This window comes from Phalangium opilio, unplaced genomic scaffold (genome assembly GCF_054372755.1).
Source record: "Phalangium opilio isolate 3A_F unplaced genomic scaffold, DU_Popi_V2 ptg000011l_1, whole genome shotgun sequence".
Taxonomy (NCBI): domain Eukaryota; kingdom Metazoa; phylum Arthropoda; class Arachnida; order Opiliones; family Phalangiidae; genus Phalangium; species Phalangium opilio.
In genome coordinates this window covers 7,188,938-7,611,300 of record NW_028324147.1, presented here as the reverse complement: position 1 = coordinate 7,611,300, position 422,363 = coordinate 7,188,938, and the positions used below count along the sequence as shown (strand labels likewise).

The 422,363-nt window shown below is 36.6% G+C and overlaps 13 protein-coding genes and 6 long non-coding RNA genes across 25 annotated transcripts; 12 read left to right on the top strand and 7 right to left on the bottom strand.

The window, feature by feature from the left end:
• Window positions 1–25,196: 25,196 nt before the first annotated feature.
• On the top strand, window positions 25,197–26,538 carry LOC149710186 (putative glutamate receptor). Its single transcript, XM_089860768.1, has 5 exons — window positions 25,197–25,241; window positions 25,354–25,457; window positions 25,553–25,643; window positions 26,092–26,256; window positions 26,320–26,538. The coding sequence occupies exons 1-5, from the start codon at window positions 25,197–25,199 to the stop codon at window positions 26,536–26,538; spliced, it is 624 nt and encodes a 207-aa protein (XP_089716894.1).
• Window positions 26,539–41,399: 14,861 nt separating this feature from the next.
• On the top strand, window positions 41,400–42,088 carry LOC149710185 (uncharacterized). Its single transcript, XR_016375669.1, has 3 exons — window positions 41,400–41,558; window positions 41,686–41,789; window positions 41,888–42,088. It is a non-coding gene; the product is annotated as an uncharacterized LOC149710185 (long non-coding RNA).
• A 2,966-nt stretch (window positions 42,089–45,054) lies between these two features.
• On the top strand, window positions 45,055–46,649 carry LOC149710184 (uncharacterized). The gene is made up of 3 exons (XR_016375666.1): window positions 45,055–45,774; window positions 45,881–45,971; window positions 46,419–46,649. It is a non-coding gene; the product is annotated as an uncharacterized LOC149710184 (long non-coding RNA).
• Window positions 46,650–46,660: 11 nt separating this feature from the next.
• Window positions 46,661–48,581, top strand: LOC149710183 (uncharacterized). Its single transcript, XM_089860767.1, has 5 exons — window positions 46,661–46,790; window positions 47,684–47,913; window positions 47,983–48,248; window positions 48,342–48,486; window positions 48,567–48,581. Exons 1-5 carry the CDS (start codon window positions 46,673–46,675, stop codon window positions 48,579–48,581), a joined length of 774 nt encoding a protein of 257 aa, XP_089716893.1. The 5' UTR covers window positions 46,661–46,672.
• Window positions 48,582–61,528: 12,947 nt separating this feature from the next.
• On the bottom strand, window positions 61,529–152,532 carry LOC149710181 (uncharacterized). The gene is made up of 4 exons (XR_016376916.1): window positions 152,347–152,532; window positions 124,496–124,610; window positions 124,356–124,399; window positions 61,529–61,690 (listed from the first exon to the last, which is right to left on the bottom strand). It is a non-coding gene; the product is annotated as an uncharacterized LOC149710181 (long non-coding RNA).
• On the top strand, window positions 85,158–87,951 carry LOC149710182 (uncharacterized). Its single transcript, XR_016376880.1, has 2 exons — window positions 85,158–85,514; window positions 86,545–87,951. It is a non-coding gene; the product is annotated as an uncharacterized LOC149710182 (long non-coding RNA).
• On the top strand, window positions 131,542–191,685 carry LOC149710180 (uncharacterized). The gene is made up of 6 exons (XM_089859984.1): window positions 131,542–132,127; window positions 154,631–154,899; window positions 154,981–155,129; window positions 167,782–168,988; window positions 175,936–176,914; window positions 189,729–191,685. Exons 2-6 carry the CDS (start codon window positions 154,772–154,774, stop codon window positions 190,047–190,049), a joined length of 2,784 nt encoding a protein of 927 aa, XP_089716110.1. The 5' UTR covers window positions 131,542–132,127; window positions 154,631–154,771; the 3' UTR covers window positions 190,050–191,685.
• Window positions 191,686–192,299: 614 nt separating this feature from the next.
• Window positions 192,300–369,555, top strand: LOC149710176 (uncharacterized). 2 transcript variants are annotated; one of them, XM_089860023.1, is made up of 10 exons: window positions 192,300–192,608; window positions 295,225–295,337; window positions 354,136–354,229; window positions 354,293–354,393; window positions 366,062–366,164; window positions 366,222–366,395; window positions 366,460–366,607; window positions 366,789–367,009; window positions 367,377–367,675; window positions 368,068–369,555. In XM_089860023.1, the coding sequence occupies exons 3-10, from the start codon at window positions 354,197–354,199 to the stop codon at window positions 368,324–368,326; spliced, it is 1,338 nt and encodes a 445-aa protein (XP_089716149.1). In that variant the 5' UTR covers window positions 192,300–192,608; window positions 295,225–295,337; window positions 354,136–354,196; the 3' UTR covers window positions 368,327–369,555. The 2 variants fall into 2 exon arrangements, with proteins under 2 accessions (XP_089716149.1, XP_089716157.1); XM_089860031.1 differs by lacking the exons at window positions 192,300–192,608; window positions 295,225–295,337 and adding an exon at window positions 338,604–338,643.
• Window positions 216,812–217,902, top strand: LOC149710179 (uncharacterized). Its single transcript, XM_089860766.1, has 3 exons — window positions 216,812–216,952; window positions 217,091–217,353; window positions 217,442–217,902. The coding sequence occupies exons 1-3, from the start codon at window positions 216,812–216,814 to the stop codon at window positions 217,755–217,757; spliced, it is 720 nt and encodes a 239-aa protein (XP_089716892.1). The 3' UTR covers window positions 217,758–217,902.
• LOC149710178 (uncharacterized) lies at window positions 230,974–233,445 on the top strand. 3 transcript variants are annotated; one of them, XM_089859812.1, is made up of 4 exons: window positions 230,974–231,136; window positions 231,205–231,558; window positions 231,657–231,878; window positions 232,792–233,445. In XM_089859812.1, the coding sequence occupies exons 2-4, from the start codon at window positions 231,403–231,405 to the stop codon at window positions 233,383–233,385; spliced, it is 972 nt and encodes a 323-aa protein (XP_089715938.1). In that variant the 5' UTR covers window positions 230,974–231,136; window positions 231,205–231,402; the 3' UTR covers window positions 233,386–233,445. The 3 variants fall into 3 exon arrangements, with proteins under 3 accessions (XP_089715938.1, XP_089715945.1, XP_089715932.1); XM_089859819.1 differs by having other exon boundaries at window positions 231,202–231,558; XM_089859806.1 differs by having other exon boundaries at window positions 230,974–231,558.
• Window positions 314,023–351,925, bottom strand: Nplp1 (Neuropeptide-like precursor 1). Its single transcript, XM_089859987.1, has 3 exons — window positions 351,806–351,925; window positions 315,559–317,489; window positions 314,023–315,253 (listed from the first exon to the last, which is right to left on the bottom strand). Exons 1-3 carry the CDS (start codon window positions 351,851–351,853, stop codon window positions 314,770–314,772), a joined length of 2,463 nt encoding a protein of 820 aa, XP_089716113.1. The 5' UTR covers window positions 351,854–351,925; the 3' UTR covers window positions 314,023–314,769.
• Window positions 369,556–369,598: 43 nt separating the features above from the next.
• LOC149710175 (putative serine hydrolase) lies at window positions 369,599–372,194 on the bottom strand. 2 transcript variants are annotated; one of them, XM_089860053.1, is made up of 3 exons: window positions 371,989–372,194; window positions 371,095–371,646; window positions 369,599–370,199 (listed from the first exon to the last, which is right to left on the bottom strand). In XM_089860053.1, the coding sequence occupies exons 2-3, from the start codon at window positions 371,562–371,564 to the stop codon at window positions 369,764–369,766; spliced, it is 906 nt and encodes a 301-aa protein (XP_089716179.1). In that variant the 5' UTR covers window positions 371,565–371,646; window positions 371,989–372,194; the 3' UTR covers window positions 369,599–369,763. The 2 variants fall into 2 exon arrangements, with proteins under 2 accessions (XP_089716179.1, XP_089716169.1); XM_089860043.1 differs by lacking the exon at window positions 371,989–372,194 and having other exon boundaries at window positions 371,095–371,853.
• Window positions 372,195–373,322: 1,128 nt separating this feature from the next.
• On the top strand, window positions 373,323–379,367 carry Rrp6 (exosome component Rrp6). Of its 2 annotated transcripts, none has more exons than XM_089860011.1 (15): window positions 373,323–373,467; window positions 373,550–373,686; window positions 373,769–373,880; window positions 373,949–374,235; window positions 375,391–375,577; window positions 375,664–375,998; window positions 376,778–376,934; window positions 377,010–377,158; window positions 377,333–377,495; window positions 377,562–377,703; window positions 377,801–377,964; window positions 378,043–378,270; window positions 378,844–378,946; window positions 379,026–379,120; window positions 379,186–379,367. In XM_089860011.1, the coding sequence occupies exons 1-15, from the start codon at window positions 373,381–373,383 to the stop codon at window positions 379,291–379,293; spliced, it is 2,454 nt and encodes an 817-aa protein (XP_089716137.1). In that variant the 5' UTR covers window positions 373,323–373,380; the 3' UTR covers window positions 379,294–379,367. The 2 variants fall into 2 exon arrangements, with proteins under 2 accessions (XP_089716137.1, XP_089716127.1); XM_089860001.1 differs by having other exon boundaries at window positions 379,023–379,120.
• A 1,860-nt stretch (window positions 379,368–381,227) lies between these two features.
• Window positions 381,228–398,149, top strand: LOC149710173 (high affinity cationic amino acid transporter 1-like). 2 transcript variants are annotated; one of them, XM_089859779.1, is made up of 14 exons: window positions 381,228–381,386; window positions 385,688–385,908; window positions 389,955–390,074; window positions 390,147–390,275; window positions 390,371–390,526; window positions 392,871–393,004; window positions 393,392–393,509; window positions 393,580–393,704; window positions 394,170–394,314; window positions 394,386–394,617; window positions 394,678–394,865; window positions 395,232–395,398; window positions 396,519–396,627; window positions 397,246–398,149. In XM_089859779.1, the coding sequence occupies exons 2-14, from the start codon at window positions 385,791–385,793 to the stop codon at window positions 397,422–397,424; spliced, it is 1,920 nt and encodes a 639-aa protein (XP_089715905.1). In that variant the 5' UTR covers window positions 381,228–381,386; window positions 385,688–385,790; the 3' UTR covers window positions 397,425–398,149. The 2 variants fall into 2 exon arrangements, with proteins under 2 accessions (XP_089715905.1, XP_089715898.1); XM_089859772.1 differs by lacking the exon at window positions 381,228–381,386 and adding an exon at window positions 385,178–385,581.
• Window positions 398,150–404,909: 6,760 nt separating this feature from the next.
• On the bottom strand, window positions 404,910–409,321 carry LOC149710172 (uncharacterized). The gene is made up of 3 exons (XR_016376863.1): window positions 408,722–409,321; window positions 408,450–408,637; window positions 404,910–405,976 (listed from the first exon to the last, which is right to left on the bottom strand). It is a non-coding gene; the product is annotated as an uncharacterized LOC149710172 (long non-coding RNA).
• A 773-nt stretch (window positions 409,322–410,094) lies between these two features.
• LOC149710171 (uncharacterized) lies at window positions 410,095–412,848 on the bottom strand. The gene is made up of 2 exons (XR_016375664.1): window positions 412,716–412,848; window positions 410,095–410,574 (listed from the first exon to the last, which is right to left on the bottom strand). It is a non-coding gene; the product is annotated as an uncharacterized LOC149710171 (long non-coding RNA).
• Window positions 412,849–413,141: 293 nt separating this feature from the next.
• LOC149710170 (uncharacterized) lies at window positions 413,142–414,838 on the bottom strand. The gene is made up of 2 exons (XM_089856004.1): window positions 414,716–414,838; window positions 413,142–414,039 (listed from the first exon to the last, which is right to left on the bottom strand). Exons 1-2 carry the CDS (start codon window positions 414,725–414,727, stop codon window positions 413,236–413,238), a joined length of 816 nt encoding a protein of 271 aa, XP_089712130.1. The 5' UTR covers window positions 414,728–414,838; the 3' UTR covers window positions 413,142–413,235.
• A 2,846-nt stretch (window positions 414,839–417,684) lies between these two features.
• Window positions 417,685–419,418, top strand: LOC149710169 (uncharacterized). The gene is made up of 2 exons (XM_089856002.1): window positions 417,685–417,930; window positions 418,689–419,418. Exons 1-2 carry the CDS (start codon window positions 417,919–417,921, stop codon window positions 419,145–419,147), a joined length of 471 nt encoding a protein of 156 aa, XP_089712128.1. The 5' UTR covers window positions 417,685–417,918; the 3' UTR covers window positions 419,148–419,418.
• Window positions 419,419–419,461: 43 nt separating this feature from the next.
• On the bottom strand, window positions 419,462–421,120 carry LOC149710168 (uncharacterized). Its single transcript, XM_089859736.1, has 2 exons — window positions 420,846–421,120; window positions 419,462–420,010 (listed from the first exon to the last, which is right to left on the bottom strand). The coding sequence occupies exons 1-2, from the start codon at window positions 420,858–420,860 to the stop codon at window positions 419,555–419,557; spliced, it is 471 nt and encodes a 156-aa protein (XP_089715862.1). The 5' UTR covers window positions 420,861–421,120; the 3' UTR covers window positions 419,462–419,554.
• Between the last annotated feature and the right edge of the window lie 1,243 nt (window positions 421,121–422,363).

Sequence of the window (422,363 nt, the reverse complement as noted above, 5' to 3'; positions counted from 1 at the left end):
GAGCGTCGAACCCAAATGTAAACAAGTTCTCTTTGCGTGTTCTGAACGAGTAGAAGGTTGTAGTATATATTTGAACAGCCAATGGAATGCTGGGAAGGAGCCGAGGGCGGTAGAACATAGTTTTAAGTCCTTCCCTTATCTTCAATAAGGATGGGGTCTATGGCCTCTTATAGACTCCAATTAGAAGAAATCTACTAGTTCATAACATCATGGTGATACAAATGAGATTAATTCTGATATTTATCGATTTTATGAAGGAAGCGGATTTTGCGATTTCTTGTAGCTTAGTTACAGCCCAACGCCAAAAAGTCATCGATTATTCTCCAGTTTGCAAACATGACGTTTTAACCTTCTTCACGAGAAAACCTGATGTTCTTCGAGACAATGAAGACTTGTTCTTCGTGGCACCTTTTCAGGAACAAGTAATTCGTAAAAAATTTACGCTAAAAACGGTTGCAAAACCCTTTACGTTGGCTGCTTATTTTAGCTCTGGTATCTGACTTTGGCGTGCCTATGCTTTCTGCCATTCATAATCAAAATGTTTCGCTTAGCTGTTCCGTCAATTGTACCGTCTCTTCAAGATATTTCACTGTGGAGCGTCATTGCGCATTATATTGGTTTAAGTGAGTATACCACAAAGCGGGGTAATTGTAACATGATTCTTTCGAACATCAGAACAATCAGAGCACGGTTACTAAACCGAATTAATACGCGATAAATGGTCACCTCATCGTTACTCTATTAGCGCTTAACTATTTGCCAAGGCGCGCTTGTGGGTTTTTGTCCAACGTCAAGACCAGGTTTGTGGGTTGACTGCTGAGGATTTAGTACCAAACAGAAATAGAATTCACCCTACCACGTTGCGATGCCCATCTGAAGTTTGATGAGCATAAGAGAAAACAAAATGGGTAATCCTGGGAAGAATCACGTTACAGAACCAAACTACTAAGAGCATAATCCTTGTTCTATTATCCCCTTCTGGTATTACTGATTGTTTTAATTGATTCCTCTAGAACAATTACATGGGAAGCATAAATCAGCGTTTCGTATTTTTATGGTCACCATGACAGTTTCTTTGGGTTGCTTGTTTAAAATCTACAGTTCAATGTTATCTTCTTCGGTTAGCACAATACCAGCGGTTGCAACCATCGATACTGCAAAGCAACTAGTAGACGCCATTAGAGACGAGAATTACTCCATAGGACTCTTGAAAAGGTTTGACATGAACGAAGATTTGTTAAAAGTAAGTCGTACCATGCACAGACCGAGTAACATTCCGATCACGCTTGACAACAGGATGTTATTGATTTACATTCAGAAATCATTGAAGCCTGATTTATGGTTTTTGGGGAAACATTTGGAGAAATTTAAACCTAAAAACAGGAAAACGTTTACGGAAGCTGTCAATGATATCGTCAATTCAAAATTCGCCCTTATATCTCACGAGGGATATATCTTTCGAAAGCTGCAACAGTATGGTATTTCTTTAAAGGAACGTCCAATTCACGTTGCGAAAGAACAATTGCAGAAATTATACATTACGTTTCCCTTCGGCAAGACATTTCAGCATAAGGATATTTTCTATCGAAGGTATTTTCCCAGACAGTAGATTCAATATCTCTTTTTCTTCTGTTAATTATTTAACATGGAAACCATATTTCTAATTTAAACATTCTAGTATCGGAAGAATAATATCACACGGTTTTTGGATAAAATGGGAAAGGCGTGAGAAGTTCGTCATCGAAAAACAACTGAGGGCGAACGAGGAGAGATCTAAGGAAATTGTTTATATCGAATTCAGTGATTTCGATGACATTTTCAAGGCATTCTTAATCGTCATTTTCATTTCTTTTGTTCTCCTCATTGTCGAACGTCTCTATTGGTATCGAGTACTTAGTCGTAGTTACAAGTTGCGCTATCTTAGCCCTAAGCAGTTAAATTGGATGCATGATTTTCAAGAACCTTAACAAGCAAACACAAAAATGTATTGTCTTCTGATACATTTTTATCTCGCGAGAATGGACCGCAGTCAATTTAGAATATAAACGGTATTTGCGAACAAGAAGCCATACATCCCATGCTAATATCTGATTGAAGATAAGGGGAAGGGCTTAAATCTTTGTTAAACCGCCATCATCTCCTTCCTCGCGCTTCATTGGCTATTGACATACCTAGGACAACCGTCCACCCTAGGTTTACTCTATCAGAACACGCAAAGATAACTTGTTGACATTCGCGTTCGACGCTTATAGATCGCGGACGTGGTTTCTAAGTTGAAATACATTATGCATGACGTCAATGGTGACAGTTTTTACACCTCCCCTTTAATTCAAGCAGAAAACGACCCGTGAAATATTCCAAGCAAAAGAAATCTATGTATTCCTGGTGTGATATAAAATGCTCTCTGAGAATATTTCTGTGGCTTTATTCAGCTAAAAGAAGATTAATCTTGATGTAGCAAATATATTTTCGACCCATTCTTATGTAGAGAGTAATATAGGGTTATGTTAAATTAAAAATTTTAACATTGAGTATCAGTAAAACAAGTTGGGAAAACCAAAATATTACCTCTCCGAGTCAAGAGGTCTACTACTACAAACTTATTTACCTAGATATGGAATTATTTCTCTTTTTTGAAGTAAAAATTTACGAAATATTGAAGCAGTATTCCAAACATAGCGAATAATACAGTAAAGCAGACGACATTTTACATCCAATAAGGATAAATCTTGGACACATGGATATCAGTCAATGGGGAAAAGATCAGGAAATGAAGTCTTCGCTTCAGCTGTTTACCGTATATTCTGATAGCTACATTCACAACTGGTTTGCAGTGTAAACACTATCGTCTCGTCTCACCTCAACAATATTCTTAGTTTGCCAACATGAATGTTAACGTTAAATAACACCAAAGCTAAATTGTAGCTAGACGCACTAATAGTCAATGCGCACTATAAAGAGAATAAAAAGTCTGTAGCTACTACCCGTTTACCATTAACCCTTTTACTATTCTAATTGCCACCATGATATTTTCTTCTATTATAAAATCTTAACCTGATTATTTAATAGTGTATTTAACTTTCGGCTCACTCTGATCCGTTGATGCCTCTTCATTTCAGACACGAAAATAAAGCCCAAAGTTTACTTCACCTCACGCCTCATTTATTTATTCTTTGTTTCACTAAGCCTATTACGGATGATGCTTAATATACCCGCCGGAGTCTAGGTCTTAGTTTTCTTCATGAAATCACTAAACCAAGGATTATTCTATATACAGATGTAGTATAGCTTAAGTAATATATAAACAGCCATTTCAAATAACAATATTAAAAAAATCTTTGGAATATCAAAATGAAACAGAGCTTTAAAGCTACAAAAGTACTAAATGCATCATAATTACGAAAAATACTTCCACATATTCACTTTATATTATGGAAAAAGGGAATATTAAGGTTCTCTATGATTTCTTAACACATCAACACAAGGCTAACTGCTAACGCGACGCACTAGTGTAACAATGGACGGACACACACAGACAAAAACATAGACTGCTTTTTAACTCTTTCCGTATTAATTTTGAGTTGAGAAACAAGATTATCTTTAATATTTAAATAAATATAATTATTTTTAATTATTTTAATCTTCAATAATTAACATTAATAATAGTTAAATCGTTTAAAATAAAGTTATACCTATTATCATCTCAAACTTTGCTAATATTGACGTTTAAAGTGAAGGGTACCCCTCTTGCCCGCTTTCTTCAAATTTTGGGGTATATATACGATTCGTTTCCATTATAATAGTAAGGAAAAAGCGCAATTGCGAAAACCTTTGGTGGCGATCCCACCTTAGGGAGGCTAGACGTTTCTCGTAACCCTAGCTGATCGCCGCGTATATCCTAAAACCAAACGATGATAATGGAGTAGAAGCCAGTGAGACAGATTGGTGTCTATGTGGAATAGACGGAAGACCAGTAAATGGTGGTGTTTAGAAGCCAGAATGTACAGACTGGTGTCCAAGTGGGATGGAAAAAGACCAGAAGATGGTGGAGATTAGAAGACAGTATGTACACTGTACAGACTGGTGTCCAAGTGGAATGGACGAAGACCAGAAGATGGTGGTGATTAGAAGCCAGTATGTACAGACTGGTGTCCATGTGGGATGGACGAAGATCAAAAGATGGTGGTGATTAGAAGCCAGTAAGTAGAGACTGGTGTCCGTGTGGGATGGACAAAGACCAGAAGATGGTGGTGTGAGAACTCAAGTAGAGGAGCCATTTCCGTGACTGTGAAAGCAGTTCGGAAATGGCGAACACGTTTGCTCCGATTTGGAAACTGCGAACGCGGTCACGTGGGTGTAACAACAGACAGACAGACAGACAGACAGACACGATCGTTACAGAACCTCTCCGTGACATACGTCACTCGGAGAGGTAAAAATTGAAACTCATCCGAAAGTATGGATTAGAAAACCTATGTAGAGAAATAGTAGTTCAAGAATGTACACAATAAAAAATAAACTTACCGAAATCAATTGATAGCATTGCGCAAACCTGACGTAACCTTAAGCACAATAAAAACTTTCCTATTGTGAAGGAAAACATACAACCCCATTCTTCATACCATTGTTCTCAAAATAATTATAAATATTTTTCCAACACGTCCAGTTGCTTAAGTTAAAAGTGTTTCTTGAGATTTCAGAGTATAACATTAGGTAAGTAAATCGAACGATAAGTAAAATAGCATGTTCGGGATTTTATAGATTCATTAGAACTTTACAGCAAATATTTCAACACATCTCATGAGAGCCATAGCTTGATGGTAGTGCAGTTAATATTTGTTGAGTTATGAAGTGGACACATTTACTAATTTCTAAGTTTATCTGGGAGCACGGCAGTGCTCCCAGCCAAGTCGAGCACTGACATCCTTTTCTCGAAGCAACTCGTGGCACTTTTAAGCCCACTGTAACTTCGTGATGGGTACAGGTAAAAGCCTGAAATTTTGCTTGCCGCGAGGACTGTCAATTGTAGCTATAGTTTCCAAGTTTCAAGTTCCTACCCTATATACTTTTCGAAATATCGCAGGTGAAATTTACCTTATTTTGTCACTCACTCACTCACTCACCGATCATCAAAATTCTAAGGTACTTCTAGAGGAGATAGAAACTTAAAATTCAGGATTTAATTTTCATTTATTTTATAAAGCACAGAAAAATTAAAACATCCCGAAATTTTTATAAAATTGTTCTTTAGTTCTTTATTTTAAAACTAGATGGCGCTGCCGTCTTTTCAACAGAAATAGTGTGTGTTCTTGGTGAAAGGACGTAATGGTCCAAAGTTAACCGAAAGTTAAATATATATTAAAGCTAGTAGGAGTAGTAGTTTAAAAGAAATGTGTCTTAACTGATGCTACATTCTTTTATTAGGATATCGCATACAATCTTTATTGCATATTCTCTGCGGGTCGAAAGGGGTAATTCAGCGTAAATATGGACAAACGTTAGCCATTATATTGGCAAACGAAGTACCACGAGAGGGTCTTGTTTTAATATGACTACCGAAGTATAACTAGAGGGTCTACAAAAAGAAGTGAGATCCTATGAAAAACATTAACATGTACAAAAATGGGCCAAGCCTCGCTTCGTGCCCTCTCCGCCGTAAAACGTTCTGAGATCCCATGTAGAGCCAAGTCTGTCTTTTGTTCTCATTCAATCGCCAATTGAACAATTATGTTATAAATTAAATCCTTTTCCTAATTAATAACCAATATTCTTTGACTCTATCATTATTATACATCTTTGTTCGTATCAAAAATATCGTGACTTGGCAATCGCAGATAAGTAATATTAAAAGGAAGTCGAGGGGATATTCACTAAATCGTTGCCGATTTTAAAATAATCGAAGGGATATTCACTAAATCGTTTATGGTCGAGGGGATATGTACAAGTTTATAAGATGAGTCATGCACAACCCTATGTACAAATTATATGGTGAGTTATGCATAACCTTATGTACACCTGCGCTTGCCAAGTCACGATATTTTTGATACGAACAAAGATGTATAATAATGATAGAGTCAAAGAATATTGGTTATTAATTAGGAAAAGGATTTAATTTATAACATAATTGTTCAATTGGCGATTGAATGAGAACAAAAGACAGACTTGGCTCTACATGGGATCTCAGAACGTTTTACGGCGGAGAGGGCACGAAGCGAGGCTTGGCCCATTTTTGTACATGTTAATGTTTTTCATAGGATTTAAGTTACATTGAATACATGATAAGATAATCTCTAGTCAGCCTTATCGGCTCACGCGTCGTAGTACTCTGCCCCGTTATTATCGCAGTGGGTTCTATTTATAGGTCGTTATCGGCATATGGGTTAAAGTTCACTATATTAGAATACATAGTCACATACTAGGAATACTTATCCCCCAACATCACTTTCCCCCTTTTTTTTTTTTTTTTTTTTATAAACCTAATCTATCTGGTGGTTTGTGTGGTCTTGTACTTCTTCGTAGCCGTTGTCGAACGATGGGTGAGTGTTGATGTGATAGCTGGTTTGAATCGTGTGTGTTGTCCTCAGTCGTGGTGACATCCGGTAGTGTCAGCTGTATGGGCGCTGCTGTTGGGCATCCTTCGACTGGCTTAGGTGACAATGTTTGTTGTTGAGGGCTTGCCGATGATGTTGCATGTTGCGGAGTGGTTGTGGGCGATAAGTTGTTGTGTTGGCCAAGGCTTGGCGTGACTGATGTTTGCTTTCGGTTTTGCCTAGTATGTTGTTGACCCTGACTGGCCGGAGCTGTTATCGATCGTCTGAAGTTAATCGTCGGGTAGAAGGTGATGGTTCGATGTGGGCGGACCGCTTGAGGAACTCCTGCGTGAACTCCTGCGTTTTCTCGTCCTCTGTTCGCATTAAAAGTTTGATTATTCGGCTGCGTATGTTCTGAAGTTCTAGGCATAGCATCGGTTTGAAATCGAATTTGGTTTTTGTGTCTTCTAATAATTCCGTCCGTCGTTTCGATCTCGTACATCGTTTTTCCCAGTTCTTTAACAATCGTGCCATCAATCCATTTATGACCTCGTCCGTAATTTCTTGCTGTGACTGTCCGTCTCTTCAATACATTCTTGTCCTGGTTTGAAGCGTGCTTGGGGTGGAATAGATCCAATCTGGTCCTGAGTGTCCTGTTTAACATGTTTTCTGCCGGGGATTTTCCACCATTGACGGGCGTTCTGCGGTAATTTAGCAAAAATCGTGACATCCTTAGCATAAGTGATCCTTCTTTGTATTTGTCGAGTCCTTGCCCAACCAGCTCCGTTTCTGCTGATGATCCGCCGGTTATCTTACGTAACGTTGTTTTAACAGTTCTTACGGATCTTTCTGCTTGGCCATTGGATGCTGGATGATAAGGGGCAATAGTTAAATGTTCAATTCCGTTCGCTCTCGTGAATTCTTGAAATTCGGCGCTTGTAAAACAGGTTGCGTTGTCGCTTATTAGCTTTGGCATGATCCCGAATCTTGTCATATGTTGCCGGAGGCAAGTGATTACGGTAGATGATGTTGTATCCTTCGTAATATCCACTTCTATCCATTTTGAGAAGGCGTCCACCGTAATAAGTAAGTATTTGCCTTCAACTGGACCGGCGAAGTCGATGTGGACTCTTTGCCAAGGTTGAGTTTCAGATGGCCACGGTGAGTACTTTTTGGGTGGCATCGGTGCTTGTTCCCGACATGTTTTGCAGTGCCGGGATATGTTCTCCAAGTCTCCGTCTATTCCCGGCCACCATACTTTGGAACGTGCTAATTCTTTCATTGATCTCACTCCCTGATGAGTGCTGTGTAATTCCTTCATGATATCGTCTCTCAAACCTTCCGGCACAATTACTTTGTTTCCAATCAGTAGAACATCGTCCGCTATCGAAATCTCGTATCTTCGTTGATAGTATCTCCGTGTTTTCAGCCTGATATTGGACTTGTTTGTGGGCCAACCGTCTCTAGTATACGACATGACTTCCTGCAGGATGTTGTCTTTAAGAGTTGCTTCTTTCATCTTGATGATATCTATGGGACCGTCTTGTCCGGCTCGTAAGAGTAGTACTAACTCCGTTGGAATGGGTGGTTCAAATTCTGGTTGTTTTACTGGCAGGCGACTAAGAGCGTCGGCATTATTGTGCATGGATCCTTGCTTGTACTTGATATTGTAATTGTATCCGGACAAGAGTAATGCCCACCTCTGGATCCTAGCGGCTGCCATGGGCGGTACTTGTCGGTCCTCCGAGAATATCACCACTAAAGGTTTGTGGTCGGTGATAAGCGTAAATTTCTTTCCAAGTAGATAGTCTCTGAATCGGACGACTCCGTATACAATGGCCAGGGCTTCTCTTTCTATTTGTGGATATTTTCGTTCGGCTGCAGATAAAGACCTCGAAGCGAAGGCTATTGGACGTTCCTCGTTGTCAATTACATGTGAAATTACGGCTCCGAGACCCACAGGTGAAGCGTCGCAGGCCAATATTACTTCTTTTTCTGGATCGAAGTGTACTAACATGTCAGACGCTTGGATCGCTTCTTTGGCGCTGTTGAAAGTGTCTTGATGAATTTTCTTCCATTCCCACTTTGTAGATTTGTTCAGTAACTCGTATAAGGGTGCCAGAAGTGTCGATGAATCCGGTATAAATCTTGAGTAATAGTTTATCAGGCCCAAGAAAGATCGTAGTCCATGTAGTGATACCGGTGCGGGTGCCTTTTTTATAGCGTCTAATTTTCCTTCTTGGGGATGGAGGCCCGTTGAATCCAGTCGATAACCCAGGAAGTCGATAGTGGTCTTTAGGAACTGGCATTTATCCTTGTTAAGTTTCACCCCGGCTTCCTGAAGAGTTGTCAATATCTTGTCTAGCTTCCGGTTGTGATCGTCCACGTCTTTTCCTCCCACGATGTTGTCGTCTTGGAAGGGTAGACAGGATGGATGATCCTGTAGTATGGTCTCCATATGTCGTTGGAATATCGCGGACGCCGACGATATGCCAAAGGGTAGTCGATTATACTGGAAGAGCCCTTTGGTGGTGTTTATTACGACGTGTTTCTTTGATTCCTCGGCCAGTTCCAGTTGGTTATAGGCGTTGCGTAAGTCCAATCTTGAGAAGACGGTGCATCCCGCTAGTTTAGCGAAAATGTCCTCTATTCTCGGTAAGGGGTACTTTTCCGTGTCAATCATTTTGTTCGTGGTTATTTTAAAATCTCCGCATATCCGGATCTCCTTGTTGGGCTTCATGATTGGTACGATGGGCGTCGCCGATTCTGCGTAAGGTATAGGCGAAATTATGCCGTTATCGCGTAGTTTTAGTAGTTCAGCTTCTACTCCGTCTTTCAAGTGGTACGGTAGTGAGCGCGCTTTAAAGAATCGAGGTCTTGAGTCCTTTCTGATATGGAGTTTGACTTTGACATCCTTGATGCATCCCATGCCTGGGGAGAAAAGAGCTTCATGTTTTCGTAAGACCTCCGGTAATCCTGGGCTGGGGTCGGATATGTGTCTGATGTGATGTTCCGGTCTTGGGATTATATTAAAGCTGGAGAATATCCATTGTCTGCCTATGAGTGTTGGTCCGCGGCCTACGTAGACAAGTACTGGCAGTTGTAAGATGTTCTCTTCGTAAGTGACTGGAACCACTGCTTGTCCTTTTATTTTCACCGAGTGCCCAGTGAATGAGGAAAGGCTTGCTGATGGTGGTTGTAGATTGGTTAATTGTGGTATTCTTGACTGTATTTCCTCGGATATGAGGGTGTACGCAGAGCCTGTGTCCAGTTCAAAACTGACGTTGGTGTCGTATATCTTGCACGATATCATTATAGGGCGTATTATGGCGTCCTTGTCGAGAGGGTTATTTGTGGCGATTTGTCCAACGTAAAAAACGTCATATTCGGGTGATCTATCGGCCATGCGGTTTTCTGCCCGGTTGGCGATGTCGTGGTCGATCTCTGGCTGAATGTGATGAGTGAGTGCCTGATCATAACGTTGCTTGTTGGAATTGTTAGCATTAGGTCTGGCGTATTGTCGGCATGCTGACGCTATGTGGCCTCTTTTGCCACAAGTATAACACTCGGCATCCATAAATGGGCAATCTCCGTCTAAGTGTCTTGTAGTGTTGCAGCGACTGCAGAACTTGTTTCTTGATTGGGCAAGGTCTTTCCGTGACTGGCGCGATGTTGATGTCGGGTAAGACCTTTCAGATGTGTAATTACCATTCCTTGGCCGTTGATATGTTTTAGCGAGCGATGTTGACTGGTTAGGTCGTCTTTGAAGACTGGATAGTCGATGAACTTGATCTGTATCCATACGGCTATGACTGTTGATGGCCTGTGATTCCCGTTCGATTGTTTCGATGGACAACGCTTTGTCGACGGCTTTTTCAAACGTAACGTTGGGTATCTCCAATAATTGACGCTGAACAGGATCATTGTTAATGCCCGCGATGAACTTGTCCCTCAGCATTAGGTCCAGGGTTGCTCCGAAATTACAAAACTCTGTCATTTTACGTATGGCTGCAACGAACGACGACACCGATTCCCCTATCATGCGATCTCGTCGATAGAACTCGACCCGCTCCACTATTTCCAGCGGCGCCGGATCGTAATGTTTGGCTAGAACTTGCTTCAGTTGCACATATGACTTGTCCGTGAGCTTTTCTGGTGCTATCAGATTTCTCAGTAGAATATATGTGTCTGAGCCTACTACCGTTAACAGGGTGGCTCGCTGTAACTCTAAGACCTCTGTGTTGTCATCTTCAGGGTTCGTTGATGTTTTGATTTTATGAGCGAGAAAGTACTGGTCCAGACGTTCGGCGTAAATGGTCCATTGATCAATCGACGGATTGAAAGGTGGGAATTGGCCAGCTTGGGCGGACATGTTGACTGTCGAACGTAGTAGAGTGACTGGGCGGGTATTGCACTGCGGTATGAGTCTCGTCTGTTTATGTTTTCCTTGAGATGCTGATCATCTCGCCTCCGTCGCCATTTGTTGAGTTATGAAGTGGACACATTTACTAATTTCTAAGTTTATTTAAGTTACATTGAATACATGATAAGATAATCTCTAGTCAGCCTTATCGGCTCACGCGTCGTAGTACTCTGCCCCGTTATTATCGCAGTGGGTTCTATTTATAGGTCGTTATCGGCATATGGGTTAAAGTTCACTATATTAGAATACATAGTCACATACTAGGAATACTTATCCCCCAACAATATTGTATGAAAGTAGTCTTATTAGATTTTTACGAGGAATTCAAAATATCAGTCGGGAAACGTGACGTTACAAAGACGACATTGGTTCGGTATTTGTCCATTGATAAAAGCGATATCCATTTGATTCCTTTACGATTCCTTAGTTTTAAATAATCAAAAGGTGAATGTTTTAATAACGTCGCAAGTATTAACAACTGCGTATCGTTGGTTCTGAAAGGCACGTTGTAAACGAAAAAATTAGATAAATTACAATTCATATTTTAACAAGGCAATAATTTCTTTGCGTTCTGAGTTACATCAAACCAACGAGGATCACTACTTTTCTTCAACAGGCTTTCACGAATAACACAGTGTTACGTCAGAAATAGAATGCCGTTGTTTGAAAATGAGACGTTCACCATTGCGGCAATAAACGTAAGTTTTTAACAAAATGCACTGGGAAATTCCCAAGATAATATTAATGAAGCTTCCTTGGATTTTGTGGAACTTACTAAAAAACACAATAAAATATTTTCAGACAAGTTCATTACTTCTTGATATTCTGCACGATGGGTCCATTGTTCCTCGATGGGGTTCGGATTTCAACTTTTTCGAAACGCTAGTGCGTCTATTGGGTTTCAAGTAATAAATTCATAAAAAGGTTCTAGGAGCGACTTAGTTTTCCCCAAATTGACATGAGAAAACCGTACTCAATATAAATTTTGGGCGAAACCAAGGTGCTCAACAATATACATTATAAAGTAAGATCCCATAAATTTAATTAGATATCGATTTGTGGTACCGAAGGACAAAACCTACGGAATGCCTAAATCTGACGGAAATTACACTGGAATATATGGAATGCTACAAAGAGGGGTATAATTTTCTAATAACGCAACATGGAAGAGTTCCCCAAATGTCGTAAAACATCAATTGTTTCAAGAAATACCTAATATACCATTTATCAAATTTATAGGAAGCGGATTTTGCCATTTGCTCCAGCTTAGTTACAGCCCAACGCCAAAAAGTCATCGATTACTCGCCAGTTTCCAAACATGACGTTTTAAACTTCTTCACGAGAAAACCCAATAACCTTCGTGAAAATCAAGGCTTGTTCTTCGTGTCACCTTTTCGCGAACTGGTAAAATAACAAACAGGCCGATAAAACAGCTACAAAAATAACCCCACCCACCTTATTTTAGCTATGGTATCTCGTTTTGACGTGCGTTTGTGCCCTACCAATCATATTGTAACCACGCTTGCGAGATTACTAAACTCGCCCCACGTGGCCATAAAAGCCTTGGCTAATACTAAGAATAAACCACACTTGTTCGGTTGTTCCTTGGGTTCAAACATACTTTATTTACTAACTAAATAATAATTAAATGCCGACTTGCATTTATTACAACTAAAGAACTTTACTACTACGATATTAAACATAATTACAAATAACGGATGAAGTCCAATCCTAGGGCAAAGCCCTTCGCTCGAGCGAACTACTACATCTTAGTAGTGAAGAAGAACTGACCTAATAGGATAAGCAGTCGACGCTTATATAGTACGGGGAAAGGTCAGAGGTAACGCTGTGTGTTAATCCTCTATGTAACCGCACACCCCTGGAGTAGAAACCCAGGAGGTCCCTTGATTATTTCGGGAGGTTACAATATTCAAAATGGTTCGCTTAGCACTTCCGGAAATTGTACCGTTTCTTCAAGATTTTTCACTGTGGAGCGTCATTTCGCATTACACAGGTTTAAGGGAGTATAATTGAGAAGATGAATTATACAAATGAGTAGAGCCATAGAGGAAATAGCCACTGTACAAATTCATTTAACTAATGGAAAATTTACTCGTTATATGTTACTTTCTATAGCATATTTCAGTGGAAAGCGTAATTCAGGCTTTCGCCTTTTTATGGTCACCATGACAATTTCTTTGGGTTGCTTGTTTAAAATCTACAGTTCAATGTTATCTTCTTCGATGAGCACGATACCAGCGGGTGCAACCATCGATACTGCTAAGCAACTAGTGCACGCCGTTAGATACATGAATTACTCAATTGGAATTATCCATAAGTTCGACGTAAACGAAGATTTGTTGAAAGCAAGTCGTACCACAGACAGCCTAACATTTTGACGGCGCTTGACAACAGGATGTTATTTATATATTGGCAGAAATCCTACAGGAATGATTTGTGGATTTTGGGCCAAAATTTCTGAAAGTACAAAAACAAAAACAGGAAAACGTTTTTGGAAGCTGTCAATGATATCGTCAATTCAAAATTCGCCCTCATATCTAGCAGGGATTTTTTCTTTCAAATGTTCCAAATATATGGTTTTCGTTTCAATGAATTTCCAATTCACGTAGCGAAGGAGCAATTGCAAAAATTATACATAGCGTTTCCCTTTGGCAAGACATTCCAGCATAAGCATGTTTTCTATCAAAGGTATTTGTGGAGATATAGCTTGAATTATCGTGATGTTTAGTAATTTTAATAATTCATTGCGAGTCAACAGAGAAAAGTCTGGACAGACTTGATGTTTCAAGGGACAATGAAGAAGGCAGTGGCGGGTTGGCAAATATTATTTGAAATGCGTCAGAGACACGTGACCGAGAAAAGGCTTGGTTCAAAGAAAATTGGTTCATTTTATATAAAAATCTAGCACTTTAGGGAAATAGCGCTCCTATCTCGGGAAACCGACTAAGTGTCCTGTTGCACTCCGCACGGACACATTGGATCTTGGCGTCACGTGGTGCCTGTGACGTGTTTCAAACATTTTTTACCCACCCGCCGCTGTCCCCTTTGGAGTCCCTTTTATGTATTTTCAAACAGCAGTAAATTGAAAAAGGAAACCATTAATGATTCTACTTCTTTAAATATTTTAGAATAGGAAGACTTATATCACACGGTTTTTGGATAAAATGGGAAATGTACGAAAGATTCGTCATGCATAGTCGATTTAATGCGAACAAGGCTTCTAAGGAAATTGTTTACATTCAATTCAGCGATTTAGAAGATATTTTCAGGGCATTATTAATCATCAATCTTATTTCTTTTGTTTTAGTTAATGCTGAGCGTCTTTATCGGGTCCTTTGTCGCTATTATAAGATACACAGGTTTAGACAAAATCGGAAACACGCTTCTCTTTTGAAAACACATGTCTGAATCTTAACGGTGGGTCCCATGTTAACTTTTTTTGCTAAAAGTGTCTCAAAATAATAAAGTAAAAAAAAAAAAGCTAGCAGACGACGTTGTCGCGGAGAAAGACGGTACAATGTAAAACAAATAAAATGGCCTCTGGGTCTCATTTCGTTTAGCCTTGAGCTTAATTTTAATTTTTTGCACATCTTTAACAGTCCAGTTTAAATAAGTAATTAATAAAAAAGTTAAGATTGCCAATTGTGAAAGTGATTCATGGAAATTAAAATGAAAAGAAAACACGTTTTGTACCCTTGGTCCCTTCCCTCGGTCCCTTCCCAAAACCGTAATAAATAAACTGGTCCCGATGACCAGTAACCCCTGGTTCAATCAATTAATAAAGTTGTTTTGGACCAAACGAAGTGTGCTATTTCCAAGGGTAATTACGCGTTACTGCCATTTTGTCAAAAATTCCCACGTATTCTACCACGAACGTACTTGCGGAAAAGCGACCAATCGTTAGGTTGCTTTTAAAATAGAAAGTAAACAAGTACTGGTATACAATTCACCTTTAGAAGGGATAAATGTTCCCTATTAAAACGAGCTTTTTTTCTACTCCTAATGGTGTGCTTCATTACTGTTGTTACCCACAACAGAAACAACATTAACCAGACTTCCCGTGTTTCAGGCGTCACGTGAAATCCATAGTAATAATCATATAACACGCATTTACATCTATATCGAGTCAAGCTGTAATTTTCCCCATTTCGGTCCCTTTTCTTTTAAACTCAGTTTAACGTTCGGGAGAGAGTGGTGAGGGCAATTGGGATAATGACTCATTGTCAAATTCGATTTGGAAATATATCTGATTTTAACCTTCCAAAGGCGAGAGAGTACAGTTGAGTTCTTCTTTCTGAATTCACGTGAAATTAATTATCACTTATCAAATCGAGAGCGTCGATAGTGCGCAATTATGGCAAAGAACGCATTAAGCTATCACAGTAAGCTATCATGGGCTTAGTTTAACATAAATACTCTTCTAATACCAATAACATTGAAGAATATTGAAGAAGGTTACTTAAAATCAATAGCTCGCTTTGTGCAATGTAATCAGGGCACTCAGGAACGTTTGCTTTTAGAAGAGAAACTAAAACACCATTATCCATACCATTATATTCTAAAAATGTAAAAATATTTGCATAACCCGTTAAGGTACATGCTGTACTTCAATTCCAACACAGAGATCATGAGATAAATATCAAGAAAGCTTAACTTAAGTTTCAGGTCATTAAATAGAACGAAAGGTTCAGTGAGGTTGGTTTAAGTATTTGCGAAAATGTTCGAAAATAGAGGCTGGTTTTTCAGCAAATGTAAATTTACTGTGGTTCACTAAAACCAACTTTTGCTGGTTTTTCAGCAAATGTAAATTTACTGCGTTTCACTAAAACCAACTTTTGCTGGTTTTTCAGCAAATGTAAATTTACTGCGTTTCACTAAATCCAACTTTTTTAATATTATAGGTAAGTACTATTTTATCGATGAATTCAAAATTACAATTGGGAAACGCGACGCAGCAGTGCTAGGAATTCGTCCATTTAATTCATTAACCGATAATCCTCCATTTGGAATAGTGACGTCACAAATATTACGAACGTTCAGTATTTTGCTGGGTCTAATAAAGCCATGTTGTAAACGAAAAACTGCGAGATAAACTTTATAATTCCGAGCCTAGAGTTAAGAGATAAATCTAACCTGGGAGAATTAGTGATGCTTTAACTATTTCGATTCAAATTACGACAAAAAATGTTAGTTTTTTGGGAAATGAGTACTCGTGTTGTCTACTATAGATTTTTCATATTTTTAGTCTTTAAGTCAATAATACCTTTAGGTTCCTTTTCTATTTTGCGTCTAAATGTGTTTACTAATCCCAGTGTTATTCTAACTGCCAACCAGAATGTTGTTGTTTGAGAATGAGACTTTCACCATTGTGGCAATAAACGTAAGTTTTGACCAATCAGCTTAAATCTATACATCGTACACCTTACTTAAATTAAGTGGGATATTCTATGGGAAATTTTGAGTCGAAAATGTTCTATGACATTGTTTTCGAGTTAAGATTGGAGTATTTTACGGAAGACCCGTTACATTTAATTAAGAAACTGAAAGACATTGATTTCTAATGAAATTAATTAAAGGGTCATCCCTAAATCACTCAAATTATAACTCGAAAACAATGGCCCGGACGGAAAAATGGAGATAGAAGTCACATTTTCGACTCAAAATCGCCCAAAGAACATCCCCTGAGTATATGCCAGACTTATCAGAAACACTGAAACACACTGTATAGTGTCAACATGTTTTTCGAAGAATTTGGTTTCAATTGGTTATTTAAAAAAGAATAAGATGGAAACTAAATCGAAAATAGTACAAAAATATTCGTTACAAAACGCATGGTTTACTTACTGCCTCACTTTCGGTTATTTGCATTTGTTAAAACGCAATAAAATGTTTTCAGACCACTTATTTACTTCTTGATATTCTGGACGATGGGTCCATTGTTCCTCGATCGGGACCGGATTTTCAATTTTTCCAAACGTTAGTCCGTCTTCTGGGATTCAAGTAAGGTTTTACCAGGGTGTATAGGAATGTTTTTAGAATTGGTTCAACCATGGATATGTATAAATACTAATTATTAATTATTAGTTATTATTTATGCATATCCATGGTTCAATCAGCCGGTTCGGCCATTTTCAACTGAAAAATGGTTTTGCAGTTTCTTAAAGTCTTTTTCTTAAAACGGCCAAAAATATTTTAAAATTTGTCTTTTAGCATGGGAATGAAATGTAGCAACCATGAATTTTGGAGGTTTCCTTCGATTTAAACCCGTTAGGAGATTCACAATTATTCGAAGCATGGCTTTTATTTTTTGATTGTAAACTATTAAATATTAGGACAGGAATTGAGATGAAGGATATAATGGATACTTAAGTACTTTTAAGGCTGCAACTACATATATTTTTGCACGTTCGGACCTCATTTGAATATATTGATTGTTACTGTTTTATGTATTTTTAATTAATGCATATTTTCTGAGACTTTGGTCGGGGTAAACCGAAAGTTTTGCAAAGGGAGGGGCAAGATCGACATGACAACATTACATGGGGGCAATGTCCTCATGTGCTCCACCTGCCTATTTTCCCAAAAATTAAAATTGAAAACTTATAATATAAAGATTTTGGGACAAACCAAAGCGCTCAAGACGATATAAATATAAGTAAGATCCCTTTATAATAACTAGGTATCGTATTGTGACACCGAAGGATAAAACATTCGGAATGCCTAAAGCTGACGGAAATTACACTGGACTTTATGGAATGCTACAAAGACAGGTACAATGTTGCGAAATAGCTAAGCAGTTTTAGATAGTTCGGAAGGTTTTTCAACAAACTTGAAGGGTAACTTTATGAAAAGAGTCCGATTTGGTAACATCTCAAGTGCTAATTCATAATATCATGCATGGTGATACAACAGAAATTAATTCTGATACTTATCGAATTTACAGGAAGCGGATTTTGCGATTTCTTGTAGCTTAGTTACAGTCCAACGTCAGAAAGTCATAGATTACTCTCCAGTTTGCAAACATGACGTTTTAACCTTTGTCACGAGGAAGCCCGATGTTCTTCGTGACAATCAAGAATTGTTCTTCGTCGCACCTTTTCAGGAACAAGTAATTCGCATAATTTACGCTAAAAACGGTTGCCAAATCCTTTACGTTGGCTTCTTATTTTAGCTCTGGTATCTGGCTTTGGCGTGCCTTTGTGCTTTGGCGTTCATAATGAAAATGGTTCGGTTAGCTGTTCCGCCAATTGTACCGTCTCTTCAAGATTTTTCACTGTGGAACGTCATTGCGCATTACATTGGTTTAAGTGAGTAAAAACAGAAGTATTTAGTATTTCTCTTCAAGCTAAGTGTACCACAAAGCGGGGTTTTTGTAATATGATTCTTCTCAACATAAGAACATAGGCGATAAAAAGTTCTCGAATCATTAACTATTTGCCAATAAGCGCTTGTGGAGTTTTGTCCTACGTCAAGATGAGGTTTGTAGGTTGATTTATGAGGATTTGGAACCTAACAGTTATAGAATTCACTCGACGGTGCTATGCCCGTCTGAGGTTTGATGAGCAGGAAAACAAACAAAAAGGCTAAGCCTGGGACGAATCATGTTACATAAATAAGAGCATACAGAGCGTCATCCTTCTTCCAATATCCCCTTCTTGTATTACTGATTGTTTTAATTGATTCCTGCAGAACAGTTAAATGGAAAGCATAATTCATTATTTCGCCTTTTTATGGCCACCATGACAATATCTTTGGGTTGCTTGTTTAAAATCTACGGTTCTATGTTATCTTCTTCGGTGAGCACAATACCAGCGGGTGCAACCATCGACACTGCAAAACAACTAGTGGACGCCATTAGATACATGAATTACACAGCTGGAATTATCCATAAGTTTGACGTACACGCAGATTTGTTAAAAGTATGTCGTCGTACCATGCACAGACCGCGTAACATTTAATTCAACAGGATGTTATTGATTTACATTCAGAAATCATTGAAGCCTGATTTATTGTTTTTGGGGAAACATTTGGAGAAATTTAAACCTAAAAACAGGAAAACGTTTTCGGGAGCTCTCAATGATATCGTCAATTCAAAATTCGCCCTCATATCTCACTCGGGGTATATCTTTCGAAAGCTGCAACAATATGGTATTTTGCTAAAGGATATTCCAATTCACGTTGCGAAAGAACGTTTGCAGAAATTATACATTACGTTTCCCTTCGACAAGGCATTCCAGCATAAGCATGTTTTCTATCAAAGGTATTTGCTATTTCATCTCAATATTTACTTCAGGGTAAAGCAGTATACAAAAAAGCAGACAGTCGATTCAATATATATGGTTTTCTTCTGTTAATTGTTGAAAGAGGCAACGATATTTCTAATTTAAACATTAGTGTGGGAAGAATGATTTCACACGGTTTTTGGATTAAATGGGACATGCGCGAAAAGTTCGAAATCCAAAAACAACTGAGGGCGAACGAGGAGGTGTCGAAGGAAATTGCTTATATCGAATTCAGCGATTTGGATGATATTTTCAAGGCATTCTTAATCGTCATTTTCATTTCTTTTGTTCTCGTCAATGTCGAACGTCTCTATCGGTATCGGGTACTTTGTCGTCGTTACAAGTTACGCTAAATTGGAAACACGGTTTTCTAGAACCTTCAAAGGGATACTCCGGACTAGAATTTTTCTCTTTTCTCTTTTTTAATGAAAAGAGCGTATAAAATATTGCATATATCAATCGGAACTATGTTTCTATTTACAACATTAAAGAATATTCAAATACAACTGAGTTTCCGTAAAAGCGGGTAATGGCCACTACGAGCTAGGTTTATCCGCGAAGGATATTTTTTAAACTAGTCCTTGGGACCAGTGACCCCCTAGTTCCCGAAATAATTAACTGGTCTCCGGACTGGTCCCAGCCTTTGTTATCCTATAGATTTGCAATTAATAAACTGGTCCTGAGGACCAGTAACCCCCACTTCTTGAATTAAAAAACTAGTCCAAACAATTAATAATCTGGTTTTGGACCAGAGGAAGTGTGCTATTTCCCAGACTGCTGCGAAGTACACTTATTGAAAGTTTAGTACCACCTGGTAGGATTTTACTTTACCTACCTAACCCAACCAACACTTGATTCTGACTAATTAGGCCACGGGGAGTTCGGAAAAAATAGTGAAAAAATTCTTAACCCGCCGCAAGTTGGTTAAAAAAATTTTTGAAAATTTGAAAATTGCATGTACTTACCGCCATTAAGACCGCTACGCGCCTAAACGCATTCTGCCCTCGATCTTGAAAAACTACCCGGGGGGGTAAATATAATAATAAGGACTCGCGACGGAATTCAAGGAGCACATACTGCGGAAATATAGCTATGAAATTTTAAACACCCACTGAAACATTTAGAATTCTCATACCAGGATAGAAAAATATTTGAAGCGAGCTCCAATTTTAAAAATAAACAACGATATTTTGCTAAATTGCGTAGATTATTTCGGAAGTAAATAAAGATAAACAATAATATTTTGGAAAAGGCATAATATTATTTGGGAAGTAAATGAAGATAAACCACAATATTTTGGAAAAGGCGTAACATTATTTGGGAAATAAATGAAGATAAACAATAATATTTTGGAAAAGGCGTAACTTTATTTGGGAAGTAAATGAAGATAAACCACAATATTTTGGAAAAGGCGTAACATTATTTGGGAAGTAAATGAAGATAAACCACAATATTTTGGAAAAGGCGTAACATTATTTGGGAAGTAAATGAAGATAAACCACAATATTTTGGGAAAGGCGTAACATTATTTGGGAAGTAAATGAAGATAAACCACAATATTTTGGAAAAGGCGTAACATTATTTGGGATGATAAACAACATATTTTGGAAAGGCGGTCACTTATTTGGAAAATTATATACAATTTGCTTAAAATGTGGCAATTAGCGTTACCCGAGAAACACCACATGGAGGTGGCCACACGTCGTTTCTCATGGGGAGTTTTGTTTAGGCAGGTCCCCTTGCCTACTGCCGTATATATTTACTGAAATTCCACCAAATCTCGTAAAAATAGGTAAATAATAAATTAATTAAGATGACTCAATTCGAGAACCAAAATATCTAGTAGCCCCATCCAAATATTTTATAAGTCCTGAATGAATATCATATGAATAAAATCTACCCTGATTTTCCGGTTTTTTCATGTAAATGAAAAGATCTGCAACCTTACGTTCGTCCTGCCTTGAACAATCTTTCCAACGAATGATTCGCCAAAAATTGTATTTCGATATTCCATTCAATATGCAGAATGCTACAACTTGCATTCTTTTTACATATGTGCATTCGTCAAAAAATGCACACACAATATGTTCAGGAACGCTGCTAAAATCAGATACATCCTTTCCATTTAGCAACCTTCGCATCGCTGCAACGCGATTACTTTTGAAAGCCATAATTATCAACTTTAACTCGATAATTTTTATTTTTACAAACCGTTAATCCTTTTCGATAAATGGTTTGAAAAAAAAAAAAAAGATCTAGATCTACCTTTTATTGTGGGCAGAAGCAGGTTCGGTTAGGTTTTTGGTTTGGATAGCTTAGGATTTCACTTCACGTGGAGAAAATGAATTTTTGTTCTAGAATTAAAACATCCAAACCCACCGCCGGCACAATGGTTGTCATGGTAACGTGGCAACCTTCTTCTTTGCCATGGCAACCGTTCGCGCATGCGCGAACCGTTTTTTAGTAACAGGTGACTTTTTAAGACAGTTGTGGATTATTTTTCCATGTGTCGTGAGGTAACGGAGATTGTCATTTCTAATAGGGCCGACAAAGTTCAGATTGGAGGACCAGGACTGTTTGTGGAGGTGGACGAAACCTACCTTCATACTCGCAAATACAACCGAGGGGCGGAGTTAGCCGGGGAAACCATTTGTATCTTTGGAATTTATTGCCGGGATACAAAAGATGGTCTATTTTTGAAAGTGAAAAATAAGTCCCGTGCTGTTCTGTGGAGGCAAATGGCAAAATATATAGCCCCTGGGTCCATCATCGTGTCTGACGGAGCCCCTATGTACATGAATTGTACGTTAATGGGCTTTCGGGAGCACCTTACCGTGCTTCATAAGTACGAGTTTGTCAACTCGGAAGATTCTCGCGCCCATACCAACAACATCGAGAACCGAAATAGACACGTGAAGGATGCCATTAAGTCCCACAGAACAGACAGGTCATTAAGTAGCTATATGGCTTCTTATTGGTACCGATGCCTATTTTTCAAGGACCAGGATGGAAACTGGCTTCCTCCTGGAACCAATTTTGCTCGGTTCTTGGAAGACGTAAAGTCTTGCTACCCTGGACCGGGCAAAAAAGGCCTTGAATTAATTGAAATCGGGGTCTCGGAGGAAGAGCTGGCTACTCTCGATCCCGAGACAGAACCAGCATTTTTAATTGCTGGCCAAAACGAAGAAAACACTGCCGAATTCACTGACGAATAAGGCAACGTTTTCTTAGTTTTTGGCAGTAGGCAAGGGGCCTGCCTTATCAAAACTCCCCGGTTGGATTATAGCGGCAGTAGGCAAGGGGCCTGCCTTATCAAAACTCCCGGTTGGATTATAGCGGCAGTAGGCAAGGGGCCTGCCTTATCAAAACTCCCGGTTGGATTATAGCGGCAGTAGGCAAGGGGCCTGCCTTATCAAAACTCCCGGTTGGATTATAGCGGCAGTAGGCAAGGGGCCTGCCTTATCAAAACTCCCGGTTGGATTATAGCGGCAGTAGGCAAGGGGCCTGTCTTATCAAAACTCCCGGTTGGATTGTAGCGGCAGTAGGCAAGGGGGCCTGCCTTATCAAAACTCCTCATGAGAAACGACGTGTGGCCACCTCCAAGTGGTGTTTCTCGGGTAACGCTAAGTGCCACACTTTACTGCATAGCCATCGGTATAAACAGTTTTGCAGTTAATAGTGTATAATTTTTAATATACACTTCCTTCCAACATATTGAAGCCTTTTTAAAATATTGTTGTTCACCATCATTTGCTTCCCAATAATTGGCCGCCTTTTCAAAAATATTGCTAATTATCTTCATTTACTTAACAAACAATATTATGCCTTTTCCAAAATATTGTGCTTTACCTTCATTTACTTAACAAACAATATTATGCCTTTTCCAAAATATTGTGCTTTACCTTCATTTACTTCCTAAATAATGTTACGCCTTTTCCAAAATATTATTGTTTATCTTCATTTACTTCCCAAATAATATTATGCCTTTTCCAAAATACTATTGTTTATCTTCATTTACTTCCCAAATAATGTTACGCCTTTTCCAAAATATTGTGGTTTATCTTCATTTACTTCCCAAATAATGTTACGCCTTTCCCAAAATATTGTGGTTTATCTTCATTTACTTCCCAAATAATGTTACGCCTTTTCCAAAATATTGTGGTTTATCTTCATTTACTTCCCAAATAATGTTACGCCTTTTCCAAAGTATTATTGTTTATCTTCATTTATTTCCCAAATAATGTTACGCCTTTTCCAAAATATTGTGGTTTATCTTCATTTACTTCCCAAATAATATTATGCCTTTTCCAAAATATTATTGTTTATCTTTATTTACTTCCGAAATAATCTACGCAATTTAGCAAAATATCGTTGTTTATTTTTAAAATTGGAGCTCGCTTCAAATATTTTTCTATCCTGGTATGAGAATTCTAAATGTTTCAGTGGGTGTTTAAAATTTCATAGCTATATTTCCGCAGTATGTGCTCCTTGAATTCCGTCGCGAGTCCTTATTATTATATTTACCCCCCCGGGTAGTTTTTCAAGATCGAGGGCAGAATGCGTTTAGGCGCGTAGCGGTCTTAATGGCGGTAAGTACATGCAATTTTCAAATTTTCAAAAATTTTTTTAACCAACTTGCGGCGGGTTAAGAATTTTTTCACTATTTTTTCCGAACTCCCCGTGGCCTAATTAGTCAGAATCAAGTGTTGGTTGGGTTAGGTAGGTAAAGTAAAATCCTACCTACCACCTGATGGAGAGTGCTTCCCAGTGCCTCCCGTGAAACCCTAAAGCGTAGTGTCAATTACGCGCCATTACGGAAACTTAATTGCTCACATCATCTTTAATATTTTAGATAGAAATATGTAGGGTTCCAATTGATGCAAATATACCTATCACTGTTATCAATGTGATATAAAATGTTCTCTATGCATAATTCTGTGGCTTTATTCTGCTTAGAAACAATCTAAAAAGCGTTATTTAGCAATTACGAGTGATGTATGAAGTTTAATGATTCAAAAAATTAGTAATTCTAACTTAGTTTTAAGATGAACCATACGCACATTACTGCGATGACCAGAAATAAAAAACAATTAAATCACAGCGTGTATCGGTGTGAATTGCCAGTGTAATAAGTCGATCAATTTCATACGTACTTTATTTAAGTGAAAAATTAAATAAAATATTTAATAATAAAAATAAACTTACTAAAAAAATCAATTCATGGCATTGCACAAACCTGACGTAATATTAAGCACGAAAAACTGTTTGCTACTCTGAAGGAAAACATGCAACCCATTCTTCATACCATTGTTCTCAAAATAAGTACAAATATTGCCCAACGCGTCTAGTTGCGTAAGTTAAAAGTGTTTGTTAGGATTCCTGTGTATAACTTTAGGTAAGTAAATCGAACGATAAGTATAATAGCATGTTCGGGATTTTATAACCCTAGGTTCATTAGAATTTTTCAGCAAACATTTCTAGCCTTCGTAAGAGTCATAGCTTGAAGGTAATACGTTTCACAATGGTAGTGTTTTCAATATTATATGAAAGTATTAGACTTTTTCGATGAATTCGGGAAACGCGACGTCACAAAGACCATGTTGGTTCGGTATTTGTCCATCCGCATTACTAAACGCGTTTACCATTTGATTATTTTACGTAAAGTGTCCTCTAAGTTATGAATAATGAAAAAATGAATGCATTAATGACGTCGCAAATATTAACAACTGCGTATCGTTGGTTCTGAAAGACACGTTGTAAACGAAAAACGGGAAATATTATAATACAGAGATTGACAAAGCAATCACTTCTTCGTGTTCTGAGTTACATCAAACCAACGAGGATTACTGCTGACGCCATAAATATTTATTCTTAAAGTCAACAAAGATTTTAAGTTACCACAAATTTTGCTTCCCCGGCTTTCAGGCTTTCACAAATAGAATGGCCTTGTTTGAAAATGAGACGTTCACTATTGCGGCAATAAACGTAAGTTTTGAACAAAAGTGAAAATGCACTAGGAAATTACCGAAATAATAATAACGAAGCTACATGCCTTGGATTTTGTGGCTCTGATTAAAACACAATAAAATGTTTTCAGACAAGCTCTTTACTTCTTAATATTTTGGAAGATGGGTCCATTGTTCCTAGATTGGGTCCGGATTTTCACTTTTTCCAAACGCTAGTGCTTCTACTGGGTTTCAAGTAATAAAGGCTATAATGCGTTTTTCCCGAATGAACTTAAGAAAACAGTACTGAGGGATTTTTGGGCGAAAGTAATGCCTCATTTTGTTAATTAGATATCGTTTTGTGGTGCCGAAGGATAAAACCTACGGAATGCGTAAATCTGACGGAAATTACACTGGAATTTATGGAATGCTACAAAGAGGGGTATAGCGTTATTCATTTTCTATTAACAGCTTTAGTTAATAATAGAGTGTCGGTTTGGGGACAAATTCCAGGCGTAAATTGTAATGTTTTTCAACAAAATTGTATTAATTTATCTTAAAGATATATCAAACTAGTCAGATTTTGTAACACAAGAGAACCAAACACCACAGGGGTCTTCTTGGGTCATTTCTCTCACGCCAAGAAGCACCGCTAAAGGCAGTGCGAGTTGGCTAGCCTCCAGCGTGTAGTGAACTCGGGCTCCGTCTGGCGTTGCCTCTTGGCGCGAGGGAAATAACCCAAGAGGGCGGCCTCCTTTCTTGTTTGATGCTTTCACTGCAAGTAGTTAATGCAATGGTCTATTCTTCCTAAACATGGAAAAAATCTTAAAATGTCGTAATACATCAATTGTTTCAAAAGATATTTAATATATTATTTATCAAATTTATAGGAAGCGGATTTTGCTATTTGCTCTAGCATAGCTACAGCCCAACGCCAAAAAGTTATCGATTACTCGCCAATTTATAAACAAGACGTTTTAACCTTCTTCACAAGAAAGCCCGATAACCTTCGTGAAAATCAAGACTTGTTCTTCGTGGCACCTTTTCGCAAACAAGTAAAAAACAAACAGGACGATGAAAACAGCTACAAAACTCTAACCCCAAACACCTTATTTTAGCTATGGTATCTGGTGCTGACGTGTGTTTGCACCCTGCCAATCATAATGAAAATGGTTCGCTTAGCATTTCCGGAAATTGTACCGTCTCTTCAAGATTTTTCACTGTGGAGCGTCATTTCGCATTACATAGGTTTAAGTGAGAAGATGAATAATACAAATGAGTACAGCCATAGAGGAAATACCCAATGTACAAATTCATTTAAGTATGGGAAATTATAGGTTTACTGGTTATGTTACTTTCTATAGCACATTTCAGTGGAAAGCGTAATTCAGCCTTTCGCCTTTTTATGGCCACCATGACAATTTCTTTGGGTTGCTTATTTAAAATCTACAGTTCAATGGTATCTTCTACGGTGAGCGCGACACCAGCAGGTGCAACCCTCGATACTGCTAAGCAATTAGGACGAGCCATTAGACACCAGAATTACTCTATTGGACTTCTTAGTAAGCATGACGCATTCGAGGAATTGTTAAAAGTAAGTTGAGGCAGCTTCACCTTGGTGGGGTTCAATCGCAATTAACATCAGAATGTTATTGAATGACTTTCAGAAATCGTTCAAGAATGAATTATTTATTTTGGGGAAACATTTGGAGAAATTTAAACATAAAAACAGGAAAACGTTTTTGGAAGCTGTCAATGATATCGTCAATTCAAAATTCGCCCTCATATCAAGCCGGGATTATTTCTTTCAAATGTTCCAAATTAATGATTTTACTTTAAATGAATTTCCAATTCACGTAGCAAAGGAGGAATTGCAAAAATTATACATAGCGTTTCCCTTCGGCAAGAAATTCCAGCATAAGAATGTTTTCTATCAAATGTACTTGCTATTTCATCTCCATTCTTAATTTCTTACATTAGAGTAATGCAGTGTATGATAAATGGTAAAATCGAGATGTATTTTGACTTATCGTGATGTTTAGTAATTTTAAAATTTCATTGCGAATCAAGTTAAAGGTTTTCACAGTTGATGTTTAAAGTGACAACGAAGAGGGCAGCGGGGGATGGGTAAAAAGGATTTAAAATACGTCAGAGACACGTGACCGAGGAAAGGCGTGTCTCTAAGAAAACTAGTTCGTTCCATACCTAGTTTCGAAATCTAGCACTTAGTGGAATTGGCGCTGCTATCTTGGAAAATGTCCAGTCGCTCTCCATCTTGGCGACACGTGGTACCTGTGACGTATTTCAAATATTTTTACTCATCCGCCGAGCGCTGCCTTCACTAGAATTCCTTTAATGGTTTTTTCTAACTGCAGTAGGCATTTCAAAATATCGAATTTTCTTCCGTTGTGGAAAAAGGAAACCATTAATGATTCTTTTTCCTTAAATATTTTAGAATAGGAAGAATTTTATCACATGGATTTTGGATAAAATGGGAAATGTACGAGAGATTCGTCATGCTAAGTCGATATAATGCGTACAAGGCATCTAAGGAAATTGTTTACATTGAATTCAGCGATTTGGAAGATATTTTCAGGACATTATTAATCACCAATCTTATTTCCTTTGTTCTCGTTAATGCTGAGCGTCTTTACCGGGTCCTTTGTCGCTTTTATAAGATACACAGGTTTAAACTAAATCGGAAGCACCCTTCTCTGTTTAAACTTGACAAATCCATGATAAATTAAAAAATAGGCCTAGAAAACAGGCAAGTTTTTCCTTTAAAAACTGAAAACTTTCCATTCCTTGAAAAGAAATAGTAAAGTTTTCATTGAAATATAGGAATATTTAAAATAAGGTTATCCACTTTTAACTTAATATTTTTGTTTGTTATCTGTAATTACCCCTTTCCCAATAAAATCAAGTCTTGCTTATTTTTAATCATTTCTTATGTCAGTAGTCTAGTATAGCGATAATAAATGGAACTAACATTTTTTAGACCTCAGTCGGCTATGAAAAGATTGTCGGTGTCCATTTTTTTCCCAAAATGCAACAAGGTTGCAATTAGGATAATGGAATCGGTGAATTATTGTCTACATAGAACTCGTCATTTCATCCTCTCGAGGGTTAGCTGTTTTACATTAATATTTATACTTAACAAAAAAGAAAATTATATTACTCTCAGTTTACATCTCATATGAAATGGACCACTCTTTAACTTTGAAAAAAATAAATAAAAAATATTTCGAATACAAAAATTCTACAAGTGCAAAGAAAGATATATATCAGATAAAATTATCATTAAGCCTATTTTAAGTCTAATTCTGAGGCTTTATACAGCAAAAACAAGACAAATAACGATGTAGACCCGGGTCATTCTTAAGTAGATGGGAATATACAGTTATGTTAAATTGGAAAACACAATCAGTCAATATACCAATAATAAACTGCACCTGAGCCAAAATTACGCGTACCTTAATAAATTAGCATTGAATTAATTAAGTATTTTGTCTTTACTATATTTCCCAGAAATAAGCGCGTACTGAATTCACGGGGTCAGTGGCCATCTCGAAACATGGCGCGTATAATGGACGGAAGCTAATGGCTATTTAACGATTGGCGCTTAACTTAGGTATAGATAACGTAATGAAATACAATTTTCCGACTTTCTGTGACCCGCAAATGCGGTCCGGAAATTACGAACACGTTTGCTTCGATTTGCAAAGTGCCGGTGTAAAGGCAAAGCAATTTCGTACTTAGCAGACTATGCATTTCTTTAATTCCAGGACCATAACACAAGAAAATATTATATAACGAAAACAAACCAAGATACAAAATAGAAAAAATCAATTCCTCGCGTTGCGTAACCTGGGCAAATGCAAAAAGGTTCGCTTTAATCTTGAAGTCGACTTCATTATTCTCAAAAGGAGTGCTAAAGTTCACGCGAAGGTTCAAATATTTGCACAAAACGTTGCTTCTGTTGCATGCTGTTCTAAGGTCATTCTTTCGAACGAAAAAATATTCAAGATAAATATCCGGTAATGGAGGTCGAATAACAGTTTCAGCAAATGTTTTTAATGAATCGTGCAAGTCATACTGCTAAATAGTATCTCATTAATTTTTAATACTATACGTAACAGGAAAACATAGATATCTTCGACTTGGAATCTTTAACTATTTTCTGAGCCCTTCTGCTTTAATTAAAGGGGAGGAGGCATGGAACCCGCCACCCCTGACGTCATACATCGATTATTTAAACTTAGAAATCACGTGACATCGACCTGCACCGTAATTCCCGCGACCAACGCGCTCCAAACCCAAATGTCAATCAACATCCCCAGAGTTACCCAAAACATTAGAATACGTGTGAAAAGGCTTAAGGTTGGGAAAAAATGCCACGTTTTCTTGAAATTATTAGAACATTTGTTTTCGATATTGAATTACGTCTAAGCCATTGACATGTTTAACAATTGGAGAAATTGCAGTTTCTAAAACGGCAAAACCTCAGTTGTTCTCCTCAGTGCATAAACCGATGTAGCAGACAGCGAAAAAGGTCATGAACTCGACGGTTGTCCAATGCACTCGAAGACCAAATTAAACGCGAAGAAGGCGGAGCTGTCGGCTATCGCGGTTTAAGGCCCATCCCCTTACCTTCAATCAGATATTAGTATGGACAGAAGTGAGATGAGACCAGAAGTACTGAGCTAACCAAATTCTTCACTCGGCGAAAGTGAATATTCTTGATAACACACCAACGGTTGGCCCTCTGGTGGCGGTTTCAGAATTTCCCCTCCAAAACGTGAGACGCTCGCGGCGGTAGACGGCCGAACTAGATTCTAGCACAGGCGTCCGTGTTCCGCGGCTTTAGGTTGAGGGGAAGGGGGTAGGAAATGTTTTTGGAACTCGACCAATTTTTTTCTCTCTAGTTTTAGCGCGTGGGAAGCGGCATAAAATCCTCAAATTTGTTCACTAGTGCCAGGATCTACTATCAATGCTAGAGCCCTTCACTTCTAGTCTCATCTCACTTCTGGTATGGAGTAATGGAGTCTATGGCTCTAAAAGATTCCTAGTAGAAGAAATCTATTTATTCCTGTAACAAAACATTAGGTGTTTTTCCATGAATACAAAATTAAGTATAGATTGGAACGTTTGCGAAAATGTTTGTACCGAATCGTGCGAGTAATTGGTTCGATGGCAGTACGTTTCGTATGCTACTATGATAGCTTTTAATATTACAGGAGAGTTGGTTGCGCGTTCAATTTTTAATATAATAGAAAAATGTTAGGTGTCTTTTCATAAAAACAAAATAACAATCGGAAAACGCGACGTAAGTCAAGCAGTCAAGGGTTTTAGGTAAACGCCTATAGTTAATGGTAAAGTAAGGGAGACATAATATTACCTTAAATATAGTACTAGGACTGGTTTCGAATTTTCCATTGCTAAGTGAACGCGTTAGCCATTTAATTCGTTTGTGAAAAGCGCTTTTCTGGATTACGGTTTTGAAAGATTGAAAAGGTGAATATAATTATGTCGTCGCAAATATTAATAGACCATTATATATTATTAAGTACAAATAAAAGCACCAGTGCAAGTACGAATACAAGCACCAGTGCAAGTACGAATACAAGCACCAGTGCAAGTACGAATACAAGCACCAGTGCAAGTACGAATACAAGCACCAGTGCAAGTACGAATACAAGCACCAGTGCAAGTACGAATACAAGCACCAGTGCAAGTACGAATACAAGCACCAGTGCAAGTACGAATACAAGCACCAGTGCAAGTACGAATACAAGCACCAGTGCAAGTACGAATACAAGCACCAGTGCAAGTACGAATACAAGCACCAGTGCAAGTACGAATACAAGCACCAGTGCAAGTACGAATACAAGCACCAGTGCAAGTACGAATACAAGCACCAGTGCAAGTACGAATACAAGCACCAGTGCAAGTACGAATACAAGCACCAGTGCAAGTACGAATACAAGCACCAGTGCAAGTACGAATACAAGCACCAGTGCAAGCGCGAATACAAGGATGCCAAACACTACAAAGTATACTGTAGTGATATCAACCCTATAAGAATTATTGACGACTTATAAATTTAGATTAAAATTATACGAAATGAACAATAGTAGTAGTAATGGTTGCACATGTGGCAAATCGCATGACGGGTTTAATTCTAGAGGGCCGGTAGGCCCTTCTAGATAAGATCCCACACCCTCCCGTAATGTTAAATGAAAATTCACAGATTTTCGCCGATTTTCCCATAGGAATAACATGGGGTTTATGGTGCTCCTGTACATCGAATCATTTAAAAACTAAAGCGAAGTTACGTTTCGGAATACTTTCAAATTAACAAGTAACTATTCAAGGTGTGCCTTTTTCAAGTTTCATCAAAATTAATTAAGTCTAAGTATGTTAATTTAATTAAAAATGTAAGTACCTCAAAAGATTATTCTACAGCAGACGACGCTAGTTGTTCAATACTCTACAGTAGACGACGCTAATTTGCCATTTCACCGCCTTGAAACTTTAACTTGATATATTTCAATAAATATAATACTATATTTATTAAAAATTTCTCTGGCGGGTCTATTTTTCGTTTAATTATGTGTCTCGGTTGAAATTCTATACTTAAGATACCTTTTTAATTTATATTTTAGATGTTAGTTTCGACCAAGGCTTAAGTTGCCTTACTTAGGCCATGGATTTATAATAGAAGCTTACGCTTCATGGATATTTCACTGTAGCCTTCAGTAAGGCATAAGGATAGATGGATCAGTGTTGGAAATAAGGATTTTTTTTAAAACTGGACCTGTGGCCTAGGTATTTTAATTAAAATAACTGGCCACGGTGCCACTCACTGTAAACGTACAAGGGCAACGAACGCAATGTCATGGATAATTGTAATCGTAGAGTGGACTGTAAAAGATACGGATTTGATAGTTTAAAAATCGTGGCAGGATGTTGGTTTTGAAGTTGACTATTAAGCTCGGGTTCTAAAACGAATTGTGAGCCGTATCTTATAAGAATATGTAGAAGTGTAGAACCATTTTTAACCTCGTCCTAGAAGTGAAAAATTTCGCATTTCAGGCAAAAAATTATTTTATAATAGATTAATACAAATGCAGACTGAAGGAACAGATATTATATAAAAAAGGACTTGGTTTGCCCAAGCCTGAAAAACAAAACGATAAGAGTTTTTTCCAGTTGACTGAAGCGCGGATATTTTATTTTTCTATATAATTTTAAAGACAATCCGTATTTTACTACTCTTTAGAATTTAATTCAATCTCCTGATTTTACTGCTAATGGATTTATTTCCTATAAATTAATTGAAATAAAAAATTACTTATCTCAGATTTTTCAACAATTCCATTTTCGTAAAATTTTATCATGAAAAATCTGAGATAAATAACTTTTTATTTCAATTAATTTATAGGAAATAAATCCATTAGCAGTAAAATCAGGAGATTGAATTAAATTCTAAAGAGTAGTAAAATACGGATTGTCTTTAAAATTATATAGAAAAATAAAATATCCGCGCTTCAGTCAACTGGAAAAAACTCTTATCGTTTTGTTTTTCAGGCTTGGGCAAACCAAGTCCTTTTTTATATAATATTTAAAAGCGTTGAGTGTGTGTTTAGGGTGGTTTCTTATTTTGTTACTAAATTCATTCCCACAGTGTTATTGCCAAATACTCCGTCGCCTGAAATAGAATGCCGTTGTTTGAGAATGAGACGTTCAACATTGCAGCAATAAACGTAAGTTTTTAACTAAAACGGTAAAAGTGGCGCTGTGAAATTCCATTTCGTTGGATTCTTTATCTGCATTAATGGGATTTACCCTAAGATGGAGCGGTACTAAGTCACTGAGTGACTTAATGTAAAACCAGAAATTTCCAAAACAATAATAAAAATTGTTTGAACTAAGACAGGAGCTCAAAATGCTCCCATAACCTTACGCACCATATTCCTGTTTAATACGCGATAAAAATGTTTCAGACAAGTACTTTACTTCTTGATACTCTTTACGATGGATCCGTTGTTCCTCGTTGGGGTCCGGATTTTCACTTTTTCCAAACGCTAGTGCGTCTACTGGGATTCAAGTAATGAAGGCCTACTGAAGTGTATGAGCGGCTTAGGTTTCCCCAATGGAGTTTTTGGGGGAACCAAGGCGCTCAAGACCATATGAAAATCAGTAAGATCCCTTTGAACGTTAATTAGATATCGCTTTGTGGTACCGAAGGATAAAACCTATGGAATACGTAAACCTGACAAAAACTACACTGGAATTTATGGAATGCTACAAAGAGGGGTATATAGCCTTACACATTTTCTAGTTACAGTTTCAGCTAATTTTTCGTGAAGCGTATGAACAGCAAAATGACCATGCATCATGAAACGAAACCTAGTCTGAACAGACCATAAACTATGATGGGTCAGTTTGCGGTTCAATACCTGGCGTAAATGAAGGTTTCAAAAAAATAATTAGGTGACTTGATCACAACAAGATATCAAAGTTGTTAGATAGGTCTACCACTTCAAGCACGAGTTCATGACATGTCATTATCGAATTTATAGGAAGCGGATTTTGCGATTTGCTCAAGTTTAATTACAGCCCAACGCCAGCAAGTTGTCGATTACTGTCCAGTTTGCAAACATGATGTTTTAACCTTCTTCACGAGAAAACCAGACAATCAACGTCACAATCAAAGCATGTTCTTCCTGGCACCTTTTCAGGAACAAGTAAAATAACGAACTGGACTATGAAAACAGATACAAAACTCTAACCCATCAGCTGTTTAATCCAGGTCTGGTATTTGGTTTTGATGTGCGTTTGTGCCCTGCCATTCATAATGAAAACGGTTCGATTAGCAATTCCGGAAATTGTACCGTTTCTTCAACAGTTTTCATTATGGAGCATCATTTCGCATTACATCGGTTTAAGTGAGTATATTAATCCCAAAGTTGAAGAAGTATATAATACTTCTCTCAATTCTCTTCGAGAGAAGTGTACCACAAAGCGGGGTAAAATTTGTAACATGATTCTTCCCAACATCACTCCCTACATTTGGAGCAAGGTTAATAAACCCATTCACGTTCGCGATAAATTGTTCCCTCATCCTTACTCTATAAGCGCTTAACTATTTGCCAAGGTGCATGCGCTTGTGGATTTTGGCCCCACGTCAAGACAATCAAGGTTTGTGTAGAGTTGATTGCTGAAGATTTAGTACCATGCAAACAGTTAAAGAATTCACCCCATGGTGCGATGCCCATCTGAAGTTTGATGAGCAGGAGAGCAAACAAGAGAATCATATTACATATCTAAAGTATTAAGAGATTGCAGAGTGTCATCCTTCTTCTATTATCCCCTTCTGGTTTTACTAATTATGTTACTTCCTCCAGAACAGTTAAATGGAAAGCATAATTCAGTATATCGCCATCTTACGGTCATCATGATGATTTCTTTCGGTTGCTTGTTTAAAATCTACAGTTCAATGTTATCTTCTTCGGTGAGCACAAAACCAGCGGGCGCAACCATCGACACTGCTAAGCAACTAGTGGACGCCATTAAATACGAGAATTACTCCATCGGACTTGTGAAAAGGTTCGACGTATATGAAGATATTTTGAAAGTAAGTCGACGCTGAACGATATGTCGCTTTCGTTCGCAATTAACAACGGGATGTTATTGATTTACTGTCAGAAATCGTTGAAGATGGAATTGATTATTTTGGGAACAAACTTGGAAAAGTACAAGGACAAAAACAGAAAAACATTTAAGGAGGCTGTCAATGATATGGTCAATTCAAAATTCGCCCTGATAGCTAACCCGGATTACGTCTTTCACACTTTGCTAAAACAAAATTTGTCTTCAGAGAAATTTCAAATTTACGTAGCAAATGAATATTTGCAGAAAATGTATATAACATTCCCCTTCGGAAAGACATTCAAGCATAAGGATGTCTTCTACCAAAGGTATTTGATGTTTCATCCCAATCCAAGGTTATCTCGAAGAGATTAGATCAACACTACTTTCGGATATAGCGAAACCGCCGACGGAAGAAATAAGTATACTAAACTGTAGACCTATGAAACTGGGAGTAAAATTGTGATTTCCAGACAAAGTTAGTGTTGGTCTGATTTCGTATGACATTATATTCGAAACGAATGTAAGCAAGTTACTTTTAATCGGGATGATATTATTAATATCTTAAGGTTTAGTAACTCTAAAGGCCCATTTAGACTAGTGAAAAATATTACGTTCCAGTCGGTCGCCTCGTTAGTTTCGTTTCGGTGGCGTCGGTACGTTCAGAGCAGAAGACTTAAAACGAGTCACGTACATGACGATTTTTGAACCAAGACTTTTGAATACTAAAATAGCCGAATCCAAAATTTACAAATACCACCAAAAATCACGTCAATAATCAGAGAAGTTTTCTTATATCGTCTGCTAAAGCATAACGCACTCGATCATGCGTTCCTGCGCCAGTAAGGCATGATCGAGTGAGCTATGCTTAAAGAAAAGGTCCTAAGGTGGTGCCATCTCGACACTGTCCAACAAAATTGAAGATTTGCAACCTAACACGCGAATCTTTACTTATAGTCGTTGACACGTGTGAACAGTCTAATTAAGCGAGCAAAATGACTTCACCGACGTGAACATAAGATTTTAGTTTAGTCTGAATGGACTTTAATAATTAATTGTAAGGCAACTGTTATTGTTTAAAACTTTAAATGCCTAAAGTACTAAGTTCTTAGAGTTCTGCGCGATTCAAAGTAAACTTTTCTTAAGTTGTTGAAACAATTAATGATTTTCGTTTAAATATTTTAGAATTGGGAGAATAATATCACACGGTTTTTGGATAAAATGGGAAATGTACAAGAGATTCCAGATCCAAAGATATCAGCTAGCGAACGAGGCATTTAAGGAAATTGTTTATATTCAATTCAGCGATTTGGATGATATTTTCAAGACAGTATTAATTATCGCTATTATTTCTTTTGTTCTCGTTAATGTGGAACGCCTCCATCGGGTTCTTTGTCGCCATTACAAGTTAAGCCGGCTTAAAGAAAATCGGAAACACAGTTCATTACGAAACATAAACAAGCGAACGCAAATCCCTTTGAAAATTGAAATCCATGATAAATGAAATTAGAAAATAACACTAGTTTTATCTTTATAATTGTTTGAAAGCTTAAAGAACTGAAAATTTTCCTTTCCTTGAAATGATATATATGATTTGTTATTATGTTTGATAATTTTGTATTATCTGTTACCATTCATTATCCAATTACATGATAATTGTGGTAAAAAAACCAAGGACCGCCATCCGCAACTGTCTTATTTTTAATTACTTCCTTTGGTCAGCAGTTTAGTGTACAGAATTTCTTCCGAAATAAATGAAATTGACATGAATTACCTAAATGCGCTTCCCAGAATCCCAGCAAAAAATACTTTAGCCACTTTTCCATTTATACCTCGTGGAAAGTCAATAAACGGCGTCTAAGCCAAAACTATGGATTGCAGGCCTAAACCTTCGTGAAGTAGTTCAAGAATAAAGCGATTTATACTGAAACAATTAACTTCGAGTTAAGACTGAAGTTTTCTTTCTCCGACAACTTAGCATTTATAACTTAGTTCTAGGCATAGTATTTTTTTTTTTCAAGTTAAATAACAAGGGCAAAAATAATTTTGCTATACTCCGTGTGGTTTACAATGTGCCAAGGCTGTACAGCATTTCTAGTTTAGCTTAAATTTTTTCTCTTTCCGTAAATCGCAGAAAATCAACACAATCACAAATAAACCCTTGTAGTAACAAATATCACATATAAAAAAAATTCACTTAAAAGATACGTTTCACAACTCCATTTAGAACCGTAGCTTTATACAGAACTTAAAAGCCGTCCTCGTGCCACGATTTTTGCACTATTAAAGTTGTCACTTTTACCAGTCCCCTTTACCATAGCAATATCCATGAAATCGCGTCCACTGCCTTTCAATGTGCATCAAAGGTCTACCAAGCATCGGCGTATAACCCCGTTGGTTTTTACGTAACCACACGGAGTAATAATCTTTATGCGTATTGCTACAACGGTAAGAAATAAGCGCGGACTGAACATACTGGGTCAGTGCATGGCAATTTCAAAATAAAAATTAAATCACTGCACGTCCAGTGCTATTTGTCGGTGTAACAGCAAAGCACTTTCACGCTTAGCTGGTAATGCTTTCTTTAAATTACGCTAGGCCTACTAATGGAAGAAAAGTAGCTCATTTGGTCCTGTTTTGTTTAAGCACGCGAAAGTGTTTAAATTTTCCTAAAGAAAGTAGTGTTTGTTCCCAATGGAAGTAGAAATAAAGAAGGTTCCAATATTTGCACAACCCATTCCGTTGCGTACTGTTCTTAAATTCTGGCATAGGAACCATCAGTAAGAAAATAATAGAGTTCAGTAAATCGAACGACGGTGTTACTGACAAATATTGCCTGCCAAATAGAAATAATGAAGTTGTTTGAGAATGAGACGTTCACCATTGCGGCAATAAAGGTAAGTTTTTCGTTATAATAATACTTATAAGGATTTTTGTGGTCCTCACGCCTTTAATTAACTGTCTCTGAGTAAAACATAATTAAATGCTTGCAGACAACTACATTAATTCTTGATATTCTGAATGATGGGTCCGTTGTTCCTCGATCGGGTGCGAATTTTTACTTTTTCGAAACGCTAGTCCATCTACTGGGTTTCAAGTAATTAACGCTACACTATGAGCGGTTTGGTTTTTCCCAAATTTGTGGAAAAACTAAGACGATATGACAAATAAATAAGAACCCCTTACGGTAATTAGATATCATTTTGTGGTTCCGAAGGATCAAACCTACGGAATACGTAAACCTGACGGAAATTACACTGGAATTTATGGAATGCTACAAAGAGGGGTATATAGCGTTACACATTTTCTAGTAAAAGCTTTAGATAATTAGATGTATAACACGTGAAATAGTGAAAGAAAAATTGTTTAATTTAGTGATAAAGTCAAAATAAAGTTGAACTAACGCAACGGAAAGTCACCTACACTCAACTATCGCAGACGATTTAAATTTAAAGACGAGTAACTCAAATTGCAAACTGACTCTTCATTGCAGCATATCGGCAACCTATATTTTAAGTGTTTTCACAAAGTTGCGTGACTTTATCACTACATTAATGAAGTCAATCAGAATTTGTAACTGTGCTTTTCCAACACAAGAAAAAAATTATAACATGTCACAAAACGTGCGGTGAATCAAATGAAACTAACTGTATCATTTATCGAATTTAAAGGAAGCGGACTTTGCTATTTGCTCAAGCTTAATTACAGTCCAACGATATGAAGTGGTCGATTATTGCCCAGTCTGCAAAAATGACATTTTAAACTTCTTCACGAGAAAACCCGATCACCTTCGTGACAATCAAAGCCTGTTCTTCCTGGCACCTTTTCATGAACAAGTAATTAACAAAAGTTTCAAACTAATGCGAAAACCACTGGACGTTGAAAATAAGCTACAAAATTATAACCCTTCACGCTGCGTCTTATTTTAGCTCTGGTATCTGGTGCTGACGTGTGTTTGTGCTCTGCCAATCATAATCAAAATGGTTCGCACAGCAGTTCCGGAAATTGTACCGTTTCTTCAAGAGTTTTCACTGTGGAGCGTAATTTCGCATCATATAGGGTTAAGTGAGTAAAATTGTTTACCTATCTTAAAAGACCAATAATACAGCAATAGCGTCATCACGTGACCAAGAAACGTCGGTGACGAATAAATCGCCAAATCCCGTAAAACGTCACAGTTCAAAAAAAACCGCAATGGCGCCTTATATCTTTCCATTTTTAAATTGGTTTTAAATATTTAGATTACAAAAATTATTTCAGAAACACAAACTACAAGCAAATTTTTAGACCCTCATATCATGGTCTTTGATTATAAAAAATAAACAAAAGTGGTGGTCATTTCCTCCAAACTACAAATGCATGAAGAAAAGCACACCCCCAAAGAAAATCCCCCTTTTTCCTAAAAAAATTGCATTAATGATAATTTTAATTGGTTTCTCCAGGACAGTTCAATGGAAAGAATAATTCAGCATTTCGCCATCTTACGGTCATCATGACAATTTCTTTGGGTTGCTTGTTTAAAATCTACGGTTCAATGTTATCTTCTTCGGTGAGCACAATACCAGAGGGTGCAACCATCGACACTGCAAAGCAACTAGTAGACGCCATTAAATACGAGAATTACTCCATAGGACTTGTGAAAAGGTTTGATGTATTCCAAGATTTGTTGAAAGTAAGTCGAGGCAAACCAAGACGAGCATCGTTCGCCAATAACAACAGGACGTTATTGAATTACTTGCAGAAATCGTACAAGAATGAATTGATTATTTTGGGCGAAAATTTGGAAAAGTTCAAACTCAAAAACAGGAAAACCTTTTTGGAAGCTGTCAATGATATCGCCCATTCAAAATTCGCCCTCATATCTAGCCGGAATTATTTCTTTGAAATGTTACATAATTTATCTTTGAAGAAATGCTCAATTCATGTTGCAAACGAATATTTACAGAAAATGTATATAACATTCCCCTTCGGAAAGACATTCCAGCATAAAGATGTTTTCTATCAAAGGTATATATGATTTATCTTGCAAATTCATGCTTGAAAGGTTATACATCTTTTGTGAAATCAGACAACACGGTTGAAACTATGTTTTTCGTTGAAAAAAAAAATATAGAATTGGAAGAATCATTTCACACGGTTTTTGGATAAAATGGGAAATGTGGAAGCAGTTTCAGATTCAAATCGAACAGACGGCGAACGAGGAGGCATCAAATGAAATTGTTTACATCAAATTCAGCGACTTGGAAGATATTTTCAAGGCATTATTAGCGTTATTCATTATTTCTTCTGTTTTTCTTAATTTTGAACGTCTGTACCGGGTCCTTTGTCGCTATTATAGGCTACGCAGGCTTACACAAAATCAGAAACGCGTAAATAACCAAAATACAAAACATAGCTTTGGAACTTGATAAAAAATAATCCATGAGAACATGAATAACTAAGTCTAGCATTATTCTGTAATCCACTGTCAAAAAGCGATAGGAGAAGCCATAATTTATTTGCATGATTTACATTAATATACTTTCCAGTAAAAAATATCATTAGCTTCTTTTACATTTATACCTCGTGGAAAGTCGATAAGAATAATAAACAGCGTCTTTAGCCATAAATATGGCTTGTAGGCCTAAACCTTCGTAAAGTAGTTCAAGAAGGTAATTATAAGCAGAAACAATTAACTTGTAGTTTTCTTAAGCACTTTAACATCTTAGCATTTCTAATTTTTTTCGTAAGATAAATAATATTTTTACGCGTATTTCTCCAACGGTAAAAATATGCGTGGCCTGAACATACTGTGTCAGTGGCCATTGCAAAAACAAAACAAAAAATCAAACCACCGCTCGACCAGTGCTAATTGTCGGTGTAATAGCAAAGCAATTTCACACTTAGCTGATAATGCGTTACCTTAATTACGCTACTAATGGAAGAAAAGTTTTAATAATAAAAGAAAAGCAAATCAATTGCTTCTGTTACGTAACGGTGGCCTATGAAAACTTAAGCACGCGAAAGTGTTTTTCTTTTTCGCAAAAGAAAATAGTTGTTGTTCTCAAAGGCAGTAGAAAAAAAGAATATTTGTACAACGCATCCCGTTGCGTGCTGTTGTTCTTCAACTCGGGCTTAAGAACCATCAGGTAAGAAAATATTTTTGTGATATTCTTTACACTTGAAATTGGAGTAGTCAACTTTTGACTCTGTTACCTTAGTCTTTTTAATACGTCGGTTTAATATCTAACCCTGAAAATACCTCGACTACATTTTACATCCTATAGGTACCGGGGTCGTGGTTGGGGTCCCCTTACGAAGTGCAATATTTGGTTCTAGTGAGGCTGGTAAGTCAAAGTCCTGACTGGTAGTGCTAGAACTTTAGTAAGATCAATGCTCTTAATAGAGGTCGATTAGAACTTTCATAAAAGATTTCCAAATAGTTAAAGGAACGTATATTGTTTTATCCAATGAATACATAATTAAGATCGATTAGAATTTCTCAGCAAATGTTTCTACCGAAGCGTGCGGGTCATGCATGGCTAGATGTTAATGCTACCTTTTAATATTATCGGAAATTACGAGGTTCTTTTGAAAATTGAGGGAGCCTTTCAGTTTCGCTTCTAAATGTGTTCACGAATCACACCGTGTTACTGACAAATATTGCCCGTCAAATATAATGAAGTTGTTTGAGAATGAGACGTTCACTATTGCTGCAATAAACGTAAGTTTTTTCAAATATAATAATAATAGTTAGCAGGGTTTTTGTGGTTCTCTAAAAACCCCTACACGTCAAACCTCTCACGCCTTTTAATTAACTGTCCCTGATTAAAACAATTAAATACTTGCAGACAAGTACTTTTATTATTGATATTCTGAACGATGGGTCTGTTGTTCCTCGATCGGGTGCGGATTTTAACTTTTTCAAAACACTAGTCCGTCTACTAGGCTTCAAGTAATTAACTATGAACGGCTTAGTTTTCCCAAATTTGTGGCAAAACTAAGGCGTTTAAGATGATATCACAAGAAGTAAGATCCCTTTATGTTAATTAGATATCGTTTTGTGGTACCAAAGGATAAAACATACGGAATGCGTAAACCAGACAAAAACTACACTGGAATTTATGGATTGCTACAAAGAGGAGTATAACGTTATACATTTTCTAGTAACAGCTTTAGTTCATTGGATGTACAGCGCTTGAAATAGTGAAAGATGAATTACTTAGTATAGTGATAAAGTCAATTCACGGAAACGGAAATTCACATACACTCAACCATCGCAGATGATTTAAATTTAAAGACAAGTAATTCTAAAAAATAAATGGAAAAGGACTATTCATTGCAGCATATCGCCATCGTACATTTTAAGTGTTTTCACAAAATTCCGTGACTTTATCATTAATTAAATCAGTCAGAATTTGTAACAGTGCTTTGAACGTGCGGAGAATCAAATGAAATTAACTGTATAATTTATCGAATATATAGGAAGTGGACTTCGCGATTTGCTCAAGCTTAATTACAGCCCAACGCCAGCAAATTGTCGATTACTGTCCAGTTTGCAAACATGACGTTATAACATTTTTCACGAGAAAACCCGATCAGCTTCGTGACAATCAAAACCTGTTCTTCTTAGCACCTTTTCAGGATCAAGTAATTTATAAAAGTTTTTTTTAAGTAATGCGAAAAAGACTGGACGTTGAAACAGCGGTTTATTTTAGCTTTGGTATCTGTTCTTGATGTGTCTTTGTGCCCTGCCAATCATAATGAAAATGGTTCGCTTAGCAGTTCCTGAAATTGTGCCGTCTCTTCAAGATTTTTCACTATGGAACGTCATTTCGCATCATATAGGGTTAAGTGAGTAAAACTGTGTAGATGGACTAGGTCTTGATTTTAATTGGCACGGATGTTAAAGTAATCATCCAAATTACAAATGCATTAAGCCAGCTAGGCCTGAAGAAAATTGCTGAGTCAAAGCAAAACCCTTATTCCAATAATATTTGTATTACTGATTATTTTAATTGGTTCCTCCAGAACAGTTCAATAGAAAGAATAGTTCAGTATTTCGCCATCTTACGGTCATCATGACAATTTCTTTGGGTTGCTTGTTTAAAATCTACAGTTCAATGTTATCTTCGTCGGTGAGCACAATACTATCGGGTGCGACTATCGACACTGCAAAGCAACTAGTGGACGCCATTAAATACCAGAATTACTCTATTGGACTCGTACATAACTTTGACGCATTCGAAGAATTATTAAAAGTAAGTCGAGGCAGACCGAGGTGGCGTTCGTTCGAGTAAAATTTCGTTCTTGAATTACTGGCAGACATCGTACAAGAATGAATTGTATATCTTGGGCGAAAATTTGCGAAAGTTCAAAGACAAAAATAGGAAAACGTTTCTGGAGGCCGTCAATGATATCGCCAGTTCAAAATTCGCCCTCGTATTTACACCAGGATTTTTCTTTCAAATGTTACATGATTTATCTTGGAAGAAATGCCCAATTCACGTTGCAAACGAATATTTACAGAAAATATACATAACATTTCCCTTCGGAAAGACATTCCAGCATAAAGATATTTTTTATCAAAGGTATATTTGACATTTCGCCTAAATTCATACAGTTTTTGTTAAATCAGACAACATTGTTGAATCAATGATTTTTCTTGGAAAAAAAAATTAGAATTGGAAGAATCATATCACACGGTTTTTGGATAAAATGGGAAATGCAGTCGAAGTTTCAGATTCAAATCCAACAGAGAGCGAATGAGGCAACAAAAGAAATTGTTTACATCGAATTCAGCGATTTCGAAGATATTTTCAAGGCCTTATTTGCATTCTTTATTTTTTCTTCAGTTTTTGTTAATTTTGAGCGTCTCTACCGCGTTCTTTGTCGCTATTATAGGTTACACAGACTTAGACAAAATCAGAAAAACGAAAACTAAATAAGCAAAATACAAAACATGAATAACTAAGATTAGAATTATTCTGTAGTCTACTGTCAAAAGGCGATAGGAGACATAAATTTGCATTAATTATTTGCATTAATATTCTTTCAGCAAAATATATCATTAGCTTCTTTTACATTTGTACCTCGTGGAAAGTCAATATCAATAATAAACAGCGTCTTTAACCAAAAATATGGCTTGTAGGCCTTAACCTTCGTGAAGTAGTCTAGTTCAATAAGCTAAACAATTAACTTCGAGTTAAAAATGGAGTTTTCTGAAGCACTTTTAGTATTTAAAACTTAGATCTAGTATTTATTTCTCAAGATTAATAATAACCTCTAGGTATATTGTTCCGACGGTAAGAAATAAGTTCGAACTGAACATACTGGAACAGTGGCCATTACAAAAACAAAAAGAAATCACCGCTTGTCCAGTGCGAACTATCGGTGTAACAGCAAAGCAATTTCACACTTAGCTGATAATGCGTTACTTAAATCACGATACTAATGGAAGAAAAGTTTTAATAATAAAAGAAAAGAAAATCAATTGCTCCTGTAACGTAACGGTGGCCTATGAAATCTTAAGCACGCAAAAACGTTTTCCTTTTCTCGAAAAGAAAATAGTTGTTGTTCTCAAAAGCAGCAGAAAAAAAAGAAGGTTCAGATAATTGCACAACGCATCCCGTTGCGTGCTGTTGTTCTTCAACTCTGGCATAAGAGCCATTAAGTAAGAAAATATTTTTTTTTATTATTCTACACTTGAAATAGAGTAGAATTAGTACAGGGTAAAATATTAATCCAGGTCGGGGTTGGGGTCAAGGTACCCCCGAAAAAAAACAAAAAAACAAGTAGAGTTAACACACGTCGGGGTAAGACAATACGGGTTCCAGAATTGTAGACAAAATTATCAAAAATCATAAAATTTCTTGGTATTTTGAAATTAGCTTATTTATTAATAATGAGGATTAAAATATACCTTTGCTACTAATCAGGTTAGTAACTATAAAAATCACACTTAATTCCGAGATATGCAGACTTCGCGATTCCCATAAAGGGCCATTGCCATTATAAAAGAAAGGGAATTAGGGACACCGATCAGCGAAAAGGATGATGGTAAACTTTGGTCTCTGTTACCTTAGTATGTTTAATTGTTCCCCTTCTCTTCTTTTCATAAAGGAGATCTTATTTGAGACGAATCAGACGATTGTTTTTGGAACAGGTCGGAAAAAAAAAAAAATCCCAGTACCAAAATCTAACCCTGAAAAAAACCGACTACAATTTACATCTAGGTACCAGGGTCGTGGTTGGGGTACCTGTACGAAGTACAATATTGGTTCATGTGGAATGGAGTATTCCAATGACTGATAGTGATAGTACGTCAATAAGATCAATGCTCCTAATAGAGGTCGATTAGAACTTTCATAAAAGATTTCCACACTTGATGGTGGCGTGTTTCCCAAATAGTTGAAGGAAACTATATTGTTTTATCCAATGAATACATAATCAAGGTCGATTAGAATTTCTCAGCAAATGTTTCTACCGAAGCGTGCCGGGTCATGCATGGCTCGATGTTAATGCTAACTTTTAATATTATCGCAAAGTACGAGGTTTTTTCCATGAATAGCAAATTAAAAAAATTGAGGTTGCCTTTCGCTTTCGCTTCTAAATGTGTTCGAGAATCACACCGTGTTACTGACATATATTGTCCGTCAAATATAATGAAGTTGTTTGGGAATGAGACGTTCACCATTGCTGCAATAAACGTAAGTTTTTCCGAATAGTAATAATAGTTAGCAGGGTTTTTGAAGTCCTCTGAATACACCAACACTTCAAACTTCTCACTCTTTTTAATTAGCTGTCCCTGATTAAAACATAATTAAATGGTTGCAGACAACAACTATTATTCTCGATATTCTGAACGATGGGTCCGTTGTTCCTCGATCGGGTCCGGATTTTAACTTTTTCAAAACGCTAGTCCATCTACTGGGTTTCAAGTAATTAAGGCTACACCATAAGCTTCTTGGCTTTTCCCAAATTTTTGGCAAAACTGAGGTGTTTAAGACGATATCACAATAAGTAAGATCCCTTTATGTAAATTAGATATCGTTTTGTGGTACCGAAGGATAAAACCTATGGAATACAAAAACCTGACAAAAACTTTACTGGAATTTATGGAATGCTACAAAGAGGGGTATAGCGTTATACATTTCCTAGATGTATTAATTAAATTAATTCACTAGATTAATTAGGTGTACAACACGTGAAATGGTGAAAGAAAAATTGTTAATTTAGTGATAAAGCCAAAAAAGGTTGAACTAACGCAACTGAAATTCACCTTCTTTATATTAAGTTCTAAGAATGATAAAGTAGATATGAATGAAACTTGAACCATCGCAGGTGATTTAAATTTAAAGACTATTGATTCTAATTAACTAAATGCAACCTTAATCTGGTTTGCGGCATATCAGCAGCCTATATTCTAAGGGTTTTCTCAAATTTGAATTACCTTATCACTAAATTAATAAAATCAGTCAAAATTTGCAACTGTGCTTTTCCAATAGAAGAAAAATTTCATAATATGACACAAAACGTGCGGTAAATCAAACCAAGTTAATTGTATTATTTATCGAATTAATAGGAAGCGGACTTTGCAATTTGCTCAAGCTTAATTACAGCCCAACGCCAGCAAGTTGTCGATTATTGTCCAGTTTGCAAACATGACGTGTTAACCTTCTTCACGAGAAAACCCGATAATCTTCGTGACAATCAAAATTGGTTCTTCATGGCACCTTTTCAGGAACAAGTAAAAGAACTAACTGGACGTTGAAAACAGAACTACAAAATTATAACCCTTGACGTTGCAACTTATTTCAGCTTTGGTATCTGTTTCTAATGTGTGTTTGTGCCCTGCCAATCGTAATGAAAGTGGTTCGCTTATCAGTACCTGAAATTGTACCGTCTCTTCAAGATTTTTCACTATGGAACGTCATTTCGCATCATATAGGGTTAAGTAAGTAAAATTGAGTAGATGAGTTATAGCAGAAGTGAGATGAGACCAGAAGTACTGAGCTGACCAAATTCTTCACTCGGCGAAAGTGAATATTCTTGATAACACACGAACGGTTGGCCCTCTGGTAGCGGTTTCTTAATTTTCCCTCCAAAACGTGAGACGCTCGTGGCGGTAGACGGCCGAACTAGATTCCAGCACCCCGTCCGTGTTCCGCGGCTTTATGTTGAGGGGAAGGGGGTAGGAAATGTTTTTGGAACACGACCAATATTTTTCTCTCTAGTTTTAGCGCGTGGGAAGCGGCATAAAATCCTCAAATTTGTTCACTAGTGCCAGGATCTACTATCAATGCTTGAGCCCTTCACTTCTAGTCTCATCTCACTTCTGGTTATAGAAATTTATATAGACTGGGTCTTGAATTTACTCGGCACGGACGTTAAAGCAGGGAGGAGAGGCCAGAAGGAGTAATAATGTGAATTGGCGGATTGGTTCGCTTCGTGGCTGAACTCGTCTCTCTCAGTCGCGGGCTCAGTCACTCGCTGCGGTGTCCGCGCGCATGAGTCAAATTTAAAAAACGGCTTTGAACTGGAAGTTGGAGCTGGCGGTGGTGTAGTAACCGATGCCAATCGCGCGTGCGCGTTAGCTAGAATCGAGGGAGAGAGAGAGAGAGATAAAAATTCGTACCCTCCCTTTTTCCCCCCTTCCATTTATATTACTGCTTCTTTAACATTAGATTAACACTCCCTCACTCCTCCCTGGTTAAAGGAACCGTCCAAATTACAAATGCACATAACCACTGGCTTGGAGAAAAGTGCACTACATTGTCAAAGAAAACCCCCCCCTTTTTTCAGGACTATAAAACTTGTGTTACTGATTATTTTAATTGGTTTCTCTAGAACAGTTCAACGGGAAGCATAAATCAGTATTTCGCCATCTTACGGTCATCATGACAATTTCTTTGGGTTGCTTGTTTAAAATCTACAGTTCTATGTTGTCTTCTTCAGTGAGCACAATACCAGAGGGTGGTACCCTCGACACGGCTAAGCAACTAGTGGACGCCATTAAATACATGAATTACTCAGTTGGAATTATCCATAAGCATGACTCAATCGAAGTTTTGTTAAAAGTATGTCAACCCAGACTGCGTTACGTTTCGACCGCGCTTGACAACTGGATGTTTTTAAATTACTGGCAGAAATCCTGGAACCAAGATTTGTGGATTTTGGGCCATAATTTGCGAAAGTTCAAAGACAAAAACAGGAAAACGTTTCCGGAGGCTATCAATGACATCCTCAATTCAAAATTCGCATTGATAGTTAGCCGGGACCATTTCTTTCAAATGTTACATGGATTATCTTTGAAGAAATGGCCAATTCATGTTGCAAACGAATATTTACAGAAAATGCATCTAACATTCCCCTTCGGAAAGACATTCCAGCATAAGGATGTTTTCTATCAAAGGTATATTTGATATTTCGTTCAATTTTTTTTTGTGAAATCAGACTACACTGTTGAAATATATGATTTTCGTTGAAAAAAAATATATATATATAGAATTGGAAGAATCATATCACACGGTTTTTGGATAAAATGGGAAATGCGGAAGCAGTTTCAGATTCAAATCCAACAGATAGCCAACGAGGAGGCATCAAATGAAATTGCTTACATCGAATTCAGCGATTTGGAAGACATTTTCAAGGCATTATTAGCATTCTTTATTATTTCTTTTGTTTTAGTTAATTTTGAACGTCTCTACCGGGTTCATTGTCACTATTATAGGTTACTCAGGCTTAGACAGAATCAGAAACACGTAAACTAAACAAGCAAAATACAAAACACAACATAAATAACTAAGTCTAGCATTACCCTGTACTCCACTCGCACTGTCAAAAAGCGATAATTGTTTTACGTCACTTAATTTTACAACCATCAAACCTCGGTATATACGTGTGCCTTTCGGCTTCTCATAGCAGACGGCATAGCCCACTCGATACTCAAATAGTGCGCCCACGTACGCAAACGGCTACTACTGTATGTAGGCTGGGAATCTTGTGTTCGCGAGCGCACTATTCGAGTTGGCTATGCTACCACTAAATAGGGTCGTACGGTATGGAAAAGTCGAGAATGCCCTCTGTGTCTTAAAAAAGAACTAGTTCTCATACTAATACAATGGCGCTACGCGGCAGCACTTGACAATCGCCTACCGAAGGGTAGGGGCGTGCGCAAGGTACACTGGGAGACTTTCATTGCCGCTCTATGTAACATAATTTTTCCTTGTTCCTATCGTCAATTAAGAGGCGACCTAGGTTAAGCCTGTTAGTTAGTCACGTAAGTGAATAAATTCATGATGAGAAATTATACTTCCCAGCCAAATATTATTATCTTCTGATAAATTTATAAAGCGTGGGAACTGGACCACCCTAGAAATTACTTTCACGATAAAAAAAATTCAATTTAGAATACAAACATTATATAACCGTATTGAAATATACCTATATCAGTATGAGTGAGATAAAATGTTCTCTAAGCCTATTTTAAGCCTATTTCTGTGGCTTTATGGAACTAAAACAAGACGACTCTCAATACATAACATCAATCAAGCGAGTTTGACGTTGCATTAGCCACAAAGTATACACGGACAAAGATACATAAGGACTTGGACCAGGTGCTGCTGGCCAACTAAAATTTCCATCAATCGTCCCCTTTAAAAAATATATATCCTTCCCATTATTATTACGAGTCCCCGTAAAAATACATCAAATTTTTCTATCAAGCTATAGAAGAGATAGAATTTTTCCAAGAGTAATATTGAAATATTGAATACATCCTTGGTTCTCGCGGATTCGACGCAAAAATATAGTGGGATTGTTAAATACATAGAAACGGCCCCAAAAAGAAGAGCGTATTTTTTATTTTTTTTTCGTGATTCAAACCGTCATTTCAACTCATTGTTCGTTAGGAGTCATTGTGCCGCACTATATCACTCGTTCTTTAAAATATATTATTTTTTATTTTTTTTTCTCCCAAGATATAGGAGAAGACTATAATTTGAAGTTTAAAATTATAAATTGTAAATAGCATAATTTTTTATTTGTGACAATGTATTTTTGTTGTATGCTGTCGTACGAAGTATTGAATTTACTAAAACATTCATGAAATCATCTTTTCTTTTTGAATTAAAGTCGAAAGTTTAAAACTAAATATTAATTTTTCAAAGGAAAGGATATTAAATTATCGTAATGTTTTAAATAAAATTAATTTTTCAATCAGTAAGGTATTAATAAAGTTGTGCTCGTTTATTTAGCGGTAAAATATGACATAAATTATGATGGTAAAATCACTTTTTTTTGCTAAAATTCTGTAAATTACCATGGTAAAATTACTCTGCTGAAATTCTGTAAATTTTGATGGTAAAATTACTGTACCCTAAAATTCTGCAAATTTTGATGGTAAAATTACTGTACCCTATAATTCTGCAAATTTTGATTGTAAAAATTACTGTACGCTAAAATTCTAGAAATTTTGATGGTACAATTACTCTATGCTAAAATTCGATAAATTAAGACGGTACAATTACTGTACGCTAAAATTCGGTAAACTATAATAGTAAAATTGCTGTGTGCTAAAACTCAGTTAATTGTAACGTTAAATTACTCTTTGGTAAAATTCGGTATATTATGATGGTAAAATTACTGCACCCTAAAGTTCGATATATTATGATGGTAAAATTACTGCACCCTAAAATTCGCTAAATTACGATGGTAAAATTACTGCACCCTAAAATTCGCTAAATTACGATGGTAAAATTACTGCACCCTAAAATTCGCTAAATTACGATGGTAAAATTACTGCACCCTAAAATTCGCTAAATTACGATGGTAAAATTACTGCACCCTAAAATTCGCTAAATTACGATGGTAAAATTACTGCACCCTAAAATTCGCTAAATTACGATGGTAAAATTACTGCACCCTAAAATTCGCTAAATTATGATGGTAAAATTACTGCACGTTAAAATTTTGCAAATAAGTTTATAATTTAAGACGTTCAGAACAAAAATACTTCTTAACCGTCAAATGACACTGAAGGTATTTAATTATTTGAAAACTTCGCGATACTAACTTCTGTCTCTAAGTCAGTTTATAAAATGGAAGATTTTCAAAAGACGCTAAAACTTAAAATATGACTTTTGTGGCTTGGAGATTTATATCTTTACGCACAAAAAATAAAAGGTATTTCATAGTTTTTGAGTCGGTTTTCCTCGTAAGAAATATCTTCTTAGTGAAAGATATGTATGGCAATAATTGCCGAGTTAAAAAAAAAAAAAATCCAAATATGTGGCTTCAAAATTATAAAGTAGATCCACTTTTATAGTCCATAAAAATTCCAGTTTCAATAAAAAAAATTTATATTTTTTTGCGTAGGATTTCAACATTACTGGAAATTTTTATTCTTACATATTTCTATAGCAGGGTGGTTCTAACGCTTCGTAACAAGTACCTGGAGGGCAAAAATTGCAGAGATTAATTTGTAATCCGAGAAACCCCAGTTTTGATTTAGTTGGACCACACGAAATAATATCATTTATAAAATGAATAGTACGTTTTACATCCAGATCCAAGGGGGGGGGGGAGGAATATTTTATCCAAAAAAAGAGAAGAAAGAAAAAAGAATTTCGAAATAAAAACGGTTGACCCTCGTATTTTAAGGGTCATACCTTCAAAGCAATGTTTAAAGCTCACTATATGGAGTAATAGAATTAAAATTATTCCCGATATTCAAAGCGTTAAGCGTATACTTTTAAAATGGTTAAAATGTACGGATGTAATTACTCTTTCGGGCCGCCATTTTCCAATATGGCCGCGGATTGAAACCAAAAACCGTCATCAATTGTGTAGATCGTTAAAGGGATACTCTGGGCTAGAATTTTTTTTTAATCGAAAGAGCGTATAAAATAATGAACATACGAATTGGAACCATGTTTCTATTTACAATATTAAAGAAGATATGAGCAATTAAGTGTTATTCTTCTTCGCGACGTACTGGGGACTACCCCTATTGGACAAATAGTACCACCTGATGGATTATTATAGATAGAAACATGGTTCCAATTGATATATTCATTATTTTTTACCCTCTTTTAATTAACAAAGAAAATATTTTAGTCCGGACAATTTACTTAAATTGATGTAAGATTACTTGAACTTTAACGTCGTCATGTAGAAAAATCTTATAAAATATAATAAATTGGATTTTACTTTGAAAAGAGGAATTTAATTAGATGCGTACATGAAAATAATTAGCTTATAATTTTACTTCTAAACATAAACTTCCAAAGGAATTATTTTGCCTAGAAAATATGATATCGTTGAAAAAGGAAATTCTCGTGTACGAGAACTATAATTACGTCGAATTTCTTTTAGTTCGGAGCAAAAAATATACGATTCCAGAATTTTTATTTTTTCAAAAACTTTTAATAATAGAGCCACGGAGTTTATTTGGTTTGGGAGAAATATGGAAAAATATGATTTAAAGTGATAGAGTCACTGCTTTTTTAATTTAATAAAATTCCCTAAAATTCAAATGAAATTAGATCAGTAGAGAAAAGAGAGTCTAAATATACACCTGGGGTGTTTCTGATAAGTCTGGCATAAATTAAGGGGAATGTTTAATGATATTGCTTTAGAGTTATGATTTGAGTGTTTTAGGGATGACCCTTTAATTAAATTAGAAATCAATATCTTTCAGTTTCTTAATTAAATTTAAGGGCTCATCCTTAAAATACTCCAAAATATAAAGCTCATGTATACGTCATAACTAAAGTCACGTGATTCAAATAGATTCTACGTGTGAATTCACGTACGCGCTTTCTTGCATGTAAAATATTCATTTTGGCACACACTACCAAGTGAAATTAACCAGAGCTTTTGATTTTGAACAGATTGTCCTATTATTTTATAATAACTTCCTACGTCACAGAATTTATATAATAAACCTTAAATGAAAAAAAAAAAAATAAGACTTAATTTGGACATTTCAATTTAATTAATCAACTAGTGATTTTGTTTGTAAAACCATTTCTAATAAAGATCCTAAGCTAAACATTTACATTAAAAACCTAACAAACAACCATGTCACCATTTTTTTAAAAACAGCTTTGAGGATGGTATATAAAAGTGGGCAGTCTACGGCCGGTAAATATTAATAATAAAAAAATAAAATAAATAAAAAACCATACTGGGCTGAACGGCGTTAAAATAGATTTTGTTGATCGATGATCCGAAAAAACGGAAAACTAATATTTGTGGGAGCGTAGGCAGAGAGAGAGCTCACACCCACTCTGCCAACTTCTTTCAACGCGTCACTTCCGGGGTTTGCCTTGGATCAAGTACCGGCACCCTAAGACATCCCCGTTGAAAACCAACAACGTTCAAAGGCCGAAAGCGCTGACCTTACAGGAATTTATCACTCTCAAAATATGATCAACAAGATCTCAGGCTATCCAGTATATGAAAATATTATATCAATATCCATATGATGATATTTTGACCCAGATTTTTTTTTTTGGCTTTGCACGTAAATCGTCTATGTCCACATCAACTGGTCAAATATAAGTGTGTGGAATATTTTTGGCTATATTTCATAAGTTTGTGGTCTCAAGTTTTTTTTTGCGTATTGATACCCGCGGTATCAAGTTAAGTAGCCAATATCGCGGTTTAGTTTCATCCCGTAATGTGTGCAAATGGAATATATTGTAATGATTCTTGTTGAATGAAATTGTGGAGTTTTTGTCAAATTGAAACTTTCACCACCCTCAGTTTTGTGGCGTATAGGAGGAAAGGATGATACTACATAGCTTCACTCTAAAATTCTGTTGATGTGAAAGACTAGATAAAATGGACTAACAAGGTAATGTTACGGTATGGTCTTTGTAATAAAGAAAGATTCAAGATTTGAATATAAAAATATTTTCGTCAAAATAAAACTTTCGCACTTAGTTTTTGGACGTACAGGAGGAAAGGATGATACTACATAGCTTCACTCTAAAATTCTGTTGATGTGAAAGACTAGATACAATGGACTGACAAGGTAATGTTACTGTATGGTCTTTGTAATAAAAAAAGATTCAAGATTTGAATATAAAAATATTACAAAGTGGATGATTATAATAAATAAGAAAGACCCAATTGTCTCTTTGTTCGTACGCACTAACAGAATTCAGCTAATTTGCAAAATCTGGTTAATAACTTTAGAATTAGTAATTGTAACTACAAATATTAACGAAGCTACCTTCATTCGCATTGTTAGGGTTCGAACCCAGAGTCGGTGCTCATCAGCATCGACAGCTGATCGCTTACCACCTGATACGTAATCAAAATTAAAAGCAAGAAGGATTAACCATGGAGTATGTAATTAAGGATAGAATAGTGTGGGATTTACACTCTCAGGTTCATATTACACGTGTACTAAAACCAAGATCCATAATATGCCTAACTATCTATCTAAAGCCATGTTCACACTTCACACTTTAAAACCGTTTAGGAAAAGTCATATCATTTTTTTTTTTTTCAAAATAATAATTGCATTTTCCCCTGAAAGATTTCTATGGCTAAAATCCAAATTTTACATTTTGACCTATCAAAACCTGCTGAAAACGGTTTCAAAGTGTCAGTGCGAACATGACTTTACTAGCATCAAAAACATCGCTTTACATTCAAATATTTTCAAAGTAAACCCTACATACTACAGATAATCAAACTTGTTTTTCATGCAGTTATATATTTTTAAAACCCATATCGCTTATGCTAGGAGTAGTACTAGTACATTTATATTCCCCGAAAAAACTCTCATAATATTTCATATAAAAAGTATATAAAGATTTTCGTGGTAAAAAAAATTGATATTTGCAAAGGGTGTTCGCGGCAAAGCAAGCGAAATAATATAATATATATCTTCAATACTGGAAGCAATACGAGGGACAAAAATAAAAAAAACCGCGCGGAAACACAATGGGAGTCGCGACCGTCGCCACCACCACCGTCGCGCGCTTTCTTGACTTTTGAATATTTTAATATCAAAATTACATTTTTCAACCCTCGATATTTCGGTAATATTATTATTATTGGTTTTTGGTTCGAGCAACGGGCGCGCCCTCTATCTCAATGTATGTATATATATAAAGAACTCAAAGCGAATAAATAGACCTAATCCAATGATCCCACGAGATTTAATGCCAAAGGGGGTACGAGGGATACGGTAAATATTGAAAATAATATCATCTATGTCCCAAATTGAGAATATTTTATGAGCAAACAGATTTTGCGACTCAAAATACGATTTTTCCGACTCGGAACAGTTCCGGAGTTTCGAGATTAAAAAATATAAAACGACGACCGCTAGCTAGGAGACCCAGTTATTTCCCTTTACGCAAACTCCTCGGAATATGATCATAATAAAAGTACCATGAATAAATTTTCCCTGGATTTGATTTTCAATACAAATTTTTGAATCTACAAACGCCTAAGATTATTACTTTAAGTCTCCATTCAGCATAACGGTAACGTGCAAAACGGACCCTCTCTAGCTCAGGAAAAACTTAGTTTAGTATTCACCTCACATTGGAGGGGAGAGAGATGAGATGTAGTAGAAATCTCCATACCTATAACCAAGGATGATTAGGGGGATGCGCAATCTGAGATAAATAGGCGCCGCTAACTGTGGAACCGTTCAGGAGGTCGGACGCTTAAAAATAGATAAGGAATACTCGGAAAAAATGGCGGGAGGTCTACGTGGTTAGTCTGACCAGAAGTGAGATGAGACCAGAAGTACTGAGCTAACCAAATTTTTCACTTGGCGAGAGTGAATATTCTTGATAACACACCAACGGTTGGCCCTCTGTTAGCAGTTTCTGAATTTTCCCTCCAAAACGTGAGACGCTCGCGGCCGCTTTAGGTTGAGGGGAAGGGGGTAGGAAATGTTTTTGGAACTCGACCAATTTTTTTCTCTCTAGTGTAGGCGCGTGGGAAGCGGCATAAAATCCTCAAATATGTTCACTAGTGCCAGGATCTACTATCAATGCTAGAGCCCTTCACTTCTAGTCTCATGATCTCTCATCTCACTTCTGGTCTGACGTAGAGTCGTAGACGCGTCCTTAGATGCCGATTTCTGTGAGACTACGGACATTAACAAATTATTATAGTCAAGTATTTAGTGCTTAAACTAGTGCAAGCGTTGCAGACTTATTTTCATTAACTTATGACTAAAGGAATGGAATCTATACGATATTTCATTACCAAAGCCGTGTTTTTTCGAATATAATTCAGATTAAATCTCGATTTAATGTTCTTTAAAATACGAAAAGTAAATACTATTTATTTTTAACTAATCAAAGCGCAATGTCGTCTATAATTAATATTTGTTAGTCTATAGGAAAATTGAATTTTGCATGGAAAAAACTCAAATCGTATTTAAACAAATGAGCAATACAAATACTTCCGTTTTAAAAACCCATGTAACTGGATTTTAATTCGATATAACGAAAAAGGGGTTTTCGTTCGTATAATCAATTACGATAAAAATAAAATAATTCGGTTACATACGTGAAGAACAAATATACTTATTTAATAGGTCACTAGGAGACGCATCTCTACGAGAAAAACGCCGCCGCTCCTCAACCCTTTCATAAAGAATGCGTTCTCGTAGCAAATATTCTTTATATATTAAATAGAGTAATAACTTAGCTGAAACTTTGCTGCCAGGCATTAACTATTAAAAATAAAGAGGGTTAGCGACCAACAGATGGCGAAGTCAATATTTGGTGTTTCGCAAATAAAGCCACGCCCTACAGTAGACACAAAGCATCGCCGCCAACAATGAGAGAAAATATTTCTCTATAGCTATTACATGGAACAAATTATTTCTGAGCTATTAAAATATACGATAATGGAATCTATCATTAAGAAATTTCGTGAAAATAAGCAATTTTTCAATTAATTGATATTTTATAATCATGTCTCTATATTGAAAATTTTTAATATCTGGTACTTCACTCATTCCATTTTGTTAACTAATATTTTACTTTTTATAGTCTTTGCCCACAAAGACAGTTTTTATTAATATATTAAAGGGTCTGTAAATAAGGTATGGCACGTGACTAAGCTAGGGAAGGCATTGTTCAAAGAAGCTTAGTTCGTTTCATTTCTTAAACTACCACTTCGAATAATTGGCGCTGCAATCTCGCCTAAATACAAGGACTAATTGTCCAGTCCCACTCCACCATGTCTTTGTATCTTGACGACACGTGGTGCCTGTGACGTATTTCAAATAATTTTTAGCAGTCTCTTTAAACCTTGTTTTTGTAACCCAAACTATACAAGCTAAAATATCTTTGTCGTTAACCTAATTCTATTTACTCATCCTATATCTAAACAATCGCATTAGGGGGATCAAGATTGAAGAAAACATTTATAAATTTCAAATTCATTTTTCTCAAACATTTGTCAGTCATGAATCATAACGTGTCCTTGGAAATTATGTTAGGACGCGGAGAAACGAAAACTTACGATTGCAATCTGAAATTTTTTTATACATAATTTTTTTTCGTAAAAAACTCCCGGGCAGTTTCTAAATTACAATTTTCATCCCCGCCATCATTGTTATTGAAAATATATTTCGGTAGCTGAAAAAAGACGAATTTCGCTCCCCCATATGACGTTCCCATGCGTTGATTAAATTGATAAATTTAGAAATTATCATCCGTAGATCAACAAAAAAAGAAAATTCAAAAACTTAATAACCCGTAAAGCAGACGACAGGAAATGATACTGACCTAAAAACCCTTATTAAAACTAACAACTTGAGTCCTTGCTAGACGATGTTATAATTTAAAAGAAAATCCACGTGTTTTGCTATTCTGAAATATACTTAAATTGTTATAAATGAAAGCAGATGAAAGCTAATAACCACAAATGAAGCTATTGGACTCTTTGAAAGATTATTATCATAATTAATTTTTTCCTTCCATATTTAGAAAAAGACCGTTCTTCTAAGGTATAATATTATGTTACCTTAACTTTTCCTCTAAAGGAAAATATGAATAAATTTTGTATGAGATTTAATATAATGAATATTTTAACTGAAAATATTGAGAAACGTGCCTATGCGTTAGACCCTAGCCGTCTTCGAAAATGACGACAGAAATATATAATATGTGAAATTACCGTAATTTTTAAATAAATTACCGATTCAAATTTTATGTCGGTAATTAATTATTTCATGTTTATAGTCTATAAAACCACGTTGATTTGTGATCACTTTATACCTAGTTTAGGTACTTTAAAAAGTAAAGCGAACTAATGGGAAATTGAGGAAACACTGGGCTCCGAAGAAAAATGGCTAATTTTATAGTCTCTGCCAGTCGAGTACTCTCAGTTTTACTCAAAAAGGTTTTGGAACATGAGCGGCAAAATTTGGAAACCGTTTTGTAATTTATCGGTAAATTACCATTGCGGTACTTGGTAAATCACTGGCAATTTACCGACGGTAAGTTACCAGCTCACATCTCTATCCTGAAGGCTATAAAATTCTTTTGGACGATTAGTACCACCTGATGGATTCTTCCAATAGGGTTTTAAAGCTCTCTGTATATCATTCTTGCTGACAGGCCTAACACATACAAAAGATTAATTTACTGCTTTTATCTCCAATTCCTTCATTGTGGTTCCAATTTAAATATACATTTTAATAATTTTATATTATCTTTCTAATTTAAAAATTAACTAGTGCACAGATTTTCTTTAAATATCAAGTTATCACTGAAAGTACCTAGAAATCCCCAACCCATCTCAATTCATGAACAGTTCACAATAAACCGACTTAACCTGAGGCTTAATATAAACTATTTAAACATATGCAGTCGTAATAAGGCTGCGAATTAACAAACAAGCTACGATATTCTCGAGTTTACCACTTCAATTTTTATAAAGTATAACCTGACCCTAAACTTGGCGATCGAATTTCCTGACTTCCTAAAAACGAGGATATATCTAAAAAGTAACTTCCTAACAACGGTTGCAGCTAGTTCTCACCATAAAAAAATTATAATAATAAAGATTATAGATCGAGGAGTTATAGTGGGAATTTTGTTAACATATCTCCTCTCTCTCGCTCTCTCTAGGCGCGTAGTCTGGGTTATACCGCGTAGGCCTAGAGTATTTTGTAATTGGGCTTTGCGCCCAAAGAGTGAAAAGCGCGCGTGATTCACGAAACGCGGGAAATTTCATTTTTTATTCCGGAATATTTTTTTTCTATTATTCGGGGCTGGAAGGGTGAAGTTATATTACGTAAAGGGGGATGTTGTGAGGGGAGGGGAGGGATGCAGCCCTCTGGATGGATAGATCGATTCCCCTGCCCCGCGTTGAACAAAGAATGTCCTTGAATTTGGCTTTCCCCGAGCGCATAAATATTATCTGATGTCACCCTTTTTCGCCCAATTCCGACCAATATGTATAGATATATTTTTTTTCATCACTTTTACTCCTAGACTAGCTTTATTGCAATAGAGGGGCTAATCACTGTTGAGTCTTACCGTTCACAGATTTTACGTATTGTGGGACTATGCGAAGATTAATCGGAACACTATTAAGAGGGGTACAAGTCGGGATAACGGTAAAACAATGATGCAGAGTACAAGTCGGGATAACGGTAAAACAATGATGCAGAGTACAAGTCGAGATGACGGTAAAATAATGATGCAGAGTACAAGTCGAGATGACGGTAAAATAATGATGCAGAGTACAAGTCGAGATGACGGTAAAATAATGATGCAGTGTACAAGTCGAGATGACGGTAAAATACTGATGCAGAGTACAAGTCGAGATGACGGTAAAATAATGATGCAGAGTACAAGTCGAGATGACGGTAAAATAATGATGCAGAGTACAAGTCGAGATGACGGTAAAGTAATGATGCTGAGTACAAGTCGAGATGACGGTAAAGTAATGATGCAGAGTACAAGTCGAGATGACGGTAAAATAATGATGCAGAGTACAAGTCGAGATGACGGTAAAATAATGATGCAGAGTACAAGTCGAGATGACGGTAAAATAATGATGCATAGTACAAGTCGAGATGACGGTAAAATAATGATGCAGAGTACAAGTCGAGATTGCGCTATAATAATGCAGAGTACAAGTCGAGATTGCGCTATAATAATGCGGAGTACAAGTCGAGATTGCGCTATAATAATGCAGAGTACGTCGAGATTGCGTTATAATAATGCAGAGTACGTCGAGATTGCGCTATAATAATGCAGAGTACGTCGAGATTGCGCTATAATAATGGAGAGTACGTCGAGATTACGCTATAATAATGCAGAGTACGTCGAGATTGCGCTATAATAATGCAGAGTACGTCGAGACTACGCTAAAATAATGCAGAGTACGTCGAGATTACGCTAAAATAATGCAGAGTACGTCGAGATTACGCTAAAATAATGCAGAGTACGTCGAGATTACGCTAAAATAATGCAGAGTACGTCGAGATTACGCTAAAATAATGCAGAGTACGTCGAGATTACGCTAAAATAATGCAGAGTACGTCGAGATTACGCTAAAATAATGCAGAGTACGTCGAGATTACGCTAAAACAATGCAGAGTACGTCGAGATTACGCTAAAACAATGCAGAGTACGTCGAGATTACGCTAAAATAATGCAGAGTACGTGCAAAATACGACAATATTATGCAGAATCCGTTGATATTACGGCGAAGAAATGAGGAGTACGTGCAAAATATGCCAAGATTATGCAAAATGGGTCAAAATTACGCCAAAATAATACGGAATACGTGCAATATACGCCAAAATTATTAGAATGCGTCGAGAATACGCTAAAATAATGCAGAGTGCGTCGAGAATACGCTAAAATAATGCAGAGTGCGTCGAGAATACGCTAAAATAATGCAGAGTGCGTCGAGAATACGCTAAAATAATGCAGAGTGCGTCGAGAATACGCTAAAATAATGCAGAGTGCGTCGAGAATACGCTAAAATAATGCAGAGTACGTCGAGAATGCGCTAAAATAATGCAGAGTACGTCGAGAATACGCTAAAATAATGCAGAGTACGTCGAGAATACGCTAAAATAATGCAGAGTACGTCGGGAATACGCTAAAATAATGCAGAGTACGTCGAGAATACGCTAAAATAATGCAGAGTACGTCGAGGATAAGCTAAAATAATGCAGAGTACGTCGAGGATACGCTAAAATAATGCAGAGTACGTCGAGGATACGCTAAAATAATGCAGAGTACGTCGAGAATACGCTAAAATAATGCAGAGTACGTCGAGAATACGCTAAAATAATGCAGAGTACGTCGAGGATACGCTAAAATAATGCAGAGTACGTCGAGAATACGCTAAAATAATGCAGAGTACGTCGAGAATACGCTAAAATAATGCAGAGTACGTCGAGAATACGCTAAAATAATGCCGAAAAATACGTCAAGGTTAGGAAGAATAAGCCGAATGTTAAGATTCTATGCTTGCAGAACGCGTTAGATTACACCAAGACCAAGGGGATCAATTCGAGGTGCGTCTGCACCGATTACGCAGAGTGATCAGACCCTCGATTTTCAGGGCACCCAAAAAACTGTATTACACTATACGGACTTCAGAGACTGAGACTCTGAGAGAAAGGGGTTTTATAAACAAGCTGAATTGGTGCGGGATATATAACGGAATTCTCCAAGAACCCAGCACGTCCATTGAGACGTTAAAAACATTGCAAACCACGATTCAACGCGTCTAGAGCGTAAATAAAATTTAAAATAAATACCTCAAAACGACGCAACAGCCAAGCTGAGTGTGTCCGGTTTATTACGATTGTACGCACCCCAATTTCGATCTCTGAAATGAAATAGAATTATTGAGGAATTAGATAAATGAATTATTATTTCTATTTTTAATTAGCGAGTTAATGAGGGGTTTCAATACACATTGGGTTCGTACAAAGTTTGGAAAACCTATTTCCCTGAGTTTTCCAGGTTTTTTTCCCTGAGTTTTCCTGATTTTTATTTTTCCCCATAGGTGGAGCAGGGTGACCACTCAAAATTGTAAATTCCTTTAAAAGAAATATAGTAAATTTATCCTGGAAATATAGGAAAATATAGGAGGAAATTGGTGTAAAATATAGGAAAATATAGGAGGAAATTACTGAAAAATATAAGATAAATGGGGTGCATTTCTTTTAGAAAAATGATATTCATATATTAAAAAGTAGGAACCATATTTTTATTGCAAACAGAACATATCACCTCACATATATGAGCGATAAATTATCACATACTGTTACTATCACAACTATTTATTTTTGGTTTTTTTAGGAGCTGGTTCAACACCTTTAGGGCTGGTTAAATTTAGGAGCATATGGTGTTTATTGTTTTCAATTTTGAGTAGCTGCCTATTAAAACGCCGATAGTCTCGTCGTATGCATTAGAATTTTCCAATTATAGGAGAATATAGGAATTATCATAAAATTATAGGAGAAAATAGGAAGGACTTAAAAATATAGGAAAAAATAGGAAATATAGAAAGAGTGGTCACCCTGGTGAAGTAATAACAACGGGAGTGGTTTTAAAATAGTTGAAGCAAACTTTAATATTCAACTCTCACAAATTTCCCTAATTTCCCTGAATAGGCTGAATTTAACCAAAATTTCTAAGTTTTTTTTTTGTCAACTTCTTTTTCCCTGAGTTTTCAAGGTTTTCCTTGTTTTCTAGTTTTGTATGAACCCTGATGCAATGTCTATAACCTCATAGACAAAATTACTTTACAAATTATAGTTAAAATATTTGTACAATTTGATTTCAAACTAATATATTTCTTGATAAATCCATATAAATAATTACAACAACGACAACAGAACTAAACAATCTTCCGAATCTGTCCCTGACAATATTTGGGATGGGTATAAAATGAAGACCGGGTGAAGGGGTACTACGGGGAAATATTGTTAATGAGGATGCCCCAACCCCCCAACCCTTTCCCGGGTTTGGCGGGCTTTTCCAGCAACGATAGCGCGTAATTTATACACGACGCCGAAAAACGACAAGTCCCGCCATCCGAGTCGAAGATTAGCGATCCCCCGTTATAGTCATCCAGTTACTCCTTTTACTACCAAATATACTTCGCCATCTTGACATCGAACGGGATGGGAATTACCCATAAAAATATGCTACGCAACATCGTACTATACCACCAGTCATCGCAGTTAAAATTATCCCAAAAAATCGAAATCCAGAGAAAATGACAAATAGTCAAATCTATAAAATCGAGTCTCGCGCACATTGTTAATTGGTGTATGTTGCTAAAGCTCGTGAAAAACACACTGTCCACACCTTTAACATAATATCTTACGTCAAAAATAAATTAATTTTAAAATGACAAAAAGAAATTACATTTCTATGCTAGTACGATAACATCTAAATTTAAAGGACCCTTTTTGTAAATTAGACGTTTTCTTAAAATAATGACCAATATCAATATTAAAGCATTTCTCTATTTATTTATTAATGGCTATCTCTGATTGGTTATTCTTTGTGACGCCATACCCGGAAATGGAGAAAGAACACTTTTGTTCAAATAGGGATTGTACCTTCTCATACATTACCAAGATACTTTTACATATTGTGTATATATGTGAAATTACAGTAATTTTTAAAAACAGTAAATTGCCGATTAAAATTTTGGGGAAAAACTAAATTACCATTCTAAAGTCCCAATTTAGGTAATAAATTTTTTAACGTGTACATAGTCTACTAGCCGTTACCCGCGACGTCGCTCGCGTGTAATAAGAACTTCCATCTAAAATGATATAAAGAATGTGTAGATTTTACTGATGACTAATATTTTTGTAGCACCCTAGGAGCGAAGGCACTCGGCACAGTCCGTCAGCCCGTCGGGATATTTTTTATTACTTTTCACGCGGACATTATTCCATAAAGAAGGGTTTTTAAGTTTTTGGCCGCCATTTAAAAAGATGGCAACAAATCGAACCCAAAATACCATTCAGCCCGTCTATAGGTTAAAGGAAACCATTGTACTAAATATTTGTGAAATCGGTTGAAACGCGCGGACTTTATTGCTTAGAGAATATTTTCTTACATTTCTGGGCGCCATTTTAAAAGATGGCGAAAAATCGAACCCGAAAGACCATTCAGCCCGTCTTAAGGTTAAAGCAAACCAGTGTACTAAATATTTGTGAAATCGGTTGAAACGCGTGTACTTAATTGCATAGAGAATATTTTTAACATTTCTGGGCGCCATTTTTTAAGATGGCGGCGGATTGGAAAAATCTTTCTTAGTACGCGCCTACTACTTATAAGTAACGTTCCTGCAAATTTTCAGCCTTCTAGGGCAAGCGGTTTGGGCTGGGCGTTGATTATCAGTCAGTCTGTCAGTCAGTCAGTCAGGACTTTATATAGATATAGATTAAACCACGTTGAATTGTGAGAAATTCATGCCTAGTTTAGCTGCTAAATTAATGGGAAATTGGGGTAAACTGGGCTTCGAAGAAAAATTGGCAAATTTACGCTTAGTTTTACTGAAAAAAAATGAAAAATTGACTCTGAGCCCCAAAATTTGGAAACTATTTGGCAATTTACAGCGATAATTTATCGTTAAATTACCATTGTAAAATTACGGTATGGCATAAACCGGTAATTTACAACGGTATTTAGTAAATTACCAGTAAGTTGCGGACGGTAAATTACCGACACATCTCTAATATTGCATATATATTTATATTTAGTATAACTATAAATAGCAATTATCAGTATCTCAATATTTGCTAGTTGTGTATTAAAACGCACTAAAAACCTTGAAATTACTTAAAGTTCTATGGAATTCAATTCAAGTTCTTTTCGTAGCAATACCGAGCAAACACAATGACAGTATTTTAGTAAAACTATAGGACATAGTCGAGTTAGATTCTAACAACGTGACGTAACCATTGAAATTGAGAGAGATTGTCTCGAATCACCCCCAAAATGAACGGGGTATAAAACCAATCTCAATTCCAAAATACTACGTAGAAAAATAACCCTAGTTATAATCCTGCACCTTTGCTAGACGAGCCCATGACACTACTACCTTCGAACTACACTATGTCCCCCCTACTCTAGAGTACTCTAGGGTACTCCGAGTAATACCATGAGTGGAATAAAAGGGGTAGCAAAAGGACGTCAAGCGCAGTCAGCTCTGGAAATCACAAATTATGTATATTTTCGAGCATGTATAACTTGTACTAAATGAATAGTAATATTCCCTAGCTTTAAGGCGTTGATAACACTGTTAGGTGACATTGGTCAAGTATAAGCTTACTACTGTTGTGTAAAAGTGTGGCGGGGTTTTTTATACAATATGTAAGTCAGAAAGGAGGGGGGCATAGAAAAGGGGAAATATCTTTATATAAAAAAAAATTATAAAAAAAATGTGAGAGATTTTAATCTGGACTTGGCGCTGGTCATCCATCTACGTCAAACGAATCTCTCTCTCTCTCTCTCCCGCACAGCTCTTACTCTATCTAAGCCTACATCATGCTTTTAGAACTTATACAGGTTCTTTTTCGGAATCTTCTCATTTCAAGTCCATACTTTCAATGTTTTAAGGAAAAAAATGACGAATAAAAATAAATTAAAAATGGTTTTACCATTATTTTTTTTCATTTCTAAGTAATTTAGATTTTTTCCGAGAAATTTTTAAATACTTTCTTAGATAATTAAGTGAAAACTGAAAGAAGTCAAATGACTACGTGGTTAAAGCATAAAATTAGCGAATTTTATTTTAAATGGTGATAGTAAATTTAATTGCTGATTAAAAATTTTCGGGAAATTAAACTATCGGTTCATATTCAGGAAAAACTAACTAGTCGTATTGTAATTTAAGTACAGTAACAATTGAACTCCATACGAAAGGTTCTGAATGTTCCAAAGCACTAAAATGATTGGTAATTTATCATGTCATATTACGGAATTAAATGAATCGGTACCTGACAGCGGTAGTTGATAAATTGCTGGAAATTTACGTAAGGTAATTTACCGACTCACAATGTTTTCATCAATTACATTATGTTAGGATGAAGAATATCAATGTAACCTAGGTAAGTGAATGGCGCGAGTTTTTTCCCCTCAAACTCTAACTGCTCTGAAGAATGATTTAAATTTAATACATCAATTGTGTCAATTGGTAAAAAACAATCCACATGACAGTTATTAATTTAGAAAAATAAACAAAAGCATTAGTTTTCAATATTAAGAGTAAGACATAGTGTTATCGCTTTTTAGTGAGTACGTTTTCAGATAAACTAAAATAAACTGCAACGCCTTTAATAAGAATACTAAGCCAGAAAAATTAAGTGAAAGACAGAAGAGAACAAATGTTGAAAACCCAGTACGTGATTTTTCTTAAAATCTTCAACTCTCATTTCGTACGCGACCTTACAACAATTAAATTGCGGATTCAACAAAACGGTTAAATTCAAAATCTACCTTATATTTAATTGTGACGAGTCTTGGTGAAAACGTTTGGGGAACAAAGAAATTACGATTAAAAGTAAAAAAACATTAAAACCCAACCAACCGCGTTAGTGTGATAAATTGAAGTGTTTTCGCTTCTGGCATCAAGCAAGCTGATCCTACAATGACAGTGGCTTTTCGGGTGTTGATTCAACAACTTACAAAATGGGTTTTCGTTGAAAAGGAGATTGGAATCAAAACGGGAAGGAACTCGAGGAGTCCTTTTGGGCCAAAAACGCTCTTCCTACACTTCCAGAAACACGGAGAGAGAGAGTCCGCAATCGTTTTATTAAGTACTAGCAAGAAGTGATATCTAGTTTATTAGGGAGAAGGTATAAGATGCCTAAGTATTCGCGCGCCATAGTCCCAGTCCCCCTTTCAAAATACAAGAGGGGAAGTAAAAGATAGCCCGGCGGCTATTTCGCCTCTCCTCAGTCGGAAAATAAGACTGTAATTTTCGTGATTCGCGCCGCGCTGACGTGAGTTTCCAAGAACCAATGAGATGCTGGTTGTAATTTAAAGGCGGGGATTAACTCCGGACCTACTATACGTTTGGACTGGAGATAAAGAGCTGGAAATGTGGCGCAAATTTATACCTTCTCCCTAGATATCACTTCTTGGTACTAGGAGGAATTGAAACACGGCGTCACCTTCCGGGACGAAGATTTCAAACACTCGAGCACGAACTGAGAATCCCTCCACTGCTCCCAACTCAACTCGGCTCGTTTTGAGAAGAGTTGGCACTTTTTTCCAGCGTTATTTTACAATGGTTTAGCTCGCTTTTCGAGTAGCTACCTCGACCACTTGATTTTTCTCCAAGCCCGTTATACAAAACTCTTAACTTTCGTTTTCACCTCGAAATCAAAACGAACGTGCACTTTTTAAACCTGAAAATATACAGGGCTTTTGATTCTGAAAGGTTTATCAGAAATTATGGGGGTTGTTCTTTAGGCGAATTGGAGTCGAAAATGTAACATCTATGACATTTTGCCCAAAGGGACACCGTTTTCAAGTTAGTTATGTTTAATTAAATTAGAATGTTGTCTTACAGTTTATTAATTTAACTAAGGGGTCGTCCGTAAAATCAGGGATAGATAGACTTTTTTAAGACGGAATAAACAATGTTTGGCCTTTACTGCAGTCCGACTCATAGACGAGTATATAGTCCCTTCCTTCAACACGTAACCAAAAAATTAAATTATCTTACTGGCTCACAAAAACTACGTATTGGTGACGTTGCTGACAAGGAGGGCCAAAAATACGTAATTCCTGTTTACCTCTGTCGCCATGACTACGACCCCTCTTGCGTTGTACCATAGCCCACTCGATCACGCGCGTCACGACGCAAGCTGCTCGCACTATAGCTATAGAGCGCGGATCGAGTGGGCTATGGTTGTACAGATAAGCGCCTTCACAGGGGTTCAAAATGGAGCCGTCTAAATGCGAGGGTCCGGTAATTATTCGGGAATTGTTTTCAATAGCAATTAAGAAGGTAGTTAGTGAATTTGGTGCCGGTGTTTTGGATTTGGAGTACATCTGTAAGGGTGAAAATTCTTTCTTAAGCCAATCATTTCTACTATCCTCATGATTTTGTAAACGAATTTGATGAAGTTAACCAAGGCTTAGTGAATGGTCAGGAGTTTTGTGAGCTTAGTGTTTGGTTAAAACCTGTTCGTGCTGTAATATCTATGAAGACTTTTACTCAATTCTAACTCCCTTTTAATTTTCTTGGGTCTTCCCCGTTTTTTTTCAGTTGCAAGCCCTATGTCTTGTGTAACTTCCATTTTTAAACAATGTTATTTCAAAAATTACAATCCGAGCCCATTCCAACTTGGCAGACGAAGGGGCAGACGACGTTTATTTGACCCGGATATCCATACAACGCCATAACAAAAATAAGACCCGCCTCTTCTTTCATACCCCTCCGTCACGGGTAAGGGGGTCGTGGACTTGGACGCGCACCCGAATAACCCTGTTACTCATTCCGTCTTAAAAAAGTCTATCTATCCCTGGTAAAATACTAAAATCTTAACTTGAAACGGTGTCACTTAGAGCAAAATGTCATAGATGTTAAATTTTCGACTCGAAATATCCCATAGAGCATCTTCCTTAATTTCTGACAGACCTTCTAGAAACACCCTGTATACGAGATCCATCCAAGAATAGCGTTTCAAACATTGGGATAAAAGTAAGATGAAATTATTACATGTTTGATGCGGCTAACTCTAATTCAACAGAACTCTTCTTATTATTTAGTAAATTGGTTCCCTATACCCTAAAGACGAGCTTTGTGGGTTTTGGGTTACGATTTGCCGCCATCTTAAAATATGGCGGCCAAAATCGTAAGCTAAACCTTCTTAATGGAATAACGTTGATTGAACGTTTCAAGCGATTTCACTAATATTTAGTGTACTGGTTAACTATAGCCTATAGACGATCATAAAATTATGGCTTTTGGGTTTCCATTTTCCGCCATCTTTAAAAAACTAATAAAAATGTTCTGACGGGCAATGCGTAATGCCTTGCTACTAATTCATCTATAAAAAATATAGTTATATATTTGTTTAAAATTATCACGAACAAAACAGATTTCCAATGAAACAGCAAAGAGTTTTGCGTAACATTATTCTACCCAATAACGCATAAAAATTAAAACACTTTAAGTAGTATTAAATCTTCATGATTTCATTTGACACTAAAAAGGGCCAAAAATCTGAAGCACGCTATTTAGGTAAAGTACCTCCAAAAAGACATATGGTTCTGACTCTATTAGTTAACAGCAGCATAAACTGACAGGGGTCAATTGCCAGACATTCAATTAACTATTCACGGAAAGGAATACGTGCTACCGAGCCAAAGATAATCGTTGTCCATTTGTTGGGCGCAATTAACTTGATTAATTTAATTATTTATGGTGACAACTTTTTTATCCCACATAAAGCGAACGACGCCAGCGGAATACAAATATATATAGATATAGATAAAGCCCTAAATTGGCTTCGACCTACACTTAATTCATTTATGCCGTATCTCCTCCAGTGGAGTGTTCAGAAAAATAGGTAAAACAGTATTTCTACTGAACTCGTCTTTAATAATCCTAATTGCACCTTAATTCATAAATAATAAAAGGAACGTCTCGTTATATCTTTAAATTTAATGGGATATTGATAGGTTATTGGTAAAAGATTAGGTATATTTCTGTACTAATGATATTTGGGTTTGATAGAAATTTAGTGAAATTATTGAACGTGGTTCATATACAGGGTGTTTCTGATAAGTCTGGCATAAATTAAGGGGGGATGTTCTTTGAGCGATTTTGAGTCGAAAATGTAACTTACATGACATTTTGCCGTCCGGGTCACTGCTTTGAAGTTATAAATGGAGTATTTTATGGATGACCCTTTAAATTTAATTAAGAAACTTAAAGATAATGGTCTTTAATTTAATTAAGGGGTCATCCCTAAAATACTTAAATCATAATTCGAAAACAGTGGTCCGGACGGCAAAATGGAGATAAAAGTTACATTTTCGACTCAAAATCGCAGAAAATAACATTCCCCTTAATTTATGCCAGACTTATCAGAACACCCTGTATATTTCGCAGTGTTCTTCGCAAGATATTCCGCGTTCTTAAGAAAGATAATAATAGCTCGCTGTGTGTATTAAAATTATACAGAGAAATAGATGCAGTTGGGACTGTTACCGCCATCTAGAGACAAATCGTGGAACGATTATAAAGGTCCATTTTCAAACACGAACTACCAACAACTTTTTAAATATAAAAGATCTGTAAGTTTCTTATTTAAAATCACAATTCTTATAAATTTTTAGTGATATGCCGATACCGATAATGGCGTTTAGTTTCACCAGAAGTTACAAAAGCATAGACACAGGAATACATATAGCTAATAGGAATAACAGTGTAACCATTTTCTCAACAAATCTAGACGGATTTTGTGTTAAGATCTTGACTAACAATAAACGTAAGACGAATTTTACCTCGCGAATAATTTTTCTCGCCACCTGTTGCACCTTGCGCCCACCTTGGACCTAGCGTTGCTACCAACCAATGAAATCACAGATAGAAAGACGTCAAAATTGTGAGGCGAACGCAAGCCCGGCCCACAAAAACCGCATAGAAGTTAACATGGAATATAATGGGGGCACAACGATTCCTATAGTAGCTGTATACATTCCTGATAGAAAGCCTTCAAAAACTAAAAACAAATTGATTTTAAACGGGACTTAACTTCATTAAAATCGGTTAACGTTAAGAAAAAAAAATTAAGAATGGATTTTTTCACACCTAAAAATAATTCAATTTCATAATCATAAAATGAATTTGATAAAATTTAAGAAACGACATATTAAATGAACCATTTTACTCTGAAATGATCTCGATTTCTCTTATTTGAACGACGCTTTTTACGATGTCTAAATGATTCTAAAGATTTATTCTCACATTTTCAAACTATACAATCTCCATTCCATCAATTCTCGGCAGCGGCGGCAGAGATGGCTTGCACGATTTCTAAAACTAATAACGACCAACCCGTATAATTAAATGAAGAAAAAGGATAGAAGATAATGTGGGAAAATTCAATTAAAACAATAGAAATAGAAATGGAGAAAAAACGTTCCGACTTTTTAGACTTAAGTATCAAAAGTTAAAAGCGTGACCGCAGACTGATTCTCATTTCTTTTTTTCTTATTTAATTCCAACTTTCTCAAGATGATGGAAAAAAATATATGGGGGTTGATGTTACAATTATGGTGCAAAAAAAAAGAGTAGAATTGTTAAAAGTGGCAACGCTTCGAAGCGAACGCCCTTTATGGTAACCAGGGGTCGGTTGGCGTTGAAAAAAAAAAATATCAATGTTGAATGTGACTGGAATTTCATAATAAAAGTAAGTAAAAAAACTTTTTGGGTTATGTATTCTGTGGAAGAAGTAAAAATATGAGAGAATTTTGAGAGAAAAGTTTAATACAGACAAGATCCGCTTTCGGATTCAAATTATACAGGGTGTTTCAAAAAGGGTGGTAGGACCACCGAGGTTCAGTGAATTTGAGTCAGAATATTCTATGACATTTTGCAATAAGGGTCGCCGTTTCAAGTTATGAATTATGATATGAGTGATTTCCAATGACCTCTTAAAGCTATTGTGAATAGGAAAATTGAGTGATTTTTTATCGATTCTTCTATTAATAATTATAAGACCTATCTGCATCGTGAAACATCCGGGAAATACAGTCTCCGAATGATTTTAAAATTCAATTTAGTTTCAGATCCCATAGGTAATTTGAAAATTGCACCTCCGACCAATCGCGTAACGCTCTGCCTTCTTGTGTAACAAAATTCCCACGGCATGTTCAATTACGAATGAAATTTATAGAGAGATATTTGATTAAAATTGCGGGCGATGTGACAATCATGGCGCGATATACATATCACGGGAATTTTGTTAACAAGAAGGCAGGGCGTTACGCGATTGGTCGGAGGTACTAATTTCAAAATAGTCCTGGAATCTAAAAATGATTTGAATTTTAAAATCATTCGGAGGTACTTTCTGGATGTTTCACTATGCAGATAATTTTTATAATTAGTTAAATCATCGATTAAAAAAAACACTTTATTTTCATAATCCCATTAATTAAATTACAATTGTCAGTCAGTTTCTACTTAATTTTTAAACGATGAACCAGAGGGCAAAAGGTCATAGGAGATTTCGCACATGGAATTCACTGTACTTTCGGGTAATAACATTTTAAATTAAAACTCTGTAATTTTGGTCCTATGTTCTAATTAGCTTAAATCAGTTCTTGATAAACGTCATAGCTGTTTTCGTTCCTTATCGATAAGATTAGCGACTCGAAAATATTGGAAAAGTGAGCATTCAAACGACAGAAGAAAAACTTAATATTGTTCCAAAGTGGTAAGAAGTATATAAAGCTATCATGGATGATTTAAAAAGTCAAGACAAACAGAGTGAAAATATTTTTTCCATCACATAAAAATTCCTTATGGGGTTTTCGTTTTTTCTTAATTTTAAATGCAAAATAAAAAAATTAATTTAAAGATAAAAACTCGAATAAGAGAAGAAAAAAACCAAATATATAAATTATCCTTTTTTCATTTAATTTAGTTTTTTTCTCTCTCTTGATTTTCTTAATTACCTTCCCATCCCCAAATTTTAATTACCTAACAAGAAGGGAAAAAGGTCAAATTTACCTTCGCTTCAATCATTTAATTTTTTTTTTTCATTTTGGGGAATGTAATGAAAATTTGAATACATATTTGATCGTTTTCTGAGTCAGAGATGCTATTTTTTCGTACATTTAACTGAAATACCTCATTTCTCCATTAAGAAGAAAATTTAGAAAAAACGTTTCAGGTCTTAACGATATTTGAATTATTTTTTCATATAAATTTGTGTCTTTTTTCCTTTTGGTCCGAGGCTAATTTGCATTCAGAAGTCATTATTAAATGAAGTTAAATTAAAACATATTTTTTTAAAAAAAAAAATAACCGGTGAAATTATTTGATTCCTTTATAGATGGATAATTATAACATGGGCCGCGTTCCAAAGGCTAGATAGGCCCAAAGGCCGTTTATACCAACATCTGCCTAAATTTAATTGAACATTTAGGATAAAATTTGAGGTCTAACTTACTAGTCGTGACTCGATTATGGATCGATTCAGGCGTTTATTCAATATTTTAAATATCTTTCGAATCGTGGGAAACTTCGCCCAAATTCACATTTTCAAGTTTTTTGGACCCAAAAAAAAAAATTTAAGAAAAAATTACGCCGAGAGCCTTACTGCAAGAAGCGTGCCATCATGAAGTTTATTATCGGGTGTTGGCTTAAGCTTCTCTATTAACCCCAGTACATGGAGGAAAAACAGGAGTGGAAAAGGGGGTGCTCTATCTTTTCCCATCCCACAGTCTTTCCACCCAAAAGTGGGAGAGTATCCTCGTAAACATTCGAGGGCGCTACAATACATTTCAAACCCAACGCATTCTCCCGCTGTTGGAGGTTTGGTATCAAAACACTGGTAGATACGTCCAGGATGATGGGTGGAGGATGCGAAATCTGAGATAAATAGGGGCGCTAACTACGGGACGGCTCAGGTTGGGTGGGACGACAAAAATGGGGGTGGAATAGTTGGACGCATTGGTTATTGGTCAAGAAGGGCTACAGACGAACCAATTACAATTGAGTCCGACTATTCTTCCCCCATTTTTGGTGTCCCACCCAACCCAAGCTGTTCCACAGTTAGCGAGCCTATTTGTCTCAGATTTCGCAATATCATTGGATACACGAGTCTGCCTTTCGTAATTTCCTCTATTGCCAGTCCTTGTTTTACGCAACTTTTTGCTACTAATAAGAAATATTGACAACTCAGAATGATTCGGTCCTTACGTAAACACTACCGCGCAACGTCGGGTAGCTTAGCTAGTCTTGTATGTTTAAGAGAACATGGTATTTTGTGGATACACAACAACGGGACGAGCAAGGATCTTAGGGAAGATAAGGATTTTAGTACATCAAATTCATTCTAAACTTGACAGCACTTTTTAAACCCTTGGTGTGGTGCTAAGAATAAGTATTTTTCTGGTGAATAAAAGTCACTTGAAGTTTCAAAGAACGGTTTCCAAACAAAATATTAACTGGTCTGGCTGTCACTTCCAACAATGGGGACATAGTTTCAAAGAACGGTTTCCAAACAAATATTAACTGGTCTGGCTGTCACTTCCACCAATGGGGACATAGTTTCAAAGAACGGTTTCCAAACAAAATATTTACTGGTCTGACCTTTTCCAAACTAGAGTAGGGTCTCACTTACACCAATGGGGACATAGATGCATTGAGCAATAATAAGTAAACGCATATCTTTGTGTATAAAATGATCGAGTAGATTTTATAATTAAGATTAACATTAAATACTTGAAATATCAAAAAATTTTAGCAATCATTAAAGGTATGATAGAATTAAATTCGAGGACAGACGAGTAACTGGGTGGGAAAATCATCTCTGAAAAGACGATGCGTGCCAGACATTACCAGGAGAGGGGGGGGGGAGGAATATGGGGAGCTCCAACCTTAAGGATAAAATGGATAAAAACGAGGTTTAATTTGAGTTTTAACAAATTTCACTCTAAATGTAACAGTTAGTCATTTTCTTCACGTTTTGCTAGCACTTTCTTGGACGGGAGTGTAATTACCGTACATGGATGGAGTCAGTCTGTAGTCTCGCGTCTAAGTTTTGGTTCGCGAGCGAGCGAGCGTGGACTGACGGAGTTTCTACAATTCCGTTCACGTCCGATTCGGTTTTTGGGGGGATTTAATTCGTACATGCGAAATGCTCGAAACTTCTTTTTTTCCTCTTTCTCATTGCGTTTATGTCAGAAGAAGAAATTCATTCCCCATTTTTCATTTTTTTCCCCGAAATTCGCATATTATATTTTTCTTAAAGTAGATACGTAAGGTAATTTCATTTTAGAGTTTAAAAGGAGCAGGTGTTGACCGTCCGGACATTTTTCAGCCCGCCATTTTAAAAGATGGTGGAAAATTGAGGTCCCTAAAGGTCATAAAGTTCGTCTCTAGGATACAGCGCAATGAACTTTTCTCCATGAAGAAGGTTTTCACTTTTCAGCCCGCCATTTTAAAAGATGGGGGAAATTGACTACCCTAAAGGTCATAAAGTTCGTCTCTAGGATACAGCGCAATGAACTTTTCTCCATGAAGAAGGTTTTCACTTTTCAGCCTGCCATTTTAAAAGATGGTGGAAATTGAGTACCCTAAAGGTAATAAAGTTCGTCTGTAGGATATAGGGAACCAGTATACTAAATTTTAGTGAAATAGGTTGAAACGTGAAATAAACGTTATTCCATAAAGGTTTTTTTTACATTTCTGGCGGCCATTTTTCGAGACGGCGGAAAATCGAAACCGAAAAGCCATAAAAATCGTCTATGTGATATAAAGTACCACCGTATTAAATATTAGTGAATTCGGTTGAAATGCGCGGACCCTATTTCATAAGGAAGGGATTTTACAATTCTGGTCGCCATTTTAAAATGGAGGCGGACTGAAAAAAAATCCTCCTGACTGCGTGCTTACTACTTGAGAAGTTGAGAGTAACATCAATGCAAAATGTATTTTCTTGATTTTTCTTTTTTAATCCAAAGAGCTTATAAAATAATGAATACATCAATTGGAACCGTGTTTCTATTAAAATACTAAAGAAGATACGAGCAATTAAGTTTCCGTAAAGGACACTACTCGTTGGGCTTTCACGTGAAGGTAGTAGCCCTATAAGAGGCCTAGTACCACCTGACGTAATAGTCCAATAGGGGTACTCCCAGTACAGTAGTACTTCGCCTAACGCGTAGTGTCCGTCCATTATGCGCCTTAACGGAAACTTAATCGCTCGTATCTTCTTTAATATTATAGATAGAAACATGGTTCCAATTGATAAATTCATTATTTTATACTCTCTTTCAATTAAAAAAGAAAACATTCTAGCCCAGGGTATCTCTTTGAAGAAGATCCTTCATTTCTCATTACAGTTCTACTTTGAGGTGCTTTTTTTAGTGGAAAAGATAAAACTATGAGTCTGCTGTCTATTTAGCCCTGGGCCATTGAATTTACTTTTTATTCTTTGGGCTATCGTGCGCCGCTTAGAGCACCGAGAGGTGGGGAGGGAAATGGGACTGTACAATTTCTAGTATTTCGAAACATTACGAAAAAATGATGACGAATTAGGCTTGGGCCCAAAAGAACGTGGCCATATATTTTTATCTCTTCAGTCTAAATCGTGAGAATTTTTCGAGTTTAATTTCAGTAAATGTTAAATATATCAATAATAAGGCTACTTACTTTCACTTTTTTTAGTCGACCGTGGTTTACTACGGATATAAAAAAAAATCCTATTGGATTTTAGTAAAATATATGAGAGTAGAAATTACTCTTAATTAAATGAAAAATTCGAGGTTAAAATATTTTGGGCTTAGGTCATTCATTACCGCTGAAAATGCTACAATCGATTCATTAATAATTCTCAAAATTGCATGGTAATTAAGTGTTAGCTTTTAATTAACAAACCCTGGTACTGAGGCTAGTAGAGTATATCCCTGTTAACAAGTCTTGTAATTGTAGGAAGGCAACCATGCTTGCTAAACAGGGATGTAATCTTCCAGGAGTAATGTCTGCGCCCATTGTTTATTAATTAAATTATCTAATAGTTAATTACCCATGCAGATTTGACAATTGTTAGTCATAGATTCTAGAATTTTCAGCAGTAATAAATAATCTAAGCCCAAGAAAATTAAGGTAAGAGTCTATCATTGTTAGACAAGGAAGGCTGTAAGTAGATCCCTTGTAGAAAGGCAGCGGTAATATCTGCGCCCAAGGCTTGTTTAATTAAAATCTAACAGTTAATTACTCATGCAATTTGAGAATTATTAGCAATAATTAATGATCTAAGCCCAAGAAAATTACCCCTGCAAATTTGATTAAATTATATATTATCGATTCTAGAATTTTCAGAAGTAATGAATGATTTATTCCGAAGAAAGTTTTGCCCCAAATCTTCCAAGAAAAATTCTTCAAGAAAACTACCATAGTTTTCGACTTGGATATTACCAAGAAGTGATATCTAGTTTACTAGGGAGAAGGTTTAAGATGCCTAAGTATTCGCGCGCCATAGTCCCAGTACCCCTTTCAAAATACAAGGGGGGACGTAAAAGGATTCCGAGCTATTTTCGCCTCTCCTCAGTCGGAAAATACGTAATTTTCGTCATTCGCGTCGCACTGACGTGAGTTTTCAAGAACCAATGAGATGCTGGTTGTAATTTAGAGGCGGGGATTAACTCCGGACCTAAGTTTGGACTGGAGATAAAGCTGGAAATATGGCGAATTTATACCTTCTCTAGATATCACTTCTTGATATTACCAATCTTTTCAAATCAAAACCCTACATATTAGAGAGTTTAAGCATCCCCTAAACGCGTACGTGTAGCTACCTTCCACAGTGCATTAGACCAATGCATTGTCAAAGGTGGCTACACGTACGCGTATAGGGGATGCTTAAACTCTCTATTGTAATTAGATGTCGAATTTATAAGTTACTCGAATCTCAAAACCGTGGTGCATTTATAATAAATTTTACTATATTATAAAATTTATGTTGGGTCAATCGATCTAATTTAAATAATTTTGAAATAACATTATAAACTGGCAAACATTACTCGAGGCTTTTCTTTGGTGCGATATTAGTAAATATTGCTAAACCACGTTTAGTCCTTCATCTGCTTAGCCTTGGGCTTTGTAAAAATGATATGCTAATTTCATTTTGGGTGAATATTAAGAAATGAACTCGAAAATCAACCGATCTAATGGCGCAAATTTATACGAAATGACGATAAAAATCGTGCTGCGGCCGTTTCACAAACTAGAATATCCAAGAAAAAATTCCGATATTAAAACAAAAAAATAAAATGCTTAAAATTGCTCGATCGGTGAATATCTAAAGAATTATTTTGGCCGCATGGAAAAGAAGGGGCACCCATTTCAACAAAATACCAAGTAAGCTTTTCCCACTTATGCCTGCACAGTGTGGAAAAGGTCAGTGCAGCGAAACTGCCGACGGAAAAAACGGGTATAAGAAATTTCAGACACACAAAACTGAATTAAAAATTACAAATTGGCTAAACACACATTTGATTACATTTTCCAGGGAGACCAACCAAAAATTTAAATTACTTATAGGGAAAATATAATTTATTTCCGGAATTATAGGATTTTATAGGAGAAAAAAACGTGTTTTTTCAGGGAATTATAGGATTTTATAGGAGAGAAAAACGTGTTTTTTCAGGGAATTATAGGATTTTATAGGAGAAAAAAACGTGTTTTTTTTCAGGGAATTATAGGATTTTATAGGAGAAAAAAACGTGTTTTTTCAGGGAATTATAGGATTTTATAGGAGAAAAAAACGTGTTTTTTCAGGGAATTATAGGATTTTATAGGAGAAAAAAACGTGTTTTTTCAGGGAATTATAGGATTTTATAGGAGAAAAAATCGTGTTTTTTCAGGGAATTATAGGATTTTATAGGAGAAAAAAACGTGTTTTTACAGGGAATTATAGGATTTTATAGGAGAAAAAAACGTGTTTTTTCAGGGAATTATAGGTTTTTATAGGAGAAAAAAACGTGTTTTTTCAGGGAATTATAGGACTTTATAGGAGAAAAAACGTGTTTTTATAGGAAAATAGGACTAAAAATACTTATAATACTATTTTGGCTTAAACTATGTATAAAAATCTCAAAAAAATAAATAAATAACAAATTGGATGTAACTTTGAAAAGAGAAACTTAACAAAAACATAATATATAAAATATGATCGGTGTCTAGTCAAATATGATCTCGATAAAAGAGCTAAATTTTGATAAATTTGATTCTAAACTATACGAAAACTTCGACTAAGTGAAAAATATAGGGTATAATAGGAACTTTCATGAAACTATAGTATAATATAGGAAAAATTAAAAATAAGGGATTTTATAGGAATTATAGGACCGCTGGGCTCCCTGCATGATTTGTGTGACTCAAAAGGTACGCCTTATGGGTTGATCTGTTCCACACTGTATATGAAATAAATAAATCGGCAGTGCCCGGATAATCACGGTATGTAGTTCACCAATATACATTTTCAGCAGAAAAAAGTTAGTGGTCCCGATTTTAGGGGAGACTTTTGTTTTTAAATTGCCATTTCGGACCAATTGATAGGAATGACAAATAGCCCTGAGATTATTTCCCTGGGCCAAACTCGTGGAGCACGCTTCTGCCAGTTTAGTTAGCACCCCCTTCTCATTACTGACCAAGAATAAAATCTTCTAGAACTGGATTCAAATCATGGTTTTACGGTTTGCTTCCTGATGGAGAATTTATCGTGAACATTAAATTTAGTTACGACGACGTAATGTGAATAGACTCGGGTGATGCTCCGAATGGTGTATTTTTACTAATATATGAAAAATGTGATGGAATTTGCAATATAGAGGGAAAGATGGGAAGACATTTAATACAATTAAATTTTATGCAAATTATAGGAAAAATTAAATTTAATGCAAATTATACTAAAAATTAAATTTAATGCAAATTATACTAAAAATTAAATTTAATGAAAATTATACTAAAAATTAAATTTAATGAAAATTATACTAAAAATTAAATTTAATGAAAATTATACTAAAAATTAAATTTAATGAAAATTATACTAAAAATTAAATTTAATGAAAATTATACTAAAAATTAAATTTAATGCAAATTATACTAAAAATTAAATTTAATGAAAATTATACTAAAAATTAAATTTAATGAAAATTATACTAAAAATTAAATTTAATGCAAATTATACTAAAAATTAAATTTAATGCAAATTATACTAAAAATTAAATTTAATGCAAATTATATTAAGAAGAAATTTAATGCAAATTATATTAAGAAGAAATTTAATGCAAATTAAATTAAGAAGAAATTTAATGCAAAATATAGGGAAAAATTAGAAAGAAATGTAATGAAAAATACAAGAAAAATTAGAAGAAGAAAATATGGGAAGAGGGCTGACTTACGGAGAATAATATGAAGATCAATATCACAAATTTTCCAAATTAAAAACTAATATCACGAATTTTTCTAGATGGTGCAATTTTTACCTCACTCTGTGGAGCAAAAGAAACAAAAACAATAGGTGAGTGCAGCAGACTAATACACAAACGAACGACCATTTTGTTTCAATATAGGATTTTACTCGCCAAAAAGGGAATCATGTCTTCGGATCGCTAATTTGGCGCAATTCGAGAAAAACAGTTTTTGGGGGAGAATTTTTCTTTTTTCTTTTGCTCAATAAGAAAATCACGTAGAAATGAAACAAACGTGGATTATTTTTTGGGAAAAGGCAGACTGAAACAGCGGAGGCCGGAGGTCAATTAGAAATAGAAGAAGAAGAAAAAAAAAATTGAAGAAAATGCGTGGAAAGGGATCTAAGCGATGAACCTATAATTTGGACGTTTCTCGAATTCATTCGCGATCGAGATTTTATTTTTCAGACGTACGAACCATTCTGTAATATATATATAGGGCTGCCATGCAGTACCACCCCGAAAGAGGAAACCACCCTACACACACCCTCTTAATGGTCGCTCCTCCAAAAACCACCACGTATTAAAAGCGGCGCCCACTAAAAAAAAAAATATAGCCCCATAATTTATTGCGGTTTTCATTTTATAGATTTATAAAATTATACTTTAAAAGGCATAAAGTTTAGTAAAGTGTTCTCTCTGTGGGTTAACTGATTAAATGTAGAATCATTTTTAAAACAAGGTATCGCCCCGTTGTTAATCTTATTGAAGTCATACTAATTCAATCTTTTTTAGATATGGTGTTGAATCACGAAATTTTGAGTATTATTAGTTATTGATTATAGCACTTTTAGCAGTAATTTAAATCATTAGCTATCGATTCTATCATTTTTAGTAATAATTAAAATCATTAGCTATCCATTCTGAAATTTTTTAGTAGTAATTAAAATCATAAGCCATCGACTCTAGCATTTATTAGTAGTAATTAAAATCATTAGCCATCGATTCTAGCAATTTTTAGTAGTAATTAAAATCATTAGCCATCGATTCTAGCAATTTTTAGTAGTAATTAAAATCATTAGCCATCGATTCTAGCAATTTTTAGTAGTAATTAAAATACACTAGCCATCGATTCTGGCATTATTTAGTAGTAATTAAAATCATTAGCCATCGATTCTAGCAATTTTTAGTAGTAATTAAAGTCATTAGCTATCGATTATGGAATTTTTTAGTTTATCCATCGATTCTAGAATTTTTTAGAAGTAATTAAAATTATTAACTATCGATTCTAGCATTTTTAAGTAGTAATTAAAGTCATTAGCTATCGATTCTAGCACTTTTTACCAGTAATAAATAATTTAAATCTAAGAAAGGTTCAGCTTGAATATTTCCTTTAACAATTTCCCGTAAAAACAGTTTCGCAAACAGTTCCTAAAGCGTTTCCCTAAGTAAGTTTTGCCTTATTAATTAGCAAATATTTAAGGTAAAATTTGACGTCTAAAGTGTCTCCAACTAAAATCAATTATAAACCACGTTTGCTGACATAATCACATTTGAGTCGACCACAAACTGTTAAAGGAGAGAGGGATGGAGTAGTAACCTCCACACTTATAACGTTGCAATCCGTACTCCCACCTACGGCATGCAACGAAGTCCTCCCAGAATCCTTAGCGTTTCGGTAGGGTCGTACGGTACGAGGGCGCCCCCTGTGTCTTAAAAAAAGAAGCTAGTTCTCATAATACAAATAAAATGGCGCTATGCCGCAGCACTTAACAGTTGCCTCTTCCGAAGGATAGAGGGCGTGCGCATGGTACATTGGGAGACTTTCATTGCCGCAGATCACCCATCATCATTACCGCTCCATCTTATTTCTTCTCTCCCTGACAAAATCGCTTATTTTTTTAATAATTTTTAAAATTTCCTAAATTTCTTTTAATGAAAAACTAAGAATTTTCTTAGAAATTCCTTGCCATTTCAACGCAAATCATAAAAAAGGGAAGAAAATGTGAATAAAAATTCCCCAAGACGATATTAAAAGTCATCATTCCCATTTGTTTTTGGAAAGCCTAGCAATTTCGCCTGGAGAAATAAATTATTCGGTATCTACAATTTCCCCCATCTTGATGGTATAAAAAGAAAAAATATTCAAAAGAGTTTTTCATAAAAATGCACCTCGAAATTCATCGTCCATTTTCGAATCATCCGCCGTCAAAATAGTTTTTGGGGTAAGAAAAACATTGTAGTAGTTATTACGGAATAATAATAACACCATGAACACTGCATCTCTAAAGGGACTGGTAAACGGGATAGATTTATCTCTATTGAACGTTTGCTTTGTAAAAAAAAAGTAAAAAAGTGAAACAATAGGGGCTAAAAAAGAAAGCAAGAGATAAAAATTTCTTTACTAGACGCCATACCTAACTAATAAATATTAACTTAACAGTAGAACTCGCAGCAGACAGCTTAAGTCTTTAAAAGGAAAGTTATCCTCTAGCACCATGCCTAAACCACCGCGGGCCAACATAGAAGCTCCGCGGCGCCACCATCCCTAAACCACCGCACCATCGTTAAACCAGGGCACCATCGCACGCTTCGGAGGATACGGAGTCTATTTATCCTTTTTTGTGGCTTCAACTAGAGTTCAGTCTGGTGGAGTCACCAAATAAGTGTTTACTTTAAAAAATGGAAATCGGAATGATGGGGATGAAAAGCCCCGAACACACGGTATTCCTCTCCGCATACATTACCAAAGCTAGAGTACGAGAGACCTTGAAAAGTCGGAGCAATACTCGTGCGAGGGGGATTCTCCCCCACACGAGTAAAAAGGGTACGGCCAAGGTCGTTAAATGTTTTTTCAATAGGTTTATGAAGAGTTACAAAAGACCGAATGGCCTTGAGTGTTCCCAAATTCACAGCCCCCATTCCTTCACCCTATGCTATGCTAGAGAGGATTCGGTTTGTACAATGAGAGGAGGGCGTTTTTCAGTCCCTTTAGAGATGCAGCGTTCATGATAACACCTGAATCAGCAACAGCCAATGCAAAACATTTTTCTCTCCATTCCAAAGAAATATCTGCGGGCGCAAACAGATTGGCTGCGAAATAATTTTATCATAAAAGCGAAGCAAAAAAACAAAAAAAAAACTATTAAACCGACCGCGAAATAAAATGACTCCGGGTTACAAATATATGATATTTCTCCATTTTCTTAAATGAATTTTTTTCTGGTTTTTGTTTTCGGTTTTCTCCCGCATTCCCTTTGAAAATAACCTAGCTTTACTGCGATTTGAAGCAATTTCAATACTCCGCCAAGTGTGGGCCCTATCTCGAAAAGGAACTAACCTTGGAACTTAAGGTTTGGAAATGTTATTATATTTCGAGGTATTCATTTTGCAGAGAAATAACAAAAAAGATGATACCGTTGGAATATAAAAATCTTCGCCATCAATCCCAAGAATTTCGTCTTTAACTCCGCGCCCTTAAAAAGCCCTAAGGGTCCTTTTCTATTTCCCGGCCCGCGTGTTACGATTGTTTTAACAAAACGAATTCTAAATACCTAAATATCTATCATTCAAACTTGAAGATTCACTGAATTTTTTCAATCGTATTTTCCACCCATTTTGATAGTTAAACTAAATTGATTTTCAATTAGATTTTCTGAATTGTAAATCAATTATTATATTTTATAATTAATTTTCATTATAGAATTACAAAAGTGATTCGACCCTTTGAAAAATATTGTCTTGTTCTCAATTAATTAGTTCATAAGTTTATGAGTTTCATAAGTCTACAAGCTTAAATGTACAATACAGTATCTCGGGTATTGTCACTGGCACAGACAACAATACCTCAGCGGAGATCAATCAACTTGGATAAAATCTACGATCTGCTTCAGGGTACTTGGAAAACGTAACTTAATTCTAAACAAGCACGACAAAAACGTCACCCGCTAAAACAAAACTTCCAAATATAATTCCACTCGATCTATTGTCGAGGGGTCGGTCAGTCGTTCTGCATAATCAGTGTACACGTTGTACAGACGACTGCATTATGCATGGGATAAACCGAGTCTTTTAAAGTGGCATGTTATTTGTCAGGAATAAAATGTTTATGTGTACTTCGTACAGTACAGAGATTCTGAAAGATGTTATTCACTAGGCTACTGCTCGTGTATATTTTACATAATTATGTTTTTCGTGCTGTTACGGCAAAAACCATTCATTGGTGCGTTTGCCAACAATGTTAGTCGCCATGATGGACGATTTTGATACTAAAACAATACCTTAAACAAACGTCGCAAATAGACAAGGAAATAGGGTGGCGTTATTCTTTGTAAATTTCACTTTTATCAAATGATAAGTGCACGGTATTGGCAAAACTCCAAACAAAGTAAATGCATAAGCCTATAATGCATAAGTATAGATCTCGGGGTAGGGCTAATCTGCATTATCCATGCGATACAAATTCAAGAAATTCCTGAGTCATTTTCAATTAATGGTTTCACCTCCAAACGGGAACAAAATTGAAGAGAAGCAAGGCCCACAGTGATTTCCATCCTTGTGGGAAGAGATAGAGATCACAGTAAACGATTGTTTCTGTTTCCAGAAAATTTTACACCAAGAAACTAAGAGAAATACAACACGAGAAACACCTCTCTACCTTTTTATAAAATATCCTTTCGACTCATATTTATGGATAGTATGATTGACTTATGATGATAGCGAGTTATATAAAGACACGTTGACGTTAGTAACAATTATATTTCGACCGTTACTGATTATCTCTAACATGAGGTGAGGTTTGAATTGATAAGCGCATTGGAAAAGTTCCGGGAAAAACACTTCAGTATCATAATTCATAGATAAGCCTCACTCCATAGTGTAAGTAGTAAAGAGAGTGGAAAGTGTCTCGAGATGGACAGTAAAGTACCCTAACTGAGACACAAGGAGGATTGTGGTGCCATGACCTCAAATACCCCCCTAACTATTGAGGTTACCGTAGAATAAGGCCATTTAAGCAAGCGAATAGACCAAACTATTAATTCCAGTCTAAGAGAAGCAAACACCACATCTTGGGTTATTTCACTCTCACCAAGAAGCACCGCTAGATGCAGTGCGAGTTAGCTAGCCTCACGCGTATAGTAGTTAAATCGGGCTCCCTCTGGTGTTGCTTTGTGGCGAGAGGAAAATAACCTTGGAGGACGGCCTTTCGCCTGCGAGTTGGTTTAATCAGTTGGGAAGTCTAACCACTCTAGTTACTAAGTACTCTATGATAAGATAAGTCAATGTCACCTTGAGATTAAGGGCCATATTGTAATAATTTTGTACAAATCACTTGAGAACCGCCCTATGTTTTCCGGTGATAAAAGCTGGTTCACGTCGCAGAGACGCGTTAGAACACTCAAACCTAAGGTGGAGGAGGAGACGCATCAACAAACGAGCTTTTGAACAAAATTTTTCAAAATTAATCTCTTTACTTCGCTACTATTAGACAAAATGGCGTCGTTTATTTAAGTTTGGTAAATATATTTTTTTATTCTCGTCTATTAATTAGTGTGAGGTAGTATTTTAACATGCGCAAGGGGCCACTCAAAAATTAGTTTCTGATGTATAAAGATTTATAGGTTAAAAAGGTACGGTTACATTTGTATTAGTTTTTGAGGCTGCGATTTTTAAAAATTACGTAAAATCGAAGCTCAAAAGCCACAAGGCTCTTCTATAGGTTATATGGGACCAGAATAGTAGATAGAATATTGTAGGAACTATTTTTGAATTCTACAGGGCCGGTAAACACTTTTAGATATGACTTGACACCCGTTTTTTAATGTTAAATGAAAAATTAAACTACGACGTTTACGGTTGCCCTTTTTTAAATACAGTGTTTCTGATAAATCTGCCATAAATAAAGGAGGATGTTCTTTGAGCGATTTTGAGTCGAAAATGTTCTATGCCATTTTGCAGTCTGGGTCACCGTTTTAAAGTTAAGATTTTATTTGAATATGTTACCGTTATTCGCTACCAAGCAAAGAAAATTAATAGAATATCTCAAGAAACTATAGGTCAAAATGGGATAGGTTTAAAAATAAAGGATTTCAACCACTGGGATCCTGTATAAGACCACTACTGTACCACAGACAGTTCGGCGCGCGGTTGTTGCGCTTGGAAAGGGGTTGCAAACCCAAAACAGGACGGTCCGTGGTACTGATGGGCTAGTAGTTGGGGTGGGTTATGGCATTGTCCACGCAACATAAGGAGCGTCTCATCCACAATAGACCTTTTCGATGTAAAAAAGGCGGTAGGCAAGCCTAAGTATCGGAACCTACAAGAGGGTTGATACATTGCCAGCCGTCTCTGCGTACTCTCATGTTATACAAAAAGACTACAGCGCAGGCACCAAAAAGCGAAATGGAAGGCAAAGTTTTACCCCCGTGTCTTTCCCTCTTAGTAAAATCGAAATGGTCTATAAGCTAGGACGTTACAATCATAAAAATATAATTCATACAAATAGTTGCAACAGTCTAAATAATTATTTTCTATTTTGTTTTACAGGACTCCACGGTTAATGTCCAACTTAACTTTAACCTTATCATGACCCTGACATCGATTGATTTGTCTGAGACATTGGCTATTTGAAGAAAATACAGATGGGAAGACCCCAACAAGAGAGATCGTCCAGGATGGCTGGACACCGTTATTGGCTTCCCAAAATGGACATATGGAAGTGCTCCATAAGGGAAGCTTAGTTGAACAGTTGAATTATAATAACCTGGCAACCTGAAACTTGAGTTCCCTTTTCTTCGATCACCGCGATCACTTTGATCACTATGATGTTGTTGATTGAAAAGGGAGCTCAAATAGAACAGGCGAATAATGATGGCTAGACACCTTTAATTCGGGAAACTGACATCCAAGGGAAGGTCACTTGGACGTCGTCAGATTGTTTCCCGAAAAAGGCGCCTCAGGTTGACCAGTCAAATAATAGTCTAGCCAGAACCCTTATTTTGATCAATTGTCTGATCACTTGGACGTCGTCACTCACTTGATTAAGTGACTGATCACTTGAATGTCGTCACTCACTTGATTAAGTGACTGATCACTTGAGCAAGTGACTGGTCACTTGAATGTCGTCAGTCAGTTGAGCAAGTGACTGGTCACTTGGACGTCGTCACTCACTTGATTAAGTGACTGGTCACTTGAATGTCGTCAGTCACTTAAGCAAATGTTTGATCACTCGGATGTCGTCAGTCTCTTGATTAAAATAAGGCTTAAGTTGATAACTCGATTAAGTGACCCTTATGGAAGCACGGTCATTTGGAAGTTGACGGGTTGCTGCTCAGAACGGTGTTCAACCGTTCAAACGTCTCCATCCCTCATTCATAAGTTGGAGAATTAATCTTTCCAAAACATGAGACGTTGAAGACCAACCTCCCCCCTGAAGAACTTAGGGGGTGAAAACATCAGAGGCTAACCTAACCTAACCTAACATTATAAGAACTCGAAGAGTGTAATTCACGTTGCCTCTGCGCTAATGAAAAACTATTAACAGTGTTAATACATTGAAATTTATAATTGATATTTAATATTTTTCAACAAAGACACATCTCTTGTGAGAGACCTAAGCGTAACGCTAATGTAAAAGGCGTTTTGTAAATATATATAAAGAAATAACGAAATTGTTAAAACACAATTAACAATTTCATAAATTTTAATTTTAACAATTTTTCTATAATGGTTTCTTATTGAATATATATATATATATATATTTAACCATTAATGCTTATGTAATTAATTTAAGCAAAAGTCCGATTTTTTTTATTGTATATACAACCAACACAGTTTGTAATTCAAGATTGAAGTAATTATTTGTCTTGAAATTAATAAAATAATTGTCTATTTAGCTATTAATTCCAATATGAACTAAATAAAAATCATATTATTAGTCTATATATAGAAAAATTTTGTTTCTTTATTTTCGTTCTACTTCAGTATTGAATTCAAAAATTCAACTTTTAATGCTGAAGCTTATTTGAATTATTGAAAGCGCGGTCACGTTATTCGAATTTGGCGCTTGTTTGTCTTCGAAGAAAACAGAATCAAATCAAAACTGGTAGCGCCATCTACACGTAACATAAATATATATAGAACTTCAATTTAACTGAGTTAAATAACTTCAAAAATATCAAACCACCTACAAGTTATTTAAATTTTAATCCTAATAACAAAGAAATCTGAAAAGTTTAAGGTTCCAGAAACTTAAAATACACCGTTCTCCTTACAGATGTCGCCTCAACAGTAACTGGCGTTAAAAATCGAAAACGAGTTTTAAAAAATACACCCGCTTTTCCTTTGGATTAAGAATCTGACATTTGACCTTACCAAAAGACGTCAGAAAACGAGTAAACCAATGAAATTTCAACAATCACGCAACCAATCAAAACCCATTTAATCCCCCTAACTCTGATCCCCCTCATTTAAAAACTCGTTAACGTTTAAATTTTAAAAGATTCGTAATTAAAGTTTTGCTTTTTTTTCTTTAAAAAAAAACGAAAAAGTCAAAATGGGTTGGGGAAATTTGTAAGCGAGGTCTCCGGGTAGCCGTGACCTTTCGCTAGAGGGTTCGCGCCAACGAGCTAGTTTTTAAAACATTTCAAATAACCGGGTACCGTAGAGGGTAGGGTAAAAATTGGTATTTGGAAATTACGAAAAAAAGGTTCTAAATAAGTATAGTTAAAGATCAAACTGAGCTCCACCCAGATTGCGGTCCGTGTCAAGGCGATTTTGCTACCTACGTGAAGGTCAACTCGTGCCACTTATTTGCCAAACCCGCGTAATATTTAGGAGTCAAACGACATTTAACTTTAACCAACTAGTTTTTGGAATAAGTAACCAGTCGGGAATCGTTAATTAAGGGGAAATTATTATAGTGCAATTTAAAACCACGTAAAGTAACGTTGAGTAATAAGGGAATATTTAAATTTAAATATAATTTAAAAAGTGGAAAATCCCAATTGCCACGTAAATTCAATGTAAAAAGCCAACCGATGTTTAAGACCAACGCGGATTACACTTGTTGATTTACTAGAGAAAAAAGAGAAAGTTAGCATTTATCAAGGCATTATAAATGGGCAATTTTGGTTTCAGGGTTTCAGAGAACCACATCTGCATGTCTTCTTGGTTAAAATGTGTTGTCTCTATAAGTATAAAGTCTTACCAAACTTAATAGGTAAATAATTAGAGATGACTAATGGAGTCGAAAATGTGCTGAAAATATCTTTCAGTATATCATATAATCAATCAATAAGTTGGATCCAATATTATAATCAATCAATAAGTTTGATCCAATATTACAATCAAAGCAACCCTGCAAAGTTGAACGACATACCCAATCAAAGTATTTACGGGCTTGCAAGTCACATTGTGACTTAGCCCCGTGGTCCACTATACGTGTAATGAAAACCATAATAAACAGTTTGAATTGAATTGATTTCGACTTTGACAAACAATGTTGCATCAGTTGGACTTGGACCTCCAATTATATTGTATCATTTTTGACCTACGAAAGTTCTGGAGCGCGTCTTTTGTAAAATAGCCGTTCATTCTTTAAAACTTAACCATCATTTCCACAATGAAAGAGGTACGTTTTTCGGGGTCAAGTCCGTTAATGACCCTGAGACCAATTAAACCTTCCAGCGGGCTTAGCATTGAAAAAAAAAAAAAAAAGAGCGGCAGCTGATTCTTGTCTAATGTTAAAAAATAGAAAAGATCGTAGAATTGAGTGAGTATGTGTGAGTGAGTGAGGCGAACGAACATTTTGGATGTGTTTTCTGAAAAGGAAATCTTCTGCCTTCACATCTCTCTCTCATCTTCGCTTCGACGGTTGGCTGGCTACCCCTTATCACGAGGGGGCCGTCGCTTAGTGTTTTGGATGATTTTTAAATCCATTTCGTAGTAAATAAGTGGATTTGAAATCCAGCTGGCAGTGAATTGGAGGATTTGAAATCCAGCTGGCAGTGAATTGGAGGATTTGAAATCCAGCTGGCAGTGAATTGGAGGATTTGAAATCCAGCTGGCAGTGAATTGGAGGATTTGAAATCCAGCTGGCAGTGAATTGGAGGATTTGAAATCCAGCTGGCAGTGAATTGGAGGATTTGAAATCCAGCTGGCAGTGAATTGGAGGATTTGAAATCCAGCTGGCAGTGAATTGGAGGATTTGAAATCCAGCTGGCAGTAAATTGGAGGATTTGAAATCCAGCTGGCAGTAAATTGGAGGATTTGAAATCCAGCTAGCAGTGAATTGGAGGATTTGAAATCCAGCTGGCAGTGAATTGGAGGATTTGAAATCCAGCTGGCAGTGAATTGGAGGATTTGAAATCCAGCTGGCAGTGAATTGGAGGATTTGAAATCCAGCTGGCAGTAAATTGGAGGATTTGAAATCCAGCTGGCAGTGAATTGGAGGATTTGAAATCCAGCTGGCAGTAAATTGGAGGATTTGAAATCCAACTGGCAGTAAATTGGAGGATTTGAAATCCAGCTGGCAGTAAATTGGAGGATTTGAAATCCAGCTGGCAGTAAATCGGAGGATTTGAAATCCAGCTGGCAGTAAATCGGAGGATTTGAAATCCAGCTGGCAGTAAATCGGAGGATTTGAAATCCAGCTGGCAGTAAATCGGAGGATTTGAAATCCAGCTGGCAGTAAATCGGAGGATTTGAAATCCAGCTGGCAGTAAATCGGAGGATTTGAAATCCAGCTGGCAGTAAATCGGAGGATTTGAAATCCAGCTGGCAGTAAATCGGAGGATTTGAAATCCAGCTGGCAGTGAATCGGAGGATTTGAAATCCAGCTGGCAGTGAATCGGAGGATTTGAAATCCAGCTGGCAGTGAATCGGAGGATTTGAAATCCAGCTGGCAGTGAATCGGAGGATTTGAAATCCAGTTGGCAGTGAATCGGAGGATTTGAAATCCAGCTGGCAGTGAATCGGAGGATTTGAAATCCATTTGGCAGTGAATCGGAGGATTTGGAATCCATTTGGCAGTGAATCGGAGGATTTGAAATCCAGTTGGCAGTGAATCGGAGGATTTGAAATCCAGTTGGCAGTGAATCGGAGGATTTGAAATCCAGTTGGCAGTGAATCGGAGGATTTGAAATCCAGTTGGCAGTGAATCGGAGGATTTCAAATCCAGTTGGCAGTGAATCGGAGGATTTCAAATCCAGTTGGCAGTGAATCGGAGGATTTCAAATCCAGTTGGCAGTGAATTGGAGGATTTCAAATCCAGTTGGCAGTGAATTGGAGAATTTCAAATCCAGTTGGCAGTGAATTGGAGGATTTCAAATCCAGTTGGCAGTGAATTGGAGGATTTCAAATCCAGTTGGCAGTGAATTGGAGGATTTCAAATCCAGTTGGCAGTGAATTGGAGGATTTGAATGCCTGGATTGGTTGATTTAGATGATTTGGTTGACTTTGATGATTTGCATGATGTGTTTGATTTGAATGGATTAGGAAATAATTTATTTCTAAGGATTTGAATCAATTCAGATATTTTCAAATGATTTGCGTGATTTAGGTGATTTCATTGATTTATATGAGGAAGCGGCGGCTCCCTCGCCTTATCCCCTCGTCTCGCAGCCAGGATGAAGTTGAAGTTCAAATCCGCGAGTTTTACAGGTAAAAAGCGATTCTCCGCTACCGTAAGCACGTTTGCCCTCGGTTTTTGGCATATAGCGTTGGCATCAAGCATGAAGGAGGCCAGGTGTCACGGCCATCTTTCCCCTCCCCCCCTCGGTAAGACTAAGAGCGCCACACCCCGACGCGCCCTCCGACGGTCGATAGACCAACTAGCCTAAGGGCAGATATCAGATAAAAACTAGTTTTCCCCTACAGGTTACGAAATTTTTTCCTCATCAAATGCTTCATCAACTATACCTCAGCAGAGGGATTTCATTTTATACAAGACACAACTTATTTTCTTTGTAATTTCTAAAATATTTAAACTTTGACCTGAAAGATATTTGGAAAAAAGGACTATTAAAGCCAGGTTATAAAGGAAATAGCCACGATCTGGAAAATTAGAAGAAATCAACTGCTAATGCAGTAACCTTGACTTCCCATTATTAAAGGAAATAATAGACCCTTAAATTTTGGACTGCAAAATTACTTTTTGCGTATAATATTAAAACTTAAACCTTTCTTATATATAGATGTCCTTCAGATCTGTTTTGGAACGTGTCAAAGATCACGGGGTCTATGACGTTTAGTTACAACAGTGATCCCAGACAGAAATCTCAAAAAATAACAAATGGGATTTTACTTTGAAAACAGAACCTTAATTAAAGTATAATATGTCTAGTAAAATGTGATTTCAATAAAAGAGCTAAATGTTGATCGATTTAATGCTAAACTATAAGAAACCTTCGACTTAGTCAAATACATAGGTATAATAGGACCTTTCATGAATATAGAGGATAATATAGTGCTGATTCAAAACTGTATAATTTTATAGGAATTATAGGACCGCTAGACTCCATGTTACGATGATAAAACAAGGAAATAGACATAGTTATGGAGTAAGAAATATCAGTCTTCAATCTAAGAAAGTTATTGAACCTTTATGTAGCCAAAGTGTATGTATTATTAAATGTTTACGCTGATAAAGTAAAGCTAATGACTCGACATGTGTTCTTACAATTTCATTGTTTTACGGGCCAATCAACGTTTTGGCGTTCATATCTCAGAAAATAAATGTTGTAGACCCCATGAACGTTCTTTCATGACCTTTCCACTCAGTTTGACCCTAAGAACACACCCTTTAATTGATAACAGACTTATCAGAAACACCAATGTAATAGAAAAAGTCCATTGTCATTTTAAGAAAATTGAGAAAAGAAAACCCTTCTAAAGTCAAGGGATTTTAAACGCAAACACGTACAGGACTGGCATGAAATTAAACAGAGATTAGCGGTGCTCTAGAACTCTAGATATCGAGAAAGGTGTTGAATTCATTTATATCTAAAAGACCAATAATAAAAAAAGCGTTGAAGGAGATCCAGCGTATTAAGAAACCAGTAGGGGATCGATTCTAAGACTACTTACTACCTTGCTGGTGACTCAACAATCCGAATCCCTCCGTTACATACGCTACAATACTATACGAACGGAAGACAAATACCAATGCAGCTTAAACATAAATTTTCCCTTGTTTTTCCTTGTACGATAAATAAAAGGAAAATCCTTAACAATCCTTATTCGATCGCGTTTCAAATTCATGTTTAGTCGTAAATTATTCTAATCCCCCGATATTGGCAGATTATATCCCGGTTAGGAATACATATGATTCGTCTACTTGGAATATTTAAGAGACCATAGATCCCATCTGATTGAAGGTAAGGGGAGGGGCTTAAAACTTTGGGAAGCTTTTCATTGGCTATAGCACAATCGTCGATCCTAGATTTACTCGCAGTCTGGGAAATAGCACACTTCATCTGTTCCAAAACCAGTTTATTAATTGTTCGGACTAGTTTCTAAATTCAAGAAGTTGGGGTTGCTAGTCCTCGGCACCAGTTTATTAATTCCAAATCTATAGGAGAACAAAGGCTGGGACCAGTCCGGAGACCAGTTTATTATTTCAAACCCAGGCTAGGGGGGGGTCATTGGTCCCAAGGACTAGTTTAAAAAATTGTTTATTTCCCAGACTGTTTAATCGTTCAGAATGTACACGCAAAGATAACTTATTTACATTAAAATTCGACGCTCATAGGTCGCGGAAATCTCGGCAGAGGTCGCTACCTACGTCAGTATCACGTGGTTTCAAAGTTCAAATAAATTATGCATGACATCAAGGATGACCGTTTCTATGCCTCCTCCTATTTAATTCAAACAGAAAGGTCCATAAAATTACAGTATGCTAAACATTCCAAGTAGAAGAAGTCTACGTATTACTATCCCGGTATATATTTGTCTAAATAGAGGCAGTTAAAGGTACTTCTTGTTCTTACGTAACTTATGTTCTCATCCATAACAACCGGGGGTATTACCACATGACTATCGTTGAAATAAATTAAACGAAGAAATCCAATAAGAGCAATAATTTCTCGATTTATCGGATGAAATGGGATAATAGGTTCAATATGGCTAATAAATTGACAATTTACCCGCTTAACTCTTTCCTTTATCGTACAGTTAGGTTGCGTGAAAATGTTCAACTACGGACCACCCAAAATGTTTTCGTCCAGGGCGTCGACTACAGTTCATTGTATTCGAATCTCTTTTCCGATTCCATCCAGTAACAATTCCACTTTTTACCTCTCCGTGTGACGTAGTCCAGGAGAGGTTCTGTAACGGCCGTGTCTGTCTGTCTGTCTGTGTGTGTGTCTGTGTGTCTGTCTGTGTGTCTGTCTGTCCGTTGTTACACCCACGTGACCGCGTTCGCAGTTTGCGTATCGGAGCAAACGTGTTCGCCATTTCCGAACTGCTTTCACAGTCACGGAAATGGCTCCTCTACTTGAGTTCTCACACCACCATCTTCTGGTCTTTGTCCATCCCACACGAACACCAGTCTGTACTTACTGGCTTCTAATCACCCCACCATCTTCTGGTCTTCGTCCATTCCACTTGGACACCAGTCTGTACATACTGGCTTCTAATCACCACCATCTTCTGCTGGTCTTTGTCCATCCCACTTGGACACCAGTCTGTACATACTGGCTCCTAAACACCACCATCCACTGGTCTTCCGTCTACTCCACATAGACACCAATCTGTATCATTGGCTTCTAACACCACCATCCACTGGTCTTCCGTCTATTCCACATAGACACCAATCTGTATCATTGGCTTCTACTCCATTATCATCGTTTGGTTTTAGGATATACGCGGCGATCAGCTAGGGTTACGAGAAACGTCTAGCCTCCCTAAGGTGGGATCGGCCACCAAAGGTTTTCGCAATCGCGCTTTTTCCTTACTATTATAATGGAAACGAATCGTATATATACCCCAAAAATCTGAAGAAAGCGGGCAAGAGGGGTACCCTTCCCTTTAAACGTCAATATTAGCAAAGTTTGAGATGATAATAGGTATAACTTTATTTTAAACGATTTAACTATTATTAATGTTAATTATTGAAGATTAAAATAATTAGAAATAATTATATTTATTTAATTATTAAAGATAAACCTCTCGTGCAAAGAGAGAGATTATCATTGCCTCCTATATCTACCAAGGCCCGTGCATGCGATATATTTCCTTCATTGCCTCCTATATCTTTCAAGGCCCGTGCATTGTGATATATTTCATTCATTGCCTCCTTTATCTATCAAGGCCCGTGCATTGCGATATATTTTTCAAAACAACAACAAAAATGGGAAGCTCCTCTCAGAAACATAATAATTTCTTTTCTCTGTATATGAAATGAAAATATGGATAATATTGCGCTCCTTCTTTAACGGTATGAATCCTTGCCTGTCTATTAATATTTTACGTAGGAGTAATACGTTTTTAGCGAAGTCTAGAGAGGATAAACATAAGCGAAATTGTTTCGAAAAAAATACTGCTTCCACTAATGGGTTTATATTCCTTGTTACTGTTGTATAGAGTAATCATGATAAAAGCTTAAAAAATACGAGAGGACAGACCTTTTTTATCCTCTTGTTTTATTCTTAATAAGAATATAAAACATTTATTTTTTGATGCTAAGATTGCTTTAAAAAAATCCAAACGGTTAGGCATTGGTAAAAAAGACAAATGATATTTTTCAAATCTAATGAGATAACGCCCACCTAGTTGAAAATTGGCCTTTTTTATCCGCGGGAGCCATTCTTAATGAGAATTTCGATGCTAGTAGGTTGTCAATTAAACTACCGGTATATTATTGTTGTTGGAAATTGGATATTAAGTCAAATTAAGTGGTTGTAAAGAGCCAGCAGGTTTTTGCCACTTCTTTTTGTGAGTATTTGATTTTTGTATGTAAAATGGAGGAAGATAATGTTGAGAGTAAGGATGAAATGCGGAAGCGCAAAGCGCGGGAAAGGATGAGGGCAAAAAGGTCGACGTTTTCATTGGATACTTAAGTTTATATAATCTTCTCGACACGGAGAGGTAATATTTTGGTTTTCCCAACTTGTTACCTCTCCGTGTGACGTAGTCCAGGAGAGGTTCTGTAACGGCCGTGTCTGTGTGTCTGTCTGTCTGTGTGTCTGTCCGTTGTTACACCCACGTGACCGCCTTCGCAGTTTGCGTATCGGAGCAAACGTGTTCGCCATTTCCGAACTGCTTTCACAGTCACGGAAATGGCTCCTCTACTTGAGTTCTCACACCACCATCTTCTGGTCTTTGTCCATCCCACACGGACACCAGTCTGTACATACTGGCTTCTAATCACCACCATCTTCTGGTCTATGTCCATCCCACACGGACACCAGTCTGTACATACTGGCTTCTAACCACCACCATCTTCTGTTTTTTGTCAATCCCACATTGACACCAGTCTGCACTTACACTGGCTTCTAACACCACCATCCACTGGTCTTCCGTCTATTCCACATAGACACCAATCTGTATCATTGGCTTCTACTCCATTATCATCGTTTGGTTTTAGGATATATACGCGGCGATCAGCTAGGGTTACGAGAAACGTCTAGCCTCCCTAAGGTGGGATCGCCACCAAAGGTTTTCGCAATTGCGCTTTTTCCTTACTATTATAATGGAAACGAATCGTATATATACCCCAAAATTTGAATAAAGCGGGCAAGAGGGGTACCCTTCACTTTAAACGTCAATATTAGCAAAGTTTGAGATGATAATAGGTATAACTTTATTTTAAACGATTTAACTATTATTAATGTTAATTATTGAAGATTAAAATAATTAAAAATAATTATATTTATTTAAATATTAAAGATAAACCTCTCGTGCAAAGAGAGAGATTACCATTGCCTCCTATATCTACCAAGGCCCGTGCATGCGATATATTTCCTTCATTGCCTCCTATATCTATCAAGGCGCGTGCATTGTGATATATTTCATTCATTGCCTCCTATATCTATCAAGGCCCGTGCATTGCGATATATTTTTCAAAACAACAACAAAAATGGGAAGCTCCTCTCAGAAACATAATAATTTCTTTTCTCTGTATATGAAATGAAAATATGGATAATATTGCGCTCCTTCTTTAATGGTATGAATCCTTGCCTGTCTATTAATATTTTACGTAGGAGTAATACGTTTTTAGCGAAGTCTAGAGAGGATAAACATAAGCGATATTGTTTCGGAAAAAAAATACTGCTTCCACTAATGGGTTTATACTCCTTGTTACTGTTGTATAAAGTAATCATGATAAAAGCTTAAAAAATTACGAGAGGACAGACCTTTTTATCCTCTTGTTTTATTCTTAATAAGAATATAAAACATTTATTTTGTATCAAAAAATATTTTTTGGTGCTAAGATTGCTTTAAAAAAATCCAAACGGTTAGGCATTGGTAAAAAAGACAAATGATATTTTTCAAATCTAAAAAGATAACACCCACCTAGTTGAAAATTGCCCTTTTTTATCCGCGGGAGCCATTCTTAATGAGAATTTCGATGCTAGTAGGTTGTCAATTAAACTACCGGTATATTATTGTTGTTGGAAATTGGACATTAAGTCAAATTTAGTGGTTGTATAGGGCCAGCAGGTTTTTGCCGCTTCTTTTTGTGAGTATTTGATTTTTGTATGTAAAATGTAGGAAGATAATGTTGAGAGTAAGGATGAAATGAGGAAGCGCAAAGCGCGGGAAAGGATGAGGGCAAAAAGGTCGACGTTTTCATTGGATACTTAAGTTTATATAATCTTCTCGACACGGAGAGGTAATATTTTGGTTTTCCCAACTTGTTTATTCTATTATTAATTCTTTTAGTTATAAAGAGTTCTAAATTCAACTCCCTCTACATACCACCACCCTTCATTTCATTTTTCAGTCATCTATAGAAACCGTAACTATTATTCTTATAAAGTTCAAAAACTTGAAACGTTCTTCTTTATCATCACCAGGGAGCAACGAGTTCAAACACGTAATAATAACTTTTTTTTTGAATAGACAGAAAACAAGCGAGAGTGGATGGAAAACCTTTCGGTCAAATTAAACCGCATGGATTGTGAATCTCTAGCAGCAGAGGCAAACAGTAACATTATCCTACACCCTGGTAGATTACCCTGAAAACTATAATATAACATGTAAATTATCCGATAACCCGACAGATTAATGTGTAAACTATCCAATTATCTGATAGATTAACTTGAAAATAACCCTATACCTTGATTAACTTAAAAATTACCCTATACTCTGTAAGAATACCTTGATTACCTTAAAAATTACCCTATACTCTGTAAGAATACCTTGATTACCTTAAAAATTACCCTATACTCTGCAACAATACCTTGATTATCTTAAAAATTACCCTATACTCTGCAACAATACCTTGATTATCTTAAAAATTACCCTATACTCTGTGAGAATACCTTGATTATCTTAAAAATTACCCTATACTCTGCGAGAATACCTTGATTACCTTGAAAATTACCCTATACCCCCGTAGATTACCCGTACCGTGTAAATTACCCTATACGCTGAAGGATTACCGAGTTCATTACCCTATACCCTGGTAGATTACAGTGTAAATTACCCTATACTTGAAGGATTACCGACTTAATTACCCTATACTCTGGTAGATTACAGTGTACATTACCAGAGTAAATTATTGATTACAGCAATAATTTGTCTATTACTTCTTGTCCTTAATCTATTTTGCAAGTTTTAAGACAGGTATCAAAAAACTCGTTGATTAATTTTAGCATATGCATTCCTTTTAGGGTTAAAAACCTTCAATAATAATGAAAGTTGGCAAAAAAGAGCAGCAATGTATGATAATACCCACTCTATACTGTTTTCTATATTATATGAATAGCAAAAGCATTTGAAAAAGCTACCCTAGGCGCAAGATTACAAATATAAAATAAATTTTTTGGCTGTCGACTTGATCTATACGGGGTTATTGAGGGTATTCAAATAATCCGGTAATACATAACACTATTTTACTCGATCTAAACATAACAAGATGACGGTTTAAGAAGCGCCTTTGTTAAAACATGGACCTTATAAACACTATAGGGGAAGGGACAACAGGGTGCTTTTGTCGATACAAAAAGTTTGAAAACGCTACAGCGGGTTCTATGGGCGTTTTTGAGTCGAAAATGTTCTACGACAATTTGCCCAAAGGGACACCCCAAAGCATTAGTGTTTTACTGATGACCCCTTAACTAAAATAGAAATTGTCTTTCAGTTTCTTAAGTAAATTTAAGGGGTCATTCGTAAAATACTGAAATCATAACTTGAAAACGGTGCTCTTAGGGCCAAAGGTCATAGAATCAAAGAGAATATACCAAGAGGAGCAGAAACTTTGTAAATAGGGACCGGCTCTGAATTCGGAGAAACTAGTTCCGGTTGTTCACATGACCGTGTCGTCTACTTAAAAATTACCTTTTGTACGTCAACGGTCAACCCAGAGATCAACCCTTTGCCACCACCAAAATTAAGCAGACGACAGAATTTAACCAATAAAAGGCGTCGCTGCTTAGCCAATCAATAAAAACCGGATGTAGTTACTTCAGAACCGTGGCCGGGCTTTTCAAAAGCCTTGTGAAAGGCTAAACTTTCTGCTCTTCATGGCATATTCTATTTGATAGTTCCATGAGGATACGCACTCTCTGTTATATCAAGGTCAAGAGGTTAAAGGTCGGTATACATGGGAAAGTAAATGTTACGTATTCCCCAAAACGTTTCTCGTCCCATTTAGAATTACAGAGTCCCTGGTTATAATACAACAAACATGAGGACGAGGTTTATTTCGAGTTACTTGCGTACGTGCAAAGTCCATGTACAACAATTCCTAAGTTACGGGGGAACGTGTACGAGATAACAAATGAGCTCATTTAAATGCAATCTACGACGGGTACAATCCCTCTCGATTTCCTAAACTCTTAAAGGCCGGGTTGTTTTTATCTCTGAAGATGTTTGGGAAATCGAACAAATTCAATATATGATAACATTCGTAAAACAATGTCAACCAAAGGCCCATTCATACTAGAGTAAACTCTTACGTCCAGTCGCGTCGGTTTTGAATACTTAAGTAGCTGAATTCATAATTACAAATACCGCCAAGAATCTTAAAACTTTTCATATATCGTTTGCTAATTAATGCATAGCTCACTCTATCATGCGTCAGTAAGATATGATCGAGTGGGATATGGCTAAAGAAAAGGCGCTAACGATGTGGTGCCATCTAGACACTGCGCGACAAAATTTCAAACTAAACCCGCGATTTTTTTTTATGTAGTCGTTGACACGTTTGAACAGTCTAATTGAGCGTGCAAAGCGACTTCACCGACGTGAACGTCTGAATACAAGCTAATTAATGACAACTAACGCCTATTGTTTTTAGCCACATCGTTTGATGTACATCTAACGATGGGGTTATTAGTTTGACTTGGTCTGAAGATGTTGGTGTAGATACCGTAGATGTCGAAGAAGTATCGTTCGATTTTTTTAAATAGCGCTAGGCTGTAGCGCTTAACAATCCCCTAACAAAGGTAGGAAAGTGCGGTAAGTTACTTTCGGAGACTTTCATTGCCGAACATGGCCCACCAACAAAACACTCCATCCTCCAAGCTATTATTACAACTCCATAATGTCGCTTTCCATTGAATGCCAGCAATCTGCCAATATGGGAAGTACTAAAAGATACGGTTGAGTTTAAACCATAATTTAGCATCGAATAAAATTTAGAGCAATATTCCAATGAACCCCCTTGAAATTATAATGCGGTTAAAAAAATCATCAAATAAACAAAACAAAACCGAGAAAAAAAATTGCATATTGTTTACGCAAGCTTAATGGTTGGATCTCGCGACAATAGTCCATAAATATTCTTAAAGAAAAATAAAGAAAATAAAAGCGAGGCCAAGTCGAGTGATAAGACGAGCGGGTTTAAAAGGGGTTTACTAAAATGTCTCGCCAAAATAAACGATCACGTAACTACGTACCTAACATTAATACGAACCGTTTCGAACACGAAGCTATTTCAATTAATTTCCGTTTCAAGTGAACTTTAGGCAGCTGTACTGTTATTATTTATGAAATCGCGCGACTAAACAAGTTTAAAAAAAATAAAAACTATGAAGGAAATTCTTGAATCGGGGCGTTTTCAAGCCGGTCCCAACGTACACTGAGAATATATTTATTATATACCAAGAAATGTTCAAATAAAGATGATGAGTTGGTGACACTGCACGTGTGTTCACATCTTCTGCCATATAGTATCGGTCACTTGTCCAAGCGCAATAATGCGGCGTTCAGGAACTTCAGGAAAATAGCATTACCACTGGTTACTATAAGTCCCACTGAACCCAACAATGAGGACCCCAATTAGTCAACTTCTCTCCTCCGTGGTATCAACGATAGAGGGGTATGGACAAGGATAAGATTTTGAACGCCCTGATTTCAGGTTTCAAATGAGTTCAACTGAATTCTCAAAGACTTAATAGTAATTTCAAAGGGACTTCATTCTTTATTGGAATTTTAGAAGAGACTTCATAGGGATTTTAAAGGAGACTTCGTATGACTTTCAATTGTTCTTTATTGGAATTTCAAAGGGACTTTAAAGGTGACTTCGTAGGACTTTCAATTGATCATTATTGGAATTTCGAAGTGACTTCGTATGACTTTCAATTGATCTTTATTGGAATTTCGAAGTGACTTCGTATGACTTTCAATTGATCTTTATTGGAATTTCGAAGTGACTTCGTATGACTTTCAATTGATCTTTATTGGAATTTCGAAGGAACTACGTATGATTCTCAATTGTTCTTTATGGGAATTTCGAAGGAACTACGTATGATTTTCAATTGTTCTTTATGGGAATTTCAAAGGGACTTCGTATGACTCTCAATTGTTCTTTATGGGAATTTCGAAGGAACTTCGTATGACTCGCAATTATTCTTTATTGGAATTTCAAAGGAACTTCGTATGACTTTCAATTATTCTTTATTGGAATTTCAAAGGGACTTCGTGTGACTTTCAATTTTTCTTTATTGGAATGTGAAAGGGACTTCGTATGACTATCAAAGGGACTTCATAAAGAATGATCGTACAATTAACAAGCTTAAAACTCTTGAGTATTTTTCTCTTTTGCGGAGATTCAATATTCTTTGCGTAATTGAATAAATTCAAGGGTGAATCTGTTATTACAAGGAAAAGAAGAACTTGTAAGATATCATCGGTAGGAAAGAGAGCGAAATATTATAGCGGCGATAAGGCGCATCTTACGAAATTTTGAAGAAGAAATAAAAAAAGAAGTGTGCGGCTTGCATCGTCGTCACTTAGCCCCTTGCGGGTAGCGCCAAACTAATGGCTTATTATGGAAAAACGAAACTTGATAAAAATGAATCCCACCACTGTGCATTCTTAAAATTAAATAATATCGGATGTCTTACGCGAGCGACAGCAACGTCAGTCAGACTTACGGATAATTCAATCCAATTCGCAGTGCTTTGTTTGTTTTTATGTTTGCTCTTTATACACAACAATTCGTTATTTTAATGAATATTGGAACCATGTTTCTATCTACAATATTAAACAGTTAAGATACAAGCAATGAAGTTTCCATAATGGCATGTAACGTAATGGACACTTCTCGTTATTCTTCTCCGCGAAACACTGGGGCGTACGCCTATTGGACCATTAATACCACCTGATGGATTCTTCCAACAAATGAAGTCCCTGGACAGTGGGTACAAAGCCAGTATCTACATAGGAAGCTCTTCAGTTCGACCCACTCTTCTTTAGCTGCTGTATCTGAGATGTCAACAAAAGACCATATGATGGTGGTGTTTAGAAGACAGTAAGTACAGACTGGTGTCCATGTGGTATGGACAAAAGACCAGAGGATGTTGGTGTTAGACCTACAATGTAGTAATAGCTAGTGTAAGTGCGATACACTTTTCCAAATTTCCGGGAACTGTAAATGCGGTCCGGAAATTGAGAACACGTTTGCTCTGATTTGCAAACTGCGAACGCGGTCCCTTGGAGTGTAACAACAGACAGATAGACACGTCCAAATTAGAACCTCTCCGTGACATACGTCACTCGGACAGGTAAAAACAATCCCGACTACCTTCCTTTTTAAGAGGAAAGTTTTTATGGGAGCAAGTAACTAAAGATGTATTCCACCTCTAATACTGGGTACAACTTGTTTCGAGGAGATCATTTTCCGCAATCTCGGATTTGATATTCGAAAAAAAAGTAAAAAATAAAATTCCCTCAATGCGCCGTCAGTTATAGGAATTAGAGAATCTTCAGTTTCTGTAACCCGTGTTAAAAAAAGGGCTAACGCGCCTCGAGGCGTTAATGCGAGGGTTGGTGCTAATCACGGGCGTTGGCATCGAGGTCCGTGCAGGCAACGAACCATCCAGAGGAGAAAACGAAGCTCTAGGGTCAAACCCCAAACGCCCCATCCTTCTCTCCCTACCTGCCCGACCCAACCCAACCCAACTACGCCATGCAACAAATCCCAAAAAGCAGTTTCTAAAAGAGAGATCAAGCTTAGATTATAACGATGCCGAGTTCAAATTGGCGGTTTAAGAGTTTTTTTTTCAAAAATGATCTTAACTTCACCGGGTGACGCTCTTCGACGTCTACCAGTCTTTTTGCTACCCCGCAACACGTAGTTTTGGGTGGTATTATATTTCAGCAAAACCCTATAATTCTATCCATAAATAATGGTCGAAAGGTCGGGTTCATACAACTTTTGGAAAACAAATTTCCCTGAGATTTCCAGGTTTTTCCCCATATACTTCCCTGAGTTATCCAGGTTTCTCCCGTATATGGAGTATCCTATGGAGTAAATGTTAACTAAGGAGGGGGCAAATAGGACTATTACATAATCAAAGGAGATCCCCGTATCTCTAGTAAAACCACAGTTATGAGCCTCCAAAGTTTAGTGTAATGTTAATCCTATGCAGGGGATGTTTATGAACATTTTGCTTAATTACTCCGCCCCTTTTTGACGCAAATTTCCCTGATTTCCCTGAATTTTAGTAAAAATTCTTAATTTCCCTGAGTTTTCCCCGAGGTTTTTTTCAACTATTTATTTCCCTGATTTTTCCAGGTTTTCCCTGTTTTCCAGGTTTGTATGAACCCTGAACTGTCCCAACTCATTCAGCTTCTATTCACACGATCCAACTAGTTGATTCAACTCGAGTTAACCCATCAAGCGGAGTAAAACAGTTGGATCGTCTGAAAGAGCCTTAAATCCAAATGTTTGACTATTCCTTGATTTTCGGGCCAATCAATGCTTGGGAGCCCATCTCCGTAACAAATGTGTGTACACCCCATATTCTTTGACACAATTCAATCAGCTTGACCTTTAGAACACTGCCCTTAAGTTACGGTAGATTTATCATAAACACCTATGCATTAGGATTGAATGAGAAACTTAGATGGCGTTGCAGTCTCTGTAATTCTGTCTCGCATGGACAATGCCCTACGAGAGACTCATACTTACGAAGAATATTATTTTTATTATTATTATTTGAAAGAGAATAAAAAATAATGAATTGTATTACTGAAAGAAAAGCAAAACCAGGTATAGGGCAGCCTCAAACTGAACCTTCGTTCAATAAGCTAACTGAACATTATTCAAATTTTAGAAACGTTAATATTTTATCACCATGCAGATTCAGTAGTTCATGGTATAGGTTGATAAATATATTCCAATAATTTTCAAATTCAAATATATTTTTTCTTGCCCCTGAAGGGGTAAGTGAACTACAAGACGAACTGCTCTCGAAACCAAGATGAGATGAGAAAGAGAGAGATGAATGACACGACCGTCATTTTTCTTGGTGGACGCGATTTAAGATTTTCAAATATAAATAAAACTCCTTGTCAAAATAAACGGAATATATTGAACTCTCTCTCTCTCTCTTCGCGTCAAGTTGACATAACTTAGAGGAAGAAAATACCGCGCGTATTTAAGATGCTCTCATTATGATAAAGTTCCAAAATGTCAAAGGGTTTTTGAAAAATGATATAACCCCAGTTCATGGGTATGAAATGGCACCAAAAAAATGTAATCGTTTGTAAATATGGGTATATACATCTATAAAATTTCAAACATTCTCTACAGTGTTTTCACTGCTTCGAGTGACGATGACGTCAAGGATAGGTATTACACTGGACATGTTTCTGTGTTCGTTTTTGTGTCTGTCACCGCGTTAGCAGTTGGCAAATCGGAGCAAACGTGTTCCCAGAAAGCAATTCTTGGTTTCTACTCCCCTACCCCCATCGTTAGGATATTAATTAAAATGATTGATCCCAATTATATTTATTTAATTTTTTGAGAAAAACCTCTTAATTGCGTCTCGACTCGGAGAGGTTTATTTTGGTTTCCCAACTTGTTTTTATTATTATATTATGAATGTTTTGGACCGATATCATAATGCTAGAGACTTACAGCTCGAGCTGGTTCGAGAACGACAAGCGAGAATTCACTACACTCGGAAAATTTTGCAGTCCATCTCGTCCTATTTAGTCTGTACTAAGCCTTTGACAGCGCCTCACCAGACGTCACTTGACCTCGAATCTATGACCTACCTCACTTCATGACAAGCTCTCAGCTAGTAACCAGTTACAAACTTACGGAGCATATCTTATGAACTTATGCACACAATCAATGATTAATATTTCAAATTACATATTCGTATATCGAGGGGTCGGACGTTTGTCAAAATCCCGTACAGTTCGTTTGAAATCTATTAAAATCTCTCTCGAAAATCTCGAAATCCCGAAATCTTACCCTTAAAATATCAAAATCCTGAAATCTCACGTCAAAATCTAGAAATCCCAAAATCTCACGTCAAAATCTGAAAATCCCAAAATCTCACGACAAAATCTGAAAATCCCAAAATCTCACGTCAAAATCTGAAAATCCCAAAATCTCACGTCAAAATCTGAAAATCCCAAAATCTCACGTCAAAATCTGAAAATCCCAAAATCCCTACCTCAAAATCTGAAAATCCCAAAATCCCTACCTCAAAATCTGAAAATCCCGAAATCCCTACCTTAAAATCTGAAAATCCCGAAATCTTCACCTAAAATCCCGAAATCCCACATTAAAATCTAGAAATCCCGAAATCTTAACGTACAATCCCGAAATCTCACCCTAAAATATCAAAATCTGAAAATCCCCACGCTTACAATACACGTTTTGAATCTATTTAAGAGGGGAAGACACGAGGGTAAAACTCAGCCTTCCATCTCTCTTTTTGGCACCTGCGCTATGTAAGAGTTCTGTATTACAAACTAGACTATTTTTCTTGATTTTTCTCCAGTATTCATTACGGTAATTTAAAACAAATTTAAAGTCTAAAACCTAAACCTCGAACTATCCTTTGAACACCGGAGGTTAATAGTAAATCTTGATATCCCCTGAAAATACCCAAAATTTCATCAAAAATCCGAAAATCTCCTTCAAAATCTGAAAATCTCCTTCAAAATCTGAAAATCTCCTTCAAAATCTGAAAATCTCCTTCAAAATCTGAAAATCTCCTTCAAAATCTGAAAATCTCCTTCAAAATCCCGAAATCTCCTTCAAAATCTGAAAATCTCATTAAAAATCCCGAAATCTTAAAATCTTGGAGTAGATTTCAAGATTTCTAAAATCTCAGTCAGAATCTCAAAATCTGGGGAAAATCTCAAAATCTTGGTCAAAATCTTGAAATCTCTAAATCCCGTACACTAAAATGCCGAACGTCCGACCCCTCGTCGTATATACAAATAATATTAAAATAATAAATGATTTCACATTTCCCTATATAGGTAGGAGTGTCGGCGAAAATTTGACGCGCTCACGGATGTCCACGCGATACTCTGAATGAACTTAAAATTACTTTAAATGAAATCTTTCCTGGTAGGAATAATTGGGAGTGTAATGATGTAATTCAGTGACCTCCCTGGCTTTATATTAACTCATGGTTAGTCCTAAATATCCCTTCGATCTATCTAGTTCCGCGCTTCTCAAAAATATGTAACTGACGTGGTAGAATTTGGCCTTTGACCTTTCGTTATAGACGGAACCAACGCCATCCAAATCGAATAAAGAAGACGTATTCTAAAGACAGGGAAGTAATAGGCTAATTCGAACCTTCAAACTAATTCGTAGAAAAATCCACCTCGCGCTGCTAGGCCTACAAGTTAAAGTTGAAAAATGAATGAATTTATAGATGGCGCTTCTTCATCAATTTTATCCTTTACAAAGATGTCCAAAATTTAAAGGAAATGTGAATTAAACGACTAAAACTTGCTATCAAATTTTAAAATTAATTTGCTCTCAGCGAGATAAATGGAGAATTAAATGGACACGAAATTTTCAGATTCAAATTCCCCGACTTTTCCAGGTTTTCCCTGACCATTTCAATGACTTTTTAGGCCCCATTGCCATTTTTCTATATATAACTAAACAAATGCGTTTAAATCGTATTAAACGTGATCTCGCTAAAGCGGCGTTTAAAATTAGTCATTTTGAAACTGCATGACTTTTCCAGGTTTTCCTTGACCTGTGGCAACCCTGCATACATCAACATAGGAAAACACCAAATCAGCTATCGCCAGAATGTCACAGAGTGTACTGTCGCAAATTGGTTAGAATTCACTCTGACGTTGGTATTTTTATAATTAGAGTTTCTCCATTTAAGCGTAAATTAAAATTAAAAAATTAAATAATTAAATCAACCATAATTAACAGTTTTGATAATTACAACGGGTGAAGGTTAATTCTATAAATGATTCGTTAAGTTCATTTTAAATCATTTACATAAATCAAGAAGTGTTATCTAGTTTATTAGGTAGAAAGAAGGTAAAAGATGCCTAAGTATTCGCGCGCCATAGTTCCAGTCCCCCTTTCAAAATACAAAGGGGGACGTAAAAGGAGGCCGGGCTATTTCGCCTCTCCTCAGTCGGAAAGTACGTAATTTTCGTCATTCGCGTTGCGCTGACGTGAGTTTTCAAGAACCAATGAAATTCTGGTTGTAATTTAGAGGCGGGGATTAACTCCGGACCTACTATACGTTTGGACTGGAGATAAAGCTGGAAGTATGGCGAATTTATACCTTCTTCCTAATAAACTAGATATCACTAAACCTTAATTGTTTTGAGAATAAAGTTTAACTAAACCTTAATTGTTTTCAGAATAAAGTTTAACTAAACTTTAATTCAGTTCAAAAATCACGTTTAACTAAACCTTAATCGTTACTTAATTCGTTTCACTCTCCCTTTAGAAAACGAAATAGGCATAAAATATAAAAGGACGATAATAAAGAACATAGTTTAATAAATCTATCACGAGCGAGCGAGCACAATAGGCGCGCATGCGTCAAATTATCTATTCTTTCTAAATCAAACCCAAGTTTAGTTCTCCCCGGGTTGAATTTGTTTTTAATAGATCAGATTCTGTCGGCTACTCGGCTCCCCACTATTAATAATATGTTCAAAACATAATTACTATGCGAACGAGATAGACGATCATAGCCAAAAATTCAAAAAAGAAAAAAAAATCAAGTACCCTTACGTGGTTTTATTCCAAATAAACATAACAAATGGGTGATCACTATTAAAAATTACTAATAAATCTCAATAGTAGAGAGAAAATGGGTTGTTGGGAAAACATTTTTTTTTTCTTCTTAATTTTAGCATAAGTTCATAAGATATGTTCACCATAAGTTTGTCACTAGTTACAAACTGGAGCTTGTCATGAAGTGATTGACGTAGGTCATAGATTCGAGGTAAAGCGACGCCTGGTGAGGCGCTGTCAAAGGCTTAGTAAATACAGACTAAATAGGAGGATGGAAGTCCTGCAAAACTAATTAACCGAGTGTAACGATCTTTTTACGTATCGTTGACATTCACTACTACTGCTAAAAGTACTAAGGGTATTTTAAATTTAGAAAGCAATACTCAAATGGTTCGCCATACCAATCATAAGTTTATTTCAATTCTCTAATGAATTTAATTATATTGTAAGTGTTTCACTATTGAGCTCTTATTGAATTAAATGCGTACTATCTAATTTCGCATTAAGACCTTAAAACTATACATTGCTACTATATCCTAACATCACTGTGAAGCTAAATTACCCCCGACAGTTACTTTATATTCCCTCCAAAATAATCATGCACGCGAACTCGACCAATGCCATTTAAATATTAAATATTAATTATATTTCGCGCACGGTAAAGTTATTTCGCGTTAGGCCTTTAGCGGTTTAAGAGGGTACTCAACACTATACGGTGAAACGTTCCTTTCCATCGGCGATAGTCGTTCAGGAACGGGTGATGGTCATCTAGCGGTTATGACGTTCATCGTGACCCAAGGGCTATACGGCGACAGCTCGGCTTGGACGGACGGCTATCAAGTGGCTCGGTTCCGGCAGGGTTCGGTCAAGTTGCGGCCAGCGCAGGTATTTAGAACTCCATTCGGGAACGTAGTGGCTCGTGGCAATTCCTTGGTTTAGACTACTTCGGGTGATCAGCTCGTGGTAGTTCGTCAGCAAAGGTATCGACTCGTCTGATTAAGTTTCATTCCAACTCTGTCCAAGACTGCTTATCTTCTCTCGATGTAGCCGAGTTTTATCAAGTGGTTAACCTCTGAATGAGAGGGGGGCCAATAAAAGTCGTCCCTTAGGTCGTGAACTTCACCCAGTCAGGTGTTTTCTATTTGTTGTTCTCTCTACTTTCTTTATGCCCCAAACCGGTAGCGTTCGGGGTCATCCGATGGTGGAAAGATTTTCGAGTCCCATGACGTAGGCATCCAGGTGTTTTTCAAGCGACGATGTTGGGACCGGCGTGGAAACCCATGACGTAGGCGCGCGCGTTGTTTCTTATTATATCTAGGCATTGGCCGTTTACAAAGGCATGGTTCGAGTTTCAAATAAAAGAAGCATGCACACTCGCGAATTTCTAGCAATGATATACAATAGAATCTAAATTCTGTTTTCAAAGAATATTTTCGGTATGGTCATATGTATTATGTTACTTTTGGCATGGCGAAGTGTTTTTTGTTAAAAATATAAAAAAGGTAAAAGGGGTTAGAGGTCAGGTCCAAGCTGAGGTCAGGCTATGACAACTATAGTGGGGCATTTCCAAACTCTATTCAAAGCTATCCCAGGAATAAAACTAAAAACCCAATAAACATACTAAATATAAAGGGATACTGAAACTCCGAAAATATTTCGCTACACGAGTGTAGTACTTCAATTCTCAAAGTATACGTTTATATATACTGAATTATTTTAATTGAAATAATTTATTTTGTTGTCATCAATACAATCTAACCAAAAGATTCAATAAAAAGTGAATAGCCCCAAAAACATTTATGTTAATTTTAGGATGAAACTTTTCTCTATCATAGAAATTTTATGACTGACCCCTAAAATATCAACGATAATTTAAGGAAGACCCCTGTCACAACGGTAATATAAGCGCCATCTCGAACACATATATGGTGAAAATATTTTCCTTAACAAACTGGATATTTCCCCACATAAAATTTGACATGCATGGGCCTAGTTCATTTCGGAGGCTCCGACTCACTTATGGAACATATCTTATAAACTTATGATTTTAGGAAAGTTGTTTTTATTTACGAAAGTACGGGGCGGTCAAGAAAACAAAGGCTTAAATACGTGATTTCTTATCAAACTATAAAGATGTCATCTATACTACACCCCCGACATTAAATATAATAATTTAGTTATTAGAGGTTGGTCTAAGAAACATAGGTCGTTTATTAAACCATTTAGTCAAACTTGTAATCAAATTTCATCTGTCTGCTTCTCCTCGAAACACTTTACGAATCTGTCATGTGGAACTAGTCGTCCAATGGGCGTACTCCTCGGTGTTTTGCGATGAAGCCTAACGCGTAGTGTCCAATACGCGCCGCCATTATGGAAACTTAATGGCTCGTATCAGGGATAGATTTAATTTTAGAAGTAGGAATGGAGAACAGAGTAATGTGAGCGCGCGTCAAAGTCCCGGACGCCCTTCCACGGGACGGAGGGGGTATGAAAGAAGAGGCGGGTCATAGCGACAGAGGTAAAAAGGAATTACGTATTTTTCGCCGTTCCCGTCAGCAACGTCATCAAAACGTAGTTTAAGTGAGCCAATAAAATAATTTAAACTTTTCGTTACGTGTTGGAGGGAGGGGCTCTTCACTGGGCTATGAGTCGTAAATACTAACCGTTCTCCATTCCTACTTCTAAAATTAAATCTATCCCTGCTCGTATCTTTTATAATAATGCAGTTAGAAACATGTTTCCAATTGATATATTCATTATTTTATACGCTCTTTCAATTAAAAAAGAAAATATTCCATCTCGGAGTGTCCCATTAACACGGGCTATAAAACCACATTTTCACCAAACAAATTGATCGAAGTTATTTGGACCATTCTGTAAGATACCGTCTATTGTTTCTGGAGAGGAGATGGAGGTAGGTTGTGGAAGTCGGGCGGTATGATTGGAGTTTGACCTCTAAAATACCCCTTGTATTTACGAGCCAATCTAGATGGAATTCGGGGGTCTATATATTTTAGTTATTTTAACATCGCGTGTAAATATTTACCCATAAAGAATGCTGGCCGAGCTCGTAAAAATATTTGGTAAACGCACGATTCCAAAAGGGTAGTTACGTCGGAGTAAATTTACCCGTACCAATTTGCCCACTAAACAAAACGCCCCCTTGACTAATAGAGTAATTTCCAGTTTAAAGGGAGTATAAATATATACTTGGAATTGAAGGAAAAACAATTGTATATGATGTCGATATTTTTTCCAGATAATTGTCAGAAGAAACTACTAAACTATACAAAGGTACTTTCAGAAGATTAAACTGAATGACTGAACTAGATGAGTCAAAAAGTTGTATCAACTTGCCCAACTTTTGAAGCGAAAAGTTGAATATAAATCCTGCTTTTTTAGACGGCTAAACTTTTACCGCCAAATAGAACTTTTTAAGCGCCACCTACTTTGACCAGCGAAAATTTTTTTTAAATCAAAAAGTTGATCCAATTATTTTGATGACTCAACTCATACAGCTTCTATTTACACGATCCAACTAGTTGATACAAATGGAGTTGACCCATCAAGCTGAGTCAAAAAGTTTTATCGTCTGCAAGAGCCTTTAGATATACAAAAGATAATCTTTGTGCAAAGGGATGATGAAATCCTCTCAAATAACCCAAGTAAAGGGTTAATGAAAGGCTATACAATTTGTCTAAACCTAAACCGTTCCGTTTAATATCGTAACCTACAAAATAAAAAAAAACCTGAATAAAGATAGTGGGCAGATAAATGAGTAGCAGAACTCATCCTGACCCAGCTGGACCATTAAAAGAAGTCTGGGTCAAAATCACCGAAGAGTAACTTTACCGAAATTCGAGGAGATTTTTCTTATAAAATAAAAGATCCGATTCCCAAACAGAGCGGAACGTTAAATAAAAAAGATTATTTTGAGGAAAGAAATTACTCTGGACTGTTTACGTACGATTCAATTTAAGCCGTAGCTAGAAATACATCCCTTAATTCTACAAATTACGATGGGGCCTCTCCTTAATGTCTAATGATGTTCCTAATAACTATTAATTCCATAGAAAACATATAGTCTTCCTTAAACAATAATGCGTTGCTCCAATAAACAACCCACAGCGAACGCCTAAACCAGAAGGGGATAATAGACGAAGGATGACACTCTGTATCCTCTTAATACTTTAGTTATGTATAACATGATAATTCCCAGACGAGGGATCCCTTTTTGTTTGCTCTCCCTCTTATCAAACTTAAGATGGGTAAGGTGAATTCTATAATTGTTTGGTAATAAATCCCCAGCAAATCAACCTGCACAAACATTGATTGTCTTGACGTGGGACAAAAACGCAAAAGCGCATGCGCCTTGGCAAATAGTTACGTGCTAATAGAGGGAACTATTTGCTATAATAAATGTTTGGAATGATGTTTGGAATGATGTTGGGAAGGATCTTGTTACACTTTGTGGTACAGTTCTCTCGAAGAGAAATATTATATACTTCTTGCTAAACCTAGTAAATGCCTGTAATTTAAGTAACAATACGAATTTATTTCATCTTGAATGCTATCAAAGCAATATTCAAATGATATCGCGTAGAAATTCTATAAGGGAACCTCCTTTGTGAAAACCCGTGTTTTATATCTTTCATTGACATTGTAATAATTATTATCTTCTTTAAATTTATCGTATATTAAAATCTAGACAACTATTAAGCAAACATTTTAATTAAAATAAATGACCTAGCACTAAAATTAACTGTAAAGTTTAACTTAAAAAATCTCAATACTAAACCTTAAAAAAAAAAAACACCTTAAATAGAACTAGAAAAATAAGATTGACAAAATATCGGTAAACAAAAAAAACCCAACCCGGGGTACCGAGAAATGTTTTTTAAAAAAGGTGCACTCTGCAGCCCGGAAAATAACCACTGCAGTAGGCACGCTTCTGATTGGTTAAAATGTAAAAAAAATACTATTGTAAAATGTTTTTCTAAAAAAATTGTAACTTAACAGAAAATCACTCTTGTTAAAATTCTCGGCGAGAAGGGTCAGCTCCAAGTTTAGCGAGCAAAATAAAATAAAGAACGGAAATTTTAAAATAGATTCTTGTGGTGGATTTTTCAGTCGGTCAACCGCGAGAATAAAATAAATAGTCTCTCCCAAGGGTAATTAAGGAATTATAACGCAAATTAACGCTTCTCCAGAAATTATATTAGTGCGGAGCGATTAAAAAAAAAAAAAAATAAAATAATAGAAATAAAGTTATTCGACATGGTGCCGAAACCCGGGATCTTTGGATAAAATTACGCGTGTGTAAAAACTCTATCGCGTATCGGTTCAAATAAAGGAACAGTCTCACAATGGATATAAATAAACAGTGCGGTAACCAAGTACTCATTTAATCCAGAAACAGTGATTAAATAAATTGTGAAATGGAAGGCAACGTGGGTTCACCTGATGGAGGATCCTTGCAGTCAGAGAAGGAAGCGGCGGAATTAAAAAAGGCAAAATCGCTAAGGAAATCAGTGCGTGGAACAGTCACGACCATAGTGAACAATTTAAACAAACTTAAAGACGCGCGGGAGCCTAAATACGATGACATAGAGGACCAATTAAACCTCCTGACAATAAAACAAATCGTGTTGGAAAAACTAGACACCCAGATTTACGGGTTACTGGACAATGCTACCGAAGATGAATTAAAAACTGAATTCGATTCGGTGGAACACTACCAAAACGGCATCAAGCAGATCCAAGGGCAAGTGAAAAGAACTCTTAAAAAAGCCGGAATAGTGCTAGAAGCAGAGGAGTCGTCGACCAGATCTACAGCGTCAGTGGAGTCCCATAAAGAACTAGCGTCAATCCTTTCGGCCGCGAGTGAAGCAAGACTACCACCGTTAATCATACCAAAGTTCGACGGAGATATAACGGAGTGGCCGGGATTTTGGAGCCAATTCAACGCCCTCATGGATAGAAAGAAGCTGCTCAAGGTAGAAAGATTTGCTTATTTAAAATCTTATTTGTCGGGATCCGCGTTTAAAAGTATAAAAAATATGAAACCCTCGGACGAAAATTATGACGAGGTGGTTGAAATGTTAAAAAATAGATTTGGTAAAAATGAAGTAATATCTCAAACTCATATAAGAAATTTGTCAAAATTAGAACCTGTAAACAGTTCAAATGATTTGGTCGGTCTGAGAAGGCTATATGACGAGTGCGATGCTAATATTAGGAGCCTTAGGTCATTAGGACATAGTACGGCCGAACACGGCCTCTTTTTGTGTCCAAAATTGATAGGATGTTTGCCCAAAGATATCCGGCTAGAATATACCAAGCAGCTGGGAAGGCAAGGAGAATGGGATTTAGATGCTTTGCTAGAATTTCTACAAATTGAGTTAGAAAATAGGGAAACATGCGAACTACTGGCGGACTGTCAGAGCAGCTCAAGAAATAATCACGAGTCTAGAGACAGAAATAAGTACAGATCTCATAAATTCGGAAAAGGGTTAAAGAACAATTTCCCTCAACAAGCCTCCGCGGCAGTATTGTCTACCCAAATTGCCCCTAGAAACACTTTTTGCATATTCTGTAAAGTTAACGGCCATACTACCACAAACTGCACCCATTTCACGCTCGAGGAAAAGAAACAAATGGTCGCGGAAGCCGAGCGATGCACCATCTGTTTGCGATACGGGCATAGAGGCGCACAATGCAACTCAAGATACAATTTTTGCAAAATTTGTAAGAATGACCATAATGCCGCGATTTGTGACAAAAATCAGGTTAACAAGAAAAAAGAAGGTCCGCCAAACGCTCAACCTCGCGATTCGCTAGAAATTAGCAGTCAAATAGTAGCTTGCAAAAACACCCTCCCAGAAAAAGTGGAGATAAGCACCCAAATGGTGACTTTTAAGAACGCAGTACTACTACAAACAGCTAAGGCAGTCGCGAAGAATCCGTGTAGTGGCGCGAGAGCCCAAGTCAGCTGTCTCCTAGATCCAGGAAGCCAAGCAAGCTTCGTGAAAGCAGAAGTAGCGCGAAAATTAAAATTGCCAGTCGTTGGTGAATGTGAAGTACTAATTCGTAGCTTCGGAAACGAAGCCCCAGTTGAATCGGTCAGAAATATAGTAAGAATAACGCTCGAAAACGCGACTAAAGAAAGTGAAATCGTGGAAATCCTAGCGGTGGAAGTACCCTATATATGCGAAGTAGTCGCGTCGGAAGAAAGTGAAACCGTCAAGAAAATACAGCGGCAATTAAAAGAAAAGGGGTACCATCTCGCGGACGAGATCGATCCCAAAAGGCCCAAAAACCAAGGTACGGAAGTAATGATAGGGGGCGACTGCTACTGGGAGATTGCCACCGGAAAAGTAGAACGCTTCTCAAGAAGAATTGTCGCGGTCGAAACCATACTTGGCTGGGCAGTTCAAGGACCAGTACAAATAGGAAAATCGGCGGTGGGAAGCTTTGCCATAAATGTAATGAAGGTATCCTTGTACGAAAAGGATATATCAAGGGCGATTAAATCCTTCGCGGAATTAGAAGCAATGGGCATAATGGATCACCCAGAAAATGAACCCTCCAAAACGGAAAGGCTAGAAATCTTCCAAAACGAAATAAAGATGCAAGACGGAAGATACGTAGTTAAATTCCCATGGATTAAAAGTAAAGAGTCACTGCCGGACAACTTTCAAGTAGCCAAAAGAAGATTCGAAGGCCTAGTTCGACGATTTCAAAGGGAACCCGGTCTCTATTCTGCGTATAAGGCCATAATAGAAGAGCAGCTAGAACAAGGAATCGCCGAAGAAGTGGATAAACCAGACATTAAAAAAATTGGAACGTATTATTTGCCGCAACAACCTGTACAAAGAGAATCAAGCACCACTACAAAACTACGGGTGGTAAATGACGGGTCATCGCATGCGGCAGGAGCTTTATCGCTAAACGATTGTCTCGCCAGTGGAGAAAACCTAAACCCCGATCTGCTCAAATTACTTCTCAAATTTAGAATACATAAAGTAGCGATCGTGGCAGACGTCACAAAAGCGTTTCTTCAAATTTCTCTAGACATAGAAGACAGAGATTCGGTTCGGTTTTTATGGCCTCGAGAAGATGAACACGGGAAGCCAAAATTAGACGACTTCAAAACAATGCGCATGGCCAGAGTGCCATTTGGGATAACGTCAAGCCCATACCTATTAGCGGCGACCATTAAAACCCACGCAAAGAAGTACGAATATCTAGAACCCAAGACCTACGAGGTTCTGAACGAATCATTCTACGTTGACGACCTTCCAAGCGGAGAAGAAGATGAAGCCAAGGCATATGAACTGTCAAAAGCAGCTTCTAAAATAATGGGCGAAGCTAAAATGGAATTACGTAAATGGCAAACTAATTCCGAACCCTTAAGAAAGAAATGGCGTGAAGAAACGGCGGATCCGGATACAGAAATTAAGTTTCACGGCGAGGCCGAAGCCAAAATACAAAAGGTGTTGGGCCTAGTCTGGGACCCAGACCAGGATACCCTAGCAGTCGACGTAACCAGCTTAATTAAGTCGGCCAAAGAAAATAAAAGATCTAAGCGGACAGTTCTAAGTACGCTGGCCCAAATATTTGATCCAGTGGGATTCGTCTCCCCCTTCACCATTAGAGCCAAAATACTAATGCACGAGATGTGGGAGTCGGGAGTAAAATGGGACGAACCATTGAAACCAGAAATCTGTGCACCCTTTGAAAAATGGTGCGCTGAGCTAGAGATCCTACAAAAGGTCCAAGTGAATAGATGCTATTTTTCAGAAAACACTATTTCCAAAGAAATTCACTGTTTTACCGACGCATCAAGTCACGCATACGCGGCTGTGATCTATATCCGTTACGTCACTTCAAATCAAGAAATCAAAGTCAGTTTCGTAACCTCAAAATCAAGAGTAGCCCCAGTCAAAAAGTTAAAAATACCAAAACTAGAACTCATGGGTTGCTTGCTCGGGGCGCGTTTGACTCATAACGTGTCAAAAATATTCAAAGAAGAAATTGCTGTTAAATTGTGGACGGATTCCACTGCGGCACTGCATTGGGTTAAAAGTCCAACCAAGCAATGGAAACCGTTTGTGCAGAACAGGGCTTCCGAAATAAAGAAGCTAGTAGACCCCGAGGACTGGTCCCATTGCCCTGGCACGGAAAACCCAGCAGACCTTCCTACAAGGGGAATGACAGCCCAAGGTTTAAAAGAAAGTAAACTTTGGTGGCACGGTCCGCCATGGCTTAGCAAGAATCAATCGGAATGGCCAGAAGATAAATACACAGAGAATAAATCCGAGGAAGTGGAGTCCGAAAAAAGAAAAACTGTTTTGGTGGTGGCTATTCAGACTAAAATAGGAATTCAAGAAATAGTTGACCTGTCAAGACATAACTCCCTAAACAAAAATCTCAGAATCATAGCGTACATCTTCAGATTTATTCAGAAGGCAAGAAAAGAAGAAACTACGGCTGGACCAATTTCGACGGAAGAGCTAATTAAGGCGGAAAGAAAACTAATTCAAGATGTCCAATTTATGGACTACCGACAAGAAATAACAGCCCTTAGAGAAAATAAACCTTTGTCAAAAACGTCAAAAATTGCCACCTTGAAGCCGAAGCTAAATGAGCAAGGGCTGCTGTGCCTTGGAGGACGTATAGACGAATCAGAATTTAGTTACGAAACTAAGCATCCTATAATCATCAATAAGGATCAAAAATTAGCGCAACTTATCATGATTCGCAGTCATAAAGAAGTAAAGCACGAGGGAATTCAAGCCACAGTAACCCAAGCACGAGAAAAGTACTGGATACCAGCGGGGCGTCAACTGGCCAGAAACGTCATCCGTTATTGCTACCTTTGCAAAAAATACAATGCGAAGCCATGTGACGAGCAATCCGGATTACTTCCAAAGGACCGCATCACAGAAGCTCCCCCATTTTCCGTGGTCGGTATAGACTTCGCAGGACCCTTGCTAGTCAAATCAGGCACAAATTTAGAAAAAGCCTATATTTGTTTGTTTACTTGCGGGGTGACAAGGGCAATTCATCTCGAACTAGTACCATCCTTAAATACGTATGACTTTTTGATGGCGCTTCGAAAGATGATTTCCAGAAGAGGACTGCCCACCGTAGTGTACTCGGACAACGAAAAAACTTTCGTAAAAGCAAACAATGATTTAAAAAAAATGTGGGATAACATGCAAAGTGACGCGGTTAAAGAATTTTTCGGTCAAAAGGGCATACAATGGAAGTTCATAATAGAAAGAGCTCCTTGGTGGGGAGGTCATTACGAGCGGCTAGTAAAATCAACAAAAACCATACTCCGGAAGAATCTAGCTAAAGCATCCCTGTCCTTCCACGAATTAGAAACAGTCCTACAAGAAGCCGAGGCCGTTATCAATTCGCGACCAATTACGTATGTCTTCAATGACGCAAATGAACCTGAACCCTTAACTCCTGCAAACTTCCTAATAGGAAAAAGAATTACGTGTTTACCGCCTCAATCGTTTAATCCAGTAAAATTCCCAAAAAATCAAACGGAATTCGCAAAGAGATTAAGGTATAGGCAAACCCTGATGGAACGTTTAAGTAAACGCTGGAAACAAGAATATTTACTTCAGCTTAGGACCGCTCACCACATTAGTTTAGCTAAAAATAAAACCCAAATAAAACTAGGTGATGTCATGCTCATACAAGAAGACTTGACACCAAAGCATATGTGGAAGCTGGGACGGGTCACAGATGTAATAGTAGGGCGTGACGACAAAATTAGGTCATGTATATTAAAATTAGGTAATGGGAATTCGATCAGACGACCAATTCAATTGCTCTGTGCTTTGGAAGTAAACAAAGAGGATAACATTGTATAAAAAAAAAAAAAAAAAAAAAAAAAAAAAAAAAAAAAAAAAAAAAAAAAAAAAAATTGTATAATTTGTAATGAACTTGGGTAATGCTTTCGCATTACGCGCGGGAGTGTGAAAACCCGTGTTTTATATCTTTCATTGACATTGTAATAATTATTATCTTCTTTAAATTTATCGTATATTAAAATCTAGACAACTATTAAGCAAACATTTTAATTAAAATAAATGACCTAGCACTAAAATTAACTGTAAAGTTTAACTTAAAAAATCTCAATACTAAACCTTAAAAAAAAAAAACACCTTAAATAGAACTAGAAAAATAAGATTGACAAAATATCGGTAAACAAAAAAAACCCAACCCGGGGTACCGAGAAATGTTTTTTAAAAAAGGTGCACTCTGCAGCCCGGAAAATAACCACTGCAGTAGGCACGCTTCTGATTGGTTAAAATGTAAAAAAAATACTATTGTAAAATGTTTTTCTAAAAAAATTGTAACTTAACAGAAAATCACTCTTGTTAAAATTCTCGGCGAGAAGGGTCAGCTCCAAGTTTAGCGAGCAAAATAAAATAAAGAACGGAAATTTTAAAATAGATTCTTGTGGTGGATTTTTCAGTCGGTCAACCGCGAGAATAAAATAAATAGTCTCTCCCAAGGGTAATTAAGGAATTATAACGCAAATTAACGCTTCTCCAGAAATTATATTAGTGCGGAGCGATTAAAAAAAAAAAAAATAAATCAAAAAGTTGATCCAATTATTTTGATGACTCAACTCATACAGCTTCTATTTACACGATCCAACTAGTTGATACAAATGGAGTTGACCCATCAAGCTGAGTCAAAAAGTTTTATCGTCTGCAAGAGCCTTTAGATATACAAAAGATAATCTTTGTGCAAAGGGATGATGAAATCCTCTCAAATAACCCAAGTAAAGGGTTAATGAAAGGCTATACAATTTGTCTAAACCTAAACCGTTCCGTTTAATATCGTAACCTACAAAATAAAAAAAAACCTGAATAAAGATAGTGGGCAGATAAATGAGTAGCAGAACTCATCCTGACCCAGCTGGACCATTAAAAGAAGTCTGGGTCAAAATCACCGAAGAGTAACTTTACCGAAATTCGAGGAGATTTTTCTTATAAAATAAAAGATCCGATTCCCAAACAGAGCGGAACGTTAAATAAAAAAGATTATTTTGAGGAAAGAAATTACTCTGGACTGTTTACGTACGATTCAATTTAAGCCGTAGCTAGAAATACATCCCTTAATTCTACAAATTACGATGGGGCCTCTCCTTAATGTCTAATGATGTTCCTAATAACTATTAATTCCATAGAAAACATATAGTCTTCCTTAAACAATAATGCGTTGCTCCAATAAACAACCCACAGCGAACGCCTAAACCAGAAGGGGATAATAGACGAAGGATGACACTCTGTATCCTCTTAATACTTTAGTTATGTATAACATGATAATTCCCAGACGAGGGATCCCTTTTTGTTTGCTCTCCCTCTTATCAAACTTAAGATGGGTAAGGTGAATTCTATAATTGTTTGGTAATAAATCCCCAGCAAATCAACCTGCACAAACATTGATTGTCTTGACGTGGGACAAAAACGCAAAAGCGCATGCGCCTTGGCAAATAGTTACGTGCTAATAGAGGGAACTATTTGCTATAATAAATGTTTGGAATGATGTTTGGAATGATGTTGGGAAGGATCTTGTTACACTTTGTGGTACAGTTCTCTCGAAGAGAAATATTATATACTTCTTGCTAAACCTAGTAAATGCCTGTAATTTAAGTAACAATACGAATTTATTTCATCTTGAATGCTATCAAAGCAATATTCAAATGATATCGCGTAGAAATTCTATAAGGGAACCTCCTTGGTTATAGAAAAAAATCAAAGTTGCTATATGTTCAGCTAATCGAAATTAAAATTGGAACAACGAATTTAAAAAGGTGTAAACGAGGGGCTGTTCACCGAGTGTAAACGGTGTACACGGCTGTACCTTTCGCTATACTAAATAACCCATAATATTTAAAATCCTGCCCTTGATTACACATAATCCGTAATCAGTATAAATTAATTTGACAGCGATTAGTCCCTCGGGTGTCAAAGCATTCTGGGTAAAGTCCCAAGCAGTAATTATTCACGAATTTAATTATGTAAATTTAAATTTCCCTCGACAAAATAAAATATGAAATTCGAGTTTTGTTTTTCCGAACAACAACAAGAATTTAGTATCCCTTACTACAAAACAGTAAGCATAACGAAGTTGGACGCGTTTCAAGAAATAAATATAAATTTCTCCTTGCTATTCATTCGAAAAATGTCTAAATTCATGGACAACCTGACGTCATCAAAAACGTTTCCCCACGTTACAGGTATGCGATTGTATCTCGAACTTCGAGTGATAGTTCCCTTAACAAAAAATGCGCGAAATAACGCGTGGGTATGATTAGTGAGTATTACAGCGTATAAAATTACGGTAGACTTGTCAATAAAAAAGTATATTTTATGTTCTTTAAACACGTCATGAATGTCACGAATGCTACGCATGCGCGTGGCTACCTAAATTTCAGGGTGGCCCGGCTCGTCAAACGTACGTACGCTCTCGCCCATTAAAAATGCCCTGAGCTTTTTCTTATCGAAATGAATTTGAATCGAGGCGGCCTCGAAGCTACATGACTTCAAATCTTAAATCTTCATTCCCATCCATAAATAACACGTAACCCTAATTCACCCCTTACAATAATTACGCGTGTTATATCATAAGTCCTTCACCATAAGTCTTCGCGAAGAAAGAAGTGTTAATGTCTGTATTCGGTCACAAAGCAGTTAGGTTGACGAGAACTATTAAGTTAGTACGTCATAAGACGGATTTTTGTTTACTTCAAAAATAAATTATGACGACTTATTTCAACTACATGCTTAATCATCCTTGATTTTATGCGTTATGACGTATAAATATCAGTACGTCATTCGCTGATGCAGCGTCAAGGTACTGTAAAGTGCTGCATTCTACACATTAGGACGAATCTTTTTTCATTTATCTATAAAGATGGCGCTTTACCTAAACTGTAGTAGTAAGTTATTGTCAGACAGACGGATAATTATAATACGAACGCTACCATTCCAATAACAGTAAAAACTGATGATTATTAATCAAGAGAATGAATTGAATCTAATTAGAATGACTGGCTTCATTTCAATAATCGAATCTTTTTTCATTTATCTATAAAGATGGCGCTTTACCTAAACTGTAGTAGTAAGTTATTGTCAGACAGACGGATAATTATAATACGAACGCTACCATTCCAATAACAGTAAAAACTGATGATTATTAATCAAGAGAATGAATTGAATCTAATTAGAATGACTGGCTTCATTTCAATAATCGAATCTTTTTTCATTTATCTATAAAGATGGCGCTTTACCTAAACTGTAGTAGTAAGTCGATATATTTGTTGCAGACTTACGGTTATAGCCTTATTGGTTATACACACAGACACAGTAGCAATTTGAGAAAGAGAAGGCAATCAGTCCAAGATAAGAAGATCGATTAAGAAGGGCAATTTCGATTAATCGTCCCAGATTTAAAAAGAAAAATATTACGATTGCCTGAATGAAATTAATCTTCATCGGATGTCATGAGAGAGACAGCTAAAAGCAGACTAATGGCACCTCAAGTTTGTTTGCAAAGACGTTTTAAAAGGAATCAAAGTAACGACTGTCGCTAGTTCGTAATTACTGTTTAAATAGACAGTGGCGCGTAAAGCGAAGCGATCATTAAATTTTGGATTAAAACATTTTTTCCAATGAAATAAAAAATAAGAAAATCATTGAGGTAAATATGATATTCCGTGTTTTGACAAATAAATATCCCAACATAAATATTAACGTGTAAAAATATGTGGAACTGCTACACCACAAAACCAAATTTTATACAGTTTCTTTATACAGGAAATTTCTTATAAGTCTGCCATAAATTAATGGGGATGTTCTTCTGGGTGATATTGAGTCGAAAATGTAATTTCTATGACATTTTGCCGTCCGGGCCACCGTTTTCAAGTCACGTTTGAAATATTTTACGGATGACCCCTTAAATTTAATGAAAAACCTGAAAGACAAAGCTAATTTAATTAAATAAGGGGTCATCCCTAAAACACTAAAATCTTAACTCGAAAACAGTGGCCCGGACTGCAAAATGGAGATAGAAATTACATTTTCGACTCAAAATCGCCCAAAGAACACCCCCTTAATTTATGGCAGACTTATCAGAAACACCCTGTATAAAACATATCGTCATTTGGCTAAAACAGGTAATTTTATTATTACCACTGAGCAAATAAGGCAAAATTAGGTAAATTTGACTCTAGATATTTCGTAAACTGTATTAGCTACAAACTTGTAATTTAGGGTTAGAGGTAGGTCTGGTAAATAATCTTGGTAATTGAAATGAGAGACTTTTACCCACAACGAAGATACAGGGGCTTAAAAGTGGCTAAGTTGCTTCGAGAAAACAGTGCTCGGAGTGCTCAACTTGGCGAGTGCACCCATAAATATTATGCAAAATAGATCATCTTTGGTGACATCCTGTAAAAGTGTGCCCACCGCGACATTCTGTCGTTGAGAGGTAAAGCCATCTAAACCTTTTTTACCTATTTCCCATACTACTGTATCCCTGCATGTAAAACTACCACGCGCAGTGCATAAGTTACCCAGGAAAAGCCACGCCCATCAGCTTCAAAGTTTAAAAATAAACAAAAACAAAGGGGAGGGCAAGGGGAATAATAAAACAGTTTGGTAAAAACACTTACCGAGTATTGGCACAGTTGTTGATCATGGTGAAGTTCTTGTTTTTCTAATAATAGTTGAAAAGTTCACGATAACACGATTGAGTTTTGTGACGTCACGGCTATACTTGACACTTGTAACGATCGTATTGTGTGGTCCATACCAGCGATTTTCTCTTGACGGGATCGCCAAAAACCTTTGATCCCGTCCTTGATCGGTCTATCTCGCTACTCCAGTGGTCAAACGTGACGTGACCCTTTTGAGATGCTCTGGATGACCTTTGAACCCACATAGAAGGGAAAAATAAAAATAAAATTATTAGTTTAAATGTAGGTAATTAATAAGTTTCTTAAACATTTGACCAAGAAATAATCCCGATAAGTAAACAAAAGAACTAATCGGTCTTTAAGTTGAGCTACACTAACCCTAAAATCGTCGATCAAAAACAAAATAGAGAATGTTAAACACCCTACGTTAGGCCTACCGCGAATAATAATAGTATTTACCGGACGATTTAAGAAAAACGCGGTACCTGCGAATTTAGCAAAGAATTAGACGACATTTTGGAGTCGTGACATTAAATTAAAATAAAAAGTAAAAATCCCTCCAAAAAATCAACTAGAAAAAAAAACAACAACAAGCCGCTTGGGCTTAGGAAAACATGGCCCTCATAAGAAAACGTCACCCCTGATACCAACATGAAGTACTAAACCGCATATTGCGGCCATCTTTAAAAATGGTCCCCAGAAAACTAATAAAATGTCCCGACGGACTGACGGGCAACGCCTTTGCCTTTACTAGAACTAGTAATTTTTAAATCGGGCAAACTTTAGGAAACACTGTAGCAATAGAATTTCAGCAGACGTTACGATGATGTAAATTTCTTATCCTTTCTGGAGTGTATTTCCCATTAATATCTCTTAGCGATGAGTGAAGTCAACGGGATACTTTAATGATTGGATACCTCCCGGAGCGCACCTATTCATAACACCAGACGAAAGTGAATGTAACCTATGTTACAACGTTTGGTTAATTCCACTTCTTTTCATTTGACCCTTTCTGGCGGCCCCCAAGGGGTCAACCAACGAGCTTCGCGCCATTTGTACCTCTCGTTCTCTCGCTCTCTGGGTTGTCTATGAGAAAATGCCCTCGATAATTTTACAATTTTCTATGACAAAACGGAAATGGCCGGTACACGGTTCCCATCGCTTATTCTACCCAATGGGAGGCCAAGTTATACAAGGCTTATGGTTTGGTTTGGGTCAAACAAGGTCTCACTGTGGAAAGAAAGGCCAGGTTTGCCCTGGAAAATTCGGTTTAATCCGTTTCTCATAAAACATACCTGCCGCTTAGCGGCCCGGGGATTCTATTAAATTAGATTATCAAAACACGATTATCTTATTGAGTTCGTAGGTATTTTTTTAAATAAAATCGATTGAAATTGTAAAAATAACTGGGAAATATACGTGCGAGAAAGTTGAATGGTTATTTATCACAATTAATAATTGAACAACGGGGGTTTTAAAATTGCTACAATCGGATACAAATATTTATGAGGTTATAATTGTGAATAATGGAATTTAATGAACATTTAAATGGTAATATTGGTCATTTATTTTTGTAAATATATGAATAGACGTTTTTAAATTTCAGAAAACATGAAGAAACTATTGAAAAATACGCAAGAATATTAAGAAATTGCTGATAAGTATATGGGCAAATAACAAGAAATTGATGAAAAACATATGCGAATTGCGAAAATAGCGAGAAATATATGCGAAAATGACGAGAAATATATGCGAAAATGACAAGAAATTGATGAAAACTATATATGCGAAAATGACAAGAAATTGATGAAAACTATATATGCGAAAATGACAAGAAATTGATGAAAACTATATATGCGAAAATAACGAGAAATTGATGAAAACTATATATGCGAAAATGACGAGAAATTGATGAAAACTATATATGCGAAAATGACAAGAAATTGATGAAAACTATATATGCGAAAATAACGAGAAGTTGGAGAAAAATATATGCGAAAATAACGAGAAATTGACGAAAAATATGGGAGAAAGTGACAAGAAATTGACTAAAAATATGGGAGAAAGTAACAAGAAATTGACGAAAAATATGGGAGAAAGTAACAAGAAATTGACGAAAAATATGGGAGAAAGTAACAAGAAATTGACGAAAAATATGGGAGAAAGTAACAAGAAATTGACGAAAAATATGGGAGAAAGTAACAAGAAATTGACGAAAAATATGGGAGAAAGTAACAAGAAATTGACGAAAAATATGGGAGAAAGTAACAAGAAATTGACGAAAAATATGGGAGACAGTAACAAGAAATTGACGAAAAATATGGGAGACAGTAACAAGAAATTGACGAAAAATATATGCGAAAGTAACAAGATATTGATGAAAAATATATGCGAAAATAGGAAGACCTTGATGAAAGATACAGGAGAAAATTACTTGATGAAAAATATATGCGAAAATAAGAAGACCCTGATCATGGCCTGATGGCTAATCAAGTCGAAAGATGAAAGCCCGGATAAAATTCCGTACACTAAATCAAAAACAAAGATGGGGGGAATAATCAATATATAGAAATTTACATAAACATCCCAAAATTACACGCCTAGTTAAATCGGATAGAAAATCAAATTAGACCTAACCCTTGGGAAGAGAAAAAGAAAAATATATATAAAATACGCCATCATTAGTGCACTGCGTTTCCTCTTAATATTTTCTTGAAACGGAAGTCATTTTTACAAGCATTATAAAAACAAGGAAAATAAAGCAAAAAGAAAAAGAAAATATAATTCAGATCCTTGAAATAAAAATCTCTAGTAGGTCCGCGTACTCCTACGATATATACCAAGTTTTTACCACGGCGAACATTTTGAGAGTTGCGTGGAGCTGCTGAATACTCGAAAAGGAACCAGTTCAAGTTTGCAACGAAAGGAAAACCACGGCGTATTAATATTCGATGAAGAAAATGAAGCAATTTCAGGAAGTTACGAATAGTGAAGAGTACTCTCAAGAGTCAGGGCTTTTAGAATTAATATTAGCACTCGGGGCGCCCCCTGAAATAATAAAGTTTGATTGTGAACGGGAGCGTGGATGGAAGTGGCCCATTATCTTCCAAGCGCGAGCTTCCCGTGTCAAAGGTCACGACCCCCTCACTTAGCCCCGCCATCTCCTATCACGTTTGCTCTTTTACCCAAACCAACGCCATGCACTCGACTATTCCAAGCGAGTCGAAAGCTAAGGTACCTAAACAAGCTTGCGTAATACCATAAGTTTATAAGATACGTTCCATATAAGTATCACACTTCCTATACTTCGCAATGCTAGAGACTTTCATCTCGAGCTTGTTCCAAAACAAGCGAGAATTGATGGCCACACTCGGTTAAATTGCAGGACTTCCATCTTCCTATTTAGACTGTACCAAGAAGTGATATCTAGTGTACTAGGGAGAAGGTAAAAGTTGCCAAAGTATTCGCGCAATAGTCCCAGTCCCCCTTCCAAATTACAAGGGGGGGGCGTAAAAGGAGGCCGGGCTATTTCGCAGCCTCTCCTCAGTCGGAAAATACGTAATTTTCGTCATTCACGTCGTGCTGACGTGAGTTTCCAAGAACCAAATGAGATGCTGGCGGGGATTAACTCCAGACTTAAGTTTGGACTGGAGATAAAGCTAGAAATGTGGCGAATTTATACCTTCTCCCTAGTAAACTAGATAAAGCTTCTTGACTGTACTAAGCCTTAGACAGCGCCTCACCAGGCGTCGCCTGACGAGTACCTATGACCTACGTCACTTCATGACAAGCTCCAGTTTGTAACCAGTGACAAACTTATGGAACATACCTTATGAACCTAACAAACGCCTAACGTGTAACGCTTCTATAAACTTATTATTTTATTTTATTCTTTTCGATATTTTTTAGCTTCGAAGCGTGACTTTGGTGTGGTTGCTGCGCTTGGATAGTCAAAAGTCTTTCGTTTTAAAAATGTCCTCTCGCTCCTCTTTTTCGGGCTTAGTCGACGCGCGTGTTCTTTTTTCAGCCAACCGTGACTGCCATGGCTGCTCGTAGACCGATTACAACAAGGGGTTCTATACGTTATTCCGTTCTTAAGGAAATTTTTTGGACATTTATGGCTGCCATTTTCCAAGATGTCAACGGATTTAAAAAATATTTCTTACTCCCTATTAATGGATCCTCAGTAAGATCTTTCCTTAGTTTCAGCTTGCTGGGTTAAGGGGTTTGGACTGGGCGTTGCCAATCAGTCAGTTCGGGCTGATATTTTTACATTTATGGCTGCCATTTTAAAAAATGTCAACGGATTGGAAAAATGTTTCATACTAAGGATCCATTAATAAAGAGTAAAGCCTTTCCTTAGTTTCAGCTTGCTAGGTTACACGGTGTGGACAAGGTGTTGCCTATTAGTCAGCCAGACAGGACTAATATTTTTTTATATTTATGGCTGCCATTTTCCAAGATGTCTGCGGATTGGAAAACTATTTCATAATGAAGATCCATTAATAAAGAGCAAGGTTATTTAGCAAATACAGCTTCCCAGGTAAAGCAGCTTGGACTGGACGTTGACTATCAGTCAGTCAGACAGGACTAATATTTTAAATATTTTAAGACTTATGTCTGCCATTTTCCAAGATGTCCGCGGATTGAAAAAATATTATGTACGAAGGACCCACCAATAAAGAGCAACGTCTTTGCACAATTTCAGCTTCCCGGGGCGATTGACTGGACGTTGACTACCAATAACTAAGGACTAATATTTTTACATTGATCGCTGCCATTTTACAAGATGTCAGCTAAATGACCCCAATGACCCTTAGTGAGGACCAAGTAATAAAGAGTAAGGTCTTTGCATACTTTCAGCTTACTAGGTAAAGCGGTTTGAACTGGGCGTTAACTATCAGTCAGTCAGTCAGCCAGCCAAGACTTTTACTTAAATAAAGATATCAATTTCGAAAGAAAACAACAAAATTGTTAATTTGGTTCGGGAATTTTTCGACAAAACAAGTTTTTCTTAACTTCTCCCAAATACCGCCCAAATCATTTAAAAATCCATTTATGAATTACAACTATTACCTTGAATAAAAATCAGAAAATATAATCTAGATGACTTTCCTAAATCCTAACAGATTATGTACGGTACATATAATCCAACTCTAAAAAACAAACACTTGAAAATTTATTTCCTGAAGAGGTTTCTTATTTACAACTTGTAAAGGCGATAGTTGTAGAGCTCTTTGGACGTGGTAATGTAATCACTCGTATGTGTAATTTGCGTGCGTAGAAGACGGGGATATGAAGGGTGGGGGAAAGGGGGTAGGAAATCAAAATGATGAAGGCACCACCGTATTAATGACGGACAGAGAAGAGAAGAGAACTGGTCAAAAGAGAGAGAATTGTATTTCAAACGGGAAGAAGAAGAAGAAACAGCTAGGGCGAGTCGCGCTTCGCCAAGAATTGCACGACTTTACGTTTAGTTTGGAAACTCATTTATTCAACCGCCAAGCTCCTCTCTTTACGCCAAGCGAGCACCATAATTTAATGCCAAAACATCCTAACAGCCTGTTCTGATTAAATTAACTAGCTGTTCATACATTAAAATTCCTAGAATGTCTTCAATATGAATTTCAATGTCAATGAAGAATTATTACATTTAAGTGAAATTACATTATTGGTGGTAGGAAATTAGGGTGAATAAAAATAGGTTATAAAGTTACAAAACTGCAAGAAAGTTAATGATTAATTAGTTTTATTATAAGTAATGTTATCTGCGCAACGAATTTAAGCATTTATTCTGGATTAAGTAATGATATTTTGGTTTCATACTGAAAGAATAAACATTAGGGGAACGCGAAATTTGTTTGTTTATTATTTGTTGGGTGGTAATTTTAGGCAGTACCGTTGGTTTTAATTTTTTATAAATAAAATTTGAAGAATGGAAATTGAGGGAACACGACATTTCGGTTCATATGCTAATTTGATTGTCCGTACTTTGCCTAACGTCATATTTAACTACTTCTCCAATATTTATACCTATAATCAGCTCGTAATGTAATGCATACGGACTCGCGATGGAGCTAAACTGATGGACTGTCGTAAAGGCATATCAATATCTAAAGTCTAATCCAATTTCAAGAAGTATGGATTGGGGATAAAACGGGAACCTGACATTGTATTTATGCTATGATAGTCGAGGTGAGGCTAGGTTTGCTCTCGTTTTGGTTAAGGTTAGGTTAAGTTTGGTTTAGTTTTGGTTAAGGAGAAGGTTAGGTTAAGTTTGAATTGGCTTTGGTTAAGGTTATGATAAGTTTGGTTTGTGTTTAGTTTTGGTTAAGGTTATGATAAGTTTGGTTTGTGTTTAGTTTTGGTTAAGGTTATAGGATGAGCTTGGTTTCGGTTTAGTTTTGGTTAAGGTTATAGGATGAGCTTGGTTTCGGTTAAGGTAAGGCTTCTTTAGGTTTGGGTTAAGGTAAGGCTTCTTTAGGTTTGGGTTAAGGTAAGGCTTCTTTAGGTTTGGGTTAAGGTTAGGCTACGTAAGTTTTGGGTTAAGGTTAGGCTAAGTTTGCTTTTGGTTATGGTTAGGCTAATTTTGATTTTGGTTAAGGTTAGGCTAATTTTGATTTTGGTTAAGGTTAGGCTAATTTTGATTTTGGTTAAGGTTAGGCTAATTTTGATTTTGGTTAAGGTTAGGCTAATTTTGTTTTTGGTTAAGGTTAGGCTAACTTCGATTTTGGTTAAGGTTAGGCTAAGTTTGCTTTTGATTAAGGTTAGGCTTAGATTATAGGTTTGGTTCAATGGAATGGGTTTAGGTTCCCATCCTCTAGGCATAAAATTAATAGCCCCGCCAAACACAGAAGGTAATCACCAAAGGAATGTAAAAATAACATACTTCGATATCGAAACTACTTAAGAAGAACAAAAAAAAACCTCCATTTTAGCAAGTTACGTCATTTTGACACTGAGGCGTATGGTTATAACATTACGTCACGCCCGTCATTCAATCTCCACCCGAGAGTGAAGTGGTCGTGATTTGCCATTTCCCCCCTTAATACTTTCTACCCCCTTTTTTATTTCAAATCCATCCCCCTTTTAAACCAGAGAGATAGAAAGAGAAACAAGGGGGAAGAAGCGCCACGCGTGGTCGATTCCGGCGTTAGAGAAAGGTAGCGTTTGCCGCCCGACTACACTGTCTACAGCAGCCCATCTAACGTCGCTCCCGATCGAGCTACGTACGAAATCCCTTCGGCTAAAGAAGTCCGCGGAAAAAACACTCCTTAAAAATCCCTTTAAATAAACGTCGCGGTTACAATTACGTACCCCTTTAAAAATAACAACTCCAAAAAAATAAATAAATTAAAAACTGATGAAAAAAAAAGAATAAATAATAATGAAATCATTAAAAACAATGAGTAATCTTGACGTAAATTCATTATCGAATGACTGTCGCGCCCCGTTTTCCGTTCTCATTGAATTGATCTAGAAATTATTATAGGGCCTTGGCTTGGCCTAGAGAGAGATAAATTTAAGCGGGCTGAAATGTTTTCGCGGCAAAACTCGAGTTAAATCCCGCGAAATTCCCGCAACAACATAAATTTTATCGAATTGTTGAAAAAGTGTTCCGTCTCTCCTGTCATTTTGGAACGTGGTGAATTTGAAGCGCTTCTAACTCAGTCGGTTTCTGGTTACGGTAGCCGAGTCATAAACAAGGATTAAATACACGGATGGTCTCTTAATCGATACGGAAAAACGTAAGATATCATCAGTTCATTCTTTCAAATTTTAAAGTGGAATTGCAACCTTAAAATTCTTATTGGTTTAAAAAGTACCGATTTTGGTAGAGGTGCGAGTCGGTAATGCGGGAGAACCGAACCCCCATGGTGTTATGGTAGAGATGCGAGTCGGTAATGCGGGGAAAAGGAACCCCCTTGGTGTTAGGTTAGGAATTATGGTAGAGATGCTTGTCGGTAATGTGGGGAAACCGAACCCCCGTGATGTTATGGTAGAGATGCTTGTCGGTAATGTGGGGAAACCGAACCCCCGTGATGTTATGATAGAGATGCTTGTCGGTAATGCGGGGAAAAGGAACCCCCTTGGTGTTAGGTTAGGAATTATGGTAGAGATGCTTGTCGGTAATGTGGGGAAACCGAACCGGTGTGGTGTTAGGTTAGGTTAGTTTAGGTTTCGTTTAATGGGTGATCGAAATTAACCGCATAGTAATTTGCCCATTAAATTATTGTGGCAAATAACCCTTGATTTAAGTATTTTTGGATTTACTTGTACTTAGATTACAGTAAATTAAAAACAAAACGGTAGTTTAATATTTTTCAATCATTATACTCGGAAAGTTACCTACAGTTTTAAAACAGTATTCTATAACCAATAATAAATACAGCCAATTACTAAACGTTTATAGACCTTAGTTATATTTAATTTTAACATATGTTAATATGGCGTCAATAATGCTACCAAAAGCTAATGAAACTTTTACCTAGGTTTTTAGAATATAGCTTTTTCCTCGCCATAAAAGCAGTAATTTTTCTAAATTTCAAATTACCTGGATATGTAATGGTTAAGCCTAGATCATAAAAACCAATTAAACATTTACGTGGTTTTCTACGTTCACCTAGCTTTTTAGAACTACCTTTTGCCTTGCATCATAAAAGCAGTAGTTTTTTAAACTACCTGAAAATGTAATTTCTAGATCATAAAAACCTCTTTAAAAAACTAATTTACGTTGTTCATTACACGAATAAACCAATTAAAATAAAGGTTGCACTTCTACTTTAAATTTTCTCCCATGTTTTTGGTTTCTCCGGTTTCCGATCCTCTGACAGTTGATTAGAAACGTTTAGAACCTCTAGGGGGAGGGGGGCAAGGGTGGTTGGGGGGGGATTAATCCCTACAATACTTGATTTACAACTGAGACTATCTTTTAATTCTTTATCATGGACTTGGGATGGATAGACCACCCCGTCATTTACTTCTGTGTCTTATAAGACATCTCTAAGTGCTTGATAAAGATAGTGTAAAAGAAATGTCATTAATCCCTATACCTTTGAAACGATTCAATTAATGGTATACAGGGTGTTTCTGGAAACACCCTGTATACTAGGCTAGTGTTAACCGGAATAAATACAGATAATTGGAATCATTGTGTCCCATGTTAATTTCTATGCGGGGTTTGGGGGCCGGGCTTGAACACTTACTATCCCTTATGTCTCATCATTCTGACGTTTTTTTAACTGTGATTTCATTGGCTTGAGGTCAAACGCACGCGCTAGGTGAAATACGCAGGGAGGTTGATTATTCGCGAGGTAAAATTACTCATAAATAATGATTAGTCTATCTAGCTCTTCCCACAAAATCCACCTAGATACGTTGAGAAAATGGATGGTTACACAATGATTCCTATTGGTTGTATGAATTCCTGGTGTTAATAAATTAAACAGTTTTATATTAAAAGTAATGGAGATCAAAGTTGAATCTTAATTTTAAAGTCACTTTTTGTTGTATTGTACAAAATATATTTTTGTGTATTTTACTGACACACAAGATCTATAATTATTATTTTTTCAATTATAATTAGTACTTTGTTTTTATACCTGTATATTTAACCTAACGTTAACCAGCCTAGAGTCTAATTAAGACTTCGCTTTAATTAAAATCGCATCTTACTCCCACTCGACACTTAATGAATCTTTCTTATAATAATGCTTTATAACATATTTGCATTCTGACTTGCGCGTAATTTGGCCACATTATAGTGGAATAATCTTTGACCCCAAATCTCAGGCGCAACAGATCGAATTTTTGAAATCGATCTTCGCCACGATAAATATCTTTAATTAAAAACTAATAATAATTATATCGAAATTGGCTGAGTCATCGCTAAAAAATATCGTTATAACGACATTATCACATCTGACCTGACCCCAAATCTCTTCCAATTTAAATCTTTGATGATACCATGGCCTAAAGGTTAATACACATCGTAAAATCTTTAATTTTAAAAAAAGATACGACCAGACAACTTCCGGTGCGGTTTTCTTAAATAAAATTTACTTAATTTCAAGTTCGAATAAAGATGAGATCCTTTACCGTTAATTGCACCCAAGTTAGATTTATAACAGCGCAAAATCTTAAGACTTTTAAAGAAAAATTTCGTTGGATTTATTACAAATATTAACAAAATAAGTTCAAAATTGAAATACTAGTGCTATCCCACTTATAGACCAGGAATAGATTTAATTTTAAAAGTAGGAATGGAGAACAGAGTAATCTGGGCGCGCGTCAAAGTCCCGGAACCCCCTTCCCCGGGACGGAGGGGGTATGAAAGAAGAGGCGGATCATAGCGACAGAGGTAAAAAGGAACCACTATTATCCGCCGTCCCCGTCAGTAACGCCATCAAAACGTAGTTTAAGTGTGCCAATAAGATAATTTAAACTTTTCGTTACGTGTTGGAGGGAGGGGCTCTATACTGGGCTATGAGTCGGAGTGACGTAAATACTAACCGTTCTCCATTCCTGCTTCTAAAATTACATCTATCCCCGTATAAACTTAAAAAAAAGTCTTAGAAAAACAAAGTGTGCTGCAGATAATCTTTAAATACTTGTGTTTATAGATATTGGCTAAGTTTTAAAAGCGTTAAACGTGGTAATACATCATTGCTAATGGAGTTACTTATGGAATATTTTAAGCTTGGCAAGGTTTCCCTTCGTCATGCATCTAATAAGGTTGCTAAAAAATTCCAGCCTAGATTGTGCAATCGCTAAATAAACGCGCAAAGTTTCCCGAATATAACTTTTAAACCATCCTTGATAACCCCTCCACTCGAAAAGGGTAACCTATTTTAAGAGAGTTAAAAGGTCAAAGGGCAATTAACCCCGACGAGAGTCGAGACGGAGGCCTAGATGTACTCCAGATAAAGATCTCTCTCTCTCTCTCTCTCTCTCTAGTTCGTCTCTTATAATGAGTATACTATACACCGGGTGATGCTTTTCGCAATGAACCAATATCGGTGTCACGGACGTGCACTGACTGATGTTATGTTTAAATCAGTTTGCTGGGATATAAAGGCTAATGCTAATCGATATAATATATTAACTACACTTAAAAATTTGTCTGAAAAGACGGTATGGTATGTTTAAATATGAATGCGAATTTTGGTTGCTTGAGAGTTTATTTTGTATTTATGAATAATAAACAGTTTTATTTTGTAAATAGCAATAGCATATTTATCCCTAATCTAATTAGATTAATTAAGACGCTTGGGTAATTCAGATGTGATATAAATTACCGATTTAGAGCATACCGTAATTTTACCATGGTAATTTTGTATTTTTAGCGCTTAGAACCTTTCAAATTACAACTGATATACTGTACTTAAATTAATTTTAATTACCTTCAAAAAGGGTAATTTATTTCCCAAAATTCTAATCGACTACAAAATTTAAAAATTATAAATGATAATTTAACATATCTACTGATTATAAAATTCATTAGGGTTGGCACGAAATTTTCAAATTCAAATTCCCTGACTTATCCATGTTTTCCCTAACCCCTTCTTTACTATATTTTCCCTAACGTTTTTAGGTCCAATTGTCATTATTCTAAATATAAGTAAACAATTGCATTTAAATCGTAAAACATTATGAGATTTCGGTGTCTGGTGAAACGTGATCTCGCTAAAACGGCGTTTAAAACGTCACCCATCTGAATGGTTGAACCGCGGGTCATATTTATGTCACTTTAACCAAATACCCAGACTTTACCCTGACCATTTTGGCCCATTTGATAATTCTCTGACCTGTGGCAACCCTTGTTCCGGCATAGTGCAAAGACTGGTCTGCAGTAAAACACCCGGTACAGTTAGTCTTACCTCAGAATAAATCTAATTATACCTTATATTCGAAAAAATCCTGGATAGAATTCATAATTAGCATTTTTAGCTATTTAATATATAAATCCCAAATTTTATTGAAACATTGTTAAATTTCAAAAGGCAGATGCAGGCAGAGACATCAGATGCAACGCAATAGGATATAGTATGTTGTAGCCTAAATATTGGAGGGTCCTAATGAGGTGGAATATTTGATAATATCGTAAAATGTCAGAGAGTGTTTGAGGTATATTGCCCGCGGCCATGTCTAATTAACAGGTATGTGTTTTTCAAGGCGTCCCATTTCTATAATTAGTATGGTAAAGTCAATCGCGACGTGGTTATACAGCCTAAGGCGAACTATACAGACGAGTTGCAATGATATGTTTCGAAACTTCGTCTGAAAAACAGGCGAGTTTGTAGTTTGTTCGCTAAGCGTCGTCTTCGGAAATTACGTGCAGAGAAAGTAACACCCAGGAGCAAGGCCGCCAATTGGGGTATTCTGCCTTTCGCCAAGATGCAACACCAGATGGAGCCCGAGTTCACTACACGCGGGACGAGAGCCAACTCGCACTGCCTCTAGCGGTGCTTCTTGGAAATAGGGAGAATATTTCAAATATGTAAAACCAGGAATAGATTTAATTTTAGAAGTAGGAATGGAGAACGGTTAGTATTTACTTCAGTCCGACTCATAGCTCAGTACAGAGCCCCTCCCTCGAATACGTAACGAAAAGTTTAAATTATCTCATTGGCTCACTTAAACTACGTTTTTATGACGTTGCTGACGGGGACGGCGAAAAATACGTTATCACTTTTAACCTCTGTCGCTATGACCCGCCTCTTCTTTTACACCCCCCTCCGTCCCGTGGAAGGGAGTCCGGGTCGCGCGCTTAGAATACTCTGTTCTCCATTCCTACTGCTCAAATTAAGTCTATCCCTGGTAAAACTAATAAAACCTTATGGTGCTGACGGAAAATAATTAATAAAAGCGTTTATAAAATTCATATTTCGTATTCAAATTTCGCATTAAATTCGTGCAACGATGCAACACGAACGGCGTGAAATACCTCGAATAATTTTGCATAAACACCGGATCAAATCGTTAAATTTATTCATCGAAATTTACTTGACCATCGCGTACCCTACAAAATTCCGTTCCAAATTTAGATATCTGGAGTGTGAATTTAATAAAAAAAAAATAAAAATTGGGGGAAAATAATTGCAATAAATATAAACTGTCGATTAAAAATTAATGGCATGAAGTTGGAAGTTCGACCGCGTGACCGAGCCGAGATTTTTTTTTTATATTAAATATTTATTTCTACCTTGTATTTTGAATTGTGTAACATTCTCACGTGAATGGACAACGAAAAAGGATAATAAGGAAAACTTTAAGAACATTTTTATTATTAAATAATGTAGTTCCCGTTATAACAAATGAATTAAACTTACCAAAACTTTATCGAATCTCAATATTTTCCTTATCATTATGTTTTACCATAATGAGAAGTAAACTTTATATTTAATAATTATTTATGGAAAATCATAATGTTTTTAATAAACGCGTGATAATTTTAATTATTCAAGGTGTTTTATTTTAAGGAAAGGTCGACTAATATTTATTTATTTATTGGGAAGAGCGTATAAATTATTAATTAATTATTTATATACTTTAATATTTTAAAAATAAAAGGGTCTGTCACGATATTGTTGGCATACTTTAACCCTTTCAATCTTAATTGTCACAATATACATCACATTATGATATAAGTTACATCTTATCATGAAATTAATAATAATAATAATACTACGAAAACAAAACTAAAACCATAAGTTTGTCACTGGTTACTGAAAGCTTGTCATGAAGTGACGTAGGTGAAACGTCATATTTTCTCGTAAAGCGACGCTTGGTGAGGTGCTGTCAAAGGCAAAACTAAGCGAGTGTAGTCAATTCTCGCCTGGTTCTCGAACTATCTCTTAGTAAGTCTCAAGCATTACGGAGTATAGCTAGTGTCATACTTATGAAACATCCTATAAACTTGCACAAAAACTAATATAATTTCGAGCGAGTAAAACTCTGAGCCTGAAACAGGCAGGTAATGGAGGAAAAATAGAAGGATACTTGCTGAAATATAGCTATGCTTATAAAGGGGGCATAAAGGGTTGAAACAAATTGATTTAATTCGTTTTAGAATGGTAAAAGCTACTCAAATATATGTTAATAAAACAAAGCAAAACATTTGTGCTTATTTTAAAACTAATAAGTTAGCATTTAAGGAAAAGATCCCAGTTTTTCACATTGTACCTTAAAAGAACCGCATTTTTCTAAATATAAACGGAAAAATATTAAATAAAAAACATAAATGATCTCTTATTACAAAATAATTACCATTTAATTACTCTTAATAACGAGGACTACTGTGTCGCCATGTTTAGAGGCGTCTGCTAGCCAATCCCGTTCGGGTTCTGGCTAAGCATGGCAAGGCACTAAGGCAGTATAACGTTTTTAAGAACATGTAAATAGTAATTACTTTTAGGTCATTTATTTTAATGTCACCAAGCTGGACGGTTTAACCACAGATATTTTAGCAAATTTCATCAGATTCCTTGACTCTTAAAATCCCCCGACTTTTCCAGGATTTCCTGGTGATCTCAATGGACGAAGGTTCATGTTTAGCTAACAAAATCTGCGAAAATTCAGCTTCCTTCATAAAATGGTTTATAGTTTGGGCATTGTTTCAAATACAATTACTTAAATCATTTAGAAGATATACTTTTTTGCATTATCACTTTAAATACGCTTCTTCAATATTCAAGGGTACATTAAATAAATTCGAGATTTTACTCTAGCGATAAAAATTTCAATATCTTGGAAAATTCACGCCGGTGGTTGTTTAATACACGTCGGTTCTCATTCTATGGAAGAGCTAAAGGTGTCTGTGACCCCGCGGTTTGAACTTTTATTAAAGCTATATATATATATATGTTAGGCGAATCTAAATAATATAAAGACTATTTAAACAGACATCCCAACCAAGGCGAGAACGGTATTTGCATCGAAAAAAGGTGTATATTTAACATCTAGCTATCCTGGTCTATAATAATAATAAATTTTGCCGCCTAATCCGGCCAAGTCCCGCCACGCACGATATCCAATAAAAGATTTTGATATCTTCTTATTTGGCAAATGTCTGTAACTCTGTCTGCACCAAACTCCTGTTGTACAGTACTTCCTCCACGTGTCCTTATATCATGTAAGGGTCACCGAATACATAAAGGGGTACTTAAACGTCTCAAACCATATACAGTGGGTTTCTAATAAGTCTACCATATACTAATCTTTGGGTCAAACCAGGGATAGATTTAATTTTAGAAGCAGGAATGGAGAACGATCGGTTAGTATTTACTTCAGCCCGACTCATAGCCCAGTACAGAGCCCCTCCCTCCAACACGTAACGAAAAGTTTAAATTATCTTATTGGCTCACTTAAACTACGTTTTGATGACGTTGCTGACGGGGACGGCGAAAAATACGTAGTTCCTTTTTACCTCTGTCGCTATGACCCGCCCCTTATTTCATACCCCCGTCGCGGGGAAGGGGGTTCCGGGACATTGACGGGCGCCCAGATTACTCTGTTCTCCATTCCTACTTTTAAAATTAACTCTATTCCTAGTTTGATGTTTGGGTCAAATTGAGTCATTGGAAAGTGTTAAAGAACATGTATGTGGTATATAGCATTTAGTTACTGGGATATAGGCTACCAATACTTGATTGGCAACTAAAACAAAACAAGGGTCCCAAGAGGACCATTACAATTTTGCGCCACATCTCGTATGGCGACATCTTGTATATTTCAGCGAAATCAACACCTGGCATTTACCAAAATATATTTCAAATTATATTTCAATTACTATTTAAAATATTATTTTTTCATGGCGCGCGAATACTTAGGCGTCTTATACCTTCTCCCTAATAAACTAGATATCACTTCTTGATATTTGAAATTCAATTAGTATTTAGATATAATACCCGGAAGGTACTGTTTAACCTTTAACATGATTGCCAATCATGTTTGTTTACGCAATGGAAAAACTATAATTTAGTTTTTTCTTAATTTGCGTATTATGTTATACTATTTTGGTTAAGTAAATATTAGAAAATTCAAAGCAAGATTGCCTTGAGACGCTTTTTTTTAAAGAATTTCTATAGCAAAATGACGACACCGTGAAAATTTATGTAATTAATGAAACAATTTCAAAACAGACCCAAATATTAATTTAAAAACGATTCAATGTAGTTTTATGTAATGTGTATAATTAGTCTGATTTTTTTAAGGAATTCTTTAGGCGGTGTCTTAAGTAAAGTCTATCTTGCGTATAAAGATTTGAAGTTCAGAGAACAGATCAAAATCAAGATATTCTAGACGGTCTTTCTATTTTGGGATCGGTTTAAATGCCATAATTAAAGTTGTTCCTACGTGATGACTTGACCTCTGAGGGTTGATATGTTTGGGGTTAAAGGTCACCCCGTACAATATCTATGGATTTGAGGGAAAAATTATGTTTGCTAATTTTTCATGCCCAGTTCAGAGTAATTATTTTAAACATAAAGAAATGTCATAATTTACTCTGTATCTATGTGATGATTCGACCACTGAGGCTTGAGTTATTTGAGGTTAAAGGTCAGCCCGTACAATATCCATGGATCAATGGCTAAATTATGTTTTCTAATTTTTCATGCCCAGTTCAGAGTAATTATTTTAAATATAAAGAAATGTCATAATGTCATAATTTACTCTGTTTCTATGTGATGATTCGACTTCTGAGGCTTGAGTTATTTGAGGTTAAAGGTCAGCCCATACAATACCCTTGGATCAATGGTTAAATTAAGTTTGCTAATTTTTCATGCCCAGTTCAGAGTAATTATTTTAAATATAAAGAAATATCATGAAGTCATAATTTACTCTGTTTCTATGTGATGATTCGACTTCTGAGGCTTGAGTTATTTGAGGTTAAAGGTCACCCCGTACAATACCCATGGATCAATGGCTAAATTATGTTTTCTAATTTTTCATGCCCAGTTCAGCGAAATTATTTTAAATATATACTATTTAATTTGTTTCGGAATTTAAAGTAAATAATTAGCCAAAAAACATATTGTCTAAATTTTGAAACTGATGAACAATAAACGCTTTCTACTAGCAATTTATTATGCACTTTTCTGCGGCATTTTGTCGGCAGACAGGGAATTTCGATAAGAAAATGCCTTCTTTAGTTCAAACAAATGAAAATATTTGAAGATCACTGGTTGGGCTAAAAGCCTATCAAATTTAGTAATATTTTGGAAAAGGCGAAAATTTATTCAGTTGATAAAACTTGATAATAACAAAAACAGCCCAAAATTGTTTTTATTAAGTAATATGCGAACGAGACTCTCAAAACTACGTAGCAAAAGTCATGATATTACGGAATTCCTAGTTGAATATTAAAGAAAATATTCAAGCAACGAGTTATTTCTCATTTTATATTTTTCATCTCGGGAGTGTTGGGGGTCATATCCGCTTAGGAAGGCCCTTTTTAACCTCTCGGGGTGACTTGGAAGGTCGCGCCACCTCTTATCAGCTCAAAAAAGAAGCGAGCATAAATTTGGAAACCGCGATCTAACCATGCAGGGAGAAAGGAGGTAAAATGGAGTGGTAATGAAGATGGGTGACCTGCGGCACCGGTCCGTAACTCTCCCAGTGTACCTCGCGCACGCCCCTACCCTTCGGTAGGCGATTGTTAAGTGCTGCCGCGTAGCGCCATTGTATTTATACGAGAACTAGCTTCTATTTTTACGACACAGGGGGGGGGGGCGTCTTTTACGATTCCGTACTGTACGATCCTACCTTATCGCTGAGGATGCTGGGAGGATACGGTGCCGTTCCGTAAGGGGGGTACAAGGCAACGATTACCACTCCATCCCTCTCTCCTTCAAGATCTAACTGAAAACGGCCGGGTAACTGCCTCATATAGAGAAGCGTTCCTTTTTACTGGAAATTATTCTAAGATGTTGACATCCGAGAAGAGAAGAAAGACGGCTGGCTGCAATGCAGCTTGCTATGCGACAACTCGAATAAATAAATACTCAAATAACTTGCCATCGATTTCAAATACAGTATACCCTTGCATAACTAACGGAACTTTAAAAGGGAGGATGAAGTGAAATTATTGTGCTATAATTCGGCAATTTATAGCACTGGTATTTAGTAAGGTGCAACGACCGTAAACTGACCTCCCACTATACGAAACGTAATCGGAACAAACCAGGTCTAAACAGCTAATTTGGTGGACTGTTTTGCGATCATGCCACCATATTGCCGTTGGTAAATTACCGACAAGGCTCTACTTTGAGTTAGTATGCAGTTTTCAAATTGAAATTCCCTGACCATTTATAGTTGTTTACTAGACCACATCCGGACTTTCATTTCACCGCTCAGACGCGAGAGCAGACGACTTAAAACGAGTCCTATATGAGTTAAGACTTTTGAATACTAAAATAGTCGAATCCAAAAAGACAAATACCTCCTAGGATCCTAAACATTTTCATATATCATCTGCTAAAGCATAGCTCGTTCGATCATACGTCAGTAAGGCATGATCGAGTGAGCTATGGCTAAAGAAAAGGCGCTAACGAGCTGGTGCCATCTCGACACTATCTACACCCAACGAAACTGATAATATTCAAACTAAACCCGCCAATCTTTATGTATAGTAGTTGACACGTTCGAACAGTCTAATTAAGCGAGCACAACGACTACACCAACGTGAGCGTAAGCCTGAATGGGCCTTAACAGTTATATCATAACTTCATAAGATATTTTCAATAAGTTTGTCACTGGTTACTGAGAGCTTGTCCTGAAGTGACGTAGGTTAAACGTCATAGATTCTCTAAAGGCGCTGTCAAAGGCACAGACTAAATAGGAAAATGGACTGCAAAACCGAGTGTCGTTCTGGAAGTAGCTCGAGCTGTAAGTCTCTAGAATTACTATATACGCATAGTTAGTGTCAATCTTATGAAACATGTCTTATAAACTTAAAAGATAGATTTGGAGAAAAGAAATCTCACTTCACTCGCCCTTAAATTTCAACTCTCTCTCTCTAACTCAGCTCAGTGTAGTCGGGAAATGGAAGAGAAGGGGGGACTTATAAATACGTAATATCCATAAAATCGACAAGCCCCGAATTATCTGTCGAGCGAAAAAGCTACAGCAGCTCGCCTCCGTTCGTTCGTTCGATAGCATTGCGAAATGGATCATTAAAGCCTTGACATTATTACGTTCCCTATATAGAGTTCTCTCTCTCTTTCTCTCTAGTCTCCCTTAAGCCTTGGCTGCTTTGAACTTTATTTAGTCGAGGTCGAGATTAAGGTCACAGTCACGCAGCAGTTATAGTTGATTTGGCTGGTTACGCTTTATATTTTTTTATCTAGGTTGAACGTTCGTTTTCTCGTCTCAACCAATGAATGACGTTCACTTCAAAATGTCAAGTGGCCCTAACCCCGCGTTTCGAAAAAATATGAAACGCCGCTCTCGAAATATATTCAACTACGTAACTATATTTGAGAGAGCGAGAGAGAGAGAGAGAGTGCGTGCTTGGTATGGGGTTGCTTGCCTGTTTAAAGCGTGCCACTGTTTAAGTATTATTAAATAAAAATAAATGACCTTAGAACCAAAAGAAATCTAAAATCACCCCAGATTATCGGTATTTCGTAAGGCGCCCCCTATATTCGGGTCACGCTTTCATATTCGATATATTTTGATATAATAATTTATTCATGTAGATAGAATATATGATATTGATGTATAATAAATTTCGTCATATAAGTTTAATATCTCAAAGGGGTTATTTTTGTTTATACTTGATCTAGTGAACTTTTAAGGGTTTTATTTATGTTCTAATTTTTAAATCTGGGTTTTTGAAAGGATTTTTGTAAAGATTTTTCGGTATGTATAGGTGAGATTATGTTAGTAAATCATAATTCAATAAAAGATTTTCGGTTAATTTTATGTGTTTTTTTTTTGGATCTAAGGAGGGATTTGGGAGTGTAGAGGTAAGTAGATTGTGGGGTTATTTGAGAGTTTATAGGTGGGTAGATCGTGGGGGTATTTGAGAGTTTAGAGGTTGGTAGATTGAGGGGTATTTGAGAGTTTAGAGGTTGGTAGATTGAGGGGTATTTGAGAGATTAGAGGTGGCTAGATTGAGGGTGTATTTGAGAGTTTAGAGGTGGCTAGATTGAGGGTGTATTTGGGGGAGAGTTTAGAGGTAGGTAAATTGAGAGGGTATATGAGAGAGTTTAGAGGTAGGTAAATTGAGAGGGTATTTGAGAGAGAGTTTAGATGTAGGTAAATTGAGAGGGTATTTGAGAGAGAGTTTAGATGTAGGTAAATTGAGAGGGTATTTGAGAGAGAGTTTAGATGTAGGTAAATTGAGAGGGTATTTGAGAGAGAGTTTAGATGTAGGTAAATTGAGAGGGTATTTGAGAGAGAGTTTAGATGTAGGTAAATTGAGAGGGTATTTGAGAGAGAGTTTAGATGTAGGTAAATTGAGAGGGTATTTGAGAGAGAGTTTAGATGTAGGTAAATTGAGAGGGTATTTGAGAGAGAGTTTAGATGTAGGTAAATTGAGAGGGTATTTGAGAGTTTAGAGGTACGCAGATTGAGGGAGGGGGATATTTGAGAGATTAGAGGTGGGTAGATTGAGGGTGTATTTGAGAGTTTAGAGGTGAGTAGACTGAGGGTGTATTTGAGAGTTTAGAGGTGGGTAGATTGAGGGTATATTTGAGAGATTAGAGGTAAGTAAATTTGGGATGTATTTGAGAGTTTAGAGGTAGGTAGATTGAGGGTGTATTTGAGAGTTTAGAGGAAGGTAGATTGAGGCGGTTATTTGAGAGTTTAGAGGAAGGTAGATTGAGGCGGTTATTTGAGAGTTTAGAGTTAGGCAGATTGAGGCGGTTCATAGAGAGTTTAGAGGTGGGTAGATTGAGGGTGTATTTGAGAGAGTTTAGAGGTGGGTAGATTGAGGGTGTATTTGAGAGGGTTTAGAGGTGGGTAGATTGAGGCGGTTATTTGAGAGTTTAGAGGTGGGTAGATTGAGGGTGTATTTGAGAGAGTTTAGAGGTGGGTAGATTGAGGGTGTATTCGAGAGTTTAGAGGTGGGTAGAGTGGGCATGCATTTGAGAATGTAAAAATAATTTTTATGTTATTTAGAAGAGTAATAAAATTATCAGAATTAAATGTTTGTTGCGAATTCAGAATACATTTGAGATTTTTTTTAGAGGCAAATCTTAGTGTCATTTGGAGAGTTAACTTCTGATTTTAGAATCGTTAATCGATGCTTTGCGATTTGAGGATCAAATCAGAAGACAACACAGTTAGGACATCATATTCATAACCCAGTAAAACGGCGTTGTATGAGCATATTTTCATTTCCGTATTAATTTGGGTTTGCAAATAACAATAATCTATACTAACTCATATAGGCTTTGGTTAAAAACCTTTGGTAGTCGAAACTACACTTTAAATTCAGAACTATATTAAAACTATGCATAAAAGTGTCGGTCCCCTCGTGAAATATATATTAAACATTACGAAATAAAAAAATATATACATCTTCCTTCTGAAAGCAACGCAACCATAGAATCAACGTGACAGCAGACTCCATCGTGACCCGGATGGCCCGTTATCGATGACCCCTCGCGAACCCAGAGCGCTAGCTCTTACCATTAAGTAGAACGTGTATATATACGCCGTCAATGATTGTGTGTGTGTACTTAGAAATTCCAAGTTTGGCTCTAATCTAGAGAAGAGAGTCTAAAGTAATTTCTTTCAAGAAGTTTGGCTAAAATGTTTACAAAAGCATCTATCTGTTAGTTTTTTTTATTTGGTGCTTCGTGCAACCAGTGGCACCTCGTGACGTTATCATCTGATAAAGATGGATCCCCCACTACCAGGGGGAGCTGTGGGGGTGAAGAAATTACATCTAGCTTCCCCTGGAATCAAGAAATGGACAGCTATTTCCTAAACAGAATCCTTAACTACGCATGCTCAGACTAGGGCAAGCAAGAAGAAAAAAACGTGAGTTAGCACAGTAGCTATCTCAAAATTTCACGTTCTTATCAACTTTAACGAAAGAATTTGGAAGCCAAAATTTTATAATTTAACTCCCAGGTGGGGAAAATTGGTTCAGTTCACGCGGGCTAGTGTATTATTGTACAAATTTTAGTATTTACACTTACGAGCAAGCGCAGTTGCGTTATTCGCGCTATCGTAAAACTATGAACTTCATGGTCTATAGTATGACCTTTATTAAGGGTTGACCACCCATTGACTCTTCGATTTGTACCACCTTCTTTTTCGAATCTTCGATTTAAACCATAAGTTTAAGAGAAATGTTCCATAAGTATGACACTACCTATACTTCGTAATGCTAGAGACTTACAGCTCGAGCTATAGTTCGAGAACGACAAGCGAGAATTGAAGTCCCACACTCGGTGGTTAATTTTGCAGGACTTCCATCTTCCTATTTAGTCTGTACTAAGCCTTTGACAGCGCCTCACCAGGCGTCACCTTATGAGAATCTATGATGTTTCACCTACCTCAATCACTTCATGACAAGCTCTCAGTAACCAGTGGCAAATGGAACATATGAACTTATGTTAAAAGTGATTAACAATGCTCAAATTATTAAATTTTACATTCATTTTCAAAATCGTATTATTTTAGTAGCTAAGTCTAACGCTGTATTTAGTGCCATATAACTGAATTTTGACATTTCATTATTCCTTTAAACGGATAAGGGTATTTGAATTAAAGACCGCGTTAAACCATTTAAATATCAGACAAAATACAACGTGTAAACCGCGTTTATGCCGAGTTAAAGGCCCCTCGATGTTTATAATTTATAAACAACCGTGAGTTATGTATGATCCTAAAAAATAAATTATTTTCACGTTTAATTTTCTCTTTAAACGAGAGCGGTCTGTCAAAGACTAATTGTAACCAATACAGGACAGTAAATGATACATACACTTTAATACCGAGTTACTGACCCCTCAATATTTTATAAACAATTAACCGCGTCATGAACATTTAAAAAAATCTAAATAAATAAATAACATTTAATTTTCCCTTTAAACGCAAATGATTTTTAAATTAAAATACGAAGAAAACTAGTGGCTTAGCTCTATAGCTAAGAAAGTTGATTGAAATTCAAGACGGTAAGCCTAAAAATAGTCCCGAACCCGAATCGATCTCGACCTCTTCATAGATCGTTAAAATACGCACACGATTCCATTTAAAAAAAAAAACGTTACAGAAGAAGAAGAAGAAGAAGGTCAAATGAGCTAGTATTTCTAGGGAAATTGATTTTTTCCAAGCAAATAGGCATGATGCAGCTACTAAGCCTTGGCGGAGCGGGGGTCAAATTTTTAACTTTGCTTCTGAAAATCGCTCTGGCCATACGGAGGGGTTTAGAGGTCAAATCTCTAAAAATAAAACGCGTGGCCGTCCGTGTGGTTACTACTTCCTTTTGGGTACACACGAGACACGGAGTAAGCTAAGAAGCGAATCGAATTGGCTAAGATATCTACCTATCCTACCCTAATAGTCCCAAGGGCGGAAGGAAATTCGATGATCAAAATATATCAGAAAGGCCCCGGGGGCTTTCGTGCCAGAGGGAAGATAGCCCACCGCACTTGAAACAATCATATAAATAGAAGCCCATAGAAACCGTAGGCCTTTCTTGGGGAAATATTTAGCGTGGCAACACTGCACTGCCACACAGTAAAAAATTATCATTTCTACGGTCACCTGGACGACCTTTTATCACTTAATTAAGCACGGTAAAAACGTATGAAATTGCAGTAATATTTAAAAATGGTAAATATTACTATAATTTCCATAAGTTTGTCACTGGTTACAAACTGGAGCTTATCATGAAGTGACGTAGGTCATAGATTCGAGGTAAAGCAACGCCTGGTGAGGCGCTGTCAAAGGCTTAGTACAAACTAAATAAGAAGATGGACTGCAATCTAACCGACTGTAGTCAATTCTCGAGTCGTTCCCTAGCATCATGAAGCATGCGTAGTCTGATACTTATGGAACATATCTTGTAAACTTAATGTTATTAGTAGTAGCAAAGGCACCCTGCGTTGCCCCTCGGGACATTTTTATCAGTTTCCGAGACGCCGTTTTTAAAGATGACGGCGAATCTTTAAAAGCCATATGGCCCTTTTATATAGGGGACCAGTATACAAAATATTAAATAAATCTGTTGAAATGCACGAACGGTATTCCATAAAGAAGGTTTATTTATATTTCCGTCCGCCATTTTTCAAGATGGCGGCAAATCTTTAAAAGCCTAAAAGCCATTAGGCCCTTCTATGGTAACCAGTGTACTAAATATTAAAGATATTTGTTGAAATGCACGAACGGTATTCCATAAATCAGGTTTATTTACAATTATAAGGCCGCCATTTTTCAAGATTTTTCTTTCTTAGCGAGTACCTACTACGTAAGAATAACGTCCCTACAAAATATTAACCTTCTTGGTAAAGCAGTTTGGGCTGGGCGTTAATTATCAGTCAGGACTTATCTAAGATTACCGCAATTAAATTTACGTTACACCTTCCCTTTAAATCATACATAGAACACGGTAGTGCATTTAATCTGAAAAAGTTAAGCATTGCTGTAAAAGTCTTTTCTAGTTCGCGAAAGAACTTTGATCGCGAAGATGAAATAAAATCGGGCCATTAAATTTGACATCAGCATAGCGTCTCTCTTTTCTTAACTAACTTAATGTTGTATTTGGGGGGGGGGGAAGAAGGGAATATTGAATCACGAACTCGCAGTGACCTTTGAACTAAAAATATATAGAATCACGTAAAGGTGGGCTCCTAGATTCTCGAAGAGGTTAGGACCGTGTCAAAATGATACAATGCTTCAACTTATAAATCAAAATGCCAAACTTTATTTTTTTACACACTCGTCGTGAATAGCAGCTACTCGAGGCGGGCATCCATTAAAAGGAGGCTTAATTGCCATGCCATCTAAATGCGGGCACAGTTTAAAGGAAAGGCGAAATATCGTAATAGCTGCCTTGGATAAAGAAAATGGCTTCTCTTGGGAGCATTCCTTGCAATGTTTTCAATTTATGAATGTTAATAGAAATTAGGCTTAGCAGCATTTGTCAAAATTAGGCTAAATTAAATTGTTCAAAATATAGGCTAAAAAATGGAATTGTTCAAAATATAGGCTAAAAAATGGAATTGTTCAAAATATAGGCTAAAAAATGGAATTGTTCAAAATATAGGCTAAAAAATGGAATTGTTCAAAATATAGGCTAAAAAATGGAATTGTTCAAAATATAGGCTAAAAAATGGAATTGTTCAAAATATAGGCTAAAAAATGGAATTGTTCAAAATATAGGCTAAAATGGAATTGTTCAAAATGTAGGCTAAAATAGAATTGTTCAAAATATAGGCTATAAAATTGAATTGTTCAAAAAACGGCTATAAAATCGAATTGCTTAAAATATAGGCTAAAATTGAATTATTCAAAAATTAGTCTAAAATCGAATTTTTCCAAATTGGGCCAAAATCTATCATTATAATTAGTCTAAAATCGAATTTTTCCAAATTGGGCCAAAATCTATCATTATAATTAGTCTAAAATCAAATTTTTCCAAATTGGGCCAAAATCTATCATTATAATTAGTCTAAAATCAAATTTTTCCAAATTGGGCCAAAATCTATCATTATAATTAGTCTAAAATCAAATTTTTCCAAATTGGGCCAAAATCTATCATTATAATTAGTCTAAAATCAAATTTTTCCAAATTGGGCCAAAATCTATCATTATAATTAGTCTAAAATCAAATTATTCAAAATTAGGCCAAAATCTATCATAGAAATTTGTCTAAAATCAAATTATTCAAAATTAGGCCAAAATCTATCATAGAAATTTGTCTAAAATCAAATTATTCAAAATTAGGCAAAAATCTATCATAGAAATTTGTCTAAAATCAAATTATTCAAAATTACGCAAAAATCTATCATAGAAATTTGTCAAAAATCAAATTATTCAAAATTAGGCAAAAATCTATCATAGAAATTTGTCTAAAATCAAATTATTCAAAATTAGGCAAAAATCTATCATAAAAATTAGTCTAAAATCAAATTATTCAAAATTAGGCAAAAATCTATCATAAAAATTAGTCTAAAATCAAATTATTCAAAAATCTATCATAAAAATTAGTCTAAAATCAAATTATTCAAAATTAGGCAAAAATCTATCTTAAAAATTAGTCTAAAATCAAATTATTCAAAATTAGGCAAAAATCTATCATAAAAATTTGTCTAAAATCAAATTATTCAAAATTAAGCAAAATCTATCATAAAAATTAGTCTAAAATCAAATTATTCAAAAAAGGCAAAAATCAATCATAAAAATTTGACTCCGCTACGTTAAGCAACAATCAAAATTAATAGATTAAATAAATCTAAATGTGCTTAGCAACTAAAAACACTGCAAGCTATATCGGTTATACTATTCGTAATTTTGAAAACCTCAAATCGGTTTACCAACGTAAACTACGATAGCTCAAAAACTTTAGCAATTAACCAGGCCTAGGCCTCTTAATCACAGGAAGAGTGATTGAAAAAAATAAAAATATGGATTTCACATCCTCTTTAACCTGTCTGGTTATTGGATGTTCTAACTACGTAATAAACTGGGTCCCAGAATCTATTAAAAAAGAAAAAAAGCGGGAACACGCGCTCAGAGTATCATTGGATCATTATGCAAATTTAAAACCCGCTTTTTCGGTAGAAAATGAACGTGGCCCTTAACCCAGCGGGGTGAGAAAAACTCAATTAAACCTTCGACCGATGAGTTTATACGTCGTGTATATGGAAAATATTGGCCCACTTCTTCTTAGATCGCCGATTGAAAGATAAAAATGTGTTGAAATAGCCTTAATCATTATTTAAGCGAAAATCGAAAAGGTTTTTGGGTTAAAAATATTAAAATTAGTTAAGAAGTCTACTTAACCCCTACGACCTTTTCTTTTCAATGATGTCTTATTAACTATAAAAAAAATTGCTAAGCCGAATAATTTTTAGATTATATAGGTTTCGTTGCATGTGCCACCGCGAGTGAGCGTATTTGGCTCTTCTGTACAAAGATTTCAGACTAGGAGTATTGATACCATTTACACCAGGAGGTCAGGGTACTTGGTAGTGCACTTTGGCCGCCAAGTATTGGCCTGGTGTAAATGGTATCAATGCTTCTAGTCTCAAAACTATGCGTATGGTAGAATTAACTATTTTAATTTATGGTCAACTTAATTCACTGATATGGTAGAATTATTTTGGTAATATAACCCTAATTAAATGGTGAAAGTTCATTTTGTAAACGCAACTTTTGCGCACCAGTCATATTCAAATACAGCGTTATAATATTAACAATATTTTCCCTCAGTGTTGCCAAAATTTTCAATGAAAAATAAATATAAATCTTTACGAATTTTAACTCAAATATCCCTGACCTTTTTTAGGTGTTAACCAAAGCTCACGTGATCACCTCTACCCCATATTTATCATTTCTGAACGCACTGTTTGAAAACCCAGAGGAACTCCTAGACTTATAACGAAAACATTTGACCTTTCCCAATAGGGAGCTAACAGTTCTGACCCTAAAACGTCACACCCTTCTATCTCTTACTGGCGTTTCATCCCCCGCCTAACGGTTGGAAGCAGTATTCTACGCGCAAAAATGTCAACCAGAGAGGGGGTTGCATGACGTCAAAATATATCTTCCCCGTAGCCAATTGTTAGCTCCCAATTTTTCAAATCCCTAATTTATTCAAATTCCGTTCCAAAATACGCGCAACCTTTAGTTCGCCACTACTTTCAATAATCATAGATGGGGCTTTGATATCTGACGTCATTAATAACCAAATAGCGCGCGCAAAAGAAAAAAAGCACATGGACGTAACAAAGCGAGCGACAAAACAAAAAACCCTGAATAAAACAGGGATTCTCCTACTTACATTTTAAGGAGTTGATAATCCAGAGATCGTGACGTCACACGCACAAACGTAAACGCGAAGCTAACCTATACCTCGCGAAACTGAACTTTGCAACTAAATCTATTTTTTTTTAACAGTTTTAACGCGTTTGGGAAACCGATTAACACATTTTGACGTTCAACTTCGGACAGTTAGCGTTATAGTTTGTTGACAGTTGGTTTCCCACGACCCTCTAGGTAGGACCGTAATAAACTTGAGCCCTCGTTGATCGGCCTCTGGCTGCTCCATCGGTGACTTGGAGAAAATAATGTTGTACAGTCTTTTCTAAAGGTGCCATGATGATCACGTGACCTCCAGATGTGCGCATTAGGGAAAGGGTCTATGGGTCGCTGCGCTTTGACCTGAAAGTTTGTTAATGCGCGCGCAGCATTTGGCTCTAGTTACAATAGGCTTAGCGCATTAAAGGGTGAGGGACTATGAGGCGCAGCGATTTGGCCTAAAAGGGTTAAAGGACTAAGGGACGCGCAGCGCTTTGACCTGAACCTTTGCTAATGCGCAAGCAAAATTTTGCACTCACCCACTAATCGTGGCATCCCGATGAACTCGTAGACAACCGTATCGCGTAAAGTTCACAAAAAGTTCCAAGTAGATAACCATAGTTCACAGTTAATCGTTGAAAAGCACCACAAAGTTCGAAGTTCACGCAAAGTTCCAAGTAGATAACGGTAATCGTTGAAGAGCACCACAAAATCCAAAAGTTCACATGAAGTTAAAAAAAAACGCAACCGCATTCAAAAATTCCGCAAATTCGTAAACCATCGTGACGTGACGTCATTTTAGACGTAATTTGGTTCCCGCGATCCTCCGTGCAGCTTAACTGTACACTAGACCGCCAAAAATCTTGATCCCTCGCTGATGGCCAAACGTGGCCCTTCGAAGAAATTTCAATCCACGACGTCATTTTTTAAAATAACAATCTGAAATGAAATTAAATTCCTTGATTTCAGCTAAACATCACAGTGTTATAATATTCAAATAAAATAATCGATAATTATTGCGCCACTAATTAATAAATTTAATAATATTAATAAAATTGAAGTTTAAAAAAACTCGGGAGTCATAAAAAACAACGCTTCAACTTTGCCTCATTGTCCCGCCAAAATGGCTCTTCGTTTCCTTCCCCTTTAGTGAAAATAATTCCCCCCCCCTCCTACAATGGAAGAAGATGAACGACAAAAAATGGCCGACTTTGAAAACTTTACTCCTTCATCAAACTTTAATACAACTACAACCATAACTCACTTATCATAACATTCACCCTACAAAATAGTAATATTTTAAGACCAAAACAGTGTAGAAGTAAAATTTTCTTCAATTTTTAGTACATTTTTATTTGAAAATAAGAGGAAATAGGCCTAAAATAAAATTTAATATTTGACATCAGGCTTACCAGTAGATCCACGGCGATAGAACGGGCTGATGCTTTTCCGGGGGCTTCTCGTACTCTGGGAGACTTGGACCCTCGGGGCTTCCCATCTCCGCGGCCGCCGGCTGGTAGGCTTGATTTCGTAAATTTGCATCCAAGGTGTTGAGCATCTTATCTTTACGTTACGCAATTTTTTGGCCAGTTAAATTTTATCCACACACCGACGAATTATTCAAATAATATAATCGATAATTAATACGTCAATAATTAATAAATTTAAGGGTGAAATTTTAATTTAAAAGCTCGAAGCGGTGAAATAACTTCACTCTCCGTAACATTTCTTCAATCTCCAGTCGGGACGGGGAGGAAGGGATCATGTGACCCCATGACGTAATTAGACCGTTAGTTGCTAAAATTTAAATATATGGAATTCTTTTTCAACTTTAAACTATTTTCAGTATAAAACTAATTAATAAATCAATAATTAGACACAAATAAACTACTATATCTCAAAGTTTTTAGACATTTCTGATCAAAATTAATAAAATGTTTGTTTTGGTTTATGTCAGCATTACTTATTTACAGCACTGTTTATGTTAAGATTTCATAATATACTAATTTGCAATATTTATATTGTATCGAAGTGTGATTTTTAATTTGAATATTTAAGATGAGATTATATTAGTTCTATTACACCGATTTTACTCAGTTTTAAAGGCTCATTTTATTACAACCAGTATAAATACGCAACCTAGTATTTTTGTGAAGGGATATTTTCAGCCCTTTTTCTGTCAACCACTAATCATGTCGTCTGCTATTCAAGCGCAAATGACAGAATGCCGTTTATTGACGTTTTCGACCTAATTTGTTTAATTACAGTGTCATTAAATAAAAATATGGACTGGATACATAATTTTGAGTCATCTGAGCATCATTTCTGCCTAGAATCAAATTTATGGAGTGAAAAATCGCCGTGCTTAAGGTCGGAAATCTTTTCAACCATGTTCTGCCCATTGTAAAATGTTAGAGTGGCCCTTGGACACTACTACACGTGGTCGAGCTGGCTTACAATTTTGCACAAACTCACCGCCAGCTGGCAACTCTGTACCAGCGTCCGCTATGGAAAAAATAAAGAAACCATTGGAAAGGTCAGTTTTTAAAATTTTGGCGCGAAATTTAAAATCTGAAATAATGCAATTAGTATTTAATTATGGCTTAATCTTATTTAGTTTCGTCAATAACAATACGGACTCCAAGAATAGAAGTTTGACATCGATCATAGACCAATTATTGATTAATCGTTCCAAAACCAACGATCAACCTGAAAATTCTCCTTCGTCAACAACAGGAGACTGTGGAATGCAATCAACAGAAATTGGTGAGTTCATCAAACTTAATTAAATCAAAGTAAATTACATTAAAATACATCGCCATGCTTCTATTTTGGACACATTAATAATGTTTTGGGGGAGTATTGAACACTTTTTTCCATGTTTCCATGGATTTCTCCGCTTCTTTTGTATTTACAATGTTAAGAGTTTTGTATAGGTGGCGTTTGTAATGTTATTTCGGTTCTTAATTACTAAGTTACTCTTACTAATTAACACAATTACTATATTAATTGGGGATATCATATTTTGGAATTAGTTTAACTTGGTATATTTAAAGCAAATGTCGGCTCCTGTGGCGAGTTGGCGACCCTAACATGCTAGCTAATCTTCTACCCACCAATTTTACCTTGCCAAAGCCAGTAACCAATCAGAACTCGTTAACGAGGGCGGAGCTAAAACTAGCAGGCCAATAAACTCCACCCCCTCGACTATGGGAGCATCTAGCGGAATTACCCTAAACTAAACCAGAGCCGAGACTAGCTTTAAGAAATCACATAATTTTGCATATTATACTCCCTTAAAATTCCCGTGGGATTTTTAATTCATAATTATTTGAAATTGAGCTGTTAAAATTTTAAGTATTCCCGAAAAATTAAAAGCGGTTGAATATAAAGAGACTGGTTTTACGATTTACGATTTTAGTAAACGCTCCCTTCCCTTGGTATCTTTGCCTAACGTAAGGTAACACTATTAAAATATTGGAATTGTCCGCTAGAAAACTTTTAACAATTTACGTGATGTTCATGCCAACGCCTTTTCAAATCTTTGATATCATTAGAGCCAAGAGAGCTTGTCAAACAGGCTTAAATTGATATAATAATGACAAGGGCAGTTTACGGTACAGGGGGAGGGGGCACTTAATTCACCCGACCCCCTTCTAACGTTTATAGAAGAAATGATAGAACATGACCTCAAGAGTGAAACTCTAGTTCTAGAGAGCCCATTAGTGTTTTAATAATCATTTCACGAGAGACTTTAAAGGTGGAACTATTATATTTTTTTTTCTTCTGTGGCCATTCGGCCCGATGCCTAGCGCCCCCTGGCAGCTTAGAACCCCTTTTTATACTCGGAGGTTGAGCTCAAGAGTATTTATGATGAAAGAGGTTATAGTATGATCGCTGATCCCTCGGGCTAAGTCGCGCTATCGTTTTTTCTTTGCAAACAGGTGATTATGATGGTACTTTTAGCTTTGAATTAAATTACCTCATTTTGACCCTTACAAAACTGGATATAAAATTACGTTCTACGTTATCGTTAATGTCAAGATAAAGTCGGAATAAATTGAAAACGATTTACATTCAAATTTGACCAAAAATTTGAATTTAAAGGGTTATTATCAGACCAAATTGGCCTTATTCATATTCAGCGCCACTGACGGAATGTCTGGAAACTACTCCATAAAGACAGGGTAACTTATGAAGGTTGGCAAAAATCACCGTCAGATGGCGTGATGGTCGAGCCTCGTAGCGGTGATTCTGCGAACCTTTGTAAGTTTCCCAGAATTACCGTCAGATGGCGTGATTGCCGAGCGACGTAGCGGTGATTCTGCGAACCTTCGTAAGTTTCCCAGAATCACCTTCAGACGGCGCGACGGTCGAGCCACTTAGCGTTGATTCTGCGAACCTTCCTAAGTTACCCAGTCTCTATGGGAGTAGTTTCCAGACCCTCCGCCAGTAGCGCTGAATAGGAATAAGGCCAAATTATTTTATGTATTTAGAAACGTATAATTTGAATATTCACTTTTTTCGTTAATTTCACATATCTACTTATTTGTAACTATAAATAAATTTGGTTCCAAAATACATCGTAAGTTTATAAGATATGTTCCATAAGTATGAGACTTCCTATACTTCGTAATGGTAGAGACTTACAGCTCGAGCTAGTTTGAGAACGACAAGCGGGAATTGACTACACTAGGTTTTGCAGTCCATTTTCCTATTTAGTCACTTTGACAGCGCCTCACCAGGCGTCGCTTTACGAGAATCTATGACGTTTCACCTACTTCAATCACTTCATGACAAGCTCTCAATAACCAGTGACAAACTTATGGAACATATCTTATGAACTTATGATACATTGATCAAATTTGTAAATATTGCAAAAGAATGTAATGCCTACAAAAGTAAAGTAGACATTCAATAGATAAATTCCTTAAGATGGGTCATTATCTCTGGAGTTCAAGGACGGTCCTGAGTGACTATCGACATTGCAGCGTTCGTAACATCCTTTAAATTTAACACTATCACTTTTCTGTATAATTTGTATCTTGAGTCCATCTTGGTTGGGTTTAAATATGTTTTATGAAATATCCTCTCGGAGCTATAGCCGGAACACACCCATTGGAAAGATGTTTTTGCCCTTTCCGCGCCCTGGCGGTGCTATTAAGAAGTACTCATCTTTGGGGGAAGTGGGGGGGGGGGCTAGAGATATTTTCGGTTGGGTAATAATATCGGGCCAGGAGCAACGATACTCGCTCGCATCAACTTGATGCTCGACGCTATATTTCACGCAAGGCGTCCCAACCCTAGCCCGGGGCAATCTTAATATACCAATCCCTCGCAACTCGCTCGTATTCGAACCCCGAGAGGGCAGCTAGAGAGCCAAACAGGAAAAATATCAAGAAAACCGAGGGGTAGAAAACTTACACATGGCCCTTCTCGGATGTTTGACGACTGTAAGATCAACGGATCTAATAAACTTGTACGACCTTTTATCGGTCGTCTACTTAAATGCGAGGTCCAATACATATCTTGTAGTTATTACTCCAAAAAACCAGTACCACTGCTCCAGTTAGGTGGCCTTGCACCTGGAAATATATTGGAAACAACCTGGAAATATATTGGAAACAACCTGGAAATGTCAGGGAAATCGGTTTTCCAAGAGTTGTATGAACCCTGTTAAAGGTCACCAATCCTCAGTTAAAGTTAATTAAGTTATGGTCAAATGTGTCGTTGGTTGGTATTTGTGTGTTTATTTATGGACAACATTCTTTTTGTTACTGTTGACAAATATGGATGATACTAACAGGATATTAGGTGGTCCAGTTCAAAATTGAGTGACGTTTGAGCACGGCAATTTTGGTTCCAAGCAATGCAGACATATTCTCCCAAAACAACCTCCTTTCTTTAGCTGGTCAAATATGCCGGTCCTACCACCTACTCTGTTTGATTTTCTCTTATTTTTTTGCATAACCCTATAATGCATAAGTATGGGTCTGCCTTATCCATGCTAGGAAGTATTGCAATAATCAGCCTGGTGCGCCATCTCCTTTAAATGTGTCTTCTCCAAAACTAGAGTTGTTTAGCATTTAAATCTAGCAATATCGAAGATTTTACTGATCGTATTTATGAACTGGGTTTTTTACGGTTCATCGGTAACACCGATTAAATCCCTTTGGTTTGGGGTGGGGCTTAGTTTTTTGGGTTCGAACCCTACCCCAAACTGATCAGAATTGAGTGATATCCTTTCATCAGTGGTCTATGCAGCCGGTTATGATTAGAGCTAGAGATCACAGTAGGCGATGGTTATATTTCCGGTGTAAATTCGCCGCTAGGAGACGCCCCTCTACCCTTTTAGGAAGGCTTCTTGCTATTAGCTAATATCATTTTCTACCTATGGAGATTATGATAGACTGGGTTGTATCCAAAACCCGAATGAGAGGTCCGTACTGCCTGAGAGATCCCCCCTTCACCCTCATTGGAGGTGACTGCGACGTCCGTCCAAGTTTTCTTATGATGCTATCAAATATCAAACTCTTTTCAAATTAAATTAAAATTCTCTACGTCTACGAAGTATCCAATCCCTCTGGATAATCTCGCCTAAGCTATCTATCGAGGCTGTTAGAAACTACTCTTTTTTTCGCTTCTCGGGCTGTAGCTGTTTCAGTGTTCTGGTGGTGGTGGTGGTTTGCAAGAGTCAAGCGAGGTCGTGCCAGCCACAATTTGGGGGATGGGGGAGAGGGGTAGGAAGGCGATTATTATACGTTTTAGCCCGATCCCCCCTTTGATCCACCTCAACAGCTCTTGGTGTAATCAAGGTGGGATTCAAACCTGGCTGCTTGCTTGCTACCTACCCCATAAAAAAAGAAATCTCTCAAAACGACTTTTAATCCCTTAAGGCCCCAGATGATCATTTCAAGTTCATATCTTCAAAATTTGATGAAAAATTAAATGTTTCGAATGTGAAGCAGCCTGTGTAAAATACATGATTTTTAACCTCATCGTATCGTGTATAATATATTTCTTTGATGTTTCAAAAATTTTTGGCTAAAATTTTGATATTTATTTAAAGATGGTTTGGTATCCTGTCATTTAACCGAATTCGCATTGGACAGTAATCCCAATAATCCAAATTCCCATTGGACAGTAATCCCAATATTCCAAATTCCCATTGTACAAAAATTCCATTCAACCGAAATGCCCCAATTCTTAAGGGTTAAACACAATTAATCAGATAATTTGGAATAGGCAAGATTGTCATTGAACTTCAGTTGATATTGAATATTTACCCAAATTTCAGGGAACTACAGTTGATATCAAATTAGTCCCCAAATGTCAGGCAAATACTAGTTAAATCATAAGTTTCTAAGGTATGTTCCATAAGTTTGTCACTGGTTACTGAGAGCTTGTCATGAAGTGACGTAGGTGAAAACCGTGAAATATGATAGATTCTTGGTAAAGCAATGCCTGGTGAGGCACTGTCAAAAGCTTAGTACAGACTAAGTAGGAAGATGGACTGCAATTTACCCGAGTGTAGTCAATTCTCGTTTGTCGTTCTCGAACTAGCTCGAGTTGTAAGTCTCTAGCATTACGAAGTGTAGGTCATTCTTATGGAACATATCATACAAACTTATGGTTAAATTTAAAACTCAATAAATTAAGTTTTCTTTCTACCCTTTTCAATCTGTCGGTATTGTACCTTGGACACGTTTGAAAATATTTTCGTGAATCATTTTCACCATGAAATGGTATCATCAGGGATAGGTTTAATTTTAGAAGTAGGAATGGAGAACGATTAGTGTTTACTTCAGTCCGACTCATAGCATAGCATAGTATAGAGCCCCTCCCTCCAACACGTAACGAAAAGTTTAAATTATCTTATTGGCTCATTTAAACTACGTTTTGATGACTTTGCTGACGGGGACGGCGAAAAATACGTAGTTTCCTTTTACCTCTGTCGCTATGACCCCCCGCCTCTTCTTTCATACCCCCCTCCGTCCCCAGATTACTCTGTTCTCCATACCTACTTCTAAAATTAAATCTATCCCTGGTATCAAATTAAACGCTGGAATTTATTTTGAAAATCAAATTAATTTACATCGAAGGTAACGTGTTCAAGAAGTTTATTAAAGGTTCACAAACCCCCTATTTCTTTTTTATTAATACTAAGTTATATTTATTGATCCAGTATTGTGGGTACCAAAGTTGAGTTAGTTTCTCTCGTGTTTTAGAGGCGTTGGCATCGTTTATTCCTTGGAATAATGTTTAAACTTCCATTATAAAAAGTAGATCCGATAAAGCCATTAATTGGCATCGTGAAAAGCAGTGAACATTCATGCGAAAAGGAAAAGAGAGAGCTTGCCTTTAGCGTGCCATCATGCCATGCTGCTGCGGATACCCAACACTAACTGCTTCTTACATGGGCGCGCAGATGTTCATTGGGAGGCGCTAGCAGCGAATTTCCTAATAATAATATAATATCACAACACGCATCCTTTAAATTATATCGTGTTGCTCCCAAACCTAGAACTATCTCTTATTGAGGGGTTCAACACTAAGCGTATTATCGCAAGCCGTCTAAAGTCATTTATCGTGATTTTTACACGAAAAATATTTTTTGTATTTATCAATAATAACAGGGTTCATACAAACCTGGAAAACTCAGGGAAATATATAGTTGACAAAAAAACTCTGGAACACTTCGAATTTTTCGTAAAATTCAGGGAAATTTTCTGAGGTTGGTGCAAGTTTACTCTGAACTATAAAACACTCCCGTTGAAAGAACCTGGGAAACTCAGGCAAATATAAGGGAAAAAATCTTGAAAACTTAGGGAATATATATGGGAAAAAAACCTGGAAAACTTAGGTAATTATATTTGGGAAAAAACTTGGAAAACTTAGGTAAATATATTTGGGAAAAAACTTGGAAAACTTAGTTAAATATATTTGGGAAAAAACCTGGAAAACTTAGTTAAATATATTTGGGTAAAAACCTGAAAAACTTAGGTAAATATATGTGAAAAAACCTGGAAAGTTTAGGCAAGTATATGGGAAAAATCTGGAAAACTCACGTGAATATATGGGAAAAAACCTGGAAAACTCAGGTAAATAAGTGGGAAAAACCTGGAAAACTCAGGTAAATAAGTGGAAAAAACCTGGAAAACTCAGTTATATAAGTGGAAAACCTGGAAAACTCGGGTAAATATATGGGAAAAACCTGGAAAACTCGGGAAATATATGGGAAAAACCTGGAAAACTCGGGTAAATATATGGGAAAGAAACCTGGAAAACTCAGGTAAATATATGAAAAAAAACCCTTGGAAAACTCAGGTAAATATATGGAAACAAAGTTGGAAAACTCACGGAAATCGGTTTTCCAATAGTTACTTGAACCCTTAATAAGTTAAACACTGAAGTTCCAAAAGGTCAAAAAAGAAAAAAATATTATAAAACAAACCCTTGACCTTTCGCAACTTTTCTTGACTGTCAGGTATTGATTCTTGAAAACAGATATTTTTGATATTATAAAACAACATGTCACCGCCAACTTCCGAGAAAAATAACGATTTTACTCAAATAGAGTGCGCAAATGTAACGTTGAAACATTTAGGAAATAAATTATAAAGGAGGGATGAATATTTTTAAATGAAAATGTAAAGAAATTACGGCTGCTATCGAGTTACTGAAAGTACCCTAGAATGAAGTGGCGAACCCCTCGAAGGATTTTCTTTACATCAGACGAACAAAAAGGCACGAACTATGTTTTTTCATCGGAATCAAAAAATAAAGAAAAAAAATAAAAATTAAAGGTGGAAAGATTCGTTATCAAAGTTGAATCTGTGCGTTTTCCGTAGTTCAGTAGCCCGTATCACGACTCGCCTCGCCCCCTTCGCCCCCCCTTATCCTCTGTATACCTATTTATTCTTTCCAACATCCTACGTATAAGTGTATACAGGTAGCTAAGCCTAAAAACATTTCATCGATTTTTTTAACCTTTATTATTATCATTATTATGGGGAAGTTGTTTGGGGTGGAGGGGGGGGGGAAGCCAGTTAAATCTCTCATTAAGATCAAAATTCGAGCTGATTCCCGGAAACCATGTGCATGCCCAAAAGATATTAGATGATCAAATGCGGGTGGCTGGAAATTACCCTCGTATCCCGAGTTATTAAAACACGTGTTTATTTACATTAGAAGGATATTATTTTTTTACTTCTGTGACGATCTTCAAGTTCCCTTAATTCCTCCATGACCCTTGGAATAAGCCATTAAGGTCCCTTAATTCCTCCATGACCCTTGGAATAAGCCATTAAGGTCCCTTAATTCCTCCATGACCCTTGGAATAAGCCATTAAGGCTTAAGGTCCCTTAATTCCTCCATGACCTTTGGAATCAGCCATTGAACTTCCTTAATTCCTCCATGACCTTTGGAATAAGCCATTCAGTTCCCTTAATTCCTCCATAACCTTTGGAATACGCCATCTTATTATCTTATCAATTATTCTTTTATCAAACTGCTGTTATTCCTCCGTTCACGTACTGGAAGAATTTCATTTGGGCACACAAACACACCACGTACCCAATAACTCTAGTTATATTGACTTTTCCATAACCTTTTAACCTCAATTTCGGACTCCGTGACCTTTCAAAGATCATTTAACGACCCCTGTTCCTTAATTCAACTGGAAGAATTTCTTTGAACATAAACACAATAACAAACGAGAATACAAACAATAACGGTATGATACACCTATACCCTAAAACTCTTGATTACTTATCTTGACTTTCCCATGACCTTTTAACCTCAATTTCGGACTCCGTGACCTTTAAAAGCTCCTTTAACGACCCCCATTCCTTCAACTGGACATACGAGATACCAAACTATAACGGCATAATACACGTATACCCTAAAACACTTGATTACTTATCTTGACTTTTAGTTTTAAATGACCTTTTAAACTCAATTTCGGTTCGGATTCCATGACCTTTATTTTAAAGTCTATCAAAATAAGAACAACACAAAGTAAAACAAATTTTCCTCCGTAACAAAATAACGCTTTATTTGTTTGTTAACGCGACGTAAAAACGAGGCTATCATTTCCATCTTCGTAGCTTCTAAATTTTGAAACTAAAAATTTTCTTTGAATGGCGCTCCTTTCATATCGAGAAAATTACCTTTTGGATAGAATGACGGCGTGCTTTTACCACGCTTACAACTCGCGCGCAAATTCATACGCTTATGGGTTCATCATAATATGGCGGCACCCTTAATAGTACTTATCTTAAAAAACAGAGTACGGGGATTGTTCGACTTATTCACCTTAAGATAATGAATGAAGTCAATACGGGGAAAAGGGAGTAAATGGGTACCGGGTTCTTTATGAAAACCACCCCCAATTATGTTTCAATCTTATTCAAGGTTTCGTATTGGATTAAGCTGGTCGGGTGTTTGGATTCTCGAGACCTACACCCCTCCACCCCCCCGGGCACCGTTATTTCCTTCTCTCGTTATGTATAAGATACTCGCGTTTTAAAATTCTTATCTAACGGGGCTTTATATGCATAGACACGCGTTCCACCGCTATATACGTCTCCAATATGCGAATGAGGTTTTTGTTCGGATTTGATATTCTCAAAAATCTTTATATAGATACTTCGGGCTAGAATTTTTTTCTGTTTTTAATTGAAAGAGCGTATGAAATAATGAATATACGAATTGGAACCATGTTTCTATCTACAATATTAAAGAAGATATGAGACATTAAGTTTGAGTAATGGGTACTACGCCTTAGGCTTTCCTGCGAAGCACTGTTGAATGAATTCGTCAGATGGTGCTAGTCGTCCAATAGGGGTGCTCCCCAGTGCTTGGCGGGAAAGTCTAACGCGTAGTGTCCATTATGGAAACTTATTGTCTCATATCTTCTCTAATATTGTAGATAGAAACATGGTTCCAATTGATATATATTGATTATTTTTAAAAGAAAAAATATAGCCCGAAGAATTAAGAATAATTTCAAGATTATATATTCTTATCGTGAGGTCACAGTAGTTAATTTCCGACCACGTGATAAAAGTGAACCCACTTCATGGCGTCAGTTTCTAATCTTTATTGTCTAATTATGACAATTGAGTCGATGGAAAAGTCCTAAATTTCAACGTATGATCAGCCTAACGCTGCTTTTAACTGTGAATTTACTGAATTACCTTCTTGTGAACCTCTATAGGCAATTAGCGCGATTTAATGCTTGTAAAAAATACAGGGGGTTCCAAAAGAGGGAATAGTATAAGACCCGAAGTATAGTCGATTTTTGGGTTAAATGTAATTTTGCCCTAAAGCCCACCGTTTACAAGTTAATGATTTTAATGTTTTACGGATGACCCCTTAATTACATTAGAATTGTCTTTCATTTTCCTACTTAAATTTAAGGGGTCTTCCGTAAAGAGATAGAATTCCATGTGGAATGAAATTTAGCACGAGATTTGATGAAAATTGCGGGCGATGTGACAATCATGGCCACGTAAATTTTCTTAACACGACACGCGATAGGTGGGATGTGCAAATTTCAAATTACCCATGAAATCTGAAACTAATTTGAATTTTAAAATCATTCCGAGGTATATCTCCTGGATGCTTCACTATAATTCAGATTGGTCTCATAATAAGTAGAAGAATCGATTTAAAAAATTACTTGATTTTCCCTTAGCTTCAAACCAAATATTGATGCGAACAAATCCCTTCCACTAAACACTCCCATTTAGTATCTTTTACAAAAATAAATTAGACATTTATTTTTTGCGCGTGGCTCGACGCGTGCATTTTATATATCAAGACCCAAATTCCGAGCGATATCAAGTTGTATACCAATCATTTTTATTTTTTTATCATTGTATACTCATAGCTTCCCTAATAGGATGCTGGATTTTTAATAAATTTTTTCTATCGCTCTCTCTCGGTCTCTCTTACGAAAATGGGGCGAGGTCCGTAATTGGAACGAGACCCTAAACACCTCCGGGCTTCCATCAATGGATGGATCAAGTCTTTCTTAAGACTTGGAAGGAAGAGAGTATATAGTAAAGTCCGCATCCCATTCAGCCTGAAGCCAAAACAATCCCCCATCATGCCTCGCGCCCTTCAGACTGCGCCTCTTGATCTCTCTCTATAAGCGTGCCCTCTAAAAACATGATCTTCAAGCCGAAATTGGGCCTAGGCTGCTATGGAAGACGCTTTTTTATACTCCCCAAAGCAAGAGCTAGCCGTAACCCACTAAAGTCAGAAAATACGCCCAGATTTCGAATGTACATTCGCCGAGAATCTATTCAATTAAACCAGGAATACGTAACCGGTTAAAATATGCAAACTCAAATTGTCACAAAGTTGTAAGATTCTAGCTGACCATTGTAACGATGACCATACATTTAAACCAAAATCCACGCATCTCTCTCTATTATAGGATATGTTGAACTTAATTTTTGTCCGCCATTTCTAAGATGGATGCCAATGAAAAGAAAACTGTTCTGCTGTGCATGTTGCAGAATAATTAACCATTGTACATAATATCAGTCTTATCAGTTCGAATTTTATCGCGACAGAAAGGTTTTCTTTCTTTTCTGTCCGCCATTTTCCAAGATGGACGCCGATTTCATTTTAAACCAAAAACTGTATAGCTCTCTAACGTTCAAAATTTCAGTCGAATCGTTTGAAATGTACGCAAGTTATGGCGACAGAAAGCTTTTCTTACTCTTTTGTCCGCCATTTTCCAAGATGGACGCCGATTACAAGCAAAAATTGTACAGCTCTGCTATAGAATATAATGTACCAATGTTTAAAATTTCAGTCGAATCATTGGAAATGTACGGAAGTTATCGCGACAGTAAGTTTTGCTTAATTCTGCCCGCCATTTTCTAAAATGGCCACCGATTATAATGAAAAACTGTATATCTCTTCTGTAGAGTATAATGAATCAATGTTCAAGATTTCATTCGAAACGGATAAATTTTACATCATATATCTGCAATTTTCCAAGATAAATAACAATCCATTTCAATATTCATGTCATAATTTCACAACTTCTTGTAAACCCTACTATACCAGTTCAATTTTGTTATATATATTTTTTTAATTCCCCTTTTGTCGGGATCATGATATCGTCTGTTAATATATTAACATCCGTGTATTGTACTTAATTACTTTTTGGGGAATTATGACTTGGAGATTAGGGCGGTATTATTTAATTACCGCAATGTCACGTGATATTCCCCTTCCTCGAAATCTGATGGGAGATTCGTAATTATAGTCTTTTTGGACGACGTATCTTAATTATACCGGTTTACATTGTTTGCAGTTTTTAAACAACGTGCGTGCATGTGTGGTTATGTTTGTTTAGATTACTTTATAATAACTATTTTACGTGTGTTGATATCTCAAATTTAAGTTAATTTCGTCAAAAATCATTCGCAAATATGCTCACAAACAATATAGTTTTCAGGCTAGGGTGATCTATACCATTTACACAAGGAGACCAAAATAGCATGAAAACTATGTATAAGTCCCGAAATTACCACACTATTGGTAATTCGAGTGTTGTAGAAAAATGTAATTTAATATTAGAATTTAATGATCCGAACGTTTGTCCTCCAAGTAGCCTGGTCTACTTGTGATGTGTAAATGGTTTGAATTTTCCTAGGTGGGAAGGTCCCGAAATTACGACACTATTAGTATTATAGTTGAGTATTGTTAGAAAAATGTAAATTTTTTACTAGACAATGTTTGGCGCTGAAAATAGTGAATACAATATTTCTATGACGTTGATAAGAGTTGTTTAGTGAATTATGAGGGATTATCGTAAGTGTGAATGATGCTTAGCTCAAGTCTTCTTATGGAATTGACTGTTTATCGAGTAGTTACACCTTATATTATCTTTCTATAAATGGTTCAACAGTCAATGACAAGAGCTGACATTATTTAGTTTTAGTGCAGTGTTTTAACCCTAAAAATAAGTTCATAAGGTATGTTCCATAATTTGTCACTGGTTACAAACTAGAGCTTATCATGAAGTGGCGTAGGCCATAGATTCGAGGTAAAGCGACGCATGGTGAGATGCTAGGAAAGGCTTTTTACAGACAAAAATGGAAGATGGACTGCAATTTAACCGAGTGTAGGACTTCAATTCTCGCTTCCGTCGTTCTCGAACTAGCTCGAGCTGTAAGTCTCTAGCATTACGAAGTATAGGAAGTATCGTATTAAAAAAGTATCTTATGGCCTGTAAAAATCTTCGGGAACTCTTAATTCATCAAGTGTCGCTTCAGATCTGGAGAATTGTGAAGTTTCACCTCGCAATGCGTCAAACTTACGAAATCGTATTTTAAACCAGTATTATCTCGGCAATTATAGAAGTATTTTTTTCTTTGATTAAATTTTTTAGTGTCGGAATCGGGAAACAATTCGAATCACAGCAGTTCAACAAGCAGCGTTTCGAGCCACACCAGCAGCGCTGCTGAGAAGAATATCAACAGCGGCATCTCGGATAGCCCCTCCGAAGTCGACCCCCGTCACTCCCCCCTGCAGGGAGTCGAAGAAGAAGAAGAAGCAGCAGCAGAAGAAGTAGGAGAGGAGTCCGCCTCGGCCGGAGGCAACCCGAACAACTTCCCCAAGAAGCGAACAACACCCGAGAAAATCTCCTCTCCTCTCTCGCGAACAGAAGAAGATCGTCTCTCGCTCAAAGAGGAAGAAAACGCCGCTGATCCGACCAAGACGCGGTTTAACGAGACGACTTCGGAGAAAGGTGGCCAAGACGCTTTCCGCGGTGATAACGCCGAGCTTGACGGGGAAGCCCGACCATCCCCGGCCGCCTCGGGTACAGGGCGGAGAAGAGCTAAAGGGGGGAAAAGAGGCGTTAAACGACAACGGGAGGCGCTTCGAACGCCAGCCGAAGATCACCACCACCTGAAGGAGGAGGAGAAAGATCATCCCGTATCATCCATCGAGAGATCATCCGTCTCCCCCGCTATCCGGGACGCCACCAACGGCGGCGCACCATCGACGGATATACCGCCGTATTCGGATAAGGTGTTTGCCGTAACGACGGAACCTTCTTCGAAAGGATTATCCTCGCATAAATCTATTCGGTCTTCCGGTTCCGGGACGGAAACTTCGGGACCATCCAATTCGCGTACGCGTACGCCTAACTCCGGGAAATCGGGACGGGAAAATAGTATGCCAACCGATACGTTATCGGTTCAGGCATCGGCCTTACGCGAACCAGTGGTCAAATCCGAAAGGTTCTCGCCGGAAATCGACAGTTCATCGCCTTCCCTCTCCCCCCATTCCCCCAGTCCGGCTAGAAGTTTCCCGTTGGGCGCCTTTGGATTGGGACTCAGGACTGCCCCGAGCGACGCTACGTCCACGGCCGGGCTCGCGGCCACTGTCCCCGCTTTTCCGCATCAATCGCCGGCTGGTTTGGAGAGATTCTCGCCCGCCACCACTACCCCTCACTCCGGGTTGACCCTCCCCGGACCCCCAACGACCCCCGCTATTAAACAGATGGAAATGATGACGCGCAATTACAGCGATTTTATGCGAAGTCTCGCCGCCAAGTACAATAATCAAAATTCTCAAGACAACAATAATGCGTAAGTTCAAATTCATTCATTCTTTTTTACCCATTGCCTTTTCGTTTAGTTTCTATCATTTACTCGTGGTATAACTATAAAGTAGTTAAATTATTTATGTCAATCAGTGTAGTAAAATTATAGTATACACTGGTGAAATGCTAATTTTTCCACGTGACGTTGATCCACTTGGACAAGCCCCGATGTCTTTTAGATGTAATATCCCAAAGTTTATAAAAGCCTTTTCAATTTACACAAATTTCTATCCAATAATTCAAGCCCATCATTTTATCCAAGATGTGCGAAAATTGTTAAGTTTTAAAGTTTAGCTCCTGTTTCAATGAAAAACAAACAACACTAAGCTATAGATAGCAAAATTTTTCAACTGGAGACTTGGGCAGTTGGTCCTTATCTCCTTATTTAGATCTGTAAATGATAAATATAAGCTGAATTTGAATTGGAAAAGTAATTTTAATTTTTAAAATGGGTATCAATATAAAGGAATTTTTCAAAATTGTCGTAAAAGTCATTAAATTTCATATTGGTTTGGTGTAATTTTCTATCATGATCTAATATTTTGATAAATAATTTTATGGTATGAGTCACTTTTTTAAACGCAATTAACATTCTGTCTTTCAACGCAATAAAAGTGTGAAAATTGTTCAGGGAAAAACTGCATGGAAAAGTCAGAGAAATTTGAAATGAAAAATATGTTGACTCTTAATTAATTTTATCAGTTTGTCATTCCATTAAAAATAAAGGTGTCAATGAATTTATTAATATAGCGGAAGATATGGTTGACAATGACGTATGACTATTTTAATTACTTAACAGTAAAGAAGTTATTTAAAACAAAAAGCATAATTTTGGCCATGACATCTTCCTCTCTATCTAATAATAATTCCCAAATTTTACTGACTTTTCCCCAAAAAAATATTAAATATATTCGCAATTTAATTTGTCCTTGTGCGCATGTGTACTTAGCTCTACCCGCCTAATTTATTACCGTAAGGACGTTGCGTTCAATTATTCATAAATTTCGAGAGGTCGAATATTTGTTCATTTAGTTTTGCAATTTACATATTTCGTAACGAAATTTATTCTAATTTCGATTTTTTTGCGTGCGTTTGTTCCAAAGAACGTGTTTAATTAAGAAGATCAATTAGAAAATTGTAAAAATCGCAAAAATATCTCCACCTTATGACTGAAATTTCAATCAAATCTTTTATTTGAACTTTGATTTTTGAAAATCAATTTCTCATTTATAGATAATAATAAAATATTTTAAGCCGCATGTACAGGGTGTTCCGAGAAGGGTGGTATAACCCATGTACAGTGGATTATATCGGCTTTTTTGAGTGTAGTAAATATTTTATAAAATTTTAGCCTAAGTGTATAGTCTGTATACCACCGTTTCAAGTTACAGGTCAGGAAAACCTGGAAAACTCAGGGAATTTAAATCTGAAAAAATGATTATAGTGTTTTGTTGATGACCCCTTCCTTAACTTTAATAAGTAAAACAACTGAAAAACTATTTTAATTTAATTAAGGGGCCATCCATAAAACACCCCTAAAATATAACTCATAAACGATGCCAAAATATTATAGAACATTTTCAAATCAAAATAGATTCCCCATAGAACCCTGGCACCTACTGTATTGAAGTAACCACTCTTTTTGGAACAAAACGTCTTGTAAAGTTACTGACCGACCCCTCGTGTTTAATTTGGGGGAAAAGATGGCGATTATTTTAAAAGTACCGTATCCCACATCCACATTCCCATGATTTGTCGAAATCTCTCAAATTTCAGAGAGGAAATTCTTAACGCAAAAAATTATATAAAATAGTGGAATTAAATACAAATTTTTGCGGATAAAAACGGGCATAAAAAGAAAAGATGATTATTAAAATAGCCATTTTTTTCCCGAGTGTTCCTAGGCACGCTTGAAGGAGTCGATATTTATTTTCTTTAAAGGTTGTCTCGGATTCTTTTACCTGGAACGACTCAAAAATGATCTTTCGCCCAATAGCATGAGGATGCTCGCCCCTACCTCCAATATATACTTAAAGGAAAAGTTCACCTAACATAACTGATTATACCTTAAAATAACGGCTATTTTCTAATTATAAAAGGAATAAAATATTAAAAAAAAATAAAATGATCTCTTATAACAAAATAATTAGCCATCCGCCATTGGTTTAGTTGCGTCTGCTAAACCGAACCTCTTACCCCTATGGGATTGGTTGAATTCTCATTGGCTGAAAGAGATAAGGTTCTGGCTAGCAGACGCCACTAAACCAATAGCGGATGGCACAGTAGTCCTCGTTTTTAAGACTATTTAAATGGTAATTATTTTCTAAAAAGAGATTATTTTATTTATTATACCTTAAAAGAACGGTATTTTTCTAAATTTAAAAGGAATAAATTAAAAACAAAATAATTATCTCTTAGAACAAAATAATTAGCATTTAATTAGTCTTAAAAATAATCAAGGACTACTGCGCCATCCGCCATTGGTTCAGTGGCGTCTGCTGAACGGGATTGGTTGAAATCTCACAGGCTGAGAGAGGTATCTTGGCAAGGGGTAAAAGGTTCAGTTTAGCAGACGCCACTGAAGCAATGGCTGATGGCGCAGTAGTCTTTGATTATTTTTAATACTAATTATTTTTTAATAAGAGACTATTTATTTCTTTTTTAATATTTCATTATATTATATTTAAAAAAAGGCCGTTCTTTTAAGGTATAGAGTAATGGCAGCCCTCTACTTTCGACTCTATTAAGCTCTTCAGGTAAAATAACACGGGGTGCCATTAGTCTATAAATGTTATGTTACTTGAACTTTTCCTTTAAATATTTCTTTGTAAAAATCGGTAAAAATCTTGGGAAATCTTTATTTTTTTTCTCGGGGTCGCACTCAACAGCCGTGACCGTCTATAGCAAGCACACGTAGTTCGTAATGGGCCAATGCCTGCCTATACCCTTTTTTCTTGACAATTTTTACCCCAATGATGTCAATTTTTGATTATTTTAGGAAATAATTTTGGTAAAATTTCAAAATTATGGGAGGAATTTTTATCTTTTTTTTTAAGGTATATTATTTCGTTGTGAAATATTTTTCCTTTTTTTTTCTTCAAAATTTTATTTATTTCTTATTTTTTTTTTTTAAATCTAAACTTATGCATCTGTTTATTAGGGAAACGTTTAATAAACATGGATGGATTAAAATTAGTATTTTTATTTTTATTTTTAGTTTTTGTTTTGCAGTGTTTGGTTAATATAAGGGGCTTCCTACAAACATGAAAAATATATATTTTTACATTTTAGGGAAGTTATATTCGGCTTGAAATTTCAGGAGAGTTTTTAAAATTAGTATTAATTTTTATTTTTATTTTTAAAACTAAAATTATCAAAAATAACGCTTATAATTTAATAAGTTTTCCATGTAATTTAACACTTCCTATATAATCTCTAATGTTAACTAGAATTGACTACAGGCAAGTTTAAAATTTATTTCTTATTTATTTATTACTTATTTTATTTATTTATTACTATTTTCTAAGCCTTAAGCGAATCTATGACGTTTCATCTACGTCACTCGAACTCTAGAACCAGCTCAGTAACAAGTCCCAAACTTAATTGAACACATATTATTAACTTATGTTGTCATTATAATTAGAATCTAGTCTTCTTTAAATTTAATTATATATCTTAATAAAACGTGGTTTAGTATATAGAAAAATTTTAAATATCAGTTAAATGGATTAATTAAATATCAGACCGAATCATTTTATGAGTGAGATAGTTTGAGATTATTTGTTGAATTTTGGTTTAATAGTTTTGTGCTTAGTAGTTCCAAAATTAGAAGCAATGTTAATTTTGTACAGAAAACGAAATGACGATATCCAGAATAAATCGGTATAGTGAACTACTAGGGAAACCATAGGTGTTTTGTATTCCAACAATATTTCCGTAGCTCTGCCATTTAGCATATCCATTTTACCGTCATCAGTCTCGCGATTTGCAAAAAAAAAAGAATAAATTTTGCACAAATCTCTTCAAGTCTGTATATTTACGCCTTAAAAAGCGTTAAAATCAGCTAGCTTCACTGTATTACGAATACAACACCCAAAAATATCGAATTATATTTCAAAACACTTCTCAAATTGATATATAGTTATATCTCTTAATTAACAAAATCCCCTTGAAACTAAATTTGACGATATAAACGTGCATTATCTCAAAAAAAGAAGAAAAAACTATATTTTTCTGGAATATTTTGATGAAACAAAATGATAGGAAGAATATTTTGGGTGGATCCTGTTCCCCTTTTTTCTCATCAAAGGATTACAGCGACCAAATACAATTTACCCACCCCCTTCCAAACATCTATCCCTCTTCACTCATTTGATGGTCAGGTACAGAAAAAATTGTTGAAATATTGTGGTATTGAAATATATTATAGACATTTGTCGGTCGCAATCGGATGCACATGCTCGCTCACCACTTCCTCTATGCTCCCACTTCCTCCCCTGGTTATACAGGATATGCCTGCACAAGACTATAGCGATGTTATTCGACCCGCTTGAGTTGAAGTCCCCGAAATGACCAGCGCGTGACCCTTAACTATATTCTTTGAGTGACTTCCTTCCTTGACCTCCTATATAGTACAACGCTTCAATGCCATTTTAGGCTATCCAAGGTGCTAAAGGAATATATAAAGGACAGTTTATCCTTGTTTAGAGGTATCCGCTTTGTAGAAAACTTAATTGATCAAAAAATTAAGAAATAATTAAATAAATTGATGATTTTAGATATAATTTTCAAATGCGCCGCGGTAGTTTCGACCCTTTAGCCATGTTCACACTTGACTTTTTGAAACCGTTTTCATCAGGTTTTGAAAGTTCAAATCTTTCATGAGAAAATGCAATTATTTTTTTGATAAAAAGATTTGACCTTCCCAAAACGGTTTGAAAACGGTTTCAAAAGTGTGAAAATGACTTTTGTCGCGAGATATTATGTTTTACAGGGCTCAAAAGGTCAAACAGTAAAAAAAAATAAATAGTTAAAAACTAACTATTAAATAAGTTCTATAGAATAATATCTAAAAAATTAAAACTTAATTAATATAAATCTAAAATAATTCTTAAATTGTGAACAGATTTGTAATTGTTTTTGTTAAAGAATTTATTTTAAGGTCCAAATGATCAGTGATGTTTATATTAAACCAAAGCCATACTAAATTGATTTTGTTCATAATCGAAAGGATATTTGATAAAGAAGAAGATAATACCGCCAAAAATATTTGCCGGAATTATACCAGTTCTAGCCAATAGAGGGCGCCACAAAAGCATAATATGGCCGGGGCCATCTTGTTTACTAAACAGCAATTTTAATTGTTGTTTAATTATTCATAAACGTACACTTTGTCGCTTGTTTCGCGGTAACTACTTAATTTTTAAGGATTGTGGGCCAAACCGTACGCCTGTAAAACATAACACCGCATGACACTTACGTATTGCTGGGGTAGCTACGAGACAGGTCAATGGCAAAGAGAGGCAACATTGTATTATAGTATTCGTAACTGGTCAAGCGTGATGTGATGTTGATTTTAAGCTTAAAGAGGATGTGATGAGGGTGGTTTTTTTGTGTGGCCGCCTATATTTTATTTCTATCGCTATGGTTTTACCGATTCGGTTCAGTGAATTAACTATAGCCCGGTGACCACCCCATACACTAAATTTCAAGAACATTATTTATCCTTAAATTCTCTTTTTTTTTTTTTTAATTCTGAATTTATTCATCCACTTGATTTATTTTTAGCCCTCTTTTTCCCCATAAATTAAGTTTCGGTTTACATTACCTAATCACGTTTGACTAAATTGGAGCACCTTTAATTCGAGATGTATTTATTATCGAAAATATAAAGAAAACTTGTAACCCTAAAAATAAAAATAAATACATCATAATTTTTTTATTATATAAATTAATAACAAATAAATTTATCAACGCATGCATGATTAAGTATTAATATTTCATGGTTAACTGCTTCAACAAAGTATTGCTTTACACCTATAAGTTTATAAGATATGTTTTTCATAAGTATGATACTTCGTAATGCTACAGACTTACAGCTCGAGCTAGTTCGAGAACGTCAAGCGAGAATTGACTACACTCGGTTTTACAGTCCATCTTCCTATTTAGTCTCTACTATAAGCATTTGAGAGCATTTGACAAGCAGGGTGGGAAATAAGGATTTTTTTAAACTGGACATTAGGGCAGTGACCCCACTGTCCTGGAATAAATAAACTGGTCCAGGGCACGCGTCGTCTGCTCAACTAAAGAAGTGTATAGTTAAAATATTTTAGTTAATGTCTGGACTCTGGTTACCCTTGAATTTTCTTAGTGGTCCCGCGGACCGCTGACTCCCCTCCTATTTAATTTTTAAACTGGACCAGGCAATTTTTAAACTGGTCATTTGCCCTGTGCCACCGCCTTATTTCCCACGCTGCTCACAAGGCGTCGCTTTACCTCGAATCTATGACCTACGTCACTTCATGACAAGCTCCAGTTTGTAACCAGTGTCAAACTTATGGAACATATCTTATGAACTTTCGTTTTTATCTATGTACTCAATTAATCGTAAAATTATTTAACCGTATTAAATTTGATAATTATTTTAAACAATTCCTTCTAAAGTTTCAATCTTAACGCAATTCACTTGATAAACGCTCGATGCCAATTCCTAAAAATGCTCTAGCTACTATATGCTGTAACTGGATGTGAACCAAAATAAACCACGTTGAACTTATTTATAACCCGAGACATCCTAAAGATAGTTTTTGGCTGCTATTGAAAAATTTAGACCTCCTAGTTGTAACATACGTCGCTTGACGTAACAGTTCTAAAGATATCTAAGAAGTTAATAACATTGTAACCATTTTTTCTTTCTCTCTCTTTTTTTATTAGTTTATCGATAAGTCCAACGACGAATGGTCTAAGTAGACTGGACAGTGGCTATCCTTTCAAGACTTCTTCACCGAGACAGTTGACGGGGCGGTCAAGCGCCGACGACATTCCGTCCAGTGGTGGATCAGTTCGAAATAGTTCCAAACGCGAGAATCAAACGTCGCCACCATTACTGGGCTCAACGTCTTTACACCATTTACCATCAGGGTTAGATCCTACCCATACGGCCTTATTAAATCACCATCGATTCTCGCCTTATAACCTTTCGGACTTCTCCTCGTCTCAAACTTTATTGAATTTAGTAAGAACGGCCAGCGCTCAAAGCGCATCGCAACTTGAAAATTATTTACGCGGCGCGGCTACCGGCAAACGTCCTTTAGAAACGACCGAAGGTCGTGGAGACCCATTGGATTTGTCTAGTAAAAGATGTAGGACTGATTTTGACCCGATTGCTGCCGCGTTACACGGAGTCAGTGATCGTTTACATCCCGGTGGTATTGCGGCGGCAACGTCATTGCCTTTCCATCTACGCGATCTAGTCCAGCAACAAGCGCAAGCTGCCGGTTTGAAAATCGACCCCAGTGAACTTTTAAGCGGTCCTATCGCCGACCTTAACGCCGCTTTAAGACTGTCCGCTAAAAGAGGTGGTTCCTTGTCCAATCTTTTGGATAACAGACTCTTAAATAATAATAATAATCATCATAGTAGTAGTAATAATAGTAAATCCAGTTCGCATCACGAACTACCCGCGCCCACGGCTAGAACTTTTACCTCCGCCACAACGGGACATCATAAAAGTTTGATCGGTCGAAGTGGGGGCTCGGAAAAGTCCACCAACGCGCAAGCGAATAATTGCGTCTCATTGTGCACTGAACAATCGTGTACGACCAAATCGGACGCGACCGAAGTGTCATCATGGACCGTGGGAGATGTCGTGCGGTTCGTTAACACCATCGATTGTTGCTCGGAATACGCTGAGGTAAGATTCACTTCATTACGTTTAGTTCTAATAATTCATCTAAGGGGGTTTATGTGTAGCAAACGCCCAGTACATAGACCATGAGCAACAGCCGGTATCATACTTTAATATTCCCTGGTTTGTGTTTGCGTCAACCAATGATTATAAAAAATTCTAAACTTTCCCAAATATTCTCTTTTATCAAATATATCACCGTCTAATTGTCAAGCTTAAAACGAGTCAGTTCAAAACGCATCATGACCTCGTGAAAGCCTCTTGGTAAACCTTACAGTTTTAAAGTAACCAGTTTCGGCAAACATTTTATGCATACATTAAAATAGATTTAGAATTAAAATTAATTAAACTAATTTTACACTTAATTCGTTAAGATAAAGCCCGATTAATATTTCTTACAATTTTAATTATATTACTAAATGCATGCACCTTTGTGTAAGACAAATTTTAAATAGAATTTTAAAACAGTTACAGATGGTGTTTTTAAAAATAATTCGAAATCGAAATCGTGAGATTAATAATTTAACCTGAGGAGGTGAAATATAATTTAAATGAGATTAAAATAATATTATGAATCGAATGTGGATCAATCAACGAATATAATGAACTGGTTTTCCTCGAATGAAAGGTTAAATATCAAAATATAGGCAAACTTAAGTACTTAACACGTCCTTTGAAGTTAAAATATAAATTCTATCATAAGTTTATAAGATATCTTCCATAAGTTTGTCACTGGGTACTGTGAGCTTGCATGAAGTGAGGTATGTTTAGATTCTCGTAAAGCGACGCCTGGTGAGGCGCTGTAAAAGGCTTAGTGCAGACTAAATATGAAGATGGAAGTCCTGCAAATCCGCGTTTAGTCAATTCTCGCTTGTCGTTCTCGAACTAGCTCGAGCTGTAAGTCTCTAGCATTACGAAGTATAGGAAGTGTCATACTTATGGACGAACATATCTTATAAACTTATGATTCTATAAAGTGTTCGATGAGAAGCGGAGTATTTGGGAGATTACGCGCCCGCTAAAACTTAAAATAGGAAGAAATCCGCTGTAACTGTTACGTGAGAGACACGAATCGTTTGCTTAAAGCTATCTCCTCTAAATTTTGCTAGCGGCTATATATTAAGAAAAAAAAATATATATAGAAGCTTCAAATGAAAAAAAGATTTGTTTGTTTTACGGGTAGATTGAAAAAAGCTGCTGGAATAAGTTGCCAACCCCCTCCTCCCCGGCTTATCTTCTATCGAAGTTTGAATAAATTCGCATTCTCACAAGAATAGTCATCCATCTCTACCGTTAATTTAAATAACTGAAGTTCTATAACCTAGCGGATTCAATTTTCACATTTTCAATAAATGACAGACTTATAAATAACCAACGACCAGTCCAAACTGCTTATTTTAGAACGCTGAAATTTTGCTGTGACGTTACTCTTAAAGGGATACACTTTACTAAAATATTTTCTTTTTAATGGAAAGAGTGGATAAAATAATGATTATATATCAATTGGAACTATGTTTAGTTCTACAATATTAAAGAAGATACGAACAATTAAGTTTCCGTAATGGACACTACGCGTTAGGCTTTCCCTCTAAGCACTGGAAAGTACCCCTATTGGGCGCCTAGTACCACCTGACGGATTCGTCCAATAGGGGTACTTCCCGGTGCATCGCGGGAAAGCCTAACATGTACTGACCATTACGCGCCTTATTACGGAAACATAATTGCTCCTATCTCCGTTAATATATTAGCAGGGATAGATTTAATTTTAGAAGTAGGAATGGAGAACAGAGTAATGGGGGCGCGCGTCAAAGTCCCGGACCCCCTTCCACGGGATGGAGGGGTAGCGCCATAGGTAAAAAGGAATTACGTATTTCTCGCCGTCCCCGTCAGCAACGTCATCCAAACGTAGTTTAAGTGAGCCAATAACCTAATTTAAAATTTTTGTTACGTGTTGGAGGGAGAGGCTCTATACTGGGCTAGGAGTCGGACTGAAGTAAATACTAACCGTTCTCCATTCCTACTTCTAGAAATAAATCTACCTCTGAAACATGGTGCCTATTAATATATTTATTATAGGAAATGGCTACCTTGGCAATAATTCCAATGAGCTATATGTATTCCTGATATAATATAGAATGTTTGCGAAAGGCGATAAATTTTTGCGGGACACGCGAATCAATTCTCGTGTAGTTGTCTCGATCGCTATTTCCATGCAATGTTGCAAAGAGGATTAAATAAAAAAATTCGGGCGAATTGTGTTGGGTCACAGATTGAGAGTGAAATGTTTGAGCAAGATTTCCGGCTCGAAAACGCCAATTCCCTACAAACGATAAGAAAAAGCTCGCGCTGTTCTTCTTAGTTCTTACACAAGAGTGACTTTTCGCCCACACCAAGTCAAGTGCGTGCGCCAAAATAATCCCTAGACCGCGATTTACTTCAAGTTCCCGTTGCTTTTTATCAATAAGTTTTTACTTATTTTTTTTTCTTCTGCTTTCTTATGTAATCTCTAACCAGGCAGGGAGTTACTTGTATTATTAATTTATAAAAGTTGAAATTTATTTTTATGTTGGTTATATCAGAAGAAGGATGACACTTTGTACCTTCTTAATACTTTGGTTATGTATAACATGATTCTTCCCAGGCGAAGGAAACCCTTTTTGTTTGCTCTCCAGCTCATCAAACTTCAGATAGGTATCTATCGCACCTAGGGGTGAATTCTTTCTATAACTATTTTGTACTAAATCCTCAGCAATCAATACACAAACCTTGATTGTCGTGACGTGGGACATAAACGCACAAGCGCATGCATGCGTCTTGGCAAATAGTTAAGCAGCGCTAATAGAGTAATGATGAGGGAACTATTTATCGCGTATGTGATTTGGTTTAGTAACCTTGCTCCAAATGTTGGGAATGTTGTTGGGAAGAATCATGTTACAATTACAATTACCCACTTTGTGGTACATATAATTAATCATACGGATTATGAAAGCGAAATTGTACAGGCTTTAACCAAGAAGTGATTTCTAGTTTATTAGGGAGAAGGTATAATTTCGCCACAATTCCAGCTTCTCTAAATTACAACCAGCATCTCATTGGTTCTTGAAAACTCACGTCAGCCTGACGTGAATGACGAAAATTACGTATTTTCCGACTGAGGAGAGGCGAAATAGCCCGGCCTCCTTTTACGTCCCCCCCTTGTATTTTGAAAGGGGGACTGGGACTATGGCGCGAGAATACTTAGGCTTCTTATAACTTCTCCCTAATAAACTAGATATCACTTCTTGCTTTAACTGAAGGGGGATCACGCGCTTAATCCGTAATCGGTGTACAGGGTGTTTGTGGGTGATTAACCTCTGTCTAATGACTGAATGAAGAACCAAATGTTACGTTTAATAATTCAGCAATGTTGTAAATGAGTCAAGTAGCTCCACTTTATAAGTTTTTATGAATTTAACAAAATATCCAGCGTGTACATTTTCTAAGATGAAAAAAAAAAAATTATGAAACTCGTCTTAGGATTGAACTATAGAAAGCTGTAGCTCTAGAAGAAAGTTTTTATAGAGAGGTTAGCTATATAGGGGGCGCTATTTATCGAAATCGTGAGTGCGGTGGCGAAAAAGGTCAGGCGCCGAGTCAAGTGCGGAAGTCTCCCGCCGCCATCAAGCTACCAAAAGCTACCAGGACTCAACCATTATCGGCTTATACATTTTTTTATCCGCTCAAGAATTTTCAAAGACGCTAAAAATATTATTTTCATAATTTCCGTGAATTCTAACAAACTTGTCTTGTAGGCAAAGCCGTATAATTTCAAAGTTACCCAGCGGTTAACCTTTAATGCACTATATTATATATTATTTTATAATTGTGCAATTCTTTATTGCCATTCTAAATAAGAGGATACCTATATGACCCTTTGATGGCGAATTGGAATCTTTATTTCAGTTAGATTTTGAGTTATTTGGAACATAGTTTTAATTTTATGAATTTATTCAACATAAAGTGATATGAGGAATTCAAGTTCTATCATTGAAATGCTATTATGTAACCTTCCAAATTCAAATTCTATGATATTTAATTAAATCACAATTCAAATTTTATGATATTAAATAAATTCAAAATACAAATTTTATGATATTAAATAAATTCAAAATACAAATTTTATGATATTAAATAAATTCAAAATTCAAAATCTATGATATTAAATAAGTTCAAAATTCAAAATCTATGATATTAAATAAATTCAAAAAAATTCAAAATTCAAAATCTATGATATTAAATAAATTTAAAAAAATTCAAAATTCAAAATCTATGATATTAAATAAATTCAAAAAAATTCAAAATTCAAAATCTATGATATTAAATAAATTTAAAAAAATTCAAAATTCAAAATCTATGATATTAAATAAATTCAAAAAAATTCAAAATTCGAAATCTATGATATTAAATAAATTCAAAGAAATTCAAAATTCAAAATCTATGATATTAAATAAATTTAAAATTCAAATTCTATGATATATTTAATAAATTCAAAATTCAAATTCTGTGATATTAAATAAATTCAAAATTCAAATTCTGTGATATTAAATAAATTCAAAATTCAAATTCTATGATATTAAATAAATTCAAAATTCAAATTCTAGGATATTAAATAAATTCAAAATTCAAATTCTATGATATTAAATAAATTCAAAATTCAAATTATATGATATTAAATCAAAAATTCAAATTATATGATATTAAATCAAAAATTCAAATTATATGATATTAAATCAAAAATTCAAATTATATGATATTAAATCAAAAATTCAAACTATACGACGAATAAATCAGCATAATTCCCACAAATTCGCTATTAATTCAAATTCTACTCAGAATAAATCGGACCTCTATAAAGAACGTACGTTTTACACCTGGCCAGATCTATAGTGCGGCTATCCCCTTGGTAGTAGTATCCTAGGATTTCAAAAGTAAACAAATTCTTGAGTATAATCGAACTTTGAAAAAGAAAAAATATTGAGAGCGGTTATGGTGTATGGTCTTGGACGTACTCTTGGCCCGGCCTTAAAACCAGTTAAAATGATTTGGGGGCCTCGATTAAAGAATTCCGTGTATTGCTTTTATCTTCTGGCTTGCATGCCCACTCGAGACGGGTCCGCTCGCCATGGTTATTTATTTTTAGGCGTTAGGTAAGGCGAACTGTTCTACATAGGGTCTTGACGTGCGGGCCCCGAGGGCATACAACATAACCATCCCGCACTTTAGGTACCACCACCACCACACCTTGGCATGGAACGATTCCACTCGTAGGCCGAGGTCGATTCAGAGATTAAAACGCGTGGAAGTTATATATTTTGAATGCTTGAATTTGCTCTAGCTAGGGGCCTCCGACTTCTTGATGCATTTTTTTCGGGAAAAGGTTGGTTGGCGCGTGATCTGGTCTCGAACTCGAGTGGGCAACTTGATACCGACGACCTCCCCGCGAGGATGCGTGGGAACTAATCGAGATCACTCCAGTTTTTCTATATGGATAAAATATATTTATAAAGTTGAAAGGCAAAAGGGAAGCGGTACACTCATGCTGGCGTAGGTAACATTTATGACATCAGAGGTTACCGTATAATATTTTTGGTTTGAACTTTGGGAAGCTATGCGGTTTATGTGGCTTAAGCAATAAATAAATGAAGTCAAGAGAAGGTGTAAAATTTTCAGATATATTGACATTTCCATGAAAACAATTGCAAAAATCTTGAAATTTAACAAAATTTCCACCAAAAAATGCAAAATATATCGACATTTCCACGGAAAAATTGCAAAAGTCTTCAAATACGTCGACATTTCTAGGGAAATAAATTGCAAAAAATCTTCTAATATATCGAATTTCGATAGTCTTCAAATGCATCAAACATTACAAGATAAATTGCCAATGTCTTGAAATGTATCGACAATTTCAAGAAAATAATTCAAATATTTCGAAAATATTGAAATAAATAGAAAAGTTTGCAAATATTCAAGTAAAAGGTTTGCAAATCTTCAAGTAAAAGGTTTGCAAATCAATGTTAAAATAGAAAAGTTTGCGAATGTTTAAAATCAAATCCATCTTTTAAATTCCACAAAATAAAATCCAAAAATATTACAGATAGAACAAGATTCTTAAATAATTTCGAAGATTTGAAACGAAGTTTTAAAAATTCGGAGAAAAAAATACCAAAACGTTCACATGATTTAAAAAACAACTTAGATGTTTTATTTTGATTCAACTTAAACTGGTGATGAAACTAAATGAGATATTAAGTTATACGTTAAGGAAACTAGTTCGTTTACAATTTCCATGCAAGGATTCATTATTTTCAACCCAATTAAAAGTAGAATATCCGACGTAATTCCACCCACAACTTGTCTACTTGTCGTAGAATATTTAACAAGTTAAGTAATGTTTTTATCTCGGTCTTCATTAACACCTCCTTCGAAACCCGCTGCTAATCCTCACCGCGCCCAATTACCTTCCAGCGTTCTTTGTTTAGGCCCATATTGCACCCCCGATCCACGTAATATTTACGGCAACCCATTGTCAGAAACTCCCAAATTAATGACTCGATTCAAAAGCCACGCAACAAATTGAATAACTCTCGTCTGCTTATGGAATTAAGAATATTAAGAACTGCAGTACTACATGAACTGGTAGAGAAAGTTGGTAAATTGTTCAAATAACTTTACTCATTATTTCGTAAGAGTTAAGTAACATTTATTTTACCCTAGTTTTCGTAAATAAATTAATTTTAAATTTAAATGTATGTTAATTTTTTTGAAGAAATTTGTTTAGCTAGTGCCTCTGTTTTGAAACTGGATTAGGTGTGAAATTAATGTCGAATTGCAGCAAATTTCGTGTACTTTTGGTGCATATAGTTTTACGCTTTCTACGCATTGTTTACTTACTTTTCCACGCGGTAAATGAAGAAATTTGTAGACCAAAAATATTTATAGAGAAAGTTGATCACCAAAAGTATGAAAGTACTCATTATTTTTTGCGATTTATAAACATTCCACTGTCAAAGAACTTAATGTCTGCTCTTTTAACTGTGTAAACAAATGTAGTAAATCATATTGTAAAAAAAATATATAACTTATCTGACCACCATTATCCAAGATGACCGTGAATTGAACAACGCTGTTTTATTGGGAGTATCTAGTGCTCCGTAAGATTAACTTCCATACAAAACTAGTTTTAACATCATAGATGAGGCAGGGACCATGCGATCAGTGATCCAGTGGATTTCACCAATGAATTTAATCAGAAGGATAATTCGGTGAAAGTTTAATTTTTTAACAGGCAAGTAATTTGCGTGAAACCATTTCACTGGGAAATTTCCCGAACTCCAGATTTTAAATTAGAAAAGCAAAGAGGATTAACGTTTCTAACTTCTAGACTTTGGAAAATATCCCTCACGATTTCGGTGATGAAATTTATGGATAATCACAATACTTGAAAATAAAATATGGTACCATGAATTTGTAGATGATTTAAAATATACCTTATTTTCATATTCAATTTTTGAATTTTTTTCCTATAACAAACGTAATAAATAATAGTCGTAAATATTGCTTTTCTGAAGTAACTGTGAAATAGATGTAATCAGAAGTATATATATTACTTCTGTTCGAGAGAAGTGTACCACAAAGCGGGGTAATTGTAGCTTGATTCTTCCCAACATTTGGAGCAAGGTTACTAAACCGAATCTAAAACTCGATAAATAATTACCTCATCTTTACTCTATTAACGCTTAACTATTTGCCGAGGCGCATGCGCTTGTGGATTTTTGTCCCACGTCAAGACAATCAAGGTTTTTGCGGGTTTATTGCTGAGGATTTAGTAAATACCAAACAGTTATAGAATTCACCCTAGCTCGGTGCGATGCCCATCTGAAGTTCGATGAGCGGAAGAGCAAACAAAAAAGGGTCAGCTTGGAAAGAATCATGTTACATAAGTGTCATCCTTCTTCTATTGTCGCCTTCTGATGTAATACATCCAGAAGCTCTATTGAAAAACATTAATCCCAATCTTCTTTTCCTTTTCTTCTATCGCTTCTTATATTCTTACATTTTAAAAGGGTTATTTCTCGTGAATGAATATCAAGGGCAATTTGCGTGTCAGCGCACGTGACCTTAGGAAAGAACCCAAATGGCGCGAACTTTCGACGTTGAAAGGCATAAATCTTTATCAGACGCATTATAAAGTTGGAATTAGCCAGAGATTTCTGAACTATACAGTTATTTTCATACAGTATAGTACTATACATCCATAAATATACTTGATTTGAGAGCGAGAATTATTTTTAAGAATGATAAAAAAAATATATAATCGGGAGATTTCACGCTTGGCGAGTGATAAACGGAGGATTCCGCTCTAGAGCATTTTCTCGCCAAACATATTTTCCCATAATACGTAACAACGACTTTTAACAAGACGAACAAGGCCCAAAACACTTACGTTGATAAAAAGTATAATTTCTTTCATAGTCTTAATGAAATGGATGAAGGTTTTCCAAAGATAAAATTTTATACCGTTCGTAAGTTAATTGCCATTTCTTTTTGAATAAGAAAAGCCCTGCAGATTATTCTATGTTTCTGTCTGTAAATAACGCGCTGACAGGGTATGTTAGTAACGATAAAATTTCACACCGTTCGTAAGTGATTTGCCATTTATTTGTGAATAAGAGAAACCGTGCAGCTTAATCTATGTTTCTGTCTGTAAATAACTCGCTGACAGTGTCTGTTAGTAAAGATAAAATTTCATACTGTTCGTATGTGAATTGCCATGTCATTTATTTGTGAATAAGAGAAACCGTTCAGCTTAATCTGTGTTTCTGTCTGTAAATAACGCGTTGATAGTGACTTTTAGTAACGATAAATTTACCATTAGTGTGTCCAGAGTTAGAACTCGTGACCCGCAGCGCTGCATCCTTACGCAATTCGTAGTATACCGTCTACAGTATAACTATCAAATGGGTATTTCATGACGCTTTAAATCAATAATGATTAAGTATGAAATTACGATATAATTACCAAAATTTGAGGAAATAATTAATAATTCAAATTAATATGAAATTTGAAAATCAGCGTTTACAGTTTAGTTTTAGAGCTCGAGCAGTATTTAGAGACAAACTGAAACTATACGTAAACGACACTCACCCCACTTAGATCTAATAATTTATAAGTCATAACAAATAAAATTAAAGTCGAAACTAAAATCTTAAAAATCTTTTCTTGTCTTATACACTGGGTACTCGTAGCGGTAGACTAGCGTGCTTTTATTGGGCGACCTTTAACGTTTCACGTTGGAGAGAAATATTTATAATAAAGAAAATTTCTAAGATGATTTTTTTTTGTTATTTTCTATCTGGTTTGATTCTTCCTCGGTGAGGAGGCAAAAGTTTTTATTGTTCGTTGTTCGTTGGATTCTTGAAAGAATAGCTAGCGTCTTCTCCTCCATCCCTTAAATTGGAAGGTGCTGATACGAGTTTCTCTTCCTTGAGATGCTGCTGCTGGTCCACAAGTTATATAAGATGGACGGGAGCGGGAGATCGTACATCAGAAATTACTCGGTGCGTGAGACAGCTTTTTAAAATGATAAAGGCCGCGCGTTACCCGCTTGCTTAAACGAGCTACGAACTAGGGGATACGATGAACAATTTGCGAAACAGTGGACCCCCAAATTCTCCCGCCGCCAAAACCACGTAACTCACGCTCACGAGATATCATACAAATGATGGAAATTATATATTTAATTGCTTCTTTGAGACCAAATATATTAGCGGAAATTTTTAAACACATGTAAACTATGCTTTAGGTTTACCAGAAGTTACGTGTTTACCTATACTTTGTAAAGCTAGAGACTTACAGCTCGAGCTAGTTCGACAACGACAAGCGAGAATTGAAGTCATACACTCGGCTAGTTTTGCAGGACTTCCATCTAATCCTATTTAGTCTGTACTAAGCCTTTGACAGCGCCACACCAGGCGTCATTTACCTCGAATCTATGACCTACGTCACTTCATGACAAGCTCCAGTTTGTAACCAGTGACAAATTTATGGAACTATCTTATGAACTTATGGTCTATGGTATATTAACTATTAGCTTTTAATTAACAAGGCTGCAATTAATTCTATACTTATTGCTTGCTTAACAGGGATGTAATCTTAAAGGGGTAATATTTGCTCCCATAAAATCCTTAATTAAAATCTACTCTATTATAATTTTAGGGTAAATTAATTGGATATTAATCGTAATTAAGTTAAGTTTAATTTATATTTTTATCGATTTCGATATCTTTTGAACCAGGCCTTACGTTTAAGGTCCAATGTAAGGCACCCTTAATTTTTACATTGATAATTAAATTAGAAAATTATTAATTATCGATTCTAGGATTTTTAACAGTTTAATGAATGATTTAAGCCTAAAGAAATTTACCCAGAATCTTTCCTTTAATTGTTCTATGCGGCATTCGAAACTTATAATGCTATTCCTGTTAAATTATAGAAACATGATCATTGGATGGATATCCAGGATTAACATAACGGAGATACGCCACTTTTGAATTGATGTTATTTTTCATTTTCTGACCACCGCGTATATATAGTTGATTTGATGGAGCCAATAATAACAAAAGACCAATCTAGAACTAATATTTTACGATATAAGAATTTGGGAGGTGTAAAGAGGGGAGGTTATACTTCCTATATTGAGCTAGGGTGGACCATCGGGTCAGTGCACCCTGAAATACCAACCCAGGGCCTATTTTCTTTTCAATTGCAAGGTTAGAACTAAGTACCAATCCGCCATATTTTCCATACTAAAGCAAATTCGGATGGATGTAATATTTTTTAAAAACCCTCACTCTTATTATAGGAACATACTAACGTAGTTAGGAATATAGTCAGGCTGGAACCGTCACCGCGTACTTTAACCTGAAACGGCGTCTGCTTTCACTGTGTATAACCTCCAAAAAATCTCGGATTTCGTTGTGAAATATACCATCCATTGCCAAACCATGATGGAAAACTATACCGCCATCTACCTTTTTATCGCCATCTAGATTTTGATGAAATTTCAGATTGAATAAATATAATTTCGCTACCTCATCAATACGAGGTTTCTAATAGAGTTAAAGGAACGGTGCGCTGTAGCTTTTGGTGCATATAGAATGCTGTGTGTTAACACCATGGCTCTTGTAAGTCCCTCATACTGAGGGTCTATTGGGATGAAAGTGACTTGACATTTTGGCGCCTGCGCTGTAGGCATGCCTACCCCTTTTTACTGACGAAATGGTCTTATGATAAGTTTATAAGATATGTTCCATAAGAATGACACTACCTATACTTCGTAATGCTAGAGACACTTACTAGTTCGAGAACGACTGAAGCGAGAATTGAAGTCCTACACTCGGTGGTTAATTTTGCAGGACTTCCATCTTCCTATTTAGTCTGCATTACTATGCCTTTGACAGCGCCTCACCAGGCGTGGCTTTACCTCGAATCTATGACCTACGTTGTCACTTCATGACAAGCTCCAGTTTGTAACCAGTAACAAACTTATCGAACATTTTCTTCTGAATACCCTTCTCTTCAATTTTCTTAGACACGTTAATACTTCCTCGATATAAACAATAAATGGTTGCTAGCGCGGCGGCAACGTGTGTTTTAATGGCATCAACACCTTAACTATGGCCTGAAGCGTTTACAAGCTCGTTTATTCAGCGTGACTTTGGGTCCGCTTTCCCCCGAGGGAGACTTAAGGGATATTATTTTTTATTGTGGCCATAAAAAAAAGAAAGAAGCGTTGCAAGGGCTATAGATATGGATGGCCATGCCATGCCATGCAGGTACTGACTGTCTTTTCTCCCTTGTATGTTCATCTCGACACGCAAACGCCAAAGTCACGATTTATTTTAATTTAGGAGGTCTCGGGTATTAGCGCCAATAAATGCCCCCTTCTTTATAAATACAAGAATATATCTACCTTTTCTTTTAAAGTGTGTTCGTGAATACCTACCTGTATTGCCAAATTGGCGTCACCTTCAAACGATACCTACCGTTTCAGGGATAAATACGATGCGTGCCAAACATTATTTTACATATGTGCTTTTGATATCTAGCTTCGTTATTCCAGAAGGGGATAGTATGAGAAGGATGACACTCTGTATCCTCTTAATACTTTAGTTACTTATTTAACATGATTCTCTCCTGGCGAGGGAGCCCCTTTTTGTTTGATCTCCTGCTCATCAAACTTCAGATGGGCATCGCTCCGTGCTAGGGAGAATTCTATAACTGTTCGGTATTTACTAAATCCTTAGCAATCAACCCACAAACCTTGATTGTCTTGACGTGGGACAAAAATCCACAAGCGCATGCATGCGCCTTGGCAAATAGTTAAGCAGTGCTAATAGAGTAATGACGAGGGAACTATTTATCCCTTATGTGATTCGGTTTAGTAACCTTGCTATAATAAATGTAAAATGATGTTGAGAAGAATCATGTTACAATTACCCCGCTTTGTGCTGGTACACTTCTCTCGAAGAGATAAGTATTATATACTTCTGGTTATACCAAATGACCATTCGTGAATAACAAAATAATTCTCACTAACATTTACCGATTTGATACAAATGCGTGCTACGCGCTATGATACTTTTCTTTTAAGGGATACCGACTACTTTAAGATTTTATTGGTTATCCTAGCATTTTCTAGTTTGTTATCTCTAGTCTTACAAGTATCAGAAGCAATTTGAACATCTTGATTTAATTTTTTAATTTAATTTACTTACAGAAATTTTTGGAACAATCGATTGACGGTGCTAGCCTATGTATGCTATCGGAGGAACATCTGACGTCATTTCTGGGCATGAAATTGGGCCCGGCCTTGCGTCTGAAAGCGGCGATTGCCAAGAAAATTGGCCATTGCGCCACTTGCATGCATTGCATTCACTGTCACCGAGACGGAGAAGGCAGCGCCCTCCATCGGACATCGTCCCCAACATCTTCTGGGGGTCACTCCAGGCACCAGGGGGCCAGCCCCCGACCACAGTCCTCATCGCCTTCTGGCCAACAGAACAAAGAAACGTCCAGGTCATCCCCGGTCAGCAAATGATGACGTCATAGCTTCATCGTGACTTATAAAAAAAGTAATATTTTTATAAACTTATAATTAAAAATTACAATTTATTAATATTTTGAACCGGTGATACTAAAAAAATATACGTTCAAATTTTGTTCATAAACAAATTCACAATATATGAAAAAAAATCAAATATTCCCGGTGTTATGCGAATTTATTCATGAATTTTATGAAATAATTCGCAAATATATTTAGTGGCCTTAAGTTTGATGCCAGAACTGAACTGAACTGAAGTAAATTTATTATAATTAATAATTTTTAAGATCCCAATCCCAACATCGAAGTCTTTACGAATTTTTATTTTAATATATATATAATAATTTTAATTGATTAAAATTAATAATCAATTAGGGGAGATTTTTCGGTTGAACTTATGCTGAATATGAATATACCTTAATACGAAGATGAAATTTAAAGAAATTAAATTCAAAGACGTTTTTATTAAATTATAAATAATTAAAATACATTATTACCTTTTTTTGTTTTTATGTAAATATAGATATAGCTTCGGTTTAATTATTATTTTCACTATTCCCCCCCCCTTGTGTTTTCTAAGCGTGCGTGTGATATTGTAGTTCTTTCCTATGCAAACAGATAAATAAACACAAACAAACAGGACACAAATTAAGAAACTATTTATTACACAAAAGTTAGAAAAATATTTCTAATATTTAAATATCACTACTGGGGAAACAGATCTACAAGATTTTTATACGATTAAATAATTTTTAATTAAAATAAATTAGATTTAAAGTTAATTATACTTAACAGAATTTCAAGGAATGTTTACTAATAGTATTAGTAAGTTAAATAAAACCATTTTCAGTATGTTTTTTTAAATAGATAATTTTAACAATAAATTGAAAACTAATTTAATTGCAAGAAGCGAATGTTTGGTTTTTAATTAAAATAAATAATAATTTTTAAATCCGGTGATAACCTACCCCCTTTCCCCCGAGTGTTTGTTTAAATGATAAATCCAATCTTCTAATTTCAATTAATTTAAATAAATTGCCTAATTATTAACAACAACTAAATGAACAAAGTGCAAATTAGATCGTTACGATAATACACGTGTTTAAAAATAATAATAATAAAAAACAATTATTAGGCCTAAATAAATATTCGAAAATGTGCCTTGAAAATTAAATTTAATCCAAATTAAATTAAACTTAGTTTACGCGAACCCAAGGTGATATATATATATAAAAAAGGCGCCCAGCCGCAAGGGGTCGAACAATAGTTTTCCAGCTCTAAAGAGAGCGCGAAACTAAAAATCGAAAGTTCGCTTTTTGTGATAATTACAATTAATTATTGAGAAATTAAGATGTTAAAACATATTTCAAATCAAACGTCAAAAGAAAATGAAAGAGAATCTCAAAAAATTGGGAGGTTTTTTAAATAAAAAAAAATAATTGTATTAAATATTATATAGTACGTATTTATCTTTTTTGAAGAAAATGAAAAGTTTAATAATGATATTGTATACCGAAGATATTTTTCTTAAAAAGAGAATTTCAATGTTTAACAATTTTCTCGTTTTATTAGAAAATTAAGATCAAAATATTAAATATGGAATACGGGGAATGCAGTATTTTTCACTGAAAAACGTCTCTTTTTAATTCACCTATTTTAATCTTATCACCTAAATAGTCTATTCCTTAGTCTATTTTCTAAATTATAGATCTATCTCAGTTGTGACGTCAGTGCCTATGTGAAACGTCACTGGCTTAGCTTTAGCAGTGGGTGGCCATGTTTGGTACCACTTTGGTTCTATGGGCAAGTAGCATGGGTGACGTCACCCTAAGGCTTCTGAGGTAGCTCTGTATTGAAACTTTCGGAAAAGTTGCATATGGTGACGTAATAGATAAGAGGAGGAGAGAGGTGAGATGGAGTAAAAATGTTGGTGGTCCATGTGCTGCAATGTAAGTTTCCCATTCCCGTACCATTGCTGCCGCGCTATTTAAAAATTGAAGCTAGTTCTCTTAAATTAGCTTCTATTTTTAAGACACAGGTTGCATTGCCGACGTTTTAGTACCGTAGGACCCTAGCGAAACGCCGTAGATGGGGTTACAGAGGCTAGGTTATAGGTTACTCAGATTGCTACTCCATCTCATCTCTCTCCTCCAAGGATAAAGAATGCGTCAACGAAAATGTTTGGACTTAAAGAATAAATTTTTTTTTAAAGAATAGATTTTTTTCTTTAGCGTCGTCTGCTTCATGCAAAACAGGGAATTTTTTCTTATGTCCAGTACTTTTTATTGTTTCCAGAATCACAGTTGCTTGTATCGAAAGTTTAGCATAGGGAGTTGCACGGGCACGTCGCAATACTTTTTATCCATCGTCACATGATAGTTTTTGAACGGTGGGAGTGCACCGAGGATGTAGTCGTGTGCAAAGGCAAAGGCCAAGGTCAAGGTTATAGTTATTTTTTAAAAATCATTTACGCGGTTTTCATTCCTGTTCGCGGGTTTGTTTTTCGAGGTTTTCAACCATATTACGATGACCAGCGATTAGAAGGTTATGCTGTTGGTAAGTTTTTCTTTAATTTTCTGCTCGATTTACGTCCTTCAGTCCGTAAGCATTTGATATTGGCATTAGGCCTAACGACAAAATTTAGGAAACCGGTTAATGGTCGCCTAATATACGGTGGTGGTGGTAATTATGCGTTTGCGTGTTGTAGAGTTTTGTATTTAGGGTCCTAAATTTCGTCGTCTAGTTAGTGTTTATAAATTAAATTGCCGGTGTGCATGCCAAATTGGTAATCACTTATGTTTTTACGAGTATTTAACACGAAACCGTATGCATATTGGCTATTAAGAGTAACGGCAGCTCCATTACTTGGAAGTTGTAGGTTTAAAGATGGAATGTCACTACTACTCTGTAATTGTGGGTAGTTTTTTGAATAGTGTTTAGGGTAAAACATTTCCGGGATTTCTTGCAAAATATTGAAGCTTTTTTGTAGTAAATATAGTTGTTAAATGATTTGACTGTTGTCACACAGCGATGCTGTCTATTAAAAGTAGTGAGGTGGTTTAATAATATAATTTAATTCCAAATTCTAATCTAAAATACCCATAGTAGCGTTTATTTGCACCAAATACTTAATTCTTGGAGATCTAAAAATAAGACAAATCATTTAGTTTCAAATGTTATTTGAAAATGGAAAATATTACGAAATTCTAACAGAAATTGGGCGGAAAGCCTGTGTTTGACTGATTGAAGAAATTTAGGCCTAGTGAAAGACAATACTAATCTAATTAAGTGGTCATACCTAAAACGCTGTAATAACTTGTATTACAGAGCAATAGCTCTTACATTTTCCACACAAAATCGCCCTTAGAAGTTACCCACTTGGGTGTGCCACCCTATTTGAAACGCCCTTTACATTCTATTTAATTAATAATTTAATGATAAGCTACTATCCCTTAAATTAACAGACTTAGGGTTTTAATGATAACACTGACTGTGATAAGTACAATAATTACTATTAATCACTATGCGAAATTTTAATTTAGCTGTAATTAAAAATCAGTTGCGTTGTTATCAGTAACGTAAAGCAAACCTATCTTAAAATAATTTTAAAATAAACAAAACTATCCAGGAAAAACTTTAAAAATCTTTTATTTTGTAAAATAATTTATTTTATGTGGGAAAAATATATAAAAATATTATCATTTTAAAGATGATAGGTGGTCTATGGGGAAAACTATTTAGGATAAAATTAAATAACCCTTAAATGGGTACAATAGTTAACTTAATAATAAAATTATTTTCTTTAGATAACAATAGTATGAAATAATGATATTATTTTTTATTATAAATAGGGAAATAAGATAATTTTAATTTTAATAGAAAATAAGCGGCTAACTATTGTCTTATAAAAAATTAAATAAAATTCCGCACATTGAAAAATACCTTCAAAGTAAAAAATATTAAAAATTAATAAAAAAAATCTATTTTAAAATTACAATGACCTCAAAAACGATTAAAATTTATAAATTATAAAAAAAGGGTTGGGGCGACTTTTAGGAGGTGACGTCGTCGTAGGTTGGAACCCGGAATGCACGGACGGGTCGTTTGGGGGGGGGGGAAGAAATTCAGAATTATAATTCAGGGAACGTGAGGGTGAAACTGGTCCTCAGTTCGACATTACATTCAATACAATGTTGCCCTTTTAATGAGGCCTTTAAATTCCATTGCCCCCGCACTAGATAAGATAGCTGTTGATTTTTAACTCTTGTCTTTTGTCAAGGCGAGCTTATTTCCGCCATCCAAACGCCTTTTAAGTAATTTTAAGCGAGCAATAGGGTTAATTTGCAAATTAATGTCAAATTCCGAGATTAAAGTTTGCCCTAATGAAAGATCACGGCTTCGGGAGATATGTTTTTATCTACAAGTGTTTCTGATAAGTCCTGCAGAAATTAAGGGGGATGAACCATTAATTAAATTAGGAATCATTCTCTTTCAGTTCTTTAATTAAATTCAAGAGGTCATCCGTAAAATACTCATCCGAAAGCAGTCTTGTGAAATATGAATCACTGATTGGAAGTCAGTAAAGTCAAATGAAGTCCCAGTTTGAAATCAAGTGTAAAATATTAACGTCAAGTCACGTCGTTCCTCTCCCTCGCGGTACCTCAATATGGAGTGATGGCAGTTCTACGTATGCAAACGTCACACCCTTCTATCTCTTAGCTCAGTGTCATCCCCCTACTGGGCGCGTACTGTATCCCCTCTTACAAGAGCGCGCCCAGATGGAGGGATACACAGTCTATGCCCATCTCTACCACCACTAGTCTATAGTCAGGAGTCCATCACAGAGGATGTTTATGGACTATAGACACTTCCATTATTAACATAGGTGAAGAGAACTTTACAGGGCGCAGGGGTGCATCAAGAACCGCCGCTAGAGGCAGTGAGAGTTGACTAGCTTCCGGCTTCATCTTGCGTTGCCTCTTGTTGAATCGGAAGAGACCCCTCCGACCCTGCTCGATGGTTTCTCTATAAGTAATTTCACGAATGGTCTATAGCTGCTTTAAGAAAAATTGTCGTGAGTGTTAGCAGTTCACTTTAAAGGGTTTGTGTGGGCTTTTGATATTAATATCACCTCTCATTCGGTTTTATGGTTGAAGGTATATTTTGCATACGACCTTGAAAACACGCAAGGTCTTTCACGCCCTGTTTTTCGAATATAAATTGAATCGTTTTTCTTCGGGGAAGTTTGAAAGTTTACGTGTTTAGCAAAATGCCAAAACGCCTAGCGGGCAATGGGAAAAATTTGCATATTTTGAATTTGATAGATCACGTGCTTTTACCTTTTGATGTTTAGAGTATAAACAGATTTTTTTATGCCGTTTTCCATCTGATCCAAACTGTCTGTTACCATGGAGCAATATTTATAGAGATACACCCGTAATGCAATGAATTTTTATGGAAACCGATGAAACTCCCATAAAATAACTCTATGCAAAATGGCAATGGTTTTGATGTTATCAATAATTGACGTCATTCTGTACTTCGACGTATTTATTTATTTTTTAATTCTTTTTGGTTGATCTTTGGGGGTAATATAATCATAAAGTACTATCCATAAGTATGGGGCTGCCGTGGAGGCCTATAGTAAAGGATTTTGTTCATACGAAACAATATTGAAGAGACTGCAGCTCCATCTTTGTTTTAAAGGTTTTTTTTTCATCAAACAGGAACAAAGTAGAGACATCTGTAGAGATAGAGATCACATTAGGCGATGGTTTATTTTTTTAACCAATACGCCACCAGGTGATAGACCAATACGAATATTACATACAGAGGAAAAACTTCCAGGGGCACACCTCCGTACTGAATAATCTCCCTCACGCCACGAGACGCCACTAGAGGCAGCCCAATCTCACTGTATGTGAAAGGCAAGCCGGACTCGGTCATGCCTCTAGTGGTGTCTCCTGGCGTGATATCATTATCCAGTATGGAGGCTTACCCCTGGAAGTTTGTTTCCCTTAATGTAATACATACTCGTATTGCTCTACTGTGCCAGGAGATGTCCATTTAACCTTTTATATAGAACGAGTGCTCTTAGCAGATATCCATTAGACACATACTTATGAAGAGTATTACGGGGTTATGGTGGAAATGTCATTGGAAAAGTGCTAAAGCTAGCCATATAACAGTACATCTGTTATTTGACAGTATGTTTAACGATAGGTGACTCTTCTATCCGATGCATCGTAGGTGTCAGGTAACATTGATCTACACGGTATAGATTACCGCATCCACCGACCGGATCAGAAAAGGGCGACTAGTTTTCCATTTTTTCTGCGAAGTTTGTGTCGAATTTAGTTCGCGTCTCGGATATTTTCACGAAACTACTACAATTAAAACAGTATCCTATTTTCACCTAAGCGAGAACCATATAAATTGTGAGAGCCTTAGCATGTAATGAACTGAAACTTTCCGCAATGTCGTTATATGCAATTTGCCAATAAGGTAAAATTGAACAATGGGGATAGGGAAACCTCAGATCAAAGTGCTTTATTTGGGTCTTTGATGGGTTCTCGCAAGATGCGATATCTAGTTTACTAGGGAGAAGGTATAAATTAGCAACATTTCCAGCTTCATCTCCAGTCCAAACGTAGGTCCTGAGTTTAATCCTCGCCTCTAAATTACAAGCAGCATCTCATTGGTTCTTGAAAACTCACGTCAGCGCGACGCGAATGACGAAAGTTACGTATTTTACGACTGAGGAGAGGCGAAATAGCCCGGCCTCCTTTTACGTCCCCCCTTGTATTTTGAAAGGTGGACTGGGACTATATCGCGCGAATACTTAGGCATCTAATATCTTCTCCCTAATAAACTAGATATCTTTCTTGATTCTATCTTTGAATAAAGTTGCCAAGTTGGGAATATTTTGAGGGAGATGTTTCAACTTAGATATTTCTAACCAACTTGTTCGGTGCCGGGAGACTCTTAAGCGTAATGACAGGCTTTATTAGAGACGTATTAAATGTCAGTATTTGCCCGAATGAATAATGGAATTTGGAAAAATGTTGTTGGGATCATTAAAAGGCGGAGTTGGATCTATGGTAGCGTCGCCTGAGGGCTCGATTTGGCGTAATAAAGGTCGAAGCGGACATATCCGAGAAAACGGGAAAGCCATTCGCACACGACAGCGCTCCTATGTCTCTAATTATCATTACCACACGCTCTGTACTTTTTAGAAAATATTACCAGATATTAAGACCAGTTTCATAAAGATGACATCTTCAAGATAAACTTTTTCTTTACTAAAGGGACAGTGAAATTAACGAACAAGACAGGAACTCAAATCCCTTGTCATCCCTTTTAAGTCTATGAGCATTTACGTCAAAATGAATTCTAATTAATGTTAATATTAATGCTTAAAACAGGTAGTGGTTTCTAAAGGTTCACTAACACTCGGGGTCTTTAACTCGCTTTTACCATGTAAATTGGTACCACCAGACCCTTTAGAGTTCAAATTTCGTTATAATAAACGAAAAATATTCATTAAATCAAAATAGCAATGACCTGCTGAGAACTTTAGTATTGGAACCTTCACCCTAGCATTTAATCATTAGTTGTGCCTCATTTGCGTTTTTATCGATTGAAAAGATCGATGATGTTAACGATGTTATTATTGTAAATTATCTAGTAAAATCATTCAATGCTCATTAATGGACTTTCTAGTCTAAATAGCCCATTAATTTGGAAGTCATCGGTCTGAAACTAACAAGTACAAAGTCGCCGTTCCAATCTGAGAAACAGTAACGAATTCTCCACGGATTCATACACCATTCCATTAATTCTAGAAGAGACTCAAACACCATATGGTCGGAGTCTCCTTGGGTTATTCCCCTTACTCCAATAAGCACCGCTAGAGGCGATGCGAGTTGGCTAGCCTTCCGACATGTGTAGTGAACTCGGGCTCCCTGTGACGTTGCCTCTTGGAACCGAGAGAAATAACCTAAGAGGCGTGTGCGTCATTTCTTTCCAAGTAGTTAATGGTATGGTCTGTTCTCTCTGATCAATCAATAGGAAACATCAGATTAGCTGATGTCGTCATAACTGTGTTGCCCTCTGACAATAAAGAGATGTAACTTGCAATTTTGTGTTTGCCCATAGAGCTTGGCGCGTGCGACGGGCTCCCTGGTGTTTCCTTTTTACGTATATCACTGAAGATTATTTAAACCACAAATTTTAAAATAAACATCGAGCCAGTATGGGCTCTATTCGGAAAAAACAAAGTAGTTTCGATTGGGGTATTAATGATCGATGCGGAGTTATACACTACGACCTCTTTCAATAATATATTCCGCGTTAATTATTACTGTTTCGTGTTCCCTTTAGCAGTAGAATTTGTCGGGGCTTTAATTTGGCGAAGAAGAGACGGTTTTCTAATGAATGTAATCGAGACTGTTTCTAGTTTGAACTGGTCTCCTGATACTCCAGGATGACTGTTACCGCCGCTTAGTTATTAGTGGAAGCAAGTTGGCCGCAAGCGAATTTCGTTTTACAACTTTACATTGAAAATGAGCCCTAGCGCAGTCTAGGATCATCCGTGAAAAGGTCACGTGGGGGTTAATGAAGGAATGTTCACCCGCTGCCAGCGTAACACGTTCTACATGAAATAATATACATTTCATATTTTACCTCCCTCCCCTTTTATCTCGCGGGGATGTGACCACCAAGGTCGTCATTAATTCGAGAGCAGCAAAATTAATTCTTTCATCGTGAATTTATTTAACTTTACCACGAATGTATAGAATTGATTAAAAGGATTATGACTTATAATCGTAAAGGACAGCTTTTTCACGATGTCTGTGTTGTCGTCACAAAGTGGGAGAGGTTAGGGAACTGACTCGTGGCATAGTCACCTGGCCTGGAACCAACAATTAATCGTCGACGCAAACTTCACGTGAAAAATAGACCTACTAATAGACCTTTTTGAAATAGAAAATGGGTAGGCAACTATCAGTATCTGGACATACAAAGGGGTTGATACATAGCCGTCTTTGCACACTATCATGATACAAAAAGACTACAGCGCAGGCCCCAAAAAGCGAGATGGAAGGCAGTGTTTTACTCTAGGGTCTTTCCCTCTTGCTTTACCATTTCGATGTAACTAAAGTTTTCTAGACAACTCTGGTTTAACTAAGTGGGCGTGGCTAGTAAACTGTATCACGTGGCACGGTGGCTAGTGACTTGGAATTGTGTCTAAAAATATCACGTCAAAAATCATAAGCTTACGAGTGTTCCATGAGTATGACGCTTCCAATACTTTGTAATGCTAGAGATTTACTGAGTGATATAGTTCGAGAACGACACGAGAATTGATTACACTCGTTTTGCAGTCCATCATTCTGTTTAGTCTAAGCCTTTGACAGCGCCTCACCAGGCGTTGCTTTACGAGAATCTATGACGTTTCCAATACGTCACTTCATGACAAGCTCTCATTAACCAGTGACAAACTTATGGAACATATATTAACTTTTGTTGTCCGTACCAAAGTAGTTTCGAACAACTGAGGACCGTCAACCGAGGACAAATGGACGACGTAATATTTGTGTGTTAGTTACCTGTTAAGTACATCGTAATGATTATTGTAAATTATTTCCCTTGCGTGCTTGGACAAATTATAGCTCCCTTATTATTTACCCAATGTTAGACAAGAAGGAACAAAATCTTTCTTGTTAGAATTAAATTGATTCCATCCTGTACCCTATAGCTCCCCAAGGGTACGACTTCTCCTCTTAAATCATAACATTGGACTTTTATTTCTATATGGATTATTATTTGGCCCTCGCGGCATATTTTGGGGGGTTTCCGTGAAGCAACATCTCCAAGAGTATTTTAATGGATGACCCAGAACTTGGCGCATAATTTATCGCCATTAGATTTTATAAATCTTATAAATTTTATATAAAAATTTTGTAACTTTAGATATCTAGTTTTGTTATATTCCATGCACGAAGTTTATGAAAAACATAAAACAAACATATATTATTTATACAGGGTGTTTCTGATTAGTCTGTCATAAATTAAGGGGATGTTCTTTGATCAATTTTGAGTCGCAAGTGCAATTTCTATGACATTTTGCCCGTAAGGCCACTGTTTTCAAGTTAAAATTGTACATAGTATTTTACGGATGACCCCTTAAATTTAATTAAGAAACTTATTAAGACAGTGATTTCTAATTAAGGGGTCATCCCTAAAATTCTCGAATCATAACTCAAAAATAGTGGCCCTTACTACAAAATGTCGTAGAGCTTTTTGACTCAAAATCACCCAAAGAACATCCCAATTGATCAAAAACACCCTGTACAGTATAAATTTTTCAGGTTAAAATTCTTCAAAATCATAATTTCACGTTTGCTAACCCCTTAACCTTCATAAGCAAATTAAAAAAACAATTTAAGTTGTCACAAAGCAGGAGGAGTTTCAAACTTAATTTTTAAACTTAGGGTTGGGTGTGTACAGCGCTACGGTGGTAATAAAAACCTTCCACAATTACGATAATTTAATCCAGAAGTATATGAAATATACTTTGGAGAGAAGTGTCCAAAATTCCAGCAGTGCTAGAGAGAGATGGAAGTTTTACCCCCGTGTCTTCCCCTATTAGTTAAATAGAAATGGTCTATTCATCAGTCACCGATAGATGGAGTAGGAAATTAAATATGTGTAAGCTAGTAAGACTCGTGTGCATTACATAGGGTGGCAACCTTCTTTTGTTATCATCTTCTGATTTAACTTTAAAGTCAAGCCACGTTAAAGATACCCAAGAACACCAATTAAAGTATATAAGTTAGCATTGTTTTTCAGCTAACAGGGGATGGGAATTTTTCTTTCACTGAAATTGACGCCCACGCTAGAGGCTCCGGGTCATAGGGTCACGGGTCAATCCCAATTTTCAGTGTGCTACGAAATAACTTGGTAACCAAACTCTCCCCTTATCTCAGGCCCTATTTGTCAAGAATTCTTGATTTTTCTGCTCTCTGACGGGTGTGGTTTTTTCAGCGCCTTCCTTCAAACGATATCCTTTTTTTACCTCTCCGAGTTACGATGAGAGGTATTACACTGGACGTATCTGTGTGTTTGTCTGTCACAGCGTTCGCAGTTGCCAAATTTTTGCAAACGTGTTCGCAGAAAGCAATTTTTGGCTTCTACTTCCATCGTTAGGATTAAGAAGTAAACGGCGATCGGCTATAAGGGTTACGAGAAACGTCTAGCCTCCCAATGGCAGGGCTTCCACCAAAGGTTCACGAAATTGCGTGTTTTCTTATCCTTTATTCTAAATTAATCGCCTTATATACCCTAAATTTCCGAAAACAAAATTTAAAGAGGCATACGCTAGAATTCAAACGTCAACCATAGCTACGTTTAAAATGATTTTAGGAATAAAGTTTCTTTAAACGTTCTAACTATAATTAAGGTAAATAAATGACAACTAAAATAATTAATTTCAATTATATTTAATTATTTAAGAAAACCTGTTAATTGCGTCTCAACTCGGAGAGGTTTCTTTTGGTTTACCAACTTGGTTTCTTTTAGTTGCCCATCTTATACGTGTGGGTATATTCGGCGAACGTCCTTGCCCTCTACCGCGAACTATGGAAACTTCTTCTAAGGCCCGGGCGGCTATATATATGTATTTTGGGCAGGGTGACATAGGACGTGCTTGTTCAGCTCGATTATAATTTAATTCGAGTCTATGGCTTCGGGGAATTCCCCCATCTTTCATATAATAAAATTTACAAGAAAGACCAATTTGCGAGCCTTACTTGGGATGGGTTGGTAATTTCATCCGCGCCTTTAATAAGCAACTGTCTTAAAATATTCTCATTTAAAGAATAGCGTGAATAAACATAAGTTTCCATTCTGATGTGTTTTCTCCTGTTTTAGATGTCTATTACGATAGAAGTTTATGAGATTCGAAGTAAGAGATGGTAATTCATTTAAAAGCCATCACCTAAGGGGTGTGAAAATTTCTTCCCTCTTTATGAGCTAGATGTGGGAGTAGCTTGTATTAAATCCCTTTTAAGGACGGCACCAAGGCCCACGAGACGTGCATGAGGCTACTGAAATGTCTATAACCTGACCGCTAGATTGCAGTGCGACAAGATTTCTTAAAGGGATGTACAATTCTTTATGTAGGGGTGTGTCAAAGACTATATCTTGTTGCTATTTCGTGTAGTAGTGATTGGGCAATGCCACGTGACATTAAACGTGGAAATACTTGGCAAATGCCGATGCCCGATCGAAATGCACGGATAACATTACGAAATTCACGCATGCCCAGTAGAGCTCTATTTGATGAAAGATAAGCTTAATAGATGCCACGCTTAGTGTGGTCATCTCTTCGTAGACAAAGCTTTTTTAATGCCCTTTTGAATAAGCCTATTCCATGTAACTAAGAGAGAAAGACACGGGGTGAAAATTGTTTCCGTGTCGCTTTTCGGCGCCTGCGCTCTAGACGCTTGGTTCCAGAGAGTGAGAAGAGACGGCTATGGGTCAACTAGCTTGACTACCTCCTTTTTTACTTAAAAGAGCCTTATACATCTTAATTATTACTCCAGTAAAGCTACTCCATGCAAAAACTCAATGAAAACGACATGTCGATGAATACTTCGTTTGTAACATTCGCTTCTGATTCCATCCATGATACATAGGAGGAGGCCCGTTGACGCGATCATATCTTATAATAAAAGACCGATGACATAAAATTGGTCTCCTCCTATTCGCGTATATCCATATTTCTCTCGAGGCGTCCGAGCCCATTTCGGGGATTAGGAGAGGCTGGGGTCTAGTGCCTATTAACCTTTTTTGTATCTCCGAGTAAGACTTAACGCAACGTTTACTAAGAAATGGAAACTTTGCTGAAGGAGGCTTCAATGAGGAAAACCGATCAACTTGTCCTGGGTAGAGTTCGCATTAAACACAAAGTCAAATATTGGTCCGAAAGCAAATATCACTTTACCAATATTGAAGTGATTTGTCAATAGTAATTCAACCATTATTAGGGCACTCTAAATCTGTGAGAAAATGTCGAACAATTCCGTGTCTCATTTCTCTCTTCTGTCCATTATCTTCGTTGGGGGCACTTCATCTCGCTATAAACAGCTCAACTATTTTATAGACCTTTTCAATGTTAAAAAGGTGGTAGGCAACCCTTAGCATCGGGACATGGATGGGGTTGATACATTGCCGACTCTGCGCACTGTCACGATACAAAAAGACTACAGCGCAGGCACCAAAAGCCAGGTGGAAGGCAAAGGTCTACCCCCGTGTCTTTCCCCCCATTTTACATCAAAATGGTCTATTGTAACAGTTACGAATGAGGGTTCAAGAATCAGACGAAGAGCTTAAGTTTTTAATTGTCTGCAAGCCATATGCCACTATGGACAGAGTATGGAGCAATAATTCAGGACAATTAGCTGTAATGAATGCGTTAAGGAAACCATCATTCTCACTCCAATAAAATTACTCCACGGAAAATGCAAATAACAAATGGAATTAATAATGAAACCCTTATCTTAGTCAAAACGAAATCGGCACACTAAAACTGCCACAAATAAGCAGACAGTCTGGGTAATAATGGCCAAGTTATGATATGTCCTTCATCCCTGTAAGCTATAGCCAAGGTGCACCTATTGGCGAAAAAACGCAGTTAAAATCATCTTTTTAAGTGGTGAATTTCTACGTATTCGAACGGGTCTCGGGTCTGATATACTTCAGGGTGTCTTGGATGGATAGGCTTGGGTGGATAAATGGTGGTCTCCGAGAAGGGGCGGTGATGAACCGTGGCGGGTTTGAGGTGGGGCCATCCACCATATATACACCATCATCATTTCCCCAACTCCCTTGCCAAAGGAGAAGGTATATATTTTTCGTATTATATGAAGGGGGAGGGAAGAGGGGAGTTGAATGAAGACGACGGTGTTTCATTGAAAAGATGGCCCGCGGCGTGGGAGAAGCCGACCAACCGGCCAACGAGAAGAACCGCAATCTTCAAAATGGATATTACCTTTTCAAAAATCCATTTTCACCTCGTCCTCAAATTTACCCTCGCATAGCGTTAAATCTAATAAGATGATACCCAAAATTTTGCGACTGTCGAAGAAGTTTAGCAAACGTGCTCCTTTGTTAGTAGCTGATATTCACAATCAGTACGTCGCGTGTTAGGAGATGCTTCTGGCTAGGTTGACGACTTGACGATGACTTAATGTCCTCGGACATTGAAAAGGCGGTTCCAAGTTCCTAAATTGTATAACACTCATTAACAACTCGCGTCCAACTTGTCTATAAACAAGAAAATCCGTGGCTAAGTTAGATCTTAAGTCATTTAATGGTAAAGCCGCGCGGAGAGCCGGGGTCATTTGGAGTGGAAGGGCGAGGTGCCTTATACTGCGAGCTGCAGTTCTGGATGCGGGTTACAGCGCTCTGGAGATTGAGGCCCTCCTTCGTATTCATCTCTGGAGCGACACACCCTTTAATCTTGGCCTCGCAACTCTAGGAAAGCGATTCCTCTTTAAAAAATTACGTATGGCTCGAACGATATTAACGCGTTATACAACGAAGGGAGTGTACCCAGCGCGGGAGATGGACCAAAGATGATAGTTTCAAGGCTGAATGAACGCGTAAGAACGTGGGCCGTTGCGTGGGAAAGGTCAAATTCGAAGGGGTCATCTTAGCCCCAGACACCGATATAATCGCCATCTAGATTGCTAAAGTACGTTTCTTTCATATTAATAGCATCGCGCTCGAGAGTCCATCTTTAAATAGTGACCTTAATTACCCAAAAGTTCAAGACTCGCACCGTGCTACATGCTTTTCAGTACACAAGCTGTTTATATTGAGTTGTATTTTCCGCATCTGCAAAGTAATAATGGAAAGTGTTCACCTGGACCGTCATCATGACCTTGCATATTTGCTTCAAAATCATTCAATTTTAAAAAAGTCGAACGATGTTTTCTTCAAAATTGTTGTCATTCATCACGACCTTGGATGCATTATTCAAGGTCATCATTCAATCGCCATAGAAATCTTAACCCTATCCTTACTATAATTACTAATTCCAATCACGTAACCGTTTCTAAACGTATAAGTCTGCAAGCACCACTTAAGAAGATTAAATCCGTACAGTCGAACCATTTCCCCGATTCTTTCTTTTTAGGATGGTGTGGTTCTTTCTTTAATCTATATACGGTTGTATTTGTTCTGGGCCGACGTTAGCGCCTCGGGGGTCGTCGGGACTCGGGAATCGAGTCGAGAGCAAACACGGAATGGCGGCGGGGGTTTTTTAAATCCAGTGGCGGCCAAGAACTAGTCTCGCATGTGCCTTCTTTCCTTATAAGTGCTTTTCCATGAAGGAAATGTGGGTATTAAGAGAAGTCCTCTTGGATGGCACCCGTCCATCTTCCATCTCGCGTATACCGGGTCCGTTTACTTTAAGGTGGGGTCCGGGCCAAGCTACTTCATATCCCGTCGAGAGTTCTGACAGTGGCCCTTTACTTTTGATGACAGCTTCTGCCCGGGTTCCCGCCACAATTCGCCACCGACTACAGACTAACGTATATAACAACACCCCCGCGTTAATCGATCCTCTTATTTCTCCATAAAGTTAAAAATGAACGAGAGGCTAACCACTTCCTTTAATTCAGTTATATGAGGAATATATCAATACCTCCCTGAACATGTAACAGTCTCTTAAGGTCGCCAAGAAGTCTTGCCGGGTCAAAGAGAGATATTACCAATAGTTAGCGCAGAGATTGTGTGAACCGAGGTGTAATCTCAATTTAGGGAGACTTGAGTGGAAATTTGACCTTTGAACCTTTTGAAGTCTGATACTGAACTCGCTAGCAAAGTCCAATGCTCAAGTTGACTGGTCATACATGCCTTGGTGCCAATACACCCAGCGTTCCAGCCCCAGTGATTGAAGACAAATTCTGTTGTCACTTCACAAAATGGGTCCTTATCACTTTCTGAAATGGTAAATACTAGGAATGATAGAAAGGAGTTATTTCATAAGTCGTGGGAAAATAGTAATTAGCAATTTTTTGTTGCCACGATAAATATGGTGAACGTGGTAAGTTTCTTTGTCTACAAAATATGTCCTAATCTTGTTTGCTGCATTTTTCGGCTCGGTCTTTTCGGCATTCTTAAAGGGTTCTTAGAAATAAAGGGGTGCAATTACGAAATGGGTCACTCTTATTTATATGAATCGCTTTATTATTACGTTACGAGTGGGGCGGCAAACTTATCTTATTTTAAACCCTGGCACGGACGGTGAAATGACTGCCTAGGAGTATATACGCCAAACCGGCTACTGTAGACGAAACGAGAATCAGTAGTACCATAACGTTTCTTCAAGGATTCTTGAAGATGTTTCTTTTCACTCCTGGTCTGTTTTAATTTTTAAGAATTCAATCTAGCATTCGGACACGTTGTTGAGGAGGCGTTTTTGCCCGAAGCTAGCTCCAGAATTAAAACACGCGCTCGTGTTTTCTTTCCTTCCTTGCACTTTTGCAAATCCGAAGATGGTGGTGGTGCGCTTTTATGCAGAAGACACTTAACCGAGTATAGCCTAGACGTTGTAGAACACACAGTACATGGAGGTTGTACAAGGATAAAGCGAAATACGTGCTTCCAAGACGTTAAATTTTTTAATCGTAAACGAAAATAATAATCTCAACGTCCCCCGCTAGGTGGCTTATACCCCTACCCCCTTGGTCTTGTTGCATCATAAGCTGAAAACCATAAGTGTTCAATGCTGAACCAAGAAAAATACTGCACGTATAAAATTTCATGCACAGTGTCTACTGGAAAGAGATAGATGACGGTCCAGTGTTGTCTTCTGGGAGACTGCTGCGATCTTTGTAATAATTCTCTGCGATATCACAGGCAAAATTCTGATTACTAATCATCGCTGATATTTTTTCGAAAGACGGCTTATAGTTGCTGTGGAAAGGCAAGACCATTATTTCGATATGGCAAGTAGTGCCGGATCAACATCCTTTGGGGCCCCTAGACACTAAGCGTTCGGGGACCCACTGAGAGCTTGGGGTCACTTGAGCTCCGGGCTCCCTGGCCTTACAGTGGCTTTTAGATAATCCGACACTGATGGCAAGAGGCCAGAGCACCAATTCTTTACCTCCACTAACCTTTGGTGACTTGGCTACTGCTACGTAGAGCACCGTTCACTAAGATTGAGTTAGAAGTTAAGTATAAAATAGATTTTCTCTTGTCTATCCTTGTGGAACTATGTGAAGCACCGATTTGGTTTTCTCTAACTTGGGGGTTACAGTTATGTAGATAGTGGAGAGTTGATGGATACTTATGGGTGATAAACTTTTGATTCCATATACAACTAAAAAGAATTAATCCGCTTCTGGAAAAGGAGAAAAAGCATTCACACCCATGCGTGCTCGCGCGGCCTGCAACGTGGGTCAAAGGTCGCGATAAAACACGGCTTTAAACCGGCTAAGACTCTTACGCGGTCCTGCCTATCGCTTCTCTAGGAGGGCGGACACATTTTAACCGCGTGGGTTTACTCTAGAAGACTGGAAGCGAAATTGCCTTACCTGTAAAAAAACCTCTAGAAAGGTAGACTTAAGACTTTCGTGGGAAAGAAGCTACGTTGTGCGTGAATCGGGTTAGGTTATTTTATTATAACCAAGTTGAAAACGAGTCGTGGATTGACCCCGACTTGACCCCGTCCCCTCCCCTTTCGCTTTTAACGTCCGGTGATGGTGACCGTTGAATTGAATTATACAATCTCAAAAAGGTGCAGGCACGAGTTTGATTGAAAACATAACGTTGGCAAGTAACTTCCTCGCTAACGAAATATTGCAGTGTTGTAAAGGTTTTTAATAAAATGTCAACTTACAATACCGAAAAATTATCTTTCATAGTACATATTCTTATCAGCTTAAATTCCGGTCATCTGGAAATTAAGTTTCCAAATTACCAACAGAAGGGAAATTTTATTTCTCCCAAAATTTGAATCGGTAATTTACCTGGTAAATTACTGCTTTCAAATATTTTCGTAATTCACGTCTCTAAGGTTCTTAATTGGAATTGGTTTAAAAATTAATTCATAAATAAATTCTAACCTATTATAAAGATCTACCCCCTATAGTAGTGGAGGTCATAGGTCAGTACAGAAATAGAATTATTTTGGTTTCCTCGTGATGGGCAGCGTTGCGTGGGTTGTACTTTTAGTTACATCTTAAGGGTGGCGCAAATATATTTTTGGGTTGCCTTGTTTCTTTCAACTTTCCTAACTTTCATTCTTTTTGGGGAAAAACCCCTTGAGTTTTTTTATTTTCGGCCATTTGGGAGCTCCACCCTGTGTACCTGTATTACTATGGAAGACAACCACGGCTCTCGCTCGGCCCTCACTACCTTCTTCCTTCCTTCTTTGGCTTCTTCTCTTAAAAGAATTATTTAAACGAATTAAGCTTAGAACTTCTTGAAAAGCAAATGCTCGCTGTAAAAGAGGCGTTTACCTTTATTTACACCTGCCTCGATGAAAAGAGTCTACAGACGAATTTGCCATCAAGTGAATTTTATCTTTAATTTTACTCTAGACTTGTAATGGGACCAGCTAATTTTTTTTATCTCCAATTAGGCTAGTTAGAATTGATATAAAAAATTGGTTCATGTGAATAAAACTTTATCACTTTAAAGTGATATGTTTTAAGTGATATGAATCGTTTTATGTGATTGGATTAAATTCATTTTAAAACAGGTTTCAATTAGACTTGAAATTCTGTTGAACTTGGAAATGTTAGGGTAAATATTGTTGACTAAAAATTCAGGGAAATTTAAAATTTATAGTAAAAATCGGGGAAAGTATAATTTAGGGAAGTTAAACATTTATAGTAAAAATCCAGGAAAACGCGGGGAAATTTATAATTTACGGCAAAAGTCAGGGAAAAAGCAATGAAATTTATGATTTATAGTAAATTCAGGGAAAACTCCAGGAAATATATAATTTATAGTAAAAATTAGGAAAACTCAGGGAAAATTATAATTGTAAAAATAGGGGAAATTTATTATTTATAGTAAAAATCAGGTGAAACTCGTGGAAATTTATAGTTAATTTCAGGGAAAACTCAGTGAAATTTATAATTTATAGTAAAATTCAATGAAATCAGGGTAATTTGTGAGGCTTGCTCAAACTTAAAATAATCACACCCGTAGCTATAACGGTTAAAGACCCATTCCACATCAACAGGTACTAGGTGGCCTTGCACCTGGAAATATCACGGAAATGCATGTTATAAAACCAGGACAACTCAGGGAAATCGTTTTTTCAAAAGAAGTATGAACCCTGTTAAAATACAACTATTAGTATTCGTTTGGATGTTTGTTCTTTATGCACAGACACAACAACTCGCTACCGAATTTGACCAAACTGCATGATTGATATCAGTAAAACTAGAGGAAGGTTTATTAGAAGTGGTTGGGTTCACGAACAGTTAAGAACAGTGTCCTATTCTAAACCCATAACATTTTAGTTTTATGAATAGCCCCTAGTTAATCATTGTTTTGTTTAGTTTGAAATTTTGGAAAGTCAAATATTTGAAAAGTCTTTCTTTCTAAAAAAACAACAGGCGAATATTTTATAAGGGTGGGACCAAAGAGTACATAGTGTTTAGTGTCTACATAGACAGGAAACTCTTCCTCGGTTTCCAGTCCTTTAATATATCCCGGGGCAAGGCCGGGTGTAGCTTAGCTATAGCATCTCCGTTTAAACTAATGATTAAACCCAGCAAGTAATATCATAAACTCGAATATAAAGTATAGGAATGTGTTTGACTTTCGAAATTGCTACCCCTTAAATGTATTTCGGTGTAAAAACGCGTTTAATGACAGCATGCAATTAGCTATGTTTTTATAGTAAATTTAAACTCGTTTGGAAATCTTTATTTCCGTCGTAAAATTGTTTTCAAAAGGATGGGTTTATAGTTGTACCGGGTGATCTCTTTGCACTTTCCCATCTACCGATTTGTTGTACACCTGAAATGTGGTACCTGAATATGTCAGGTATTTTGAAAACTGCAACTTTTCTGGGAATTTTATATTGGTTCGGTAATTTTCTGATAATAATAACAACAGAGTGACGTCATACGTTATTTTAACTGTAATATTTATATATTTTAATAATACTCATGTATATTTCGAAGCCTTTCTTCTTATAATCTTTTTAAAAAAACTATTTCACCCAAAATTTAACAATACTGCACCACTATCTATTTAACAAGTTCTTGACGTCTGTTATGGTACTTTCACAACAAGTATTTTTGAACATTATAGTTTCCACTAAAGGTGGTTTTTGCCGTCACCCCTTGAGTGTTGCCATTGTCGTTGGTGAGTCAATTGATTGCAGAGATAAAGGCTAACAGTTCAGTTTCACTCAGTATTTGAGCAACTTTACTCGCAGAGTTCCTGACTACACTGCACTGAAGTTTCTGTAGCCCCTTTTGTGAAATCTATATCTAGGCTATCGTTAATTAAATTAGAAAATCGTTGTCTTTCAGTTTCTTAATTAAGTTTAAGGGGTCAGTTTTCAGCCGTAAAAAACTGGAAACATAACTTGAAAAAAGTGGCCCAAACGGGAAAATGTCATAGAAATTACATTTTCGACTCAAAATCGCCCAAAGAATATCCCCCTTAATTTATGGCAGACTTATCAGAAACACCCTGTATATTGTACTTTAAATCCCTGTAAAATACAACGTGATACCGGTGCATCATGGGACAGCACCAAAGCAACACCCGGTATGCGCTAAGTATTAATTAGGTTTACGATGTACGTAAAATGCGGAAAATTTGACAAGCGTATACCGCTTCAATTTCTATACGAAAGAATTTGACCTTTTTTCGCACCCCTTTAGAAATATAAAATAATTTCCCTTCAAACCCAATTACCGGCTGTGCTTATAGCTCATATCAAGCATGCCACCCTTAGATTTCTAAGTAATTCTCGACTCGAAAGGTTAAATTAGGCGGATTTTTATCATTCCATTTCGTTTCAACGACTCCCATCAGCGGGGATCCCGATCTTACGTCCTTCGAAGGTTATTCCATAAGATAAGTTCCATAAGTTTCTCACTGGTTACTGAGAGCTCGTCATGAAGTGACGTAGATGAAACGTCATAGATTCTCGTAAAACGACGCCTGGTGAGGCGCTGTCAAAGGCTTAGTATGTCAGACTAAATAGGAAGATGGACTGCAATTTAACCGAGTGTAGCCATAAATTCTCGCTTGTCGTTCTCGAACTGTCTCGAGATAAGTCTCTAGCATTACGAAGTATAGGAAGTGTCATACTTATAACCATAAGTTTATATGATATGTTTCATACTAATATGATGACGACGCCAATTTTTGGGTTGAAAGTCATAGAATCCTGACCCCCTTTGGCGTATTTCCCGCTTCAAGGGTTAACTGGTATCAGCCCCTTGGTAATAAAAAAAATCCGCGTACTAAAGATACTCCCAATTTTAATTGATTCCCTCTAATCCGTTGAAATATTTTCACATTAAACTGTGTTTAAACTGCCTGTAAGTATAGAATAATTGTCGTTCGTGATTTTTCATAATTACTGCGATGATTTTTTTTCAACAATTTATGAAGGTAAAGTGACCCAAAAATGTGTTTAGCTTATAGTTAAGAATCTTATGTTATCAGGGGTAGATTTAATTTTAGAAGTAGGAATGGAGAACGGTCAGTATTTACTTCAGTCCGACTCGTAGCCCAGTATAGAGCCCCTCCCTCCAACACGTACCGAAAAGTTTAAATTATCTTATTGGCTCACTTAAACTACGTTTTGATGACGTTGCTGACGTGGACGGCGAAAAATACGTAATTCTTCCTTTTTACCTCTGTCACTATGACCCGCCTCTTCTTTCATACCCTTCGTTCCATGGAAGGGGGGTCCAGGACTTTGGCGCGCCCACATTACTCTGTTCTCCATTCCTACTTCTAAAATTAAATCTATCCCTGTTATAATATAAATATTTGAGATGTTTATTTGCTAGTTTCTTTCTTTCTTTATTTGCATGTTTGTTTGATGGTTTGTTTGTTTCTTTCTTTCTTTGTACGTTTGTTTGTTTTATTAATTTTTTCTATGTTTGTTTGTTTGTTCCTTTCATTCTTAATTTGTAGATCCTTTATTTGAAATAATGATTTTTTTATTTATAACGATATTATTTATTAAACTTGTTTAATCTTTCCTAGAGCCTCTAGAAAGTTTCGAAGAATTTTAAATCTTTTAATTGATGTTTTAGGGTTGGGAAACTTATCATTAGATGATTAGAGGGTTGATCCGCGAGACCACACTGATCGTTTTTATTTGCTTGTAAAGAGATAATTGTTTACGTGAAGAGGGTTTTCTTTATTTTTAATTATGGGTGTCGCCTCCTTTAAATTAAATTAAATTACCCTTTTAGGTAAAAACACGTATTTGGTGTTAGGCATGTGAGGGGATGGACTCATCGGCGGCGTCGTGTTCTCTCAGCAGCACACGCCCAAGCATGAAAACCAAAAGTATCACGACAAGCTATAAACATTAAAAGTGATATTTCATCTTTTAAAAATAGAGCTCTAACTAAACATATCAAACTTTCAAGATAGATGATTCTTAATTTATAATATCCTATTAGTTGATTCCATAAACAACTTATGAGCAAGAAGTGATATCTAGTTTATTAGGGAGAAGGTATAAGATGCCTAAGTATTCGCGCGCCATAGTCCCAGTCCCCCTTTCAAAATACAAGGAGGCCGGGCTATTTCGCCTCTCCTCAGTCGGAAAATACGTAATTTTCGTCACTCGCGTCGCGCTGACGTGAGTTTTCAAGAACCAATGAGATGCTGGTTGTAATTTAGAGGCGGGGATTAACTCCGGACCTACGTTTGGACTGGAGATAAAGCTGGAAATTTATACCTTCTCCCTAGTAAACTGGGTGTTACTTCTTGTTATAAGTGTATAGTAGAGCTCTGTTACCCGCAGCGTTTCTCCCGCATAATTAGAACTAGCGTTGCATTAGTGATGATCCAAACATATGTTGAGCAAACGCAAATGTGTAGTAAGAAGTACTGGTTCATCACGTGATTCGTGTTAAAATTTATATAAATTATTTAAAGGCAAGTTTCGTGCCAACAGATATTTTGGTAAAAGCAATTATTTCAAGGGAAATTATTATTTGATGTAATCCTGCAAGCTGAGAGAGGGTCATACGTAAGGAGGGTCAAAGGTCGATGAAAGGGTCAAGCGGGAGTGGTGGCATCTACGCGGCAACGTTCTTTTTTTGATAACCCATCTAGATAAAAAGCTATTTGCATAAAGACGCCGCGCAGAAATGAGGCCACGCGTGGATTTTATGATGAAACTCTTTTGAAATTACCACTCCAAGCCAAAAAACCCGCACCGTATACGTAAAAAGATTGGTAAAACCAGATTAACACCACGAAAAAGGGTCGTACCTTTTCAACCCTGAACTTTAATTTCAATCCCCTTTGGCCCAACAGCCTTCTAATATAAACGGTCTGTATAATCATACCATGAATTTATTTTGTAGTATACATGAATAATAAATCGGAATAATAAATTCTGTGCGGGTATCTGACGTTAAATATAAAATAGTAGTGGACCAACGCCTACGAGAAATCTCTTGATGTACAATTGCACTATTTGATACCCTTTTTTACTCGGTAATATCAACTATATTGTTTATTAATAACATATAACTATAATACTGATGTTCTTTCTCTACATAAATATTACCAGAAGTATATAATACTTTTCTTTAAGAAAAGTGTACCATAAAGCGGGGTAATCCTAGCATGATTCTTCCCAACATCCCTTAACATTTGGAGCAAGGTTACTAAACCGAATCACATACGCGAAAAATAGTTCCCTCATCATTAGGCCTAGTGCTTAATTATTTGCCAAGGCGCATGCACTCGTGGTTTTTTGTCCCACGTCAAGACAATCAAGGTTTGTGGGTTGATTGATGAGGATTTAGTACCAAACCGTTAAAGAATTCAACCCACGGTGCGATGCCCATCTGAAGTTTGATGAGCGGGAGAGCAAACAAAAAGGGTGAGCCTGGAAAGAATCATGTTACATAACTGCGGTATTAAGAGGATACAGAGTGTCATCCTTCTTCAATCATACCCTTCTGATATTACATGTTGATGTTTTGCAATAAATAATTGTATATAATTTGAAAAATATCAGGGCGTCACAATCGAATTTGTCAAGTGTCATTGTTTATATTAAACGGCTCATAAAAATGCATTGAATAAATATTGGGATAATCGTTACTTGAGATATTTTAAGATCAAAAACAAATTCTAATTTTGACTTGTATTTTGTGGCAAGGCACATTATTGTCTAGGGAGTTAGACGACGCTTAAATTTTCAAAAACGGCTACCCTCATAGTAATCTATAATGGAGTGGATTCAAGTGTACTTGATAAAGACTACTTTATTGCCTACGGGATTTTACATTGTGTCTTAAACCGCAACAGAGTTTTATACAGTATACGCTTGGTCAAAAGGTTAATGTGTTTACAAAGTTTCATCCGGAAAATGTGGACTAAGTTTAAATTAAGTAACGATCGTCGTTTTGCGAAATAAACACTTATGACATTTTGTCGAAAATAAGCACAGCGCAGAAGAGTTCATATAAATTTCGTGCATATCAGATAACGTAACAGATTCCCCTTTTCTCAAAAATTTATTTGAGCAGTATTAAGAGACGTTATCCAAAATGTTATTTTCGAACATAACGCTGAAAATGGCTACAGACAAGGTAAGCTTTCAAAAATATCCTGTTCGCTTCTTAGACAATGCTTTAAACTGACTTGGTACAGCGAAAAACAATTTTCACATCACAAAATAATTAAAATAACATATTTGGACTTAATTCTTTTTGATAAAACTTGGAAAGGCACACTCTGAAGAGTTACTTGTTCATTTGAAAGTATTCAGAAACGAAACTTAGCTGTAATTTTTAAGTTATTCGATGTACTTGACCACCAAACGCCCCATGCTTTTTCTATGGAACGCTAAGCCTAAAAACTGTTAACATTACGGGAGCATGTGGGTTCTTATCTAGAAGGGCCTATCGACCCTCTAGAATTGAAAGAAATAGCTTAAATTGCCATTTTTTATCAAATTTAAAAATTGCAATGATTTCAGAAATACATCGTAGCCAATACGGGCGAATTAAATTTTAAATCTATTTCAAAACACGTTGCTGTTGTAACGGAATTTTTAACCAGTTTCAAAACGTAAATACTAATACTAATTAAGTAAGATATCCGATTTTAATCTATAGAAATTTCATTTTAGAAATAAGCTTGAGTTGATTCCTGACGCTAGAAATCTAGTAAGTAAATTTTTATTAATTTTCGGTTAAGCAATAAACCCTCCCCCCACCGCCCAAAAAAACCCCAAAAACTATGGAATATTTTACGAAACATGGACTGCAAACATTGGTTATAATCTTGCTCGCGTTTTCCCAGAGAGTTTTAAGTTATGGAATTTTCTAATCTTAGAATGCCGATTTGAGATACAACTTGGTTGATTATTGGAATAATATTCGTAACAATGAATATAAAGATCGGTATCAACTGGGATCGCCCATGTATTTCACTTATTACTCGTTTTTGGTCAAATACGTTCGACATGAAGACGTTAACGTCATCAAAATTTTTAAAATGTCCACTTATGGAGTATGAAATTGCAATAATGACAATATTCCTCAAATTTAAAATGGAAATTAATTTTTTAGGTTTTGTTAATTTTTTTCGCATGCGCTCTACTTGTCAATTGCAAATTGTCACGATTGGGAACAACGAAAATAGGCAAGAACTATTTCCTGACCTTGAAGCCTTCATATAAGCGGTTCCCTAAATAGCGGTTTTCCAAAAAAAAATGGCAATTTATCCGTTACAGTAGTTCCCTAAAGAGCAGTACAACCGGGATGTAAAAATCGATAGTAGATTATGATGGTGTAGGTTGGGTTATTTGAAATGCAATTGTATTATGCAAGGTTAAGTTTTATTGTTTGAAACCCAGTTGTTTTATGTCAGGTTAGGTTTGGTTATTTGAGCCCCAATTGTATTATGTCAGGTTAGGTTTGGTTATTTTAGCCCCAATTGTATTATGTCAGGTTAGGTTTGGTTCTTTGAGCCCCAATTGTATTATGTCAGGTTAGGTTTGGTTTTTTGAGCCCCAATTGTATTATGTCAGGTTAGGTTAGGGTAACATAACCTGTACTTAAAGGGGCTGTTCGCACCGTGGAACAAACAACTATCTTCCTCATAGAGCTTAGCATAGAGGGTGGGTAAAAAGGGGTTTTGGTCTGCCCCTTTAATAGCAGCCGCTATTTTTAAAATAATGCTCGTGTTTTTCCAGGGCCGGATTAAAGGGGGGGAGAGGGGCACTGGCCCCCGGGCGCAAACTATTCCCCCCTTAGCAACATTTGCTGTTTCTTTTCTTTCCGACTTAAGGGGGCTCACTTTATCTCGGCCCCCGCGTGTAAAATTGCTTAATCCGGCCCTGTGTATTTCTGGAATTGCGGTTGCTTTCTTGGGAACTGCTGATACAATGTTGACTAAAGTAAAACGCTCAAGTATAAACTCCAAAATGCTCTTCTTAAAACGAAGGTGATTTCACACTGAGTTTTCTGGGCATAGCAATCATGTTTATCATGTCAATAATCAAAGCCAATATGTCATCGTACCACGCTTACCAAACATCCCCAAACATCCACACCTTGGACGAGTTGATGAAGGAGTCCAACATGAATGTCATCGTCCTTAATGACGGTGACATTAACCGCTACATGAAAGTGAGTCGTTATACCTTTATAATGTTTTCCCACCCTAGATTTCTATTAGAGACTTTAATCTTATTAAAATTAAATTGTACCACTTCTCCTTCACTAAAAGTCTAATTGCGTGTGTTGATAAAAATTATGAATTTTCAGGAACACTACAAGACATTTTTCGATGATTTCCAAGCAAGGGGTGGGTTTAACAAACTGAAAAAATCAGGGTTGGACCCTCGGAAAGTGTTTAAAGAGAACGAAAATACCGCTTACGTAGCGTGGTTTGACACAACATGGCTTCACTGTGGTTACTTTTATTACCTTCACGGAGTAAAATTTGGTGACGCCTTCAATGTGAAACACTTTTCTTATGTTTTTCCAAATAATGCCTCCTTTGAAGGCAGAGAAATATTCGCTCAAAGGTACTCTGATTTCGTAATGCATATTTTAACAGCCATCCTAATATTAAAAAGTAATGAACTCATTAGCTCTTTTATGATCTATTGAAAGGCTGCAAACTTATTTGGAAACTGGTCACGATCGGCGTACTGAATTCATTAAGTTCAAGTCTAAGTACTGCATCGAGTTCGAGTATGACACCAAAAAAGACCAAAACATGAAGAATTTGTCCTCTGATCTGAAGAGTTTGGCTCTGGCTTTTGAAATTCTAATTATCCTGTGCATTTTGAGCATCGCCTGTTTATTGATCGAACGTCTCGTACATCCCTCGCCCAAGTACCATAACAAGCCGATTGAAGATTCCAACAAAGAAAAATACAAATTCAGATCTATGGCGTATTTCCGTTCGAGGTATCCTGATTTGTGAGAAGTTGAGAACTAACTTCAATTAGAGTTCATTTACTTTTCGAGAAAAACCACATTACCCACTCACAAATTGATCAAGGTATGTACGGCACTTTATAGATATGGGAAGCCCTTATATGAGCAGTTCGCTTATGAGCGATTCCCCAAATAGCAATTTTCCGAAAACGCAGTTTACCCAGCAGTTCTCGTTAACGCGGCGTACCGTTACAGCAGTTCCCAAAAAAGCAGTGCAACTATGAGAAGTGAAAAACGACAGTCATTTATGATGGTGTGGTTTTGGTTATTTGAACAAATTAGGTCTGGTTAAACTAGGTTACTTGTATCAAAGAATTCTCAGATGAGGTTAAGTTTGATGATTTGAACCCCAGTTGCAGGGTTAGGTTAGGTATTGTTATTTCAACCCAAATAGTACTAGGTCAGGTAAGGTTAGGTTATCGTATGATGATCTTGTTGTACTTCATAGGTAGGTTAACTCAAGCTAAAAACTGTTGCAAACGCCATTTTTAAAACATCGATCGCTAGTTCAAAAACAGCAGATTTGAACAACGTCGCTGTCATGATGTAGTACACCGTCAATATAATATTTACACTGATTGTCACCTTTGTTTACACAGTAATATCAACTATAAAGGCGACGTTCTTTCTCTTCAAATATATTAAATGTTGATGTTGTAATTAATAAATACTAACAATAAGTGTAATGTTGCAAAAATAATTCTATAATTAGAAAAAATTATCAACGCGTCCAAATCGAATTTATCAACTATAGTTTGGTTTTTTATGTTAAACGGCTACTAAAATGCATTGATGTGAACATTAGTTATTGGGATAAACATTACTTATGATATTTTTAAAGTCCAGAAACAAATTCTAATTTAGACTTGAATTTTGGTGACAATACAAGTTATTGTCAAGTGAGTGAGACCGCGCTCGAAATGTCAAAACGATTAAGCTCATAGTAATCTATAACGGAGTGGATTCAAGTGCGCTTGAAGTTGATAAAGACTACTTTAATCCCTACGGGATTTTACATTGTGTGTTCAACCGCAGCAGCATTTTATACAGTATGCACTTGGTCAAAAGGTTAATGTGTTTACTAAGTTTGAAGTTTCATTCGGTAAATGTGGGCTAACTTTAAATTAAGTAACGATCGTCATTTTGCGAAACAAACAGTCATAAATGATATTTTGTCCTTTGTCAAAAATACGCACCTTGCAGAAGAGCTCCCTGTATAAGTTTCGCGTAAATCAAATAAATTATTAAAAACTTTCGTGTACAGTATAATAATTGCATTTATTGATACCCTTAATTGTTTACATTGTAATATCAACTATATCTTTTATAAATAACAAATATATAAAGATATTATTGATACTTCAAATTTATTAAATATAATTAATACTTATAATAATTAAGTGTAATACTAATATAATTATGACACTACCTATACATCGTAATACTAGAGACTTACAACTCGAGCTAGTTCGAGAACGACAAGCGAGAATTTACTACACTCTATTTTGCCATTCATCTCCTATTTAGTCTGTACTAATCCTTTGATTGTGCCTCACCAGGATCCATGACGTTTTACCTACGTCACTTCGTGAAAAGCTCTCAGTAACCATTGACACACTTATAGAACATATCTTATGAACTTATGATACTATTAATAAGTGTGATGTTGTGATAATATATACTAATACTAAGTGTAATGTTGCAAACGAAATTGTAGTATATCATTAGAAAAATATCAAGGCGTCACAATCGTATTTGTCAAGTGTTATGTTAAACGGCTTAATAAAAATGCATTGATGTGAACATTCATTATTGGGCTAAACGTTACTTGGGATTTTTTAGGACCAGAAATAGATTGTAACATCACCGCTAATGTTTTCAAAATTTGAAATTGGAATTGTAAACAAGTGAAAAAGATAAGAACTGTAAAGCATTATTTTCGTGGGCAAAAAGAGATATTACACGCAATCTTTGATAGATAGGAAACCTGACTGTGATTAGTCCTTCGAAACGTTTGTATTTAAGGCCTACTCTACTGTTAAACTTCTTGCTAATCGCGTATATACAGCAGTACCCTATTCCAAACTATTTTGACTGAAATATTTGTGATAAAGAAGCACGCTAGTTAAGCCTTGCCACCTGCATCGGGAATAAGGTCCTTTAACTGTAATTTCTATTTTCTTGGAGAAATTGAGTATTCTCTTAGTAGTAATAAGAACACCTTATGCGCGCGATTTTGCCCTGAGATAAAATTCCACGCGCCCATACGCGAGAAAGCGAGTGTCTTGAAACTCGTAAAAGATCACGAAGATCATCTATAAAACACATTTTTTTTTCTTTTTTCAAGAGGAATTTGTGAAAATATCTTTAAAGGAAGCGATTGTAATCCAAAGTATTTTCTGATGAAATAGCGAGCTCGCGCCCACTCAACGAGAAACGTACGTACGCGTGCCAAGCAGCGAGATAACGATGCTATGGCCAAGTGTTTTCGACGATAAAAACTCATCTTGGACTATAAATTGCTTCCAAGAATAAATTGTATCCGAAGGGGATAACAGAAGAAGGATGACACTCTGTATCCTCTTAATACTTTTAATGTAACAAGATTCTTGCCAGGCTTACCCTTTTCGTTTGCTCTCCTGCTCATCATACTTCAGATGGTCATCGAACCGTGCTAGGCTGAATTCTGTAACTTTTTAGTACTAAGCCCTCAGCAATCAACCCCACAAACCTTGATTGTCTTGATGTGGGACAAAAATGCACAAGCGCATGCTCCCTGGCAAATAGTTTAGCGCTAATAAATTAATGATGAGGGGGAATTATTTATCGCGTATGTGATTCGGTTTAGTAGCCTTGCTATAATAAATGTTAAGGAATGTTGGGAAAATCATGTTACAATTACCCCGCTTTGTGTTGGTACACTTCTCTCGAAGAGAAGTATTATACGCTTCTGATTGTATCTTCTTTTACCTTCTTTATGAGCGAACTTACGCTATATGCATTCTTGAACTCTGAAAGACAGGTCAAGCGATAAAAAATCGGGAAGGTTGAACTTACACGCCCGATACTCTAAACTATAACATTTTAGCATCGCTAGGCATTTAGACTATTTTCACTCCAATTATAATCTACACTATTATGAGAAATTCGTTGCCTGAAGTAGAAAACAAAGGGTACTTTCTACATGTTTAAATTAAATTTAATAATAACTTTAATTTATTTGTCCTTTAAAACACAGTGGGATACAATTAGGTGAGGCCAAGTCGCAGAGGCGTCTTTTAGGCAGTTTTGATCTGACGCGATCCGCATTTTCGAAATCAGATGAGCATGCAATTCGTTTTCTATTACATTTACATTAAAAATGCTCCGCTACACACCTTATTCGCGAAAATGGAAGTTGAAAAGGCATCATTTTGAAACTGGACCAATCCAATTTTATTTTTATCAAGTAAGCCCTCTCTGAATATTTAATTTTGATTATCATTTGAATCTACATTTTTAATTAAAAAAAAATTATAATTTTTAGATTCATATAAGTTTGATGATAAGTAGACCGATTTCATCACTAAATAGACAATTTTTCTTGGATGTCAAGCGCTTTATTTCAAGAGGGTAAACACTCTAAAATTCCCTGTAACCCAAATCACCAATTAAGGATTTTGCGTAATCATTTGAACACTGGCAAGGGTAAGGCATTACGAGATAATCCCATCTAATATTTGTTTGATGTTCTCTTTACAAAAAAGTCTAACAACGATGAGCCCACTTTACAGGGTGTTTCTGAATTAAGGAGAATGTTCTTAGGACGAAAATCAAATGTAATTTCTATGACATTTTGTCGTCCCGGTCATTGTTTTCAAGTTATGATTTGAGTTTTTTAGGGATGACCCGTCATCCCCTTAATTAAATTAGAAATCATTGTCTTCCAGTTTCTTAATTAAATGTAAGAGGTCATCCCTAAAATACTCCAATCTTAACTTGAAAACCGTGACCCTTGTGGCAAAATGGAGATAGAAATTACATTTTCGACTCAAAATCTCCTAAAGAACATCCCCTTAATTTATGGCAATCTTATCAGAAACGCCTTGTATATAATTTCTACAATACCAAGAGAAAAACCAATTTACTTCCTGAAATGGATCTCTGCTAATTATAAATTCAAGTTGATTTCTTTGCTTCATTTAAGATATGAATAATGTATAGTATTTGACCGGTCGGGCCTATTTCGTTCTTCAACTTTGACATCATTTGGGGAGGCGATGGGACCACGAAAGTAGATCGAGTATGACCCCAGGCAGGTGCTATCAAGGAGGGACCAAGGGGCGGAATTTCGGGTTTTGCGCAGAGTAAAAAAGAAAAGAAAAAGAAATGTGAAAGAAACAACGCCCGGTCGGTCTTCTTATATAGAAATTTTTATATTCGACGGCGACTATCAAAAAATGTTAGATGGTCTCCTTTGCTATATGATTAGAGGCAAGCTATGAACCGAAAATGAGGGGCTTGCGAGAGCCCACCACGTTTGGTCCCGCACCATGAGCCGCAGCCGAAATCGCCCCGGGCCACACGAAGGATAAACTTTACGACGTTTGCTAGAACTGATGCTCACCTGCCCGCGTTTGATGCCGCCAAGAAGTGATATCTAGTTCATTAGGGAGAAGGAATAAGATGCCTAAGTATTCGCTTGCCATAGTCCCAGTCCCCCTTTCAAAATACAAGGGAGACGTAAAAGGAGGCCGGGCTATTTTGCCTCTCCTCAGTCTAAAATACAAGTAATTTTCGTCATTCGCGTCGCGCTGACGTGATTTTTTTTCAAGAACTGAGATGCTGGTTGTAATTTAGAGGCGGGGATTAACTCCGGAGTCCGGACCTACGTTTGGAATGGAGATAAAGCTGGAAATGTTGCGAATTTATACCTTATCCCTAACAAAGTAGATATCACTTCTTGATGCCGCTTGTATAAGAATAAAAATGGGTTCATTGTAGCCAGTTTTGATTATTCATAAAAAGATATCTTCCACTTTTTTATATATAAAGACGAATGTTATTATATTTTTCTTATGGACACGAGGAAATGATTCTAAACAAGTCAAGAGTTGTCGTCCGTTGCTCCATATTTTCCAACGTCAAGTTCATAAGATATGTACAATAAGTTTGTCACTGGTTACTGAGAGCTTGTCATGAAGTGACGTGGTGAAACGACGCCTAGTGAGGTGCTGTCAAAGGCTAGAAGATGGGCTGCAAAGCCGAGTGAAGGCAAATCTAGCGTCGTTCTCGAACTAGCTCTCGGTTAGTCTCTAGCATAACGGAGTGTAGGTTTAGTGTCATACTTATGGAACATATTTTATAAATTTATGGTATCACGCAAGCTTGGAGAATAAAGTCGCGGCTACAAAACATCCTTTTCTTTGTGCACATGCGCGTAAAATTCTGCAAAATGTTAATCCGGTACTATTTTTGTTTCAAGGTAGTGAAAAATATTATTCAAAAATTTACAACAACAAAATTAAGTTTGTTTTGGAAATTTTTGGTAGAAAATCTTATTGCACATAAATGCACAAAGCAGTATAGTTAAAAGTAAATATAAATATCATTATTTTTATTTATTTTTGGTAAAGTAATTGACTAGGTGTATCAACATCTGATCTCTAGTTCCTTAGAACTCCATTCATCATAAGCGTCGTCTGCTTCTTTAACTTTCAAACATACGTATTTAAGTCTACGATATTTAAAGACATTAACCGTTTCTGCTCCAAACTTTTAACACGCTCCTGTTAGCCATTGATCTGTGCTTTCAAAACGCTCTTTGGAAAGTTTTTGAGCTGAGAATGGGAAACGCGAAATAGATATCGCATTTTGAAACGCTCTTACCTCGTGATTGAAAAACATTTAAAATTTCCAAAAATCGTTTAAAGGCCGACTTCCAGTGAAAAGGGTTCTAGCGAACTGAAAACCGAGCATCGACACTAACATGGAGAGACCGCGCAGATTTTCGAATGCCCGCTGGGATAATAGTTAGAAGGGTTCTAGCTAACTGAAAGATACACGATAGAGAATTTCCTTCAGAGGAAAGCAAAAATTTGGGAGCAAAAATATTTAAAAGATTTCTATTGTTCATCTTCAGTTCTCTAGAACATGAAGTACGGCTTTCAGTTAGCTGGAACCCTTCCAACGTTTGTCCCAGCGGGGATTCGAAAATCGGCACGGTCACTCAGACCATTGTTAGTCTCGATGCTCGGGTGTTCAGTTCGATAGAACCGTTTTCGCTGGAAGTCGGCCTTTAAAACGGTGTTGAAACATTCCATCTATATAATCCTCTTAACTTCCTCTATCTGTTTTAATTTTAAAGCAATCTCTAAGAAAGTCCCGTTTTCTTTGTGAAGAGTAAAATTAAACCAATGATGATTGAACTTCTGAAGTTTTGACTCGGACTGAGCTGAAGGAAGAAGTTTTGTAAATATGGCGATAATTGAAGACAGATAATAGCGATGGCCGAACGCGATAACTAGACACTACTATAGCTTTATCTTGATTCCAGACACACGAAGTTTATTTAAACTTTTAAAACGTAACAGTGGATGCAAGTAGGGGGAGAAGAGGGGTAGAGTGAATATTGGCACGATCAAGTATGGTATAATACCTTGACTGCTGGAAAATGACACGTTTCGCCACATCATCTTATGCCAATAACACTGCTAATAAGTATATACTCGTCTTTAAATTTTTCTTTAAGGAACGAGTTTGGTCTATTATCGTTTTTTTTTCAAATTTCTTATTTCTTGACATTATAAGATGTTGCGAATCTATTTCTTTAGGGCATTTTTAAAACTTTTTATTTCTTTAAAATTGGTTGGCGGATATAGATTTGTATTAAAGGGAGGGAGAATTGGTTTTAAAATATATTCAAAATAAGTATTACCATTCAACAATTATCTATGACCTACGTCACTTCATGACAAGCTCTCAGTAACCAGTGACAAACTTATGGAGCATATCTTATGAACTTATGGTATTACAATAAGTAGAGATGTGAAATTAAGTTGTGGGAAAAAATATAATTAACGTCTTTTCGGTAATTAATGGCAATTTATTAATTCACGTGTATAGTCTATTAAACCACGTTGATTTCTGAGTGCTTTATACCTAGTTTAGTTTCTTTAAACAGCTCGAACTATAATGGGGAAATAGGAAAAACTGAACACCGAAGTAAGATTACTTTGTTTGCATCTACTTTTTCCAGATCATACTTATTAAAACCCTAAAATATTTCGAAAATTTAGGATTAAATAATTAATTGTACCTAAACTTGGATGGTTTTAAATATCGTTGACAAAAATACGAACGTTTTAGTTTGGGAAGTATAGCAGAAGATGCTTTAGAAACTACTTCATTTTGCCTATCCAAGAAAATTATATACTTTATATCGTGAAAACCATAATTTTCCCACAGAATATTGCATAAAACTAAGGTTGCAGGTCAACATTCGTATATTTCACTCATCCTTTAAGTGCAATTTCTTAGAAATAGTGATAAATATTTGTTATTTACTCTGTTTTGAATTTGCTAGAAGTTTCCAGAATTTGATCCCCTTTAAGTGATGATACAAGCGATGTAAGGTTAATCCTTAAAAACACTTATTTTGAATTAGTTTGGGGAAAATTTTATTTTGACTCCGCAAGCTTTAAAAAGAATTCTAGATTAACAACATTTAACTTATTTAACTTTATCACCATGATATATTGACGTATTTAAAATACCAACTGGTTTTAGTATCATCCCCATTCAAAATAAGTCTGGGCGAGTTCGGACTCTACGACGTTAAAAAATTGCTTCCAATGCTCAACTTGAACGTTCATCGGCACGCCTAAATTATGCAATTTATTCAATTTTAAGCCTAGTTTTTATCTTACGGATTTCCCCGAAGATGCCTGAATACTTTAGCCAATATCATTTCAAGGGATACTATCATCTGAAATAAATTAATTTGATATTTTGAATGATCATGCCATAATTTCATGCAAATGAACTTTTCATAGGCGCATGGACTTTGGTTCAATTTTCCCCAGGTGTCTTACTCAAACATTATTCTTTCTTATCATATTTCAATTCCATACTTGATTTAGCGCAAGCTCTATCAGAGCGTTACTAACAGATAGACAGACTAAGATGGTTCTTTCTTATTATAATAATTTATATTTTTTTACACAGTATTGAAAAGTATATAAGTTTGGGAAAACTCGAGATTTTAAACATAATAGGTTCTTCGTGTATATGTATTTCCGGCGTTATGCTCATGCGTAGAATGTTTTTAACAGAATTTCAACTGACCAATCGCGTACAATTACGAGTGCTTTAATTTGTTCTGAGAAGGTGTATGACATTGAGAGCGCCTAGTTAATTTTTTCCCCCAATTACATCCGCCATTCATAAATGTTAAATAGCTCTCTCTCAGCTCGACAATAGAGGCGCTAGTAGTAATTTCTTTTGGCCAAGCCAATCTGTGATTGTTCAGTAGTTCTCACTATAAGTTGATATATCTAATTGCTAAGCCTAATTACTCAAAATAATTATTTTCTTCGAATGTTCAATAGACCTAAAAATAAAATAAACAAGCTGGCCATATATATATACGCCCGTTAAGGGGCAAATTGAAAATGAAGCAAGCGCCATCTAGTGAACAGAAATACAAACTCAAAGGTGATATTTTTTCATTGGCTAAAAACATTCTGACACCAAAATTCTGCCTCTGCGCATTTCTAAGCGAACCAATAAGATCACCCCTCATTCGTGAAAGCCCGGTTTAGAAACTCGTATGGCCGTTGTAAATTTTGAATGAATTTATTTTTAGGTGTATTGCTGTTCATCAACATCGTAACTCGCGCAAAACGATAGTGCAGGTACTTCTTAATAATTCCAAGTGATAGGGTTCCTTTAAATATATCTTTCTCAGTTCGGAAAGTGGTAAACCTCTCTAACCATCCCATCGACATTTTGAAAATGAAGAAAAAAGTTGACATTTGTTGGTTTCGTGAAAAATAGTTTGAAATTTTCGGCCTTCCTACTGTTTCTTGTTCTTGCTTTCTTTTTTTACCTTTCAAATTAAAATGGCTGCCGATAATTTTCAGTTCAAACGCGCCGCCCTCGCGTTCATTTTACTTCTCAAAATTGGATGAAGTTGAGTTACGTCTTCGGCCACCACTCGCCATTAACAGACCCATCATAATACAAGTTCATTTAGAAAAAAAACGTATTTACTTAAAAAATTAAAAAAAAAACAGGAAAATGTATATATAGCTAGCGTATAAGTCATGTTCTAAATTTGCTTTTTATTTTTTAATTTAGTCATCCGCCCAAAGTATTTATAATTTATCTTAATTCGGAAGCTTTCAATATATTGTAGCAAACACTTCCAAGAAAAAAAACTTTTAAAATGTTGAGCCAATTTTGTAAATGAAAATATAAAGCCGATTCACAAAAAATTGATGTATTTTCCAATTAAGTATTTGGTTTACCAATTATAATTTTGGACTAGCGCGTACGATGAAGTAAGAGAAGTTATGGCGTGTTAAAACGCATTGTCAAATTACATAAGAGATAGTATAGTGTCAGCAGGAAAACTTAATTGTGATACGTGGAATCTTTCTCTGACGGATATATGATAAGTGAGTCAAGCAGTCGGTAGTGTTGTGCAGTAATGTTAGCCAAGCTTCTGTACGACAAAGTTTGAGGGAATACGACACATGTCAGCGATAGGTACCAAACTGTCCTGTGCGCACCATGACACCACCTCCCAAGTAAACCTCATTCCTTCCCAGCTTGAACACGTCATGAAACCTTCCTAATCTCATCCTTGCAAAGGACCCTTATTGGGGATCCAAAGTATATCTTCGGGACACTACAGGCATTTAGTATATGTATGATTTCTATGTTTTGCTGGTAATGTATATTAATAAGTTTGAAATAGTTGGAACAGAATTAGTAAGGTAATCAAAAGACTAATTTCTGAATCCGTGACCTGCAGTATTTGGAACCAATGATTATACAAAATGTGATTTTAAATAATCCTTGATGGGACAGAGTGGATTGGATTTTTCTACTGAATGTCTAGACCAAGTTGACACTGAGTTGGCCGAAGTCGAATTTCCGCAATGGTATTTTATAACGGCGCTTTCCAAGCTACCATGGCAAAATAAGGTTAAGATTTGTTAGTGTATGTTCTCTTCTTATTCATATTAAAAGATAGTCGTGTAACTTTTAAAAGAAGCCTTTAGCCCTTTCTCTAGGAGGTAAGTTAATGGGGCACCCCGTAGCTTAGCCAACAAGACATCTATCTGGATGAGTTCGCAGACTTATAACCCCCATTGTGAATAATACTACGCCAGGGCAGAGACAAATTACACTCTCCGAGATAGATGCAAGCGAAAAGAAAAGCTGCTTGCATGCCTCTGGATTTGTAATTTAAATCTACATAAGTTAAGCTAGACCTGCCCAAACTGAATTACCTATAGGAAACAGAATTTTCGAAGATAAGTTTCTCCATAAGTTTATAAGATATGTTCCATAAGTGTGTCACTCGTTAATGAGAGCTTGTCATGAAGTGACGTAGGTGAAACGTCATAGATTCTTGTAAAGCGACGCGTAGTGAGGCCTTGTCAAAGGCTTAGTACAGACTAAAGAGGAGGATGGACTGCAAAACCGAGTGTAGTCAATTCTCACGTCGTTCTTGAACTAGCTCTCATTAAGCCTCTAACATTACGAAGTATGGGCAGTGACATACTTATGGAACATACCTTATAAACTTATGGTTTCTCTTAAGATTTTGATTGAAGTTATCATGTGCTAAGAAAGATTTTCCTAATCTGCCACCATCTTGGAAATCGCGACCAGATATAAAACACTTCCGTAGCTTGTGACCTTTGAACTTACAGTTTTCGCTAAAGTGGCTACAGAAAATTTCTTCCCCCTCTCACAGCTTAAATTTGAGTACAGAGTTGCTAGGTCCTCTGTGAGTTAAACTGAACTGCTATCCTTTCTTTTTGCAACCTCTTGACACACCAACGGCCTGGCAACACTGGGGGAACGGTAGAAAGCCTCTTTAGTGGAAACTATGACACTGGTTCGCTCCATTCTAAAGAACAGCTGTAAGGTTTGTAGTTTGAATAGGCCAATATCTTTTAAAATGTCAGAAAGAAAAGTGATCAAAACATAAAGTCCGGATAACGCATTTAATGTCTCCATCGGCTTATCCTATTTCTGATTCAAGTGTCAGAATTTTGAGTCTACCTAAAACACAGCGGTTTGCTAACTTTTCAAGGATGCCACGTACTTGGGGTACAGCAATCAAGGCTTAATTAAACCAGGTTTCAAGATAATTAATTTAGAATTTTTTTCTTACGACACATTCAAAATTAAAACAAATCCTTAACTAATATTTTAATGCATTCATAAAACACGTGACATTCTTCTGTACACAACTGTAAAATTGCGCGAAAATTGAAAACATGGCTCAACGGAAATTGTTATAGTTTAAGTTGTATTACGTTAACGGCCTATCCGAATACCTGGTGTTTAAGAAAGGTCCGTCCGCAGTGTTCTTTGGACAATTTCAACTCGAAAAGTTTCTATGACATTTTTGTCTGAGGTGTACATTTTTCCAAGTTAATATTGGAGTATTTTTTCGGATGACCCCTTAAATTTAATTTGATAGATAATGCTAATTTAATCAAGGGGTAATTACTAATAAGTAAAACACTCCAAATATAAATTGAAAACGGTGTCCCTTGTTTACATTTTCGACTCGAAATCGCCCAAAGAACATTCCCCCTTAATTTCTGATATATCTTTCAGAAACACCCTGTACAATCATCACTTTATATTTGGCGAGTTTGTGGCCATCCATATTTAAGGGTGCAACTGGGGTTAGTGGTTCACCACCAAGAATCTCAGCATCGCTTTAAATTGATTATACACCCGAGGGTGAATTGGGCTAGGTGTTTCCTCGCCAAAAATAGTAAATTACAAAAATCTATCCAACCAATTGATTAATTACCCTTTCGGGTTATTCGAAGTTTTAGCTTCCATCTCTCGAACAGTTTTTAACTGAAAGACTGGTACTTCCAAAGTATAGGAGGTCAGATCTGGATTTTTTCTCCTTGATAGAAATATCGTTAATTAAAAAATGTTTAAAAGGGGTCATGGACCGGGCAAGCGTACTAATCACTGGCCTATCACGGGTAACAGGCGGGTGCATGCATGGTTAAAGCAAATCGCTCAAGGACCTGGAATTGATAAACATAGTCCGTGACAGTTTTTGGCTATTCGTCATCGTCAAACCAACCTCTGCTATTTTCAAAATTATGGGATTTTTTCTTTCCTCTTTCGCACCTTATTGCATCAAACCTGATTTATGTTAATCACCCAAAAAGTTCTCCAATTTTCATATTAACTAAACAGGAATATTTTGAAATTATTGATCAGTGGCTTTCGTAATTAACCAATCAATAACTTCATTTTGAAATTTCTCTCAAGTTAGGTCCCCCTATATGTGGTGTCAGTGTTTCCCACAAAGTTTTCGAAGTTGCGACAAATCTTTTGCGCTAAAATAAATATAAGACACATTTTTTCATAATAACAAAGATAATAATATAGACCAATTATTACTTAAAACTAACTAGTTTTTCAATTATATATGTATATTGTTTCAATTTTGTCTGTCTTAGGAGGCTGTCTCAGATTCCCTTATACCGATTATGGATTACAAGTAAATCCGAAGCTCATAATCCCCACATCAGAAGCCTCTTCCAGCTCTGCGTTGGTGATGAATTTTTCTATGGCTGCAACCGTAGCGCCCTTATGCGGAATTTTCGATTCTAGCTGCCAAAAATTTAAACAAAAACGTTCCACTAGCTAAAAGGTGCGTCGTAATTTTTTGTCAAAGCCAGTAAGAGAGCAAGGGAGAAGGGGAAAAACATATTTCTGCTAAAAAATAGATACAAGCAGAGGCTAGTGAATGTTTTTTAAATTCGAAATTTTGATGGGATATATAGTTATGGTGACGTCAATCCCCTTCAAAAAATATCCCCCTCTTTAATCTCATTGCCTCTCGACTTAACAAGGGGAAACAAATTTCAACCCTATGTGTGCTAAAAAAGGGAGCTTCCGGAAAATTTTCATCGCTATCGCCGGTTACAGTATTAAGGCCTGGTCACACACTCACACTTCAACGCGCGCTTCGTCGTGCAAACCGGTTTGTATCGGGAGGCCCAAGCGTGTAGACGGGACGACGGATAGTCGTGCAAACCGCCAAGCTCGGCTTGAGTAACCAAAGAATTAGTACGTGCAAACTCGGCTTGCACATGGGCTTGCACGGTAAAGAGTGTGCATATGGACAGTATCAACTGTACTTTGTTACACTGTACAAGTTGTATCTTCAGCAGGAACGGAAATAAGCAAACACAGTGATCAATTGCCATTAATTTTCGCATCGAATAATATTACTGGAGTGGGAGTGAAAATAGCTTTCGTTAATATTGCTCCATGGTGGCAGATTTGTATCACCGTAGCAGTGTTGTAGCAATATTATCGTCGGTTTTTCCTTTTGCCGAAGTGGAGGACTATTGCGCAAATGCTCAAATATGTCTGATATACGCAATTTATCAAAACAATTTATAGCAGACTTTATAGAATTATACCAATCATTGCCATGTCTTTGGAAAATAAAATCAAAAGAATATTCGGACCGCAATAAGAAACATGCAGCATACCTTACAATGGTCAACAAATTAAAGGAGGTACGTAATACATAAGTAATGGGAATTGTGGTTTCAAATAATGATTATGGCATTATGTTGTTCAAAACGGTGACTATGATTGAATGCACTTATGAAAGGTGGAGGCTGACGCTGACAGGGACGCAGTAATCAGGAAAATAAATTCACTGCGTAGTTCTTACCGCAAAGAAAAGAAGAAGGTTTTGGAGTCGCAAAAGTCAGGAGCTGGCGCGGATGAAGTACATGTACCCACGCTGTGGTATTACTCGTTATTCAACTTTTTGGACGACCAAGAAATAGCTCGACCTTCAGTGTCAAACTTTGAAGAATCCCTTTCACATGTAAGAGAAGGAACAGGGTTGTGTTGTTTGCACCCAGTATTTATTTTCGTAATGTCATTGTTACATTGTTTAATTGGTTATGTTACAAATCGAATTTTGCCAGGGAACACTTCCTTCATTGTTAACATACAATAAGAACTGTTCTCTGTTCTGCTTGGCATCATTAGCAATCGCTCTATAGTGTCCTCTCTGAAGGTCAGTAAGATTGTCATCAGTGGTCCGTAAACCTAATGATAGTGACCCTCGAATAGTGTCTTCCTTATCTGTGCTCCCAGCCGGCATGTAGCTTGTTGAATTATGTCTTATTAGAAAGTTATGAAGCACACAACATGCCATAACAGCAACGTCTATATTTTCAAGTTGTAATTTAATGCTAGTATGAAACAGACGAAATCGAGCAGCTAATATACCAAAAGCATTTTCGACGACACGCCTTGCTCTTGATAGGCGATAGTTATATATTGTACGTTCATTTGTAATCTCTCTTTGATTATAGGGTTTCAAAAAGTTAGGGGTTAAAGCAAATGCTTCGTCGCCTATGAACACATAATTGAGTATTTTATTCGAGTTATTTAGCTGTTCTGGGTCCGGAATGTGTAACGAGTTCGCTTTCAATTTTCTGTGGAATATTGTCTGCTCAATTACACCTCCATCCGAGATTCTGCCATTTACACCAAATTCTGCTATGATGAACTCGTAGTTTGCATTAACCACTGCCATCAACACCATACTATGGAACCCTTTATAGTTATAAAAGTATGAACCGCTTTGCGGTGGTGGTATAATTTTAACGTGTTTGCCATCTACGGCACCCAGGCAATGGGGAAAATTCCACTTTCTTTCAAAGTCGTGCGCTATTTGCTTCCATTCTTCCTGTGATGTTGGTACCTAAAATGAAATTAAAATGTTTCAGGATGAGAACTCCATTGAGTCAGTGGTATCGCCTCAAGACCAGGAATATCGGCCGCCATCACAATCCTCTAATAACAGCAGTTGCACAACGGATCCGTCACCGCAAGACCTGGACTTGTTACCCCCTACTCCAAGTAGCGAATGTGCATCAGCACCACCCAGACGCGTAAATAATAACAAAAGGGGTCGAGAGATTGACAATGTTATAGCTACGGTTGGTAAAAAGCTGTCAGAAGCAAGAACCGAGGACCAGCATGACGTGTTTGGACGCAATGTGGCACATAAGCTTCGAAACATGCCCAAGGAACAACGTATATTTGCTGAAAAGTTAATTAACGACGCTTTGTTCGAAGGAGACCTAGGAACCCTGTCGCGGAATTGTTGCATTCACATTCCAACTACCAATACTACGCCATTACAAATCCCTACTCAGCCAATCTTCGTGAACGCTATACCGTCGAACATGGATATCCATGCAACACCCTCCCAAGACACCCATACCACAACCGCGACTACTATGAATAGCATTGAAACTTATGTTGCTGCTCATGCAACTATTGGTGATTATGTGACTAATTACCACCCAGAACAATAATTGGATTACTATGTTGCACACAAGGCCTATGTAATAAATAAAGATTTAACAAACTTAAAACGTTGTTTTACCTTCATGTATTGCTTTCGCAAAACCATAAAGATGGCTCGACATGTGTCCGGGATAATAGCAGATAACGACTGATGGGAAATCGCGGTAGAAAATCGTAGATCTCGGTATGATCTTCCAGTAGCTAGAAAGCGTAAAGTACTGCTCAATCTTTCATGCGGAGATATGGCTTCGCGCATCACAGTATCTTGGCGTTGTATTTTAGGTGTCACCAAACGAAGTAATTTAGTATATGCGTTGACATCCATTCTGAGATAACTACGCCAGTCATCAGGATCTTCTCTTAAATCGTTCATTAAATGTATATGTGAATGTCTTTTTCGACGTAGCAGCCATGTTTTACACCATTTACTTCGTGGGCGTTTCTGGCTCTTGCGTTTCAATAATAAAGAATAGAGAAAACCATATAATAAGAACATATCACTAGGGCACATTTTGCGATCATGGACGTTATGGCACCTCTGCAACAGAAAAGCCAATAATGACGTTTGCACAAACATTAGCATCGTGTGGACGCAAGAAGGGTGTTTCAGTTGTATTGCGCAAATTATACATATGTCAGGGTCGCTGTCGTTTGGCCGCGGTGCAAACCGAGTTTGCACGAACAAATTCTTCAGCAGTGCAATGTTTACGCAAATCGCGCTAATCGATTTGCACAAGCCAACGTCATTCCGTCCACACGCTCGGGTTTCCCGACACAACTAGGTTTGTTCAAGGACGTTTGCGGTTAAAAATGAGCGTGTGACCAAGACGAGAGTAGAGCGTGCAAACTAGCACTCGCGCATGCGTAAGCAACGCACTTCCGAAGGGTTAGCACGTGCAATCTCTTTGTGTACAACAAAGCTGGTGTCTGTAGACGGGGGCCAAGCCGTGTGCTCCGTCGATTTGCACATGTTTTTATGCCGTTTGCACAAGCTTTATTACTATCGTTTGGACGTTGGAGGTGTGTTCCGTGTTTCTGCACAATCTGTACCGTTAAGGCAAATCGCTATCGTGTGACCGGGCCTTTACTGTGTAATGTCACGTGGGCTGTTTTTACTCTTTGAACTTTGTTTCATTACGGTTTTAAGTCACGTGACCTTTTTTCGTTAAGGGAGAAATCTTGGCGTCAGCCCATTAATGTTACAATTTTTGCCGAGTTAAGTTAATAGACCAAATAGCTTCAACAACGAGGGAAATTATTTCGAAGTGGAATATTTCCCAAATTAACTTAAGGTGAGTTAAAGTCGCTCTGTTTATTTCGACCGAATGTGGGATTTAAATAGGAAATATTTGCAAATTCTTGAAAGGGTTTGGCCCCGTTGTTTTGATAACCGTTCGGTAAGCTACAGTATGATTGGTCCGTGCGAGGGGTGGGACACTTTACATGAAGTAGGATCATTTCCTACAGTTCTCATTGCAAGCATGGTCCTTTTCGTGAAACACGTTAGGTCCCAATTAATAGGGTGGATTTTCCTCTAGTGGCTAGCAACTAGGGCTGTGCGAATAGTGGTTTTTAAAACCGAACCGAATACGAATCGAATAGTAAATCTCCTATTCGAAATCCGAATCGAGTACTCGTTCAAACGAATATTACTCGTTTTTTAAAAAAACTGGTTCCAGCACTCCTTTTTTTCGATTAATCGGTTTTACCAGACGAATATTCGTTTCAAAGTGATTAATCGTTTTCTAAATGCACCTAGCAGTACTAGTTTTTTTAAAAGAGTACTCCAACAATTTTAATACTAGGTTTTATCAGACGAATATTCTTTTCAAAACGATTAATCGTTTCATAAATACACGTAGCAGTCTAAAAATATTGTATTTCCCCATAGAGTGGAATTTTTCCTAAGACTGAGTAATTATTGAGAGAAAAAAAAACATCGCGAATTGCGCAATCGCGTTGAAATTCCATAAACAAAACAGCTCCATATATGTCATGTGACCACAGTCCCTCCCATTTTCAATCGAATACTCGTTTTCTATTCGAATTTAGCCCCTTGGATGCGATTACTCGGTTTAGGGAGCTGTATTCGTATTTAAATCGGTTATTCGAATTTCTTTTCGAATAATCGTTTCGTGATTCGAATACTCGTTTTTTTCCAAATGGCAAATTCGATTCGTCGAATCGAATAATCGATTCGAATTAAACGAATACTATTCGAAAATTCGAGTATTCGCACAGCCCTACTAGCAACTAAGTTAGGCAGTCCAAGAAAGATTTTTTTTCCAATACGCCGCCATCTTGATAAATGATTGCCAGAAATATAATAAAAAACCTTCTTTATGAAACAACTTCCACGCGTTTCAACCGATTTTACAAATATTTAGTATACTGGTTTCCTAATGGCAAAAAAATAAATATGTATTGTGTTTATTTTTCAAATACGTTAAGTATTACGCTATACATAACTCTTAATAAATAATAAGAAATGACCGAAGTAGTAGCATTTCACCGCATAATACAATCATAAATATCGTTATAGTTTGTGAATAGATGGCGCTGTAGACCGAAGTTGCTAACCAAGGCCTACTTATTCTACTACTACACTCTTTTTGAATAATCTTGCTGAAGACGTTTACGCACAGGGCATAGTCGAGCCATCCAATAGGTGAAATACTTCGGATATTTATTTCAAATGCAGTATTTAGTCAATTTCCGACCCCTCAGTTGGTAGGGAGCGCCGTAAATCGGCGAGATTAATTTTGAAGTTGGGGCGGGATGGCTATTTTGGCGTCATTAAATATTATTCTAGCGGTTTCTGTAAGACTTCTCTCTCGTGCTCTCGCTCTTCTCGATTGAGAATATTGTAGTAGGATTAAAAGGGTGTCCCCCACGCCATTTTTATTTTTATATAATAAATGTTGAAATAAGGAATTTTGACTGGGTGTTTGTAGGCGTAAAGGCTTAATGTTATCGTCGGTGGCCGCTAACGAGCGCCTGTCAGCGCCAAACATTAATCGTCTCGTGACCTTTCATTGTCTTTGAGTATAGCCTTTGATTACCGCCTACCCTCGCGTGCCCAAAGCAAGCAGAAATTAAAAATATATCGTTTGAAATTTTTGAAAAAGTGATTTTAAGTATGTTGAATTAATACTAATTTAGTTCTAATTTAATCGCCGAATATTTTAATTTAATATTTACATAAGAATTCAAAACAAGCAGAACTGCAGCGTTCCATTGTTTTGTTTTATCATGAACCATTTTGACGTTTTGTAACTAAGTACATCGTTATATTGACAACAAGCTAAGGTACTTGGGTCTTTCAAGTGTCACTAAATACCGAACAGTTTAATGTCCATGCCACTAAACATTAATTAGTCTTTGGACCCTTCCAAATGAAATATCCGCATACTGTTAATTGTTTTTAGAAACTAATGTTTTCAACTTTCTAAGTTCAATAAATCGATGTTTAATAAGGGGCTATTCATAAAACTACAATATCACTGATCTAGAATACAACCTTCTTTACAGGCTTAATGGCTAGGGGTTCTCGAACTCTATCAAACCACTTCCAAAACATTCCTCTAGCGTTACTGTTATCAATCATGCGGTTTTCTCAAATTCCCAAATTTACGAATTGTAACTACAAAGAACAAACACGTAAGCAGACATACCACTCTCTCAAAAATATGTAAGATTTCATTGCAAGAAATGAAGTTAAAAAAAAAAAATTGGATTTCAAATCCTGAAATTTCAATTAAAATCTACATTAAATCATTTCCCCAACAACAACCTTTTATATGAACCCGAAATTTTAATTTAGATAAGAGTAAATTATTTTTCGATTAGATTCCGATAAAAAAGATCGATTCGTTTTAGTCTAAAAAATAAAGTCAAGCCAATATGAATAGCCATTCATTTTCCCAAATTCGTTTAAAAATAAACTACGGCTAACGATAAGAAAACGTTAAAAAATGGAGAGGAGAGGGGGGAGGGGTTGCAGACGAGATATTCGAGGGGCCCTTCACCGAGCGGAGGCGTCTTGAAAATCATGCGCTACCAGATAGAAAGATAGATGACCTTACAGGTCAAATTAGAATTGCCGCAAAATTAGCCTGGTACTAGAAAAGATATAGATTTTAATGGTGTCTTTAAAAATGTCGTAAAATTCTGGTATAGAAGAAAAAAATTAGAAGGTAAATTTTATCCAGGTAAAAAAGTTGACAGAAAGCGTCTTGATAATGTGAAAAAAAGTGGCAATAGATAATCAAGAGGCCTTTCGCGTGATGAAGTTGACTCTTCTCTATTTTACTGATTACTCGCGTCTCTTTGCAGTAATATTAAACGCTTAAGGATGTACAAATTGCATTGGGGTGTTACAGTCCGGTGAAATGGGTTTTTAAGTATATTAAAACTGAGGAGTTTGGCTTCCGAAGTGAAAGATTTTTCTTTGCGTTTTTCGAAAGTTTAGAATGCAACTTATCATGGATTTGAGTAACCCGCCATTCATGCTTCGAAATGTTTCTTACAAATTCTGTAGAGCTAGTTACGTAATGAAAACTGTCTTAGTGGACAGTGGCTAGAAAAAGTAAAAGATAAGAGAATAAAATGTAGTGACTGTAGTGCCAGATATCAGAAGAAAATGAGCTCATTTTCTTCCGCAGATATTAAAAATTTTCAGGTTAAAGACATGATTATAAAACATCAATTATTTGAGAAATAATAATTATCATTTGCCTTTATTTATAAATTGTTGATTTTATAATACATGCGGGATAGGTTAGTTGTTAGAGGTATGTTTGTTTAATACGTCTATCGTTTAATTAGTAACGATGTCACATTTTAGCTTGCTAATTATAATTAGTGAAGTAATAGTCAGAACCCAGCCATATAAGAGCAACTCTAGCTTTCTCATCTCATAATTGTTACACATGGTCGTATGAGAGCGCCTGAAATATAGCAATGTTATAATAAATTCGTAATGAATCATTAAATATAAAACTTCAAATTTAGAGCCAAAAAAAGAAAGAAAAAATCGAAAAAATTACATATCCCCAAAAATATTTCAAAACAATTTCAGACTTCTAGTTGAAATATTAAAATGAAAAAGAACTAGGTAAATCTGGCACCATCAAAAAGGAGCGTCCTGTTTTGGGGGCACGCATCAAACACGCGTAATAATTTGATAAGAAATGCATGGCGCTTAAAAACATCAGAAAAACGCTAGAAAAAGATTAAGCATTGAGATGGCCGCAGTACTTTATACTGGTTTCCTCGAGACATTAGCGCCAGTAAGCGAGAAGAACTCAAAAAGATACAATACATTCTCTGTTGTATTGTATTTCTGAGGTTGAGATTCTTCTGTCCGATATTACCCCAAAAGATCATCCTAAGATGGCCAAGACCAACCGAGGGGAGAGCGTAGAGGGGGTCGCGTTAATGACGTGGGTGTGGTAAGAGGAAACGCATTCCGGGCACGTGCCCCAGCAAGCGAACTTATCCAACTTGCTCCAAGAGAAATACCTTTAAACAAAATTAACCGCCGCCGCTGCTTTGGGATGAAAAATGCCCTGAGGGATAAAACCAGTCTTCATTATAAGACGAGTTGAATATGGTTTTTCGGGTGTATTGTTATGTTTAGACACAAAGGGGGGGAAAGGTGGTTGTTGTTTAGAGAGTAAGGTAGAAGGGTGAAATTAACTTCCACCAGACCTATTTTCATTTAAACGTACGTTATTATTGAAACTTTGTCACTGACACCTGAGATGACGTATGAGTTCGTGGTCAAGCTTCACATATTTCAAGCTTCAATTTCGTTAAGGTACATAGAGATGTGAAATAACCGTAATTTTTAAGGATGGTAATTTACCGATTCAAACTTCCGGAAAAAATAAAATTACTGTTCTTTCCGTAGTTTACTTTTTTCTTGTGTATAAAGGCCTGTTGTCTACTAATTAAACCCCATTTAATTACGAGCACTTAATACATAGTTCAGGTGTTTTAAACTAATAAGAAATTGAGGAAAAACTCTAATACAAAGAAAATTATGACAAATTTTTTGCAGTCTCTGGCAGTACGTCTAGCTACACTCGGTTTTGACTGGGCGTTTTTCGTGCGTTTTTCGCAAAATGTTGCGTAAATGTAAAAAAGTTTACCATTTTTTTTGCGAAATACGCGTTTTGCCGTCGAAGGCTCTATTTCTATTTTTCGTTTTTTTTCCTTTGCGTTTTTTCTTACGCACTAACCGACCAATCATAGGCTTTCTTGGTTTGACGTCACTAAACACACGGGTAAAGGTTTTGATTTGTGTCGCCATTTTATAATCTACATTCGCTGAGCGTATGTGCTAAGCCTTGGTTGGTACTTGCTTGTGATTTAGAAATTATACAAATTAGAACCACGTGGCTTTTTGATATTTATATGTCGAAATTCAATACGAAATTACTAATAGGAAAAATTATGAAGTATCCATATCTTTTGCGATAAAATATAACAGAATAACTTCAACCGCCGCAATGTTCGCATACTTTGCGGGTTTATTTTCTCGTTTTGCACTCAGTGAAAACCGACACGCGTCAATAAAAACCACTGCCGCGAATTTTACGTTTTTGCGTTATTTTGCGATATTTTTGCGCAACGAAAAACGCCCAGTGAAAACCCAGTGTAGTACGCTAAGTTTCACTGAAAAAGGTTCTGACTCTAAACACCAAAATTTGGAAATAGTTTCGTAATTTACAATGGTAATTTGCTGGTAAATTACGATCGATAAATTACGGTATGATATAAATCGGTAATTTTGCAATGGTATTTGGTAAACTAGTGGCAAGTTTCCAGTGATGTTGTGCTTCAAAATGGTGAAAAAGCTATTTCAAAGTATAACTAGTGTAAAAGTCCGATAGACGTGCTTTTTATGGCTTTGAACCTCTATTAAATGACACCCAAAAAGGTATTTTAATATTGAACAATATTAAAATTGACTTCCTCGAACCATATGGTCTAAAATTATGAATTGAAAATCTACGAAAATAAATTTATTCCAATTATCAAAAACGTTTAATTTATACCATTTAAGGCGTGACCCATTTCTATCATCATCCTCTCCGCTAGTATTTCATAAATACAGCCCAGAAAAATATTGGTGTTGCCCATCTAGTTTGCTTCACCTATAATTTTGGCGTAGTTTTGACCTCTCCTGTTTATTCCATGCGAGGGTCAAGATCTGATTAGAAAAAAGGGGATCGTATACCTCTGTACTCAAATATGGATGGCCCCGGGGCCAGAACTGTATAGTAATAATAATGTGGCCTTTATATAATACGAAACTGGGGTGAATTGCTGGACCCTCGCGCCCAAATATGAAAATTTTAAAGAGGCCCGTCCGTCCATGGTCCACAATGTAACGTCGGAAGTTCATAATACGAAGAGGAAGTATCTAACAAACACAGATTCATTTCAAGGTTTCTTAAAATCTGAGCTTTAATAACTAAAGCGCTTGACAATTTGGATCAGTTCAGTTGAAATCGTTAATTTTTCAGTTAATTTTAGTTAACAAACTGATCAATTTGATTAATTTCAGTTCAGTTTCAGTTGAAAAATTTTCCAACTGATCAGTTTCAGTTCGGTTTAATTTGTTGCATAAACTGAAATGATAAGAAATGAAAAGTTTAGTTCAGTTTCAATTCTTCAAAAATCTTAATTCAAACCTTTCAATTCAGTTTTAGACCAAAACTGATTTGAACCAAACTGTGGGAAACTTTGGACTAGAGATGGAGAACTATGTTATTAGAAGACTCCTCTCTTACCCTTTCATGAAAGATGCGTGATCATGGCAAGTTTCAGTTCGGTTTAATTTGTTGCATAAACTGATATAAGAAATTAAAATTTTAGTTCAGTTTCAATTCCCGAAAAATCTTAATTCAAACGTTTCGGTTCAGTTTTAGTCCAAAACTGATTTGAACCAAACTGTGGGAAACCTTAGACTAGATGGAGAACTACGCCGTTAGAGACGAACCTCCTTCATGAAGGATGCGTGATCATAGCAAATATCAATGCAACCCATACTTATGGGGAACTATGATGGACCGCGCGGGGTATTTAGCATAGCCTCTACGTAGGTTTCACACTTTCCCCCTCTAAAGAATCAACTTCTGGTTTAAATCTGTTTCAGAATTCTCAACACGAAACAGACGATGCGTCTTAAAAATAGCCCCTCCCGATTATACGCTATCCCATAACTGGTCTTGATCTATGAAGACCGCGTCACCCTTGGCGCAGCTGTGATTTAAACTAGAGATGAAATTACTTATTTTCCTTACAATTATTCCGCCAATTTAATTCTTGGATAAATTTATCGTTCGCAGTTTGAACTATTTGAACTTGGAAGTTCTTGTTGGTTTTATGTTTTGGGTTTGAAATGTAAATTATCTATTTGCTTTTTTAACAACCTGTTTTTGTTTACGGCGATAAGTTTTGACTAAAGATTCGAAACGACGAGAGTTAACGTACGTTTTATCGATTCCGGTAGCTATTATTCAAATCTACTTTTTTCACCCTTGTAGTTGTAAACTTAAGAAATTTGCATTTTTACGATGTTTTTGCCAGAGTGAAAAAGTTCCCGGTCTTTCACGCGATGCCACTTACAATATCAACTCTCGTATCATAAAAATTATAGCCTAATTAAACTAAAATTAATTGGTTCGATTTCCAAGTACGAGAAATTTTGCATTTCGCTTAAATGCTTTAACTTTGAATCCTTAATTGTTGGAATATAAACCAATCATCTGTTTGTGTTTCTTTTTTATTTTATTTTTTGTGTATTTTTTTGGAAGTGTGATAATTTCCCGCCCTTTAAGAGGTTCTTCAAGTTCAAATCTACCATACGCCCAATTCTCGTCATACTGACGTTGAAAACTACACAAATGGCGAATGATATTAAGGAAACCATAGGTCTAGTCTGAGAGATTTGCGGTTCATTGTGAGCTGGAGTATGTGATCACGGGCACCACCGTATTTTTTCATATATAGTAAATCTTTCTAAAATCTCGTCCATTTTTGTCCAATAATGTGTAGCTTTCTAAAATCTTACCCATTTTTGTCCAATAATGTGTAGCTTTCTAAAATCTTACCCATTTTTGTCCAATAATGTGTAGCTTTCTAAAATCTTTTGCATTTTTGTCCAATAATGTGTAGCTTTCTAAAATCTTTTGCATTTTTGTCCAATAATGTGTAGCTTTCTAAAATCTTTCGTATTTTTGTCCAATAATGTGTAGCTTTCTAAAATCTTTCGCATTTTTGTCCAATAATGTGTAGCTTTCTATTTTTCTAAAATCTTTCGCATTTTTATCCAATAATGTGTATCTTTCTAAAATCTTTCGCATTTTTATCCAATAATGTGTATCTTTCTAAAATCTTTCGCATTTTTATCCAATAATGTGTATCTTTCTAAAATCTTTCGCATTTTTATCCAATAATGTGTATCTTTCTAAAATCTTTCGCATTTTTATCCAATAATGTGTATCTTTCTAAAATCTTTCGCATTTTTATCCAATAATGTGTATCTTTCTAAAATCTTTCGCATTTTTATCCAATAATGTGTATCTTTCTAAAATCTTTCGCATTTTTATCCAATAATGTGTATCTTTCTAAAATCTTTCGCATTTTTATCCAATAATGTGTATCTTTCTAAAATCTTTCGCATTTTTATCCAATAATGTGTATCTTTCTAAGGTCTCGCGAGGTTTTGTCCAGTATATTGTAAATCTTTCTAAGATCTCGTGAAATTTTGTCCAATAAGGTAAACTTTTTCAAATCTTTTGAGCATTTATCCTTAAAGATAACAAACTATAGTGTATACACATTGACATACAGCATGAAGTGGTCATATCCTCGGTATTTCGGCAAAATTCAAAAAGCAGATATTACGTAAAAAAAAAGCCTTGAAGCGGAGGCTGGTGTACTTTTCAAACTTATTTCAGCTTTTCTAGTATTTCTTTGTAGTGATAGTATAGTAGACTCTATCATTCCTGTAGCTGAAAGATTTGGGAGGGTATGGTGTTAGTGTTAGTGTGTGTGAAGTGTTTCCAACAGTGAATGGGGTTCCTTCTCTTCTCTCATCGATGTCTATAGCTGCGCGGGTGTGGACAGCTCCCGCGTTCAAGAATGATGGATGAACCCGAGGATACGAATGTTACGAACCGCGGAAGCCCCAAAAAGAATAGACCATCTTAGCCCTGCCTGCAGTGTCTAGGGAAAGATTTTCGCTTTTTACAATTTTTTTTTAATTTTTTTTTCTACTTAAAATATTTCTTTGAAAAAAAGCGCCAAAATAGCTCGAGGGCCCCCTGGCGGAAAAATGGAATAAAGTATTATAAAGTATAAAAACTGATTGTGTTTTTAAGACCCGATTGTTACTATCTTTTTTTTTAAGAAACTCGGGGAGAGGGACCAAATTTGCGCAAAAACCCGAGGGGTGGCTCAATCCCATGATTAAATGCATTAGATGTTACAACCTTGTTTGATCATAGCGGATTAAATTATGAAATTCATGATTTAATCTGATTTATTTATAGCTGGTATTTAAAATATTACCTCATCGTGAAGAATCTGATTTAATTATGTGGAATTTACATACAGAGAAACCAACACACAGGGGCGAGGTTTCCATTGGGGTATTCTCCCTCGCACCAAGGAGCCAGAGTTCAATAAACGAGGGATGTTAGCCAACTTGCACTACCCCTGGCGGTTATTCTTGGCGAGAAGCAAATTGGCTCTATGGCGGCGCCGCCCCTGTATTATGGTTTCTCTGTATGTAATTTCCAAAATTGTCTATTATGATTGACCTTATTAAATAGCGGTCAGATAGATTAAAAGATTAATTAACAGATTACTACGCCTAAAAGTCTAATTGAGAATTACTACACAAAATAAATTTCAAAAGAGACAAATCACCCGAGAATTGTGTGAAATACCCCTCGAAAAAAACCTGAAAAAAAAAACTAAATTTCAGTCAGCATCATCTCGTCGCTCATCTTTCCAACTGAACTGACAATCCTTTAAAAGTATTTTTTATTGTGTGTTGTATTTCTGGTGGCTGCACGCTGGAATTATTGTTCGTAGTGGATGCAAACCAAAGCTAATAAGAAGATGGAAGTTAATCTATCTTTTATTATGAAATTTAAAATTCCCATGGCAGACTTGGTAATTTCAGCGTTTTTCAGGCCGATTCATCAAAGCCACATTTCAACTCCTATTTAAATCTTACTAATAAGGGAAGTTAAGGAAACTGGGAATTTAAGCGATTTCGGTTTTTAAAAATGTATATAGTCTACTAGATTTAAAGAACACGATTCAATTTTTAAAATCTTATTTCAAATATTACGTCTTAAGTTGATTAAAATTTTATTGGAGTGAAACAATTTATTTTTGTTATATGTGGATCAACAATAAACAAGCAATGTTTGAAATTTTATATATTATCATTAGGCCTCAAATTAAAGTCGTACTAATATTGCACCTCTCACGTACGTATTGCCCCCTTATTGTTATCTTTGATAACAACTGGTGAAATCTAGTTTATTTATTATTTACAGGTGAAATTTAATTTGACCGTATACATTTAGAAGAAATTTTGCACAACGAATGAATTCATCACATGCACTTGGAACCTATCGTCAAAATTGGTAAGTAAAAAAGGGATAAGTTTTAATTTAAACAAGCCAACCAGTTCATTTAGTTAAATCTGATATTTGTAATTAACGCGACAGTGTAACGACACAATCACTCTGATATAATTAAACCTAATTAAACTGGGCAAATTAAATTTAAATTTATCCGGGCGTCCGTGTTGAAGAATTCCTTCCTTGCGCTCCTCCCGATCAAGCAACTTTGTCAGACTTGAAGATTTCAAAAACCGAGAAAAACGTGATAGAACATTTCTCATATCAGGTTGATCTAGATATTACGAGGTGGGGAGCCTCCAAATTAGTCTATAATAGAGTCTCGAATCGAGTCCCCTTATAGTTCGCGGATAGATCGAGCTGGCCTCTTTAGGGTCATCCAGAAAAGAATTCGTGTCCCTCAAGTGGAAGAATTTCTCAAAATGTCTCAAAGGTGGCCCCTTAATCCACAAAATAAAAATATAATACAACATTAAACAATCGATCTACCCCGATGTTATTTTCGAAGGGATATTCGCAATATCAAACGTTCATTACTGAAGGTGACAATTATTTAGTCTTTTCATCGTTCCAAATTTTGAACTATATACCGAATATTCTACAAATAGACTCTTATTTCAAAATATTTGATTGGTTGTGAGGTTCCAGCCAATAAGGGGCTTTCGATAATTCACGTGGGTAAACGTTGCATATAAGCCTACATGTAACATAAATTTTGGTGAATTTACAGTAATATTCTAGAATTTTGAAGTGAGTGGCCTTTAACAATCATTGATGCGCGAGGAAAAACAGATTTTTTATTTAATGGTCACGTGGTTTACTCCAAGCACGTGATATCAGATCGTTCACACTGAGAATTGAGTTGTATTTAAACTTTTTTCCAATATAAAACATATTTCTGTTAAAAATAAATCTTGCATCTCTGGGATTAAGGCTCATTTCTAAGCTGATAAGAACAGATACTGTGGAACAGATATTTATATCTGAGGTGTTCCGTTGTATGGAGCCCAGCCTGAATACCCTAACCTCAGACCACCTACCCATGGACAGGCATGAGAATAGGGAGCTAGGTTAGCAAAGGGTTACGCCTGACAAAAGCGCCGCGGTGGCGACTACTGGAAATTCATCTCCACAAACAGACTCGCGTGAAAAATATTAATTCTTATTCCCTCGAAAACAGCGGCCTAATAGGCGTCAATAGATGCCAAAAATCTTATAAATGTGACAAAATGAGTAAACCTTTATCATTCGTTTATTTTTAGTTTCTCATTAAATATTTATAGACGTTATATTTATAATAGTTTAATAAATATAACTCTGGGTTACTTTATAAGATGAATATAATATTAAGCCTTGGCCAAAAATTGTTTTTTATTAATTTATTGTGGAGATATATCGCGGTCCGCCGACACATGAGGGCGCATGCTACGCGTTTCAATTTGAGAACCGCGGTTTAACACGGTGATGCCTGTCCATGGGTAGGTGGTCTGAGCCCTAACCTATCTGCATTTGCGAAAAGCTCGGGCTCCATCTGGTATTGCTTGTAGTCTTTTCTCTTATTACCTCTAATGGCCGAATGCACATGAAATAGTTGAATTTTACTATTCATGTTACACAATTAAGTATAGTTTTGATCTGTGTCTCTTTAAGTCACGTTAAAGTGTCTAACTTCTAATTGTTGCTTACGATGGTATTATACAATACCGTGCATAAAGCAAAAAGTAAAAGAATCTTCAAAAATGATTGCCCTCTGGCAATGGAAACAGATTCCCAAATTAAAGACCAACACAAATTGGACGGGAAACGCAAACACCTCATTATTTAAAACTATAAAGGAAACTCCATTTAACAAGTTGAACAACCATAAAAATACTTCACTCTTATTCAGAGTCATAAATGTTATGTATAGAACCAATCGAACCGCCACACAAGGAACAATTATGATACTTCTCATTTTTAATCGAGTAAAACTGGTTAAACGCGGGTCAGTCGAGGGGTTCAATATTTGGGTAAATGTTAGTTAATTAGTGAAAGAAGAATTTATTAAAATTTTTTTAAATTCGAAAGAGGGAGAGGAACACTGAATGGAATTCATTTCAAATTAGGGAGAGATGGAAGTTACGAAGCTTGATTTTTGTTATTATTAATTCGTGCATTTGAGACATACATACCTCTGATTAATAAACAAGATTGACAGTGACCCATGCTATATTGATAAAAATTTGGGCATAAGGTAGACATGCAAATTTAAAAACAATAAGAGTCAAAGACTCTATTAGAAACAAACGATTTTTTTTTACATTATTAATTTTAGAATTGAATTTATTTTTGAATTTTCGCATTAAAATCCTTTTTAAGTAGATATATGCCTAGTGTTTATATAGTTCTGTTTAATAGCATTATTTAGAAATTAGAAAACTCAATAAGGGTTTAGCAATGGAAACTCCCTACACCTTGGAAGTTATTTAGTGTTTAGTGTCAACATAGACAGAAAACTCCTACTGGTTTTGGCTCCCTTAAATCTACTGTACAAGCAGGGTTCGAATCCAAAAATCCAACCAAAAGAAACCCACTGGTTTTATTGGGGTTCACCAACCATAAAAAACCCACTTAATAACACCTATCGCTAAAATCTTTAATTCTGACGAATTTAAAAGCAAACTGAAATATTTTTAAAGATAGTTTCAACTGTTTGTTTCAGCTTCAAAATTATTATTTAATAATATTTTTTATTATTCTTTATCAAGAAGTGATTTTTGAATGATAATTACTAAAACTCACAAAACAGCTAAACGTAAAAAAAACCAATAAATCCCAGAAAAAACCCCAATAAAACCCGGTTGGAAATGAAAGTCAAAAGAATAAAAAATGTCTTATTTAACAAGGGATCGAAATGTATAGATTACCACGACTTTAACTGGTACAGACGAGCTATTTATATTGTCATTTAATTTGGGTTGAAACTAAATTTATTTGTCACAGACAAGGGAAGGGCGGGGAGCATGTGAAGAAGATGAAATGATGTAAAAGAACTTGTAAGGTAATTAGTGCAGCACGCGGATCTGCAGGCTTAAGCCATCATCATTTTCATTAAGAAATCAAATGGAAGGAAAGCAAAATTACAAGAAATTCTAAAAGGAAATATAAAAATCCCCAAGGTGCATGCGCGGTGCAGCAAAAATGACCCCAATTAAAAAGTATAACTCAGGCCATAAAAAATACTGTAGGAAAGAGAATCTTCTTTATCTTCCAGACGAGGGGACCTTCGCACGATCTTTACAGAGTATCCCCTTTTATTACGACAAAGTTAAATGGAAGGTAGCGTTTAATTTCGTAGGGTGACCTTTTTTCCTATATTACCCATTTTTTCCTAGAATTTCATGATAATTCTCATGTTTACCTATAATTAAATGGTCAGCTACTTCAAATTTTTATCAGAAAACAAGATGTGCTCGTAAATTTAACCATCCCTAATGATTGTGATGAACTAATTCATTTAAAAAACCCAAAACCAATAGTTAATTGTCATAACCCATGTTATAATATATCCTTGAGAGATTTTTTCGTGATTTGGTCAGTAAAACTTTTTCAGACTTTTTTGTAAGTTCAGATAATTTAGTACCAAATAAGTTACTGTACTGAACAAGCAGACAAACGCATAAAGTTTAAACTATAGCCGAACGATTACACTCATAACTGTCCTAACTTGTAACAGTCAGCCCTAATTTGTAACACCCCTATAGCTGAAAGAAAATTTAATGATCTATTTATATACTACTACCAATAACTTCAACAAATGAGTTCCTATGTTTCCTATGATGAGAACTACGATAATGGATTTTTAATCGACACAAAATGTGTTCAATAACTTCAAATTAAAGTGATTTTTCCCTCCCCCCCCTCATTTCTATAGCAGAACCGAAACGTGATCAACGTCAAAAGTTTCGAATTTCCCAAAATCATTCGAGCGAAAAACATAGCCCGATTCTTTATTCTATATACATTTATTATTTAAAAGAAAAAACACCTCGAATTTCATTCTGCACGGAGAATCATCATCTTCTTACGCGATTTTAATGACGGGCATCGCAAAAGGTAGCGTTCATGCACCGTAGAAAGAACCACGCGTCAAAATGAGGTCATCGAGATATCTATATAACACAACGCCAGTCCAAAAAGTAGAAACATCTAATATTTCAGAGAAAAATTAATGGAGGAGATTCGGTCGTAATTATTAAATAAGAAGCTACAAGAAATAAAATTCTTGGGCGCGTGCAGCCGAAGAAGAAACATACGTACGAGGAAAATAAAATTAAAGGGCAGATTCACGACCCCGAGGCGAACGTATAAAGCATGGTTTTCACTTGGCGTAAATCACGACTTTTCGCCCGACGTCAAGCGACAACCGAAAAAAAACCTAGTTACGCTGGACAGAAATTACGTTGAGTGTGGCGATATTAGCTTTCTAATTTTTCGGCCGCGTTCAACGTTAACGCTCTGCGCGAGCCAATCAGCAATAAGCTAGAGTCGTGACGTCATTTTCGCCCATGCGTGTTCGGAAGAGGCCGTCCGCGGTCCGCCATCTTTTTTACCTCTCCGAGTGACGTATGTCACGTGAGAGGTATTACATCGGCCGTGTCTGTCTGTGTGTGTGTGTGTGTGTCTGTCTGTCAGACCCCACGTGACCGCGTTCGCAGTTTACAAATCGTAGCAAACAAATACCCGATTTCCGGAACGCGTTCGCGGTTCACGGAAATTTGGTCATTCATCTACCAACACCAGTCTTTACTAACTGGCTTCTAAGGACCACAATCTGCTAGTCTTTGTCCATCCCACATGGACACTAGTCTGTACGTGCTTGCTTCCAAGCACCACCAACTTCTGTTCTTCGTCAATTCCACATTGCCACCAGCTTCTATGCACCACCATCTTCTGTTCTTCGTCAATTCCACATTGACACCAGCTTCAATGCACCACCATCTTCAGGTCTTTTTTGTCCATTCCACATGGACGCCAGTCAGTACATTCTGGCTTCTTTTCCTCCGTCATCGTTTGGTTTCAAGATATACGCGGCGATCGGCTAGGGTTACGAGAAACGTCTAGCCTCCCAATGGCAGGGCTTCCACCATCGGTTCACGCAAATGCGTTTTTATCTATTATTTGGTTTTAAGATATACGCGGCGATCGGCTAGGGTTACGAGAAACGTCTAGCCTCCCAATGGCAGGGCTTCCACCAAAGGTTCACGCGAATGCGTTTTTATCTATTATTGTAATGGAATCGAAACGTATATATACCCCAAAATTTGAAAAAAGCGGGCAAGAGGGGTACCCTTCACTTTAAACGTCAATATTAGCAAAGTTTCGAAAGATAATAGGAACAACTTTATTTTAAACGATTTAACTATTTTTAAAGTTATTTACTGGCGATTAAAATAATTAAAAATAATTATATTTATTTAAATATTAAAGATAAACCCAAGTACCGAAGTCGTTAAATCATTGCCTCCTATATCTATCAAGGCCCGTGCTTTGCGTTATATTTCGTACATTGTCTCTTATATCTTTTTAGGCCCGTGCATTGCGTTATATTTCCTACATTGCCCCCTGTATCTATCTAGGCCCGTGCATTGCGATATATTTTTGAGAACAACAACCAAAATGGGAAGCTCCTCTCAGAACCATAATAATTTGTTTTCTCTGTTATATGAAATGAAAATATGGATAATATTTTCGGCAATTCGATTTGAATGGCTCTTTCTGATGTATCATTCTCTCAGCACTGTTCATAATGGACAGGAACGTAGAGATTCGAGACACTTGGAATTACGATAGAGTTTCAAATCCTCTGTAATGAGGGCTTAACGACTTGGAGTGACTGGAAAGATAGATGCACATCCTATTTTTTAGTTGTACCATGCGTACCACAATGTTGCCAGGCGTTTATTGAAGGATGCTTGGGTACTTGGTACAGACTGTTACGTCTACCAAGTTTCCTAGCATCCAAGAATAAATAGGATTCATAGAAGCCAGTGTTATGGGCATGTCATGGGTTAAGTCGTTAAATATATCGACGCAGTTAAATAGCTGATGGCATTATTTTATCCACTTTCTCATTGCGTTTCGAGTGGAAGTTCAACTTTGGCACGGACGACAGATGGCGCTCTTAACCTTCTACCCCCAAAAATCGCTGTTGTCTGCTCGTTTTCCCCTTCCGCGTTTTTTCGTTATAAACTTATGATTTAACGAACTGATAAGATAAAATTTCATATTTCCTAAGACAGATAAGCTTCTACTCCTTTCATCTTACTCCCAGTTAGATTTAACCTTGTTAAAACATAATCAGATGAATTGGGGTTATAATGTCGTAAAATCCTGTGCATACAGTTACCTAGGAGTGATAGAGACATTTTTACCGATGTCTAGAGATGTTAAGCTTAAGCGAAATTGTTTTACGTTTGAATAAAAATACCGCTTCCAGTAGTGGGTTTATAGTACTCCTTGTTTGTGTAAGATTAGTGTAGCTGTAGAGCGTTGTTGCTGTTTAGTTTATACGCCCCCTAGGCCTATTTGTGAAAGACCTTTTTTACGCACTTTTATCATTCTTTATTTGAAAAAAGTGTTGGCAATGTATATTTTTTAAATATGACGGAATTGCTGTTGGTATGATAGCGCCCTATTTGCGAAAAAAACCTTTTTTTAAACAGTTGATTCATTCTTTGATAGAATTTCGAAGGAAGAAGTTAAGTGTTAGATTTGCTCAATTAATTTTGTTCGGCAAATAATATAATTAAGCCTTACGTATTACTGAAGGAGATTGATTTTGCCAACCTGTGTGAGTATTTAAGGAGATTGATTTTGCCATCCTTTGTGAGTATTTAACTGAATAATAAAATGGAGGAAGATAATAATTTAAGTAAAGAGGAAATCAGAAAACGAAAGGCAAGGGAAAGAATGAGGGCAAAAAGGTCAGATCCCGAATTTAGGAAACGCGAAAATGAAAGGAGAAGAGCGTTAGCCGCGGAAAAAAAGGCTGTTTCTGGAACAGGTTCTAGCACGCAAAATGTTGGTCCTACCACGAGGCCAGTTGGCCATGATCGTACGAAAGATAATGCATTAAATAAATGTTCTATTGAAAGTACTGTAGGCGTAGGCATATCTATTAATAAGGAACCCAATAATGTACAAAATGTTAATGCTAATATTAGTGAAATCATCGAAAGCGATGAACAAGTACGAGCCTAGCTTATGTGTGATTGGGTTGTGGCTTCCATGTTTTGGGGACATTTGCTTTTTGTGTGGCGAGGTGTGATTCAGCTTTGATATGGACAAATGTTACAAATCATACTGGTAGACTAAGAATACGGTTGAGGTATAGCGAGAGAGTAGAGTTTCCACAGCAATTGAGAGATATTGAAAAGGCTTGAACAATTGACTATTTTAAAATTGAATTCCTGCACTTGCAAAGAATTAAAAAAGCGATAGATGCATATATTTAGGTTGTTTAAGGGGTAGTGATAGTCATCACCACTCGGAGAGGTAATATTTTGGCTTTCCCAACTTGTCTTTATTTCGATCCTAATCGAGTCACTTACTTGTACAAATCCCTGAAAATACCGAAGTTCAATGCTGAAAGGTTTATTGAAGAGGTTAGAAACATTACAAATCTGTATGATATTAGAAACAAAGATTGCAAAAAAGAAAGACAATAGATGGACCTCAATTAGTGCAGTGTTCAGTTTATCTGTTAAGCCTTGGTTCCCTTATTTGCGGGAACTACGCTAGGTGAAAACGCTATAACGCTGGGCGACAACGTAAAAAGCAAATCTGACGTTTGACGTCCAGCTGCAAAGTAGTTTTTTTCGGTCAAGTGAAAACCATGCTTAACGCGCGCGTTCCCCTATCATAGGCGCAATCAAAATTCAGGTGTACTATTTCATTCAAACCCACGCGTTACATGGCGTTCTGACTTTAACCAGCTGACACAAAGCTATTTCACGCGCTTGTGAGATTGCGCTTATCAGAGTTTTAATTTCACGCGCTGTATTTTTTGATTGGAATGGCGTATACGTGTAGAAAAGGTATCTCCCGCGGGTAACGCTATCCATGCGTACCTGATGGGTTGATATTCTGGCGCGTGGGGCGCTCAACCTTGGAGACACGCGCGCCGACCCAGCACCCATTCATTATTCGAAGCAGACGACACGCCATATACGCGACTTTACGCTCGAGATATCTTTGAAATTAGTTAAGCCTAGCCTAACCCCACCACCACTATAAATCTTCTGATGGCCGGGTATTATGTTTTCTTCAAATATTCTTTTTATTTTTTTTTTTTTGGTATAATGGAAAAAGAAATAATAATTTCTTCACGGATTTTTTGTCAAATCAAGCGTAGATCCCGTTTAGGAATAGGTACCAATTAGGTATTTCTTCATTAAAAATTACTTTAGAAATATGTGAAATATTAATTAATTCAAGCTTTAATTAGCGGCTAGTGAGGAATTCCAGATATGGTAATTGAATATACTGCGTGATTAAAGCTATGGTATTTTGCCATGGAAATTATATTAGGATGAGAAATAATTTTATGGTAATGAGAAAATGCTACCTATCACGATAAAATGAGTTTGAAAAGATTTAGATCTAAAGGTTAAGTTACAGCGATTCCGAAAATATAGAGGGTGTTTCATAGAAGTCTGACATAAATTTATGGGAGTGTTCTTTGGATCAGACTCAGTGAATAGTGTCAAAGAACTTGGGGTTTAAACCAATTAGTTTCGGAGGTACGGGCCCACAAACATTGGCCCTGAAAAGAAGAAAATTGGCACACATGGAGAGTAAGACAAATCAGCCTGGCCATCTTGTTTAGACAATTTCAATAGCCTTCAATTTAAGAACTTAAATGAGCAGGAGTGTACTTTTAAAGGTATGGAAGTGTGTCTAAGCTGGTAATGTAAAGTAGTTCAAAGTGTAATAGCACAAGAGTGGACATTTTGAACAGTACCTTTAAATAGCGATGTTAACTTGGTACGAAACTCTTGTGCTGTTGCACTTAGAACTCCTTTACATTTAGAAAAGTGTCCATTTCACGTCATTTACCAAGCAACAAGGTGTAAATTAAGACCCCTTTGACTTAGAACCCATTTAAAACCTGAGAACTTGTGAACAGTAACATTGAGTTTCCACGGACCTCATACTGAATAGGTAAAAAACCTAATTATAACTTTACACTTCCTCAGCTGTTATGTTTGTTTAAACGGTTTTAGATTATATTTATATACACGCACCGACGACGTGTATTTAAGTGCTTGATTCGTTAACGTCTCGCTTTAGATTTTACTGACATTATCGTGACCCTCCTGTCATTGTCGGAGATTTTGCAAAATATTTGTTTGTTAAAATATGACAAGTCGTCTTTAACTACAGTTTTATTTATATCATGTAAGGAAAGTTATTTACGATAAATAAATTGGGCTTCAGAAGTTCAGCCTAATTTGTTTTTCGTAAACCTTGTTTAATCGTTTTAAAAATTACAAACTGCGAATGATTTAGACGTTGATCTTATTAATACAGTTTAGGTATACAGGGTGTTTCTGAGAAGTCTGGCATAAATTCTTTGGGAAATCGATTTTGAGTCGGAAATGTAACTTTTATCTCCATTTTGCCCTAAGGGTCACTGTTTTCGAGTTAAGCTTGTAGTGTTTAAGGGATGACCCCTTAATTAAATTAGAAATCATTGTCTTTCAGATACTTAATTAAATTTAAGGGGTCATTCGTATAATACTTGCCCAATCTTAACTCGAAAACAGTGTCCCGAAATGGAGGTAGAAGTTACATTTTTGATTTCCCAAAGAACATTCCTCTTAATTTATGCCAGAATTATCAGAAACACACTGTATAAGCTCTAGTTTACAGTAGGGTGTGTACACGAATTAATATATTTAGTGGGCCGAGATGATTAAAACTTCAGACATTTGGATTGACGTATTCTTCCCGTCTAGTAGACTAGTAGGATGAAGGAAATGAGTAAATGGATAGTAGCACCGTAAACCTAACACGACAAAATTTAGTTTTTTTCTTTCTCAAAAGATGCATGGAGTTACGCTAATATCCGATTTGATTTTAGAAATTAAATACCATTTGTAGCAGACTGTTTTTTCATTGCCCATTTTTCGGACAATTCCTGAAGTACGTCATATCCTGCCGCACGAGCCTAATTTTCTATCGCAATGGGGTTCAGAATCCGGAATACTAAGCCTTGGCCAGACCAAAACCCAATTCTATACTGACAATTTCCTATATTCGGTTTGAACGCCAAACTTAGACGTCACTACTGTTGTAAACCAAACTTCAGTTGAGCTTATCTTATAAACTCAATTAAACACATAACTGTCATTAATTTAAAAGCAAAAAATAATGTATTTAAAGATAGTGTGAGATATTTATGATTTTTTATGAAACATTTTAACATTTTTCTATCAGTGATTTTTAATGGCAATTACTTCTAAAAATAAAATCCCAATAAAACCCAAAAACCTTCAAAATCCAAGAATAAAGAATTTAAGCCATTGGGTTGGGTTTTTCAAACCGTGCCAAAAACTATGGGTTGGGGGTTTACTATCCCTTAAAATTATGCCTTAAAATTTGAAGAGAACGTTGCTTATTAGAAACTGGCTGGTCAATTTGAGATGCAGCTATTTAAGAGAGACCCACGGAGGCTTTATTTGACCTCAACACCATCACTCATTCTCGAAAGCGAAGTCCTATCAAAATTTGATATTCAAACCAAATCTTTCCGCCTACTTCTCTTTCTTTCTAAAATATCAAACTTTGTTCAAGCAATACTTAAATGTGACAACAAGTTTTAAATTTTTAGCCTTAAACCAAGAAATTCTGAATTTGTAATTTTCATGATGTTACCTATGGAATATGCAGTAAAATAGGCTTGCTTTGGTTCTAACAGAAATAAATAGTTAAATGTTATTAACAAATAAAAGTATTTGACTCAGTTTAAATAATCTGGGAATGACGTCGTAGATAATAAAAAATCTCTATTGTATTTAATGAGAAAACAATAACTAAAAGTATATATTATCTTGAATATTATAAACATTCGTCAGACCTAGTCAAAAGCACAGCTGGTATACTTCAAAGGATGTGAAGGGATACCCATGCTAGCATCTTTGCTTTTTAATACATATCATAGTCGTAATATTTATTGCCATAGAAAGATTTTGAAACTTATCTGGCCGCCATTTTTCAAGATGGCTGTGAATTAAGTAAAATTAAAAACATTCTTTATGCGCATCTTAAAATAAATACGAACTGGTTTCAGTCCAGTAGGTGAAGGACTCAAGGGCGTTCTGAAAATAGGCTTGCAATGATCAATTTAAAATGCATATTGATGGTAGAGGAAAATTAATCAATTTGAGTGTTGATCTAGCAATCGTTTAGTAAGGAAGTGTTTTCTTTAACGTTTAAGTATCCATTTTGAAAGTCACGGCAGTAGAGAAATTCGAGATTTGTATGTAGTACTCGGCTAATTCTATTAGTTAAATTTGGGCCACGCTTCATCGATTGAACGGAGCCGGAAATTCAATACAAAATCAAAAAATTCGGTATCCTATTAAATAGTCCTCGCGAAAGTGTAACTTGTTCCTTGGTCATCTTCCTATAGACCCTCTAATTATTATTTCAATCATTTTTAACAACGTTTTAACGCGCGCGATACGAAATTACCTTACGATGCACCGAGCGGTCGGACACAACTAATAAAAAGTATTTTTTTATCCCAACCATTAACAAGCCAAATTTAATTGGTACAAGTTAAATACAATTCGATCGTTAAAATATTCACAATAAAATTATTAAAACCGTTAAACCAACTGATTTTATTTTTACAAAGTGTAAAAAAAAATTTTAATAGAAACACACTGCACGAATGTCCAAAAAACTTTTAATTGAAATCTTGGTGTATATAGAAAAATTGCAAACTCCATCAAATATCCGATCCCTCTTTTCCAGTTTATCTGGCACGTGAAGCCAAAACACGATTCAATCGGTAATTTTTATTATTATCCGTACAATCGCACCGAGTTAATAGAGTTAACGCTATAAAACAATTGTAATTCTCCCTGTTAATTCCCTTACTCCGTATAAATTTCATTAAACGGGTTTATCCGTACAGTGCACCCTTTCAAATCATACACCATCCTTTGTTATAAGGCGATGGTAGGTTGTAGCACGCACGACCGCCATTTTGGCCATTGACGAGTATGCACCTTATTATAACGGTTGGTCCAATGAGCTAACATGAATAGATATAAAGGCGGGAAAGGGTTTAGGGTGCAATTGTTAATGTAGAATTGTCTTAATTCGCCTTTGAAGAATGGACAATGCGTTGTTGACCCGAAACGACCCGTTTCTCGAAAACTAGCAACTGACAAGAAGTTTCAAATTCGAATTTATAAAAAATGAAGAAAAATATATAGAGGCGAGCGTGATGACCGCTTAGGTCACCTCAAAGCCGTTAATGGCTCCACGCAACTTCAATCCTCTATCTATACTATCTTCTTCCGACAATTTGCGGTGAGCATAGATAATAAAGGATGAAAAATATTATACCCTGTTTCTTTTTTTTCTTTTTTTAAGTTTGCGAAACGAGTTATAATTTAATCAAGTCATCTCCTCGTTATTAGCCAAATATTGCCGGCTTTGACGTTTCGGGAAAAAGGGGGTTCGTTCGTTGCTACGACGTGTTAAATGGTTTTTCCGAAACTCATCTTCCTAGGCTAGTTTTTACACTTTTAATTAAATCACGAGCTAAGAGCTATGCCTAGGTTTTCTTAGAGAGAAAAAATCAATACGTTATTAAGAATTCGCTTTCACAAGTGACAATGTGAATTAGATAAGTCTGGATAAAGGCTCTGTATTATTTTAAGGGAAGAATTAAATGAATACTGTTAACATTATATTTAAATTATTGGAACATATAGTGTGTTTCTCGTAAGTCTGCCATAAATTAAGGGGGGTGTTCTTTTTGTCGATTTTTAGTCGAAAATGTAATTTCTATGAAATTTTGCCGTCATGGCCACTGTAAGTTTAATTAAGAAACTGGAAGACCTTGATTTCTAATTTAATTAAGGGGTCATCCCTAAAAGACTCTAATCATTACTCGAAAACAGTAACCCGGACAGCAAATGTCATAGAAGTTACATTTTCGACTCAAATATCGCCCAAAGAACAAATAGCCCCTTAATTATGGCTGACTTATGAGGAAATTATGCAGTATAAAATTAAAATGGTTCGTTTTGAAGCTACTAGGCTTATATCTCAATGTCACAGTGTGTCTTACGTTATTTAACAGCTGTTCTGAGACATTTTTTTTCAGGCAGTCCATTAGTTTATCTCCATAGCGAGTGCGTATGCACAATTAATTCTCAATACTCGCATTTCGATCTCTGAATAATGCATTCTCCTTTCAAATTTTGCAAATTAGCTCATTTGAAATTTTGTTTAATGGAGGTGTTTAAATATACTAGCAGGGAAGGAAATGAGTGTTTTGAATGTCCCTCACTAAAAGTATAACGCAAAAGCAAAGTTACTCTTAAGATTATTGCAATTTGTTAAAAATAATAGGAACTTTGAGGTGGCGATTTTTCTTATCAAACGGTAATAAACAACATCCAATTCAGAGCCTTTCGGACAAGAGGCTTGTCAGTGTACACGCTGCACCTTTAACAATACTAAAATTAAAATATTAATTTTCCATATTAAAATTATTGCACGACAACACAATGTACAAAGAATCTGCCAGTGATTAGCCCCTCGCTTTGGGATAATATCGGATCCGGATGTTGTGTCGTGGAACATACCCTTTCAACCCTAGATGATTCCTCTACCTTTCTCATAAAAGGACACGCTCGTGACGCGTCTCGACGCCCAACACAAAACCATTGTGTGTAGACATCTAGTATAGGGCCGTTGAAACCGACTTTTTCATATTTTCCTGCCATAATTCATACTGATCCACCCAGAATTTGGCATAAGCAAAATATTAGCTCTTACGAAAATGAACCCAAGTCATAGTCAATACAGCATGTGCAACGTTATAAGATAATAATTGTTAGTACCTGTAAGTCTGCACTGTAATTGAATTGGTAAACTGCAACAGCCCTAAGGGAGTAGCTTTCAGGTATGCTTGTAGATGCAAGTCTAGACAGATTTAAAACAAGTATTCGAAGCATTTTGTAGCGCAATAGTGCGACGTGACTCTGTTTTAAACCCTTAGTGTCCAGGTATAAACATTTTTCTGAAGTCAAGGGTGAAAAAGGGACTTGTTTGGCCACCTTTTTTTTTATATGGAACATCCGGTGGTCTGTGGACATCAAAGACTTTAGATATGACTTCGAACCATAAGGACTTTGGACTAGTAACACTGAAGAACTATATCTAACGTCTTTGGTTCCACATACCGGATGTAATCCAATACAAATCACTATGTGCAAAATGATGCTACAATTGATGCTATTGGTTAAATTTTAAATATGCAAGTTGCGGCTATTGCAATGGGTTCAGTTGTATAAATTAAAAAATTCGTTGAACTTTCTTTCAAATATTAAAATGTACTTCAATTTAACATTTGTTTGCATGGATTATACCCAATGCCATTGGCTTAGTTAATAAATTAAAATATTCTTCAAGTCTTACTTTAAAATTTGAAATAAATTGTTTGACTTGATAAAGTACAATATTACGTCATGGCAGTGTGAAATCTTTGCAAACTGAACCATGGGTTTCAAAAGTGGAGTTCGGACGAACAATTCCGTTGCAGTACGAATGCAGACTTATATAACCATCCCTTTGTGTTACAATTAGTGTAGCGTTGCTTTCTCTGACTGAAAATTTGAAATAACTCCGGTATTCTTAAATTACGCAAGATGGGCGCGCCTCTGTATAATAGCGAGGACCTCTTCTAAGTTACGAACTTTGCGATAGGCTTTTCTCAAATTTTTGAGACGCGTTTCGACGAATAATGAGTGTTTGCAACGTTTGAACGGGGAGGTCTTTCTTGGCCGGTGGTCGACGGACACCGTTTTCAACTTTCTTTTATATTTCAAAGGGTAGTTTCGAACATTACGCGTAAAAGAAAAGCTAATTAGAAATATTTAAGAAATGAACTCGAGACAAGAATAATAAATCATTAAAAGCTTCCGCGTGCAATTTAGTCTTACACGTGAACTATGAGAAATTATTCACTTCAGTCATGAAAATTCATTTGCTTTTTATTAGAAGCCTACCTATATTTTTAAAAGGATTCATTTAAAGTTTCATCAAGTTACATTTTATTTGGAAAACATGAAACTTAATGAAAATTCCCCCAATGAAATTATGTTCTCTAACTAATATGTTAAAACATATTAGTAGCTAAAAATGGAAGTTTTCTAGCAAGTAAAATCTCAATTTAGTATTACACATGAAGTATGAGAATTTATTCACTTCACTCATGAAAATTTATTAGCTTTTTAAGTATTATCAAGCCCATTAAAAGTTTCATCAAATTGCATTTTATTAGGAAAACACAAATTCAAATGAAAAATTCGCCAATAAATGAGGATTTAGGGAAGTAAAATGTTGCGCCATTTGACGAATAGATTTTGTAATAGGTCAGAACATTGATTGGCAAGTAAATCTTTTTAGTTAGTAAAATGACACAACCTAAGATTGGTATAGAAATTGTACGGAAACTTTAAACTAATTAATGTGAAGTGAGTAATACCAGTGCTGATTTTTGAATTTATATACATCATTCTCTTGAGTACATGAACAGTATCTTCAACCTTTTCATTAAATAAATGAATAAATTCCTGAAGTTGTGAAGGAAAATGGATTTAGTTAATTTTGTAACAACTGTATTAGATTGTCTTTCGTTAACCGCGACAAAGGCGGTCTGTACAGGTACCCCCGAGCTACGTGGTTTTTAAAAAGTTTGAAGACTTAGTTAAAAGTATTTTTCACGAGGTGTCGGACATTTTTTACAAAGTGCACGGGATTTCGAAATCTAATTTTTTTTTCTGGGAAAAACGTTCAAAGGTCAACTAAGGCCAAAGAATATCTATTTTTTTTAAATGACTTAGCTAAAACTGACTATGATTGGACTAGAGCCCGACTTGCGTCGTCTGCTACGTTCTTAAGGTGGCAACCACACACATAAATGTGAGAACCAGAGACTTTTTGTTATAGTATATATATAAGAAGTGATATCTAGTTTATTAGGGAGAAGGTATAAGATGCCTAAGTATTCGCGCGCCATAGTCCCAGTCCCCCTTTCAAAATACAAGGAGGCCGGGCTATTGCGCCTCTCCTCAGTCGGAAAATACGTAATTTTCGTCATTCGCGTCGCGCTGACGTGAGTTTTCAAGAACCAATGAGATGGTGGTTGTAATTTAGGGGTGGGGATTAACTCCGGACATACGTTTAGACTGGAGATAAAGCTGGAAATGTGGCAAATTTATACCTTCTCCCTAATAAACTAGATATCACTTCTTGATATATATATATATATATATATATATATATATATATATATATATATATATATATATACTTTTGATGGTACTAATTTGAAATAATTAATAATTTTATACGCTCATTCGAATTAAAAGTAAAAAATACTGTGGGCTTCTAATTGTAAGAATTTAATTTTCAGTGATAAATTCGTTAATTACTATCGATAACAATAAAATCGCTTTACATTTAAATATCACTCCAATAATTTAAAACAGAATTCAAGCACGATAAAGTATAAAAACAGTAGCGGATGCTCTTTAAATGTAGCCAATTACTTTGAGGGCTCGACGACTCGATAGTTTCCTCTGAGAAAGGAAGTCGAAAAAAAAAATGAAAAATATCATTTGAAATTAAATGACTGGAAAAAAGTATAACATATTACGGAAACCAGAGTATACAGTATAATAACATCGAAGTTGGGTCATCGAGTCACGTGACGTCCTCCATTTTAAAGTTCATTTTGGTCGGCATGCGTGCGTGGTGCTGCTGCTGCTGATCTTTCCTCCTCCCACCCGTAACCGATTTCCTTTATTAGATTTTGCGGCCTTTTGTTTTCTTTCCGACCAAGTTCTGCGAGGGGCAGATCACCTCCTTTTAGGGAGCGTTATTAACAAAGTAAAGTGATTGAACGAAGATGTCTCATTTGAACATTCAATCACGATTTTGTCAGATCAAATCGAGCTAGGGTTTAAATGAAATTTTGAGCCACTTTAAATGAAAATTTTGAGCCACTTTAAATGAAAAATTTGAGCCACTTTAAATGATAAATTTGAGCCACTTTAAATGATAAATTTGAGCCACTTTAAATGATAAATTTGAGCCACTTTAAATGAAAAATTTGAGCCACTTTAAATGAAAAATTTGAGCCACTTTAAATGAAAAATTTGAGCCACTTTAAATGAAAAATTTGAGCCACTTTAAATGAAAAATTTGAGCCACTTTAAATGAAAAATTTGAGCCACTTTAAATGAAAAATTTGAGCCACTTTAAATGAAAAATTTGAGCCACTTTAAATGAAATACTAAACATTGTAAAAAAATGGGTTTCATACATGATTTACTCAACTTAATCGAGATAAAATGTAACTAAATTATCTGAAGGATGCGACGTTAAACCTGGGAATGAACTGCCCCTCGAAGTTCAGTGTAAGTTAGTTGAAGATTTTCGGTACGGGGGTGACTGTCTCTTAAGGCTAAATAGATTCTAGAGGAATTTGACGTTTTTTCCACACAAAGATCCGCGCACAGCGTTACGTTCCGGATGTTCTCTCAACAATACTTCATCCCCCTCTCGACATTTAAATTTTATGTCCAATCTAGACATCCTCTCTAGATTAAATCGGAGCAAGAACTCTTATTAACCTATGATTAATTAATTTTACTTTAGGCTAGAAACTTCCTGCTTATAAACACAGTGTTAAGAAAGGTGACAGAAATAGTTCAGATGAGTATTCAGTTGTCGGAACAGGTATTATTAACTACATCTCCCCAATATTCGGAGTTTCGCCCATAGTGCAAGAAGTGATATCTAGTTTATTAGGGAGAAGGTATAAATTTGCCACATTGCTAGTTTTATCTCCAGTCCAAACGTATAGATCAGGAGTTAATCCCCGCCTTTAAATTACAACCAGCATCTCATTGATTCTTGAAAACTCACGTCAGCGCGACGCGAATGAAGAAAATTACGTAATTTCCGACTAAGGAGAGGCCTCCTTTTAAGTCCCCCCTTGTATATTGCAAGTGGGACTGGGACAATGGCGCGCGAATACTTTGGCATCTTATAGATTCTCCCTAATAAACTAGATATCGCTTCTTGATACTGCGTTATACCTATTAGAGTCAGGCTTTTAAAAATCACCTTGTTTATAATTATTTTTATTTGAATTGAAAATTCGACCCTTTTGTCCCAACTCCCAAAGCGAGTCTCGGATTCGGTCCCTGACTAGGATACCTGCGTAAAGGGCCAAAATTGACGTTAACTCTCTAAAATTAATAATCATACAATGTAGTTGATTATTTATTATCATTTCATTGGCGCAGAAAACCAATAGAACTTGCGTGTTGACCGCCGAGTAGATGTAAATATTACCAGGGTCTTTTTGAAAGTTGAGGTGTCATAATGTGTACTTAGAGATAGCTTGACTTAATAATAATAATAATGAACGTATCATAATTTAACTTAATAGGCACATAACACGGAATATTGAATTCTATTAAATACATATAAATATTGGTTTTAAGTAAATACCAAATATTTACGAAGTAGGGACATATTTATTATACTTTTGTTTGGGGTAAAATGCGTCATTGCCTAACTTAAACAAACTTGAATTTTATAAAGTCGTTAAATTCGATTAAATACATAATATAGGTTTAATTTAAATACTAAATATTTACAAACTAGGAACATATTTATTATACTTGTGATGTTTAGTTTAAAATGTGTCATGATTGCCTAACTTGAACAATCTTGAATTTTATAAAGTCACGCCTCTCATTTAAATATATATACTAGAGATTATCCATCAGCTTTATTATTGTATTACGGTCTATGACCTTTTCCAAATACACTTAGTTATCTACGTATATACTTTTAATTAGTGGAAGGCGTACAATTTTTTTTATCTTTTTTTATCTATTGGAAATTTATTTTTTGACGGAATTTTAAATTGGCTTTTTCTCTGCCGGGGTCTTTTGTCTATAGGCTTTTGAATAAATCAGCAGTCGACTATATTTTGTTATATTATCGTCTTTTGTCGAAATTTCTTCATTGTTTCGTGTTCAATAGATGAAAGACACTCCCACATTTTATAACAAGGAAGCTGCGACGTAGTCAAAATTTATATCTAAAAAAAACCCTCTTTTTAAATATTTTTTTTAAATTTTGTGGTTTTAATTAAATGGATGTTAGCGTATTTTTTTATACTTATAAATAGATGAAAATGTAAAAATTGAACCTAATAACTTATTTCTGTTATATCTGAAAAACGGAAAATTAAATGGATACTGAATGGACCTTGTATCACGCGTGATGATGACAGAAAGGTGTCGCCTTATAGTGGAAAAGCTACGTAGCTCTTGTCTGGCGTTTGCCACGCCCACGCTGTACCTTTAGCAGTAGACGAACCTATTAGCCATGTTGTATGCCAAATATTTCCTAAACTGAATTAAATTTTAAATTAAACAGCGTGTTCAAACTTCAAAGGGCGATGTTGAGTCACTGTGTTTACAGTGTTTTGTGGAGAGCCCCATAATTAAATTAAAAAACATTGTTTTACAGTTTCTTAATAAATTTTAAGGGGGTTATCCGTAAAACACTCCAATTTTAACTTCAAAACGTTGACCCTTAGTGCAAAATGTCGTAGAACATTTTAGACCCAAAAGAACCTATACTGCACTTCGGTCCTATCACCTTTTTAACAGAACTAAATGACTTAAAGTACTCAATAGATAATCCAATAAATTCAGACCTTAATGGCCGATCGAAATAAATAAATTTAAATCAACACACTGGACTGTACACCGCGCTTATAGTTATGTTATTTTTCGATACTTTTGTTTACTTTAGCTTTAAAATAAAGTGGTTTAAATCACGAGCATATTTTTTCCCATGAACTTGCAGCAGCGGACTTCGTATATAAAACCAAGAAGCGATATCTAGTTTACTAGGGAGACGGTATAAGATGCCTAAGTATTCGCGCGCCATAGTCCCATTCCCCTTTCAAAATACAAGGGGGACGTAAAAGGAGGCCGGGCTATTTCGCCTCTCCTCAGGCGAAAAATACGTAATTTTCGTCATTTACGTCGCGATGACGTGAGTTTTCAAGAACCAATGAGATGCTGGTTGTAATTTAGAGGCGGGGATTAACTCCGGACCTGCGTTTGGACTGGAGATAAATGTGGCGAATTTATACCTTCTCTCTAGTAAACTGGATATCGCTTCTTGATAGAACTAAGTGGAATGTATCTTTTGATCGTCCATTAAGTTTCATTCGTGATGCATTTGGTGTGTTAGGCCCTTTCGTAAACATATTTTAAAAGCTTTCTATTTTTCGATTTAACCCCATAACGAGATTTTTATTTGTTTCTTACATTACATGGGAAAGAGAAATAAAAAAATTGTTTCATATTTTTTGTTCGCGGGGCGATATGACGTTGTCGAGGGCGACTCAAAGCGGTCAGATTTGAAGCCAAATCGTGACTTAACTGTCACCCGGTCCATCCCACCTCGTTCGTCCAGTCACAGAAAAACGTGCACGCTAAATTTTATAATCACGAGACGAAGTGAATTATTACGAAATTGTTAGTCACGTGTTTCTTGTTCTGTGTATCGGTTCTGATTTAATTGGAGCGAGGGTTTCAATTTTTAATGAGACTTTTGATCCAAATCCAATTAGCAGCAGGATCAAATTCCGAATTTAATCCAAATGAGAGATTTCAAATTTATATAAAATATCGCTGTTAGATCAGATTGACGATTGTAGTCAAATTAAGGTGCAATAAATACTGTAAACTTCAATTAAAATATCAGAATGATCCAAGTTGATAAAATTTTTATTTGGATAAACTAATATTATATTGATTTAGTATCAATTCGATCAATATAAGGTTTATTTTAAACGTTTCAATTTTCTTCTGAGTTGAATAAACTACTTGGATCATGTGAATTCTATCTGCATGAATCACTAATATATTTGATGAGAAGAAAATGTATCTGTGTACTGGTGATTAGTTTTTTGACTGATCTATTTGAACAAAAGTGAGACGAAAATATAATTTCTATACAAAAAAGTAATGAAACGGAGATAAATTCAATTGGTTTTATTTCAAATTTATATTTTAATCAAGTGAAACTAAAATTAGATTCAAGTCGGATGTTTATCAAAATTTGAATATTAGATCGAGTTATTCTCTTAATTTTCAGGAACACACAAAGTGGTAGAGTCTGGAGATTCCTACGATGAAGCCAAATTGACTTAAGTTTTCCATTTCATTAGTTTTTGGTTGTTTTTGATTAATATACTTTGGTATCGGGTTAAAAAACGGTTCTATACTTAAAATTAGTCGAAGCCACGAGCGCCTTTTCATATATTGTTGATAATTCCCTTATGCATTATGTTAAAGTATGATGCGTAAAAATTTCTAAATCATTTTTAAAAACTGCGAAGTTATTTAGATTTGAGTTGTTCTGGTTAATATTACAGGCAGGTTCAATCGTAGTTTGCTCTGAAAAATATTTACGCTGCATATCGATGCATAATATCTATTGAAAATCATTAATTCTGTGCCAGCAAAGTTTGGTTTCATTTATTTCGCCAAATTTTAATAAATATGTAATTCTATGTAAATTTATGCAGAATGGACTCTTTTCAAGGGGGGCGAATTAGAAACACCGTTTGGTTTTTGTCTGCATAATAAGTAGGCTCTGAGTTAATTAATAGCTCGTACTAATTTTTTAATTACGTAGATAAACACATTGTTTCAATTTGAAGGAACCCATGTCATTAGCTTTTAAGCGAAATCGTTTTTTCACATTTCCTTCTTCAGTTTTTTTTTGAATCTACGTCAGCTCTACTTTTGCTTAAACAAAAAAACGGTGACCCTTGGGTCAAAATGTCGTAGAAGTTACATTTTCTGTTCGAAAATCGAATAAAAGAAAATTCCCCCATAATTTCTTACGCACCTTTCAGAAACACAAAGTATATTTTGAAAAAATAAAAGAAACTATAATTTTGCAAGTTGCACATTCGTTAGTATTTTTCCACTTTGCAATCTCTGCCAGAATTATAATTCTAAAAATTCGAAAATTTCTGTAATTCATCAGGTAGGTTAGCAAGCAATATAGGCCCTAAATATGACGTTCGTGTATTTTTCTTTTCAAAAGGTTTTTATATTGTCTCACGCGTGCAATCTGCCAATTTCAAAGTGATCCTCTGTTTAATCTGCTTCATGCCAAGCACCAAAAGAAAAGAACAATTTGTTTTTCTTTGGATGAGATTAAACAATAAAACGGTAGTTGAATTTATTCCTACTCGTCATAATCGCGTTCGTGATACCCGAATTTGATAGCTATACCCATTTTTGATAGACGCCTCATATCCTCATTATTTCAAAAATGAAAAAGAAAAAACTTAAACCATATTAAGTTTACCTTCTTCAGAATTGAAAAAAAAATTTGAAATATCGCAAACAATATTCTAGTATTAAGTTCATGATAAATAAAGTCTATTCAACCCAGAAACAGAAAAATTAGGGGCAAGGCGCATGCGTTATTAAATATGGTGCACTTGGTATTTATATAATTGTAATAAGCACCTCTGAATTAATGGAGTGAAGGTTCACAAGCTAGAATGTTTTTCTTTATTAGAAAGTTATATGAAACTGAAATTTGAAACATGTAATCCATCTGTAGTATCAGGGATAGATTTAATTTTAGAAAAGGAATGGAGAACAGAGTAATGTGGGCGCGCGTCAAAGTCCCGGACCCCCTTCCACGGGACGGGAGGGTATGAAAGAAGAGGCGGGTCATAGCGACAGAGGTGAAAGGAATTACGTATTTTACTCGGTCCCCGTCAGCAACGTCATCAAAACGTAGTCTAAGTCAGCCAATAAGATAATTTAAACTTTTCGTTACGTGTTGGGGGGAGGGGCTCTTTACTGGGCTATGAATCAGACTGAAGTAAATACTAACCGTTCTTCATTCCTACTTCTAAAATTAAATCTATCCCTGATAGTATTAAAGCAGATGGCAGAAACTTACAGGAGCCTTATAAGAGTTAGATCACACTATGAGCGACGTATGGAAAAATATGTCACGTGGTAGTAGTAATCCAATAGAATTTTGTAGCCCAATATCTTTCGTATCTTTGTAAATATTTTCAATTTGAACTGTGTCCTACACCACCCTTTTTGGGACACCCTTTATATTACAATATGGTGTTTCACAGAATCGGAAATTTTAAGGTCGTAATTCTTAATATTCCAGACGATATTCAAATTAGTTCTCACAGATATTAGCATCGCCTTATCGTCACCGCCGTCAAACGCGACATTCTCACGACCTCTCGAACTTTATTACGCTAAAAAATTTATATTCGTCACAAACCTTGAAGTTTTTTTAGTGGCAAACTGCAATAAACGCGTACTTAATCCATATAAATTCTTGACCTTTGACCTTAGTATTTTAAAATTCGCCAGATTTTTCTTTTAAAATAACTATAAATAACAACAATTAATCCAGTTTCTAAGGTATAGCCGTAACTCGGGTTTAGCTCAAGGGCAGGTATGTGTTGGGGTCATATTGTCTCCTGACCTTTTATTACCTCGGGAGAGATTTGAACTCGGCTGGGGATGAAGATTTCTTCAATTTTTTTGAGCCTTGGGGGTTATAGCTAATAGTTCCGCTTGGACGATCTCGCGCGGCTCTAGCTACTGACTTGTCATTCTATCTCTTGGGCTCCATCAAAGAATATCCATCCCCGTTAATACCGATAATATTTCCCAAGCCAAATCTTTTTCTACTGGTGTTGTATCACGAATTTTATCAATTATTTCATGAATATTTAATAGTATTAATTTTCATCCTAGAATGGAGAACCTTTTTTAACTTATCGCAATATGACGATTGCCTTTTTAATACCCATCGTGACATAGGGAAGCTGCCAATTGCAATTGTTGTAAGTACAAAGCACAAGTCTCTCACTAGCCTTTAACTCCCTTAAGTTCTCCGCCATTTTGAGGGAAAGGGATCAGCCATTCTAGTGGCGTAAGAACACCTATAATAAGCACCTATATCGGTTGCAAATGAAAATCGATCTCTCGAAGTTCAAATTTACACTCTTAACTGTGACCTGGTAGGTTTTACACTAACCTTTTACTCCATTAAGTTGTCCGCCATTTTGAGGGAAAGGAGATCAACCCTTCTTTAGTCGATTACAAAAATACCTATAATAGGTAAATTTATTGGAAACTGACATCGATCTCTCAAAGGTCAAATTTAGACTCTTTAACTGTGACGAGGTAGGACACCGTAGGCCCAAAAATTCTAAATGGTGTTTCAGTGCAAAATTATTTCAGCTATTAACTCCCAGCTGGAACCGCCAAATCTCTTACATAATTTGTTATCATTGTTAGTTCTGATTTCTCTCAATAGCGTCGCTGTATCTTGTGGAAAATTTAACTGATTTTACATTTGACTAGCTAAAGTTGTTTGGAGGGGGGTTGCGGATGTGGCAATTCATTAACGAGGGGCTAATCATTATCAGATTCATTATACACCGAAAATTTTAGACTATCAAATATAACTTGTAATCCCTTTAGTATAACCAAAGTCACAGCGTCTACACCGATTATGCAGAGTGACTGACCCCTTGCTATTAGTTGAAAGAGAGTAGCTCCCTTTACAGTACATTCAATCAAATCCAAGATGTCCTTGCTTGAATTTCGGACAATTTCAGTTTTAAGGTTCTTGTTAGTATTGTATAAATTCCGCTATCAAGTGTTTATATCTAGCTTAAGTTTAAAGTGTATACGAAGCAAGCCACCGGGAGAAAATGCTTTTTACTGACTCTCTTGGGAAGAAAAACTAAATATAAGAAAGAAAAAAAACTTTAAAGTGAGACGCGGTGAACTTTCCGGTCAATTTCCACACCCATTAGTTTTTTCGGCAAAAGTTTCGGATGAGACTCGAAAAAAGAAAAAAGTGGAACGTTTTTAAGGATTTCGACCATGACGATATACACTCAAAATTGCGCTATAGACTGCAGTTTTCAAGTCAATACTATATAGCTTTCTCAATTATCTATTTCTAATAGGATGGTCTCCAAATATATGTTACGCGTATATGTATGATCTATATTTTGCCCCCAAGGACCAGCGAAGCTTTGTAATTTACACAAATATTTATTCTCAAAGGAATACATACAGATAATTGGAATAATTGTGTCCCATATCACCTGTAATGATTTCTACTCTGGTTTTGTGGGCCGGGCTTGAACTTACTATTAGTCACACGTCATAATTCTGATGGCGTCTCTCTAACTGTGATTTCATTGGTTAGTAGCAACGATAAATTTCAGGAGAGTGCAAGGTGCAACACGCAGCGATATAGATTATTTGCGAGGTAGAATTAGCCATTCATAATGATTAGGGTTTAGCTCTTCCCACAAATTCCGCATAGATACGTTGAGGAAATGGACATGTACACAATGATTCTTATTAGCTGTATTTATTCCTTATTCACCTTGTAACGTCTTCAAGAAACTTGTTAAAAAGCAGAGTGCTAAAGCGTATGGTTACATAATGTTTAGTTTCACAGGAAAATGTTTAATGGCATTTTGCGGTCCAGGCCACTGTTTCCAAGTTAAGATTAGAGTATTTTACGGATAACCCCCCTAAATTTAATTAGGAAACTGAAAGACAATGATTTCTAATTTAATTTAAGAGATCATCCCTAAAACACTCAAATCATAACTCGAAAACGGTGTTCTTCAGGGAAAAATATCATAGAACGTTTTCGACTCAAAATGACCCAAAGAACATCCCCCTTAATTTATGGCAGACTTATAAGAAACACCCTGTATATTTTGCCCAAATTCCGTGAAATAACGCTCAGTATTTCCATAGATCATTGATAATAAACAATTAATAAATGTACCTTTGAATATCTCTAGAAGCCTAAAGAAAATATCCAATAACTCATCGGGAGTATCTGACCCCTCGCCAGCACGAAACGCTTATACGTGATTGTCTAATAGTCTATAGCTACTTTAAAGAAAAGCGTAACTCAGCGGGAATTCGTGTATTTTTACATAAAGATTAGTTTTTGCGTTTAGAAAAAAAAACTGTTCAGGATTTATTTCTCACGAACTTTGACCTTTACGGTGATGATTTGACCTCTGGTACGAAAAGCGTCTTTCAGAGCCTCGACAAGCTCTACGAGATTAGACTTAAGACAACGGGGGTCTCTCTTTCATCCCCATCTCGTAACAGTTGGGCCCCCCTTTTAAATAAATTTCATCTTCTTAAGATGAGGTGAGCGCGGTGAGCTTAGTGAGCTGCATTCACTACAAGAACGGAAGCCGCACGCTGAGTTTCTAATTATTTCTCTCAAGAACATCACATCTTTCTCCTCTCGGTTTTGTTTCCAGTTCTTCTCTATTTCAATCTCTAATTTAAACGTTCTGCATGGGAACTAACGGCACCTAGCACCAAAAAGAGCAACTAGGCCTAATATTTACTTTATAATACTTGAAATGAATAATATCGTACCCAGTAAAGCTTGAAATAATTGTCATAATTTTATCTCGAATGAAAATGGAAGATGATTTTTGCAAGGTCAAGCAGGTAAATGATACGGTATCATTCATTCTAATAGAAAAATATTTATTAATAGTATTATGATTAATATTTAACTTAAAGTTGTAGTGAAGGCACCCTGGGTTGTTGTACGTCAGCCCGTTGGGTCATTTTTACTAGTTTTGGGCCGCCTATGTAATATGACGGGAAATCGAAGTCCATGAGTCATAACTTCGGTGCTTAGGATATAACGAACCAGTAAATTAAATATTAGGGATATTAGTTTGAAATTAACGGACGTTTTATCATAAAGAATGTTCTTTACGTTTCTGGACGCCATTTTTCAAGATGGCGGAGGATTGGAAAAATCTTTCTTTATGAAATGTGGTTATTTCTTATTAATACTAACTATTAAATTGAAACTATTGGTATCAATTAGCTAAACCACCCTGTAAATACGCTTAAGAGCAGGAATAAATACAGTTACTAGGAATAATTGTGCCTCCAATAAGTTAATTTCTATGCGGGTTTTGTGGGCCGGGCTTGAAAACATTCTATCCGTAACGCCTCATAATTCTGACGTCTTTTAACCTCGATCTCATTATTTGGTAGAAATGCAAGATCAGACACACCAAGGTGCAACTGGCAGCGAGATAGATCATACATAATGATCAGTCTAGGTCTTTCCACAAAATCCGCCTAGATATACGTACAGAAAATTGTTGTAGCACAATGATTCATATTATATTAGCTATATGCATTCCTTATAATAGCGGATACAATAATTGATCACGAAAATTAAATGAGAATTAAATTAACAAGGAAAGGCCAAGTATTTGCCCTCTTGATAAACATTGAACAGATCGTGTTTTAAACGATATTTCCTTCGGATAAATGAGAGGTTAATGATCGTTTTACGGATAATTTTCCAAACAGTAGCTCAACTTGAATCTCCTCCAAACTCATTCATTAACGTTATTAATCTTCAATTTCTAAAAATCCCAAAATCCACGTCCTCCCTCGTAATCGAATTTTAACGAAGCCGAAACTTTTTTCATCAGGTCTGGTAAGAAAAACTAAAACCGGGCAATTTCCATCCATTTTAACGAGAATCTTCTTAAAGAGCAAGTCTTATTTAAATAAATCGTAAAATTTAAAACAAGCCATTCAACATGTCTATTACGTAGTACAAAGGACAGATTTAATTTTAGAACTAGGAATGGAGAACGGTTAGTCGAGGGGGAAGACACTTGAGAACTCAGGTGTACAATATGACTTTAACTCTGAGTTCCGAAGGATTTGAACTCGATGCACTGTCAAAGCTGAACTCTTTTGAACTCAGGTGTACACAGAGATCTATAGCGTCTGCCCCCTCGCGGTTAGTATTTACTTCAGTCCGACTCATAGCCCAGTATAGAGTTCCTCCCTCCAAGACGTAGTAAAAATTTTAAATTATCTTATTGGCTCACTTAAACTACATTTTGATGACGTTGCTGACGGGGACGGTGAAAAATACGTAATTCCTTTTTACCTCTGTCGCTATGACCCTCCCACCTCTTCTTTCATACAGGGGGTCCGGGACTTTGACGCGCGCCCATATTACTCTGTTCTCCATTCCTACTTGTAAAATTAAATCTATCCCTGGTATTACGCATAAAAAAGAAATAATTTTTTTAAAAATTTTAACTTTTTAAATTCTAGAAAAGAAATTTAGTCACCTCAAAACCAATCTTCAAAATTTCGCGCTAGTACAGGAAGTTGATATTAGTTCCCTGTGACGTAAAAGGTGAAATGTTTACAAGAACTTAGGGTTAGGCCTCATGTTATTGCTAAGCCTAGTTTCAAACTTTAAGCCAACCTCTTACGTAAAGAAAATAATTCCCGCAAAATTTCGAATATCAAAATAGATTTTTGGTTGAGCCTATTCCCAGAATTTGTATCTTGGTGAAATGTTAATCGATTTTAACGAAACTTGTTTTATTTTAAAGAAAAAATAATCCCTACGTCATTAAATTAGATTTGAAAAAATTATTTTAATCTAGACTTGCCCTTTAATATAATAAAATGAATTTGATGTTCTTAGAGATGGTTTGGCCTGCAGTACATAATCGCGTTTGAGACATAATGAGCGCGTAATCATCAGGCGCAACTGGATGGAGGAGGTTGATTAATGCGCTCAGCGATGATACAAGCGGAAACTCTTAAGTACAAGTAGACCGGTAAAGAGCCATGCTCGAATCGAGAGTCACGATACCTGGATGCCCCAAAAAGAGGGGTCCAGCACTCCCATTTAACGTCGAAGAATTCATAACAAATCTTAACTTGAAAATACTTCTTTCTTGTGTGAATATTTACGGGTTTTATTTGAAATTTACAATGCCATCAAACAATTTTATTTACACTTCTGTCAGCCATTTTCAAAATAGTTGTATATTCAAATTTAAACCAAAACATTGGACTATAGAATATAGAGAAACGTTGTAAATATCATCAATCTAATCCGTTTAAACGTGCGGACATCATCATTATAAGGTTTTTTTTCACATTTCTGACCACTTTATGGCTACGGATTGGCAAAATATTTCTTTACGATTTTATAATACTTAAGAATAGCTTAATTTAAAGTAGTTTAGACTCTAGGTTACTATCATGCGTTATGTTGGGGCGGGGCCTATATCGAGCTTATCTTCCATCGAAGAGAGCTCTATTGGGCATGAGTGAATATCGTAGCATTATCAGTGCATTTCTAATGGGCATCGGCATGTCCGTTGAATCTATCCGCTAAGTTGTTCCTCGCTTGCAGTCACGTGATACTTCCCAATCACTACTACACGAAATAGTATCACTGCTACTTAAAAATATAGTTCTTGACACTCCCCTACATAACGCATTCTGCATTCCTTTAAACATAGATGAGTAATTCTCCAAATAGTGTCGAATCCCTCGATTTTTCTCATCCCAGGAGCTTAACTTCGTATATTGTTATATTTAAGATTCACTTGAATTTTTTTTATATATTTCACTTAATTGGTGAATTCATTAAGAGCCGCATCCATTTCACGATAAACTTTACTTAATTTAATGTCTATTTTTCTAATTATTCAATTTTAGTTGTAACGGAAGTTAGCGGCAGTTAAATGAAGGGTTAAAAAAAGTCAAGGTATAAAGTTTCAACAACACTTTCTTTAAAAAATCTAATGCCATCTAATTACAAACGTGTTTGATAAGCGATAGTTTTCATTAAATTGGTTTTGTAATAATCATCTACACAAGTCAGTAGGTAGAAAACTACGGCTGAGTGATACATAATACTAAAATCTTAAGACAATAAGGAAACCTTATTGTTTTAAGATTGGTTTACAGTATGGAGTTAGCTAGTTTACCATTTTTCCACTTGGCTAGTCACTGCCCTTCCATTTACTTTTCGCTGTTCCTCCTGTGTAATCGTTGTACCACCGGGTAGGCAATCTCTTCCTTCTAATAGCTGCCCTCTGGTCATTCGGGCCATTATGATTTTCCACTGAGTTCCTAAACGGAATTTAATTATCCATTAGTTTATGCCAATTACAAAATATCATGAAACACGATCGTGCATGTTATATCTTGTTTATTTTCATTGTTTACTGTTTACTAATAGACGTTACCTTAAAATTAAATTGACAATTAGGTATATTTAAGGTCTAAATTCGGAAGCCTGATTAATTTAAATCAAAAATAGTTCTTCATAAATCCGAATAGGTCCGAGTTAAAAAATATTTAAATTTCTTTAAAAAAAACCGAAAAACAGTTTTTTTTTCTAAAACTTCACGTGAAATGTTTTGACTCAATATATTGGATCGCGTGACGTAAAATTGAAAATCCTCGAGGGAAAATGCGTTGTTTTTCAATATCCCATCAATTTGCAAACTGTCCAAACAAAATATACCTAAACGGGTTGCGTGTGTCAATGTGGTTCGTTTACACTACAAACACGAGTCTTCCTTCGTCTGGGTGTAATGCTTGTGAAAACATTTATCTTCGTGTGACCGCCTTTGACCTTTTTAAGATTTTTTATTTTTCTTATTATTAAAATCTCTTTTCTATATAAAAGAGTATGAAAATAATGAACTCGAACGTTTTTTGGGCTTCAGAAATTTCTGTTAAGCAACAATGAAGAGTTGAAAACCCGTTTTGAGACGTTGAATTCGCTTCAAATGGTTTTGCCGCCGACGCAGCATCATGCATCCTCTTTTGTTTTCATTTCATCTTTTAAGTGATAATGAAAGTTTCGAGGTTTAAGAAACAGTAGTATTGTAAAACATACTTGTAGATAACGTTTATAAATTATCAATTATTTTAAAAGTTCGACCTAGTGTTGATGCGGAGAAATGTAAATGACAAGAACGATGTGGCTGAAAAGAGTGTTTAAATATCGACTATAGACCCTTTTCAGGTCTAAAGTGGGCCCCAGTGTCATCTGCTTGATTTCAGGTTAAGACGGTTCATCCGGTATGTGGATCCAATCGAGAATGTTAGGCGGAATAACACATAATGTTAAACGTAGTAGGGAAGAAAGTAGTATTTATCAACTACTGTTGAACAGTCGTTTTCCGTATTATCAAATAAAATTCATTATTTTTTTATAACTTAAATCTTGGGATTAAAGTATTAAACTTAACCGATTTAATCTTATCACAAGTTCATAAGTAATGTTCCCATAAGTTTGTCACTGGCTACAAACTGAACTTTGTCATGAAGTGACGTAGGTCATAGATTCTCGTAAAGTGACGCCTGGTGAGGCGCTGTCAAAGGCTTAGTAATGCAGACTGAATAGGAAGATGGCTGCAATTTAACTGAGTGTAGTCAATTCTCGCTATCGTTCTTGAACTAGCTCGAGCTGTAAGTCTCTGTTGTCAAAGGCTTAGTGCAGACTAAATAGGAAGATGAGCTGCAATTTACCTGGGTGTAGTCAATTCTCGCTTGTCGTTCTCGAACTAGCTTGAGCTGTAAACTTATGGTCTGATTAATATACGCCGTTTATCTGGAATGCGTAGGATTTTGCTCGATTTCGGGAGCTCTTTGGTGCCAATCTTCAATTTATTAGCTTGGGGTATTATGGGCGAGGTTGTTTTTGTTATTTGTTTAAGATCAAATTTATAAAAACATTGGGTCTGATGCGAAACTAAGCGAGTAACCGGTTCCTCCTTACGTTAGTAACCTTCTGTTTCGTCAGCGATATAAACTGGTCCCGCGGATAAATATTAGCGTCGCTCTTTCCTATCGGATTAACTTCTTTTATAAGCTTTCATTCTTGAATAGTTCAAAAGTTGAAAGAAAAATGCCGACGACCAAAAATATTTCAGACTAGTTTTAATCGATCTTGAGAAAAATTGTTTTAAAATAACTTTATTTATGACTTGGAGAAAATTTATGCGGTATACATTCCAATTAAAAATAGTTGTAAATGATCGTAAACAACAACAGTAATAGGTTATTTTAGGTATAGTTAGGGAGAAAAGAGGTAAAATGGAATGTTAATGATGATGGGCGATCTGTGGCAATGAAAGTCTCGCCCGTTCAGTAGGCGATTGTTAAGTGCTGCCGACTAGCGCCTTTGTATTTGTATGAGAACTAGCTGCTATTTTCTAGATAAAGGGGGCATCGTTGACGTTTCCATACTGTACGACCCTATCAAAACGCTGAGCATGCTGGGAAGACTTAGGTGCCATTGATGGGGGTACAGACTGTAATGATATAGGTATAGAGGTTCCTGATCCATCCCTAGCTCACTCCTTGAAGGTTTATTTGCTCAATTTTGTGTTTGTAGTTTGTGGATTATTTTTACTTCATCATATTGGTCATTTCTCTTTGATCGGTATCAATGGAATCAATTACAGTGTTCAATGACTTATTTTTCCCAACTATTACGATTGATCCCCTATTTTAGCATCGTTTTATTCAATTTGAAAGATCTGATTGAAATTTGTTTCCTAATAAACATTACCATAAAGATATTTCATACCAGGTGGAATAAAACACCATTTAGGGTAGATTAGATCAAAAATTGAACAAAATTAAAATAACTTAATTTACTTGCAATTTAAGTAACCCTTTGAACCGTAAAGTTGGGGGTCCAAATTTTGGCCTTGTAAGCGAAAATCAATCGGGTTTTTGAAGAGAGGAAAGACACCCGGCCCATTTTCTTTTGAATCGCGGAATACAAAAGAAAACCGCGAGAAAAATATTTTTAAGGTTTTTTTTTTTTGTTTCTGGATTGTAGGGGTGAAAGGTTTTTTAACGAAGCTTTAAAATTCTTTCTCGGTAGAATTCTAATTAAGAATTGGTGGCAGGGCCCAAGGAGGGGGCCTAAAAAAGGGGTCAAAACGCCAGAGTAACCTTTCTTCTAGTAGAAAATAGCTTTCATTATGAGATGGGAATCTCCGCTCTCTGTGAAGTAAGAAAAACAATGTGCTGAGAAGATGAAAACATTTAAAAACATGAACTAAATGTTACAGTACTAATTGCTAAAATATGCCATTATTATTTTAAGTATTTTTCAAACAACAGCCTTGGTGACACAATTTTTCATATCAATGTGAGGTTTTTCAAACTTCTCACTTAATAACTCGCATATAAATGCCTTACACATTTTCCCTGCATAGCACCAAGTCTCAAGAACGTGAGACGCACCAAAGCCCTTCTACTTGCTTGGAACAATCTGAGACAATTTCCTGCCGACACAACCACCGCGCCTTAAAATTTGAACCGTTTAATATTAATAAGAATAAAATAATAATAATAAAAAAAAAAAAAGTTCTAAAATGTACAAAACAAAACTTGAGAGCAGCCTAACTGCTCCTCCCTGTTTCAAAAGGGATTCACTGTATGTGATAAGCAAATAAATATTCATTCATTCATTCGTCGCTAGTTTAGAATTGCATCCTGAATTTATTATTCAGCGTCAGCGTGTTTCTGATAAGTCTAACATTAATTAAGGTGGATATTCTTTCAGAAATCGATTTGGAATCGAAAATTTTCAATGAAATTTTGCCATCCGGGCCACTGTTTTCAAGTTATGATTTGAGTGTTTTAGGGATGACCCGTTAATTAATTCCACATTGCTTTTCAATTTCTCAATTAAATTTAAGGGGTCATCTGTAAAATTCTCCAATCGTAACTTCGAAAACAAACCCGCATTTCAAATGATTGATTAAAAGAACGTGTAGTAAAATTATCGCAAACAAACAAGAATTGCTCCTGTTTATCATGCAGGTATGGGAAGTGGCAAATAAATTAGCATATAAATTCAAATGAACTTTTTTTTATTCTTTGACCGTCAAGTTTGCATAAAAAGTTTGATTAATTATATTTCGACGCTTCTATGCGTTTCTTTATACTGTTTGGCAAAAAGAACATATACTGTATATTTACTATAGAACGAAAGGTTTAAAATCTCGTATAAGGAGATTAGGCTAAAAGGTTCAAATTAGCCCGTGTCGAGGTTACATTCGATAAGACCTTTTTACCTCTCCGAGTGACGTATGTCACGGAGAGGTTCTAATTTCGACGTGTCTGTGTGTCTGTGTGTCTGTCTGTCTGTCTGTCCGTTGTTACACCCACGTGACCGCGTTCGCAGTTTGCAAATCGGAGCAAACGTGTATTCAATTTCCAGACCGCATATACAGTCCCGGAAATTGTATTCCACTTACAGGCTATTACTTTATTGCCTGTCTAACAACTCTGTTCATTTGTCCACCCCACATGGACACCAGTCTGAACTTACTGGCTTCTAAACACCACCATCTTCTAGTCTTTCGCCCATTCCACATGGACACCAGTCTGTACTTACTGGGTTCTAAACACCACCATTTCTAGTCTTTCGCCCATTCCACATGGACACCAGTCTGTACTTACTGGCTTCTAAACACCACCACCTTCTCGTCTTTGTCCATTCCACATGGACACCACCAGTCTGTACACCTGGCTTCTAACACCACCATCTTCTGGTCTTTGTTTTTGTCCATCCCACATGGACACCAGTTTGTACACCTGGCTTCTAACACAAGCATCTTCTGGTCTTTGTTTTTGTCCATCCCACTTGGACACCAGTCTGTACACCTAGCTTCTAACACCACCATCTTCTGGTCTTTGTTTTTGTCCATCCCACATGGACACCAGTCTGTACACCTGGCTTCTAACACCACCATCATCCTTAAGGTTAAGACATACGCGGCGATCGGCTAGGGTTACGAGAAACGTCTAGCCTTCCATTGGAGGGGTCTTCCTCCAAGGTTCACGCAATTGCGGTTGTTCTTGCTTTTAACTGTAGTTCGACACCCTTATATACTACCTATTTTAGTAAGGCGAAGCAACCGGCGTATGCTTCATTTCAAACGCCAATATTAGTCAAGTCTCTCAAGAATGTTTAATTGTTCTTTATCAAAACGATGTAACGCTCAATAAGGCGAACAACTAACGAAGAAAATATTAAATATTAATTATATTTATTTTAATATTTAAGATAATCTCTTTTCTCAATTCAAAATTAATACGGAAAGAGTTAAAAAGTAGTCTATTTTTTTGTCTGTGTGTGTCTGTCCGTTGTCAAACTAGTGCGCCGAGTTAGCAGTTCGCGTTGTTTTGACGTGTTAAGAAATACTACAGAACCTTAATATTCACTTTTTCCATAATATAAAGTGAATATGTGGAAATCTTTTTCGTAATTACGATGCATTTAGTACTTTTGTAGCTTTAAAGCTCTGTTTCATTTTGATATTCCAAGGATGTTTTTTAATATTATTATTTGAAATGGCTGTTTATATATTACTTAAGCTATACTAATCTGTATATAGAATAATCCTTGGTTTTAATTATTTCAAGAAGAAAGCCAAGGCCTGGATTCTATCGGGTAAATCAAGTTTGATCCGCAATAGGCTTAGTGAACCAAAGAGTAAATAATTGAGACCTGAGGTGGAGTAAACTTTGGGTTTTGATTATCGTGTCTGTAATGAAGGGACATTAACGGTTCAGAGTGAGCCGAAAGTTATATACACGTTTAAATAATCAGATTTAGATTTTATAATAGAAGAAAGCATCACGGTAGCAATTAGATCAGTGAAAGGGCTAATCGTTATCGGGTTAGTGGTATGCATCAGAGAATAAAATTTAACATAGAACTTATATTATTTGTAAATAATGATTTGAAACCTAGGATTAGCGGATGATTATATATTTTGACAATGTAGAGAAAACTATTCAATGACTTAAGCCTCGTTAGACAAAACAAAGCGAGAAAATGTTGCTCTAGTATTTCGATATTGAGTCGTATACTAGTCTTTTCCCCTACTCGGAGAGGTAATATTTTGGTTTTCCCAACTTGTTATTTATTGATTTGATTGGAGCTTTACGTATATACCCGCGGCTGTAAAAAAGTGAAGGATGAGTTAGCTTAGGTTTCAACGTGCTCTTTGGGCCTCGCTATTTTAAATTAATGAAGACTTCCACATGACTAGATACATGTATATGCCTAGTTCTTATCGTCTCTTCCCTTCGATATTGGTACGTGAAATTTCACCAATCTCAGACCAAATGAAATATTCGACATTTGTACGAGGCCCCGAGTGTTTTGGGTGAAAAAAATATCATTTATAACTTTGTCAAATTTAACCAACCCGATTGCTTTTATCTGCAAATGCCACCTATCAAAATGCCATAAGAGTATTTTAAAGTTCAAATGTGTCTTAATAATAATCTTATATATAAATATTTGAGAAAGTGGTATGTTTGTTTGTATGAATGAATTTTATGTTCTTTATGCACAATCATAATTCCATAATTTCTAAATTTAATTTATCGAACTGTGTGTTTGATAACTGTAACAACAGAAGGGGATCGCACAGAAGGATGACACTCTGTATCCTCTAAATACTTTAGTTATGTAACATTATTCTTCCCAGGCTCATCCATTTTGTTTGCTCTCCCGCTCATCAAACTTCAGATGGGCATCGAACCCTGGGTTGAACCCACAAACCCTGATTGTCTTGACGTGGGACAAAAACGCACAAGCGCATGTGCCTTGGCAATAGTTAAACGGTAATATAGTAATGATGAGGATGCTATTTATCGCGTATGTGGTTTCGGTTTAGTAACTTTGCTATAATAAATGTTCTGATGTTGGGAAAAATCATGTTACAATTACACCGATTTGTGGTACACTTCTCTGGAAGAGAAGTATATGTTCTTAAGGACAGATAGGGACAGTGGCGAACCCTTTGCCCTTGAGACTCTAAATATTTTAGCGTGTGCACTTTCGGATAATCGAAATTCTAGGTTAGGAACTTATTTCCTTTGAAATAGTTTTTGAAGCGAAAGAATGAGTTTTGAGTCGGTCATTCACGTTAAAAGTTAAGACTTTCGGAATTATTAATAGAAAGAATTAAATGTCACCCTAAAAAGAAAATAATAAAAAGGGGGTTTCTCCAAAACATCAACGTGCAAATTGGTTGACGTTCTTCTAGACTGGTTTTCAAGTTGTCATCATTTGTAAATTCCCAAGCACCCTTTAAACCTTTTCTACTTTTTTATTTGTCTGTTTTATTAGATCCTTGTCAGGTAGTTTATTTGAATCGCGATAAATTTTTTGTCGCCAAACAGCTATTAAAATACCTCCAGATCTATTTGCGTTTTCTCCTTTAATGATAGGCAAGGCTTGAAGTATTATTTGAAATCTATCGGGAGTTAGCCTTTCAATTTATTCAACTAATTGTATCGAATAATCTATATAGTCAATACGGGATTGTTTTTCAATTTTCACTGGGCGTTTTATCGTGACGAATTTCACTTCACGGATAGTTCCAATCGTCCCTCGCCCCTTAAAGTGACACTCAACAACGCAACCAGATTTTTCTTTTAGATTTCATTTTCCTCAAAGTACGCTAAAATACGCGAGTAACAAATAAAAACGTGAATTGATTCAATTTTATTAGGAATATCAATGCAAAACCAGGGATAGATTTAATTTTAGAAGCATGAATAGAGAACGGTTAGTATTTACTTCAGTCCGACTCATAGCTCCGTAAAGAGCCCTCCCTCCAACACGTAACGAAAATTTTAAATTATCTTATTGGCTCACTTAAACTACGTTTTTGATGACGTTGCTGACGGGGACGGTGAAAAATACGTAATTCCTTTCTACCTCTGTCGCTATGACCCGCCTCTTCTTTCATATCCCTCCGTCCCGGGGAAGGGGGGGGGTCCGGGACTTTGACGCGCGCCCACATTACTCTGTTCTCTATTCCTACTTCTAAAGCTAAATCTATCCCTGATAGAATAAAAGTAATTCTCTTTATTTCTGTCGAATTCTCTTCGCCAACTTAATTGACATCTCTTAGAGAAATCTTTGACATTTTTCTAAATAGATTGAGTATAAAATTCTTCGTTTTAGTTTTTGTCACTCTCGGAGAAATTCTCTCTTATCGTCGACAAGATTTTGGGGAGAAAAAGAAATTTATCAAAAAATCGGGGAGAGCCTTTTTTAAGGGGTGAAGTTTGTTATCGTACTCTAGCACCAAGCGAAACATTGCTGGAAATTCGATTAATCGCTCCAATATCTCAATAAAATAAAATGATTTATATCGTTGGAAAACGCTCAATTTCGTCGTTCTCTCTTTTTCCTTTTTCTAAATTTGAAATTTATCGGTTGGAATAAAATTTATTGGCAAATAGTCGTAAGTTTGAAAATTTAGGAAGAAACCAAAAATAATCGGAAATGGAGTTAAAATCGGTCTATATTCGATTTTGTGAATCTGAAAATTACGTAACTGTTGCGCTGAATAGTACGGTGCATCTTAAGGTGAGCTAACATCATACACTTTAAAATAGTTTTGAACCGTTTTAAAAAGGTTTTTAACAGCGAAAGGTCACGTTTTGACCTTTCCAAAGCGATTGATAACAATTTCAAAGTGTCTCGTATAAACACAGCGTACGATTCACGAGTTGCGATCGAGGCCTATTTCTAACTGGTACTGCAATAGGAGTTTGGCCTTTGTACTTCCATTGCACGGATGTCACGTGATTTTTGTTTCTCCTTTTGTTTCCGGGTGTCTCTGATTTGTTGGCCTTCAATATTGCATCTCTTTTCCATCGATTTAATGGATTACTCTTAATTTCGATTCTGTGGTCACAATTGCGACAACGAAATCGAAATGAAGAGCAATCGATTGAAGATACAAGGTAAAGTTAGTTATAGATGAGGGACAAACGCAGAGTTGGTGGGACCCGGTGAAAATGACCCCTATTAAGACAGCCCTACAGGTGGCCCTGGTCTCGTTGAAGGTAAGAGTCCTGGAAAAACTGACCCAACCAACAAATCTTTTGAATTTTTATAACGGCCCAGATCTCGAGCTCGGGTTTTGAGGCGAGAAAGGGACAACCTGATAGGCTTGATTTTGCCATGCGCAGAACCCGTTTTACCCCAAGAGTCAGACTCTAAATCAATCAGAAAAATAAGAGATTCATTTTCGTCGCTCAACGACAGATGGTACTACAGTCAACTTTGTTAGTCACGTGATCCTATCCCTAAGATTGAAACTAGACCAAACCAACTTGTTTATTTGTTGGTACTGGGAACGATGTGGCTATAGTATTATGGCATAGTTCTTCATCTTGTTTTAAACTTGTTAGAAGAAGCCGATATGAAGAATGATAAACTTCTAGAAGCAGAAAAAAATGATGAAAATGAGCAAGTGCTTCTTGAATGATAGGAATCCAGGGAGAGAAAAAAATCTTACAAAAGAGAAACGTAGCTAGATCATTGTTGTTAAGAAGAGCAAGATCAGATTCATGGAGAGAAAGAGAGAGAGGGAGAGAGAGAAGGGCTTGAGTCTTTAATCGTCTTGAAGGGCCGCCGATAGAGGGACATGAAAATATTTGCCAGATACCTGGTAGTTCCCGCCACAAATGATGATAAATGAAATTCCTCACCCGTCGCCGACTATTTCTTTCTTCTTTCTATAAACAAGCTCCCAGCTTATGTACCGCCTTACTCTCCTTTCTCTTTCACTGTACCTGGCCTTAAAGGGACAATATAATTTAGAGTTAATTTTTATCTATTTTTGATTGATGTTGATACAATAATCTTAAGTTAATAGTAAAATTACCTGAATTTTATTTATTATATTTAAAATAAGATAAATTTTATATTATCATAAGGACATTATCTCTCTCTCTAAGCGCCCAAGATTCTATGTTACGGTTGAAATGTATGTATGTCCGATTTGGTCAGCCATCCGTCTCATCTCAAGTGGTATAATAATTGTATAGCCTAAACAGAGGCCGAGCGCATTCGCTGCAGAGTAACCCGGCATTGAACATTTTCCCCTCCTTCAAAGATTTCTCACGACAGCTCTTCGTGAATTTTACTAAGCGCGAATTTACCTCTTGTGTCTGAGAGAGCTGGGGGGTTCTGGAAATTCTCTTACTTATTTTTTCCCCTCAGTCCTTCCTCTATCGCCTACCCGCCTGTTTTAGTTTGATTCCCAACCGCTTGGGAGCGTTATCTCAGAGCGCGCCTCTAGACCACGACCGGCTGATTTTGAAAATTATTTTTCTCTCCCGCGAATTTGACGAAAAATTCGGAAAGAGCCCTTATACAAAATCTACGTCACATCTAGCAGAACTAGATGTTTTTGCTAATAGATGCGCTTGGGCCCTTAGAGAGAGAGATAATCTCCTTATGGTTGCGTTTCATCGAACATTGACTGTATTTTGCTTTATGAGGATCTAAAGCTTTAACTGAGGCTGCGTTCAGTAAGACTCAACAAGTAAAAACAGGATCTTGGAAAACTTTAACCGGTGAGCTATGTAGTTATAGCTTTGCTGAACGCTGTTTCCCAGTTATCAGTGTGTCTTAAAAATTGCGGCAGTGCAATAATACGTGTATGGTACCAAGGCTTATCAAAACTTTGATGAATACATATTCGATCTCACTTCTGGTAGAGATAAATAAGAACAACTTTAATAATTCAATTAGAAAGACATATCTCTTACAATTCTAGCAATTAAATCAGAATCAGCAAGGGACATTTGCTCCATTTTTTCCCCCGCCAAACTGAGAACTACGCGTTTTACGTCATGAACCCGATCTGTAAAGAAACCCATGGTTTCCAATCACTTCATCTTCCCTTTAATGTAACAAAAATCCATTTTTCTTCACCATAAAAAAATTAAAAATGTGGGCGCAGAAACTTTTTATATTCTTTCAAAGAACACGAGATAAGATTTCAACCGATCCAACCGGTGCTCGGGATTTAAAGCAGTACAATAAGGAAGGACCTCAGGTTGTATAAGCTACCTGAATATCAAAAGAGTCTATACAATATAGCCGACATTGAAAAATAAGATATTAGAGCGGTATAAAAATACGCTAAGAAATGTGTATTGCATATACGGGATTCATAGCAGTTTTCTCCTTTAATTCGTTTATGTTATTGAACAATTATACCTGTTGAACTTGAATCACGAATTTGATGCAATGTTACCATCTGAGAAACGTTTGACCACACAATCCGAAAATATTATTGACAAAAAAAAGGCAAATATTTTTGTCTACATTCTTTGAAATAACTGAATTAAAATTAAAAACTCATTTAAAAGTTATTTAAATTATAAAACATTAACATGCAAAGCTTCGCTTTGGAACTGCTACATCGTAAAAAGTTTTGGGACTCCATGTACAGCAAAGTTTTATCATTATTAGTTGATATGTTCCATAATTTGTCACTGGTTACAAACTAGAGCTTGTCATGAAGTGACGTGGGTCACAGATTCTCTTAAAGCGACGCCTGCTGAGGCACTGTCAAAGGCTTAGTACAGACTAAATAGGAAGATGGAAGTCCTGCAAAATTAACCACCGAGTGTAGTCAATTCTCACTTGTCGTTCTCGAACTAGCTCGAGCTGTAAGTCTCTAGCATCACGAAGTATAGGAACATATTTTAAAAACTTATTGTTTTATATAAAGTTTGATGCAGTTTGTTTACTACCTTAGTCACGTGTCAATATTAGTTCTTGTTGCTATAACCAGGTGGCACCTAAATCTCATGCCCAACCTATAACCGTATTACAATTTGTACATTTTACATACATGCATGGTAAGTCCCCTCTCGTGTTAGCACTATAGTGCACTATATACAGAGTCAGATTTCTTCTCCAGTTTAAACTGCTGTCCTCCAAAGATTTTTATATTTTAATATAAATTTCCCTTTAAACCGGTAAATACGTCTAAATATTCCGAAGTGTTTTTTTCTATTCTCTAGTAGTTTTATGTAATAACGTTCTTTTTGTGTATAAGTGTTTTCCTGGTGTTGTGTTGAAATCGTGCGAACGGAAGCGTCCTTGTCGGTTATTCTAGTTTTCGAGTTGAGTTATAGAGGAGATGAGTGCATGCTTTCCCCGGAATATTGCGTGGGCGGAAAACGCTCATTTCAGAGATCACTCGACCCCGCAAAAAAGAACGTTTTTATCCCTAGCCTAGACTGTAGCTGACTGACTTCCCTATATACTTCTAGGTGGTTTGACCTTTGACGGGCACGGGTCACCAAATTTTCTCTTGGAAAATAAAGATTACTTTTGGGGGAAATTGGCCCCAAAAAAATATAAGTATTTTCCCGGAGATGTCGAATTTACCGCCTAATTTAGCTGTACCCTCGCCCTATGTTTATAATGCCGTTTTATACCAAGATGATACCATTTGGGACGACCGGATACGAACCCAAATATTTAATGCCGCGGCATCCTCTGTCATTCTATCTAAGATCTAACTAATATTATATTTTTCCTGCATGGTGCGCTATGATTTCTTAAAACGCTCCGGAAGTATTACGTTAAAGAAATGAAAATTTTCTTATTACTTACAGTATTTTGTAAATATTGGGTTTTTTTTGATAAGACTCGGCAAGGAGGGATATCTAGTTTATTAGGAAGAAGGTATAAGATGCCTAAGTATTCACGCGCCTTAGTCCCAGTCCCCCTTTAAAAATACAAGGGGGGGGACGTAAAAGGAGGCCGGGCTATTTTGCCTCTCCTCAATCGGAAAATACGTAATTTTCGTCATTCGCGTCGCGCTGACGTGAGGTTTCAAGAACCAATAAGATGCTGGTTGTAATTTAGAGGCGGGGATTAACTTCGGACCTACGTTTGGACTGGAGATAAAGCTGGAAATGTGGCGAATTTACACCTTCTCCCTAGTAAACTAGATATCACTTCTTGATAAAGGGGATGTTCTTAGGCGATTTCGTGTCTAAAATGGGTCTATGATAATTTTGACCCTAAGGGAGACTGTTTTCGAGCTATGATTTGACTGTTTTAGGGATGACACCTTAATTAAATTAGAAATCAATGTCTTTCAGTTTCTTAATTAAATTTAAGGGGTCATCCATAAAACATTCCTCAATCTTAACTTGATAACAGTGGTCCGGATGTCGAAATGTCATAGAACATTTTCGACTCAAAATCGATTTCCCAAAGAACATCCCCCTTATATAATGCCAGACTTATCAGAAACACTCTGTATTATTTTTAATTGGACTTCAGATTCCAATAAAGTAAAACTTTTCATAATAATAATAATATTATCGGTATAGCAAATTTAAAATTTTATCAAACTTAATAACGAAGTTGAGTTATCATGCATGGGAAGAAAAGTAGTAATATTGAAACATTAGGAGTATATTGCCCTCTCATTAGCGTTAAGGACTTATATATTTCCCAAAAAGAAAATGTAAATAGGGTTCAAATTTCTCATGAAAACTATCAGCAGACGCTGCTGTGTCTATTACCATAATTTCACGCGAAAGTTCTTTATTATTATTATTATTATTATTATTATTATTATTATTATATCATCACGTGATCACTATAAACAGTAAAATACGTGAACGTGGATTCATAAAGATAAAGGGCTAGTAGAGTTAATTTCGTCTACTTCAAGGTTTTATAATTTTCCATATTTTATAATTGTGCCTAATAAGTAATAAGTTAATTTTGTTATTTGAAAATCATAATTTGAGCGTATGATCACATCTCAATGGCATAAATGATTTGTAGCTTACTACTAGCTTGAAGGAGAGAGGGATGGAGCGGTACACCTCCATACTTATAACGTTTCAGTCACACCCCCATATGTGGCAACGAAATTTCTCCCAGCATCCTCAGCGTTTAGGTAAGATCGTACAGTACGGAAACGTCTAGTATGTCCCCTCTGTCTTAAAAATAGAAGCTAGTTCTCATACAAATACAATGGCGCTACGCGGCAGCACTTAACAATCTCCTATCGAAGACTAGGGGCGTGCGCGAAGTATGCTGGGAGACTTTCATTGCCGCAGAATGATCGCCCATCATCATTACCGCTTTTCTCCATGCTAGAGCGTACCGTTAACAAAACTTTGAAATAGTAGCTGAGACGATTTCTTCCAGATGTCGCTAGACAGTTTTATAAACCGCAATTTTTAAAATAGGTAAATATTTCTCAAAATATAGAGAATTCTCTCTTGTCTAAATTAATTTAGACAAGAGTGTTTAATGCTGCATCCAAAATTTAATGATCAATTTATAGGCTACTACCTCTTTAAATTTATTAACGGATATCGCCTAAAAACATAGAAAACTATGTCATGAAAAAAAATTAAATTCAATTTTTGGCATTTTTTCGTGCAAAAATTTAAAATTATAGGTATGAGAATACTATGAATACTTAATTTGAGGCTGGCGATCGTCCCTATTTATAGTAACGATGAACTTTAAGTAACCTTTTCGTTATAATATATGTTTATCAAAAAATGATTAACTTTCAAAGCATGATTTTGATTTTTTTATGAAAGTAACCTCCTCGAAGTTTATTTGAAAATCGAATTATTTTTCAGTTTTAAAAGCTACTAGACACCAAAGTTGGGAAACTTTGGTTTTAAATCGGGTTAAAATCATGTCTAATCACGATTCACGATCCTATGCTTTTTAATCTTGAAAAATAAAAAAAATATATATAAAACAATGACGTCATATAATGTTTTCGGGCCTTTTCTAGTTAGATATTTTAAGATTCTTAACACATTAGACATAAATTAAAGTAGGAGGGTTGTCTGCCACCGTCCGCGTGTTGGAAGTGAGCTCCTGGGAAGGCAACTTGACCTTTTAACCCCAGAGCTCCACGCCAGAGGTCATCAAAAGGTCAGCCGACTTCGTGACTCGGTCGTGACTCTGCTTTCAACTCCCCCCCTCCTCTTCTTTCTTCTTAAACCTTGACTGGTCTTTGAAGTTTGAACAAATTTTTACCATTACCGACTTGAACTTTAAAGGTAACCTTAGATTTTTTTATGAGTGAGAAATTTTTATACCTTCTTATATTAAAAAAAAAATGAATAAAAAAAAATTTATATAGGACCCTCTTCTCGTAATTCGAATCGTGCGGAAGAAATTTTAGCCACTGAATGAACCCTTAGATGAGTTCATTTTTAATTTTAATTATTTATCTTTTTTCCTTAATTATATATTTTAATTACATCAGAAGTATATAATACTTCTCTTCGAGAGAAGTGTACCAGCACTAAGCGAGGTAATTGTAACATGATGCTTTCCAACCTCAGAACATTTAATATAGCAAGGTTACTAAACCGAATCACCTACGCGTTAAATAGTTCTCTCATCCTTACTCTATTAGCGCTTAAATATTTGCCAAGGCGCATGCGCTTGTGGATTTATGTCCCACGTCAAGACAATCAAGGTTTGTGGGTTTATTGCAGAGGATTTAGTACCAAATAGTTATAGAATTCATCCCATGGTGTGATGCACAGCATCTGAAGTTCGATGAGCAGGAGAGCTGGGATGAATCATATTACGTAACCAGAGGCTACAAAGTGTCCACTTATTATCTACAGATGGCGCTTTTAAGTGTCGGATATAAACCGATGGCTTAAAATAGCGCCACCTATCGCTATTAAGTGGAAACATGATGCGTTCCCCAGTTTCTTTATTATTAATAGGTCTTAAATGTAATTTTTTTACCTATTGACACTAGGCCGTCTATAGATACTCTAGTCTGAGCTGTGTTTTTTTTTTTTACTAAAAACATTCCACGGCAAAATGTTTTCACTTTTTTAAATGTAAAAAAATTGCTTATAATCTATTTTTTAAGATGTTAAGTTGTTAAAAATTAAATGAAATTCATCGAGAAATTTCTTGCCTACTCGTGTGAGCTATGGTTCAGTTTACTCGCCTGTTAGTTAAACCATTAAGATCAGTGGATTGTAGTCATTCCTATGTAGTTTAGAAACAACGGCTCTTGACTTTTGCAAGTAAGTTTCGAAGTAAGTTTCATGCAAATATCCATTTCTTTTAAATAGATTTAATTATTTTCAGTCAAATTAACCAATAAAATTAGCGACCTTAAGCCTTGGCAGAAAAATATGCTTAGCTTAACTAATATCCTTAAATTTCAATTCAAACTTCATTTTTAATAACCGACCGTTTCAATTTATAATTCATAGTATACCAGTTCTTAATCCTTCACTTTGAAGTTTTAATCAAAGTTAGTCACCCTAAATTTTGTTAAGCATAACCACCCAGTTTTAATCCTTTACATGTCAAGCGATTTCGTTCGTGTGTTATTTAATTCGTGCTTAGAACCTTGACGTATTTTTAATAAAATTCTCATTTGACTCTCTCGTGACGTGTGGCCTTAATCGCGGTCCGATTCTTTGACGTTAAGGGTCAAAGCAACCTAGGTGGTCTATCACGTTATAGGCTACTAGCTAGCTACCAACGGTACGGTATAGCCCCAAAAAACTATGAAACTTCGAATTAAATTTTGATATGTTGAAAATGCTCGATTTAAGAGATCCTTTATTCATAAATCAGATATGTCTAATATTACGTCAAATTCCGGGTTGAAACTTTTGAAAGTGAAGCTATGTTCATTTTGTAAAAGAATTCCATGATGTTAAAGCGAAAATCTGCCCTTATCGTAAGGCACACACTCACAGGGAACCGGCGTTATAACTTGTGTTACCTTCCATAGAACATAATTAATAAATAAAAGAAAATGTCTCGGTGGACAAAGACTGGAAAGAGTAAATGAAAAGAGAGCAATATGGAATGACTGAAGTTTCAGATATTAAGATTTTTCAGTTTAAAGACATCATTATAAAACATTATTTTAAAAAATGCTCATTTTAGTTGTTTTTTTCACCAAAATTATATTTGGCCAAAATATTTTATCATGACATTTTGCATTATTAGCGAAAATATATGAATTTTTCATTTAAAGTTACGGAAGGGTGTCAGGTCATATCTACAATGTCCTATACGGTCCTGTACCTGTAGAATTTTCGAATGACCGTGAAGGGACAGTATTCATTTTATAATACCTTTTGGTTAAAGTTAACAGTTTTAGCATGAAAAGTATTAGGATAAATATTCGAGCTTTGGTTAGGAGTTATGAGTTATTTTCAAGGTTTCTCTTTTCGAACTGTAAAAGAAAACGTGGTTTCAAAAAAACTAAACTCAATTTTATAAAAGTTAATATACATCATCAAAATTTGAATCTTAAATGCTTATAAACAATTCAGTTAATTACAGAAGAGAGGCAAACACCACAGGGGCGAGGGAGGTTACCATCTTGGGATATTTTCCTTCACCGATTTGAGTTTTGAAAAATATTTGAAATCATCAGAGAAGTTCGAAGTATGCTTTGCTGAATTTCGAATTGTTTTATTTTATCAATTGACATCAGCTTTAAAAAATGGTTAGCTGCCACTTCAGGCATCCTATTAAACCCCACCCAAGGTTTTCAAAGTTAGAGAATATAGGACAGAGTTTCGCTTTAAAAATTTCATCCTTCAGGGGTCATTTCCTCAAAAGATCTCAATTTAAAGATAATTGGACGAATATTTAGTATTTAAAAGTCAAAGTTGGCTCGATCTATGAACCCTTGATTTAAGGAAAGACGGTATACGTAGCCTTGAGGGCTATAAATTTAATAAGAACTTTTATATTTTATTTCATGTTATTTCTTTTGTACGCTACTTCTGCCCCTGGGCGGCCATCTTTAATTTTTTTTATTTTTCAAACTTGATATTTTATAATCTGGGAGGTATAAAAGGCTACGTAATAAATCTTCGGGAGTCAAGGCCACCGTATGTAGTGAGCAAAGGTTTTTATTTTTTTAGTTACTCTTTATTTTTTTATTTTAGTCCCTGAGGTCAAAGGTCTTGAGAAATTGCCCGAGGGTTACGAATGACGAGGCTTCGGAGCAACTCGTGATGTAGGAATAGTGTTGGGGAACACGAGGGTTAAACATGACGTACCCCTGTTAGGCGCCTATCGTTTTCAACTGTCTCCCAAATATTTGTTGCGCATGGTTGCGTCTGCTGTTACAAGTTGATTATGAAGAATGGGATTTTATTTGAAATTTTTAAATTTATTTGCTAAGGGTTAATGTCTAAATCAAGCACGGTTATAATTTGGTTCGAAAAAAAGGATTGACACTGTATTACTCTTAAAATGGAAATTAACCTTTCAGATTTTTACTCGTTTATTTATTGCTACACCAATCCAAACTGATCTAATTTAAGACAACTCGGGGATTTTATGAATGGTACATTTAAAGCAAAGTGCGGGCCATGTGGTTCCCAAGCAAAGTGGCCAGCGCTTTGCTTTAATGTTTCAGGTACCGAAGTATATTTCGGTGTTTCAGGGCTAAACAGCAGTACATATTCAAATTTAATTTGTAACATCACCGTCTATGAAACGAAAAGTTCGTCACTAGATGGCACCAAAAGCCCATGATTTTTTTTTCTGGACTAAAAACAATTTTGGTTATTCAACTGACCTGTTGTTTAAAAAACAATCCAGTACATAATTTTGGTTTCGGACGGTTTAATTCTACAATCTCACTTGTAAATGTTCGTGAATTCGCGTCTTTTGTGAACGAACAAGCTCTGTTTCCATTTAAATTGTAATTACAATTGTAATTACAGTTGTAAAACACATCGAAGCCAAATCTACGCGAACCTATAACCTAATGTCAATTCTCACAGAGAAAAAAGTAGTTCGTCCCTTCTCAAGGTGATATAGGTTAGTTTCTATTTTAGCTTCCGCGTATTCCACTTCCAGATGATAAAAATCATGAAAACCAATTATTTCTCGGTAAGCCTAACGTATTACATGGCTTCCTTAAAACAACAACAAACTGCCCCTTATTCATCATCTTAATTCGCCGTTTTAATAAACAAAGATCAACCAACCTACATTATTCATCAACATTGTTTTCTCGAAAGACCAATTTTCTGTACCCGTATTATCACTCTGCAAGCTTTGAAACCACAACAGTTGCCCATTGTCTAATGAGGATTTTAATTCCTTCCAAGAGCGCTATTTTGTATATAAACCGGGTGCAAATCGTGAGCCATTACTATATAACAGAAGATTTGATAAATTTCAGGAATTTAATACATTTTCCCATGAATTTTGTAATATTTTTTTGAAAGTTGCATGTCAGAACAATTTTTCTTATTTGAAAGAGCGTTTAAAATGACGAATGCTTCAAATTGGAATTGAGTCTTCATCTACAATCTTCAAGAAGATATGAGCAATTAATTTACTGCAGCCTACGCGTTATGGCAGGTGACGTTTGAGGTACAAAATTCTGTGGTAAACTAAAAAAACCACCGACGGAATTTCTCGTATCGTCCAATAGAATGAAATTCTTTAACATCATCTGCTCCACAATGTATCCCAACTTGCATGAGCTTCCAGCAATTAAGTGCTCATATCTTGACACACTTTCCAATTTGCGAGGCTCTATCGAATAGAAAAGATAAAATTCCAATGTTCTTTTAAGATTAATAAGAATTTGGTGATAGGCTAAAACACAAATGGACACCTAGACTTTTTCATAATAAGTTTTCTTGGTAACACTTGGAGGAACAACAAAACGTTATAATTTCCTCGAAAATCAACCTGAAACATTTTCGTAAGTGACGATGTTTAAGGGTTGTTGAAATTTTCACTTGTGTTTAATGTCAATACTCGTCTGCTACTTTACTTGGTACTGGCTGCTTCTGTGGGATCTAGCTTTGATATCGGAAAAATGACCAATTTAATTTTAAGGTCATAGTGACATACGCTTCTTCGATGTAACTAGGAGTGAAATAATTAGGGTTGCCTACCATCTTTTTTATATCGAGTAGGCTCATTGTCCGAATCTAATTTTGATTTTTGGAACTTTACAATGTCTTATGAACTGCGACAATTTCTCAAATTATTACTTCATTTTTGCAGGCAGTTTACCACAAGCTGAATCAAGGGACTGAGCAGCCAGTAACTAACCACAGTGGTTGCGTATTTCCCATCATCGGTCAGTACCCATCACGATGAAGAAATCATCAAAATGGGTGAGTTTTTTAACATCATAATAATGATATAAAACATATGTCGGTAACCGGGGGTCTTGTGTTGTCACCATGTAAGACAAGTCATTATTACTCGTTTACCTTGTACAAATCAGTATTAGTGTAAGAATTGAAAACATTCGTGCCAATGTAAATTCCAATGGATGTACCTTCGAAATATTTCATAGTGAGAAGCCCTGGCAACTTAAAATGAAATGTAAAAATCCGCCAGTAACGATGTCGTGCCGAGAATCCGGTGCTCTTAGAAAATAATTCCATCTTATTTTCATCCCATTCCCGGCACCATTAAGCTATATGAGTTTGAGCATTACGAAGAGTACGATACCATATCCCGTTTTGATTTACACTGTAGACAAAGGCTTATGATTGTCTCGTTTTTCATAGCCTTCAGGGTCGAATAAGTGGCGAGAGTTTAGTATGAGAATAGTTTAGCCACCAAAAATCGTGAGGCATTAACTGCGTAATTCGAGTCCAAGTGGCATGACCGAAAATGATAGCGTTCTTAGGCTACCCCCAGATTTCGTGACCTCGGGCCGTAACCCCTCCGGGGATGAGGGTCACCTTTCACCCAGCAACTCGATTTAAAAGTACGTGTAAGCTCTAACTTTCGCTCGCTACCATCTTAAGACGACGTACGTATCTTTCGAAATGGATTTAACTTTTTTATTATATCAGTATTTCGAACGGGGATCATTGATAAAGGCTACTGTGTCACTGACCAATTTAACTTTTTTATAACAAACAAGAATATAATCGTTTTTGCCGAAGGAATATGGCAAGTGGGCTATAGCGATTGTCATTTGCATCCTTTTAATAAAGGTCAAAGGTTTTCTACGTCGTTAGTCAATGCTTGAACTTGCGACTTGAGCTTACTGCAGATTAGTTCGCCATAAGTGAAACTTGTTCGCTTTGATAACTGCAATCGTCGTTTTGAAATATGGGAGACTATATCTGAAATAATTCTTAATAATGCGTAAAACATCGAAACTTAAGTTTATTTACAATTATTTTTGAACCATGAAATTGGGTCTCAATAATGGTGTGGAATGGTTGGGGTTGTGCAGAATATTGCCCAAGAAATCGTTCACTTAGGAAGTTAACCTAAACTATCGCTTTTGATTCGAAATGTTTCAACTTCGAACGTATCTACAACTTTTCATGACATTAAATTCAGTTTGCATCACTGTTCGATCAATTGCCAACCGATTGTGTGTAGGTCAAAAAATGTTCTTCGAATTGACCATCTTTTCATCAATTACAATATTCGTGTTGAAATTGAATATATTCGAAACTGAAGGCGTAAAACGCGTATTCGATGTTCGTATCATGTATTTTGATAAATGATATTCGTTTATTGAATTATTTTCCTCTCGCCCTGTCTCCCCTTTTTTGAGCCATTGGGGTTTTATAGAAGATTATGATGAATTGTTGCTGCTGCTTCTTGTTGTATTAAGGTTTTCGTGGCCCTCCATTATGGCTACAAATTGAATTTATAACTTTTATAACTAAACTACTCGTGTTGCGTTTTATAAACGTCTGTGTTGATCCACTGGTATTTGTTTTTTTAGCGGGTTTAATATCTGTTTTTGATTCAGAGGGAAAGACTCGGAATAATTAAGTAAGCGTTTAGAGACGTCACTTTTGGATCTAAGCTATCATTGGCTATCGAAGTAATTATTAACTTATGATATAAGAAGTTAATAATGTATAATGTATAACTTTTCAAAGTGATTTTTCCTTAATTACGCAGTGTTTCGTAATCATTATATGGCTTTGGCCATATTGCCAATTATATCACTTGAAAGTAGCTAAGAAATCACTTTAAAACTGTCGAGTTTTGAAAACTCGAGAATTTCCAAATGAAATCACTTGATTTCTCGTGAAAATCCACATTAATTACATTAACTCTTGGAAATTTTCCAGGAAGAGACTTCGTTAAACAATCGCACTCTTTGAAATCGAAATCTTTCAAATATCTTAAGTTCGGTATACAATCTAACTTATCTAAGTGGCTTAATCCTGAAGATCTTGTAGGGTTATTAGTAATTATGTTGCCATGGTGGCGTTTATAATAGCATTTTCAAGTTGTTTCGGTCTTCGAGACCAACTTCTATTGATCTAAATTGTTTTATTCGAAGTTTAAATTGGGGGGTAATAAAGTCAAATTTTGATAGCTTCAGTCCCCGTTGGCGTACATGATGAAATATAAAATAATCCGCGCCCTCTAGCGTCTTCTCGTATCGTCTTCTATCCATTTCTGACAAGGATACCCTTTGAATATTTCAAGAATAAAAGTGGATAAGACCATTTAAGATTTAACCCCGCGGCCAATTTTGAATCTTTCTTTTTTTCCCGAATGGCGGTTGAGGTTCACCGTGAAAAGTTCACCCATCACAAAGACACGAGCTCGAGCTCTGGAGGTTCTCTCCCTCGGGAAAGGCCGAGGCGCTAACAACTCGAAAAATATAAAATTATAACTAATTATATCCATTGGTATTAAAACAAAATTAGTTCCTTATAACAGTATAAGAGTATATACGTTACATTTTATAAATCGATGGGAAGTTCGCGTGTGGCTGCAGGTATAAGAAAAGTTAAATATTATGGTTTTTAAAATTATTATGTGTAGCCTTGGTTGATGTAGGTCCATATAATTGGTACCGTTGGATCATGTAAATTAATTTGGGTAGGAAATGTTGTTGTGCCGACCTTGGAACATGGTACGTTTAAAATGGGGTTCAGCGCTACCAATAGTATATAGATAAAAGCAAAAAGTATACTTGATTGAAGCTTTCATGCGCCTTGTAATACGAGAAACCACCTTTACTTCTCCGAATTGTGCCGACCCCCTTCTGCTTATGTTTATCTTCACGACCGTAGCACAGGGAACATGCGTGAATAGGCTTATTTTGTAGTGGATGCTAGCGACATCTAGTACCAAGAATTGACGTTTGGATTGTCAACGCAGAGTACTATTTTCTATAAACCTTTAACCTCAAATAATCTCTTCTCTGATTGGTTGAGAAGAGGATCGTTTTGCTTTTCATTTTACATTGAAAGGCTGAACACAGTGATGAAGGAAACTTTTTGTTTTTCCTATCAAGTTTTGGGCGACACCTGTTAAAGGGTCTATGATGTATCTCGTCCAGCACAGCTCCACTTCTGTAGTCCTTCAATACCTTATGTCACATTCTATTTATCTGCTCTGAATAATCTCTTCTCTGATTGGTTGAGAGGAGGATCGTTTTCCTTCTCATTTTACATTGAAAGGCTGGACACAGTGAACGAAGTCACCTTTTTGTTTTATCTATAAAGTTTTGGGCGCCACCTGTTATAGGGTCTATGATGTATCTCGTCCAGCAAAGCTCCCCTTCTGTAGTCCTTCAATACCTTATGTCATATTCTATTTACCTGCTGGCTATTTGCTCTATTATTTCATAAAATCCGGCAGATTGCTCGATGTTTCACTATATCTCATTCTATTTATCTGCTCTGAATAATCTCTTCTCTGATTGGTTGAGAGGAGGATCGTTTTCCTTCTCATTTTACATTGAAAGGCTGGACACAGTGAACGAAGTCACCTTTTTGTTTTATCTATCAAGTTTTGGGCGCCACCTGTTATAGGGTCTATGATGTATCTCGTCCAGCAAAGCTCCCCTTCTGTAGTCCTTCAATACCTTATGTCATATTCTATTTACCTGCTGGCTATTTGCTCTATTATTTCATAAAATCCGGCAGATTGCTCGATGTTTCACTATATAACACCATCGGGAAGTAAAATGAAGTACGTTTCGTGCCTTGTTCGATAATTACTGTCAATATTAACATACGAAGATTAACATTGAAGATACGTTCTTTTGAAATAGTGATTATCCCCTCTGGTTATTTTTGATAAGAGGGAATAATTCCATTTGATTGATCCGAGCTGGATTACTCATCACCCGCTCTTATATTTTTTACGTTATCTCATTCGGTGGTTAACTTTAATTCCCAAACTGGGAAACCATCTATCGTCTTTTAATCCCCAAATGTAACTATGCGGGTTCCGAATTAAGTTTACACTACTCATAAAAAAACATTAAAATCATCTCATGCACATGGCTAATCCTGATCGTGTTGAAAACCATTTTTTCATGATCTTACCTCTTTTTTTTTCTATTTGATACCTATCTACGTTTTTGGGTGGGGTATAAATGGTAGCAGGAATATATATAGCTATTTTGGAATAATTGTGTAGCCCTATGTTCCATGTTATTTTCTATGCTGGTTTTGTGGGCCGGGTTTGAGTAGTATATCCGTCACGACTCTTAATTCTGACGTCTTTCTATGGTAATTTCATTGCTTGGTAGCAACACGAGGTCGGGACAACGCGCAGCAAGGTAAAATTCATAATATATAATGAATTAGTCTAGCTCTTCACACAATATCCGTACAGTTACGTTGAGAAAATGGCTAGGCAATGATTCCAATGATTTGTATGTATCCTGATGGTAGTCAATTCCTGGGTGGTGCTTAACTTCATCCCCAAAGATCAGGTTCGGTGGATGGAGATGCTTAATGAATATGATGGTATAGTCAGTCTTGAGTACAGAGCCACGAATTTACGTACCTGTTACCATTATTTTGCGTGGAATTTAAGATTTTGGTATCGTGCTAATCGGATTTTGTTTGCATTCTTTGTTTTGAAAATATCCAAACATGGGCACTAAATCTGTGAACACCGAGAACATAACATATACTAGAGTCCCAAATGCCTCAGAAGTCGACACATCTTCATCGGGATATCAGATGGAGATAATAGAAGGATGACACTCCCTATCGTCTTATACTTCAGTTTTGTAACATGATTCTTTCCACGCTCACCCTTTTGTTTGCTCTTCTGCTTATCAAACTTCAGATGGGTATCGCACCGTGCTAGGGTGACTTATATAACTGTTCAGTACTAAATCCTCAGCAATCAACCCACACAAACAATGATTGTCTTGACGTGGGACAAAAAACGCACAAGCGCATGCGCCTTGGTAAATATTTAAGCACTAATAGAGTAATGATAAGGGAACTGTTTATCGCGTATGTGGTTCGGTTTAGTAACCTTGCTCCAATGTTGGGAAGAATAATGGTACGAGTACCCCGCTTTTAGGTTTGTACACTTCTCTTGAAGAAAAGTATTATATACTTCTGGTGTAGCATATATATATATATATATAACAGTCTGTGTCTTACTCAAATGAATACCAGAATGAAACCGACATCTTGAAGTACTATAATTTGCATATTGTATAAGTTTAATCATTTTTGCAGGCTGTTGAAGTTCAATTTTACTAGAGGTTCATTAAGAGAAACAACAAAGTGCTTTCAAAATTTTTAAGAGAATGGCCATCAGCTTGTTTTCTCTAAATTTTAATCGTGATTATTCGTAGTGGAGATAGTAGATTGATCCTTCTTGAAAAATCCTCGCCCATCTCGCTCACGACTTTTGGCGGGGAATGGGAATGGCCCGCGTAAAGCTAGAAGCCACTAAAAAACATACTCTAGGTAGTATAGGTACGTTAGTGTGCTATCGCGCCGCGCTTTCGTGTTTCAGACATTTTTTTCTTCTCTATTCTCCATCGATGTGTCGGACACTTGCTCAAAAACATTTAGCTTGCACCATAAAGCTCAAGAACTTTTGAGAAGTCAGAGAAAGGAAGAATAGCTATGAGTAAAAACCTGGGCACTTTCGATTGATCAAGTTCACATTTTAAAATAGAAAAAGCCTTGGCGTAAGAATATGCAATAATAAATCTGATCGGGGGCAAAAACAGTATTGATATTTTGAGTTTGCCTGAATTCAAGTATGACTGGTAATTTTATCACATTCGTGAGACGAATCGAAAACGATAAATACCACCAAGACTCCTAAAACTTCTCAGATATCGTCTGTTAAAGCATAGCTCACTCGATCATGCGTCAGTAAGGCATAATCGAGTTAGTTATGACTATGAAAAGACGCTAACGAGGTGGTGCCATCTTTACACTGCCCGACGAAACTTAAAATTTTTAAACTAAGCCCGCGAATCTTTTACGTTGTTGGTGACACGCGTGAACAGTCTAATTAAGCGCACAAAGCGACTTAAACGTAAGATTTTACTCTAGTCTGAATAAGGAAAGTTTTACGACTTAACCCTAAAAAGTAGGCCTTCTGTTCACCCTCACTTTCAACCGTCAATCCTCTCAAAAGTAATGTCTCCAATAACTTAAAGTTTGTAACTATCCGATCCCTTTTTGCAGAGCGTGGTTTTTCTTTTGATCCCCATCTATTTCTCTTTTCACCTTTTGCACTTTCCCACTAAAATCGACTTTCTCTTCTGTAGAGTGTGGTGTATTAGGGGGGGATGAGGGGAGGAACTCCGAGATTCTCTTGGCGGGAAACCATCTCCTAATTCCTTGGCAGTCTTTCTCAATTCATTGGAGTTAAGTTGCCGCTTGACGGACGACACGACTTTAACTGGCGCGCGGGCTAAGAGTTCGAGAAGGGCAGATATGAAATTGTTGCTTCTAGATATTTCCCGCGCCCTTTTCGCGCGTTTTTCTTTTAACCCCAACCGAGTGGGATTCACGCAATCCTTAAAAAAATAATGACGAACATCGCTTATTCTATACTTTCCCCTTATCACTTCGGGAGCAACTCCTAACTGAGAGAGAGATCCTGAGAGGAGCTTTTATCTTTTAAATGCTAAAATAACATTTCAAGGAATTAGGGAGTCAAGTTGCTCGCCTTAAGAATCGTCGTGCCACCACTTTTAGCGGTCATATAGCTTTTACTCTTCGAGTAGATGGAAACCAATTTTACGGTTTACCTCGATCGTAATAGTATTTAACTTTACTTCATCAGCGTACTTCTACCCATTTAGACTGCTAGACAGAGGTTCAATAACTCTCTTAGATTGAAGATTAATTGAAGGCTGATATATTTGACTATTTCCTTGATGTTATGGTCCATGTTTGGGAGCTCATATCTCGTTAAGTAAATATTGTAGACCCCATACATGTTCTTTGTCAACTTCTACTCAGTTTGACCCTAAAAACACTCCTTTAATTTTATGGCATACTCATCAGAAACAACCTGTATGTATTCTTTAAAATCTAGGATGTCAGCCACACTGATAAAACGATACCTTTCCCGGCCAATACACCCATGATGACGTTTCGCTTAGTCTCTGACGTCACAAGATTTTTATATTAGTAGATAACTTGTATGTTTATGACGAGCCGTCGAAAGGCAGCCATACCCAGCCCGTGACTTTAAATCATGTTGTTTGTGTTTGACCTTTTTCCTCCTGTCAAATTCCTCTCCTCCGGTGGCAACGCGAGTCACTAGTCAAAAAGTACAAGACTGGCCGGGTCATGACGCGTCTCCACAAAATTTCCCGAGGCCCGTTCTGCAAGAAGCGATATCTAGTTTACTAGGGAGAAGGTGTAAGAAGCCTAAGTATTCGCGCGCCATTGTCCCAGTCCCCCTTTCAAAATACAAGGGGGGACGTAAAAGGAGGCCGGGCTATTTCGCCTCTCCTCAGTCGGAAAATACGTAATTTTCCTGATTCTCGTAGCGCTGACGTGAGTTTTCAAGAACCAATGAGATGCTGATTGTAATTTAGAGGCGTGGATTAACCCCGGACAGGCTACGTCTGGACTGGAGATAAAGCTAGAAATGTGGTGAATTTATACCTTCTCCCTCGTAAACTAGATATCGCTTCTTGCATTCTGTATTCGGTAAGCTTAGGATATTTTCCGACTAGAAAAATGACTCTGGGATAAATATCTCTACCGTATGGATTATGAACTCGCATGCTCGTCGTGGTAGTTGGGGTGACAGTAGCCTGTCATCGTCTACTCAAAGCTCCGTGAGAAGAGATCGTTTCGTGATACTCTTTTAGAGATGCGCTAACTTATACTCTGTAATTGACTGCCCGCAACCGCACTTCACCGCCATAGAAGTTAAGTCTAAATATGATCACGAATTTCAACGTGTTTACTTACAGAGAATGTAGCAATATTTTCATTATAAATTTCAACCTCAGATTTATAACCTAATATTAGATATACAGGTTGTTTCAAAGAACTGGTATGACTAAAACGCAGTGATTTTTAATCGAAAATGTTCTATGGCATTTTGTGTAAAGGATCGACCAGTTTTCAAGTTACGATTGGAGTCTTTTATGGATAACCCCTTAGTTAAACTAGTATTGTCTTTCAGTTTCTTACTAAATATTTAAAGGGTCATGCGTAAAACAATTCAACCATAACTCGTAAACATTGACCCTTAGGGCAAAATGTCATACAACATTCTCGACTGAAAATTGACCATAGAAACAAACAAATTTACTTCGGTCCTTAGCACCTATTTTGAAATACTCTGTATTTTTGTTACTTTAAATAATTGTTAATTGTTTACGGAAACCTTTGTACCTATTTATTTATTTAACACCTAGCAGTAAAGAGACCAGTCATTGGCTGTCAGAACGTTTTGTTTATATTTATGGTCGCCATTTTAAATAAACGATCAAAGCAAGTGATGATTGGTCCGAATCCACGGACATCTTAGAAAATGTCAGCCAGATAAGAAACAAAATGTTCAGACGGGAATATATTCAACAATTTGTAAAAAGTAGCACTATTTTCATTTGTAAATGATAACACCAAAGCTTGGTCGACGCGGTGCTTGCATTTCAGATATTCTTTTCATTATTCTCCATTTTCTATTTTAATTATAAAATAAATTTAAATTCGAAGACCGTAATATCATGTTTACACAACTAAATCCCCAGTAAAGGATTGCCTGACTATAGTATTTATTTTTATAATCAAGACCAGTCAACTTAGAAAATTCCATCTTGTATAAACGTCACATTTAATCACCAAATTAAGTATGATATTACATTTTTCAATATATTCTTCTCGCGTACTATTGTTAATTATAGCCCGGATAACCCTGGGGGTGTTTGATGTTTCTCTAGCTCAAACAAGATCTCATCCTTTCTTTATACATTTAGCAGTTAATTAAACTAGCTAATTAAAATCAAAGTCCCCCTCCGTCTCGTTAAACTAAAAAAGACGACAAAGTTGAAAGGATACGGGCGTGCAGGACGCTTTCATTTATTCCTCCGCGCGTCCCAAAACTCATTTCAATCGACGAAAACTATACTCGTAATTAACGCAAGAGGTATTCCAAATCGAGTTTAGGTCGTCATATGCTTATGACCGTAAGTCTCCAACAGTACATTGCAGTCGTGCATTGCTCATAGGGTAAATTTATACTTTTTATGTTATTTGCGTAGTAAAACACCAGTTCGCGATAATAGACAAAATTTAGCCAGTGAGAGTTGCAAAAAGTTTCCAATTGGTGCCAAATGTTTTTGAAATTAACCAATGAGAGTGTTGCATATCGGCGAAAAACCATATTGAAATTAACCAATGAGAGTAGTGAAAGGTTGCAATCTGGCACCAAACCTTTTCAAAATTAACCAACGAGAGTGGCTCTAAGTTGCATATTGGCGCCAAACATTTTTAAAATTAACCAATGATAGCAGTTGTAAGTAACACTTTGACCCTAGACCTATTTGAAATTAACCAATGAAAATGGCGATAAGTTGCCTATTGGCGCCATAACCTTTTGAAATTTACCAATGTGAGCTACTCTAAGTTGCAGTTTGGCGCGAAACCTTTTTGAAATTAACCAATGAGGAAGCTCCAAGTTGAATATTGGCGCCAAACCTTTGTGAAATTTACCAATGAGAGCAGGCATAAGCATCATTTTGGCGCCAAATCATTTAGAAAATCGATAACATTTCAGTTTTAAATTAATAAACATCCCTTATAATAACAAAACGTTAATTTCTTTAATTAAAGCATAAACATCAAACGTTATATACTTTAGAAGAGAAATATCAGTTTATTTGTGAACCTAACGCCTATTTGTTCAACCAAATAATAAAATGAAAAAGGTTGTTGGGTATTTAATTACGGCCGGGCTGATTATCTGAAAAAGCGATTAAGCGATGAAAGGACGTTTCTTTTAACGAGCTTTTTAATAATAAACTTTGAAATGAAGTTTGAATATTAATGATTTGAATCGGAGCAAGAAGAAGATTTAATATCTTGGTTGTGGACAGGAAATTCATATATTAGGGGAGGGGGTGCTGATTAATTAGTGTTTGCATCGTTAATCATTCCTTCGTTAGATATTATTTAATGAGCTATACATATCCTGTATATCCATATTATTTTAAAGGATCGAGATATGCGCAAATTTTCTGGCTTAAGTATAATAGTGAAAGGGTTTAATTTTTAATTTCAAGGTAAGTTTAGTCTATAGTTCTCTTCAGTCTCGATTTTTCTTTCTATTTTCTTATACTGTGGTTCTTTTCCATGAAGGAGACAGGGATGGAGTGGTAATCCCCATACCTTTAACGGTGCCTGCGGCAACGTAGTCTTCCCAGCATCCTCGGCGTTTATGAAATATAAGCTGGCCCTCATAGAAGTGCAGTGGCACTGTGCAGCACTGCAGCAGCGCTTAAAAATCTCCTACCGAAGGGTAGGGGCGTACACAAGATACGCAGGGAGAGTTTCAATGCCGCAGATAGCCCATCATCAATACCACTCCATTTTGCCTCTTTTTCTCTCTGCTTTTTCTTGGTTAGAAAACTGGTGTCGCTGTGAAAGAGTCTCCATCTGACGTTAGAATTCTGTTTTAGTCTAAAGATTTACTAATGTAATTTGTTTGGACTTTATTTTTGATAGTTTTTAACTGGTTTATGTAATTTATCACGTTCTCAACAAAAGTATTTAATTATTATACTTTTAAAGTTATGTTAATCGATTCATAACTGGAAAATTCTATTGCTTTTAAGAGATGGCGACTCCTCCTTTTAGAGTCTTACCTCGAGTTTTAGCATTTCTGGTTTTAGGGATAGAAAATTTGTTGTAATTTTTACTTAGAGGAGGGAAGTTTATACTGGAGTAGTATACTGCATACGCTAACACGAGAGGGTCGTTCTCATACTTGACCGTAAAATTTACCCATAGTACCCCGGTTTTGGGTTGGGCATAAGCTTTATGTGCCACCTGGTTATAGCAACAAGAACTATTATTTACACGTGACTAAGCTTGTAAAATATTCCCACTGAGAGGTGGGTGCACTCAAAGAAGTTAAGCTTGAAAAGCATGCTGGAATTTTTAATGCACGAATTTTTAAATGACTAAAGTAACATGTATTTTGTGTTAACGCAATTATCTAATTAATAGTCAGTCTTGAAAGAAATGATAACAGTTTGATTTCGAAATTTATTGAAATTGAACTAAACTGTACAAGAGTTGTACAAGAGTTGTAGCAACTCTGCAATAAGAAATGCGGAGTAATTGGCCATATGTCTAATCAGCGCCACTAGCGGATGGTCTGAAAACTACTCCCATAGAGTCTAGGTATATTTAAGCGGGTTTGCAGAATTTCCGTCAGATGGCGCGGCGTTCGAGCCACCTGCCTATGATTCTGCAAACCCTCTTAAATATACCTAGTCTCTATGGGATTAGTTCTCAGACCATCCGCTAGTGGCGCTGATTAGACATATGGCCAATTTCCTGAGCTTCTTTAGATATGAAGCTTTTAACGCCATCTTATGCAAAAGCTTAATCTTCCACATGGCATTAATTCGTTAAAAATTATATTATAATGGCAAAAAATTTCACCAAAACGCGTACAGACTATATAATCAGTTTTCTCCTTGATAATCGTTTGTACTTATGGTGATAAGATTCGTTAGTAGTTCTTTCCTTGAACCCTTTATCAAGATGCGGTATTGTAGGAGTGGCCGGTGTTATCATCAAATAAAACCACCACATTTTGTTATAGTTAAAAATTTATTTTATATGAAAGCTTCGTGTAAACCTTTATCTGTGTTTAATTTCTTTCCTAGAATTCTCGATCGTAACTTTCAAGATGTAACCAATATTTATTTGATAAAAAAAAAACAGAAAACCATTTTTGGGGTTACCGAGGTCATATGAAAGCGAGGTGTAATAGGAGAAAAAGCAAAACCCTGTCATACACTGTAATAGTATAGGTCGGTAGGGAATTTTTGCTTCTAGCCCCAAGGGTTGTTTTGGGGGGAAAAAGAAACTATCGCACACTCTACCTATAAACCGACTCGACCTTGAATGGAAAATTCTATCTCTAGTTTGAAAAGTAAAAACTTTGAAACAAAGATGCACCAGTGTCTGTAATTTTGCCTCGTAGCAGACCCATACTTATATATTATAGGGTTGTAGAGAAAGTTTAGCCATGGCAAAAATGTCTGGATTGAAAAATGTTTTTCGATACATTTCTGAATTGCGCGAGCTGTAACAACAATCTTAACGTTTCGGTCTGTAAATGCTTATATATCCGCTTATAAAGAGCTACTTATGGCACAGAAAAACCTCCCCATCTTAGGCTGCGAAGGGACTTTAGTTAAATATACGTGCCCAAATCTTTACGGGATATTTTTCTTGGATGAAAAAATTCACGTCTCCATAGATGACTTATCTATACGTAGTTTTTGCTCTAGGAAAGACGCGTGGTTGGCTGTACTGTATAGCCTTGGGCTGAAGGAACAGTTAGCTGATGGTAACAGCTGTGATCTTTTTGAATGGACGCTGATCTCTCAATAGAAGATGGTCTCTTTTTCTTGTAGCATGGAGGAATTAAGAGATATCGGAGAGTAAAGATTCGTGCACACTAATTAGCGCGTTTTGAAGCGTTGCGTAGGGTATGGTTTTGCCGCGTGTTTAGCGTCACCAGATGTCGCTATGGTCGTAAAGTGAGCCTCGGCGCAGTTTTTCAAGTCTTTACGCAATTGTTAGAATTTTAATTGAAGAATAGGTTCGTATAAGAGTTGGATTACAATGGGTTCTTGCTCAAGAACGGCTTTGAGGCCTATACAGTGTGGTCGAGATCTGACCGTGGACAACCCCCTATACTGCCAACGGCTGACGTCACTATACTAATTTATACAGGGTGTAAATAAATGTGTGTAATTCATGTTTTATTGTATGCAAGTGACAACTAGTGACAAGATACAAAAATAATACTGAATGCAACAAAATGTTTTAAAGCACAGTCCTACGATTGGTCTTAGAACTTGTGCCTCAAATCATGGACAAAGCAATACTGAAGGACGGATGGCAGAGGGAGAAAGTTGAAAAATACTTATTAATACGCCTTCTAGCGGCAGATAGTAGCAAACCGGATAGTGGGGGACATATGGGGGAATCAACGTTCTAAAGAGGGAAGGAGCTAACGTCTTATTTTGTATAGATGGCGCTAGGTTTTTCCGGGATTTGACTCAGTATTTTTCATACCCCCCCCCTCCATTTTGGGGCTGAAAAGGGGGAAGTAAGCTTAACATTGGTTGTTTACTCGCTTGGTATGGGGCTCTATGGGCTGTTATCCGTCCTTCAGTATTGGTTCGTCCATGCTCAAATCATGAACCTTCTATATAATGGACCAGAATCTTAATGGCGGATCCCATGTTAAAGTTTTCTTGCTAAAGTGTCCCAAAATAATAAAGAAAAAAAAGCTAGCAGACGACAAGGTCTTAGAAAAGGACGGTACAATGTAAACAAGTAAAATGGCTGCTTGGTCTCATTTCGCTAAGCCTTGGGATTAATGTTAATTTTTTTCCATCTATTTAAAAGCAAAGTTTAATAAAGTAATTAAAAATTGAAAAAATAAAGACTTGCGCGTTTGGCAATTGTGAAAGTGATTCTAGGAAATTAAAATGTAAAAACAAACATTTTATACCCTTCCCAAAACCGTCACGTTTGTTTATGTTGTACCCGGCGAAATTAGCGGGCAACTGCGCACAGACGTTGTAAGCCAAAAAAAAAACCCTCCCAGTTTCTGGTCCTTCTAGATGGATGGTTCATGCTCAAATTACAACCTCTAATGGGTTTGGTAATCACTTCAACCATGAATTTATTTATTAATAAATAATATTGTTAATAAATAAATTCATGCTTCAACGTGTATGTTCGATGTGTCTACCATTCTTGTGGAGGCACTCTTTATGACCACTGCTCATGTCTTGCAATACATTTACAAGCACTAATCTCATCACGATCACGCAAGAAGTCCAAGTAGTCTCCAGTGAGGTTCTCATGAATTACAAAAATTTATTTACACCCTGTATAATTTAGTATAGTGACGTCATCTCGTCCACACTGTATATAGGCGAAATTCCAATTTTCGGTGGCAGTTTGCTATTTATATTCATACAAATCTCGACGGAGTTCAACATTGCAGGATGGTATTTGTTTTGTACGGTTATGCAACCACGTGTTGTTATAATGCAACGAAATCAACATTTCTTATTTTTTGTCCTCGCTTTTCGCAATCTTCTCCAAGGAATGAGCTATGAAGTCTCCACGCTAAAAAAACAATATCCCGGCGCAGTTTCAACGTGACCTTTTTAGGGTTAAACTCACGCTCTTTGCCACATTTCAATAAAAAAGAGCTTTGTATAAAATGCTCTTCCGAAAATGACTCGAGCTGTCGTTCAGCAGAATCAGCACCGTAAAAAAATTCTTCTTTACCATCTCGTTATTATTGCTTTTCCTTCTTTCACCAATCGTTACATCTTAAAGATTGAAAGATTCTTCAAGATTCACTCGCCTGAATTCAAAACCCAAGTAAATCTCTTAGGTATTATGGTTAAGATTTACTTGGTTTGGTTATAAATTAACTTTTACACATCATATATATCCCCATTTTTCTGGAAATATATATTATCTGTAAACCAGATTTAAGTTAAGACCAGAAAGTTGTCCATCAATCAAGACGTCTTACGAGGAGATTTTGAATCGGGCTTCATTTGCATACGAGTGAAGTTTCCATAATTAGTAAAATCATAAGTTTATAAGATATATTCCATAAGTTTGACACTACCTATTCTTCGTAATGCTAGAGACTTACAGCTCGAGCTAGTTCGAGAACGACAAGAGAGAATTAACTACACTCGGTTAAATTGCAGTCCATCTTCATATTTAGTCTCTCGAAGATTTATACAGACCATAAGTTATGTTCCATAAGTAAGTACTTCCTATACTTCGTAATGTTAGAGACTTACAGCTCGAGCTAGTTCGAGAACTACAAGAGAGAACTGAAGTCCTACACTCGGTGGTTAATTTTGCAGTCCATCTTCATATTTAGTCTGCATTACTAAGACTTTGACAGCGACTCACCAGGCGTCGCTTTACGATAATCTATGACCTACGTCACTTCATGAAAAGCTCCAGTTTGTAACCAGTGACAAACTTATGGCCAACATATTTTATGAACTTATGGTAAAATTAAGAGAGCTATGTTACAATTAGGCCAGTATCTAATTCGAACATCTGATGAAACCCCCATCTTAGGGATCGAACTATACTCCTGTTTAGCCGCTACTGAGAAACACTATCTTTTAATTACTTTAAGATTGAGTATTAATTGAATCGGCTTCAAGTTTCGTTAATTTATGAAAGGGAGTGAAATATACGAGTTTGAATTGGGAGGTAAGAGGAATACATACAGCTGCTAGGAATCATCGTGTCCCCACATCTCCCACTTTTATATCTATGCGGGTTTTATGGGCAGGGCTTCATAATAATTCTGACGTTTTTCTAACTGTAATTTCATTGGTTGGTGCAGCAACACTAGGTCAGCCGCGTGCGCAAAGGGTAACAGCAGCGAGGTAGATTATTCGCGTGATAAAATACTCATACATAATGATTGGTGTCCTCCCTTTTCACCCAATCTCATTTGCCCCAATCGAAAGAATTCGGTTATTCCTGCTTCACCCAAATGCATTTCTCCCAATTCCCGTTTGCCCCAGAAGGCGATAAAACAGGAAGTTGGCACAAAAAACGTACCCGTTTTATTAACTCGTATTTTCTTTTAAAAAAACCAATATTTCAAAATAAGTTTTTTAAGATTAGTATAGTGTAATTTATTAAATATGGAAGTCGAGTGGCTGAAAACGTCGAAAGGAAAATGCGCCCCCGTAATTCGTCGTCAGATGATGAAGATAAAAAACGTAGTTCGAGATAGCAAATACTGGCGATGCGCGATAGCGGAATGCAAGGTGACAGCGGCGACCGCCAATAAAACAGTTTTATATGCCAAAAATGAGCACAATCATCCCATAGACTATTTGCATGTCATTAAGAAAAGAGCAGTTGAGATTATGAAGGATAGAATTATTTCGAAGCCACTGGATTCTGTTAACAACGAAAGTATCAATACCTTTTTCTAGGTTAGGTTTGGTTTGGTTTGGTTCCAATAATTCGTTGACACCTTTTCCAGAATATTCTCCTATTAATTAGCTGCCACCTTTTCCAAAATATTCTCCTATTAATTAGCTGCCACCTTTTCCAAAATATTCTCCTATTAATTAGCTGCCACCTTTTCCAAAATATTCTCCTATTAATTAGCTGCCACCTTTTCCAAAATATTCTCCTATTAATTAGCTGCCACCTTTTCCAAAATATTCTCCTATTAATTAGCTGCCACCTTTTCCAAAATATTCTCCTATTAATTAGCTGCCACCTTTTCCAAAATATTCTCCTATTAATTAGCTGCCACCTTTTCCAAAATATTCTCCTATTAATTAGCTGCCACCTTTTCCAAAATATTCTCCTATTAATTAGCTGCCACCTTTTCCAAAATATTCTCCTATTAATTAGCTGCCACCTTTTCCAAAATATTCTCCTATTAATTAGCTGCCACCTTTTCCAAAACATTTTCCTATTAATTAGCTGCCACCTTTTCCAAAATATTTTCCTATTAATTAGCTGCCACCTTTTCCAAAATATTTTCCTATTAATTAGCTGCCACCTTTTCCAAAAGATTTTCCTATTAATTAGCTGCCACCTTTTCCAAAAGATTTTCCTATTAATTAGCTGCCACCTTTTCCAAAAGATTTTCCTATTAATTAGTTGCCATCTTTTCCAAAAGATTTTCCTATTAATTAGCTGCCACCTTTTCCAAAAGATTTTCCTATTAATTAGCTGCCACCTTTTCCAAATGATTTTCCTATTAATTAGCTGCCACCTTTTCCAAAAGATTTTCCTATTAATTAGCTGCCACCTTTTCCAAAAGATTTTCCTATTAATTAGCTACCACCTTTTCCAAAAGATTTTCCTATTAATTAGCTGCCACCTTTTCCAAAAGATTTTCCTATTAATTAGCTGCCACCTTTTCCAAAATATTTTCCTATTAATTAGCTGCCACCTTTTCCAAAAGATTTTCCTATTAATTAGCTGCCACCTTTTCCAAAATATTGTCCTATTAGGTTTGAGATTTACAAATGTTTAATTACGTAATGCATTTCACAAATTATGAATTAAAGATACATCATGAAGTTCGCGCTGAATTAATTACTGCGGTCCAGGGAACCAACGAAATTATGATATGGGGCTTTAAAATGAATTAAAATGTCTCCCTTATGGAATAAAAAATGAATCAATAAAACATGAAATTCTACTCTATTTGAGTCTTTTTTGGGTATGCTATATTGGGTTAATCGGAATAGGGGAACTGGGAATCGGGTTAAATGAGGTTTGGGCAAATGGGAATTGGGTGTTTTAAATTGGGTGAAATGGGGGGTAACCTAATGATTAGTTTATTTCTTCACGCAAAAATCTGCATAGATACTTTGAGAAAATGGTTACACAATTAATCCCATTAGAAGTGTGTGTTTTTCTGGAGACAACTTTAGCAGCTGAAGCTCAATTTTGGATTTAAAAGTTCGGTTTGAGTTTTTAAGCACTGGAGAGTTTTTGACCGAAAAACATGTAAGAAAACGTTCAAAACTCTAGACGTAAGCGAGGAAGCGCTTTTCAGTTAATAATTTCGCGTTTGGCTTAACGCTTAAAAGTTCAATGACACTAATTCGTGAGTATCATGAATTTTTGGTTCCTGCTCTCGAGATATTAAAGCTACATAAATTATACTTCTAAACCAAATATATAGTTTCTGTCAGAATTGAAAGGACCTAAATGAGTTTCCTCTTAAACTGAAATAAGACTACGATATCATTCTTCCCAAGAGATGTTATTCCAAGAATTGTATATTAATGTCATTCATTTGATAATTCGTTGCTAAGTCTACGAGGTTTACCTTCATTTAGCATTTATCGAACAAAAGACGTGTCTGCTAAGCCTCGGTCTCCTCCGACTTATCGGTAAAATCATAAGTAACATGTTAAAATGAAGTGTGAACATTACATCGTTTATTGCAACACATTTTAAGAAATGCCCAAGTAACTTCTTCAGCAACCTTTATCTGTTATGAACTATCATTAGTTAGAAGTTCAACACGATATACTTACTCTTGTTATGTTATTTAAAATGCGATTGAAAATCTTCGATGCGTAAATATTGAATTATTGCGTGTTCTTGAACTGTTATCAAGAACAAACGAATGAGAAATTTTCAATAGAGGGGAAAGATACTCGGTGTAAAAGATCTAAACGCTGCACGCTACACTATGTAAGGAAATTGCAGAGTTACTACCCCCTCGATACAAATAGATTAAATTTTATTTCAATACGAGTATAGAGACGAAAAACGATGAATCAAATTTTTTATCCATTTTAATAGAATGACAGATAAATATTCATCTTCTTTACATTGTTAACACTTGTCAACAAACTAAATAATTGGTTTTTATATATATTGTTCTCTATTTTCTCGTAATGTTATGTATTTGTTTATTTTAAACATAAACATTTCTTAGAATTGAACTATTATTTATTTAACGTAAATATATTCATTTTAATTATTTTATTCGATTTATTTTTAACATTTCGACCCTTCATTTTGTTTGTTCCATATTTTTCTATTAATACTAAATTTGTATATTCCGATTTAATATCTACGTATTAAGGTTGGGTTGGAGTTTGGGCAATTTTCAAATTAATTTGGGATATGTTTTGCCCATAAATTACACTAATTAAACCGTATATACGAGGTGCAACGTTAGAATAGTCCAAAAAAACTTTATGAAAAGATCGCTAATGCAGTACAATTTTTATCCCTTTCGAGACTACCAGGGGTTATGTACGTTATTTACCCCTGAGACTACTAATTGACAATTTGATTTTCGTCAAAATGTACCTTCTTTACTTAAATTAATCATTGAAACAAAGAAACCAACATTTTTAACGTCATTTAACTGAGTGTTAATATAATTAACAATTAAGAATTGTGCAATTCTAACTAATTGGCAAAACAGTTGATAAATTTAAATCGATATGACTTTTATTTTTCTTGATATTTTTGGTGTTATGTCCAGTTTTAAGGTTTTATGATATTTTCTTTCATAAAAGTTTTCAATTTTAATTTTGAAGTTATAGGGATTTTATCGAGATTTTCCCATTGTAGAATTTTTATTGTCAGCCAACTTGGGGTTGTTAACTTTAACATCAACTCGGGAAGATCTCTTGCATCTCTTTGACTTCATCTTAACGAAACGTAGGTGTCCACTCCTCTCTCGTCTATCGCTAGTGACCGGTCCGAAGTAGACTGGAGGCGCTGGCCATCCTAGTCGAGAATATTTTGTCGAGGGCAACGGGTTTCTCTTGAAGGACCAGTAGTCTGCCCGGTTCAGAGGTAGCTTTCCGTTCTTGGCCAACGCGGCAATGTTCCGTTTGCCTTCCATCATGTTTATTTCGTTGTCCGAAACGTCGTCCCCTGTGTCGTCGTCTTCTTCGGCGCCGTCGGAACAGTCTTCGTAAGAGTTGTCCGCGGGGAGTAGCTGAGGTCGGTCGGAGTATAAAGTGTCTTCGCGTTTGCGACCACCGTCTTGGGATACACGATAGAAACTTCTGGGTAGGTCTGGGGATCTGTTACCGGAAATTGAATCATTGTCGTTTAACCGAGGAAGAACACTTAAATTCTTCAACAATTTGACGTTAGGTTTTCTATTCCAATATAACCTTAAAACTCAGACCACTTTACCATGGACAGACAACTGAATAAGAAGCTAGGTTTGCTTAGAGCAACGCCTGACACTAGCGCTGTGAAGGCGGGTGTCGCAAGTTTCTCTCCAAACCATAAATTGAGGTCATGTGTACGCATTGCCATTTGTTTAAGTGGGTTTAAGACGACTTCGCCTGTCCATGGTTAGGTGGTCTGAACATAAACTAACCTGTATGATCTTAGCTGACTAAGCCATCCTTTTCTGGCAAGCGACGCTATGTTTCTCTTATCCAATGGCGTTGCCTTATCCTGATCCGTTTTGTGGTTCCCAGAACCATTTTGTTTATTTGGTGGTCCTCTTGTGTCGAAAAAGGCTCCGATGCGTCTCTTCTCGAAGAATTCCGGTTCTTCTTGGGAGCTGAAGTAAAATACATCTTCGTCTTTGAGGGCGGACAAGTCTTCAAAGGACGGGTGGAATGTTTCTTGGTCGTCAAGTGTGGACCTCAAGGAGATCATGGGCATTCTTCCATTTCTAGCCAAGGCGGCTACGTAACGTTTCTCCCTTGAGGGCAGTCGTCCGTTTTTGGCGTAAGCTGCTAAGTATCGTTTGTCCTGTTGTTGAAAGGGCATCCGGCCGTTTTTGATTAAGGAAGCGATGTTTCGTTTACCATCAGGCATTCGACCGTTCTTGAGTAAAGCCGCGATGTATCGTTTTTCAGATTCAAACATATCCGATGGGGGAATTTTACCGTTTTTGGCCAATGCACCTATATATCTTTTATCCTGCGAATCGAACATATCCGAAGGTGGAATCTTTCCATTCTTGGCCAATGCACCTATGTATCTTTTATCCTGTGAATTGAACATGTCTGACGGAGGTATTTTCCCATTTTTAGCCAATGCACCTATGTATCTCTTATCTTGCGAGTCAAACATATCCGAAGGTGGAATTTTCCCATTCTTGGCCAGTGCACCAATGTATCTTTTATCCTGCGAATCGAACAAATCTGAATATGGAATTTTCCCATTCTTGGCCAGTGCACCAATGTATCTTTTATCCTGCGAATCGAACAAATCCGAAGATGGAATTTTCCCATTCTTGGCCAATGCACCAATGTATCTTTTATCCTGTGAATCGAACATATCCGAAGGTGGAATTTTCCCATTCTTGGCCAGTGCACCTATGTATCTTTTATCTTGCGAATCGAACATATCCGAAGGTGGAATTTTGCCATTCTTTGCCAGCGCACCTATATATCTTTTATCCTGTGAATCGAGCATGTCTGAGGGTGGAATTTTCCCATTCTTGGCCAGTGCACCTATGTATCTTTTATCCTGTGAATCGAACATGTCTGAGGGTGGAATTTTCCCATTCTTGGCCAGTGCACCTATGTATCTTTTATCCTGTGACTCGAACATATCCGAAGGTGGAATTTTCCCATTCTTAGCCAACGCACCTATGTATCTTTTATCCTGTGACTCGAACATATCCGAAGGTGGAATTTTCCCATTCTTAGCCAACGCTCCTATATATCTTTTTTCTTGCGAATCGAACATATCCGAGGGTGGAATTTTGCCATTCTTAGCCAACGCTCCTATATATCTTTTTTCTTGCGAATCGAACATATCCGAGGGTGGAATTTTTCCATTCTTCGCCAATGCTCCTATGTATCTTTTATCCTGTGAATCGAACATATCCGAAGGTGGAATTTTCCCATTCCTAGCCAATGCTCCTATGTATCTTTTATCTTGGGATTCAAACATATCTCTTGATGGGAATTTCCCATTCTTAACCAGTGCTCCTACGTATCGTTTGTCCTGAGAATCGAACATGTCTGACGGAGGTATTTTCCCATTCTTGACTAACGCTCCTATATATCTTTTTCCTTGAGATTCAAACATATCCCTTGAGGGGAATTTCCCATTTTTGACCAAGGCTCCTACATATCTTTTGTCTTGAGATTCGAACATGTCTGAAGGGGGTATTTTCCCGTTCTTGGCCAAAGCTCCGATGTACCTTTTATCGTTCTGCAAGTAGTCTGAGTCCGGTAATCTGCCCTTATAGGCCAGAGCACCCACGTATCTCTTATCGGCGCTGATTTCATCCTCGTCTTTTTCAAGTACTTCTTCTTTCGTTGCTTGACTACCAGAAGCCCATAACTGAAATTAAACAAATTGAGAGCTTGAATTAGTTTTTAATTGTAAAGATTGTGTTGATACAGTAGCCAAAAAAGGAGTATGTGCAAAGTTTGTGCCTTGAGTGTTGGAAATACCAAACTTAACCGATAGCTTTTCAAATTATCTTTGATTTAACTGACTGTAAAAAAGGTTTCACACTACAGACTCTAAAATAGTTTTAAATAGTTTTTTGAGATGTGAAATTATAGTCATACTAGAGACTTCTTAATTATTTTGAGCCGTTTTGAAAAAGTTAAATAAGTAACTTTGTCGAACTAACTCCTGAAAAATGCAGAGATTTTAATCAAGATATTAACAATCAAAACCGTTTGAAAACACATAGCTTATTATCTAATTAATTATATATTTTTGTCAATTAGTAAGAGTCGAATTCATTGGTGAAAGAAAGGCAATTATTTTATGAAACATAGCATTCATTAAAACATTGAAAGAGGGGATATTATAAAGTTGCTTTTCCCAAGAAAAAAATGGTCTAGACACGTTGAGAAAATTGTTACTGTTGTTACAAAGTGATTCTTAGTAGCTATATGCATTCCTATTAGAAACAATGTACGCACGACTTGCATTATAATTTTTGAAAGATTCTATTTTAAATCTGTTAAATTACAATAAGCAAAGCCTACTATTGTAAATACATTCTGCCCTTTAACAAATAAGGAGGTCATTGTTTATATTAATCTTAAATAGAGCTCCTCCTCCTCCTACTCCTATGGAGGAAGCAAACTATTAAGGAAGATAGATATATCCTAGGACGACGACACGTGTATGTTTTTTAATTAAATCCGGTCCACCTAAATGAACTTTATCAGATTGTACTAGCTGAGCCTCCTTTCTAAGAAGAATTAACGTTGTTTAAAAGGTCTCCGTATAATCAGCGCTGTGACGAGTCATTTTCTCTTTAACAGAATGACCACCCATAAGATAAGAGAGAAGGGTAGGAAATTGAGAGTCCCACGTGACCCTAAAAGGTCTCTTGGTCCTTCCTGGTTATTTCCGTCCTCCCTCTTCTATTCCATTAACTGATGAAACCACTTTATCTATCTCCAACTCGAGCCATGCTCGACTAATCATTAATACCAGGGAGACTGTAAAAGGAGTCTCTATGACGTTTTCAAAAATATGGTTTATGTGGGTGCGTTCAGTAACGATCAACGGAGCTTTAGATGAGTGTGCATTCACTACTGAACACTTCCGGTTTTCGGCGTAACATTTCCAAGTTACTTCCTTGACCAATACGAAATATTACATGCAGAAAAACAAAGTTCCAGGGCAGGCCTCCATACTGGATAATTTACCTTATGCCAGGAGATACCGCTAGAGGCACGACGGAGTTGGCCAGCCGCTTACATGTTCAGAGTTTGGGCTGCCTCTAGTGATGTTAGGTGGCGTGAGGGGAAATTATCTAGTATGATAAGTTTCTGTCTCTGCATGTAATATTCGTATTGGTCTATAGTGACGTATACTGTATGGCGGAAAATTATCGCTGTATATTGTAACAAAGAAATTCATTCGACTAAAAATGTTTATTACTACCAACTTGAAAATGTAGCATGCTACTAGTATTATAAGTGTGAAAGTTAGTAAGTTTGGATGTTTGCTTTAACGGCTGAACGGATTTGGTGAAATTTGGCATAAAAGTAGATTAAAGAGAGTCTCGGCAGTGTTTTAGTTTGAACAAATAGCACCAGATGCTCCTAAAGTCGAGGGGCGGAGTTACCTAGCTCGCTAAGCTTATCTAAGGTTAGTTTTAGTTCCGCCTTATGATTGGTTCCGCCTTATGATTGGTTCCGCCTTATGATTGGTTCCTAGCCTTTGGCAAGGTAACATTGGTGCGTATGCGGTTAGGCAGCTTCTTAGGGGCGCCACAGTAGGCGACATTTTCTTAAACATATATGATACTTTACAGGGAACTCCGAGCAGTCCAATGGGATTCCCTATAGTTCATGGGTTTTTCCAACAGCTATCACCTGACGTTCGAGCTACCTCTTTCTTTATAAAGCTCCCTCTAATAGAGTCTCCCCGAAAATACGTATCCTCGCTTTGGCATACTGAGATTTAAGATAAGTAATGCTACGCCCAACTGTTTTATAATGTTTGTCAAGTCGTCTGAATTTCCGTTAAACCATGGATGTATAAAGTGTTTAGAGGAAAATACTCTCTCTCTTGATTGCGGAAACGAAGGATTTTAAGCTTAAATTCTTTAATACTGTATTTAAGACCTTTCCAAGAAAATGGATTTTAAACTATTTAATTAAATCCCCAGCTTATAGTTTGTCGATGATTAAATGGATGATGCATTAAAACCACTGCGTGGGATTCGTGCAAGCCAGTGAATCAATTTTGAGTAGGTTTAAATCCGATTAACTGTATAAGGATTAAAATATTTATATTTTAATTACAGTTAATTAAATTTAAATTAAGGATACTATTAAAGGGACGGTAAAATGGAAAATAATTATTGTATATTGAAATATTTCCCTGTGATTTTAAAATATTGAAATGTATTCAAATATTAATGACTAAGTTTGAAATCGCCAGCAAGAGATTTGAAATTACCTTAATATTTAAAAATGGTAGATTACAGTTTTGTCGGTAATTTATGATAATTTATTTTTTTCACGTGTATATCTTCTATTAAACCGTGATGAATTGTGAGCACTTCATATCTAGCTAACCTGCTTTACATAGCATTGAGGAAAACTGGACTCCGATGCAAAATAAAAATTTTATAGTCTAATGCAGTTTAGTACACTTAGTTTTACTCAACAAGGATTTGACTCTAAGCACCGAGCTGAACCCCAAAATTTGGAAACCGTTCACTAATTATAACGATAATTTACCAAGCTAAATTACCATTGTAAAAAAATCTGTAAATTACCGCGGTATTCCGTAAATTACGGCTAAGTTACAGACGATGAATTACCGACTCTCATTTCCATTCCGACCAATGCCGGTTATAATTTTTTTTAGTTACGAAATTTCAAATTTCGTCGTTCCATTTAGCTCATGAAGCACTCCTGCAAAAAGAGTACCTAAACCACTTTTGGAAAGACCGATAGAAAGTATGTTGACTAATCTTTCTAGGCTTGACGTTTATATTAAGGAAAAGATGGTCTGATTATTTTAAAACTATCGAAAGTTCCTTTCCCGAAGCTCTCGTTCGATTGGCAAACTTGGTATTTTTTTAGCTCTTTTTCCCCATGCCATATCAGAGCGTAGGTAGGTAGGGTTTTTTGATCTTCTAGCCAAGGGTTACCTTAGTCCTTAGTTTGCTCGCGAACGATATTGGTCCCCGGATCCTAAAAGGACTTGGAAATGGATACGCACGGCTTAAGAGTTTTCATCCTCTTTACTTAAAGGACTATCTCAATCCAGAGCAGTTCTAGCGCGCGTCTTACTCTGGTCGACAGCACGGAGTATATACTAAGGATAGGCGGTCACTCGTCCAGTGTTGACCGGAGGTTTACTCTAGAATGCATCCCACCCTCGTCGGAAGTTCTTTTTCTGTACTTTTTCTTATTGCTTCAGCCGTCGAGAGTTATTTTTAGTCAAGGAGCCCGCGCAACTCCTTCGGACCAAAATATACTCGGAATAGAAAGATATTAGACATTGGAGATAACACGAAAATATTGGGCGTATTTTTTATAGTCGGTAATATCTGTTGATTTTGTTTTTCGAGGGTTAGATGAAGGGATAACGTATATCTTAATGGTAACCCTATAACGCGTAAGTATGGGTCTGTTCGTCGGGGCTCCCTGTGATGTGAGACAAAATTATACAGACTGCATGCCGCGCCATCTTTATTTCAGAGTTTCTACTCCTTGTCAGAACAGAATAGAGGTGTGTATTTGGCGATAATTGTTTTTTTCATTGTTGGAGGAGAGTTGTGGTTAAAGATAGACATCACGATGCACGATGGTTTCTGTTTCCTATAAATTCGCTACCAGGCGAGAAATTCACCTCGAGGAGACACACATCAACGTTTCTATAGCAAATATCCTTTCTAATCATACTTATGGAGAGTATAACTTTATGTCCATATTTTATCTGCTTTCTTGTGAAATAGTCTTTTACGGAGACACAACTTGTCGCCAAGGTTAGTAAACAATCATTTACCATCCATTTCATTTATTCCCTAAGTGTTTAGTTGGGTTCAAGCGCGTAGGTTCAAGTTGCATACTAAAATTAAATTTTGGTGTTTATATTAACTTTGTATCATAATTCTTGGAAATATACTAGAAGTACTCTTGGACTAAAGCCACTGAAAAGTGGAAGGACTATTTTAAAATATTGACTTCGTTCTGAAGCCAAACTGTAGTAACTACAATATTTGGAATATCTGATTGATCAGGAATTCCTGGTCTATGTACAGTCTTGTCCTGACTGACTAGCGCTAATCAACGTCCAGAACAAAACATTCCATAGAATTATACGAAGTATGGGTAGTGTCATACTTATGGAACATATATTATAAACCTATGGTTGCAATAAACATAATAAAAATCGTCAAAATTTATAAAATAACGACAGGAGTTTATGGTGAGGATTATGGTTAATACCACGTAACTACAGTTAAGTCGTATTGCTTCGAAGATATTTTATTATAAGACCATATTGAACGGACACTTACGGCGCTTCAAAAGCGGAAATTCTGGACAGATTTAAGGGTCCTCGTATCTTTTGGCTTCAAAACAAACCACTCTAACCCATTTTTTATGAGATTTTTCCACAAACTTGGTATTTTTTCTTCAGAAAGTATATTTGAGATTAATCTTCTACTTGCTTGAGTGGCCGGTAAAAGCTATAATGAGAATTTCTGCAGCTTGGAAGAAGGTAGTGGGAAAACCACGGATTTCATGTTATTATTTTTTATGAAACGCTGTATATTTTTTTATTAAGTAGTGACTTTTGAATGACAATAAGTACAATTAACGCAACTATACTAAATATTAAATAAAACCAATAAAATCCAGGAAAAAAGCGGTGGCTGGCTTTTTTCGAAGCCTGTAAAATCTCGCAAGTATAAGTAAAAAATGCCTCCTAAATGTTATCTTTTCCGTGAACTTTGACGTACGGCAGGATAAACATTTCTACAGGGGTTGTATTGAAAAAGCACTATTTTTATTCAGCCTGAAAGCGACCTTCCTTCCCAAACACAGGAATAGGTTTCGTATTATAAAACATTCGCATTTTCGGATTGCGATAAAGAAGTCCAATTTAAATGGAGAAGGTTTATGCGAAAATAAAAATTTAAGCCTAATCTCCCAAAATAATAAGGATGACCTTTATCTTGAAATAGCTTAAAGGGAGGGTGAATTGGAAAGTTATCTGAATTTCTCTATCCATTTTTCCATAATTATTCATCTTTTACATCTTTGAGAAAGTGTTTTTTTGTTTATTTGTTGTTTTTGCGCAGTTACAATTCGTTACCGAATTTGATCTAAGTATATTTAACATTATAGGAGACGATTTCTGACGAGGTTTTGCTGAGGTCTTCTCATTTAAGGTTCGGACGAATGCTAACCCCTAACAATTTTAGTTTTATGAATAACCCCTAGTTACTCATAGTTTTATTGAATTTCAAAGTTGTTAACTACGGTAGTTTCTAAAAAAATATAAACAGGAATTTCACACATTTGGGTCCAAACTATTTAGTGTTTATTGTCTACAAAGCCGGGAAACTCTTCCCGGTTTCAGACCCTTGAAATGCCCGGGAAACGCCGGGTAGCTTAGGTACATAATATAGTGAAAACTCCAGTAAAAATATATATCCGAATCATTTTGAAAATCAAAATAGATTTATTTATAATATAGATATTGACAATGCTCTGTTTTAACTTTAATTTGTCGTAAAATCTGCAATGATTTTGATTTTTAAGATAATTTAAAGAAAATACCTCCTTATTTCACACTTCCTTTAACTCGATTTGACAATATCCTATTTTTAACCACGTATTAAATCAGATAAACCCGATCAAATTAACGACGTTTATTAATGATGAGGCAAACATTTTATAATCGATAATCTTCTTCTGAAAGTGGCTTGACTATAGTTCCTCTTATAAAAAACGACTTCTCATGCAGAGGGTGGCTTCTATTTTTAAAAGGTGACATAAAACCAGGGAGGGTGGTGGAATGATAGAGCTAGCTCATTAGTGGTTATCTAGTGAGACGGACGACCTCCATTGTACTTGGGGTATATTTCAGGAAAGGCTTATTTTCTTCGCAGCCCTTGACTCTTTTGAAGGACCTTATTATACGCCATGTTTCAATTATAAGACTCTGTAGATCACTCACTACGAGGTGTAGAATACCTTGTTATAATACGCCTTTTTTCCCGTCCCAAACAAATTCGCAAATAGCCTCCTTAGTAACTAGAGATATGAAGTTACAGTTATTTTTATAAACGACCGTCCATGTTTACTCAAAAATGATTTGATTCATGAGTTCCAAAATTTGGAAACTGTTTGGTTATTTGCAACCGTTAAGTTACGGATGATAAATTATTTAGTAACATCTCTATTCGTAACTGTATTTACTTTTAATTATCATAGCTTTCATTTTTGATTTTAAAATTAAGATTAGTTTGAGATTTTATAAATAATTTTTACTTTGCACCTTTTTCCTTCTTTTAACAAAATTCACGGTTAATAAACCTTACGGATGTTTGTTAGTCGGCATGGAAGGTTTTTTACATATTTGGACGCCATTTTCCACGATGGTCACCAATTGAAAAAAATTATTTTTAGTGTGGACCCAGAATTTACAAGTAAAGTCCTTGCAAAATTTCAACTCCGTAGACAAATTCGTCTGAGCTAGTTTATTATCAGCCACTTAAGACATGTATTACAATTTCTATTTTTATTTTCTTCAAATTTAAAATGCTAATTAAAGTCATAAATAACATATGTGGTAAAATATACACCACACGTGGTTAAAAATTTCCCAGTTATAAAAATGATTAAATTTTTACATCAGTGCCCATTTCCGACGTTTACAACGACTCAACGAGGATGACGTCATAGTCAGGTCGTCTCGCGGAAACTATAAAAAGTGTTTCTAGGAAAGCTTCTAAAGACGTGCGCGCTCAACCTGGTTGGTAGAGCCACTAAATTTAGTTAATGGGTTCCGTACTAACAAGATTTTTGCATATAGAAGCGGCTTAAAACGTCTTATAAATTTCACCCTTTTGTAATCAAGTCGAGAGCCCGTGGATGCACCGTCCCTTCTTCTTAGTAACTCGATTGACGCTCTCTCTTTATTGAATGCGACGTATTAACCGAGGTGAAGAATCAATCGGCCAATAGACGAACGCTAGCCCATTTTCTAATAGCTTCTTCAAGTCGAAAACTCATATATTCAAATTCTATCATGAATATTGCATTAATCTGAGATTGCATTACGAAATTACGATCTTACTACTCAAAAAGGGAGCACGACAACTGCAGATATAAACATGTGGGTGACGGCGTCTAGGTGTCCGGCAATTGGGAGCACCACAATTTGGTGGATTTAAAATTGGGTGTCCGGCAATTGGGTGGCCATGAAACCGACAGAGCGTCAGTTGGGTGAATAAAAAATTTATTTTGTAAAAATAAATACTTCTTAAAAACCATAAAATTTGGATGGTAGAAATTTTATGTTCTGCAAGGTCAAGCCAGGCTAGGTTAGGTTTTTAACAAATTAGTACTTTAAAAAAATTGTCACCAAATTGATGCTTTTTCCGTTTTATTGCAATTCCTACCTGTCGGACAAAAATATTTCCAGCCCTCCAAATTGTCGAGCTCCCAAATGACTTTCACCCAGTTGTCGTAGACCCAAACTTGAAGGCAATATTTTTTTCTACATTCAAATTACTCAATTGATCATAAACATTTTCACAATCCACGTAAAGTAATCAAAAAATCCCGTTTTATTCGTATCTACATTTATAAATGCAATTAAATGCGAGGAAAAGTTTTAAAACATTTCTAACAAATTCCCTACGGTTGTAATAATTGCTTAGTTATAAAAGTTACATCTAAAATTTCTCATTCGTTCATGAAAAATAAGACATTCTTTACTTTAAATATCCTTCGAAAGGATATTTTCAAACCGCATTCGAATTCAACGTGTTAATTTCACTTCAGCCATTGGTACTATATTCATATGAAGATGAAAAGAAGTTCATATTACGTCATAGACTATTTAGATTGATTTTGGGCGTAGGATGGGATGGGGTGGACGTCAACGCCAAACAAGTTAATTACATCGTGGAGGTTCCCTTTAATTATTCGTCGAACAAAGGTGGTAGCATCCGACAGAGCGGATATAAAGGGTCTCGAACTTAACCCCTTTTTTGTCCGGAACTTCTTCTCCATCCCATATATAAGGATGTTTTCCTATATCTTATTTTCCTCATTTTATTTTTCTTTCTCCCATTTCTTAAGCGTGCAAGAAAAGGAAATTAGCTTTTCCTCGGAAATATCAATATGATGAATATGAATTTATTAAATTATCACTGTAATATTCAAGTCATTTATTAAGTTTTAATTCAATTTGTCCTCTGGGCGTGAATGCAAAAGATTAATTTTAATTTTAATCCGTAGCCATATTAAAATTTCACGCCGCATACTTTAAGATTTTATTACATTAATAAAACTTAATTAAAGAGCTCTTGAAAAATCCAATAAGTCAAGTTTAATCCGTTCTTAATTAAAGAATGTGTTTAAACTGGGAGACAGCTTCCTTCACTGTATTGTAAACCTTTTTCTCTGGACATTTATACTCAAATTGCTGTTAGTTCAGGCGGGAAAGCTGCACCACTGCAAATTATTTCCCGCCAAATACCCACGAGGATTGCAAATTAATTTCGAATGTCATGCAGAGTACCCATAAACAATTTATATAACTTATGTTCAGCAAAGCCTGGCATAATTGGTGCAGTTCATTTAATAAGCGCTAGAATTACATCTTTTTAAGCTTCAGTAGAAATCTCCTCCCCCCCCCCTTATAACGCAGCGTCTGTAACCCCATCCATGAGGAATAAACCCTTCCCAGTACCCTCGGCGTTTTGATTTTGTCGTAAGGTACATGAACGTCGACAATACCCCTGTGTGTTTTAAAAATATAAGCTAATTCATGAGAACTGGCTTCTATTTTTAAATGACACTAGGCGGCAGCACTTAACAATTCCCTACCAATGATAGGGTCGTGCCCAAGGCATTCTGGGAGACGTTCTGGCCCACAAACTTTTCTACTTCATCGCACCTTTCTCTTCCGACTTTTAAGCGTTTTTCTGTAATGAATTTTTAAATTGGTCTGTGAATAACTCCTAGTCAAATGAACATTTATCATGGAGATTTCATAAACGTTGGCACATTTATGGCATGTGAATAATAGACTTATGAATAAGAAAACGAAGGAGTGTTGGTGCATCAGAGTATATTTTTCTTGTCCGGTATACACGAGCCATTTTGATTGTTCATTCTTGGAATTCCCCGCGTTCCAAGATAGGAAAATAATATTCATTTCTTTCATGACGTGAATATGCGTCACGAATTTAGTTTCGTGAGGCATGTTAAGGGTGCAAGTTTAACCTTATAGTTACGGTGAAGGAGATCAGAGAGAACACTTAGTTTTAATCGATTATGGTTGTTAAAAATCGTATCTTGTTTTAAGCCAAAATGTTTTAGAACATTTTAGACTCAAAATGGCTTGTAGAACTCAATGTACTTCGGTACTATGTAGATATGCCAGAAAACTATACAGTTGACAAGAGGAATACTTATGTACCGCGCTCATACTTGCTGATAGAGATATGGTGGAGCTTGTATGATATTCGTTTGTTGACGCTAACATGTTCCGATCGTCACTATCTTACTAAAGTAACCTTCCAAATGGTGAAGTTCCTTCGTTACACATTGGATTCTTTGAAATTTGTAATAAATCTAGACTTCACCTCTAAAATTTGCAATTTATAGGCTTATTAAGCTTAGTTGGTACGATAGCTTTCATAATAGATAGTGTGAAGTAATGGGAAAACTTTGGTGAGATTTTATAATAGACCATTTCGAAATTTACATACAGAGGAACCACAAAATAGGGGTGAGGCCGCCATTAGGGTATTCTCCCTCTTGCAAAGAAGCACCGCTAGAGGCCCTCGTTACCCCCTTGTAGTGAACGAGGGCTAAGTCTAGGGTTGCCCCTGTGTGTTGGTTTTTCTTTCCGAAATCATCTGTTATCAAATCCGTGAAACATGTCATATTTTCTTTAATATTAAAAATAAAGTTGACCTTTAGAATATTAAGAAATTAATTTCAAACTTCCGAAAACACACATTTCGGAAAAATAAGTTTAAATATAGATTTTTTTTCGGAAGACGAGTTTCGTTTTCAATTTAAACTGAAGCGTTTGCTAGGAAGCGACAGCTCGCGGAGGCCTCTGACGATGCCTTGGCATTGCAAAAGTTACCAGGATAAAAGAATGGTGGGGTAAGCACTGAACCGTGGCGCAAAATCGCTGACGAAAAATAGTTCCCTTCTCTCTTTTTTTCCCTTCAAACCACGGCGTCCCCGTTTTCCGCTTCCAAGTGCTTATTGTCAAAACTTTTAAGAGCTACGAGCAGCTAGCGAAAATCTGAGAAACTCCCTCCCTTATATGCGAAGAAAACGCTAGAGCGCTTTCTTCTTCGCTAGAGGTATCCAAATCATTTTCGAAATACGTCCCATGCCATACTAAGACTTATATTATAGATGGAACCTAAGTTCGGGATACGTAAGCATAGTTACTGAAATAAATGGTTCGAAAAGTGTACACAAGTGTGCATGCAAAGTCAAAAACAATTTACGATTATTTTTCTTTGTATTACGAATACGTTTTATTGCATTGCTATTTTATTTAAATGGTTTGGTAAATGTGTCATCTTATGACGAAATAGGGAAGACATGTTCCTAAATAACCATACCCAACCTATAGCATTAATTCAAATCCTGATCTATTAGCACATTTCGACACGAAATTAATAAAAAATAAAACCTACATGCTATTGTTTAATTAATAAAATTAAATAAACTAAAGCACTTCAACATCACAATAAAGGGATAGATCATTAAATTTCTCAGTTAAACTTATTTTTTGAATGTATATTGTAAAATACAAAGAATTTAACGCATACATGGCCTATGTTTTGAGAAATTTATATTTTAAAATATTCTGTTTATACACCCTTTCACGACATCTTGAAGAAAAACTACACGATTGACAATGTCTTGTTGCAATGCACAGTCAAACTGTGAACTGTGACTATTTCATTTTCTCAAATACGCTCAATATTCATATTTTACAGTATTTAACAGTATCAAAACCTTGCAGTAGTCGAAAATTAAACGCTACTAAACGTTTAATCTTCAGATCCGGGAGGGGCAAAAAAGGAGATGAATTTTACCCACTATTTAGACTGACAACTGGAGATACAATAAGACTCCTTATCCACTCCTCCTTGATTATAGTCACGCCTCCATCATTGAAATTAATTACGAAAGCTCTTCTTAGACTTCATTTAAAATTCAAGATTAACCATTACTTCAAAGAGCCCCTAAAGATATTTCTCCTCACTGAAAATTACGACTGATACGATACGACGCGACAAGTCAGAAAAGTCACAATCCGCGAAACGAAAGCCTCTAGTTCTAGTCCTAGCTATTTCAACTTTGGTTTTTTGACTTTTTCCAATAAAAAAGGCTCTGAGAAAAAAGTTAAAATTCACGGGAGATTCTAGCTAGGCGACATTCCATTCCCGCTGGAGAAGAAATTAGAATTTATCGCTTTTAGTTTTGCTTTAGTTGAAAGACTCCGGAAATGTATTCAAGACGTGGATATGGCTTTGAATTTGCAAGTATACCTACTAATATACGTACGCAAAATCGACAAATTCATTATTTCCTCTCGCTGCTATTTAATGTATTGGCTATAAGCTTTAATTTGGTTTTTAAATTATCAAAGTTTTTGGCGTTTGAACTTTGAAACTTTGAAATTGGATTGGGGTCTACCGAATATTTTCGGATAGACCATTCCATTAAATACTCGCGGAGAAACAAACTAACGGGCTTAAATTATTTTCCTTGCCTCAAGGGGCAACGCAAGACGGAGTTAACCCGAAATCAGTACACACGGGATGCTAGCCTACTCGCACTGCCTCTAGCTGTGCTTCTTGGAGCGAGGAAAATAACCCATGAAGGTGATCTCCCCAGCCTCAGCTTTCCCCGGGTGCTTGTGGGTGCTTGTGGGTGCTTGCCCCGGGTGCTTGTGGGTGCTTGCCCCGGGTGCTTGTGGGTGCTTTCCCCGGGTGCTTGTGGGTGCTTGCCCCGGGTGCTTGTGGGTGCTTTCCCCGGGTGCTTGTGGGTGCTTTCCCCGGGTGCTTGTGGGTGCTTTCCCCGGGTGCTTGTGGGTGCTTGTCCCGGGTGCTTGTGGGTGCTTGTCCCGGGTGCTTGTGGGTGCTTGTCCCGGGTGCTTGTGGGTGCTTGTCCCGGGTGCTTGTGGGTGCTTGCCCCGGGTGCTTGTGGGTGCTTGCCCCGGGTGCTTGTGGGTGCTTGCCCCGGGTGCTTGTGGGTGCTTGCCCCGGGTGCTTGTGGGTGCTTGCCCCGGGTGCTTGTGGGTGCTTGCCCCGGGTGCTTGTGGGTGCTTGCCCCGGGTGCTTGTGGGTGCTTGCCCCGGGTGCTTGTGGGTGCTTGCCCCGGGTGCTTGTGGGTGCTTGCCCCGGGTGCTTGTGGGTGCTTTCCCCGGGTGCTTGTGGGTGCTTGCCCCGGGTGCTTGTGGGTGCTTTCCCCGGGTGCTTGTGGGTGCTTTTCCCGGGTGCTTGTGGGTGCTTGCCCCGGGTGCTTGTGGGTGCTTGCCCCGGGTGCTTGTGGGTGCTTGCCCCGGGTGCTTGTAGGTGCTTGCCCCGGGTGCTTGTGGGTGCTTGCCCCGGGTGCTTGTGGGTGCTTGCCCCGGGTGCTTGTGGGTGCTTTCCCCGGGTGCTTGTGGGTGCTTGGCCCCGGGTGCTTGTGGGTGCTAGGCCCCGGGTGCTTGTGGGTGCTTGGCCCCGGGTGCTTGTGGGTGCTAGGCCCCGGGTGCTTGTGGGTGCTTGGCCCCGGGTGCTTGTGGGTGCTTGGCCCCGGGTGCTTGTGGGTGCTAGGCCCCGGGTGCTTGTGGGTGCTTGGCCCCGGGTGCTTGTGGGTGCTTGGCCCCGGGTGCTTGTAGGTGCTTGCCCCCGGGTGCTTGTGGGTGCTTGCCCCGGGTGCTTGTGGGTGCTTGCCCCGGGTGCTTGTGGGTGCTTGCCCCGGGTGCTTGTGGGTGCTTTCCCCGGGTGCTTGTGGGTGCTTTCCCCGGGTGCTTGTGGGTGCTTTCCCCGGGTGCTTGTGGGTGCTTTCCCCGGGTGCTTGTGGGTGCTTTCCCCGGGTGCTTGTGGGTGCTTTCCCCGGGTGCTTGTGGGTGCTTTCCCCGGGTGCTTGTGGGTGCTTTCCCCGGGTGCTTGTGGGTGCTTTCCCCGGGTGCTTGTGGGTGCTTTCCCCGGGTGCTTGTGGGTGCTTTCCCCGGGTGCTTGTGGGTGCTTTCCCCGGGTGCTTGTGGGTGCTTTCCCCGGGTGCTTGTGGGTGCTTTCCCCGGGTGCTTGTGGGTGCTTGCCCCGGGTGCTTGTGGGTGCTTGCCCCGGGTGCTTGTGGGTGCTTGCCCCGGGTGCTTGTGGGTGCTTGCCCCGGGTGCTTGTGGGTGCTTGCCCCGGGTGCTTGTGGGTGCTTGCCCCGGGTGCTTGTGGGTGCTTGGCCCCGGGTGCTTGTGGGTGCTTGGCCCCGGGTGCTTGTGGGTGCTTGGCCCCGGGTGCTTGTGGGTGCTTGGCCCCGGGTGCTTGTGGGTGCTTGGCCCCGGGTGCTTGTGGGTGCTTGGCCCCGGGTGCTTGTGGGTGCTTGGCCCCGGGTGCTTGTGGGTGCTAGGCCCCGGGTGCTTGTGGGTGCTAGGCCCCGGGTGCTTGTGGGTGCTAGGCCCCGGGTGCTTGTGGGTGCTAGGCCCCGGGTGCTTGTGGGTGCTTGGCCCCGGGTGCTTGTGGGTGCTAGGCCCCGGGTGCTTGTGGGTGCTAGGCCCCGGGTGCTTGTGGGTGCTTGGCCCCGGGTGCTTGTGGGTGCTTGGCCCCGGGTGCTTGTGGGTGCTTGGCCCCGGGTGCTTGTGGGTGCTTGGCCCCGGGTGCTTGTGGGTGCTTGGCCCCGGGTGCTTGTGGGTGCTTGGCCCCGGGTGCTTGTGGGTGCTTGGCCCCGGGTGCTTGTGGGTGCTTGGCCCCGGGTGCTTGTGGGTGCTTGGCCCCGGGTGCTTGTGGGTGCTTGGCCCCGGGTGCTTGTGGGTGCTTGGCCCCGGGTGCTTGTGGGTGCTTGGCCCCGGGTGCTTGTGGGTGCTTGGCCCCGGGTGCTTGTGGGTGCTTGCCCCGGTGAGGCCTGATAATTTACTAAAACAACCCAACACTGTAAATATTTTGACTACACTATTTATTACCTTAGTTTACAAACAGTTAAAAAAATAACACGCAAACGACTGGATTAGTATTTCAGTAATGTTAAGGGTATTTCTAGACGTAGAATATAGAAGCTGGATGAAGAATCTATTAGTAAAATCCCTCACTAGTCGGAGCCACGCGAAAACGATAGGGCTTTAATTTGGCCGAGGCCATTTTGTTTTATTAGCTATATGCCTTATATAGTATAAGGTTTAATACTAAACTACTGAATTCGGAATGAAGTATAACAGAGTTGGGCCTCTTTTCTTTGGTCAGCCAAAATAATACGCTTTTAGCTATTTCGTGTCCACTTTGCGAAAGGGAATTCAGATAAAGGATGATTATTAAGATATGCACTTTCATCAAAATATCAGTTCTTAGGCTTCAGGTGAATTCGGTTTATAAAAGTGGGTATTCCATAAAGCCGTATTAATATCAGTGGAGTCTTCAAACGAAAATAAAAGCTACGGAAAAACCGTGCTTCCATTGAGGGGTAGCGCACTTGGTATTTTAGTACAAAGAAAAAAAGAAGCGACACGTCTTCTATCAGAAGATGATAACAGAAGGATGACAATCTGCATTCTCTTAATACCTTAGTTATGTAACATGATTCTTCTCAGGCTCACCCTTTCTGTTGGCTTTAGTGCTTATCAAATTTCAGATGGGCATCGCACCATTGGTTGAATTCTATAACTGTTTGTAGTAAATACTGAAAAATCAACCCACAATCCTCGTCTTGACGTGGGACAAAAGTCCACCAGCGCATCTTGGCAAATAGTTAAGCGCTAATTGAGTAATGATGAGGGAACTTTTTATCGCGTATGTGATTTGGTTTAGTGACCTTTCTCCAAATCTAAAATGATGTTGGGAAGAATCATATAACAATTACCCCGCTTTGTATTACACTTCTCTAGAAGAGAAGTTTTATGTATTCTTGATAGAATATAAGTATACTAGGCCTATAATGAAAATAAAATTACTGATTTAAACCTTTCTTATTATAAGCAATTTTATGGCGTGGCTTTCAAGTTCTCATTGTTGGAAATGTCCGATCCCTTGTAATTTATTCGAGATAATGGTTCTTTAATAATTTTCCCCAGGCAGTCGTTGTCGGGACTCGCTATTGTCTCAACACTTTTATAGACTTGGTGCGCGTGGTTGAGATTGTCTTCAAGCCCTAGCTGCTTGTTGAAATCCAGCAAGAAGTCTTTATTCTCTTTGGCATTCTAGTTCTTTCTTTGTACTCATTCTGAATGTACACTCAACTTCCCTAGGGTCTCTTCTAGCAACATCAATCCAAGAACCTACTGAGTTTCTAGCTCGTCTTCTAATTTAGATTCGTCCCATTTTTATCTTAGTAAAGAGCTCTACGTAATTGAAAGAAATGACTTGATTTTTAAAGTCGCTATCTCAATTTTTAATACGTAGGACACCATAAGTTCATAAGATATGTTCCATAAGTTTTTCACTATATAGAACTTGTGGATTTTTGTCCCGCGTCAAGACAATCAAGGTTTGTGGGTTGATTGCTGAGTATTTAGTACCACTCATTTATAGAATTCACCCATTGACGGTCCGATGTCCATCTGAAGTTTGATGAGCAGGAGAGCATGGGAAGAGCCATGTTACTTAAAGTATTAAGAGGATACAGAGTGTCATCCTTCTTCTATTATCCCCTTCTGGTAACAAATAATTTTTAATCATTATTTGTATCACGAAAAATCAGGTGCGTGGTCAACTAAAAATCGAAGTATTTTGAAATTCAATCAAGAAAAAGTTAGTATTATTGGATGTAACCATGGAACAGTTATGACTTATAAAAATAGACCTATTTAATCTTATTGTCTAAAGCAAGTTTCCTAGTTATCATCGTCTGCATATTTAATCTTGTTCAATGAAGTTTTTATAAATGAAACCCTCTCTATATTCACCCTCTATATATAGTGCCTGCACGATTTTGACCGACCTTGATATTCACCAATCTTTTTCGAAACAGTCATTAAGAGAGGTTTTTAGTTTTATAACCTTTCTTAAAGGTACATCAAAATACAAGATAATTTAAAGTTTTTGATCTAATCTTCCAAAAGCAGCTAGAAATATAATAATAACTCCAGTTTTTTTCTTTTTAATTAACTTAAAAGGAAACTTTAACTTGAAAGGCGGCTTGGGAAACTTTGAAGTTAAACAAAAAATTTAATGGGTTGACGAAAGAAAAGGCTATAGACAATGTGATCATAAAAATAAGTTAACAACGTTGACCAACTGTCGTCAAAAGCGAAATCTAGCCAAAGAAAAAAAACTACTATTTGTGAGTCTGTCCAATACGTCCTTGTCCATTTTGTTCGTATGAAGATTCGTTAAGTCCCTTTTCTCAAATTTCAAGATGTTTCTTGAAGTTTTTCTTATACTCCGTAACATCACCAGCTTTTAAAGTCTTTTATTTTAATACGCAACTAAGAAGTCATTACACTCTTTTCCAAAGTTCCCAAGAGAATTTTGAGATGGGAACATTTCTCGAGAACACATCTTGGAGTTCTTAAAAATGTAAAAAATTCGGTTCTTAGCTTCCGTTCTATTTTAGAAAAGGGCAGCTGCTTTAATTTAGTTTTTTGACATTTTTTTCTATCCAAAATTCTGGCGAATCCTATTAAATTTTAATATGAGCTGTCTTAAGTTAACATAAGCCTCGCCAGGAATACATAGATTTCTTCTTTAAGAGGCCATAGACCCGATACTAATATCTGGTTGAATATAAGGGGAAGGACATAAAACTTTGTTAAACGGACCGCTCCTCCATCCTCTATTTTCATTGGCTGATCACTGTCAATCCTAGCACACGCAAAGAGAATTTGTTTACATTAGGGTTCGCCGCTCATAGGTTGCGGGAGTTGCGGCGTAGGTCGATATAGCTATGTATATATCACGTGGTTTCTAAGTTCAAATACATTATGCATGACGTCAGGGGTGACAGTTTCTACGCCTTATCCCCTTTAATTCAAGCAGATAGTAGAATAATCATTATGTACGATAAATTTTGCGTTATGCACGAGTAATTTATATCGCTGCAAGCGCGTTGAGCATTTCGCCCTCAGCTGACCTCGCGTTGCTACGTCACGGACATATGGGGTCCAGACGTTATAGATCATGCGCTAGGAATAAAAGCAGACGAACAATCAATGAGAACTATGACGCGTGACGGAAGGAGTTCAAAACCCTCCTACATAAAGAGCCTAATGAATCTTATTAGCTTGTGTTTCTTGGTTATGCCAATATTGCGACAGACCTATACTTATGCATTATATGGTTACGGGTTTGAACTTTAGAAATGAAATATATTTTTTACATGCAACACAATTTTTCTTAATTTTAAGCAACAGTTCAATTTGGCTGAGAATTTTTCCTTCGAGCTATAAGACTTCATCAACCGGTTGATAAACATTATTATGTATTATTGAGTATTAAGTAGATTAGATACAAGTACTGTGTACATTTTCTGTTAATCCCAGTTCTACCAATTTAATCAAGCACGACTTCATTTTTATCCTATTAACGAATTGCAATCACCTGTTGGAGATTTCGTCTAAATCTATTCTAACATTATGGCTTTCGCCGGGATCAGCGAAAGAAAATCTCATTGAAAAACGTTTCCCATCGGCCAAAGATTCAATATAACATAAGTTTATATTTTCTGTAAGTTTGATACTAAATATTATAGAGGATAGGCTAAGGTTTCTGTTTCTCATACGTCATTTTCAATGGCGACCGACGGGAACGTAAAATTTTACTCTAAAACTATCGGCGTCATAAATTTTCTGAAGTATTGTACTTCAAAACCCTGAAGCGTGTGTGAAAGAATTCGACAAATCACAACACCAATAACTTCCTACGTTTTTCTCAATTACATAACTTTTAAAGTTACAACACCTTTCATTGCTTCAAAACCGCTAAATCCATTAACTAAGAGTTGCGTATCTATAGTACCAGAAGTAAGATGAATGAAGTATTTAACCTAGTCATCTTTCCTTCCTCGGTTGATTCTCTTGCACGCCTTTCCACTCATTGGGCTTAATTTGTAATGAGAGATACTTGCTTCTTGTAATCTACTTCTGGTACTAGAGAAACCGCTATGAACCGTGTAAGAATCTTTCTTCGAAGCTTATCTCTCTCGCGCTCTCTCTTTTCAACCAAGGATTTCATTTTGCGGTTCGATGTTGCTATTTCGGGAAAGGGCTCTTTCGTGGTATTTTATCTGTATATTTTCTATGAAAGACAGATTGATAGAGAGCGAGTTTTAACCTTTTTTATGGCCTTGTTTTTTGCTTGTTTCAATTTTGTTTGAAAGAAGCCAAAAAATCAATTAATAAAGTGATGAAAAACGCCCACGTTGGACAACTCTTACAGTTGATCAAATAAATGAAGAAGTTTCCATAGAAAAAATTGGTTCTAGAACTTAGTTGAGTCATTGAAACACTGAATAGAACTTGGCTCTTAGATTTTCAACTTAGAGTTTCAAACTAGGCTTAGCAATAATATAACGCCTAAGATTAGGCCTGAGACTAAGTATATTTTTCACCTACGAATTTTATATATATATAAAAAAAATAATAATAAAATGTCGTACACCGGTGTATTGCGGGTTTGGGTTTTACAGGGGCTGGTAGGAAATACATTATTGGTTTTACCCCTGGAGGTTCGGCATTCATTTTTTTTCTAAATAAACACATTAATTGCGCATGCATCATGAGGTCCAAAGAATTTTCAAGACCCATGTTTTAAAACGTGAAAAATTCAAACTTTACTGAAAAAATAAGCGTAGGAGCTTGAATTTTTTGTGGGTAATTCGTTTTTCTCCGATTTTATGTACATAAAGCTTTATTCAAATCAACTTTTGAGTTTAGATAGCACGCACCAATAAAAATTCACGTTTAATCGAGCACTGATAAAGCCCGAGAGGGAAATGTTTGAATATTGCGCGTGGTTACTAAAAATAAAAACGGGGGACGTAACTACGAACCGTTCAAGATAAGCCACCCATTTTGGGCATTTGCTAATATTAAAGGGACACCGAAACTAATTTTAATTACTCTTTACGTAGAATTTTGAAACGCTTTAAAACAATTTCTGCTGAAAATCTGCTTAGCTAACTAGACACATCTAGTTGCAGAAAATTGCATTAAACGCTCTTATAGTTCTAAATTTTAGCAGGGAGGAAAGAGGTAAGATGGAGTGGAAATCAGGATACGAGACCTGCGGCAATGAAAGTCTCCCAGTGTACCCACTTGCGCTCGCCCCTACCCTTAATTTGGTAGGGGCGTGCGCAAGTGGGTAATACGTTTATAGGTATTGAAGTTTCTACTCCATCCCTCTCTCCTTCAAGGTTTTAGCTTAAAAATATGAAATGGGAGAATTTTGTTATTTCATCATTATTTACTGGGTTTAATGACAGCTAGAACACACAATCTTCACCTGATAAATGTTTACTTATAACTATTTTATAAAAAAAAACAAGTTGAGCTGTCCGACGTTGCCTGGGTTTTATATGCCACTGGAACACTAAATAGCGTCTTACCTCTTTTGCAACTTTAAATTTCAATAAATCGATGATTAATTGGGGTTAATCATAAAACTAAAGCGTTACTGGTTTTGAATAGCGCGTGCTTTTTAGGCTTAATGACCCCATTCGACGACGTCACAAACTTGTGAAGAACTAAACCAAAATACTTCTCATCTTAACCTTTCTTCTATAGTGTTACTTAAATCAAGGCTCATGCAGTCACAATTTGTGACTGAAAAACACAAACATACAAAAGCCACCTTACTCCTTCCCGAAATACCTACACACAAGATTTTTATGTCAGTGTTCCTTTAAAACTGGTCTGGGTTTGAAACGCAAGCGACTGATAAGGCTGTGTTACATCGTAAAATTGGCGTTGTATATATATGGCCTTAAGGCGTAGTTGCTTAGCGTGATTTTCTCCCCGCTTTATTCGATATTAAAACGTGGTAACAGCTTGGTGAGCTTACATAATGACGTTATGTTCAGATAGTCTCGCATATTAAACACGCTTGTATAATCGAATATCTCGGGGGCTAAGAAATTATTCTCTTAATGGAGTAAACAATAGTGTGCCATCTATATAGTTTACCCTAAATTTTATTTAAAGTTTAGCCAAAGCATTTTGAAAGCTAAATATGCAGGGTGTTTCTGATGAGTATGGCATGAATGAAGTGGGATGTTCATTGGGCGATTTAGAGAATACAACAGGGGAGGTGCAGTAAATTTTATTTTTTGTTCACTCAAAGGAAATTTGAATCAAATATCACCGCTTACTTCCTAACTTCTGGTTAATTGGACTTGCTTTTAACTCAGCTCTCTCAGATATTAAGAAATTCGACACAGCGTTTTACTTATCTTAGTTGACCTCTTATGAAGAAATACTTAGAACAATAGAAAAAATCGATTTATTAAAACGATGCATCAATTATGAAGGTTCTATGAGCTAAAATTCTTTTCTGGTGCAGGGTGTTTCTGATAAGTCTGGCATAACACTTCATGTCAAGTTTAGCTTCTTTAACAACGCGAACGAAGGAGAAATTGATGTAAAACTGGACTACGAAGTAAGATCAAGAAGTGATATTTAGTTTATTAGGGAGAAGGTATAAATTCGCCCCACATTTCCAGCTTTATCTCCAGTCCAAACGTATAGTAGGTCCGGAGTTAATCCCCGCCTCTAAATGACAAACAGCATCTCATTGGTTCTTGAAAACTCACGTCAGCGCGACGCGAATGACGAATATTATGTATTTTCCGACTGAGGAGAGGCAAAATAGCCCGGCCTCCTTTTATGTCCCCCCCCCTTGTATTTTGAAAGGGGACTGGGAATATGGCGCGCGAATACTTAGGCATCTTATATCTTCTCCCTAATAAACTAGATATCACTTCTTGGTAAGATATTGAAATTTTTATAGTCTCTGGCAGTCTATTGCACTTATAGTTTTACTCCAAAACGTTTTGACTCTGAACAATAAAATTTGGAAACTGTTTGGTAAATTACCATTGTAAAATTACCGTATGATGTGAACCGGTAATTTAGGGCGGTGTTTGGTAAGTAACCGGTAATTTAGAGACTGTAAATCACCAACTCACATCTCTACTTGTTGTTGTCAAAATCATACTAAGCCCTACAAATTCCTTTCATCCACTACATCCTTCATTTTCCGCTATTTCTTTTTGAATTGGTAACATCTTAAAACCAAGTCTTGAGTTGAAAATTAAGGTTTTGAAAAACTTTAATCCTGTCTGAATGCAAACCGCTCGAAATTTCCACGAAACTCTCTTTACCGCACTCTTAAATTATTAAGAAGCACTTCAAGTTTTAATTTTCTAGTCAAGCGTAGGAAACCTCTTTTAAAAATTTGAAGTCGAAATTTGAGTAAAGCCTTATATTCCGCGGCTTCAAAGAAGACAGGATTGTAACAAATTCCCAAAAGATACCTACCAAAGAAGAACAAGGAAAGAAAAAATGATTCGGGGTATTTGTTCGGAGTGGGAAAAATAATGCGATCCGCAGACAGCCCATAAGTTAGTAACTAGCTCCTACAAGTAAGGCTGCCACTTGTTTTGATTACTGACTTTAAAATCGAGGACCGTTATTAAAGAATATATCAGATCAGGGATAGGTTTAATTTTAGAAGCAGGGATGGAGAACAGTTTGTATTTATTTCAGTCCGACTCATAACCCAGTATAGAGCCCCTCCCTCCAACACGTAACGAAAAGTTCAGATTATCTTATTGGCTCACTTAAAATACGTTTTGATGACGTTTCTGACGGGGACGGCCAAAAATACGTAATTTCTTTTTACCTCTGTCGCTATGACCCGCCTCTTCTTTCATACCCCTCCGTCCCGTGGAAGGGGGTCCGGGACTTTGACGCGCGCCCAGATTACTCTGTTCTCCATTCCTACTTCTAAAATTAAATCTATCCCTGATCGGATATTTTTTAATTTATTTCGAAGGGGATATTCAGGATGGAAGAGATGAGACCGTTAAAAAGAACACTTATTTTGAGTAAAATGTTGTTCACTCGCGTTCATAAGTTTGTCACTGGTTACTGAGAGCAAAGAGAATATACCAAGAGGAGCAGAAAGTCCAGCCTTTAATAAGGCTTTTGAAAAGCCCGGCCACGGTTTTGGAGTAACTAGAACCGGTTTTTGTTGATTGGCTAAGCAGCGACGCCTTTTATTGGTTAAATTATGTGGGCTGCTTATTTTTGGTGGTGGCAAAGGGTTGAACGTTGACGTAATTTTTAAGTATTCACGTGAACAACCGGAACTAGTTCCTCCAAATTCAGACCCGGTTCTTATTTACAAAGTTTCTGCTCCTCTTGGTATATTCTATTTGCTGAGAGCTTGTCATGAAGTGACGGAGGTGAAACGTCATAGATTCTCGTAAAGCGACGCCTGGTGAGGCGCTGTCAAAGGCTTAGTATAGACTAAATAGGAATATGGACTGTAATTTAACCGAGTGTAGTCAATTGTCGCTTGTCGTTCTCGAACTAGTTCTCAGTAATTCTCTAGAACAACGAAATATAGGTTGTGAATACTTATGAAACACCTCTTATAAACTTATGCTGTATGTTATGCTGGTCAAACTAATCGAAAATTGAACGCGTGACATACTTGTTCCTGGCGTTCGCTTTAAAAATAAAACGTTGACACCCTTTAAGCAAGTAATGAAAATCTGGAACAGATTTACTTTAAATAATATCGTTAATCTTTAACCAGTTACACGATATACTGTGATTATGTTATAACACGCGGAAAGACTTTTGCGAAAATTGATATAGGGATCCGATCGAACTATAAAATAACTAGTTGAGGAGTTTGCAAGACGCGCGCCATTTCTTGGGGGGACCCCTTTGATAGATTGCTGATAGATCGATGGGGCTTTTTTGGGCGCGAGGGGGAACGGGCGTCTTCTCTTTTTTTATTATTTCATAGAGTTGCCTTCTTTTTTTCTATAAGAGAAACCAGGGATCCTTGAATGAAAAGATGAAGAACTTATAATCTAATTTCCGTTAAGGATGTGTCGTTAGGATTGGTAACTTGAAACACTTTTGTTTTAAAAGGAAAATATTTTAATTTTGGATCAGGATGATTTTATAGGGGGATTCTTTATTAAGGCCCATTGAGACTAAAGAAGAATTTTACGTTCTCGTTAGTCGCTTTGTTAATTTCGTTTCAGTCGCGTCGGTACGTTCAATTCTCTGTTGAGAAGTGAGAGCAGACGACTAAAACGAGTCGCGTATACAGTGATTTTTGAAGCAAGACTTTTGAATACTAAAATAGCCCAATTCAAAATAATAAATACCGCCAGAGTTCTAAAACTTTCGTGTATCGTCTGTTAATGCACAGCTCACTCGATCGTGCGTCAGTAAGACATGATTGAGTGAGCTATGGCTAGGAATAGGCGCTAACGAGGTGGTGCCATCTCGACACTATCCGACGAAACTGAAAATTTTCAAAACAAACCCGCGAATCTTTTACGTAGTTGTTGACACGTGTCCAATTAAGCGAGCAAAGCGACTTCACCGACGTAAATGTAAAATTTTAGTCTAATCTAAATGGGCTTTTATTAAGAGACCAAAAAGTGCTTGGTTACCTTAGCTACCGTTACACACTCATGAACGATCATACTATCTCGCTTCATCGTTAGATTTCTTGTCACGTGACTAGTTAGCCACAGAATTGCGTAATAGGATGAGCGAGCTATGTGTATCGAGTATTTTACCTTCTCAGTTTCATAAACAAGGCCCTACCTTTAATGCATACCTGATTGGATAAATTTATGGTTAAGGTTCAATACCAAGGAATGTGCGGAAGGAAATAGTCGTGGAATAAACAAAATAGTCTGCTTTAGCCTTAGCAATATTTTGAAGAAAGAGTTTTTGAGACCATTCAAATGAAAACTTAATTTAAATTAAGGTGATCATCGCTGTTATGCATACCAATACACAGAGGTGTTAGGCAAAAACCTATTTGTAATTAACAACTCTAACCTTGAAAACCTAATGAAAATATGCTGGTCACATCCTGCTTTTTAATGGCAGTTCATAAACCAGTTGGTTCAAATAGCTATGGTAAAGGTTATAGTTGTAGGAAGGCAAGTCTTTCCGGTTGGGTGCGGTTAGAGTGAGCTGGTCTTCCATAGTCACTTCTTTACGGATCGCTCAGTTCCTTTGGGATTTGATAAACGGCTTTACCACTAGATTTATATCTTTATACACTTTTCTTTTTAGAAAGAGTGGTCGTACTCTTTCAAAAACTAAGCATATATAGCTGTTCCGGAAAGATTTTTTACGACCCCTTTTACACCTTAAAGGTTTCTTAACTTAATTGATTAGTGGTGTACTTTTTTCTGTCGCGGTTGCAAATTTGGTTTGACTTGTAGACAATTGTGAATGATTAGAAGTGAAATATTTATTTAACAGCTCATAATATCATGATAATTGAATTGATAATAAGAATCCATATAAATCCTGAGAATGTTCAAAGATAGAATTGAAGTATAGACCAGTTCATTAATGTCATGAGAGAAGCGGGCGCCATTGGAGGCTTTTATCTCGCACCTAGAAGCACCGCAAGAGGCAGTGCCGGCATCCCAGGTGTAGTGAACGCTGACTCAGTCTGGTGTTGCACCTGGCGCTAGGGAATAGCCTCCGATGGTGCATTGGTTTCTACAAGTATTTATTGGAATGGTCTATAGTGTCGTAATGTCAGGTTTTTCTCATCCATAACTCCCAATTCCCTCGAGAATCAACATGGTTTTCACAAATTGCACAACATTCTATAGAAGTACAAGCGAAACACAAGGATAACAAGGTTCAATTTTGCTCCATGATGGAGATTAGTCGTTCCTTCTCCCTAACGTGGAGGTATTCTGCAGGGATAACCTGTAATTGATTTACAGACTCTAGTAGAGAAATTAAATGAGTAGTCGCAATACCTCTAATTGATATGGGATCGTTTCAATTTCGTTCCATCAAACATGAATGTTTAATGTACGCTCGTTAAAGATATTGCAACGATTCATTTAATTTCTATTCTAGTACCTATAAACCCCTACAAATTGTCCCTACTTAACACCAAGGCTTAAGAGAAGTCTTTAGACTGCACGAAGGCGACTTTTCCATCCTGTATAACCTGTGGTTTTTGACATTAGTCTCACTTTCTATACGCTGTAATTTCAGTCTGACATCGTAACACTATGAACTTTCGGTTATATTCTTTGGAAATATCATTTCATGGGTGCACGCATTTAGGTTTAGGCCTTGGTTAAGCCTTGGCTTTGGTCTAAATGATTCTCCCATTTCGTATAATAACGCTATTACTCTCGCATTGGGTTCTAAAGTGCCGAAAATAAAAAATGCACGACCGCTTTCATTGAATAATATATTCCTAAAAAGAGATTCCCTTATAGATAAAAAACTAGAAGCCAACCAAATGGCAAAGGCTTAAAGCCATTTTCAAGGCGACTAAAAGCAAGAAGAAATTACATTTTCCTACGAGGATTGAACTATAACCCTAGATCCTTTTACCATTGAGGTTTCATCTCTAGAATTTGGTATGGTTATTCATAGCTAAATGGATTAATTCATGCCTTGGCACTCTATGCGTACAATCCTTTAAGACATTTTGATGGTTGAAATATCCAGCCCAAAACCGACGTAATAATTTTCATCTTTAGTTTTTACTTCAGCTCAAGTTATATCCCACCAAATTTGTTCTAGTAAAGTAAACATAGCTCAGCGGTTGTCTCTGGTGTAAACTGAAGGTAAAACAAAAGAAAGAAAAATAAACCTTCGCATTCAACACGCGCTACGAAAACCAAGGGATTGGATACTAATTCAATTTCGCGAAGTTTTTTGCTTTTTCGCGAAGCGATTAAAATTTGCGAGTGCAAAATTGCCTTAGCTTCTTTTGCCGCGTATTATAGAGTGTGAAACTGAAAGATAAACTTGTACTACACTACAAGACGTAGGCGCCATTTGCAAATTAGGCTTAGCACATTCATGTTTTATAGCCAAATTTAAAAATAAATAATTTGAAGTACTAAACATCTTGGGCGATAAACTTAAGTTTACTGTGAAATTTCAAAGTAATTTTAATCATTCGTGATTCAAAAACAACAACCGCCCATCCTCTTTTTCGTGATTCATCTTAGCTTTCACTAACCCTAATATCATTTTGCTTTAACCTAATGTGTATGCACCTACAAGGTTTACTTCCTCTTTTACATATTACTCCCTTTATATCTCCTTCCCGCCTTAACCAGTATTAGTTCAAATTCGGCGAACTATTTAAAGAATAAAGAAAGAAAAATATTGCTGCTGGGGACAAGATGTTTTTAAAAAGGTCGGATGTGTAAACCTTCTTAAGTCTGTTTTGAAATGCTTTTTGGGCCAAATCTGTATAATCTGTTTGCTCTCCGCCATCCTGACTTCCTATCTTACTTCCTTGAAAATCCCTGAATTTGAAGGAGTTAGCCCCCGCCTGTTTCCATCGAAAGTGTCCTCACAAATGATCCAAGCAGGGCTCAGTTATGCCATTCGCAAAGTAGTTTTATGTATGAAGCACCACTGCCAGAGGATTAGCCCTGGGATTTGGCGGGAAAATCTGGCCCAGTAGTATACCTTTTAAAGCTGATTTTTCGGAATTTTTAGTCCCGTCCCTGAATAGACCAATCAGACAGTGGAAACACTTGTTGTTTGTTGTCTGCATAATGAGTAGGCTCTGGTAAGTTAATTAGTAGATCGTACTGATTTTTAATTGTATAGATAAACACATTGTTTCAATTTGGAGGAACCACTGACAATTAGGCTTAAACGAAATGGGTTTACCCGCTTTTTGCTTTGCTTTCCAAATCTTTGCCCAATGAGACGCCAGCTCAGTGTTGCCATTGTACGATAATTATGGTACAATGCGATAATTTGAAGAGTTTTTCGAAGTGTACGATAATTTTGACGCTGTACCATAATTCGGCTTAGCCGTACGATAATTTTAAATTTAGCCGGAAATTGAACTAATCTGGGCACAAGTCTCACTAGGGAAACTCAAGTACTTGTACCGAAAGCTCAAGTACTTGTGCCGAAGTATGATTCTTAAGATATAATTTGTTAGCGATGCTACAACCATCTATGCCAAACTATTGCTTTAGTCAGGGATAGATTTAATTTTAGAAGTAGGAATGGAGAACAGTTAGTATTTACTTCAGTCCGACAGTCCGACTCATTGCTTAGTATAGAGTCCATCCGTCCAACAAGAAATCATAAGTTTAAATTATCTCATTGGCTCACTTAAACTACGTTTGGATGACGTTACTGACGGGGACGGCGAAAAATACGTAATTCCTTTTTACCTCTGTCGCAATGACCCGCCTCTTCTTTCATACCCCTCCGTCCCTTGGAAGGGGGTCAGGGACTTTGACTCGCGCCCAGATTACTCTGTTCTCCATTCCTACTTCTAAAATTAAATCTATCCCTGCTTTAGTTTTAGTTCTACTTTATCTTACGTCCAATCACAAGCAACATTCGGAGTATTGTTCTGTATTATTTAACCAAGAGCGGATTCATAATATAGTTGAGGATAATCCAGCTTGTTAGTTGGGGAAAACTCTTTACTTAAAGTACAGAGGAACTCTGGAAAAGTCGAGCTAGTGAATTGATTGCCGAATGACGTTCCGTGAAGGATTAAAGAAAAATGCTCCGAACATTGCGACAATTTGAGATACAATTTTTCCTCAATCGCATTGACATTTAGAGAGCTAGGTACTCTCCAAGAACTATCAATCTTCAAATACATTGGAGTGTTAAAAATAGAATCCATTTAAGTACTTCTTTCGCTCTTATATAGGTTACCAACCTCTAGCCCAAAAATAATCCAGGAATTGTTTTAGAAGAATTGGTGCAACGTAATTTGTCAAATTGTTAGAAGGATTTATTTTGACGTAGATTCCTCTATAAAGGCTACCAAAATTTGCATTTAAAAGCGGTTTTCAGTGGGAATTTTAGACCATAAGTGTGATATTTATTTTGACAAAGGCCCTCTGCGTATATTTTTGGCTTTATCTCGCTATAATTCCAAAGTTATCAGTAGTTTTTCAGGAAAGTTAAAAATAAAATTCCAATAAATAAATTATTTCAGTTCTGTGGGATTCGAAACCATTATAAAGTGATTTGACATTCCGTTCAAAATCCAAAAAGTCTCATTGACGTTGCAATATTTCACGAGCTAGATTTCTTTTTAATCAAATAGGCGAAATATTTGAATTTAAAATAATAAAAACCTTTTTTGAAATGCTTCGCGCAATAATTTTATAAATGTTTAAAATCCCTTTCGAAAATCTGATTTAAATAGCTGGTATGAATTTGAGAAAATTGTTTTTCTATATGTTTACATATGTCACTGAACCCTTGACCTTCGATACTGAAACTAGTTTTGTAGGGAAAGTTCAACATAAAGGAGAAGTTTAGGCAAAAGGTTCGATTTAACAAACACCACTTGCCCAATGGCGGATGGCGCAGTAAGTTGACAATATTTCCGAATTTGTGACGTCAAAATTAAGCCGCTTCCATTGGCATAGCCCACTCGATCAAGCGCATCACGACGCAACTTAGCCAGTAACCCTCGTTTTTAAGACTAATTAAATGCTAATAATTTTGTAATAAGAGCTAATTTATTTTTTAAATATATATTTTCCTTTTATATTAAGAAAAAGGCCGGTCTTTTAAGATATAATATTATGTTACCTGAACCTTTCTTTTTAGTACTACATAAATACTAAGAAATTAACGAACATATACCTTAATAAAACTTTATCTCACTATAATTGCTGTAAATATTATGATAGTTCTATTTGTTTACACAGTGATAAGTATACAAACAAAGACATTGGAATGTTAATAAATTACAATATACATGTATAACAAAGCTCATAATAGAAACTTACGAAATAATACATGATTAGTCATCGTTAGCAATAAATTATGTAAAGCAAACATATAGGCGCAAACGCTGTACAGGTTTACAGGTTTATTATGACGCCGTACAAAGTACACCCCTTTAGAACGGGGCGGCTCTCCTGTTGGGAGAGCTCAGCAATGAAGAAAACAAAAATATATACATATATACATAGGATATGATACAGAACTAAAAAACATAAAACAAAAATTAAAATCAAACTTCAAAATGAAAAGCCAAAATTAAAATTTAAAATTAAAAGTTAAAATTAAACTTCAAAAGTTAAAGTTAAAATTAAACCTCAAAATTAAAATTAAAAGCCAAAATCAAACTTGGAAATCAAAAGTTAAAATTAAAATTAAAGGGAGTGACACGCATAGTGAGACCAAAATGTTCGTATAGATCCAAATTAAGTGGAGGATGGCGCGGGATGTCCGGCATCGAAAATAGCATGTGCATCGGTGAGATTAGCTCGTCTCCAGGCTTGTTTCTTCTGCCACCATAGAGAGAGGATTTCACGCACCACCTGGGGGTTCCAAGGAGCGCCGGTTAGGCCAAGGACATCCTCCAAGGAGTCCCCATAGTGGTTGGTACGCCACAAGTGGGCGTCGGGGCCACCCAATGTCTCGGGACAATGGATTTTCCATAGAACGCCTGTAGATCTGTTGTTCCCTCTAAACATGATTGCTATGGGAGTAAGCTGCCTTATAGGCGATTCACTTTTGAACACTATATGAAACTTTGGGAACTAATCAGTAACGACCTACATTAACCTAATATTAGTAACAACTGCGTATTTATGCAAATTTTAATCTAAGTCACTGTCAATTATACGGTACATATTAAAATTGTCAAAACTTATTTTGGAAAATTGAAATTTACACTAGCTCCTAAAATGTTTCGCCCCGAGCAGCTTTCGACGACGGGGCGAATTGAATTACTCGATGATTAATGAATCTTGTCGTATCAAAACTGGCGCTCATTTTACGCTTAATCGTTTGACGAAGCTGGAAACTCGATTGAATAAACGGTCATTAGTGGCTAAATCGAGAAACTCGAGTTTCATTTCGAATTTTCTACATGATAGTATACAGGATGTTTCTGATATAAGTGTGCCATAAATTAAGGGGGGTGTTCTTTGGGAAATAAATTTTGAGTCGAAAATGTAACTTCTATCTCCATTTTTCGACAAGGGACACTGTTTTCTAGTTAAGATTGTCTATAGTATTTTACGGATGACCCCTTAAATTTAATTAAGAAACTGATTTTAAAGACAATGGTTTCTAATTTAATTAAGGGGTCATCCCTAAAGCACTCAAATCATAACTCGAAAACAGTGTCGATTCGTGATATATTGGGTGTTTCTGATAAGTTTACCATAAATTTAGGGGGACGTTCTTTGGGTTATTGGTTTTGAGTCGAAAATGTAACTTCCATTTCCATTTTGCCACAAGGGACACTGTTTTCGAGTTATGATTTGATTGGGTGTTTTACGGATGACCCCTTAATTAAATTAGAAATCATTGTCTTAATCAGTTTCTTAATAAAATACTCTAATCTTAACTCGATTTGAAACAGTGTCCCTTGTGGCAAAATGGAATGGATAGAAGTTACATTTTAGACTCAAAATCACCCAAAGAACATCTCCCTTAATTTATGGCAGACTTATCAGAAACACCCATGCATATCACGAATCGATGATGGATTTTAAAATTACTATAATTTCGGAGACACCAGAAGTTGGCAGCGTGTCTAGAACAGGATGATGCCACATTGTTACCAGACTAGCGTTGTTTAATCAACTGTAATTGATTGAATCATAACCCTAAAATACTATCCATAATTAGGGAAAGATGGTTGGTTGCGTTCAATAAGGCTCATCAATTAAAAAAACCAAATTTTGGAAAATGTTAACCGCTGAGCTATGTCGTCATAGCTTTGCTGAACGTTTTTCCCCAGTTAAAAATGGCGGCAGTGCAATAACGAGTGCAAGGTACCAAGGCTTAACAAAACTTAGATGAATATATATTCGTAGAGATAAATAGGAACAACTTTAATAATTAAAATTAGGAAGACTAACGTCTCATAAAATTCTCGCATGATCAGCTGGTTTCACGGCATTTAAATAGGTAGATGTAATAATTGCTCCAACTACGTCACGAGGTCAAAAAAACCCGTCTATTTTATTGGCGGCGTGACGTCAAAATACAAAGTAAAAATCCCGTTCAGTTATACACCGCTAACAGTGGTGACTCAGCGGTGAACTCTGTTGAACGCAGCCGATAATTGAAACGAGCACGAATTCGTTATAAAAGGGTAGTAACGGAATGATTTGCCGGAAACAACGATTATGTGATCTCTGTTACTACCTTAACCCGACTCGACCAATTTGTAGGACAAACTTTTAAACCAAGATGTTACAACAGCCCGTTAATTTGAACATCGCTGCCATAAGATCGCAATGCCGATACTGTAGGCCGCTGCGGCATACCCATACTAATGGAAAATATTACAGGGTTATGATATGTTTCTCATACCCTAAATTAGTCTCGCACGCTGCATGAAGGAAAAATTATGGAAAGGTCAAATATTATTTAATTAGATTTAAGAAAGGAATGCGAGGGAAATTCATCCTACCCTTTTAATTTTAAGTGTCATAATCGCTCATAACATACGTAACAAGATATAAAATTCGCATTTTATAATAATTTCAAGTCTGCTCTTAGAATTAAAACTAGGAGAAAAAGTGAACTTCGGTCTTGAGACGTTAGAACTTTCAGACAACTTAACTTAGTGACATTTTAAGTGCAAAAATTCTCCTACACAAAGTTTGTTTAAGAGGGCACACGCTAAAGCCGAAACATAAACCTCGTTTTCTTGCGTTTGTTTAGTCTTTCAAAATTGCGTTTCTCGTATATAAAACATCACGCTAGAGGCGTTTACGGGGACTTAAGTCGTTAAACTATTGCACATACACTTGATATAAGCTTCTTGCAAAGTAGTTTCTACATTAACTTCTGTTTTGGAAAGTTCAAGCAAACAAAAATAGTTCTTCACGACTTAGAGAATTTCCGGTTAGATATTAGGTATAGTTTAGTTTTACCTTTGAACTATATAGAAAATTGAATAATAAACAATACTCCAGTCCATTAAACAAAAAAAATAAGAAATATGCTGAATTGAAATCTATTGCTCATTCAATACTCAAATGTCTATACCGCGATTGTTGACGTTTGGTTTTTAAACAATTTGCCGTCGACAAGTCTCCGTGTTGTCCTAAATGGCTTGTACAATACCAAGATATTAACTTGGAGGACCATGAATTGATTTTGTCATTTGACTGCAGCATGGTATTATATTTTATCGATGCTTTGGGTACAACCCCAAAAAATGCTACTAAATTTGGAAACACCAAAGCGCGTTTTTTTACCTCTCCGTGTGACGTAGTCCAGGAGAGGTTCTGTAACGGCCGTGTCTGTGTGTGTGTCTGTCTGTGTGTGTGTCTGTCTGTGTGTCTGTCTGTCTGTCCGTTGTTACACCCACGTGACCGCGTTCGCAGTTTGCGTATCGGAGCAAACGTGTTCGCCATTTCCGAACTGCTTTCACAGTCACGGAAATGGCTCCTCTACTTGAGTTCTCACACCACCATCTTCTGGTCTTTGTCCATCCCACACGGACACCAGTCTGTTCTTACTGGCTTCTAATCACCACCATCTTCTGCTCTTTGTCAATCCCACATTGACACCAGTCTGCACTTACACTGGCTTCTAACACCACCATCCACTGGTCTTCCGTCTATTCCACATAGACACCAATCTGTATCATTGGCTTCTACTCCATTATCATCGTTTGGTTTTAGGATATACGCGGCGATCAGCTAGGGTTACGAGAAACGTCTAGCCTCCCTAAGGTGGGATCGCCACCAAAGGTTTTCGCAATTGCGCTTTTTCCTTACTATTATAATGGAAACGAATCGTATATATACCCCAAATTTGAAAAAAGCGGGCAAGAGGGGTACCCTTAACTTTAAACGTCAATATTAGCAAAGTTTGAGAAGATAATAGGTATAACTTTATTTTAAACGATTTAACTATTATTAATGTTAATTATTGAAGATTAAAATAATTAAAAATAATTATATTTATTTAAATATTAAAGATAAACCTCTGGTGCAAAGAGAGAGATTATCATTGCCTCCTATATCTACCAAGGCCCGTGCATGCGATATATTTCCTTCATTGCCTCTTATATCTATCAAGGCCCGTGCATTGTGATATATTTCATTCATTGCCTCCTATATCTATCAAGGCCCGTGCATTGCGATATATTTTTCAAAACAACAACAAAAATGGGAAACCCCAACTCAGAAACATAATAACGTTTTCATTGGATACTTTAAGTTTATATAATCTTCTTGACACGGAGAGGTAATATTTTGGTTTTCCCAACTTGTTACTTTATTTAAAATTATATTAAATTGTCTTTTAGCTGTATACCCACCATATTCTCGAGGAAAAAACTGGAATTTCAGTCTCTCAAATTGTAAATTTTAAATTTAACCATTCTCATATAAAATTTACTTTTAGATAACACCTATTAGTAAATAGTAAACATATTCATTTTGAAGTATGTGTTTGACATCTAGTTGGTTAGTTTAGATGTTTCAACAAGTATTTGTTGTATTTTATACCTAACCGCTTGATGTAACGACGATTGAAGTACAACACCAATTATGAACATTTGAAACCATTTAAACACTTACCGTGATAAGGCCTAGAACGCAACAAATGAAAGCGTACTTTCTCCTCATCTTGAAACGATGTTCTTTGAAAGTAGTTTAAATTTGAACTCCGTGACTTTATCTTAGACTAACTTTCTATCTATCTTTAGAAGATCGACCTCAAAGATCAAAAAATTATTCAATAAATTCTACTTGTCTTGCGAATGATGTCGTGGTATTGGATATCGTGACGCAAACTGATATCACTTATTTTTGTGAACTTTTGACGGACGAGTCGCGTGACGTGACTTGATGCCTCGAGCGTCTTGGGGACAAGTTTGGGAGGGGTGCTTGGATAGGGACGCGCTTTTAAATACTCGGTTCCGCTCCTGGGACAATCGATACTAACCCATCTCTCGGCTTCGTCTCTCTTCTTATTGGTTCTCCACACCTAGTCACGTGACATCTTCTAGCTATAGTTTATTCTTGAAAAGAGCAGAAAAAATTCTTGTCGGAGCGTGGGAATATAGTCTAGGATATGTCCGGGGGCGGCGGCGGTGTAGGATAGATGGACGTAAGACATCTTCAAATTATGAATGGTGGCTCCATTTTGAGTTATATCATATTCACATGAGTAGTTAATTCAATCTAAGACATATTCAGTAATTTACACTCAATATTGAAGTACGATGACCTTCAGTTTCTTCAATATTCATGGAGTATTCATGAATATCTTTTTGGCTCGGATACTATGAATAGATGATGTTGTTATTCTCTAAGTTTGACTGAACTTATATCGTCAAAGACGTTTTTTAGTCACGATGTCACTGATATGGCCGAGAAATTGAGACTTTTCTGGTAGGCGGAAATTCTATTTCTGACTTTGAATTTTGTTTTTGTTTTTCAGAATTGGAAAATTTTACCTTTGTTTCTTAAGAAGTGGTAATAAGACCTAAATTTAGTGAGAAGGTCGTATATTCGAAGTTATAGGAATTATAAAGTGGATGATCCAATATACATGATGTCGCTTATGAGCTATAGTTCACCCAGCGATAAATGTTTCAAGTTTTTCTAAAGCATTTTAAATAGTGATTAGAGGGAGAAAGACACGTGATGTGACGTCAATACTACTGGGGGTCTTAATTGTATTGCCAAAGCTGTCGACTTCAAATATGGTCGCCAAAACTGAGGAGTGACGAGGGTGTGACGTCATCCTTCTATATTCTTCCCCCCCATCGGGTTGATGCCTCATGTTTAATTTTGTATTTAAAACGGAGAATGGCTGGAGTTTGCTGTCACCCTCTCGGTCATTGATGTTCTGTATCTCACGCGCACCTACCCCGGCGCAAAGGGAGGAGCTAGACGTCACGTGATCCGTTTTGAAGGAAATTCAAAAGAGGGAAATAAGAAAAGACGGTTAGAGCAGTAAGCACTTACTCCGTGGTTGCTAATTGCGCATGTGTTGAACTGTAGGACGCCAGAGCTCGGCTCGGTTTTGAAAGGGGGCGGGGCCTGACATAGAATTTGGTCTCTCCGACCTCCTAATACGTGCTCACTGAACGGCGAGCATACTGACCTTTCATTGACCCATCGATGCAAAAAAAAAAAACTTTTTGCAAGCCTCTTTCGCATAGAAAAGAAAGCATTAAAGTGTTTATTTTTTAAGAAGGTATGATATTTAAAAAGTCAGATATACGCGTTTAAGGGCATCAAGCATTGTGGCTAGTATGGGCGTGAAATTGAAAGCTTTCATGCGTGTTCAATGTCATTAAACTTAAAAAAGAAATACCTATCAATACTTAGAAAGTTGAAACGATTTTCCTATGGCTTAAGTGGAAAATTGTTTAGCTGTTGACGCAGAACGTTTTCAATCGGTACTTGAAACAGGCTAAGATTTCTAATCCTCATTTTGCATTCGCATTGAAAACAAACATATCCACACATAATACGGTATTGATTTTCTATTAATAACTTTGCCGTTTTTCATTGGCTTTTGGAAATCAACTACCATGGAGTAATATTAAAGGCCTAGCTATAATGTAATACACTTTTAAGGAAAACTTTCATTCGTTATGCAATAATATTAATCCTTGTAAAATAGCAAGAAGAACTGAGAAACGTTAGTTCTCTGAGATTTCTGTCTTAGCTTTCTAAAATCCGTTTTTGGTCTAATGGATACGTTTCTCTTTTATTTTATGATTTTAGCGTGTAGGGTAAATTTCAGCTCTTTATTTGAAAATGCACATATTCGCTAAGTAGTTTAGCTCTAAATCTGGGCGGTGATAATGTGTTTTTGATGTATTGTGTATCGTTACGTCATCGAAGTACCTAGTTGCCTGTTTTTCCGTTTAAGGTCTCATTTTATTCTTAAGGCTTTAGACGTTAACACCATTGGAATTTTATCCGTATTTTTAAATTTGCGAGACTTAAAAAATGAACGAGACTATTACCGTCGGAATACAAGAGGTATAGCGTAAATATTTAAGATTTATTCATGAATCGTTATTAAAAATTATTAATTTGTACTAGACTAATTCCGTGAAGTTAAAAATGACCGAATTTGGACTGTGGCCTTTTGGAGGAAAAATGGAGACTGTTTGGAGATACTGCTTTCAGACGTTGAAACCTTCGTAAGATCAGGGAGGAGTAGAAAAGGAGCTCGCGTTTTTAGACTCCCACAACGGGAGAAAAGGGGATATAGGGAAACAACTTCGTTGGAAATTTTCACCTGGTAAGCGGCTTCAGATTTCTTGCAAAATCGCAATACGCATTGCCCTCTGCTGACAATCTTGATAAGAAAAGTAGCGCCCGTTTTTAACTAAGGATTTCAAAGTAATTGAGTCCTCGGTAGTCAGGTTTCTTGACGCGATTAATCAGGGAAGGAATGAGGCTTACTTGATAAGTGACGTAAGGGGTGGGGGTCACCTTCGGCAGACACGTGGCAGTCGATACCCATAGGGCAGGATCGCCTACATGCGTCCATAAAGGACATACTATATATACTCTATGATGTGTCGTATTCCTTGAAACGCTTTCGGTCAAAAGCTTGCTTCACACACTTCCTAGAGCCTCCAATATTTTACTTAAAACAGTGAAAAAAAAAATCAAAATTGGTTTATTTACAATGCCAAAATATTGCGTCCACGGGTTTCCTTGAAAAACATCTTCCATCTGTTTAACTTTACAATAATTATGAACTTGAAAATAATCCATGACTGACTAGTCCAACAAAAAGTTGCGTTTCTAAATTCAACAAAAGTAACGAAACTGTAACCCACGTGACAATAAGGAACCAATTTAACCGTCCTTCGACCCTGTTTCTTCCACAGTGGGAGTTTAGGCTCGCCACTCCGTTTCTACTCCTCCCTGGTAAGATAAGGTTTGAAAACTTTGCAAGTACTGTTATTATCTTTTTGTTGAATAAGGTTTAACGAGCTTTGAAAAACAAAGTTGGAAAGTATTTGGTAATTGAGAAATGGTACACTATTACCGCAAGGTTGTATTCATTTATGCCCCTACGCTATTTACAGTCGATCCTTGGCGTTTTAAAAAATATAAGCCCAATGCTTGTTTATAGATTACTTCCATGACAATTTGACTACTATCTAGCGACAAATATTAGAGCCTTTGTATGAGCACAGCCCATTCGATCACGCTCGGGCTTCACGCTCTATAGACGCCCCTCCAAACAATAATTTTCCTACGTAAAAGCGTGTGTCATGGATTTCGGCTTTTCCGCTCGAAAAATCAAAGGAATTAACTTTAGACATGGCCATCTATGGGAGAAACCCAGTTTTTGGCCCTAATTCTGAAATTGTTACTTCAAATCTTTTGAAATTTAAATGAGATGTTTTGTAAAACATTTTGTTTCGTAAAAAAAAATTTAAAAGGAAAGTAACCACAATTGTAGAGTTTAATCTTCAAACGGTGGAAATATGTTTTCTTCGGTTTCACTAGTTTGAATCTCTTGAAAACTAAATTTTAGTGAGAGGTGTATTGAAGGGTTTTTAACTATCATGTTAAGTTTCAAATATTTAAAACAAATAGTTCTTTTCGTAAAAATTTCCTACGTTACTAAATAGGTTGTGATTTTGCACAATCAAAATTTTAATCAATTTAACTATTTGTTTTAAAACTTTGAAACTTTGCACTATAATTTAAAACCGTTAAATATATCTCTCACCAAAAAAAATTATATTTTTGAAGGTCGGATATACGCGTTGACGCCATAAGGTATTGTGGCTAATAATTGAAAGCTTTCATGCACATAACATTTTGTTTGCGTGTTAAATATCCACTAGGCTTAAAAAGAAAAAAAAAATCATATAAATACTTAGGAGTTTAAACGACTTTTCTGGCTTAATTGTAAAAGGAAAAAATTGTTTAGTTGCTGACCCAGAACGTTTTCAAGCAGTACTTGAAACAGGCTAAGATTTCTAATCCTCATTTTGCATTCGCATTCAAAACAAAACATCCACATAATTGATTTTCTAATAATAGCTTTTGCCGTTTTTCATTGGCTGCTGGAAATCACCTTCCATGGAGTATTATTAAAGAAGGCCTAGCTATAATGTTATACGCTCTTAAGGAAACTTTCATTCGTCCTCCATTAATAGTAATCCATTCAAAATAACAATGTAAAACGAAGCAACGTCAGTTCTCTTAGATTTTTATTTTCTTGGCTTTATAAAATCCGTTTTTTGCCAATGGATATGTTTCGCTTTTATTTTTGTTTATTAGCGTGTTGGGTAAATTTCAGATCTTTATTTGAAATATCACATATATGCTTAGTAGTTTAGCTCTCACTCGCTGTGTTTTTGTTGCATTGTGTATTGTTTCGCGTTACGAAATCGAAGAAACTGTTTTACCTCTTAAGATCTTATATTCGGCTTAAGACTTTTGACGTTAACACCGTTGGAATTTTATCCGTATTTTTAAATTTGCGATACATTCGGAATTTCAAAAAATGAACGAAACTTTTACCGTTGCAATACAGGAGGTATTACGTAAATATTTAAAATGAATCGTTGTTCTAAGTTATTAATTTTGACTAGACCAATTTCGTGAAGCTTAAAATGACCGAATTTGGACTCTGGCCTGTTGGAGGAAAACTGGGCATTGTTTGGACATACTGCTTTCTAACGTTGAAATCTGCGTAAAGGCCCGTTTTCAGTCAACTTTTTGCAAGCTTTTGCCTGTGGCCATTTTTCGAACTTTTTACGCGCTTTCGAAGACGAAAAAATTTTCAAAAATAAATTAAAACAGAAAATCTGGAACTCTAATCGTTTTCAAACAAGCTTCAAATGAATAAAATTGACTAATGAGGGCGTAACTCAATTGCTTTTACATTGAGCGGAAAAGCTTAAAGAGAATGAGAACCAAATATCAAACTTATTTAGATATCCGCTCCTCGAAGGTTTAAAGCCTGAAAAGACGAAAAGACGAAAAGCTGGATTTGAAGCAAGCTGGTTTGAAAACACCTAGATTTTTTGCTTCGTCTTTTGGCTGCCACTTTTGACGCGAGTGCTTAATTTTTGATCAATAAATCTTGATTGAAAACGCGCCTTAAGATCAGGGAGCAGTAGAAATGGAGAAGAATAGTACGCGCTTTTTAGTCTGACACCCGTAAGACACAACGGAAGAAAGGGAGATAGGGACACAACTTCGTTGGAACCTACCACGTGGCAAGCGGCATCAGATTTCCCGCAAAATCGCAATAAGCACTGTTGTTAACAAAATTCAAGTGGCACGCTCTATATCTTGCGCCACGATTGTCAAATCATGTCCAATTTTCATCAACTCTCGCGCGCTAAATTTCATTGGACATGGAGCGTGCCGCGGCAATTTTGTTAACAAGAAGGCAAGGCGTTTCGCGATTGATCGAAGGTGCTAATTTCAAATTATCTATGAAATCTCAAACTAATTAATAAAAAGTGTCTTTGTGCACAAAGACGCAAAAAAGTAAGAGATAAGTGTAGAAAATTAATTGTTTGAAGTAACAGATATTCAAATTTTCATTTTTGAAGACGTGATTATAAAACATCAATTATTTTAAAAAATTTCTTATCTTAGTTTTTTTCACCAAAAATTCTTTAAGTAATATATTTTATCCTTAAACATGTGCATCATTTTAAAAATAGAAAACGTATGCATTTTATTTTTTTTTTTTTAAATTTAGAGATAGTTTGAGTATTCGGGCCTATAAAGAGAATAAAATGGACAGAAAATCGTTCATAGCAGACAAAATAAAATAAGCATGAAAACTAAACAAAACGTGTTCGTTAATTTTAAAGTTTTCGAGTTTTCAAAAATTGACGTGTTGTATCTTTCTCAAAAGATCACGATCAAGCTACATATCCTTTTGACTCTAATAACTACATCACAGTCAAAGGGCGAATGTAATTTTCGGTTCGCAATATTTTCAATTTTAAAATAAAAAAATAAATTCTTTTAGCTCTATTTTTCAGATATCCGAGTATTGGAACTTTCTCTAAGCAAATGTTTCAAGAAAATAAACAGTAGTATCAAGGTAGTTTCTCTGAAATTTTTGTGAAAAAAACTAAGATAAGAAATTTTTTAAAATAATTGATGTTTTATAATCACGTCTTCAAAAATGAAAATTTGAATATCTGTTACTTCAAACAATTAATTTTCTACACTTATCTCTTACTTTTTTGCGTCTTTGTGCACAAAGACACTTTTTATTAATATCTGTCACTTCAGTCTTAATATGAGTTAAAACTGTTTAGAAACTAGTATTTTAAAACTTATACTGAAAAGCAGGCGCTCCATTTAAGTCTTGTGGTGTTGCTCGTTTATTAGTTACCGCGTTTGAACTAACAAGGCCCTAACCATCTATTATAGAAGTATTAATCTTGATTGCTTCAACGCCCAGTCCAACTCAAATTGCCTTCCCGTCGTTTTCACGTGCAAAGCACAGTGGATGCAATAATACAAATAGATTCCGAAGACTTAGGCTAAAAAATTATTACGTAGACCTGTGTACAAAAACAATCTATACACCTGTGCACAAACATATTCCATAGACCTGTGCTGGGTGACCACATATCCTAAATTTTATAATTTTTTCTATTTTCGGATGTCTTCCTATTAGTTCCTATAATTTCGATAATTTTCCTATATTTTCCAATTTTTTGAAATTGTAGATATTGTAGTACCTACAAGCACCTACAAGTACCTACAAGCACCCACTAGTACCTACAAGCACCCACTAGTACCTACAAGCACCCACTAGTACCTACAAGCACCCACTAGTACCTACAAGCACCCACTAGTACCTACAAGCACCCACTAGTACCTACAAGCACCCACTAGTACCTACAAGCACCCACTAGTACCTACAAGCACCCACTAGTACCTACAAGCACCCACTAGTACCTACAAGCACCCACTAGTACCTACAAGCACCCACTAGTACCTACAAGCACCCACTAGTACCTACAAGCACCCACTAGTACCCACAAGCACCCACAAGTACCCACAAGCACCCACAAGTACCCACAAGTACCTACAAGCACCTACAAGCACCCACAAGTACCTACAAGTACCCACAAGTTCCTAAAAGCACCCACAAGTACCTACAAGCACCCACAAGAACCCACAAGTACCCACAAGCACCCACAAGTACCCACAAGTACCTACAAGCACCCACAAGTACCTACAAGGACCCACAAGTACCCACAAGTACCTACAAGAACCCACAAGTACCTTCAAGCACCCACAAGTACCCACAAGCACCCACAAGTACCTACAAGCACCCACAAGTACCTACAAGCACCCACAAGTACCTACAAGCACCCACAAGTACCTACAAGCACCCACAAGTACCTACAATCACCCACAAGTACCTACAAGCACCCACAAGTACCTACAAGCACCCACAAGTACCTACAAGCACCCACAAGTACCTACAAGCACCCACAAGTACCTACAAGCACCCACAAGTACCTACAAGCACCCACAAGTACCTACAAGCACCCACAAGTACCTATAAGCACCCACAAGTACCTACAAGTACCTAAAAGTACCTACAAGTACCTACAAGCACCCACAAGTACCTACAAGCACCCACAAGTACCCACAAGTACCTACAAGCACCCACAAGTACCTACAAGCACCCACAAGTACCTACAAGCACCCACAAGTACCTACAAGTACCTAAAAGTACCTACAAGTACCTACAAGCACCCACAAGTACCTACAAGCACCCACAAGTACCTACAAGCACCCACAAGTACCTACAAGCACCCACTAGTACCTACAAGCACCCACTAGTACCTACAAGCACCCACTAGTACCTACAAGCACCCACTAGTACCTACAAGCACCCACAAGTACCTACAAGCACCCACAAGTACCTACAAGCACCCACAAGTACCTACAAGCACCCACAAGTACCTACAAGCACCCACAAGTACCTACAAGCACCCACAAGTACCCACTAGTACCTTCAAGCACCCACTAGTACCTTCAAGCACCCACTAGTACCTTCAAGCACCCACTAGTACCTACAAGCACCCACTAGTACCTACAAGCACCCACTAGTACCTACAAGCACCCACTAGTACCTACAAGCACCCACAAGTACCTACAAGCACCCACAAGTACCTACAAGCACCCACAAGTACCTACAAGCACCCACAAGTACCTACAAGCACCCACAAGTACCTACAAGCACCCACAAGTACCTACAAGCACCCACAAGTACCTACAAGCACCCACAAGTACCTACAAGCACCCACAAGTACCTACAAGTACCTAAAAGTACCTACAAGTACCTACAAGCACCCACAAGTACCTACAAGCACCCACAAGTACCCACAAGTACCTACAAGCACCCACAAGTACCTACAAGCACCCACAAGTACCTACAAGCACCCACAAGTACCTACAAGTACCTAAAAGTACCTACAAGTACCTACAAGCACCCACAAGTACCTACAAGCACCCGCAAGTACCTACAAGCACCCACAAGTACCTACAAGCACCCACAAGTACCTACAAACACCCACAAGTACCTACAAGCACCCACAAGTACCTACAAGTACCCACAAGTACCTACAAGTACCCACAAGTACCTACAAGTACCCACAAGTACCTACAAGTACCCACAAGTACCCACAAGTACCTACAAGTACCCACAAGTACCTACAAGTACCCACAAGTACCTACAAGCACCCACAAGTACCTACAAGCACCCACAAGTACCTACAAGTACCCACAAGTACCAAAGGCAGTTGGTTACATAATTTATTAGTGTGGGGGACCTTTTCCAACTTAACTTGTTAGCTCACAGAAAGCTAGGTCCCCTTGTTTTTCAACCACCACGAAATTTGAACCAAATAGCTTTAAAAGTGCTAACATCATAGACTGACTCTTTACACTGCTTAAATATCGCAGATTGGAATGGTTTTGAAAATTTAAATTTAAACATACTTAGACTTAATTATAGTCAATGAAAATTGCTTAGCGGAATGTTAGGTGTTGTACCTTCCATTTAAAACCGTTTTCAAGTCTAACAAACGTGTAGTTTTTCTAATATCGTGGCCACACGATCGTTTTTTTCAGAAAATTTCCCATGTTATTTCTATGGGAAAAATTCCTGTTTTTCAACAAAAGGTGTGATGAATTTTATGGAAATGAAAACCACCCTTAGCAACTTTATTTTTTATAAAATTAACTAATTAATGGATCTTTTTGAAATTTTAACCACATATTGTGGGCCAGAATTGTAGTTCTGTGGAATTTTTTCAATACAGTTAATGCAATACAAAAAAAGTTACATCCAACCAAAAAACCCTCCTTATACATTAAGAGCAGTATGAAGTCTTATCTAAGAGAGCTACCGCTCTCTCAGAATTCGAATTTTAAAATCATTAGGAGGTATTTCCCGCATGTTTCTAACAAATCTTACAATTAGTAAAATTATCTACAGGGTGTTTCTGAAAAGTCCATCACAAATTAAGGGGCGTGTTTATGGGACCAAACTGAGCGGAAAGTACCAAAGAACATGGGGTGTACAACATTTTGTTACGGAGATATGGCCTTCCAAACATTCGCCCCTAAAACAAGGAAATATCCAAAAATGAGGAGTAACACTTAAGACCGACTAACCAGCTTGTTTAAAATTACTAGACAATTTCAATAGCCTTTAATCGAACAATTAATTTCTACCTTTACTAATCAGAAGCGTATAAATGAGTAGAAGTATGCCTACGGTGGTAATGTAAAATTAATCCCAAGTGACATGATGTTTCAAGATCTTCCCAGCACCAAGTAAAATGGTTCTGATTGAAGGGACTTTTATTAGCACAGCGTAAACAACGTTATTTTCAGGAATTAGTCCAAATGTCCACGGGCGGCATTACAAAAACGAGGCAGTCTTTCGAATGATACTTGGACATGTTGGAAGATCCCTGGCTTGTTCCTGTTATCTCAAACCGTAAAAAGCTACGCAAATCTTCATCATCACGGACAACACTCTTGTACGTTAGGTATGACCTTGAGAAAACCTAAAAGGACATCTCGAATGTATTTGAAAAACCCATCTCCAATTAAGGGGCGTGTTGTTTGTTTCCAACAGAGTAAACTCGCCCAGAGAACAATTACAATGCAGAGCCACGTTTCGGCGTTAATGGCCCACAAATTAAGGTGGTCCCAAACAAAAGAACAAACTTTAATTTGTTTCGTTCAGTAAGTATTTCATGTGTCATAGATAAAACGCCATGATTAATGCACAAAGAAAATGTTATTGACAAGTTTTCGGACCGCGATGCTGAAATGTGGTGGTGCACCATCGTGCATGAACCACATTCTGTTTATTAAACCTAAGGGTACGTCTTCGAGTAGTTCTGGTAAATCGTCCCGTAAGAACTACAAGTAAGCCACACCGTTTAACCTGGGCTCTAGGAAATATGGCCCAATTAAATTGTCACCCACAATACTACACCACACGTTTAAGCTGAATTGTACTTTGTGAATTCTAACGCAAGTTGCGTGTGGTTTTTTTCTTAATCAGCAAACCAATTGGCGGCTGCTTGTTTTTGGATCGTCCTCGAAAATAGTGAGAACTTCGCCTATTCTTAAAAAACAGAGCACTAAAGGTATGTCCGCACTAGGCCAAAAACTGCGCTAAGTTCGCTGCGTTCGCTACGCTCGCCAATCACGCCGAGAAAACCAGCTGTTCGCACTTCCAAATTTTCCGCGCTCAGCGTACTCGACGAAGCTGGCGAGAGAGAGAACGAAGTTGAAAATGTTCAACTTTTTGCGTCGGTCTCGCCGGCGTAGGCGACGCACAACCAATCAGCGTCCATCGTTTTACGGACGTCATATTTTAAGAGCTGCATCGGTTTTTATTCACTATAGAAGTCTGACTTAATTGCATGTTGAATCTTGGTTTGGCTGCTATTTGGAATTTTTCTCGTTATAATGTCGGACAACGAAACTAGAATTGATATTAATGCAAATGCTCAACGAAGAGTTTATCCCCTATCGTTCGTAATAATATCTCATTTTGGGTGTGGGATTATAAAAATCCCCATCTTTTTTTCTGTCCTGGAAAACTTCTCTAAACCAAATACGTTTTATATGGTCCCTTTTCTTTTGTTTTCGAATTAATAGCAATGAAATAATTAATTTATTCGCATGAGCTAGACGCTTCACTCTACTGCAATTTCCCGCCATTATTTCGATCTATTCACAGAACTTATCCCACGTGACAAAGAAAAGGTCGTGGATTGGTTGTGCGTAGCCTACGCTGGCGAGATCGACGCAAAAAGTTCAACATTTTCAACTTCGTTCTCTCTCTCGCCAGCTTCGTCGAGTACGCTGAGCGCGGAAAATTTCGAAGTGCGAACAGCTGGTTTTCTCGGCGTGATTGGCGAACGTAGCGAACGCAGCGAACGCAGCGCAATTTTTGGCCTAGTGCGGACATACCTTTAAACAGAGCACTATGTTTTTTAAGAAAGGAATAAAAGAGGTTTCACGTACATGTGTTTGTTTTATTAAACTCATAATTCAACGAAGTCTGTTACAATGCCTTTCTTCACAAATGCCGAATATGCGGATATGCACCTAATGTATGGACTAGCCGAGGGGAATGCCGCTGCAGCTGTACGCTTGTATCAGGAAAGATTTCCGCAGAGGCGACTACCAAATCGACTGACGTTCGAGGCTGTGGACAGACGTTTGAGGCAAGATGGACGAATCCAACCGGCTGGACCTCAACCTAGAGCGAGAGCCATCCCAGAGGCCGTAGAAGACGAAGTTCTCACCATTTTCGAGGACGAGCCTGAATCAAGTACCCGCCAAGTTGGTCGCCGATTAGGCGTAAACCACACGCTCGTGTGGAAAATCCTCAGAAGCCACCGGTTTCATCCTTTCCATGTTCAAAAAGTTCAAGGTTTGAATCCAGCGGACTACCCACGACGCACGGCGTTTTGTCAGTGGTTTCTGGCTAAAGTAAACGATATCGATTTCCCACGGGATTTGTTGGTTACTGACGAAGCTAACTTTTCACGGGATGGTATTATTAACTTACATAATAAACATCAATGGTCCCAGCTAAACCCCCACGCAACTTGCGTTAGAAGTCACCAAGTACAATTCAGTTTAAACGTGTGGTGTGGTATTGTGGGTGACAATTTAATTGGGCCACATTTCCTAGAGCCCAGGTTAAACGGTGTGGCTTACTTGCAGTTCTTACGGGACGATTTACCGGAACTACTCGAAGACGTACCCTTATTTTTGGTAAACAGAATGTGGTTCATGCACGATGGTGCACCACCACATTTCAGCATCGCGGTCCGAAATTATCTTAACGCGACCTTCCCTTTGCGGTGGTTAGGTCGAGGTGGACCTGTGGAGTGGCCTGCTCGATCACCCGATCTGAACCCTTGTGATTTCTTTCTTTGGGGCCACCTGAAAGACTTAGTTTATCAGACTGAAGTGCCCGATGTTGAAGAGCTACGTCGACGAATAATTCACGGCTGTCAAACAATTCGCGAAACTCCAGGCATTTTTCAACGTGTAAGGGAATCATTTGTAAGACGTGCTAATGTGTGCCTTAACGCGGGTGGTGAACACTTTGAACAATTTTTGTAACTAGTTGCAATTAAATGTTAAAACTTGTCAATAAATTCATTTTCTTCGTGCATTAATCATGGCGTTTTATCTATGACACATGAAACACTTACTGAACGAAACAAATTAAAGTTTGTTCTTGTTTTTGGGACCACCTTTGTGGGCCATTAACGCCGAAACGTGGCTCTGCATTGTAATTGTTCTCTGGGCGAGTTTACTCTGTTGGAAACAAACAACACGCCCCTTAATTGGAGATGGGTTTTTCAAATACATTCGAGATGTCCTTTTAGGTTTTCTCAAGGTCATACCTAACGTACAAGAGTGTTGTCCGTGATGATGAAGATTTGCGTAGCTTTTTACGGTTTGAGATAACAGGAACAAGCCAGGGATCTTCCAACATGTCCAAGTATCATTCGAAAGACTGCCTCGTTTTTGTAATGCCGCCCGTGGACATTTGGACTAATTCCTGAAAATAACGTTGTTTACGCTGTGCTAATAAAAGTCCCTTCAATCAGAACCATTTTACTTGGTGCTGGGAAGATCTTGAAACATCATGTCACTTGGGATTAATTTTACATTACCACCGTAGGCATACTTCTACTCATTTATACGCTTCTGATTAGTAAAGGTAGAAATCAATTGTTCGATTAAAGGCTATTGAAATTGTCTAGTAATTTTAAACAAGCTGGTTAGTCGGTCTTAAGTGTTACTCCTCATTTTTGGATATTTCCTTGTTTTAGGGGCGAATGTTTGGAAGGCCATATCTCCGTAACAAAATGTTGTATACCCCATGTTCTTTGGTACTTTCCGCTCAGTTTGGTCCCATAAACACGCCCCTTAATTTGTGATGGACTTTTCAGAAACACCCTGTATAAAAAATCACTGGATTTTCCATTTCACCCTCCCATTAAAGATTACCCTCAATGCCTTTAGTACAGTCGAATGTACAACGTTGTACACTGATCACATTGAGTGACTGGACACTGATCCGTTCTATGGAAATAGAGAGTTAAGAAATTGACCGAAAAACTTGTTCGAACTTAAATTCGTTATGTTTCTCAATTTCTGAAATACTTTAAAGTACGCGTTAAACCTAATTTGAATATGAAAATTGAATAGTACACTACACATGCTCGTCATACTTGGAAGATCTTATGTCAAGTTCATAAAAACTCTAATAATAAAAATTATCATTAGATTGGTTAGCAAAGTTGAAACGAGAAAACCAGTTGATGGTCAATTGGGGATACAATTGGAGAATGGATCCTGGACTGGAGTTATAGGAATGCTACAGAAAAATGTACGATAATTTTACTGTCTGAGTGATTTTATATTGAAACTCAAATATTTTATACAGATAGCTCATGTTGGCTTTGGCAGTTTCGCTCAAACTTACAAACGTCAAAGTGTTGTGAGTTACTCTTCTATCTTTTCGCTAAAGTTAAGGCAATTTCTAGTTGGGAAAACTTCTCCCACGGATCCTAACACCATTTCTATCAACTTTGGATTCTTGGAGGCGATGGAAATTCGAGTAATTTTCATAACATTTACTTTGAAAGGAAAGGATCTAAATCTTCACTTATTTTTTAATTCAGCTGTACTTATTAATTTTGATGATGATCATCTTTATGATAGCCTTCAGTTTATGTATAATTCAAGTTCAACTGAGATCAACCACTCCGAAATTTGTAACAGAAGCCGGCGATCAAGCTTGGTTACTATGGGAAATACTTATGGGCAAAAGTAGGTTAAAGTTCGGATATTTGTGTATAGTACCAGGAATTTATTTAATTAAAAGAAGTAGGAAAAAGAAACGGCCTTCATAATCCACAAGCTGAATGTACTTTAACAAGACACATTATGATTACTTAATATCAGAAGTATATAAGGATGAAGATACTTTTCTTTCGTTTCATACTTATAGGTTCATCTCGACTTGTTAAATTCACGTCGGCCGAACGTTATTTATTCGGATCGTGGATAGTCTTCACGTTAGTCGTCATGACGGCATTCAGCGGTGTATTGGTTTCCAAATTCAGCATCAAACCAGCTCCCAAATTTATTCGGACCCTTAATGACTTCTTGGACTTTCCTTCAGTTTATCCCGTTGTCACTAAAGGCAAAGTTGACGAAGAAGTCATTCTTGTAAATATTACAAAAACTTCCCATAGTTTAGCCACTACACAGGCGCACTTGATAAAAACTAGTATCATCCCTAAAATGAAAGGCATGGATTTTGAGATATGTATCTCGAACTCCTTGCTTTTTATTCTATGGCCTTAACCAACACCGAGGGCCGAGGCCCCCATTGGGTATTCTCCCTCGCGCCAAGAATTAACGCTATAGACGGACCCCGAGTTCACTACACGCGGGACACTAGCCAACTCGCACTGCCTCTAGAGGTGCCTCTAGGCGCGAAGAAGAATACCCCAATGGCTGCTTCGATCCTGTGTGTTTGTTTTTTCGGAACGTGTCTATTCTTAATTTACTAAAACAGGATATTTCCATCTAGGATACCAAAACGAAGGTATTCAAAGAACTACGAAGGAGATTGGAACTTCATTCGTCTCAGAGCGTTTTGAATTCAAAGAAGATTTACGATAGTAAATACAAGTACGAACTTGTCAAAAAAATCGAGTCTGGACAGTGCGCCTTCGCTTCAACGATGGACAATTTCATGGAATTATTGACAGTTAAGAAGCAAAGTAAATCATGCAAGTTTCGAGCGACCACGCCCTACCTGGTCACCTTCAGCAGTTTGGTTTACAATAAATACGCTAACAAGGACATCACGGAACATATAAATATCAGGTTTGTCTATGCTTTAACTCTTTGAATAAAATTCGAAGCAATCATGGAATATGGCGCCAGAATAGTTAAACCAACTTCTTAATAGACCATTTCTATGTAACTAAGAGGGAAAGACACTGCCTTCCATCTCGCTTTTTGGGGTCTGCGCTGTTTGTGTGCGAATGCGCAGAAACGGGGATGTATCAACCATGGACAAAGCAATACTGTTTTGCTTTGTCCATGTATCAACCCCCTTGAATGCCCCGATAATGAGGATGGGGATTTCGTCTCCATTTCACCTCTTTCCTCCATGCTGTAACCTTCTTGATTGCGAAAATTGTACCTGTACCGTTATTTCTTATTTTCTTCCTCACTCGGTTGAACAAATTTTTAGTAATATTTTTCCTGAACAGAATTATGCGACTGACTGAAGCGGATTTGTACGAATACGATCCTAAGATACCGACCCCAATATACTTCTTCAAATGCCTGGAAGAGAAGCAAGATAATGAATTGAGTATTCTAACCATCGATAATTACTACGGAGCTTTGGTCTTGTGGTTCGCGGGTCTTCTATTTTCCACTATTTTATTATTTATTGAGATTATAAACAACCGTATGAAACGAAAAAATAATTCAAGGTACAATATTTCATGGGGAAATTTTATGTAATTACCACCACAACCCTCGCTACAATCCTCTCTTGCTTTTTAATTGAGGAAGTGGTAAATATGCTAATTAAATTAAAAGACCTTAGAAATGGTTTTTCCATCACGCTATAATGACGCGCGATTTTTATCAAATATTTCCTCCATCCACAAATAATTTTCTCTGTTACATTTGTAAATACCTGAATGCAAAAACGTCATTTTGCAATAGTCCGTATCCAATGTACTAAGGTTGTACAGCACCCCATAACGCGCTGTGGCTATACAGTGGCTCGCATACATAATAAATTTATGTAGAGTGCCACATAAACTTAGCAAATGCCGTAACCATTCAATAAACGTAGTTTTCAGACTATGAGTATTTATACCATTTACACCAGGCTACTTGGCAGACAAAGTACATTACCAACTACACTCTCCTCCTGGTTTAAACTGTCTCAATCCTAACAGTCAGAAAAATGAAAACTAATTAGATTTCCGCTCCCCTACCCCTCGTACTAATTCTGTCTGAAATTCCTGAATGGTCGGGAGTGTGGCGCACTGCTGTAGGCCAAGCTACTGGGCGACAGTGTTTGAGGGAATAAGGGACGTGTCAGTGATCCTCCCCTACAGGTGCCGACAACCCCGTGTCCGCAGGAGGTTACTTACCCCAAATTAGTCACCACATGCACAAACCACCTCAACTCCTTCCCTGATTCATCACATACAACCTAGCCCTACACTCGCGGACCCTCCGTAGTGTTCCCCCTTGGGTCTCCCGGTAGTGTTCCCCCTTGAGTCTCCCGGTAGTGTTCCCCCTTGAGTCTCCCGGTAGTGTTCCCCCTTGAGTCTCCCGGTAGTGTTCCCCCTTGGGTCTCCCGGTAGTGTTCCCCCTTGGGTCTCCCGGTAGTGTTCCCCCTTGGGTCTCCCGGTAGCGTACCCCCTTGGGTCTCCCGGTAGCGTACCCCCTTGGGTCTCCCGGTAGCGTACCCCCTTGGGTCTCCCGGTAGCGTACCCCCTTGGGTCTCCCGGTAGCGTACCCCCTTGGGTCTCCCGGTAGCGTACCCCCTTGGGTCTCCCGGTAGCGTACCCCCTTGGGTCTCCCGGTAGCGTACCCCCTTGGGTCTCCCGGTAGCGTACCCCCTTGGGTCTCCCGGTAGCGTACCCCCTTGGGTCTCCCGCTCCCTGGAACACGACGGCTCACGGTTATACGCTCCAGTGTTCAGTAAGAAAAAAAAAATTCCTGAATGCAAGATAAGATAATGGATTATATTAAACGCATATTATTCACAAAACATTTAAGTTAAAAAACTTAGTTTAATCTTTGTAAATACAAAATAGTATATAAATATTTTATAACAATATCAATATATATTTATTATTTGATCATGTGTATAATGCCACCGGTTACCAAAACATAATAACAATGAAGTAAATAAAAATATGGGGGAAAATTAAGTAATCATAATTTGGAAGTCTCCAAAAAATTATTGATAACGGGACCTACAACTTCAGGATTATTCATGTGAAAATGATGAGTTCCTTCCATTTCCACAAATCTGTACTCTTTACAATTAGTATTGTACATATCTTGGTAAGCCATTAAGACTTCGGGTTTTTCGTATTTGAGCCCGTCTCTAGCTTTGATATAAAGCAAGCGACTGCGGAAATTGCTTAAATAGTCCTTCATCATTCTACTATCAATAACGGCTAGATTTTGAATTTGAAGACGCAAATCTCGCGTGTAAACGACTCCTCTTCCATCAGGGGAGGGTTTTAAACCTCGTTTGAGCAATACTCGAGCGGAGTTTTCGGTGCAGGAACCACCCTGCCCTTTAATAAGACGGTCTAAAGCACTTTCCTCAGTATACACTGGCTCGCCTACTTTCAACTTTTCTCTAAAATAATTTAATAAGTAGATATTTTTTAATCAGATTTCTATTCCTTAGTATTGGCAGTATCTTTGTGAGTTTAGAAATTCAGTTTCAAACTGATTTAAATCCAAATTATTCCCGATGCATGTGCCAAGGCTTAACACGCGAATTTAAATGAAAAAACTGGGCCAAATTAAACGTCGTCTGCTTCAGAGTAAAAACGTTTCAACTTTGATCCTAAAGCAGACGACGCATAATTTTCACTCAGATTTATCAGTAGTTAAAAATTGCGCCGTAAGCCTTTGCACACGCATCAGGAATAAGGTGGATTTAAAGAACTCAAACACAAAAACTTTTGGCAACACTGTAAGGAAGTTGCCCCATTATTCCCAATGCATGTGCCAAGGCTTAACGCGCGAATTTAACTGAAAAATCTGGGCCAAATTAAACATCGTCTGCTTCAGAGTAAAAACGTTTCTTTCAACTTCGATCCTAAAGCAGACGACGCATAATTTTCACTCAGATTTATCAGTAGTTAAAAATTGCACCTTAGCCTTTGCACACGCATCAGGAATAAGGTGGATTTAAAGAACTCAAACACAAAAACTTTTGGCAACACTGTAAGGAAGTTGCCCCATTATTCCCAATGCATGTGCCAAGGCTTAACGCGCGAATTTAGCTGAAAAATCTGGGCCAAATTAAACGTCGTCTGCTTCAGAGTAAAAACGTTTCTTTCAACTTCGATCCTAAAGCAGACGACGCATAATTTTCACTCAGATTTATCAGTAGTTAAAAATTGTGCCTTAAGCCTTGGCACACGCATCGCGAATATGGTGGATTTAAAGAACTCAAACAAAAACTTTTGGCAACACTGTAAGGAAGTTGAATTTAAGAAAAGTGAAAGAAATATTGCCTTTACCTCATCTGCAATCTATTTTTGATGGAGTGAACTATCCTAGCTGGAATTAATTCCGGTAGCAAGGACCATGGCTTGAAGATATCCAAGGCTATAACAGACTCAACTTCATCAGGATAAGTACTCGCGTACATGAGACCAACGCCTCCTCCCATGCTATGTCCCAATACCGTAAACTTGGTCCATTTCAAATAGTCTACAATTTGTCGAACGTCGTACAACATATCCATAAAGTTGTAATGGACTCCTTTTGGAATATGACTAGAATATCCATGTCCAGGGAAGTCTATGGCCACAATGTTTAATTTGTAATCCAGCCAAGGGATTAGAGGATCGAAACTTCCGCAATTATCTTGCCAACCGTGCAAAGCCAGAACTGGTCTACCATGTTGATTACCCCATTGTTTTGCCGCTATAAATCCCAGCTCAGTTGGAATACGAATTTCAGTGAAGGTAGGGTTACTGTTACTCATATTTGTGGAAGAAAATCGCTCAAATTGACAATATTTATGCGTTTTGTTAGTTTGAAATGCATAAACAATGTTCAAACCTTTTCTGGAAAAAGTTTTCAACATGATATATATTTTAGCGTTTTTTTCTACTTCACTGAAATTTTCAAGGATATAAAATTTTATGCTTTTGAAAGCTTGCTTGAAATGGAAAGTTTGTTCATATTTTTATCGCTAGAAATTTGACTAGCCTAGATAGATAAATAAATAGCTAATTACTGGATACTGATACTGCTCTCTCAGGGTCGTTATACTTAAAAAAAAAAAAAAAAAAAAAAAAAAAAAACACTTGTACAACTTAGCCTAAATTTAACTATAAATTGCGCAAAATGCCCGAAAATCCGAAATGAAACTACAAACCCTATTTAATTAAATTTAATATACCTACCAGATTTATTTTCAGATTAACTTATGTTAACCTAAAGATAAGTTTAATTTATGTTAAACTATCGTCTAGCCGACTTTGGCTGTCTCGATAAAAATTATAATATTTATGAAAAATATGAAGCCGACGACGCAAAAGTGGCGAAACTACCTTGAAGGAGAGAGGAATGGAGTGGCAACCCCCATACCTATAACGTTGCCTGTGTACCCCCACCTTGAAGGAGAGAGGAATGGAGTGTAGTCTGTACCCCCACCTACGGCACCGTAGTCCTCCCAGCATCCTCAGCGGTTAGGTAGGGTCGTACCGGACGAAACTGTAAAGGACGCTCCCTCTATCTTAAAAATAGAAGCTAGTTCTCATACAAATAAAATGGCGCTACGCGGCAGCACTTAGCAATCGCCTACCGAAGGGTAGGGGCGTTCGCGAGGTACATTGGGAGAGATACCAGGGAGGAAGTAAGGAGAGTCGACTCCGGTAGTTTCCGTAAACGTCCGGTAGAGGCATGACAGAAGCGTTGCAGAAGCTAGTGCTTCTAGCGGCCTCTAGTTCTCGTACGGAACATAATTAGATGCACGGGGGGCAAGGGACTAGTTTCCCCAATGTTAATATCCCCCAGTTTTTCCGTACGACAAAAAGGGGGCGCCACGGTCGCGTTTCGAAAATCGGGTACTACAGCCAAAGCTAGAGTCGGCTATCCTTGTTTCATCCATGGAGATACGGTGCCGCACTGCCGCTGCCGCAGGTCGCCCATCATCCCTCGGTCCCAACCAGGGTGGGAAATAAGGATTTTTTTAAAACTGGACATTGGGCCAGCAACCCCCCCTGGCCTGGAATAAATAAACTGGTCCATGACCATTGACCAGGGCGCGTCGTCTGCTAAACTAAAGAAGTGGATAATTAAAATAGTTGAGATATTGTCTGGACCCTGGTTACCCTAGAATTTTTTTAGTGGTCCCGTGGACCACTGACCCCCTCCGATTTAATTTTTAAACTGGTCATTTGCCCTGTGCCACCGCCTTATTTCCCACGCTGGTCCCAACCCAAGAACTAGTTTAAAAGATATCCTTATTTCCCAGACTGAACGCGCTATCAGGGCCGGAAATAAGCACAGGACACTGGACATTGTCCAATAAAATTTTAAAATGTCCCATAATCTCTTTAAAAACTAAGGGGGTCACTGGACGTTTTGACCAATAAATTTTCCGAAGTTTTGATAGCTTGACTATGAAGATGCGATACTATTTTTGCACACTCCAGTGGACATTGTCCTATAAATTTTCCAGTCAAAGGGGGTATCACTGGACACATGTCCTATAAGAAATTTTTCTTATTTCTGGCCCTGCGCGCTATGGTATTCCGTAGTCTGCTACATCAAAATCAAATAGAACCGAAAAAATGGAGAAAACGTGCGAGGGTACTGATGAAAGTTCCGAAAAATTGGACTTTTTGCCCGGTTTTTCCGATGTAAATGTTTTTAGTCAGGTAATTAACACTAATTTCAATCTATTAATTATTTATATAAAATCACTACACATAGAACTAAAGTATTTTTAATACAATTTAGGCTACTTTGCAAGCTGCATTTCGTGCAACCAAGGCCTCGAATGCCATCTCGCCAACTGAAGATGCTTCAAATTATAACCGAACTTTTGATGCTTTTCGTAAATTCATGAAATTGGAAGGGAAACGAGTTTTAAAACTGTAAGTTTATCAAATAATAGAAAAAGATAAAAGATAAAATCTTGAAATTGCCAAAAATCATGAAATATGAGTGGTACCCTAGCATGAGCAATGTTACTCAACATCATGGTGGTAAAATAAATTATGAAAATTTGGAAGATGAAGACATCTTTGAAAAATTAATTGAAGTTAATGATAGCATCTTAGAAGAAGCTGTAAGTTAATTGTTATTGAATTTGTCAAAAGTCAAGCTAAAATTTTCATGATGTTTGTGGAAATGTAGGGTACTGCTTTAGACGAAGCTGCAGGGTTACGTAAGAAGGTGGAAGATGTTGTGTTAACAACTGTTAGAGTTACAAAACCCATCGCAACTAGTTGGAATCGTAAATCAAATCAATCTAGCCCACCAGTTTATTCCCTTTTAGCTGGAAAAAACGTTCAGAGGCCTCAATTTAAGTTTAAAGATAAAATTGACAATAGTAAAGGGCCGTTTATCCCAATCATAAAAGAGAAACCAAATTCAATTAAACCCCTGGCAGTTCTCTTGGAAAAAGTTGATGATGAAGAGATGTAAGTATAGTCGTTTTACAATATCAGGGTTCATACAAACCTGGAAATCAGGGAAAACCTGGGAAAATCAGGGGAAACCTGGAAAAATCAGGGAAATCCTGGAAAAATCAGGGAAATCCTGGAAAAATCTGGGAAAATCAGGGAAAACCTGGAAAAATCAGGGAAAACCTGGAAAGGTCAAGGAAAAGCTGGAAAAATCAGGGAAAACCTGGAAAAATCAGGGAAAACCTGGAAAAATCGGGGAAAACCTGGAAAAATCAGGGAAACCTGGAAAAATCAGGGAAAACCTGGAAAAATCAGGGAAACCTGGAAAAATCAGGGAAAACCTGGAAAAATCAAGGAAAACCTGGAAAAATCAGGGAAAACCTGGAAAAATCAGGGAAAACCTGGAAAAATCAGGGAAGCCTGGAAAAATCAGGGAAAACCTGGAAAAATCATTGAAAACCTGGAAAAATCAGGGAAAACCTGGAAAAATCAGGGAAAACCCGGAAAAATCAGGGAAAATCCGGAAAAATCAGGGAAAACCCGGAAAAATCAGGGAAAACCTGGAAAAATCAGGGAAATAAATAGTTGACAAAAACCTCAGGGAAATTTCGAATTTTTAGTAAAATTCAGGGAAATCAGGGAAATTTGCGTCAAACAGGGGCCGAGTGATTAAGTATTGAAATGTTTGTGAACATTCCCTCCATAGGATTAACATTACACTATACTTTGGAGGCTCATAACTCTGGTTCTACTAGAGATACGGGGACGTCCTTTGAGTATGTTATACTCCTATTTGACCCCCATCCAACCATATTAAAAACTTAGGGCTACGACAAACAGGGGCCGAGTAATTAAGCAAAATGTTCTTAAACACACCATCCATAGGATTAACGTTACACTAAACTTTGAAGGCTCATAACTCTGGTTATATTAGAAATACGGGGATGTCCTTTGATTATGTTATAGTCTTATTTGCCCCCCGCCCCCTCCTTCGTTAACATTTGCTCCATAGGATACTCCATATACGGGAAAACTTGGAAAATGCAGGGAAGTATATGGGGAGAAACCTGGAAATCTCAGGGAAATTTGTTTTCCAAAAGTTGTATGAACCCTGTCGAATATTATTTTAATAATTTAATTTCAACTTCTGTAATTTAATTTTTATCTCAGATATTCGCATCCTTACGAGATAGAAATTGATAAATGCCAACCAACTGAAAGTCATTTGACGGTAGTTGAACCTCAGGTTCCAAAAGACACTTCGGAAACACCCTTTAAGCTTATTGAGACAGAGGAAGGACTAAAAGAACTCGTTAATGACTTAAAACAAGTTGATATGTTTGCTGTTGATTTAGAAGTAAACAAAAATTTAATTTGAATCTATTCTGATGATCATTTTAATTAATTAAATTAAATTAAATTAAATTAATAAATATTTTCCAGCATCATTCTTACCGAACATTTCAAGGAATAACTTGTTTAATGCAAATCTCAACTAGATTTTGCGACTATGTTGTTGATGTTTTGGAACTTCGAAGCGAAGTTTATGTACTGAATGAAGTTTTCACTGATCCTAAAATTTTAAAGATATTTCACGGAGCCAATATGGATGTACAATGGCTACAAAGGGATTTAGGGATTTATGTAGTTAATATGTTTGATACTGGACAAGCCGCTTCTGTTTTACAACTTCCACATTTATCATTGGCCTATTTAATGAAACATTATTGCCACTTTGAACCTGACAAGCAAATACGATTGGCTGATTGGAGGATAAGGTAATTATTATAATTTCTTCACTATTTAGAATTATAGGAATGTTAGAATAGATTTTAGTGTTGGGGGAAAATCAGAGAATTTTAACAAACTCAAGGGATAATCATTGAAAAAGGTCAGGGAAAATTATAGGAAAAGGTCAGGGAAGATTATAGGAAAAGGTCAGGGAAGATTATAGGAAAAGGTCAGGGAAGATTATAGGAAAAGGTCAGGGAAGATTATAGGAAAAGGTCAGGGAAGATTATAGGAAAAGGTCAGGGAAGATTATAGGAAAAGGTCAGGGAAGATTATAGGAAAAGGTCAGGGAAGATTATAGGAAAAGGTCAGGGAAAATCATTGGAAAAGGTCAGGGAAGATTGTAGGAAAAGGTCAGGGAAGATTTTAGAAAAAGGTCAGGGAAAATTATAGGAAAAGGTCAGGGAAGATTATAGGAAAAGGTCAGGGAAGATTGTAGGAAAAGGTCAGGGAAGATTTTAGAAAAAGGTCAGGGAAAATTATAGGAAAAGGTCAGGGAAGATTATAGGAAAAGGTCAGGGAAGATTTTAGAAAAAGGTCAGGGAAGATTTTAGAAAAAGGTCAGGGAAAATTATAGAAAATGGTCAGGGAAAACCTAGAAATGTGAAAAGTCGGGTAGTATGAATTTGAAAATATCATGACAACCCTGTTTGGAGTATTAAAGGGATTGTAGCATAAATTTTGATATATACATTAAAAATAAAACTTAAATTTAAAATTTTTTATTTTAACATTCTCCACAATGAAACTACTTTAAATTATTTAGACCCTTGCCGCCTCAAATGTTGAACTACGCTCGTGATGATACTCATCACTTATTGTACATATTTGATTGTATGAAGAAAGATTTGGTAGAAAAAGGCAATGAACGTAAAAATTTATTGCTCTCAGTTTTTCAAAAAAGCAAAGAAGTTTGCCTTATTGTAAGAATCTAATTAGATTAATTTAAATCTAGTTTGTTTGAAACTTAATTTTAATTAATCTGACTGTAATTGTAGCGTTATAAGAAACCATTTTCAACTGATGATGGCCACACCAATTTATACATTAAGAGCAAAAAGGTCTTCAATAATCGGCAATTGTATGCTCTAAGGGAATTATTTCGTTGGAGGGACTCCTTAGCCAGAGTTGAAGATGAAAGTATTGGGTAATTAATTAATTTACATAATATAGGCCTAGAATTAATTTTTTTAACAGATTTAAACTTAAAAATTAATTTTTACTTTTGCGCTTTTTGGGGCTGCAAAAGTATTATTCCGACCCCCATCCGGCTGGCTGGGCGCCTTCCTCCCATTTTATCTCAATTCTCTTCTGATTTCAGTTACGTTTTGCCCAATCATATGTTGCTTCAAATTGCGGAAGTTTTACCTCGAGAGCAACAAGGCATCCTTGCCTGTTGTAACCCAGTTCCTCCTCTCGTTAGAACGCAACTTAATGAACTTCACAATATAGTGTTGACTGCTAGACAATGTCCCGCCCATAAAGTAACTTTATTAACTTCTTTAAGCCTTTTTAATTATTTTATATTAATTTTCTTTTGATAATTAAAGCTGGAGGCGATTGAAACAGTGCCTTCAACAACTTCATCACACAAAGAGCAATTAGTTAACGAAGAGAGTAATCTCAATTTGACGTGTCCTCATGATATCCCAGTTCAAGATAGTCTTACAAAGCTTCCAACATTGCTTAATGGTATGTTGTGAACGTTATTTTATTTTCTACTATAAACTATATCGATGATTTCGTGAATTCTTCAATTAATTTACCTTTGATTCTCGTTAATTCCTAGACAATTTAAAGATTAATGAAGGATATAATAAAAAATTCATCAAAAAAGAACCAAGTTTATCAATTTTTGGTTTATCCTTAACAAAAAATGCAGAAAAAGATCGTAAAGAAGAAATATTGACAATTAGAAAGACTCTAAATAGTTTTGTCAGTCCTTTTGAAAGGGTAAATATTAATCATTTAATTTAATTAAAGTTAATCAATTTTAATTATTTAATACTCTATTTTTGTTTTTCCATTTAGTTTAAAAGTATTTTAGCCATAGTTCTTCCCGTTGATGAGAAAACAAAATCGGGGGGAGACGATGATTCGAGGGTTGAAAGACTTCATGAACATATTGAAGAGTTGACGCAATCGACAACAAGTAAAAACTCCAAAACTCAAGAAACAAAAGATGTTTCCAAGAAAAAGGAAATTTTAGAAAATTCTGACGATGATATTGAAGTTATTGAACCGATTAAAAACACTAATGTAAGTTTCTATAGTTTAATATCAATTAAATAATAGTTTAAAGGGAGGGTGAAGTAGAAAATCAAGTGATTTTTTATCGATTCTTCTACTAATTATAAGACCATTCTGCATATAGTCAAACATTCAGGAAATACAGTTTCCAAATGATTTTAAAATTCAAATTAGGTTCAGATTTAAAGGATAATTTTAAACAAGGACTTCCGACCAATCGCGTAACGCCCTGCCTTCTTGTTAACAAAATTCTCGTGGCACGTTCCGCGTTGAATGAAATTTATCACGAGATTTGATAAAATTAGGCGCGCGACGTGATAATCGTGGCGCGAGACATGGAGCGTGCCACGAGAAATTTGTTAATAAAAAGGCAGGGAGTTACGCGATTGGTCGGAGGACCTTCTTTAAAATTATCCTTAAAATCTGAACCTAATTTGAATTTTAAAATCATTCGGAATCTGTATTTCCTGAATGTTTCACTATATGCAGACGGGTCTTAAAATTGGTAGAAGAATCGATAAAAAATCACTTGATTTTCTACTTCACCCTCCCTTTAATTAATAATTTTAACATCATTTAAAGGCATCAACATCTAAACGCAAAAGACGTGGGAAAGAAATGGATAACACGGTCTCAAAGAATTTCAAACCATTTGATTATAACACTGTTGAAACGCCCAATGAAGGTATGACTTTATTAATTAATTTAATTTAATTTAATTAAACTAATTTATTTATTGATTAACTTAAAATTTTACGTAGAAGGGAAGGTACCAGGGAATGCTAAAAATAATAATAATAGGGGGGCCAAAGGAAAGAAACGAAAGGCGTTCAATCCTCACGAAGAAGTTGAATATAAGGTAAAGAAACTATAAAGATAATTTAATTTTTTTATCATTAATATTGTTTTAATTACGATTTTTAGAGCGATAAAGGTTCAACTGGTAAAAAACGTCGAGGACAGAAAGATCTCTCTGTTACCTACGGATCAAATTCAACGCGTAGATCCGCTAGAAATTGGCCAAAAAGATAATAATTTCCTTCATTTATTTATTACAATGTATTGCAATATGTTATTTTTTAATAAATAAAGATTTTGAAACAAAATATGAATTTTTGTGTGTTTTTTTCTTTTTAAGTAGATGCAGGGACAGAAATAGATGCAGGGACAGAAATAGATGCTCTTGGTAGACGTAGTAGGCTTAATTATATCTTCGTAGATGCTGTAGGCTTAATTATATCTTTGTTAATGAAGTAGGCTTAATTATATCTTAGTAGATGAAGTAGGCTTAATTATATCTTAGTAGATGCTGTAGGCTTAATTATATCTTTGTTGATGAAGTAGGCTTAGTTATATCTTAGTAGATGAAGTAGGCTTAATTATATCTTAGTAGATGAAGTAGGCTTAATTATATCTTAGTAGATGAAGTAGGCTTAATTTTATTTCGGTAGACGTAGTAGGCTTAATTATATCTTTGTTGATGAAGTAGGCTTAGTTATATCTTAGTAGATGAAGTAGGCTTAATTATATCTTTGTTGATGAAGTAGGCTTAGTTATATCTTAGTAGATGAAGTAGGCTTAATTATATCTTAGTAGATGAAGTAGGCTTAATTATATCTTAGTAGATGTAGTAAGCTTAGTTTTATTTCGGTAGATGTAGTAGGCTTAATTATATCTTTGTAGATGAAGTGGGCTTAATTAAATCTATAGTTAATGTAATATCCTAATTTGGGTTTATGAAATAGCTAACATAAACGGTTCTTAAATGAATTTAACCTTTCAAAAGTGTTAAATTAATTTAACCTAGTTAAAAAGTGTATAATTTGAAGACAATTCGGACCCTAACTTAGGCGGGAATTTCAAAACGAGTTAGCTCACGTGCAGGGTGATTCAAAATAATCGATTTTTTTTTTATTTAAATCGGATTTTTTTGATTTTTATTGAACTAATAGATAGTAAATTACCAACTATCTTTTGAGTCAAAATTAACCAAAAGCAAAATAATCATGACATTTAAGCAGCTATTGGATATTATTACTATTCAAATGCTTGTATAAAAAGTCTAGCTTGACCGCTATTTCATTTCCTAGCGTTTCCAGCAAGGCAAACTGGAGTTCTGGGAAAACTTACATTGAAATATACCAAAACCATGATTATTTTTAATTTTAGGTCTTTTCTAGTTAAGTTTCTTCTCGAGTTTCTTAAACTACTTCTAGGAATCTTTGAAAACATTTTTTAAAAATAAAAATATATTCTTGATTTTAATCAAATGATTTTTTAAAAAAAATCGCTTGATTTAAATCAAACAACCCTGCTCACGTGGTACAAAACCTGCCTTTTGACCCAATTATATCTATAGTTAACGTAATATCCTAATTTGGGTTTATGAAATAGCTCACATAAACGGTTCTTAAATGAATTTAACCTTTTAAAAGTGTTAAATTAATTTAACCTAGTTAAAAGTGAATAATTTGGAGACAACTCGGACCCTAACTTAGGCGGGAATTTCAAAACGAGTTAGCTCACGTGGTACAAAACCTGCCTTTTGACCCAAAAATTACGTACGGTTGGTAAAGAACCGTGAAAATATATATATTTTTATCTAAAAACAGAATAGGCGTATCAAAGATAAGAAAATAATATAAGAAAGAAGCTGTTGATTAATTTTTTTCAGGTTTAACAAAAATGAGGTTGTTTATTTATTTATGTAGTTGAATTGGACAAGTAAGCCTTTTAGGGGAAATGCTAAGACTAATTATTAATCTAATTGATCAATAATGATGAGCCGCGATTGCATCATTCTCTTTATACCTTCCGTAAAAGAGTGATACAGTTTCAACCACATTTGGGATTCGAGAGGCTGAAGATGAGAGAGCATCCTCGTTGCATCCGCGGACGAAGTCACGAAAGGCATTATGGTTCAAGAGGTAAAACGCGGGAAGAGAAACTTGCGAAACCAAAATATAACAGTACACTGAGTAGCGGATAATAGATCGTTCGACGTCTTTGAAGTTCTCAATTTTCCAGCCAGTTTTTGCGCCTTTTGGATTCTGTCTTTGAGAAAACGGTAATACAAGCTCTGCTTCCAAGGGAATCAACGGGCATTCCTCCTTCGAACGTAATCTGTAAGTATCAAATATCTTTTTTTATTAGCCCAGTTTAACTCCGATTTAAAATCTAAAACTTAAGGAATAGTGACAGTTTAAACAAATTTAATAGTGACAATTAAAATTAATACAATAGTGACAGTTTAAACTAAATAATAGTAGATTTCATAAATTGATTAAAAACCTCTGATATTAATTGATTAACATTGTTGTAAGTTTATGCCTAAGGTATGTACACAAAGTAAATCAAACCATTATTGACGTTTTTCTAATCTATAAGTACTTTTAGATTACATTAATCTCAGAAGTGTAATGAAACTATTTTTATCCAGTAATAATCGAAAAGATTCTGATTAGACTATTCCTTTAATTGAGTCATTATACCCATAATATCGTAGAATTTTATCAAATTAAAAATAACATTCAGCGCCTTCCTGGGCGTCCTTGGGATTCGTCCATATTAAACGAATTTTGATTTAATTTGATTCAATATATTTCGTATAGACGAGATACAATATTGAAAGTGTAAGCGAGTCCTAACATTACCGCGCAGTTAAAGTTTTAAACACCAAATGCAATATAGATTTAGTTCACGATATGTAATTAGAGAAACTTAATTTTCTAGGTTATTTTCTATATAAACGAGATCAGAAAGAGTTCTTAACAGGTAGAACCGTAGAAAGCAAAGTAAAATAATTTTTGGGTGCCTCTTAGTTCCTGACCCTTTTTCAATTCCCTTCTCTTGTTTTTACGAGACGAAATTCTAACACTGAACTTCCTGGATATTTTTGGCACAAGTTTATGGTTTAAAAGAATACGCGCGAGGCGGACTTATTTTTGTTGACATCGAAAGCGTTAGGTTTGGAATGAAGTAAATAAACACTGCTCTCCGGGACAGGTGGGCCAAATCTCTAATGTTTTGACTAATTTCTCTTTATTTCCTGGTTTTCCTTATTTATAACGGGTGCGTTACTATTTGTTGCAACTCTAAAAGAGCCAGTGAATTAGGAATTACTTTTAACAAGCTTAATTTTGTCGTAATTTAAAATGAACTTCGTTACCGTCATTTTAATTATTAAATTTGCTCGGAAGTAAATTGTCACAAAAATATTCCAAACTTAATTGATTTTAAGTTAAACTGAACATTTTTAAACTTACGAGAAATTAAAATCCAGGAAAATGGTTGCATTGTAAAAGATCAAATTTTTTTGGAAACCTTCAAATGATAATCAGTAAATGTAGTATCGTTTGTACATAAAGAACAAACGTACAATTCGTTAATTTTTGAATTTGACCAAACTGCTTGCTTGTTATCAGTAACTCTAGGGGAAGGTTTTACAATTGATTTTATTGAGTTTCCCAAACTTGGGAAGGAGCCATTAAACCTGTTAAGAGCGTAACATTATACCTTTTTGATTAACCCCAAATTAAGCATCATTTTATTGAAATTAAACCTTGTTAAAAAGATTAGTTGCTGAAAACAACACCATGCAGATATTTCATAAGGTTTAATCTAAAGACTATTTATAGTTCCACTCCCTTAAATCACCCGGGCAACGCTGGGTAGCTTAGCTAATGTTAATATTTAATATATTTAGTACTAGCCTAATAATATACATTTTTTGATAAACCACATTAGTGCATCGCGGGTTATAACATAGACTGGTTGAGGGCTATTCGTCGGTGAAGGATAGCTGCTATGGGGGTTATGAAATTGTTACCTTAATTTTTGTGCGGTTTCTTTTAAAGTATAATAATAATGTAATGATATATCCCTGCCTTTGACTACATTAAAGTCTATGGGTAGTATTCATAGATAGCCTTTACTCTATAGTAAATATAAAAATTTACCATTATTCAAGACCCGATGACCCTATTCTAACCTTGTTCGAAGTGATAGGTTATATGAAAATAAGATACACCTGCTCTTTTTGAAAATGGGTTGGCATTCAGATGGGTCAGGGACGTTTTGGAGAAAATTTCTCAGGTAACTTAATTCCAAGAGTTTAATTTGGTGAAAGAGCCAGCGAGTACACGCTGCTAAATCCAATATTGTTCAAACTTCAACGATATTGTTTAACTTTTTCTACTTATTTATTGGAATTTATGCCGCGCATGAATTCTAATGAGAGTCAAGCTGTTTTAGATTACAATTTAAATAATACTAACCTAGAAATTTATGATGAGTATCCCTACTATTTAAAAAATGGAATTATAATAGAAATCGGTTTTGAAAATTTCGCGTGAACCCTTAGATATATTTTCAAAGAATTAAAGATCGGAATTTCACATAAAACACGTTTTATTTTGTACCTCTTGTTATAAGATAATCCATAAGTTTATAAGATATGTTCCTTCCATAAGTATGACACTACCTATACTTCGTAATGCTAGAGACTTGCAGCTCGAGCTAGTTCGAGAACGACAAGCGAGAATTGACTACAGTCCATCTTCCTATTTAGTCTTTAGTACTAAGCCTTTCACAGCGCCTCACCAGGCGTCGCTTTACGAGAATCTATGACGTTTTACCGACGTCACTTCATGACAAGCTCTCAGTATCCAGTGATAAACTTATGGAACATATCTTATGAACTTATGTTAAACGTTCTCAGCTCTTATAAGGTTTCATTATTTATACCATGTTTTAGCTGTTTAATGTTCCGACACGGTGCCGCGCGTTTATGGATAATTTTTCCTAATTATTGGTAGGCCTATACTATTTTCTTCATCCTATTTGCATAATATGTTATCATAAATGAAGTTTTACAACATAAGATACGAACAACATCCATAATTCCATCACAGATGTTATTTTTCACAAATTTAAAAGGGGCTGTTCAAACAATTTACCTTTTATTACTAGATAATTTTCTTGAATTTAAAATAATATTGCGTTGGTGGAGTTTAATGATAAGGAGCTTACGTCGGAGTTTTAAGTCGCGATACAAACAATGCGGATTTTGTTTGAGGTAGAAAAGGGTGAGGAGATGAACACTTCTTGCGTATAGTGCCAGAAGTAAATTTCTGATAGTGCGTATTAACAAAGAAAAATTACTAAATCTATCTGCATAATCAGTGTTTAAATATTCGATCACGATTTAATGTTTTTAGTTGCAATTAAACCAATCTAATGAAATGTAAAGCCGATATATTCTAAAATTAATGCGGAGTTTCTAAAGTAAATATTCTGAGCATTTTAATCGGATGTGAAAATTCTGAACATTTTAATTAATCGGAGCTGAACATTTGAAACACTATAAAGTTTTTTATTAAAACTAATAATATTAAACAAGACATTTTAAACCTGGGCATGATCCGAGGCGTAGTGAAACAAGAAAGTGATATGCCCCTCAGTTGAAACGTGAAGGGTTCCATCAGAGGCTTTTTACCCCTAGACACTTTAGACAATCCCCGTCTTAGTTCTGGGGAAAGTCCCCACTACTTTGGCGATAACAACAATGGCAACAAATCGTGGTGTGGCTGGTAATAAGCCCCCCTCCCCCGGCTACATCTTTAAAGGGAGGATGAAATGTTCCTGCGAATGAATAACATGATATCCCACTCGAAGAGCTGGTACTGTTTTTATATCTACGTGATAGTTTACATTACTAATCCCTACGCTCTTTCATTTCACAAAGATGAATTTTATCAATATTATTGCCATTTGTTTATAGTAAATAGAATTTGAAAATAATCCAGGGCTAAGGGCTTCATATTTTGAACATGACCACTATTGTTGTTTCTCTAAGTATTTAGATTAGATTAAATAAATATTGTGGGAAAATTTTCCACGAAAATCCGTTAAAACGCATAACAAAGGAAGGAGATTCTAGGCCTAAATCAGACCATTTCTGAGAATGTAACGTCGACGTGACGAAGAAGTAGGGTACCGTGTCGGAAAATTTTCAATTTTATCTGCAGGTTACGATATAAGAACAATTAAGAAAACCTCTGACCGATTAGGGCGTTTATAAGTGCCTCATATTGCCTATATTAGCGCGATTTTTCTCAACTTTTTATCGACCAAAAATCCTTGTAAATCGCGCCGTCTCCAAGGTCGCTTCAATATAAACGTCAAAAAGTTGCTTTCAATATCTTTTATCCCTTTACTCAGTTCGTGACTTTCGCTCGCTTTTACCGAATAAGTTGAATAACTTCGAAATTCATACTTTGAAAAAACAAGACTCGACAAGATTTATTGCTCAATATAACGGTAATATAGTCAGAAAGTGTTTTATTGCCTATTTAGTCTGATTACATTTGAATTGTTTGACAAAGAGCGACGTATGAAATTTTATTTTTTTCGTTTTTGTTTTCAGTTGCGTCTCAGTTTCCAAGGGACGTTCGCCTTTTATCCGTGTTGATCACTAAAGAGCTAAGAGAAGCGATTTTTAGTCTTAACGTCGTCCTAATCAATTCAAAATGAAGTTGTTTCGTAATTTTTTCACGGCTTTGATTCGAAAACAAAGTATGGAAATTGAAGGTGGACAAGATACGAGATTAAATAGATGTCTGTCAACGTTTGATTTAACATTATTAGGTAATTAAAGTCTATTTTTATTTAATTTTAAGTATTTTATATTTTGGCACACCAGGGAGGGGTTGAGGTTAAATTTCCCGCGGCCAAAGGATTTTAAACATTAGCGTTGACTGCGCTTTTGTCATTTCCATGGAGTACTTTTAACGTAGTGATAATTGTAGTTTCATTATAAGTTCACTGCATTGTACCTAGGTATCATATAATATTACTCCATGGTGACAGCAGCCAATGAATAATTTTAATATAGACTTAGCGTCGTCTGCTTATTCAATATCGCGCGCGAAATCGACTGACGGAAGGCTCTTTCAGGCGCGTAACTCTGAAGTATTTAGTTATTTTATCATAGTTCAAAAGTTTAATATAAATTTAAAATGTCAAGCGCTAGTAATTCGCGTCGTAGAAGCACTCGATTACGCGATATAACACCTAAAAGTTACGTTGAAGATGTTCCTAAGCCAAAAGGTGGTAGAAGGCTTAGCTCTACGTCCTCCATAGCTACAAAAAGCGCGAAAAAAATTCAAAAATCTGGCGCCAAATTTAAACAAACTAAACCGGTGAAAGAAACGGAAACCAACGATCAAAGTGACAGTGAAAACGAAGAGGAATTGACAAATGTAAGTCAGAATGGTGCCAATACTGACGAAAATGGAACTTCTGATGCTGAAAGTGACAAATCATCCACAAGTGTGACAAGTACAAGTAAAAATTCTCAGAAACAAAGCTTCAAAAAGGCTAGTAAAAGATTAGAAAACGACTTTGAAGATTCTGAAGACGATGATTTTGAGAATTCCGGTGCGGATATATCTACACAAATATACAGTCTCAAATTTTTCGTGGAGCAGTGTATCATTAATGGTAATAAAAATAAAGCCTTAACACTTAATGAGAGAAAATCAAAGGATAAAATCGAGAAATTAGAGCACGATGAGATTCAAGAACTGCTCAAAACTCAGGAAGAATCGCATATCAAAGAACGACATAAACTTTTAGAAAAACATCGTAAATTATTTGACAAATGGAGGAATCTTTTAACAGATAATTTCAACCTTATTTTATACGGAGTTGGTTCAAAACATGATCTACTAAATGAATTCGCTCAAACTTTGAATGAGGAGCTTAGAATCGTAATTAATGGATTTTTCCCGAATTTAACCATTAAAGAAGTCTTGAATTCCATATCGAACGAAGCATTGGGTGACAAGAAACAAACATTTTCAAGTTTATCATCGCAAGTTTCCTTCATAACTGAATATTTAGAAGATCATCAAATTGATATGTACTTAATAATACATAACATTGACGGAGCATCGTTGGCCAATGAAAAATCAATTACCCTTCTTAGTATGTTAGGCAAAAGTCCGTTTGTTCATTTTGTGGCATCGGTGGATCATGTCAATTCTGGACTTTTATTTGATACCAGCAAATCTAGGTAATATAGTTATGGTATTTTACGGGATTTATTGGGCATTATTTGACAGATTAGAGAGAAATTTAAATTAGCATTGTATTTCAATTAAGTACTTAAATTTATGAGGTTTAGTATAGGGAGTTGCACATCCTATTATAGAGCGTCGAATGTTTTTCACTCGCATCCTTTATCCATGATGGAACCATGGATGAAGAATGCGCGTGAGGAAATTTGTTTTCACGCTATAGGATAGGCAACTCCCTATCTCGGGCGACAGCTTATTCTGTATACACTCTGTTACAACATCGGTTGTCAGCACGCGCAAAGCTAGGTCTCTACCTAACTTAGCGTTGCGCGTGCTGACAAGAGACAAAAAACTTCAGGATCTTCAGGATTTAAAATCAGTTTAAAATATCCTGAAGTTTTTGTCTCTTGTCAGCACGCGCAAGGCTAGATTACATAGAGACCTAGCTTTACGCGTGCTGACAACCAACGTTGTAACAGAGTATATACAGAATATTCTGTCGCCCGAGATAGGGAGTTGCCGATCCTGTAGAGTGAAAACAAATTTCCTCACGCGCATTCTTTATCCATGATAGAACATTCTCAACTTACAATCACCCATAGTATGCATGCTACTATGAACTTTCTCGTGACGTCACGCCTTCCTATCTCTTACCTCGGTTTTGACAACATATTGGATGTTGTTAGCTCAGGCCAAGAAGTGATAACTAGTTTATTAGGGAGAAAGTGTAAGATGCCTAAGTATTCGCGCGCCGTAGTCCCAGTCCCCCTTTCAAAATACAAGGGGGGGGGGGACGTAAAAGGAGACCGGGCTATTTCGCCTCTCCTCAGTCGGAAAATACGTTATTTTCGTCATTCGCATCGCGCTGACGTGAGTTTTCAAGAACCAATGAGATGCTGGTTGTAATTTAGAGGCGGGGATTAACTCCGGACCTACGTTTGGACTGGAGATGAAGCTGGAAATGTGGCGAATTTATACCTTCTCCCTAATAAACTAGATATCACTTCTTGCTCAGGCCATACAATTTAGACTACCAATATTAACGTCATGTCGCCGTAGCTCCTCCCATCTTAGTACCGCACTTTACAATTTAGAGTACCAATATTGACGTCACGTCCTCGTAGCTCCTACCCTCTCAGTACCACTCTATAGAACCTACTGTACTTCAGTCCGAGGGGGTAGACGCTTTGGATCTCTGTGTACACCTGAGTTCAAAGAGTTCAGCTTTGACAGTGCATTGAGTTTAAAGCCTTCGGAACTCACAATTCAGCTTTGACAGTACATTGAGTTCTCAAGCGTCTACCCCCTCGCTTCGGTCCTACCACGCTTTTTCGAACACCCTGTATATATTCTATCAAATAATTCACTGATTTCAACTCTAAAATAATTACAATATTCCTGATAAAATGACCTTGAACTACAGCCTTTTCAATTGGGTATGGTTTGACATAACCACGTTTGAACGCTACCAAGTGGAAACCGCATACGAAAATGCCATGCAAGGCCAACAAACTGAAAATTTGGCTATGAGCTCGTTGCGACACGTGTATCTCAGTTTAACCCCCAATGCTCAAGGAATATTCAAACTTTTAGCCAAAAGTCAACTGGACAAAAGCGAGGAAAGTGGTACTTCAAACGGAATGTCGTTTGCCGATTTGTTTCGTCAGTGTCGACAAGCGTTTTTGGTTAATAGTGACTTGACCTTAAGAACGCAGTTAATTGAATTTAAAGATCATAATATGTTAAAAATTAAAAAAGGCACAGATGGTTTGGAATATTTATTTATACCGGTTAATACCTCAACTTTAACACAGTTTTTGGATGAAACTGATAATAATTAAGATCAAACTCAATTGTAAATTAAATTAAATGAAATAAATTGTCAAATTCATTTATAAATTTAATGAAATAAAATGATTTGTCAAATTCAATTATACACTTAATGAAATAAAATGAATTGTCATTTAATTATACATTTAATGAAATAAAATGAACTGTCAAATAAATAAAATAAATTGTCAAATTAATTTTTCAATTTCATTAATTTTAGCGGGGATTCATGTAATTTTTGAAGCAGGAATAGAGAACAGGGTGATCTGGGCGCGCGTCAAAGTCCACGACCCGCTTCTTAGGAAAGGAGGGTGGGGGGGGGGGGTATGAAATAAGAGGCGGGTAATAGTGTGCTACCGCGAAGCTGGGGGGGAGGAAACTGTGACGTCAATATTAGGCCCCGAATTTATATTGCCCAAGCTGACGACGTCTCGCGACTGCCAATATGGTCGCCTGAAAATAAGGTAAGAGATAAGAGCATGTGACGTCATTACAAAGTTCGTGGTAACACACTATAGTCACAGAGGTAAAAAGTAACTGTATTTTTCGCCGTCCCCGTCAGCAACGTCATCGAAACGTGTTTAAGTGATAGCCAATAAAATAATTTAAAATTTTCGTTGTGTGTTGAAGGTGGGGCTCTATACTCGGCTATGAGTCGGAGTAACCGTTCTTTATTCCTGCTGGATCCCTGGTTTTAGTGTTTGATAAATTTGAAAAGCAAATTTTTAAATGAATTTCAAACAAAATTTTTTTTATTCTTTCTTTTTGAATTTTCTTATTTAGGAGTTGGCAGCACATTAGGGTTAGGTATATACGTAATTGCGGGTCAAGTTGCCAGTACAAAAGCGGGTCCATCTGTTATTATTTCGTTTTTTATTGCAGCGGTTGCTTCAGTTTTTGCTGGTAAATTTAATTTTTTTAGTGTTATAAATATCCGAAGAAAAAAAAATCGAAAAAGAAATGTTTCGAACTTAGGATTATGCTACGCAGAATTTGGTGCCAGAGTTCCCAGAGCTGGTTCAGCCTATATTTATAGTTACGTCACAGTCGGGGAACTTATGGCATTCATAATTGGATGGAATTTAATCCTTGAATATGTCATTGGTAATTAATTTAATGCATTTTTTATATATAGAATTTTACACAATCAAATAAATTTTTAATCTTTTTTTTGAGTTTTTAAATTAATCTTATTCCAGGAGCGGCTTCTGTAGCGCGTGGTTACAGCTCTTACATTGATTCATTAACGGGAAATGCAGTTGAAAAATATTTTACAGAAAAATTGCCGTTAAATGTTCCAAATATTTCCCCATATCCAGATTTTATGGCTTTTGGAATCATTATTGTTTTAACTCGTAAGTTGATTCTGTGTTTTACTTAGGATCGTAACCCCATCATACTCTCCATAAGTATGGGCCTCTAATTTGCAACTATAGAGAGCATTCGCTTGGGGGAGGGGCATAGATTCGTGACATAAATTACAAGGTAATATCCTATTGGATAGAATCCCGTTGGATCGAATTCAAATTTCTAAAATTGTAGCCAAATTTAAAACAATTTATAGCCCAAAGAGCGATTTTCTACTGAATGGGAATATTTAAATGGAAGAGCTTTCGACTGAATGGGATGGGTTTACACATATAAAATCATAGCGTTTTCCTTGAGTTGCCGGGCTCCAGTAGCGCAATGGATAAAGTGATTTGGATGATCGAAGAAGTTAAGCAGCATCGAGCGCCGTCAGTACTTGGGAGGGAGATCTCTTAATGGTAAGGTTAGATTACGTTAGGTATGGTTAGGTTAGGGTTAGACAATTTCCAAAAATGGAAGTTATTTTCTGAAATTTATTGAAGAATGTTATTGGTGAACACATATTATTTGCTGCAGTATCAAGAAGTTTAATAAGAAAATCAATTTTATTTTTAGGTTAGGTTAGGTTAGGTTAGGTTAGGTTAGGTTTGGTCAGGTTTGGTCAGGTTAGGTTAGGTTAGGTTAGGTTAGGTTAGGTTAGGTTAGGTTAGGTTAGGTTTGGTTAGGTTAGGTTTGGTTAGGTTAGGTTAGGTTAGGTTAGGTTAGGTTAGGTCAGGTTAGGTCAGGTTAGGTCAGGTCAGGTTAGGTTTGGTTTGGTTTGGTTTGGTTAGGTTAGGTTAGGTTTGGTTGGGTTTGGTTAGGTTAGGTTTGGTTTGGTTAGGTTAGGTTTGGTTTGGTTAGGTTAGGTTTGGTTAGGTTAGGTTAGGTTTGGTTTGGTTAGGTTAGGTTTGGTTAGGTTAGGTTTGGTTAGGTTAGGTTTGGTTAGGTTAGGTTTGGTTAGGTTTGGTTAGGTTAGGTTAGGTTAGGTTAGGTTAGTAATATTTTATAAATCATTTAACAATGTTACGCCTTTTCCAAAATATTGAAATTTAGCTTCATTGACTTCTCAAATAATATGCCTTTTCCAAAACATTACTGTTATGTTAGGTTAGGTTTGGTTAGGTTAGGTTAGGTTAGTAATATTTTATAATTCATTTAACAATGTTACGCCTTTTCCAAAATATTGATGTTTAGCTTCATTGACTTCCCAAATAATATGCCTTTTCCAAAACATTACTTCTATGTTAGGTTAGGTTTGGTTAAGTTAGGTTAGTAATAATTTATAAATCATTTAACAATGTTACGCCTTTACCAAAATATTGAAATTTAGCTTCATTGACTTCTCCAAAAATATGCCTTTTCCAAAACATTACTGTTATATTAGGTTACGTTTGGTTTAGTATTTTCTGCAATAACAAGAAGTTTAATAGGAAAATCAATAGAAAAATAGGATTGAAAGGAAAATTCATGATTGGAAAACCGCCCAAATTGCGGTATTCGGTCTAATGGGATTCGGTCGAACGAGACATTCGATCCAATGGGATTCGACCCAATGGTAGACAATCAAATTACAATGCCAAACTGGTGGGTTTAATGTATTGGGAAAGCTGAAACTCGGCAGTATGGCCGCCGCCAGAACGGAGTTAATGCACTTGCAGGCTAGTGTTGGCTAATCTTCTACACACCACCAGCTAGGAGACGCCCTAATAAAGAAATTAAAATATGCGTGTTCGAAACAAATATCATATCTACCCATACTCATGGAGATTATTATAGGGAGTGGACAAAGGGGTGAAAATATCCCCTATTAAACGTCATGCCTCTGCCAATCAGAGACAGTCCCCCACAACCCTTCCACTCTGTAAAGTTTGCCGCCATTTTAGTGGAAAGGGGAGGAGCTATATTGAACTACACCCCTATGCCCTCTCCTATAAGACTATGTTAACCCATACCATAAGTTTATAATACATGTTCCATAAGTATGACACTTCCCATACTACGTAATGCTTGAGACTTACTGAGAGCTAGTTCGAGGACGACAAGCGAGAATTGACTACACTCGGTTTTGCAGTCCATCTTCCTATTTAGTCCGTACTTAGCCTTTGAGAGCGCCTCATCAGGCGTCGGTTCAAGAGAATCTATGACGTTTCACCTACGTCACTTCATGACAAGCTCTCAGTAACCAGCGACAAACTTATGGAACATATATTATGAACTTATGCCCTTACTTATGGAGAGTATTATAAGACTATGCTCTGGACTATGTTAAAGCAAAGCGCGGGTCACGTAGTTCCCCTACCACGTGACCCGCACTTTAAGATTTATAAATTTTATTTTTATTTTTATTTTCAGTTACGCTTTGTTTGGGCGTGCAGCTTTCATCTAAATTTAATAACGTCTTTACGGCAGTTAACCTTCTTATCGTTTTATATGTTGTCATTTGCGGAGCTTTCAAAGCTGATGTTAAAAATTGGAACCTTTCGGAAGTAAGTTTCGATGTATTTCAAATCAATTTAACCAGGGATAGATTTAATTTTCGAAGTCGGAATGGAGAACGGTTAGTATTTACTTCAATCCGCCTCATAGCCCAGTATAGAGCCCCTACCCCCAACACGTAACGAAAAGTTTAAATGATCTTATTGTCTCACTTAAACTACGTTTTGATGACGTTGCTGACGGGGACGGTGAAAAATACGTAATTCGTTTTTACCTCTGACCCGCCTCTTCTTTAACTACTCCCACCCGTCCTAAGGAAGGGGGTCCGGGACTTTGACGCGCGACCAGATTACTCTGTTCTCCATTCCTACTTATAAAATTAAATCTATGTCTGATTTAACTATATTTCATGAACAAATATCTTAAACATGAATCAGGGAATTCCAGAAAACGGTGGTGTTGGTGGCTTTATGCCTTACGGTGTTTCTGGAATGATGTCCGGTGCCGCCACTTGTTTTTACGCTTTTATTGGATTTGATGTTATCGCCACAACCGGTAAGTGCCGCTCCTAATAGTCTAATTACTCTTTCTAATGAATTTTAATTAAGAAATAATATTAAACTAGGCGAAGAAGTTAAAAATCCACAAAAATCTATCCCAATCAGTATTGTTCTTTCTTTATTATTCGTATTTTTGGCCTATTTTGGAGTTTCCAGCATTCAAACATTAATGTGGCCCTACTACGACCAAGTAAGTAGTATAGTTCTATTAATTGATACTCATCGGGATGAATCTGTAGCTTATATTGTGTGTTTATATTCGCGAGTTTATTTATGATGATGGTGGTAGCGAAAACCATAACATGCCTTGGCCATCTTGTTTCGCTCAAGAAGCGCATAAGTTTATATGATATGTCCCATAAGTACGACACTTCGCAATGCTAGAGAATTACTGAGAGTTAGTTCGAGACCGACGCGAGAATTGACTACACGCGGTTTTGCAGTCCATCTCAATTCTTATTTAGTCTGTAGTATGCCTTTAACAGCGTCGCGTTACAAGAATCTATGATATTTCACCACGTCACCTCATCACACGCTCTTAGTAACTAGTGACCAACTTATGGAACATATCTTATCATCTTATGATGACACCTAACCTAATGCACTATATTTCAAGTTATACTAAAATGTACAAATTTTATTATAATTATTTCAGGATAACTCCGCCCCTTTGCCCTATGTATTCGAACGCGCCGGTTGGCCGGTAGCTAAGATGGTTATATCAGTGGGAGCCCTGGCGGGACTTTCAACAAGTTTACTTTGCGCCATGTTCCCTTTACCCAGAATATTTTACGCCATGGGTAAATTAAATTCAATAAATTAGGCCCTTTAATCTACCTCTCAATTAAAATAATAATTAAATAATTAACAGGATCGGACGGTTTGGTATATAAATTTTTGGCTAATATCCATCCTCGATTTCAAACTCCATTGATCGCTACCATTTTCTCTGGTCTTTTCGCGGGAGTTATGGCTATGTTATTTGACGTTTCTGAGTTGGCCGATATGATGTCAATCGGAACTTTATTAGCCTACTCCTTAGTTGCTCTTTCCGTACTTATCCTACGCTATAAATACGATGACGTCACTCCCAACGGAATATGGTAAATAAAACCAAAAACATTATTATTAATAATGTAAAATTAACGCGCGAGTTTTTTTAGCGCAGCTTCGTCCAATACCAATTTAATTGGTTCTAAAAGTACCATCAATGGAACGATTTGCGCCGGAAACAATTCCGTTATGAAAGCCTCGTTGGGAGATATAATTAGACAACTTGTTAATTGGGATGATTTGAAACAACCCAGTCCTCTGTCATCAATTATGAGTCTTTATATTATTATTGTAACGAGTAAGTTATTTTTAAGCAAAAGTTTTAGTTGTGTCTTGACCATTTGTTTTTTAAAATCTAGCAGAGACTATTCAGGGTGTTACAAAAATTGTACATTGGGTTCCACGGGAAATTTTGAGTCGAAACTGTTCTATGATATTTTGCCCTAATGACCACTGTTTTCATGATATGATTGCAGTGTTTTGCTGGTGACCCCTTAATTAAATTAGCATTAATTTTAGGGGTCATCCGTAAAATACGGTGACCCTTAGGGTAAAATGTTATAGAACATTTTCGACTCAAAATTGCCCCGAGAACTCACTATACTTTATAGTCCTACCACGCTTTTTTGGAACACTCTGAATTTAATTTTCTTTTAATTTTAAGCTCTATTACTGGTCCTTTTGGATGCCCTTATTACGTACGCCTTTGATCAAATCGCCAGAGTGGATATTGAATTCGTGGTTCTGATATCCGTCGTTGTATTCGCCATATTTCTCCTTATATTTTTCCTCAATAGACAACCTTCCTCAACAGTGGCATTATCATTTAAGGTTAGTTATTTACCCATTTCAAAAGATATAATTTTTATCTACATGTGTGTGTGTGCGCGCGCGCGTCTGATAGTCTGTGTGTTAGTATGTGTCTAGAGGAACACGAAAAGCAACTGTTTAAAATAACTAAAAGGGGTTGAACTTCGGACCGTGGGACAAACGATAATCTTTCTCTTAGAGCTTAGCATAACGGGTGGGTATAAAAGGAGAGAGGATTTAACAGCCCCTTTAAAGCAAAGGGCGGCTCCGTTGATACCCCTGAAAGATGCCTTTTCTGCTACACGTTGGCTAAGCTTGGCAAAGGCTAGTTAAACGAAAGGCAGGAACCAATGGGACCTAGTGCATTAGGTCTGATTGGTTCCTGCCTTTGGCAAGGTAAAATTCGTGTCCAGAAGATTAGCCAGCATGCTAGGGGTGATAATGGAGCCGCCTGTTACTTTAAGTTGTTTTGAGGAGTGAGTACGTATAAGAAGGAGTTTCGTAGAGACCAAACTCTGGGAGCCCACCTCCCTCGGTTTCAGAGTTCCGCACATGGGCAATCGGCGCACAAGAGTTTTTTTGCCGTCAGTATTCTTAACGGATCACATGACGTCTGGCTCCTCGGCTGTGCGTTGAGGAAGGTGCGCGTAAGAGAGATATCGGGCTGTACCATTATAGTTACCTTCCCCTTCTCTCTTTGACTCTCCTTCTTATACTTGCTCACTGTTTTGATCTTGTGTATGTTTGTTACCATCATTTACAAGATTCTGAGTCCCACTAACAGTTTGTATAGAAAGAGGTGCGATAGTTAAGCGTTTATGTCACGAATTGTGGCTAAACGTAATCCTTTCTCACATAAACTGTAGCTAATCCCGTACCTTCTCCACCGCCAGGTCCAATAGAGAAAGAGGGGACAGGGTGATGATTATACTGTTCAAATCGTATTTCGCGACTTGCTCTGATAGTAACTTAAGACTTCAAATGCCGTAGCCATTCTTTGGTTATTATATTTAGTTTGAAATTTCAACAAAAATCTCTGATAAGCGTTATAAGCCGCTACTTATTTGATTATTAAACTAACACACACGTATATATTAATATTACATAATCATATTTTATGCTTGTTCCAAATACTTTGCAGGTTCCACTAGTTCCATTCATACCGTATTTAAGTATTGGAATAAACATTTATCTAATGTTTCAACTTAATCAAATGACTTGGATAAGATTTGCAGTTTGGATGGCTGTTGGTAAGGCCCATATCAAACTCTATCTTTTATTTATTCCGAATGCAAGAGACCCTTTTCAGAAGTCGCGGTTAAAATATAGTCTGGTGTAGGACCACCTTTTCTAAAGATGGAACGCGCGATGTGCGAATCCAAAGACGTTAGATATGGCTTCAAACAAAAGGACTTTGATGGACAAGTAACCTTCAAGCCCTATCTAACGTATTTGGGTCCAGATAGCTGATAGCCTTAACCCTATATCAGGGATAGATTTAATTTTAGAAGTAGGAATGGAGAACAGAGTAATCTGGGCGCGCGTGATAGTCCCGGACCCCCTTCCACGGGACGGAGGGGTATGAAAGAAGAGGCAGGTCATAGCGACAGAGGTAAAAAGGAATTACGTATTTTTCGCCGTCCCCGTCAGCAACGTCATCAAGACGTAGTTTAAGTGAGCCAATAAGATAATTTAAACTTTTCGTTACGTGTAGCAGGGAGGGGTTCTACACTGGGCTAAGAGTGGGACTGAAGTAAATACTAACCGTTCTCCATTCCTACTCCTAAAATTAAATCTATCCCTGCCTATATCAACCAGACGATCCCATTCAAATGGGTCTATTAATAATTTAACAAATGTATTTTTAGGTCTGACAATATATTTTACATACGGCATGTGGCACAGCACCTTGAGATTTCCCCAGACTCCGACGGAAGTTAAATCATACACTAATGAAGTTCATCTCGAGGATAAAGAAACTAGCACGGTTTCCACCATAAGCAAACGCTCATTGGATAAAAATGTTAACGATTTAACGCGGCTTTGATCACACACACCTAATTGTTTTATCACGACTTCAAATTGTTTGTTACTTTTATTAGATAGGCATATTTGTTTTTATCGTTTATGAATGAACATTTTCGGCTAATGCGTGATGAATGAGCGAGACATCTTTCGTAAGAGGCAAAGAAAAAATACATACATCGGTCTCCTCTGATTGGAGCCTCTGTTTAGAAGCTGGTTTGTATTATATGAACAATCATAAAATGAATTAAGCCTCAAAAAATGTTTATGTTATTTTATAAAAAAAAAATGTTTATAATATTGAAAATATCCGTGTTACGTAATAACAAAATAAGTATGACACTTAATGGGAAATTGTCCGTGGAAATGATCCCTGGTAGCCGAAACTTTCCCATTATATCAAACCCTTTATCTTTAACGTGGGAAAATAGCAAAGGGTGATGTCATACTTTTCGTTGTTACGATACTAAGGGTGATATTTTAACAAATATTTTGACTCACGTCGTCCATAAGTATAGAGTGCTGTCAGAAGCGCCGGTGTGACGTCACCCATGCTGTTTTCCCATAAAGAAAAAACGGTAACTGTCATGGCCGCCCATTGCTAAAGGCAGACTCGTGACGTTTAACCTTGGATCTGACGTCACAACTGACAGCACTCTATAATAATAACATTCGGTAGGGTTTCGCCTCTATACTGTTCGAAAGAAAGGACCTCGAGGGAAGAAGAGAATAAAATACATCTTTGTAAACTTTGTTTCGCGGATTTTTAGCCACATCGTATGATGAACATCAACATCTATAATGTGGTTGTGGTTGTTAGTTTAACCTGCCCTGTTATCGGTGGCGGTGGCGTCGTCGTCATCGTGAAAGAGGAGCGCCTTTGGCAGTATAAAATTTTTTCGTTCGTCATTGAAGCTAGGGAGAGTGAATAGGTGAGGATTGTGGTGAATTGGTAATTTTCGTTCGTGTATTTTAAAACGGAGATTATAATAGTAAGTTTAAGAATAGCATTTAATTGTACTAGTAAGGTTAAGAATAGCATTTAATGGTACTAGTAAGGTTAAGAATTGTGTTTTACATTTGCTCGACTTATTTAAAGCGAGAAAGAGGGTTATGGTACTGCCTTAATTTAAATGTGAGGTTTAATACTCCCTTTAAAGTATCTCTCACCCCTCGACTATAAGGATTTCACGCTTTCAATACCGCTCCCCTATTTCATCATTCAAAGAAAGCAAAAGGTAGTAGGCCTACATACTGGTTGAATTTCGCCCATTTTGGGTTTCTACTGTTGTAGCGGAAATTTCTTTCTTTGGTCGGCATCGTGGAGTCAAGATCGTTTCCAGCTCTGCTCTTGGAAATCACCTGTGTTCATGTATTTTGAAGTCATCTAAAACAAAGAATCACGCCTTTCGTCGACGATCAGCCATGGATGAAGGATGCGCGTGAAAAACATTCGACGCTCAACAGGATGTGCAACTCCCTATACTAAAAAGTAGACAAGTCGATACTAGCGCCGCCTGGCTACCAGCACTGGAATCCCTCGTGGGAAAAATAAAAAATACTGGACATGAGAAAAAAACACGCGCTACCGTCAGGGTTGGAAATAAGGTGGATTTTGTTAGTGGTCCTCGGGACCAGTGACCCCTCATGTTGGAATTATTAAAGGACCAGTGACCCTTGCACTAATTATTTTTTTACCGGTCCCATTATAAAATTTCTAAATTGGTGAGAATAAGAAGCGCGTAAAGACACAAAAGTAAAGAAGCTGAAAGTTCTAATTGATTTTGAATTTTTCACTTTAGGAAAAAGTAGTGTATCAAAATCAAAAACAGTTAACTTTTATTTCTTATTACAATTATTACTATTTGCCACCTAAGACCATTAGACACTGTGTTTAATGGTCTTAGTTGCCACTATATATCAATCAACATGTCTAATGATATTTGAAGTTCTTCATCCTTTTCTGAACTATCCTTATTGCGTTTTACATAATTTCGGTGGCTACATCAGTAAGCTAGAGTACGAGAGCTTCCTTAGGAATCAAAACCCTGTACTAGTAACATACACCATGGAGGATTATCTAATTAAGAACAGGAATAATTAGGCCAAAAACAAACAAAGATTTTGGAATATATTACACATTTCATTTCAGAACTTTTGATCAACGTAAAACTGGGTCCCTGTAAAATGAATTAACTTTCAAAAGAATTAGTTTAATTATTATGATATCAGATTTCGACTTATTAGACACACATGTTTATAGGGTGGTTTTTCCAGTAATACTTTTCAAAAGAGGAGAAATGTGTTTTGGGCTGTTTAGAGGACATTAGTAAATTATAATTAACTAAATTATTAATTATATTAGAAAATAGAAACAGTAAAATTGAAACGCACGCTCCCGCCATATTTTGAAGTCTGCCTTACTTCAGCAGCGCCATCTAGCGGTCTGTGTTTGCAGGCAATAAGCCTATTCATTTGGGACGTTTGCGGTGCAAACTTGCGGCAGCGTTTTTCTGGGCGATCTTTGCTGGTAAATATTTTGATTTTATTTATATTTTAAGGGTTACTTTGCATTAAATACCAATGCTTTATCGCAACCGATCGGAAATTAAGCGTCGCAAGTGGAAAATTTATGCTTAACCGTGCCAAATACGTTTGTTAATTACGACCAAGGCTTAGAGGCCCACGTTGCTGTTGGAAGTGCAGGTGTTACTACGACCAAGGCTTAGTATCCTATGTCTTTTGGGAAGTTGGCTTGAAGCTACAACTTTCTATTCTTGGTTGGTCGAAAGGTTGGTCTTCCCTAACAACGCGTCGCAAATATTTTGACCTTTTAAGCTTGTTCAAAATCTTAAACTCCCCTAATCAAACTTATTTTTCTGATGCCCCCTCTATCGCTCCCACAAGGGGCCATGGTAAAAACTTATTATTCCACCGATATGCCCGTAAAGACCAGCTTAAGCACTCCTTTTTTCGTAGATCGGTCCCCATTTGGAATTCACTTCCCCCTGATATTGTATCATTAAAATCTATTGCCCAATTTAAGTCGGCACTGAAACAGTACCTCAAACTATACGTGTGTGCCTTTATGTTCTTCGGAGCTGTAATGTTTTCTCATAAACCCTAGCTCGACATTCCCCCACAGGAGCAAAAAAAAAGTTAACCATACAAAATAGGTTTGTTAATTACGACCTTTGTTTGTAGAAAACATAGCTTTAGTTTATTTTGGGGAGTTGTGGTAAAATGGAATACTGTATTCGTGATTCACATTTGTGTTGGGGGCATATTGAGTTCCCCATCCAACCATACTAAAATCTTGGGGATCTAGTAAATAGGAGCTAAGTAATTGAGGAAAGTATTTATAAACATACCCCCCTCCATAGGAATATCATTGCACCCAACTTGGGAGGCTCATAGCTCTGGTTCTACTAGAGATACGGAAATGTCCTTTGAGTATGTTATAGTCCTATTTGCCCCATCCAACCATACTAAAAACTTGCGGATCGGTTAAACAGGGCCCAGGTAATTGAGGAAAGTATTTATAAACATATCCCCCTCCATAGGAATATCATTGCACCCAACTTTGGGGGCTCATAACTCTGGTTCTACTAGACATACGGAAATGTCCTTTGAGTATTTTATAGTCCTATTTGACCCCCCCCCCCATCCAACCATGCTTGGGATTAAGACAAACAGGGACCGAGTAACGATGTGAAGCGTTCACAAAAGTACCCGCCTCCATAGGAATAGCATTACACCCATTTTTGGTGGCTCATAATTCTGGTTCTACTACAGATGCGGGGATGTCCTTTGAGTGTGTTATAGTCCTATTTGCCCCATCCAACCATACTAAAAACTTGTGGATCGGTTAAACAGGGCCCAAGTAATTGAGGAAAGTATTTATAAACATACCCCTCTCCATAGGAATATCATTGCACCCAACTTGGGAGGCTCATAACTCTGGTTCTACTAGAGATACGGAAATGTCCTTTGAGTATGTTATAGTCCTATTTAACCACCCCCCCCCCATCCAACCATACTTGGGATTAAGACAAACAGGGACCGAGTAACGATGTGAAACGTTCACAAAAGTACCCGCCTCCATAGGAATATCATTGCACCCATTTTTGGTGGCTCATAATTCTGGTTCTACTAGAGATACGGAAATGTCCTTTGAGTATGTTATAGTCCTATTTAACCACCCCCCCCCATCCAACCATACTTGGGATTAAGACAAACAGGGACCGAGTAACGATGTGAAACGTTCACAAAAGTACCCGCCTCCATAGGAATATCATTGCACCCATTTTTGGTGGCTCATAATTCTGGTTCTACTACAGATACGGGGATGTCCTTTGAGTATGTTATAGTCCTATTTGCCCCATCCAACCATACTAAAAACTTGCGGATCGGTTAAACAGGGCCCAAGTAATTGAGGAAAGTATTTATAAACATACCCCCCTCCAAAGGAATATCATTGCACCTAACTTTAAAGGTTCATGACTCTGGTTCTACTAGAGATGCCCTTTGAGTATGTTTTAGTCAGAGCCGGATTAAAGGGGGGGGCGAGGGGGACTGGCCCAGGGGTGCAACGCTTGTTGGGGGCACATTGCGTTAAACTATTCCCCCCTTAGCAACATTTGCTGTTCCTATTTTTTTCGACTTAAGGGGTGCGCATTATCCCGTCCCCCGGGTGCAAAATTGCTTAATCCTGCCCTGAAAATATTTGGGCCATTTAAGTTGATAATAATTTTAATCTGTATTTGATTGTTTGAATATTATTTTTTATAGCTACCATCTGTTTCCAAAGGAGAAATTTATGTTGGATTCTAGAATCAATAACTATTTTTTTGGCAAAAGGCACCCAATATTAATCAGGTCAATGAACCCATTACAATCCCCTTCTTAATTGAGGTCTACACTAAGTGTCACTTTGATTTTATCCGTTGAAAGGGAATCTCATTACCAAAACTATTGAGACAGCCTGTGAGACATTTAGGCAATTATTAGGGTATTTAGTTTATTATTTATTATTCTATTTATTGTTAGAAGGGAAGCGCTTTGTGTCCTTTAATTTTTAGGGATTTTTCTTTTCGCCAGGACATAAATAAAATCTTACTTATGGAATAGGTGAACACTGGTCCTAGCCCTCCCTTTTAAGAATAATGAACGCGTAATCAGGATACCAAGTCTAGTATCTAAAAAAGTCAAGAAAAGAAAGAACGAGGTTTAAGGCGAAATTTATTCAATAAGAAACAAAAAAACCAAGTGTTTACAAAAATTTCGAACAAAATAATATTAGAGAGTTTTGTAAGTTAAAGTTTGAACGCAAAAAAATAAAAAGTAGTTACAAATAAAATTTCCAAGCAAAAAAATTAAGTTAAGTGGTTACATGAAAAAATTGCGAGTAAAAAAGATGTATTTTGTGTCCTCTAGCTTCGATGGTTTTCTCCGTATCTTCGAGTCAATGTTGAAAGAGATAGCAAGTCCGGAAGAAGACATCGTGTAGCGGAACCCAACAAAGAATTGTCATCAGGAATGTAACGTAGCAAGTCCAGAACAGCGGAAATCATCGTACAGCGTCAATCCAACAAAGGATGTCATCTGGAATGATCCGTCTAGAAATGACCAGCGACAGAAAAATCCAAGAATATCAGCTGCATCTATAAATGAAAACCTATTAATAAACCATCTTAAACTATTGCCTACTTTTGGGCCCAACAAAATGGATTTAAATAATATAAGAAAAAACCCCTAAACTAATTTAAGGAAAACCTTGATAATGAAAATAATTTAAAATATCCCCTAATTTAATTTAAGGAAAACAGGCCTTTCAAAACTATTCCCACAGATAGACCCCGTGAATAACTAGAATTAAATGGGACAAGGCTTAATTAGGCTTAGGGCAACAGTCCTCTTGTCTTAAAATGATCTCTGCGGGACTTGATTTTCGAAAATCTGTCGCTCTAGCTCTAAATTAATTAATAATAGCCCCTAAACTAATTTTAGGAAAACCTGCTATTTATTTTAAAACTATTCCCAAAGATAGACCCCGTAAATAACTAGAATTAAATGGAACAAGGCTTAATTAGGCTTAGGCAACGGTCCTCGTGTCTAAAAATGATCTCTGCGGGACTTGATTTTCGAAAATCCGTCGCTTTAGCTCTAAATTAATTAATAATAGCCCCTAAACTAATTTTAGAAAAACCTTCCGTTTATTTTAAAACTTCCCACAGACAGTATCCGTAAAATAACTAGAGTTTAATAAGACACGGCTCAATTTAGGCTTACGGTCCTCGTGTTTTAAAATTTTCTCTTGGGGGGGACCTGATTTCCGAAAATCTGTCGCGTTATCTCCAAATTAATTACGTACTCCGTTTAATAGAATATAATAATAGCCCCTAAACTAATTATTTAGGAATTCTCTCTTGTCCAACATCTCGTTGTAAAATATTATTTGTTTTACTTGATTTTTAATAAATAAATAAATAAAATTCACTAACATTTAACACTACCTAATTAATTTAAATACTTGAAATAAAGTAAATAAGGTTTTTCCAAGCGACTTTCCTCGACCGCTTCCACGCAAGAATGAACCGGCTGACCGCTTAACTTCCAACTAGGTAAATTTCCAACGGTGGGGGCGCTAAAAGCTCCTATGCGCGGTCTCTGGTGCGCCATATCCCAGGCGCGAGATCCAAATGGCCGAACACCGCTAGGCATAAATGAATGACGTCAAATCACGTGACTTATCACGTCAGTCGACGTGACCAATGACGTCAGCTGATACCCCCTGCCGTTACCCCCTGCTGTGATCCCCTGCTGTTTCAATACTATTACCTCCTGCTGTTTATATACTGTTACCCCCTGCTGGGACCCCTGCTGTTAGTATGGAAACAGCAGGGGTCACAGCAGGGGGTCCCATTAGGGGGTCACAGCAGGGGGTAACAGCAGGGGGTCCCAGTAGGGGGTCACAGCAGGGGGTAATAGTATGGAAACAGCAGGGCGTCCCAGCAGGGGGTAACAGTAGGGGGTCACAGCAGGGGGTCCCAGCAGGGGGTAACAGTAGGGGGCACAGCAGGGGGTCCCAGCAGGGGGACCCAGCAAGGGGTCACAGCAGGGGGTAACAGTATGGAAACAGCAGGGGGTAACAGTATATAAACAGCAGGAGGTAATAGTATTGAAACAGCAGGGGATCACAGCAGGGGGTAACGGCAGGGGGTATCAGCTGACGTCATTGGTCACGTCGACTGACGTGATAAGTCACGTGATTTGACGTCATTCATTTATGCCTAGCGGTGTTCGGCCATTTGGATCTCGCGCCTGGGATATGGCGCACCAGAGACCGCGCATAGGAGCTTTTAGCGCCCCCACCGTTGGAAATTTACCTAGTTGGAAGTTAAGCGGTCAGCCGGTTCATTCTTGCGTGGAAGCGGTCGAGGAAAGTCGCTTGGAAAAACCTTATTTACTTTATTTCAAGTATTTAAATTAATTAGGTAGTGTTAAATGTTAGTGAATTTTATTTATTTATTTATTAAAAATCAAGTAAAACAAATAATATTTTACAACGAGATGTTGGACAAGAGAGAATTCCTAAATAATTAGTTTAGGGGCTATTATTATAATCTATTAAACGGGGTACGTAATTAATTTGGAGATAACGCGACAGATTTTCGGAAATCAGGTCCCCCCAAGAGAAAATTTTAAAACACGAGGACCGTAAGCCTAAATTGAGCCGTGTCTTATTAAACTCTAGTTATTTTACGGATACTGTCTGTGGGAAGTTTTAAAATAAACGGAAGGTTTTTCTAAAATTAGTTTAGGGGCTATTATTAATTAATTTAGAGCTAAAGCGACGGATTTTCGAAAATCAAGTCCCGCAGAGATCATTTTAAGACACGAGGACCGTTGCCTAAGCCTAATTAAGCCTTGTTCCATTTAATTCTAGTTATTTACGGGGTCTATCTTTGGGAATAGTTTTAAAATAAATAGCAGGTTTTCCTAAAATTAGTTTAGGGGCTATTATTAATTAATTTAGAGCTAGAGCGACAGATTTTCGAAAATCAAGTCCCGCAGAGATCATTTTAAGACAAGAGGATCGTTGCCCTAAGCCTAATTAAGCCTTGTCCCATTTAATTCTAGTTATTCACGGGGTCTATCTGTGGGAATAGTTTTGAAAGGCCTGTTTTCCTTAAATTAAATTAGGGGATATTTTAAATTATTTTCATTATCAAGGTTTTCCTTAAATTAGTTTAGGGGTTTTTTCTTGTATTATTTAAATCCATTTTGTTGGGCCCAAAAGTAGGCAATAGTTTAAGATGGTTTATTAATAGGTTTTCATTTATAGATGCAGCTGATATTCTTGGATTTTTCTGTCGCTGGTCATTTCTAGACGGATCATTCCAGATGACATCCTTTGTTGGATTGACGTTGTACGATGATTTCCGCTGTTCTGGACTTGCTACGTTACATTCCTGATGACAATTCTTTGTTGGGTTCCGCTACACGATGTCTTCTTCCGGACTTGCTATCTTTTTCAACATTGACTCGAAGATACGGAGAAAACCATCGAAGCTAGAAGACACAAAATACATCTTTTTTACTCGCAATTTTTTCATGTAACCACTTAACTTAATTTTTTTGCTTGGAAATTTTATTTGTAACTACTTTTTATTTTTTTTTGCGTTCAAACTTTAACTTACAAAACTCTCTAATATTATTTTGTTCGAAATTTTTGTAAACACTTGGTTTTTTTGTTTCTTATTGAATAAATTTCGCCTTAAGCCTTGTTCTTTCTTTTCTTGACTTTTTTAGATACTAGACTTGGTATCCTGATTACGCGTTCATTATTCTTAAAAGGGAGGGCTAGGACCAGTGTTCACCTATTCCATAAGTAAGATTTTATTTATGTCCTGGCGAAAAGAAAAATCCCTAGAAATTAAAGGACACAAAGCGCTTCCCTTCTAACAATAAATAGAATAATAAATAATAAACTAAATACCCTAATAATTGCCTAAATGTCTCACAGGCTGTCTCAATAGTTTTGGTAATGAGATTCCCTTTCAACGGATAAAATCAAAGTGACACTTAGTGTAGACCTCAATTAAGAAGGGGATTGTAATGGGTTCATTGACCTGATTAATATGGGGTGCCTTTTGCCAAAAAAATATTTATTGATTCTAGAATCCAACATTCTAGCTATAACAGATGGTAGCTATAAAAAATAAAATTCAAACAATCAAATACAGATTAAAATTATTATCAACTTAAATGGCCCAAATATTTTCAGGGCAGGATTAAGCAATTTTGCACCCGGGGGCCGGGATAATGCGCGCCCCCTTAAGTCGAAAAAATAGGAACAGCAAATGTTGCTAAGGGGGGAATAGTTTAACGCATTGTACCCCCAACAAGCGTTGCACCCCTGGGCCAGTACCCCTCGCCCCCCTTTAATCCGGCCCTGACTAAAACATACTCAAAGGGCATCTCTAGTAGAACCAGAGTCATGAACCTCTAAAGTTAGGTGCAATGATATTCCTATGGAGGGGGCTATGTTTATAAATACTTTCCTCAATTACTTGGGCCCTGTTTAACCGATCCGCAAGTTTTTAGTATGGTTGGATGGGGCAAATAGGACTATAACATACTCAAAGGACATCCCCGTATCTCTAGTAGAACCAGAATTATGAGCCACCAAAAATGGGTGCAATGCTATTCCTATGGAGGCGGGTACTTTTGTGAACGTTTCACATCGTTACTCGGTCCCTGTTTGTCTTAATCCCAAGTATGATTGGATGGGGGGATCAAATAGGACTATAATATACTCAAAGGACATTTCCGTATCTCTAGTAGAACCAGAGTTATGAGCCTCCAAAGTTGGGTGCAATGATATTCCTATGGAGGGGGTATGTTTATAAATACTTTCCTCAATTACTTGGGCCCTGTTTAACCGATCCGCAAGTTTTTAGTATGGTTGGATGGGGCAAATAGGACTATAACATACTCAAAGGACATTTCCGTATCTCTAGTAGAACCAGAGTTATGAGCCTCCCAAGTTGGGTGCAATGATATTCCTATGGAGAGGGGTATGTTTATAAATACTTTCCTCAATTACTTAGCTCCTATTTACTAGATCCCCAAGTTTTTAGTATGGTTGGATGGGGCAAATAGGACTATAACATACTCAAAGGACATTTCCGTATCTCTAGTAGAACCAGAGTTATGAGCCTCCCAAGTTGGGTGCAATGATATTCCTATGGAGAGGGGTATGTTTATAAATACTTTCCTCAATTACTTAGCTCCTATTTACTAGATCCCCAAGATTTTAGTATGGTTGGATGGGGAGCTCAATATGCCCCCAACACAAATGTGAATCACGAATACAGTATTCCATTTTTCCACAACTCCCTAAAATAAACTAAAGCTATGTTTTCTACAAACAAAGGTCGTAATTAACATACCTATTTTGTATGGTTAACTTTTTTTGCTCCTGTGGGGGAATGTCAAGCTAGGGTTTATGAGAAAACATTACAGCTCCGAAGAACATAAAGGCACACACGTATAGTTTGAGGTACTGTTTCAGTGCTGACTTAAATTGGGCAATAGATTTTAATGATACAATATCAGGGGGAAGTGAATTCCAAATGGGGACCGATCTACGAAAAAAGGAGTGCTTAAGCTGGTCTTTACGGGCATATCGGTGGAGTAATAAGTTTTACCATAACCCCTTGTGGGAGCGATAGTGGGGGCATCAGAAAAATAAGTTTGATTAGGGGAGTTTAAGATTTTGAACAAGCTTAAAAGGTCAAAATATTTGCGACGCGTTGTTAGGGAAGACCAACCATTGGACCAACCAAGAATAGAAAGTTGTAATTCCCTTGGTAGGTGTCGGAGTCTAGTTGGGATTTGGTGTGGGAGAGACAACCCTGGATATTGTCTAGATACTTAATATCGATAGCGGAATGGGGGTGACGCTTAATCTCCATTCGGTTGCGATAAAACTTTGGTATTTAATCTAAATTAACCCTTAATATATAAATAAAATATTTACCTGGAAAGACCTCTGTAGCCACCATTGAAATGGGCAACAGCTTCAAGCCAACTTCCCAAAAGACATAGGATACTAAGCCTTGGTCGTAGTAACACCTGCACTTCCAACAGCAACGTGGGCCCCTAAGCCTTGGTCGTAATTAACAAACGTATTTGGCACGGTTAAGCATAAATTTTCCACTTGCGACGCTTAATAGCCGATCGGTTGCGATAAAACATTGGTATTTAATGCAAAGTAACCCTTAAAATATAAATAAAATTCAAAATATTTACCAGCAAAGATCGCGCAGAAAAACGCTGCCGCAAGTTTGCACCGCAAACGTCCCAAATTAGAAATGAATAGGCTTTTTGGCTGCAAACTTGAACCGCTAGATGGCGCTGCTGAAGTTAGGCAGACTTCAAAATATGGCGGGAGCGTGCGTTTCAATTCTACTGTTTCTATTTTCTAGTATAATTAATAATTTAGTTAATTATAATTTAATAATGTCTTCTAAACAGCCCAAAACACTTTTCTCCACTTTTGAAAAGTGGTACTGGAGTTTATGGATTCCTATAGCTAGAAAAACCACCCTATAAACATGTGTGTCTAATAAGTCGAAATCTGAAATCATAATAATTAAACTAATTCCTATGAAAGTTAATTCATTTTACAGGGGCCCAGTTTTACGTTGATCAGAAGTTCTTAAATGAAATGTGTAATATATTCCAAAATCTTTGTTTTTGGCCTAATTATTCCTGTTCTTAATTAGATAATCCTCCTTGGTGTATGGTACTAGTCACATTACAGGATTTTGATTCCTAAGTAAGCTCTCGTACTCTAGCTTACTGATGTAGCCACCGAAATTATGTAAAACGCAATAAGGATAGTTCAGAAAAGGATGAAGAACACAGTGTTTAATGGTCTTAGGTGGCAAATAGTCGCAAAATTGTAATAAGAAATAAAAGTTAACTGTTTTTGATTTTGATACACTACTTTTTCCTACAGTGAAAAATTCAAAATCAATTAGAGCTTTCAGCTTCTTTACTTTTGTGTCTTTACGCGCTTCTTATTCTCACCAATTTAGAAATTTTATAATGGGACCGGTAAAAAAATAATTAATGCAAGGGTCACTGGTCCTTTAATAATTCCAACATGAGGGGTCACTGCAATTTAACCGAGTGTAGTCAATTCTCCCTTGTCGTTCTCGAACTAGCTCTCTCAGTACGTCTCTAGCATTATGAAGTGTAGGTAGTGTCATACTTATGGAACATATCTTATAAACTTATGATAAAATGCAATGAAACACTTCAAGTTTGGCGGACTTACATTTTGCGCAAGGTTTGTAAAAAAACTTTCTTGAGAAAATTAGTCTCGAGTTTAGAAAAGTAAAATTACGCGCAAGGTTTGTAAGAAAGTTTTTGGAAAACATTTATGCTCAAAATAATGAGATCCGTTTTGGGACCTAGTACGCCGATTTCCATTCTTAATTCTCTTCTAGAATTGGATATTATGAGATGTGTTAATTCGTATTTTGACATGTTTGTAATCGCATTTCACTGGTAGGCCTATAGATCTTTGGTATTTTAAAAAAATATTAAGTTTTAAAGCGCACATATTACTCATCTTCCACGATTAATTTTTATGTAAATTTTATTCATTTTCGTGCCATATTACAAGAGTTTTAACTCTTTTTCATAAAATATATACTTTATTTTTCTCTCAGTTAACAAAAGCTAGGTATTTTTCGTATCAAGTTAATTAAGCATTCATTAACTTTAAATTTAAAATTTTACCGTTTTCCGGCTGCCAAATCAGCCAAATTAGAACCGGACGATAATCCGCGTAGCCCGATTCCGCTGTTACCCCTCATTCTGGCGTCTACATTCTCTTGTTCGGAATTTATCGTCGGTGGTGATGGATCTGTGTCTGCATTCGTGACTGTTGCCGAAGTTGTACTTGTGGTCTTGGAAGAAGGTGGCTTGTAAATACCAATACGGCTCGCTCGCATTACAGTCGGAACTTTGGGCTTCTCAGGTACGGCAGCACTAGGTCCGGATGTTCCTGAATTGTCCACATTGTTAGTTTCCATCGTGTTTCGGGCGTAGCTCGATCCAATTAATCCGACGGTGAAAATTGCCAAACTGATCTGAAGAAGAGATTTTAAAAACCCAAATTTATAAATTACGGTTTGGGTTGACGGGTTGACGTCATTCTCCTAATTATATTCATAGGAAAATGTACGCGTTAACAGATAAGAAATTACTGCACTTCTTTTGAAATACAAATATTATGTCACAACTAGCTCAGACGATGTACCGTTACTCGCGTTTTGTGTATTTATAAACATCCGATTTCCTGGTTTGCTTTGACTAGGAAGAACACAGGAAGTACGTGAGAATTGATGTTTGATACCAACTTTCACTGACTGACTTATAATCAACGCCCAGCCCAAAACCACTTTACGTAGAAGACTGAAATTTTGCAGGGACGTTACTCTTGAGTAGTAGGCACGCTTACTGAAAGATTTTTCCAATCCGCCGCTATCTTGAAAAATGACGGCCATAAATGTAAATAAACCTTCTTTGAGGAATTATGTACGTGCATTTCAACCGATTTGACAAATATTTAGTATACTGGTTCCCTATGTCCTATACACGGGCCTTAAAGCTTTGGGTTTCAATTTTCCACCATCTTTAAAAATGGCGGCTATAAATAAAAACTATATAAATATAAATATCATGTAGTTTAATAATAAAACTCCGCATGAGCTTGAACCTTATTTTCAGAAAATTTCATTTTGATTAAATCCATCAATATTAAACAACACCAACCTCTACCCTTAAATTACCCAACATATTACGAATGTGTCAGAAACATACCGTTCGCGGTTGAAATTAGAAGCAAGTAAGTGAAATCAAAATCATATAAAATTATTAAAGTTATGGGGCACCGTATAATTTAACACTACTCCTTAACTAAAGTACCTTATTTAAGCAGAAATTAATCAGAAAAATAAAGAGAGTCAGACTATTGACGTCAGTCGAGCTCACCATCAAGTATAGGTTCTTATCCATCTTCATATTGGGTAAAATAAGTTATCGTCTCAAATATTTATACTTTAGAAATTCGATACGTTAAAAGTTTAAATGAAAAAGGCACCAACTAAATGAACACTCTTATCTCTTCTAAATCTGGTAAAACGCTGGACTCTTATTTTAAAACACAGAATTGGGGGATGGAACCAAACGAATTCGTTTCGAAATGTGTTTTTCTTCTCAACCCATCATGGCACTTTCGGAGTATTAAATTCAATTTCTCAAAGAAAAACTTTTCTTTTGCGAAATCTAAACTAGTGAATAAGCGCGACGAAACTAATAAAACATTTATACTTGCAAGGGGTCACACATTCGCTATGAATACCTAGAAAATAATAACACAATATTTCTTTACTGTGAGAAATTAGAAGGGCAATCCCAAAAAATAATAATTTGAAAATTCTTGTGAAATACCTAGACGATTGTCCGACCTCCAGGGTTCACGAGCGATTTTTGATACTCCTTAATGAGCAAGCGGGGGTGTCACCGTTGAAAACCGGTTGAAATACTAACTAAGGGTGACTGCGTTTTTATTAATCATAAACAATTTTATTGCAGACATAAATTTGAAGAAGTTTTGAATTAGTTTTCCTGGTTATTGAAACCGCGATTTTTGGCACTTGTAACTAAGGGGTATTGGAATAATAAAGCCGCGTTAACACGAGACACTTTGAAACCGCTTTAAACCGTTTTGGAATGTACAAAATATTATATTAAGCTGATAAAACCAGAGATCTTTCACGAGAAAATGTAATATTATTTTTTAAAAAGTGTTAGGCTTTTCCAAAACGGTTGAAAACGGTTCCAAAGTGTCTCGTGTAAACGCGGCTTAAATGTCAACGCCGTTTGAATACTTGGTATACACGTTTCGGCATAAGTTTATAAGATATGTTCCATAAGTTTGTCACTGGTTTCTGAGAGCTTGTCATGAAGTGACGTAGGTGAAACGTCACAGATTCAAGTAAAGCTACACCTGATGAGGCGCTGTGAAAGGCTTATTACAGACTAAATAGGAATATGGACTGCAATTTAACTGATTGTAGTCAATTCTCCCTTGTCGTTCTCGAACTAGCTTCAGCTGTAACTTTCTAGCATTACGAAGTATAGGAAGTATCATACTTATGGAACATATCTTATAAACGTATGGTTTTGGTTAAGCCTTGAACTTGAACAATAAATATTTTTCTCTCACCTTAAACTTCAATGTTGTTGAATTCGATTAATCCTTGGCCTTATACAGCTTGAACTTCCCTTGAACTTGAAGACATAAAGTCAACGACGTTTTGTAGCCTTTAATAAGACTAACACAGATCTGAAAATCAAACGACCGTCACTTACGAAATTTGGAACTAAAATGACGTATGTTTTTAGCATTTCGCTTTAAAAAATTAATCAGCGGGGTCATGATCTACTTTATATGTTTATGGCAACATTTTGAACAATAAAGAACAATCATAGGTCTAAATAAACGTTTTTTATTAATAAAATCTCTTGACACAAGCAAAATTTACTTTAAATATAAATTAATCTATTATAACATACCCGATTCAATAAAAAAGTAACTATTACTGGTTTTCAGTCTTTGAACCACAATATTATCCACAGTGGTTTGACTAAGGAAACGTGATATAGCAAGTCTGCAAACGCTACATATTTAGAAAGCCCTAATGAGTCGTTGGTCTTGGCGTACTATTACTATTACCATCATTTAGTCACCGTCCATTAGCCAAATCACGAAGATTACCATCGGTTAAGAGTCCACTGATACCAATAGCGTGCATGGGAGGTGTTGGTTTAAAAGGATTGGGTACGGGTGGTAGGGTTGGTATGGCCTTCATGGCTTTACGAAGATTACTGAAGTCCAAGGGTGGTGGAATTCTAATTCCCATATAATCACTGACTTCGTTTGAACCCGAAGGTAGTCTCAAGATACCACTTCGACCAGTTCGCGCAGTGGCTGACGCGAATGTTTGGTTCATTCTTCTGGACATTTCGTGGAAACTTTGGGCTAAAGCCTTTGCCGCTTTCTTGATTGGTGATTCAGTTGTTGTAGGTGACAATTCTGTAGCAAGAGTTGTCAATAATTCAATTGTAGGGTTAGGTTCAATTTCTTCTCTTGGCCTGTTTGGCGATGCGTTTGTGTTTGAGCTTGCTACATCTTCTGACTCAACGGGGTTGGTTGACACTTCTTCATCGGTAGTTGGGTTGTTCATTGTTGATACTTCTTCATAGGTAACTGGGTTGTTAATTGTTGACACATCCGTGTTTGGATTGGCTTCATCCCCTAAAATTGGACTGTTACCCGAGTTACTTGTTGACAATTCCGCGGTTGGATTGGTAACCAATTCAACCGTAGTTGAAGAATCTGTTGTTTCATTTGGAATTCTCGAGAGATTGCTTGTCCGACTGATTCTCCTGGGAACTGGTGCCACTGGGCTTTCGAAACGATCCATTAAGCATGGAGCTGACGTTACTTCGGGCCATGCCACGGTGGATATCAGGAACAGCCAATATACCTTAAACAAAATAACTAGTTAGCTTATGACATAAAATAAACCTTATTTTGGACTTTGATTGTTTAGCAAACGTATCGGAAAATAAGGTCATAGCATAGAAATTACTTTTACCGGGAACTCATACAGATAATTGGAATAATTGTGTCTCCATATCTCTCACGTTATAATCTATGGGGGCTTTGTGGGCCGGGCTTGAGTACTATCGGTCGCGTTTCATAATTCTGAGGTCTTTCTAACTGCAATTTTATTGGTTGGTAGCAACGTGCAGCGCGATAAATTATTAGCGAGGTTAAATTCGACTAGAGACGTTGAGAGAATGACTACACAATGATTCCAATTAGCTGTATGCATCAAAAAATTCATTCATGTTACTAAGAACAAGAGAGGATAAGATTCTAAACACATCCTGGCGCTAAAATCCCGTCATATTTCACGAAAGATATATTTAACATTTATAACTGCAAGCTATTTGATTTACAATTTAACTAACCCTTTTCAAATTAAATAAAAATCACGTTAAAATTAGCAGACGAATGTTTGCTACAAATAATGCGGGGATAGTTACGCCATATTCTTATATACATAAATATAACTTCAATGAATTCTTTCGTAATTAATAATTTATAGTTTGTGATTTGAAATGAAAATCAAACTTCGATCAAAATTCAATACTTACAAATTTTTCCATGTGAGATTTTGAATGGTTTTCACCTCTTGCTTAATGAATAAGTTAAGTTAGATATTCCGTACTTGAGCACCAAAGAACTATACTCGACTACACTTTCCCAAGTTAATTTATAGAGTCTTTTGAAACAAAAAAATTATCGCGATTCTTTCAATTTCTCGGCCTTAAGAATTATCAGATGTAGATGCTCCAAATTCGGTTGATTGCGTGTATATAGTGGGCGATCGAAATATATATACTGTAACGACGAATTGACTATGGCCTATCAACAGGAATTTTTTGTCATAAACAAGCGCAAAATGAAAATGCAAATGGGCCAGGGACTTATCTTGAATGTAAAATGGTATAAATGCAAAAAATGTCCTTAGTTTTATACATCTCTTAAAGAAACAAATAAGCCGAAATAACTTAAGGTATTACGCAAAAATTAGGAATTTAAAGACATAGACCCATAGCAGAGACTTTCTAGCGAACGCCTGTATGGTTTTATGGGTTTAAATAACGTGCCTGGAAACTTTAAAGTGGAAATGAAACGTTCTTAATTTAATTTTTATTTTTTTTTTCCATTGCAAATATCAGATACGAATCGTGTAAACATTTCATTGAAATTATTTAAACTAGACTTAAATTTCGTAATAGAGGGGGCAGCTTTTAATAGCGGAGAAGTTTAATTGCTGTTGATCAATAGTGTCATCATAAGTTTATAAAATATGTTGCATGAGCATGACTTGTACTTCGTAATGCTAGAGACTTACAGCTCGAGCTAGTTCGAGAACGACAAGCGAGAATTGAAGTCCTACACTCGGTTAAATTGCAGTCCATCTTCCTATTTAGTCTGTACATACTAAGCCTTTGGCAGCGCCTCACCAGGCGTCGCTTTACGAGAATCTATGACGTTTCGGTCACTCACTTAGTGACAAGCTCTCAGTATCCAGAGACAAACTTATAGAACATATCTTATGAACTTATGCCAAAGGCTAATTAAAATCTATCAAGTCATATATATTGTCTAAAACTTCCGAAAGTGTTGCAAAAAACCACATTGATTTAAATCTAAGGGCTTAACTTCCTCCAATAAAGCTACCACGATTGAGAAAAACCACCTGACGTTACGTCAATATTGGGGGGTCTAAATTTTATTGCCAATTTGCTACGACTTCCCATTCAATCCAATATGGTCGCCAGAACCGAGGTAAGAGGTAAGAGGAAGTAACGTCACGACAATATTCATTGCATCTCCCGATATACTTGAGATTATATTAACATCTTTCACAATCCCTTTAAAAAGTAGAACGGTGTTCCCCAAAATATGAAACCTCATTTGAGTAACGTAGTAATCACCAAATTTCTCACTAATTTGACATTAAGCCTGGCAAAGTTTTCGACACACATTTTTTAACCGAAAAAAACCTTTCCCTTAACAAGTACATACAGTCAGTATTTGTCTCTTCCCTTAACAAGTACATACAGTCAGTATTTGTCTCTTCCCTAATCGTTTACATCTACTAAGTATTTCGAGACAGGAGCTGAAACTCCGCACCAACCAAGGTTGAGTAAGACATTATGTAAAAGGCGTACATAATTACTATTTAAACTAAACTAAAAAAAATATAAGACATTTATCCTGGGTTCGAGAGTCCAAATTTTCTTGGGACTAATTATCTTGAAATAATTTCACAACTATACGTAATATTTTATCGATAGGAATTCGGAATTTCTAGTAAATAAGTTATAAAGAGTAGAATCTAAGCTTGAAAATGAATATTTTGTGGGTGATTATTTGTTTTTGTAAATTTCTTTCCATTTTGATTGTACAGGGTGTTACAAAAAGGATGGTAGGACCCAAATACTGTACAGTGGAAGGGTACTATGATCATAATTTTTAAGTCGAAAATCTAAATTCTATAATGTTTTGGCATCAAAATAATAACAGTTTACATGTCATGATTAGTGTTCTACTATGTTCCCTTAAATCTAGCTAAGAAATTTAAATAAAATTCTAATATAAATTAGTGTTTTTTTTTTCAGCTTCTTACTTAATTTTAATTCAATCATAACTCGTTTACGGTGGCCCTTAGGGTAAAATGTTATAGAAAATTTTCGACTCAAAATTGCCCACTGTACACTACCACCATTTTTTGGAAAACTGTATAAATAAATATTAAAGTTATATTTAATTTTTGGACAGGTTTCTTTGCTGATTTGCATAATATTAATTCAAAAATGTTTGGGAGATTACGCTACAATTCCTCCGCCTAATTCCACAAACACTTCAAGTTCATGGGCAGAAAAGAAACCGGGTTACGTCGGGCTAAGTGGAACTCTATTTAACACTAATTTGAAAGATTTGTACAATGGACGATAATCTGGGGTTTAAATTCAAATTAAAACTAAAATAACTCTTAAGATTTAATTTCTCATTTGAAAAAAAATAATTCTTTTAACTTGAGGCTAAATTCCGAAACCTCAAGGTCTCACGTATACATTAACTTCATATCTTAACTTAAAGCATAGACCAAGTTAACTCGTAAAGTAATCCTTTAGAAGTTTTAAAGCATAGACCAAGTTAACTCGTAAAGTAATCCTTTAGAAGTTACTATATTTTGGTGGTAAAGTTTAAATTAATTAAATAAACGTCATCAATAAGATGTATATTTTAAAAAATGTAATTAAAATTAAATTAATTTTATCCTTTTCAGTTAAATATTAGAATTCGATGATCTGATATTGTCAAGCCGCAAAATTTGATCTTGACCTAATTAATACTGTAATTCCCAGTGCACAACTTTCATCTCAAATATTTGCCAACTTCAATTGTCAGTGAAATTAAAATTAAAGTAACGGTAATTTTCTAAGAAATGGATGGTAAGTTTTTACAGGTACTTTTGCGGAATTCCCCACTGACAGGTAATCCGGGACTTTTCCAATAACTCATCGTTTTAACTTCTTTGAAATTGAAGGGGACAACACCCAGATATTTTAAACAAAATATTTGATACTTTTATTTCTTAAATTCTTAGATCAATGAGGATATTTTTTTCTGTATCTGCCTTCGGGGAATTATATTATTATATGTTCTTCGTGGGGGTAATTTAACTGTAAATTAAAGTAGACTTAGTTTGGTTTTAAAGAGTGGCCTTGTCTAAAGACGTTCGGAGACAGGATTTAGAGCTAAGCCTTTGCCTTATAACATCATGAAGATTTCGGTAAGCCTAATTTTGATTGTAAATTATTTATTTTGTAAGCGAAGATTTAACCAACTCATATTAATTAGTTAAATTGGTCATTATTGTTGCAAGCCAGCGGGTTTTATCAGATGTAACGAGTAGTTATAAAATTGTATTTTAACAATGGTTGTATATTGGTGTTGAGATTAAAAATAGGTCTAAAATAGATCAATTTCAAAAGTGGAGCCTCAGTATAGTGTTAAGACAGGAACATCCGGTGTGTGTTTCCAAAGACCTTTGATAGAGCTTCAACATTACCAGTCCGTATGTTTGAAGTCATATCTATGGTCTTTGTTGGTCACATTCCACCGGATATTACGTCTTAAGATAACAATTAAGTTGGTGAAACACCAGACTCTATTTTATCCCCGATAGGCTTAAAGTAAATATTGTGATAATCAATGAACTAGATGGGTATTGTTCACTAATCAGTTGGGGCTATTGCAACTGGGTCCGATACCAACTTTAATGTTCGCATACGTAAGAGTTTTACCAGGGCCATCGAGAGAGTTTGGGGGTCCCGGGGATAATGGCGAAATCGTGGGTTCCATCAAGACAGCCTTACAAGTATCCCGGACCCCCTAGAAGGTACGGGCCCCGGTAAAACTGACCGACTTGTCACCCCTTCTGTCTCAACGGCCCTGAGTTTGACCATGACAAGAAGCTATTTATTATCGACACGAAATTGGGAACGTTTCTTGTACAAGTGAAACTTAATTATGACATTGTACTTACAGATTTTTCTCGTCACCATTATCGTTGTGACGGTTCGTTCAAGTCCTATATCGCAATTTGCCCTTCCTCATCTGAATGCGGTTAACATTCTGTCGTCGACACCGGTCAAATACGTCGTTGAGACCATTCAAGCAATTCCCGACCTCCTAAAGTCCTCAGGATTGGACCAACTAGCGGCGAATGAGACTACCAGAGTGACCAGTAGGGTTTTTGACGGACCAATCAACTTCAATACTTTGGGTTTCAATCCGCATAGTGACGGGATTTTTGATCCCTTCAGAAAACTATTCTATTCATTCAAGTCTATCGCGATTAATCAAACTGCAATAGCTAGTATCTCTACAACTACGGCCGCGTCTGAAAAAACTACAGCTACATCCGCAACTACTACTACTACAACAGCCTCAACTGCAGATACCGCGACAGAATCAACGGGGGAGGTCGAAAAAGAATCAAATTAATAATTTTATACTAACTTCCATGAAATAGTACCAAAACCTTTTTATGAAACTAGGAGGACTGTCTGATATCATTTACACCAGAAGACCAGGCTACTGGTGGACAAGTGGAGTAAAAAGTAGTCTAGCCTCTTGGTGTAAATGGTACCAATCCTCCTAGTCTGAAAACTATGTGTAATGTTAAAGTCCTATTTACTGATATTTTCAAAATGAAAAATTCATTAACACTTTGAATTCATAAAAAATACAATAAACTTACCTTAAACTAACTCAATTTTGTGTGTACTGTAATTTTAAAATAATTTAACAACAAAATTTAAAATGTAAACATTTTATTGTTATGATCACATAATGAAAACTTGAACAGTATTAACAATGAAAATGTTAACGATGGAACAATATTTCAGTTCTTAATAATGATAAGAATCCTTAACGGTAGCTTGTTGAATCCTCGTTGGTTTTTCGGGACGAGCTTCACCTTGTACTGGTCCAGCCTCACCTCCTTGTTGTCCGTGGAGTCCACCTGGGGCAGCTTGAACGACCTTACCAGCGTTTCCGTAGATCAGAAGTGGTTTGTAGCCGACAGATGGGTAATAGTAAGAGGAGTATGGACTGTAAGCTCCGTAGTAAACGGACGAAACTGGGCTATATCCGGAGATGTACTTGATTCCTGGTTTTTGGACAATTACTGGAGTGGCTACATGAGCAGGGGCAGCTACTTGGTGGGTAGCTACTTGGTAGGCGGCAGCTGGTTGGTAGGCGTAACTAGCGTAAGCGGGATACGTGTAGAGTTGAGAAGCTGGGTAGTAGGCCTGTTGAACGAGGTTGGTAGCGGCGCAAGCGGCTACGCTTACAACAGCGACAATCTGAAAATGATTTTAAAACAATTATATTAACCACACAAGTGAACTAAATAGATTCGCATTTTGACCTTCATGGTTATTATTACATATAACTTCCTATCAAAGAAATTGCACTAATTACTTAAATAAGTTAAATACCACACCCAATATACGTCCTTGAAGACTTTCAACCCTTTTAATGTGAAATGTTGCACTCAAATACCTAACTATATAATTATCTTTTCTATAGCTCTTTGTCCGGACTGTTCAAGTCGAGGCGAATTAACAGTCACTGTTTAAAGTCATAGTCTCTCATGAACTGAAAGGGTGTTTCTGAAAAATCTGTCAGAAATTAAGGGGGATGTTCTTTGGGGCGATTTTGAGTCGAAAATGTAACATCTATGACATTTTGAAGTCCGGGCCATTGTTTTTAAGTTAAGGTTGGATTATTTTACGGATGACCCCTTAAATTTAATTAAGAAACTGAAAGATAATACTAATTCAATTAAGGGATCATACCTGAAACACTCAGAATGTAACTCGAGTGTGTCATACAACATTTTCGATTTGAAATGGTCCGAAGAGCATTGCCTTCAATGTAGCTGGCAAAAGACGTTGCTACATAGCTATAGGTTTCTTAAACTAGTCCCTCGCTACTTGGTTTCACTAAAATTGTCATTTAAGCAACTGAATTTCTAAGTAATACTTGATATAATACATTTTTCATCTGTCTCAATGGCTTTAACCAAGACTACAAACTAAAGGACGCATAAAAGATCATTTAAATTCCCTTCTCTAAGTCTTATGTGACATTGTCAGTTACTGGTAACCCTAAAACCAGTTAGAAAAGTCAGCTTACCAAAAGTTTCATCATTTTGGCTGATAGTTAGAAAGTTTACAACGACTTGAATGAGTTACAAACAGAAATGATTATGTATTATCTTTGAAAGATCCCCGACTATTTATACTAGCAAGGGAAAGTGGCCCGGCCACCAAAAAGGGGTGCCAAAAATGTGAAAGGGGGTTTTGGGAAAATAACGAAGCTTGGTCCATTAATATCCCACCGAAAAAACAACTCCTCTACAAGGTAGGGATGGTATCATCCTTAAAGAGTTTTTCATATTTTACAAGAGAGACCAGTTACGAAACCTTAGAACGGTACAATCACCCGTAGGCGGTTCAGTTACTTTCAAATGGATAAATTTCTTAAAGAATAAATCTCATGAAATTCGCCTTTTTTGCGTTTTGATAAACGTTTGAGGAGATATTTCAAAAACGTTCTTATTTGTAGGAAGCGTTGGTACGCTATTCGTCAGTGACGTCAGTAGGGAATTTTTATTAGTTAAATCAGGGATAGATTTAATTTTAGAAGAAGGAATGGAGAACGGTTATTAGTATTTACTTCAGTCCGACTCATAGCCCAGTATAGAGCCCCTCTCCCCAACACGTAACGAAAAGTTTTAAATTATCTTATTGGCTCACTTAAACTACGTTTTGATGACGTTGCTGACGGGGACGGTGAAAAATACGTAAATCCTTTTTACCTCTGTCGCTATGAGCCGCCTCTTCTTTCATATCCCTCCGTCGCGTGGAAGGGGGTCCGGGACTTTGACGCGCGCCCAGATTACTCTGTTCTCGATTCCTACTTCTAAAATTAAATCAATTCCTGATGAAACTAAGTGTAGAAGTTCTGTGTGCTACACATTTGTTATTATTTATTATTTATCTTATTAATGCTAGAATCTTATAAGAATCGTTCAAATGACGAACTTAGCGACTCGAACTCATGGAGCTGAAATTTGTATTTTTGCATTGATACAAAAAATTATGAATATATTTTATTATACTGGTCCTTTAAAACACCACTGAATACACAGTAGTTTTTAATCCTTTTTAAGTACAGAAAAAAAGGTTTTAAAATGATAGGTAGCATCCATTATAGAACAGTATATGAAGAGTCGAAAACTCAAGGCCAATGTCAAGAAGACCATTAAACTATCGAAGGTCATTGAAGCAAGCAATCTTAACGTTTAACTCAGGGTGTGGTTTTTATAATAACCGTGCCGACTAAGATAATACGTATACGCCTTAGCAACACACTTAGAATTAAAGAAACAAGTTGTAGCTAAAGGGTTGGATTTAGAAATAAAGTTAATCCCTTGAATGTGACAAGAGTGGTTCAATGCCAATTAACAAAAATCTGTAATATTTTTAAGGTATTTGACATTGTAAAATATTCGATGTGTTATAAATTGTTAATTTGTAAATTATTAGATATTTCTGAACAGTAATATCTCCATTACGGACACCCAAGTTCATCGAGTTCAATATGTTTATTGCAATAACGCCAATTTAAATTATGGCAGTACACTACTTA

Bases quoted from the DNA above. Each gene is read 5' to 3' on its own strand.
- LOC149710186 (XM_089860768.1), top strand. From the start codon at position 25,197: ATGGCCTTGTTTGAAAATGAGACGTTCACTATTGCGGCAATAAAC. The intron at 25,644-26,091 runs GTATAGCGTTAT...TCAAATTTATAG, and splicing joins ATGGAATGCTACAAAGAGGG to GAAGCGGATTTTGCTATTTG. The intron at 26,257-26,319 runs GTAAAAAACAAA...ACCTTATTTTAG, and splicing joins TGGCACCTTTTCGCAAACAA to CTATGGTATCTGGTGCTGAC.
- LOC149710183 (XM_089860767.1), top strand. From the start codon at position 46,673: ATGTGTGTTTGTGCCCTGCCAATCGTAATGAAAGTGGTTCGCTTATCA. The intron at 46,791-47,683 runs GTAAGTAAAATT...TGGTTTCTCTAG, and splicing joins TTCGCATCATATAGGGTTAA to AACAGTTCAACGGGAAGCAT. The intron at 47,914-47,982 runs GTATGTCAACCC...AATTACTGGCAG, and splicing joins CAATCGAAGTTTTGTTAAAA to AAATCCTGGAACCAAGATTT.
- LOC149710180 (XM_089859984.1), top strand. From the start codon at position 154,772: ATGTTAGAGTGGCCCTTGGACACTACTACACGTGGTCGAGCTGGCTTA. The intron at 154,900-154,980 runs GTCAGTTTTTAA...AATCTTATTTAG, and splicing joins ATAAAGAAACCATTGGAAAG to TTTCGTCAATAACAATACGG. The intron at 168,989-175,935 runs GTAAGTTCAAAT...TTTTTTTATTAG, and splicing joins TCTCAAGACAACAATAATGC to TTTATCGATAAGTCCAACGA.
- LOC149710179 (XM_089860766.1), top strand. From the start codon at position 216,812: ATGTCAATAATCAAAGCCAATATGTCATCGTACCACGCTTACCAAACA. The intron at 216,953-217,090 runs GTGAGTCGTTAT...ATGAATTTTCAG, and splicing joins ACATTAACCGCTACATGAAA to GAACACTACAAGACATTTTT. The intron at 217,354-217,441 runs GTACTCTGATTT...ATCTATTGAAAG, and splicing joins AGAGAAATATTCGCTCAAAG to GCTGCAAACTTATTTGGAAA.
- LOC149710178 (XM_089859812.1), top strand. From the start codon at position 231,403: ATGTCTGATATACGCAATTTATCAAAACAATTTATAGCAGACTTTATA. The intron at 231,559-231,656 runs GTACGTAATACA...CACTTATGAAAG, and splicing joins TGGTCAACAAATTAAAGGAG to GTGGAGGCTGACGCTGACAG. The intron at 231,879-232,791 runs GTAAGAGAAGGA...AAAATGTTTCAG, and splicing joins TTGAAGAATCCCTTTCACAT to GATGAGAACTCCATTGAGTC.
- Nplp1 (XM_089859987.1), bottom strand. From the start codon at position 351,853: ATGAGGAGAAAGTACGCTTTCATTTGTTGCGTTCTAGGCCTTATCACG. The intron at 317,490-351,805 runs GTAAGTGTTTAA...GTTTAATTTCAG, and splicing joins GCGTTCTAGGCCTTATCACG to TTATGGGCTTCTGGTAGTCA. The intron at 315,254-315,558 runs GTTAGTTTATGT...TTCCGGTAACAG, and splicing joins AGTCAGCTAAGATCATACAG to ATCCCCAGACCTACCCAGAA.
- LOC149710176 (XM_089860023.1), top strand. From the start codon at position 354,197: ATGAACGAGACTATTACCGTCGGAATACAAGAG. The intron at 354,394-366,061 runs GTAAGATCAGGG...AATTATCATTAG, and splicing joins TTTCAGACGTTGAAACCTTC to ATTGGTTAGCAAAGTTGAAA. The intron at 366,165-366,221 runs GTACGATAATTT...TATTTTATACAG, and splicing joins TAGGAATGCTACAGAAAAAT to ATAGCTCATGTTGGCTTTGG.
- LOC149710175 (XM_089860043.1), bottom strand. From the start codon at position 371,666: ATGTTGAAAACTTTTTCCAGAAAAGGTTTGAACATTGTTTATGCATTT. The intron at 370,200-371,094 runs GTAAAGGCAATA...AAATTATTTTAG, and splicing joins AAAAATAGATTGCAGATGAG to AGAAAAGTTGAAAGTAGGCG.
- Rrp6 (XM_089860001.1), top strand. From the start codon at position 373,381: ATGGAGAAAACGTGCGAGGGTACTGATGAAAGTTCCGAAAAATTGGAC. The intron at 375,999-376,777 runs GTAATTATTATA...TAAATTATTTAG, and splicing joins TTGGCTGATTGGAGGATAAG to ACCCTTGCCGCCTCAAATGT. The intron at 377,965-378,042 runs GTAAATATTAAT...TTTTCCATTTAG, and splicing joins TTGTCAGTCCTTTTGAAAGG to TTTAAAAGTATTTTAGCCAT.
- LOC149710173 (XM_089859779.1), top strand. From the start codon at position 385,791: ATGAAGTTGTTTCGTAATTTTTTCACGGCTTTGATTCGAAAACAAAGT. The intron at 390,276-390,370 runs GTAATTAATTTA...ATCTTATTCCAG, and splicing joins AATCCTTGAATATGTCATTG to GAGCGGCTTCTGTAGCGCGT. The intron at 393,005-393,391 runs GTAAGTTTCGAT...AACATGAATCAG, and splicing joins AAAATTGGAACCTTTCGGAA to GGAATTCCAGAAAACGGTGG.